We start from the raw sequence: 429,917 nt of genomic DNA, 5'->3' as shown, positions 1-429,917 counted from the left end.
CCTGAATCGGTGGCCAGCAGGGCACGAGGAGACGGACAACCATCCAGTCTCACACCCATAAGTAGGGGCAATTTAGAGTGCCCAATCAGCGTACCATGCATGTTTTTGGAATGTGGAAGGAAACCGTAGTACCCGGAGGAAACCCACGCAGGCCCGAGGAGAACATGCAAACTCCACACAGGTGGACGTTACATGGATTTGAACCCTGAGCCCCAGAGCTGTGAGGCTAGAGTTCTGGGAATACCAACAATGGAAAATGTTCTATACCTGAGCAGACATCCTTGGATGCGTAACCCAAAGGCGGATAGAATTGAGTTCAATCCGTAGCGCAGAGACTTGTGGGAAACACTGCGGAGGGAATATCCAATGAAGATTGATCCCAAAGGACAGCCGATCACTTATACTGAAAACCCTGCCAAATGCATCAGCCGGCAGCTCAAAAGGTGGAAACAGGAAACAGAAGAGGAGATTGACAACAGTCCTCTGATGATGACGGTATTTAAAACGGCGGTTGTTGAAACCATGCCAACTCCAGTGAGAAGCAGACAGGAGGATGTTGTTGGACAAGTGTCAAAGACACATCGAGAGTTCTGTGAGCATGTGGTACATGCTATCGAAAAAGACCGACAGAATGAACAACGGCTAGAGGACCAAGACAAAGGACTGCAAAGAAAAGTAGCTCAGCTACAGGTTGGGGAACTGTCCACCAAGAGCAAGAGGAGAGTTCAAGCCTCAGCCGAAGATTCCAAGCGAAGCGTGGCGCCACCACCACTACCTCCACCTCCACTACCTCCACCTCCAACAGCCCCGTCAGTCCTACCCCATCCAGTCGTCAATGGGTATGCCCACCAAGCAAGAGCCAACCAAGTGCCACAGTTTAGGAGGCAGTCTCAGACGGCACCAAAGGGCGGAGCAAGGAGGAGAAATCAGCAGCAAGGCGTTCCTCCTCAGGCTCCTCCAAGATGTAGGGGAAAGCCAACAGCCCGGTCACATTCGACAGAATTGCCTTTCTAATCCATAGACGGATCCTGATGAGTACCAGGGAGGTTTTGGCAATCAACCCTCACAGGCTCAAGTCTCCAACTTGCAACGACAATATTCGGGTCCATTTAATCCATGCGGTGGGCCGAATAATGAATATTAGGGGTGCCCAGAGAATCCTGCAGAGGAAAGTCAGTTGCCAATAGTCACATCAATAACAAAAAATGAACCAGTAATATAAGTCCAAATTGCAGGGAAACAAATTACTATATTGGTCTACACTGGAGCAACCAATATTTGTGTAAACCCAAAATACGATTCAGACCTTCCGATGTCTGGCAAATTCGTCAAAACAGTGAGATTCTTCAAACAATATCAATGACAGCTCCAGTTCAACTAATGGTGAGGGGAGAAACAACTACAATGCCAGTTCTGGTATCTGAGCAGAGCCATGTAAATTTGTTGGGAAGAGATGACCTATGCAAATTAAATGTAAATATTTGTTGCATGCCTGAGGGAGTGATAGTGTTGTGGTTGAAAATGCACAACATGCTCTGGTTGCAGACAAGAAGCAAGACCTACTTTATGGGAAAAACTTGGCGTCTTTTAAAGCTTGAGCATAGAACAGTGAAGGATATCCACCGTCCTTCGCAATTGTGTCTGACATCTGAGCACAGTACAGTGAGAACGTGAAGAACATCTGCCCTCCTTTGTCATCGTTTCGGTTATGTCTGATATCTTTAAGGCCAGGCTGACCCTGGCTCATGAACACATGTTTCTATCTGCCACAGTAGTTGTTATCTAGACCACATGTGTCAAAACGATTCCGCCAAGGGCCGCAGTGGGTCCTGGTCTTTGTTCCAACCGATCCAGTGCCGACATTTTAACCAATCAGGTGTCTTCTAAAATAAGTAGCACCTGACTTTAATTAACTGATTACACTTGCAAAAGGTATCCTCTTGTTGAGTTGGAATAAAAACCTGCACCCACGGCGGCCCTTTGAGGACCGGTTTGACACCCCTGAACTAGACTAACAGGCACCTCAATATTCCACAATATTGCAACAAACACAATATTACAGATGCCACAGTTCAGTTCCTTGAACTTCTGGTGCAAGTCGGTCCTTAAAAATGATGATTCCGCTTTTATTACCACTCAGGATTATTCTGGCTCTGTAAGAACGGCGTATAGAGTTTACACCTGAATAAACAGTACAGTGGTACCTCGTGATACAACATGCTCGTCATACAACATGCTCATGTTACGACGAAAATTTCGATCGAATAATTCGCTCGCGATACAATTAAAATTTCGAGATGCCATGACATGAGAGGCTGTTTATCATTGTAGCGCACTGTCTTTTTTTGCCGCATCTCTTTTGTGTATAACTACTATATCTACGAGGAATGAACGATTTATTCAGACTAGTTTCGACCAGTAAACGCACAACGGGCATGCGCGGGCAAAAAGAGGGCTTTCTGGGTAATGAAGTATACTCGTGCACACAACGCTGATAGACTCTTTCTCAGAATGAAACTTCACCCACAATCAATACGTGGGTAAGCTCAGCTGTTGCATTTCCTGTTATTATTATCTAATACGAGGAGTATTATATTACTTCTCGTTCGCTGCTCATAAGAACATCAGGGGCACTGGCTCGCAACTCCCTCTTTGTAATAGTGTTTCTGGTCACATCTCTCTCATAGGCACCGTTCAAAGCGGTTGCGACCAGAGATGTTACAAAAAGGGAGTTGCGAGCCAGTGCCCCTGATGTTCTTATGAGCAGCGGAGCGATTGCTGATACAAGACTGCTTCTCGTTGGCAAGTAGTCGTGCGTTATCCTATTGTGAGGACATTTGTGTGCATCTTTTTCGGAATATTAGGGAATAGTACAACAGCAAACAGCCCATCGATAGCGAACGTGAGGGTGGAAGCGTGGCAAACAACTAACCCGGCCAGAACAAAGGTAAAAAAAAGATTAAAACAAAATTAGAATTCAGTTTTGTGTAAAGTTACATTAAACGTATGTTTGAGTTTGTCTGTATATATTAATCCAAGTTAATTTAAATGTGTTTGTTCCGTTTACGAGTGTGTTGTCGTAGAAAAAATTGAACCCACTAAAATGTAACCACCCCAACCCCTGTTCGTCAGGGTTAATTATTTTAGCTTGACTACATAACTGCCCTTTAATAATAATAATAATAATTATAATAATAATGATAATAATAATCGGACATAGGCTTTGTCATCATCATTGACTCGACAAAATAGCAATTAAAGCTCATTACTTATAAAATGCGTACTAATCAAGAAGTCCCAATTCATTCAATAATGTGTATCGCGTTGCATATTAAACTCAGTTGTTTGAAATTCAAAATACCCCAATCTAGTAGCTTTTTTAAAAACTAATGTAACATTCCATTGTCTTTGTAGTTTGTCTATCATCTATAAAACTTTCTTAATCAATATTTTTCAATAGTCAGGCAGAAAATAAAAATCTAGTTACATTTCTATCCATTACCCACTTCAACATCAAAAGACAAAAACAACTGGTAGTTAATTTCACAAAATTAATTGCCAAGTTAATTTAGTTACATGCATATCAAATCATCTTGGATAAATTTAAAAGTGTTAACTAAATGCCTGTCAAGTTTGGGATCCTCCTCTGCCTGTCTAGACAGTCAGGAACAAAGGCACAATTCCTCCCTCTGGGCATCCCTACTGTGATAATTGAATTAGCTTTGTAAATGTGTTACCAAAAGCAAAATGAAACCAAAGTCGATAAAGTTCAAAAGAAGAGAAAAAGAAAAAAGGCAAAAATTCATATGAAGATAGCCTACAACACCAATCAGAATTCTGGAAAAAAATCAAATAAAACAACATTTAAATTGATACTTAGAAACATATCCTTATAAACTATTAACTTGGAAATCGTCACAAACATGATATAGAGAGAGTTTGGGATGTGCTTGTGGGAGAGAGGGCAATCCCCTCCATCTCTCTCTGTCTCTCTATGCACGGTGAAAGCCATCCAACAATTTACCCCAAACATTCTGTTATCCGAAAAACTCTTTCTCCAAACAGCACAATTCTCAACATTCCGAAACCAACAAAACAAATCTATTAATTACTTCTCTCAAAGCAATCAATCACCATTCTTCTCTTCAAAACACTTTTCCATTTTCTTTCTGACTTCACCACTTTCTTTTTTTCCAACTGCTGACTCAGCTCGACTCCGCTCATCTGCCCCAAGTTGTCTCATTCATTCTATACAGTCTACATATTCATTCCACCCTCATGATTCACCTATATTTTTCCTCAACCTCTGAACTTGCCATATTCTTAGTTTTTTTCTTTACAAGGATTTTCAAAGTGCACACAGAAACTGATCGAGTCACACAGTTTCTCCCTGAGGTTCACACAGGCCCGTTTATTTCGATAAAAGTGTATGAGTTTTCATCGGCGCTTATTCACCTAGAAATAGTGACTTTGTTTCAAAAAAGCATATGGCTTTTCCAGCGCGATCACACAGTCCGCAACTTTCACGCACAGTTCACATAGAAAAGCGACTTTCACCGCATCCCACACAGGACGCGACTTTCCTTACAAACAACTTCCGTGAATAACAATAACAAACTGTTGGAGTAATCATTATTATAAATGTGTTTGCAATGCTTATTTAGGAATAGAAAGCCTTATTATAAACATGCTTACTATATTAATCAATATATTTGCTTATTAGGAATAGTAATGCTCATCCTGAATGTGTAACAATATTAAACAATATATATATGTGTTGAACGCTGTGCTTTTATGTTAGAGTTATTGGCATTAATAAAAGCCATTTTAATGCATGCCTTGTGAAGGAATAATAGTTAACAGCTTAAAGAGAGTTCATTAGATCTCCCTACATGGCCTCGCCGGCTCGGTCCAGTGGTCACGGCCAGCACCCCCTTCACAGATGCGAACACCCCTCACCCAAAGATAACAAAAGAAAACTGTTTGTTTTTTATCACCTAGAGCCAGGGGAGAAAGCGAGCCCCCACCAGCCCAGCCCAAGGCCCCCTCCCTCTGCGCAAACAGGGAGAGATGGAGAAATGGAGAAAGTGAGATAGTTGACAGTATGGGGATATATTAGTGACAAATTATGGGTCCTCTATTAGACACGGAAATTTATAATTAGGAAATGGCTAAGTGGAAGGTTAGTTTCTCAAAATTTTAATTGGGGTAAGAGTGAGCTACAAAAATGGCTCTTATATTAAATAAACACAAACTTGGAGCAGAATAGCAATTCAACAAGTGCAATTTAGCTATTTTAGCAAAAAGAGAGGGATTTGCGATTTAGACTTAAGGATTAGGAATCATCCAAATTATTAATGATATCAAACATGAAGACAATGCAGAAATGGCATTGATCCAAATTATTAGGTAAATTGTAGCTGGCAAGTTTAGATAAAATAATTAATTTAGGATAGGCATAATTTCGCTGAGATGCAATAAACATCATGACTTGTCATCAGTGCACGGATGATAATTCATTGTTTTGCTCATCAACAGATGAAATATGCTTTAGCGTGAGTCGTAAGAATGAAGGACTATGAGAATATGTCTGAAAATGAGTGTGAGCGTGAATGGTTGTTTGTCCCTTTTGTGTTTTTGATTGGCCGACCACCGAGATATGATCAATCGGTTAGGTATCAAGGTGGAAAATGATTTAGCAAATTGGAATCGATTTCGGAATTTGCCAATAAGCCGTTTCACGGATGGCAACGACAAATTATGGAAAAATATTTCGTCCAAGGAAATTTTTAATGAAAAAGCAGCAGTACTCCAAATGTGAAATTTGAAGGGGAGAAACAAATCTGCTATGCGAAATTTGGGAGCACTGGGAAAAACACAGACAGTGCTTGATATGAAATTCCAAAGTACTATTGATTTATAGTGATAATGGCATCCAAATTGTGTTAATAGAAACATTGACTGAATTGACAAGAGTTTCCATGTTTAGTTCCGGAAAAATATGGAAATCCAATTTGGTGGAATGTACCAGATGCCATTATTCACTACACGATTGGAACAGGAGGATGAGGCTAATCATATGTCTGCATAAAAGAAAAAACTTTAAAGAAACGCATTAATTTTGGGTTGGCGAAGGGAGATGGTGTTTCTTAACAGGAATCATGGAGGGCACACGTGAGCAACCCAGGATAAGAGTGTCCGTGCAAGATCCACCTGATGCACTGTAAGAAGGTTCTCTCAGTTGAAACGTGTAAGATAAACTTTTTGACGCAATCAGACGTAATGGCGGGTACTCCAATATTGATTGGAAAGAACTTTTATATTGGTTTTTTGTCTCCATAAAAAAAAAAAAAAAAAAAAAGGTGAAAGCGTTTCAATTGAGACCAAACCTTCTTACAGATTTTTAAAGTAAACAATTAGAAAGAGAATGGATAGAAATATAACTGGATTTTAATTTTATGCCTGTATATTGGAAAAGATTGATTAAGAAAGTTTTATAGGAGATGATTGGCAAACTCCAAAGACAATAGAATGTTACATTTGATAAAAAGACTACTACACTGGGATATTTGGAATTTCTGACAACTGAGTTTACTATACAACGCGATACACATTATTGAATGAATTGGGACTTGATTAATATGCATTTTAAAAGTAATGAGTTTTAATTGGAAACTAAAGGACAAAAGTGGTACCATCACTCACAGTTGCGCCCGGCCCCAGACTTTGTGCCTGCCAATGGTGAGCTTAAAGGTTGACCGCCCGGACGGGCAGGTCAAGAGAGGGAATGTGACGATGGCAAGAATTGGATCAAAATTTGACTCGAAAGTGTCTGAACAAAGACGACGACAATGCAAATGTTTAACGTTATTGACTATTTTGCTTGCTGGCGTGTGCTTTGTGTGGACTATGTTGATGGTGCAGGATAACGGAAGGAATGGAGTGAAAGGAGAACAAGTGATGGTGTATCATTCCTGGAATGGAACGGTATGGTATGAAGCAGAGCGAGATGGTGGTAAGACGCTGACACAGACACAACAATTACTGCTAAATCTGAAGTGTAAACAATCGACACAGGTGAACGCTTGGGTGACAATTTTGAACTGGACTCAACAATGGCTTGATTTGTTTATGGAAAAGAGAAAGCCCATTTTTGACACCCATGTTGCACAATAAAATTTCACCTGCCTAAATTTAAATGGGACTGGCCCTGGGATTGGAAATATCCAGGAGTCATGGTGTAATGAAAATGTGTCTTTGCCAGCAGGAATCCCTCTCGCTCGTGCTGATGTTTGGCTGTGGTGGGGAGCGAAAGTGTTGTACGATAGGCTTCCCTCCAATGCCTCAGGTAAGTGCGCCATAGTAACGCTGATCATGACAATTAAGTGTGACAGCATTGGACATGGATTCCCAACAATGCGTCTCCTGACGGTCGTCTTGCCGGGGCATTGGAGGGTCTGCGCACGCGGAGTAACAAAATGACCAGAGTTATTTTTTTACTGATTTTTACGAGAAATAATTTTTTACTGATTTTTTACTAGAATGAACTCTTATACTGATTTTTAGTTTTCTACTGATTTTTAATTATTTACTGATTTTTAGCTTATGGTCATTGATTTTGGCTCGTGTCTAACAATAAAACAAGGTATTTGAGTGATGACCTCAGTAGTCTGAGGTCATGAGAGGGAATGAAGGAATAATAGTTAACAGCTTAAAGAGAGTTCATTAGATCTCCCTACATGGCCTGTGGAATGCGAAGGTCACAACACAGGATGTGGGGGTTGATGTGTGGGGGAGGTTGCAAGATGCAAGATGTGTGCAGGTACCAATAAGACGAAGGCAGATGCCGTGGAATGGAAAAGTACAACGGGGAGGAACCGCTAGGAGAATCTTCAAGAAAGAAAGACCAATGAGCAAGCTAGGGTTAACTGCATTTTACACATAACCAATCGTATAGTGCCAGGATGTCTTTGTGTTGTGTCATTTGCATATTGTGTAGTATAACTAAGTTCCCGGGCAACTCGGAGGAAGAAGAACGACGACGACTGGTGGCAACATGCGTCTGCTTGGACAGACTGAGAGGGCCCTGAGCCACAGACTTATGTCTTAGATTTGTATGTTAGAAATAAATCCACCCGTGTGTGAAAATGTCGGCTTCCTGGTACCTTTCTATTGCAGAACGAACGCGCAAATTGTTGGATGAGTGGCAGTCGGGTAAGGTCATAAATTGGAGTCAGATTATTAACTTAACTTTAATATAATTTCAAATTCTAAATTCCAACACTTGCTAAAGTAAGAACTGTGGTTCACATCAAGAGGACAGGGAATGGCCATGGGCATGGAGAGGTCTCAAAACAATTGCTCTTGGGAACTGCGAACTGTTTTCGGCTTCGGAGGACTCACGACAGGTGCTCTTGGGAACTGAGGACTGTTTTCGGCTTCGGAAGATGGACTCACGACAGGTGGTCTTGGGAACTGAGGACTGTTTTCGGCTGCGGAAGATGGTCTCACAACAAGCGCTCTTGGGAACCTTGGACTGTTTTGGGAAGCACCTCTTCACTGAAGGGTTCGCATTAAAACTCGCTTGGGAAGATTCGACAGGACCTACAATTGTTTTGATAACTGTACAAAATTGTTGTGAGACTCTACGAATGTTTAGACTTCTGTGGGGCATGGCGTTGAAATCTTATGATTAAATTAGCGAAACGGACTTCGAGTTGTTAGAATTATCTTGACCGGAGACGCGGATGGATGTATTCTCTCTTGCAAGAATTAAATGGAGATGTGACTACAGATGCCTTTTCATTGAAAGCTGAATTTGGAGATACCTAAGGATTTACCTAACACAAACTTATTTCACCAGGACGAAAATCACCGATCTTTCCCCAGACTCTTCTAAAATTTTGATGTTTCTATAAATTATGCAGAATCTAAAATCTGCTTACCTTTGTGTTTTGTCCCCCGAGTCTGCAAGGAAAGTCATGGTTTCGTCCAGGTCCCCATTTGCGGGATGTTCTTTTCTTTGTTCTGAAAGATCTGGTGAAACAAGTGTTAACAAAAATATGGGCAAGACATTATAGAAGCTTCCATGACCAGTTCTCTTTATTGGCTCGAGAAAAGACGATATTTTTGTTCTGAGTCCATTTTTTAAAGCCTTCATTGCCTCTGCCCAAAGTGGGCGTTGACTTGAACATTTGCTGAGGATGTCTAGACAAGCCAGGAATGATCAAATTAGTAAAAGCTTCACAACTGCCAGAACACAGCTAAATTGTTTATACAACAAACACCCAGAGTTACCTGCTGTTTTTCACACATTGTTGTGAAGCATGTGCCCGGACACAATGATCAAATGAGTGGATATCACTTAGGTACACAAACCTTTAAGTTAGTTTTTATAGCAAATAATACATGACACTACCCAATAAAATTTGTCTGAAATTTCAACCCATTAAAAAAACATCTATAATAGATAGACAATACTTTTCACTGTCATTTAATTTGATAATATCCATACGGAGTCTTTAAAAATGATATTTTGGGGGAGATTGACCATGCCTTGGTCATGTATTGCCTTGGGGATTATGTGTAGCACCAATCGAACAATTCCTTCCAGGAAATTTTATGTTTAGAAAACAAATTAACCCGAAACTTGTTTAGTGTTGCTGCATTCAGCCCAACACCCCCCTTGTTGCGACATAAGACTTTATGAGTCAATACAGTAGCCCACCTAAGAAAGTTTACCTACAAATTTGGCTGTTTTTTCCCAGTGCTTCCAAAATCCCCATTTTGCACAGCACCTTATTTGTTTATTCACACCTTAGGTTTCAAATTTGGACTTTGCTGCTGGATTTCTTTAAACTTTAATACCATAAAATATTTCTGCCATAATCTGTCGCTGCCATCCCTGAAAAGGGCTTTTTGGCAATTTCAGAAATCGATTCCAAATTTCCAAATATTTTCCACCTTGATATCTGATTGACTGATTATATCTCGGTGGCCAGCCAATCAAAAACACAAGAAGACAGACAATCATTCACGCTCACACTCACAGACATGGGCATTCATAATTCATAATTCTGGTCTGTGGGAGGAAACTGGTACCCAAAGAAAACCCACAAATTCTCGGGGGATCCATGCGTACTCCACACACTATAAGGTTGGAACACACCCGGGGACTCAATAGTCAATCTCAAAACTGTGTACTCGATGTGCCAACGAAAAGTCTATTAGGCCTGTCATCCCCATAAAGGGCTTCTTGGCAGATCCCCTTTTGCTGTCTCTTCTCATCTCATTTTTTGAACCGCATTATCCTCATTAGGGTCACCGGGGGTGCTGGAGCCTATCCCAGCTGACTCGGGCTCAGAGCCGGGGGACACCCTGAATCGGTGGCCAGCCGATCGCAGTGCACAAGGAGACAGACAACCATGCACACTTACACCCAATTTAGAGTGTGCCTACCATGCATGTTTTTGGAATGTGGGAGGAAGCCAGAGTGCCCGGAGGAAACCCACGCAGAACATGTAAACTCCACACAGGTGGACGTGACCTGGATTTGAACCCAGGATCCCAGAGCTGTGAGGCCGACGCGCTAACCACTCACCCCACCGGGCCGCCGCACTGAAAGGTGACTTGCACAATGTGAGAGGTGGTTGGCATCCTAAAGAAAATGAGGAGGCACTAGAGCAGGGGTCTCAAACTCGCGGCCCGCGGGCCAACTGTGGCCCTCGGGACGATAATTTGCGGCCCCCGTCTTAATATGAAAGATTAATGTTTGTGCGGCCCGCAAGATTGATATGAATGACACTTGTTGTGTTCGGAGCTGAATGAACCAATCACGGTGAGGTATATGGCTCTGGAGGACGGGACATCGGCCGGGCTGTCCAGTGCCTCGCTCACTCACTCATTCATTCCTCCAATCAGCTGGGCGAAGGAGAAGCCGTGAAGCCGATCACTCCGCTCAGTGCGCACACTCCTCCGCTGCTCTCAGCATAGAACTGAATGAGGCGCTATGATCCGTGATCCAGCCTGTGTCAGTGTAGCCATCTCCGCGAGTGAAACGGAGAAACGGAGAGCGAAAGTGTGCATGCGCCACAAACCCGTGCGACTGAAAGTGAAAGATCAACCCGAGACTCATTCCAGGTGGAAAAACATATTACACTGTAATAATTACAGCGCCCCAGAGATGTCTCTTTCAAAGCCTGCCGTGAAGAGAAAGGTCGGTGATGAGCACAGACCGTTTCAAGAAAAGTGGGGAGTGCAATATTTCTTTGTTGAACACAGGGGCAGCCCGACGTGTCTCATTTGCACTGAAAAAGTTGCGGTGCACAAGGAATACAATTTGAAACGTCATTATACTACGAGACATGCTGAGGAGTACGAAAAATACCAGGGAGATGAGAGAGCCAACCAGGTTGCCAGTCTTAAAACATGTCTTCTGAGGCAACAGGATTTCTTCAAGAAGGCTACCAAAGACAGTAATGCAGCAGTCGAAGCTAGCTACGCCGTTTGTGAGTTGATTGCTAAAGCAGGAAAGCCATTTACAGAAGGTGAATTTATCAAAAAGTGCATATTACAGGCTGCACATATTGTCTGTCCAGAAAAGAAGTCTGTTCAACCACATCAGCCTTTCTGCCAACACCGTGGCAGAGCGCATTTCTCACCTGTCAAGTGACATTTATGATCAACTGTGTGAGAAAGCACAATGTTTCAGTGTATATTCAGTGCCTCTTGATGAGACCACAGACATCACAGACAATGCCCAGCTCGCAATATATGTCCGTGGTGTTGATGACAATTTTAAAGTAATGGAGGAGTTGCTCACAGTAATTCCAATGCATGGCCAGACCACCGCTAAGGAAATATTTCACCAGCTGTGTGATGCCATTAAGAATGCCGGTTTGCCATGGAAGAGCTTTGTTGGAATAACAACTGATGGAGCCCCATCGATGACAGGGAGGAAGAATGGACTGGTAGCACTTGTTCAAAAAAAACTGGAAGAGGAGGGTGTGGAGGAGGCCATAGCTCTGCACTGCATTATACATCAGCAGGCCCTTTGCAGCAGATGCCTGAAGTTTGACAATGTGATGTCTGTCGTTGTGAAATGCATCAACCAAATCAGATCCAGGGGCTTAAAGCACAAAAGGTTCCGTGCTTTTTTATAGGAAATGGAGTCAGAATATGGGGATGTGCTCTATTTCACTGAGGTACGTTGGCTCAGCAGGGGAAACGTGTTGAAGAGATTTTTTGAGTTGAGAGCAGAAGTAAAAGACTTCATGGAGATAGACGGGGTTGCTGTTCCTGTGCTAAGTGATCCCAAATGGCTCATGGACTTGGCTTTTCTTGTTGATATCACACATGAGCTTAATGTACTGATCAAGAAGCTACAAGGCCAGGGGCAACTTGTCAGTGCTGCCTATGCCTATGCCTATATTCTGCACTAAACTTGTGTTATGGAAAGCCCAGCTCTCTCAGACAAACCTTTGCCATTTCCCAGCATGCAAGGCTCTCGTGGATGCAGGCACACCATTCAGTGGTGAGAAGTATGTTGAGGCCTTTTCGAAGCTACAGGAGGAATTTGATCACAGATTTGCAGACTTCAAGACACACAAAGCCACATTTCAAATTTTTGCGGACCCCTTCTCCTTTGATATGCAAGATGCCCCTCCTGAGCTTCAAATGGAGCTCATTGACCTGCAGTGCAACTCTGCACTCAAAAATAAGTTCAGGGTGGTGAGTGGAGAAGCAGACAAGCTTGGGCAATTTTTTAGAGAGTTGACCCCCAGCTTCCCTGAACTTTCCCGAATGTTCAAGCGGACCATGAGCCTTTTTGGGGGCACATACTTGTGTGAGAAGCTCTTCTCCACCTCGAACTTCAATAAGTCCAAGTACAGGTCCAGACTTACTGATGATTATCTTCAAGCTCTACTGAGGGTTTCCACTGCTTCCTCCCTCAAGCCAAATGTGACTCAGCTATGTGAGAAGAAGCGCTGCCAGGTCTCTAGCAGCAAGGAGTAGGCAAGAGAAGCCGTGTTCAGAATATTTCATGTTCAATGTTCCATTCAAGTTCAGAAAGTTAAAGGTTAAAGAGCTGTTAATACAGACATTTTAAACGGAATAAAAATAATTCATTTTCTCTACTTAGGCAGCCAGTGTATATCTCTCATTATTATTATTTTATTTTTGTATTACTGATTGATTGATTTTTTTATTCATCTTTAAGTTAATTTATTTAATTCATTATTTTTGTTAAAAAATAAAGATATTTGATAACGTTGGAATGTTTTATCAGCGCTTTTCTTGTGAAAATCCTGATGCGGCCCAGTCTCACCCAGACTCGGCCTCTAGCGGCCCCCAGGTAAATTGAGTTTGAGACCCCTGCACTAGAGCATGACAGTAGAGAGTTAATTTTGAGAGTGCATGATCCAGTTGATCGAACATTTTAAAACAAGAGCAAATTATACAGCAATTGGAAGAGCAAAACAAAAAGACGATGAGCCTTTTGAAGAATACAGAGCCAGAATGACAGTATGCTATAGAGCAGGGGTCTCAAACCGGTCCTCAAAGGGCCGCAGCGGGTGCAGGTTTTCATTCCAACCGAACAAACGGACACCTTTTGCAAGTGTAATCAGTTGATTGCAGCCAGGTGCTATTTATTTTAGAAGACCCTGATTGGTTAAAATGTCGACACTGGATCGGTTGAAACAAAAACCAGGACCCACTGCGGCCCTTTGCGAAATCGGTTTGAGACACCTGCTTTAGAGCAAATAGCGATATTCCTGAAGATCTTGCTGCATGTGGTGTAAATCAGTATTAATTGAAATATGCTCTTCATGCCCATTCAAATAATGTGATTAGACAATGGATAGATAAGCATTGGCTAGACAAGCCTAGGGGAACGCTTGAACAATAAATCAACCAAGCATTACATGCAGAAAAAGTACTACTTCAAAAGATAAAACTGAACACTAACAGAAGAAGTATATTACCAGGTGAAAGGTCGTGTCTACAGTGGTAATAATAATTATGGCAATAGCAAAGGGCAACTCGAACTGTTAGCAGAGAGTCTTTTCAAGGATCAGTACCCACAGATCGTAAGATTGTTGGGAGAACAGAAGGTCGCATTACTGTGGCTATAGAGACAATTCCTGTGTGGATAAGAGATCCAGAGGGTTAAACATGTTAAATACCAGTTTTGATGGTACCAGACTGTCCTGTTAATCTGTTGGGAAGAGATGGTTTGTTGCAATTAGGCTTGGTTTTGCTTCAGTTACCAAATGGAAACATTGAAGTAAAGAGACGACAGGAACTTTTGGACGGACAATTGAATGTTCTGCAAAGCAGACTTGATGGTACCAGACTGTCCTGTTAATTTGTTGGGAAGAGATCATTTGTTGCAATTAGGCTTGGCTTTGCTTCCGTTACCAAATGGAAACATTGAAGTAAAGAGACGACAGGAACTTTTGGACGGACAATTGAATGTTCTGCAAAGCAGACTACAGATATTTTATATTAGCCATGCAGGCTATTCCATACAAACTACTGATTAAAATGGGAGACCTTTTATTGACAGGTACTGCAGAAATGATTGACAAGCAGGAAGACAAAAGGGATGCAGATCCTTTATATGTAACCATGTGGTTTAAAATTACTGATGGGCCTGATAAATCATATGAAAAGAAATTGACAAATGGTACTCTAACAAAAGTCACTGTGGACTATTTGTATTCAGATGCAATTTCTACAGTGGGGGCAGGAGTAAAACTCACTGAGAAAATGAAACCATTGTCTATGAATGGAATGTTCCACACATATGATTGATGAAAAAATATGAAGTACAGTGGAGAAAAATTGGGGAATTTGTGCAGACAACCCAAACAGAAACTGACTGGCTGGAGATAGGGAAAGAATTGGATTACAGTGAGCAAACTGAGATGTTTCGTAAACCAATGTTTCTCACTACGCAGGTGCAGATGGGAATTCATTTGCACTGACTGGGAGATTCTAATACAGACGAATACGTACTGGAGGAAGAGGAGGAAGAACTTTTAAAAACAGTTCATCTTAAATTATGGTCGACAGGTCCTTCTGTCGTAGGACTTATAAATGGGGCCCTACCGATTCAGGTTAGACAAAAGACTGAATATAGACCATGTGTGAGACAATATCCGTTAAAACCAGATCCTCTAGAGCAGGGTTGTCAAACCGGTCCTCAAAGGGCCGCAGTGGGTGCAGGTTTTCATTCCAACTCAACAAGAGGATACCTTTTGCAAGTGTAATGAGTTAATTAAAGTCAGACGCTACTTATTTTAGAAGACACCTGATTGGTTAAAATGTCGGCACTGAATCGGTTGGAACAAAGACCAGGACCCACTGCGGCCCTCGGCGGAATCGGTTTGACACATGTGCCCTAGAGGGTATAAAACCAGTGATTGAAGCTTTGTTGAAGGCAAGAGTCATTATAGAATGTAATGATTCACCTTGTAATACTCCAATTTTTTACAGTTAAAAAAGCATCACCTTCTGAAGGATGATGGCTTGTTCAAGATTTACAAGCTGTGAATTCAGCAGTTATACACCGTGCGCCATGTGTGCCTGATTTGCATGCACTTTTGAAGATAAGATGCATAGTTGACATCAGTAAAGTAAAGTTTTTCTGTTCCAGTGCATGAAGACAGCCAGTACTGTTTTGCCTTTACCTTTGAAAGGAAGAAGTATACGTTTAGTAGATTGCCACAAGGATATTGTGAGAGTCCTACCATTTACTGTCAGGTAATGACTAGCAGTTTGGCAAAATGTCAACCATCAGGAGGGAGTCAAATTATAATGTACATAGATGATTTAATAGTGGCTTCACCTGATTTATATACTTGTAAAAAAAGACACTATCACTGTTGAAACATTTAGTCGAGGTAGGTCACAAAGTGAACAGAATGAAATTTCAAATGTGTTAAGAACATGTAGAATATTTGGGGCATGATCTCAGTAAAGGCGGTAGAACAATTTTGGAAGATAGGAAAGTGACAATATTACAGGATCCAAGACCTCAAACAAAAGAACAAATTATGTCGTTTTTAGGGTTGACAAATGACTGTAGGTCTTGGATTCCAAATTAAACTGAAATTGTTTCTCCACTTTAAAAAATACTGAATGAGGGTGAATTGAAAATGAATTCACATTTTAAATGGACTGTGGAAGCAGAACAGGCATTTTGCCAAATTAAACAAGCACTTGTGTTGGAATAATGATTAATACCCTTAAATCATTATTAGTAATATTTAATTAAAATTGGAAGACATCTTTACATAACTGCTTACAACTTGCAAGGAAAATCACTCCCAACGTGTCTTTGTTCGCAAGAGGATTCTGACGAGCGGCATACTCTTCGGTCCATTTAGCGGCACATAACCAAAACATACAAAGGTAATCTGATTTAAACAATTGCATAAGCAAAAACAACTGTCTCAACTGTTTTGAACAATTGTATAAGCTTAGCCGAATAACATCATAAAGGTTATAAAAACAACTGTCACAACAATCTGTTTTTATCGGAACACCTGCGTAAGAATTTGCACAATAAGCATAAAAAGTGACCCGAGCGGATCGTAAATCAAAACAACGGCCTTAGAATTTGCACCAGTAAGCATAATAATTTCTTTATAAGGTAAACTGCCGGCGTCCTAGACAAAACAATTAATGAGTCCTTAGTAGATCATTGCGAACTTGCATCTGGGTGCCTGGGTTGCGAGGTCTATCTCCCAGTAACAGTCCTTGAGGTGTTATGTAAAAAGGCTGGAGCCAGCAGGGTGACCTTGAGTTTGTCCCAGTCTCAAATTAAAGACACTCTTATACAAAAGTAATTAAAATGCTATAATATCATCATGAATTAATTCATAGCCTTATTACTTATTAAAAATGCTTACAACACATATAGAAACATTCCATAATAAATCCAACAACTTGTATTTAGCAGGACATTAGCACTTCCTGACTACAGGAAACGTTTTATTCAAATGGTGGATTGCAAGGGGAGTATATGACATCTATTTTGGTTCAGGAATTTGGAAATAAAATGAAACCAGTGGCTTATTTTTCATCGAAATTGGATAGTGTAGCATGTGTTACCACATTGTGTGTGTGCTGTGATAGCAGCTTCATTAGCTGTGGAATGCAGTTCTTCTATTGTGCTTCTTCATCCTTTAACCCTTAAGGTTCCGCATGCAGTAGCATCGTTGGTATTACAGAAAAACATGACATTTTTATCTCCAGTGAGACATTTGTCTTTCATAGCTATTTTGCTATCTCAGCCACAAATTACACTGGAGAGGTGTATTGTTTTTTATCCAGCCACATTGCTACAGCTCCCTTAGGATGGGGAACAGCACGATTGTCAAGAACTGGCAGAAAAAACTACGAAGTGTAGAATTGATTAAAAAGATCAACCTCTCGAAAAAGGGGAAATTCTTTTTGTAGATTGATCATCGAAGAAAAATGAATTTGGAAAAACTCAAACGGGTTATGCAGTTTTGACTTCTACTGAATTACTAAAAGCAGAGTCACAGATGTCATCTGTCAAAATATCCTTCTCATAATTTGTCTTTGTCATCCCAAGAAAAGGCTTCTTGGCAGCTTACTTTGTTGCTTTGTCTTATATTCGCGCTGCGTCGTCGTGGCGCGATCGGGAATGGATTAGGACCCAGGCGCGGGAAGCAGGAGGGGAATCAAGGCAGTTAGCTCCAAACAACATCTTTAATAAATCAACTGGGATCTACAAAACAACAATGGCTTGGAACCAAAACGGCAGCATGCTGGGCGCATGCAGGAACAGCATTAACGATCCAACAATGGTACTAGGACTCATTGATCTTTAAATACCAAAACAGAAAATAATCAGCAGATTGACCACAGCCGCTCTCTCTGACGGCACGCCAGGAGGGACAAACTCCTGACAGAGGGCCGCTCCTGACAGTACCTCCCCTCTAAGGGACGGATTCTAGACGTCCTAATGCCGAATGTCCATGAAAAGCGAGAAGCAGGCAGGGAGGGCGGGGGATAACTGTTAGAATCGTCCGGGGGCGTCCGCGCCAGCCGGTGAAGAGACGAGGGAGGGGCCGGTCCGGCGGGCGTCCGCGGCGGCCGGTGACGAGGCGTGAGAGTGGCCGGTCCGGCGGGCGTCCGCGCCGGCCAGAGACGAGGCGAGGAAGTGGTCAATCCGGCGGGCGTCCACGCCGGCCGATGACGAGGCTTGGCCGTTCCGGCGGGCGTCCGCGCCGTCCGGTGACGAGGCGTGGGAGTGGCCGCTCCGGCGGGCGTCTGTGCCGGCCTGAGACGAGGCGTCGGAGTGGCCGATCTTAGAACGGTCGTCGGGCACCTTACCCTGGCTGCTCGGGGGGCCGCCAGCCCCCTCGGCCGGGAGGGCCGGAGAGTCGTTCTGGCCGCCGCTGATCCCCTCGTCCAGGGGCGCCGGAGAGTCACTTGCGCCGCTGCCGCCGACCCCCTCATCCAGGGGCACCGGAGAGTTGCTCACGCCGCCGACCCCCTCCTCCAGGGGCGCCGGAGAGTCGCTCTCGCCGTCGCTGCCAACCCCCTCGTCCAGGGGCGCCGGAGAGTTGCTCTCGCCGTCGCCGGCCCCCTCGTCCAGGGGCACCAGAGAGTCGCTCTCGCCGTCGCCGGCCCCCTCTTCCAGTGGCGCCGGAGAGTCGCTCTTGCCGTCGCCGGGCTCCTCGTCCAGGGGCACTGGAGAGTCGCTCTCACCGTCGCTGCCAACCCCCTCGTCCAGGGGCGCCAGAGAGTCGCTCTCACCGTCGCCAAACCCCTCATCCAGGGGCCCCGGAGAGTCGCTCTCGCCGTCGCTGCCAACCCCCTCGTCCAGGGGCGCCGGAGAGTCGCTCTCGCCGTCGCCGGCCCCCTCGTCCAGGGGCACCGGAGAGTCGCTCTCGCCGTCACCGGCCCCTTCTTCCAGTGGCGCCGGAGAGTCGCTCTCGCCGTTGCCGGGCTCCTCGTCCAGGGGCTCCGGAGAGTCGCTCTCGCCGTCGCCGAACCCCTCGTCCAGGGGCGCCGGAGAGTCGCTCTCACCGTCGCCAAACCCCTTGTCCAGGGGCCCCGGCGCGTCGCCGCCGCTTCCGTGCGGGCAAGAGCTGGGCGGGCAAGAGCTCGGCGGGCAGGAACTGGGCATCCAGGAACTGGGCAGGCTGAAATCGGACAGGGAGAGACTGGGCGGGCTGAAACTTGACAGACTGGGACTAGGCGGGCTGAAACTTGACAGACTGGGACTGGGCGGGCTGAAACTTGACAGACTGGGACTAGGCGGGCTGAAACTTGACAGACTGGGACTAGGCGGCCTGAAACTTGACAGACTGGGACTAGGTGGGCTGAAACTTGACAGACTGGGACTAGGCGACCTGAAACTTGACAGACTGGGACAAGGCGGGCTGAAACTTGACAGACTAGGACTAGGTGGTCTGAAACTTGACAGACTGGGACTAGGCAGGCTGAAACTTGACAGACTGGGACTAGGCGGGCTGAAACTTGACAGACTGGGACTAGGCAAACTGAAACTTGACAGACTGGGACTAGTCAGGCTGAAACTTGACAGACTAGGACTAGGCAGGCTGAAACTTGACAGACTGGGACTAGGCAGGCCGAAACTTGACAGACTGGGACTCGGCAGGCTGAAACTTGACACACTGGGACTAGGCAGGCTGAAACTTGACAGACTGGGACTAGGCAGGCTGGAACTTGGCAGGCTGGGACTAGTCAGACTGGAACTTGGCAGGCTGGAACTTGGCAGACTGGAACTTGGCAGACTGGAACTTGGCAGACTAGAACTTGGCAGACTGGAACTTGGCAGACTGGAACTTGGCAGACTGGAACTTGGCAGACTGGAACTTGGCAGACTGGAACTTGGCAGACTGGACTTAGAAAATCACTCTCTGAGTCCGAATCTCCAGCATACAAATAAATTAGCTCCCGGTCGTCCTCACCTTCAGAAAAGTCAGAGTCCCAACCGATAAAGATTTGGCATTCCAACGGGGCCGATGGAGGCTGGGGATTATCCCTCCATTGAGGAAAAGACTCGCTGGAGTCTGAATTCAAATAACTTGGGCGATGAAATGGGGGTGTCGGAAATTGGGTATTATGACTTAGCTGTGTTGGCAGCCCAGTGCGACACGTTGAGCGGAGGGTGGGTTTAAAGGTGAATGGAGGCTCAGAATTACCTCCTACTCGGGATTCCTCCGCTGCCAGAACGTCTCTGAGGTGCCCACACCACGGCGTGTCCATGTTACATGAAGGATCTTCTCCACAATCCAGCAGTTCAAGTGGATTCTGTTTCCCTTTTGTTTAGTCTAATTAAGGAGCAAATAATTTACTTTGTTGCAAGCAGGCATTTTAGATGTATTAAGCACATTTAACCCTGATTTAGTACAAATCTTACAATATCTCTGTAAATGATTACCGTATTTTCACAACTATATGGCGCATCGCTGTATTTGACACACAGGATGCACCGCATTTAAAGGTGCAGCCAGGCATGGCAAAACATACACCAGCTTAAACATATTTTTAAAAAGGCAACGGAAGCAAAACTGAGTTAGGTTGTACTTTATTTAGCCATTTTACAATGTATTCACGTCATCATCACCCACAAATCCATCAATGTCCTCATTTTCTGTGTCCGAATTGAACAATTGTCCAAATAAACAAAGTGATTAACACTGCCCAGAGGATTGTCGGCTGCTCTCTGCCCTCACTGGAAGACATTGCCAGCCCTCGTTACCTCAGCAGAGCCAAGAACATCATAGGGGACCCTTACCACCCTGGTCAAAATCTGTTCCAGCTGCTGCCCTCTGGCAGACGCTATAGGTCCCACAAAGCACGGACAAATACGCTTAAGGACAGTTTTTTCCCCACATCCATCAGAAATCTAAACTTGCGGTAACATAACACACATTCCCTTCTGCGGTAATATGAAAAGATGTTTGGATGGTGATCTGCCTCCTACTAGCTGACTGAAGGTAAGGTAAGTGAAAGACAGTGAGAGGTAAGCGACCTGTATCCATAACAGCAGAATGCCAAATTACAAGTCCGTAACTTGCACTTATTTAGGTCTTTTGCCGAGTAAACGCAGCTTATGGAGAAGCACCACCAATTTCGTCACACGCAGTTTCTGGGTGTGATGACAAGTAGGCTTTTTGTGTTGTTGATAATGACGACAGGGCCTATGTCCGATTATTATTATTATAAGTCATCAAAAACGCCGGGTTCCCTCTCTTCGTTTTCAGAGTCACTGTAATTACCATGTGGCTCCACAGAAATTATGCCGGCTTTGGCAAAAGCTCGAACAACCGTGCAAGCAGACACGTTAGTCCAGGCGGCCACAATCCATTCGCAAATAGTAGCGTAACTAGCCCGGCGCTGCCTGCCACCCTTCGTAAAGCTGTGTTGATGCCGATGTCCAGCGGTTTTCAAGCATCTGTTGTTAGTGCCTTTAACAACCGTGAAAGCAGACACGTTAGTCCAGGCGGCCACAATCCATTCGCAAATAGTAGCGTAATTAGCATGGCGCTGCCTGCCACCCTTCGTAAAGCTGTGTTGATGCCGATGTCCAGCGGTTTTCAAGCATCTGTTGTTAGTGCCTTTAACAACCGTGCAAGCAGACACGTTAGTCCAGGCGGCCACAATTTATTTGCAAAAGTAGCGTAACTAGCCCGGCGCTGCCTGCCACCCTTTGTAGAGCTCTGTTGAGGCCGATGTCCAGCGGTTTTCAAGCATCTGTTGTTAGTTCCTTTAACAACCGTGCAAGCAGACACGTTAGTCCAGGCGGCCACAACCCATTCGCAAATAGTGGCGTAACTAGCCCGGCGCTTTAGTTAAGCCTCCGGGAATGACGGCAAGCTCAGAGTTCATTTTCGTGACCATTTTCACCACTGCTTTGGGGGCCTTAGAAACCAAACCCAAATGGTTATGCATGAACACATGCCCACACTATATACGGGTACCTTATAGGGGCGTGCCTTTAGCGTCTGACCCCACCCACGTCCGCCTTCTCTCTAAATAAGAAGCGTGTCAGCAAGAAGTGTTCTCAGTCAAGCTTTGGAGCTTACACACGGCACTCCTCCGCATTATAAGGCGCCCTGTCTATTTTGGAGAAAATTTAAGACTTTTTAGTGCGTCTTATAGTCGTGAAAATACGGTAAGTACAAGTTAACCTGCTCTGAGCACATTTAACCTACATTCAGCACATTTCCCAAAAATATATCATTGTAATGAGCCAAACTGAGTTGTAATGTCTCTGCATTATTGTCCTGAAGCAATGAATAAAAAATAAGTAAAATAACTTTGTTTTCATTTCAGGGGATTGAAATCAGGGTCAGGCCAGAAGCTCCACGTTTGGAAAGACCCCAAAAAGAATCAACGTGACATAACAACTCAGATGTCACGATTCTTTTTGGGGTCTTTCCAAACGTGAACCGCTCAACGTAGGAACCGTTTCGTGCGTAGTGTGCTTAGAGACGAGCACATTTAGTACTTGCACACGCCCAAATGTTAATGTGTCTGTGTTGTCGAGCGAGTTTTCGCCGTTTTATTTTCTTTAACAAAGAAAAATAAAAACTACCATCTGTTAATTTCACGTTGATTCTTTTTTGGGTCATTCCAAATGTGGACCGCTCAACGTAGGAACCGTTTCGTGCGTAGTGTGTTTAGAAACGAGCATATTTAGTACCTACACACGCCCAAATGTTAATGTGTTTGTGTTGTCGAGCGAGTTTTTGCTGTTTTATTTTCTTTAATAAAGAATATGTGAATTTCCTTTGTCTTCTTTTTTATAATTTTTTAAAGAAAATAATTTTATTTATTGCCTTTTTTTAAAACAACAATCGTTGGCAAGTCTGGTGACGAATTGTCCGGCGACGAAATGTCTGTTCGACGAACTGTCCGGCGACAAAGCGTCCCTTTCGACGAACTGTCCGGGGACAAAGCGTCCGGCGACGAAGTGTCCGTCGACGAAATGTCCGGTCACGATGACAAGGATGCAGGGTTATGACAAGGATAAAGGCTATGACAAGGATGAAGGCTATGACAAGGATGACGGCTATGACAAGGATGCAAGAATATGACACTTATTGAAACATTATTTTTGGTTACTCAAGAAGCATGGCAGTAAACATGTTAATACATTTCACATTTTCCCCCTGTAAAACTAAAAGAATCTTTATTAAGAATACAAACATCATCATCAGTTACTCTTCACAGGGTATGGATTGTTGCATGTGTATGCGAGTTAGCGTTAGCTGGGTTTCAACAATCATGGTACGTTCGACTGTGGCATTAATGGTACGTTTGATCAAAGCTTAGAAGCAGGGTAAATAACAGGTTAGGATAACAAGCACGAGAGCAATAACAGTTACGAACGGTACTAGGGATTTCAAAAGAGTCTGTGTCCATGAGCCTGAGAGGAACCAGTCAAGCCATCCTCGTTGTGGAACCGGATCTCTTGTCATAGCATTCTTTATGTTCTTCATAGTTTGTAGGACATCATGGACTGAGTAGGATGCGTTGGCAGGGATGAAGGGGCAGCATGAGTCTCCTACCATGGCACACACCTCCCTGCTGGGCGGTTATTCTGTCAAGGGCAAGGCGGTTCTGGATAATCATTTGGGTCATGGCGGTTATTTGGGCTTCTCAGTCTTGTTGTAGTTGGACTGATGCGTTGACATAGGCCTGGAATCTGTAGTCAATGGTTTCCATACGTAGGGTGTTCTTTGCTGTTCCTACCCAGGGGAACAGAGCCATCAGGATTTTGGAGGACACTGACCAGTGTTTTGTGTTCGAGGGGGACATCCGAGCCCCACACTGGATCATGGGGCGGAAATCGAGGCTCCGGCATTAACGTGACGTTGTTGGCGTCAACTGTGGGGATCCAATCTGTTGTAAGGATGTATATGTGGTCAAAGACAAATGTAGGGACACAGAGGCCAGTTGAATTGGCGGGGATGATCATATACACTTGCCATCCGCAGAGCCACCATACTTGGTCCAGTACTGTCGATGATTGGGAAGGGACTTGTCTGATCTCGGCGCAATTGGTGACGTGAACTTGGTCTAAAGGGGTCTTGGGATCTGATCCACTGACTGTTGCACCGGACACACGTTGCGACATTGACTGTAGCTGCTAATGGCACTGCGACCATGGTATGTAGGCGGTCGAACTTTGCCGAACAGTCAATCTCGGATTACCCAGGATACAGTTGGTGGTGTGGTTGGCAAGTTCTTTGTTCTGCAGGTTGGCCCATAGCTGTGGTTGTGCTACAGAAGTGGGCATGAGGGAACAGACATAACAACTCTCATTGGTTGTGGCACGGGCTGTGAGTGCGGCATATCTGTACCAACTGTTCCTCATCATCGGTTGGTCTTTCAATGAGTCCAGCACATTGGGGGTGGTAGGCGCAATGGTATTTCAGGTTGATTCCAATATGTTGTCCCATATTTTGGATCACGTGGTTCACAAAGTGAGCACCATTATCACTCCAAATGACTCATGGCATTCCATGGCTTGGAATGATCCTTTTACATATGGCTTTTGCGGCTGCCATGGCATCAGCTTTCTTGGATGGGCATATCTCAACCCACTTGGTAAGTAAAACAAAAAATCAAAAGCCTTTATTGTCATCATACACAGGTGCGTATAACAAAATTGGTGATGCTACTCCACAAAGTGCATTTTCCCAGTAAAAAAAACAAAAATAGTAATATAAAAGTATAAAAAGTCACATCCTGGCTAGGTAAATTCGAAAATGTTGCACAAGCTAAGATATTGCATATTGTTATTGCACACCCCAAAGTTATTGCACAGAAGGGATTGTGTGTCGTGCTAACGCAAGTTCAGAGTCCTAATGGCTGTGGGAAAAAACTGTCCTTAAGTCTATTTGTCCGTGCTTTGTGCCCTACAGCTAACTGGCGATCAGTCTAGGGCAATGGTGGCCAACTCCGGTCCTCGAGAGCTGCTATCCGGTCTGTTTTCAAAATCTCCCTCCACCAACACACCTGATTCAAATAATCAACTTATCAGCAAGCTGTCCAGAAGCTTGATACCCATCCCGATGATTGGATTCAGGTGTGTTGGTGGAAGGAGATATGGAAAACAGACCGAATAGCGGCTCTCGAGGACCGGACTTGGCCACCCCTGGTCTAGGGTTTAGTATGGCTTTTTCCTAAAGTCAGCTGGGTTAGGCAACTGTTGGAATTATTGTAAATAAGTTATCCCGATTCTGGTATGACTGTCGAAATGTTAGTTAATAGAATTAGGGATGTCTCGAACTCTGGGGAGTTTCACCTTATTCAACAAAGAGGAACTACCCAGGGGGGCCGACGTCTGTTTGAACTATTGTGTGAGGATTGCAGGATATCGGGAAAGAGACTATAAAGATGTTATCTTAAAAGGGGCATATGGTCATACATCAAAGAACCTTTTGTAACTGGGAGAGAACTATCTCTCCTTTGATCAGCTTGAAACTTCCTGTAACTTGGACACTCCCAAAACACAATAAGAGACTTGGCGGGAGGAGATATCTTCAGAGTGTGTCGGAGGACTGAGACGCGAGCAGTCCCGAGAACCTCTCATTTTTTAAATAAAATAACCTCAATTCTTTGTGTTCTTACTTCTTACAGATTGGTGATACAAATGTCTGGTGTTTAAACCTAACATTTAATTGGTCCTTCGAGCCGGATTCCAAGATACCTAACGATCCCAGCGGGTGAGCAAGATCCAGAAAAGTCTGTGGCCACAGCATAAAGATCCTTTTCCAGGACTGTTTCTTCCTTACGGGCTGGGGTCCAAAGGTTGAAGGGATACCAAGGACGCAGAGAATTGTGAGTAAATTTTATTTAAAAAAGGAATGAATGAGAAAAAAAAGGAATGAATGAGAACGAAGTAAAATAGAGAAATGAATGAATGAGAATGAACTCAAATCTGTGGCGGGCAGACCCCCTTAGTTGAAAAAGACTAATTAAATTCTGTAAAGGATAGCGGAGTCCTGGTTAAAGAGAAATAAAAACCCTGAGAATCCTAGGCACTATCAGGTAAAATTCAAACAACAAACTTTCGCATGCGGCCAGACCCCCTTAGTTGAAAAAGACTAATTAAATTCTGTAAAGGAAAGCGAAGTCCAGGGTGTATTGAATAAGAAGCGAACTAAAAGGAATGAAAGTGTAAAAGTGAGAAAGATATTGTTATACAGTGCCAAGATACTGAAAGAGCTCGATATAAAGAAAAAAAAATAGAATAAAACTATAAACGCATGCAAGTAATCTTCATATGAATAGATAAATAAGATATAAGTACGCTGTGACGCGTTCATAAATCTCGATTGTTGCACAATATAAGACTAGAAACGACTAAGAAATATACTTAGGCGGATAAATACGATAAGATATATATATATATATATATATATATATATGTATATATATATATATATATATATATATATATATATATATATATATATATATATATATATATATATATATATATATTAGGCCTATTAAGAAACAGTGGCCCCTGTTCAGCCCACTCCTCGTGCGAGGCTCCACTTGCACGCAGGGAGCACGACGACGAGGGGGGGGAAGGGGGATAGATAGAACAAAGAGAAAGAGACAGAGAAATGTAGACAGAGAAAGTTGACAGAGAGTTTTAGAGAAAGAGAGAGAAATGTAGAGAGAGAGAGAGAGACAGAGAGATGTAGAGAAAGAGAGAGAGAGACAGAGAGATGTAGAGAAAGAGAGAGAGAGACAGAGAGATGTAGAGAAAGAGAGAGAGAGACAGAGAGATGTAGAGAAAGAGAGAGAGAGACAGAGAGATGTAGAGAAAGAGAGAGATAGTTGATAGTGTTATGATATATTAGTAAAAAATTATGGGTCTTTTATTAAACACTAAAATTTATATTAGGAAATGCATAGTGAAAGGTTATTTTCCCTAAATTTTAATTGAGGTAATAGTGAGCACAGAAAATGGCTCTTATTTTAAATAAAACCGCCTTCTTAGAGCGGATAGGAATTAAGCCAGAGCTTTAACTATTGGTTTTAGAAATATGAGAGTGATTTGCGATTTAGACTTAAGTATTAAGAATCATCCAAATTATTAATGATATCAAACATGAAGAGAACAGTGCAGAAATGGCATTTATCCAAATTATTAGGTAAATTTAGATAGAATAATTGATTTAGGATAGGCATGATTTCCCTAGGACGGAAGAGGCATGAAATGTTTTTCGGTGCACAGGAAGACATTCCTTGTTTTGCCCGGAGCAGGTGAAATATGCTTTAGCATGGGTCATATTAATGACTATTAGAATATTAATTGCATTAGCATCAAACAGTTGATGTCAACCAAATGACGTTAACCTATTTCTTTTGAGAATGATTAGGCTGATAGCACAGCAAAAAGGTGGTTAGCTGCCTCAGAAGCCCCAGACTGGGGATGGCGCTGTCCACTAGTAAAAAATTGCAGACCACTGATGTCTGAAAATGAGTGTAAGCATGAATGGTTGTTTGTTTGTCTTTTTGTGTTTCTAATTGGCCGACCACCAAGATATAATCAATCAGATATCAAGGTGGAAAATGATTTAGAAATTTGAAATCAATTTTTGATGAAAATTATGGAAAATTGTTTAGTCAAATGAAATTTTTAATGGTGAAAGCAGCAGTACTCCAAACGTGAAATTTGAAGTGGAGAAACAAATCTGCTATGCAAAATTTAGGAGCACTGAGAAAAAAACAGTGCTTGATACCAAATTCCAAAGTACTATTGATTTATTGTGATAATGGCATCCAAATTGTGTTAACAGAATAATTGACTGAATTGACAAAAGTTTCCATATTTTGTTCCGAAAAAAAGAAAATAAAATGGAAATCCAATTTAGTGGAATGTACCAAACGCCATTATTCACTACGCGATTGGAACTGGAGGATGAGGCTAATCATATGTCTGCATAAAAAAAAACAACTTTAAAGAAACGCATTAATTTTGGGTTGGCAGAGGGAGATTGCATTTCTCAACAGGAAACATGATGAGCAACCCAGGATGAGAGTGTCCGTGTTCCTGACCAGACCGCAGACATGAAAATAGCGGATCCATTTTGTGCACTGTAAAAGGTTCTCTCAGTTGAAACGTATGAGGAGACAGGTAAGATAAACTTTTTGACGTAATCAGACAAAATGGCAAGCACTCCAATATTGATTGGAAAGATTATTGCTCGGGGAGCAATGCTGTAAGCCATGAGGAACTTTTTATATTGGTTTTATTGTCTCTATAAAAAAAATGAAAGCGTTTCAATTGAGACTACACCTTCTTACAGATAGTTAAAGTAAACAATTGTGACTAGATCTTCTTACAGATAGTTAAAGTAAACAATTGTGACTAGATCTTCTTACAAATTTTTAAAGTAAACAATTAGAGAGAAAAGAGAAACTACAATGGATAGAAATGTAACTAGATTTTAATTTTATGCCTGACTATTGAGAAATATTGATTAAGAAAGTTTTATAGGAGATGATTGGCAAACTCCAAAGACAATGGAATGTTACATTTGATAATAAGACTACTAGTTTGGGATATTTTGAATTTCAAAACACTGAGGTTAATATGCAACGCAATACACATTGTTAAATGAATTGGGACTTGATTAGTATGCATTTTAAAAGTAATGGGCTTTAATTGCTCTAAAGCAGGGGTCCCCAAACTTTTTCTTGTGAGGGCCACATAACTTTTCCCTTCTCTGATGGGGGGCCGGTGTCAGTTTGTAACAGAAAAAGTGTGACGATCGTAGGGGAGCTTAATTTTTTTTAATTGTTTTCCAGAAAGCCACACATAACCAAATAACCCTTTCCAGGTTCTTTACAGAAAAAAAGTCAGGAAACATATAATAACACTATTAATGAAATAAATAATAACTAAATAACCCTCTCTGAGTTCTTCACAGAAAAAACAGGAAATAAATAACACTATTTATGAAATAAATAATAACTAAATAACTCTCTCTGGGTTCTTCATAGAAAAAAAAGCCATGGAACATTAACTTTCTGTTGTGCCATGCACAATCTTCTCCCTTTGCTCTGAAGTTTATGCACGACACCACAACCGTCATTACAGAATCCCACGTCAACATTTTGCAGCACAGTGCTTGGTGGTGAATTTGGCAGTGGACTCGTAGCGGGGCGGTGAGACCCCTTTTTTCCAACTCCCGGTTCATGCGTCCCATTATTAGACCGTGAGTTTCGGCCACCATGCTAGGAGCCCCGTCAGTCGTGATGCTAGCTAGCTTTGACCAGTCCAGGTCCAACTTCTCCATGGTTTGGCACACTTTGTCAAAAATATCCTCTCCCGTTGTAGTCCCTTTGAGACTTTGGAGGGCTGCCAGATCCTCGCAAATCTCAGTTTGCGCTAACTCCACGAATAAAAATGAGCAGTTGCGCTGTGTCTTGCACGTCAGTGCTTTCATCCAGTGCTAATGAAAAAAAGTCAAATTATTTCGTCTTCTGCTGCAGCTGGGCATATACATTACTCCCGATTTCTTCAACGCGTCTGGTCATTGTACTCACTGACAGACTTACGGCATTAAATGCATCTTTCTTCTCGGGACACACCTCCTCCGCGACAGTATCCATACATTTCTTAACAAACTCTCCGTCAGTGAAAGGCTTACCGCTGCTTGTTATCAATTTAGCAACCCAAAAGCTGGCCCGAACGGATGCCTGGTTCTGCCGAGATAGTAGTCCACTTTTTCGCTTTGAGAGTTTGTCTGCTCGTATTTGGCCTTGCAATCTATCGTACTTGTCTTTGTGACGGGATTCATAGTGTCGGCAAAGATTGTATTCTTTTAGTACCGCCACCGTCTCTTGACAAATGAGACAAACAGCCTTTTCTTTGCATTGAACAAAAAAATAATCGTTTGTCCACTCCAGGTTAAATACCCTGCATTCTGAATCAATTTTTCTCTCACCTAACTTTTTCGCCATTATTCCGTTCTCAAACAGGTTGCAGTTTTAATATGCTTGAATAGTCCGCGATGGTCCCAGGGCTCCGCCCTCACCTGCGATCGTCCAGATGTCTCGGTAACACTGCTCGTGCATGCAACGGTGCACGTGCCCGCATGCATCAAAGGGAAACACTCTCCCCGCGCGTGTCACCAAAGAAGCAATGGATTGGATTGGATAACTTTATTCATCCCGTATTCGGGAAATTTCGTTGTTCCAGTGGCAAGAGGGTGAGGATGCAGGAATAGGAAAGGCATTTTAGACATAAGTAGATAGGTAATAAGTAGGTCAAGAAATAAATACATGAATAAATATATAATTAAATAAGCGTGTTGCTTAGCACATATATACATACATACATACACATAAATGTACATGCATGCATACGGTAGGTCTTAACACAGAGCCATTTTTTTGTTAAAGAGCCTGACAGCTGATGGGAGGAAGGATCTGCGGAAGCGCTCCTTCCTGCAATGAGAGTGCCGCAGTCTATTGCTAAAGGAGCTTCGGAGGGACTCCACAGACTCATGCAGGTGGTGGGAGGTGCTGTCCATGATGGACATCATCCTGGTCAGCATCCTCCGCTCTCCCACTTCCTCCACAGAGTCCAGAGGACAGCCCAGAACAGAGCTGGCCCTCCTGACCAGCTTATTCAGCCTGTTCCTGTCCCTCTCCGTGCTCCCGCATCCCCAACAAAGCACTGCATAAAACACTGTAGAGGCCACCACAGTGTCGTAGAAAGTCCTCAGCAGTGTCCTGCACACTCCAAAGGACCGTAGACTCCTCAGTAGGTAGAGGCGGCTCTGGCCCCTTTTGTACAGGGCATCTGTGTTTGTGGACCAGTCTAGTTTGTTGTTGAGGTGAACACCCAGGTACTTAAAATTCTCCACGATTTCAATGTCTGTACCCTGGATGTTCACCTGAGTGGTCTGTTGAGGATTCCTCCGAAAATCGATGACCATTTCCTTTGTCTTACTGGTGTTGATGTAGAGGTGGTTTTGCCTACACCAGTCAACAAAGGCTGTGATGACTCCCCTGTACTCCAGGTCGTTCCCGTCCGTCACTCGTCCAACAATAGCGGTGTCGTCAGAGAACTTCTGGAGGTGGCAGGTGTCTGTATTATGTTTAAAGTCCGATGTGTAGAGGGAGAAGAGGAGTGGAGAGAGCACTGTGCCTTGTGGGGCCCCCGTGCTGCAAGCTACCACATCAAACGTACAGTCCTGGAGTCTCACATATTGTGGTCTGTCAGTGAGGAAGTCGATGATCCATGCGGCTAGGTGGTTCCTTACTCCAGCCTCTTCCAGTTTCCCTCTCAGTAGAACCGGCTGAATGGTGTTGAACGCACTGGAGAGGTCAAAAAACATCATTCTCAGCGTGCTTCCCGTTTTCTCCAGGTGTGAAAGAGACCTGTGCATCAGGTAGGTGGTAGCATCTTCCACACCAATGCCTGGACGATAGGCGAACTGCAGAGGGTCCAGCTCTGCATTCATCAGGGGGCTGAGGTGATTGAGGATGATTCTCTCCAATGTCTTGATCAGGTGAGAGGTTAATGCTACCGGCCTGAAGTGGTTTGGCTCCCTGGGGTACGCAGTCTTAGGAACTGGGACCACGCAGGAAGTTTTCCACAAGGTGGGGACCTTCTGCAGACTGAGGCTGAGGTTGAAAATATGCAGAATCACTATACCAAGCTGATCCGCAGACTCTCTCAGTAGTCTGGAGCTGAGGCCGTCTGGACCGGTAGCCTTCCTTGCCTCGATCTTCTTGAGCTGTTTTATCACCTGATCGACAGTAATGCAGAGACCGGTGGAAGAGGGGGAGGAAGAGGAGGAGGAGGAGAACGAGGGGGGAGCGTTGCTTCTGGTCTGGGGGGTCAGGGGAGTGGGGGCAGGACTGAATCTGTTAAAGAACTGATTCAGTTCATTGGCCCACTCCCTGCCGCCAGACTCCGGGTCTCTCTCGCTGTTGCCTCCATGGCCCGAAAAAGTCCTCAAGCTCCTCCAGACCTCTTTGGTGTTGCCTCTCTGGAGTTGGTTCTCCAGCTTCCTCCTGTAGATGGTCTTACCCTTCCTTATCTCTCTCTTCAGCTCCTTCTGGACCATTTTCAGGCTCTCTTTCTCCCCAGACCTAAAAGCCCTCTTCTTCTTGTTCAGGAGGGCCCTTAGATCCCTGGTGACCCACGGCTTATTGTTGGAGAAACAACGGACCTTCTTGGAGGGTACAATGTTCTCAACACAGAAGTTAATATAATCTGTGATGCAGTGGGTCAAGCTGTCAATGTCATTACCATGTGAATTGCACAGCACCTCCCAGTCAGTGGTCTCAAAACAGTCCCTCAGTACCATGCTGGTCTCCTCGGTCCATCTTTGTATGATCCTCGTGGTAGGTTTTATTTTCCTCACCATAGGGATGTAGGTGGGGATCAGATGGACCAGGTTGTGGTCTGAGCGGCCCAGTGGGGGGAGGGGGACTGAGCTGTATGCCTCCTTTGTGTTGGCATACAGCAGGTCCAGAGTTTTTTGTTCCCTGGTGTGGCACTTCACAAACTGAGTGAAGGTGGGGAGAGTAGAAGCCAAGGGAGCATGGTTAAAATCACCAGAGATAAGGAGAGACTGGGGGTGTGACGTTTGCAGCCGGGACACAGTGGCGTGAAGCAGCTCGCGGGCGACTGTCGCATCGGCCGAGGGACGTATATACGCAGTTATTATGATAACGTGCGAGAACTCCCGGGGGATGTAAAACGGCCTGATGCTAACAGCTACTAGCTCGATATCTCGAGTGCAGAGTCGCTCCTTCACAGTAATGTGCCCAGGGCTGCACCATCTACTATTAATAAAAACAGCTAGTCCCCCCCCTTTCTTCCTACCGCTCTCCTCAGCATCTCTGTCCGCCCTCACCAGCTGAAAACCGTCCAAGGAGACGAGAGTCCGGAATTAGTTCATTCAGCCAGGTCTCCGAGAAGCACATGATGCAGATATTCCGATATTGTCGTTGTTGTTTGGTCAGCGCCGTTGGCTCTTCCATCTTATTGGGGAGAGATCTTACGTTCCCCATAATAATAGATGGAATGCTGGGTCTGAAGCGTCGCTTTCTCTCCTGACATTTTCGTCCAGCTCTGCATCCTCTTCTCTTCCTCTTTAACTCCGCGGGGAGGTCCAGGTCCAGGGGAATCCAGGTGTTGCGTAGCGCTAACAGCTGATCCTTTGTGTAAGACAGCGGAGGCATGGCTGAGTGGGTCAAAATATAATGTCCAGAATTCCCAAAAGATAAACTAAGCTAATAGCTCAAAGACTGCCTCTCGCACAACTTGAGTCTCGGAGTAGAGTCTTGAAAGTAAAGTTTTAAAACATTAAAGTTTGGAATATAATATATAAAGCAAAGTAACAAGTAAAATCTTAAGAGACAATAAAATGTAAAAATAAAGGATAAAAAAGCTCTAAAAAAGCCCTAAAACACAGAATACGAGTGAGGGTTAGGGAGCCACTGCAACTAGCAGCCGCTTTGAACGGCGCCTATGATGAGCACCAATGCGAAGCCCCGCTTCACTGGGATGATTTGTGGGCTCAGCAGGGGTGCAATGAACCAAACACAAGATTAAAACGTCCCAGTCTTCAAGGCCAAATAGGAAAAAAAATCCGATAGCGTCTCTGGTATTGTTCAGAGGGCCGGTCCAAATGTGCCGGCGGGCCGCATCCCAAAAAAAAAAAAAAAAAAAAAATCCGATAGCGTCTCTGGTATTGTTCAGAGGGCCGGTCCAAATGTGCCGGCGGGCCGTATCCGGCCCGCGGGCCGTAGTTTGGTGACCCCTGCTCTAAAGGATACAATTATGCTAGAAATATTGACCCTGACAAACAAGGGGTGGTTACATTTTACTGGGTTCAATTCTATTTAGAATTATAAATGTGTGCATTTTGTTTCTGAATATTAATTGATGTGAATCTAAACTGTTACAGAGAACGGGAAAGCTGTTTTCCTGAGGAGAAAGCAGCCTGGTTTGCTTTTTGTATTTTTCCTATTTTTAGTATGATTAGTTAATTTGTGTAATTGTAGGAAAGAGGAAAAAACAGATATGGGTTTTGATCTTAACAAGGAAGCAGTGTTCAAAATAGAATATTAGCTAGCATGTTTAATTTTGACTGATAAGGTATTTAAATTTTCACAAACTATAGTGCAGACGAACTGTACAAAGCTAAAGGCCTACCGTGCCTACCAAAAATATATTCCAAAATTGATCCATAAATGTCTCAACAGGGGGGAGGTATGATGAACAGGTATAAATACCTATTTTAAAATTTTTGTAGGAACTGTTTAATTTGTTATTTTATTGATCTGTAAAGAACATGGGATCTCCAGAATCATCTGGAGTGACAATGGAGCTCATTTTTCAAACAGCATAGTGCAAAACAACTGGAAGAACTAGCTCGAGATTAACACCCTTTTGAGATAGTTATTGGAAGACCATTCCAACTTCCTTTATGGGAAGATGACCCATGACGAGAGACTAAGGAAGGAGAGAAACTTATCCAAAGAACATGTAAGCTGCCGTGATCTTTTTGTCTATCTTGCAGGAGGTGGTGTAGCCAGGTGACTGGATCCTGATCCGAGTCATAAAAATGAAGTCCTGGTTCTCTCCACGATGGGAAGACCAATTCGTGGCCTAACTCACCAACCTCCACAGCAGCAAAGATCGCTGAAAAGTCAAAGTCGATTCACCAACCTCAGGTCAAGGTAGTTCGAGATGCAGGTGACTCTGAGTAGACTGTAAGTCGGACGGTGTCAAAACCCTTGTCCAGCCACGAGCACCCCTCACTTAACCCTGACCTCCCATAGACTTTGCACCTCTATACAGAAGCAACAGTGAAAGCTGTTGCCACCCACATCACAGTGACTGGACTGTCAGTGAAAGCCTGGGCGTGTCTGAACGCCCCGCCCACAGAGACTCGAGTTGGAAAACAAGTGCAGGAAACGTCCTGCCTCATCACTGGAAAGGCAGAGCCAAGCGGTCCGCTCTTGGATGGGGCGATGGGGACCCAACCTACATCAACAGCATCGGGGTTCCCCGCGGCGTACCAGATGAGTATAAGCTCGCTGACCAAATTGCACGACTCCAGAACAGGACGGAAGAAGGGTTTGCAGCCATCCATGAACAGTTGTCGGCGACCTCCTTGATGGCCTTCCAGAACAGAATTGCTGTTGACATGCTCCTGGCAGAGAAAGGTGGCGTGTGCTCCATCTTTGGCGACCAATGCTGCACGTTCATCCCGAACAACACAGCAGCTGACGGGAGCTTAACCAAGGCCCTGGAGGGCCTTCGATCCCTCAACAGCAAGATGAAGGAACATTCTGGAACCGACACCTCAATGTGGGACGAATTTGGTCGCATGTTTGGCAGATACAAACGGTTGGTTGTATCAGTTCTAATGTCAATCGCTGTTTATGCTGCCATTCTCACAACTTGTGGATGTTGTTGTATTCCCTGTATTCGTGCGTTATGTCAAAGATTAATAACAAATGCCATAGAACCAGTCAAATCAGAAATGTATGCCTTATTGACATCTGGAGGCGAACCACGGGATGATGACGACGCCGACGCATCTGGGGATGAGGAGGAAATGCAGTTCATGGGACTGCCTGACATGTTCCCAGATGCTAAAGACTCTGGCATTGACTTTTGAGTGTAACGTTTTTCTGTTATTTTTGTGATCCTGTGATGCGAAAATCTGAAAAGAAGAGGTTATGGGTGATGATATTTTATAGCAGAATCCGGATAAACAGGAGGGTTATGTTGGAATTATTGTAAATAAGTTATCCTGATTCTGGTATGACTGTCGAAATGTTAGTTAATAGAATTAGGGATGTCTCGAACTCTGGGGAGTTTCACCTTATTCAACAAAGAGGAACTACCCAGGGGGGCCGACGTCTGTTTGAACTATTGTGTGAGGATTGCAGGATATCGGGAAAAAGACTATAAAGATGTTATCTTAAAAGGGGCATATGGTCATACATCAAAGAACCTTTTGTAACTGGGAGAGAACTATCTCTCCTTTGATCAGCTTGAAACTTCCTGTAACTTGGACACTCCCAAAACACAATAAGAGACTTGGCGGGAGGAGATATCTTCAGAGTGTGTCGAAGGACTGAGACTCGAGCAGTCCCGAGACCCTCTCATTTTTAAATAAAATAACCTCAATTCTTTGTGTTCTTACTTCTTACAGATTGGTGATACAAATGTCTGGTGTTTAAACCTAACAGCAACCCCTTCCAGGATGCGCGGTTTGGAAGATGAATGAATGATTGAACAATTGTGGGTATTTTTTTGTTTTTGTGGAGGCTGGAAGAAACTGTCGGCCGGAGAATGGTCTCATAGGAAAGTAGTGCCTTTTTGTGGCATCAATAGGCAGATCACTTCCTCAAAGATATCCGGTACTTGCTGTAACCCTCACAAAACAGAAAACTTTTGAAGAGCCTTGGGATATTTTTTTTCACTGCCCCAGGACAGGCTCAAAGGGTCACACACTTTGTTCTAGTTGTTGAGAACTCTAATTAAAATTAATACTTTTGCATTATTCAGACAGTATGGTTGCAAACACTAATGGATAAAGTTGATAAAAATTAAATTTCTTATCAGCAAATTGAATAATGGATTATTGTCGGCAACTAATTGTGGGGTTATTCAAGGTTAATCAAGGTGGAGGCATGGGTGTACACATCGTGTTGCCTAATGATGCCTCATGACCTCATTTAGTTTCAAGAAAGTTGTTACAAGTGCATTTGTTGTCATGTGTTTAGTTGATAAATTATAGGTCATAGTGTTGCAGCTAATGCACTTTTTCCAGTGGTGTGCCGTCAGGGCCTTCAAGGCCTTCTCTGCTGGCCTAAGAAATATCTGAATCACAGACTGATGTTAATTATATTTTGTCCATGAATACTTATTAAATAATTCCAAATTATCTGTTAGCTTCCTTTCATTGCTTTTCTCCCTGGTTGCACTGCTTCCAGATGTGTTTTCATATTGAAGCATTTAACGTAATCACATTTCAGCCATTATTTGTTGCCAGGGTCAGAAATCTGCCTCAAGGCCTTCACAATCAGTTCTGCAGGCTCTGCTGTATAAAACAAGCGTCGATAAGACTGTTGCTTTAACCAATCAGATTTTGAGTTGGCAACACCGCAATGCCTTCTCGCAGGCGTAGGGATACGTCATTGCCTTCTCGCAGGCGTAGGGATACGTCATCGCTTTCACCAACTATGATTGGCTAGTGATTGAGTGGACTAGCCAGAGTTAACAAACTGTATCTGGAGCGAGCTGCACAAGCAAATATATTGTTGTGTTGATTTAAAATCATTTTCAAGACGGACTATGCCAGAAATACGACAGGACAGGCTCGACTTTCAGCATTAGCTTCGATGGCAATAGAAAAGAAGGAAGAAAGGAGGATGGATATTGTGTAGAGTTAGGATTTTTGGTGAGCAAAATATGGCTATATTCCTAAATAATATTTCAATTGTATGAAATTCCCGGGGAAAGTCGTCCTCCGGGCCCGGTTCTGATATCTGAAAAGCTCCAGTGTTTGTATTTAAGCTCCAGTGTTTGGATTTAATGAATAAATGCTGCTAGGAAGTGGATTTTACCCCATTTTAGTGCAATTTTTGCCGGTTCGCCATGGATGTCCATCGCTGTCTTTCCCGGGAAAATCACCCCCCTGGCCCGGTTGTAATGTCTGAAAAGCTCCAGTATTTGTATTCAATCACTAAATGCTGCTAGGAAGTGGATTTTACCCCAATTTTAGTGTAATTTTCGCCGGTTCGCCAAAGACGTCCATCACTGTCTTTTCCCGGGAAAATCACCCCCCTGGCCTAGTTGTAATGTCTGAAAAGCTCCAGTATTTGTAGTTAATCAATAAATACTGCTAGGAAGTGGATTTTACCCCATTTTAGTGCAATTTTTGCCATTTCGCGTATGGGTGTATATGGACGTATCGACGTTCATCGCTGTCTTTTTCCTGGGGAAACGATACTCTGGGCCCGGTTCTGATGTCTAATAAGCTCCAGTATTTGTATTTAATCAATAAATACTGTTTTCGGCTGGATTTTACCCCATTTTCAGGCAATGTTTGCTGGTACGCCATTGACGTTCATCGCTGTCTTTTCCCGGGAAAATCACCCCCCTGGCCCGGTTGTAAATGTCTGAAAAGCTCCAGTTTGTGTATTCAATCATTAAATGCTGCTAGGAAGTGGATTTTACCCCATTTTTGTGCATTGATTTTTTTTCATGTGTCGCAGCTGTAGCTGCAGTAGAGGTTTTATAGCCATAAAATAGTTTTTGCTGAAGGCGTCACTAGGAAATGCACGGACCGCTACTGCTTCTTTCATTTTATGAATTGAATTGGGGGGTCCACCTCAGTTCTGGGATCCTGGGTTCAAATCCACATCGGTCCACCTGTGTGGAGTTTGCATGTTCTCCCGGGCCTGCATGGGTTTTCTCTGGGTACTCCGGTTTCCGTCCACATTCCAAAACCATGCATGGTAGGTTGTTTGGACAATCTAAATTGCCCGTAGGTATGAGTGTGAGTGTGAATGGTTGTCCGTCTCCTTGTGCCCTGTGATCGGCTGGCCACTGATTTAGGGTGTCCCCCGTCTCTGGACTGACATCAGCTGGGATGGGCTCCAGCAGCCCCCGTGACCCTTGTGAGGATAAAGCGGTTCAGAAAATGAATGAATTGAATTGAATGCTTTTATTGTTATTATACAAGTATAATGAGATTCAAACCTTCAGTGCACAAATAACAACAAACAGAAAAATAAATAAATCCAATTAATAGTAATTAAACACAACAACCAACAAACATAAATAAGGAATAAGTATTAAATAAATAAGTAGTCAACATAATAAATAAGTACCGAGTAGTCAACATAATAAATTAGTCGTAGTCAACATAAATAAGTAGTCAACATGAATAAGAATTAGTTCAATTATTTATTATTATTGGTCTGGCGACCAATTCAGGGTCCTTCCCCTTTCCGCTGTACATTGTAGGCTGGGATAGGCTCCATCTTCCCCCGCGACCCTCGTGAGGATAAGCGGTATGTAAGATGTATGTAAGATTCTTAACAAATATATGAGTAATTAACCATTTTCATCAGCCCTTTGCTTATTAGAGAAAAACCAGCAGCTGTTTTAAAAAAAAATGAATTAACATGACTTTGCCAGCTTTTTGTACAAAGATTTTTTTTCATTTCACACGCAGAATATGTATTAAACTAAACATTTTAACAACTTTTATGAACATAAACCAGTACAATTGTAATAAAATATTATTTTTGGAGTACTCATTCATTTTGCCTTTATTTTTACTTAAAACATGCCTAAAACAACTTGTTTGCTATTGAAGATTATTAAACTGTGAAGATAATTGCAAAAAAGTGCCATTCTTCTGATTACCGTATTTTCTCGAATTTAACGCGCACTCGAAAATAACACGCAGGTAATTTTGGGCCAAAAACATCTGGAAAAACGCAGTAATCGAATATAGTGCGCACCTAAAATTTCCCGCTGACGAAAATCAGAAATCTTACCTTTTTTTCTTCGTTTCACGATTTTTTTGTTCAAAACCGGATAGAGAAATCTTCAGGTACGAGCGTGTCGAGTGTCGTGCAGTTGGTGGAGTTATGCGTTTGAATTTTAGGACAATAGATGATACACAGAGTGGACAAACATATCATGTAGACATGTTCTTTCTCTAACTCTGGGAACATTGCTTTTCTTCCACGTCCTGATGCTTTTGCTGTTGCTTTTTCTTTCAATAATGAGTCTTTCTTCTTCCTCCAACCACGGATGTTAGCTTCACTAATATCGAATTTTCTTTCAGCTTCTCTGTTGCCCAATTCCTCTGCCACTTTGATGACTTTTCTTTTGAACGCTGCGGTATAACTTGCTCGTTTTGATGCCATGTTGCTTGTACAATGTCCAAAACTGAACTGAGAGGGTGAACTGAGACGAGTACGAGGCTAGAGGGGGGCAGTGGTGGTCTCGGCTTTCCGATTTTCGATCGGCTTTACGAGATGACGTAAAACCGAAAATTTTTCGATCGAAAATTTGTAATTTATTTTAGTTATTGATTATAACACGCACCCCATCTATTGGAATTAATTATATAGCAAAAATCTGCGTGTTATAATCGAGAAAATACGGTAATTGATTAATCTTGATTAATCTCAGCTAATTAGTTAATACGGTAAATAATTGCAGTAGAGATCTGAATTTGGTTGATATATTCTATAGATGTAGATGTATTTTATTTTATTATTATGGGTCCATGTAAGGATAGGCGGTTCAGAAAACAAATGAATGAAATATACAGTTGATACTAAGAGATGATGACTCCTAGGCAATATAGCTAAGACAGATGAGAACTGTGGCGTGAGTGGTTAGCACGTCGGCCTTATAGCTCTGGGGTGCTGGGTTCAAATCCATATATATATATATATATATATATATATATATATATATATATATATATATATATATATATATATATATATATATATATATATATATATATATATATATACACACAGTGAGCAGTTCAGGACATAATTGGAAGCAGTCGTTCAAAGTGAGAAAGTTTAAGTGGTGACAACGGGGCCTAGAACCTGATGTGTTTTAGCCTGTCTTCAGATGGCTGCATAGCTGGTTCTTGGCTGCCCAGAGCCTTGGGTGATGCAGTCTTCTTGAGTGATGACTTTGGCGGGTGAAGGGCTTGAGTGCCGTTGTCTCCTCATAAAAGGGAACACGCTGAAGAAATAAAGAACAGAAGTGAACGTTAGAGGGGAGTAAAGACATTGAGGTGGGTTCCTCATCAACCATTCAGAGATGTGTGATCCTTTTCACCTTTTCTTTGTCTCCTGCGGAATAGTAGCCCTGGCCAGCATGTTCTTATAAAGGTCCGATTTAAGATACCTGGGATAAGAATCCTAAAGACCAAAGCATACACACAGAAAGGCAAGAATTATATATTAAAAGTTTTAAAAATAAAAAACCCTTTATAGATATATTACTTAAGATTGTGTTGTTCTGCAGGGTTAAATCCTGGTTCAATTGCTTTTTTCTTAAAATACATAAAAGGAAAACTCACTTTAACACAATTTGATCACAGTATGAATCTATTTAAGAGTTAAATATATATTTAAAGGAGATGTTATTTGATACATTACATATTATCAGACGTAGGGTACCATGTTACATTTTTTTCTTTTCCATTTACCCATTTATAAGTTTAAAAAAATGAAAATATATCTGTAAGAGTTGTTTTATCGCACCATAATTATTCTTGAGTTTAGTTTAGAAGAAATGTTACTATTGACCCGCTATTTTAGGCTACAATAGATTTGTTACATTTTTCTTATTTATTCTACACATTAGATACGTATTAAATACATTTATTTAATTTCTGCCAGAGATGCCTACAGTGGCTCTACCAGTTACACCAGTGAGACGTTGCAACAATCACAAGATTCCATTACACCAAACAGACATAATATTACGTACCACACAAAAGCTTGCAGGCAAAAGTACAATAATCATGTCAGTCTGTCCCTTTTTGGGTTCATGTAAGAGCTCTCATAATTTCCTCTCTCTGATTAATCAGAGACATTTTTAGCGCAAAACAAATGAGTAGAGATTGACCTGAGACTTTTTGTAGTCGTGAAGCATCTGCATCGGAGCTGCAAGCAGTGTAATTTCTAGGTTACTTGAGTACATTTCTGGCTACTCTACCCAGCTCTGTGTAGTTATTGTACAAAAGTTTGCTCCCCTTAAATGTAGCCAAAGAAAAACAATGAATAAACATCAAATATTACTTAAAGGTGCTGGAAACCTCTCTCAGAGAATGCAATCAGATTCCTTTAAAATTGTGTAGAACATTGGACAAATAAAAATAAAATTCTGTCTGGAGAATCCTAAACAAGCAATAACAATAATAAATATATCAAATGAGAATGAAATTGAACAGAAAGGAATATAACCTACTTTGATTAGCTTATGATACTTATGTTAGCATTTACTGCTAAAAGAAAAAACAAACTCAGCTCTTTTTGCTGGATATAATTTAAATTTCTTTTTTCAAAATTGATATTAGGCTTTAAAGACTGTCTCCCTTCACCTGTAAAGGTTCTATCCGTTAAATCTTACCAAAAACACTATTGATTCTCTAATCTATTTTTGTGTCGCTAGTATTTTAGATCCTTTTTACTCCTTGAACGGGGATGGAATTTTAAAAAAATAATACAACTCAAATTGATTTTCTTTTAAATACATGAAATCTGTTTAAAAATAAGTACCGTATTTACCATATGACTGAATCGAGGGTACAGCTTATATGCGCATAAAAAGTCGACATGCATGAAACTGCAAGTTGACAACGCCATAACACCATAACATCATGACCCCATGACGTCATGGCAATGGCGCCATGACGCAAGACAATGCGGCTGATACGGCAATTTATTTCAAAAAAGAGAAAGGATAAACAGATAAAACGCTAAACAAAATGTATTTTGACGTCAATGAATGAAATTCAAGAAAAAAAACTCACTTGCGCAAGTCACTGCTCGCTCGGGGCGCCGCCATCTTACCTAAGGCGCTGCCGTCTTCCCTAGCTAAACGTGCTCTGACTAGCCAGATGCGAGTAGCCTTGATTTTGAACTAAAACAAATTTCCACTTTGATTTTTTGTTTTGTTTTATTTCTTGTTCAAAAGTGACAACTATTGCAGTAATATGAACCATCGAAAGAATTGTGATATTTCGTGACCGAACGTTTTGGCGAAAGACGTTTGGTTCCCGGACGTTTGGTCGACCGGACGTTTGGTAGAATGGACGTTTGGTAGAACAGACGTTTGGTAGAACAGACGTTTGGTCGCCGGGTTCGCTCGCTGTCAAATTATGACAGAGAGTTTACTGTTGATATTTTGATATTAGATATTTAGTTATTAAACTCTCTCTCATGATTATAATTTTGAGAGCTAACTGCAGGCACCAGGCAGGGAAGACCCGGTGGCTAGCCAATTGCTGGGCTCGAGGAAACAGCCAACCATTCATGCTCCCACTTACATATACCTAAGGGCAATTTAGAGTGTTCAACCAGCCGACGCTGGATGTTTTTGGGATGTGGGAGGAAACTAGAGTATCTGAAGAAAACCCACACAAGTCAAGGGAGAACATGCAAACCCCACGCAGTGAGGACCAACCTGTGATCGAACCTTCAACCCCAGACCTGTGAGGCCGGTACGCTAACCAATCGTCTACCACAACGAATATCCACATTTCTTGTATCCCATAATGCCCTAAAACATGGTGTCATTACTGTGATCCTTCTTCACTTCGTGGCTTCAATATTTGGAAGCCACTTCCCTGTCTTCCTCTTGCCACTAAGAAAATGGTGTGAGACAAAGGACTGTCACTCAACTCAGCACCGGGAAAGAAAATGGCGGGCAGTGCCTGTCACTTTTATCCGAAAATAGAGCTTTCTTAGCGGCCGTGAGCCTCTGTGAGGATGTATTTTTTTAATCAGAAATGCGAGTGACGTTACGGGGAACGCAATCAGCCATGTCCAAAAAAAGACTTTGGGTGGCGAGGATGGCTGGATGCCGCGGCTTGAGCAACGTAGATTTTCCCCAGAGATGTTTCAAAGCTCCCAGTGACATTACAGCGGATGCTGCAGTGGAGCAACGTGGATTTCCCCCAGAAATGTTTCAAGGTTGACGTTATTGCGGACGCCATCGGCCTTGTCTGAAAATTGACCACTTTGGCGGTGATTATGGAGCGGAGGAGCAAAATGGAAGTCTAATTTCTTCCCAAACAATCACGGCAATTATAATGAAGAATGTGATCTTCGTACTCTGAGAAATCGGCTAGAAACTTTCAATATGGTTCACAGCTTGAAGCAAAGTGTCCCAGAGATTCATGACAACACGGTCATAGCCATGGAATATGGCAATCGTCTTGACAGTTTCATGTCCTTGACAAAAGCATATTTGTACTAAAAAAACAGCGGTCATAACTTGACATCAACATCTTCCTGTGTGGCGAAAACTTCTCATAAAAGCCCCTCCTGAAAAGCATTTTGATAGATGAAAACAAATAGCTGTCGCCATGTTACTTGTGCGCCGAAAACCTCTCGCAGAAAGAAGCTCATCCTGCTGCCCCTACGGTGCCTCTTGAAGATTCCATCGATCATCCAATGACTCTCAAATCTGACGAAAAAGACTTGGATTAAAGCTGCCAATAACCAGTTTTTTTTATCAATTGGAGAGGAACTATTTTCAATGTGACTGTCACGCTAAGTGCGGCATCGAGCGTGGAACGTAGAAGGACCCAAATGCAGTGAAGCAATCAAGGGTGTGGAATGGAGTACTCTAACAAAAACTTTAATAACTAAGGCAGGATCTTCAGAAAATAACAAGGACTTAGATTTAAAAAACAAAACCAATTCTGACATGGAAAGACATGGGGAAACGAGTAACTTGGAACAAGGCATTGAGTAATCGTACACAAATCTGGGTAAAGCAGACGATCCGACAAAGACTCACAAACACACAGGGTTTAAATGGACAGACAGGGGTTGATGATAAGATACACACACCGGATCATACGGGGTAAAGGAAACCATGAGGGACGCAATTGGCGAAATGCATACAATAATCCCAGGGACAGCACACACATCCATCCCAAAACCCCAACTACACATAAAAGTGAGTACAGTACTTAAAGTATTTACAATTTTTTATATATAGATTATCTTTAGATATTAATACATTACAGTCTTTTCATATGCTTATAGCTGAAATATTTAATAAATACACTTCTTGATAATTGTATTTGTGTACTTGTAATTCTGTATAGGCGCGAAAACATTTAATATGGTAGTAACAATAGGGGTGATCCTACTTCTTGGTTTTACGATTATCACGGCCATATCCTCGACCTCAGCTGGCTATTTACTGTGTAGAGTTTGCATGTTCTCCCGGGGTTCGCTTGGGTTTTCTCTGGGTTCTCCAGTTTCCTTCCACATTCCAAAAAGATGCATGGTAACCTGTTTGAACACCCTAAATTTCCCATTGGTATGAGTGTGAGTGTGAATGGCTGTCCTTCTCCTTGTGCCCAGCGATTGGCTAGCCACCAATTCAGAGTGCCCCACACTTACTGAATCCTATAGTACCAACAGGACAATACAATAAAAAAAATTGCATAGTTAATGTTTAATTTATTCATTCAGAATCCTTCAAAAGTCTTAACTTTGTTCTACCAACAATTTATTCTTTTTTACTTTGAGTTTACAGCACCTTTAAGAACACCAATAGCCTATTATTAGATCAAATGGCCCAGACCTTCTTCATCAGGAAGTAGATGTGCATTTGCGCATCATCCATGACAAAGCGATGTGGGTTTTGGATGCCCTCTAAGGTCTTAGCCATGGTCTTACTGTCAATGTTCACCCAGCGTGCGGCTCCAGGCGCCAAGAAATTTCTGGTTAACATTCAGCAGAGCAATTAAAATAAAATGGTAAGCCTCAAAGTGTGTATTTTTGTCATATTTGGCAATGTCAGTGTCTTTGTTCTTACTTGTATATTTCAGCTACTTTCTCAACAATTTTGGAGCTTTCTCCATGCCTAATGTCCTCACAGGCCTGCCAGAAACACAAATTCTCCGCTGGTGAAAAATAGAAACAAATTGACAAGAGTGAATGATGGCAACAAATGATTGCACGTTAGACAGAAAACAAGAACTGCAAACAGTACTAAATGGGCCTGAGCAACCCCAACGTGGCTCAGACTCCTGGAGCATGCTGAGTCCTGACTCAACGTGGCGCGGCGCAAAATCGCTTGTTCATGCAGAGAGGCGTCAAACACTTGAACTTTGAGTGCCAGTGGAGGCCACGCACAGTCACAAAAACTTATTGTTTTGATAACTTTTGGGAACAAATCCCACTACATCTGAGGCCGATCGATATGTTAAATTCCCTGGGATGAGTTTGTTCAAATGTGCTGCCTGAAAGGAGCCAAAAATCGCTCATTTTTCCAACTTTAAACCATGATAGCCAACTCCATTTTTGGTTTGGGACATGGGTACAAGAGACCGTTTTGTGCAGTTTCTCACTTAGTATCGAGTCACCAAATTTCATACTCTACGTTGAAAAAACAGTGTTGAGCAACTTTTTGTACAATGTGTACGTTAAGGACATAGTAAGTTTGGAGGACTAACGGATCCATGTTTCCCAAATTTCATGGGCCGATGTACTTTTTAAGAGGCAGATCTAAGTACTTGTTACTGTTTAATGCAAACTACTGATCGCCACGTCAAAAAGCAAGAAGCCATGGGCATGGGCTTTGAAATTCAGCATGACCAAAGTCTTGTAAACATACAGATGGAAAATCAGATTAAAAAAAAACCCAACCTTGTAGTACCTGGACAGGAAAAAGCTAAGAGAAATGCCACCACTAGTTGGCGCTGTTGAGCGTTCGCAAAACACCCCTATAGGACCCTTATGGTAGGACAATAATCAAGTACAGTAAGTCTGGTGCACACCTATTGAAGAGCAACCTAGTTGTAGCACTTCAAAGTTGGGGGTAAAATTTGGCAAATATCATTTTCAACTTGCAACGACCTGCACATGCAAAAGCAGAAAAAAGTGACTTTCTTGCTGCTAGTTGGCCCATTAGAGTTGTAGCAAATAACTCCTACTGATCTGTTTAAGATGTGACTGTTTATGAGATTAGAACTTTTGGCGGAAATACGGTGAGTTACAGCTATGTTATGGCTGATTAAAAAAAAGGAAAAACATTGAAGGGGGCATCACTGAGCTGTTGTAACCACCCCAGCTAAAAAAAACTACATAAATATGACGGTAGAATATACTTTCAATTTCGTGTTGAGTAAACATGGCTTGGAATGATTGGTACCACCAGTGGAGGCCACGCCCAGTCACAAAAACTCTTCATTTTGCTAACTTTTGATCACCCATGAGGTCTCATCGTGGAGCACAGAGAAGCAGACCGTGGGTTCTGGCAGCTGGACCGCTCCCTTTGGAAAGGCTAACAAAGAAAGATCGAGTTTGTCTTCTTTACACTATCTGGGAACCGGGGCAAAGATCTACCTCAACAATTTAGGGTCTTGTCTGGGATAGTGGTAAAGACTGTTGAAGAATTTGGCCACAAAGACCAGGTACGAACAGATGATGGACACATCATGCTCGACCACAATAAGGTGAGCAAACCCGTTTGATCAAATCTGCAATTGGTTATGACTAAAATATAAGTGTCCTGCATCCTAGTAGTGACCTGTCTGTAAATTAAAAAAATTGAAAAGAAGACCTAGGATAGAATACAGAAACATATGAGAGGTATATACAAGAGACAAATAAGAGGAATGGAATAGAGAAAATAGAGTAAAGGGATACCTGAGTGTGGCAAACTCCACCAGTATCCTGACGAGGGGCTAGAAAGGCTGAGTTAGAGTACCGGAGCCCTGAGGAACCTTCTAGTGAAGAGTAGAACAAGACCAGGCAACACGCATAGTAAGAATGGTGGAATGACTGGACACTGAAACAAATGAGGCACCCAGTTAGGCTGACGTTGAAGTAAGTGGACGGGCTTCCATATTTACAGATATAGAAGTGAGAGAATTGAATAAAGAAAACTGTGAGCTGCCAAGCAGCAAGAACAGAGAATTGAATAAAGAAAACTGTAAGCTGCCTAGCCGCAAGAACAGAGATTTGAATAAAGAAAACTGTAAGCTGCCAAGCAGCAATAACAGAAGAAAAGTCCTGTGAGCTCAAGAAGCATTACTCGAGAGAAGAGAAAATGAAAAAAATAAATGAGCACTCACACACAGATGCATGAATGTTGATGTGTATTGTAAGATATGCTGACTCACTCTTTGCAATTGCTGGTTAATATTGCATCAGTTTGGTGCGAGTTATAAAAACAGTCGAGTCAGGTTAAGACATGAACTGTGCAGTTGTTTGGGCGTATCAGCCCACACCCTGTTTCTGTTATCTTCTCTGTACAGCACCATGTTTTTCACATATAAATAGTGGCACAAGCTGTTCGTTCGGAGAGAGTTGCAGAGGAACAGACATGCGTTCATGTTGTTCGAGCTCTCCCCATTCTGCAGTCTGGTAAATAAACTGAATTTCGGAAATTGGTCTCCCTCTTTCTTAACCTGATCCTGAAGTTGTTTTACAGAAATCCAACATGTATGAATGCCAAGAGGAAGTGAGTTGAAGCAGCAGCGGTCTATTGGAATAAGGATTTTTGTGTTGCAACTTAAATCTAGGTAAAATAATATAGTGACAACTACCAGACTTGACAGAAGACCTACTGACTATAATTGAGACAATGGACGGAGAATATCTCATCTCATTTTCTGAACCGCTTTATCCTCTTTATGGCCGCGGGGGGTGCTGGATCCTATCCCAGCTGACTCCGGGCCAGAGGCAGGGGACACCCTAAATCAGTGGCCAGAGCACAAGGAGATGGACAACCATGCACACTCACAACCATACATAGGGGCAATTTAGTGTCCAATTGGCCTACCATGCATGTTTTTGGAATGTGGGAGGAAACCCACGCAGGGAAAACATGCAAGCTCCACACAGGTGAACGTGATCCGGATTTGAACCCAGGACCCCAGAGCTGTGAGGCCGACGCGCTAACCACTCGTCCCACCGGGCCGCACTGGACGGAGAATATGACAGAGAAATTGATGACGAGAATGGGGGCCAGGAAATCCCTGTAAGATTATAGGAGAGCAGTTGAAGGTTATGGAGAAAGGGTTAGAAAAGTCACATGACCCAAAAATAGCAAGGAGCTAGTGAAACAGTTAAGGGAGTATAAAACAGTGCAATCATAGCAACAACAAGATAAACACTACTTTCCAGTAAACTAAGGAAAGCTAAAGAAGCAACAATGTGAAGTCACAGTAAATATTTTGTACAGGAGTCAAAGAACAAGCAGCTTATTCTTCATTTTGTTGAAAATTGGATGTAACAAATATGCTTTTCTGCTGGCCAAAAACGCATATTTGAGAAAATTATGATATGAAGAAACACTGATTCTGACTTCAGATGTGGAAGAAAAGTATTTGAAGTTAATTCGGCTGTTATATCTATATACTAATATGAAACAAATGCTGTGCTAGACATCAAATTGAGTTAAAAGGTAGTTGAGTGGTATTATGAAATTGCAGCTATTCACGGATGAGAAGTAAACATGAGATATATACAAGTTTAGATTTGATTCCGCTGCCTCGTGGTGTGGCGGTTCACTCTTCTGTGGGTGTCTCTCTGTGTGCCCTACAACTGACTGGCGACCATTCTAGGGTGTAGTCTGCCTTTCGCCCGACGATGGTATGGAAGATGAATGAATGAAAAAGATTTTATTCGATAGAAAAAAAAGATAATAATAAAAAAATAGTATTAGTTTGCTGTCAAGAATATGAAAAATTAAAATTGCTACATTAAAAGCTTATAATATAAAGATTTGATCGCTTAATGATTTAAAAGATGGATAATTAATACATCTAATTTAATACACTTTTAGATGCCACAAAGTCATATGTTTAGAAACTGTTAAAATGATTTCAATCAGATTAGGTAAATATTTCCTAATTATAAGGTATAGACTTGAAGAAATAATGAAAGAAGAGTTTTCAAGCCTGCTTGAAGTGTGAAAATATATTCAGTAATTTGCTAACTCACAAAATTATAACATAGAAATAAATGAGACCTAATATCGGGAGACCTTGACTAAAACCCTAGACCAGGGGTCACCAAACTACGGCTCGGGGGCCGGACACGGGCCGCCGGCACATTTGAACCGGCCCTCTGAACAATACCAGAGACGCTATCGGATTTTTTTCCTATTTGGCCTTGAAGACTGGGACGTTTTAATCTTGTGTTTGGTTCATTGCACCCCTGCTGAGCCCACAAATCATCCCAGTGAAGCGGGGCTTCGCATTGCTTCTTTGGTGACACGCGCGGGGAGAGTGTTTCCCTTTGATGCACGCGGGCACGTCCACCGTTGGATGCGCGAGCACAGTGATACCGAGACATCTGGACGATCGCAGGTGAGGGCAGAGCCCTGGGACCATCGCGGACTATTCAGGTATATAAAAACTGTGCAACCTGTTTGAGAACGGAATAATGGCGAAAAAGTTAGGTAAGAGACAAATTGATTCAGAATGCAGGGTATTTAACCTGGAGTGGACAAACGATTATTTCTTTATTCAATGCAAAGAAAAGGCTGTTTGTCTCATCTGTCAAGAGACGGTTGCGGTATTCAAAGAATACAATCTTCGCCGACACTACGAATAAACTGATAGCAAGCAGCGGTAAGCCTTTCACTGACGGAGAGTTTGTTAAGAAATGTATGGGTGCTGTCGCGGAGGAGGTGTGTCCCCAGAAGAAAGAAAGATGCATTTAATGCTGTAAGTCTGTCGGCGAATACAATGACCAAACGCGTTGAAGAAATCGGGAGTAATGTATATGCCCAGCTGCAGCAGAAGACGAAAGAATTTGACTTTTTTTCATTAGCACTGGATGAAAGCACGGACGTGCAAGACAAAGCGCAACGGCTCATTTTTATTCGTGGAGTTAGCGCAAACTTTGAGATATGCGAGGATCTGGCAGCCCTCCAAAGTCTCAAAGGGACTACAACGGGAGAGGATATTTTTGACAAAATGTGCCAAACCATGAAGTTGGACCTGGACTGGTCAAAGCTAGCTAGCATCACGACTGACGGAGCTCCTAGCATGGTGGGCGAAACTCGCGGTCTAATGGGACGCATGAACCGGGAGTTGGAAAAAAGGGGTCTCACTGCCCCGCTCGGAGTCCACTGCCTAATTCACCAGCAAGCACTGTGCTTGTTACATGGCCCTTAGCCTAGTGCTTTTTTATTGCCAAATAAATTGAATTGAATTGAATTGAATTGTAAAGTGTTGACGTGAGAGATTCTGCTCTGACAACTGAGCTGAACTTTTATCTGTTAAGATTGTGCATGGCACAACAGAAAGTTAATGTTCCATGGCTTTTTTTCTATGAAGAACCCAGAGAGAGTTATTTAGTTATTATTTATTTCATAAATAGTGTTATTTATTTCCTGTTTTTTTTCTGTGAAGAACTCAGGGGGTTATTTAGTTATTATTTATTTCATTAATATTGTTATTATTTGTTTCCTGACTTTTTTTCTGTAAAGAACCTGGAAAGGGTTATTTGGTTATGTGTGGCTTTCTGGAAAACAATAAAAAAATTTAAGCTCCCCTACGATCGTCACACTTTTTCTGTTACAAACTGACACCGGCCCTCCATCAGAGAAGGGAAAGGTTATGTGGCCCTCACAGGAAAAAGTTTGGGGACCCCTGCCCCAGACTCTATTGTCGAAATTATTATAATGAGTTAAAATTGATAGGGTAAGTATTGATACATTTAAATGTAGATTTTATTTGGATGAAAAGTGATCAAATGTGTCTTTATGGCATTAGAGCTATGTTGCCATTCCACAATGTTCTCCCATGCAAACTGAGTCTTTGCCTGGGTCATAAATGGACAGATTTTGGCTTGTGTGGATGAGTTGCTGTAGGTTTTAAATTTCAAATTGGTCATTGAAGTGGATTCATTATCCATGGGGAGACAATTGGTTAAATCTATCAATTGGAAAAAGAGGATGAATATTCATAAAATATCATTTTGGATAACATATTGACCAAATCAGCCTCCCAAATTCATTGGTGATAAAAAGAAGAGTAATTTGCTTAGGCATCACCCAGACAGCACAAACAAGGAAACACGCATGTACACACCACCAAAATCCCAACAAAACGTGACAGTACCCCCCTTAAGGCACGAACCCCAAACGTCCCAAAATCCAAAACTCCTATATCAAAACAAATGGGAGGGAGGCAGGGGGCCAGAGGAGGGTGAATGTGCTGTCCAAAACATGGAAAAAATGAATCCCCAGTCGGGAGGGCGACCTGGCTGGCCCGCAAAGAAGCGGCAAACATGTCCTTCAGTGGGTCGTCCCGGCTGGCCAGAAAAGAAGCGGCGAGCAGGCCCTTCAGGGGGTCAGTCCGACCGGTCCACAAAGAAGCGGCAAGCTGGCCAATCGAGATGTTGTCCAGTCAGGCCCACATAGCACTTCCGGTGCGTTTTGCCCGGGACAGTCCATGCAGAGGATAGAGCGAGGTGGCGGATCGACTCACCTAACACTGCGGCAATACTGCCGGAAGCATTGAACAGGGAGCTCGAAGGCTGACTGCCCCCAGAGTCATCATCGTCGTCTATGCCTCAGAGTCCACGTCAAAGGGATGGCTGTCTGCGGCCTCGAAGTCCACACCAAAGGGATGGCCATCCTTGGCCTCTAAGTTCTCGCCGTTGGGGTCTCCGTCCTTGGCCTGCAAGTTCTCACTGTCGGGGTCTCTGTCCTCGGCCTCCAAGTTTTTGCCGTTGGGGTCTCCGTCCTCGGCCTACAAATTGTAGAGGCGTGGGTGCTGGGCGCTGGTCTTGGCACATGGGTGTGGGGCCTCGGCGCGCAGGTGCGAAGCGTCGGTGTCGAGGAACTAGGCGCCGGCGTCGGTGTGCAGGAACTAGGCATCAGCGTTGGCGCGCGTTGGAACTAGGTACCGGTGTGGCCATGCACGAATTGAACGGCACCTCGAATTGAATGGCACTACGGGGGAAAGTTTGAAAAATAGAGTGGCATGCCGGTGAAATAGAGGTTTTTCTCAACCCGAGAAGGTGGTCAGATGGCAAGCGCCTTCTTGCCTGGGATTCATTCTGTTGTCACATTAGCGATGCCACCAAGAAGCAATTGAAGAAGCTCCATATTGATGTGTCGTGATTCCAGGAGGCTGCACTAAATTTATACAGGCCCCCGAGGTCGACTGGAATGCCCCATTCAAGGCCAAAGTCCGACAGTTCTACGAGAACTGGATGTTGCACGGCGAAAAGAGCTACATACACCAAATTTGGCAACATGGAAGCACCTATATTGGAAGTTTATTTGAAATGGATTGTTGATGCTTGGGATCATCTGCCGAAGGATCTAATCATCAAGTCATTCAAGGAATGCAGACTGACCAATGCTCTCGACAGCTCGAAGCATTGCCAGATCCATTGTTTCAGGTCAGACGGCCCGAATCAGACTGGTTTGCAACTTCTCCAGCAAGCACTAGCAAATGCTGGCAACGATGAACGTGAACTCACTCAGACACTCTAAGGTGATGCGGAAGGTGATGTGAATGACAAGGACGGCTACAACAGCGACGTTTCACTTTATTTTGACCAGTGAATTTGTAATTACTTACCAGTAATTGCCTTGTATTTGTGCCTTTTGTTATATAAATCTCTTACCTGGTTTCTGTTTTCATCCATAAAGTTTACCGCATCTTCTCAAAATTCTGACCAGCTAGTCGGAAAATAGGCACCCCCTAATTGAACGCCACATGTTTGAAAAAATAGAAGGTTATATATATATATATATATATATATATATATATATATATATATATATATATATATATATATATATATATACACACACATGTGACATGCTTCTTAATGTGAGTCTTAGGTCTTAGGCAGAAGGTACTGTTTGCATCTCGAGAATCAGAATCAGGACTCCAGTACGACCAAAGTTTAGTCCAGCGTATGTGCTTGCACACGATACTCACTGGTCTCCAGAGTGACAGTGTTAGGGTAGATATGCAGCCTCTCTTGCTGGACTGTAAGACTTCAGATAAGCTTTTACTAGAGTGGTTAAATGTAGCCCGTGCTAATGAAACGGAAAGGAAAAATACAAAGAAGTTTAGTACCCTACAGGCAGTGACACATGTTAGCAAGGTACAGTTAGAAGAACTACGACCTACCAATTGCCCTGTAGAAGAAAAACCAAAAGTGTCCCCTGAGGTATGAGCGGAGTTGACTGAACTTAAGATAAGTGTTGCTTCTCTTAAAGATCTCGGTGCAGAAATAGCTCAGATCAAAGAGACACTACAGCAGGCTATGTTTCAGCCTCAGTCCTACCTCCCACCCTCAGTTAGAAGACCAGTTAGGGAACCCCAGCCACCTTCTGCACAACAAAATTACTACAGCCAGCCCCCAGCACCCCACTGGAACACTAGCCGCCCTGCTTATGTCCCAAGGAGGTGTTTTGCTTGTCAGCAGGGAGGGCGAGATGCGAAGTGCACACACTGTTATCGGTAAGGGAGTGGAGAACATTTCCAAGCTGGATGTAAAATCCAAGAAGTCAGATCAATAAGAGAAGCCCCTTTTAAACGGCTAGTGGTTGCCTCTGCGGGATGAGTGTCAACCATGAACGAGGAAATGTCCCCTTTGACTTGCCCTTGCCTTCCTTACAGATGTGTTGTTCAGTGTCAGATGCAAATGAGACAGCTGCTGCGTCAATCAACTCCATACCAAAAGAAGAGACTATAGCAGAGCTAACTCAGGAAAGGGAAGGTGTGGTTCGTGTGCTTTGTGGCACATCCAGTCCACTGTCCATCGTCAATCCTACCAGCATGCAACAGCAGCAGGTGGGAACTCAGCAACACCTGATGGTGGAACTTGCCGATTCAAAAACAAAGATCAGACAACTTAGACAAGAGCTAGAAGAGAGGAATGAACAACTGCTGGACAACAGACACGAGCAGGAAAACATGGAGGGAGAAATAAAGAGGCTCCAGCAGGAGAATTTGAAGCTGCTCATATACGCCCGTGCAGTCCGCACCTATCGCGATGAACTGGATGCACTGAGAGATCGCGCAATCAAAGCTGACAAGCTGGAGAGTGAGGTGGCACGCGACAGGGAGCAAATGCACAAGATGGAGTTTTACAAGGCCAAAGTGGAGGATCTCAAAGAGGATAACAGAATACTGCAGGAAACCAAAGAGGTGTTTGAGGATCAATTGGCAGGCTGGAGGGCACGCTCAGATCAAATCCACCAGCTGGAGAAGCACAGCCTGTTGCTGAAGGCCCGGATCTACGAAATGGAACAAGGAAGGGATGCAGATTGTAAAAGCATAGAGGAGCTGCAGGATGAAAACTTGACTTTGTGTTTAGCTCAGAGGAGTAGCATGGAGGAGTCTCAGCACCTAGGATGGGAGATAGAACAACTATCTAAAATTAATGACAACTTTCAGGGGCGGCAGACTCTAAGTGAGGAGGTGAGTGAGCAGATCCGTAGTCGACTGGTAAAACTGGAGAAGGAAAACAAAAGTCTTCTGCAGACTGTCGAAGAGCTCAGATCTGTCCATATTCACAACAGCATGCAGTCCGACAGACATACTCATTACAGTGAGAACGATGAGGCCGAACAGTCGCTTCGGTGTTGTGGCTGGAAGTTATTGACAAATGAAAACATGTCATTTACACAGCCAGTGAAACAGAAGATATTTAATACCTTGCTGTCTGGAGTTTTTATGAGTATCAGCTCACAGAAGAGGATATGAAGTGACAAGTTCGCAAGACTGTTCAGGATAACAACAACAAGTGGAGAGATTCTTGGAATGTACAGATGTCGAGACGACATTTGATTTGTGGGGGAGAGTGTGACATGCTAGTGTTTGATTTATTGGCGATCCCGTGTTGAGGATGTGGGGCGGGGCATTGTGTTCCTTATAGTAGCCTTTGCTACTGTGGTCCCAGCTCTCTGTAGGCCATTTACTAGGTCCCGCCGTGTGGTTCTGGGATTTTTGCTCACCGTTCTTGTCATCATTTTGACGCCACGGGGTGAGATCTTGCATGGAGCCCCTGATCGAGGGAGATTATTAGTGGTCTTGTATGTCTTCCATTTTTCAATAATTACTACCACAGTTGATTTCTTTACACCAAGCGTTTTACCTATTGCAGATTCAGTCTTCCCAGCCTTGTGCAGGTCTAAAAAAAATTCTCTGGTGTCCTTCGACAGCTCTTGGGTCTTGGCCATAGTGGAATTTGGAGTGTGAGAGACCGGATGTAGACAGGTGTCTTTTATACCGATAATGAGTTAACACAGATGCTATTAATACATTAACGAGTGACAAACTCGTCAGACCTCGTTAGAAGTTAGACCTCTTTGCAAGCCAGAAATATAATAATCGGACATAGGCCCCTGTCGTCGTTATCACAACACAAAAAGCCTACTTGTCATCACACGCAGAAACTGCGTGTGACAAAATTGATGGTGCTTCTCCATAAGCTACGTTTACTCGGCAAAAGACCTAAATCAGTGTAAGTTACGGACTTGTAATTTGGCATTCTGCTGTTGTGGATACAGGTCACTTACCTCTCGCTGTTTGTAGCTGACTAAATAGTTATTTTCCACTCTAATTTGTAAATAAATTCAAATCAAACAATTAGATTTTCTGTTTTTTTTCCCCACATTCTGTCTCATGGTTGAGGTTTACCCATGTTGACAATTACAGGCCTCTCTAATCTTTTCAAGTAGGATAACTTGCACAAATGGTGGTTGACTAAATACTTATTTGCCCCACCTTGTGTACACATACAGTTGGTCTTATTATTCAGACATTTCTTTTGTTAAAGAGCCTGAGAGGAAGGATCTGCTGAAGCGCTCCTTCCTGCAATGAGGGTGCAGCTGTCTATTGCTGAAAGAGCTTCGGAGGGACTCCACAAACTCATGCAGGGGGTGGGAGGTGCTGTCCATGATGGACATCATCATGGCAAGCATCATCCTCTCTCCCACTTTCTCCACAGAGTCCAGAAGACAGCCCAGAACAGAGCAGGCGCTCCTGACCAACTTATTCAGCCTGTTCTTGTCCCTCTCCGTGCTCCCGCAATACCAACAGACCACTGCATAAAACACTGTAGATGACACCACAGTGTCGTAAAAGGTCCTCAGCTGTGTCCTGCATACTCCAAAGGACTGTAGTCTCCTCAGTAGGTAGAGGCGGCTCTGACCCCTCTTGTACAGGGCATCTATGAATGTGGACCAGTCCAGTTTGTTGTTGAGGTGAACACCCAGGTACTTAAAATTCTCCACGATTTTAGGCTCTTAGGAGGAGTTTAACTTGCATTGGGTTTTCAACCTATTTCAAGGGTGTCAAACTAGGGATGGTTCGCGGGCTGCATTAACGTCAACTCGATTTCATATGGACCGGACCATTTTAGATGTAATATTTAGATTTTTTTGTGGATGGATTAAAAACAATTGCAATTAATAATTTAAAGAGGGGAAAATCAAGAAACATGATATAAATCTATAATCTTTATTTGAATTTGAACCTAAAACAGAAAGTCGGCACTCATGATTTACTTTCTCGGGCCGCACAAAATGATGCAGCGGGCCAGATTTGGCCCCTGGGCCGCACAAAATAATGTGGTGGTCCAAATTTGGCCCCCGGGCCGCCACTTTGACACCTGTAACCTATTTCATATTTTATGATAAAAATAGCTTGGGGGGGGGGGGGGGGGGGGGCTTCGGGGTGCCACGAGTGGTTAGCGCGTCGCGCTCACAGCTCTGGGGTCTTGGGTTCAAATCCAGGTCACATCCACCTGTGTGAAGTTTGCATGTTCTCCCCGGGCCTGTGTGGGTTTCCTCCGGGTACTCCAGTTTCCTCCCACATTCCAAAAACATGCATAGTAGGCTGATTGGACACTAGGTACGGGTGTGCATGGTTGTCCGTCTCCTTGTGCCCTGCAATCGGCTGGCCACCAATTCAGGGTGTACCCCGCCTGTGGCCCGGAGACAGCTGGGATTGGCCCCAGCACCCCCCTTGACCCTAATGAGGATAAAGCGGTTCAGAAAATGAGATGAGAGCTTTCAGGGGATAAAAATATTTATTAATATTGGTTTTGAATGGGTGGTTTATTCAAAAATACTTTAACAATAGTGATTAGTTGTTTAGAGAGAAAAGGCTGGAAAAAAGTTGACAATATTGGCAACAATTTGTGAGTCCTTTTATCAAACACTAAAATATATCATTGGGACATGCCTAGTGAAATGTAATATTTTTCTAATTTTCTTATTATTGGTTAATTGTGGTAACAGTGAGCTACGGAATATGGCTCTTATTTTAAGAATAAACATTGTCTCCTTGGTGGGGGTGAGACGGGTCGATTGCGGGAGGAATTCAGCCAGTGATTTTGCTGTTCTTGGGTAGGTTAATAATATGGGTCTGATTCAAAAATTAGGTCTCATCCCACAATTACTAGAAAGGGTAAAACTCGAACAGGATACAATTTATTGACCTATATACTAATACTAAACTTTTAAAAGCAGAGCTATTACCACCTCATTCCTATGCACAAACAGCTAAACTGATAGCATTAACAGAGGTGTATGACTTAATACAAAACTAGGGGGTACATTTTTTTTCCAAATGGTTAAAATGTTTGTTTACATGGATACGTGTGTGTGTGTTTTCAATGTGTCACAATTTTGCCCATTACTGCATTATTGGCAAACAAATTAATCACAGCCACTTGCATGGCAGTCGCTCATGCTGACTGACTGAGGCGACTAACGATTGCAATTGGACTTTCAAAACAAATTTCTGTTTGTAATTGTGTGGTGCACATATCTAATTAATTAATTACCTATTTCCTTTGGGAATGATTTTGCTAATAAGACAGCAAAGGGGGGGACGGTTCTGCCAAGAAGCCCTACATGGAGACGGCAGTCTCCACTTGTGATCCACCAAACCAAAATTATGCATGCTAGACTGGTTGAACACTCTAATTTACCCCTGTCTGTGAGTGTGTGCGTGAATGGTTGTCCGTCTTCTTCTGTTTTTGACCGGCTGGCCACCAAGATATAATCAATCGATCAGATATCAAGGTGGAAAATATTTGGAAATTTGGAATCGATTTCTGAAATTTCCAATAAGCCGTTTTCAGGGATGACAGCGACAGATTATGGCAGAAATATTTTATCATATTAACGTCTAGTGAAATGCAGCAGCAAAGTCCAAATTTGAAACTTAAAGTGTGAATGAACAAATAAGCTGGTCTGCGAAATGGGGATTTTGGGAGCACTGGAAAAAAACAGTCAAATTTGTAAATACTACACTTTCTTGGGTGGGCTACTAAATTGACTCATGGGAAGTCTCATGTCGCAACAAGGGGGGGTTGGGCTGAATGCAGCGCCACTAAACAACTTTTGGGTTAATTTTTCTAAAAATAAAAATTCCTTGGAAGGAATTGTTTGATCGGTGCTCCACATATTCCCCAGGGCAATAGATGACCAAGGCGTGGTCAATCCCCCCAAAAATATGTAAATTTCAAAGACTAAATGACAGTGGCAGTGACAGTGACAGGTATTGTCTATTTATTATAGATGTTTTTTAAATGGGTCGAAATTTCCGACAAATTTAATACAACTAAAGTAATGGTCTCCAATCATGAATTGGACAAATTAAACTTGCTACATTAAAAGGTTACAATCAAGTTAATACTATAAAGAATTGATTGCTAAATGACTTAAGAGCTGCATAGTTAATAACTAACATAATACACTTGCGGATGCAACAAGTCAGATGTTTAGAACCTGTTATAATTGTTTAAATAAGATAAGGTAAATATTTAGACTTGAAAAATATTGTTTTTGAGTTTTCGAGCCTGTCTAAAGTGTGAAAATATAGTCAACTAATTTGTTAACTCACAATTCCTAAATATAGGCATAAATGGGACCTGACATCGGGATATTTTGACAAAAGCTCAAGAGTCTATTATCAAAATTAATATGAATTAATATTAATATAGTAAGCACTAATACATTTGAATGTAGGATTTATTTGGACGAAAAAGGGAAAAATGTTTTAATGGAATTAGAGCTTTGTTTCTCATCCCACAACGCTCTGCCAGGCAAATTGAGACTTCGCCCGGGTCATAAATGGCTAGATTTTGGGTGGATGAGTTTCTGTAGATTTTAAAGTTCAAATTGGTTATTGAATTTCATTCACTACCCACAGGGGGAGATTTGATTAGAACTATCAATTGGGAAAAGAGGATAGATATCCAGAAAGTATAATTTTGGAAAATGTGTTGACAAAATCAGTCATGCAAATTCAATGGTTTTAAAAACAGAATAGTCATTTGCTAAAGTTTAAAAATCTAGGGAGAAAATGAATAATTTAATCTGTGTGAATTTGAATGTTCGGTCGGTAACCCACATGTTTCATCAATACCAAGAAAGATCAACCATAGCAATATTTAATTTATAAATCACCAAAGAGGAAACAATTTTTGTGAACATAAAAACTTGTAGAAAGTGGTGGCATTTGGAGATTTGAAATGAACACCTTTTTGAAATGCTTTCTGTTCAGGTTTAATGAGTGGCCTTTACAATTAGCTACAGCTATATGGTGAAGCGCAAATATTATGTTAATGAATAAGAAACAATTTAACCATGAAATTTGGAGTCCTTGATTCGTATGCATTTTAAAGTTACGTGGTTTAATTGCTGTAAGGGCGCAGTAATATTGTTAGGAGTAGCCTGTTATTGTTTTTCGGCGGCGACTCCCTCGTCCAGGGGACCCCCCTGGATGTGCCCGACGACTTTTCTAAGATTCTGGTGTCTGTTAAGGGCATGGCGCTCGGCCATCACTTAAAGGGCCAGCGGGGACGCTCGCCGGACCAGCCACTCCCACTCCTCGCCAAATGCCGGCGCGGACGCCCGCCGGACCGGCCACTCCCACTCCTCGTCAATTGCAGCTGCGCGTGATTCAAAATTAGTTCGTGTTGTGTCTATTTAAACCCCACTGATTATAATGTCATGGTCGGATTTTCTGCCTTATTTCCCCTGCCATGTATCTACGTTACCTCGTTCCTCGATTCCCCGTGTTTTCCCTAGTCCAGTTTAGTTTTGTGTTTCGATTCCTAAGTCTTTGTTATTTTGTGAGATCCTGCCTAAGTTATTCAAGTTTTGGTATGAGCACTATTTCCCTCGTCCTTGCCTGCTTCCCAGGATTGGGTCCTATTCCTAGTAACCTCACCTCGACGTCTCCCCTAAGACGTAACAAATATAGCCAGGCTTAAAATATCAATCCTTGCGAAATGTGGGAGTTGTTGGTTCAATTCTATTAAGAAATATACATTCATTCATTTGTTTCTCAATCTTACCTGATGTGAATATAACATATTCACTGGTGAGAAGTAGTAAATTTGCATATGGGGGAAGCCAGTCTGTCTATTTATTACAGTAAAAAAAGATGAAGGAAAAAATGAATGAAACAATGTCCTGTTATGAAATCAGTAAACGACAAGCCCTTTTTTTCCACTGAAAATGCCTTTGCTAACTTTTCCTGTTTTGAACCTTACAGGAATCTGGGTGCAGGAAATGAGATATGGTGTTCCCAAACTGCGCCAATGATTCCACGTTTTGACCTAAGGTGGTGATGTGGTGCAAATGAATTATATAACTCCTGTCAAAAAGAAACAGGACTATGTGCTTTGGTTTCACTGCTCTTACCATAATCTGTTTTTCCATCTATAGTCGAAGAAATACAATTGGTGGCTCAGAATTTCGGTGCGGCGGCTGGGCTCTCTCGACGGCTTTGAGCCTCATTGATGCAATTTGCATCCCAAGAGGCGTACTAGATGAGTATTGGTTGGCTGAACAAATTGCAGCAGGTATGGAGTCTATTTTTCTTTGGGTTACTTCAAATAAAATATGGATAAGATAAACAACATCCATTACAATGTCCAAAAACTTGGAAATTATACAGAACAGGCATTTGTAGCAATGAAGGAATAGCTGGCAGCCACCAGTCTCATGGCTTTTTTTTTGCAAAGTGGTTGATATGCTTCTGGCGGAGCAAGGGGGCGTGTGCAAAGTTTGGAGATCAACGTTGCACCTTTATTCCCAACGACACGTCATCCGATGGGTCCCTAACCAGAGCCGATGAAGGCCTGCAGACCCTGAACCAGAATATGAAGAGGCATTCTGGAGTGGAATTGTCCGCCTGGACAGACTAGTGGGATAAGACCTTCGGCAAGTGTGAAGAATTGGCCTTTTCTGTGGTGATCTCAATGGCTGTTTTTGCTACTACTTTGACATTGTGTGGGCGTTGTCTTATCCCTTGCTTACACATTTTTTTAGGTAGACTAATAACTATAGCAAATGTGCCTACAAATTCCAAATTGCAAGAATTCTATCCACTTATTACTAGGCCTACTGGTGAGGGCATTGCTGTCCGTGACTATGACAAATATCAAAGTGAATTGGACGAGATTGATTTTGTTCTTCCTTTTTCAGACCTGACCTCCAAGTAAGGGGGATTCGGATAAAGAGCAGACCTGCAGATTCCCACCCGGGTGGAATCATATTTGGCGTAAAAATGAAATATAGGCATAAGGGCATTAGATTGTATGTAAATATATAATAAAAAAAGGTGGAATGTCAGGATTTTATTTCATATTATTATAAATTTGCTTGCTACGAAGAATTAGCTTTGCTTAACTATTGATCTTGATCTGTTCATCATTATTAGTATCATACTGCTTGCAATGAAGTACCGTAATTACTCGAATATAACACGCAGATTTTTGCTATATAATTAATTCCAATAGTTGGGGGTGCGTGTTATAATCAATAACTAATTTTTTTTTTTTTTTAATTTTTTTTTTTTTTTATTTTTTTTTTTTTTGTCTTGTTACATGGCCCTTAGCCTGGTGCTTTTTCTTGCCAAATAAATTGAATTGAAATTGAATTGAATAAAATAAATTACAAATTTTCGATCGAAAAAAGCATTGTCAAACTCACTTTGACGCACGGATTTTACGTCATCTCGTAGAGCCGACGCACGGATTTTACGTCATCTCGTGAAGCCGACGCACGGATTTTACGTCATCTCGTAAAGCCGAGACCACCACTGCCCCCCTCTAGCCTCGTACCCGTCTCAGTTCACCCTCTCTCAGTTCAGTGTTATAATCAATAACTAAAATAAATTACAAATTTTCGATCGAAAAAAGCATTGTCAAACTCACTTTGACGCACGGATTTTACGTCATCTCGTAAAGCCAATCGGATGATGTGTTGTGGGAGGAAGAGGAAGTGGATGAAGGAAGCGTGGACGTTGATAGGATTCTCAACGAAGAGATGTATGAGAGGACAGACAAAGAGAGAGAGGAACTCTTCATTTGAAGGATTCTAATGAATAAATTTGTTTGAACAAAACAATCGTGAAACGAAGAAAAAAAGGTAATATTTCTGATTTTCGTCAGCGGGAAATTTTAGGTGCGCACTATATTCGAGTACTGCGTTTTTCCAGATTTTTTTGGCCCAAAATTACCTGCGTGTTATTTTCGAGTGCGCGTTATATTCGAGTAATTACGGTAAATGCTTTACTCCTGATAGCCTCAGTTGGTCTGAATAAAGAGGAGCAAGAATGGACTGGACTCCTACCTGCCTTTTGCTAATATACTTTACTCCTGGAAGTCTAAACAAAGATGATCCATTCGGGAGGCTGAGGGTGGGAAGAGGTGGAGCGAGCACCCAACTCCAACATGTGGCGTGACGACCCACCATCTCAGGACGACGGAGGAGTCCAGACGCCGTTCTTACAGAGGCACAATAATCTTCTGGGCGGTAATAAAAGTGGAATCATCATTCGTAAGGACCAACTTGCACCAGAGGTCCAAGGAACTGAACTGTGGGATCGTAATATTGTGTTTGTAGTTAAAACCTACAAAAAAGGGTATATTGTGGAATATTGAGGCACTTGTTAGTCTAGATAACACCTACTGTGTCAGATAGCAACATGTGTTCATGAGCCAGGGTCAGGCTGGCCTTAAAGATATCAGACATTGCCGAAACGATGATGAAGGAGGGCAGATGTCCTTCACGTTCTCACTGTACTGTGCTCAGACGTCAGACGTGATTGCGAAGGACGGCGGATGTCCTCCACTGTTCTATGCTTAAGCTTTAAAAGACGCCGATATTTTCAATAAAGTAGGTCTTGCTTCCTGTCTGCGACCAGAGCGTGTTGTGCATCTTTTCACTCCAACAGTTATTGTGTTATCAGTATGGGCAAAAGGACAGGTTTTAATGTTTTTTTCTGTGTAATAATGATTTGCTACATTACATTTTATAGGAATTTGAAGACAGCTACTGTTTGGGGATCTCCAGGTGGCAAGATTTTGAGTATGATGAAATAGGCTGACCAAATTCAGATGACTTTAATGTGCTTCGAACTTTCCCTCCTCGGGTTTGTCCTTACTAATTAACAACTGTTGATTGTGTGCACAGTACGGAAAGCTAAACACTACGAGATGAGGGTGAGAATGGCTGAGACTGTCAGATCCGAGTGAGTTGAGACTATCACACCTGGAACGAGCAGTCTCCTGATAGAACAATCAGGAATTTGGCCCCCGCGACTACCCCAAAATGCCTCTCTCAATAGTCTCCATAGGAGGGGACAGATCCCCACCGCTATCTCAATGAAAACAATCAGATTCCTTTGAAATTGTATAGAGGATTGGACAACAACAACAAAAAATGACTATTCCGCCTGGAGAATCTTAAACAAGCAATAAGAATAAAAAATACATCTATTGAGAAGTAAATTGAATGGCAAGGAATATAACTATATAATTAGGGTATGATACTTGTGTTAGAATACAATTAATAGAGCCTGGGATCACAGACTGGTGGAAGAGGAGGAGGAAGAATTACGGGAAGTATTTCAACAGCAGACTATCTGGTCGAAGAGGATGATTTGTACATTTTCTTTCAACTTTTTTTTACCATAACCAAGCAGATTGTACGGTATGTTTTTTTCTTTCTTGTGTACATCAAAATTGAGAGTTTATTTTACCATACTGAAGGTTTAGATGTGTTAATTTTTACTTTATTTGATTGCTAGTTTTGGTATACAGCTTTGTCTGTTATGAATGACCCGTTATAATAATTAATTTCTCCATAGAAGGGGACGGACACACCACCGCCCCTATTTCAGTAAAAAAAATCAAATTCCTTTGTTTGAGCCATATTCGAGTTTACTCACCATGAGCTTGCCCTGAGCAAAGTGATTGCTTCCTTTGAATTGACCTGAATTAACTTGATTTGACTTGAATTGACTTGAATTGACTTGAATTGACTTGAATTGACTTGAATTGACTTGAATTGACTTGAATACACTTGAATTGACTTGAATTGACTTGAATTGACTTGAATTGACTTGAATTGAATGCTTTTATTCTCATTATGTGACAATAAAATCTTGGAGCCTAGATGGCCGACTTCTTATTGTCTTTTGGGTATAGCTGCACGAGTGTTTTTGGCAGTTTGCGCCAAAGTATGGACCCACCAAATTTCATAGCTCCACGAGGAAAAAAAAAAAACATCGGTGAGGATCATTTTTTGAGACGCTGTTGAGCGTGTGCGGTCGATTGGTCGCCGGTCTTTTGGTCCCCGGTCTTTTGGTCGCCGGTCTTTTGGTCGCCGGTCTTTTGGTCGCCGGTCTTTTGGTCGCTGCCTTTTGGTCGCGGTCCTTTGGTCGCGGTCTTTTGGTCGCGGTCTTTTGGTCGCGGTCTTTTGGTCGCGGTCTTTTGGTCGCGGTCTTTTGGTCCCCCCGACCGCGACAACGGGTGACCAAAAGACCGGCGAACAAAAGACCGACGACCAAAAGACCGGCGACCAAAAGACTGACGACCAAAAGACCGGCGACAAAACAAGGTAAAACAACACGGTCTACGCATCAATAAAAGCCAACAATGGCCATGAGCAGTTTCACTGAGCCGACGTGCGAGTGTATAAGAGTTTGTATGTACATGCATTGTCCCTTTAAGAAGCTACGTCAGTCAGGGTCTTAACAAGTTCTCCAACAAAAAACAATAAAAGTCCAGGAAATTTGGAGCTTTTCTTTAGCCTAATAATTACTAGGGCATTAAGTATGACTAAATAGTAATTCGCAGTTTGTATTTAGGGAATTTGAGCAACTATTTAAATGGTAATTATCATTTACCTTCTGGGCGACCAAAAGATCGGCGACCAAAAGACCGGCGACCAATCGACCGTGTACCGCTGTTGAGGCACTTTTTTGACAATTTTCCGGTAACCACTTCCAAACTAATTTTCGCCAAGATCTATGGATACACCAAATTTGGTCAACATTTGAGTAAGTTAAGGCCTCTAAATTGGGCAAATTCCATTGCTATGAAGAATATTAATAATAAATAATCTTTACCATTACAATAGAGCCCTTCACATTGTGCTTGGGCTCTAATAGCAGCAAATTGGCTAAGAAGGCTAGTAAATGTTCTTACCACTATATTCTTTCTCCAAGTAAGTCATGAACTCCTGCCTCCCCATGGTGTCAATGAGAAGTGCCATGAAGCTGAAGCTCCAACGTTCCACTCGGAGGCGCGTCGGGGTTGGCACTCTTCTCACAAGAGCAAGAACATGATTATTGCCAACTATCAAGGGAAGATTTCATTCTGCACTTAGAATATATAACATATTTATTAGGGATGTCTTTTCTCATAACTGACAATACAATTATTATAACCATCATGATTCGTATCACGATGCGTGTCAGAATACGTGCCATGACGCGTGCCACGACGCGTGCCACGATGCATGCCACGATTGCCTAGGGGAAATTTAGAGTGTGCAATCAGCCTACCATGCATGTTTTGGGAATGTGGGAAGAAAGGGGTTAGGAGGAAACTGGAGTACCCGGAGGAAACCCACGCAGGCCCAGGGAGGACATGCAAACTCCACACAGGTGGACGTGACCTGGATTTGAACCCAGGACCCCAAGGCTGTGAGGCAGACGCGCTAACCATTTGGGTTACCGGGCTGCTGTTCAACTAGCCTACCCTACCTATATTTAAGATGTGGCAGGAAACTGGAGTACCTGGAGAAAACCCAGGCAAGCTCTAGGAAAACATGCAAACTCCACAAAGTGAGGATCGAGCCCTTGCCTTAACTGTGAGGCTGACATGTTAACCACTAGCCCGCCATTCTGCTTAAAGTAAACATGTTTTATGTTTAAATAACATATGGCCTTCATTAAATAATTGTACCAGTTTTTAGTGCAGACCTGTTTTAGTGCAAACCAGCTTTAGTCTAAACCTGCTTCAATGCAAGATTCTAAATTGGAAAAGAAAAAAATGTCTGAAGGATTTACTATACAGTAATATCTTGAGATACTAGTGTCCCAACATACGAGAAATTTGAGATACGAGGAAAATTCTGAGCAAATTTTTGCCCTGATATACGAGACAAATTTGACTTACGAGCATACGATGCGGCCGCTAGGTGGTCCTTTTCAAGCCACACAGTGATATTCATGATGAGAGGGAGGGGCTTCTTTTAATATGGATAAAGGAGAAACAGTTAGAGGAATCTATGAAGACTTGAAAGTAAAGCAAGCAGGTGAGAAAGGGGGGACTGGGGCGCCAGCTGAAACCTTTAAAGCGAGTCATGGCTGGTTCGATAAATTTAAAAAACGAGCTGCGGATACACTCTTTTGTGAGGCACGGGGAAGCAACTGTTAGGGTTGCTTGGTTTTATGCTTTTCTTCCCCCTGGTGTCCTGTCTGAGTGATTGACCATTGTGTTTTGCTGTCGTTTTTCCGCTCCTGCTGTATTCCCTGCCTGCCCCCTCGTGTGTTTCCCAGGTGTTCCTAATTGTCTCGTCAACCCATGTCAGTCTATTTAAACCCCACTGATTGTTATGTCATTTGTTCGATCGTCTGTTTTCGTTTGTCCACGTTTCATGTTCCATGCACCTCGTTTCTCGCTTTCCCGTATCTTCCCTTGTCAGGTTTGGTGATTTGATTTCTAAGTCGTTGTTATTTTTTAAGATCCTGTTTAAGTTATTAAAGTTTTGGTTTGAGCACCACCTCTCTCGTCCGAATTGACATACGAGCTCGGTCCAGGAACGCATTAAGCTCGTATCTCAAGGCATTACTGTATAGCACTCAATATGGGACTTGACATTGCCCGCGTGTGTCCAAGCCTGATTACCTCATGTTGCAATTTTAGAATTGTTGTAACTGTACAGTAGTTGAATGTGAATCGTAATCAATGTTCCCTCTAATTTTTCGTTGGTCTGTGCAGAAAGACAACCTCCCTGAGCGCACTGAGTACCAGTGTGAGCGACATCATCGGTACTCGGATGATTCGCCTAAAGACGTTTCGCCGACAGACGTTTGACAGATGGGCAGGTCGCCGAATGGACGTTCCGCCGAAACGGGATTCGCGCGCTCGCCCCGCCCCCGGATCGTGTGTGTACAAGTTTTTCAACCTCAGCCCGCGGGCCATATACGGCCCGTTAGGATTTTTAATCCGGCCTGCTGCCGGCGTTGTCCAAATTATAGTAAAAATCAATGATTCATTTCCCTTTGCCGCTCATCACTCTCAATTTATTAGTCTACCTTCAATGGCAGCCCGGGAATAAGCACTCTTGGGCGGGCATGGCAGCCCGGGAATAAGCACTCTTGGGCGGGCATGGCAGCCCAGGAAAAAGCACTCTTGGGCGGGCAGATGTTGCAGAACTGAGCCGTAAAATGACAGCAATCGGGTCAAATCCATCCTAAAACAGCATTTAATGATTAAATACAATTACTGGAGCTCTTTGGACATTAGAACCAAGCCCAGGGAAGTTAATTCCTCGGTAAAATGTTGCGATGATGTCGCGATGGAGGCAAAAAAATGTCTATATACGTCCATTCGCCAAACGGCTCAAAATGCTCTCAAATTCGGTCAAATCCAGCCCAAAACAGCGTTTAATGACTAAATCCAAATACTGGAGCTCTTTGGACATTAGAACCGAGCCCAGGGAAGTGAATTCCTCGGTAAAATGTCGCGATGATGTCGCGATGGAGGCAAAAAAAACGTCCATATACGTCTATTCGCCAAACGGCTCAAAATGCTCTCAAATTCGGTCAAATCCAGCTGAAAGCAGCGTGTAATGATTACCGTATTTTCACGCCTATTTGGCGCATCGTTTTTTACGCCGCAGTGTCAGTAACGAGTGCTATTTCTGTATTTTAGACACACAAAGCACGCACCATTTCATTACACGCATATATATTATATATGGATTAACACCGAAACACAATAGCGCTGGCTACCGGAAGCAGCTTATTTCCGGGTTCCGGTGCGCAGTGACTGCTGGGAAATATAGTTCTTGGACGCTACACCCACACGCTAAAAACACGCTTTAAAAAGGCAACGGGAGCAAAACTGAGTTCGGCAGTGCTTTATTTGGACATTTTACAACTTACTCACGTCATCATCACCCACAAATCCATCAAAGTCCTCATTTTCTGTGTCAGAATCAAACAATTGCCCAAATGAGTCTTCCAAAACGCTGGGTCCCGCGGTTGTAGTTCTTAAGCCTCCGGGAATGACGGCAAGCTCCGAGTTATTATATATACATAGTTCACAGTCTAGCTTTGAATGCTCTGTTGACGCCAACATTTTGCAGGATTTCTTTTGTAAATACAGCCGAAATGACGGCCAGCACCAAATTAGTGTGGTCGCCTGGCGACTAAGCCAAGATGGAACATCCACGAAGGGGAGGAAGAAGTTGGACTGTGGGAGTGCATATGAGCCGCTTTTAAAGGGACAGCGACAAGGCAGACCATATGTGTGTAGCGGTTCTGGGCAGTCCTGTCCGGGTGGAATCATCAAAATGTCACAGATGTCGGGGTAGTGACAACTTCCCAGGTCCAACAAACATGGGATTTTCACCCAAAAACCCATCACTTCCTTCTCCAGTGTGATGTTAACAAAAAATCCTGCCGCTAAATGTTGGCGTCAACAGAGCATTCAAAGCTAGACTGTGAACTATGTATATATATTATATATAATAACTCGGAGCTTTCCGTCATTCCCGGAAGCTTATGGCAGCCCGGGAATAAGCACTCTTGGGCGGGCATGGCAGCCCGGGAATAAGCACTCTTGGGCGGGCATGGCAGCCCAGGAAAAAGCACTCTTGGGCGGGCAGATGTTGCAGAACTGAGCCGTAAAATGACAGCAATCGGGTCAAATCCATCCTAAAACAGCATTTAATGATTAAATACAATTACTGGAGCTCTTTGGACATTAGAACCAAGCCCAGGGAAGTTAATTCCTCGGTAAAATGTTGCGATGATGTCGCGATGGAGGCAAAAAAATGTCTATATACGTCCATTCGCCAAACGGCTCAAAATGCTCTCAAATTCGGTCAAATCCAGCCCAAAACAGCGTTTAATGACTAAATCCAAATACTGGAGCTCTTTGGACATTAGAACCGAGCCCAGGGAAGTGAATTCCTCGGTAAAATGTCGCGATGATGTCGCGATGGAGGCAAAAAAAACGTCCATATACGTCTATTCGCCAAACGGCTCAAAATGCTCTCAAATTCGGTCAAATCCAGCTGAAAGCAGCGTGTAATGATTACCGTATTTTCACGCCTATTTGGCGCATCGTTTTTTACGCCGCAGTGTCAGTAACGAGTGCTATTTCTGTATTTTAGACACACAAAGCACGCACCATTTCATTACACGCATATATATTATATATGGATTAACACCGAAACACAATAGCGCTGGCTACCGGAAGCAGCTTATTTCCGGGTTCCGGTGCGCAGTGACTGCTGGGAAATATAGTTCTTGGACGCTACACCCACACGCTAAAAACACGCTTTAAAAAGGCAACGGGAGCAAAACTGAGTTCGGCAGTGCTTTATTTGGACATTTTACAACTTACTCACGTCATCATCACCCACAAATCCATCAAAGTCCTCATTTTCTGTGTCAGAATCAAACAATTGCCCAAATGAGTCTTCCAAAACGCTGGGTCCCGCGGTTGTAGTTCTTAAGCCTCCGGGAATGACGGCAAGCTCCGAGTTATTATATATACATAGTTCACAGTCTAGCTTTGAATGCTCTGTTGACGCCAACATTTTGCAGGATTTCTTTTGTAAATACAGCCGAAATGACGGCCAGCACCAAATTAGTGTGGTCGCCTGGCGACTAAGCCAAGATGGAACATCCACGAAGGGGAGGAAGAAGTTGGACTGTGGGAGTGCATATGAGCCGCTTTTAAAGGGACAGCGACAAGGCAGACCATATGTGTGTAGCGGTTCTGGGCAGTCCTGTCCGGGTGGAATCATCAAAATGTCACAGATGTCGGGGTAGTGACAACTTCCCAGGTCCAACAAACATGGGATTTTCACCCAAAAACCCATCACTTCCTTCTCCAGTGTGATGTTAACAAAAAATCCTGCCGCTAAATGTTGGCGTCAACAGAGCATTCAAAGCTAGACTGTGAACTATGTATATATATTATATATAATAACTCGGAGCTTTCCGTCATTCCCGGAAGCTTAAGAACTACAACCGCGGGACCCAGCGTTTTGGAAGACTCATTTGGGAAATTGTTTGATTCGGACACAGAAAATGAGGACTTTGATGGATTTGTGGGTGATGATGACGTGAGTAAGTTGTAAAATGTCTAAATAAAGTACAACCGAACTCAGTTTTGCTTCTGTTGCCTTTTTAAAGCATGTTTTTAGCGTGTGGGTGTTGCGCACAAGAACTCTATATCCCAGCAGTCACTGCGCAGTACTTTATCTACGGGAAAATAGTAGAGTCGGGCTGCTTGGCGTAGTTAGTTGTATATATATATATATATATATATATATATATATATATATATATATATATATATATATATATATATATATATATATATATATATATATATATATATATATATATACATACATAGTTCACAGTCTAGCTTTGAATGCTCTGTTGACGCCAACATTTAGCGGCAGGATTACTTTTGTAAATACAGCCGAAATGACGGTCAGCACCAAATTAGTGTGGTTGCCATCATACTAACTGTATTGAAGAACTGGGTGTATTAAGAATTCTATATCCCAGCAGTCACTGCGCAGTACTTTATCTACGGGAAAATAGTAGAGTCAGGGGCTGGTTTCCGTAGTTGTCCTATTGACTGATTTATTTTATTTTATCGTGATAACAATTTTAGTATTGGTCCATATATAAAGTGCACTGGATTATACGGCGCCCTGTCTATTTTTGAGAAAATTTTTGACTTTTAATCGCGCCTTATAGGCGTGAAAATACGGTAAATACAAATACTAGTATTTGTATTTAATCATTAAACTAACAAATACTAGTATTTGTATTTAATCATTAAACGCTGTTTGAACGAACGTTCATTCGGCGACCTGTCCGTCTGTCAAACGTCCGTCGGCGAAACGTCTTTAGGCGAATCATCCGGTCACGACATCATCATTGCTCGCTATGGGCACACCAGTATCACACCTGCCACAAGCAGGTGCATGTCAATGTTCCCTCTAATTTTTCATGTAAAACATGCTGTAAAACATGAAAAACATAAGAGTGGACAGAGCTACTGCCACTGGCTGCCGCTTAAACGGCGCCATCATGGGGAAAGGGGTAAAAAAAAAAAGGATTTTATTTACTGCGCGCCATATGATTGCTGCTGCGCAGAGAAGACGAGAGTAGTGCGCAATTGCGCACACGCGCAGCTTAGAGGGAACATTGATCGTAATGATTTAAATAACATTAATGCTTATTGTATTATTTGACTATAATGCATTGATCCAAATCACCCAACCCAAAATGTAAAACATAAATCTTGTGCATCCAAGATGGTCCAGACTAATTTCAAAGTGTGTTTTCTTACATATCTGCATCCATGGTCCAAAGTGCAGTGTCATCAGAGATCCATGGATTACTGGGAAGACAACCCTGCATAATTGGATCGTGGTTCTGGTACTGCTCGCTAAATTTTAAAAAACTGCACAGACATAGGGACACGCATGTGTGCACACACACACCCCCACAGACACACACATTATTATTGTGTTAGTACTACATATCAAAGCAGTTAATGGTCACTAAATCCTACTTGCCTCAGGAATCATCCATTAGTGACTCTAGTAAGAGATTTAGCCTTATGTTTGAGTGTGTATTTGTGTATGTGTGCTGAAGGATCAAAGTTCTATTCAGGAAGCTTTTAATTCATTTGAGCTTATTGGACATAGCTTACTCTTCTCTAGGCATAGTATTTCTGCATTTCACTCCATTATATCTTTACAAACCCTTCTAAGCAAATGGATGACTTGACACGGGTTCTTCCTAGAGCCCTTCTACACGTTTCAATCTGGAAAATCACAAACATAAAACTCGTGAAACAAAAAGGACATTTCTGAAAAAATAATTTTTACAAAGACAATGCAAATGACACATGATGTTTACCTCTCTTTTGTAGTAGTCGCTGTCCTAGATCTATTCAAGTCAGTTTAAGTCAGAAACAAATCAGTTTGTATCATAATGTGAACACAATAATGCAGCACAATTAGTTTATAGTAGATAATTTTGAAGCTTACTTTGAGACAATATCAGCAGCAATGAAGAGGGGAAAACAGCATTGGTATAGATTGGACAAATATACAATTGTAAATAAACAAGTTTGTTTTCACTGACCAGTGTCATTCGCAGATTGCAGTTACTTGGATTTTCCAGACCCATGTCGAGCACACCAATTACACCGGGCTGAAAGGAAAGCAAAAAGCGACAGCAGATTATAAATATGTGCTTGTCGTTCAATGTGTGCATGCATGTGTACTGTTTTTGTACGAGCACTTAGGCCCCTGAGAGCTTTCTATGCCACTGGCTCAGACTCCCCTCCCTCCCCAAGTTTCTCTTTCAATTTGCCTGTTCCCTATTCCCTAATTCATAAAGGAAAGACAATATGGACGCCTTTCTTCAAAGACTTGGCCAAAGCTTCCCTCACATCTATCTTACAGGAACCCTTATCTTTTCAACCCCTACTAATGCAATGTGACCTTTTTTTTAAACCCACCCTTTTTCAGTTCCTCTATGAAATGACAGAAGTATCAGAATATTTCACCCAAAATTCAATGATATAACTAAATAACATCATTATTGTTGTTTTTTGCCCCCTCCCTGCTCACAAACTGATTCTCCTCTGCTTCTCCACTACTGTCAGCTGAAGCTTTTACCAGATGGGTTCAATATTTTATGGAGTAGGCAGGATTCATTGAGGCAGAACATTACAGGTCCTCTCAATCAATGTTCCCTCTAATATTTTGTTTGTCTGGGCAGCAGACAAAAAGGCCATGCAGAGAGTGATCAACACTGCCCAGAGGATCGTCGGCTGCTCTCTGCCCTCACTGGAAGATATTGCCAGCCCTCGTTACCTCAGCAGAGCCGGGAACATTGCTGGGGACCCGGACCACCCTGGTCATGACCTGTTCCAGCTGCTTCCCTCTGGCAGGCGCTACCGGTCTCACAAGGCACGGACAAAGAGGCTTAAGGACAGCTTCTTTCCCACAGCCATCAGGACTCTAAATTGCAGTAGCACGACACACAATTCCCTCTGTGTAACAACTTCGGGGTGAGGAAACATGAAGGACGTTGGACGGCGATCTGCCTCCTGCTGGCTGACTGAAGGTAAGTAGGCAGACAGTGGGAGGTAAGTGATCCATTTTATTCTTTTTTGGCATCGGTGAGGCAAACCTTTTCGCAGTCGCCGGGAGTTGGTTGCGCTCGGGAGGTGATGCGATGTATCCACCACGGCAGAATGCCAGCAAGTCTGAAACTATCACTTGGTTGGGCTCTTGCCTGAGAAAAGCGCACTTTGTGGAGAAGCACTTTCAATTTTGTCATACGCAGCTGGGTATGATGACAATTAGGCTTTTGTCTAGTCAATGATGATGACAAGCCTAAGTCTGATTTTATTTTTATTTTTTATTTATTAAAGACAACCTCCCTGAGCACACTGAGTATCAGTGTGAGCAACATAATCATTGCTCGCTATGGGCACACACTAGTATCACACCTGCCATAAGCAGGTGCATGTCTACTACACATAAATGATTTAGTAATAATAAAATGTAATGATTAATATCTATGAATGGGCGGCCCGGCGGATGAGTGGTTCAAGCGTCGGCCTCACAGCTCTGGGGTCCTTGGTTCAAATCCAGGTCGGTCCACCTGTGTTGAATTTGCATATTCTCCCTGGGCCTGCGTGGGTTTTCTCTGAGTACTCCGTTTTCCTCCCACATCCCAAAAAGATGCATTGTAGGCTGATTGGACACTCTAAATGTCAGGAGCGCCCCGTTTTGTCCCTCCTGGCCTGCCGTAGAGACAGAGCAGCTGGGATCAATCTGTTGATGACTTCCTGAGTTAGTATTTAAACACCAATTAGTTCTATTATCATTGTCGGATCGTTCCTGCAAGCCCCTGAACAATTCTTGCATGTTCCTGGAAGTCACTGCGTGGATTCAATAGCCATGCAGCCACGCTACCTTTCTCCTCGATACCTCTCGTTCTCCTGTTTCCGGTTTGGTATCGCTTTTGTTTCACGAGTCCTCGTTGTTTTGTAAGATCCCTTCTGAGTTATTAAAGATGTTGCTTTGACGCTAATACCTCGTCAAATCCTACTTCCCCGGGACTGGGTCCGCATCCATTCCCGATCCCGCCACAACGACGCGACGCGATCGTAACACTAAAATTCCCCCCAGGTATGGGTCTGAGTGTGCATGGCTGTTCGTCTCCTTGTGCCCTGCGATCGGCTGGCCACCGATACAGGGTGTCCCCCGCCCCTGTCCCAAAGTCAGCAGGAATAGGCTCCAGCACCCCCCCGCGAGTGATAAAGTGGATAAAGCGGTTCAGAAAATGAAAATATTTATATTCATGTTAATGAACATATATATATGTAAGATTGTAGCCGAGGGCTAATTTCCATTTATAGTCCATTGTGTAGGTTGAAGACAAACGATCACACATTAGACACATGCACGCACACACACAACCACACACAGCAGATTTAGACAATTCTCATCCGATTTCACCGCTTGTTCTTCTATTTGCACAGTAAAGTAAAAAGGAATGTATTAAAAAATATTAAAATGTAATAAAAAAAAAGATAGAATGGCTGTAAAACACGAAAAACAAAAGTGGACAGAGCTAGTGCCACTGGCTGCTGCGTGAACGGCGCCATCATGTGGAAAAAATGGATTTTAGTTTGTGCGCTCCATTTGATTTGCTGTGCGCGGAGAAGACGAGAGTAGTGCACAATTGCGCATGCGCGCAGCTGAGAGGGAACATTGCTCTCAATGTATTTTTTTTTTACTCAGGAGTCTACAATTCAGCGGTAAGTGAATTCCAACAACAATGTAGAATATTGGCCGTAATTAAACATGTTTAAAGATGTTTTTTTTTTAAACAATAATTTAATATATCAGGCTTTTACAATGCATTATTCTTGTCTCATCTGATTTTCTGAACCGCTTTATCCTCACTAGGGTCACGGAGGTGCTGGAGCCTATCCCAGCCGACTTCAGGCCAGAGGTGGGAGACACCCTGAATTGGTGGCCAGCCAATGACAGGGTACAAGCAACCATTCACGCTCACACTCATACCTAGTGGCAATTTAGAGTGTCCAATCAGCCTACCATGCATGTTTTTGGAATGTGGGAGGAAACCGGAGTACCTGGAGGAAACCCACACAGGGGAGAAGATGCAAACTCCACACAAATCGACATGACCTGGATTTGAACCCAGGACCCCAGAGCTGTGAGGCCGGCGCGCTAACCACTCGCGTCACCGGGCCGCCCGCATTATTCTTGTATTGATTCAAAATCCATTTGAATCGATCTTGACACATTTATTTTTTGTTGGAAATAAACAACTTACACCTGCACTAATCATGCTTCGGTGCATGAGGGCGCTATTTCTGAGCTCAAGTCCCATATCAAATCCCATATTGAGTGCAATAGTACATGCATTCAGATGTTGTTATCGGAATTAATCAGGATCAAATTGAGACATGTGAATCATGATCGTATCGCCAGGCAATAACACCCATACTGCAGTCATTTTAAAACAGTTCAGCCAGTGAAAGTGAACATACCGGTGGTCTGTTGATGAGCCAGTAAGCCTGCTCCTGACACTCAAGTACGATACGGTCAGCCTTCCGTCTTTGTTTTGACACTCTAAACAACATATAACTTACTGTGAGGTTGTGTGCGGATGTGTTGCTTTCAATGATTATTTCATTATTATATTGTATATGTACCTGAGCTGCTCTCTGGCTTGCATCACCACAAAGTCCCAGGTGTGATTTATCCTCTTGTTCAATAGACTGTATCTCTCCTGTAATGATTGATGTGAATATTAAATACCGTATTTTCACCACTATAAGGCGTGCATAAAAGTCAAAAATGTTCTCCAAAATAGACAGGGCGCCCTATAATCCAGTGCGCTTTATATATGGACCAATACTAAAATTGTTATCACGATAAAATAAAATAAATCAGTCGATAGGACAACTACGGAAACCAGCCCCCGACTCTACTATTTTCCCGTAGATAAAGTACTGCGCAGTGACTGCTGGGATATAGAGTTCTTAATACACCCAGTTCTTCAATACAGTTAGTATGATGGCGACCACACTAATTTGGTGCTGGCCGTCATTTCGGCTGTATTTACAAAAGAAATCCTGCCGCTAAATGTTGGCGTCAACAGAACATTCAAAGCTAGACTGTGAACTATGTATATATATATATATATATATATATATATATATATATATATATATATATATATATATATATATATATATATATATATATATATATATATATATACAACTAACTACGCCAAGCAGCCCGACTCTACTATTTTCCCGTAGATAAAGTACTGCGCAGTGACTGCTGGGATATAGAGTTCTTAATACACCCAGTTCTTCAATACAATTAGTATGATGGCGACCACACTAATTTGGTGCTGGCCGTCATTACGGCTGTATTTACAAAAGAAATCCTGCCGCTAAATGTTGGCGTCAACAGAGCATTCAAAGCTAGACTGTGAACTATGTATATATATTATATATAATAACTTGGAGCTTGCCGTCATTCCCGGAGGCTTAAGAACTACAACCGCGGGACCCAGCGTTTTGGAAGACTCATTTGGGCAATTGTTTAATTCGGACACAGAAAATGAGGACTTTGATGGATTTGTGGGTGATGATGACGTGAGTAAGTTGTAAAATGTCTAAATAAAGTACAACCGAACTCAGTTTTGCTTCCGTTGCCTTTTAAAGCGTGTTTTTAGCGTGTGAGTGTTGCACGCAAGAACTATATTTCCCAGCGGTCATTGCGCACCGGAACCCGGAAATAAGCTGCTTCCGGTAGCCAGCGCTATTGCGTTTCGATGTTCATCCATATATAATATATATGCGTCTAATGAAATGGTGCGTGCTTTGTGTGTCTAAAATACAGAAATAGCACTCGTTACTGACACTGCGGCGTAAAATACGATGCGCTAAATAGTCGTGAAAATACAGTACTAACAATACTAAGAGAAATACGGTGTTCTTATAATAAGGTGTATAACGATGTTCGATATATAAACTATAGATTGCTTAAGCAACAATCAAATCGGAAACAATTGAACTTCTCATCATTTAGAAATGGACTTTTGTGAAAAATAATTTTATATTCTATAAAATTCTAGATAAACTTTGTATGCAAATGTCTGAATTTTTTTAGTAACCAAATTGCCAAAAACATTAAAATGACTGTATTTTTATTCGAAATTTACCGTTTTTTTTTCACTTACGATTCTATTTCAATACCTGTCAGGATATATCCTGACAGGTATTGATACTGTATATATACAGTGGGGCAAATAAGTATTTAGTCAACCAGCAATTGTGCAAGTTCTCCTACTTGAAAAGATTAGAGAGGCCTGTAATTGTCAACATGGAAAAACCTCAACCATGAGAGACAGGATGTGGAAAAAAAACAGAAATTGCATTGTTTGATTTTTAAAGAATTTATTTCCAAATTAGAGTGGAAAATAAGTATTTGGTCACCTACAAACAAGCAAGATTTCTGGCTGTCAAAGAGGTCTAACTTCTAACAAGGTCTAACGAGGTATCCACTCGTTACCTGTATTAATAGCATCTGTTTTAACTCATTATCGGTATAAAAGACACCTGTCAACAACCTAAGTTGTTACACTCCACACTCCAAACTCCACTTCGCCCAAGACCAAAGAGCTATCAAAGGACACCACAGACAAAATTGTAGACCTGCACCAGGCTGGGAAGACTGAATCTGCAATAGGTAAAACGCTTGGTGTAAAGAAATCAACTGTGGGAGCAATTATTAGAAAATGGAAAACATACAAGACCACTGATAATCTCCCTCGATCTGGGGCTCCATGCAAGATCTCACCCCCTGGCGTCAAAATGATAACAAGAACGGTGAGCAAAAATCCCAGAACCACACAGGGGGACCTAGTGAATGACCTACAGAGAGCTGGGAGCACAATAGCAAAGGCTACTATAAGTAACACGATGCGCCGCCAGGGACTCAAATCATGCACTGCACGTTCGTGTCCCCCTTCTAAAGCCAGTACACATCCAGGACTGGGAGAATATGTTATGGTCAGATGAAACAAAATTGAACTTTTTGGTAAAAACAGGTTCTCGTGTTTGGAGGAGAAAGAATACTTGCATCCGAAGAACACCATACCCACTGTGAAGCGTGGGGGTGGAAACATCATGCTTTGAGGCTGTTTTTATGCTACGGGACCAGGACGACTGATATGTGTAAATGAAAGAATGAATGGGGCCATGTATCAAGAGATTTTGAGTGAAAAAAAGCCATGCAGAGAGTGATCAACACCGCCCAGAAGATCATCGGCTGCTTTCTGCCCTCACTGGATGACATTGCCAGCCCCCGCTACCTGTTATGGACCCATACCACCCTGGTCACAACCTGTTCCAGCTGCTGCCCTCTGGCAGACACTACAGGTCTCACAAAACACGGACAAATAGACTTAGGGACATTTTTTTCCCACAGCCATCAGGACTGTGAACTTGCGTTAGCATGACACACACTCCTTTCTGTGCAATAACTTTGGGGTGTGCAATAACAATGTGCAATATTTTAGAATTTCCCTTGCCAGAATGTGACTTTTTATATCTTCATATTACTTATTTATGTTGTTTACTGGGAAAACGCACTTTGTGGAGCAGTACCACCAATTTCGTTATACGCAGCTGTGTATGACAACAATAAAGGCTTTTGATTTGATTGATTTGATCTGAGTCCACATGAGTCACAGCTTGGCCCTTGTAGTTGGTGAGGGACCGTATGCTCTGCCACATTGTTCGGCATTTTTTTTCCCAGAGCCATCAGGGCTCTGAACTTGCATTAGCACGACACACAATCCCTTCTGTGCAATAAGTTTGGGGTGTGCAATAACAATGTGGAATATCTAAGATTGTGCAATATTTTAGAATTTACCTTGCCCGGACGTGACTTTTTATATTTTTATATTACCATATTTTCATGACTATAAGGCGCACTAAAAAATCTTACATTTTCTCCAAAATAGACAGGGCGCCTTATAATGCGGAGAGCCGTGTGTAAAGCTCTAAAGCCTGACTGCGAACACGTCTTGCCAACACACTTCTTACATAGAGAGAAGGGTGGGTGGGTGTCTTCAGACGTTAAAGGCACACCCCTACAAGGCACTTGTATATAGTGTGGGCATGTGTTTATTGCAAAACAATTTCGGTTTGGTTTCTAAGGCCCCGCGAAAATGAATATAATACAAATAGACACGCTTACGAAGCTCAGTACAAACTTCAAGCCATCACTTATGCAGGGGAACATGGGAATAGAAGTCCGTAACTATCACTTATTTAGGTATTTTGCCGAGTAAACACAGCTTATGGAGAAGCACCACCAATTTCGTCATACGCAGTTTCTGGGTGTGATGACAAGTAGGCTTTTTTGTTGTTGATAATGACGACAGGGCCTATGTCCGATGTCCGAATAGAGCAGCCGCTAGTTACGCCAGTATTTGCGAATGGATTGTGGCCGCTTGGACGAACGTGTCTGCTTGCACTGTTGTTAAAGGCGCTAACAGCAGATGCTTCAAAACCGCTGGACATCGGCATCAACACAGCTTTACGAAGGGTGGCAGGCAGCTCGGGCTAGTTACGCCACTATTTGCGAATGGATTGTGGCCGCTCTGACGAACGTGTCTGCTTGCACTGTTGTTAAAGGCACTAACAACAGATGCTTGAAAAACGCTGGACATCGGCATCAACACAGCTTTACGAGGGTGGCTGGCAGCGCCGGGCTAGTTACGCCACTATTTGCGGATGGAGTGGCCGATTGGACGAACGTGTCTGCTTGCACTGTTGTTCGGGCTTTTGCCAAAGCCGACACATCTTTTCGAAGAGTAGGAGGCAACGCCGGGCTAAATACGCCACTATTTTCGAATGGATTGTGGCCGCTTGGACTAACGTGTCTGCTTACACTGTTGTTCGAGCTTTTGCCAAACCCGGGATCATTTCTGTGGAGCCACATGGCAATGACAGTGACTCTGACAACGAAGAGAGAGAACCCGGCGTTTTTGATGAATCATTTGGACAATTGTTCAATTCGGACACAGAAAATGAGGATGGATTTGTGAGTGATAATTGATCAAAAAACGTGAGTACATTGTAAAATGGCTAAATAAAGTACAACCAAACTCAGTTTTGTTTCCGTTGCCTTTTTAAAAACGTGTTTTTAGCGTGTGTCCATATGTTTAAGGTTGTGTATGTTTTGCCATGCCTGGCTGCGCCTTTAAATGCGGTGCGTCTTGTGTGTGTGTGTCAAATACAGAAATAGCACTCGTTACTGACACTGCACCTTTAAATGCAGTGCGCCATATAGTCGTGAAAATACGGTACTTATTTATGTTTTTACTGGGAAAACGTACTTTATGGAGTAGCACCACCAATTTCTTTATACGCAGCTGTGTAAAATGACAATAAAGGCTTTTGACTTTTGGCTTGACTTTGACTTCCATCAGCAAGGACATTGAAGATGAGACATGGCTGGGTCTTTCAGCATGACAATGATCCCAAACACACAGCCAGGGCAATAGAGGTGTGCCTTCCTAATAAGCATTTCAAGGTCCTGGAGTGGCCTAGCCAGTCACCAGATCTCAACCCATAGAAAATCTGTTGAGGGAGTTGAAAGTCTGTGTTCCCCAATGACAGCCCCAAAACATCACTGCTCTAGAGGAGATCTGTATGGAGGAATGGGCTAAAATACCAGCAACAGTGTGTGAAAAGCTTGTGAAAAGTTACAGAAAACGTTTGGCCTCCATTATTGCCAACAAAGGGTACATAACAAAGTATTGAGATTAACTTTTGGTATTGATCAAATACTTATTTTCCACCATGATTTGCAAATACATTCTTTAAAAATCAGACAATGTGATTTTCTGTTGTTTTCCACATCCTGTCTCTCATGGTTGAGGTTTACCCATGTTGACAATTGCAGGCCTCTCTAATCTTAAGTAGGAGAACTTGCACAATTGGTGGTTGACTAAATTCTTATCTGCCCCACTGTATCTAAACCAAAACTATTTCGATAGCAAAGCATTGTTTTCTTTAATTTGTTTGTTCTCATCATTGTTATTCATTTCATGAGACTTCCATAAACTACCAACAGACTAGTAACATAACATGTATCTGAATCTTCAGACAAGCAAGTAAAAAAAACTGGGTACATTTAAAACAAAAAACAAAAAAAAATGTCTGGCTGCGTTTTTTTTTCCAAGTCGGGAATACATTTAGTTAGACCTCTTTTTAGGAAAGCCATTTCAGCCAGCAGGGAATTCAATCTATACATTTAAGGTGTGGTTAAGGCTTATAGATCGGAAACTTTTACAGGTTGGATCAATCTGATCCCTTAACTACTGTATTTACCCGCATATAAGCCGCCCAGGCGGATCAGCCGCACCCTGAAAATTGCCTTAAATGTTTTTAATTTTACAAATTCTTACGTATAAACCGCCCCACTGAGTCCCAATTTTCTCCCCCATTTCATGGTTTTAATAGGCCGTACAAATGTGTTACTTAGAAGGGAAAATCTTAAGAAAAATTATCACAAGTAGTATTTCTGAGATACTGTATGAATCAAAAGCACATTATTAGGGTCAATATCATAAGGAAGTTAATATGCCTGTCTTTGTAAATGCAAAATAACAAATTACTCAATTTGAAAAAATCAATATGTCTATCTTGATGAGAACCTGATGCTTTCTAATTACAGAAATTATAGTTTTCTTACCAGAAGTTTAAGATGTTGTGGAAGCCATATTGCTTCTAAGGTCAAAATATCTTATTTCTTTTGATGGTTCATATTACCAGAGCTGCCAACTACTCCAGAATTTCAAGAGTTTACCCGGAAATGAAATGCAAACTCCGGACTCCGGACAACCTTCCTAAACTCCGGAAATCCCCAAAAATTGTCACCCAATTTTTTTTTAAGCAACCATTTCAGAAAAGTACCAAATTTCCAATTTAAATGCCTCAAAATTCAATCCATCGCTACGCCTTTGCCATCTTCATTCAACTGCACTGTAAACCAGGATAATTCGGTAACGAGAGTGCATTGTGAATCATCCGGTTTTATAGTTCTGATGAGTGATTTGTCTTGTGCAACTTCAGCGCATATCGATTTCGCTTGAAACACATTCCCTCTGGATAAACTCTGTATATGGGACAAGGATAAACCTGAAATGGGGCCGACGGAGGTTGGCAGATCTGTATTACTCCAATAGTTGTCACTTTCTAACAAGAAATAAACCCCCCAAAAAATCAATGTGGAATTTTATTTCAAAATCAAGGCTACTCGCGTCTGGCCAGTCAGAGCACTTTTAACTAGGTTTAGATGGCAGCGCTCTAAGTAAGATGGCTGCCCCGGGACCTAGGTAAGATGGCTGTGCCCCAAGTGAGCAGTGAGGGGAACGTACGTTTTTTTCACGTTTTATGCATATACAGTTGTGGTCAAAAGTTTACATACACTTGTGAATAACATAATGTCATGGCTCTCTTGAGTTTCCAGTTATTTCTACAACTCAGATTCTTTTTCTGATAGAGTGATTGGAACAGATACTTTTTTGTCACAAAAACATTCATGAAGTTTGGTTCGTTTATGACTTTAATATGGGTGAACAGAAAAAAGTGATCAAATCTGCTGGGTCAAAAATATACATTCAATAGCCCTAATATTTGGTAACATGTCCCTTGGCCATTTTTACTTCAATTAGGCGCTTTTGGTAGCCATCCACAAGCTTCTGGCAAGCTTCTGGTTGAATCTTTGACCACTCCTCTTGACAAAATTGGTGCAGTTCAGTTAAATTTGATGGCTTTCTGACATGGACTTGTTTCTTCAGCATTGTCCACAAGTTCTCAATGGGGTTTAAGTCAGGACTTTGGGAAGGCCATTCAAAAACCTTAATTCTAGCCTGATTTAGCCATTCCATTACCACTTTTAATGTGTGTTTAGGGTCATTGTTCTGTTGGAACACCCAACTGCGCCCAAGACCCAATCTTCGAGCTGATGACTTTAGGTTATCTTGAAGAATTTGAAGGTAATTCTCCTTCTTCATTATCCCATTTACTCTCTGTAAAGCACCAGTTCCATAGGTAGCAAAACAGCCCCACAGCATAATACTACCACCACCGTGCTTGACGGTAGGCATGGTGTACTTGGGGTTAAAGGCCTCACCTTTTCTCCTCCAAACATATTGCTGGTGATTGTGGCCAAACAGCTCGATTTTTGTTTCGTCTTATCTTTGTCCATGTGATCAGCAGCAAACTTCAGTCGAGCCATAAGGAGCAAGGGCTTCCAGCTTGCACGGCAGCCTCTCAGTCCATGGAGATGCAAAACACGCTTGACTGTGGACACTGACACCTGTGTTCCAGCAGCTTCTAATTATTGGCAGATCTGCTTTTTGGTGAATCTCGGTTGAATTTTCACCCTCCTGACCACTTTTCTCTCAGCAGCAGGTGATAGCTTGCATTTTCTTCATGATCGTGGCAGTGACAAAACAGTGCCATGCACTTTATACCTACAAACAATTGTTTGCACTGTTGCTCTTGGGACCTGCAGCTGCTTTGAAATGGCTCCAAGTGACTTTCCTGACTTGTTCTAGTCAAGGATTCACTTTTTCAGATCCATGCTGAGCTCCTTTGACTTTCCCCTTGTAGCGTTTGTGGGCGTTTGCATCCAATGAGCCCTATTTAAATGGCCTCAGAGAAGTCACCAGCTGTAGTCACTCATAATCACTCACAAGAAGTTAAGAGGCCATGCTCTGAAGCTCATTTCACTGACAAAACTTTCTAAGTCACCAAAATTGCTAATTTGTGTTGCTGTATGTATATTTTTGACCCAGCAGATTTGATCACTTTTTCTGTTAACCCATAATAAAGTAATAAAAGAACCAAACTTCATGAATGTGTTTGTGACAAAGAAGTATCTGTTCCAATTACTCTATCAGAGAAAAATCAGAGTTGTAGAAATAACTGGAAACTCAAGAGAGCCATGATATTATGTTCTTCACAAGTGTATGTAAACTTTTGACCACAACTGTACATAGAGGAAATTCCTGACGTGAATGACAACAGAATGCTGGTGTTAACGCTTGGAAAATAAACTGAAGCCATGGATCGAACACAATTTAACAGCTTTGCTAACTGATTGCTAACGGAATGCTCGCAGATTGCTAACTGATTGCTAACGGATTGCTAACGGATGGCCAACATTGTAGTTCGGATAGGCAGCGTAGCGAGTTACAATGGATTGTGAATGACTGAGCTCAAGTGTTGGCCAGCACTGTTGTTCGAGCTTTCGCCAAAGCTGGAAGTAAGTTCCCAGAATACACAACTCTGACTGATAGTGGAGCCTAGCATGTTGCACGCCAAACTCTTTATATCAGTGTACCTTTTACCTCAATAAATCATTATCAAACTTAGTTTTGCTTATGCTGTCTTTAATAAAACACACGCTAGCGGCTAGCCTAACTTACACTAGCAGCTAGCATAACATATGCTAGCGGTTAGCATAACATACACTAGCGGCTAGCATAACATAAGTACGCTAGCGGCTAGCATAGCATACACTAGCCTAGGGTTATGTTAGCGCCCTTTCTGAAAAAGTGTCAAAGTATTGAAAAAAAACTGAAAATATACCCAAAAATGAAACTGCGCCCTATCAAACGGTGCGTTTTATAGAATAAAATACGGAAAATTAATTTAGGCTCTAATCCAACTGTTACAACATTTTTAAAAGCAGGAAATAGCTTATATTGTCCAAACCTATCTTCTATCTTAATTAAATTGTTGATTTACTTTGCTAATTATAATACAAAGTTGTGGTTCTAAAATACAATTGCATAAACCAATGTATATATCTTACCTTTTCATATTCCATCAATTCTCCTTGTTTTCTGATGTTATTTTTGGCCAAGTAGATTGCTGATGGCAAGACAAGACAAATGAAAGGTAAAACTGACAAAATAGTGATCAATAATGAATCATTACATAATTAAAATCATGCAAAGAATACCTTTATGTGAGCATAATTTCTCATATCATGACAATTATAGCACCATAGTAATCACATAGCAGAATAGTGTTAATGTGGCCTTACTCATCTCTCATTTTCTAAACCACTTTATCCTCGTTAAGGTCGCTGGAGCTAATCCCAGCTGTCTCCGGGCCAGAGGTGGGGGACACCCTGAATCAGTGTCCAGCCGATCGCAAGGCACAAGGAGACGGACAACCATGCACATGCACACCCATACCTTGGGGCAATTTAGAGTGTCCAATCAGCCTACCATGCATGTTTTTGGAATATGGGAGGGAACTGGAGTACGCGGAGGAAACCCACACAGGCCTGGGGAGAAGATGCAAACTCCACACAGATGGATGTGACCTGGATCTGAACCCATGACCCCAAAGCTGTTAGGCCAACGCGCTAACCACTCGCTCCACTTTGGTCGCGTGTGATTATTTATATGTACTATATATTGATTTTCTATGTGTCTGCTTGTTTGTTGTTGCATCCATAGACTCAGCAAGTGGTGCGACTTGGCGCTGAACGTCTCCCAAAAACAATGAATTCATCCTGGACTTCAGACAGAACAAGCTTGCTTTACTCTGCTGACCTCTCTTGGACTACTTATTTATTGATTATTTATTTGTCTTTCTGTTGTTATTTGTGCACTATGTGGTGAAAGCTTTAAACCTCATTATACTTGTATAATGACAATAAAAGCATTCAATTCAATTAAATTCGATAAAACTGTTGCTTTAACCAATCAGATTTCGAGTTGACGACACCAAAGCCTTCTCGCAAGCGTAGGGAAACATCAGTTTTCACAAACTATGAAATGCTAGTGATAAATGTACTAGCCAGAGCTAAAAAAAAAACTAGCGAGCTGCACAAGCAAATACAGTCATACATCTACTTACGAATGGCTCTAGGTGTGAAATGTCCAGGTTATAAAACTTTTTTATATTCAAATGAGTGCCTCGAGATAAGAAAAATATCCAGGTTACGAAAACCCCCAAAAAGTACATCCATTCGTTATCCGTTATTTTATTTTGAAAATATTGTCACGGATGCATTGATTCTCACTTTAGAAGCTCTCTCCTCTATACTGAGCTCTCATTGGCTGTCTCACAACAACCACTGTTTAAATATTCTCTCGTGTACTTTTGACCGCCGTTCGTTTTCACAGAGTCATGACAGTCTTTTGTTTTTAGTTTTTCCAACTGTGGATAAAGCAGCTGCTTCTGTTTATATCATGCTTGTCCTCTTACAGAAATCATATTAAAAAATATATATATTTCTCTCTCATTATTTTAAAAAGCCTCAGGGAGCCATTAGGGCAGTGTTAAAGAGCCACAACTGGCTCCAAAACCTATGGTTGCCAACACCCACTAGGCCGCGGGCTTAAATATTCGTGAACTTTGTCATCAGGCTACCGGTCTCTCAAGAAAACACCACGATTCTTACTATGGTGGACCGCTTTTCCAATATGCCCCTCTCCATCGCTCTGACTTCACTCCCAACAGCCAAACAAACAGTGGAGATCATGATCACCCATGTCTTCAGGACCCATGGATTCCCAAATGACATTGTCTCCGACCAGGGGCCCCAGTTCGTGTCCTGCTTCTGGAGAGATATTTGTCGCCTCATCGGAGGCAAAGCCAGCTTGACCTAGGGCTACCACCCTGAGTCCAACGGTCAGCCCGAACGCCTCACCCATCAGCTTTCTTGTGTCCCAGAACACCGCAACATGGAGCGAACCCATGGTCTGGGGTGAGTATGCCGATAACATATTGCCTAATTCAGCCACAGATTTTTCTCTGGTTAAGTGTGTTTTTGGTTATGATCCCCCTATATTTGCAACTCAGAAACTTGAGGCTTCTGCTCATATCATGATCCGCTTTGGTTGGTGTATTTGGCGACAGCCCGACAGGTGCTGCTTCGCCAGGGAGACAGGGTCAAGAAAGCAGCAGACCAAAATCGGCATCCAACAGCTGGTTTAGAGGGTCTGGCTTGATGCAAGGGACATGCCCCCCGAGGTGCCCTCCAAGAAGATGGTGCCTCGTTTTGTTGACACGTTACAATATCCAAGCTGTTCGTAACCGCCTGCCGTACACCCTTAGAGTTCACCCCACCTTCCACGTCAGCAAAGTCAAACCTGTTGTTGTGAGTCCGGTTGGGGTTGGCAGTATCTGGTGGACTGGGAGGGGTTCCAGTCCCAAGTAGAGACATTTGGTCCAATCCCGGTTCATTTTGAACCCCAGTCTGATTTCTACTTTTCACTGGCATCATCCTGACCAGCCTAGACCGTCAGGTAGCTGGTCCTCGGGGGTGGTTCTGTCACACTGTGGTGAGGTTGTTGGCCTTAGTTCCTGTTTTGAAATCCTTACCCTCTTCCTCTTCATTGCAGAGCATTTGCCCTTCCTCAATTCATCCATCCATCCACCCATCCACCCATCCATATCTAGGGGCAATTTAGTGTTCAAGACTCCACTGCATGTTTTTTGGGATGCGAGAGGAAACCAGAGTACACAGAGAACATGCAATCTCCACACAGGTAGCTCCGGACCTGGGATCGAACCCTCGATCTCAAAACACACTAACCACTCTCACACTGGGGCGCCAGGTTTGAACAATAAAGAACATTTTATGCAAAGAGCAACTCTCCATCTGAGTCCTGTCCCAGTCTACCCGTGATGTCAGTGTATTTCACAATTGGAAGGTTGTGTATTCCCCACCCAGAAGATCATAAGTAGACCTGAGCAAGAAACGGATACTGCCAAATGTGTGTGGGATGCTTTGCGCTAGCATGAAAATAATTTTATGATAGCATGTGTCACACCTTGATAGGCTTGTCACATAATTATTTACTGTTTTACTTTGAAGGTGTTGCCATTCACATTTCAGAGCACTAGCCCTTCCTTATGAAATCCTTAATCACTGAATGTTTTTGTGTCTCACAAACTGCTGCTCGAGTGTCTTTGTCTTGTCTTCTGTCTGCTGATGCGTCACACAAACCTTCACTTTGTTTCCTATAATTTCAATCTTCAATTACCATAATCTATTTCAGAGGCTGGCCACCGAGTACTCGTCCAGAAGTAGGGCGTCTGAAAAAGAGTTTGTTTGTAGTTTTAATACCCAATCAAGTCACTAACTATGTTTTATTCAAATGAATCCATGTTTTGGTTGACAAAATGTGCATACAGTTTAAGAAAAAATACCTGGAAGCGGTAGGGTGAATCATCAGGACGCAGCACAGGCGACCGGGGCTCCTTGAGTGGGTAAATATAGCCAAACCTCAGCAGCATGCCTCCAAGATGCAGACACTCTGGAGGATTAACAAATATAAAATAATGCCTTTGATGATTTTTTTTTTCAATATTAGCCCTCCAGTTATAAAAAAAAATCCAGGTAAACTTTTCAGGGATAATCATTAGCCTATTTGACACTAACAAACATGCTCATCACACCATTGCATCAATAAGAATGATGTTCTCCATATCTCACCCCCTCATAAATGAGTTTTAGCCAAAATTTTGTCTTGCATTTTTTCTTCTGATAGAAATACTGCAACACTAACCCATGATGCAACTGTCGTTTTGCATCAGATGCGTTTTCTTAATTTTTTTATTATTTAAATGTTTAAAAAAAATCTATTCTCCATAGATCGCAATATCTCATCTCATCTCATTTTCTGAACCGCGTTATCTACATTAGGGTCACGGGGGGTGCTGGAGCCAATCCCAGCTGTCTCCGGGCCAGAGGCGGGGGACACCGTGAATCGGTGGCGAGCGGATCGCACTGGACAAGGAGATGGACAACCATGCACTCTCACACCCATACCTAGGGGGAATTCAGAGTGTCCAATCAGCCGACCATGGATATTTTTGGAATGTGGGAGGAAACCGACGCAAGCCCGGGGAGAACATGCAAATTCCACACAGATGGACATGACCTGAATTTAAACCCAGAACCCCAGAGCTGTTAGGCCGACGCGCTAACCACTCACTAAAACAAGGCCACATAGATCGCAATATTGCACACTATATTTAAACTCCTATTGGTACGTTCTCGAAATCAAAACATCCGTTTATACCAGGTTTGGGAACCTAGATGGCTACGGTCACTGTGGAGAAGACCATACAGGTGTACCCAAACCGGAAACTGTGGATGACCAGCCAAGTCCGATCACTCTTCCAGGCCTGAGATGCAGCCTTCAGATTCAGCGATAGGACACTGTACAGCACAGCTCGCGCCAACCTGAGGAGACGCATCAAGGCCGCTAAAGCAGACTACAAGCTGAACATAGAAGGGCAACTTGACAACCCCGAATGATGTGGCAGAGCATACGGACCATCACCAACTACAAGGGCCAAGCTGTGACTCATGCGGACTCAGATCAAAAATCAAATCAAAAGCCTTTATTGTCATCATACACAGCTGCGTATAACGAAATTGGTGGTCCTACTCCACAAAGTGCGACCCAGTAAAAAAAACATAAATAAGTAATATAAAAACATAAAAAGTCACATCCTGGCAAGGTAAATTCTAAGATATTGCACATTGTTATTGCACACCCCAAAGTTATTGCACAGAAGGGATTGTGTGTCCTGCTAACGCAAGATCAGAGTCCTGATGGCTGTGGGGAAAAACTGTCCCTAAGTCTATTTGTCCGTGCTTTGTGAGACCTGTAGCGTCTGCCAGAGGGCAGCAGCTGGAACAGGTTGTGACCAGAGTGGTATGGGTCCCTACCAATGTTCCCGGCTCTGCTGAGGTAGCAAGGGCTGGCAATGTCATCCAGTGAGGGCAGAGAGCAGCCAATGATTTTCTGGGCGGTGCTGATCTTTCTGTGCATGGCTTTTCTGTCTTCTGCCGTGCTTCCAGGATACCACATGTAATGCAGTATACCAGGATGCTCTCCACAGTGGCTCTATAGAAGGTTACCAGAAGCTTAGTGTCCAAGTTTTTCTTCCTGAGTACCCTCAGGAAATGGAGTCGTTTCTGGGCCTTCTTCACCACTGCCGTGGTGTTGGTAGACCAGGAGAGCTTGTCCGATACGTGGACCCCCAGGAATTTGAAGGACTGGACCCTGTCTACTCACACTCCATTTATGAGGAGTGGGGCCAGATCTGTGCTGCGTTTGCGAAAGTCCAGGATTATTTCTTTATATTTCCTGGTGTTGAGTGTGAGATTGTTCACCAAACACCACGAATACAGTTTGTTGACCTCATCTCTGTAGGCAGACTCATCCCCCCTGAGATAAGTCCGACTACAGTGGTGTTATCAGCAAATTTGATGATGGAGTTAGAGTGGTGGGTCGGTGTGTACAGTCGTATGTGTACAGGGAGTACAGAAGAGGACCCAGTACACAGCCTTGAGGGGAGCCAGAGCTCAGTGTAATGGAGGAAGAGAGGTGGGGACGGTTGGTTAAGAAGTTCTTAATCCAGCAGCAGATGGAAGAGGATAGTCAAAAGTGGGAGAGTTTGTCAGCCAGAATGTCCGGTATTTTAGTGTTGAAGGCTGACCCCAGTCAGCTTATCAGCACAGGCTTTGAGCACCTTTTCAGATACTCAGTCAGGGCCAGCAGCTTTCCTGGTGTTGACAGTTCACAATACCTGACTCACTTCATGTTCCTGAAGCCTCCGGAGTGCGGTGTATGAGGGGGTGAGGGACAGGCAGAGATGGTCGGATCCAGCAAGTTGAGGGAGGGGTGTGGCTCTATAAGCATGTTTGATGTTAGAACAAACATGGTCTAGAGTTTTATCTCCTCTGGTGTGACACTTCACGTACTCGATAAACTTAGGCAGAACAGTCTTTAAACATGCTTTGTTGAAGTCACCGGCGACAATAAAGACTCCATCGGGGTGGTCAAGCTGCTGTTTGTTTACAGTCGCTAGCAGGAGGCTATTACAATGAAAATCGTTAGCTCTCTAGGTAGATAGAAGGGCCTGCCAAGAGCTCTAAATCAGGGGAACAGTGAGTTTTAATGATCCTACTGTTGCAGCACCAGTTGTTGTGTATGTACACGCAAAGCCCCCCCCCCCCTTGCTTTTTCTGGATTCTGTCGTTCTTGAAGCTTTAGTGTATGCGGCGCTCGCAGAGGAGCTAAACAACTTTGAGTCCCAAGCCTACCCCCAGTCACACCACCTCAACCTCCAGTACATCCCACACCAAGCTAGGGAAAAAGCGTCACCCCACTCTCTGTGGAGGTAGTGAATGAGAGATGTGTGCTCCATGCAGTCAACCCCTGGAAGGCCACAGAACCGGATGGAATACCAGGCAAAGTACTTCAGGCCTGGGCTGACCAACTAGTACCAGTCTTCACAGACATTTTCAACCTTTCCTTAGAACAAGCCCAGCCTGTCTGAAATTGGTCACTATCATCCCAGTACCCCAAAAGTCACCCGCTGACAATCTAGGCAACCACCGCCCAGTAGCTCTCACACCAATCAAGCAAGATTAGTCCTGATACACATCTGGCCCGCCGCATCATTTTGTGCGGCCAGAGAAAATAAAACAGTGCCGACTTTCTGTTTTAGGATCAAATTCAAATAAAGGTTATAGATGCATTTTATATTTCCTGAGTTTCTCCTTTTTAAATCAATAATTTAAAATTATTAATTATTTTTTTTCTTTTTGTGTTTTTAGTTCAAAAAACAATTTGTAAAATCTAAAAATAAATAGTATAAAAACATTTTGTTTTCCATTTTAATATTGAACAGAATAAAAAAAATATTTTGTTTCCTTTTGAAATGAAAAACTAATTATTAAAAGACGCTTTACTTTACTAAGAAAAAAAGCTCAAATAAACATTGCTTTGTATATATAAAAACTGAATATTTTGGGCTTTTGTTCCATTTCTTTTAATCAAATTTGTAAAAAGAATATCTAAATATTATATCTAAAATGGTCCGGCCAACATGAAGTCGAATTGACGTTAATGCGGCCTGCGAACCAACCCGAGTTTGACACCTTTGGTGAAGAGCAGTATTTGGGAACCTGCGGCTCGCAAGCCAGGTGTGGCTCTTTTGACATTTGCATCTAGCTTGCAGATAAAACAAAATATCCTCACTTGTTTGAATCTATCCATCATTTTTTCAATGCTCGTGTCCTGTTCAGGGCTCCAGTTTGCTGCAGGAGCAATAGTCCATAATATTTAATTGGATGATACTGTCCCACAATGGCCATTGCTGGGTAAACAGGTAAGCACCCCCTTTTGAGTCAGTCTTCTCGGGTCATTAGCTCAAAGCTAACCCTTCGACAAAGAAGATGGCGAAAAGAAAAAAAGATGAGGAGTATCGTATATTCAGAATGAATGGCCCGAAGAATTTACCTTTTTGGAGGGAGCAGGGTCTGCGGTGTGTCTAATTTCCAATGATTGACTAGTACCATTGATGAAACGGAATGTAAAGCGGCACTTCGACACGCGTCATGCTACCTTTGCATCAAAATACCCTGTGGCAGACAGCAGAAAGAAAGTGTGCCAAGGGCTACTGAGCAGGGTGCAAGCTTGCCAGCAGCAACTCTGCGTATGGATCTGTCTTTGCTGGATCTTTAGCAATAGTAAGGAACGGAAAACATTCATAATGCTTGTTGTAGCCATTGAACTTTTTAATGATCTTCCGAACAAAGACAAGATAATCAAAGAGAAACAAGACATGCCTCTGTCGGCAAGAACTGTTCACGATTGTACCATCATAATGGCAAACAAAGTGGAGGAAATGCAATTGAAGGACATAAATGGAGCGCCGTTCTTTCCCCTGGCTTTGAGTCAACAGACACGAACAATTTGTCGCAGTTCAGCATGATTGCAAGATATGCTGTTGATGACAATTCCTAAATTGCCCCTAGGTATGGGTGTGAGTGCGCATGGTTGTCCGTCTCCTTATACCCTGCAATTGGATGGCCACCGATTCAGGGTGTCCCCCCCCCTCCCTCTCGCTCGGAGTCATCTGGGATAGGCTCCAGCACCCTCCATGAGCCTAATGAGGATAAGGCAGATGAGAAAATGAGATGAGACTATGACATTATTTAAAAGAACAAATTCAAAGGCTTATTATACTGACATTTAGTTGAATTTGCTTTTAAAATATATTATGTGTCATGTTTTGTTTGGGAGTTTGGTTGAGGTGTGTGTGTGCTGTCTTCCTAATGTGACCAGGTGTGTTAGATTGATAATTATCTATTTATACATTACGTTCTGGTATGCCCTGTTGGAGTATTGCTTGCGTTTGGTCATGTCGTCTCCCTGTCAGTGTGGTTATGTTCTATCCCTGTTAGCTTAGTTTCTTTATTTGATTTTGAGTTTGTATCGCTTATTCTGGTAATTTTTTTAAAGCCTTTAGTTTTGTGCGCCAGCACCCCTGTATCGTTTGACTTCCTGCATCTTTGCCGCACACCCAAGGCGGATTCATGACAGAATACACCAACCAATAATGGACCCAGCAGGATCATATCTACGGTGTGGGATCGCTCACTTGGCTTCTCCCAGGCAGGAGCCGCCGGGAGGCCATCGATGTCGGCGTAAACGCCGACGGGGTCCAAGCTGACGGTGGACAGAGAAACCTATGGCGTAGACTTAGAGGCCGTGGACGGAGACCCCAACTGCGTAAACCTGGAGGCCATGGACGGCGACTCTCACGACACAAACCTGGAGGCCGTGGACGGCGACTCTCACGGCGTAAACCTGGAGGCCGTGGACGGCGATTCTCACGGCATAAACCAGGAAGCCGTGGACGGCACCTCTCACAGTGTAAACCTGGAGGCTGTGGACGGTGACTCTCACACCCTATTCTTGGAGGCTGTGGACGACTTCGTATACTTGGAAGCCGTGGACGACGGCGTATACTTGGAGGCCGTGGATGGCAACCCCGATGGCAAAGACTTGGAGGCCGTGGACGCCACCCCGACGGCAACGACTTGGAGGCCGTGGATGGCAACCCCGATGGCAAAGACTTGGAGGCCGTGGACGCCACCCCGACGGCAACGACTTGGAGGCCGTGGACGACGGCAAAGACTTGGAGGCCTACAACGACGGCAAAGACTTGGAGGCCTACAACGACGGCAAAGACCTGGAGGCCAATGGCAAAGACCTGGAGGTCGACAACGACGACAAAGACTTGGAAGCCGAGGGCGAAGGTGTCGATACTTCCAGCAGTATCGCCTCAGGGTTACGTGAGGATTACGTGGGATACTGTCATGTTTTGTATGGGTGTTTGGTGGAGTTGTGTGTGCTGTCTGGGTGACGTGTGTCCCTTTTCGCTCCCCTTCCTTATGTGACCAGGTGTGTTTGATTGATAATTATCGCTTGGGCGTCTATTTAGACGTTGCGTCCTGGTATTCCTGTTGTTGGAGTATTGCTTGCGTTTGGCCATGTCATTGACAAAAAAAACGTGTGTTGGAGGTTATTGCCGCCACGACAGGTACTGACCACCATGCGGTCGCAGCTCCGCTCAGCTGCATTGGCAATAGAGGTGCTAAACATGGTCCACTCGGACTCAATTTCCATCGCTTCTCCCTGGACATGAGAGAAGCTCTGTTGGGCGCGGAAATTGAATCTCCTTCTGAGGGCGACTCTGCCAGGCATTACCAGCAGACAGAATGTTTGGGTCAGCCGGGTTGGACCGGCATCTTATCCCGTCAGAGCCAACTCACCATCGACCAGGTCCCATCCCCCCACCCAAAGACAGAGGGCTACTACCCTCTAGTCCAGGGGTCCCCAAACTTTTTCTTGTGAGGGCCACATAACTTTTCCCTTCTCTGATGGGGGGCCGGTGTCAGTTTGTAACAGAAAAAGTGTGACGATCGTAGGGGAGCTTAATTTTTTTTAAATTGTTTTCCAGAAAGCCACACATAAACAAATAACCCTTTCCAGGTTTTTTACAGAAAAAAAGTCAGGAAACATATAATAACACTATTAATGAAATAAATAATAACTAAATAACCCTCTCTGAGTTATTCACAGAAAAAACAGGAAATAAATAACACTATTTATGAAATAAATAATAACTAAATAACTCTCTCTGGGTTCTTCATAGAAAAAAAAAGCCATGGAACATTAACTTTCTGTTGTGCCATGCACAATCTTCTCCCTTTGCTCTGAAGTTTATGCACGACACCACAACCGTCATTACAGAATCCCACGTCAACATTTTGCAGCACAGTGCTTGGTGGTGAATTTGGCAGTGGACTCGTAGCGGGGCGGTGAGACCCCTTTTTTCCAACTCCCGGTTCATGCGTCCCATTATTAGACCGCGAGTTTCGGCCACCATGCTAGGAGCCCCGTCAGTCGTGATGCTAGCTAGCTTTGACCAGTCCAGGTCCAACTTCTCCATGGTTTGGCACACTTTGTCAAAAATATCCTCTCCTGTTGTAGTCCCTTTGAGACTTTGGAGGGCTGCCAGATCCTCGCAAATCTCAAAGTTTGCGCTAACTCCACGAATAAAAATGAGCAGTTGCGCTGTGTCTTGCACGTCCGTGCTTTCATCCAGTGCTAATGAAAAAAAGTCAAATTATTTCGTCTTCTGCTGCAGCTGGGCATATACATTACTCCCGATTTCTTCAACGCATCTGGTCATTGTACTCACCGACAGACTTACGGCATTAAATGCATCTTTCTTCTCGGGACACACCTCCTCCGCGACAGTATCCATACATTTCTTAACAAACTCTCCGTCAGTGAAAGGCTTACCGCTGCTTGCTATCAATTTAGCAACCCAAAAGCTGGCCCGAACGGATGCCTGGTTCTGCTGAGATAGTAGTCCACTTTTTCGCTTTGAGAGTTTGTCTGCTCGTATTTGGCCTTGCAATCTATCGTACTTGTCTTTGTGACGGGATTCATAGTGTCGGCAAAGATTGTATTCTTTGAATACCGTCACCGTCTCTTGACAAATGAGACAAACAGCCTTTTCTTTGCATTGAACAAAAAAATAATCGTTTGTCCACTCCAGGTTAAATACCCTGCATTCTGAATCAATTTTTCTCTCACCTAACTTTTTCGCCATTATTCCGTTCTCAAACAGGTTGCAGTTTTAATATGCTTGAATAGTCCGCGATGGTCCCAGGGCTCCGCCCTCACCTGCGATCGTCCAGATGTCTCGGTAACACTGCTCGTGCATGCAACGGTGGACGTGCCCGCATGCATCAAAGGGAAACACTCTCCCCGCGCGTGTCACCAAAGAAGCAATGCGAAGCCCCGCTTCACTGGGATGATTTGTGGGCTCAGCAGGGGTGCAATGAACCAAACACAAGATTAAAACGTCCCAGTCTTCAAGGCCAAATAGGAAAAAAAATCCGATAGCGTCTCTGGTATTGTTCAGAGGGCCGGTCCAAATGTGCCGGCGGGCTGCATCCCCCCCCCAAAAAAAAAAAAAAAAAAAAAAAAAAAAAATCCGATAGCGTCTCTGGTATTGTTCAGAGGGCCGGTCCAAATGTGCCGGCGGACCGTATCCGGCCCGCGGGCCGTAGTTTGGTGACCCCTGCTCTAGTCTATCAGAGTGAACCACAATTTATAAAGGGCTACTACCCTCTAGTCTACCAGAGTGAACCACAATTTATAGAGGGCTACTACCCTCTAGTATACTAGAGTGAACCACAATTTATAGAGGGCTACTACCCTCTAGTCTACCAGAGTGAACCACAATTTATAGGGGGCAATAAGTATGCCCTCACCTGCTTGGCTTCCCGTGTGTATATCTCATTTCCAGCATGCAAAAATTGGCGTTAATTTGAATATTAGGGGCATGTTTTAATTTCAAAAGGAACTTCCAAAACTTCAAGCCAGTCTTATCACTCACATGCTTGAGAAAAATTGTGGAATTCTGCTCATGGGGACAGGGACAAAGATCAGAGAGGAATTTCCCACACCTCCATAACTCAAGATTTAAGAGGGCCTAGATCGTGACCGGATGAGTCGCCTAAAGACGTTTCGCCGACGGACGTTTGACAGACGGACAGGTGGCCGAATGGACGTTTCGCCGACGGACGTTTGACAGACGGACAGGTGGCCGAATGGACGTTTCGCCGACGGACGTTTGACAGACGGACAGGTCGCCGAATGGACGTTCCGCCGAACGGAGGTTTCGCCGAAACGGGATTTGCGCGCTCGCCCCGCCCCCGGATCGTGTGTGTACAAGTTTTTCAACCTCGGCCATAAACGGCCCGTTAGGATTTTTAATCCGGCCCGCCGCCAGCGTTGTCCAAATTATAGTAAAAATCAATGATTAATTTCCCTTTGCCGCTCATCACTCTCAATTTATTAGTCAGCCCAGGAATAAGCACTCTTGGGCGGGCATGGCAGCCCGGGAATAAGCACTCTTGAGCGGGCAGATGTAGCAGAACCGAGCCGTGAAATGACAGCAATCGGGTCAAATCCAGCCTAAAACAGCATTTAATGATTCAATACAAATACTGGAGCTCTTTGGACATTAGAACTGAGCCCAGGGAAGTGAATTCCTCAGTAAAATGTCGCGATGATGTCGCGATAAGGCAAAAAAAACGTCTATATACGTCCATTCGCCAAACGGCTCAAAATGCTCTCAAATTTGGTCAAATCCAGCCGAAAACAGCGTTTAATGATTAAATACAAATACTGGAGCTTTTTGGACATTAGAACCGAGCCCAGGGAAGTGAATTCCTCGGTAAAATGTCGCGATGATGTCGCGATAAGGCAAAAAAACGTCTATATACGTCCATTCGCCAGAGGGCTCAAAATGCTCTCAAATTCGGTCAAATCCAGCCAAAAACAGCGTTTAATGATTAAATACAAATACTGGAGCTCTTTGGACATTAGAAACAAGCCCAGGGAAGTGAATTCCTCGGTAAAATGTCGCAATGATGAATTCACTTCCCTGGGCTCGGTTCTAATGTCCAAAGAGCTCCAGTATCTGTATTTAATCTAATGCTGTTTTAGGATGGATTTGACCCGATTGCTGTCATTTCACGGCTCGGTTCTGCTACATCTGCCCGCCCAAGAGTGCTTATTCCCGGGCTGACATGCCCGCCCAAGAGTGCTTATTCCTGGGCTGACTAATAAATTGAGAGTGATGAGCGGCAAAGGGAAATTAATCATTGATTTTTACTATAATTTGGACAACGCTGGCGGCGGGCCGGATTAAAAATCCTAACGGGTCGTATATGGCCGAGCTTGAAAAACTTGTACACACACGATCCGGGGGCGGGGCGAGCGCGCAAATCCCGTTTTGGCGAAACCTCCGTTCGGCCGAACGTTCATTAGGCCGAATGAACGTTCGGCGGAACGTCCATTTGGCCGAATGAACGTTCGGCGGAACGTCCATTCGGTGACCTGTCCGTCTGTCAAATGTCCGTCGACGAAACGTCTTTAGGCGAATCATCCGAGTACCGGCCTAGATACAAGGTTGAATTGCAGGACAAAGGAGCCGTGTTGAGAATCAGCAACAAGGATTAGGCATTAAAATATAAGTGTGAATACATTAATGATTTGAGTGACAATACAAACAAGATACAGTTTGAGTAAAGCCAAAAGGGTTATAAACTAGTGAATGTATAAATTTGAATATGTAACAATTTATTATGCTTTCAATAATATAATTTTTCCAAACTGCATCTCTTCTTGCTTTTACGTTATAGTTCTACTTAAAACCTCATTTAGATCTAAATGAGTTAATGGGAAATTCTAGATATTTTTCAACTGGTCTTAAGATTTTGATCCAGACTGTATTTTTTATTCACAGCCACTACAATTGAAAATAACACGTGGAATTAATTACCGGGTGTCTTTTTCTTCACTACACCAGCTAGCACACCATTTTTTTCATTCCCAGCTACTAATTTAGTTCAGGTGCAATAAAATCTCCCGAGGGTGCCTTTCTCTGTAGGGGATTTTAATCAAGCACAGAGTGAGTTTCTTCTGAGGTGTTCAATCCTGTTTACTGGAAACAGCTCGCCAACGAAACAGAAATATGACCGCTGCCATCCAGCTGGAGAGGATGTATATGATATCCTGGCAACACACACAGCAATTAACAGGGTCCTGTATGTGTTAGATGCAATAAACACAACCAGGGGATGGCAACTCAAAGATCCACAAATAGACTGGGGATCTTTTATCAACTAATGTAGGTCAGGGGTTTATGAGATCCAGAAATCAAGTTTTCTCCCCAATAGAAAGTAACCATTAAAATAGTTTTACCTCACCACATGAAATGGGGTTAAGGGTGAAATGTACGATTCTAGAGTATTTCAACGGGCACTGCGGAGTGTCTACCTTTGGTAGTTCTTGCTCTTACTAGTGAGAAGGAGCAAATGCAAGTAAGGGTAAACTTACGCTGCCACTGTTTGTCATTTTGGGGTGAATGAATCTGTCATATGCTATCTCAAGAAGGATGAGGCCAACATTATGAATATGTCTTTTATGACATTTAGTAATATGGCAAAGAGGATTGTCATGTCTCATCATAGAACCATCATTTGTATGGAAGTCGCTTTGGCCACATAGATAGCCGACTGCCAAAAAAGAACATAGCTTTGGATATGAATATCATCACAAGAAAGTACAGTACAATGTTTATTTTATTTAATATTATTTCTTCACAAATATTCTTGTTAGTACAGGAATAGTGAAAGGTATTGTAATGGGTGCGTTAAAAATAGTAGAGAGGGTTTCACAAGTCCAAATATTCACCTTAAAAAGACTGTCCCTGCATCATGGTTATTCAGCTTTTGTGGCGGGTCTTGGAACTTATCTACTGCCATAAACGAGGTATTACTGTACTTGTTAGCCTCAGTGATTGATGTCTGTCCACTCACGCAACTCAATAATTCTCCAAATGTATTCAATTTAGGGTGGCCTGGCGGATGAGTGGTTAACGAGTTGGCCTCACAGATCTGGGGTCCTTGGTTCAAATCCAAGATTGCATGTTCTCCCCGGGTATTCGTGGGTTTTCTCCAACTACTCAATTTTCCTCCCACATTCAAAAACATGCATGGTAGACGGGAAACCCTAAATTTCCCCTAGGCATGAGTTTCAGTCTGAAGGGTTGTCCATCTCCTCGTGCCTTTTGGTTGGCAGGCCACCGATTCGGGGTGTCCCCCAGCTCTGGCCCGATGTTAACTGGGATAGGTTCCACCACCCCCCGTAACCCTTGTGAGGATAATAAGTTCAGAAAATGAATGTTTAATTCACGGTTGCCACTCAGAAGACAAAGCTTTAATATGGTACAGCTGCGGTTCCTCTTCCCTGGCCCCTACATTGCCTTTTACGCCCCCTGCTTTCAATGACCAACAGTGGGGTTGGGTTTAGAGTGAAGAGGAACTGTTTGAGGTTAGGGTATGAAATGGTTGGGCTTAGGTAGTGAAGGGAAGTATTATTTAACAGAAGAATGATAGTCGAATAACAAACTATAAAATGATAAACTACCAAAAGAGCTTAATCCATTTTGTCAAGAGGATGAGCCTTCCTTTGTCCTCAGCTTGTATAATGGTGCTTGCAGTAGAGTGAAACTTTAACATTCTATTACTGTGGAATGAGAGCTAATTGATCAAGTATTAGGCCTGTGCACACTCACCAGAGTCAGGTTGACCCGTGAAAAGAACGTTCTAGGACGAAATGTTTCTGCCAAAACGATGATGGTAAAGGGTAGATCTTTCATGATAACTGCCTATCAAAGACGTGAGGTTGGCGAATAAAGATTTGGGTCTTGCCCTGCCTGACCAGATCCTGCCTGAGCGTGCAGTCTGTTCGAACCCAACCAATCCAATCCAATAATATCACATCTCTGCTAAGACTAGGATTGTATAGAATTGCTCCAGCACACTGTAATTTACTCATCTGTTTTGGACAATAATTTGATTATCTTAGAATGCATTGTTATTGAAAACAAACATGCTTTAAGGATTGCAGGGTCAATAGGTGAATTAAAACACAGAGTTCCTTTAAATGGTGACCCCACCGTGATCAAAAAGGACGTCAAAGCATAGGACAGAAGAGTGGACAAAAATTCACTTGGACTGTGATCCCAATGTGCACCGACAAAAAGTAGAAACCTGTTTGAATAATTCACTAATTCTGCTGAGAGACCGATGGTACAATTGTTTTGTTGTCACTAGGTAGGTAGGGATTTTTTGTTTATTGATTTGACAATAGTATTGTTGAAAAGTGGGGTAACAAAGAACCCACCAATTCAGGGTAACAAAGTTCCTCATCAAGCGTATCTGGAAAAAGAAGTGGGGTAACAAAGGACCCACCAATTCAGGGTAACAGAGTTCCTGATCCAAGGTACGTGTAAAAAGAAGTAGGGTAACTGTTGGGTTTATTATATATCTGCTTTGCTTTCTTTAGGTTTATACATTATTATATATTGGAAATGTTTTGTTTAACTTAGCTTATTGACACTAAAAAGGGTCACTTTAGTACATCTGCTTGCAACCCTGATAAACAAAGGGAAAGGTCTCTATCAAGTTGGACTCATCAAAATTGTTTTGAAACCTCGACTTCTCACCCAGTCGCAAGTTCACAATGAAGATAATATAATAATAATAATAATCGGACATAGGCCATGTCGTCATTACCACAACACAAAAAAAAAAAAGCCTACTTGTCATCACACGCAGAAACTGCGTGTGACGAAATTGATGGTGCTTCTCCATAAGCTACGTTTAGTCGGCAAAAGACCTAAATAAGTGTTCCGGGAAGGATTCTTAATTGTTTTGACTTGGATTCCGGGCCAGGTGGCAATACCGTTCGCCCTTCGAAAAGACTCGCAATTGTTTTGATTCCTGTGTTTTGAATGGATGCTTACTTGTTTTAATTCTTATGCAATTGTTTTGATTTCTGACCTTAAGTATTTTGAATAGATAACCTTAATTGTTTTGACTCTAATGCAATTAAATGGGAGGACGATTCAATTCTTTAGAATGATCTGGAGACGATTCAATTCTTTAGAATGATCTGGGACGAAGGTGAGTCAGGATCGATTCTCTCTTGCAAAATAAAGCAGAATATGCCTCCGATGTCTTCCTTATCTTAAAGCGTATCTATTGGTGAACCCAACATTTTGGTCCTACGAGCCTGGGGTCAACATACCGGAAGGAGTCCGGGCGCTCTTGGTCGACATCTGGGAAAGACCGTAGCCACGGCGTCTCAAACCCTTTGCGGGCTAGATTTTCGGCAGAGCGCCTGGATTCACAACGGTTGAAGACTAATCCTACTAAGGGAGACATCTGAGGACATCTCCAAATGCGCGAAAGAGGCATTGCATGTGAAGGTCCATTTTGAGAAATTAGACTCACATCCTGGGGACGGCGACATTAAAACCATGTGAATACTAGTCCCTAACAGGTGAAGAGACAGAGCATGAGTCTATAAAACTTGGGGATAGTTCGGAGTGTCCTGTGCTGTGGGGCGGTAAGCACGAATATAACGCCAACGGTATATCAGGCTAGGGTATACGTAGGTTGCATGTGTAGTTCTGAAAAATAAAAAAATAAGAAGATAACCTAAGAAAAAACAAACAAAAAGGGGCGAAAAAGGGGAAAAAAGCTACTACCTGATTGCACACGAACTCACTTCTAAGCATAGAGGTAATCTATATATAATATGTAAATGGAGATAAAAGCGAGACGGCTTGTTCCACAGATACTAATTATTGTTTTTTGATGGCAAAATGTGTATGCGATGGAAATGCAAAGAAAGTTGAGCGGAGTGGGGATGGAAGAAGGGAGATGAGTAAGTTGAACAGAAATCAGGTTTTCAGGGGGTGCTGCGTGCTGGGTTTGAGGAAAATTGGGGCATATATCACATGATTGCCCGGAATATAGGGTCTCTAAAAACAAGGCCTAATCGGCATGACTAACCGGCATGCCTGCTCAAAATGATTTGAGTGGGGACTTTAAAATATAAGGATGTTGAGCTAAATTTAATGAAAACATTTGATTTGGTTAAACCAGGGATCACATTTTTCGTGAATGGAATTCTATTGGAATTTTTGTGTGATACTGGAGCTTGTAAAACAGCAATTAAAATGGATATTCCAGGTGCTAGACGTACTGTGTTAATAGTACCTAAATGCACTGTCAATTTACTGGAATGAAATGGCTTATTGCAGCTTAGCCTGGCTTTGATCCCGTCTGCTAGCGGGAATATGGTGGTTAAAAGACAAAAAGAAATACAAAACGGCCAATTAAATGTTTTTTTATCATACTCTAGACTTGCCAAATAATGCGCCGACTGCGGGGGGAAGCGCTCTGTTTGCTGCGGCTGCTGATTTGATTGGAACGCGGAGAAACATGCGGGCCGCGGGGCGACCGATTGGACGGTGTAAGAAACAGAACCTTGATTATATGCAGTCAGGAAGAATGCTGCTTTCGCAGCGAGTGTAAAGGTCACAGTTAGCGGCTAAGAGCGCGCTTCCGTTAAACATTTCATAACAAGAGCAAAATATGGTTTGCAAAAAATGCAGGGTTCTGCGATTACCTTCGCATTTATTTTTTGGATTTTAAACAAAAATGGCTTTCGACGTGAAAGAAAATCTGTTTGGTAAAGATTGATTTGGTAAAAGCTTTGGAATTGGGAATAGAGCAAAATAGCCATTTTTGACCAATTTGTGGATTTCGAAGGGCTCTTAATTAAAGAGAACTAGCTTTTGAAGGATAAAAGAATATTAATACTGTTTTTGAATGGTTGGTTTGTTCAAAATACTTCAACATAAGAGATTGGCTGGTTAAATAAAAAGGGATGGAAAACTTACCATATTATGGCATATTGGTGAACATTTGTGGGTCCTTTATTAAACATTGAAATTTATAGTTAGGAAATGCCTGGTAGAAGGTTGGTTTCTCTAATCTAATTATTGTAGTTTTTTATTGTAGGTTATCACAATTGATCAACTACAGAAAATAGCTCTTATCTTAAGTAAACATCGTATGAGGTGATTTGCGAATTATATCTTAGGTATTACGAGTTATTTGGTTGTTAATGATAGCAGACATGAAATTAACAATGCAGAAATGGCATGAGAAAATTCACGGCATTCATCCAAATAATTAGGTAAATTGTACCTGGCTGGGGTAGATAAAAATAATTGATTTAGGATAAAAGGCATAATTTCCCTAGGACTGAAGAAACATGGAGTGTTTTTCAAGTGCACAAAAGACATTCCCTGTTCGTCCTGAGCGGGTGAAATATGCTTTGGCGTGGGGAATGTTGATGACTATTAGGATATTACGGATTGGATAAGCATTGATCAATTGATACAACCAAATGACGTTGCTTTCTATTGCGTTAAAAGCATTCAAATTAAGAGAACTTTAGCTTAAAACTTACAGCATTGCAATTATGGGCTTAATGCACCTAAATGTTACAGAGATAACATTTGGCAAGAACAAGCTTAGATAAGTGGGAAAGGGAACAATTCTCCAAGTTCCAAGATCTGGCTAAGAAACATTATGTTTGTCGCTTTGGGTTTGACAAAATGCGTTGGCGCATGAATTCTGGTATATTTGGGGAAATGGGAATCCCATATCTAAAACAAATTCAAGGGAAATTTGGAAATAGGCTATTTGGCTGGCACTGGATGCCCAAAATCTGGTGGGGCCTTTCATGGTATGAAACAAGTGATGAAATTATGTTTACGTTCAAAAATAGCACCTCCAAATTATAAAATATCAACCTTTGAGTAATGCTTTAAGTAGATGGGTTGTCTAGGAATAAAATGGAATGGGCAAAATTCGAACGAAAGCGAGATACATTGACGACTACTAAAACAAACTTTAGAGGTGAAACTATTGCCACCTCAATTCTACGTACAAACAGCTAAACTGATAGCATTAACAGAGGGTATAACTTAATGCGAAACATGGAGGTATTTTTTTTTACAAACGGTTAATATACTTGAGTGGGTGTGTGTGTGTTTCAATGTCACAACTTTTCCGTTATTGCATTATTGGCAAACAAAGAGTTAATCACAGCCACTCGCATGGCAGTCGCTCATCCTGGCTGACTAGGGCGACGAACAGCGGCAATTGAACTTCCAAAACAAATTTCTATTTGTGGATGTGTGGCACGCGAATATAATACATTAATTACCCAGTTTCTTCTGGAGTAATTATTGCTGATAGGGCAGCAAAAGGGGGTGAACTACCAAGAAGCCCCACTGGGGCTGGTGGTTTACACCTATGATGAAAATTTACGGGCCGCTGATGTATGGGTAAACGACCCAAATTGAAAGACTAGTGATTACCGCATCAACCTTGCAGTGCGAGGATCTACTAATGAAAGTGGGGTGGATCCAGACCTTCCAGAGTGTGGAGTATTCCTGGTGTCCTTGAGAATTCGTGGGTTTTCTCCGGGTACTCCAGTTTACTCCAACAAACCAAAATTTTGGATGCTAGACTGGATGAACACTCTATATTCCCCTGATTATGAGTGTGAGCGTGGATGATTGTCTGTCTTTTAGTGTTTTTGATTGGCTGGCCACCAAGATATAATCTATTAATCAAATATCAAGGTGGAAGAGGATTTGGACATTTGAAATTGATTTCAATAAGCCAATAAGCCAGTGGTCACCAAACTACGGCCCGCCGGCACATTTGGACCGGCCCTCTGAACAATACCAGAGTCGCTATCGGAATTTTTTTTTTTTTTTTTTTTTTTTTTTTAGAATTTTTTTTTTTTTTTTTTTTTTTTGGGATGCGGCCCGCTGGCACATTTGGACCGGCCCTCTGAACAATACCAGAGACGCTATCGGATTTTTTTTCCTATTTGGCCTTGAAGACTGGGACATTTGGAGATGTCCTCAGACACGCGCGGGGAGAGTGTTTCCCTTTGATGCATGCGGGCACGTCCACCGTTGCATGCACGAGCAGTGTTACCGAGACATCTGGACGATTGCAGGTGAGGGCGGAGCCCTGGGACCATCGCGGACTATTCAAGCATATTAAAACTGCAACCTGTTTGAGAACGGAATAATGGCGAAAAAGTTAGGTGAGAGAAAAATTGATTCAGAATGCAGGATATTTAACCTGGAGTGGACAAACGATTATGTTTTTGTTCAATGCAAAGAAAAGGCTGTTTGTCTCATTTGTCAAGAGACGGTGGCGGTATTCAAAGAATACAATCTTTGCCGACACTATGAATCCCGTCACAAAGACAAGTACGATAGATTGCAAGGCCAAATACGAGCAGACAAACTCTCAAAGCAAAAAAGTAGACTACTATCTCAGCAGAACCAGGCATCCGTTCGGGCCAGCTTTTGGGTTGCTAAATTGATAGCAAGCAGCGGTAAGCCTTTCACTGACGGAGAGTTTGTTAAGAAATGTATGGATACTGTCGCGGAGGAGGTGTGTCCCGAGAAGAAAGATGCATTTAATGCCGTAAGTCTGTCGGTGAGTACAATGACCAGACGCGTTGAAGAGTAATGTATATGCCCAGCTGCAGCAGAAGACGAAATAATTTGACTTTTTTTCATTAGCACTGGATGAAAGCACGGACGTGCAAGACACAGCGCAACTGCTCATTTTTATTCGTGGAGTTAGCGCAAACTTTGAGATTTGCGAGGATCTGGCAGCCCTCCAAAGTCTCAAAGGGACTACAACGGGAGAGGATATTTTTGACAAAGTGTGCCAAACCATGGAGAAGTTGGACCTGGACTGGTCAAAGCTAGCTAGCATCACGACTGACGGGGCTCCTAGCATGGTGGCCGAAACTGGCGGTCTAATAATGGGACGCATGAACCGGGAGATGGAAAAAAGGGGTCTCACCGCCCCGCTACGAGTCCACTGCCAAATTCACCACCAAGCACTGTGCTGCAAAATGTTGACGTGGGATTCTGTAATGACGGTTGTGGTGTCGTGCATAAACTTCAGAGCAAAGGGAGAAGATTGTGCATGGCACAACAGAAAGTTAATGTTCCATGGCTTTTTCTGTTACAAACTGACACCGGCCCCCCATCAGAGAAGGGAAAAGTTATGTGGCCCTCACAAGAAAAAGTTTGGGGACCCCTGCAATAAGCCTTTCGGGGATGGCGGCGGCAGATTAGGACAAAAATAAAAAGAAAGAAAATTAATTTTGCCAAATGATATTTTTGACGATAATGCAGCACCAGTACTCCACATTTGAAACTTAACATGGAGAAACAAATAATCTGCTCTGCAATGGAAATTTGGGAACGCTGAGGGAAAAACTAAAACAAAAAACAAATTGGTACCTCAGTTTACTTGGGTGAGCTGCTTTTAACAAAGCTGGCTTGAGTCATGGGAAGTCCTATGTCTCGACAGGGGGGATGGTGGCCTCGGTACGGTGGCACCACACAACTCATAGGGTTAAGTTGGTTGCAGAGCATGCTTAACCTGTGGTCGGCATATCAGTGCATGATTTGAAATTCCAAAGAACCATTGATTTATAGTGATAATGGCACCCAAATTGTGTTAACAAAGGAGTTGGCTGGATGGACAAAAGGTTCCATATCTCGTTATGAAATCACTGCCGACATAACGAGGCCAACAGGACAACAACATATGAAAATCCTATTTAGTAGACCCTACAAAACGCCATTATTCACTGCACGATTGGAACTGGATGATAAGGCTAATCTGGCTGACTGCATAAAAAGAAAAATCTTTAAGGAAACACATTCAAATTGGGTTAGCAGAAGCCTTCTTACACAGGGTTAAAACAAACAGCCAGACGAGGTAAAATGCGATCGGATATAACATCTCCCTCAATCACCATTCTTTGGGGAAAGTGTTTTTACAAAAGAAAAAAGTGTCCTGCTTGTAAAGAAAAGGAAAAATCTTGAAACAGTGTCTATCCTATTACAGAAGCAGTGAATGAAAAGTCAATTTTTCCACTGTGCTAACTTTACCTGTTTGAACCTTACAGGGCATGGTCTGAATCTGGGTGATAAGACATGGTGTGCCCATTGTCCAAGACAAACGGTCTCACTGATTCCACGTTTTGGCTTATGGTGGTGAAGTGGGGCAAATAAATCATAACTCCTGTCAAAAAAGAAACAGGACTATGTGCTTTGGTTTCACAGTTTTTACCAGTGTCTGTTTTAGAGTGGAGGAGATACAATTGGCGGCTCGGAATTTCGGTGCGGCGGCTGGCCTCTCTCGAAGACTTTGAGCCTCATCGAGGGATGGCGATCCGACTTATGGGTTGGTTTGCCAAATTGCAGCAGGAGTCTATTTTTCTTTGGGTTATGCCAAATAAAAATATGAATAGGGTGAACAACATCCATTACAATGTCCAAAAAAGAAATTGGATTCCCAATGAAGGAACAGCTGGCAGCCACCAGTCTCATGACTTCCCAGCGCCGCAAAGCGGTTGATATGCTTCTGACGGTTGATGTGCTTCTGACGGTTGATGTGCTTTTGATGGAGCAGGGGGCGTATGCAATGTTTGAAAATGTTGCACTCAACAACACGTCACTCAATGTGTCCCTCACCTGAGCCGTTGAAGGCCTGACCCTGAACCGTAAACGAAGAGGCACTCTGTACTCTATACACCTTCTGGCAGACTGGTGGGATAAGCCCTTCGGCAAATGTAAACAATTGGCCTTCACCGAGGTGATATCAATAGCTGTTTTTGGCTAATACTTTGACAATGTGTGGGTATTGTCTTATCCCCTGCTCCGCTCTTTGCTAGACCGACTTAGGGGGGTTGATACAGTTGCTTTAACAAATTCCGAATTACAAGGATTGTACATTCTTATTAGACAGCCTACTGGTGATAACATTGATGTCCAGGATTATGCAAATTATGAAAATGAGTTGAACGAGAATGCTTTTGTTCTTACCTTTTCAGGGCAGATATGCAAGTAAGGTGAATTCTGGTAAAGATCGAGACAACGGACTTCCCCCAAGTGTATTTGTATTTGTCATAAATAAAAAATGATTATGGGATCATGTGCAAATGTATATACAGGGGGGATGTTCGGGTTATTATATTTGCTTGTAATGAAGTATGCTTTGCTTTATTACGGTTTATTATTATATATTAGAATGCAAATGTATAAACGGGGGGAATGTTGGGTTTATTATATATCTGCTTCGCTTTCGTTAGTTTTATACATTATTATATATTGGAAATGCTTTGTTTTACTTAGCTTATTGACACTAAAAGCGTCACTTTAGAAAAGTGGGGTAACAAAGAACCCACCAATTCGGGGTAACAAAGTTCCTCATCAAGTGTATCTGGAAAAAGAAGTGGGGTAACAAAGGACCCACCAATTCAGGGTAACAGAGTTCCTGATCCAAGGTACGTGTAAAAAGAAGTAGGGTAACTGTTGGGTTTATTATATATATGGTTCACTTTCTTTAGGTTTATACATTATCATATATTGGAAATGTTTTGTTTAACTTAGCTTATTGACACTTAAAAAGGGTCACTTTAGTACATCTGCTTGCAACCCTGATAAACAAAGGGAAAGGTCTCTATCAAGTTGGACTTATCAAAATTGTTTTGAAACCTCGACTTCTCACCCAGTTGCAAGTTCACAATGAAGATCCGGGAAGGAATCTTAATTGTTTTGACTTGGTTTCCGGGCCAGGTGGCAATACCGTTCGCTCTTCGAAAAGACTCGCAATTGTTTTGATTCCTGTGTTTTGAATGGATGCTTGCTTGTTTTAATTCTTATGCAATTGTTTTGATTCCTGACCTTAAGTATTTTGAATAGATAACCTTAACTCAGGGGTCGGGAACCTTTTTGAAAGAGAGAGCCATAAAAAAATCCTATTTACAAATATTATTCCTTGAGAGCCATAATCACAATTTAAAAGTCAAAACACATGAAAATGTGCGATTTATTTTAGTCATTTTACAACTTTTAAAGTACAAAAAGTCTCTTAATTATTTTGACAACATTGTTAAGCCGTTGCTAACCAATGAATGTCAATGAGTATCAATGAGAGAATGAATGCAGAAGACTAATGAAAAAAGATTCAATGCCACAGATGTGACGTTCCTATTGGTGCGTTCGGGACTCTTTTCTCTCACCACCGGTTTCCATATTTTAGCTCAGAGCCATATGCACCCATCAAAAGAGCCACATGTGGCTCCTGAGCCATAGGTTCCCTACCCCTGCCTTAACTGTTTTGACTCTAATGCAATTAAATGGGCAGGAGAGGATTCGATTCTTTAGAATGATCTGGGACGAAGGTGAGTCAGGATCGATTCTCTCTGGCAAGATAAAGCAGAATATGCCTCCGATGTCTTCCTTATCTTAAAGCGTATCTATTGGTGAACCCAACAGTAACGAAGGACCCACTAAGTAGGGTAAAATAGTTCATACTAGTCTCGTTGTAACTGACGCAAAGCCGGATGTGGCTGAGTACTAGCATTTCAGTATAAATTGGGGATTTTGGGACCCCCAAAACCTGATTGTGTTAGGATAATTGGAAATTACCAAAATGTTAGGAAATGTGGGGTTAATTGCACCCACCAGGTAGGGTAATTGTTCCTACCAGTCTCGTCATAACTGACACCAGCTGGATATGACTGAGCATTGTGACATTTCTATAAAATGTTGCAATTAAATTGAAAAGATGGAATTGTGTACTGTACAGTTCAGTGTATATTGTTTGGAAGTTTGTTGACTTATGTGAATGTGATATCTTCCTAGTGAATATCAGAGAAAATATTTGTTGGACGATTTGTAAGAAGAAATACAAACTCATTTGTTGTAAGCAATTGGGAGAGAATCAGAAAGTGGTAAGAGAGAACTTTTGTTTGTAGTGTTATATTCGAATGTTTGCATTTGGCTTATTCATCATGCTTAAAATGAGCCTGTATTGCGTGTGTGAGTTTCCCTTATTCTGCTCGGACCCCAATTAACAAAGGGGCCCGAGTAGGGAAAAGGAGGGAGTCAGATGCGCAGGGAAAAGGCACTAGAATCAACCTGTAAACTATAAAATGTAATGCATTCATAGCGACAAAGTAACAGCTACTCTCCAGTAACTAACAAAAGCTAAAGAAGCAACATAGTGAAGTGACACTAAATATTAGTACAGGAGTGTAAGAACAAGCAACTGAAATGTTATTTGAAAAAATATTTGATTGTAGAAGAGTAAGGAACAAAGCTGCTATATACCTGTGTGAGGACCAAGTGATTCTTCATTTTGTTAAAAATTGGATGTAACAAATATTCTTTTCGGCTGGCCAACGAAACCGCATATTTGAGATAATTTTGATATGAGAGAACACTGATCCTGACTACAGATGTGGAAGAAATATATTTAAACAGTCATTTCGGCTGTTATATGTATACTAGAATGAACAAATGCTCGGCGGCTTGATTGGTTAGCGTGTCAGCCTCACAACTCTGGGGTCCTAGGTTCAAGTCCAGGTCGGTCCACCTGTGTGGAGTTTGCATGTTCTCCCTGTGCCTGCGTGGTATTTCTCTGGGTACTGTGGTTTCCTCCCACATTCTAAAAACATGCAGGGCAGCTGATTGGACACTGAAATTGCCCCTATTTATGAGTGTGGTGAGCATGAATGGTTGTCCGCCTCCTGGTGCCCTGCGATCGGCTGGCCACCGATTCAGCGTGTCCCGCGCCTCTGGCCCGACGTTAGCTGGGACAGGCTCCAACAACCCCCACGACCCTAGTGAGGCCAGTTCAGAAAATGAATGAAATAATTATAGCTGGGTTTGGTTTATCGTTGGTTTGTTTCTGTGTTATTTATTTCGTTTTTAGAGAGTAAAATAACAAAAGGGGGAAATGTATACTAATGTTAGCTTTGGTTTGGGTTATTATTTCATTTTCTCTTCGGTGTGCTTATGCTTGTTTCACATCCTTGTTTGTCCCTCCTGACTTGCCGTTCCTCTCGCGCAGTTGTGCGTCATTGATAATTAGTTTCTGGTTTGTCTATTTAAACACCACTGAATTTTTGTCTTTGTCGGATCGTTTTGATTTTATCCTGCCATGTTTCCTCGCAACCTTATTCCATTTTCCAAGTCCCTCGTTACTTGAGAGCCCCTACCCGGTCAACACACCTGAATCATATAATTGGGATCGGTGTCAAGCTTCTGCGGATGAGGTGATAATTTGATTCAGGTGTGGTAGAGGAGGAAGATATGGAAAACACACCGGATAGGGGCTCTTGAGGATTGGAGTTGGCTACCCCTTTTAACTAAGAATGACCTGTTGCAGTGTCAGGCCTTGGGCCAGACAGGTGGGCGGTTGCTCTTCTCACCCAATCGCAGGTCCAACACCTGATGGGCTAGACAAGGGGTGGCCAAACCGGTCCTTGAGGGTCACTGTGGGTGCAGATTTTTGGTGCAACCAATCCAGCACAGACACTTTAACCAATTACATTACTGCAGAAAACAAGAAGCACCTGACTGCAATCCACTGATTGCACTTGTAGGACACCAGATTGGTGTGAAGGTGTCCTTTTTGTTGGAATGAAAACCTGCACCCACTTTGTGGAATAATTTGCCGAGCACGCATCTTGTACCTTCGCTTTGGACCCCTCTACAGACGTTGTGTGCGTAAGATGGAGTGTCAAATAATTCAGATTAGGTGCTCATGAGAATGACAGACCATTTGTCCTCAAGACCTCTAATGTTACAGGATATAACTTAAATAGGGCTTAGTCAAGAAGGTGGTACACATCACGGAAGGAAGATTTTGGACTAAGGGAAATTCCTTTTGTAGATTTTACTGTTGCTACTAAGTTTGAGTCGATCTGTGCATATCAATAGTTGAAAATAGATGACTTGAAAGGTGAATGCCAGTGCTGAGACCAAGTACGTCTATGTATGTGGGGAAACTATTCCAGAAAGGACCGCAGTGGGTGTGGGTTTTCGTTCCAACCTATAAGAGTAAACCTTTCCACCAATCTGGTATTTTAGAAATGCAATCAGTGGATTGCAGTCATCTGCTTCTTGTTTCAGCAGAAACCTCATTGGTTGAATTGTTTGGGTTGGATCGGTTGGAACAAAAACCTGCAGCCACTAGTGGGATCCGGCGCTTGAGAGCGGCGAGCGGGATCCGGCGCTTGAGAGCGGCGAGCGGGATCCGGCGCTTGAGAGCAGCTAGCGGGAATCGGCACTTGAGAGATGAGTACCAGAATGTGGCACTTCAGAGCGGCTAGCAGGAACCGACACTTGACAGCAGCTAGCGGAATCCGGGCCTTGAGAACAGCTAGCAGGATCTGGTGTTGTGAGCAGCTACCAGGATCCAGCACTTCAGAGTGTCCGTCAGAATCTGGCACGGGAGAACGGGCAGCCAGCCTGGGAGCTCGGCCATCGACAATCTCCCCACTTCTCTGTGGCCTGGCCAACGGCCTGAACACTGTCTTCCTCAGTGTCTGGGGGAGGCGCATGGCACTGCGTTCCCGACAACAAAGAAAAATACGATTCTTTGGCCATCCATGGTCAGGAATCCGAGACAGGGAAACGGCTGCCGAGAGCTCCTTTATGCCATGCCAGCCAAAAAGAACGGGTAGGAGACAAGAAGTCCCACTCGGACTCAGAGTTGGAGCCCAGGAGATTGACAAGCCCTGGGCCATCCTCGTATCCTGTCAAGTCTGATTGCTTGTCCCATTCAAAAATAAAATGTAACGAACGACAGAGAATACTTGCACACGGATGCACAAAACCACAGGGTTTGAATACACAGACAGGGGTTGATGACAACCACAAACACCTGGTTCACACGAGGGAGGGAGCACTGGAAAGACACAGCAGCTAAAACACATTCGTAATCAAAAAGGCAAGGGAAAAACACACCTAATCACAAAATCCTTAACAAAACATGACACCGGACTAGTCCAAGTCACAAATGTAATATTTTATGTTTAAAAAGCTCTTGCTTTAAAACTGAACTCAAAATCCCATAGTTTCTCCTGGGTCAACTTCTTAAATTAAGTTATCAACTCGTTGATAATTCCATGTAGCCAATATATTACACAGTGGTACATTTACTTAAGAAATTAATTGGTGCCAGAACTTGTTTCGCAACTTGGAATTTTGGTAAATAGAGCAGTACAGTATATGTAATTTTTCTAACTCGTTCCAGGGTCATCAAACATTTTTCCAACTAAAGCCTTTAAAAATGATCTAAGTGTTCCAATTTTCTTTGTATGTTTAGAGAAACACAAAAATAAGAGACAATTATTTATTACGTATTAAAATGAATAACAAGCATTCATTCGTCTTCCATACTGCGTATCTTCACAAGGTTTTTAAGGAGTGCTGGAGCTTATTCCAGCAGATTTAGGCCGAAAGGCTTACGCCCAATCAAGTGACCACCAAGCGGGAATCGACCCCACGCTTGCCTGCACCGAAGTCAGCCGAGTGAACCCCTAAATTATCAGGTAGCCCAATAACAAGCATGAAAAAACATTTTCTGTGCAGTTGCATGTGTCAGCAGGCAGCTAATGTTAGGCAACAGACATTGCAGATGAACACATGCACATAAACATCTAGACAACTTCAATTTATGACTTGAAAACAATGTGGCGTTAAGTAGCTCATTTTTCCGAAATAATAGACTCCGTCATTGTATGGCCTGCAATTTCTTCATTGTTGGATCTTGTTTTCGTATATTGGAACAGTAATTTGCATATCAAAGGGTTTCGTAAGATGAACATGTCCTGAAGCATTCATAAGTACCACTGTATAAACAAGATGTACAGTAACACCTTAAGATACACGCTTAATGTCTTCCGGGACCGATCTTGTATGTCAATTTACTCGTAGCTCAAGTCAATTTTTCCCATAGGAATGAACTAAATACAAATTAATCCATTCCCACCATCCAAAAAAACACTAAAAACAGGATATTACAATGAAGAAACATTTTTTTATTTGTTATAATTCACTACCTACCCACAAAATACCAATACCTAGATCAGGGGTCGGGAACCTTTTTGACCGTGAGAGCCATAAACAATTCATATTTTCTAATGTTATTTCTTGAGAGCCGTTCTCGGAATTGAAAAGTAAAAATATATGAAAGTGTAATTTTTATTTTTTTTGTCATTTCATCACTTGCACTTGTACCAGTCGTACGGTGTTTGTAAGGTTTTTGGGGGGTTTGTAAGGGGAATCATAATCATTTATAAGGGCAGTTATCGGCAGAGGTTGACAGGTATGCATTTCATCACTTTAACGTACAAAAAGTCTCTGATTTCTTTTGACAACATTGTTATGTGGTGGCTTACAAAATCAGTATCAAAGATATCATGCGCGCAGAAGAGTAATAAAAAACTAAATTATGATTAAAATAGGGGTAGGTAGTGTCGACGCCGCAGTGACGCTCTCTCACCAATGATTTCCATATTTTACCTCACAGGTTAGTGGAGAGCCATATGTACCCATGGAAAGAGCCACATATGGCTCCTGAGCCATAGGTTCCCTACCCCTGACCTAGATAGACATTACGATCTTCAATACTGAAATGTGACATTATTACAGACAGACCATAGCATCTTAACGCGGGTGAGAGAGAAAGAAAGGACAGGAGAGAGAGAGACTTGACGGCAATGCGCTCGTAACATAAACTTTAAAATTTAACTGAAATAAACTTAGATTACTATACACACTTAAAAATAAGTGTTAATCTTAGGTTAGACTAAATTTAAAACTTCTTGTGTGATAACCGAGGCAAAGATGTTAATGTATTCCACTGTGGCTTTTAAGGTGGAACTTCATGATTCTCCATGCCTCAGAACCGAGTGCTGGTTTTGCTGGGGCCTTTTTCAGATGCTTGCTTTGCTTTCAAGTCTGTTAGGGTGATTAGTCTTACATTATTATATATTTGCTTGCAATGAAGAATGCTTTGCTTTACTTAGCTTATTAAGATTAGAAAAATTATTATAGTCTACATCTGCTTGCAACGAAGTAAATGCTTTGCTCCTTAGTTAGACTAAACAACAGGGAGGCCAATTCTCTTGGACTGCCTGAACGTGGAGAAGATCCTTCGGCTCTACATGACCTTCATTTGTTTTGAGAGCTAAGACGTCTATTGTAACTAGGGTCCTTGACTATTTGATGTCTCATTCCTGTTTCCCACCCCTCTCTTGGAAGCTGAGACGTCCATTGTAACTAGGGTCCTAGAAGCTAATAAACAAGGAAAAGATGCGTGTGATGCCAGAACGAACCTGGGCAGAGACCTTAAAGGTTCGATTCTCCTTGCAAGAAAACCCATAAGATTGTCTTGTCTCTTTATTTGTGGGTGCATTTGGGAATGCCTATTGGTGAACCTATGAAAGTCCATGCAGATTCCGCTGGCTTTTTTTGCAGATTATCGACTCGGTCACGCTATCTCCAATAAAAAAATGCAACCTATATGGCTGGGTGCTTATAGATATCATTACGCGAGGGAGATGCGACGAGAAAGACAGAGCAATGCTGTTCTCATAAGCAGCCTCTCTTATACTTTTTGCACAGTAACGCTCGTAACATAACATAAACAAATTCAAATTAACTTGGATTACGATGCAGACACACTCAAAAATAACTTTAATCTAACTTTACACTAAACTCCTAATTTTGTTTTACATTTTTATACCTTTCTTCTCCCGACTGGGTTGGCTCTGTTTGCCCCGCCTCCACCCTGAGTTTCAGATGGAACCTATCGATGGTAAATTGCTTTTGTATTCCCTTCAAAATATTCCGAAAATTATGCACACAAATGTCCTCACAATAGGATAACGCACGACCACTTGCCAACGAGTAGTTTATATAACTCTTGTATTAACGATTGCCTCGCCATTCGCAATGACTAACGGGGAAAAAACACTGGAAAAATTCAACACTCCGCCCAGTGCTCGCAGAGACATTACAAGAGGGAGTTGCGACCAGAGATACATTAGACGGGCGAGTTGTGGGGAGAGAGACAGTGCCCATGATGTTCTTATGAGCAGCCTCTCGCGTCGGCTGTCTGCTCATAGATCAAAATTTGTCTCGTATCTCAAGATAAATATTTGCCCGAAATTTTACTTGTATCTCAAATTTCTCGTATGTCGAGGTGCCACTGCATACCTTTTGAACTTTGCAATAATTGTAGTGCTTTTGATAACAAAACTGTAAATATTGCTGGATTATTACTCTGTTGGTCATTAGTTGATGCTTGCATAAAAAAAACCAGTTGTCACACAGATCATCAAAAAATAACTCATAACATAATAACACACAGAGGGAAATTGATAAGTAGTGACATTTGAACGCAGACTGAGACAGTGATTATTGTATTTATAATCTTATGAGCTCCTTACCCTCGTCACACATGATATATTTGTGGATGAGCCACTCAATTATGTCACGACCTGCAAAGGCACAGCAGAGAAAGGGCCATAAGAGGACAAACTCACTCACTGTACGTATAAAACGAATGCACACAATATTATCCAAAATTCATGATGCTTGAGCACAGGGGAAAGACCTGCAGCCAGCAATTATAAGCAACACACCACCAACCCTCAAACACACAGGCAAACCCGAATAAACTCCTACTTGGACCCCACAAGACACACACACCTGTCATAGCGTGGGGAATTACTGTTATAAGGAGCCTCTGGTTTCTCATCTTCATACCCATGTCAGGGTCTTGCATGGCCAGAATCATTTTCTCCATCTGGAAGTTTGGACACACATACAATATATAAACAGGCATTTAAGACAACATACTAAACATAAAAATAGTGGAGTGCTGTATCCTTTTGTGACTTGTTTTCATCGGTGCACATTTTTAATTCAGAGGGTGATATCTAAGGCTATTGATATCCCAAGGGCGGTGTACAATCACATCTTGAATTTAGATGTGGAAAAAAAGCCAAATACAGTAGTAACTCTACTACGGATTATCTTTGCTTCCAAAATATCCAGGTTATTAGAAGATTCAATGGGAAAATTCCAAGATACAAAAGAATTTCAAGTTACAGAAATATCCAGGTTATTAAAAGATTACATGGGAAAATTCCAAGATACAAAAGAATTTCAAGTTTCATGATGCATGAGCACAGGGGCCCTTTCTCTGCTGTGCCTTTTATATTCTGTAACTTGAATTTCTTAAATAAAAACAAATCCTGGAAACTTAAATCCACTTCATGTATCCTGTATTTCAACACAGTGTTTCAGATATTTGCCTAAAGCAACTTTATTTTTCATTTTGGACCCCCAAGAAAGTTCATTTTAAGTTGGTGTGTGTTTTCGAGTATATGTCCGTATGTTTTGTCAGTTAACAAATGTTTGCCTCTTCCTCTCTCACATATGCACCGTTCTTCGACAACAATAGAAAATGTTTTTTTCATATAAATGTTAATAATTTTAATGGCTTAAAATCATTTACTGATATTTCTTCTCATTTCTATGTTTCTCACATCTTTGATAAAAAAAAAATGATACACTGTATTTGTAATTATGGGTTTATTTGGTAGGATATTAAGGATGAAGCGTGTTAAGAAACTTGACTCAGTGATATATCGAGATATTGCGTCACACAATGCTCATATCGATTCAAAATCCAGCTCAAATGATCTTGTTTGTTGTTGGAAATAAATAATCCTGTATCTGCAGTACCACTTCCATCCACTAGTTTCCAGGACACTGCTGCCGTGCCTTGCAATCTGCCAAAATAACTGCACAATGGAGAGTGCTGCTGGACGCTGAGCATGTTGAGTAACTTGTGTTCCTTTAAAAGAATCTAAAGCCAGAACACCAACACTTGAAGTTTAAATGTCTGAATAAAAACTGTGTTCTACTTCCTTTTTCTTGCACTTAAATTATGTTGCACAGGTCTAACTTGGTTATTTTCTTTGTCTTTTGGCCCTGTTGGTTGGTGGTATACCTGGAATTCTCAAGCTAATGTTTTGACCTGCCAATTTTTAAACTGACTACAGACGCTCCCCTACTTACGAACGAGTTAGGTTCCGAGCGATTGTTCATAAGTTGAATTTGTTCCTACGTTGATTCATTGCTATATTTTGTATTATAATTTATGTTTAAGGCCTATATAAGTATATTGAAGGTTTATATAAGTGCATTTGTATGTTTAAGGCTTGTATAAGTAACCTGCATTGGTTTGTACTGAAAAAAACATTTAACGAACGTTCGTCGAACGATTCAAGTTGTATGCCCGTGCAACGCTCACCATTTTCTCACCCGCATCAAGCTTCTTTATTATTGCCACTTTCGTTTCAAATGAAATGGCTTGCCTCTTCCTTACACTACCACCCTCACTAGAAGCCTTTCGCTTTTCACCAACCATATTGAATAATGGATGCACGAGATATTTAATGATAAAAATGTTCTTTGCGCACTGGAGATACGTTCACGCACTTACGCGCTGCAACGAACTGGGGAGAGGAAGGTGGATGCTGGGTGAGCTCTCACAGCGCAAGGCGTCGGTATTAGCGGTGGAAAGAAGCACTACAAGAAGTAGCCGAAAGAAGCCAGGCTCACAGAACAAAGAAAGTTGTAAAAACATTAAAGTAAAAAGTATGAAGTACAAAGTAAAGTAAAGAGGAATGTATTAAGAAATATTAAAATGTAATTTTAAAAAAAATAGAAGGGCTGTAAAACACGAAAAACATAAGAATATACAGAGCTACTGTCACTGGCTTACGCGTGACGGCACCATCTTGGGAAAAAAAAGGAAAAAAAGGAAGAAAAAAAACCCAACCTATGCGCAGACATGTTCGTATGTACCGTTGTTCGTAACTCGAATGTTCGTAAGTAGGGGAGCGTCTGTATTCGTTATTGAGTGCTATACAGTAATGCCTCAAATATCGCGGCTTCATTACATCGCAGATTTTTTTTCTGGGGGATTTTTTTTTGTAAATTCATAAAAATCTGAAAATCCACAATGAAACTCGCAAGCAGAAGCTACTAGAACTCAGCACTAAAGTAAAAAAAAAAGAATACAGACGCTCCCCTACTTACGGACATTCAACTTACGAACATTCAACTTACGAACAACGGTACATACGAACATGTCTGCAAATTGCGTTTAAGTCCAAAAATGTTCGCAAGTCCAATTTTGTATTTCGCGCCTTTTTCGGAGTAGTACTTCTTTCCGCCGCTAATACCGACGCCTGGCGCTGTGAGAGCTCAGCTCACCCAGCATCTACCTTCTTCTTCGTTGCAATGCGGAAGTGCGTGAATGTATCTCCAGTGTGCAAAGAACCTTTTTCATTTGTATCATTAAATATCTCATGCATCCAATATTGAATATGGTTGGTAAAAAGCTAAAGGCTTCTATTGAGGGAGTTGCAAGAAAGAGGCAAGCCATTTCATTTGAAACGAGTGGCAATAATAACGAAGCTTGATGCGCGTGAGAGTGGTGAGCGTTTCACGGGCATTGAATCGTTCGACCGTCAGTACCATTTATAAACAGAAAGATCGAGCAGCAGGACCCAAATATTGAACGTTGCACAAAGTTTGCAAATCAATTGAATGATGCCATACAGTGCTACCGCATCATTTATGATGAAAAAAAGAAGAAAACTGTGCAATCGTCATTAGGTCGCTTCTTTTGGCCAGTTTCTAATACATAAATCTCTCTCTCTCTCTCTACAGTACTGTACATATTCTCTCCATTTTATTAAATGTTTTTTTTTCAGTACAAACCAATGCGTGTTACTTATACAAGCCTTAAACATACAAATGCACTTGTATAAACCATCAATATACTTATATCGGCCTTAAACATAAATTATAATACAAAATATAGCACTGAATCAACTTACAAACAAATGCAACTTATGAACAATCGCTCGGAACCAATCGCGTTCGTAAGTAGGGGAGCGTCTGTATATATATATATGTATATATATATATATATATATATATATATATATATATATATATATATATATATATATATATATATATATATATATATATATATATATATATATATATATACACATATATATTCTTTTTTAGGTCTGGGGAGAAAGAGAGTCTGAAAATGGTCCAGAAAGAGCTGAAGCGAGACATAAGGAAGGGAAACACCATCTACAGGAGGAAGCTAGAGAACCAACTCCAGAGAGGCAACACCAAAGAAGTCTGGAGGAGCTTGAGGACCATTTCGGGCCATGGAGGCAACAGTGAGAGAGACCCGGAGTCCGGAGACAGGTGGTGGGCCAATGAACTGAATCAGTTCTTTAACAGATTCAGTCCTGCCCCCACTCCCCTGACCCCCCAGACCAGAAGCAACTCTCCCCCCTTTTTCTCCTCCGGTCTCCACCGGTCTCTGCATTACTGTTGATCAGGTGATAAAACAGCTAAAGAAGATCGAGGCAAGGAAGGCTACCGGTCCAGACGGCCTCAGCTCCAGACTACTGAGAGAGCGTGCGGATCAGCTTGGCAAAGTGATTCTGCATATTTTCAACCTCAGCCTCATTCTGCAGAAGGTCCCCAGCTTGTGGAATACTTCCTGTGTGGTCCCAGTTCCAAAGAATGCGAACCCCAGGGAGCCAAACCACTTCAGGCCGGTAGCATTAACCTCTCACCTGATCAAGACATTGGAGAGAATCATCCTCATTCACCTCAGCCCCCTGATGAATGCAGAGCTGGACCCTCTGCAGTTCGCCTATCGTCCAGGCATTGGTGTGGAAGATGCTACCACATACCTGATGCACAGGTGTCTTTTACACCTGGAGAACCGTGACCGGATGATTCGCTGAAAGACGTTTGGCCGACGGACGTTTGCCCGACGGACAGTTTGCGGAACGGACATTTCGCCAAAACAGGATTCGCGCGCTCGCCCCGCCCCCAGATCGTGTGTGTACATGTTTTTAAACCTCGGCCCGCGGGCCAGATACGGCCCGTTACAGATAACATTCATTTAGGAATAACAAGGGCATGTACTGCCCCCCGCTGGACATATTTCTAAATACAAGTACGTACTACTAAGTGCTGCCAATTTTTTATATTTTTTATTTTATCCTTGCGTTTAAAGTAGTTACCATTTGGACACGCATTGTAATTTATCAAAGCTGGGGATTGATGTCTGACACTGAGAAAAAAACAACACTAGAAGACAGACTAGAGCAGGGGTCTCAAACTCAATTTACCTGGGGGCCGCTAGAGGCCGAGTCTGGGTGAGACTGGGCCGCATCAGGATTTTCACAAGAAAAGCGCTGATAAAACATTCCAACGTTATCAAATATCTTTATTTTTTAACAAAAATAATTAATTAAATAAATTAACTTAAAGATGAATAAAAAAATCAATCAATCAGTAATACAAAAATAAAATAATAATGAGAGATATACACTGGCTGCCTAAGTTGAGAAAATGAATTATTTTTATTCCGTTTCAAATGTCTGTATTAACAGCTCTTTAACCTTTAACTTTCTGAACTTGAATGGAACATTGAACATGAAATATTCTGAACACGGCTTCTCTTGCCTACTCCTTGCTGCTAGAGACCTGGCAGCGCTTCTTCTCACATAGCTGAGTCACATTTGGCTTGAGGGAGGAAGCAGTGGAAACCCTCAGTAGAGCTTGAAGATGCTCATCAGTAAGTCTGGACCTGTACTTGGACTTATTGAAGTTCGAGGTGGAGAAGAGCTTCTCACACAAGTATGTGCCCCCAAAAAGGCTCATGGTCCGCTTGAACATTCGGGAAAGTTCAGGGAAGCTGGGGGTCAACTCTCTCAAAAATTGCCCAAGCTTGTCTGCTTCTCCACTCACCACCCTGAACTTATTTTTGAGTGCAGAGTTGCACTGCAGGTCAATTAGCTCCATTTGAAGCTCAGGAGGGGCATCTTGCATATCAAAGGAGAAGGGGTCCGCAAAAATTTGAAATGTGGCTTTGTGTGTCTTGAAGTCTGCAAATCTGTGATCAAATTCCTCCTGTAGCTTCGAAAAGGCCTCAACATACGTCTCACCACTGAATGGTGTGCCTGCATCCACGAGAGCCTTGCATGCTGGGAAATGGCAAAGGTTTGTCTGAGAGAGCTGGGCTTTCCATAACACAAGTTTAGTGCAGAATATCGGCATAGGCATAGGCAGCACTGACAAGTTGCCCCTGGCCTTGTAGCTTCTTGTTCAGTACATTAAGCTCATGTGTGATATCAACAAGAAAAGCCAAGTCCATGAGCCATTTGGGATCACTTAGCACAGGAACAGCAACCCCGTCTATCTCCATGAAGTCTTTTACTTCTGCTCTCAACTCAAAAAATCTCTTCAACACGTTTCCCCTGCTGAGCCAACGTACCTCAGTGAAGTAGAGCACATCCCCATATTCTGACTCCATTTCCTCTAAAAAAGCACGGAACCTTCTGTGCTTTAAGCCCCTGGATCTGATTTGGTTGACGCATTTCACAACGACAGACATCACATTGTCAAACTTCAGGCATCTGCTGCAAAGGGCCTGCTGATGTATAATGCAGTGCAGAGCTATGGCCTCCTCCACACCCTCCTCTTCCAGTTTTTTTTGAACAAGTGCTACCAGTCCATTCTTCCTCCCTGTCATCGATGGGGCTCCATCAGTTGTTATTCCAACAAAGCTCTTCCATGGCAAACCGGCATTCTTAATGGCATCACACAGCTGGTGAAATATTTCCTTAGCGGTTGTCTGGCCATGCATTGGAATTACTGTGAGCAACTCCTCCATTACTTTAAAATTGTCATCAACACCACGGACATATATTGCGAGCTGGGCATTGTCTGTGATGTCTGTGGTCTCATCAAGAGGCACTGAATATACACTGAAACATTGTGCTTTCTCACACAGTTGATCATAAATGTCACTTGACAGGTGAGAAATGCGCTCTGCCACGGTGTTGGCAGAAAGGCTGATGTGGTTGAACAGACTTTTCTTTTCTGGACAGACAATATGTGCAGCCTCTAATATGCACTTTTTGATGAATTCACCTTCTGTAAATGGCTTTCCTGCTTTAGCAATCAACTCACAAACGGCGTAGCTAGCTTCGACTGCTGCATTACTGTCTTTGGTAGCCTTCTTGAAGAAATCCTGTTGCCTCAGAAGACATGTTTTAAGACTGGCAACCTGGTTGGCTCTCTCATCTCCCTGGTATTTTTCGTACTCCTCAGCATGTCTCGTAGTATAATGACGTTTCAAATTGTATTCCTTGTGCACCGCAACTTTTTCAGTGCAAATGAGACACGTCGGGCTGCCCCTGTGTTCAACAAAGAAATATTGCACTCCCCACTTTTCTTGAAACTGTCTGTGCTCATCACCGACCTTTCTCTTCACGGCAGGCTTTGAAAGAGACATCTCTGGGGCTCTGTAATTATTACAGTGTAATATGTTTTTCCACATGGAATGAGTCTCGGGTTGATCTTTCACTTTCAGTCGCACGGGTTTGTGGCGCATGCGCACTTTCGCTCTCCGTTTCTCCGTTTCACTCGCGGAGATGGCTACACTGACACAGGCTGGATCACGGATCATAGCGCCTCATTCAGTTCTATGCTGAGAGCAGCGGAGGAGTGTGCGCACCGAGCGGAGTGATCGGCTTCACGGCTTCTCCTTCGCCCAGCTGATTGGAGGAATGAATGAGTGAGTGAGCGAGGCACTGGACAGCCCGGCCGATGTCCCGTCCTCCAGAGCCATATACCTCACCGTGATTGGTTCATTCAGCTCCGAACACAACAAGTGTCATTCATATCAATCTTGCGGGCCGCACAAACATTAATCTTTCATATTAAGACGGGGGCCGCAAATTATCGTCCCGAGGGCTGCAGTTGGCCCGCGGGCCGCGAGTTTGAGACCCCTGGACTAGAGGGCTTAGAGAACAATACCTGAAAATGGCATGGAACACACTTTTACTTCTAGTTTAATTTAAAATAATTTCCCATTATTTTAGGAAATATATATTCAAAATGATTTGCTGAGAACCTCAATTCAAAGATTAATCTCAACGTTTTCTATGCTGGTGTAAGTTTTCTGGAGTAGGATTTCTGGATTTACAATTTCATTACAGTAGTACTTACTGTTACTTCTACTTTATTTTCTCTAGTTCTTCTGTCACGTACTGTTCTGCGTGATCTCCAAATGGCTACTACTTTAAACGCAAGGATAAAATAAAAAATATAAAAAAATGGCAGCACATTGTAGTACGTATTTAGAAATATGTCCAGCGGGGGGCAGTGCATGCCCTTGTTATTCCTAAATGAATGTTATCTGTAACGGGCCGAGGTTGAAAAAAATGTACACACACAATCCGGGGGCGGTGCGAGCGCGCAAATCCCGTTCCGTGAACTGTCCGTCGGCCAAACGTCTTTCGGCGAATCGTCCGAGTACCCTGGAGAGCACGGGAAGCGCACTGAGAATGATGTTTTTTGACCTCTCCAGTGCGTTAAACACCATTCAGCCGGTCCTACTAAGAGGGAAACTGGAAGAGGCTGGAGTAAGGAACCACCTAGCCGCATGGATCATCGACTTCCTCACTGACAAACCACAATATGTGAGACTCCAGGACTGTACGTCTGATGTGGTAGCTTGCAGCACGGGGGCCCCACAAGGCACAGTGCTCTCCCCTTCTCCCTCTACACATCAGACTTCAAACATAATACAGACACCTCACACCTGCCACCTCCAGAAGTTCTCTGACGACACCACTATTTTGGACGAATGACGGACGGGAACGACCTGGAGTACAGGGGAGTCATCAGAGCCTTTGTTGACTGGTGTAGGCAAAACCACCTCTACATCAACACCATTAAGACAAAGGAAATGGTCATTGATTTTCGGAGGAATCCTCAACAGACCACTCAGGTGAAAATCCAGGGTACAGACATTGAAATCGTGGAGAAATTTAAGTACCTGGGTGTTCACCTCAACAACAAACTTGACTGGTCCACAAACATAGATTCCCTGTATAAAAGGGGCCAGAGCCGCCTCTACCTACTAAGGAGTCTACAATCCTTTGGAGTGTGCAGGACACTGCTGAGGACTTTTTACGACACTGTGGTGGCATCTACAATATTTTATGCAGTAGTCTGTTGGGGATGCGGGAGCACGGAGAGGGACAGGAACAGGCTGAATAAGCTGGTCAGGAGGGCCAGCTCTGTTCTGGGCTGTCTTTTGGACTCTGTGGAGGAAGTGGGAGAGCGGAGGATGCTGACCAGGATGATATCCATCATGGACAGCACCTCCCACCCCCTGCATGAGTCTGTGGAGTCCCTCCGAAGCTCTTTTAGCAATAGACTGCGGCACTCTCATTGCAGGAAGGATCGCTTCCGCAGATCCTTCCTCCCATTAGCTGTCAGGCTCTTTAACAAAAAAATGGCTGAGTGTTAATACCTACCGTATGCATGCATGTACATCTATGTGTATGTATGTATATATATATATATATATATATATATATATATATATATATATATATATATATATATATATATATATATATATATATATATATATATATACATGTGTATGTACAAGTATGTGTATATGTATATATATATATATATATATATATATATATATATCAGTGGCGGGCCGTCAGGGCCTTCAAGGCCTTCTCTGCTGGCCTAAGAAATATCTGAATCATATTTTATTTTGTCCATCAATACTTATTATTCCAAATGGTCTGTTAGCTTCCTTTCATTGCTTTTCCCCCTGGTTGCACTGCTTCCAGATGTGTGTTTTCATATTGAAGCATTTAACCAATCACATTTCAGCCATTATTTGTTGCCAGATCAGATCTGCCTCAAAGCCTTCACAATCAGTTCTTGCGGGCTCTTCTGCATTAAACTAGACTGTTGCTTTTAACCAATCAGATTTCGAGTTGGCAACCCCACAATGATTTTTCATAGGCGTTAGCATTTTGCTGGCTGGGACATGTCATTGCTTTCACAAACTATGATTGGCTAGTAGGCGGGCCAAAGCAGTACCCGAGGCAGCCGAGATCGCAAACTCCACCCACAATGGCCGACAGAAGCAAAAACAAACGGATTGTGTTTGCTCACAAAGCTATTTTCCAGACGGACTTTTCCAGAAAAAAACGGACATCATTAAGAAAGGGCGGTCAACTCCGAAGCTAGCAAGCCTGTTACAGCCAGGAAAATGGTGTGTGGGGCACTTTCAGCGCGCTAACTTAGCTCCACAAGCAAATAGTATATTGTTGTGTTGATTTAAAGCTATTTTCAAAACGGACTATGCCGGAAATATGACAGGACAGGCTCGACTTCCATCATTAGCTTCGATGGCGATAGGAAAGAAGGAAGAAAGAAAGGAGGATGGATATTGTGTAAAAATGATTTTTGGTGAGTAAAATATGGCTATATTCCTAAATAATATTTCAATTGTGGGCCAAGTTCTGATATCTGAAAAGCTCCAGTGTTTGTATTTAAGCTCCAGTGTTTGTATTTAGTCACAAAATGCTGCTAGGAAGTGGATTTTACCCCAGTTTAATTTTTGGCGTTTCACCATTGACGTCCATCGCTGTCTTTTCCCGGGAAAAATCACCCCCCTGGCCTGGTTGTAATGTCTCAAAAGCTCCAGTATTTGTATTCAATCAATAAATGATGCTAGGAAGTGGATTTTACCTAATTTTAGTGCATTTTTTGTCATTTCACGTATGGACGTATCGACGTTCATCACTGTCTTTTTACCAGGGAAATGATACTCCGGGCCCGGTTCTGATGTCTAAAAAGCTCCAGTATTTGTATTTAATCAATAAATGCTGTTTTCGGCTGGATTTTACCCCATTTTCGGGCAATGTTTGACCGTACGCCATTGACGTTCATCGCTGTCTTTTCCCGGGAAAATCACCCCCTGGCCTGGTTTTAATGTCTGAAAAGCTCCAGTATTTGTATTTAATCATGAAATGCTGCTAGGAAGTGGATTTTACCCCATTTTTGTGCATTAATTTATTGATTATTTTTATGTGTCGCAGCTGTAGCTGCAGTAGAGGTTTTATAGCCATAAAATAGTTTTTGAGGGTTGGATTGATACGTTGAAGGCGCTACCAGAAAATGCACCGCCCGCCACTGCGTCCATCGCTGTCTTTTCCCTGGAAAAATCACCCCCCTGGCCTGGTTGTAATGTCTCAAAAGCTCCAGTACAGTGGTACCTCGACATACGATCTTAATCCGTTCCGGGACTGAGATCGTATGACGAGATTCTCGTAACTCGAGCGGACGTTTCCCATTGAAATAATGGGAAACAAATTAATTCGTTCCAACCCACTGAAAAAAACAATAACAGGATATTGGATTGGAAAAAATGTTTTATTTCTTCTAATTCGCCATCTATTAACAAAGTATTACATAAATAGTGGTTTAATAGTAATAAAATGTGTTTAATCTAACTAAAATTGGGGAGATTTCGCCGACGGGAGACAGAGACGTTTGGGGGCGTGGGGGGGGGGGGGGGGGGAGTTCGTTTTTTTTTCCACGACAATGCACTCGTAAACGGAACAAACAAATTTAAATTAACTTGGATTAATATATACAGACACTCAAACATACGTTTAATGTAACTTTACACAAAACTTAATTCTAATTTTGTTGTAATCTTTTGTTACCTTTGTTTTCTGGGTTGGCGGTTCGCCACGCCTCCAACCTCACGTTCGCTATCGATGGGCTGTTTGCTGTTGTACTACGTATTCCCTTCAAAAAATTCCGAAAATGATTCACACAAATGTCCTCACAATAGGATAACCCACGACCACTTGCCAACGAGAAATAGTCTTGTAGTACATTTTAGCGATCGCTCCGCTGCTCATAAAGACCGGCTCGCAACTCCCTCGTTGAAATGGCTCTGAACGCAGCCGCTTTGAACGGCGCCTATGAGAGAGAGTTGCGACCAGAAATATTACAAAGAGGGAATTGCGAGCCAGTGCCGCTGATGTTCTTAGGAGCAGCGAACGAGAAGTAGTATAATACTCCTCGTATTAGATAATAAAAATAACAGGAAATGCAACAGCTCAGCTTACCCACGTATTGATTGTGGGTAATGAAGTTTCATTCTGAGAAAGAGTGCCATTGCCTATCGGCGTTGTGTGCACGAGTATACTTCATTACCCAGAAAGCCCTCTTTTTGCCCGCGCATGCGCGTTGTGCGTTTCCTGGTCGGAACTCGTCTGAATTAATCGTTCAGTGCTCATAGATATATACACGAAAGATATGCAAAAAAAGGCTTGGTCGCATCACGAAATTTTGATCGCATGACGGGTGAATTATTCGATCAAAATTTCCGTCGTAAAACGAGAATATTGTGTGACGAACGGTCGTATGACGAGGTACCACTGTATTTGTATTCAATCAATAAATGATGCTAGGAAGTGGATTTTACCTACGTTTAGTGCATTTTTTGTCATTTCACGTATGGACGTATCGAGGTTCATCGCTGTCTTTTTACCGGGGAAATGATACTCCGGACCCGGTTCTGATGTCTAAAAAGCTCCAGTATTTTTATTTAATCAATAAATGCTGTTTTCGGCTGGATTTTACCCCATTTTCGGCCAATGTTTGCCCGTACGCCATTGACGTTCATTGCTGTCTTTTCCCGGGAAAATCACCCCCTGGCCTGGTTTTAATGTCTGAAAAGCTCCAGTATTTGTATTTAATCATGAAATGCTGCTAGGAAGTGGTATTTACCCCATTTTTGTGCATTAATTTATTGATTATTTTTTTATGTGTCGCAGCTGTAGAAATAAATATATAAATAAATAAGAGTGTTGCTGATATATATATATATATATATATATATATATATATATATACATATATATATATATATATATATATATATATATATATATATACATATATATATATATATATATATATATATATATATATCAGCAACACTCTTATTTATTTATATATTTATTTCTACAACTCTGATTTTTCTCTGATAGAGTCATTGGAACAGATACTTCTTTGTCACAAAAACATTCATGAAGTTTGGTTCTTTTATGACTTTATTATGGGTGTATAAGCACAAGAAATTGGCAATAGACTGCGGCACTCTCACTAAGAGAAGAGTTATTCACATTTAGTCACTATAATTGAAATCATGTACGAAACAATATATTTTATTAATGTAATACGTTGTAAATCATACATTAAATATTTCGATTTCAATTGTCATAACATTTCTCTGGCAATCATCTAAAGTCCCACATATAACAAGTTTGCATTTAAAGCTCACATTTCTTGTAGTATTTATTAGTAATGTAGCACCTTTTTAAATTGCATGCATCTAGATCTTTGTGCACAGGGACAAATTAAAACCCGGTCACATCTTAAAAAACTCTTCAAACTGTACCCTTGTGAAATGATTAATTCGTACCTTACGAAAGCAAGCCATTTGCTCCGGGTACCAGCCTCCTCTAGCCGAGGTGTTGACGGTCATCCCGCGTGCTGCTTGCGGTAGCTCTGAGTCGAAGGACCACCAATAAGTGCGAGTGTGAAGTGAAGTGCTGTCGGGAACGTGCACTAAAACGTGCATGTTATCCTCCTTGACATTAGTCGCGCTCCATTTGTGATAAAAGCGGATTAGAGAATGCTGGCAACGTAATAAATATAGATAAAATGTCCAAGAAGATACTCAATAAATAAATCAAATAAATAAACCAAAAGCAAAGATAAATAAATGGATCTCAATATATGTATATATAATATATATATATATATATATATATATATATATATATATATATATATATATATATATATATATATATATATATATATATATATATATATATATATATGTGTGTGTGTGTGTGTGTGTGTGTGTGTGTGTGTGTGTGTGTGTGTGTGTGTGTGTGTGTGTGCCGCTTCTTTTTTATGGTATTTATGAAGTGTTGGTTCATTGGGGATTGTTATCCATCGAATGCATATTAATATTGCATTATCAAAGAATGCAATAAAATTGATGGGTAATATGATTAGGCAAACAACTGCTGTGTCCCATTGGACTTTCCGTAGAACGAGGAAGTTACTGTGGCGTCGTTTAGAGGCCGCTCACTATTATCGTATTCATTCTATTATTTGATTTTGCAGGTTACTCCCGGGTAAGAGCGCATCTGAGTTATTTAGTATTTTATATTCGGAGGAAACCGTTGTCCAAGTTTGACGAATCTGAAATGTTATTGTTGTTAATTCCACATCAAACATTAAAAAGACCACTCATATCTGACTTTATTTTTCGACACACGGACATTTATACCAGGATAAAAACATGCTAACCATGATTATTGTGTCAAAAAACATTTAACATTGATGTGTCATAAAATAAGACATACAAGTTGATTATCCTTCAGTGTGGTTGTGGTAATGTTTGTGAAATATAATTTCTTAAAGCCCGCTAGGTAGCAATGTGTGACATACGTCAGTCCTTGTTGCCTCGTGATGTTCTGAGTGCTGCCAAGGAGCTGCTTTACCATCTAGACATATACATAAGTAATCTGGTGCAGTCGGGGAGGCATCCTCTTCAAGTTGACATGAAAACGTTGGAACTCATTGAGGAATTCATTCTGCATGCACCTAAGGACAGAAACGCACTCGCCAGGGTAATGCAGCATCAAAAAGGCACACCATTAAACTCATTTAAAGACAGATGTTTAATGAATGTGTTCTTTTCTTTCAGAGAATGAGTGCACTTCAGGATCTCCAACTGTTGGAGATAATGTGCAGCTGTTTTCAGGAACAGAGCCGAGATACTGTCCGTCACCTTATGTTTTCAGCCCTCTTCAGCCTGCAAGGAAACCAAGCAGATGACAACCGCATGGGGCTGCTAGGCAAACTGATCTCCATGGCAGTTGCTGTAGGCAGAGTTCCAATTTTAGAATGTGCTGCCACCTGGCTGCAAGTAAGGCTTACTTATGCAGTAATACCTTGACATACAAGTGTCCCAACATACGAGGAATATTCCAAGTACATTATTGCCTTGAGATACGAGACACATTTGAGATACGAGCATACGAGATGGTTGCTGATACGGCTGCTAAGTGGCCGATTATTCGGGAGGCTGCTTATGAGAACAGCATCGCTCTGTCTTCCTCGCCGCATCTCCCTTGCGTAAATATATCTACAAGCACCGGCGGTATAGGGTGCATCTTTTGCATTAATCAGTGCAAAATTAGGGGGGAAACAATGGATCCAAAGCAAGCCAGTGCAACTAAGGGCTAACCATCATTTCCAAGCTGCACAGTGACATTCATAACGAGATGGAGAGACTTCGTTTAATATGGTTAAAACAATTAGCGGGAGATAGCGTGACCGTGGCGAAAATCTGCGAAAAAGCCAGTGGAATCTACATGCAATTGAAAGCAAAGCTAGCATCTGAAAAATACACCAGTGACGCCCTTCAAGCGAGTCATGACTGGTTCATAATTTTAAAAAAGGAACACTGGGTTCTGAGGCATGGAGAAGCCAGGAGTTCCGACTGGAAAACCGTGGTGGAATACATTGACATCTTTGTCTCGGTTATCACACAAGAAGGTTTAAATTTTGTGTAACGTAAGATTAAAACATTGTGTATACTAATCTCAGTTCATTTAAATTAAATTTTATGTTATGTTATGCGCGTTGTCGACAAGTCTCTCCTGTCCTCTCTCTCCCTCTCTCCCTCCTGTCCTCTCGCTCTCTCTCCCTCCTGTCCTCTCGCTCTCTCTTCCTCCTGTCTTCTCTCTCTCTCTCTCTCTCTCTCTCTCTCTCTCTCTCTCTCTCTCTCTCTTCCTCCTGTCTTCTCTCCCTCTCTCTCTTTTTCAATTATTTCACGCTTAATGTTGATTGTCAAAGTTCGCCTTTTCTTTTCACAACTCTTCATTCCACCTGTTTGCTTTGGATCCATTGTGTTCACGGGAAAATGCAAGCTCCGCCCAGTGCTCGTAGATATCTGTTATACACGAAAGAGATGTGGCAAAAAAGACAGTGCGCTACAATGATAAACAGCCTCTCATGTCTTGGCCACCTGGCTTTCTCGCATCTCGAATTTTTTTCGTATCTAGAGATAATTATTTGCTCGAAATCTTCGTCGTATCTCGAAATGCTCGTATGTAGAGGTACCACTGTACAAGTTAATTTATTATCCACGACAACGCACTCGTAAACGGAACAAACTAATTTAAATTAACTTGGAATAATATATACAGACACACTCAAACATACGTTTAATGTAACTTTACACAAAACTGAATTCTAATTTGGTTTTAATCTTTTTTTACCTTCGTTCTCTTCGGGTTAGTTGTTTGCCACGCCTCCACCCTCACGTTCGCTATCGATGGGCTGTTTGCTGTTGTACTACGTATTCCCTTCAAAATATTCCGAAAATGATGCACACAAATGTCCTCACAATAGGATAACCCACGACCACTTGCCAACGAGAAATAGTCTTGTAGTACATACTAGCGATCGCTCCGCTGCTCGTGGGGACATCGGGGGCACCGGCTCGCAACTCCCTTGTTGTAATGGCTCTGGTCGCAACCGCTTTGAACGGCGCCTATGAGAGAGAGTTGCGACCGGAAATATTGCGGGGAGGGAATTGCGGGCCGGTGCCGCTGGATGTTCTTATGAGCAGCGAACGGGAAGTAATATAATACTCCTCGTTTTAGATAATAATAACAGGAAATGCAACAGCTGAGCTTACCCATGTATTGATTGTGGGTAATGAAGTTTTATTCTGAGAAAGAGTGCCATTGCCTATCGGCGTTGTGTGCACAAGTATACTTCATTACCCAGAAAGCCCTCTTTGCCCGCGCACGCGCGTTGTGCGTTTCCTGGTCGATGCGTAGGAGAAACTCGTCTGAATTAATCGTTCAGTGCTGTAGATATTGTTATACACGAAAGAGATGCGGCAAAAAAGACAGTGTGCTACAATGATAAACAGCCTATCATGTCATGGCCACCTGGCTTGGTCGCATCTCGAAATTTTAATTGTATCGCGAGCGAATTATTCGATCGAAATTTTCATCGTACCACGAGCATTTCGTATGACGAGCGGTCGTATGATGAGGTATGACTGTATTAATATGCACTTTTTAGAGATATAATGCAACTAGGAGTGCTTTACATTGCTGTCCAAATAATCGTTGCATGGTTTACTTTGGGTTGTTTCAGCTGCATCTGACACTTATTGTCTTTGTCTTTTTATTTTGTATCAGAGTACCCATCGGGTATACTGCGTTCGCCTGGCACAGGTTCTGGTGGATGACTACTGCAGCATGATGCCAGGTTCAGTTCCTACTTTACAGAATATCCACATTGCCTGTCCTCGCTTCTGTTGCCAGTTCCTCACTGCAGTTGCCACACTCTATGACTTCACCTCAGGTATTAGGGTTTGAGATGGGAAAATTTGTGATGCCATGGAAAAAAAATCATAATTCCAGCTGTTGTAGCATAGGAAATTATTAGCCATAAAACTGTAGCATACACAAGTACTAGTTAGAGTACAAGAGGAATTTAATTATTTCTAAATCTTAAATAATTTATTCATACAACTAAATTAATAGCATATGAAATTATTAGCCATAAACTGTAGCATATACAAGTACTAGTTAGAGTACAAGAGGAATTTAATTATTTCTAAATCTTAAATAATTTATTCACACAACTAAATTAATTACAAACAATACACAGTGGGTTCTCAATTTACATACACCAACTTATATTTTACAAGTTTATAAGTACAACCAATTTCAAAACACGGTTACTTTAGGACTGAATGAGGTTTTGGAAATTATTTGATATGAAGGTATTTTGTGTGAATTTTTATTAGTTTTTCCAAAGTGATACAGACGCTCCCCTACTTACGAACATTCGACTTACGAACAACGGTACATACGAACATGTCTGAAAATTGCGTTTATGTCGAAAAATGTTCGTAAGTTCGATCTTGTATTGCGCGCCTTTTTCCGATTAGTGCTTCTTTCCGCCGCTAATACCGACGCCTGGCGCTGTGAGTGCTCAGTTCACCCAGCATCCACCTTCCTCTGCCCAGTTTGTTGCAGTGCGTAAGTGCGTGACTCATCTCCAGTGCGCAAAGAACCTTTTTCATTTTTATCATGAAATATCTCGTGCAGCCATTATTCAATATGGTTGGTGAAAAGTGAAAGGCTTCTAGTGAGGGAGGTGCAAGGAAGAGGCAAGCCATTTCATTTGAAACAAGTGGCAATAATAACGAAGCTTGATGCGCGTGAGAGTGATGAGCGTTGCACGGGCATACAACTTGAATCGTTCGACCGTCAGTACCATTTATAAACAGAAAGATCGAGCAGCAGGACCCAAATATTGAACGTTGCACAAAGTTTGCAAATCAATTGAATGATGCCATACAGTGCTACCGCATCATTTATGATGAAAAAAAGAAGAAAACTGCAATCGTCGTTAGATCGCTTCTTTCGGCCAGTTTCTAATACATAAATCTCTCTCTCTATACAGTACTGTACATATTCTCTCCATTTTATTAAATCTTTTTTAGTACAAACCAATATGTGTTACTTATACAAGCCTTACACATACAAATGCACTTATATAAACCTTCAATATACTTATATAGGCCTTAAACATAAATTATAATACAAAATATAGCACTGAATCAACTTACAAACAAATTCAACTTATGAACAATCGCTCGGAACCTAACTCGTTCGTAAGTAGGGGAGCGTCTGAATAAGTAATAAAAAAAACAATAATAGCTGTAAAATGTAGTATCACGATTAATCGGGATAGAATTGAATTGTGACCTGGGAATTGTGATAGGATACGAATCGAAATGTTAGATATGTGGCTATTCACATTCTGAGTCAGGACCAAACCTAGAAAGTCCACAGTGCAGATCTTTTGGTCTGGTGTTAAAACAAACCAACGAACTCAGTTTCGGATCCAACAGAAGGTCGGAGACCTTGCTGAAGAAGTGTTCTCGATTCGCTTCCAAGGGGACCATATTGCACTTCATTTTATGTGTGAAAGTCACCGCATTGTAGTAATGAATAAAGTTGAAATATGAATGTAACTGGCTTCCGTAGCCGCAGGCATTATGGAAAATGTTTGGTTAACATCGGCTAACATGAGTCGTGGTTCAACATGGAGCGATGAGGAGACGGTATGTCTTCTAGATATTTACACACAAAATCGATGTTGCATCAATACCCTCTGATAATTCAACTGACCCACAAATGGTTGTAGTTGGATGAACTATATCAATAGGAGCATGAGTCCTGCAAGCTGGAAGCATGAGTCCTGCAAGCTGGAGCTTCCGTATTCAACCGTTACTCACCTAGACTGTTTTTTGTCCAATAATTGATTGATTTTTGCACATGCATAGGTTTGCTGTCAAATCCTAGATCGCTTGCAAAAACAGCTACATGACAAGGGACTGCACTAAAAAAAAGTCCGGACTAAAGAATGTGAACAATGGACATTTCTGGTATGAAGACGCTCTTAAGATTCAACAAAACATTTTTAATTGCCATCAAACAAACACTCCTAATTGAATAAAAGTTGACCAATTAAGGAATATGCAAGGAAGAATTTGCTGTTCTGTATGAATATCAGGTATGAGTGTGAGAGTGAATGGTTGTCCAGCTGATGCGATTGGCTGGCAAAGCTCCATTGGCCATGGCAACCTGCAGGGCCTGAGCCAGCCTGTCGAGAGCTAGCTGTGGTTGCATATGTATGTCAACGGTTGACATGTGCGCGTGTTCGTCGACCTGGTTCAGTTGCCGGGAGAGATCAGAAGTCAGCGCGGCCAACGTATCCATTTTAGGATTTGGGTTTTTTGGGGGGGGAGAAAAAAGACCAACCAATTACTAATATCTATAGCCAATGATATTTGAGGCTGATAGACTTTTTTCAAAAGCTTGTTGATTATGGAAGGCAATTAAAACACTCATATACTAAATGTTTCTATTTGAAGTTAGTTTTTTTTATATGATAATTCTTTTTGGTGCCAAAAGTGCAAAATCACAATTAACAGACATCACCAAAACTGAGCAGAGTAGTGATCCTTTTATATCAACTATATATCAGGCAATCTCGAAAAACAACCTACATCTGTCATCCTTCATAAGAAAATTATCAGCCTGTCTTCTTTTTTCTTTTTTAATATCTCACTATTGGCACCCAATGAATTGCCAACACTTGAGGTCTGATTCGTTCATACATCTTCATTTAAGAGTGTTAAGACAAATTAACAATATACTCTTTTTTTGTCCGTCAGACGAGCTCATTCCTCCCCTAGAGCTCCTCCAGATGATTGTGTCGTGGATCCAAAATGACCCTCATCTTCTCCTGGTTACCTTCCATAATACTCCTCTGTCAGGCCAGGCAATCAGCTCGCTCGATGTTACACCTCTAGGTGGGCTGGTGCACTGGTGTGTCAAAGCCCCACTAGGCTACAGAAGGGACAAAAAGCTGGCATCTCTCCACCGCAGTTCAGAGCATGAGAATGACGTGGCAGATCTTTTCTCAGCACTTCATTTGAGTATCCTTCAGGTCAGTATCTTTATGGTTGTGCGGCATATATATATATTATATGAGCCCTTTGATTTGAAGGGTAAAGTAAACATGTCAAAAATGCATTGTGTTAACTTATATATATATATATATATATATATATATATATATATATATATATATACACACACACATATACGCATGCACGCATGCACGTATGCACGTATACACGTATGCACGTATACACGCATACACGTATACACACACACATACACACATACATACACACATACACACACATACACATACACATATACATATATACACACACACACACACACACACAGTTGTGGTCAAAAGTTTACATACACTTGTGAAGAACATAATCTCATGGCGCTCTTGAGTTTCCAGTTATTTTTACAACTCTGATTTTTCTCTGATAGAGTGATTGAAACAGATACTTCTTTGTCACAAAACATTCATGAAGTTTAGTTATTTTATGACTTTATTATGGGTTAACAGAAAAAGGGATCAAATCAATTGTTGGTAAGTATAAAGTACATGGCACTGTTTAGTCACTGCTAAGATCAGGAAGAAAACGCAAGCTATCACCTGCTGCTGAGAGAAAATTGATCAGGAGGGTGAAGATTCAACCGAGAATCACCAAAAAGCAGATCTGCAAAGAATTAGAAGCTGCTGGAACATAGGTGTCAGTGTCCACAGCCAAGCGTGTTTTGCATCTCCATGGACTGAGAGGATGCCATGCAAGAAGGAAGCCCTTGCTCCAAAAGCGGCACCTTAAGGCTCGACTGAATTTGCTGCTGATCACATGGACAAAGATAAGACCTTCTGGAGGAAAGTTCTGTGGTCAGAGGAAACAAAAATCGAGCTGTTTGGCCACAATGCCCAGCAATATGTTTGGAGGAGAAAAGGTGAGGCCTTTAACCCCAAGTACACCATGCCTACCGTCAAGCATGGTGGTGGTAGTATTATGCTGTGGGGCTGTTTTGCTGCCAATGGAACTGGTGTTTTACAGAGAGTAAATGGGATAATGAAGAAGGAGGATTACCTTCTAATTTTTCAAGATAACCTCAAGTCGTCAGCCTGAAGATTGGGTCTTGGGCGCAGTTAGGTGTTCCAACAGGACAATGACCCCAAACACACATCAAAAGTGGTAATGGAATGGCTAAATCAGGCTAGAATTAAGGTTTTCGAATGACCTTCCCAAAGCCCTGACTTAAATCCCATTGAGAACTTGTGGACAATGCTGAAGAAACAAGTCCATGTCAGAAAGCCATCAAATTTAACTGAACTGCACCAATTCTGTCAAGAGGAGTGGTCAAAGATTCAACGAGAAGCTTGCCAGAAGCTTGTGGATGGCGGGGGCATGTTGGCAAGTTGTAATGTCTCTGCGAGCACTGGGCGGAGTGTTGCATTTTAACAGTGTTTTTTTCCCCGTTGGTCATTGCGAATGGCGAGGCAATCGGTAATATGACAGTTATATATACTACTCGTTGGCAAGTGGTCGTGCGTTATCCTATTGTGAGGACATTTGTGTGGATTGTTTTGGGAATATTTTGAAGGGAAGACAAAAGCAAACAATCCTCGATAGGTTTCATCTGAAAGTCAGGGTGGAGGCGGGGAAAATAGAGCCAACCCGGGAGAAAGGTATAAAATGTTAAAACTAAATTAGAATTAAGTTTAGTGTAAGGTTAGATTAAACTTATTTTTCAGTGTGTCTGCATCGTAATCCAAGTTCATTTAAATTTGTTTGTTATGTTACGAGCGCGTTGCCATATATAGATATATAGACTGCTTGACAGCTCAACTGCTTGATTGATTGATAATATATATATCTACCGTATTTTTCAGAGTATAAGTCGCAGGTTTGTTTGGCCGTGGGTGCGACTTATACTCAGGTGCGATTTGTGTAAAATTATTAACACATTATATCATTATTATATACCTGTCAACCTAAGACTACATAAATCCGTATGACTGGCTAGAATGGCTCGAAAAATCCATATATGGACTTCCGTATCCTTATGACTTATGGGAAAACGGCAACCGAGCAGCAGAAAGGAAGTTTGGATTATCCAGCCACTTGATATCTCCGTGAATAGGAGCTTTAAGGCAGACTTGCGTAACCTGTGGGAGCAGTGGATAATGCAGGGAGAGCACAGCTTCACGGCAACCGGGAGAATATGGCATGCAACTTTCCTGGAAGTCATTGAATGGATCGACAAAAGCATGGGCTTCAGTGACAACCAAAACCATCCTGTAGGGATTCAGAAAGGCTGGAATAATTGGAACTGCGACTGACAATGAGTCTGACGAAGCGACGCATCGTCTACCTTCCGAGTTGGGGGATGTCAAAGCTGGGTTGCCTCGACAATAATCTTCATACAGAGGAAGCAGCAAAACACGTGGTAGTTTTGACTCCCGGCCGAATGGAGGTTATCTGGAAAGGAGGCCCCATCTCGACCGCTCTCAAAATGGCCGCTGCCCGTTCCGCTTCCTTTGTTCTTGGCTAGCCCCCTTGGCTAGCCCCCACCCTTCCTAAGAAGGGGGCGAGCGGACGGACAGAGCTAGCTTCCACGTCGAGGTCCCCCATCCAGATACGCCGTCCGCTCGGTCGGTGATGGTATTTAATAGAAGTTAGGCGGAGACAAACTTTAGGCGGGAACACGAAAGGGGTGGGTTATATACAAAGTGATGACAGGCCTTGACCTGTAGGTGTCAGTAAAAATTCTATTCTAGTTACCAAATTCATAAGAGTGCAGAAGGGTGCAAGATTAAATATAAGAATACAATTCATATTTCACAGGGGAGTTGTTTGAAAGTGAAACCGAGGATGAAGATTTCAATGGCTTTAATCATTTGGAGTGAAACTTATATTTTGGTAAACTTGTTAGCGTGTTCTTTCTGCTAGTTATCTAAATAACTCTTAATATGTTACATCGTGACTGACATTACCAGGTACGTTATTCTTGTTGTTGGTCTGCTATTCTATTTTAATTTTAAATTGCCTTTCACGATGACGTATGTTTTTACTGTTGGATTTCATTAAATACATTTTCCCCCAAAATGCGACTTAAATGTTTTTTTCTTCTTAATTATGCAGAGAGATTTCCTAAATGAGTGGTTTAAAATGTTTTAAGAATTATTTCAATAAGTCTGCTGTTCATGCACAGGTATTTAAGAAAATAAATCCCTTCCATGTCTTTGTTTATAATGTGTGTAGATTTGTGTATATGGCATGTTCAGTACTGCTTGCAGTCCTAGTTATTATCCTTATATGTATTCTTAGGTGTTCATGCTTTTGCCAAACGTTCTGAACGATAAAGGCATTTTCGGTCGCCTGGCACTCCTCCAAATGGATTCGTTGGCCTCGCTGACTTCAGATCTTTCCCGGCAATTGGACCAGTCCGACAAACATGGGCACACATCAACCACTGACATACTTGTGCTAACGCAGCTAGCTCTCGACAGGCTGGCTCAGGCCCTGCAGGTTGCCATGGCCAGTGGAGCTTTGCTGTGTTCAAGAGGTGTGTCTATTTTTCACTTGAAAACTATATGAAAAAAGAGAATTTGTCTGTAAAAGAATTGCTTCAAGTAATAAATGTTAAAAAAAATCCAAATGGAAGTACTTTTGCTGAAACTCTCCATAAGATTGCATTTTAACACGCTGCAGCTGATATACAAGCATACTTGAAAACATCCGCTTCAGTTCAGGTGGCCTGGCCTCTCCACTTCATAGAACTGACATTGTTTTTCAACCTTTCTGGTGGCCAATTGGAAAGTGCAGCTTAGCGGTTTTATGTTTGGACTCAAAGAACACAACACCGCTATTGTCTGATGTATCCAACACCAACAACAACACCGAACACCAGCACCATCCCAATCTAGGTAGCTATCCATCGGCGGAGTTTGACCGTCCAACCAAAATCCCATTTTCCAACCATTTTTTGTCGCTGTATGACGCTGTCAGTGTAACTGTCTGGGTACATTGCCTGCTGACGTGCTGTATTTACTCGCATATAAGCCGGTTTTGTTCGACAAAAAAAATGACTGTCACTGCTCGCTCGGGGCACAGACATCTTACCTAGGTCAAGGGCAGCCATCTTACCTAGGGCGTAGATGTATAAACCTAGTTAAACATGCTTTGACTGGCCAGGTGCGAGTAGCCTTGATTTTGAAATAAAACAAAATGCCACTTTGATTGTTCTACGTTTCCTATGTTTTCCATTGTTTTCATTAAAAAACAGTTTATATCCTTTTTGTTCAGGCACCTAGGCGGACAGTTTGGGGTCCTATAGTTGTAGTTTCAGTTGTAGTCTTAAGTAGAGAGCAATGCGCACGTTTCCCGTGGAGTTTGATTCAGTGTTCATCAAAGTTGACTGGAATGTGTTGTCAAAGAAGACTGCTCGACATTGTCAATTACTTGAAATTGATATAAAAGAAGCTGAAGAATCATCTGTGTTCCTTCGTCTCACTCTGACTGGAGTATCTGGGTAGATGAGCGCTATCAAAGAACATCGAAACGCTAAGCTAACTTGCTAATATATATTTTTTTTCTTGTTCTATTTCTTGTTCGAAAGTGACAACTATTGGAAAAATATGAACCATCGAAAGAATTGAGATATTTTGACATTAGAAGCAATATGGCTGGATTGGATTGGATTGGATTGGATTGGATTGGATTGGATTGGATTGGATTGGATTGGATTGGATTGGATTGGATTGGATTGGATTGGATAACTTTATTCATCCTGTATTCGGGAAATTTCATTGTCACAGTAGCAAGAGGGTGAGAATGCAGACACAGGAAAGGCATTTTAGACATAAATAGATAGGTAATAAGTGAGATAATAAATACATAAATACATGAATAAATATATAAATAAATTAACGTGTTGCTGAAATAATTATATATATATATATATATATATATATATATATATATATATATATATATATATATATATATATATATATATATATATATATATATATATATATATATATATAACACCTATATCTGTATATGTATATATATACATATACATACATATATATATATATATATATATATACACATACGGTACCCGGACATTTCGTCGACGGACACTTCGTCCCCGGACGTTTCATCAAACGGAGGTTTCGTCGCTGGACAGTTTGTCGAACAGACATTTCGTTGCCGGACATTTCGTCGCCGGACATATCGTCGACGGACAATTTGTCGACGGACAATTTGTCGACGGACAATTTGTCGACGGACAATTTGTCGACGGACAATTTGTCGACGGACAATTTGTCGACGGACAATTCGTCGACGGACAATTCGCCGCCAGATTCGCTCGCTCCCGGATTCGCTCGCTCTCAAAATTATAATCATGAGAGAGAGAGAGTTTACTGTTGAAAGCGATCAACCAGGTAATCTCTCACTCTCAAAATTATAATCATGAGAGAGAGTTTGTCATTGCATTGACAATGTCAGAGCATTAATATCTAAATACAGTGGTACCTCGTGTACAACAGCTCGTCATACAACATGCTCGTGTTACGACGGAAATTTCGATCGAATAATTCGCCCGAGATACGATCAAAATTTTGTGATGCGACCAAGCCAGGTGGCCATGGCACTGTCTTTTTTGCATCTCTTTCGTGTATAAAATATATCTACGAGCACTGGGCGGACTTTGCATTTCACCACCCGTTTTTTTCCCCCCATGTTGGTCTATATTTACATACCAGGTAAACAATACTATGGATCGGCAGATCGGAGTTTTGCAAAGAAAAGGCGACCTTTGACAATGGACATGAAACGCAAAATAATTGAAAAATATAAGAGTGGGGTACGTGTTACCGAGCTCGCTCGGCAATACGAGAGGAATCCGTCAATTATAGCCACCATCCTTAAGCAGAAGGACGCAATTAAGGAGAACAGGCCTTCCAAGGGACAAACTATAATTTCCCACCGGCGCAGTGACATTCACGACGAGATGGAGAACCTTCTTTTATTGTGGATAAAAGAAAAACAATTAGCAGGAGATAGCGTGACCGAGTCAACCATATGTGAAAAAGCCAGCGGAATTTACATGGATTTGATAACAACGAAAGGAGAGCCTTCAACAACTTCAGAACCCTTTAAAGCGAGTCATGGCTGGTTCGAAAAATTTAAAAAAAGATCTGGAATACACTCGGTAATCCGACACGGGGAAGCGGCAAGTTCCAATTCGAAAGCCGTGGTGGAATTTATCAAGACATTTGCCTTGATTATCACCCAGGAAAGTTACATCCTCCAGCAAGTTTTCAACTGCGATGAAACTGGTCTTTTTTGGAAAAAGATGCCCAGGCGGACATTCACCGTGGCAGAGGAGAAGGCATTACCGGGGCACAAACCTATGAAGGACCGCTTAACGCTAGCGTTGTGTGCCAATGCCAGCGGTGACTGTAAAATTAAGCTGCTACTGGTGTACAATGCGGAGAACCCGCGCGCCTTCAAGAGACACAACATCAAGAAAGAAAACCTACAAGTTATGTGGCGCGCTAATTCTAAAGCTTGGATTACGCATATTGTTATGACATTTGTGCGCGTCATTTTCGAAATATTTTGAAGGGGAGGCAAAAACAAACAACTCTTGATGCGTTCGTTTTGAAGACTTCGGGGAGCGTCCGGGTGGTGTCAACCCGTAGAACTAAGGTCAAAAAGATTAAAACAAAATTAGAATTCAGTTTTGTGTGAAGTTACATTAAACGTTGAGTGTCTGTATATAGTTATCCAAGTTAATTTAGATTTGTTTGTTCGTTTACGAGTGCCGTGGATAAAGCCCCCTGAACTCCTCCGCCTCCGTGTATGCCGCTGTCTCCCCTCCGCGAAATGCGTCTAATTTTACTTCTATTAAACACATTTCATTACTATTAAACCACTCGTTATTTATTACTTTGTCAATATATGGCGAATTAGAAGAAATATAACATATTTTTCTTATCCAATATCCTGTTTTTGGTGTTTTTTCAGAGGGTTGGAACAAATTAATTTGTTTTCAATTCATTTCAATGGGAAACGTCCGCTCGAGTTACGAAAAGCTCGTCATACGATCTCAGTCTCGGAACGGATTACGATCGTATGTCGAGGTACCACTGTATCTAATATCAAAATTATCAATAAGTTGCGTATTATTGGCGTGTGTACATGTTTTTCAATTTATGTGTTCCTGGGTGACAGAACGAAACGTCCTGTTCTCGTGTTTGTATAGACAAACTTGCCTCGCCCGTGCCCATCCCACATTTTATACTATTATTGTCAATTTTCCCAACATTGTCATTATTACAAGAAATTACAAGTAATATACTAATAGTCTCGATGTGTCTGTTCGGCGAGCTGTCTGGCGTCGTCGCGGGCTAAAAGTATACTAAGGCTTTTATTTATTTAATGAAATAACAAATTAAACACTTAAGCATGTCACATATACACACAGTTTACAAGAAATTACAATTAATATACTAATAGTCTCAATGTGTCTATTCGGCGAGCTGTCTGGCGTTGTCGTGGGCTAAAAGTATACAAAGACTTTTATTTGTTTGATAAAAATGACCATATAAAGTATTTCAACACCTTGCTGTACTGCAAGTTCTCTCACTTAGAAATTGAGAGAATGAAGGTTCGTCTGCACCTCAGTCAACATGAATCAGACGTCTACCGCCGTCAATGGCAGCCAATGGGTTAAATGAGTGCTGAGTACTCTGCACCTCTCAGTCAACATGAATCAGACGTCTACCGCCGTCAATGGCAGCTGATGGGTTAAATGAGTGCTCTATAAGGGTTAAAAATAATATAATTCACTATCAGAGGATTACGTGGAAGTTCTGATCTAACCACTTTAACAGAGGTGTTGGGACATAACAATAATAGTATAAAATGTGGGATAGGCACGGGTGAGGCAAGTTTGTCTATACACACGCGAGAACAGGACGTTTCGTTCTGTCACCCAGGAACACATAAATTGAAAAACACATTTTATACTATTATTGTCACGTACGGTCACGATACATACGGTAGGTCTTAACATTCAGCCGTTTGTTTTGTTAGAGAGCCTGACAGCTGATGGTAGGAAAGATCTGCGGAAGCGCTTCGTTCTTGTAGCATCCTCCTCTCTCCCACTTCCTCCACAGAGTCCAAATGACAGTCCAGAACAGAGCTGGCCCTCCTGACCCGCTTATTCAGCCTGTACCTGTCCCTCTCCGTGCTCCCGCATCCCCAACAGGCCACTGCATAAAACACTGTAGATGCTACCACAGTGTCGTAAAAGGTCCTCATTAGTGTCCTTCACACTCCAAAGGACCGTAGTCTCCTCAGTAGGTAGAGGCGGCTCTGGCCCCTTTTATACAGGGGATGTATGTTTGTGCACCAGTCTAGTTTGTTGTTGAGGTGAACACCCAGGTACTTAAAATTCTCCATGATTTCAATGTCTGTACCCTGAATGTTCACCTGAGTGGTCTAATGAGGATTCCTCCGAAAATCGATTACCATTTCCTTTGTCTTACTGGTGTTGATGTAGGGGTGGTTTTGCCTACACCAGTCAACAAAGGCTGTGATCACTCCCCTGTACTCCAGGTCGTTCCCGTCCATCACTCGTCCAACAATAGCGGTGTCGTCAGAGAACTTCTGGAGCTGCCAGGTGTCTGTATTATGTTTGAAGTCTGATGTGTAGAGGGAGAATAGAAGTAGGGAGAGCACCATGCCTTGTGGGGTACCCGTGCTGCAAACTGCCACATCAGACGTACAGTCCTGAAGTCTCACATATTCTGGTCTGTCAGTGAGGAAGTTCATGATCCATGTAGCCAGGTGGTTTCTTACTCCAACCTTTTCCAGTTTCCCTCTCAGTAGGACTGGCTGAATGGTTTTGACGCACTGAGAGGTCAAAAAAATAATTTTCACCGTGTTCTCCAGGTTTGAAAGAGACCTGTGCATCAGGTAGGTGGTAGCATCTTACACACCAATGCTTGGACGATAGGCAAACTGCAGAGGGTCCATCTCTGCATTCACCAGGGGGCTGAGGTGATTCAGGATGATTCCATTATCTTGATCAGGTGAGAGGTTAATGCTACCGGCCTGAAGTGGTTGGGCTCCCTGGGGTTCGCAGTCTTTGGAACTGGGACCAGACAGGAAGTTTTCCACAAGGTGGGGACCTTCTGCAGACTGAGGCTGAGGTTGAAAATATGCAGAATCAATTTGCCAAGCTGATCCACACAGTCTCTCAGTAGTCTGGAGCTGAGGCCGTCTGGACACCGGTCCAGACACCAGCCTTCCTTGCCTCGATCTTCTTAAGCTGTCTTATTACCTGATCGACAGTAATGCAGAGACCGGTGGGGGAGTGGGATGATGTGTGAGTGGTGGATGAGGGGAGGGAGAGGAGGAGGAGAAAGAGAGGGGAGAGGTGCTTCTGGTCTGGTGGTTCAGGGGAGTGGGGGTAGAACTGAATATGTTAAAGAACTGATTTAGTTTATTGGCCCACTCCGTCTCCTCCAGACCTCTTTGGCATTCTCCTCTCTGGAGTTGGTTTTCCAGCTAAATGCGCACACTACTCATGTTTTTCCATTATTTCGTGCTTATTATCGATTGTCATCATACGCCTTTTCTTCCCACTACCCTGCATTGCACCGGCTTGCTTTGGACCCATTGTGTTTCCTTTAATTCTGCACTGACTAACGCAAAAAATAACACGGAAAAAATGCAACGCTCCGCCCAGTTCCCAGTGCTCGTAGAGATCTTTGCACGAGGGAGATGGAGCAAGAAAGAAATCATAAACAGCCTCTCGCTGCTGTCCCGAATGCTCTCATCTCAAAATTTGTCTTGATAGCAAGGTAAATATTTGCTCGGAATTTTATCTCAAATTCCTCGTAATTCGGGGCACTTGTATGTCAAGGTATTACTGTATTACACAACACATTAGCTGCGACTTGCTCTCAGAGTCTTGTAAACGGGCCTTGAGAATTAAATTGCTATTTTCTTCATTCAAACTACCGGATTTTCACACCTATAGGGCGCACCTAAAAGTTTAAAAAAATCCTCTAAAATGGTCAGTGCGACTTGTCTGCGCACTAAATTCAATTTTTGTATTGCCCTGAACGCTTGAGTGACTGGTTTTATTTCTCGCCGGCACGCTACTTATTGTGATCAACCCAGCGGACGTTCACCCTAAAAATAGCCTCCTCGCGCATTACAAGCCTTACGGTAAATCCATTAAAAACATCCCAGTGGCAAGGCATTTGACTTCTGTGTGCTCGCAGCACTTTTAACCCTCAAAAACACTCTTAATACTTAAAGAAACAGCATATCAGAGCTAATGAGGAAATGCCTGGCGTGAATGACAACACAATGCGGGTGTGAATGCTTGAAAAATGGACTGAAACCATGGATCGAACACAATTTAACAGCTTTGCTAACAAATGGCCAACATAGTAGATCGGGCAGGCAGCGTCGCACTAATTACGTGACAATTTGGAAGAAATTGTCGATGCCGATATTACAGCAAGGAGAATCAAAGGATTGGGAGTGATGCATGTCGCAAGTTACAATGGATGGAGGATGACTGGGCTCAAGTGTCGGCCAGCACTCTTGTTCGAGGTTTCGCCAAAGCTGGAATCAAGTTCCTGGAATACAGACGCTCCCCTACTTACGAACGAGTTAGGTTCCGAGCAATTGTTCATAAGTTGAATTTGTTCGTAAGTTGCTCAGTGCAATATTTTGTATTGTAATTTATGTTTAAGGCCTATATAAGTATATTGAAGGTTTATATAAGTGCATTTGTATGTTTAAGGCTTTTATAAGTAACACACATTGGTTTGGACTAAAAAAACATTTAATAAAATGGAGAATACATACAGTACTGTATACATACATTAGAGAGAGAGAGATAGATTTACTAGAAACTGGCCGAAAGAAGCTATCTAATGACGATTGCAGTTTTCTTTTTTTAATCATAAATGATGCGGTAGCACTGTATGGCATCATTCAATTGATTTGCAAACTGTGCAACGTTCAATATTTGGGTCCTGCTGCTCAATCTTTATGTTTATAAATGGTACTGAAGGTCGAACGATTCAAGTTGTATTCAGCAACGCTCACCACTTTCTCACGCGCATCAAGTTTCGTTATTATTGCCACTCATTTCAAATGAAATGGCTTGCCTCTTCCTTGCACCTCCCTCAATAGAAGCCTTTCACTTTTCACCAACCATATTGAATAATGGATGCACGAGATATTTAATGATTGGATTGGATAACTTTATTCATCCCGTATTCGGGAAATTTCGTTGTTCCAGTGGCAAGAGGGTGAGGATGCAGGAATAGGAAAGGCATTTTAGACATAAATAGATAGGTAATACGTAGGTCAAGAAATAAATACATGAATAAATATGTAATTAAATAAGCGTGTTGCTTAGCACATATATACATACATACATACACATAAATGTACATGCATGCATACGGTAGGTCTTAACACACAGCCATTTTTTTGTTAAAGAGCCTGACAGCTGATGGGAGGAAGGATCTGCGGAAGCGCTCCTTCCTGCAATGAGAGTGCCGCAGTCTATTGCTAAAGGAGCTTCGGAGGGACTCCACAGACTCATGCAGGGGGTGGGAGGTGCTGCCCATGATGGACATCATCCTGGTCAGCATCCTCCGCTCTCCCACTTCCTCCACAGAGTCCAGAGGACAGCCCAGAACAGAGCTGGCCCTCCTGACCAGCTTATTCAGCCTGTTCCTGTCCCTCTCCGTGCTCCCGCATCCCCAACAAAGCACTGCATAAAACACTGTAGATGCCACCACAGTGTCGTAGAAAGTCCTCAGCAGTGTCCTGCACACTCCAAAGGACCGTAGACTCCTCAGTAGGTAGAGGCGGCTCTGGCCCCTTTTGTACAGGGCATCTGTGTTTGTGGACCAATCTAGTTTGTTGTTGAGGTGAACACCCAGGTACTTAAAATTCTCCACGATTTCAATGTCTGTACCCTGGATGTTCACCTGAGTGGTCTGTTGAGGATTCCTCCGAAAATCGATGACCATTTCCTTTGTCTTACTGGTGTTGATGTAGAGGTGGTTTTGCCTACACCAGTCAACAAAGGCTGTGATGACTCCCCTGTACAAATGAAAAAGGTTCTTTGCGCACTGGAGATACGTTCACGCACTTCTGCAATGCAACGAACTGGGCAGAGGAAGGTGGATGCTGGGTGAGCTGAGCTCTCACAGCGCCAGGCGTCGGTATTAGCGGCGGAAAGAACCACTACTCGGAAAAAGGCGCGCAATACAAAATTGAACTTACTAACATTTTTCGACATAAACACAATTTGCAGACATGTTTGTATGTACCGTTGTTCGTAACTCGAATGTTCGTAAGTAGGGGAGCGTCTGTAGACAACTCTGACTAACAGTGGAGCCTAGCATGTTGAACGCCAAACTTTATATCAGAGTGTACCTTTTTACCTCAATAAAGCATTATCAAACTTAGTTTTGCTTGTGCTGTCTTTGAAAAAACACGCTAGTAGCTAGCATAACACACGCTAGCTTAACATAGGTACGCTAGCGGCTAGCATAATATACGCTAGCCTAGTGTCATGCTAGCACCTTTTCTGAAGAAGAAATACCCCCAAATGAGACTGTGCCCTATCAAACGGTGTGTTTTATAGGTGAAATACGGTATGTCTCATGTCCTCCTGTTTTTGTTCCCACAGAGGACCTGAGAGCCATGTGTTCACGCCTGCCACATAACAAGTAAGAAAATATTTTTTTCGAATACAGAATTTCCTGTGTATTTTGATGCACAATATTATAGGAATACTGCTAACAATCGAGAAATAAGATATGCCTACATTTGACATGGACTATTAAAGAAAGACAACGGAGCTCACTGGCACATCAGCAGATTTATTTTGGACTCCCGACCTTCGCTTGTGACAGGATTTATTATAGTGTATAGTGGTGAACACACGAACAGTCAGGACGCACAACATCTGGAGTTGATTAAAATAGCCAAAGTCTTTAATAGGAAATGTTTCCCAGAAACTGGAATTCACGTGGGATCCTAGCTCAAGAACTTTCACTTTCCCAATAAGTTTGATGGTCAACTGCCCTTTGTATTACCGTCTCGAAAACAGGCAGGGCATTCTGAGTACATACTTTCAGGCACGTGCACCAGATGGTCTCATCTGTTGTTAATAAGATCAGAATCATTTCACAATAGTTGTTACGTCTTTGGGGAGACGTCCAGGCGAGGTAACAAGGAATAGTCTGCTTCCCCAATCGAGGGGAAGCAGGCGAGGACGAGGGATATAATGCTCATACCAAAACTTTAATAACTTAGGCAGGACCTTAGAAAACTTAGACTTAGGGAACAAATCTCAAAACCAAACTGGACTAGGGAAAACACAGGAATCGAGGAACGAGCTCACGCAAAACAGGACATACACAACTTCTTACAGATCACCTCAACTCCATAGATAGCACAGGTAGCATCAAATTCACAAATAAAGAAAAAACAGACCAATCCATAGCTTTTCTGGGCTTGAACATAACAGAGACATTAAACTGTGAAAAAATGAACTTAGTACAACTATCTTGTTCTTTGATATTTTCCTTCAAATAAATAACATTTTGGGTCTGTTGTTCTGTTGTTCCACAGTGAGAATGGTCCATTTTTGATAAGTTCCCCTATAGGCATTCCCAATGCACGCACAAATAAAGAGAAAAGACAATATTCTGGATTTAAATCTTGCAAGGAAAAATTGAACTGTTGAGGTCTCGTCTCCGGCACTCGCACGTTTCGTCGAAAGACGTTTGGTCCCCGGACGTTTGGTCCCCGGACGTTTGGTCCCCGGACGTTTGGTCCCCGGACGTTTGGTCGACCGGACGTTTGGTAGAACGGATGGGGCGTCGACCGGACGTTTGGTAGAACGGACTCTCTCTCATGATAATAATTTTGAGAGCAAGAGATTACCTGGTTGCTCGCTTTCAACAGTAAACGTCTCAATCTCATAATTTGACAGCGACCGAACCCGGCGACCAAACGTCCGGTCGACGGCCCGCGTTCTAAAACGTCTGGTCGACCAAAGGTCTTTCGACCAAACGTCCGGTCACGCTCGTCTCTGGTTCGTTCTGGCGTCACACGCCTCTTTTCTTGTTTATTAACTTAAAGGACCCTAGTTACAATGGACGTCTCAACTCTCAAGGGAAGGGTGGGAAAGTCAAATGACGTCAAATAGTCAAAACAAATGAAGGTCATGTGCAACCGAAGGATCTTCTCCACATTCCAGCAATCCAAGTGGATTCGCCTTCCCTTTTGTTTAGTCTAATTAAGGAGCAAAGCATTTACTTCGTTGCAAGCAGGCATTTTAGATGTTGTAAGCGAAGCATTTTCTTCATTGCAAGCAAATATATAATAATGTAAGACTAATATCCCTAACAATTTTCTTCTAAAATTACAGTGGAGCCTCGTTTTTCAAACGTCCAGACTTTGAATGGATCATAGTTCGAATGAAAAGTTCAAGGTTTTTTTTTGCGTCTGATTTTGAAAAAAAATCCAGAACTCGTACGTCCCCAACAAAACCCAGAAAAAACAACACACAGAGTCCGATTAGCTAACAGGCGGCATGCTTTTTATCGTGCATAAGACTGTCCAAAACATTCTTTATCAAGCCTATTTTTAGGCTTAGAAGGCATTATTTATTTTTCCATTAGTTGTAATGGAAAAAAATAGATTTAGACTTCAAACAAGTCACTTCTCCAGGTTTCTGGAAAGCATTGTGGTCAGAACCGAGGTACTCTGACTGACTCAGTTAATCGACAGTGTATTTTTTCAATCAATGCCAACACAGTCATACCTCTACTTACGAATGCCTCTCGGTATGAAATTCTCAAGTTACGAAAGCTTTTTTATGCAAATGGAATCCCCGAGATACGAAAAAGATCAAAGGTACGAAATCCCCCCAAAAAGTAAATGCACTTCCTAAGCCATTATTTTATTTTGAAAATATTGTCGCGGATGCATTAATTCTCACTTTAGAACAGGGGTCTCAAACTCGCGGCCCGCGGGCCAACTGCGGCCCTCAGGACGATAATTTGTGGCCCCCGTCTTAATATGAAAGATTAATGTTCGTGCGGCCCGTAAGATTGATATGAATGACACTTGTTGTGTTCGGAGCTGAATGAACCAATCACGGTGAGGTATACGGCTCTGGAGGGCGGGACATCGGCCGGGCTGTCCAGTGTCTCGCTCACTCACTCATTCATTCCTCCAATCAGCTGTGCGGAGGAGAAGCCGTGAAGCCGATCACTCCGCACACTCCTCCGCTGCTCTCAGCATACAACTGAATGAGGCGCTATGATCCGTGATCCAGCCTGTGTCAGTGTAGCCATCTTCGCGAGCGAAACGGAGAAACGGAGAGCGAAAGTGCGCATGCTCCACAAACCCGCGCGACTGAACGTGAAAGATCAACCCGAGACTCATTCCAAGTGGAAAAACATATTACAGAGCCCCAGAGATGTCTCTTTCAAAGCCTGGCGTGAAGAGAAAGATCGTTGATGAGCACAGACAGTTTCAAGAAAAGTGGGGCGTGCAATATTTCTTTGTTGAACACAGGGGAACTCCGACGTGTCTCATTTGCACTGAAAAAGTTGCGGTGCACAAGGAATACAATTTGAAACGTCATTATACTACGAGACATGCTGAGGAGTACGAAAAATACCAGGGAGATGAGAGAGCCAACCAGGTTGCCAGTCTTAAAACATGTCTTCTGAGGCAACAGGATTTCTTCAAGAAGGCTACCAAAGACAGTAATGCAGCAGTCGAAGCTAGCTACGCCGTTTGTGAGTTGATTGCTAAAGCAGGAAAGCCATTCACAGAAGGTGAATTTATCAAAAAGTGCATATTACAGGCTGCACATATTGTCTGTCCAGAAAAGAAAAGTCTGTTCAACCACATCAGCCTTTCTGCCAACACCGTGGCAGAGCGCATTTCTCACCTGTCAAGTGACATTTATGATCAACTGTGTGAGAAAGCACTATGTTTCAGTGTATATTTAGTGGCTCTTGATGAGACCACAGACATCACAGACACTGCCCAGCTCGCAATATATATCCGTGGTGTTGATGACAATTTTAAAGTAATGGAGGAGTTGCTCACAGTAATTCCAATGCATGGCCAGACCACCGCGAAGGAAATATTTCACCAGCTGTGTGATGCCATTAAGAATGCCGGTTTGCCATGGAAGAGCTTTGTTGGAATAACAACCGATGGAGCCCCATCAATGACAGGGAGGAAGAATGGACTGGTAGCACTTGTTCAAAAAAAAACTGGAAGAGGAGGGTGTGGAGGAGGCCATAGCTCTGAACTGCTTTATACATCAGCAGGCCCTTTGCAGCAGATGCCTGAAGTTTGACAATGTGATGTCTGTCGTTGTGAAATGCGTCAACCAAATCAGATCCAGGGGCTTAAAGCACAGAAGGTTCCGTGCTTTTTTAGAGGAAATGGAGTCAGAATATGGGGATGTGCTCTACTTCACTGAGGTACGTTGGCTCAGCAGGGGAAACGTGTTGAAGAGATTTTTTGAGTTGAGAGCAGAAGTAAAAGACTTCATGGAGATAGACGGGGTTGCTGTTCCTGTGCTAAGTGATCCCAAATGACTCATGGACTTGGCTTTTCTTTTTGATATCACACATGAGCTTAATGTACTGAACAAGAAGCTACAAGGCCAGGGGCAACTTGTCAGTGCTGCCTATGACAACGTGAGAGCATTCTGCACTAAACTTGTGTTATGGAAAGCCCAGCTCTCTCAGACAAACCTTTGCCATTTCCCAGCATGCAAGGCTCTCGTGGATGCAGGCACACCATTCAGTGGTGAGAAGTATGTTGAGGCCATTTCGAAGCTACAGGAGGAATTTGATCACAGATTTGCAGACTTCAAGACACACAAAGCCACATTTCAAATTTTTGCGGACCCCTTCTCCTTTGATGTGCAAGATGCCCCTCCTGAGCTTCAAATGGAGCTCATTGACCTGCAGTGCAACTCTGCACTCAAAGCCAAGTTCAGGGAGGTGGGTGGAGAAGCAGACAAGCTTGGGCAATTTTCGAGAGAGTTGACCCCCAGCTTCCCTGAACTTTCCCGAATGTTCAAGCGGACCATGTGCCTTTTTGGGAGCACATACTTGTGTGAGAAGCTCTTCTCCACCTTGAACTTCAATAAGTCCAAGTACAGGTCCAGACTTACTGATGAGCATCTTCAAGCTCTACTGAGGGTCTCCACTGCTTCCTCCCTCAAGCCAAATGTGACTCAGCTATGTGAGAAGAAGCGCTGCCAGGTCTCTAGCAGCAAGGAATAGGCAGGAGTAGGCAAGAGAAGCCGTGTTCAGAATATTTCATATTCAATGTTCCATTCAAGTTCAGAAAGTTAAAGGTTAAAGAGCTGTTAATACAGACATTTGAAACGGAATAAAAATAATTCATTTTCTCTACTTAGGCAGCCAGTGTATATCTCTCATAATTATTATTTTATTTTTGTATTACTGATTGATTGATTTTTTTATTCATCTTTAAGTTAATTTATCTAATTCATTATTTTTTGTAAAAAAATAAAGATATTTGATAACGTTGGAATGTTTTATCAGCGCTTTTCTTGTGGAAATCCTGATGCGGCCCAGTCTCACCCAGACTTGGCCTCTAGCGGCCCCCAGGTAAATTGAGTTTGAGACCCCTGCTTTAGAACCTTGCTACACTCTACTGGGCTCTCATTGGCTGTCCCACAACAACCCTCCATGTTTCTTTGACCGCCGTTGTCTGCTCTAATTTATGCTTGGAAGGAGCTGTGGCCGAGTGTCTTCGACGCACTCACAGTCAAGCCTCAACCTGAACCGGAGACTGCGGTGGGCAAAATTATTCCGCGGGCTCAGGCAAGTAGGCTTGTGCCCAGTAAGGAGGATGTTGAGGAGTTGGTCAAGGGGCACAAAAACGAACTCTCAACGGAGCAGAAGTTAATGCAACGCTCGGTAAAATGCGAGGAATTCAATGAAAATGTGCCTAAGGAGGAAGCAGCCACCATTTCAAGAGCGCAAGAGCACAGGGGAGAAACAAACTTTTCAACTTGGTGGAAAAAACATCCTGAAAAAGTGTTCTCGAGTCTTGCGATCGTCCACTTTGACGACGTTTGTCTTGTGCATTTTAGAAACATTATTTAAAGTCATCAAACTTCTCAAAACATCTGTCAGCAAGCACTGTCCAAGGGGAACTTAAATGTAAACAGGTAAGAAGCAGTGGCGATAAATGGTTGAAAAATTAGATACAGTGGGGCACATAAGTATTTAATCAACGGCCAATTGTGCAAGTTATCCTTCTTGAGAAGATTAGAGAGGCCTTAAATTGTCAACATGGGTAAACCTCAACCATGAGAGAGAGAATGTGGGGAGAAAAAAAACAATATCACAGTTTGATCCTTAAATAATTTATTTGCAGATCATGGTGGAAAATAAGTATTTCGTTAATACCAAAAGTTAATCTCAATAATTTGTTATGTTCCCTTTGTTGGCAATAACGGAGGCCAAACGTTTTCTCTACCTCTTCAGTCTTTTCACACACTTGCTGGTATTTTGGCCCCTTCCTCCATGCAGTGATGTTTTGGGGCTGTAGTTGGGCAACACAGACTTTCAACTCCCTCCACAGATTTTCTATGGGGTTGAGATCTGGAGACTGGCTGGGCCTTGAAATGCTTCCTACGAGTCCACTCCTTTGTTGCCCTGGCTGTGTGTTTGGGATCATTGTACCTGCTGAAAGATCCAGCCATGTCTCATCTTCAATGTCCTTGCTGATGGAAGGAGATTTTCGCTCAAAATCTCTCGATACATGGGCCCATTCATTCTTTCCTTTACACAGATCAGTCGTTCTGGTCCCTATGCAGAAAAACAGCCCCAATGCATGATGTTTCCAACCCCATTCTTAACAGTGGGTATTGTGTTCTTCAGATGCAATTCAGTATTCCCTCTCCTCCAAACATGAGAACCTGTGTTTATACCAAAAAGTTCGATTTTGGTTTCATCTGACCAGAACAAATTCTCCCAGTCCTCTTCTGGATCATCCAAACCGCAGACGGGCCTGGATGTGTACACATTTGGTCGGAGACAGATGTAGGGACACAGGCCAGTTGAATTGGTGCGGATGATCATATACACTTGCCATCCGCAGAGCCACCATACTTGGTCCAGTACTGTCGATGATTGGGAAGGGACTTGACTGATCTCGGCGCACCTGGTGACGTGAACTTGGTCTAAAGGGGTCTTGGGATCTGGTCCACTGAATTTGAAACAGGATGGATAACAGTCTGTTCAATTGTTGCACCGGACATACGTTGCGGGATTGACTGTTGCTGCTAATGGCACCGCGGCCATGGTATGTAGGCGGTCGAACTTTACCGGACAGGATTCTTTCGGATTACCCAGGATACATGTAGGTGTGGTTGGAGAGTTCTTTGTTCTGGAGCTTGGCCCATAGCTGTGGTTGTGCTACGGCAGACATAACAACTCTCATTGGTTGTGGCGCGGGCTGAGTGCGGCGTATCTGTACCAACTGTTCCTCATCATCGGGTGGTCGTCGTTTTCTTGGTACCCGGACATTTCGTCGACGGACACTTCGTCCCCGGAAATTTCATCGAACGGGCGTTTCGTCGCCGGACATTTCATCGACGGACAATTCGACGCCGGACATTTCGTCAGCGGACAATTCATCGCCAGATTCGCTCGCTCGCAAAATTATAAACATGAGAGATAGTTTACTGTTGAAAGCGATCAACCAGGTAATCTGTCGCTCTCAAAATTATAATCATGAGAGAGTTTTTCATTGCATTGACAATGTCAGAGCATTAATATCTAAATATCTAATTTCAAAATTATCAATAAGTTGCGTATTATTGGCGTGTGTACATGTTTTTCAATTTATGCGTTCCTGGGTGACAGAACGAAACGTCCTGTTCTCGTGTGTGTATAGACAAACTTACCTCGCCCATGCCCATCCCACATTTTATACTAGTTTACAAAAAATTACTATTAATATACTAAGCGGTATACGTCCGATTCATGTTGACTGTGAGGTGCAGAGTACTCAGCACTCATTTAACCCACCGGCTGCCATTGACGGCGGTAGACGTCCGATTCATGTTGACTGTGAGGTGCAGAGTACACAGCATTATTTAACCCATCGGCTGCCATTGACAGCGGTAGAGGTCCGATTCATGTTGACTGTGAGGTGCAGACGAACCTTCATTCTCTCAATTTCTAAGTGAGAGAACTTGCAATACAGCAAGGTGTTGAAATACTTAATATGGTCATTTTTATCAAACAAATAAAAGTCTTAGTATACTTTTAGCCAGCGACGACGCCAGACAGCTCCCCGAACAGACACATCGAGACTATTCGTATAATTATTGTAATTTCTTGTAAACTGTGTGTGTGTGTATGTGACATGCTAAAGTGTTTAATTTATTATTTTATTAAACAAATAAAAGTCTTAGTATACTTTTAGCCCGCGACGACGCCAGACAGCTCGCTGAACAGACACATCGAGATTCTTAGTATATTAATTGTAATTTCTTGTAAACTAGTATAAAATGTGCAATGGGCACGGGGGAGGCAAGTTTGTCTATACACACACGAGAACAGGACGTTTCGTTCTGTCAAGCAGAAAAAACATGTACACACGCCAATAATACGCAACTTATTGAAAATTTTGATATTAGATATTTAGATATTAATGCTCTGACATTCTCTCTCTTATGATTATAATTTTGAGAGCGAGAGATTACCTTGTTGATGGCTTTCAATAGTAAACTCTCTCATGTTTATAATTTTGAGAGCAAGCCAATCTGGCGCTGAATTGTCCGTCGACGAAATATCGGGCGACGAATTGTCCGTCGACGAAATGTCCGGCGACGAATTGTCCGTCGACGAAATGTCCGGCGACGAATTGTCCGGCGACAAAATGTCCGGCGACGAAATGTCCGGCGACGAATTGTCCGGCGACGAAATGTCCGGCGATAAAATGTCCGGGGTCGAAGTACGAAACGTACGGTCACGGTTTTCTTGGGTTTGGACATGGGCGAGGATTGGATGTATCTTCTCAGGCTTAGGTGTTCCTGCCGGACAAATTTTGAGTAGGTGTGTGGCTGTTGGTCTTACGAAGGGGTTCACACCAATCACTTTGGGGACCGTGGCTGGACTAGTAGTGCAGATGGTGATGGCGAAGAGGGGGTCTTTTCCTGGCCGGTCCGGTCGGAAATAGGTCGATGCAGCCTATTTGTTGGATATTGGTTGTGTGCTCCAACACTCGTTCACCAGGTGGGGTGGCCAAAATCACACGTTGAGGTCCGTCCCAACATGGAGATGACCAGCACTTTATTTTTATCAACTTGACGAGTACCAGGTCGGCTGGGTAAAGGACCTCCTGTATGTGCCACTTGAGTTCCGTTCGATGAAATCAATGTTCAGAACCTTGAAGGAATATGTCCCTGTTTGCCTTGTTCCGCTCTTGGGTCGTCATTGCCTTGAGAGTTGTGTCTACAGCAGGTGAGACAGTTTCTGCAAAACTTTTTAAAGTGGGTTTGGAGACCTCTGGGAACATGCATTGTTTGTTATACTATACTATCCCTCCTGTTGAGACATGGCTACTGTCATGCTTCAATTTGGCAATCACTTCAAAAAATGATCGTCAGACGCATGGCTTGTTTTCTACTGCATAGAGGCTGTTCTAGTGTTGTGTGGCTCCTTCTGTTTCCCATTGTAATTTCTTTTTCTGGGGCTTGATTTTGCATGTCTCTTAGGATTTCGGCAGGGATTGGGCTGTATCTTTCCACCGTGGAGATTGCCGTCTGGATGTTTGCAGAGTGTGTGGCTTCTTTGGCTGCTTTGTCTGCTCGCTTGTTCCCCAATGAGACGGGGTCTTGTCCCGTCGTGTGTGCTTTACATTTGCAAATAGCCAGCTTCATTGGTAGCTGTACCGCTTTGAGGAGTTCTGTGAGAAGCTATGCGTGTTTGACTGGGGGTCCATTAGACATTTTCATTCCTCGTTTAGCCGTTTTTTTAACCCTTTGTAAGAAGGTTTAGTCTCAATTGAAACACATTCACCTTTTTTGCATATGGAGACAATATAAAAGAGTTCTCTATGGTTTATGGCATTGCTTGCTGAGCAATAATCTTTCCAATCAATATTGGAGTAGTTGCAGTTTCGTTTTATTACGTCAAAAAGTTTATCTCACCTATCTCCTCAAACGTTTCAACTGAGAATCTTCTTACAGTGCAAAAGGTGAATCCACATCCCCTCTCGGCTATTTTCATGTCTGCTGGTTGGTCAGCAACACTTGGTATGGACGTTCCCACTTTGGTTGTGCTAGTGCTTCTTTATACTGTAGGTGGAGCACCCAGGCTCCTGGCACCACCGTTGGTTCGTTTCCTGTATAGAAGCACAGTCTCCTTCTGCTAACCCAAATTCAATGTGTTTCCTTTAAGATTTTTCTTTTTATGTAGTCAGCCAGATTAGCGCCATCATCCAGTTCCAATCGTGTAGTGAATAATGGTGATTTGTATGGTCTACCAAATAGGATTTTCATGTTGTTGTCCGGTTGCACTCGTTATGTACGCGCAGTGATTTTATAACGAAATATGGAACCTTTTGCCAATCCCATCAATTATTTTGTTAACACAATTTGGGTGCCATTATCACTATAAATCAATGGTTCTTTGGAATTCCATATCGTGCACTGTTTTTTTTCTTTTTTTCTCAGTGCTCCCAAATTCCCCATTTCGCGGAGCAGATTATTTGTTCCTCCACGTCAAGTTTCACATTCGGAGTACTGCTGCTACATTTTCATCAAAAAATTCCTTTGATGAAATCTATTTTTTTCCATAATTTGTCGCCGCCATCCCAGGAAAAGGGCTTATTGGCGATATCAGAAAACGATTCCAAATTTCTAAATCCTTTTCCACCTTGATATCTGATCGATTTATTTAATCTTGGTGGCCAGCCAATCAAAAACACAAAAAGACAGACAACCATTCACGCTCACTCATAATCAGACATCAGTGGTCTGAAATTTTTCATCACCGGTGGAGACTGCCATCCCCAGTGGGGCTTCTTGGCATCTCACCACCTTTTGCTGTCCTATCAGCAATAATCATTCCCAAAGGAAATAGCTCAACGTCATTTGGTTGGCATCAATTGTTTGATGCTTATGCAAACCTTAATATTCTAATAGTCATTAATATGACCGACGTCAAATCATATTTCACCTGCTCAGGACAAAACAGGGAATGTCTTCCGTGCACTGAAAACACTCCATGCTTCTTCAGTCCTAGTAAAATGATGCCTATCCTAAGTCAATTATTTTATCTAAACCAGCCAGGTACAATTTACCTAATTATTTGGTTGAATGCCTTTTCTGCATTATTTCCATGTTTGAAATCATTAACCAAATAATTCTTAAAACTTCAGGTCTAATTCGCAAATCACCCCCATATTGCTAACCCACCCAAGGATAGCTAAATTTACTGGCTGAGTTCCTATTGCAACCGACTCGTCCCACCCCCACCAAGGAGACAATGTTTACTTAAGATAACAGCCATTTTCTGTAGCACACTGTTACACTCACTGCTCACAACGCTGTCATACTTCCTCACTTTTCTTTCCCTTACTCTCCTGTTTCCATTCTGCAGTCTGTCAATAAACCTACCTCCTTTGTCGCTTTCTGACCCATATTAATCACGTACTTCATAGTTTATACAACAATTCTATTCCATTTGTTTAAACAACAATTCTATTCTCATAATAGTTTAAACAACAATTATATTCTAATAATAGTTTAAACAACAATTCTTTTCTAAATTTCCCGAAATGTATCTCAATACTTCGTGATTCACCCAATATCTCTGATTACACCAAGACCACAAGTCCCTGACTTTGCCTCTTAGCGGCGTCCCTGACTCTATTCATGTTCTACCTACGTCGGTCCAGGCCACGAACATTCATGTTCCACCTACGTCGGTCCAGACCACGAACATTCATGTTCTACCTACGTCGGTCCAGACCACAAATATTAATGTTCTACTTACGTCGGTCGAGACCACGAACATTCATGTTCTACCTACGTCGGTCCAGACCACGAACTTTCATGTTCTACCTACGTCGGTCCAGACCACGAACATTCATGTTCTACCTACGTCGGTCCAGACCACGAACATTCTTGTTCTACCTATGTCGGTCTAGACCTCGAACATTCAACACTACCGCAGTGATAATACTCATTTAAATTATCATGGAGACAGAAATCAAAGGGTGAACTCACAATCTTTCTCGTTCCGAACCTGCCCTGGTTCGGAGGGACCTGTCACCGGAGCGGCGAGGGAACGGCCGTCGGGCTGACCCTTTCAATGGAGGGTGCTGTGGACAGTCTTAATTTTTGCCCTTTGTCGCGGTCCGTGGTCACTCCGGCAATTGTTGGCTAGTTGGGTCCCGGGTTTCGGCACCAAAGTATGTTGGTTCTGTAAAACAGTTGACCAATATCTTCAGGAGCAGGCACAGAAAGAGTGAAACCAATTTGAAGGAAATAAGTTTATTACCAGACTGCAGGATGGGGAGAGCTCGAACAGCTGTCCTCTCACAATCTGTTCTTTGCCACAACCCCCAGTACGAACCAAAGTTGTCATAGAGGCTTTGGACTGACACGTCAAGACATCTTCAGGGCAAAGTCTATGAAAAGGATGCAGGGCTGTGACACGGATGAAGGCTATGACACAGATGAAGGCTATGACACAGATGAAGGCTATGACAAGGATGCGGGGCTGTGACACGGATGAAGGCTATGACACGGATGATGATGAAAGCTATGACATGGATGAAGGCTATGACACGGATGATGATGAAAGCTATGACACGGATGAAGGCTATGACACGGATGATGATGAAAGCTATGACACGGATGAAGGCTATGACACGTATTGAAACATTATTTTTGGTTACTCAAAAGCATGGTAGTTAACATGTTATTTCAAAAAAATATGGTTTACCATTTACTCTATTTTGAAAAAAATATCGGCCGCATTCGCTTGCGTCATGACGTCACGTGCCGACGCAATGGCGCCATTTTGTCGTGACGTCATCGTGTGACGGCCTGTCAATTTTCAGTTTTTTTGCATGTCGTGTTTTTTTGCCTGTCATATTTTTATGCGCATATAAGCCGTAACCTAGATTCTGTCATTTTTGTCCGATAAAATCAAACAAAAGCCTTTATTGTAATTATACACAGATGCGTACAGACGCTCCCCTACTTACAAACGAGTTAGGTTCCGAGCGATTGTTCATAAGTTGAATTTGTTCGTAAGTTGCTCAGTGCTATATTTTGTATTATAATTTATGTTTAAGGCCTATATAAGTATATTGAAGGTTAATATAAGTGCATTTGTATGTTTAAGCCTTGTATAAGTAACACGCATTGGTTTGTACTGAAAAAAACATTTAATAAAATGGAGAGAATACATACAGTACTGTATACATACATTAGAGAGAGAGAGATTTACCAGAAACTGGCCGAAAGAAGCTATCTAATGACGATTGCAGTTTTCTTTTTTTCATCATAAATGATGCAGTAGCACTGTATGGCATCATTCAATTGATTTGCAAACTTTGTGCAACGTTCAATATTTGGGTCCTTCTGCTCGATCTTTATGTTTATAAATGGTCCTGACGGTCGAACGATTAGAGTTGTATTCCCGTGCAACGCGCATCAAGCTTCGTTATTATTGCCACTCATTTCAAATGAAATGGCTTACCTCTTCCTTGCACCTCCCTCACTAGAAGCCTTTCGCTTTTCACCAACCATATTGAATAATGGATGCACGAGATATTTAATGATAAAAATGAAAAATGTTTTTGCGCACTGGAGATACGTTCACGCACTTCCGCACTGCAACGAAGTGGACAGAAGAAGGTTGATGCTGGGTGAGCTGAGCTCTCACAGCGCCAGGCGTCGGTATTAGCGGCGGAAAGAAGCACTACTCGGAAAAAGGCGCGCAATACAAAATCGAACTTACGACCATTTTTCGACATAAACGCAATTTGCAGACATGTTCGTATGTACCGTTGTTCGTAACTCGAATGTTCGTAAGTAGGGGAGCGTCTGTATAACAAAATTGGTGGTGCTACTCCACAAAGTGCGTTTTTCCCAGTAAAAAACATACGTAATTTAAAAGTCACGTCTGGGCAAGGTAATTCTAAGATATTGCATTGTTATTGCACAACCCGAAGTGTGTCGTGCTAATGCAAGTTCAGATCCCTGATGGCTTTGGGAAAAAAAACAGTCCCTAAGTCTATTTGTCCGCGTTTTGTGAGACTTGTAGCGTCTGCCAGAGGGCAGCAGCTGGAACAGGTGACCAGGGTGGTAGGGGTCCCTTGCAATGTTCCCGGTTCTGCTGAGGTAGCGAGGGCTGGCAATGTCATCCGGTGAGGGCAGAGAGCAGCCGATTATCTTCTGGGCGGTGTTGATTTCTCTGCATGCCTTTTTTGTCTGCTGCCGTGCTTCCAGCGTACCACACTAATGCAGTATGCCCAAATGCTCTCCACACTGGCGCTATAGAAGGTTACCAGAAGCTTATTGTCCAAGTTGTTCCTGCTGAGTACCCTCAAGAAATGGAGTCGCTTCTGGGCCTTCTTCACCACTGCCGTGGTGTTGGTAGTGTCTTATATGTGAGTAAATACGGTTGTCCAAGTGAGATCAGCAGCCTTGTTCTCTGAAGTCCGGATTGAGTTCCATGGTTTTGGAGATGTTTAGCTCCAAGTTGTTGAGAGGGCACCACTTGCTGATTCTACAGACTCAACAACAAACAAAACAACAGATTATCTATTTTAATAATGATAAATAGATAATTGATAAACAATAGATAAACAAGTAGTCAACAAAATAAATTATTATAAGTAGTCAACATAGACATGTAGTCACATGGATAAATGGTACAAAGTGACGAAAGTGGCTTGTAATAAGTCGTGATTAGGTGCAGATCACGAGGTGAGTATGGTGACAGCTCTTGGGAAAAAACTGTCCTTGAGTCTTTTTGGCTGTTATGACCCTGTATTGCCTGCCAGAGGGCATAAATGCTATTTATTATTTGTTTTTAATGGGTTCTGATGATTGTGTGTTTTAAGAGAGAATAAAAATAAGAGAAACTTGCAACGAAGCAAAGAGCCACAGTATACCATATTTACTCGCATTAAAGCCGCTTTTGTTGGACAAAAAATTATGACTGAATTGCGACGGTACGGCTTACATGCGCATAAAAGCACGACATGCTGGAAATTGTTGATGACGATGACGTCACGACAAAATGGCGCCGTGACGTCATGACGCACTGGCACCGTGACATCATGACTGTAGACAAGATATGGTTATTTATTTCCAAATGAAGAAAAAATTAACAGATAAAATGCTAAACAACAGGTATTTTAACGTGTATGAATATAGTTCAAGGAAAAAATAAACCGCATCTTGCATAAAACGTGAAACAACTCCCGTCCACTGCTTGCTCGTGCCACGACCATCTTACCATAGTAAAACGTGCTCACACTGGCCAGACGTCAGTACACTTACTTTTTTCTGCTTTTGCTCGCTCGGTGCGCCGCCATCTTACCGTAGTTAAACGTGCTCTGACCGTAGCGTTTACTATGTCAGTACATGTCAAGTCAACTTTGGAGAAGATATGTCTGCCCCTCCTCCAGGCCAACAGGGGGCAGAAAAGAAAACCCAAATCAAAGTCACCTCACCTCATTTCCTGCCTGAGATCATAAGGCATGAGCCAGGATATAAAAATTCAGAGTCCAGCCTTGAAAGGAGACAGGCGAGAAAGGAGCAAGGAATACCCTTCAGACCCGATCACACGCAACTGGTAGGATAAAACAAGTACCACCTAGATGCCAGCTGATTGATGCTTAATCTGTTTCTCACAACCATAAGTTGCATTCTTTGTATTTCCCCTTAACTTGGATTACTCTTATGACCTATCTCTGTAAAGTGAATATTTGTGTTTGATTTACTCAATCAGTTAATGTACCCATTAACTTCCACTCTATCATTTGAACGCTCTCCCGCTTTTCTGTAGTAAATTCAAGAGGTTATTAGTAAACTCAAGAGCAACACTTTGATCACCATAGTAACTTGAAACTTGAATGATGTCACATGCTTCCTTATTTCCCCCTTTCTTTAAGGTTTTCAACCTAATCACTTCCTATCACCAAAAGCTTCAATAAAATTGTAAACTGGAAGGATTTGAGTTGTTACTGCTGTGAAAAGATCGGGGCCCCTTTTCAAGTTTGGGGCAAAATTTGAAGAAAAGTAGAGATAACTTGACAGTTGAAAACCAGCGTGGCATTAAAGACATAGGCTTAAAGGCCTTGAGTCAAAGCCAACGCAGTCGTCGGAAAAGCCTCAAGCCATGGCGGAAGGAGCCACTGGGAAAACAATTGAGCTGCTGAAGTCCGAAAGGATCAGAGCAAAAATAGCCTTCATCAATCAATCCACTTACTTAGGAGAAGAGGCAAAACAGCTGGAAAAATCTGAGTTGCTGAAGGAATACAATATGCTCTGTGCACATGCACGAGAGGTGAATTGCACCAATAGCAATTACAAACTCGGCCTCCTAGCTGAACTGGGAGGTGATGAGGAAGATAGAGAAGAGAGATTGGAGGAAATAAAGAAGACCAAATATGACTGTGAAACCAAGCTGAAAGAAGAAAGGAAAACAGTACAATCAAATCTCTGGGATAGATATGGTAGATTCGAGCTCTCGATCTGATTCGAGGAAGCAAAATTATCTAGCGAAAAGGCCCTTGAAACCCCAGTGTCTGGGGGATATAAGGGGGCCTATGAACACCTTGTATGCTGTGCCAGAAAACGAATAAGTGACTTCATGGCAGCAGTCAGGGAATGGGGAAAATGGATCCCTGACGGAGGAGGCTCCACCCAGAACAGGAGAATGGAAGACCTAAGGAAACAAAAGGCCATCTTTGATGAAAGGCAGGCAGAATACATAGTGGTACAAGAAGCTGAGGAGGAGGTGACAAGAGAAACTCTCCAAACAAAGCGTGCAGCACAAGCACCCGTTCTCAAAATGAAGGCCACCAGCCTACCCAAATTCTATGGCTCCAGAAGAGACTTCCACCCGTGGAAAAAGACCTGGGAAAGTCTTCAGAAACAAGGTGAGCCAACTGGCTCGACGGAAGCCAGAAGACTCCAGCTCCTTGAAAGTGTGGACGGGAGAATCTGCAGAGACCTAGGCCTGTCCACCTGTCAGACTGCAGAAGACATATTCAGGATGCTGGAAAACCGATTTGGAAACAAAGCAACAATAGCCTTGGAGATCGTTGGAGACCTGGATAAAATCCCCGTCCTGACATCAGACCAACCCCGGAAAGTGATTGACATGATCCAAGCAATCGAAAAAGCCCTCAACGATCTCATAGAACTTGACTACACTGAAGCCATCAAAAATCCGCTTGTAATCAGATCAATAGAGAGCAAATTACCAGGGGCAATAATGAGAGACTGGTTAGTCTTCATGACCAACCCAGCTAATGGAGTCACCCCAGGCAACCACTTCGACAACCTCCTACGGTACCTGAAGGACCAGGAGGGGGTCTTGGAGAGGACCGAGCAGCTTAAATGTCGGAAGCCCCCAAGATCAGTCGAACCCAGGAAGTACGCCTCAACCAAGTCCACGAGCAAAGGGGGATGTGTCGTCTGCAGGGAAGAGGGGCACGGAGAGAAGCTTTTCTTCTGCAAGGCGTTCAAAAACCTGAAACCAAAAGACAAGTTGAGTGCAGTTGAAAGGTTGGGAGCCTGCTAAAAGTGCCTAGGGTGTCACAAGGATGAAAGCGAATGCAGGGACACTTACTTGCGCAGGAAACAGAGCTGCAAGAAAGACCATCACTTTTTCCTGTGTCAAAAAGGAGACGCGACACCAAGACCAAACGTGGGGAGGCACGAATTGACAGAACGACAACAGCGATTCATGTCTGGACTGTCCCCCGAAGCAGCAGAAGAATGCAAGAGAGCCTTCACCAATGTTTCGGCAAGGTCGCTCTGCACCGACAAGTCTGCAGCAATGGGGCATAGTGCAGGGGAGGAACTCCCAGTGATGCTCATGCTCCTCGAAGTAACAGCCAATGCAGGTCAGAAGATCGGAACACTGATTGACTTGGCGTCTGACACTAACTACATTACCCACAGCGCAGCCAAGAGACTCAAACTCAGAAGTAAGAAGGTCACTCTATTGGTCCACAGTGTTGGGAGGATGGTTCTGAAAGAAAGAACAAAAAAATATCTGCTCCGAGTGAGAATCAAGACACCCACGGGGACGCTAAGAGACCATGAACTCACCTGTTATGGTTTGAAAGGAATAGCAAAGATAGGTAGGACTATCAAACCCAAAGAACTGAAAGGGTTCTTCCCAGATGTCAGCTTAGAGGACATGCACAGACCAGAGCAAGTCGAGCTGCTCATCGGTCACCGGGAAGGACGCCTCGCACCACAGAGGGTGAAGGTGATCGGCGACCTCGTCTTATGGGACGGACCATTGGGGAAGACCGTTGGCGGAACGCACCCAGACCTCTTTGAGGAAGAGAGTGTGGCAGCTCGCACATCCAAAACACACTTTGCGCGGTCCATGAGGGCCACAGCTGTGAAATACCAAGAACTCAGAGCATCAGGGGAATTAAGCTGAAACTAGAAGCACTGTCACAGACAAATAATTCCTCAACTGGTGGAAATGGGACAGTATTGGGGCAGCCTGTGAACCAAAGTGCGGAGGATGCAGATGTGGCAACTGCCAGCCAGGAGGCAAGGAGATGACACTGAGCGAGGAAAGAGAGCTGGAAATCATCAGAAAAGGCCTCACCTATGTCACCACCGAGGATCACGTCAACCAACCTCACTGGGATACGAAATCGAAGACCCCATTTCTCTACCCTACAACAGAAGTGGAGTAGAAGCAACCTTCCTGAGGACAGAAAAACAACTCAAGAAAGAACCCAAGTGGAAAGTGGCATACACATCCCAAGTCCATGAAATGGTGGAAAGAAAAGCAGCAAAGAAACTCAGCAAAGACATGATCACCAATTGGAGAGGACCGGTGTGGTACGTTAGCCACTTGGTAGCGCCAAACCCCCACTCCGTCACCACACCAGTGCGCCTAGTCTGGAACAGCAGCCAGAAGTTCAAGGGACTTAGCATGAACGATATCCTGTTGAAAGGACCAGACGTCCTCAACCCAATCCGAGCAGTTTTACTCAGATTCAGAAGACGGTTGCATGCAGCCCTTGGAGACATCAAGAAGATGTACAACTGAGTGTGGTTGGAAGAACCAGAAATGCACCTACACAGATTTCTTTGGAGAGACACCGAAGAAAGTAAAATTGAGGAGTATGCCATCACCCGAGTCAACATTGGCGATCGTCCAGCAGGATGCATTGCACAGCTGGCAATGAGAGAGACTGCAAAGCTACCCATGTTTGCTCACCTAAAAGAGGAGTGCAGAATCCTGGAGGAAGACTCTTACGTTGACGATGTGCTGACCTCTCATAACGACTTGGAAAAACTGGATGGATACACCAAAAGGGTTGAAGAGATCCTGAAAGCAGGTGGCTTCATCCTCAAACCCTGGCTCCGGTCAGGCCAAAGTGGGAGGGAGATACTCACAGCAGGAGCATCTTCCAGCAATATACTCATTCTACCAAATCAAAGAGGAGAAGACGACAAAGCCCTTGGAGTCGGCTACATTGTTGAAAGTGACAAACTGTACCCAATGACCTCAGTTAACTTCTCAAAGAGAAGAAAGAAAATGAGAGTGGATCAAAACCTCCTGGAAGAAGAGGTGAGAGAAAACACTCCCAAACCACTGACTAGGAGACAATTACAAAGCCAGGTAGCTGGCCTCTATGATCCGATAGGCCTTGTCACCCCCGCCAAACAGAAGGGTGCCATTCTGGTCAGGAAAGCTTTCCAAGAAGCTGGAACCAGCAGAACCCAAGACACGTGGGACAAACCTCTATCTGAAAAGTTAAGGGAAGAAGCAGTCCAGTTATTTGAAGAATACGTCCGTCTCAGCCAAGTCACCTTTCTACAGGAGCCTCACACCACTGAACTGGACCCGAAAACCGTGGGGAGTGACATTCTCTGACGGAAGTGACCAGAGTTATGGAGCCGTGGTGTACCTCAGATGGTAGACAGCGACGGTCATCGAAGTCAGACTCGTCGAGTCCAAGGCGAAACTCTCACCACTTGACCAGAAGGGAGAACCAGTAAAAGCTGAAATATGTGGCGCTGTCTATGCGGCTCGCCTCAGAAGATACATCGAAAGGCACAGTCGAATGGAGATTGAAAAATGGATCCACCTAGTGGACAGTCAGACTGTGTTAGGAGCAATCCAAAGAGACAGTTACGGATATCAAACTTTCTTTGCGAACAGAGTTGGAGAAATTAAGAAGACCACGTCCGTTGACGATTGGTGGTGGATCCAGGGAGACCTCAATGTAGAGGACATGCTAACAAGAGGAGTTGCCCCGGAGGACCTCAGAGAGGGCTCCGCGTGGCAAAATGGACCCGAATTCCTAAGGCTGCCCATAGAAGAGTGGCCAAAGAAGTCGCTGCCCATGCAAGGGAAGGAATTAATAAACTCCAAAGGAAGTCCTTCACAGCAGTACAGACCAGGTCACAGACGAGAGGAAGGACGGGCGATGCACCATTTGCCGGGACAAGTAATCCGACCCATGCCACGAACGGGGGAGATCGAAGTATCCCACGAGGGGCTGCAAAGGGAGATGAGCCCGGATCCGCTGTGAAAGAACTGATCGATGTAAGGAAATTCAGCAGCCTAACCAAATTGATCAGGGTCATAGCCTGGGTATGGAGAGCTGCAACAAAATGGAAAAGTGTATTGGAACAAGACCCAACTACAAGTAAACTAAAGAGCCAGAGACTTTCATCAGACCAGATAAAGTCCAGAGCCAAGCAAGCTACATTTCACATTTCCCCCCTGTAGTAACTAAAATAATTTTTATTAATCACCTCAATTTGTATCCCTCCTCTCCAGGTTTCGAATACAATCATCATCAGTTACTCTTCACAGGGTATGGAAAACAACAAAGTCACTTGTCAGGGCAGAGGCAATAACCCGAGGCACTCGGGAAAAATTCTTCTGCGTGCCTCTTAATGAGCGAACACAAGTTTAAGTCAAGACAAGCACATTTACACAGGGGAGTCGGCATCCTGGGATTTGTCACACTTCAAAGGAGTGCGAGAATCTCCAGCACGGTTTGGTATGCGGTGCAACTGTATGTTACTGTAAGCTACTAGCGCAGGGATCAAACCGGTTCTCGAGGGCCGCTGTGGGTGCAGGTTTTTGTTCCAACCGATCAGGAACAGACATGTAGACCAATAAGATTTCTGTAGAAAACAAGAAGCACCTGATTGCAATTGTACGACATCAGATTGGTGAAAAGGTGTCTTCTTTATGGGTTGGAATGAAAACCCGCACCCACTGCGGCCCTTTGTGGAATAGTTTGCCCACCCCTGTACTAGCGTGTTCTGGATTGTGTTTTGGTTCATAGCTTTCACATAGGGTATTATACACAGTAAAAATGCAGAATAGTAGCAAAATCACAAGAATAGAGGTTCCAAATTTAACCAGAATGGAGAACCATGGTCCGGTTGTAAACCACAACCACAGTAATGTACCTACAGCTGAGTGATCCTGGGACATGGTTTTGGCTAGGGCTTTCATTTCAGCTATAGCACGAGTAATGTTACCTTTGTCGCCGGTTTCATCCGGGATGAAGGTGCAGCAGTGTTCTCCGACTATGGCACACACCTCCATCTTTGGCTGTTATCAGATCCAGGACCATCCGGTCCAGCAACTCCATTTCCCTAAGGGCTTTGAATTAATCTGCTATACCTTGTAGGGCCTTGACAGTTTGGTTAATGAACAGTCCCATACGAGAGTTCAGTGTCTCTACACGGAGCTTAACTTTACCCACTCCAAGCTGGGGAAGTGCTGACAGTACGATTTTCTGGGAGGTGCACCACAATTTATGGTCATTAGGAACACCAGTGCCCCAGACTGAATCATGTGGTTGGGGTTCCACTGATCTTTTATCTCTTACTGTTATTTTCACTCCCCTGAAAAGGAATGCATCTTGGACCATCTGCACCATTGCACAACAACCTGTCCAAGCTACGGGCAAGCTCAAAAACACTGTCCACACATCCAATACCCATCATCTTGAGCAAGGGTGCCCATCACATCAGGGAGAGTGTAATAGTCCCTGCATGTGGCACCCAGGGGCGTTCCTGTGGCATTGAACCGGGCTTTGTCAGTGGTGTTTCTTTTTACAGTACTTCATGGGGACTTCTACTGGCTCAGAGTAGCTCCAGAATGACATGTTGCTAGCGAAACATGGCCTTAAAATCACGTGGGTATTGGATGTTGTTTAACATAGCTAGATTTGTCCAATTATGGCGTAGGAAACTATCTGTCATGTGTGGTTCTGTGGAATTAGCCTGGGGAACTACACTTTTAAGTGTAGTGCCTTGATCCTGTGATTTCAGGATGTCGGGATACCATAGAGGTCTGTCGGTGTCTTTGGCATAGGGGTCAATCGGCTTGGGATACACTGGTGGTCTACCTGTGGAAATAGGTATGCCACTACACGCATAACAACTTTCATTCACACCAGTCAGTTTCTTCTGGAACACCATGAAATGATACCACATATTTCCGGCATAGTAGTTCTTTGGGATGTTCTTCTCATACCACTTCACTTTTCTCTGTGACAGGAATATGGCACCATCTCGTTTTCCAGCTCGAGTCTCTAAGGGCGGGGCATTCAGCCACACCCAGGCTGCCACTGACAGTACAGTCACTGTGATGAAGGTGGCAACAGCTTTCATTTTGGCTTCTGTGTGGGGGTGCAAAGTCTATGGGAGGTCAAGGTTAGGTGTGCAGACGTCAGATGAATTTTTCACGGATAAAGGTTTTGGAACCGTCCGACTTCCAGTCTACTCAGAGTCACCTATGTCTCGAACTACCTTGACCTGGGATTGGTGAATCCATGTCGACCTTTCAGCGATCTTTACTGCTGTGGGGGTAGTGAGTTGGCCCACGTGCATGCCTTAATACACAGGCGGTGTTACTGGAAAATTATTTTGGTTACACAAGAAGTATGGCAGCTCGGCTTTGATGTAAAGAGAGTACATTTCACACTCGTCTCGTCTGTCCCCTCAGTGCCCCACTTTTTATCTTATCTCTCTTCCTAAATACACTTCCTTGTTCCACAACTAGGTCTCTCTATCTCCCTTCCTTCCTGAGTACTCTCCTACCTTTCTCCCTAATCATCTTAGCTCAGGGGTTGGTAACCCCAAATGTTGAAAGAATCATACCGGACAAAAAAATTGTCTTGTGCTGCAAAAAAAAATCCTTATTGTGAAGGCAACAAACACATGGTGTATCTGTGTATGTATATGTATGAACTTGTCTGGACCTCGGTGAAAAAGTAATTGTCCCCTGAACCTAACAACGTGTTGTGGCACCTTTGGCAGCAATAACTAAAATCAAGCATTTACAATAATTTGTGATGAGTCTTTCACAATGCTTTGTCAAAATTTTAGCCCACTCTTCTGTGCAGAATTGTTTCAATTCTGCAATATTAGAGGGTTTGCTAACATAAACAGCCCACTTCACAGCATTTCAATAGGATTTAAATCCGGACTTTGACTTGGCCACTTCAAATCCTTAACTTAGTTTTTTTTTTGCCATTCAGAGGTGGACCTGATGGTGTGTTTTGGATCGTTGTCCTGCTGCATGCTCCACTCCAAGAGCGCTGGAGTTTGAGCGCACATTTGATCCTTCAAAATCTCCTGGTAGACAGCAGAATTAATTCTTCCATCAATTACAGCAAGTCGTCCTGAGGTAGCACAGCAGCCCCAGACCATCACACTGCCACCACCATGCTTCACTATTGTCAGCAAGATTTTTTGGGGCAAACCAAAGACGAGCAGTGTTCCCTCTAAGCTGCGCGCGGGCGCAATTGCGCACTACTCTCGTCTTCTCTGCGCAGCAGCAATCATATGGCGCGCAGTAAAAAAAAAAATCGGATGTTTTTTTTTTTTTTTTTTTTTTTTTTTTTTTTTTTCCCATGATGGCGCCGTTTAAGCGGCAGCCAGTGGCAGTAGCTCTGTCCACTTATGTTTTTCGTGTTTTACAGCATGTTTTACATGAAAAATTAGAGGGAACATTGACATGCACCTGCTTGTGGCAGGTGTGATACTGGTGTGCCCATAGCGAGCAATGATGATGTCGTGACCAGATGATTCGCCTAAAGACGTTTCGCCGACGGACGTTTGACAGACGGACAGGTCGCCGAATGGACGTTCCGCCGAACGTTCATTCGGCGACCTGCCCGTCTGTCAAACGTCCGTCGGCGAAACATCTTTAGGCGAATCATCCGAGTACCGATGATGTCGCTCACACTGGTACTCAGTGCGCTCAGGGAGGTTGACTTTCTGCTCAGACCAACGAAAAATTAGAGGGAACATTGAAGACGAGCCTTTATATTATTTTTGGACAGCAATGGTTTTCACCTTGGAACGCTGCCATGGATGCCCAAGGAGACCTGCAGTTCTTTCAATGTTTTTCTGAGTTCTTTTATCTTTGGATCGTGGCCTGATGCTCTGATCTTGTAGTCTTCACTTTGACACATCTATTTAAGTGTTTGTTTGATTCAACACATGGTGGTAATCAGGTGTGTGGTTAATGCCTGTGAAATTGAACTCAGCTTTCCTACAATTGTGATTAGTCACAGTTATTTTGTGATTTAACAAAGGGGGCAATTACTTTTTCACGAGACAGGGCCAGAGGGCCAGACAAGTTTGTAATCTTTCTGCCTTGGTAAATAAAATCCTCATTTAGGAACTGCTCTTTCCTTGGGTTGTCTCTGTGTCATACAAACATTGATTTGATGGTCTGATACAAATGGTTGTATGAAGTGGCTGGGGAGAGGGAAGTCTGGGCTTCCCTGCCGAAGCTGCTGCCCCGCGACCCGACTTCGGATAAGCGGAAGAAGATGAGATGAAAGATGGGACGAGATGGTCTGAAACCTGTGTGATGAATATCCAAAAAACACAAATCTGGAGGGGGCAAATACTTTTTCATGGTACTGTATATAAATGAGGTTGTTTTGTTCTGTCAAGAATTCTGGAATATAGAATTCCTCGAGAAGTAAAATAAGATTACTCAAGTGTCTACTATTTCACTGGGAACTTAACCACTCTTTTTCACTTCCACTCCAAACCCGTTTTCTGAGAGGTGCATTCCTAACAATTGGAATTACCGTATTTTCACACCTATAGAGCGTCTAAAATGGTCGATGCGCCCAATCGGTCGGTGCGTTTTGTAGGTGTGAAAATGCGGTATTTGTACAGACTTATTTTGTTACATTACTAACAGGAAGAAAAAAAATATGATATGGATTCTTAGATTTCAAAGTCTACCTTTGTTGGATTTTAATTTGATTGAAGGACTTCTAAACATTTTAATGAAATGTACACATTCAAAACAATCATTACATTTCACTTAGGGTAATAAGAATCATAGCAACTTTGTTAATTTTTGTTGCTGAAACATTTCAAACAATTTAATTAAAACAGTTTATTACAAAACGTCTAAAAGATTATGTTGATTAATGTTTTGTATTCCGATCGCAACTAACTGTCTTATAGATCCAGATTTTCAGACTTCTTATTTAAACTAGGGGTATTTCATGATCTCAAATTTCTTTTGTTCAAACATTTCTTTTTCATATTAGTTTCCTTTGCTGAGTTACAGCAGATTATTCTGTCTATGACAGATGTCAACACTTTCTAGTATGTCGTGTCTAAACCAAATATTTGCAACACTGAAACTACCACAACTTGAATACTTATGGTACAGATTGCCATATCACTCCTAATTATTATGTGTTTTTGTTTGTCAGTTTACTCCAGCTGGTGTTGTCAGGTCCAGTGATGTACTACAGCAATATCCATACACCACCACTGGCCTTTAGCCCGCACACATCCCATTCACCCATTGCCTCGCACCCCATCCGCCAAATACCCCCTCCACATACACCGGTAGGATCCCATCCTCAGTATTCGATTCAGCCCTTGATGACAGGAGTACCATTCCCCTTTCAACACAACAACTGAAGGAAATGTCTTTTTGTCTGTGCATTTGAGTCAATTATTGTACAGTGTGTCATATATTGAAATATTAATAAACAAAGACTTCTGACAGTAACTGGCTAATATGTTTCTCTAATAAATATATTTGTACTTACCTTGACTCAGTTTTTTTATTGTGGTTTATGCTGACCAATGCTCTCTGGTGTTTTCATTTTTGCTGCATTTTATTCATCAGATATGGGGAGGACTATATAGGTGAATATGCATTCCTAAATACTTATTTGCCCCACTGTGTGTGTGAGTATATATACATATATGTATATGTACACAGTTGTGGTCAAAGGTTTACATACACTTGTGAAGAACAATGTCATGGCTCTCTTGAGTTTCCAGTTATTTCTACAACTCTGATTTTTCTCTGATAGAGTGATTGGAACAGATACTTTGTCACAAAAAAACATTCATGACATTTGGTTCTTTTATCACTTTATTATGGGTTAACAGAAAAAGTGTTCAAATCTGCATGGTCAAAAATATACAAACAGCAACACAAATGAGCAATTTTGGTGACTTAGAAAGTTGTGTCAGTGAAATGAGCTTCTTAGCATAGCCTCTTAACTTCTTGTGAGTGATTATGAGTGACTACAGCTTGTGACTTATCTGAGGCCATTTAAATATGGCTCATTGGATGCAAACGCCCACAAACGCTACAATGGGAAAGTCAAAGGAGCTCAGCATGGATCTGAAAAAGTGAAGTCTTGACTTGAACAAGTCAGGAAAGTCACTTGGAGCCATTTCAAAGCAGCTGCAGGTCCCAAGAGCAACAGTGCAAACAATTGTTGGTAAGTATAAAGTGCATGGCACTGTTTTGTCACTGCCACGATCAGGAAGAAAACACAAGATATCACCTGCTGCTGAGAGAAAATTGGTCAGGAAGGTTAAGATTCAACCGAGAATCACCAAAAAGCAGATCTGCCAAGAATTAGAAGCTGCTGGAACACAGGTGTCAGTGTCCACAGTCAAGCATGTTTTGCATCTCCATGGACTGAGAGGCTGCCCTTGCTCCAAAAGCGGCACCTTAAGGCTCGACTGAAGTTTGCTGCTGATCACATGGACAAAGATAAGACCTTCTGGTGGAAAGTTCTGTGGTCAGATGAAACAAAAATCGAGCTGTTTGGCCACAATGCCCAGCAATATGTTTGGAGGAGAAAAGGTGAGGCTTTTAACCCCAAGTACACCATGCCTACTGTCAAGCACGGTGGTGGTAGTATTATGCTGTGGGGCTGTTTTGCTGCCATCGGAACTGGTGCTTTACAGAGAGTAAATGGGATAATGAAGAAGGAGGATTACCTTCAAATTCTTCAAGATAACCTAAAGTCATCAGCCCAAACATTGGGTCTTGGGCACAGTTGGGTTCCAACAGGACAATGACCCCAAACACATCAAAAGTGGTAATGGAATGGCTAAATCAGGCTAGAATTAAGGTTTTCGAATGACCTTCCCAAAGTCCTGACCTAAACCCAATTGAGAACTTGTGGACAATGCTGAAGAAACAAGTCCATGTCAGAAAGCCATCAAATTTAACTGAACTGCACCAATTCTGTCAAGAGGAGTGGTCAAAGATTCAACCAGAAGCTTGCCAGAAGCATGTGGATGGCTACCAAAAGCGCCAAATTGAAGTGAAAATGGCCAAGGGACATGTACCAAAGGTACTTGGACGATTCGCCGAAAGACGTTTGGCCGACGGACGTTTGTCCGACGGACAGTCCGCCAAACGGACAGTTTGCGGAACGGACATTTCGCCGAAACGGGATTCGCGCGCTCGCCCCGCCCCCAGATCGTGTGTGTACATGTGTTTCAACCTCGGCCCGTGGGCCATATACGGCCCGTTACAGATAACATTCATTTAGGAATAACAAGGGCATGTACTGCCCCCCGCTGGTTATATTTCTAATTACAAGTACGTACTACAATGTGCTGCCAATTTTTTATATTTTTTATTTTATCCTTGCGTTTAAAGTAGTAGCCATTTGGACACGCAATGTAATTTATCAAAGCTGGGGATTGATTTCTGACACTGAGAAAAAACAACACTAGAAGACTTATGTGAAATTCTAAGTGCCTTGGACAGACTAGAGGGCTTAGAGAACAATACCTGAAAATGCCATGGAACACACTTACTTCTAGTTTAATTTTAAATAATTTCCCATTATTTTATGAAATATATATTCAAAATGATTTGCTGAGAACCTTAATTCAAAGATTAATCTCAACGTTTTCTATGCTGGTGTAAGTTTTCTGGAGTAGGATTTCTGGATTTACAATTGCATTACAGTAAAACTTACTGTTACTACTACTTTATTTTCTCTATTTCTTCTGTCACGTACTGTTCTGCGTGATCTCCAAATGGCTACTACTTTAAACGCAAGGATAAAATAAAAAAAATAAAAAATGGCAGCACATTGTAGTACGTACTTGTATTTAGAAATATGTTCAGCGGGGGACAGTACATGCCCTTGTTATTCCTAAATGAATGTTATCTGTAACGGGCCGTATATGGCCCGCGGGCCAAGGTTGAAAAACATGTACACACACAATCCGGGGGCGTGCGGGGCGAGCGTGCAAATCCCGTTTCGGCGAAACGTCCGTTCGAAGAACTGTCCGTCGGCGAAACGTCTTTCGGCGAATCGTCCGAGTACCAGCCAGAGCTACCAAACTGTATCTGGAGCGAGCTGCACAAGCAAATATATTGTTGTGTTGATTTAAAGCCATTTTCAAGATGGACCTTTCAAGAAAAAAAAGCTGGATATCATTAAGAAAGGTCGGACAACTCCAAAGCAAGCAAGCCTGTCACAACCGGGAATGAAAATTTTCAGCACTAAATCGAATAAAAACATATGCCAGAAATACAACAGGATAGGCTCGACTTTCAGCATTAGCTTCGATGGCGATAGAAAAGAAGGAAGAAAGAAAGGAGGATGGATATTGTGTACAGTTAAAAATGATTTTTGGTGATTAAAATATGGCTATATTCCTAAATAATATTTCAATTGTATGAAATTCCCGGAGTAAGTCGTCCTCCGGGCCGGGTTCTGATATCTGAAAAGCTCGTGTTTGTATTTAATCAATAAATGCAGTGGATTTTACCCCATTTTAGTGCAATTTTTGCCGGTTCGCCATGGATGTCCATTGCTGTCTTTTCCCGGGAAAATCACCCCCCTGGCCCAGTTGTAATGTCTGAAAAGCTCCGGTATTTGTATTTAATCAATAAATGCTGCTAGGAAGTGGATTTTACCCCATTTTAGTGCAATTTTTGCCGTTTCGCGTATGGACGTATATGGATGTATCGACGTTCATCGATGTCTTTTTCCCGGGGAAATGATACTCCGGGCCCGGTTCTGATGTCTAAAAAGCTCCAGTATTTGTATTCAATCAATAAATGCTGTTTTCGGCTGGATTTTACCCCATTTTCGGGCAATGTTTGCTGGTACGCCATTGACGTTCATCGCTGTCTTTTCCCGTGTAAATCACCCCCTGGCCCGGTTGTAATGTCTGAAAAGCTCCAGTATTTGTATTTAATCATTAAATGCTGCTAGGAAGTGGATTTTACACCATTTTTGTGCATTTATTTATTGATTATTTTTTATGTGTCGCAGCTGTAGCTGCAGTAGAGGTTTTATAGCAATAAAATAGTTTTTGCTGAAGGCGTCACTAGGAAATGCACGGACCGCCACTGAACCACTAGTTATGTGTTACTTTGTTAATAGATGGCGAAATAGAAGAAATAAAACATTTTTTCTAATCCAATATCCTGTTTTTGGTGTTTTTTCAGAGGGCTAAAATGAATGAATTAATTTCAATGGGAAACTTTCGTTCGTGGAACAAATTAAGCTCGTATGTAGAGGTACCACTGTATGTATATATACATGTATGGAGAGAGAGAGGGGGAGAGAGGGAGAGAGAGGTAGTGAGAGTCAGAGACAGAGAGGGAGAGAGACAGAGAGAAAGAGTCTCTTACTTTGTTAATCGTGACCGGACGATTCGCCGAAAGACGTTTCGCCGAAAGACGTTTCGCCGATGGACGTTTGGCCGACAGACAGTTCGCCGAACGGACGTTTCGCCGGAACGGGATTCGTGCGTTTGCCCCGCCCCCGGATCGTGCTTCGTTCTTGCTGTATTTAGAAACATGTCCAGCGGGGGGCAGTACATTTTGAGCGAGGCTCGGTTTTTGGGAACGGCCCGAAGAAGATCACATTTTAAAGAACAGTGGAATGCGTTGACCTTTCTGGAGACCACAGACAACACATTTTGAAATTTTCACCTGAAAGTTTGCCATGCCAATACTTGCTCAGAGGTAGATGTAAAGATTTTTTCAGTAAATAGTCCGTTATAATTTGAAGACGTATATTTCATTTTTGAGTGCCTAGTTCAAGCTAGTATTTCAACGTGTTTGTGCTCATAACTGCACTATATGTCACGGGAAGAGTGTTCAGGAATATTTTTATTAAGTAGCAACACCATATTTGAACTTTGTAAGACAAAGTTTGCCATGCCAATACTTGCTCAGAGGTAGATGTAAAGATTTTTTCAGTAAATAGTCCGTTATAATTTGAAGACGTATATTTCATTTTTGAGTGCCTAGTTCAAGCTAGTATTTCAACGTGTTTGTGCTCATAACTGCACTATATGTCACGGGAATAGTGTTCAGGAATATTTTTATTAAGCAGCAGCACCATATTTGAACTTTGTAAGACAAAGTTTGCCATGCCAATACTTGCTCAGAGGTAGATGTAAAGATTTTTTCAGTAAATAGTCCGTTATAATTTGAAGACGTATATTTCATTTTTGAGTGCCTAGTTCAAGCTAGTATTTCAACGTGTTTGTGCTCATAACTGCACTATATGTCACGGGAAGAGTGTTCAGGAATATTTTTATTAAGCAGCAGCACCATATTTGAACTTTGTAAGACATGCATTTGTTTAAACGACATTGAAACCTTTTATGTATTTTAAGAGAAAAATCATTTAAATTTTTGCAGCTGCTAACATTTTCAGTAAACGAAATGAAGACTAGCACATTTTGAAATGAGTAAAATATGAAAAAGTATTTTCGTTCAAAAGACGACGAGCCCAGCTAAAAACGCTGATAGTGGTCATTGAATTCAGGCTAAAAACACAAGTCATCTCTTTTTTTAAAATGTACTCTTCTTTTTTTAAGATCTAGTTCAGACTGTAGCACTAGGAGGTAACTACCTCCTAAATGTGGGCCCGACTCCCGACGGAATGATCCCAGCCATGTTTGAGGAGTAAAGGAATATAAAAGTTTGAGCTTAAAGTAGTTCATTAGATGTTGCTACAAACTGTGTGTGAGTGTGTGAGACTGTGGGGGAGCACAGGATGTGTGGGGGATGCAAGCGTGGAATGTTTGCAGATGCCATGGGGGGTGAAAGAGTGGGATGTTTGCAGATGCTGAAGCGGAAAAGTACGACCGGGAGGAGCCGGCGGGCGATTCTGCAGGGGAAGAAAGACCAATGAGCAAGCTAAAGTTAACTGCAGTATAAACATAGCCAATAGAATAATGCCAGGATGCCTTTGTTGCTGTGCCATTTGCATATTGTGTAGTATAACTCATTGCTGGGCAACTCAGATGAAGTAGTACGTCGGCTGGTGGCAACAGAGGCGTACAGAGCTGTGCTGAGAGGGACCCGAGACTCAGGTGTATGGTTTAGATTTGTGTGTTAGGAATAAATCCACTCGTGTGTGAAAATGTCGGCTTCCTGATACCTTTCTATTGCAGAACGAGCGCGCAAATTGTTGGATGAGTGGCAGTTGGGTAAGGTCACAAATTGGAGTCAGATTACTAACTTGAGTTTAATTAATTTAGAGACAGGAGCGACTGCGGGGAGTCGGTGCTTGGCTGGATGTCAACGGGGAGGGCATGTATTCCTCCAAACCTTGGAGTCCAGATGAATAAAAATAAAAGATATTTCCCCATCAATTTCTTTGCACTGTGGAATCATTTCTTGCAGCCGTGAGAACAAATGAAGACAAAGTAGTAGTTGTTTAATTGATAACTCTTTGGAGTTCGAGATACGCAGAAATATACCTGGAAGATGTGGGATAAGACAGATGTGGATCTCGTCAAGTTGTGCAGGTTTGTTTTTTTTCTTTTGTGCCTCAAATTGACATTTTGTTACTTTACAGTGGAAGCCATCTCAAAATGTACTGCCCCCGCTGGACATATTTCTAAATACAAGTACGCACTACAATGTGCTGCCAATGTTTTATATTTTTTTATTTTATCCTTGCGTTTAAAGTAGTAGTGATGTGTGCCAATAAGAACAATATTTTAATTTTAAATAATTTCCCATTATTTTAGGAAATTTATATTCAAAATTATTTGCTGAAAACCTTAATTCAAAGATTAATCTCAATGTTTTCTATGCTGGTGTAAATTTTCTGGAGTAGGATTTCTGGATATACAATTTCATTACTTTCTTTTCTCAATTTCTTCTGTCACGTACTTTTCTGCGTGTGTTTGGCCGTGAATAAATGTCCGTGTTATTCCTAAATGAATGTTACCTGTAACGGGCCGTATATGGCCCGCGGGCCGAGGTTGAAAAACATGTACACACACGATCCGGGGCGGGCGAGAGCGCAAATTCCGTTTCGGCCAAACGTCCATCGGCCGAATGTCTTTCGGCGAATCATCCGAGTACCTTTTTTAATAGATGGCGAATTAGAACAAATAAAAATGTTTTTCCGATCCAATATCCTGTTTTTGGTGATTTTTCAGAAGGTTGGAACACATTAATTTGTTTTTAGTTCATTTCTATACGAAACGTTCGAGTTACGAGAAAATCTACATACGAGCTCCCGGAAGGTATTAAGCTCGTATTTCGAGGTACCACTGTATGTGGAACTTCTTTCTCTCCTTGCTGAGATACACGGATTTGCTCATAAGTCCCGTCACTGCTCGCTCGGGGCCAGTGGTGGACTGTCAGGCCCTGCAAGGCCTTCTCTGCTGGCCTAAAAAAATATCTGAATCTCAGACTGATGTTGATTATGTTTTGTCTATGAATACTTAATAAATAATTCCAAATTGTCTGTCCGCTTCCTTTCATTGCTTTCGCCCTGGTTGTGCTGCTTCCAGATGTGTGTTTTCATATTTAAGCATTCTAACCAATCACATTTCAGCTATTATTTGTTCCCAGGGTCAGAAATCTGCCTTAAGTCCTTCACAATCAGTTCGACAGGCTCTGCTGTATAAAACAAGCGTTGATAAAACTGTTGCTTTAACCAATCAGGTTTCGAGTTGGCGACACCACAATGCCTTCTCTCAGGCGTAGGGATACGTCATCGCTTTCATCAACTATGATTGGCTAGTGATAGCGTGGACTAGCCAGAGCTACCAAACTGTATCTGGAGCGAGCTGCACAAGCAAATATATTGTTGTGTTGATTAAATAGCGGTTTTGTCAACCCGCAATGGCTGAAGGAGGAGAAGAAACGGATTTCTTTGCAGATTTACTGTCAAAGCCATTTTCAAGACGGACTTTTCAAGAAAAGCTGGACATCATTAAGAAAGGTCGGACAACTACGAAGCGAGCCTGTCACAACCGGGAAGGAACATTTTCAGCACTAAATCGAATAAAAATGTATGCCAGAAATACAACAGGACAGGCTCGACTTTCAGCATTAGCTTCGATGGCGATAGAAAAGGAGGAGGAACGGAAGGAGGATGTTTCGGATCATGTCTTTATTGAATGAATACAAGCACAACAGCGCATAGCATTATGGGTAGAACTGTAATGATGAACCACTAGATGTCGCTAACTTCTCAATATTCAGTACTATAATCTGTAACATCTTTCCTTTAGATTACTGTTCTGTAACTTTAAAGTAACCTTTTATTCACATTAAACATTGCTGCCCACCATGACATATTGTTTTGAACATAAACTATTCTTGTATTATGCTTATTCCTGACATTGACCCTTGTACTAACAAAATTACATTTTTTTTCAACAATCGAACAACAAACCAAAAGTTTCTTGTGCAACTTCTTTGTGTGTGTGCTGTCCTTGTCAGCAATCCAACAATAAACAAAAGTCTCTAGTGCCATTTCTTTGTGTGTGTGTGTGCTGTCATTGTCTATGTATGCGTGGGTCTGGGCTTGTAAGGGCAGCGTGCAGCCTACACCGTAGTCGAACACATGTTTTCATATATGCTCTTCTACGATCACCAATTCAGTTTAGGCGGTGGCCGTGAGAGGCGGTCACAACGTGTGTAGACCGCCTGGCCTGGTGAGTCGCTGCGTCTCTCCGGTTTCTGGCATCGTCCTGGTGCCAGTGTAGACGGGCTGCGAGGAGCCAGACTGCTTGGGGCGCTTGGCCTTTCCGCACGGTGCAATTCCCCATGGCCTGACCCATGGGCAGTCTCTGCCAGGGCTGATGTCCCAGTCACATGTCCCTGTTCCAGACTTCGCTGTTCCGGCCCCCTTATTGGCACTATTTCCGCTGAGTGCTCTGCCACTCGTAGATCTACGCGGTTGCGCCTGTAGAGAGTGCCATGAATGTCCACCACGAATGAGCGAGGAAAAACCTTCTGAATGCATTGGCCCAATGGCCATCTCCCCGTGCGGTCACCCGGAAGCGGCTTCATTCTGATCTCATCTCCCACAATTAGCTCTGGGAGGTCTTTGGCGGATCTGTCGCAAGTTGATTTCGCTGTCCGCCGTTTCCACACCAACTTGTCAGTCACTCCGACCACCACATGTGGTTGCAGTAGGCTGACTGCAACTGGTAGAGAGGATTTGAGCCTCCTTGATATTAAGCGCTGGGCAGGGCTACTGCCTAACCCCTCTGTATAGCATTATGGGTAAAACTGAGAACGTGCTACAATGATGAACCACTAGATGTCGCTAACTGCTCAATATTCAGTACTATAATCTGTAACACTGTTACAGGGGTCACCAAACTATGGCCTGCGGGCCAGATACGGCCCGTCAGCACATTTGGCCCGGCCCTCTGAACAATACCAGAGATGCTATCGGATTTATTTCCTATTTGGAAAAAAAAAATTCATAATTTTTTTTCCCCCCCAAAAAATCCTAGACCCCGCCCTGTCAAAGAGAGAATGGAATAATGGCGAAAAAGTTAGGTAAGAGAAATATTGATTCAGAATGCAGGGTATTTAACCTGGAGTGGACAAACGATTATTATTTTTTTCAATGCAAAGAAAAGGCTGTTTGTCTCATCTGTCAAGAGACGGTGGCGGTATTCAAAGATTACAATCTTCGCCGACACTATGAATCCCGTCACAAAGACAAGTACGATAGCTTGCAAGGCCAAATACGAGCAGACAAACTCAAAGCGAAAAAGTGAACGGCTTACCGCTGCTTGCTATCAGGTTAGCAACTCGAAAGCTGGCCCGAACGGATGCCTGGTTCAGCTGAGCTTGGCGCACAAATGTATTCTGCTGAGATAATAATAATAATAATAATAATAATAATAATAATAATAATAATCGGACATAGGCCCTGTCGTCATTATCACAACACAAAAAGCCTACTTGTCATCACACGCAGTTTCTGCGTATGTATGTATGTCTGTATTTAGTTATTATTTATTTCATTAATAGTGTTATTATTTGTTTCCTGACTTTTTTTCTGTAAAGAACCTGGAAATGGTTATTTGGTTATGTGTGGCTTTCTGGAAAACAATATTTTTTTTAAGCTCCCTTACGATCGTCACACTTTTTCTGTTAAACTGACACCGGCCCCCTATCAGAGAAGGGAAAGGTTATGTGGCTCTCACAGGAAAAAGTTTGGGGACCCCTGTGTAACAGGATGGATTTTGGTGGGTAAAATATTGGATTGGATAACTATTCATCCCGTATTCGGGAAATTTCATTGTGACAGTAGCAAGAAAAGGCATAGTTATAAGTTAAACAGTACATGGCTATACAGTGGTACCTCGTCATACGACCGTTCGTCATACGGAATGCTCGTCTTACGGGGGAAATTTCGATCGAATAATTCGCCCGTGATGCGGTCAAAATTTCGTTATGCGACCAAGCCAGGTGGCCATGGCATTTTTTTTTGCATATCTTTCGTGTACACAATATTTACGAGCACCGGATGAGCTATTCAGACCAGGAAACGCACAACGCCCATGCGCGGGGAAAAGAGGGCTTTCTGGGTAATGAAGTATACTCGTGCTCGCAACAGCATCCCCGGGGATGCGAACACAGATGCTACAAGCTAAAAGGAGCCGCTAGCCAGCGCCCCTGAAGCTCCCATGAGCAGCGGGGCGATCGCTGATAAAAGACTCTGCTCGTTGGCTGCTCATAAGAACATCGGGGGCACTGGCTCGCAACAGCATCCCCGGTAGCAACTCTATCATAGTCGCCGTTCGAGGGGATGCGAACACAGATGCTACAAGCTAAAATGAGCCGCTAGCCAGCGCCCCCGAAGCTACCATGAGCAGCGGGGCGATCGCTGATAAAAGACTCTGCTCGTTGGCAAGTGGTCGTGCGTTCTCCGATTGTGAGGACATTTGTGTGCATCATTTTCGGAATATTTTGAAGGGAATAGTACGACAGCAAACAGCCCATGGATAGCGAACGTGAGGGTGGAGTGTTTGTTCTGTTTACGAGTGCGTCGTGTTGAAAACAAACCGAAGCCCCCCGCCCCTTTTGTGCGTCTCTCTCTCCCCTCGGCGAAATCCGCCCAATTTTAGTTAGATTAAACACTTTATTTCTATTAAACCACTCGTTATTTATTACTTTGTCAATATATGGCGAATTATAAGAAATAAAACATTTTTTTCAATCCAATATCCTGTTTTTGGTGTTTTTTTCAGAGAGTTGGAACGAATTAATTTGTTTCCCATTCATTTCAATGGGAAACTTTACCTCGAGTTACGAGAAACTTGTCATACGAGCTCAGTCCCGGAACGGATTAAGATCGTATGTCGAGGTACCACTGTATTCCTAAATAATATTTCAATTGTATGAGGTTATTATTGATGTTTTTTTTCATGTGTCGCAGCTGTAGCTGCAGTAGAGGTTTTATAGCCATAAAATAGTTTTTGAGGGTTGGATTGATTCAGAAAGCTGAAGGCGTCTTTTGGAAATTCACGGGCTGCTGCTGCTCGGGGCACAGCCATCTTACCTAGGGCACTGCCTTCTAAACCTAGTTAAACGTGCTCTGACTGGCAAGACGCGAGTAGCCTTGAATTGAAATAAAACAAAATTCCACTTTGATTTTTTTTCATTGTATTTCTTGTTCGAAAGTGACAACTATTGCAGTAATATGAACAATCGAAAGAATTGAGATATTTTGACATTAGAACCAATATGGCTGCCACAGTTCCTTCTGTGCAATAACTTAGATTGTGCAATATTTTAGAATTTACCTTGCCTGGACGTGACTTTTTATATTTTTATATTACTTATGTTTTTACTGGGAAAACACGCTTGGTTGAGAAGCACCACCAATTTCGTTATACAAAGCTGTATATAATGACAATAAAGACTTTTGATTTGATTTTTGATTTGACAATATCTTAAACTTCTGGTAAGAAAATTATCATTTCTGTAATCAGAAAGCATCAGGTTTTCATCAAGATAGACTTATTTCTCTTTTTAAATTGAATAATTTGATATTTTGCATTTACAAAGACAGGCATATTAACTTCCTTATGATATTGACCCTAATTGACCCTTTTTATTCATACAGTATCTCAGAAATACCACTTGTGATGATCTTAAGATTCTCCCTTCAAATGAAGACATTTGTACTCCCTATAAAACCATGAATGTGGAGTTGAAAATTGGGAAGGAGGGGGGCGGGGCGACTTATACGTGAGAAATTGTAAACTTAAAAAATTTCAAGGGCAACTTATATGCGAGTAAATACGGTGAGTCATTTTCCTTTTTTCAGTATGTGAACCAGAAATTGTTAGGTTTCAGGGGGATCAACTTTTTACTTTTAGGGTAATATTGGGAGAAAAAGTCAAAAATTAAAATAAGGTTAAAAAATGTTGCATTAATTATTTTAACATCAGTCGAACTGAAAGCTGTTCGGGGTCTGCGGGCCTCAATTTTGATGACGTTAGATTGGTGTGAATTTCTTTTATTTTGGAATAATTTGGGGAGATTATTTAATTCCTGTTAATAAAACTTTGATAAGAAAGTTTTTATGATGTTAATATAGGTGACAGAGTTTTAAATTAGACGATTTTCAGATAGTGGTGTGCCTTAAGATTTTTTCAATGCAAAAAGTGTGCCTCAGCTCAAAAAAGTTTGGGGCCTTAGACGATGCTGGATGCTGAGGCATTTTCAGCGGCAATTTAAAATACAAACAAAGCTGGAATTGACTTGTGTCTTTTCTCCCCAAGGTACAACATACTTGAAGCGAAACACAACCCTTTGGAAACAAGAAAAGGCCAGCCGGTGTGTTTCGCATCTATTTATAGTTTCAGCGCGCCCATTATTCTTCTGTGGTATATGCTTCTTCGTCGCTTCAAGCCAACCATTTCAGCGCTGAAGGAGAAGCAGTGCCCTTGTTTGTGCCATTTTTTCACTGCCATTTTCCTCTTTCTTGCAGTTGCGAGTTTCGGGGTGGATTTAGATATTTTTATGAACTTTTTTTTTATACCAGAAAATATTCCGCAATGTAGTGAAGCCATGAAAGTTGAAGCCGCGAAGTGAAGAAAGATCACAGTAGTCAGGACCACTGCTTCTTTTTTTTAAATCATCAGCTTTTAACTCCTTATTTCTCTAGTTCTGTGCGTGTTAATTCCCGTATAAGAACTCCAGCAAAAGCCACTTGTTCTAAGACAAATAATTTATTACCGAACAGAATAGTCACAAAAAGCGAGCTGTGGCAGTCAACTGCAATCTTAGCATTAGAAGAGCTGTATTAGAATGACAAAGACTCTATGCCTTGTAAGTATCATTATACAATTTGAAAAGCAAAGAATTGTGCCAGTTATCTATTAGTTGTGGGGAGTTGGGTTTTCCAGATATGCATTCCTCAGATAAAATAAGAGAGCGTCCTTGCTGCCTCTTGCTTCTTCCTTTGGAGTTCTCCTCAAACAGGGGCCTCCTGTGTTCCTTTATTTCCATCTGTTTAAGTTCTGCTCACGACAAACAGACACAGCACTTTTTACTGGATATATGTTGGAATAATCATTATTATAAATGTGTTTGCAATGCTTACTTAGGAATAGAAAGCCTTATTATAAACATGCTTACTATATTAATCAATATATTTACTTATTAGGAATAGTAATGCTCATCCTGAATGTGTAACAATATTAAACAATACATATATGTGTTGAACGCTGTGCTTTTATGTTAGAGTTATTGGCATTAATAAAAGCCATTTTAATGCATGCCTTGCTAAAGTAAGGACTGGTTCACATCAAGAGGACAGGGCATGGAGAGGTCTCACAACAATTGCTCTTGGGAACTGCGAACTGTTTTCGGCTTCGGAGGACTCAGGACAGGTGCTCTCGGGAACTGAGGACTGTTTACGGCTTCGGGAGGAGGACTCACAACAAGCGCTCTTGGGAACCAAGGACTGTTTCGGGAAGATTCGACAGGACGTACAATTGTTTTGATAACTGTGCAAAATAGTTGTGAGACTCTACGAATGTTTAGACTTCTGTGGGGCATGGCGTTAAAACCTTATGAATAAATTAGCGAAACGGACTTCGAGTTGTTAGAATGATCTTGGCCGGAGACGCGGATGGATGTATTCTCTCTTGCAAGAATTAAATGTAGATATGACTACAGATGCCTTTTTTATTGAAAGCTGAATACGGAAAAACCTAAGGATAAACCTACAATTCGATGAACCTAACAATATATTTCAATGTTTTCTTTTTTCAAATTTCAATACTGCGTTTTAAGTATTATTTGCCTAAACTACATTTTTTGTTTTTTTGGTGTAGAAAATTAAGAAGTGGGCCATAGTGCATGCCCTATAATTGCTATATTGATTTCTGCTGCATTGTTTTAGGTCAGAGCTGACATACATTGATTGAATGAGAGGGTCTCTTTTACATAGTGACTAGAGCACTTTACATTTTGGAAATCTGTGTGACATGCACCTTGCTTTATGACAGGTGAGTGTGAGTCTTTTTCTTCAAAAATAACTTTTGCTATGCACACAAACCAATGTTTACAATGTTTCCTCCCCAGCATGCAATGTCTTCTAGATGTAATACAAGTTAAAACTAATTGCAAACATTCTTGTCAGTGACGTTCTTGTATTTGTTGCAAAAGTCACAACAAGCAAACTCATTTGGGTATGTATGCATTGATATTCGTTTCATCCTAGTAACACAAACAAATTGGTCACTTCAATATTATTGTTATTATTATTATTTTTTAACCTGAATATAGAACATTTGAAAATAAGGTCGATCCTCTGGATTCATAAAGCTAGTTACATCTGAGATTGTTCAAGATTGTTTATGTTTGCCTATTGGATTTTGTCACTGAAATATTTTAAAGCAACTCTTGAAACAAGTGTCTAATAATGCATTTCAAATTCTAAATTGAAAGAACTCCAAATCAAAAGTGTATTTCAGACAAAATTCCTTAAAACCTTTGAACAGTTCATTAGGATGTGATAGTGAGAACAGAAAATCCCATTAATTATTCTGAAATCAATATTAATGTGTAATAGTTAAATGTGGTATCCTACCTAATTTAACTGTGTACATTGAATCATTGATTCTTGAACACATTTAATCATAGTCATAAATACCTAAAGACATTTTTTTCGGATACTCCTACCCCCTATATTTTATTTTGATTATTTTAGTATGAATGCATTGTTGGAAAGTCTACGTACAATGATTTTAAATGGGTCTTTCCAGAAGTGTATACAATTATAAATCTCTCCCTTCAAGTCTTGAATAATCCACAAAAAACCGTCATGCAGTTGAGGGGAAAATTCCTCCCTTAACCTCCCGCTTGGGACAATCGCCTCATGGCCTAATGTCTCAGAATAGGAAAGACATATTAATCAGTGTCAGACAGTAGCCCAACATCAGGGTCAGATTGAGGTATGGATTGTTGCATGTGTATACGAGTTAGCATTAGCTGGGTTTCAACAATCGCTGTACGTTCGACTGTGGCATCAATGGTACGTTTGATCAAAGCTGAGAAGCAGGGTAAACAACAGTTTAGGATAACAAGCACGAGAGCAATAACAGTTACGAATGGTACTCGGGCTTTCAAAAGAGTCTGTGTCCATAAGCCCGAGAGGAACCAGTCAAGCCATCCTCGTTGTAGAACCGGATCTTTTGTCATAGCGCTGTATGTTCTTCATAGTTTGTAGGGCATCATGGACTGAGTAGGAGGCATTGAAAGGGATGAAGGTGCAGCGAGTCTCCTACCATGGCACACACACCTCCCTGCTGGGCGGTTATTCTGTCAAGGGCAAGGTGGTTCTGGATAATCATTTGGGTCATGGCGGTTATTTGGACTTCTCGGCCTTGTTGTAGTCGGACTGATGCATTGACGTAGGCCTGGAATCTGTAGTCAATGGTTTCCAGATGTAGGGTGTTCTTTGCTGTTCCTACCCAGGGGAACAGAGCTATCAGGATTTTGGAGGAGACTGACCAGCGTTTGTGTTCGAGGGGGACAAGCGAGCCCCACACTGGATCATGGGGGCGGAAATTGAGGCTTCAGCGTTGACGCCTGGTGGGTATACGTGGGTTGGCGTCGACTGTGGAGATCGAATCTGCTGCAAGAGGATGGATGTATGTGTGGTCGGAGACAGATGTAGGGACACAGAGGCCAGTTAAATTGGCGGGGATGATCATATACACATGCCATCCGCAGAGCCACCATACTTGGTCCAGTACTGTCGATGATTGGGAAGGGACTTGCCTGATCTCGGCACACCTGGCGACGCAAACTTGGTCTAGTGGGGTCTTGGGATCTGGTCCACTGAATTTGAAACAGGATGGATAACAGTCTGTTCGATTGTTGCACTGGACATATTGCAGGATTGACTGTAGCTGTTAATGGCACCGCGACCATGGTATGTAGCCGGTCGAAATTTGCCAGACAGGATTCTTTCAGATTACCCAGGATACAGTTGTAGGTGTGGTTGGTGAGTTCTTTGTTCTGGAGGTTGGCCCATAGCTGTGGTTGGGCTACGGCAGTGGGCATGAGGGAGCAGGGTACCCGGACGTTTCGTCGACGGACACTTCGTCCCCGGACGTTTGGTCAAACGGACGTTTGGTCGCCGGACACTTCGTCGAACAGACATTTCGTCGCCGGATATTTTGTCGATGTGCAATTCGTTGCCAGACATTTCGTCGAACGGACAATTGGGCGCCGGATTCACTTGCTCTCAAAATTATAATCATGAGAGAGAGAGTTTACTGTTAAAAGCGATCAACCAGGTAATCTCTCGCTCTCAAAATTATAATCATGAGAGAGAGTTTGTCATCGATTGCATTGACAATGTCAGAGCATTAATATCTAAATATCTAATATCAAAATTATCAATAAGTTGCATATTATCCTTCCTCCCATCAGCTGTCAGGCTCTTTAACAAAAAAATGGCTGGGTGTTAAGACCTACCGTATGCATGCATGTACATTTATGTGTATGTATGTATGTATATATGTCCTAAGCAACACGCTTATTTAATTATATATTTATTCATGTATTTATTTCTTGACCTACTTATTACCTATCTATTACCTATCTATTTATGTCTAAAATGCCTTTCCTATTCCTGCATCCTCACCCTCTTGCCTCTGGAACAACGAAATTTCCCGAATACGGGATGAATAAAGTTATCCAATCCAATCCAATTATTGGCGTGTGCGTACATGTTATTCGTCGCCGGATTCGCTCGCTCCCGGATTCGCTCGCTCTAAAAATTAAAATGAGAGAGTTTGTCATTGATTGCATTGACAATGTCAGAGCATTAATATTTAAATATCTTTTATCAAAATTATCAATAAGTTGCGTATTACTGGCGTTGTGTGTACATGTTTTTCAAACTACGTTCCACAGGCCTTAGTTTGAAAAACATTAACAACGCCAGTAATACGCAACCTCTTGATAATTTTGATATTAGATATTTAGATATAAATGCTCTGACATTGTCAATGCAATCAATGACAAACTCTCTCTCATAATTATAATTTTGAGAGTGAGAGATTACCTGGTTGATTGCTTTCAACAGTAAACTCTCTCTCTCTCCCCGCTCTCTCTCTCTCATGATTATAATTTTGAGAGCGAGTGAATCCAGCGACGAATTCTCCATTCGCCGAAATGTCCGGCGACGAATTGTCCGTCGACAAAATGTCCGGCGATGGAATGTCTGTTCGACGAACTGTCCGGCGACCAAACGTCCGTTCGACCAAACGTCCGGGGACGAAGTGTCCGTCGACCAAGTGTCCGTTGACGAAACGTCCGGTCAGGGGCAACAGACATAACAACTCTCATTGGTTGTGGCGCGGGCTGTGAGTGCGGCGTATCTGTATCAACTGTTCCACATCATCAGGTGGTGGTCGTTTTCTTCTTGGGTTTGGACATGGGTGAGGATTGGGTGTATCTCCTCAGGCTTAGGTGTTCCTGCCGGATGGATTTTGAGTAGGCGTGTGGCTGATGGTTGTACGAAGGGGTTCACACCAATCACTTTGGGGACCGTGGCTGGACTAGTAGTGCAGATGGTGATAGCGAAGAGGGGGTCTTTTCCTGGTCGGTCCGGTCGGAGGTATAGGTCGATGCAGCCTATTTGTTGGATATTTGTCGTGAGCTCCAGCATTTGTTCACCAGCTTTGACCGTGGTGGCCAACTTGGTGAAGTTAGCAGCCATGGTGGTAGCTTCTTTGGAAAAGGGCCATGTGATGGTTTCGTAGCCTGTGTGGAGGGGGACCTGGTCCCAGGTATCTGGCCAGACTCTTCGGACTCTGGGAGCTTGTAGGTACCAATAATAATAACTGGAATCGGTCCCGTGTTTGCCTTGTTCCGCGCTTGGGTCGTTCATTGCCTTGAGAGTTGTGTCTACAGCAGGTGAGACAATTTCTGCAAAAAGTTTTAAAGTAGATTTGGAGATCTCTGGGAACATGCGTTGTTTGTTGAACTATACTGATCATCCCTCCTGTTGGGACATGGCTCCTCTCATGGCTCAATTTGGCAATTACTTCAAACAATGATCGTGGGACGCATGGCTTGTTTTCTACTATATAGAGGCCGTTCTTGTGTTGAGTGGCTCCTTCTGTTTCCCATTAAAGTTTCTCTTTTTCTGGGGCGTGATTTTGCATGTCTCTTAGGATTTTGGCAGGGATTGGGCTGTGTCTTTCCACCGTGGAGATAGCTGTCTGGATGTTTGCAGTGTGCGGCTTCTTTAGCTGATTCATCTGCTCGCTTGTTCCCCAATGAGACAGGGTCTTGTCTCGTCGTGTGTTCTTTACATTTGCAGATAGCCAGCTTCAATGGTAGCTGTACTGCTTTGAGGATTTCTGTGAGAAGCTCTGCGTGTTTGACTGGGGATCCATTGGACGTTTTCATTCCTCGTTTGGCCCACTGTCCAGTGAATAAATGGACTGTAGAGAATGCATATTGGCTGTCTGTCCACACCGTCACGTCTTGTCCTTGGAATAGTTTACAGGCCTCTGTCAGGGCCACTATTTCTGCGGCTTGTGCAGACCAGTTGCCGGGGAATCGTCCTTTCTTAAGGGTGTCTTTTTTAGTCACCACGGCATATCCGGTGTGGTTTGTTCCGTCCGGGGCTTTTGATGACAGACAATGTGTCCGATGGGCAGTGGGCTGTCTATTAGGTCAGGCCTTGGTTTGTAATTTTCTTCGGTTCTTAGTTGACAAGTGTGTGGATCTCCATCTTCCTCGGTGGGCAACAGTGTGGCTGGGTTCAGGGTATTACATCTTTGAACTGTGAGATGTGGTTGTGAGAGCAATGTCGCGGTGAGGGACAGGTGTTGAGCTGGAGATAGAAACGCCATTTTGGTCTGGGTTAGTAACATGCAAACTGCGTGACTAACCCGTAGGATCAGTGGATGGAAGAGTATGAGTTCAGCGGAACTTTTGACTGCCATGGCTGCAGCACATATGGCTTGCACACATGGTGGGAGAGCTTGTGCTAACGCGTCCAGTTGTTTTGAATAGAAGGTGACGGGGCGTAGTTTAGCACCATGTTGTTGGAGAAGGACAGACGTCATGAATCCTGATTTGCAGTCAACTGTTTGAACAAATGGCTTGGTGTAGTCTGGCAGGCCCATGACGGATGAGTCTAGTATGGCCTGTTTAACGGTGTTGAAAGCTTCTTCAGCAGCTGGAGTCCATTCTACAGGATCTGACAGGTTGAGGTCTTTCTCACTCATGAGGTCCAATAGTGGCTGGGTGATTTGTGCGAAGTGAAGGATCCATCCTCGACAGTAGTTGGCTAACCCGAGAAAAGCCATGACTTGCTTCTTGGTCTTGGGTCTGGGGGCATCTCTGACGGCCTTCTTCCTGTTGTCTGTTAGCCTTCGACCTTTTTGTGACAAGAGATGTCCCAGAAATGTGACTTCAATCTGGCAAACCTGAAGCTTAGATAACGAGGCCTTGTTCCCCATCTTTTCCAGGTGTTGAAACACTCTGATGGACTGTTTTTGGTTTTCTTCTGCTGTTGGGCTTGCAATTAGGATGTCGTCCACATAGATGAGGACTTTTGTGGACTCTGGATGTGGATGATAACTCATGCATCTCTGGATCTCTGTGGAGAATATGGTTGGGCTGTCGCAGAATCCTTGTGGCAATCTGGTGTAGGTGAACTTTCTGTTGCCAAAGGTGAAGCCGAACCATCCTTGTGCTGTGGCATTCAGTGGGATTGAGAAAAAAATACTTACATCAATGACGGTGAAGTATTTCTGTGTCGGTTTCAGTTCGTTCATCAGCGTGTAGGGATCTGGGACGTTGGGAGCACGGGACTTCACTGCTCCATTGACTTGGCGTAAATCTTGGACCATCCTCCATCCCCCCTGGTTTCTTAATGGGGAAGATTGGCATTTTGCATTCTGCACGATCACTTTCAGTGGGTATGCCTGCGTCAAGCATCTCCTGGATGACTGGGCGAATGCCTTCTTTTTGATCTGGCTTGAGCGGGTATTGCCATACCCGAGGGCGGTAAGAGGTTGTGGCTTCGATGGCAACTGGTCTTGCTGTGGTCATCCGTCCGACATCAGTTTTGGACTTGGACCATAGATTACCTGGTACAGCGGGGAAATCTGTCTCGCTGTAGAGTAGGTCCACGGGCTTGTCTAGTCATGCATACTTGTGCGTGGAGGGGATGGTGTCAATGACCCAGTCCAAGCCCCTCCTGGTCACTTGTCCAAATTCGGGGATCTCACACCACTGGCCCCCTTCATCACTGTCTTGCCACTCAGATTCTTTCGTTTGCAGCACAAAGTCCGTCAAGGGTCCAAGATCCTTCCACTCCATGGTGAACAACTTGTTCAGTGAGACATGAGGATGGTGTGCCGTTGAGATCAGCGCTGCTGATGCTGGTGGGAGGGTCATAGTGGAAAAACAGACTCCTTGGTTGGTCGTATATACGTGGGTATTTATGATTCGTTGAGTGGGGAGCTGTGAGAATTGCTTTGACCACTTGTCGTCCGGTTTCCGGTCTCCCATGAACTTCAGGGTGACATGTAACGCCCATGTTTGTTCTTCCTCTCCTGGTGCTGCCGGGCAGATATCTATAGCCTGTTCTCTCAGACTTTCAGCTACCTTGGCAGAATCTTTCCCGACAATGTCGAGAGAGTAGAAGGTGTTGGAAGTGGTGGTGTGGAAGATGTTTTTGGTCTTCACTTTTCTGGGTTGGAGGCCATTTTGGCTGGCCACTAGGCTTAGCCTAAGCTGGTCCATGATATCTCGTCCTAGTAGGTTGATCGGACATTCGAAGCATAGGACAACGGGGGCAGTGACTTTGATCCCATCCTCATCTTCTAGGACGATGGCTTGGGAGTAGAATCTTCTCTGTGGGACGCCGGCTACTCCTATAACCTGGAGGGACAGGGTGCTGGGCTTGACTCCTGGAACCTTGTCTGACAGGACGGTCTGATCAGCCCCTGAATCCACCAAGAACCAAACTGGTTTGCGATGAGTTCCTACCAAGACTTGTACTCAGGGTTTGTTGTCCAAGGATCGGGAGTCCGCTGCATAGACTGAAAGGTCCATAACTGGGAAGGGGAGGGGTTTCTTGTTACCTAGGCTAATTTCTTCTTCCCCCTCGCTTCCCTCGTCCTCCCATCCCCTTGTGGATGGTGTAAGATATGCTGAGTCACTATTTGTAATTGCTTGTTAGTATTGCATCAGTTTGGTGTGAGTAATGAAAAATGTCGAGTCATGTTGAGACATCTGCCCTGCAGATGTCTGGGCGTATCAGCCCACACATCTTTCTGTTATCTTCTCTGTACAGCATCATTATGGAAATTATGGAAATATATATATATATATATTTTTTTTTTTTGTCAAATCAAATTTTTGATGAAAATGCAGCAGCAGTACTCCAAATGCTAAACTTGAAGTGGAGGAACAAATAATCCACTCTGCAAAATGGGGAATTTGGGAGCACTGAGAAGGAAAAAAAAACAAAGACAGTGCATGATATGAAATTCCAAAGAACCATTGATTTATAGTGGTAATGTCACCCAAATTGTGTTACCATTCAAATTGCCATTATTCACTACACGATTGTAACTGGATGATGAGGCTAATTTGGCAAACTACATAAAAAAATCTTTAAGGTAACGCATTGAATTTGAGTTAGCAGAAAAAGACTGTGCTTCTCAACAGAAAACGGACCAACAGTGGTGCCATGAGCCTGGGTGCTCAACCTACAGTATAAAGAAGAAGCACTGGCACGACCCTTCAAGGCCTTCTCTGCTGGCCTAAGAAATATCTGAATCATATTATATTTTGTCCATCAATACTTATTATTCCAAATGGTCTGTTAGCTTCCTTTCATTGCTTTCCCCCCTGGTTGCACTGCTTCCAGATGTGTGTTTTCATATTGAAGCATTTAACCAATCACATTTCAGCCATTATTTGTTGTCAGATCAGATCTGCCTCAAAACCTTCACAATCAGTTCTTGCGGGCTCTGCTGCATTAAACTAGACTGTTGCTTTTAACCAATCAGATTTCGAGTTGGCAACCCCACAATGATTTTTCATAGGCGTTAGCATTTTGCTGGCTGGGACATGTCATTGCTTTCACAAACTATGATTGGCTAGTAGGCGGGCCAAAGCAGCCAGAGATCGCAAACTCCACCCACATGGCCGACAGTGGCAAAAACAAATGAATTCTGTTGCAGATTTCTCTCACAAAGCTATTTTCCAGACGGACTTTTCCGGAAAAAAAATTGACATCATTAAGAAAGGGCGGTCGACTCCGAAGCTAGCAAGCCTGTTACAGCCGGGAATATGGTGTGTGCGGCACTTTCAGTTTGCTAACTTAGCTCCACAAGCAAATAATATATTGTTGTTTTGATTTAAAGCCATTTTCAAAACGGACTATGCCAGAAATATGACAGGACAGGCTCGACTTTCATCATTAGCTTCGATGGCGATAGGAAAGAAGGAAGAAAGAAAGGAGGATGGATATTGTGTAAAAAGGATTTTTGGTGAGTAAAATATGGCCATATTCCTAAATAATATTTCAATTGTGGGCCAAGTTCTGATATCTGAAAAGCTCCAGTGTTTGTATTTAAGCTCCAGTGTTTGTATTTAATCACAAAATGCTGCCAGGAAGTGGATTTTACCCCAGTTTAATTTTTGGCGTTTCACCATTGACGTCCATCGCTGTCTTTTCCCGAGGAAATCACCCCCTGGCCTGGTTGTAATGTCTCAAAAGCTCCAGTATTTGTATTCAGTCAATAAATGCTGCTACGAAGTGGATTTTACCTAATTTTAGTGATTTTTTTGTCATTTCACGTATGGACGTATCGACGTTCATCGCTGTCTTTTTACCGGGGAAATGATACTCCGGGCCCGGTTCTGATGTCTAAAAAGCTCCAGTATTTGTATTTAATCAATAAATGCTGTTTTCGGCTGGATTTTACCCCATTTTCGTGCAATGTTTGCCCGTACGCCATTGACGTTCATCGCTGTCTTTTCCCGGGAAAATCACCCCCTGGCCTGGTTTTAATGTCTGAAAAGCTCCAGTATTTGTATTTAATCATAAAATGCTGCTAGGAAGTGGATTTTACCCCATTTTTGTCCATTAATTTATTGATTATTTTTTACGTGTTGCAGCTGTAGCTGCAGTAGATGTTTTATAACCATAAAATAGTTTTTGAGGGTTGGATTGATACGTTGAAGGCGCTACCAGAAAATGCACCGCCCGCCACTGGTTAAAATAAACAACTAGAAAAAGAGAAACTACAATGGGAAACAGAAGGAGCCACTTAACACAAGAACAGCCTCTATGCAGTAGAAAGAACTGTGATAAATGCAAATGATCTGCCGACATATTCTCTGCCTCCCACACAGGAGGTCATGTCCCCAGGCGACCTGGTACTCGTCAAGCTGATACAAAGAAAGTGCTGGTCATCTCCACGTTGGGACAGGACCTCACTGTGATTTTGACCGCTAACTTCACCAAGTTGGCCACCACCGTCAAAGCTGATGAACGAGTGTTGGAGCTCATGACCATGATCCCGTGTGGGGCTCGGATGTCCCCCTCAAACACAAACACTGGTCAGTCTCCTCCAAAATCCTGATGGCTCTGTTCCCCTGGTACTTGTCAAAGAACAGCAAACAACACCCTACGTCTGGAAACCATTGACTCCAGATTCCAGGCCTATGTCATCACATTAGTTCGACTACAACAAGGCCGAGAAGTCCAAATCAACGCCGACAAAATCAAAGGAAGAGACAACCCGTCAACCAAGACACTCATCGTCGTCCAAGTCCCGTTGATCACCCTACAGCTTACTCACTTTGGAATACAGGGGACCGACTACAAGATATCCGGTTCCACAATGAGGATGGCTTGACTGGTTTCTCTCGGGCTCATGGACACAGACTCTTTTGAAAGCCCTAGTACTGTTCGTAACTGTTATTGTTCTCGTGCTTTTTATCCTAACCTGTTGTTTGCCCTGCTTCTCAGCTTTGATCAAACGTACCATTGATGCCACAGTCAAACGTACCATGATTGTTGGTTTGAATTTTTGGTCTAAACTCCAGTTCGAAGTAATTTGTGAAGAATTTTGTTCAAAAGTAGCGTTGCTAACAAACGAGGTTCCGATATTTTTATACTCACAACAGGAAGGAATGTTAAGATATGCTGAGTCACTATTTATAATTGCTTGTTAGTATTGCATCAGTTTGGTGTGAGTAATGAAAAATGTCGAGTCATGTTGAGACATCTGCTCTGCAGATGTCTGGGCGTATCAGCCCACACCCTCTTTCTGTTATCTTCTCTGTACAGCATCATGTTTTTCACATATAAATAGACGCACAAACTGTTTGTTCGGAGAGAGTTGCGGCGAATAGGCTGTGCGTTCGCAGCCGTTCGAGTTCTCCCCATCTTACAGTCTGGTAATAAACTTATTTCCTTTAAATTCCTCTCCCTCTTTCTTAACCTGCTCCTGAAGTTGTTTTACAGAGATCCAACAGATGGTTTGAGGGAGTCCTCTTGGTCGGACTTCTGGCGTCACTGTGGTTCGTCATATCGGGGTTCCCTGTTCTCCGGTTGTTTCTGTGGTCCTTAGTGATGGAGTCCGAACTGTCTCTCTAACCAAGGCTCGAGACAGTCTCGGGCCCAGGGTTCTTTCTGGCGACAGTTGCAGCATCGTCCTTTGGTTCGGTCACGGGTTTGCGTCTTATTGTTGCGGGGTCCTCGGGCATTTCTCGGGAGTCTGTGTCCTCTGGCGGAAAACATGGTGTTGGCTTGAAGCGCTTTGATTATCATTTGTGTGTTGGCCGGCACCTGTGGTTTGCCCATTGGAGTAGGTCAGCGGATGAGGCAGTCTTGTAGGTGACAAAGTGCTTTCTGATGAATCCAGAAATGGGAACTTGGAGTCCTTCGATAAACCATTGTTTCAACTGGACATCGGCACGGGCCATTTTCATCGCCGTTATCCATCATGCGGCTGTTGGACTTGACACAGCTTTCTCATCTGGCGTAGTAATCATTTGTGGGCTCGTACGTTTCCATCTGCATCACGCCCTGTGAATTTCTCTCTGATCCTGCCAATCTATGTTTCAGAGAGTTCTTTAATCCTTTCTCCACTTCTGCTCCATTCAGGTGATACGATGCCACCAACTCACGGAAGATTCTGGCCCATTATTCCGCATTTTCTTCCACATCCACATTTCAGAAACGACTCAATTTCCTCAGGGTACTTAGGAAGAACAACTTGGGCACCAAGCTTCTGATAACCTTCTATAGAACCACTGTAGAGAGCATCCTGGCGTACTGCATCACAGTGTGGTACGCTGGAAGCACGGCGGCAGACAAAAAGGCCATGCAGAAAGTGATTAACACTGCCCAAAGGATTGTCGGCTGCTCTCTGGAAGACATTGCCAGCCCTCGTTACCTCAGCAGAGCCAGGAACATCATAGGGGACCCTTACCACCCTGGTCACAATCTGTTCCAGCTGCTGCCCTCTGGCAGACGCTATAGGTCCCACAAAGCACGGACAAATAGGCATAAGGACAGTTTTTTCCCCACATCCATCAGAACTCTAAATTTGCGGTAACATAACACAATTCCCTTCTCAGGTAATATGAAAAGATGTTTGGGTGGTGATCTGCCTCCTACTAGCTGACTGAAGGTAAGTAAAAGACAGTGAGAGGTAAGCGACCTGTATCCATAACAGCAGAATGCCAAATTACAAATCCGTAACTGTCACTTATTTAGGTCTTTTGCCGAGTAAACGCAGCTTATGGAGAAGCACCACCAATTTCGTCACACGCAGTTTCTGGGTGTGATGACAAGTAGGCTTTTTTGTTGTTGATAATGACGACAGGACCTATGTCCGATTATTATTATTATCTCCGAGTCCCTTGCATGCTTCCAGGCATTCAGCCTCGGTCCAGGGTTGGTGGACCAATAGGCTGGGTGGTTGTTGTTCTTCCCCCCACCTTGGATTTGCCACAGCCATCATTGGGTAGGTTTTGACATTTCTTTTTTCTGCCACCATCGTCTGTATCGTTTGTATTGGAGACTGTGGAGTTCCTCTTCCGTTCCAAAAGTCTCCGGAGCATTCAGCCTCGGTCCAGGGTTGGTGGACCAATAGGCTGGGTGGTTGTTGTTCTTCCCCCCACCTTGGATTTGCCACAGCCATCATTGGGTAGGTTTTGACATTTCTTTTTTCTGCCACCATCGTCTGTATCGTTTGTATTGGAGACTGTGGAGTTCCTCTTCCGTTCCAAAAGTCTCCGGAGCTTTTAGGTCAGTAGGAGTTGCCGGATGTGGTGTGGGCTGGTGACGAAATGCTGTCGTCAGCGCACAGGGCGGAGGCTTCATATTCGGGGGGGTGTTGCACCCCTCCGAGTGAGGGGTGCATGGTGGGTGGTGCTGCTGGTGGAAGAGGGTTGGGCAATCTTCTTGCAGCTTGGGCGTTTCCCGGTTGTGTTGGTCTCTGATGAACGTTGGTTTCCTCATCGGGGCTGAGTTTTATGGTGGCGATGAGACCTTGTTTTCGCTCGTTCTTCTTTCACACACTGTTCTTTCCATATCTTCAACACCATCAACTGTTTCTCAACTTCCTCACTTTTCTTTCCCTTACTCTCCCTTTCCTACAACATTTCCCTTTCTAAGTTCGTCAGACCTTCCATATCCTTCAAATTGGGACAGAAACCATGTTTCTCCACCCATCGTGGCAGATACAGGCAACTTCCCATACAATGCATTCACGTATATTTCACATCCGGTAACTCTCCAATTTCCTTTGTCGCTTTCTGACCCATGTTAATCACTTACTTTTCAGTTCTGAATAGTTTAACACAGACAACACACATAACCACAATTCTATTTAAAACAGACAACAACAATTCACAGACAACACACGTAACAACAATTCTTTTCCAAATCTCCCAAATTGATTTCAATACTTCATGATTCACCCAATATCTCTGAACACACCAAGATGAGATAAGTCCCTTAACGAGGTCCCTGACTATTCTTGTTCTACGTACGTCAGGCCCAGACCTCGAACATTTACGTTCTACATACGTAGGTCCCAGACCTTGAACATTCAACACTACCATAGTAATAATACTAATTCAAATTATCACTTCACGAAGACAGAAATCAAAGGGTGAACTCACGATCTTTCTCGTTCCGAACCTGCCCTGGTTCAGAGGGACCCGGCACCAGATCACCGTAGCGGCGCGGGAACGTCCGTCGGGTTGACCCTGTCAATGGAGGATGCTGTCGACAGTCTTTATTTTGCCTTTCATTGTGCTCCGTCGTCGCTCCGGCAATTGTTGGCTTGTTGGGCCCCGGGATTTCGGCACCAAAGTATGTTGGGTCTATAAAACAGCTTCAGGAGCAGGTTAAGAAAGAGGGAGACCAATTTCAGAAATGAAGTTTATTACCAGAGTGCAGAATGGGGAGATCTCGATCAGCGTGAACGCACGGTCTGTTCCTCTGCAACTCACTCCAAACAAACAGTTTGTGCCTCTATTTATATGTGAAAAACATGATGCTATACAGAGAAGATAACAGAAAGAGGGTGTGGGCTGATACGCCCAGACATCTGCGCAGATGTCTCAACATGACTCGACGGTTTTTATAACTCACACCAAACAGATGCAATACTAACCAGCAATTGCAAAGAGTGAGTCAACATATCTTACATCGGCCGCATTGTCTTGCATTATGGCGTTTCATCAGTCACCCTTCAGTTTCATGCATGTCAAGTCTTATTTGTGTGCATAGAAGCTGTACCCTTGATTTATTCATCATTTTTGGAACGACAAATACATAAATAAGTTAGTACAAAAGTGACTAATGCGCACTTGCTGCAAAGATTTTCTTTGGTCGGTTTGAGATTTCTTACCCTCTGTTATCGGACAGTTGGTATGCCCTGTTAATGGACTGCAGTGTCGACAAAAAACATTTCCATATTTGCCCTTTTGCAGTTACAAATGTGTTTTATCCTACTTCTGACATTATGCTGTTGTCGATTTTTTTTTTTAATTACAAGGTCTTTGAGGATTATGGCAAGGCATAGCTTACCAACTGTTCCAATAAGTGAGGGGTACACCAGACCTTTCTTACTCCAAGGTTAATGGTTCAAGAAGCCAACCCCCCGCGATCTTCCTTTTTTCCCCTCAGGCCACCAACAAAACTCAGCTGTTATGTATGCTGATGTAGTAAAGAAATGACCAATTCAAATATATATATTTTACCCATATATTTTTTCAGAAATATATTGAATATTATTCTTACTTATGCTGATGTATATTGCATAACCACCAACATATCAAAATAATTTGTGTAAGATAAGCTGACAAAGTCGCTTTGCAATTGCTTGTTCGTATTGCACCAGTTTGTGTGAGTTATAAAAATATCGTTGTCATAGAGACGTTGCCCTGCAGATGTCTAAACGTGTCAGCCCATATCTTGTTTGAACAAACTTTGCCCTGCAGATGTCTAAATGTCTCAGCCAATATCTTGTTTGCACAACTTCCTGTTCTTCACAAATTTATAGACTCACCTCCTGTTCATTCTCTGAGAGTTGCATGGAACAGACTGTGCATCCACACTGTTCGAGCTCTCCCCATTCTGCAGTCTGGTAATATACTGAATTTCCGAAATTGGTTTCCCTCTTTCTGTGCCTGAACAGACCCAACAAATTGTATTGTGTTGCATTTGTATGTGGGTATGTGCACGTTAATGCATCAGTGCAAGTAAGGAGGGATGTCGTCTCGTTACCAATAAAGGGTGCCGAGGTGAAGAATAGTTGCGGCAAGTGTGTGCACAATCAACAGATTTTATCAAGCCGCTCTTACAGCTTGCTTGTCAGTTTTTTTCATTTTATTATACATTTGCCTGCAACGTAGTATAAGCTAAGCTTTGCTTTTAAAGAACACTTTCTCAGCTTTAGTTATGCGCACATTATTATTATTATTATCATATTTGCTTGCATTGCTTTGTTCCTGAAAGCCTTGTTTAGCTTAAACTAGGGGTGGGCAAACCGGTCCTCAAGGGTTCAGGTGTGGGGGCAGGTTTTTATTTCAACCGATCCAGCACAGACAGTTTAACCAATTGAATTGGATGCTTTTATTGTCATTATACAAATATAATGAGATTTAAAGCTTTCACCACATAGTGCACAAATAACAGCAAACAGACAAATAAATCAATAAATAAGTAGTCCACGTGAGGTCAGCAGAGTGAAGCACGCTTGTTCCGTCTGAAGTCCAGGATGAGTTCCATGGTTGGTTTTGGAGACGTTCAGTGCCAAGTCGCACCACTCGCTGAGTCTATGGACGCAACAACAAGGAAGCAGACAAAATCAATATATAGTATGGATAAATCATCATTAAATAATCAATAAATAAGAAATAAATAAGTAGTCCAAGTGTGGTCAGCAGAGCGGAGCAGACTTGTTCCATCAGAAGTTTGTCCAGGATGGTGCCACAGTTTTGGAGACGTTCAGCGCCTAGTTGCACCGCTCGCTGAGTCTATATTTGGTGTTTCTGCTGAAACATGAAGCACCTGACTGCAATCCAGTGATTGCACTTCTAAGATACCAGAATTGTGGAAAGCGTTCCTCTTTAGAGGATGTAACGAAAGCCCGCACCCACTGAGGCCCTTTGTGGAATAGGTTGCTCACCCCTGTCTAAACCAAGAGGTGCCAGGTCGCATTGGAGTACTCAAAACTAAGTCAATGACCTGCAGTGAGCACTCCATCTGCAGCATCTATTCTCCACCATGGAAGCTCCAAGAAGATTCCTGACGCTTCGGTCCTCATCTGTTATGGGTTTTAGTGATGATTATGAATGTTTTGACTCTTTAATATCTTTGATAACTATGAATGCTTTCATAAATGTATTTTGGTACACATGTACCAGAATAAATATCCAACCAGTGGCGGTCCGTGCATTTTCTAGTAGCGCCTTCAATAATAACCTCATACAATTGAAATATTATTGAGGAAAATAGCCATATTTTACTCACCAAAAATCCTTTTTAACTGTACACAATAGCCATCCTCCTTTCTTTACTCCTTATTTTCTATGGCAATCGAAGCTAATGCTGAAAGTCGAGCCTGTCGTATTTTTGCCATACGTTTTTATTCGATTTAGTGCTGAAAGTGTTCGTTCCCGGTTGCGTCAGGCTTGCTTGCTTTGGAGGTTTCCGACCTTTCTTAATGATGTCCAGCTTTTTTTCTTGAAAAGTCCGTCTTGAAAATTACTTTGACAGTAAATCTGCAAACAAATCCATTTCTTCTCCTCCTTCAGCCATTGCGGGTTGACAAAACTGCTAATAAATCAACACAACAATATATTTGCTTGTGCAGCTCGCTCCAGATACAGTTTGGTAGCTCTGGCTAGTCCACTCTATCACTAGCCAATCATAGTTGGTGAAAGCGATGACGTATCCCTACGCCAGTGGCGGTCGGTGCATTTTCTTGTAGCGCCTTCAACGTATCAATCCAACCCTCAAAAACTATTATATGGCTATAAAACCTCTACTGCAGCTAGAGCTGCAACACATAAAAAATAATCAATAAATCAATGCACAAAAATGGGGTAAAATCCACTTCCTAGCAGCATTTCATGATTAAATACAAATACTGGAGCTTTTTACACATAAAACCACAAAACCAGGCCAGAGGGGCGATTTTCCCGGGAAAAGACAGCGATGAAGTCAATGGCGTACGGGCAAACATTGCCCGAAAATGGGGTAAAATCCAACCAAAAACAGCATTTATTGATTAAATACAAATACAGGAGCTTTTTAGAAATCAGAACCGGGCCCGGAGTATCATTTCCCTGGTCGATACGTCCATACGTGAAATGACAAAAAATGCACTAAAATGAGGTAAAATCCACTTCGTAGCAGCATTTATTGACTGAATACAAATACTGGAGCTTTTGAGACATTACAACCAGGCCAGGGGGTGATTTCCTCGGGAAAAGACAGTGATGGACGTCAATGGCGAAACGACAAAAATTAAACTGGGGTAAAATCCACATCCTAGCAGCATTTAGTGATTAAATACAAACACTGGAGCTTAAATACAAACACTGGAGCTTTTCAGATATCAGAACCGGGCCCACAATTGAAATAGTATTTAGGAATATAGCCATATTATACTCACCAAAAATTATTTTTAACTGTACACAACATCCATCCTCCTTTCTTTATTCCTTCTTTTCTATCGCCATCGAAGCTAATGATGAAAGTCGAGCCTGTCCTGTCATATTTCCGGGATTGTTGGTGGAGTTTGCGATCTCTGGCTGCCTCGGCTTTGGCCCGCCTACTAGCCAATCATAGTTGGTGAAAGCAATGACGTATCCCAGCCAGCAAAATGCTAACGCCTATGAAAAATCATTGTGGGGTTGCCAACTCGAAATCTGATTGGTTAAAAGCAACAGTCTTGTTCAATGCAGCAGACCCCGCAGAACTGATTGTGAAGGCTTTGAGGCAGATCTGATCTGGCAACAAATAATGGCTGAAATGTGATTGGTTAAATGCTTCAATATGAAAACACACATCTGGAAGCAGTGCAACCAGGGGGGAAAGCAATGAAAGGAAGCTAACAGACCATTTGGAATAATAAGTATTGATGGACAAAATATAATATATGATTCAGATATTTTTTAGGCCAGCAGAGAAAGCCTTGAAGGCATTGACGGCCCGCCACTGCCCTACGCCAGCGAGAAGGAAATTACGTATCCCTACGCCTGCGAGAATGCCTTGGTATCACCAAATCGAATTCTGATTGGTTGAAGCAACAGTATTATCGACGCTTGTTTAATGCAGCAGAGCCTGCAGAACTGATTGTAAAGGCCTTGAGGCAGATTTCTGATCCTGGCAACAAATAATGGCTGAAATGTGATTGGTTAAATGCTTCGGTGCTCGGATGATTCGCTGAAAGACGTTTCGCCGACGGACGTTTCGCCGACGGACGTTTGACAGATGGACAGGTCGCCGAATGGACGTTCCACCGAACGGTCAATTGGCCGAACGGCCGCTCGGCCGAACGGAGCTTCGGCCGAGCGGAGGCTCCACCGGCGCGCTCGCCCCGCCCCCGGATCGTGTGTGTACAAGTTTTTCAACCTCGGCCCGCGGGCCATTTACGGCCGTTACAGATAACATTCATTTAGGAATAACAAGGGCATGTACTGCCTGCCCCCCACAATAATAAGGGCATGTACTGCCCCCCGCTGGGCATATTTCTAAATACAAGTACACGGCATATAATGACAGCTTCATCCTAAACCAGCATTTAATGATCAAATACTGGAGCTCTTTGGACATTAGAACCGAGCCCAGGGAAGTGAATTCCTCGGTAAAATGTCGCGATGATGTCGCGATAAGGCAAAAAAACGCCTATATATATACGACCATTCGCCAAACCTCGGCCCGCGGGCCTATAAGGCCTGTTAGGATTTTTAATCCGGCCCGCCGAGTAGGTAAATCATATCCCTACGGTCATCGGAGGGGTTTCTCCCCGGGAACAGTGCTTCGTGGGCGGATTTTAATGACACATGCTGAGTTTCATTATCGAGCTCCATATATTTCCCGAGTTTGAGCACTTTAAAAATCGGCAGGGGTTCCCCTGAGCCTATCCGAGAATAGTGCACCCTGAGCGGACTGGGTTGGACGACGCCCCGCTGAATTTCTGGAGCTCCAGAAATTTTTCAAATTTGAGCCCCACACACATTGGAAGGGGTTTTTCACCGAGCACAGTGCTCTGTGGGCGGACAGGGGTGACACATGCCCTGCTGGAATCCTGAGCACCATAATTTTTTTCTAAGCGTGAGGACCACACACATCGGCGGGGGTTTTTCCCGAGCGTATCCAAGGATAGTGACACATGAGCGGATTGGGTTGGCTGATGCCCCGCTGAAATCCTGAGCTCCATAAAAAAAAAATTGTGAGCACCACACACATCAACGGCGTTTTCCCCATGGCCTATCCGAGGATAGTGACACATGGGCGGATATGGGTTGCTGAAGTCCCGCTGAAGTCTCGAGCTCCAGATTTTTTTTCAAAGTATGAGCACCACACACATCAACGGTGTTTTCCCCAGTGCCTATCCGACATTTGATGTCGCAAATACAAATACTAGTATTTGTATTTAATCATTAAACGTTGTTTTCTGCTGGATTTGACCGAATTTGAGAGCATTTTGAGCCGATGGCGAATGGACGAATATAGACGTTTTTTTGCCATCATCGCGACATTTTACTGGGAAATTCACCTCCCTGGGCTAACACATGCCCCGCTGGAATCCTGAGCACCATATTTTTTTCTAAGTGTGAGCACCACATACATCGGCAGGTTTTTTTCCCCGAGCGTATCCGAAAAAACGTCTATATACGACCATTCACCAAACGGCTCAAAATGCGTTTAATGATTAAATACAAATGCTAGTATTTGTATTTATTCATTAATTGCTGTTTTCGGCTGGATTTGACCGAATTTGAGAGCATTTTGAGCCGTCTGGCGAATGGCTCTGTTCTTAAAATGGACGACAAGCGACGACGTCCAGCTCCGTTGTCTCTCAACGCGCATCGGACATCTAGTCTGTATACACGAAGAATGTGAATTTCCTTTGTCTTCTTTTAAATAAAATACTAGTATAAAATACAATGCTAGTATTGTATATACAAATACTAGTATTTGTATTTAATCATTAAACGCCCGCGGGCCGAGGTTGAAAAACATGTACACACGATCCGGGGGCGGGGCGACGTTCGGTGGAACGTCCATTCGGCGACCTGTCCCTCTGTCAAACGTCCGTCGGCGAAACGTCTTTCAGTGAATCATCCGGCCACGAATGCTTCAATATGAAAACACACATCTCGAAGCAGTGCAACCAGGTGGAAAGCAATGAAAGGAAGCTGACGGCAATTTGGAATTATTTAATACGTATTCATGAACAAAATATAATTAACATCAGTTTGTGATTCAGATATTTCTTAGGCCAGCAGAGAAGGCCTTGAAGGCCCTGACGGCACACCACTGGATCCAACCCACATGACGTCTCAATTTTCTATACACCCCTCCTTTTAGAGTTGAGATATACATGAAATCAGGGCCACCAAACGTAATAAAGCAACAGAAAAAAATATGAAAGGTCAGAATGGACTTGAGGAGCTGTCCTCAATGGTCGTCCTCCTTGCAAATAAAAATCCAAGAGTGTCTTTTCTCTTTATTTGTAAATGTTTTGTAGAATGTCTAATGGCTTTTTGTTGGGCTAGGCTGTCGGCATGACATATAAAAAGATCCTGAAGATTGTTAAAAGAGTCAGATATGCGTGTTCAAAAATGTGTTCGTATTGTGCTGGGCGCAATGCGACGTCGGGATACAAATGAAACATTATTCAGGAACGAAGGAAAATAACAGAATGAATTAAATTGTTCTCTCAGGCGATCTACCAATAGTATCTTGTTGATCGACCGGTAGATGAGGAGCGACGTAATGAGCACCCCTGGATCAAGGGGTAGTATTAAAGATCGTAAAACTGAATATGTTAATTCAATGTGGCTCTACATGGCAAATAAGGCTCTACATACAAAAAATTCCAAGTTAGAAAATCACTTCTGGAACGAATTAATTTCGTAAAAAAAAGGTACCAAATTATTCAGAAGAAAAGCAACAAAATGATCTACCAGCCTCTCTCAGTCCACAATTTATTATTCTGACTTTTTCATCCTGCCCTCAGTGATGTATGGCACTGTGTCTCAAATCGAGCAAGAGGAAGACTACCGTTTCCTTCACACCACCTTGCTGGAGAGGAAACTTCATCTGCTGTTTAAGGTGATGATGAAATCGTAATACTATTCATATTACAGTATGTTTATTTAACTTTCTGAATAAGTGTGGCTCTAGATTGTGTGTGCGTGTGCCTATATATATATATATATATATATATATTTACATATATATATATATATATATATATATATATACATATATGCATATATATATACATATATATGTATATATATGTGTATATATATGTATATATATGTAAATATGTGTATATATATATAATATATTATATATACGGCAAATTAGTGTGCTCGCCGTCATACTGGGTGTATTGACAAAAGAACTATATATCCCAGCATGAACCGCGCACGGAGGGAAAATGAAGTCGCAGGCTGCTTACCGTAGTTGCGAGACCTGTAGAGGATGGTGTACCCTATCGACTGATTTATTTTATTTTATCGTGATAACAATTTTAATATTGGTCCATATATAAGGCGCACTGGATTATAAGGCGCCCTGTCTATTTTGGAGAAAATTTAAGACTTTAAGTGTGCCTTATAGTCGTGAAAATACAGTACATTTAAATGCTTACCACCACAGTTGTTTCTGCCATTCAAATTCAAACAGAATACTTGTCTGAGTTTCAGTGTAGTGTCTTGGGGTTAATTTGTTTTCTAAACATAAAATTTCAGACAGACGTTACAATTATTCAGCAGTCTATGCCTTCATCTAACCATTAAACACTTTTTATTAGCTTCCAAAAGCACTCGAGATTCCCACAAGGCAAACATCTCGGGATAACGCCCCCGTGTCAAAAACTGCCCTAAAAACTTTTTTCCTTTTTCCAATGAGATTCCGATCAGCTGTTTACCAGCTGCACTCGAGCCATCTTTTTTTTTTTATAAAACCCATGGAGACTTTTTTTTGCCTGCGTATGAGTGCGGCTGATAGATCTGTAATACAACTTCAGGAATAGGCACAGAAAGAGTAAGATCAATTTAAAGTAAATAGGTTTATTACCGGACTGCAGGATGGAGAGAGAGAGCTGTAACAGTGTCGAACTACTCAGCGTGGTGTCCTTTGCAACTCTCTCTCTGAATGAACAGTGGGTCAGTCTTTATATAGGAAAACAGGGTAATATTTCTAAGACAGTGATGTAGGACAAAGTTTATGTAAACAAACTTTAGGCTGATATGGTTAGACATTTGCAGGGCTAAAGTTGTATGCAAACATGATATTTTCATAGCTCACACAAACTTCTGCAGCCTATCTTACATTGTGCGAGGCAAACAAACAATTGCAAACCGAGTTTGCCACATCGCACAATACAAGCAAACAATTGCAAACCGAGTTTGCCACATCGCACAATACAAGCAAACAAATGCAAGGCCAGCTAGTTAGTCTATCCTACATTCCACGATCTTAACAAACAATTGTAAAGCCAGTTTGGCCAGTCTATCTTACATTTTACGATCTTAACAAACAATTGTAAAACCAGTTTGGCCACATGGCGCGACATGAAGAAACAATTATTAAGCCAACTGGCCAGTCTATCCCACAGCGGCCTCGCCTCCTATCTTTTTGAAGAAATGTGTGTATTAAATATCAGTTACAGGCATACGAAAATACTATAATGTATTAATATATAATTATAATTAATGAATTAAAAAATGTATATACTTTAATTACTGTACTCACAATGGAAATAGTTGCTCTCCGCTTGATTTAAATAATTAAAAAACTGGTTGTTTGAGCCTTAGTCCAAGTCCTCTTCGTCAGATTCGCGAGGCATTTTTCTTGCACAAATATTGGTGTTTTTGTTTTCTTGCCACTTTCAAGATGATTGCCAAATGGCTCACCATGTTGTCATCAGTCTCCTTCTGAGTGGCCCCATGCAGTGTGTTGACATCCTATTGTCATGCCATCTTCAAGACGGTATCTGCGGCGCAAGTCCCTCACAATCCTGGTTCATTTTTTTATTCCTCGAAGTCGGAGGTGGGATGTCTTAGTCCACACGAGAATTTTCAGTTTTGCGCCTTGGCAGATGCGATCTTCGGGCGGTGAACAGCAGCGAGTGCACGCCGGTAGTCAAGCGAAAGCGGCAGTGCTTCGTGGAGAAGAACGGTCACTCAAATGTCCAACATGTCAACCTGGGCGGAGAGACCAGTCACTACATCTTGGACCTCTTCACCTCACAAGAATTTATTTTTATTTATTCACAGCATTTAGGTCACCACAACATGTGTGCATCTCCAGAGGGGAAGAGCGTTAACTTCTCGTGTGTCTCACTCTTATCCGTACAGTGGAGCCCATTAACATTAACACGGTTCCAGCCGCGGTCCGTGAATTTCCTAACGACGCCTTCAGCTTTCTGAATCAATCCAACCCTCAAAAACTATTTCATGGCTATAAAACCTCTACTGCAGCTACAGCTGCGACACATAAAAAAGCATCAATAATAACCTCATACAATTGAAATATTATTTAGGAATATAGCCATATTTTACTCACCAAACTCCACCTTCCTTTTCCTCCTTCTTTTCTATCGCCATCGAAGCTAATGCTGAAAGTCGAGCCTGTCCTGTCGTATTTCTGGCATACGTTTTTATTCCATTCAGTGCTGAAAATGTTCCTTCCCGGTTGTGACAGGCTTGCTTCGTAGTTGTCCGACCTTATTTAATGATATCCAGCTTTTCTTGAAAAGTCCGTCTTGAAAATGGCTTTGACAGTAAATCTGCAAAAAAATCTATTTCTTCTCCTTCAGCCATTGCGGCTTGACAAAACCACTAGTAAATCAACACAACAATATATTTGCTTGTGCAGCTCGCTCCAGATACAGTTTGGTAGCTCTGGCTAGTCCACACTATCACTAGCCAATCATAGTTGGTGAAAGCGATGACGTATCCCTACGCCTGCTAGAAGGCAATGACGTGTCCCTACGCCTGCGAGAAGGCATTATGGTGTCGCCAACTCGAGATCTGATTGGTTAAAGCAACAGTTTTATCGACGCTTGTTTTATGCAGCAGAGCCTGCAGAACTGCTTGTGAAGGCTTTAAGGCAGATTTCTGACCCTGGGAAAACAAATAATAGCTGAAATGTGATTGGTTAGATGCTTTAATATGAAAACACACATCTGGAAGCAGCGTAACCAGGGGAAAAGCAATCAAAGGAAGCTGACAGACAGTTTGGAATTATTTAATACGTATTCATAGACAAAACATAATTAACATCAGTCTGTGATTCAGATATTTTTTTAGGCCAACAGAGAAGGCCTTGCAGGCCCTGACGGTCCACCACTGCATGATTCCTACCAGTTGAATTATGTACAAAAGAATGCCACAGTGTACATTCATTCATGCCGCAATGGCATGCAAGGAACGTCAATATTTAGGAAGCATTTTCAACGGCGATTTAAACAAGTCTTTCTCCACAGGTGGTATGCAATGCGAAATTGACTCGCAACAAAACAGGAAATGACAAGACAGTGTATCTCGCCACTTTATATGATATTTGGCGGACCCATTCTTCTGTGACATATCGTTTCTTCTTCGGCTCTGAGAGAAGAAGCGGTGCCTTGACTTCTGCCATTTTTCATCTGTCTTCTGCTGGAGAGTTTAAGCGTAGATTTTGACATTTTTATTAACTTACTAACTAACTCTTACTTATTCCTGTATTTATTAATAACCACAATGCAGTATTTTTAATAATAAGTTATTTAATGGTGGCTCTTTTGAAGAAAAGTGAACGCCATGTGGCAAATGACAGACAAACCCAAATGGTAATAAATGTTAGATCCTTGATTTATTTACAAGCAGTCCTAAACTTATTTCTGTGATTAAAAAAAAGATATCTTACGAGGACTACTTTCTCAAATCACTCCTCACAGACTCAACTAAAATTTGCATATTTGTGTGATTGTGCAGAAGTAAAATCTGCCTACCGAAGACGAAGAGTCTGTGAAGCAGATAATCATTTTGTCTTGGGACCCTGGAACATTACTTCAATGTTCACCACTTGTTAGCGTTGGTTTCTGACCTCTCACCCACAATGACACGTATTTGTTTTCTGTTTTGGAGGTTTTACTGATAGACTGAGGTAACAAAGAAAGTAAGTTTCAGGTTTGCCTTCAATCACTCAACAAGGCTTTAATGAATGAGCACAGCCCATTTCACATCTGACACCAGTATATATCTTATTTTAGCATGCAAAAGTGGGCAATAATATCAGGAGCATATTTTAATCCAAATAAGGAGTTGTTTTCTACTTCTCGAAGGTTTCGGTATAAGATATAAAGTAGAGCTGGGCGATAAAACGATAACGATAATTATCATGAAATAATTTTTGTCAACGATAATTTTTAAAACTTTCAATAAAATTTTGATAATTTTAAACTGCAATTATACCACCTGACCAGCACTGACAATGGGGGCATTGTTGCAAGATGAATGCTAGTTCCAGACCAATGCTCAAAAAAAGAAGAGGATGATGAGGAAACTTGTTTTTAGCATGTTAGCAATAGAGGCTAACACGGAGCCCGAATGCAAAAGGACAATAATACGGCCAAAATATGTGATCATGATATGCAGTACAACACAGGGGGGTGCTGGAGCCTATCCCAGCTGACTCAGACAGAGGCGGGGAGACATTCCTGGCAAGCCAATCGCAGTGCAAGAGAAGACAGACAACCATTCACACTTTTACTCATACCTAGGGGCAATTTAGAGTGTACAACCAGCCTACCATGCATGTTTTTGGAATGTGGGAGGAAACCCACACAGGGCGTGTTGTGTTTGTCTTTCATTTCCCACATGGCATTCAACCAGGGCAGAACATGGAAACTTCACACAGGTCAATCGACCTGGATTTGAATCCAGGACCAAAGAACTGTCAGACCGGTGCGCTAACCACTCACTCACCGAGCCACCGTACCTAAATATATTGAGTGATAATATCAACAAGATAAATGATTAATCTGAGTTGATAACAGTGGCTTAAATAATAACCTGAATGAAGCAAGTTTTAAATAATTTTAATTGTTTTTTATATTACCTCTGTATTTTCCCCGTTTTTCTTCCTCTTCTCTTTGTCTCAGAACTAAGACTTTCTTTTTCTTGCGGCAATCTGAATAAAACACAATGCCACTCTTCTATGTTTTTTCCTCCACTTGTTTGTCCAGACCAAGCCTGCATGATTCTCTAATGTCCACAACTACAAATAACTTTTTTTGGTATCATTTTGCTGTGTAATTCAGTGAGTGACAGGTGTCCAGCAAATCCTAGGATACAATGCAATTATGCCACGCAGCCAATCAAGGCATTGACAATATACTTTCTCATGTACAATTTGGCGGAGGTAAGTGATGCTATTGCTAACACTGCTAAATGAATGTGATACGTTGACTCCCCAAACCAAAGTAAAAAGGAACTGCGCTTCTTTTAAGTTGGAATGGCTTTCAGTGTGTAAAATATCAGAACACATGGTGAAACTGGGTGAGATCTTTTCGTTTTCAAGTGAGAATGGTCTGCTCTGCAAAACATGCAGAGAAGCTAATATGGACTAAATGGAACCTAGACTACCTCAAGCAACACATTCAGTGGAAATATAATTTGAATGAGAAGGAGAGAAGTAAAAAATAAGGTACAATTTAAGTCAGATTTGTGCATATCCTAGTGCCATTTATTAATTTGGTTTATTTATGGATATTAATCATTAAATTCTATTATGATTAGATCATTTATAGGTAGTAGAAATGCACCTGTTGATGTCGGGTGTGATACTGGTGTGTGGCCATAGCGAGCACTTCTTATGTTGCTTACAGTGGGCTAAGTGAGGTTGTCTGTATGCCCAAACATATTAAAAATTAGAAGGAACATTGGCATCAGTGCAGCTTGCACTACAGACTGTAGAAGAAAGCTATTTTTTTGTATGTGCTGCAATGAACAGCTTCTTCTATTCGCAAATTCTTTTATTCTCTTAAGTGGACAGAAGAAAGTACAAACTTGATTCCAAGACATTAACACAAAGTGAAAACCAGACATAGAACAATAAGACAAATTAAAACACACATGGACAGAAAATTTGGCCAATACAGACCAGTCTGAGCCACCTCGCCTTCCACCCTTCAGTGGCTTCCGGGTCTCAGAGAGGGCCCCTTCAGTGGCTTTCGGGTTGCCGAGAGAGATCTGCTGTCAAGGCACGTCCACTTTTAAGACTATATGCAAATGAACAAGTGGGTGTAACTCAAGTCATGTCCTGTCCCAAGGAGATGAGTTGAGAACAATAAGGTGTGAACTCCCCTTGCTCATCACAATAGCCAGGAACAGAGCAACCATTCTGTCTCCTTTTGGGCCTCGCTGCTTGGGTAACTGAATTAGTTATGTAAAAGGATAAATTCCACAGACGTTCTGTCTCCAAACCAAAAGATAGCCAGAAGCTACATATAGATACACATTATTTTAAAGCAATGAAAGAATACATGTGATTATAAGAAATATTTCTCTTCAAGACCCACTTAGTTTGAATGTCGGTCAAATTGTTTTATATTCTCTCTTTACGTTTTCAGAGCTTTGGGACGCTTGAAAAGTGGCTAGCAAACGGTGTTTTTGCTTGAACTAGTAATGTTGTTTAAATCTTGTCATTCGACTTGAAATGAGGAAGAAGAAAAAAATTGTATTTCTTGTGCAACATGAAATACATATTGAATTGTGCTTCCCATCCCCTCATGCCATCTTACACACCCATTCTTTCTTTAGCTGTCGTCATGCCTCCCCCCGCTTTTATCTGACCTCTTCCTGTTGTTTGGTATTCCATCCCCATAGATTATTCAAATCATGATAACATGCTTTTTTGCATTAGGGAGCATATATGTATATTACATTGTTTTTGTATCACTATTCCCTCAGAACTTTACTGTCATGCTCCATTATTTCAAGAGAAAAACACAATATGTACAAAACCATAATGGAAGTACACTGGACTCCTATGAGGCACATTAAAACTGTTCTAGCCAATAAAGACAGATTTACCATCTTTTGTCTAAGACGTGAACAAGTTAGGTTGAAAAAATATATAAATTCACAAGGAATAGCAATGTTGCACTAGATTACCTTTTAATGCATGGTGAATTTGATAATTCATGTATATGATTTTACAGATCCATGAACAACTAAGACATTTTGTGAGGCGAACACCTGCACCTGTTCAAGATCGTGCAACCAGTCTTGCCTCACTTGTAAGCAACTCTTCCAAAACAATTTTTGCAGACTGTCATACTTAATCTATATGAATGCACACACAATGGGAAAGATTTGTCATGGTTTAAATAGTTTGTTCCTCTGAAGCTGTTAGAGTCACACAGAAGCAATGACTGGGGTGCAAGCAGTTCAAATGAAATTGTATCCCTGAACTCTATGAATTGTGTCTAGAAGCAGATACATCATTTTTAATCTGTATCTGCATCGTATACAGTTGTGGTCAAAAGTTTACATACACTTGTGAAGAACATAATGTCATGGCTCTCTTGAGTTTCCAGTTATTTCTACAACTCTGATTTTTCTCTGATAGAGTGATAGTAACAGATATTTCTTTGTGACAAAAAACATTAATGAAGTTTGGTTCTTTTATGACTTTATTATGGGTTAACAGAAAAAGTGATCAAATCTGCTGGGTCGAAAATATACATTTCTGAAGAAAGGGAATGGTTGCATTTTCTTGTTTTTGGAAAAAAGCTTTGGTGTGAATTGCTGGGATCGGACGAACTTAACCTACTGCTTTATTGTTTGCAGAGAACGCACATTGCACAATAGCACCTTGGCAACTTTTCTAGTGAAGTCTCTTGAGTTTGTGTAGCAGCATCAGGGCTTCGGAGGTCATCTGTCCAGTTTGAACAGATGTCACCTCTGTCCATGGTGCTGACTGGCCAGTAAAACAATGATTTAGGGAAGCAATAATTCGGTCTATTTCCTATGTAATGCTGATTAATGAATGTTGTTTAATGTCGGCTTTTCTCCAATGAACGTAGTTTCCTATTCAAAGAACAATAAATGAACAAACCAATGGTGATAAACACATGGCCTTCATGTTGTAGTAGCACCTCTGGTCAGTTTGTTGTGCTGTCCATTGAAGAATCTGCCAGTATTGAATAGACAAAATTCCACAGAAAAGCTTAGACAGTGTGTGAGGTTAACTCATATTCTGCCATTGACGGCAATAGGCGTCCAATCCATTTTCATTGGGCGATTGGCAGTTAAAGAGCCCATTCATTCACTGCGCTTGTCAACAGTACATTTCAACCAGAGGTTCCCTTTAAATAGATTGGTCGTCTGGCAACTGCATTTGAATTGCAATTGAGTTTGAGTTAGATTTATTGGATAAAGGGACTATACAAATTAATGAACATATACATGTAAATATGTAAGATTATAGCCACAGGTTAATTCCCTTTGTGAAATTAGTTGCCCACCCCTGCCTTAATATTAAACCTCTTTTTAAAGTACATTCTTAGAGCACAAATTTTTTGAGAAGGAGCGAATCCGGCGACAAATTGTCCGTTCGACGAAATTTCCGGCGACAAATTGTCCGTCGACGAAACGTCCATTCGACGAAACGTCCGTTCGACGAACTGTCCGTCGACCAAACGTACATTCGACAAAACGTCCGGGGACGAAGTGTCCGTCGACCAAGTGTCCGTCGACGAAACCCCAAAATGCCTTTCCTATATCTGCATTCTCACCCTCTTGCTACTGTGACAATGAAATTTCCCGAATACGAGATGAATAAAGTTATCCAATCCAATCCAAGAATGATGCTAATCCGATGGGTTGAGATCAGTTTTGTATGAAGGATGCTCCAAAACCTCCAAATAAAAATGTTGAATTTGAATGGTGTGGGCAGCAGTTTGTGGATGAGCGTTGTCATGCAACAAAAGAAGACCTTTCCAACAATAGACCCTGGTGTTTTTTGCAAACCATATCACTTTCAACTGTTCAATCCACTGGTAAACACTGTGTGAAGGTAAAACGATCCGAGGAGCTATTATGTCGGTGGCCTTGTGCCCATGGTAGGGTCACCCATGGCAACCTGGTCCAAAGTCCATCTTCCCTCGCCTGGATGTGGGTCACAGGGGCTGCATTCTGGAGCCAGCCCTGGAGGTAGGGCATGATGAGGAGTGCCTGGTGCCCATTAGACCAGGCCAGGGACAGCCCAAAGAGATAATGTTAGGGCCAAGGAGATCAGGTAGGAAGCGAAATGATGGCTCCCTGGCTGTCCTTGTATGGGAAGAGCCCAAACTAGTGCGTGAGGTTGTGAAGTACTGGCTTGATATCGTCGGGCTCACCTCTACACACAGCTCGGGCTTTGGTACCACTTGTCTTGAGGGGGCTTGGACACTTCCACTCTGGAATCATCCATGGTGAGAGGCGATGAACAGGTGTGGGCATACTCATTGGCCCTTGGCCCAGCCCATAGCGTGCACATTGTGGTTCACCTCAGTAGATGAGAGAGTAGCATCACTCCACCTTCTGATGATGTGATGGTTCCTGACTGAGCACCAAACAGCAGCTCAGAGTACTCACACTATTCAGAGTCCTTGGAAGGTATGCTGGAGAGCGCTCCTTCTTGGGAGTTTGCCCAACCAGTCTACTTGTGCTTTGTGGACCTGGAGAAGGGATCTGAGGATCTTGTGGAGGGTACTCCATATGGGCTTCCAGAACCTCTGGTATGCAGGGTCCGGTCCCTTTATGACCGGTGTCAGAGTCTTGTCCGCGTAGCCGGCAGTAAGTCAGATCTGTTTCCAGTGATCAATAGACTACGCCAAGGCTGCCCTATGTGACCGATTCTGTCCATAACTTTTATGGACAGAATATCTAGAATCTAGATGCAGCTCTATCATTGAGGGGGTCCAGTTTGATGACCTCAGTATTTCATCTTTCCTTTGTGCAGATGATGTGGTGCTGTTGGCTTTATCAAGCAGTGATTTTCAACTCTCACTGGAACGATTTGCCACCGAGTGTGAAGTGGTCGGGATGAGAATCATGGTTCTTGTTCAGAAAAAGGTGGCATGCCCTATCCGGTTCGGTAATGAGGTAATTCCCCAAGTGAAGGAGTTTAACTATCTCAGGGTCTTGTTTATGAGTAAGGAAAGAACAGACCGATAGATCGACATGCGGATCAGTGCAGTGTCTGCAGTGATGCGGACTCTGCATCAGTCCGTCATGGTGAAGAAGGAGCTGAGCCTAAAGGTGAAGCTTGCTATTTACTGGTTGATCTACATTCCTACCTTCATCTATGGTCACACGCTGTGAAGTGAGTTTCCTCTACAGGATGTCCATTCTCCTAAGAGAGAAGGTGAGAAGCTCGGTCATCCTGGATGGGCTCAGAATAGAGCAACTTCTCCACATTGACAGGAGCCAGATGGATTGCCTAATTGTCTAATTAGGATGCCTCCTGGATGCCTCTCGGGCGAGGTGTTCTGGGCACCTACATCAAAATCAAAGGTTAATATAAACCAACCGACCCAAAGTCAAAATGCCTGAATTCTGTGTTTTTTTGGATGGTCATATGTACAGTAATATCCGAAGAATTCAGTTTTTTTTTAATCAGTCAAAACATGATTGACTGTGACAAAATATGTTTTACATCATAAATGTTACCCGTGTTTACAGACAATGAACTTAAAGAGGTTTCGATGTCACTTCTAGTCGAGGTTTTCCTTTCTTGTTCTTTACAGCCCAGAAGTTACTCAGCATTTGAGAACAAAGGACAATGTGCAGGACCGCTCTATTATTTTTGCCTTTACACATCCGAGGAAGATCTACAATAGCTCTGCATTGTAATACTGTTACATGACCATAGATGAGGTTAGATCTAACAGTAAATATAACCTCCTGGCTAAGCTCCCTCACCATGACGGACCAATGCAGAGTCCACATTACTGCAAATGGTGCTCCGGCCTGTCCATCATCTGCGCCAGTCTTGCCTCACCCCTGAACAAGACCCTTCGGAAAAAAACTTCAACGGGCTCGTGTTGACCGGCTTGACCTGGGAAGGGGGAGTCGGTGTGGAGGACTGTTGGGACCTTGAGGCGCACGGCGCATGGGTTTACAATCCGTTCAACCTCGTAGGAGCCGGTAAAGTGGGGGGACGTAGGCATGTGCGGGGGCGCGACGGAGATTGGCCTGTCTTTGGAAGACCATTGTAGCGCAGCCCAGGCTTGTTCCCAGATAGGTGTGCTTGAATGGACGGCACAGGAATATTTGCCTCCAGAGAAGGAAATAAGGGAGGTTGATAACCGAGGGAACACTCAAACGTGGACAAGTTGGAAGAGGAATTAGGGTGTGAATTGAGTGTGCTCAACCCAGGGCAGCTGGTCGCTCCAGGTGGTAGCGTGGGCATGGGTGGTGCAGCGAAGTGCTGCTTCCAGCTGCTGGTTAGTGCGTTCACACTGACCATTAGTCTGTGGATGATAGCCAGAGTAGAGGCTCACTGCAATGTCAAGAGCTGAACAGAAGGTGGACTAGACATGAAAGGTGAATTGGGAACCCCACTCAGAGACGATGTCGGCAGGAAGTCCATGCAGATGGAACACGTGTGGCACAAGTAAATTGGCGGTCTCTTGGGCTGAGGGCAGTTTGAGGTGGGTGACAAAATGTGCAGCCTTGGAAAAACGGTCAACTATAGTTAAGATAACGGTGTTGCCGAGACAAGGACTCGGCAGTGGACGGAGTAGACCCTAACTTGGCTTGGTGGAGGACTTGCTGCAGGCGCAAACGTAGCAGGTAGACATGAAAGAGCACACATTATCCCTCATTGTTGGCCACCAAAAGCATTGGCTTAACACGGCCAGTGTGTGAGTAACTCCTGGGTGGCAGGTCCCCTTCAAGCACCCTGGATCGAACCGAGGTTGGGACATAAAGGTTCTTTTGTGTACCTTCTCTGGGGTCAGGTTCCATATCCTGGGCCCCCGGGACCTCAGCCACAAGCTCAGTACTCAGAGCTGCCACTAATCAGAAGGGTGGTAAGATGGTTGTGGGCTCCTCCACAGAATCCGAGGGTTGCAAAATGTGTGATAATGCATCAGGCTTCCCGTTCCTGGACCCTGGGATGTAGGACAATGTAAAATCAAACCTACTGTAAAACAAGGCCCGCCTGGCTTGACGAGGGTTCAGTCTCGAGGCTGACGTTATATATTATATTTTTTTATGGTCGTTCCAAACAACAAATGGGTGAATCACCCCTTCTAGGTGATACCGCCACACCTCTAGGGCAAGCTTCAACGGGAGCAATTTGCAGTTCCCAATGCCGTAATTGTAACTTTGTGGACCTGCAGAAGGGTTTCAACCATGTGCCCCAGGGATTGTGGGGGGTACGAGGGGTATGAGGTTCCGGAACCCCTGATACGCGGGCGCTGGTCAATTTATGACAGGTGTCAGAGTCTGGTACGCGTACCGGCAGTAAGTCGGTCTCGTTTTCAGTGGGGATTGGACTCCACCAGGGCTGCCCTATGTCACGATTCTGTTCATAAATTTTATGGCTAGAATATCTAGGCGCAGCAGTGGCATTGAAGGGGTCCGGTTTGGTGGCCTTAGTATTTCATCCTTGCTTTTTGCAGATGATGTGCTTCTGTTGGATTCAGCAGGCTGTGACCTCCTACTCTCGCTGGAGAGATTCGCAACCGAGTGTGATGTGGTCGGGATGAGAATCAGCACCTCCAAATCTGAGACCATGGTCCTCAGTCAGAAAAAAAGGTGAGATGCTCTCAGGGATCAGGTCCTTCCCCAGGTGGAGGAGTTGGGGTCTTGTTCATGAGTGAGGGAAGAATGAAGCAGGAGATCGACAGGCGGATCGGTGCGGCGTCTGCAGTGATGTGTACTCTGCACCGGTCCGTTGTGGTGAGGAAGGAGATGAGCCAAAATAGACTCTATTTACTGGTCGATCTACGTTCTCAACCTCATCAATGGACACGAGCTGTGGGTTGTGACTGAAAGAACGAGATCCCGGGTACATTAGGCTGAAATGAGTTTCCTCCACAGGTTGTCCAGACACTCCCTTAGAGATAAGGTGAGAAATTTGGTCATCCGGAGGGGCTTGGAGAAGAGCCGCTGCTCCTCCGGATCGAGAGGAGCCAGATGAGTTGGCTCGGGCATCTGATCAGGATTCCCCTGGACGCCGGGAGGTGTCAACCCCCACCTCTGAGGCATCCACCTCCACAATGAACTGGTAGGTCAGATTCAAGATGTGAGAGCACGGGGGCTGAGGTAAAACGGGCCTTAAGATCCCTGAAAGAGGCTTCTGCTGCCTCTGACCAATAAAACAAGACTTTGTTGACATGAGTACTGTGAGGGAGGCGGCAAGGGTCCATCCGTAGCTCCCCCTCGGCCACGACGATCCCTAGGAAGGTGGTCTGTCGAATATGAAATTCGCATTTCTCTGCCTTCACTTAAAGGCGGTTCTCCAAAAGGTGTTGCAGCACCTTTCACACTGCTGCTTGTGCTCTGTGGTGGTGCATAAAAAACTAAAATGTCATCCGGATAAACAAAAATTAACTGATTCATCATGTCTTGAATGACATCATTGATAAGCGCCTGGAAAATGCTGGTGCATTGCATAGACCAAAGGGCATCACTAGATACTCGAAATGGCCCAAGGGGGTGGTGAAGGTCGTCTTCCCCTCATGCCCCTCCCGAATGCGGACTAGATGGTAGGTGTTGCGGAGGTCCAACTTGGTGAAAATGTGGGCCCTGTGAAGCGGAGCAAAAGCTAAATCAATGAGAGGCAAGGTACCTCTAATAGACGTTGATGTCGTTGGGGCCCCGTTAGTCAATGCAGGCCCGCAGTGAGCCATCCTTCTTCAGAAATCTGCCCCGATCGGGGGAGGAGAATGAGGCCTACTGCTAGTGCGTCAGAAATGTACTGTATTTACTCACAGATAAGCTGCCCGTACATATAAGCCGCACCCTTAAAATTGCCTTAAAAGTTTTGAATTATATTCCTGATTTTAATAGGGAGTACAAATGTGTTACTTTCAAGGGAAAATTTGATTGGATTGGATAACTTTATTCATCCCGTATTCGGGAAATTTCGTTGTCACAGTAGCAAGACGGTGAGGATGCAGGAATAAAAAAAGCATTTTAGACATAAATAGATAGGTAATAAGTAAGTTAATGAATAAATGTATAAATAAATAAGCATGTTGCTTAGCACATATATACACATAAATGTACATGCATGCATACGGTAGGTCTTAACACTCAGCCATTTTTTTGTTAAAGAGCCTGACAGCTGATGGGAGGAAGGATCTGCGGAAGCGCTCCTTCCTGCAATGAGGGTGCCGCAGTCTATTGCTAAAGGAGCTTCGGAGGGACTCCACAGATTCATGCAGGGGGTGGGAGGTGCTGTCCATGATGGACATCATCCTGGTCAGCATTCTCCGCTCTCACACTTCCTCCACAGAGTCCAGAGGACAGCCCAGAACAGAGCTGGCCCTCCTGACCAGCTTATTCAGCCTGTTCCTGTCCCTCTCCGTGCTCCCGCATCCCCAACTAAGCACTGCATAAAACACTGTACATGCCACCACAGTGTCGTAGAAAGTCCTCAGTAGTGTCCTGCACACTCCGGACCGTAGACTCCTCAGTAGATAGAGGCGGCTCTGGCCCCTTTTGTACAGAGCATCTATGTTTGTGGACCAGTCTAGTTTGTTGTTGAGGTGAACACCCAGGTACTTAAAATTCTCAACGATTTCAATGTCTGTACCCTGGATGTTCACCTGAGTGGTCTGTTGAGGATTCCTCCGAAAATCGATGACCATTTCCTTTGTCTTACTGGTGTTGATGGAGAGGTGGTTTTGCCTACACAAGTCAACAAAGGCTGTGATGACTCCCCTGTACTCCAGGTCGTTCCCGTCCGTCACTCGTCCAACAATAGCGAAATCTTAAGACAAATAATTGCAAGTGGTATTTCTGAGATACTGTATGAATCAAAAGCACATTAATAGGGTCAATATCCAAAGAAAGTTAATATGCCTGTCTTTTTTAATGCAAAATATAAAATTATTCAATTTAAAAAAAAATAAGTCTATCTTGATGAAAACCTGATTCTTTTTAACGACAGAAATGACAATTTTCTTATTAAAAGTTTCAGATGTTGTGGCAACCATATTGTCAAAACACCTCGATTCTTTCGATTGTTGTGTAATTTTGTTCCATTTTATTTCTGGTTGGAAAGTCACAGACAGACAGAGACAGACACAGACAGACACAGACAGACACAGACAGACACAGACAGACACAGACAGACACAGACAGACACAGACAGACACAGACAGACACAGACAGACACAGACAGACACAGACAGACACAGACAGACACAGACAGACACAGACAGACACAGACAGACACAGACAGACACAGACAGACACAGACAGACACAGACAGACACAGACAGACACAGACAGACACAGACAGACACAGACAGACACAGACAGACACAGACAGACACAGACAGACACAGACAGACACAGACAGACACAGACAGACACAGACAGACACAGACAGACACAGACAGACACAGACAGACACAGACAGACACAGACAGACACAGACAGACACAGACAGACACAGACAGACACAGACAGACACAGACAGACACAGACAGACACAGACAGACACAGACAGACACAGACAGACACAGACAGACACAGACAGACACAGACAGACACAGACAGACACAGACAGACACAGACAGACACAGACAGACACAGACAGACACAGACAGACACAGACAGACACAGACAGACACAGACAGACACAGACAGACACAGACAGACACAGACAGACACAGACAGACACAGACAGACACAGACAGACACAGACAGACACAGACAGACACAGACAGACACAGACAGACACAGACAGACACAGACAGACACAGACAGACACAGACAGACACAGACAGACACAGACAGACACAGACAGACACAGACAGACACAGACAGACACAGACAGACACAGACAGACACAGACAGACACAGACAGACACAGACAGACACAGACAGACACAGACAGACACAGACAGACACAGACAGACACAGACAGACACAGACAGACACAGACAGACACAGACAGACACAGACAGACACAGACAGACACAGACAGACACAGACAGACACAGACAGACACAGACAGACACAGACAGACACAGACAGACACAGACAGACACAGACAGACACAGACAGACACAGACAGACACAGACAGACACAGACAGACACAGACAGACACAGACAGACACAGACAGACACAGACAGACACAGACAGACACAGACAGACACAGACAGACACAGACAGACACAGACAGACACAGACAGACACAGACAGACACAGACAGACACAGACAGACACAGACAGACACAGACAGACACAGACAGACACAGACAGACACAGACAGACACAGACAGACACAGACAGACACAGACAGACACAGACAGACACAGACAGACACAGACAGACACAGACAGACACAGACAGACACAGACAGACACAGACAGACACAGACAGACACAGACAGACACAGACAGACACAGACAGACACAGACAGACACAGACAGACACAGACAGACACAGACAGACACAGACAGACACAGACAGACACAGACAGACACAGACAGACACAGACAGACACAGACAGACACAGACAGACACAGACAGACACAGACAGACACAGACAGACACAGACAGACACAGACAGACACAGACAGACACAGACAGACACAGACAGACACAGACAGACACAGACAGACACAGACAGACACAGACAGACACAGACAGACACAGACAGACACAGACAGACACAGACAGACACAGACAGACACAGACAGACACAGACAGACACAGACAGACACAGACAGACACAGACAGACACAGACAGACACAGACAGACACAGACAGACACAGACAGACACAGACAGACACAGACAGACACAGACAGACACAGACAGACACAGACAGACACAGACAGACACAGACAGACACAGACAGACACAGACAGACACAGACAGACACAGACAGACACAGACAGACACAGACAGACACAGACAGACACAGACAGACACAGACAGACACAGACAGACACAGACAGACACAGACAGACACAGACAGACACAGACAGACACAGACAGACACAGACAGACACAGACAGACACAGACAGACACAGACAGACACAGACAGACACAGACAGACACAGACAGACACAGACAGACACAGACAGACACAGACAGACACAGACAGACACAGACAGACACAGACAGACACAGACAGACACAGACAGACACAGACAGACACAGACAGACACAGACAGACACAGACAGACACAGACAGACACAGACAGACACAGACAGACACAGACAGACACAGACAGACACAGACAGACACAGACAGACACAGACAGACACAGACAGACACAGACAGACACAGACAGACACAGACAGACACAGACAGACACAGACAGACACAGACAGACACAGACAGACACAGACAGACACAGACAGACACAGACAGACACAGACAGACACAGACAGACACAGACAGACACAGACAGACACAGACAGACACAGACAGACACAGACAGACACAGACAGACACAGACAGACACAGACAGACACAGACAGACACAGACAGACACAGACAGACACAGACAGACACAGACAGACACAGACAGACACAGACAGACACAGACAGACACAGACAGACACAGACAGACACAGACAGACACAGACAGACACAGACAGACACAGACAGACACAGACAGACACAGACAGACACAGACAGACACAGACAGACACAGACAGACACAGACAGACACAGACAGACACAGACAGACACAGACAGACACAGACAGACACAGACAGACACAGACAGACACAGACAGACACAGACAGACACAGACAGACACAGACAGACACAGACAGACACAGACAGACACAGACAGACACAGACAGACACAGACAGACACAGACAGACACAGACAGACACAGACAGACACAGACAGACACAGACAGACACAGACAGACACAGACAGACACAGACAGACACAGACAGACACAGACAGACACAGACAGACACAGACAGACACAGACAGACACAGACAGACACAGACAGACACAGACAGACACAGACAGACACAGACAGACACAGACAGACACAGACAGACACAGACAGACACAGACAGACACAGACAGACACAGACAGACACAGACAGACACAGACAGACACAGACAGACACAGACAGACACAGACAGACACAGACAGACACAGACAGACACAGACAGACACAGACAGACACAGACAGACACAGACAGACACAGACAGACACAGACAGACACAGACAGACACAGACAGACACAGACAGACACAGACAGACACAGACAGACACAGACAGACACAGACAGACACAGACAGACACAGACAGACACAGACAGACACAGACAGACACAGACAGACACAGACAGACACAGACAGACACAGACAGACACAGACAGACACAGACAGACACAGACAGACACAGACAGACACAGACAGACACAGACAGACACAGACAGACACAGACAGACACAGACAGACACAGACAGACACAGACAGACACAGACAGACACAGACAGACACAGACAGACACAGACAGACACAGACAGACACAGACAGACACAGACAGACACAGACAGACACAGACAGACACAGACAGACACAGACAGACACAGACAGACACAGACAGACACAGACAGACACAGACAGACACAGACAGACACAGACAGACACAGACAGACACAGACAGACACAGACAGACACAGACAGACACAGACAGACACAGACAGACACAGACAGACACAGACAGACACAGACAGACACAGACAGACACAGACAGACACAGACAGACACAGACAGACACAGACAGACACAGACAGACACAGACAGACACAGACAGACACAGACAGACACAGACAGACACAGACAGACACAGACAGACACAGACAGACACAGACAGACACAGACAGACACAGACAGACACAGACAGACACAGACAGACACAGACAGACACAGACAGACACAGACAGACACAGACAGACACAGACAGACACAGACAGACACAGACAGACACAGACAGACACAGACAGACACAGACAGACACAGACAGACACAGACAGACACAGACAGACACAGACAGACACAGACAGACACAGACAGACACAGACAGACACAGACAGACACAGACAGACACAGACAGACACAGACAGACACAGACAGACACAGACAGACACAGACAGACACAGACAGACACAGACAGACACAGACAGACACAGACAGACACAGACAGACACAGACAGACACAGACAGACACAGACAGACACAGACAGACACAGACAGACACAGACAGACACAGACAGACACAGACAGACACAGACAGACACAGACAGACACAGACAGACACAGACAGACACAGACAGACACAGACAGACACAGACAGACACAGACAGACACAGACAGACACAGACAGACACAGACAGACACAGACAGACACAGACAGACACAGACAGACACAGACAGACACAGACAGACACAGACAGACACAGACAGACACAGACAGACACAGACAGACACAGACAGACACAGACAGACACAGACAGACACAGACAGACACAGACAGACACAGACAGACACAGACAGACACAGACAGACACAGACAGACACAGACAGACACAGACAGACACAGACAGACACAGACAGACACAGACAGACACAGACAGACACAGACAGACACAGACAGACACAGACAGACACAGACAGACACAGACAGACACAGACAGACACAGACAGACACAGACAGACACAGACAGACACAGACAGACACAGACAGACACAGACAGACACAGACAGACACAGACAGACACAGACAGACACAGACAGACACAGACAGACACAGACAGACACAGACAGACACAGACAGACACAGACAGACACAGACAGACACAGACAGACACAGACAGACACAGACAGACACAGACAGACACAGACAGACACAGACAGACACAGACAGACACAGACAGACACAGACAGACACAGACAGACACAGACAGACACAGACAGACACAGACAGACACAGACAGACACAGACAGACACAGACAGACACAGACAGACACAGACAGACACAGACAGACACAGACAGACACAGACAGACACAGACAGACACAGACAGACACAGACAGACACAGACAGACACAGACAGACACAGACAGACACAGACAGACACAGACAGACACAGACAGACACAGACAGACACAGACAGACACAGACAGACACAGACAGACACAGACAGACACAGACAGACACAGACAGACACAGACAGACACAGACAGACACAGACAGACACAGACAGACACAGACAGACACAGACAGACACAGACAGACACAGACAGACACAGACAGACACAGACAGACACAGACAGACACAGACAGACACAGACAGACACAGACAGACACAGACAGACACAGACAGACACAGACAGACACAGACAGACACAGACAGACACAGACAGACACAGACAGACACAGACAGACACAGACAGACACAGACAGACACAGACAGACACAGACAGACACAGACAGACACAGACAGACACAGACAGACACAGACAGACACAGACAGACACAGACAGACACAGACAGACACAGACAGACACAGACAGACACAGACAGACACAGACAGACACAGACAGACACAGACAGACACAGACAGACACAGACAGACACAGACAGACACAGACAGACACAGACAGACACAGACAGACACAGACAGACACAGACAGACACAGACAGACACAGACAGACACAGACAGACACAGACAGACACAGACAGACACAGACAGACACAGACAGACACAGACAGACACAGACAGACACAGACAGACACAGACAGACACAGACAGACACAGACAGACACAGACAGACACAGACAGACACAGACAGACACAGACAGACACAGACAGACACAGACAGACACAGACAGACACAGACAGACACAGACAGACACAGACAGACACAGACAGACACAGACAGACACAGACAGACACAGACAGACACAGACAGACACAGACAGACACAGACAGACACAGACAGACACAGACAGACACAGACAGACACAGACAGACACAGACAGACACAGACAGACACAGACAGACACAGACAGACACAGACAGACACAGACAGACACAGACAGACACAGACAGACACAGACAGACACAGACAGACACAGACAGACACAGACAGACACAGACAGACACAGACAGACACAGACAGACACAGACAGACACAGACAGACACAGACAGACACAGACAGACACAGACAGACACAGACAGACACAGACAGACACAGACAGACACAGACAGACACAGACAGACACAGACAGACACAGACAGACACAGACAGACACAGACAGACACAGACAGACACAGACAGACACAGACAGACACAGACAGACACAGACAGACACAGACAGACACAGACAGACACAGACAGACACAGACAGACACAGACAGACACAGACAGACACAGACAGACACAGACAGACACAGACAGACACAGACAGACACAGACAGACACAGACAGACACAGACAGACACAGACAGACACAGACAGACACAGACAGACACAGACAGACACAGACAGACACAGACAGACACAGACAGACACAGACAGACACAGACAGACACAGACAGACACAGACAGACACAGACAGACACAGACAGACACAGACAGACACAGACAGACACAGACAGACACAGACAGACACAGACAGACACAGACAGACACAGACAGACACAGACAGACACAGACAGACACAGACAGACACAGACAGACACAGACAGACACAGACAGACACAGACAGACACAGACAGACACAGACAGACACAGACAGACACAGACAGACACAGACAGACACAGACAGACACAGACAGACACAGACAGACACAGACAGACACAGACAGACACAGACAGACACAGACAGACACAGACAGACACAGACAGACACAGACAGACACAGACAGACACAGACAGACACAGACAGACACAGACAGACACAGACAGACACAGACAGACACAGACAGACACAGACAGACACAGACAGACACAGACAGACACAGACAGACACAGACAGACACAGACAGACACAGACAGACACAGACAGACACAGACAGACACAGACAGACACAGACAGACACAGACAGACACAGACAGACACAGACAGACACAGACAGACACAGACAGACACAGACAGACACAGACAGACACAGACAGACACAGACAGACACAGACAGACACAGACAGACACAGACAGACACAGACAGACACAGACAGACACAGACAGACACAGACAGACACAGACAGACACAGACAGACACAGACAGACACAGACAGACACAGACAGACACAGACAGACACAGACAGACACAGACAGACACAGACAGACACAGACAGACACAGACAGACAGACACAGACAGACACAGACAGACACAGACAGACACAGACAGACACAGACAGACACAGACAGACACAGACAGACACAGACAGACACAGACAGACACAGACAGACACAGACAGACACAGACAGACACAGACAGACACAGACAGACACAGACAGACACAGACAGACACAGACAGACACAGACAGACACAGACAGACACAGACAGACACAGACAGACACAGACAGACACAGACAGACACAGACAGACACAGACAGACACAGACAGACACAGACAGACACAGACAGACACAGACAGACACAGACAGACACAGACAGACACAGACAGACACAGACAGACACAGACAGACACAGACAGACAGACAGACAGACACAGACAGACACAGACAGACACAGAGACAGACACAGACAGACACAGACAGACACAGACAGACACAGACAGACACAGACAGACACAGACAGACACAGACAGACACAGACAGACACAGACAGACACAGACAGACACAGACAGACACAGACAGACACAGACAGACACAGACAGACAGACAGACACAGACAGACACAGACAGACGACAGACAGACAGACAGACAGACACAGACAGACACAGACAGACACAGACAGACACAGACAGACACAGACAGACACAGACAGACACAGACAGACACAGACAGACACAGACAGACACAGACAGACACAGACAGACACAGACAGACACAGACAGACACAGACAGACACAGACAGACACAGACAGACACAGACAGACACAGACAGACACAGACAGACACAGACAGACACAGACAGACACAGACAGACACAGGACAGACACAGACAGACACAGACAGACACAGACAGACACAGACAGACACAGACAGACACAGACAGACACAGACAGACACAGACAGACACAGACAGACACAGACAGACACAGACAGACACAGACAGACACAGACAGACACAGACAGACACAGACAGACACAGACAGACACAGACAGACACAGACAGACACAGACAGACACAGACAGACAGACAGACACAGACAGACACAGACAGACACAGACAGACACAGACAGACACAGACAGACACAGACAGACACAGACAGACACAGACAGACACAGACAGACACAGACAGACACAGACAGACACAGACAGACGACAGACAGACAGACACAGACAGACACAGACAGACACAGACAGACACAGGACAGACACAGACAGACAGGACACAGACAGACAGACACAGACAGACACAGACAGACACAGACAGACACAGACAGACAGACACAGACAGACACAGACAGACACAGACAGACAGACACAGACAGACACAGACAGACACAGACAGACACAGACACAGACAGACACAGACAGACACAGACAGACACAGACAGACAGACACAGACAGACACAGACAGACACAGACAGACACAGACAAGACAGACACAGACAGACACAGACAGACAGACACAGACAGACACAGACAGACACAGACAGACACAGACAGACACAGACAGACACAGACAGACACAGACAGACACAGACAGACACAGACAGACACAGACAGACACAGACAGACACAGACAGACACAGACAGACACAGACAGACACAGACAGACACAGACAGACACAGACAGACACAGACGACACAGACAGACACAGACAGACACAGACAGACACAGACAGACACAGACAGACACAGACAGACACAGACAGACACAGACAGACACAGACAGACACAGACAGACACAGACAGACACAGACAGACACAGACAGACACAGACAGACACAGACAGACACAGACAGACACAGACAGACACAGACAGACACAGACAGACAGACAGACACAGACAGACACAGACAGACACAGACAGACACAGACAGACACAGACAGACACAGACAGACACAGACAGACACAGACAGACACAGACAGACACAGACAGACACAGACAGACACAGACAGACACAGACAGACACAGACAGACACAGACAGACACAGACAGACACAGACAGACACAGACAGACACAGACAGACACAGACAGACACAGACAGACACAGACAGACACAGACAGACACAGACAGACACAGACAGACACAGACAGACACAGACAGACACAGACAGACACAGACAGACACAGACAGACACAGACAGACACAGACAGACACAGACAGACACAGACAGACACAGACAGACACAGACAGACACAGACAGACACAGACAGACACAGACAGACACAGACAGACACAGACAGACACAGACAGACACAGACAGACACAGACAGACACAGACAGACACAGACAGACACAGACAGACACAGACAGACACAGACAGACACAGACAGACACAGACAGACACAGACAGACACAGACAGACACAGACAGACACAGACAGACACAGACAGACACAGACAGACACAGACAGACACAGACAGACACAGACAGACACAGACAGACACAGACAGACACAGACAGACACAGACAGACACAGACAGACACAGACAGACACAGACAGACACAGACAGACACAGACAGACACAGACAGACACAGACAGACACAGACAGACACAGACAGACACAGACAGACACAGACAGACACAGACAGACACAGACAGACACAGACAGACACAGACAGACACAGACAGACACAGACAGACACAGACAGACACAGACAGACACAGACAGACACAGACAGACACAGACAGACACAGACAGACACAGACAGACACAGACAGACACAGACAGACACAGACAGACACAGACAGACACAGACAGACACAGACAGACACAGACAGACACAGACAGACACAGACAGACACAGACAGACACAGACAGACACAGACAGACACAGACAGACACAGACAGACACAGACAGACACAGACAGACACAGACAGACACAGACAGACACAGACAGACACAGACAGACACAGACAGACACAGACAGACACAGACAGACACAGACAGACACAGACAGACACAGACAGACACAGACAGACACAGACAGACACAGACAGACACAGACAGACACAGACAGACACAGACAGACACAGACAGACACAGACAGACACAGACAGACACAGACAGACACAGACAGACACAGACAGACACAGACAGACACAGACAGACACAGACAGACACAGACAGACACAGACAGACACAGACAGACACAGACAGACACAGACAGACACAGACAGACACAGACAGACACAGACAGACACAGACAGACACAGACAGACACAGACAGACACAGACAGACACAGACAGACACAGACAGACACAGACAGACACAGACAGACACAGACAGACACAGACAGACACAGACAGACACAGACAGACACAGACAGACACAGACAGACACAGACAGACACAGACAGACACAGACAGACACAGACAGACACAGACAGACACAGACAGACACAGACAGACACAGACAGACACAGACAGACACAGACAGACACAGACAGACACAGACAGACACAGACAGACACAGACAGACACAGACAGACACAGACAGACACAGACAGACACAGACAGACACAGACAGACACAGACAGACACAGACAGACACAGACAGACACAGACAGACACAGACAGACACAGACAGACACAGACAGACACAGACAGACACAGACAGACACAGACAGACACAGACAGACACAGACAGACACAGACAGACACAGACAGACACAGACAGACACAGACAGACACAGACAGACACAGACAGACACAGACAGACACAGACAGACACAGACAGACACAGACAGACACAGACAGACACAGACAGACACAGACAGACACAGACAGACACAGACAGACACAGACAGACACAGACAGACACAAGACAGACACAGACAGACACAGACAGACACAGACAGACACAGACAGACACAGACAGACACAGACAGACACAGACAGACACAGACAGACACAGACAGACACGACAGACAGACAGACAACGACAGACAGACACAGACAGACACAGACAGACACAGACAGACACAGACAGACACAGACAGACACGACAGACACAGACAGACAGCAGAGGACGACAGGACGACGGACGGCGGACGCGTGCGGGCGGACGGAGCGGGCGGGCGGGACGGACACAGACGGACGGACACAGACGGAGGGACACAGACGGACAGACACGGACAGACATTTTTTTATTTCTTGTTCAAAAGTGACAACTATATTGCAGTACAGACACAGACAGACACAGACAGACACAGACAGACACAGACAGACACAGACAGACACAGACAGACACAGACAGACACAGACAGACACAGACAGACACAGACGGACGGACGGACGGACGGGCGGACGGGCGGGCGGACGGGCGGGCGGGCGGGCGGACGGACACAGACGGACGGACACAGACGGAGGGACACAGACGGACAGACACGGACAGACATTTTTTTATTTCTTGTTCAAAAGTGACAACTATATTGCAGTACAATGAATAAACGCAAACAATCGAGATATTTCAACATTAGAATTTTATTTGGTTGCCAAAACATCTTAAACATCTTGATAAGAAAATTTGAATTTCTGTGATTAAAAAGCATCAGGTTCTCATCAAGATCGACATTTCTTTTTTAAAATTGGATAATTTGATATATTGCTTTAAAAAGAGAGGCATATTAACTTCCTTCTGATGTTGACCCTAATAATGTGCTTGTGATTCATACAGTATCTCAAAAATACCGTGTGCGATGATTTTTCTCAAGACCTTCCCTTCAAAGTAACACGTTTGTACTCCCTATTAAAATTTATATAGAGGTGAAAATTCTGAAACGGGGACGGCTTATACACGAGAAATTGTAAAATTCAACAATTTTAAAGCAATTTTAAGGGTGCGGCTAATACACACGGATGTCTTTCATGTGAGTAAATACGGTATATAAGTGACCACTTACTCATGTTGACTACTTATTTATGTTTACTACTAGTTATTTGTTATGTTGACTACTAATTTATTTATTACGTATTTATTGATTATGTATTTATCATAATACATCGTCCAGGGGGCCCGGAGAGTCTCCGCCGCCGACCCCCTCGTCCAGGGGGCCCGGAGAGTCGCCGCCGCCGACTCCCTCATCCAAGGGTCCCGTAGAGTCGCCGCCACTTTTTGGCGGGCAGGAACATGGCGGGCAGGAACTTGGCGGGCAGAAACTTGGTGGACAGGAACTTGGCGGGCAGGAACTTTGCGGGCAGTAACTTGGCGGGCAGGAACTTGGCACGGGAAACCTGGTTCGTGGGTTCGGCACGGGTGCGACAGGCAGCCCAGTCAGCACGGGAAACCAGGTTCGTGGCTTCGGCACGGGTTTGACTGGCGCCCCAACCGGCACGAGAAACCTGGTTCGTGGCTTTGGCATGGGTGCGAATGGCGGCCCAATCGGCACGGGAAATCTGGTTCGTGGCTTCGGCAGGGGTGCGACTGGTGGCCCAGCCGGCACGGGGAATATTGTGCGTGGCTTCGGCACGGGTGCGACTGGCAGCCTAGCCGGCACAGGAAATGTTGTGCGTGGCTTCGGCACAGGGAATATTGTGCGTGGCTTTGGCACGGGTGCGACTGGCAGTCCAGCCAGCACGGGGAGTATTGTGCGTGGCTTTGGCACGGGGAATATTGTGCGTGGCTCCGGCGCGAGTGTGACTGGCGGTCCAGCCAGCACGGGGAGTATTGTGCGTGGCTTCGGCACAGGTGCGACTGGCGGTCCAGCCAGCATGGGGATTCTTGTGCGTGGCTTCGGCACGGGTGCGACTGGGGGTCCAGCGAGCACGGGGAGTATTGTGCGTGGCTTCGGCACGGGGAATATTGTGCGTGGCTTCTGCACGAGTGTGACTGGCGGTCCAGCCAGCACGGGGAGTATTGTGCGTGGCTTCGGCACAGGTGCGACTGGCGGTCCAGCCAGCATGGGGATTCTTGTGCGTGGCTTCGGCACGGGTGCGACTGGGGGTCCAGCTGGCACGGGGAGTCTTGTGTGTGGCCTCGGCACGGGTGCGACTGGCAGTCCAGCTGGCATGGGGAGTCAGTTTTGTGCATGGCTTCGGCACGGGTGCGACTGGCGGTCCAGCCGGCACGGGGAGTTTTGTGCGTGGCCTCGGCACGGGTGCGACTGGCGGTACTCGTTCGTTTGGTCGCCGTTCTTTTGGTCGCTGGTCTTTTGGTCGCCCGCAAGGTTATTGATAATTACCATTTAAATCGTTGCTCAAATTCCCTAAACACAAACTGTGAATTATTATTCAGGCCTACTTAATGCCCTATTAATTATTAGGCTAAAGAAAAGCTCCACATTTCCCCTACTTTTATTGTGTTTTGTTGAAGAACTTGTTAAGACCCTGACTGACGTCCCTTCCTAAGGGGACAACTCATGTACATACAAACTCTTATACACTCACACGTCCGCTCAGTGAAACTGCTCAGGGCCATTGTTGGCTTTTATTGATGCGTAGACCGTGTTGTTTTACCTTGCCTTACCGACACGGGGAGTCTTGTGCGTGGCTTCGCCACGGGTGCGACTGGCGGTCCAGCCGGCACGGGGAGTCTTGTGCGTGGCTTCGGCACGGGAATACGGGAAGCTTGAACGGGAGAGGTCACACAAGGAGCTTGGACAGGGGAGGTCGAGGGAGGAGCTTGGACGGGCAAGGTCGAGCGAGGAGCTTGGACGGGCGAGGTCGAGCGAGGAGCGTGGACGGGCGAGGTCGAGCGAGGAGCTTGTTCAGGGGCTCGAGCGTCCAGCCCCTCCTTCCGCTTCTCCCTGCAGTGCGGCGCTCGCCGCCTCCTCCGGGAGGATGGCACAGGACGCCGGACGCCACGCGGCGGCCCATTGTAGATGGTTAGCCGACATGGGGAAAAACCTCGCTGCTGCGCCTCCCCACAAAGACAAGACGGGCGGTATTCGAAACTCCTACCTGAGCCTCCCCACCGGCCGCCACGTTGTGGACCAATGTAGATGGCCAGCCGACACGGCGAATCCTGGTTGGGGTAATCCAGGTCGGAGTAATAGGAGAAGAAGTCGGGGCCAACTTTCTCCGGGGATGTGTCGAAGTCTGAATCGGCTGAGGGAATCACAGTCTGAATCTCCAGCCCACAAATCAATTAGCTCCCGGTCATCCTCACAATCAACCGGGGCCGATGTAGGCTGGGGATTCACCCTCCATTGAGGAAAAGAATAGCTGGAGTTCGAATCCAGATAACTCGGGTGATGAACATGGGGCGACGGAATTCAGGTATTCTCACTTAGTTGTGCGAGTAGCCAGGAGTGACGGAGTGAGCAATGGGGCGGGTTATTGGTGGAGTATGAGCTGGGTGGCTGGCGTCGGCGAGAGCGTCGGCGCGAGCGTCAGTGGCTTCCCGCTGGGTCCATGTGGTCGGATCGTTTTGTTACATCCACGGGAGACGTCGTGGCGAGGTAGGAGGGATTAGGACCCAATCACGGGGAAGCAGGTGAGGACGAGGTACATTGTGCTCATAACCAAAACTTTAATAACTTAGGAGGGACCTTACAAAATAACAAGGACTTGTGAAACGAAACATGAAACCAAACCGGACTAGGGAAAACACGTGGAATCGAGGAGCAAGGTAGCGTGGATGCATGGTATGGTAATTTAGGCAGACGATCCGACCATGACATTAAACTCAGTGGGGTTCAAATAGACACATCAGGGACTAATTTCTAATCACGCGCAGCTGCGCGAACACAACGGCAAGGCAGGAGGGACAAACGAGAGTCGGGAAAAACAATAGCAGGCTACTCCTAACACTCATTGTCTAACTGAAGTCCGGGATGTTGCTTACTTCAGCCACATGAGCACCCCCTAATTTGGGTTTTGGGCCTTGCGTCAGCTTCATGCACTTTGATGGAACTCCAGCTTTGATTGATATGATTGGTTCTCTTAACTTCGATGCCCCATTTCTTGCTTATCTTTCTGGCTAGCTTGGACTGATTTGACTCCTTCTTCGAAGCATCAATGATCTACTTCTCCTGCAGTGTAAAGTCGGTTCTCTTGTGTTTCTGAGCTTACATTGTGGGCTAAATTTGAAAAATAAATGAATTCGAAAGTACAACACAAATACCAAATAGTGACGTAGTAGAGAGATTAGGGGGTGGCATAGTAAATTTATTTTGTATTGAATTTTGTTGTGACCGAGCAAGAGTGGCATAATAGCGAGTGGTATAGTAACGAGATGTAACTGTATGGTAATGATAATTAAATAATCATGAAATATTAATAGACAAATAAGTGGTCAACATAATAAATTATTAAGTAGTAGTTATAAGACTTGATTAGGTTCTAGGTGCAGAACCCGAGTTGAATATGGTGACAGCTCTTGGGAAGAAACTGTCCTTAAGTCTGTTTGTCTTCGTTGTTATGGCTCTGTAACGCCTTCCAGAGAGCAGCAGGTTGAAGTGGTGGAAGCAGAGATGGGTATTGTCTTTTAATATGCTCTCTGCCGGGATTCGTAGATGCTGGTAGGTAGGGGGCAGTTGTTGATCTTTTGGGCTGTGTTAATCACCCTATGCAGTCTTTTTCTGACAATAAAAGAAAAAATTATAAAAAATATATATATAAAAAATATGAAAAATTATAAAAACAATAAAAGCATCCAATTTAATTCAATATTAGCATTTGAGCATCGTGTTTGACTTAACCTAAGGGGAATTCTCATATTTGGCCTCTTATTGGACAAATATATAAAACTAAACTTATCTGCCAGTACAAAATAATGACTGGTCCACAATGCTGTACTGGCCACATCTAAAAAGGAGATTATGCAAGTATTATGAAACTAGTATAGCTGGCAAGCTTTATGTTCTTGGTGTGATTGCTGTGGTTTCCTCTTTTGTACAAATGTTTATATTGTCAATCAAACACTGCATACTGAAAACAGTTCAGCCTCAATCTGGGGAATAATGCTTTGGTTCTGCTGCAAAACAAATCCCTGACATACCCCGGTATATGCTTCCCTGCCATAGATTTTACCATCGGAGTCTCAAAACTTGAAGAAATAGGATCACAATGTATGCTTGGTGGAGCATTTGCATCAGGTCAATTGAACAGGGCTTTTTAAAACACTGCTGTTGTGTCGCACTTATATAAATATTTACGCTCAATAATGTTAACATAATAAAGTGAACTTCAACCTCTAATTTTTTTTCTCCCTTTCCCTCCCCAACCCCGATTTCTAGTTATTTGAAGATCTGAACCACCATAAATGGAGAGACGAAGTCAAAGAATTGTTTACCCTTTTTTCCAAAGCTCATTTCAAGGTGCAGTTTCCATTTATTACGTTTAGCTAAAAACACCCTATATTTGTGTGTGTGCGTGTGTGTGCGTGTGTGGGTATGTGTGTGTGTCTGTGTGTATGTGTGTGTATTTATATCTTCTTATGCAGGACATAGGTCAAAATTACTACATTCCTTGCTTTTCATCACTCAATAATGATTAAGAATGATCTTCCACGTGCTGACTACTGTTTGTCTTTTTTTTAATTCAGTGCCTTTTGCATGTGCATGATGCAGTCGCACAGAGTGATTATGAGCCTCTTCTGCCAGAAGTACCTGATGGCATAATAGATGATGAAGAGGATTCAGTAAAGATTGTCAGTCTGCTTAAAAGCAAGGAGCTACTGGTCAGTAACATAAATTAGCTATTATTGAGATTTTGGATGGTGATGGAGTGGATAGAGCATCGGCCTTACATTTCTAGGGTAGAGAGTTCGATCCCTCGTGGGTCCCCCACTGCGGCCCTTGAAAATGAGCAAGATCTCCTCATCCACTGTGAGCAAGATGGAAGGCAAAGCCAATTCATTCTTCAGAAAGCTGCTAGGTCTACCACAGTGCCTTTCTGAAACGGCCTCTTTGGAAGGAATGTACTGCAACTGCCACTGCAGTCTATCCATCTGGGCTACAGCCAAGAGAAGTCTAAGCTTGTTCTTGAGCTAAGAGAGTCCTCAGACCAATCAGTAAGTAACGCCAACATCAAGGTTCCCACTGGCCGTAGGTGAAATGCCCAGGCTGAGGTTGACCAAGCTATCATTAGATTGCATCATCAGGAGTTCATGGGCAGATTTCAGGCAGGAAGAGCAGGGCTAGAATGAGAATAAGCACCATGATTCTTATCCAAGGCTAACCGTAAGGAAAGAAAAGAGATGATGCTGGGAGAGGTGACAAGGATGTGGGAAGAGAGCTATAAGAATAAGGCCGTGTCGCAGGGCCGACAAGGAAGCCGGACAACCTGTGAGGGAGTTGTCAACCAAAACATCAGTTGGTCTGACCTGCGTAAGATCCCACATCCTCGTAACCTCCACCAGTGGTTCGGGAATGAGGAATGCTGTGTACTTTGCAATGCTCGCAATGCTAGTCTCCAGCACATCTTGTCAGGCCCCAAGACTGCACTTTCTCAGGGGTGCTATAGATGTCGACATGACCAGATCCTGAGAAAACTAGCAGTGCTGTAGAGACGCCAACAGAGTAGCAATAAATCATCACCAGTAGAGAACCACGCCAGCTTCGTCATGGAAGGAGAGGAAAAGAGATACATTAGTCCAAGAAAGACACTGAGGCCCTTTTCCCTTGTTCAAGAGTGGGAGATGAGGGTTGACCTCAACAGGCAGCTCAGATTCCCCACGGAAATCATCACTGCATCACTCTGCCCAGACATTGTATTATGATCCTCCAAGGCAAGAACAGTGCACCTCATAGAACTAACAGAACCATCAGTGGAGATGATTAAGTCCGCCTTCAAGCACAAGAAGGCCAAATGCTTGGACCTAGTACCCGAGTGCCAGGAAATTGGCTAGAAGTGCACCATCTACCCAGTCGAGGTTTGCTGCCGTGGCTACGTCGGGCTGTCAACAACATGCCTCCTGAAAGACGCAGGGGTGACAGGAGGGAACCTGAGGAAGGCCAAAAAAGAGCTGGCTGAGGAGGCAGAAAAAGGCAGCTTTTAGCTCTGGCTTAGGAGGAGCACAGGAGCTGGGGAAACAGGTACTCGGTTGTTTGGTCGCCGGTCTTTTGGTCGCCCAGAAGGTTATTGATAATTACCATTTAAATCGTTGCTCAAATTCCCTAAATACAAACTGTGAATTATTATTGAGTTATACTTAATCCCCTATTAATTATTAGGCTAAAGAAAAGCTCCAAATTTCCCGTACTTTTATTGTGTTTTGTTGGAGAACTTGTTAAGACCCTGACTGACATCCCTTCCTAAGGGGACAACTCATGTACATACAAACTCTTATACACTCACACGTCCGCTCAGTGAAACTGCTCAGGGCCATTGTTGGCTTTTATTGATGCGTAGACCGTGTTGTTTTACCTTGTTTTGTCGCCGGTCTTTTGGTCGCCGGTCTTTTGGTCGCCCGTTGTTTGGGTGCGGGCGACCAAAAGACCGGCGACCAAAAGACGGCGACCAAAAGACAGCGACCAAAAGACGGCGACCAAAAGACGGCGACCAAATGACCGGCGACCAAACGACCACACACGGGGGAAACAACAGCTAACCCCAACAACGGCTGCAGGAGGCAACAGCTATCAGCTGCAGGGGGTGACAGGGAGATGTCTTTGTCACTGCTCCGCCACCAGGAGATGTTCCAGTATTAAAGTAGCGAAACGTCAGCGAATGGTGGTTACTGGCTGACAACCCTTCAGCTGACCCGTGGGCACCAGAGGAGGTGCAAGAGTAAGCAACACCAAGCAGGAAAAAAAACATCTAACATCAACATCAACTGGGAGTGAATGGTTGTCTCCTCTTGCTCTGCGATTGGTTGGCACCAATTTGAGGTGTCTCCTGCCTAGTGCCCCTAATTAGCTGGAATAGGCTCCAGCACCCCTCGCTACTCTTGTGATCAGTTTTTTTTGTACTTTGATATAGATTTAGTAATTAGAGCTGGGCGATAAAACAATAATGCTAATTATTTGAAATATTTTTTCTCAACGATATTAACAATTTTCAATAAAAATTCGATAAATTTAGACAGCAATTAGACCGCCCGACCACCACAGAGAACGGGGGCGCTGTTGCGAAATTAATGCTAGTTCCAGACCAACGCTTAGGAGAAGGGCAAACGTGTTTTTAGCATGTTAGCAATAGAGGCTAACATGGAGCATGAACATAAAAGGACAATAAAAATGCCAAAATAAGCAATTGTGAGATGAAGGACAACACCGAGCCGACCCACTAAAAGATCCAAGTGAATTCTCCCTGGCGTTTTCTTTTCTTATTGAAAATGTCCTGAACCCACTGTCCTCATTTGAGAACAGCCTGTAATATATTTCTTACTTGCTATCAAGGTGTTTCCCCATTTTATGTAAATGTTCTGAAAATGTTGCAAAAATCTAAAACTGGTTATCTTGGGTTAAAACAGGTTAAATTCATTCAACTTTATTTTTTATTTTTTAGTAAATGGCCATATGTGAGGTAAATTGACACTGTTTCTTTTTGTGATGCTGAACATAGTCTGCTTGCAAATGACGTGGTCTTCAGTTGAATATTTTATTTATTTTTGTTTGAAGGTAAATTTATAAAAGTGAAGACGCCTGTCAAAATTTGATTTATTTAGTCCCTTGTGTAGGTTGAAGATAAACGATGACACATACTAGACACACATATACAGACGTAGAACAGTTTTAAACAGGGTTGTGATCGCAATTTTGTTTGTCTCATAACCACGCTTTAAGATGATTGGCGAAGCCGTTCAGAGACGATAGTTCACGTATGTCAATTGGTATTGAGTTGCAGTTATTGTGGCATGGATAGAGAAGGTGCTTTAGCTGAAAGCAATCTTTTTGAAGGGAACTACACAGTCACCTCTAGAGCCAGCCCTTGTTGATATGTTGGAACTTTTTTGTACAAAATCTTGTAGTGGAGGAGGAGCTTTGTGTTGGAAGATTTTGTAAACTAAGGTGGCATCTGCATATTTAACAGTACAGACGCTCCCCTACTTACGAACATTCAACTTACGAACAACGGTACATACGAACATGTCTGCAAATTGCGTTTAAGTCCAAAAATGTTCGCAAGTCCAATTTTGTATTTTGCGCCTTTTTCGGAGTAGTACTTCTTTCCGCCGCTAATACCGACGCCTGGCGCTGTGAGAGCTCAGCTCACCCAGCATCTACCTTCTTCGTTGCAATGCGGAAGTGCGTGAATGTATCTCCAGTGTGCAAAGAACCTTTTTCATTTGTATCATTAAATATCTCATGCATCCAATATTGAAAATGGTTGGTAAAAAGCTAAAGGCTTCTATTGAGGGAGTTGCAAGGAAGAGGCAAGCCATTTCATTTGAAACGAGTGGCAATAATAACGAAGCTTGATGCGCGTGAGAGTGGTGAGCGTTTCACGGGCATTGAATCGTTTGACCGTCAGTACCATTTATAAACAGAAAGATCGAGCAGCAGGACCCAAATATTGAACGTTGCACAAAGTTTGCAAATCAATTGAATGATGCCATACAGTGCTACCGCATCATTTATGATGAAAAAAAGAAGAAAAATGTGCAATCGTCGTTAGATCGCTTCTTTTGGCCAGTTTCTAATACATAAATCTCTCTCTCTCTCTACAGTACTGTACATATTCTCTCCATTTTATTAAATGTTTTTTTTCAGTACAAACCAATGCGTGTTACTTATACAAGCCTTAAACATACAAATGCACTTATATAAACCTTCAATATACTTATATCGGCCTTAAACATAAATTATAATACAAAATATAGCACTGAATCAACTTGCAAACAAATTCAACTTATGAACAATCGCTCGGAACCAATTGCGTTCGTAAGTAGGGGAGCGTCTGTATTGTTCCAGTTCAGGTATTAGTGTTTTTTGATTTTTAATTTTTATATCTGACAATGGTGGTGTGTTTTTGGCTTTCTGTCCAATACTTTCAAAGCTTGCTTATAAATGGTTACAATTAGTTTTCGTGTTGTTATGCAGGCCGGTGACCAACTTGTTAGCCAGTAAGTCATGTGTGATATGATCATTGTGTCAAAATATAATTTTGCTGACTCGTGTTGGATTGTTTCTAATGAACCTAAAATTGGACAAATTGAGTTTAATTTTATTTAGCATGTTTTTTTATCTGTAGTTTAAAGGCAAGTTGAAAGTCAAGATTGATTCCTAGTTATTTAAATTCTTGAACTACATTGATTGTTTTTCCTTGGACAAAAACGTTGGAGTCACTGTAATTTGTCGCTCTCTGAGAAGTAGTATTTATGTGTAGTTGGGATTTTTCAAGCCATTTATTCACGGTTGTCATTGAATCTGCTGATTTTATTATTAACTTTTCATAGTGTAAGGAGGGAGTTGCCTTAACTTTTTTGCACAACAGAACAACAAAAATATTATTTAAAATCATATTCTTTTTTCTTATAAAGTAAGGTAACATAGTTACTTTAATATTTTTTATTGTACTACCAATTTTGTTTCATATCGCCCAGCTCTAAATTTAAAATATAGAAGCATTTCTTTTTATATCACACATCCCAAGAACATTAATATTTTTGGGGAGATATAATATTTTCATTCATTCATTTTTCTGAACCACTTACCACTCAAAAGGATCGCAGGGGGTACTGGAGTCTATCCCAGCTGACTTGGGGTTCCAGGCGGGGGACATCCTGAATTGGTGGCCAGCCAATTGCAGCGTGCAAGGGGACGGACAAGCATTCATGCTCACACTCATACTTACGGGCAATTTAGACTGTTCAACCAGTCTATCTTGCATGTTTTTGGAATATGAGAGGAAACCAGAGTACCCAGAGAATACCCACACAAGCCCGGCTAGAACAGGAAAACGTCATACAGTGAGGACCCACCTGGGATCAAACCCTCCACTCCAGAGCTCTGAGGCCGACATGCTAACCACTCATCTGGCGGACTGCCAAAAAATATTTTTCACAATGATACCAAATCGGGCCACCTGATGGTGTAGGGGTACACTTGTCTGACTTTGGTGCGAGTAAGCGCGGGATCGATATCCACTTGGTAGTGGTATGATTGTGGGTGCAAATGGCTGTCTGTCTCTCTGCCCTGCGGCTGACTGCCGACCAGTCTAGTGTGTAGTCCACCTTCCACCCGAAGTCAGTTGGGATAGGCTCCAGCAACCCTTACTATGATGCACGGTACAAATGAAGAATTAATCAATCAAACATCTCAGATTTTCCGTGGTCTATTGGTGCCAAACAAAAACTGGGAGAATGGTTATTTTTTATGGCGCTTTAAAGATGCCAGCTTATTTATTGTGTGCTGCAAAACCTCTGTGTGATCATGTGACTATATTGTTACACAAGGTTGTCGGTGCCTATTGTGGTGGCAATCCCTGAACCCGCTGGTGGACACCGGCGGTAACGTATGTCGGTAGGAATCCAACCAAGCCTTTTTGGCCCGCAGGACTCTGGAGCCAGCTGATATGTACTGGCTCACCAAACAGTACGCGGCTCTGGTGGTTTCTGGGGCAAAAATCCGGACATGGAAGGGGTTCGGCGAGGCCATGGAGAATGACTGCCTCTCAACCTAAAGGAAATTGTAGTCCACCATCCGATGTCTCAGGAGGGAAAAGCGCTTCACCATCAACACTGCTTATAGTGGGGATGAGGCACTGCTGACCTTGATTTAGGACAGGGGTGGGCAAACTTTTTAATCCGTGGGCCACAATGGGTTCTAACATTTGACAAAGGAGCCGGACCAGGAGCAGATGGATGGATTGCATTGGAAAAGAAATACACATCTTGGGGTATAGAGAAAACGTGTGCTTTAATTTCAAATGAAAATGAAAATAAGCATTAAAACAAAACATCAAATGAATAAAATGTTCCTTTTTTAAATTACTAACCATTTCTATTTTAAAGAACGGAAAGTTCTCTTGTCCTACAGACAAAATAGTGGCAGCAAGTCAGTCTGTGGGGCAGAATGATTTTTGATCAGTGCGAACTGTTTATTTTGAGAATGTGCGCATCACGTAGACACTTATTTTTAATGGGAACAGTAATGTTAGTCTCATTTTTTAGCCAGCTCATCAAAGTCTGGATTTAGTTTTGGTGTGGCGATCCTCAGAATGGATCTGAGGTGTTGGTCTGTTAACTTGGATCTGTGGCTGACTTTTTTGATGTTCATGGTGCTGAAGGTCTGTTCACACACGTAGGTCGAGCCGAACAACGCCAGCATCATCTGCGCAGTCCTTTGCAGCCTTGGAAACGCTGCTTTGTTGAGTGAAGCATAAAAGTCAATGAGTTTTAGATAAATTAACTTCTGCAGCTCCTCTGGGGCACTTTCGGGGTCTTATGACAGAGGACAGGCCACCAACTGAAGTCACTTGTCAATTTTTTTTCGAAATCCGAGAACCGACGGCAAAATTATCTGTGCAGTGCATCCAGTAACTCTCTGTATTTCTTCACTTTTGCTCCGGCCTCTTTCAGTGTGGCTAGTGTAGGATGAGTCAATGCCTTGTTCAAAATTTGCCTAGAGAATAAAGCCAGCTTGGATTTGAAGGCTTTCACGTTTGTGTACAAGTCTTGCACAAACAGATCATTCCCCTGCAGTTTTTTGTTGAGCTCATTTAAGTGTGAAAATACGTCCGTAGCGAACATAAAATCACAAAACCAACTCTCTTTGCTCAGCTCAGGAAATTCATCAGCCATCCCAGTTGCTCCAAAAACATGCCAATCTCCTCTGCGCATCATTTAGAATTAGTTCCTGTTTGGTTTATTTAAACCCCACTGATTATCATGTCACTGGTTGGATCGTTTGCGTTATTTCCCTTTACCTCGTTCCCCGATTCTCCGTGTTTTCCCTAGTCAGGTTTGGTTTTGTGATTTGATTTCTAAGTCTTTGTTATTTTCTAAGATCCTGCCTAAGTTATTTAAGCTTTGGTATGAGCACTATCCCTGTCCTCGCCTGCTTCCCTGCAATTGCGTCCTATTCCTTGTAACCTCACCTTGACGTCTTGCTAAAGACGTAAAATTGTCATTGATACCTCAGATGAAAATGAGGAGCTGAGCAGTGTCTTTGACATCATTGCTTTCATCCAGCGCTAAAGAATACAATGTGAATGACTCCATCTTTTTGCTCTTGATATCTTCATCTATTAGTTCCACACGCTGAGTCACTGTCCGCGGTGATAAACTGATTTTCTTAAATTTGTCTTTGGTCTCCGAGCACAAAATACCTGCTGTCTCCACCATACATTCTTTTAAAAACTCGCCCTCAGACAGTGTCTTGCTGGCCTTTGCTATTTTGAATGAAAGCATAAAACTAGCCTTGCTACTTCACTCTTGAATGGCAGTCTGACGATGAATAAAACTTTGTTGAGTCTTTAAATTACCTACCACCTTCTGATCAGCAGCTTCCCTCTCTTTTGTTGACAACTTGCTAGCATAGTTAGCATGCTTTGTAGCCAAGTGCCGGCTAATATTATACTCTTTGAAGCCACTCTGCATTGAACACTCGACATCCCATGAGTAAGCGGAGCATGTGGAATCTGAGGTGGATTCTCCTATCTCTGGGATTGAAGTCACCGAGGTGGTTAAAATGTCATCTCCTGTTTTATAAATGCTTTAATGTTCCCATTAAAATTTAACTTAATATGATTTTGTCCTTCAAGCTACCATACGAGTTCCACAATTTGACCGGTGTTGCTCATTTTTTGGTGCTTCTAGCCATGTGGATGATCGTTTTTGATGGTTGTTGGTCGCTCAGGATTTAGAGTGGCTCACGGTGATTTCAAATAACTATAACATAAAAGCATTTATCTGCTCATCTTGAAATGTATACGAGGTCACAAGTGATCACTTACTTACGGGTTTGAATAAAACAATGAAAGCGTGCGAACCTGCCAAAAGTTAGATTTGTAATTAACTGGGTGGCACTTGTAGTTGTATGCGCTGCCGCAATGGGTTTTGTCGAGTTCCCCTCCTGTCTTCTCCTGCTAGTCTGCTTTGGCAGCCTTGATGCCTCTCACATTGGTGCGAGCTGCGCTGTAGAGTGCCCTGTCACTGGTTCTGAAGGCTGCATCACGGGCCCGGAGGAGTGATCGGACCGGGCTGCTCATCCACGGTTTCTGGTTTGAGTACGACTGGATGGTCTTCTCCCCAGTGACCGTAGCCATGCAGTACTTGATGTAAGACAGTACTGTGTCTGTGAATGTGCCCAGGTCCTAATGGTGGAAAGTTTCCCACTGTGTCTCTTCAAAGCAGTCTTGGAGTCGAGTAGCGTGTCGTCAGGCCAAGTAGTAATGGTTTGCCTTTGGGGCTTTGCTTGCCGGCTGAGGGGGGTGTATGCTGCGACCAAGAACAACAGTGGTATGGCTCTGTATGCACCTTTGATGTTAGAGTAAGCATGATCAATAGTTTTATCCTCTCCTGTTGGACATTTCATGTGCTGGTAAAATTTCGGCAAAACAATATTTAGATTTGCCAGATTAGGTGGCTCGGACATCGGATTAGGATCCTTCCTGAGGTGGACTGGGCAAATCTCAATGGTAGGATGCCACGGGGCAGACCCAGGACATGCTGGGGCACTATATCTCCTGGCTGTCACAGTTATGCCTTGGGATCCTCCTAAAAGAGCTGGATGAAATAGCCAGGAAGAGGGAATTTTGGACTTCCCTGCTGAAGCTGTTGCCCCTGCAACCGATCCTCGGATAAGCAGAATGACATGAGCTTGATTATCAGATGAATAAATTTACAAACCTGACGGTGCTTTGATTCTTTTGCTAGACTCTCTTGTGGTTCTGAGAGTGAATGGTTCTCTGTCTGTATGTGTGCCCCACAACTGACTGGCGACTATTCCCACCTAGGGTTTAGCCTGCCTTTCGCCTGAAGTCAGCTGGGATAGCATCCACCAAATGAATGAATGAATACATGTACCCAGTTTTGAAATCATAGGTGTCAAACATTTTCCACAAAGGACCAAGTGGTTGCTGGATTTTCTTCCAATCAATGAAGAACAGGCCTTTTTACTAATCTGTTATTTTACAAGCGAAATTAGTTGATTACAGTTAGGTGCTGCTAAGCCTAAACCTCACTGATCAAACTGTCTATGCTACTTCAGTTAGAATTTAATCCTGCACCCTTGGCTCATTGTGGAATTGTTTGGGAATGTCTCGTCAATATAGGACCATTTTGATACATACACCCTTCGATGGAATTAAGTCACTTTCTAGAACCTCAACATATTCTTTTCACAATCCATTGTTGTACTTACTGTATCTGATTCTTGACATGTAAAAATCCTAGGGTGCCACAATTAAAAGGGATCAATCTACAGGGGCGATTGTTGTGGCAAGGGTCATGCGAGGAGGAGCTGCCCACAAGAGTGGTAAGCCCAAGCACTTTAACTTTCTGAAAGTGTAAATATGTTTCACAGTGGAGCCTCAATTTTTTTATTTCTACTTGGTTGTGAGTTAAGTTCCAAAGTCACTCTGTGTGTTTGTGAAGCCCAGCATGAGTCGGAATGACACAAGTTCTCTTACTGCTCTTCCTATAGCCGGTCAGACTGACATATTGGAACTAATATAATGCAATATGACACACCTGCTGCTAAGAGAAGATAGGGTTGTAGTAGAAGTAATAGAAAAAGTCAGGGAAACTGTGAGCTTATATAGTACCAACATTGAGATTCATAACTTCCGATAACCTGAGTTTGCTATGAGGAACGTGGGCGAGTGCCAAGGGTGTAATCTATTTTAAGGGCTGTAAAAGGTGTTGCACAGGGGCTTTGGTCAAACAAAATGATCAAATAAACCATTCGTTGCGTGCGGCCCTGTGGCGCGAATGGTTAGCGTTGGCCTCACAGCTCTGGGTTCAAATCCAGGTCACGTTCACCTGTGTGGAGTATGCATGTTCTCCCCGAGCCTGCATGGGTTTCCTCCGGGTAGTCAGGTTTCCTCCCAGATGCCAAAAACATGCATAGTAGGCTGATTGGACACTCTAAAATTGTCCCTAGGTATGGGTGTGTGTGCGACATTTGTGCCCTGTAATCGGATGGCCACCGATTGTGAAAATGGCACTCCTTTGATGTCATAAATGCTAAATGAAGAGGATCTGATTAGTATTAGCTAGCGCCCTTTAGGCCAAAGCGCCTTGTCTATGGGCAAAAAACTGAAAATACACGCGCAACTGAGACTGCACCCTTTCAAGCGGTGCATTTTCTAGGTGTGAAAATACGGTAGTTACATTTTTTAATATATATATATATATATATATATATATATATATATATATACATATATATATATATATATAGTCTAAATATCTAAATAATTTAGATACTAATACAATACAGTCTTTTGACATGCTTATAGCTGTAATATTTAACAATTATACACTTTTCGATAATTGTACTTGTACAGTGGTACCTCGAGATACGAGCTTAATCCGTTCCGGAACTGAGCTCGTATGACGAGATTCTCGTACCTGGAGCGGACGTTTTCCATTGAAATGAATGTTTTTTTTTCCACGACAACGCACTCATAAATGGAACAAACAAATTTAAATTAACTTGGATTAATATATACAGACACTCAAACATACGTTTAATGTAACTTTACACAAAACTGAGTTCTAATTTTGTTGTAATCTTTTGTTACCTTCGTTTTCCGGGTTGGCGGTTTGCCACGCCTCCACCCTCACGTTCGCTATCGATGGACTGTTTGCTGTTGTATTGCCTTCAAAAAATTCCCAAAATGATGCACACAAATGTCCTCACAATAGGATAACGCACGAACACCTTCCAACGAGAAATAGTCTTTAAAGAACGATCGCGGGAGCTTCTTTCCTTAGAAAGAATAACAGGAAATACAATAGTTGAGCTTACCCACGTATTGATTGTGGGTAATGAAGTTTTATTCTGAGAAAGGTTGCCATTTCCTATGGGTGTTGTGTGCACGAGTATACTTCATTACCCAGAAAGCCCTCTTTTTGCCCGCGCATGCGCGTTGTGCGTTTCCTGGTCTTAGGAGAAACTCGTCTGAATTAATCGTTCCGTGCTCGTAAACATTGTTATACACGAAAGATATGCAAAAAAGACCTGGCTTGGTCGCATCACGAAATTTTGATCGCATGACGGGCGAATTATTCGATCGAAATTTCCGCCGTAAGACGATAATTTTGTATGACGAGCGGTCGTATGACGAGGTACCACTGTACTTCTGTTTAGACACGAAAACATGTATTGTGGTAGTTATAATGGGTTTTTCGTTTATCGCAACCATGTCTGGTCTCCATTAACCGCAATTTTTGAGGGATTACTGTATTTTTTTAGCAGTCAAACCTGACTTCACAGTTTTGAATATTTAATTGAATTTGTTCAAACTTTGCTACATCAATTTCCAAGGAGAAAAGATTACCCATAAAAATAGCAGGAGGCAAGATTTCACTATGATTTAATTGTACTAAACAATAGCAAAAATGGGATAGCGATCAAATAAGAACTACACAGATAACACACTTCAAACATGGCACACTCCCATGTCGGCCTACCGTGTCTTAAGCATGAAACGATATATATTCGAAACTTCAGAGCCTCTTTCCTCAAAGGAAAATCACTGAGAACAATCTTCTAGTGACCTCAGAAAACAAGTTCTTTACTCACATTGTTCAGAAGGGAAGAACAAAATTCTTAAATATCAGAATGAAGTATTTTAATGCTTTAACTTCCAAATATTCCAATGATTTCTGAGGTACTCGGATGATTCGCCTAAAGACGTTTCGCCGACGGATGTTTGACAGACGGACAGGTCGCCGAATGGACGTTCCACCGAACGTTCATTCGGCCGACTTGGCGTTCGGCCGAATGAACGTTCGGTGGAACGTCCATTCGGCGACCTGTCCGTCTGTCAAACGTTCGGCCGGAAGGAGGTTTCGCCGAAACGGGATTCGCGCGCTCGCCCCGCCCCCGGATCGTGTGTATACAAGTTTTCAACCTCAGCCCGCATTTAGGAATAACAAGGGCATGTACTGCCCCCCGCTGGACATATTTATAAATACAAGTACGTTTGGGAGTAAATAGACATGGTTTAAATGAATTAGTCAAGAGCCAGTACAAAGATAATGATTTTACTTGCTTTTTAATATTAAACACATTATCAATAAGATGCCATTCAAAAATGATTTTATTAAAAAGAAGACAAAGCAAATTCACAGATGGTGTTTTTATTAAAGCAGTAAAAAACGTACAAATTTTGTACAAAAATTAGAAATACAATACAAACTATGTAAAAAAATTACAAATACAATAAAAACTAATTATGTACAAAGGGAATTCACAGATGGCAGTGGCAGTTTTTATTAAAACATTAAAACTTAAAAATTAAGCACAATGGCTTCTAGGTACTGTAGTTTGTTTGGAAATCGATCCGGGTTTTCATAGTCATCCGTGAGCTTTTTTTAACCGTTCGTTAACAATTGCGTATGACTTTTTGGTCTGTCTGGGCATAATACCGCCACAAGCCTGTTGTATTCGTATTTCCCAATCAATTTGCTTTAATTTGAGTTTGCTTATCAGACGAGATAAATTTGGATGGACAACTGACACTCTACATTGAAATGCGCGGTGCCAACCTTCAACAGAATTATTAGTGCGTGGTATTCCCAGCAAGGTCTTTTCTCTAACATTCCATAAGGGGATAGCAAAACATGGACTGCGTCGCCGTCGCCTTCCCCTTGGCTCACCTAGCCAACCAGGATGTCCGGTGTAAAAAAAAGACAACAAGAACAACAAGACCACTTTCTACTTCCACTTTAAATCTTCATCTCAAAATGTACTGCCCCCCGCTGGACGTATTTCTATATACAAGTACTTACGTGCTGCCAATGTTTTTTTATATTTTTTATTTTATCCTTGCGTTTAAAGTAGTAGCCATTTGCCATATTTGAGGAAATATATATTCAAAATGATTTGCTGAGAACCTTCATTCAAAGATTAATCTCAACGTTTTCTATGCTGGTGTAAGTTTACTATTACTTTATTTTCTCTATTTCTTCTGTCACGTACTGTTCTGCGTGATCTCCAAATGGCTACTACTTTAAACACAAGGATAAAATAAAAAAAATGGCAGCACATATTAGTGTAGTACGTACTTGTATTTAGAAATATGTACAGCGGGGGGCAGTACATGCCCTTGTTATTGCGGGGGGCAGTACATGCCCTTGTTATTCCTAAATGAATGTTATCTGTATATGGCCCGCGGGCCGAGGTTGAAAAACATGTACACACACGATCCGGGGGCGGGGCGAGCGCGCGAATCCCGTTTCGGCGAAACCTCCTTTCGGCCGAACGTTCATTCGGCCGACCGGCCGTTCGGTCGAATGAACGTTCGGGGGAACGTCCATTCGGCGACCTGTCCGTCTGTCAAACGTCCGTCGGCGAAACGTCTTTAGGCGAATCATTCGGTCACGGATTTCTAAGGCATTTTTATGTGGTCAAAACAAGAATACATTTGGAGCTTCCGAGTATACTTCAGTTCATGAATACATGTTTCACTCTTAAGGCCTGATTCATGAAGGAGATGAACTAAAAGAAGTCAATGGCATCTCAATGGAGCACAAGAAGCCAAAAGAAATTCTTCCTCTCCTGGTTAGTCGTACTTCTTTTCTGTCCCTTAAAAACTGCAGTGTTTACTTAAAATAAATATTGAGGAGTTTTTGGGTATTTGTTGATGCCATCATACCTCAAATTCACAATGGGTCATTGGGTAACACCTGTGAGGATTTTCCTTTATTCCGGTCATTTCATTTCTCAGTTCAGGGAATACAGATAGTCCTGTCAAAAGTCTTCTGGCATAAAATGATGATACTTGCTCAGGATAGACACAAAAAGCCATTCTCCATGGCCTCACCGAACTCCTCTCATGGCCGAGGTTTTGTCTCAGAGACAACCAGAGCCGCATGCTACTTGGCCACCCTGTACCCAATCAGCTGCCTCCAGAGTCCTGTGAGCCAAAACGGCCTGATACGACTCCTTTTTCAGTCTGAGGGCATCCTTTATCGCAAGTGTCCACCAGCAGGTTCTGGGATTCCTGCCACCCCAGAAACTGATCACCTTGTGGCCGCAGCTTCGGTCTGGCGGCCTGGCGGCTCAGCAATAGAAGTGCGGACCATGGTTCCCTCTGATTAAATGTCCCCCGCCTCCTTCCGGACATGTGAGGAGCTCTGTTGGAGGTGGGAATTGAAAGTCTTTCTGGCATGGGACTCCACCAGGCATTCCCAGCAGACCCTCATGAAACGTTTGGGTCTCCCGGGCCACAAGGGCATCCGCCCGCACCATCGGAGCCAACTCACCACCAGGTGGTGATCAGTTGACAGCTCCGCCCCTCTCTTTACCCTAGTGTCCGAGACATGCGGCCACATGTCCGATGACACGACCACAAAGTCGGTCATCGAACTGCAGCTTAGGGTGACCTGATCCCAAGTGCACATATGGACACCCTTATGCTTGAACATTGTGCCCCTCCTCCCGGCCTGGCTCCAGAGTTGGGCCCTGGTGACCCGCGAGGGTCCGAGCGAGGGAATCCGTAGTTCATTGTTCCTTTTCATCATAAGAGATCTTCTTAGCCATGCTTTGTCTGGTCTCTCGCCTCAGACCAGTTTGCCATGGGTGACCCTACCAGGGGCACAAGGCCCCAGACAACATAGCTCCAAGGATCACTGGGACCCACAAACCCCACCACCACCATAAGGTGATCACTCATCGGGGATACTGTAATGTATTAATATTTATGAATGGAATATAAATGTATCAAATGCATAAATTATATTATATTCACCTCTGACAATAGCTCTGCTGTCTTTGATCTTAATTCCAAAAAAATGAGAGACCTGTGCAGTATGATTAAGGTGAATTGAAGATGATTTAGCGCGTAGGTTATTGAGAGGTTTACTCCAACTTAGACCCCCAACCATCCAGTCCTCCCAGAGCGCTCTATTTTTGGATAAGGGCGATGGCATCTGCTGTGAGATCCCCAGAGCTCGCACTTTGGACAATCCACCTCAGCTCTGCTACCCTGAGACTCTCAGCCTATTTTCGGATAAGAGTGACGAGATCTGCCTTAAGGTCACCTGGAGCTTGGACTTCTGGAATAATCCACCTTTCCTGTTTCTCCTGGCCATTTTCGGCGTGAATTTTACCATTTATATGAACATTTTTTATTTGGATATTTAATATAAAAATACTGCAACAGACTGAAGCCATGAAAAGGTGAAGGAAGACAGTACTGTTTTTCCCCTTGCAAATGTTACATTTGATGAGTGACCACAAGATCAGGTGAACAAAGACGCCATGTCATTAAATTTTCTTCCTGTAGGCACTTTTTTGCCAGCCACACTAAGGAATACTTGGATGTGTGTGATGGAGCTAGAGCTAGGCGACAAGACAAAAAAATTATCACAATAAAAAAATATCAGTTTATCGATAATTATCATGATAACTATCACATCTTTTTTGTTTCAAATTTCAAACTTCTGTGAATAAGTAAATAAATTATTTTCCTCATTCAAATATGAAAGTAACTGTGTTACCTTCCCTTATCAGAAGATGATATGAAATATGATGATTTTAAAAGGTATTTTTGTTGTTCTGTTGAACAATAAAGATAAGACAACTCCCTCCATAAACTATAAAAAGTAAAGAATAACATCTGCAGAAATCTTGACAGGCGTCTTTATTTTTTATAAATTTCCCTTCAAACCAAAAGTTGCTGTGCATTATGAAATAAATAAAATAATCAACTGAAGTCATCACCATTGGCAAGCAGATTGTTTTCAGCCTTGCAAAAAGAAACATAAACACGTGGCCATTTACAAAACAAATGAAATAAAAACGTTGGATAGAAATTACCCCCATTTTAACCCAAGATAACAAGTTTTGGATTTTTGCAACATTTTCAGACCACTTAGATAAAAAAGGGGAAATACCTTGATATCAAGTACTAAGACAAATATTACAGGCTGTCCTCAAATGAGGAGAGTGGGTTAAGAACATTTTCAACAAGTCTGCTCTTTTGCACAGGTATTTATAAGGCATTTAAAATAAGAAAGAAAACACCAAGAAGAATTTCCTTAGATCTCTTATTGGAAAGTATCTGTGTTGTCCTGCATCTAATAATCGCTCATTTTGCCTGTGTTGTTGTCCTTTTGTAGTCATGCTCCCTGTTAGCCTTTATTACCAACCAAGCTAAAAACATTTTTTTATCATCCTCTTCTTCTCCTGAGCGTTGGTCTGGAACTAGCATTCATGCCACAACAGCACCCCAGTTCGTTGTTGTGGTTGGATAGTGCGGGAATTGCAGTTTAAAATTATCATTTTTTTACCGAAGGTTTTTATGATTATTGTTGGCCAAAATTATTTCTCGATAATTAGCGTTATCGTTTTATCGCCCAGCTCTACACACTTACTTTATAAGTAAAGTAAGTAAGTAAGTATAAGCAGTTTAGTTTAGCTTGTTTAGAACCAAAAGACAGTTGTTACGCAATTTAAAAAAATCTCTTTTGAAAAATGGGTGTTTAACAAATAATAGATTGAGTTTTCACACTTAGAGAAGGTGAAGAAATGCAATCACTAGTCTATTAGGATCCGACAGCCGTTTTTGGCCACCATAAAAAATTTCAACTCTTTACGTTGAACGGTTTGGACAAACATAGCGACCAAATCTTAACATACTCTCACACACACACACCAGTCCATAAATCACGCTTTATAAGGCTTATAGATAACCGCCGAGGTCGAAGCCTTGCCACCACTTTGCAATGCAGAAGATTGTGTGCCATCTTGGTGCGCTTCAATTGTTTAGCCTTTCACAACTCGATAATTTTTGGCATAATTGGTGGCCACTTTTTTTCTGCACAACTGAACAACAAAAATACTTTTGAAATCATATTTTATATTCTCTTCTTGGCGGCCTGGTGGCCCGAGTGGTTAGCGCATCAGCCTCACAGCTCTGGGGTCCTGGTTTCAAATCCAGGTAATGTCCATCTGTGTGGAGTTTGCAAGTTCTCCCCGGGCCTGTGTGGGTTTCTCTCTGGGTACTCCGGTTTCCTCACATGTTCCAAAAAACATGCATGGTAGGCTGATTGGACACTCTAAATTGGCCCTAGGTATAGGGTGAATGTGCATGGTTGTCCATCTCCTTGTGCCCTGCGATCGGCTGGCCACCGATTCAGGGTGTCCCCCGCCTCTGGCCCGGAGTCAGCTGGGATAGGCTCCAGCTCCCCACACGACCCTAATGAGGATAAAAGTGGTTCAAAAAATGAGATGAGATGGTGAAAAGTGATGAAGTAAACGTATGTAAAGTATGCAAAAAAGGAATTTATAATATATACAGAAGCAGGAGTATGCTTTTTAGGAAAAAGAAGGAAAACTTCAAAACTTTCAAAAGAAAGGCTGACAAATTTTATCTATTTAAGCAATGTTTGGTTGTTAGTTTTGGTAAAACATTGTAAACCAAAGTGAAAATATCACGAAAATAAAAACTCACAATAGTGGTGCTGGTGCGTAGTTCATGCAACTAACTTAAAGCGGAAAATATTAAGCGTTTATTGTCATTTTGCTTTCATGCTCTGTGTTAGCCTCTATTGATAGCATGCTTAAAACACGTTTCCTCTTCTCCTGAGCGTTGGTATTGAACTAGCGCCTGTCTGTGAGGAAGTCGATGACCCATGCTGCCAGGTGGTTCTTTATTCCAGCCTCTTCCAGTTTTACCGTCAGTAGTACAGGGTGAATGGTGTTAAAATCACTGGAGAGGTAAAAAAACATGACTCTCACCATGCTTCCTGTGATCTCCAGGTATGAAAGAGACCTGTGCATTAGGTAGATGGTTGATTCATCCACACCAATGCCTGTATGATATGCAAACTGCAGAGGGTCCGGATCTGTATTCACCACGGGGCTGAGGTGGTTCAGGATGTTCTCGGCATTGTCTTGATCGGGTTATAGAGGTTGGGCTCCCTGGCGTTCACTATCTTTGGAACTGGAACCCCACAGGAACGCTCTGCACACTGAGACTGAGGTTGAAAATATGCAGAAACACTCTTCAAAGCTGATCCGCACGGTACACGGTCAATTCGTCGACAGTCTTTTGGTCGCCGGTCTTTTGGTCGCGGTCTTTCGGTCGCCCGGACGTTTGGTCGCCCGGACTTTTGGTCGCCGGTCTTTTGGTCGCGGTTTGGTCGCCCAAATGATCGGCTGCTGCCATCTACTGTCAATTTATTAAAAAGAAGACAAAGCAAATTCACAGATGGTGTTTTTATTGAAGCGGTAAAACTTACAAATTCTAGCAACCTTCATTCTCTCTTGGAGAAATAAGAGCACTCATTTAAAACATCGGCTGCTGCCATTGAGTGTCATAGGCGTCCAATGAACCCGGAGGACTATGGAAACCCGGATCGATTCGCGAACAATGTAGAGTACCTGCAAGCCATTGCATACAATTTGTAATAAAAACTCCCATCTGTGAATTCCTTTTGTACATAATTTGTAAGTTTGTATTTGTAATTTTTGTACAGAATTTGTAAGTTTCACCGCTAGAATTTGTAAGTTTTACTGCTTCAATAAAAACACTGTCTGTAAATTTGCTTTGTCTTCTTTTTAATAAATTAATTTGACTTATTGCCTTTTATTTTAATGTCAAAGTTCCGGGCTAAAAGTATACTAAAACTTTTATTTGTTTGATAAAAATGACCATCTAAAGTATTTCAACATTGCAAGTTCTCCCAGAGGGAATGAAGGTTCATTGGACGCCTATGACAGTCGATGGCAGCAGCCGATGTGTTAAATGAGTGCTCTTATTTCTCCCAGAGAGAATGAAGGTTGCTAGAATTTCTAAGTTTTACTGCTTCAATAAAAACACCATCTGTGAACTTGCTTTGTCTTCTTTTTAATAAATTGCGTGACCGGATGATTCGCCTAAAGACGTTTCGCCGACGGACGTTTGACAGACGGACAGGTTGCCGAACAGAGGTTTCGCCGAAACGGGATTCACGCGCTCGCCTCGCCCCCGGATCGTGTGTGTAAATTTTTTGCCCCCCGCAATAACAAGGGTATGACTGCCCCCCGCTGGACATATTTCTAAATACAAGTACTGGAGATATTTCTAAATACAAGTACTGGACATATTTCTAATCTTTGAATTAAGGTTCTCAGGAAATCATTTTGAATATATATTTCCTAAAATATGGCAAATGGCTACTACTTTAAACGCAAGGATACAATAAAAAATATAAAAAAAACATTGGCAGCACGTACATACTTGTATTTAGAAATATGTCCAGCTGGGGGCAGTACATTTTGAGATGAAGATTTAAAGTGGAAGTAGAAAGTGGTCTTGTTGTTCTTGTTGTCTTTTTTTACACCGGACATCCTGGTTGGCTAGGTGAGCCAAGGGGAAGGCGACGGCGACGTGGTCCATGTTTTGTTATCCCCTTATGGAATGTTAGAGCAAAGACCTTGCTGGGAATACCACGCACTAATAATTCTGTTGAAGGTTGGCACCGCGCATTTCAATGTAGTGTCAGTTGTCCATCCAAATTTATCTCGTCTGATAAGCAAACTCAAATTAGAGCAAAGTGATTGGGAAATACGAATACAACAGGCTTGTGGCGGTATTGTGCCCAGACAGACCAAAAAGTCATACGCAGCTGTTAATGAACGGTTAAAAAGAGCTCACGGATGACTATGAAAACCCGGATCGATTTCCAAACAAACTACAGTACCTAAAAGCCATTGCGCTTAATTTGTAAGTTTTACTGTTTAAATAAATACTGCCACTGCCATCTGTGAATTCCTTTTGTACATAATTTGTAAGTTTGTATTGTATTTGTAATTTTTGTACATAGTTTGTATTGTATCTGTAATTTTTGTACAAAATTTGTAAGTTTTTTACTGCTCTAATAAAAACACCGTGAATTTGCTTTGTTTTCTTTTTAATGAAATATTTTTTTGAATGGCATCTTATTGATAGTGTTTAATATTAAAAAACAAGTAAAATGATTATCTTTGTACTGGCTCTTGACTAAATCATTTAAACCAGGGGTCTCGAACTCAATTTACCTGGGGGCCGCTAGAGGCCGAGTCTGGGTGAGACTGGGCCGCATCAGGATTTCCACAAGAAAAGCACTGATAAAACATTCCAACGTTATCAAATATCTTTATTTTTTAACAAAAAATAATGAATTAAATAAATTAACTTAAAGATGAATAAAAAATAAATCAATCAGTAATACAAAACCAAATAATACTAATGAGCATACAGTAGATATACACTGGCTGGCTAAGTAGAGAAAATGAATTATTTTTATTCCGTTTCAAATGTCTGTATTAACAGCTCTTTAACCTTTAACTTTCTGAACTTGAATGGAACATTGAACATGAAATATTCTGAACACGGCTTCTCTTGCCTACTCCTTGCTGCTAGAGACCTGGCAGCGCTTCTTCTCACATAGTCACATTTGGCTTGAGGGAAGCAGTGGAGACCCTCAGTAGAGCTTGAAGATGCTCATCAGTAAGTCTGGACCTGTACTTGGACTTATTGAAGTTCAAGGTGGAGAAGAGCTTCTCACACAAGTATGTGCTCCCAAAAAGGCACATGGTCCGCTTGAACCTTCGGGAAAGTTCAGGGAAGCTGGGGGTCAACTCTCTCAAAAATTGCCCAAGCTTGTCTGCTTCTCCACTCACCTCCCTGAACTTGGCTTTGAGTGCAGAGTTGCACTGCAGGTCAATGAGCTCCATTTGAAGCTCAGGAGGGGCATCTTGCACATCAAAGGAGAAGGGGTCCACACAAATTTGAAATGTGGCTTTGTGTGTCTTGAAGTCTGCAAATCTGTGATCAAATTCCTCCTGTAGCTTCGAAATGGCCTCAACATACTTCTCACCACTGAATGGTGTGCCTGCATCCACGAGAGCCTTGCATGCTGGGAAATGGCAAAGGTTTGTCTGAGAGAGCTGGGCTTTCCATAACACAAGTTTAGTGCAGAATGCTCTCACGTTGTCATAGGCAGCACTGACAAGTTGCCCCTGGCCTTGTAGCTTCTTGTTCAGTACATTAAGCTCATGTGTGATATCAACAAGAAAAGCCAAGTCCATGAGCCATTTGGGATCACTTAGCACAGGATCAATCAACTCACAAACGGCGTAGCTAGCTTTGACTGCTGCATTACTGTCTTTGGTAGCCTTCTTGAAGAAATCCTGTTGCCTCAGAAGACGTGTTTTAAGACTGGCAACCTGGTTGGCTCTCTCATCTCCCTGGTATTTTTCGTACTCCTCACCATGTCTCGTAGTACAATTACGTTTCAAATTGTATTCCTTGTGCACCGCAACTTTTTCAGTGTAAATGAGACACGTCGGGGTGCCCCTGTGTTCAACAAAGAAATATTGCACTCCCCACTTTTCTTGAAACTGTCTGTGCTCATCACCGACCTTTCTCTTCACGGCAGGCTTTGAAAGAGACATCTCTGGGGCTCTGTAATATGTTTTTCCACTTGGAATGAGTCTCGGGTTGATCTTTCACATTCAGTCGCGCGGGTTTGTGGCGCATGTGCACTTTCGCTCTCCGTTTCAATCGCGGAGATGGCTACAGACACTGACACAGGCTGGATCATGGATCATAGCGCCTCATTCAGTTCTATGCTGAGAGCAGCGGAGGAGTGTGCGCGCCGAGCGGAGTGATCGGCCTCGCGGCTTCTCCTCCGCCCAGCTGATTGGAGGAATGAATGAGTGAGTGAGCGAGGCACTGGACAGCCCGGCTGATGTCCCGCCCTCCAGAGCCGTATACCTCACCGTGATTGGTTCATTCAGCTCCGAACCAAAGTTCCCTCTAATTTTTTGTTGGTCTGAGCAGAAAGACAACCTCCCTGAGCGCACTGAGTACCAGTGTGAGCGACATCATCGGTACTCGGATGATTCGCCTAAAGACGTTTCGCCGACGGACGTTTGACAGACGGGCAGGTCGCCGAATGGACGTTCCACCGAACGTTCATTCGGCCGAACGGAGGTTTCGCCGAAACGGGATTCGAACGCTCGCCCCGCCGGATCGTGTGTGTACAAGTTTTTCAACCTCGGCCCGCGGGCCATATACGGCCCGTTAGGATTTTTAATCCGGCCCGCCGCCGGTGTTGTCTAAATTATAGTAAAAATCAATGTTCGTCTACCATCAATGGCAGCCCGGGAATAAGCACTCTTGGGCGGGCATGGCAGTCCGGGAATAAGCACTCTTGGGCAGGCAGATGTAGCAGAACCGAGCCGTAAAATGACTGCAATCGGGTCAAATCCATCCAAAAACAGCATTTAATGATTAAATACAAATACTGGATGATATCGCGATGGAGGCAAAAAAACCTCTATAGACGTCCATTCGCCAAACGGCTCAAAATGCTCTCAAATTCGGTCAAATCCAGCTGAAAACAGCGTTTAATGATTAAATACAAATACTAGTATTTGTATTTAATCATTAAACTAACAAATACTAGTACGACCTGTCGGTCTGTCAAACGTCCGTCGGCGAAACGTCTTTAGGCGAATCATCCGGTCACGACATCATCATTGCTCGCTATGTGCACACCAGTATCACACCTGCCACAAGCAGGTGCATGTCAATGTTCCCTCTAATTTTTCATGTAAAACATGCTGTGAAACACGAAAAACATGAGTGGACAGAGCTACTGCCATTGGCTGCCACTTAAACGGCGCCATCATGGGGAAAGGGGTAAAAAAAAAAAATAAAAAAAAATTAAAAAAAAAAAATTAAAAAAAAATATATATATCGATTTTTTTTTACTGCGCACCATATGATTGCTACTGCGCAGAGAAGACGAGAGTAGTGCGCAATTGCGCACGCGCGCAGCTTAGAGGGAACATTGCTCCGAACACAAGTGTCATTCATATCAATTTTGCGGGCCGCACGAACATTAATCTTTCATATTAAGACGGGGGCCGCAAATTATCGTCCCGAGGGCCGCAGTTGGCCCGCGGGCCGCAAGTTTGAGACCCCTGATTTAAACCATGTCTATTTACTCCCAAACGTACTTGTATTTAGAAATATGTCCAGCAGGGGGCAGTACATGCCCTTGTTATTCCTAAATGAATGTTATCTGTAACTGCCGTATATGGCCCACGGGCTGAGGTTGAAAAACAGGGACACACACGATCCGGGGGCGGGGCGAGCGCCCGAATCCCTTTTCGGCGAAACCTCCGTTGGGTGGAACGTCCATTCGGCGACCTGTCCGTCTGTCAAACGTCCGTCGGCGAAACGTCTTTAGGCGAATCATCCGAGTACCATAAATTGACAGTAGATGGAAGCAGCCGATCATTTGGGCGACCAAACCGCGACCAAAAGACCGGTGACCAAAAGTCCGGGCGACCAAAAGTTCGGGCGACCAAAAGACCGCGACCAAAAGACCGCGACCAAAAGACCGCGACCTAAAGACCGGTGACCAAAAGACCGGCGACCAAAAGACCGGCGACCAAAAGACCGCGACCAAAAGACCGCGACCAAAAGACCGGCGACCAAACGACCGCACACGGATCCGCACAGTCACTCAGTAGTATGGAGCTGATGCCTTCAGGACCGGTACCCTTCCTTGCCTTGATCTTCTTAAGCTCTCCTATATCCTGATAAACAGTAATGGAGAGGCTGGTGGGGTAGAAGGATGAAGTCCCCTCTATGTCCCCAATATAGTGTGTCAATGTCATTAGAACACACCCCTTCTCATTAGAGAGATTCATATCACCTGATATGCTTACTTTGTGGTGGGTTATCGATCCTATAAAGTGTAATACAGAGGAAGAAAACAGGCATCAAGAGGATGGTGTAGTCAAAATACTCATTTGCCTTGTAATTCTGCACTCCCTGTATTGCTCAACACTAAGCTTTCCTCCAGATGCAAACTTTTACAATATGTCAACTTGTGTAACTAAATAAAGAACACAGTTATCTATTTTTTAACATACTCTGTTGACATGTGACGAATGATGTGCAGGCACACACTAAGAACGGCGTTACTTTCACGATTATTCCGGCCTCATCAAAGCAAGAAGTGACATCCAATGAGAAGGTACAGTGCATGAACTATTCTATTTTGGTATTTTTATTGTTCCCTCCATTGTTGTTTGATGTGAATAAGTCTTCATATGGTATATACAGTGGGGCAAATAAGTATTTAGTCAACTACCAATTGTGAAAATTATCCTACCTGAAAAGATTACAGAGGCCGTTAATTGTCAACATGGGTAAACCTCAACCATGAATGTGGGGGGAAAAAACAGAAAATCACATTGTTTGATTTTTAAAGAATTTATTTGCAAATCATGGTGGAAAATAAGTATTTGGTCAATACCAAAAGTTCATCTCAATACTTTTTGTACCCTTTGTTGGCAATAACGGAGGCCAAACATTTTCTGTAACTCTTCACAAGCTTTTCACACACTGTTGCTGTTTTTGGCCCATTCCTCCATGCAGATCTCCTCTAGAGCAGTGATGTTTTGGGGCTGTCATTGAGCAACATGGACTTTCAACTCCCTCCACAGATTTTCTATGGGGTCGAGATTTGAAGACTGGCTAGGCCACTCCAGGACCTTGACATGGTTCTTACGAAGCCACTCCCTTTTTGCCCTAGCTGTGTTTGGGATCATTGTCATGCTGAAAGACCCAGCCACATCTCATCTTCTATTTCCTTGCTGATGGAAGGAGATTTTCACTCAAAATCTCTCGATACATGGCCCCATTCATTCTTTCCTTTACACAGATCAGTCCTCCTGGTCCCTTTGCAGAAAAATAGCCCCAAACCATGATTTTTCCACCCCCATGCTTCACAGTGGGTATGGTGTTCTTCGGATGCAATTCAGTATTCTTTCTCCTCCAAAAATGAGAACCTGTGTTTCTACCAAAATGTTCTATTTTGGCTTCATCTGACCATAACACATCCTCCCAGTCTTCTTCTCGATCCTCTCAAACGCTCTCTAACGAACCGCAGACGGGCCTGGATGTGTACTGGCTTCAGCAGGGGGACACGTCTGGCACTGCAAGATTTGAGTCACTGGTGTTGCATTGTGTTACTGATAGTAGCCTTTGTTACTGTGGTCTCAGCTCTCTGTAGGTCATTCACTAGGTCACCCCCGTATGGTTCTGGGATTTTTGCTCAACGTTCTTGTTATCATTTTGACGCCACGTGTTGAGATCTTGCATGGAGCCCCAGATCGAGGGAGATTATCGGTGGTCTTGTATGTCTTCCATTTTCTAATAAGTGCTCCCACAGTTGATTTCTTTACACCAAGCGTTTTAGTCTGACCAAGGCCTAGCCATACAAAAGAAGAACCTGCTGAACAGGGGCTGCTGGGTGGCATGATGCTGCCCCTGTCAACTGAGGTGAGAGCGGGCAAAACGTGCTCTCCACCCCCAGTCTTAGCGTATGGGATACTGTCATCTCCACTGGACTCAGGCGGGTCAACAATGAGGAACTTCTTCCCCTCTGTCTGTTTCCTCTCTGTTGCTCCCCTGTGGAATATTATGTGTGTGGTGCATTAAAAAGGGTGTGGCAATGGGCAAGCACCTGTCTAAACTCCCCTCGACCCCACTAGCCCCCACAATCCCACAGTCTAGGAGGATGATTATTAAAGTATTGAGTTTTGAATTTGCCTTTGTAAAACTGTTCCTGACAGTATATCTAGAATTGTCATTGATATGTTAACACATTCTGATGTGTCTACTTTTTCCAAGTACAATTATGAATGTTTCAAGTACAATAAACTGATACATCTGCATCACAGTGCTATAACATTATAAAAATGAATTTCCCTTTCCTAGATGTTTGTAAGAGCTCTCTTTGACTATACACCTAGTGCAGACCCTGCTGTCCCTTGCAAGGATGCAGCAATTACTTTTAAGAGAAGCGACATTCTCCAGATAGTCTCCATGGAGGATGACACCTGGTGGCAAGCCTGCCATGTTATTGGTGGTAACACACAAGCAGGGCTTATCCCCTCACAGCAGCTGCAGGAAAGGTGATTTTTATTTTATTGTTTTGTCTGTCTCATTTTTAATCAGTATTTTAACAATTGACAATTAACCAATTGTATTTAACAATATACAGGAGAATTGTACTTCAGCGATCTCGAACCTTGTTTAAGCAACAACGCATCAAGAAAGAAGGTGATCAGCTGACAATTTCTTTCTTTCCACAACAATGCAGTAACCATAGAAACACTTTCAAAATTTCAGCCAACTATAAATGTGTGTGTTTGTGTGTGTGGTGGGTGAGGGGTGGGGTGGGTTTTCCTCCACAAATGCTACAGATGACGACAAAGATTGACATTTTTGTCTGCATATACCTTTCAGAAACTATTTTGACCAAAATACAGTTGGACGTTTAAGGTCGACACAATCTGGTTTTAATGCTTGTTAACTTTGTTAAAAGACACACGAGACAAGTAATGGAGAAAATAATGACAGTATTGAAGTGCTTTACTCCTAACGACAGAAGAGCTTGAAATTGATGAAATCATCAAGTTTCATCACCCTTGTGAGGATAAGCGGTACAGAAAATTAATTAATTAATGTATATGGCTCCTGCAGCCCTGGTTTTTCATGTTTAGGAGGCTTCTGCCTTTCAAATGAAAAAAAGAAATGTCTCCACAACACCCAATCACTTGACTCATACCAGAAAACCTTTGTTGTTGTTAGCACCTAAAACACAAAATTAACATTTCTATGAAAATTGGTTGACGCAAAAGTGAATATTACACCCCTTAACAAAAGTGGATAGTCTAATCTAATATAGTCTAGTCTATTTAATTTGTCCTTTTTTAATTTAATCTAGCTTCTGAAAGAGCACGTCTATGTTTTTGTTTTAGTCAGGAATTATCTGTTTTATTGTCATTATATTGGAGGGAGTGAGTCTGAGGTGAGAGCGGGCAAAACGTGCTCTCCACCCCCAGTCTTAGCGTATGGGATACTGTCATCTCCACTGGACTCAGGCGGGTCAACAATGAGGAACTTCTTCCCCTCTGTCTGTTTCCTCTCTGTTGCTCCCCTGTGGAATATTATGTATGTGGTGCATTAAAAAGGGTGTGGCACACATTCGTGAGTCTTCAGCATTTTCCCAAAGTGGTCAACTAGGTTCACTCAAGAAACATTTATCATATTTTCACGACTATAAGGCGCACTTAAAAGTCTTAAATTTTCTCCAAAAATAGACAGTGCGTTTTATAATCCAGTGCGCCTTATATATGGACCAATATTAAAATTGTTATCATGATAAAATAAAATAAATCAGTCGATAGGGTACACCATCCTCTACAGGTCTCGCAACTACGGTAAGCAGCCTGCGACTTCATTTCCCCCTGTGCGCGGTTCATGCTGGGATATGTAGTTCTTTTGTCAATACACCCAGTATGATGGCAAACACACTAATTTGACAAGAACTCCAGCCGCTAGATTGGCATCAACAGAACATTCAAAGCTAGACTGCGAACAATATATATATACAGTGGTACCTCGTCATACGACCGTTCGTCATACGGAATGCTCGTCTTACGGGGGAAATTTCGATCGAATAATTCGCCCGTGATGCGGTCAAAATTTCATGATGCGACCAAGCCAGGTCGCCATGGCATTTTTTTGTTTTTGCATCTCTTTCGTGTAAAAAATATGTCTACGAGCACTGGTGGGCGGACTTTGCATTTCCACACGCGTTTTCCCCCCACTTGGTCTACATTTACATACCAGGTAAACAATACGTATTACAATGGATCGGCAAAGTTTTGCTACGAAAAGGCGACCGTTGACAATGGACATGAAACGCGAAATAATTGAAAAACATGAGCGTGGGGTACGTGTTACCGAGCTCGCTCGGCAATACGAGAGGAATACGTCAACCATATCCTCCATCCTTAAGCAGAGGGACGCAATTAAGGAGAAGAGGCCGACCAAAGGACTATCTATCATTTCCCACCGGCGCAGTGACATTCACGACGAGATGGAGAACCTTCTTTTATTGTGGATAAAAGATAAACAATTAGCAGGAGATAGCCTGGCCGAGTCTACCATTTGTGAAAAAGCCAGCCGAATTTACATAGATTTGATATCAACGAAAGGAGAGCCTTCAACAACTTCACAAACATTTAAAGCGAGTCATGGCTGGTTCGAAACATTTAAAAAACGATCTGGAATACACTCTGTAATCCGACACTGAGAAGCGGCGAGTTGCAATTCGAAAGCTGCGGTGGAATTTATTAAGACATTTGCCTTGATTATCGCCCAGGAAAATTACACCCCCCAGCAAGTTTTCAACTGCGATGAAACTGGTCTTTTTTGGAAAAAATGCCCAGGCGGACAGGATTTAATCGACCTACAGGAGCGTGAACATTTGTTGCCGGAACTTAGTAGCGAGGAGGCGGTGGAATAGGCGGCTACAAAAGATATCAAAAACATGCTCGCGAAGTGGCAAGAGGTTTCGGATTTTATTGAAAAGACTCACCCTGACAAACTGGCAAGTGGTCGCGCATCATCGTATTATGATGACATTTGTATTCGACATTATCGAAATATTTTGAAGGGTAGACAAAAACAAACAACGCTTGATGCGTTTGTTTTGAAGACTTCGGCGGAGCGGCCAGGTGGTGTCAACCCGTAGAACTAAGTAAGGTAAAAAAGATTACAACTAATTTAGAATTTAGTTTTGTTTGAAGTTACATTAAAGGTTGAGTGTCTGTTTTTTTTGTTATCCAAGTTAATTTAAATTTGTTTGTTCGTTTAAGAGTGCAATGTTGCCGTGGAGAAAGTCACCCCGAACAGTCCCCCCCCCCCCTCCGCCTCCGTGTGTGTTGTTCTCTTCCCTCCGCGAAATGTGTCTAATTTTACTCCTATTAAACACATTATTACTATCAAACCACTCATTATTTATTACTTTGTTAATAGATGGTGAATTATAAGAAATAAAACATGTTTTCCAATCCAATATCCTGTTTTTGGTGTTTTCTTCAGATAGTTGGAACGAATTAATTTGTTTCCCATTCATTTCAATGGGAAACGTTCGTTCGAGTTACGAGAACCTCGTCATACGAGCTCAGTTCCGGAACGGATTAAGCTCGTATCTCGAGGTACCACTGTATATATATATATATATATATATATATAATGGATCAATATTGAGCTGCAACAGCTCTCGCAACTACGGCAAGCAGCCCCCGACTCTATTGCCGGTGCGCGGTGAATGCTGTATATAAAACGGCGTTTCACTTCGGTTGAGCTCGATCTAGCAATTAATTCTTTGTACGTCGTCATTCACAGTGGAAGTCTCAACTGTGGTCCGAGCTTTCAGGAAGGCAGAAATTTCTGACTCGTTTAATGACGACTTTGGTGAGACGGAGACATGCGTGTTGGATGCCATGTTCAACATGAGTTATTATGCCATTGCTGTGTCACGAAAATACTAATGCTTTAACCTAAGGGAAAATGAAAAAAAAAATGTTGTTTATTCATGTTGGGAGTGAATGGAGTTTTCAGAAAGCTGATTTGTAATCTATTAATAAAGTTTGCCTGACCTATCTGACTGTTTTGTTGACATTCTCTTTAGTGCAGCACCATCTAGTGGATGCATAATGTAACCCCAGCCTCTACTGTAGACCCGTATAATGCGGTTCAGTAGACCAGTGTAATGCAGAGCAGTGCGCCTTACAATGCGGTACGCCTTATATATGGAAAAAAATGTGTCATTCATTGAGGGTGCGCCTTATAATGCGGTGCACCTTATAGTCGTGAAAATATTCATTGCTGAATCATTCTGACCTGTTAAGAAATGCATGCCAGTCTTCTGTAGCGTGTACTGTAGTGTATGACAGTAAAACGTTTGGCTTTCTAATTCTTGAGCGCACTACATAGAATTTGCTTGCCATTTTCTTGCTGCATTTCTAAACAGTCTGTCGAGTGCTCACTTTCTGGGCAGCCAAGAAAAATAATTTAGAAATTTTAAGAACAGTGTTTTGCAAAAGTTTTAATCATCTTGTAGCCCCTCTGTGTAGTAAAAATTATATTCTTCCCGACATCCTAAAACATTTGTCAGCCATGCGTTGCCATTGCTGACATTATTAAGGTTTGCCAGTGAGTCAACATCTCTTTTATAGTCACCTTCTCCGTCTGACACTTGTGTAATGAATAATTAGTTTAATTAATTCATTCATTCATCAGTTGCGGGGGTTGCTGGGGCCTAACCCAGCTGTCTTTGGGTGAAAGGCATAGTACACCCTAGACTGGTCGCCAGTCAATTGTAGGCACACAGAGAGACAAACGACCATTCCCACTCCCAATCATACCGCCACCAGCGGGAATCGAGCCCGTGCCTGCCCGCACCGAAGTCAGGCGAGTGAACCTCTACACCATGAGGCGGCTAATTAATTAAATCTTTGGTTAAAATGTTTTAGGAAGAATTTTGTCTGCTTTTACCCAAATCCTTTTAAGGGGTTGTATTCATTTCAGGCGAGTGAACCTCTACAACAGGGGTGGCCAACTCCGGTCCTCGAGAGCCGCTATCCGGTCTGTTTTCCAAGTCTCCCTAAACCAACACACCTGAATCAAATAATCAGGATCAGTATCAAGCTTTTGGACGGCATGCTGATGAGTTGATTATTTGATTCAGGTGTACTAGAGGAGGGAGATATGGAAAACACACCGGATAGCGGCTCTCAAGGACCGGAGTTGGCCACCCCTGCTCTACACCATGAGGCGGCTAGTTAATTAAATCTTTGGTTAAAATGTTTTAGGAAGAATTTTGTCTGCTTTTACCCAAATCCTTTTAAGGGGTTGTATTCATTTCAGGCGAGTGAACCTCTACACCAGGGGTCGGGAACCTTTTTGAAAGAGAGAGCCATAAACAATTCATATTTTCTAATGTTATTGCTAAAGAGCCATTCTCAGAATTTACAAGTAAAATATATGAAAATGTGCATTTTTTTTGTCATTTCACCACTTTTTAATCACAAACAGTATCTGAATTATTTTGACAACATTTTTATGCTGTTGCTAATTAATCAGTATCAATGAGAAGATGCATGCAGAAGAGTAATACAAACTAAATTATGATTAAAGTGGTGCTAGAGCTAGTCTCAACGCCACAGTGTCAACGTGACGCTCCTATTGGTGCGTTCGGGACTCGGCTCTCTCGCTAGTGATTAACATATTTTACCTCACATGTTAGTGGAGAGCCATATGCACCCATGGAAAGAGCCACATATGGCTCCCGAGCCATAGGTTCCCTACCCCTGCTCTACACCATGAGGCGGCTAATTAATTAAATCTTTGGTTAAGATGTTTTAGGAATAATTTTGTCTGCTTTTACCCAAATCCTTTTAAGGGGTTGTATTCATTTCTGCCCCATGAGCTGCACAGATTTTTTACAACGAACCCATTTTTGCAGACTTACTTTTGCATGGCAAAGCGCACGTAACATAACTTAAACAAATTTAAATGAACTTGGATTACAATACAGACACTCAAAAATAAGTTAAATCTAACGTTACACTAAACTTAATTCTAATTTAGTTTTAAAGGTAAAAAAAACATGACCAGACGTTTCGTCGAAAGACGTTTGGTCGCCCGGACGTTTGGTCGCCCGGACGTATGGTCGCCCGGACCTTCGGTCGCCCGGACCTTCGGTCGCCCGGACCTTCGGTCGCCCGGACGTTCGGTCGCCCGGACGTTCGATCGCCCGGACGTTCGGTCGCCCGGACGTTCGGTCGCCCGGACGTTCGGTCGCCCGGACGTTCGGTCGCCCGGACGTTCGGTCGCCCGGACGTTCGGTCGCCCGGACGTTCGGTCGCCCGGACGTTCGGTCGCCCGGACGTTCGGTCGCCCGGACGTTCGGTCGCCCGGACGTTCGGTCGCCCGGACGTTCGGTCGCCCGGACGTTCGGTCGCCCGGACGTTCGGTCGCCCGGACGTTCGGTCGCCCGGACGTTCGGTCGCCCGGACGTTCGGTCGCCCGGACGTTCGGTCGCCCGGACGTTCGGTCGCCCGGACGTTCGGTCGCCCGGACGTTCGGTCGCCCGGACGTTCGGTCGCCCGGACGTTCGGTCGCCCGGACGTTCGGTCGCCCGGACGTTCGGTCGCCCGGACGTTCGGTCGCCCGGACGTTCGGTCGCCCGGACGTTCGGTCGCCCGGACGTTCGGTCGCCCGGACGTTCGGTCGCCCGGACGTTCGGTCGCCCGGACGTTCGGTCGCCCGGACGTTCGGTTTGGTCACCGGGTTCGCTCCCTCTTATGAGAGGGAGAGACAGGGAGTTTACTGTTGAAAGCGAGCAACCAGGTAATCTCTCACTCCCAAAATTATCATCATGAGAGAAAGAGTGGGTTTGTAATTGCATTGACAATGTAAAAGAACATTAATATCAAAATATCGCTCGCTCCCGGCAGATCTATTGGCATCTATTGGCGTGTGTGTACATGCTATTCAGCGCCGGATTCGCTCGCTCACTCCCGGCAGAGCAGAGAGTTTACTGTTGAAAGCGATCAACCAGGTAATCTCTGGCTCTCAAAAGTATCATCATGAGAGAAAGAGTGAGTTTGTAATTGCATTGACAATGTAAAAGAGCATTAATATCAAAATATCGCTCGCTCCCGGCAGATCTGCTGGCGTGTGTACACGCTATTCAGCGCCGGATTTGCACGCTCGCCCCGCCCCTGGATTCGCTCGCATTGACATGTGTACAGGTTTTCAAACTACGGCCCGCGGGCCATATGCGGCCCGTTAGGCTTTTTAATCCGGCCCGCCGACGTTGTACGAATTATAGTAAAAATCAATGACATCATTCATTTCCCTTTGCCCTGCAATACCGCTCATCACTCTCAATTTAAAGACTGCTTTCTTTCGTTGAATAATAATATGTTCTTTAATGTTGAAAGTAAATTTGAAAATACATTTTTCACCTTCAATTGTGTCTTTTTTTCTTATATTTCAATCCATTCTGGCCCGCAAGTCAAAAAGTTTGCCCACCCCTGTATACTATAGACAAACTTGCCTCTTTTATACTATTATTGTCCCAAATTAAACTCATTATCAATAAGATGCCATTGACGGCGATCGACATCCGGCTGCCATTGACGGCGATGGACGTCCGGCTGTCATTGACGGCGATGGACGTCCGGCTGCCGTTGATGGCGATGGATGTCCGGCTGCCATTGACGGCGATGGACGTCCGGCTGCCATTGACGGCGATGGACGTCCGGCTACCATTGACGGCGATGGACGTCCGGCTGCCATTGACGGCGATGGACGTCCGGCTGCCATTGACGGCGATGGACGTCCGGCTGCCATTGACGGCGATGGACGTCCGGCTGCCATTGACGGCAATGGACGTCCGGCTGCCATTGACGGCGATGGACGTCCGGCTGCCATTGACGGCGATGGACGTCCGGCTGCCATTGACGGCGATGGACGTCCGGCTGCCATTGACGGCGATGGACGTCCGGCTGCCATTGACGGCAATGGACGTCCGGCTGCCATTGACGGCGATGGACGTCCGGCTGCCATTGACGGCGATGGACGTCCGGCTGCCATTGACGGCGTTGGACGTCCGGCTGCCATTGACGGCGATGGACTTGCGGCTGCCATCCATTCTTTTTGACTTGCGGGCCAGAATGGATACTAAAATTGGACAGCGATATTTTGATATTAATGCATTTGGACACGCAATGTAATTTATCAAACATGGGGATTGAAATATAAGAAAAAAGACACAATTGAAGGTGAAAAAATGATTTTCAAATTTACTTTCAACATTAAGAACAAATTATTATTTAACGAAAGAAAGCAGTCTTTATATTGAGAGTGATGAGCGGTATTGCAGGGCAAAGGGAAATGAATCAGGTCATTGATTTTTACTATAATTTGGACAACGTCAACGGGCCGGATTAAAAAGCCTAATGGGCTGTAGTTTGAAAAACTGTACACACAAGCCAATACGAGCGAATCTGGGGGCGGTGCGAGCGTGCGAATCCGGCACTGAATAGCATGTACACACACGCCAAGAGATCTGCCGGGAGCGAGCAATATTTTGATATTAATGCTCTTTTACATTGTCAATGCAATTATAAACTCACTCTTTCTCTCATGATGATAATTTTGAGAGTGAGAGATTACCTGGTTGCTCGCTTTCAACAGTAAACTCTCCGTCTCTCTCCCTCTCATAAGAGGGAGCGAACCCGGCGACCAAACGTCCATTCCACCAAACGTCCAGGCGACCAAACGTCCGGGCGACAAAACGTCCGGGCGACCAAACGTCCGGGCGACCAAACGTCCGGGGACCAAACATCCGGCGACCAAACGTCCGAGTACCAAAAAAACCCTAACTTCTCCCAGATTGGCTCTATTAGCCCCTTCTCCACCCTGACTTTCAGCTAGTTTTTAAAAGGAACCTATCGAGTGCTGTTTGCTTTTGTCTTCAATTCAAAATATTCCCATTTTTGCGGGTTTTTCTTGTTAATAAATATTATTGTGCATTCTGATTCACTGTGCCTGAGTTTGTGTTTGGATCCATCTTTCAACAACTTGTCATTAACCGTGACCGGATGATTCGCCTAAAGACGTTTCGCCGACGGACGTATGACAGACGGACAGGTCGCCGAATGGACGTTCCACCGAACGGAGGTTTCGCCAAAACGGGATTCGCGCGCTCGCCCCGCCCCCGGATTGTGTGTGTACAAGTTTTTCAACCTCGGCCTGCGGGCCATATACGGACGGCCCGTTAGGATTTTTAATCCGGCCCGCCGAGTAGGTAAATCATATCCCTACGGTCATCGGAGGGGTTTCTCCCCGGGAACAGTGCTTCGTGGGCGGATTTTAATGACATGCTGAGTTTCATTATCGAGCTCCATATATTTCCCGAGTTTGAGCACTTTAAAAATCGGCGGGGGTTCCCCCCGAGCCTATCCGAGAATAGTGCACCGTGAGCAGACTGGGTTGGACGACAGCCTGCTGAATTTCTGCAGCTTCAGAAATTTTCTAAATTTGAGCAAATTCGGGAATAAGCACTCTTGGGCGGGCAGATGTAGCAGAACCGAGCCGTGAAATGACAGCAATCGGGTCAAATCCATCTTAAAACAGCATTTAATGATTAAATACAATTACTGGAGCTCTTTGGACATTAGAACCGAGCCCAGGGAAGTGAATTTCCCGGTAAAATGTCGCGATGATGTCGCGATAAGGCAAAAAAACGTCTATATTCGTCCATTCGCCATCGGCTCAAAATGCTCTCAAATTCGGTCAAATCCAGCAGAAAACAACGTTTAATGATTAAATACAAATACTAGTATTTGTATTTGCGACATCAAATGTCGGATAGGCACTGGGGAAAACACCGTTGATGTGTGTGGTGCTCATACTTTGAAAAAAAATCTGGAGCTCGAGACTTCAGCGGGGCTTCAGCAACCCATATCCGCCCATGTGTCATTATCCTCGGATAGGCCATGGGGAAAACGCCGTTGATGTGTGTGGTGCTCACAATTTTTTTTTTATGGAGCTCAGGATTTCAGCGGGGCATCAGCCAACCCAATCCGCTCATGTGTCTATCCTTGGATACGCTCGGGAAAACCCCCCGCCGATGTGTGTGGTGCTCACGCTTAGAAAAAAATTATGATGCTCAGGATTCCAGCAGGGCATGTGTCACCCCTGTCCGCCCACAGAGCACTGTGCTCGGTGAAAAACCCCTCCAATGTGTGTGGGGCTCAAATTTGAAAAATTTCTGGAGCTGCAGAAATTCAGCGGGGCGTCGTCCAACCCAGTCCGCTCACGGTGCACTATTCTCGGATAGGCTCGGGGGGAACCCCCGCCGATTTTTAAAGTGCTCAAACTCGGGAAATATATGGAGTTCGTTTCATGAAACTCAGCATGTGTCATTAAAATCCGCCCACGAAGCACTGTTCCCGGGGAGAAACCCCTTCAATGACCGTAGGGATACGATTTACCTACTCGGCGGGCCGGATTAAAAATCCTAACGGGCCGTGTATGGCCCGCGGGCCGAGGTTGAAAAACTTGTTCACACTCGATCCGGGGGCGGGGCGAGCGGGCGAATCCCATTTCGGTGAAACCTCGTTCGGCCAAACGGCTGTTCGGCCGAATGAACGTTCGGTGGAACGTCCATTCGGCGACCTGTCTGTCTGTCAAACGTCCGTCGGCGAATCATCCGAGTACCGTCATTAACACCAAAGATACATTTACCTCATCTCATCTCATTTTCTGAACCGCTTTATCTTCATTAGGGTCGCAGGGGCTGCTGGAGCCTATCCCAGCTGACTCCGGGCCAGAGGCGGTGGACACCCTGAATCAGTAGCCAACCAATTGCAGGGCACACACCCATACCTAGGGGCAATTTAGAGTGTCCAATCATTCTATCATGCATGTTTTTGGAATGTGGGAGGAAACCGGAGTACCTGGAGGAAACCCACGCAGGCCCGGGGAAGAACATGCAAACTACACTCAGGTGGACGTGACCGGGATTTGAACCCAGGATCCCAGAGCTGTGAGGCCGACACACTAACTACTCGCTCCACCGGGCCCACCATCCTTTTTAACCACAAAATAGAACCCTGCACCGGCTGGGAGGAGGCTGCGCGGATATTGCACCAGTGGCAAGGGCTTCCGAGATATCTCACCATTGCTTACCTCTCTGGTTGCAAGAGTTGGAAAAAGCTTCGGAGGGTGATTTTGAGATGGGTCCAGTCAATTGAGGGGGTGTGTAATTTCAACCAGGCCAACCCAAGGACCAGAGAGCTCCGGGGACTTGAAAAAACAGGCTTGTTACTTGACACGCCAGCTAGGAAGGAATTCGGGATTGAGTTTCCAAGGGGTGCGCAAAGACAAATTCTAGGGACAAAAGCAAAAGGTCGTAAGCCATGCTTCAAAGTATGAGATGGTGAGATGCAACTGACAGCGGAACCAGACAAGTTGATTGGGCAATGATTTATAGAGCGTACAATGGCTATTTAAAGCCAACTAATGTTGATTGCCTGCAGCAGTGGTCACTCACCCTTTCTTCTTCCAACCTGTAATCAGATAAGACCCTCCTTAACCGGCCCAAGGTAGGTCAGACTTTAGGAGGGAGTGGCAGAGGCCCTAACAGCATCCATGTTTTCAGCACTTATTTTTAAACAGATTTCAAGAAAATCATCAAATTGACCTTACAGTGTCATTTTCCTTATATTGCGGTATCGTTTGGGAAGCATGTGATTCTTAGGTGATTCGTGAATACAGCCATTTGCTATTATAACAATCCTTCAAATATCGCATATCATGTAGACCAGACATGGCCGCGATAATCGAAAAACCGCTAAGTAGGATTCCCCTATTATTGTTACTACTACATGGTTTTTAATTATTATTTTTTTAATTTAATTAAAAATACTTGCGCCTACAGTTATACCTTGAGATACAAGCTTAATATGTTCTGGGACTGAGCCCGTATGTTTACTCTTATCTCAAATCAACGTTTCCCATAGAAATAAATACAAATTAATTTGTTCCCACCTTCTGAAAAAAGACCAAAAACTGGATAGTACAATGGAAAAACATTTTTGTTGGTTGTAATTCACCATCTACTAACAGAGTAACAAATGACTAGTCGTTATGATGTTTAATAATAAAATGAGGCATTATTCTAATCAACGGATGGGAGAGAGAGAGTGACTTGACGAATGCGCTCGTAACGTACCATGACCTTTAAATTTAACTTAAATGAACTTAGATTCCTATACACACACTTAAAAAAAGTTGTAATCTTGCGTTACACTAAATTTAAACCTTTTGCAATAACCAAGGCAAAGAGGTTAATGTATTCCACCGCACCTTTCCAGTCGAACTTCCTGGTTCTCCATACGTATTGGCGAGCCAGCTCAGTCACACGTACACTACTCATGTTTTTTGATTATTTCGTGCTTAATATCAATTGCCATCACATGCCTTTTCTTCGCACTACCCTTCATTGCACCGGCTTGATTTGGAGCCATTGTGTTTCCCTTAATTCTGCACTGACTAACGCAAAAAAACAAGGAAAAAATGCAACGCTCTGCCCAGTGCTTGTAGAGATTTTTGCACGAGGGAGATGTGGCGAGAAATCATAAGCAGACTCTCGCGGCCTGGCCACTTGGTTGAAAAAGCTCGTATCTCAAAATGTGTCTCTTATCTCAAGGTAAATATTTGCTCGGAATTTTACTCATATCTCAAATTCCTCGTATGTCTGGGTACTCGTATGTCAATATATTACTGTATACAGAAATACAAGTACACAAGTACAATTATCAAGAAGTGTATTTATTAAATATTACAGTTATATGCATATGAAGACTGCAATGTATTAATTTCTAAATACATATAATCTCTATATAAAAACAATGTAAACACTTAAAACACTACTTGAAAATAGGTCCTCTCCACTTAGTAAAAAAAAAGAAAGATTATTGGCAGCATTGGTCCAAATGTTGAGGCATTGGATCATTGATGGAATCTTCAGGAGGCGCCATAGGGGAGCTTCTCAGGAGGAGCTTGTGCAAGAGGTTTTCTGTGCTTTAAAATGTTGATGGGAAGTTGTGATTGCAGTTTCTTTTTTTGGTCCAAATATGCTTTTTTCCAAGGACCTGAAACTGTCAAGTACTAGTAGCTAATAGTACTAAGACCACATTCTTCATCTTTATTGCTGTCATTGGTTTGGGGGAAATAAAACTTCCACTTCGCTCCCCCGCATGGTTCAGCATTCTTAACTGCCCAAAGGGCTCTATTTTCAGTCAAGGCAATGGTGTCCGTCGTAACGTTGCCCGAAGCTTGCACTTTGAAACATTTCGGGGAAATTCCATCATCAGCTCCGTGAGCCCGAGGCTCTTGGATTCCACTGAGCGAGCTCTATTTTCAAATAAGCGCAACTGCGTCCGCCGTAAGGTCGCACAGGGCTCACATTTCTGAAAAACATTCATGCTCACAGAGGCTCCCAGTTTGAGTGTGATTTTTGAGGTTTTTATGATTTTTTTTATACTTAATATAAAAAATGTGATGTTCTGAAGCCCTGAATATTTAAGCTGGGAAGTGCTGAAGGATCACGGTAGATCATGCGTTATATTGAAAATCTTCCTTATGGTAATTAACCTTACATGATCTTTGAGATTTCTAATTTCTTGGTGGCATCTCTCAAACTAACTATTATTAGAATTTCCAAAGGAACAGAGCTGTACATGGGATTTAGAAAATATGCTATCACTATTCTACTTTGTTGGCAGAATTACTGAGGTTTATATTCATGACTCTAGTTCTTTCAGTTGAGGAAGATGCTGACTACAGAGCTGTAACTGGAGTCCATGTTGGTAAGATGTTTTCACTTCACAGAAATCCTATAACGAATGATGATGAAAAGATAATGAAAATAGGACTTGCATTACAAAACAAAATACAAATTAGGGCAATACATGAAAAGTCACAACAACAGTTACCAAGAAAACAAATACAAATTATCATACACACTAATGATCAGAATCATTTTATAGGTTTAATCTTTAAATGAAAGCACTGGAACAGATACCAAACAAATGTTTTGAGTCCACGTCTCAGAGAGACCCTGCTCTCAAGGCATGTCCACTTTTAAGACTATATCCAAATGAACAATTGGGTGTAACTCAAGTCATGTCCTGTTCCAAAGAGATCAGTTGAGAACAAAAAGGTGTGAATTCCCCTTACTCATCACAATAGCCAGGAACAGAGCAACCATTCTGTCTCCTTTTGGGGGCCCCTGCTTGGGTATCTGAATTAGTTATGTAAAAGCGTAAATTCCACAGACGTTCTGCCTCCAGACCAAAAGATAGCTAAGAACCTATGTATAGATACACATTATTTAAAGCAATGAAAGAATACATGTAATTATAAGAAATATTTCTATCCAGCACCCATTACATTATGTATTTGGGTGAAGAGTGGTGATGTTTGAACTGTATCATTCGTTGTTTAATATATTAGTATTTATTGGAATCATTTTATATTGTGCATCTATGAACGTACATTAGTAAAAAAATAACACCACATGCGGTTGTCGGCTTACAAAAGGGTTTTTGTGGACACTCATAAGGCCTCTGCCCTCTCTCCGGAGACATTCCTCACCTGAGGCAGCTGAAATTGTTTTTTTTGTTTTTTTTAATTCTGATTGGACGTTAAATGATTGGAGCAACCACAGCTGCATACTATCGTGATCAACGACCTTTAAATAGCTAGTGGTAGCCTCACCTCACCGCCCGATAAACATAGCTAGTCATTTACTTGCCACGTTCATAGTTTAGTAGTATCTCAACTAGATACGTATGTGTTATTTGCTCTCAGGAACTGATCTGCGGTCTCCCAGTCTGATACGTTTGCTCTCAAATAAGTCACACCTTTGGGAATGCACCACCTTGATGGTCATCACCCGAGGACCAATTGGCTAACCACACGCTCATTCCTTACCAGATCCCATCCTGACACAAATCCTTCCTGGCAAGACATACAAGAAAGCTCCTACATTACCTCTCTGTGTTATTCCCTGTCTGTATTGGAATCTACCGCCACCGGGGTCATTTCTACCAGAGGACGCACATATTCCATCTCTCACCCTGAGAGGGAGGCGATGGAGTGTTATACAGTAATACCTCGACATACGAGTGCCCCCGATATACGAGTAATTTGAGATATGGGTAAAACTCTCCCACCTTGGACTATCCTCTTCCATCTGTTGTTGGATTAAGACCTTCTTAACCAACCCTCCACAAAGTTTGCTTATAGAGAAAACAGGTCCACTGAGGATGCTATCGCCATTGCTCTACACACAGCACTGAGCCACCTGGAGCACCATGTGAAACATGTGAGGATACTTTTTATTGACTATAGCTCAGCCTTCAACACTATAATACCGGACATTCGGACTGACAAACTCTCCCACCTTGGACTATCCTCTTCCATCTGCTGCTGGATAAAGAACTTCTTAACCAACCGACCACAAACTGTTAGACTTGGTTCCCACCTCTCTTCCTCCATTAAACTAAGCACTGGCTCCCCTCAAGGCTGTGTACTGAGTCCTCTTCATACTCCCTGTACACATACGACTGTACACCGACTCACCACTCTAACTCATCATCAAATTTGCCGATGACACCACTGTGGTCGGACTCATCTCAGGGCGGGATGAGTCTGCCTACAGAGATGAGGTCAGCAAACTGTCTTCGTGGTGTTTGGTGAACAATTTCACACTAAACACCACGGAAACTAAAGAAATAATCCTGGACTTTCGCAAATGCAACACAGATCTTGCCCCACTTCTCAAAAATGGAGTACGCGTAAACAGGGTCCAGTCCTGTAATTCCTGGGGGTCCACGTCACAGACAAGCTCTCTTGGCCTACCAACACCACGGCAGTGGTGAAGAAGGCCCAGAAACGACATTTCGCCCGCCATATCAGGAATACAATCTCTCCCTCAGTTGACCCTCACCAGTTTGCTTATAGAGCTAACAGGTCCACTGAGGATGCTATCACCATTGCTCTACATACAGCATTGAGCCACCTGGAACACCATGGGAATTACGCGAGGATGCTTTTCATTGACTATAGCTCAGCCTTCAACACCATGAAACCGGACATTCTGACTGACAAACTCTCCCACCTTGGACTATCCTCCTCCATCTGCTGTTGAATAAAGAACTTCCTAACCAACCGACCACAAACTGTTAGACTTGGTTCCCACCTTTCTTCCTCCATTACACTGAGCACTGGCTCCCCTCAAGGCTGTGTACTGAGTCCTCTTCTGTACTCCCTGTACACTTATGACTGTACACCAACCCACCAGTCTAACTACATCATCAAATTTGCTGATGACACCACTGTGGTCGGACTCATCTCAGAAGGGGATGAGGCGGCCTATAGAGACGAGGTCAACAAACTGTCTTCGTGGTGCTCGATGAACAACCTCACACTGAACAACACAAAAACTAAAGAAATAATCCTGGACTTCCGCAAACAGAGCACAGATCTGGCCCCACTCCTCATAAATGGAGTTCGTGTGGACAGGGTCCAGTCCTTTAAATTCCTGGGGGTCCATGTCACGGACAAGCTCTCCTGGTCCACAAACACCACGGCAGTAGTGAAGAAGGCCCAGAAACAACTCCATTTCCTGAGGGTACTCAGGAGGAACAACTTGGACACTAAGCTTCTGGTAACCTTCTATAGAGCCACTGTGGAGCGCATCCTGACATATTGCATTACGGTGTGGTACGCTGGAAGCACGGCAGCAGACAGAAAAGCCATGCAGAGAGAGATCAACACCCACCAGAAGATCATTGGCTGCTCTCTGCCCTCACTGGATGACATTGCCAGCCCTTGCTACCTAGGCAGATGTTAGGGACCCATACCACCCTGGTCACAAGGTCGCAAGCAGAAATCTTTCTCCATTTTATACAGGTCACCCCTTCTTTTAGTACGAATTTTGTCCTGCAGGTCTACTATATTATGTATATTAAGCTGGCCAGCAAACCCATATTTGTTTATCCATATATTTAGGTGTTTAACCTTTAACCTTTGAAGCGCTTTGATTCTCAACAAATTTCCAATCCTCACACACCAGACGCTGTTTTGGATCGTCTTTACTAGCCGCCTTGCTATTCAATCTGCCCATTTTGAAACAGGTGTGTAATCATGGCAGTTAATTTCCCCTTTATTTTTATTTTTCTTTCCTCCTTTGTTTGTTTTCCTTAGGTTATCACTACACACGCCACGCACAAGTATACTCTCTGAGCTTAAGTACCGACCGTCTTAGGTACAGGACAACCGATGCCCTTACAGTTTTATAGAATGATACTCTGTCTCTTCACCTGTTAGAGACTGGTATTTACAGGGTTTTATCGTCGCCGTCCTCTGGATGCGATCTTATCCATTTGGCTTTCCCTCACAAATGGAGCTTCACATTATTGATTCATCCACATTCGGAAACTCCTCACGAATGCATACATTCATGTGGACTTACCAGAGATGTCTTCAACTGTTTTAGGATGAGTCTTCAACCGTCGGCAACCCAGGCGCTCAGCTGAATTCCAGCCCGCAAAGGGTCTTAAATGCTGTGGCCACGGTCTTTCCCAGATGTCGACTAAGTGCCCGGATTCCTTCTGTATTTTGACTCCCAGGCTTGACGGACCAGTATGATAGGTTCACCAATAGGCCTTCCAAATGCACGCACAAATAAAGAAAAAAAAAATCTTCTGGATTTTTTCTTGCAAGGACAAATTGAACCGGTGAGGTCTAGTCCCCTTTTCGTTTTGGCATCACACGCATCTTTTTCTTGTTTATTAACTTCAAGGACCCTAGTTACAATGGACATCTCAACTCTCAAGGGAGGGTGGCAAACAGAAGTGAGACAATAGTAAAAAAAATTAAGGTCATGTGCAGCTGAAGGATCTTCTCCACATTCCAGCAGTCCAAGTGGATTCGGCTTCCCTTTTGTTTAGTCTAATTAAGGAACAAAGCATTTACTTCGTTGCAAGCAGGCATTTAGATGTAGTAAATGAAGCACTTTCTTCATTGCAAGCAAATATATAATAATGTAAGACAAATAACACCACTTTCTATACTACTTCTCGTTGGCAAGTGGTCGTGCGTTATCCCATTGTGAGGACAATTGTGTGCATCATTTTTGAAATATTTTGAAGGGAAGACAAAAGCAAACAACCCTCGATAGGTTGCATCTGAAAGTCAGGGTGGAGGCGGGGCAAATAGAGCCAACCCGGGAGAAGAAAAGTATAAAAATTTAAAACAAAATTAGAATTAAATTTAGTGCAAGGTTAGATTAAATTTATTTTCGAGTGTGTCTGCATTGTAATCCAATTTCATTTAAATTTGTTTATGTTATGTTACGAGCACGTTCCCGTGCAAAAAGTCTCTCTCTCCCCTCTGCAAAATCTTACTAATTTTAGTGGTATTAAACACATTTTAGTACTATTATACCACTAGTTATTTGTTACTTTGTTAATAGAGCAGGGGAGACTTTTTGCACCGGTGAATCGTAATATAACAAACAAATTTAAATGAACTTGGAATGGATTACGATGCAAACACACTCAAAAATAAGTTTAATCTAACCTTACACGAAACTTAATTCTAATTTTGTTTTACATTTTTATACCTTTCTTCTACCGGCCGGGTTGGCTGTTTGCCCCGCCTCCACCCTGACTTTCACTATTGATGGGCTGTTTGCTTTTGTATTCCCTTCAAAATATTCCGAAAGTGATGCACACAAATGTCCTCACAATAAGATACCACACGACCACTTGCCAATGAGAAGTAATATATACTCCTCTTAATAGCGATCGCTACGCCATTCGTGCTGAGTGACGGAAAAAAAACACTGAAAAAAAATGCTACGCTCCGCTCAGTGCTCGTAGAGGCAAAAAAGACAGTGGGCTAAAATCATAAAAAGCCTCTCATGTCTTGGCCACCTGGCTTTCTCGTATCTCAAAATTTGTCTCGTATCTTGAATTGAATCTCGAAATGCTCGTATGTCGGAGTGCTCGTATGTCGAGGTACCACTGTAACCTGTTTTTGTTTTTTTCAGAGGGTTGGAATGAATTATTTTTTTAAATTAATTTCTATGGGAAACGTTCGTTTGAGTTACGAGTAAATTGACATATGAGCTCAGTCCTGGAACGCATTAAGCTCGTATCTCAAGGTACCACTCATTAACCACTGTGAAATATCACGTTTCTCTTATTTTTATTGTCACTTCAAACACACTCAATTTCATCAGGGCCCATTAAAAAGAAATAATGAATTACATTTAAAAATATGGAATTTTTTATGCTGCTTCTGTGTGGCTCTTCAACTCTCACAGTTTAAAATTTCATCTCTTTGTGTCTAACTTGTTCGTTACGCCTGCATTAGGGCAACTTCATCATATTTTTAACTTCAGTGCCAGGGAGTGGAACTAGACAAAAGTGTTTACTAAGTCAAATTAGAGTGTAAAAAAATTCTTCCATCATTACTACTAGATAGTATTTAACGTAACAAAAAAGAGCTAGACAACAAAGTCCAAACAGCAGGAGCGTGGGAGACATGGTCTGTCACGTTACACAAATCACCACTGGTACACTGTATTCTCAGAGGCCTCAACCCACTGTTGTCTTTTATACACTTAGAAACTGTCAGGGCCATAATCTTAGGACAATTTTAATCAAACTTTGATTAGCATGTTTTTACATTAATTGAAATATAGTGATTTTGCAAACTATTGAAAAAGTACAGCATAAGGAAAATAAGTTTATCTTTATATTTCCTGTAGTACGTGCATTTTACAGTCAGTAATTCCAACATGTGTCACGCTGAAGTTGCACTTGCTTGTTCAGCAATGCGCAAATGTCGGTCCTTTTGGATACGGCTTCAACATGGGATATTTCGTCGAATACGAACCAATAAACTTCTGTCTGGGTTTCTTATTAGAAGTTTCATTCAAATTGCCATCCAATTTGCACTTAACCCGAGCAGGTATATTGATAAGACTTACCAGTGCTGTGTACGCCTACTTCCTTTAGAACAACCCCAGAAATGATAGGATTTGTTTCAAAACATAAGACTGGTGGTTTAGTCAGACTTAATAATACTTACTTCCCTTCTGGAAAAAAAATGAAAACGAAAATGTTAAAGTCATAGAAGCCACCGATAATTGATTCTGAATAGATTGCCACGCTGAAGTTGCAGAAGACGAATCATTCATCAGAACTTGTAACTCAAATGATTCACAATGCACTCATTTTACCGAATTCTTCCGGTTTACAGTGCAGTTGAATGAAGATGGCAGACACCCTTGTGATGGCGCGAATTTCGAGGGATTTAAATTGTAAATGTGTTACTTTTCCGAAATGGTTGCTCCCCCCAAAAATTAAATGAACATTTTTGGGGATTTCCGTAGTTTAGGGAGGTTTTCCGGAGTCCCAAAGTTTGCGTTGCATTTCTGGGTAAACTCCTGAAATTCCGGAGTATTTGGCAGCCCTGCTCTGATCCTCACAGGGGGTTTTCGGATGCTGGAGCCTATTCTAACTAACTATTGGGAGTAGATGGAGTACACCCTAAATTGGTTGCCAGCCAGTTTCTGGGCACAATGAGTCGTGCAGGATTTATGTGATTACAATCAATGCATTATCAATTGGGTTTCCAAGCAAAAGCCAGGATGCACAGAAAAAGGCAACACGCCAATGTGGTCTCTGATTTTCCACCTTTGTAGGCGTAGACCAGGGATGCTCAATACATCAATTGCGATCTGCCAGTAGTTTGCCAAAGTGCCATTGGAGACTCACGACGAGCAATGAGCGTGCTCTTACTGTGCTGCTTCGTGCTTCATTTTGTGTGCTTCTCAAAATCCAGTTGCATTTTAATCAGCAATTGAGCCACACAAGAGCCGTGTCATGTGTCACCAGAATACGTCAGCATGGCATTACTTTGGTGTTAAACGAGAGAGGGACGTAAGAAATGGGAGGAAAAGTCCAGAAATTAATTAGTGCTGCATGACACGTCAATGGAATGTGCTTTCCCTATTCTCTTTATTAGGCGTTGTTAGTGCTGCTTGGTTTTAAGATTCCCCCACGCCCCCCGGTGTCCTGTCTAAGTGATTGCCCATTGTTTTCAGCTGTCGTTTCTCCGCTCCTGGTGTATTCCCTGCCTCCTCCTTCGTGTGTTTCCCAGGTGTGTGTTCATCACAGAAGACCAGCCGAAAAGGCTTAACGTTAAGGGGAAATCTACACAAATTCTTCTGAGCACAATGAATCAAGATCAGCCTGGAGGACAGAAATTCATGACCAGTTAAGTGATTTTGGACTTGCAGGTGTGTGGGCTGCAAGACAGCAAGTTAATCGAGCTCCCCAAGGTGTACACCCACAGCTCATGTGCACACCAATAATATTCACAAACAATCAGAAATCCTGAAGTGATCCTATATCAGTGAAGAGTGCCTTCCAGAAATAGAAGCAGACGTCGGCATTCTTATTGGAGCTTCCAACCAACTGCCTAGACATCCAACTTCTTCGGCCCCTCCCACAAATAGTGAGCCCATGAGAAGGCAAATTGCCTTTCCGGGCTGTGCCATCAGTACGGCCCACCAACAGGCACTCACCTCTCATGCCCCACTTGTGGGCTTGGTTCCAGGTGACCTGCCTACAGGTGAGGCAAAACCAAGTTCACATTTGCCACTTGTCATAGGAGGTCTTTTGAGTCATTCTTAGTCTCATCCCTCACCTAGGACCAGCTTTCCATGGGTTGCCCTGCCAGGGGCAGAAAGCCCCAGACAGCATATATCTTAGATCATTAAAACATATATCAGAACCCCCACGACCCACAGGACCATGGATCCAGGTGAAGTGGAAAATCACTGTTCAGTTTGCTTCTACCTCATTCACTGAATTACAAATTACCTTTGGATTATCCAATTTACCCAACTCTACTTTGCGCCTCTTACATGTTTTTTGTGTCATTCATTGCACATTTTTTGCCAATAAATCTTTCCTATAAGAAGTGTTTGTGCTCTGTCCTCATTGCCTGCACCTGGACCTCCGACATAATATTTTAACAGCATGGCTGCTTGTCAATCAGGGTTTCTCTGTGTATTTTAGCTTCATTTTACAACCACATTCCTAAATCACATGTGATGCCTATAACTACAAAACGATGCATACGTAGGGATGGGTTGATAAGTTAGTCCATCTTGGTCGCTATTGTTGATCAACACTATCAGCTAACAGTTGACTCACAAACGATCTCTTTGTTAATATTGCTCTCTCACTCTCTATTTATTTCAGCTGGTCTGAGGAGGAGTTTTCGACTGGGAAAGAAGAGCAATTGGGCCAAAAAAGCATCTCGGTCCAGAAGGTGGAGCTCAGGAGTTTATGACTGCATTTGTCTACCTCCTTACATAGAAGTCATCCCTTACAATAAATATCCGAAAGAAAGAATCTGTCTTGTGGTCTTTGTTGGTAAGTATGAAATAATCTTGCAACAGAGGGATTTTTTTTAAGGGATATTTTTTTTTCTCCCAAAAAATGTTTCTGTATCGAATCCATTCCATAGCATTTTCCCACAAACATTTTCACATTCCCTTGTACTGTAAAATAGTCTGTGAGTGTAAAATTTATCAAAGGACCTAGGTAATAAGGTATTAATTAAGATTCATGTTGCTACATGTTAATGTATAGCCACATAAACACTTAGAAAACGTCACAAAAAGTTTGTAATGTCATTCTTCACCACTTGCATGATAATGGCGGCGCACACGGGTGCAGCGGCTCGTTGCTCTCCAGTTTGGTGTTTTCTTTTCTCAATCATATCGTTATTTACCAACATCTGCGAGGCAAACTTTTCCTACAGTCGCCACGACTTAATTGCTATCGGAAGGAGATGCGATATATCCGATGTCACAACAAACTACCAACGAACCTACGATATCCCCGAGGGCATCTCGAGACCTCCGGGATCTCTGTGGATTGTCAGCCCACTCAAAGCACGTCGAAGGAGGCGAAGGCGGCGGAGAGAAAGGAAGCAAAAGCGCGGTTGTCGGGCGGGCCTTGCTGCTAAGCTAAGTCAACAACCACACCGAGCACCGCTTCCGAGTATCTTTTTGACCAACGCCAGATCCATCACCCACAAAATGGATGAGTTGAAACTTCGAATTGCTACCAACAGCTTTGTTAAGAACTGTAACATTATGCTCATCACGGAAACGTGGCTACACCCGCAAATCCCTGACGCTGCGGTATCGCTAGCTAGCCGAACGCTTTTTCGGAACGATCGTTCAAAGGAACTAACAGGCAAAAGCAGAGGAGGAGGACTTTGCTTGTTCATACATAATGAATGGTGTGGTGACAGTAGGATCATTGACACTCACTGTTCCCCGGACTTAGAGCTATTGGCAGTACGATGTAGTCCCTACTATCTACCGAGAGAGCTAACGGTCGTCATAGTAACGGCGATCTATATTCCTCCTGATGCTAACGTCAACACGGCAATAAACCTCCTGCTAATGGCTGTAAGCAAACAACAGCTTGACCACCCCGATGGAGTCTTTATTGTTGAAACCCTGGTGACTTCAACAGAGCCTGTTTATCCAATACGTAAAATGTCACACGAGGGGAGACAAAACTCTTGACCATATTTATTCTAACATCAAACATGCTTACAAAGCCACTTCCCTGCCTCACCTAGCTGGATCAGATCACCTCTGTCTAGCCCTCACCCCAGCATACACTCCATTCCGGAGGCTAACAAGGCCACAAATAAAAACAATAAAAACTTGGCCCGAGGACGCCCTTTCTCAGCTGCAGGACTGTTTTTTCCGCACCAACTGGGAACTCTTTGAACACGACAGTCTCCAGGACTATACGGACGCTGTACTTTCCTATATCAAAAACTGCATGGACGACGTCACTATAAATAAACAAATACAGGTTTTTCCTAACCAAAAACCCTGGATGACCAAGGAGACACAGGCACTCATCAAATGCCATAACACCGCGTTCAGATCAGGGGACAAGATGAAATATAGAGCTGCCAGAGCTGAGCTGAAAAGAGGCATTAAAAAGGCCAAGGCAGAATATACTAAGAAAATTGAGGAGCACTTCACAGAAAATTACCCAAAGAAGATGTAGCAGGGAATACGACATATTACCAACTACAATAACAATAATATGTCTGTTAACGCAGATGCCTCACTAGCGGAGGAACTGAACCGTTTCTTTGCCCGCTTTGAGACTGACAAATCAGACCTAGTCTCAACACCCCCGCCACTACCCTGCAGCAATACACTGAAGTTCCAGGAACAGGAAGTGCGACTGGAAATGCGGTCTGTGAACACCAGGAAGGCTGCTGGCCCTGACGGAGTACCTGGAAATGTGCTCAAAGCCTGTGCTGACCAGCTGGCTGGAGTCTTCACAAAAAATGTCAATTGTTCCCTGCAACAATCCATCATTCCATCCTGCCTGATATCTGCCACCATTATCACTGTCCCCAAAAAGTCAACAATTGACAGCATGAATGATTATAGGCCTGTTGCTCTCACGCCCGTGATCATGAAGTGCTTAGAAAAGTTGATAGCCCGCCATATCAGGAATACAATCTCCCCCTCACCAGTTTGCTTATAGAGCTAACAGGTCCACTGAGGATGCTATCACCATTGCTCTACATACAGCATTGAGCCACCTGGAACACCATTGGAATTACGTGAGGATGCTTTTCATTGACTATAGCTCAGCGTTCAACACCATGAAACCGGACATTCTGACTGACAAACTCTCCCACCTTGGACTATCCTCCTCCATCTGCTGTTGGATAAAGAACTTCCTAACCAACCGACCACAAACTGTTAGACTTGGTTCCCACCTTTCTTCCTCCATTACACTGAGCACTGGCTCCCCTCAAGGCTGTGTACTGAGTCCTCTTCTGTACTCCCTGTACACTTATGACTGTACACCAACCCACCAGTCTAACTACATCATCAAATTTGCTGATGACACCACTGTGGTCGGACTCATCTCAGAAGGGGATGAGGCGGCCTATAGAGACGAGGTCAACAAACTGTCTTCGTGGTGCTCGATGAACAACCTCACACTGAACAACACAAAAACTAAAGAAATAATCCTGGACTTCCGCAAACAGAGCACAGATCTGGCCCCACTCCTCATAAATGGAGTTCGTGTTGACAGGGTCCAGTCCTTTAAATTCCTGGGGGTCCACGTCACGGACAAGCTCTCCTGGTCCACAAACACCACGGCAGTAGTGAAGAAGGCCCAGAAACGACTCCATTTCCTGAGGGTACTCAGGAGGAACAACTTGGACACTAAGCTTCTGGTAACTTTCTATAAAGCCACTGTGGAGAGCATCCTGGCATACAGCATCACAGTGTGATACGCTGGAAGCACGGCAGCAGACAAAAAGCCCATGCAGAGAGTGATTAACACTGCCCAGAGGATCGTCGGCTGCTCTCTGCCCTCGCTGGAAGATATTGCCAGCCCTCGTTACCTCAGCAGAGCCCGGAACATTGTTGGGGACCCGGACCACCCTGGTCACAACCTGTTCCAGCTGCTTCCCTCTGGCAGGCGCTACCGGTCTTACAAAGCACGGACAAAGAGGCTTAAGGACATCTTCTTTCCCACAGCCATCAGGACTCTGAATTTGCAGTAGCACGACACACAATCCCCTCTGTGTAACAACTTCGGGGTGAGGAAACATGAAGGACGTTGGGCGGTGATCTGCCTCCTGCTGGCTGACTGAAGGTAAGTAAGCAGACAGTGGGAGGTAAGTGATCCATTTTATTCTTTGTAGGCATTGGTGAGGCAAACCTTTTCGCAGTCGCCGGGAGTTGGTTCCGCTCGGGAGGTGATGCGATGTATCCATCACGGCAGAGTGCCAGCAAGTCTGAAACTATCAGTTGGTTGGGCTCTTGCCTGAGAAAAGCGCACTTTGTGGAGAAGCACTTTCAATTTTGTCATATGCAGCTGGGTATGATGACAATTAGGCTTTTGTCTAGTCAATGATGATGACAAGCCTAAGTCTGATTTTATTTTTTATTTTATTTATTTGCGGTTTCAACATTTAGTGCTTCAGTACAAAGCTGCATTTTATATTCGGTGATAGGTTCACCAATAGGCATTCCCAAATGCATGCGCAAATAAAGAGAAAAGACCATTTTCTGGATTTTTTCTTGCAAGGAGGAGAAATCGAACCGTTCAGATCTAGTCCCTGGTTTGTTCTGGCGTCACACGGTTCTTTTCCTTGTTTATTAACTTCAAGGACCCGTTACAATGGACGTCTCAACTCTCAAGGGAGGGATGGGAAACAGAAGTGAGAGGTCAAATAGTCAAAACAATTGAAGGTCATGTGCAGCCAAAGGATATTCTCCACATTCCAGCAGTCCAAGTGGATTCGGCTTCCCTTTTGTTTAGTTTAATTAAGGAGCAAAGCATTTACTTCGTTGCAAGCAGGCATTTTAGATGTAGTACAAAACACCCTTTTCATTGCAAGCAAATATATAATAGTGTAAGACCCTAACATTTGGTATCCAAAGAAAACATGTTCATAAAAATGTCAAAATTCATCCTGAAACTCAAAAGTAGAAGACAGGAGATGAAAATGGTGAAAGTCAGGGTACTGCCACCCAACTCAAAGAAGAATGACGCACTGAATAATATAAAAGGCAGAGAAGGAAAACATCTTGCATTTCGAATCGCCCTTGAAAATGCCCCCTAAGCATCCTGGGCCATCTAGCATACAATGAGTTCAAGAAATAAAATGAAAAATTAAGATACTGACCGAAAAAGTGAAGTTGCTCGATAAGCTGAAGGCAGGCAATAAATATGCCCATGTAGCACATCATTACAGCATCAATGAATCTACTGTGCATTACATCAAGAAAGAACGTAACATTCGGAAAACGCCAATGATATCATTTTTTAAGGACACCAAGCAAGTAGTGATCACGAGGAATAAAAACATATTTACGATTGGGAATGCCCTATAAGTCAAGACTTCGAACTGTAAATTGTGGCTCCAAAAAATCAACCAGGATTACGAAGGATTTACGCCGTAGATAAGGCCGTGAAGCTGACTCAGTTGGGAGCCTCTGAACTCTTCTCAAACCTGACAGCGGAGGACGTCAATACACTACTCGAGAGCCACTTATATTTTTATATATATATATATATATATATATATATATTACACACACACACGTACACACATACACACACATACACACATACACACACATACACATACACACACATACACACACATACACACACACAGGCACACACAGGCACACACATACACACACATACACACACATACATGCACACACATTTACACACACACATACACACATACACACACACACTTAAATACACATACACACACATACAAACACACATACACACACACACATACACACACACTTAAATACACATACACACACACATACACACACATTTACATACACATGTACACAGATGCATACACATACAATACACACACATACACACACGTATACATACACATACATACACACATACATACACATACATATACACATATATACATATATGCTTTTAAGATTCACTGAATGCAACAATAAACTAAACAACTTGGTCATGTTATACTTCTGAAAAATGAGGTGATAAAAGAGACTATCAAGAGACACACAAATTGAGTTCAACTGCTCTCTCCCCTCCCCTCTCCACCAAGAAGAGCAAAGAGCATCGTAAAAGACAAAATACATCCCTACTTCCATCTCTTCAACCTGCTACCCTCTCACAGGCGCTATAGTACCATAACAGCCAAGACAAACAGATTAACGGTCAGTTTCTTCCAAAGAGCCGTCACCATACTCAATTTGAGTTCTACACCTAAAATGACCTAATCTAGATTACCGTAAATTCTCATTTTGCATTTGCACCAATACTCCATAGGTTCCCTAAGCACTTTAGTCACTTTATGTGCCTACTTATTTATGTGACCACTTATACATGTTGACCACTTGTCTATGTTGACATTTATCATGTATTTATTATTTATTGCTTATTTATTATTATTACTTAATGAATATGTATCTGTTTGTTTGTTGTTGTTATCATGTGACTATTTATTTATGTAGTTAATAATTATTTATTAATTATCCATTGTTATTATTTATTGATTATCTATTTGTTTGTTGTTGTTATTTGTGCACTTCATGGTGAAGGTTTGAATCTCATTATACTTGTATAATGACAGTTAAAACATTCAATTCAATTCAATTTTTCTTTCTCGGTGCTGACTTGAGTGACAGTCCCTTGTCTACCCCCATCTTTTTTTGGCAAGCGGAAGACGGGGAAGTGTCTTTCACTTGCGAGTTTCATTGTGAATTTTGACATTTTTATGAACTTTTTTTATACTTAATATAAAAAAACGCAAATTACTGAAGCTGCGAATGTTGAAACCACGAAGTGCTGAAGGATAACAGTATTTGGGTCACTCGCTCTAAATGAAAGAAAATGAAACAATGGCATCATAGCCACAAAAGTTGCTGACTAATAGTAACTATTTGCGCTATGTGCGCTAGAGTTTTGTTGGACTCGTCAACTTTGTTAGTTTTGACCTGACCACCTAATCATAGACCAGCTAGCAATGTTAAATATAAACATTCCATTGATTTTTACTTTTTTATTTATTTATTTTTTTCTTGGAGGGCCAAGCGGTGTTGGTGTCACCGAATTGAAGAAAAGACTACTGATCTCAGATCCTGACCTCTATGGTGTACCTGTACCATGTAAAGCAAAAAAATAAATCTACTCACTATTTCCTTCCCATAAACTATTTTTATTGGGGTCTTGCCGTCAGCTTGCCAACATCTTCTCTTCCAGACACCACACGCGAGAAGAGAAACCAAGAGATTGACGGGATAGATTACCATTTTGTATCTGTCCAGAGATTCGAAGAGGACATTCTCAACTGCAGGTACATGGACATTTCCTCTCCAGACTCATTAAATTATAGACTGACTTGCATGCTGGACATTCTATACCACTCATATTTGTATTGAAATGGAAGCTGTTTATTTCATTAATCATTATTTTATTTGCTATCTTTTATGTGTTATACGTTTGCCTTCAGGTTTATAGATTATGCGAGCTATAGAGGACACTACTATGGAACAAGTCTGGACTCTGTTCACCACGTGTTGGCTGAGGGCAAAGTGTGTTTACTGGATGTACATCCTTATGTAAGTAATAAAGTAAAAATAATTTTCATGTTCACACAAACTGAAAGCAAATGAGACCTGGAGCCTTGTTATGGGTTTTAGGCAAAAGACCCCGAAGCAGGCATAAAGACACCTTTACTGGTGATGATATCTCTTTATTGCAATTCACCCTGACAGAGTGAAGGCACGAGGGAGTAGTGTAGGCAGGCCGGGGAAGCTGATGCGAGGGTCGAGAGCCGTGACGTGATGTCCTTGGGAATGGTCCAAGGCAGAGCTACGAATCCGTAAGGCGAAAAACGTGGTCGTGGTTCAGCTCTGGGTGGTTTAAATAGCCCTGTGGCTGTGATGAGCCGCACCTGCTCCTGCTTAGCCCATTAGGTGCTGGATCTGTAATTGGATGACAGGCGCAACCACCCACTTGTCTGACCCTGACAACCCGATCTGGAAAATCACTTGTTTTTGTTACGTTTTGTGTGTCAGGGGACCCAAAAGTAGAGAACTTTGCATGGGTATTATATTGAATTGAAAGCTTTTTTGTCATTGTACATAAGATGAATACAAATTTATTGTTTCGTTTGTTTTTGTTTTTTTTCAATTTAATTTTTATTTTCACCTGTCCTGTTCAACTGGTTAGATGCAATGATTGGGAATTTGAGTGTCATTATTTGCAGAATAGTTAGTTTGAATTGTGGCTGTTTATATTGTTTAGTTTATTAGATTAGATTAAATAACTTTATTAATCTGTATTTGGGAAATTTCATTGTCACAGCAGCAAGAGGGTGAGAATGCAGACACAGGAAAAGATAATAAATAAGCGTGTTGCTCAAATATATACATACATATACACACATACATACTAAATATATAAATATACATATACATAGATGTACAAGTATACATAGTGTTGGTCTTAACATTTAGCCATTTGTTTTGTTAAAGAGCCTGACAGCTGATGGGAGGAAGGATCTGCAGAAGCGCTCCTTCTTGCAATGAGGGTGCATCAGGCTATTGCTGAAGGAGAAAGCAGTGGAAGGAAAATGGTTTTGGTGGGTGGGACAGAGGAAGGAAGGACAAAATAAAAGAACACAAAAAAAGAAAATGCATAAATAAATACAGATGCAACCTATTGAACATAGTGGTGCTATTGCAAAATAATTGAATTTAAGAGGGCACCATGTATGAGGGGTTACCAAACCAAGGATTAGAGGAGGAAACATGGGTTGGATTGAGGGGATGTAGGAAAAGGTGAGTGGGCAAGAAATATCAGTAATTTGAGATGAGGTATATTTACACATCAACTGTGAGTATTACGTTGACATGCTACTTTTTACTATCTGATTGCTAAAAATGGCATCAAAATGTATTTACCAGCGCCCCGGTGGCGCGAGTGATTAGCGCGTCGGCCTCCCAGCTCTGGGGTCCTGGGTTCAAATCCAGGTCACGTCCACCTGTGTGGAGTTTGCATGTTCTCCCCGGGTAGCACTGCATGGGTTTCGTCCGGGTACTCCGGTTTCCTCACACATTTCAAAAACATGCATGGTCGGCTAATTGGACACTCTAAATTGTCCCTAGGTATGGGGGTGAGTGTGTATGGTTGTCTGTCTAATTGTGCCCTGCGATCGGCTGGGTGTCAGGGTGTCCCCCGCCTCTGGCACAGAGATGGCTGGGATTGGCTCCAGCACCCCCATTGACCCTAATGAGATGAGGAAAAAGCGGTTCAGAAAATGAGATGAGATGTATTTACCTGTATGTGCCTGGTTGCACCTAGTAATACGTGAATCCAATCTGACGTGTGTTAGTCATGCAGAAAATTAAATTGCTTTGGTATGGCTGCCAAATACAGGTTTTATGAGTGACAAAGTGCAGAGGCCGCAGCAAGACTCGTGGAGGCTGGACCATGGAGTCCAGGGAAACGCTGAGGTGAAAGTGGACAGGGACTACTCAGGTCAGAGAGAGTTACGGTTACTGGAGGTCAAAATGCAAAAGTGAGGTAAAATGTGGGAAAAGTGACAGCTAAATTGACTCCATAAAAATGTACTTTACATTTTCCCATTAATGCCACATGATACCAGCAAACCACCTAAATCATCAAATTGATTTAAAGGGTTCTTAGTAAACCATCAAAATCAAGCTCCTCAGCTCACATCAACCTAATTACTGCTTGGAATCAAGATAGAATGAATGTGGGTATTTGTGATGAATCCTCAACAGGCAGGTGGACAATCAGAAACCCACAAATGGGTTCTGACAAACTCCAAGCATTGATTATGCAAGAGTGGACGGCTATCCGTTAGGATTTGGTTCAGAAGTTGATAGTTGATTGGAAAAATTCAGCTTCTCCCGACATAAGTGCTCACGGAGAGTTACAGGTAGAGTGGATAGGTATTGTAGGAAGCAAGCTATCATCTATTTTCCATACCCTTACACATTTCAAATTTCTCCTTGATAATTACTTAAATTTGGTAGGAACTTTCAAGTTTGTGATCATTTCACATGTATATTCTTATAACCTTTCTTCATTGCTTCCTTGCTTCATTTTTAAAGCAATACTATCATATAAAGTATATGCTATTTTTCACACTAGAAACTGAAGCATGTCTGCACACTTGAATTCAAACCTATGGTGATTTTTGTGAAACCCCCACGTATTGAGGAATTACGTCTCACCAGGAGAAGAGCAAAATTCATCTGTGATGAAGAGGACACAAACCAAGTCAGGATGTTCACAGTAAGAATGTCTGTTATGTGTCATCAAATGGACCTCTGTACTTCACACAAAGTACTTCACAAAAACCTGACTTATTTACGCCACCCAAGGACAACAAAACAGAACTACTGTATTTACCGTATTTTCCGGACAATAAATTAGCAGTTCTGTTTTGTTTTTATAGTGTGGCCTGGCGTACGACCTACACCAGTGTGACTTATGTGTGAGATTATTTACACAATACATCACTCCACCTGTTATTTTTGCAATGAACCGTAAGCGTACTTTAGGACACCTGTGATCATTTACAGAGTCTAAGACGTCGTGACCAGGCCTTGTGTTCGTCTTTCTTATCTTGCTCCCCTTATGGCCTCTCCTACAAGCATCAATGATTTGGCCTAGGTGTTTTCCTGTTGGGCAAAACAGACTCTGCTCTTTTCGGTAGTTAACGGTCATGTTTGTTATTTGACTACTTCTCCTACATATTAAATATTAGTTTCCTTGAGTCCCCCAATTTGATCTTGACTTTAAGTAGCGATCAACCAATCTCATACCTGTCAACTTGTACCTTTTTTCCCGGTACACCATATAAGAACTTTTGTACGAGAAAAAAATATTTTGTAAAAGGTAAGTTTTTTGTAAGACTATTCTCGTTTTACCCATTTCCGGCTTTAATCCAGATCGTCTCAGTCACTGTGCGTGTTAGCAAGAAATGTAACCCGACAGTCAAACTGTCAGCATCACACAGCGACATTTACAAAATCTTGAATTTAGTGCACACAAAAGGGGCGCCTACTTGGGCACCCAGTCCACTTTGGACAACATTTTGTGAGTAAATATGTGCCGCGTTCTGATTGTATGGTTTATTATCACTTAATAAGGGGAATTGCAATAACGAATAAGGCGAGCAATTGGCTGAGGTTGACAGGTATGCAATCTAAGCATAATAAGTTGGTTAATTTCAAAATGCAAAGGACAACAATCATATAAAGAAGGCAAACATAGAGTGAAAAAGAAGACTTCATTTACCAAAAAATAGATCCAACACCTCTAGGTACTGCGACCGTGTCGAGATAGGTTTGGGTCCTCCTTGCTTGCCCAGGTACCACCACCCACATGGTAGCCACCGATCACATGGCGTGACCGAGACAAAGTGGCCCGTCAGTCCTGAGCCCAGGTGAAGCTACCTATTCGGTCAATTTCCTACTCAGATAGGGTTAAAACAAATGGTTAAACCAACCTGATCTCAGCACTGGGATTCACCCTTCATGTCATCTATGGTCAACTATTGATATGCACAGGTTGACTCAAACTTAATAGCGACAATAAAATCTTCACCAGTAACTCCCGTCAATCCAAAATCTTCATCCGCAGTCTGTTTCTGTACCAACTTCTTGACTAAGTTCTATATAAGAAATATCCTGTAACATTAGGGGTCTTAAAGACAAAGGTTCTGTCTTTCTCATGAGCACCTAATTTGCGAACCGGTTTCTTAATCAGGATTATTTGACACTGCAACAGGTTGTTTCTAGTTAAAATGAATATGATAGTTTTTTTTCACTTCTTCAGCATTTTCATAAAACACAGAAGCCAATCTGTGATGGCCTTCTACTTCCGCTCCACTATGGCCAAGTTTGTGCTTGCCTCGTTCGAGTTGTACCAACAATCCACCTGATAGGATTTATCTTCCTCTGACTCTTAAGTTTGCTGTGGCTCGGAAACTATGACCTCAATCAATCCTGACCTGTTGGATCTCTTCAAATCGCACAGTTAGTCACTTTACAAAAGTCAAGTTGACATACCACACTTTCTCTCAGAAGGTAATCCAACTCCAGGACATTTATCGGCATTTCCCTCATCCCTAATTGTGTTTGATAAATTCAATCCTTCTGCTAAAGTTTCTCTAATCTAAAGTTTCTTTCTCCTTACTTAGTCTAACTAAAAATATTAACAAGTAAGACAAAGGTAGCAGAATGTCCCCAGTCCATGGATGAAGGCAAAAATGGCACTGGGCAAGTACTTCACTTACAACCTCCATGAACATTTTGTCACCAACACTGTCCTTCTTGGCACCTTCACTTTCTTACTCTGGCAATTTACTCAGAAACATTCACCTGACATATTTTACTTGTCCACTGAGGAAGCCTTTTGTAGTAAAACAAATGATTAACTTCAACTATTTTACAGCATAATTACCTTCAATGTCCAAATGATAGCCTGTTGCCACTTTTGCACTTGCGTCTCTCGCGGTTTACACTGTCCAATCCCTGTGTGAGTCTGTACAGTATTTTCAGCAATGGCCGTTCAGTCAACTGAGATATAGAGAATATGCTTTTGTTGTTCTTCGAATAGGTCTCTTGAATTTCTAATTCTTAAGCAAAGTCAATGATGAAGCCATGGGTTTCCCACAGAGACTCAGAATAAATAACATTTCTCAAACACGGCTTGGTCTGGCATGCGTCAGAATGTTGGAGCTGTTTACAGTAATCAGAATGAGCCCCTTCCTGACATCCCAGTCATGTTAAAGAAAACACTGGAGTTTTTTTTAGACCCCTTGAATTCCCAGTCACAGGGTGAAACAAAACAATGTAGGTCACTTTTTTTCTTCTATATACTAGCAAAATGGGAGTGTGAAAGGGGGAGTCTGATTCTTCTAAGGCTGGGGTGTCCAAACTTTTTAGAAAGAGGGCCAGATTTGGTAAGATGAAAATGTGTGAGGGCCGACTATTCAGACTGGCATTCTTTGAACCATTAACATTAAATACAAATTAACAATTTTATGATTATATATATTTATTGTGGGCAGCATGGGAATAAGAAATAAATGGGTAAAGAAAATGAATGAATGAATGAATATATTCATTGAAAATGGCAGACTTCATTTAAAAAAAAGGTTTAACAAAATCACAGACCACAATAAAATGAACAAAAAGTCTGTCTGGGGAAAAAATATGTATTTATTTTATTTATTATTTATTCAACTCAGGAATAAACAAATATCTTGCCTGCACTAATGGGAAGGGTGATACTGGGATCTTGACTGGAGTATGTAGTCCAGGTCTGGCTCAAGAACAGTCTTTTGATGCACAAGATGTCACACAGGTGGGAGACACTTAGTCTCGTCCTCACGCGGCTCTTAATAATGTTTATATGGGTGAATGTCTTCTCGCACAAGTATGTGGAGCCAAACAAGCTCAGCATTTTCTTAGCAAATGTTCACATTTCTTGGAACCTACCTACATCCAGCTGGCAGTAGAAGTTGACAAGAGGGAGCTCTTACTGCCAACTGCGACACTCGACGTCACACTGCAGCTCAACAAGCTCCAGCTGCAGGTCGTCTGCAGGGTCATCGGGGTCCATGGAGAAAAGGAGCGGAGAAAAGTTTGATCTCATTTTCAGTAGCTGCAAAGTCCCGAAAACGCTTTTGAAACTCATCAGCCAGAGATGAAATGTCTGCTGGATACTTTGCCATTTGCACACTCATAATTGTTCTATTAGAGAGTGGTCGTAATTCCCCGCAGCGACTGGAAATGTGAGTTATTGGCCTGCGCCTGTGACATGTGCCTTTGGAAAAGTAGTAGATTGGTCTCAAATGCCTTGATGTGTTAATACAGTTGGCTTACCACAGCATTTTGCCCTTGAAGGCTTGTGTTCAGCGCATTCAGATGTCTCGTTATGTCAACCAAAAATCCCAAATCAGCCAGCCAAACAGGATCAAAAAATCATGACATCAGTTGTTCCTTTTTTGTCAAGAACTGTCCAATTTCCTCCCTGAGAGCAAAGAAATGCTGCAGTGGAGACCCCCGACTGAGCCATCTTACCTTGTTGTGATAGAAAATATCTTCATATTCAGCCTCGATGTCAAAAAGAAACTGCTGAAACTGGCGGTGGCACAGCACTTTGGAGCGGATAAAATGAATTGCTTTTATCACCAGTTTCATAACATTATCTTATTCCAGATGTTTGGCACAGAGAACTTCTTGGTGAATATAACAATTGGTGCGCCGTCTGTAATAATCCCAGTGATTTTATTCCACTGCAGTTTGAGGTCATCTATGGTGTAACAAACAAGCAAATAAATCTGTCACCTTCAGACTCTGGAGAGTGAGAAGCTCTTCACTCACATTCATGTCATTGTGCACTCTTCTAAAAAAAATCAGTAACTGAGCGGTATTGGATGCATCCGTGCTTTCATTGCAGGCTAACGAAAAAAAGACAAACTCAGTTATTTTTGTTTCTAATTGTCTCTTAATATCTAATGAAACGTTTTCAATTCTCTACCGCATTGTTACGAGTCAGGCAAATATTGGCAAACCCAGCTTCTTTGCAAGACAAATTTTGTGAAAAAGCTTCCAGTTGCTTCAGCTCTTCACCGCGTTCGTTTCCAGTTAGCTTGTCGTAATTAGCATGTTTCCTCTGGTAGTGCCTCTTGATATTGTATTCTTTGAAAACAGCCACAGTCTCTTGGCAAATTAGGCCGATGCAGTTTTTCTGGATTCCGGTGAAAAAATAGTCCAATTTCCACTTGTCCTGGAAGCGGCAGCCCTCATAGTGAATTTTCTTTTTTTAGTTACAGTCGCCATGTCAGAAATCGGGTGGGCTAAAACGATCATGGAAGGCCAAGGGGCGAGCCGGCCAAAGGGATACTGCCATCTTCTGGTGAAATGATGGAATAACTTTTTTGTACAAATTTATTTTATACTGCAGTCAACATTACTGGCGGGCCACATATTATTAATTTTATGACAGGCGGCGTGCCGGTAAACATTTGTTCACGGGCCGCAACTAGCCCCCGGGCCACTTTCGACATGCCTGTTCTAAGGCCTCAGCCTCCCACAGCCCTCATGCAATGCTCTCCGCTGCCTCCTTTTACAGGGTAGCAGGGGATGTTAAGAAAACCAATCAGATCTACCCCAAATGTAACTGGAGCCAACGTGGAGCAGGATCCAACATTGGCTGGCCACTCGGTCCACAGTTCAAAAACTGTTCGGCGTCCTTGTGGTCTGAAAGCTGACTCGCCCTTGTTTCTGACTCGCCCTCTCTTGCCTATTTGTTCTATTAAGTGTCAAACTTTCCCCTTGAATTGATTTAAAGGTTTTGTTTGTAAACCAAACCACTGTCCCTAATAAAATGTGAGATGGAAGGAATCGATTGGGGGGCTGTATGAGCCAAAGGAGTGGTTCCACCGCAAAAAGACCAAGTAGATGCCGCCTCCCCCCATGTTCTCAGGTTTAAGTCGGACCCAAATAATGCCATTTGTTGCTTTGTTTCAGGTCTTGTTGTGGCACCATGTTCCTTCCAACAGAGCATCTTAGCCCACAATTCATTACAGTCCCATCCGGGAACCGAATAATTAGTCCACTCTGGCTGCAAAAGAGGGTCGCTCACATTTTGTTGAGTATATCTCTGCCATTCCAGGTCACGTCACTTGTGCACACCTTTTCATTAAGGCAAACCGCTGTTCAAGTGCCTGCCCGGCAAGTTCAGTCTTTGATGGTTTGGAATTCAGCAAACTCATGGTCACATGTTTCCATTTGCCTTAAATATCCGTATTGTCCACCTTCAAGGGGAGATGAGGTTCTGCTTTATCTCCATTCCCTGGGCACTCTTTTTAGTAGTCTCACCAGTTGTTGTCACAGTAGAACAGTCCGACTGGCTGATGTTGCTGATGCTGTGGTTGCTGCCAGGGTGCCGGGTCACGTGCCACGTGCTACAAGCAAATATTTTTTCGAGTAAGATATCAGCTCCTTGTTTTTACACTTCTGGGTTGACAAAAGAACTATATATCCCAGTATATCGCGCACAGCGGAAAATTGAGTCTCTTGGCATCTTAACCTAATTGCAAGACCTGTTGGGGATCAATATATTATATATAGTTGGCAGTCTTGCTTTGAGTACTCTGTTGACGCCAATCTAGTGGCTGGAGTTCTTTTGTAAATCCACAGGACAGCAGGGGGAAAAGCATAAAACCAAGCACCCCTTACAGTATGTACGTACGTGTACATACATATATACCAGTGGCGGTCGGTGCATTTTCTCGTAGCACCTTCAACATATCAATCCAACCCTCAAAAACTATTTTATGGCTATAAAACCTCTACTGCAGCTAGAGCTGCGACACATAAAAAAGAATCAATAAATCAATGCACAAAAATAGGGTAAAATCACTTCATAGCAGCATTTCATGATTAAATACAAATACTGGAGCTTTTCAGACATTAAAACCAGGCCAGGGGGGCAATTTTCCCGGGAAAAGACAGCGATGAACGTCAATGGCGTACGGGCAAACATTGCCCGAAAATGGGGTAAAATCCAGCCGAAAACAGCATTTATTGATTAAATACAAATACTGGAGCTTTTTAGACATCAGAACCGGGCCCGGAGTATCATTTCCCCAGTAAAAAGACAGCGATACGTCCATACGTGAAATGACAAAAAATGCACTAAAAATTAGGTAAAATCCACTTCCTAGCAGCATTTATTGATTGAATACAAATACTGGAGCTTTTGAGACATTACAACCAGGCCAGGGGGGGTGATTTCCTCGGGAAAAGACAGCGATGGACGTCAATGGTGAAACGGCAAAAATTAAACTGGGGTAAAATCCACATCCTAGCAGCATTTAGTGATTAAATACAAACACTGGAGCTTAAATACAAACACTGGAGCTTTTCAGATATCAGAACCGGGCCCACAATTGAAATATTATTTAGGAATATAGCCATATTATACTCACCATAAAATATTTTTAACTGTACACAAAATCCATCCTCCTTTCTTTCTTCCTTCTTTCCTATCGCCATCGAAGCTAATGATGAAAGTCGAGCCTGTCCTGTCATATTTCCAGCATAGTCCGTTTTGAAAATGGCTTTAAATCAACACAACAATATATTTGATGGTGCAGCTAAGTTAGCACACTGAAAGTGGCGCGCACACACCATTTTCCCGGCTGTAACAGGCTTGCTAGCTTCGGAGTTGACCGCCCTTTCTTAATGATGTCCATTTTTTTTCTGGAAAAGTCCGTCTGGAAAATAGCTTTGTGAGAGAAATCTGCAACAGAATCCATTTGTTTTTGCCACTGTCGGCCACTGTGGGTGGAGTTTGCGATCTCTGGCTGTGGCCCGCCTACTAGCCAATCATAGTTGATGAAAGCAATGACGTATCCCAGCCAGCAAAATGGTAATGTGTATGAAAAAGCATTGTGGGGTTGCCAACTCGAAATCTGATTGGTTAAAAGCAACAGTCTAGTTTAATGCAGCAGAGCCCGCAGAACTGATTGTGAAGGCTTTGAGGCAGATCTGATCTGGCAACAAATAATGGCTGAAATGTGATTGGTTAAATGCTTCAATAGGAAAACACACATCTGGAAGCAGTGCAACCAGGGGGAAAAGCAATGAAAGGAAGCTAACAGACCATTTGGAATAATAAGTATTGATGGACAAAATATAATATGATTCAGATATTTCTTAGGCCAGCAGAGAAGGCCTTGAAGGCCCTGACGGCCCGCCACTGATATATACATATACATACATACATATATGCACGCACACACACACAGTGGTACCCCGATAGGTTGCATCTGAAAGTCAGGGTGGAGGCGAGGCAAATAGAGCCAACCCGGGAGAAGAAAGGTATCAACATTTAAAACAAAATTAGAATTAAGTTTCGTGTAACGTTAGATTAAATTTATTTTTGAGTGTCTGCATCATAATCCAAGTTCATTTAAATTTGTTTATGCTATGTTACGAGCGTGTTGCCGTGCAAAAAGTTTCTTTTTAACAGAACTTATATCATTTGTTTGCATCACATCACGGCCATAGGTCAAGACGTCGAATCAGTGATACAGTTTGCCTTGGAACATTGGTACACCATGTCTCATTTCCCAGCCCCAGATTCAGACCCTCCCCTGAAAGGTTCAAAGCAGGTAGAGTTAGCAAAGGCAATATTAGTGGAAAAATTGGATTGTCGTTAACTGCTTTCATAACAGGATAGACACCGTTTTATTCGTTTCCCCTTTTTTATACTGTAATAAATAGCCAGACTGGCTTCCCCATATTAAAATTCCTTACTTCTCACCAGTGAACATAAGTAGGTAGACTTGATTCCAAGAAAATGGAATGATACAAAAGAAAATCGTGTATATTGAAAAATAGGAGAAAAAAATACAAAACGCAAACCGGGCTGGATTCTTCACAGGAGTTCAAAAACCTCCTCTCCAGCCAGGGACAGAAAAAACACTCTCTCACTCTCTGCAATAGTTAAATTTACATCGGGTAACATTCAGAAACAAATGAAAAAATATATATTTCTTAATAGAACCACCAAATCCCTCTGCTTGCAAGGATTAATATCTTGAGCTTTTGCACCTAACAGCAATTGAGCCACATAACCTATAAAATGCATGCAATTTAAGAACTCCAAATTCATTCAATAATGTGTATCACGTTGCATATTAAAACCAGTTGTTTGAAATTAAAATACCCCAAAAATTTAACATTACATTGTCTTTGTAGTTTGTCTATCATCTCCTGTAAAACTTTCTAAATCAATGATTTTTCAATAGTGACAAATAAAAATCTAGCTACATTTCTGTTAGGTTCACCAATAGGCATTCCCAAATGCACGCACAAATAAAAGAGACAGGAGACAATCATCTGTGAAATTCTTGCAAGAGAGAACCGACTTGTCTCCGTCCAGGTTCATTCTGGCGTCGCCAGACAGTTCGTCGAACACACATTTCGTTGCCGGACATTTCGTCGATGGACAATTCGTCGCCGGATTCGTCGCCGGACATTTCGTCGACGGACAATTCGTCGCCGGATTCGCTCGCTCTCAAAATTATAATCATGAGAGAAAGATAGTTTGTCATTGCATTGACAATGTCAGAGCATTAATATCTAAATATCTAATATCAAAATGATCAATACGTTTTTCAATTCATCCTGTTCTCGTGTGTGTATAGACAAACTTGCCTCGCCCGTGCCCATCCCACATTTTATACTATTATTGTCCCAAATTAAACACTATCAATAAGTTCCATATTATTGGCGTTGTGTACATGTTTTTCAATTCGTCCTGTTCTCGTGTGTGTATAGACAAACTTGCCTTGCCCGTGCCAATCCCACATTTTATACTATTATTGTCCCAAATTAAACGCATGTCACATATACACACACACAAACAGTTCAGTGAGGTGCAGAGTACTCAGCACTCATTTAATCCATCGGGTGGCATTGACGGCGGTAGACGTCATGTTGACTGTGAGGTGCACATCGAGACTATTAATATATTAATTGTAATTTCTTGTAAACTGTGTGTGTGTATATGTGACATGCTAAAGTGTTTAATTTGGGACAATAATAGTATAAAATGAGGGGTGGGCACGGGCGATGCAAGTTTGTCTATACACACACGAGAACAGGACATTGAAAAACATGTATACACGACAATAATACGCAACTTATTGATAATATGTTTAATTGATAATTTTGATATTAGATATTTAGATATTGTCAATGCAATGACAAACTCTCTCTCTCATGATTATAATTTTGAGAGCCAGAGATTACCTGGTTGATCACTTTCAACAGTAAACTCTCTCTCTCTCTCATGATTATAATTTTGAGAGCGAGCGAATCCGGCGACGAATTGTCCATCGGCGAAATATCCGGCGACGAATTGTCCGTCGACGAAATGTCCGGCGACTAATTGTCCGTCAACGAAATGTCCGGCGACGAAATGTCTGTGCAACGAACTGTCCGGCGACGAAACGTCCGTTCGACAAAATGTCCGGGGACGAAGTGTCCGTCGACGAAACGTCCTCACGATCAAAAACACAAGAAGACAGACAAACATTCACGCTCACACTCATAATCAGGGACATTTAGTGTTCAACCAGTCTAGTATCCATAATTTTGGTTTGTGGGACAAAACTGGAGTACCCGGAGAAAACCCACTTAAGGTTGATGCGCTAACCAATAGTCATTTGGGTCGTTTACCCATACATCAGTGGCCCGCAAATTTTCATCACCGGTGGAGACCGCCATCCCGAGTGGGGCTTCTTGGCAGCTCACCACCTTTTGCTGTCCTATCAGCAATAATCATTCCCAATGGAAATAAGTAATTAATGTATTAGATATGCGCTTCTCACATCTACAAATAGAAATTTGTTTTAGAAGTTCAATTGCCGCCGTTCGTTGCCCTAGTCAGTCAGCATGAGCGACATTAAGGAGACTGCAATCATCCACCAATGGCATGGTGCCACTGGCAGCCGCAGCAGCTCCTACCACTCTGAAAAAGTGGCACTGACCGAGGCACTCTCCTGGCTGAGGGAAACAGCAGACTGGCAGACATCAATTATCCTCAGTGACTGCAAATCGCTGGTCCAAGCTATGGGAAACACCCATACGCAAGACCCCGCCATTCGGAGACTTCAGGGTGACATCGCCCTTTTCCCTCCGCCTAAGCGACTGCAGCTACTGTGGATCCCGGGCCACTGCAACATATGCGGAAACGACCTGGCTGATGCCCTAGCTAAACTTGGCTCGTTAGATGACCAAACCAATACCCCCCCGGACGCAGCCACAAGACATGCCATCATCCAACGTGAAGATCGCTCCCCCCCCTCTCCCACCCCCGCCTTTTGCAGACCTACTCTACAAAAGTCACAGAGGAAGAACTTGCCCTATCGAAAGGAGACCGCACAGACCTGATTCGTTTCCGCAGTGGACACCACCCCCTGCTCCGCCGTTGGCTCCACCTTGTGGGGAAATCCGACTCGGATCGCTGCCGCGTGTGCGACGAGGAAACAGAGTCGTCTGAACACTTATGGCTCCGCTGTCCGGCCTTAATGACCGAACGCTACCATCGCGGCTTGGGCAACTCCCTGGATGAACTTATCCGTGTTCCAGTGGCAGCTCTAGCGCTGCTGAGGGTAATCCTTAGGCGCCTGAGGTGAAAAAGAAGAAGAAGAAGAAGCATGAGCGACTGCCATGCGAGTGGCTGTGATTAACTCTTTGTCTGCCAATAATACAATAATGGAAAAACTGTGACACATTGAGAAACACACACACCCACACAAGTGTATTAACCATTTGTAAAAAAATAACCTCCATGTTTTGCATTAAGTTATACACCTCCGTTAATGCTATCAGTTTAGCTGTTTGTACATAGAATTGAGGTGGCAATAGTTTTTCTTCCAAAGTTTTTTTAGTAGCAGTCAATATATATCGTATTCCGTTAGAGTTTTGCCCATTCCATTTATTCTTAGACAACCCGTCTACTTAAAGCATTACTCAAAAGGTTGATATTTCATAATTTGGAAGTGCTATTTTTGACCATAATTCAAGCACTTGTTTCATACCATGAAAGGCCCCACCAGTTTCCGGGCATCCAGTGCCAAATAGAGCCTATTTCCAAATTTCCTCAAATTTGTTTTAGAAATGGAATTCACATTCCACAAATATTCCAGAACTCATGCGCCAACGCATTTTGTCAAACCCAAAGTGACAAACACAATCTGTTTCTTAGCCAGATTTTGGAGATTGGAGAATTGTCCATTTCCCACTTATCTGAGATTGTCCTTGCCAATCATTATCTCTGTAACATTTAGCTGTGTTAACCCCATAATTTCAATGCCAAGTCTGTAAATTTTAAGCTAAATTTCTCTTAATTTGTATGCCTTTAAAGCAATAGATAGCAACGTCATTTGGTTGTCATCAATTCTTCAATGCTTATGCAATCTGTAATATTCTAATAGTCGTCAATATGACCCATGCCAAAGCACATTTTACCCGCTCAGGACAAAACAGGGAATGTCTTCCGTGCACTGAAAACACTCCATGCCTCTTCAGTCCTAGGGAAATTATGCCTATCCTAAATCAAGTATTTTATCTAAAACAGCCAGGTACAATGTACCTAATTATTTGGATTAATGCCATTTCTGCATTGTTATTTTCATGTTTGATATCATTAACAACCAAATAATTCTTCATACTTAAGATCTACTTTGCTAATCACCCCCATATTGCTAACCCAATAAAGGACCCACAAATTGTCACCAATGTCATAATATTGTCAATTCCCTCATCCCTTTTTCTCTAACCAGTTAATCTCTTATGTTAAAGTATTTTGAACAAACCAACCATTCAAAAACAGTATTAATAATCTTTTATCCTCCAAAAGGTAGTTTTATTTAATTAAGAGCCCTTTGCGATCCAAAAATTGGTCAAAAATGGCAATTTTGCTCTTTTCCCAATTTCAAAGCCAAACAAACCAATCTTTCACCAAACAGATTGTCTATCACCTTAAAAGAAGGCTCGTTTGGGTAATTGTTTAATTCTGACACAGAAGATGAGGAGTTTGAGGGATTTGAAGGTGAAGACTTGAGTAAATTGTAAAATGTCTAAATAAAGTACAACCGAACTCAGATTTGCTTCCGTTGCCTTTTTAAAACATGTTTTTAGCATGTGGGTCTAGCGAGGAAGAACTATACTTCCCAAAAGTCACTGCGCACCGGAACCCGGAAATAGGCTGCTTCCGGTAGCCAGCGCTATCGCCAGCCGCTCAGCGCCCCCGCGAGTGCTCCTGCTTGGTGCCGCTTGGCGGCGCTCGGCGCTCACAAAGGGCGCTCTGCATTATAAGGGGCCCTGTCTATTTTGGAGACATTTTTTGACTTTTATGCGCGCCTTATAGGCGTGAAAATACGGTCATTAAACGCTGTTTTCGGCTGGATTTGACCAAATTTGAGAGCATTTTGAGCCATTTGGCGAATGGACGTATATAGACGGTTTTTTGCCTTATCGCGACATCATCGCAATATTTTACCAATGAATTCACTTCCCTGGGCTCGGGTCTAATGTCCAAAGAACTCCAGTATTTGTATTTAATCATTAAAGACTGTTTTCGGCTGGATTTGACCAAATTTGAGAGCATTTTGAGCCGTTTGGCGAATGGACGTATATAGACATTTTACCGAGGAATTCACTTCCCTTGGCTTGGTTCTAATGTCCAAAGAGCTCCAGTATTTGTATTTAATCATTAAATGCTGTTTTAGGATGGATTTGACCCGATTGCTGTCATTTCATGGCTCGGTTCTGCTACATCTGCCCGCCCAAGAGTGTTTATTCCCGGGCTGACATGCCCGCCCAAGAGTGCTTATTCCCGGGCTGCCATGCCCGCCCAAGAGTGCTTATTCTCGGGCTGCCATTGACGGTAGACTAATAAATTGAGAGTGATGAGCGGCAAAGGGAAATGAATCATTGATTTTTACTATAATTTGGACAAGGCCGGCGGCGGGCCGGATTAAAAATCCTAACGGTCCGTATATGGCCCGCGGGCCGAGGTTGAAAAACGTGTACACACACGATCCGGGGGCGGGGCGAGCACGCGAATCCCGTTTCGGCAAAACCTCCGTTCGGCAGAACATCCATTCGGCGACCTGTCCGTTGGCCGTTCGGCGGATAGTACATTCGGCGACCTGTCCATCGGCCGTTCGGCGGAACGTCCATTCGGCGACCTGTCCGTCTGTCAAACATCCGTCGACGAAACGTCTTTCGGCGAATCATCCGGTCACGCTACGTCACTTATCTTGGTAAAACAATTCTCCTTCAGTCAAGGAGGCCCGCTATTCTTTTTTTTTTACACAATGGACCCGTCTCATCACCCTCATTTCTGTGGAACAAAATAGCATGTTTTCCTTTTCCAGCCATCTCGCTCTTATCAACATGCTCATTCCCACTGCGCTCAACTTTCTTTGCATTTCCATCGCACCTTTTTTGCCATCAAAAAACAATCTTAACATTTCCATCGCAACCTTTTTTGCCATCAAGAACCAATAATTGGTATCATCATATCCATCCTTCTCCATTTTATAAAGATTAGCCCTACGCCTAGTGCATATTTTATCCTGCAGGTCTACTATTTTATGTATATTAAGCTGACCAGCAAACCCATATTTGTTTATCCATAAGTTTAGGTGTTTAACCCTTCAAGCGCTTTGATTTTCAACAAATTTCCAATCTTTACACAGCAGACACTGTTTTGGATCGTCTTCCCTAGCTGCCTTGTTATTCGAGCTCCCCATTTTGAAGTTAGTTGGTGTGCAATTAGGTAGTAATTTTCTTTTTTTCCCCACCTCCGTTTCTTCGCTACACACGCAACACACAGGTATACTCTCCGGTATTCTTTCGGTGTTTAAGTACCAACCGGTCTAGGTACAGGACACCGACGCCCTAAGTTTTATAGACTCATGCTCTGTCTCTTCACCTGTTAGGGACTAGTGTTCACAGGGTTTTACCGTCGCCGTCCCCAGGACGCGAGTCCACTTCTCAAAATGGACCTTCACATGATAGAACACTCATCAAATGCAAACATTCATGTGGCTCACCAGAGATGTGTTCAGAGGTCTCTTTTAGTAGGATGGGTCTTCAACCGTGGTGAACCCAGGCGCTCAGCTGAAATTCCAGCCTGCAAAAGGGTTTTAGATGCCGTGGCAATGGTCTTTCCCAGATGTCAACCAAGGGCCCAGATTCCTTCGGTATGTTGACTCCCAGGCTCGTAGGACCAATATGTTAGGTTCACCAATAGGCATTCCCAAATGCACGCACAAATAAAAGAGACAGGAGACAATCCTCTGTGAAATTATTGCAAGACAGAATCGAACCGACTCGTCCCCGTCCAGGTTCATTCTGGCGTTCTTTTTCCTGTTTATTAGCTTCAAGGACCTTAGTTACAATGGATATCTCAGCTCTCAAGGAATGGGTGGGAAAAGAGGAGTGAGAAGTCATTAGTCAAGGACCCTAGTTACAATAGAAGGTTTAGCTCTCAAAACAAATGAAGGTCATGTAGTGCCGAAGGATCTTCTCCACATTCCAGCTGTCCAAGAGGATTCGACCTTCCTGTTGTTTGGTCTAACTAAAGAGCAAAGCATTTACAGTTGTGGTCAAAAGTTTACATACACTTGTGAAGAACATAATGTCATGGCTCTCTTGAGTTTCCAGTTATTTCTACAACTGATTTTTCTCTGATAGAGTGATTGGAACAGATACTTCTTTGCCACAAAAAAAACATTCATGAAGTTTGGTTCTTTTATGACTTTATTATGGGTGAACAGAAAAAAAGTGATCAAATCTGCTGGGTCAAAAATATACATACAGCAGCGCTTATATTTGGTAACATGTCCCTTGGCCATTTTCACTTCAATTAGACGCTTTTGGTAGCCATCCACAAGGTACTCGGACGATTCGCAAAAAGACGTTTCGCCGAAAAGACGTTTCGCCGAAACGGGATTCGCGCGCTCGCCCCGCCCCTGGATCGTGTGTGTACATGTTTTTCAACCTCGATACAGATAACATTCATTTAGGAATAACAAGGGCATGTACGGCCCCCCGCTGGACATATTTCTAAATACAAGTACGTACTACAATGTGCTACCAATTTTTTATATTTTTTATTTTATCCTTGCGTTTATAAAAGCCATTTGGAGATCACGCAGAACAGTACGTGACAGAAGAAATAGAGAAAATAAAGTAGTAGTAACAGTAAGTACTACTGTAATGAAATTGTAAATCCAGAAATCCTACTCCAGAAAACTTACACCAGCATAGAAAACATCTTTGAATTAAGGTTCTCTGCAAATCATTTTGAATATATATTTCCTAAAATAATGGGAAATTATTTAAAATTAAACTAGAAGTAAAAGTGTCCCATAGCATTTTCGGGTACAGTGGTACCTCGTCATACGACCGCTCATCGTACAAAATGCTCGTCTTACGGGGAAATTTCGATCGAATAATTCGCCCGTGATGCGGTCAAAATTTCGTGATGCGACCAGGCCAGGTGGCCATGGCATTTTTTTTGCATATCTTTTGTGTATAACAATATTTACGAGCACCGGATGAGCTATTCAGACCAGGAAACGCACAACGCGCATGCGCGGGGAAAAGAGGGCTTTCTGGGTAATGAAGTATCCTCGTCCACGCAACAGCATCCCGGGTAGCAACTCTATCATAGGCGCCGTTTGAGGGGATGCGAACACAGATGCTACAAGCTAAAAGGAGCCGCTAGCCAGCGCCCCCGAAGCTCCCATGAGCAGCGGGGCGATCGCTGATAAAAGACTCTGCTCGTTGGCTGCTCATAAGAACATCGGGGGCACTGGCTCGCAACAGCATCCCCGGTAGCAACTCTATCATGGGCGTCGTTCGAGGGGATGCGAACACAGATGCTACAAGCTAAAAGGAGCCGCTAGCCAGCGCCCCCGAAGCTCCCATGAGCAGCGGGGCGATCGCTGATAAAAGAGTCTGCTCGTTGGCTGCTCATAAGAACATCGGGGGCATTGGCTCGCAACAGCATCCCCGGTAGCAACTCTATCATAGGCGCCGTTCGAGGGGATGCGAACACAGATGCTACAAGCTAAAAGGAGCCGCTAGCCAGCGCCCCCGAAGCTCCCATGAGCAGCGGGGCGATCGCTGATAAAAGACTGCTCGTTGGCTGCTCATAAGAACATCGGGGGCATTGGCTCGCAACAGCATCCCCGGTAGCAACTCTATCATAGGCGCCGTTCGAGGGGATGCGAACACAGATGCTACAAGCTAAAAGGAGCCGCTAGCCAGCGCCCCTGAAGCTCCCATGAGCAGCGGTGCGATCGCTGATAAGACTGCTGCTCGTTGGCAAGTGGCCGTGCGTTCTCCGATTGTGAGGACATTTGTGTGCATCATTTTCGGAATATTTTGAAGGGAATAGTACGACAGCAAACAGCCCATCGATAGCGAACGTGAGGGTGGAGTGTTTGTTCTGTTTACGAGTGCGTTGTGTGGAAAAAAAATCGAAGCCCCCCGCCCCTTTTGTGCCCCTCTCCCCTCGGCGAAATCCGCCCAATTTTAGTTACATTAAACACTTTATTTCTATTAAACCACTAGTTATGTGTTACTTTGTTAATAGATGGGGAATTAGAAGAAATAAAACATTTTTTCCAATCCAATATCCTGTTTTTGGTGTTTTTTCAGTGGGCTGGAACGAATTAGTTTTTTTTCCATTCATTTCAATGGGAAACGTCCGCTCGAGTTACGAGAACCTCGTCATACGATCTCAGTCTCGGAACGGATTTCGCTCGTATGTCGAGGTACCACTGTATTGTTCTCTAAACCATCTAGTTTGTCCAAGGCACTTAAAATTTCACATACGTCTTCGAGTGTTGTTTTTTCTCAGTGTCAGACATCAATCCCCAGCTTTGATAAATTACATTTCGTGTCCAAATGGCTACTACTTTAAACGCAAAGATAAAATAAAAAAATAATAAAAATTGGCAGCACATTGTAGTACGTACTTGTACGCGCGAATCCCGTTTCGGTGAAACGTCCGTTCGGCGGACTGTCCGTCGGCCAAACGTCTGTCGGCCAAACGTCTTTCGGCGAATCATCCGGTCACGCATCCACATGCTTCTGGCAAGCTTCTGGTTGAATCTTTGACCACTCCTCTTGACAGAATTGGTGCAGTTCAGTTAAATTTGATGGCTTTCTGACATGGACTTGTTTCTTCAGCATTGTCCACAAGTTCTCAATGGGGTTTAGGTCAGGACTTTGGGAAGGTCATTCGAAAACCTTAATTCTAGCCTGATTTAGCCATTCTATTACCACTTTTGATGTGTGTTTGGGGTCATTGTCCTGTTGGAACACCCAACTGCGCCCAAGACCCAATCTTCGGGCTTATGACTTTAGGTTATCTTGAAGAATTTGAAGGTAATCCTCCTTCTTCATTATCCCATTTACTCTCTGTAAAGCACCAGTTCCATTGGCAGCAAAACAGCCCCACAGCATAACACTACCACCACCGTGCTTGACGGTACGCATGGTGTACTTGGAGTTAAAGGCCTCATCTTTTCTCCTCCAAACATATTGCTGGGCATTGTGGCTAAACAGCTCGATTTTTGTTTTGTCTGACCACAGAACTTTCCTCCAGAAGGTCTTATCTTTGTCCATGTGATCAGCAGCAAACTTCAGTCGAGCCTTAAGCTGCCATTTTTGAAGCAAGGGCTTCCTTCTTGCACGGCAGCCTCTCAGTCCATGGAGATGCAAAACACGCTTGACTGTGGACACTGACACCTGTGTTCCAGCAGCTTCTAATTCTTGGCAGATCTGCTTTTGGGTGATTCTCGGTTGAATCTTCACCCTCCTGACCAATTTTCTCTCAGCAGCAGGTGATAGCTTGCATTTTCTTCCTAAATGTGGCAGTGACAAAACAGTGCCATGCACTTCATATTTACAAACAATTGTTTGCACGGTAGCTCTTGGAACCTGCAGCTGGTTTGAAATGGCTCCAAGTGACTTTCCTGACTTGTTCATAATAATATAATAATAATAATAATAATAATCGGACATAGGCTTTGTCATCATCATTGACTCGACTTAAGCCTAATTGTCATAATACCCAGAAACTGCGTATGACGAAATTGGTGGTGCTTCTCCATAAGGTGCGTTTTTCCAGTAAAAGACCCAACTAACTGATAATTTCAGACTCGTAATTTGGCATTCTGCCGTGATAGATACATCACAGCGGATCACTTACCTCTCACTGTCTTTCACTTACCTCCAGTCAGCCAGTAGGAGGCAGATCTTGTTACCTGTTACCTCACCCCGAGGTTATTACACATTTGAAGGGATTGTGCACTTTTGATGTGTTTGGGGTCATTGTCCTGTTGGAACACCCAACTGTGCCCAAGACCCAATCTTCGGGCTGATGACTTCAGGTTATCTTGAATAATTTGAGGGCAATCCTCCTTCTTCATTATCCTGTTTGCTCTCTGTAAAGCACCAGTTCCCTTGGGTAGCAAAACAGCCCCACAGCATAATACTACAATACTTGGGACCTGCAGCTGCTTTGAAATGGCTCCAAGTGACTTTCCTGACTTGTTCAAGTCAAGGATTCGCTTTTTCAGATCCATGCTGAGCTCCTTTGACTTTCCCATTGTAGCGTTTGTTGGCGTTTGCATCCAATGAGCCCTATTTAAATTGCCTCAGAGAGGTCACCAGCTGTATACACTCATAATTACTCACAACAAGTTAAGAGGCCATGCTATGAAGCTCATTTCACTGACACAACTTTCTAAGTCCCCAAAATTGCTAATTCGTGTAGCTGTATGTATATTTTTGACCCAGCAGATTTGATCGCTTTTTCAGTTAACCCATAATAAAGTCATAAAAGAACCAAACTTTATGAATGTTTTTGTGACAAAGAAGTATCTGTTCCAATCACTCTATCAGAGAAAAATCAGAGTTGCAGAAATAACTGGACACTCAAGAGAGCCATGACATGATGTTCTTCACAAGTGTATGTAAACTTTTGACCACAACTGTACATGGTTGCGAGCAGATGTACTATAATACTTTTCTAATGTTAATAAGCTAAGTAAAGCAAAGCGTTCTTCATTGCAAGCAGATATATAATAATTTAAGACTAATAACCCTAACATTCTAAGTGAAGCAACGCGTTCTTCATTGCAAGCAAAAATATAATAATGTAAGACTAATAACCCTAACAATTTCTCCCAATTATCCACTTCAACATCATAAAGATGAAAATAATTTACAGTTAATTTCAGACATTAATTGGCATGCCAATTTAGTTACATGCATATCAAATCAATTTGAATAAATGTAAAAGGGCAAAAGAAATACGTAATTAGATGAGATTAGATTAGATGGGTGTGGCAAACATTTATAAATAGAAATTTGTTCTGGAAGTCAAACTGCAGCCATTAGCCATGACCAATGTTCCCTCTAAGCTGCGCGCATGCGCAATTGCGTACTACTCTCGTCTTCTCCGCGCACAGCAATCATATGGAGCGCAAAAATAAAATCCATTTTTTTCCATGATGGCGCCGTTCACGCGGCAGCCAGTGGCAGTAGCTCTGTCCACGCTTATGTTTTTCGTGTTTTACAGCCCTTCTATCTTTCTTTAATTACATTTTGATATTTCTTAATACATTCCGTTTTGCTTTACTGTGCAAATAGAAGAACAAGCGGTGAAATCGGGTGAGAACTGTCTAAATCTGCTTTGTGTGTGGTTGTGTGCGTGCGTGTGTCTCTATTTGTTACTGTTGGATTTATTATGGAATGTTTCTATATGTGTTGTAAACATTTTTAATAAGTAATAAGGCTATGAATTAATTCATGATGATATTATAGCATTTTAATTACTTTTGTATAAGAGTGTCTTTAATTTGAGACTGGGACAAACTCGAGGTCACCCTGCTGGCTCCAGCTTGTTGACATAACACCTCAAGGACTGTTACTGGGAGATAGACCTCGCAACCCAGGCACCCAGATGCAAGTTCGCAATGATCTACTAAGGACTCATAAATTGTTTTGTCTGGGACGCCGGCAGTTTACCTTATAAAGAAATTATTATGCTTACTGGTGCAAATTCTAATACCGTTGTTTTGATTTACGATCCGCTCGGGTCACTTTTTATGCTTTAGTCTTCTCTAAAAAAGCGTTGTAATTGTGCACAGGAGGCGAAACATTGTGCGCAGAAAGAAAAGAGGTCGCTTAGGAATGTCAACATTGATAAGCTGCTTCGCAGCATTCGTGAAGGTCACAGTTAGCGGCTAAGAGCGCGCTTCCGTTAAACACTTCATAATAAAAACAGCAGGGTTTCCGCAATGACCTTCGCACTTATTCTTTGGATTTAATCAGAAATGTCTTTCGAGGTGATAGAAAATCAGTTTGGCAAAGATTGATTTGGTAAAAGCTTTGGAATTGGGAATAATGCTATCGTTATTATTATTTTAATTTTTGTTTTGTGACGTTCAAAGGGCTCTTAATTGAAGAGAGCTAGTTTTGGAGGATAAGATGATATTATTACTGTTTTTGAATGGTTGGATTGTTCAAAATACTTTAATATAGGAGATTGGCTGGTTAAAGAAAAATGAATGGAATTTTTTTACTATATTATGGCATATTGGTGACAATTTGTGGGTCCTTTATTAAGCATTGAAAATTGTAATTAGGAAATGCCTATTAAAAGGTTGATTTCTCTAATTTAATTATTGTAGATTTTTCTTGTGGTAACAGAGAGCTATAGGAAATAGCTCTTATCTTAAGTGAACATAGTATGGGGTGATTTGCAAATTATGTCTTAGGTATTAAGAGTTATTTGGTTGTTAACGAGATCAGACATGAAATTAACAATGCAGAAATGGCATGAGAAATTTCATGGCATTCGTCCAAATTATTAGGTAAATTGAACCTGGCTAGGGTAGATAAGATAATTGATTTAGGATAGGCATAGTTTCCCTAGAAGAAACATGGATCATCTTTAAGTGCACAAAAGACATTCCCTGTTTGGCCTGAAGGGGGAAATATGCTTTGGTATAGGTCATATTGATGACTATTGGGACGTTACTGTCTATTGCTTTAGGGGCATACAAATTAAGAATTTAGCCAAAACTTACTGCATTGCAATTATGGGGTTAATACACCTAAATGTTACGGTGATAAGGATTGGCAATAACTAGCTTAGATAAAGGGGAATATCTACAACAAATTCTGGTGGGGCCTTTCATGGTGTGAAACAAGTGATGAAATAATGTCTATGTTTCAAAAATAAAATCTCCAAATTATAAAATATCAACCTTTGAGTAATGCTTTAAGTAGATAGGTTGTCTAGAATGGGCAAAATTCGAAAGCATTGACAGGGGGTGTAACTTAATGCAGAACGTGGAGATAAAGTTTTTACAAACGGTTAAAATACTTAAAGGGTGTGTGTGTGTTTCAATGTGTCACAACTTTTCCGTTATTGCATTATTGGCGAATAGATAGTTAATCACAGCCACTCGCATGGCAGTCCACATGCTGACTGACTCGGGTAAGGGGCGGTTGCAATTGAACAAATTTCTATTTTTAGATATGTAGCACGTGAATCTAATACATTATTTACCTAGTTTCTTCAGGCATCAACCTTGCGGTTCGAGGATCTACTAATGCGGGGTGGATCCAGACCTTCCGGAGTGTGGAATATTCCTGGTGTCCTCAAAAAATTCGTAGGTTTTCTCCGGGTACTCCAGTTTTACTCCAACAAACCAAAATTATGGATGATTGGGGGAGCACTCTAAATTCCTTGATTATGAGTGCGAGCGTGGATGAGTGTCTGTCTTTTGTGTTTTAATTGGCTAGCCACCAAGATATATCCATATTCTAATATCAAAGTGGAAGATTTCTGAAATCGCTGATAAGCCTTTCGAGGACAGTGGTGGCAGAGTAGGACAGAAACAAAAAGAAAAGAATTTCACCAAATGAATTTTTTTTATTTCTGCAATGGGAAATTTTGGGAACCTGGGGGACTAAACAAAAACAAAAGACTTATCTAGGAGGGCTGCCATTTTGAGTCATGGTAAATTTCATGCCTCAAAAAAGGGGGAAGTTATGGATTCAATCTATATGCGGAATATATGGCCAAAACACGGGCGATTCCCCCTTATGTCAAGCTACAAAAGCTACATATCAATTTCAAAGGATAAATATGGATTTTATAGAGAATATGTGTGGTAAATAACAGTCCTAAAACAGATTGGGGAAACCTTGTTGCAGAAACTGGTCTAGATTGGCAAGCTTGGATGACACACGAAAAACCATCAGGCCTTGATAAAATTAACCCATACGGTGGAGGCATCACAAATCATTATTCAGACTGACAAATTAACTTGTGGATCCTTATCTGACGTTTTTTCTAAGTCCATGGGCAGGTGGAGAAGACTCTTTTTACAAAAATCTACAATTGTGTCCAACAACAATGACCATGTCTATGGAGACGGTAAGAAAATAGTCAGAGATGGAAACACCCGGATCCGCCATAGTAAAATTAAAATCTGAGATGACCAGAGAATTCATTTCCGCAACAGGGAGTTCCCAAACGGGAGGCAGTAAGAAATAATTGGTTATTATTGATGGAAAATGCAGCTACAGACGCTCCCCTACTTAAGAACATTCAACTTACGAACAACGGTACATACGAACATGTCTGCAAATTGCGTTTAAGTCCAAAAATGTTCGCAAGTCCAATTTTGTATTTCGCCTTTTTCGGAGTAGTACTTCTTTCCGCCGCTAATACCAACGCCTGGCGCTGTGAGAGCTCAGCTCACCCAGCATCTACCTTCTTCTTCGTTGCAATGCGGAAGTGCGTGAATGTATCTCCAGTGTGCAAAGAACCTTTTTCATTTGTATCATTAAATATCTCATGCATCCAATATTGAATATGGTTGGTAAAAAAGCTAAAGGCTTCTGTTGAGGGAGTTGCAAGGAAGAGGCAAGCCATTTCATTTGAAACGAGTGGCAATAATAACGAAGCTTGATGCGCGTGAGAGTGGTGAGCGTTGCACATCGTTCGACCGTCAGTACCATTTATAAACAGAAAGATCGAGCAGCAGGACCCAAATATTGAACGTTGCACAAAGTTTGCAAATCAATTGAATGATGCCATACAGTGCTACCGCATCATTTATGATGAAAAAAAGAAGAAAACTGCAATTGTCATTAGGTCGCTTCTTTTGGCCAGTTTCTAATACATAAATCTCTCTCTCTCTCTCTCTACAGTACTGTACATATTCTCTCCATTTTATTAAAAAAAAAAATTTTCAGTACAAACCAATGCGTGTTACTTATACAAGCCTTAAACATACAAATGCACTTATATAAACCTTCAATATACTTATATCGGCCTTAAACATAAATTATAATACAAAATATAGCACTGAATCAACTTACAAACAAATTCAACTTATGAACAATCGCTCGGAACCAATTGCGTTCGTAAGTAGGGGAGCGTCTGTATTATAAATCAAACCTGTATAACATGTAGGGGGCCGACCTCTCTTAAGAGTAGTGCCCGCGCAAATTACCCCTGATTGTGTAAAGGAGAAGATGTAAGCCAAAGTGTGAGAAATCATGTATACCCTGTTCCAAGAGCAAAGGACAAAGCTAACTTTTCAACACATGTTGTGTTTGATCATTTTACCTGCTTCAACCTAACAGGGCATGGTCTGAAGCTGGGGACGTGGTGTCCCCACGTCCGAAAACCGACTACACCCTGGTACCACGTTCTGACCTATGATGGTGGTGGGGTGGAAATAAATTATACGACTCCTGCTGAAACGCGGCAGGAATTTGTGCCTTGGGGTCACTGCTTTTACCAGTGTCTGTTTTTCCATCTACAGTGAAGGAGATACAATTGGCTGAAATCCAGTATGATGGTGGGTCTCTCCCGATGGCGTCGATCGGTATGGAGAGAGGGAGATCCAACATACATTGATTGGCATCCCCGGGGCGTACCAGATGAGTATAAGTTGGCTAATCAGGTCGCAGCAGGTTGGGAGTCTATTTTTCTTTTAAGTACCCCAAAACAAAAATGTGATAAATTACCTGCATTACAATGTCCAAAACCTTGGAAATTATACTAAAGAGGGATATGTGGCGATAAAGGAACAACTGGCAGCCACTAGTCTGATGGCGTTCCAGGATCGTGCAGCGGTTGAAATGCTTCTTGAAGGAGCAGGGGGCGTATGCAATGTTTGAAAATGTTGCACTCAACAACACGTCCCCCACTGGGTCCCACACCAGGGCCAACGATGGCCTGCAGACCCTAAACCGCAAGATGAAAAAGCATCCTGGAGTAGAATTATTATCCGCTTGACAGATTTGTGGGATAAGGCCTTCGTACTAATAATGATTTGGCCTAATTTGTGGCATTTTCCGTAGCCATTTTTGCTACGATTTTGACATGATGTGGGTGTTGTGTTATTCCCTGCTTAAGATCCTTGATAAGCCGACTTATAACCACTGCGATTGCCCCTACAAATTCTAAATTGCATGAATTATATCCTCTGCTGATGAAACGTACTGAGGGGAGCAGTGAATTTCAGGAGCATGGTAATTCCGAGGATGACTTCGGCGAAAATAATTTTGTTTTTTGCTTTTCAGACCAGCCGAACGAGTAGGGCCTAAGCGGGTAAAATTAAAAAAGCCAACGGAGATATCCCTCTTATCTTGGATTTGCCATAAAATGAATAACAAACATAATAAAAGGAGGGAAATTTTGGATTTATTATGGAATGTTTCTATATGTGTTGTAAGCATTTTTAATAAGTAATAAGGCTATGAATTAATTCATGATGATATTATAGCATTTTAATTACTTTTGTATAAGAGTGTCTTTAATTTGAGACTGGGACAAACTCGAGGTCACCCTGCTGGCTCCAGCTTGTTGACATAACACCTCAAGGACTGTTACTGGGAGATAGACCTTGCAACCCAGGCACCCAGATGCATGTTTGCAATGATCTACTAAGGACTCATAAATTGTTTTGTCTGGGACGCTGGCAGTTTACCTTATGAAGAAATTATTATGCTTACTGGTGCAAATTATAATGCCATTGTTTTGATTTACGATCCGCTCGGGTCACTTTTTATGCTTATTGTGCAAATTCTTACGCAGGTGTTCCGATAAAAACAGAATGTTGTGACAGTTGTTTTTATAACCTTTATGATGTTATTCGGCTAAGCTTATACAATTGTTCAAAACAGTTGAGACAGTTGTTTTTGCTTATGCAATTGTTTAAATCAGATTACCTTTGAATGTTTTGGTTATGTGCCGCTAAATGGACCGAAGAGTATGCCGCCCGTCAGAATCCTCTTGCGAACGAAGACGCGTTGGGAGTGATTTTCGTTGCAAGTTGTAAGCAGTTATGTTGAAAGATGTTTTCCAATTTTAATTAAATATGACTAATAATGATTTAAGGGTATTAATCATTATTCCAACAGTTACGATTGCGCTGCGTCGTTGCGGCACGATCGGGAATATATTAGGACCCATCCGCGGGAAACGGGAGTCGAATCGATGCAGTTGTCTTCAAACGACATCCTTTAATAAATGAACAGGGATCTATTAATCAACAATGGCATGGAAACAAAACGGCAGCATGCTGCGTGCATGCATGAACTGAAGTAACGATCCGGCAATGGTCCTATGACTCATTGCTCTTTAAATAACAAAACAGGAAGCAATCAGCAGATTGACTGCAGCTGCTCTCTGACGGCACGTCAGGAGGGACGAACAGGCTGCTCCTGACACTATTATGTGTAATCGTTTGTCTTCAAGCTACACAATGGACTATAAATGGAAATTAGCCCTCGGCTACAATCTTACATATATATGTTCATTAACATGAATATAAATATGTTCATTAATTTGTGCTATCCCTTATTACATAAATCAAAGCAAAATCAAGGATAAATATTGCATATAAATGGAAACTTGACTATCTCAAGTGACACGTTCAGCAGAAAAGTCATTTGAACGAGAATGAGAAGTGAGGACAGATGTGTAAAAAAAAGTTAAATTTTAATTCTGATTTGTGCATATTCTAATGGCATTTATGAAGATGTTATATTCATAGATATTTTTTCATTCATTTTCTGACCCGCTTTATCCACTTTATCACTCGCGGGGGGTGCTGGAGCCTATCCCTACTGACTTTGGGCCAGGGACGGGGGACACCCTGTATCGGTGGCCATCCGATCGCAGGGCACAAGGAAACGGACAGCCATGCACACTCAGACCCATACCTAGGGGCACTTTTAGAGTGTCCAATCAGCCTACAATGCATCTTTTTGGGATGTGGGAGGAAAATGGAGTACTCAGAGAAAACCCACGCAGGCCCAGGGAGAATATGCAAATTCAACACTGGTGGACCGATCTGGATTTGAACCCAGGACCCCAGAGCTGTGAGGCCAACGCGCGAACCACTCATCTGCCGGGCCGCCCATTCATAGATATTAACCATTACATTGTATTATTACTAAATCATTTATGTGTAGTAGACATGCACCTGCTTATGGCAGGTGTGATACTGATGTGTGCCCATAGCGAGCAATGATGATGTTGCTCACACTGGTACTCAGTGTGCTCAGGGAGGTTGTCTTTCTGCCCAAACAAACAAAAAATTAGAGGGAACATTGGTCACAACAGTAAGTCTGCATGAACGACTGCCATGCCAGTGGCTGTGATTAACCTTTTGTTTGGATATAATTCACTAATGGGAAAAACCGTACCACATTGAAAACACCAACACACACAAACATATACACACAAAATTTATATAAATTCTAACCTCCTTGTTTTGCCTTAAATTATACACCTCTGTTAATCTTATCAGTTTAGCTGTTTGTGCATAGAAATGAAGTGGTAATAGTTCTGCTTCTAAAATTTTAGTAGCGGTCTGTTAGAATAATCCTTAGGTATTTCCAAATTCACAATAAAAGAGGCATCTGAAGTCACATCCTCGTTTAATTTTTGCAAGAAGAGAATACATCCATCCGCATACCCGGTCAGGATAATTCTAACAACTCGAGGTCTCCCTCGCTAATTTATTCATAAGATTTTAACACCATGCCCCACAGAAGGCTAAACAACTTTAGAGTCTCATAACAATTTATCACAGTCATCAAAACAATTGTAGGTCTGCCGAATCTTCCTAAGAGCGTTTGTTGTGGACCCATCCTGCGAAGCCAAAACAGTCCACATTTCCCAAGGGCACTTGTTGTGGACTCATCTTCTCAAGCCGAAAACAGTCCACAGTTCTTGTTGTTAACCCATCCTGCCCAAGGCCATTCCCAGTCCTTTTGATGCGAACCACAGTCCTTACTTTTGCAAGAGATGCATTAAAATGCCCTTTGTATAAATTTCAATAACTCTTCGTTGCAAGTACATATAATATAATAATATTAATAGACATCTATGATAATAATAATAATCGGACATAGGCCCTGTCGTCATTATCAACAACAAAAAGCCTACTTGTCATCAACCCCAGAAACTGCGTATGACGAAATTGGTGGTGCTTCTCCATAAGCTGCGTTTACTCGGCAAAAGACCTAAATAAGTGATAGTTACGGACTTGTAATTTGGCATTCTGTTGTTATGGATACAGGTCACTTACCTCTCACTGTCTTCCACTTACCTTCAGTCAGCTAGTAGGAGGCAGATCAACACCCAAACATCTTTCCGTATTACCTCAGAAGGGAATGTGTGTTGTTTAACCGCGAATTTAGAGTTCTGATGTATGTGGGGAAAAAACTGTCCTTAAGCCTATTTGTCCGTACTTTGTATGACCTATAGCGTCTGCCAGAGGGCAGCAGCTGGAACAGATTGTGACCAGGGTGGTAAGGGTCCCCTATGATGTTGCTGGCTCTGCTGAGGTAACGAGGGCTGGCAATGTCTTCCATAATAATGATAATGACATATAATGATAAACCTAACATTCCCCCCTAATATTATATATGTGTACGCAATCCCATAATCATTTTTTTATTTATGACAAATACAAATACACTTGGGGAAGTCCGTTGTCTCGATCTTTACCAGAATTCACCTTACTTGCATATCTGGCCTGAAAAAGGAAGAAAAAAATCATTCTCGTTCAACTCATTTTCATAATTTGCATACTCCTGGACATCAATGTTATCACCAGTAGGCTGTCTAATAAGCAGATACAATCCTTGTAATTCGGAATTTGTTAGAGCTACTGTATCAACCCTAAGTCGGTCTAGCAAAAAGCGTAGCAGCGGATAAGACAATATCCACACATTGTCAAAGTATTAGCCAAAACAGCTATTGATATCGCCTCGGTGAAGGCCAATTTTTTTACATTTGGCGAAGGCCTTATCCCACCAGTCTGCCAGAAGGTGGATCGTTCCACTCCAGAGTGCCTCTTCGTTTCCGGTTCAGGGTCTGCAGGACTTCAACGGCCCAGGTTAGGGACCCATTGGGGGACGTGTTGTTGAGTGCAACATTTTCAAACATTGCATACGCCCCCTGCGCCCTCAAGAGCACATCAACCGTCAGAAGCATATCAACCGCTTTGCGGTCCTGGAAAGTCATGAGACTGGTGGCTGCCAGCTGTTCCTTAATTGCAAATCCAATTTTTTTGACATTGTAATGGATGTTGTTCATCCTATTCATATTTTTATTTGGTGTAACCCAAAGAAAAATAGACTCCTGCTGCAATTTGGCAAACCAACCCATAAGTCGGATCGCCATCCCTCGATGAGGCTCATCGTCGTCGAGGGAGGCCAGTCGCCGCACCGAAATTCCGAGCCGCCAATTGTATCTCCTCCACTCTAAAACAGATACTGGTAAAAACAGTGAAACCAAAGCACATAGTCCTGTTTCTTTTTTTACAGGAGTTATATAATTTATTTTCCCCACTTCACCACCATAAGCCAAAACGTGGAATCAGTGAGACCGTTAATCTTGGACAATGGGCACACCATGTCTCATCTACCGCACCCAGATTCAGACCATGCCTGTAAGGTTCAAACTGGTAAAGTTAGCACAGTGGAAAAATTGACTTGTCATTCACTGCTTCTGTAACAGGACAGACACCGTTTCAATATTTTCCCTTTTCTTTACAAGCAGGACACTTTTTTCTTTTGTAAAAAACACTTTCCCCAAAGAATGGTGATTGAGGGAGATTTTATATCCGATCGCATTTTCCCTCGTCTGGACATTTGTTTTAACCCTTTGTAAGAAGGTTTAGTCTCAATTGAAACGTTTGATCCATTGAAACCATATGGAGACAATAAAACCAATATACAAAGTTCTTTCCAATTAATATTGGAATGTTTCCATTTTATTGGGTCAGAAAGTTTATCTTACCCATCTCCTCAACCGTTTCAACTGAGGTTATCTTCTTACAATGCAAAAGGTGGCTCTACATCCCCTTCTTGGCGTGCTAGTGCTTCTTCTTTATACTGCAGGTTGAGCACCTCCGTTGGTTCAGTCCGTTTCCTGTTGAGAAGCACAGTTTCCTTCTGCTAACCCAATTTGAATGTGTTTTTCTTAAAGATTTTTTCAATTCCTATCGTGCAGTGAATAATGGCAATTTGTATGGTCTACTAAATAGGATTTCCCTATGTTGTTGTCCTGTTGAACTGGTTATCTAGGCAGTGATTTCATAACGAGATATGGAACCTTCTGTCTATCCAGCCAACAATTTTGTTAACACAATTTGGGTGCCATTATCACTATAAATCTTTGGAATTTCAAATTGTGCACTGATATGCCGAGCACAGGTTAAGCATGCTCTGTCACCAACTTAACCCTATAAGTTGTGTAGTGGCACCGTACAGAGGCCACGCTCCCCCCTGTCGAGACACAGGAATTCCCATGACTCAAGCTAGCTTTGTTAAAAGCAGCTCACCCAAGTAAGCGGAGGTACCAATTTGTTTTTGTTTGTTTTTTGTTATTACCTCAGTGATCCCAAATCTCACATTTCGCAGAGCAGATTATTTGTTTCTCCACATCAAGTTTCAAATGTGGAGTATTGCTGCTGCATTCCTGTCAAAAATTTCATGTGGTGAAATATTTTTCTTTCTTTTTGTTTTTGTTTTTGTACTAACCTGCCGCCGCCATCCTTGAAAGGCTTATTGGCGATTTCAGAAATCAATATCAAATTTCCAAATCCTTTTCCAACTTGATAATTGATTGTAGATTATATTTTGGTGGCTAGCCAATCAAAAACACAAAAAGACAGACCAGGATCCACTCTCACACTCATAATCAGGGGAATTTAGTGTTCAACCAGTCTAGCATCCATAATTTTGGTTTGTTGGAGTAAACTGGAGTACCCAGAGAAAACCCACAAATTCTCGAGGACACCAGGAATACTCCACACTCTGGAAGGTCTGGATCCACCCCGCTTCCATTAGTAGATCCTCGAACCGCAAGGTTGATGCGTTAATTACTAGTCAATCAATTTGGGTCGTTTACCCATACATCAGTGGCCTGTAAATTTTCATCACAGGTGTAAACCACCATCCCCAGTGGGTTGGTAGTTCACCCATTTTTTTCTGCCCCGTCAGCAATAATCATTCCAGAACGAACTAGGTAATTAATGTACTAGATTCGCGTGCCACACATCTACAAATAGAAATTTGTTTTGGAAGTTCAATCGCCGCCGTTCGTCGCCCTAGTCAGCCAGGATGAGCGACTGGAGTGGCTTTGATTAACTCTTTGTTTGCCAATAATGCAATAACGGAAAAGTTGACACATTGAAACACACACACACACCCACCCAAGTATATTAACCGTTTGTAAAAATGTACCTCCATGTTTCGCATTAAGTTATACCCTCTGTCAATGCTATCAGTTTAGCTGTTTGTACGCAGAATTGAGGCGGCAATAGTTTCACCTCTAAGGTTTGTTTTAGTAGTTGTCAATGTATCTCGCATTCCGTTCGAATTTTGCCCATTTCATTTTATTCCTAGACCACCCATCTACTTAAAGCATTACTCAAAGGTTGATACTTTATAATTTGGAGATGCTATTTTTGAACATAGACATCATTTCATCACTCATTCCATACCATGAAGGCCCCACCAGAATTTGGGCATCCAGTGCCAAAATAGAGCCTATTTCTAAATTTCCCCCAAATTTTGCTGTACATATGGGATTCTCATTCCCCAAATACCCCAGAATTCATGTGCCAACGCATTTTGTCAAAACCCAAAGCGACAAACCTAATCTGCTTCTTTAGCCAGATTTCCCCCTTATCCAAGCTTGTTCTTGCCAATCGTTATCTCCGTATCATTTAGGTGCATTAACCCCATAATTGCAATGCTGTAAGTTTTAAGCTAAAGTTCTCTTAATTTGTATGCCCTAAAAGCAATAGAAAGCAACGTCATTTGGTTGTATCAATTTGATCAATGATTATCCAATCCGTAACATCAACATGCCCCACGCCAAAGCATATTTCACTCGCTCAGGACAAACAGGGAATGTTCTTCTGTGCACTTGAAAAACACCCCATGTTTTTCAGTCCCAGGGAAATTAAGCCTATCCTACATCAATTATTTTATCTACCCCAGCCAGGTACAATTTTTCTAATAATTTGGACGAATGCCATGAATTTTCTCATGGCATTTATGCATTGTTAATTTCATGTCTGATCTCTTTAACAACCAAATAACTCTTAATACCTAAGACATAATTTGCAAATCACCTCATACTATGTTTACTTAAGATAAGAGCTATTTCCTATAGCTCTCTGTTACCACAATACAAATCTACAATATTTAAATTAGAGAAATCAACCTTTTACTAGGCATTTCCTAATTACAATTTTCAATGTTTAATAAAGGACCCACAAATTGTCACCAATATGCCATAATATTGTAATTTTTCCCATTCCTTTTTCTTTAAACAGCCTATCTCCTATATTAAAGTATTTTGAACAACTCAACCATTCAAAGACAGTATTGATATTCTTTTATCCTCCAAAAACTAGCACTCTTTAATTAAGAGCCCTTTGAAATCCACAAATTGGTCAAAACTGGCTGTTTTGCTCTATTCCCAATTCCAAAGCTTTTACCAAATCAATCTTTGCCAAACAGATTTTCTATCACCTCGAAAAACATTCCTGATTAAATTCAAAGAATAAATGCGAAGGTAATTGCGGAACCCTGCTTCCTTTATTATGAAATGTTTAACGGAAGCGCACTCTTAGCCGCTAACTGTGACCTTCACGCTCGCTGCGAAGCAGCATTCTTATCTTTTGTTTATAAATTCAAAACGCTCTCTTTTTCTTTCTTTGCACAATGCTTCGTCTCCTGTGCACAATTATAACGCTTTTTAGAGAAGACTAAATTAATTCCTCTCCCGATATCCAACTATATCAATTTTTTTTGCCAAGACCCCATAATCACAATATGCTGAAAGCATAACTATATCATAGCAAAACTCATTTTTGCCCTCAAGTTTGCTTCAGCACCCCCAAGGCCAATTATTGTAATGTCTTCACGGAAGGGGTCCCCCAAAAAATTTAGTCACTTGTGTGGTCCGTGCGCATACTGAATGTCCAAATCGGCCGCCCTGCGGCCCACGTTTCTCCGCGTTCAAATCAGCAGCTGCACCAAAACAGAGCGCTTCCCCCGCAGTCGAGGCATTATTTGGCAAATTTAGAGTATGACAAAAAACGCAGGTTTGGCAACCCCGCTAAACATTTAATTGGCCGTTTTGTATTTCTTTTCGTCTGTTAACCAAAATATTCCCGCTAGCACAACGGACCCGTTTTATCACTCTTCTTTCTGTGGAACAAGCCGTCTCGCTCGTATCTCATTCACATATTATATATAGATATAGATTATCTCTATGCTTAGTGCGTATTTTATCCTGTAGGTTTTAATATTTCATGCATATTTAAGATGGCCAGCAAACCCATATTTGTTTATCCATAAATTTAGGTGTTTAACCCTTGTGGCGCTTTGATTTTCACTCAGTTATCAGTCAGTTAACTTTCTTTTCCGCCTTTTATTATTGGAACTACACACGTAACACAAATGTACGTATACCCTAGCCTGATATACCGTTAGAGTTATATTTGTACTCTTAGACTTAAAGTTTTAGCTTCTGACTCCAATTGCTAAATCGGTCTTCTCCCGTCACAATGGTGCGTGTTCAGCATCGAAGGAAGAGACCAGGGTTCGCGAGTTACTCCACAGATGATTTATTCCTAATATTGATCCTTACAGAGCTCCGGGTCTCTTTCCCAAATATAAAACCAGCTGAGCGTCGCCGTGCTTCAGTGGAGGATTAAAGAGACTAAAGTCCAAACCCGCGTTTGCCCAATTATAGTATAACAAAGATGAATATTCATTCGCTGATTTTAATGATATGTGGACTGTCCCACGATGTTCTGGAGGGGTGTCCTCTCCTGGAATCTGCTTGCCTGTGAATCCACGTCTGGCCTGGGTCGCCTTCACCGCGGGGAATCCTTTGTCTCCTTTGACGGTTTCACCTGGACCACTTGACACCTGGACCACTTGACACCTGGACCACTTGACACCTGGACCACTTGACACCTGGACCACTTGACACCTGGACCACACCTTGAAGTAGAAACTCAGACAAAGACCTTTTGTTCATTGTAATTGAGTTGAGAACAATAGTTTTAATCCTACAGTGGTACTATATCAAAATGAAACAGCTACAATAAAATGAAGGAGTAAAATATGTCATATTCTTCATTCCCTCTCTTGGTCTCCCAAAAGAGACCATACCGACAAACAACACACAGGTTAGTAAGAAACAAAACTAAGAAGCACTACATTAATATAATAAAAGAAACAAAGAAGCATCACATTAGTGTATCCATGAACACATGCTTGGCGGTGGTTGCAGAGGGATCAGTTTGGAGCAATTGAGCATACTGACCTTTCGGATCTGGTCCCACTGCCCTATCGATCAAACGAACAACCAGAGTACGAGCCATGGGGATGAGGCAACATCCACAAAGACTAAGTAAAGTCGTGAAAACAACAACAGATATAAAAACATTTCCCATCAAACCTTTCCAGGTACCGAAATGTTTTCATCCATTGGTCCCAGATTGAGTCGCCCACACCTGAATGGTCTGCCAACTTATTAGTCAGGGTTCGGATGCCTTCCAAGGCTTTGGTGAGACGTCCATTTGGAGCTGTGTTATTAGGGATGAAAGTACATGAATCACCAAAGATAGCACATACACCACCCTTCTCGGCCAATAACATGTCTAATGCTGTATGATCTTGGAAAGCCATGAGAGATTTTGCCGCTAACTGTTCATGTACCGCCTTAAACGACTCAACAGTGTAATTGCCAAGTCGCTGGACATTGTAATGAATGTAATTAATGCGATCAACATTTTTGTTAGGGGTTACCCAAATTAGAAGACTTTCGAATCCTGTTGAGACCTGATCAACAAGTTTATACTCATTAGGAACGCCACGGGGATGCCTATGGCGTCAATATAGGTGGGGTCTGAGTTACCCATCCTGGTGGGTGATGCTCTCTTATTGCGATGCAAAATATCCTTCAGGTTTGAAGGTAATTGTACTCCAGCTGTGAGATTCACTGGGGAAACAGAAACCGGAAGCAACAAAGACACCGAAGAGCACACACCAGAAGTATTTGTGGGTAATCTATCATAAAACTTATTCGCTTCCACACCATAGCCAGATGTCCGCTCGGGATAAGGTGTGTGGTACCGGAAAAGACATATTTAATACACACCAATCAGACGGAATACGTCCCAATGATTTTCCAGTCCCATTTAATTTGAGACAGGTAAAATTTTGTCGTGCTACTGATTTATAAAAAATTGGTTTCTCTTTATCGTCTTGGACAAGTGGGAATATCGAATCGTACTTAGAACAATTACATTTCAGGTTGGTGTTTTTTAGAAGGTCCACAATACATTCATTTTCGACTGGGGCCGAAACAATACGGAGTACGGGTCGAGCACCCATACACACGAAACAATCATCTTGGGTTTTGCTGGCAGCTTGCTCTGCCATTAACAGCCAATTGTTAGATCCTGCCGTAATACCTGTAATCATTCTAAACCAATTGTCCACTGATGGTTCGCCATGGATTATGCGGACCTTACTCGATTTAGGGGACACAATTGATGGAATCACCTTGCCGGTTTTCGCCTGAGTAGTACTAGGTTTTTTACACATCCCCACTGGCCAGCATGGATCGGTATCCGAGGACCATGCACACAGGTTCAGGAAGCTACACTTTGTGGAGCTACACGTTGCTCCCGTGTCCACCAAAGCTGATGTTTGTACGCAGTTGACTCTCATGTGAAGCATTGGGTCTGCCGTTCCACTGCTTCCCGAGCCTCTCGGGCACCTCTATTCGGAGTGTGGAGGATCCCATGGTCCGTAAGAATCATCTCCGCCCTGGTAATATTGTCCAGGTGACTGGGCCGGCTGCTGCGGCCGCCATGGTCTACCAGTGCCTCGTCCCCCCACGCATAGGCCGCTGCTGTTGTGGTGGGCCATACTGCCGCGGTATGGGTTGCCGTGGGAACGGTTGTTGCTGTTGCCGTTGTTGACTGGGACAACCACGTGCCCAGTGTCCAATACCGCCACACACAAAACAGTTGCCTTGTTGGCCTTGTCCTGAGTACCCTCTTCCCCGGCCACCAGAGAAACCATGCCCCCGACCACCGTATCCATCATATAACTGACCATCATCTCGCGCCCCACCATATCCCTGAAACATCTGTACGGATTGCTCTGTCTTTTCCTGTTTAAATTTTTTGGCTTCACTATGTAATTTAGAAAGTTGGAGTTTCAACAGAGCAGAGGTCAAATTTTGTGATTCGGCTTTTTCTTTTATCTTCTCGTTATCATACATCTTACAATGGTGAGATAGGTGACGTTTAAATCTAGGTTTGTCACCTGTCAACAAGTCGGGATCCTTCCTCAACTCCTTTTTAACCGGTTCTGGAAGACCCTCGAGAATAGCTGTTCGGAATAAGGTTTCACTCTCAAATATGCCAGATGGATGGCGGCCGGTGCTTTCTATTCAGTCTTTAATACACTATTCATAGTGTACCGGACCTCCCACTCCATCGGTGTATGGGAACACGGTAGGAGCCAAGTCATGGGGTCGTGGGAAGGCATTTTTAATTGCCCTGAACAAGGCGTCTGACACTTGGGTCAATGGAGTGTCGTGTGGATATCTTATAGTGGCTGCTTCCTCCTCTATCATTCGTACCTGATGTTGAGTGCAGGATGCTGATATGGCCTGTCTCATGTCACCAAGTGCACAATTCTGTTCACTCATTAAAGCCAATAATTTCATCAACCATGGACTTCGTCCCCTCGCCAGAGGAGGGAGTTATTCAGTCAATGCAGCCACATCTCTAAGAACAAGTGGCTCATATATCATGCCTCCTCCCCGAGGGCGGAGGGGAAACATACCTCCAGATATAGCTTGTACCCACTTTGCGCTGGGCTTTGGTTTCCAACTGACAGTCCTGTCTGATGTTTCATTCGCCCCACTGTTACGTGGGCGAAGGGCGATATGAAATCCAGAATCTGGTAGAGCCTGTCTGTACATGTCCACTCTCTCTTTCTCTCGTTCGTCTGGAATGTCTGAATCACTGTCTGAGTCATAGTCTGATTGTCGATTAGCGTCCTCAAACAGTATAAGATGGTCAGTCAACTCACCTTTTCCTTTCTTATTACGTTTCTTTCCTTCATTTTTCTGTCGAGTCGCTTCCTCTCTGCACTTCTGTTCTCTATAAAGTCGGTCTCTTTCTGTTACTTCTGCATCGTCCTCTCGATCAGTCAAGTCACCGCTGGACTGTTTTGGTATATCTTTTGTATTTTTGAGATTACATGCTGTTCTTATGAGGTCTTTTGCCTCGTTCTCAACATCAAGGATTAACCGTCCACCTAAAGTTACTACTGGTTATTGTAGGGACATACCGTAAGGTCTTATTGGAGCTTGATAATTCAGTAGGGGTGCTGAAGGTACAAGAGGGGGCATCAAAGTCAAAGCTGGTTTGAGAGGACTGGGAGGATCTATTGTGGGTTGGGGTAATGTATGAGAAATGCCACCAGAGGACGTCATAATATCACCTACCGTAATTACTCGAATATAACGCGCACTCGAAAATAACACGCAGGTAATTTTGGGCCAAAAAAATCTGGAAAAACGCAGTACTCGAATATAGTGCGCACCTAAAATTTCCCGCTGACGAAAATAAGAAATCTTACCTTTTTTTTCTTCGTTTCACGATTGTTTTGTTCAAACAAATTTATTCATTAGAATCCTTCAAATGAAGAGTTCCTCTCTCTCTTTGTCTGTCCTCTCATACATCTCTTCGTTGAGAATCCTATCAACGTCCACGCTTCCTTCATCCACTTCCTCTTCCTCCCACAACACATCATCCGATTGGCTTTACGAGATGACGTAAAATCCGTGCGTCAAAGTGAGTTTGACAATGCTTTTTTCGATCGAAAATTTGTAATTTATTTTAGTTATTGATTATAACACTGAACTGAGAGAGGGTGAACTGAGACGGGTACGAGGCTAGAGGGGGGCAGTGGTGGTCTCGGCTTTACGAGATGACGTAAAATCCGTGCGTCGGCTCTACGAGATGACGTAAAATCCGTGCGTCAAAGTGAGTTTGACAATGCTTTTTTCGATCGAAAATTTGTAATTTATTTTATTCAATTCAATTTCAATTCAATTTATTTGGCAAGAAAAAGCACCAGGCTAAGGGCCATGTAACAAGACACAAAAAAAAAAAAAAAAAAAAAAAATTAGTTATTGATTATAACACGCACCCCCAACTATTGGAGTTAATTATATAGCAAAAATCTGCGTGTTATATTCGAGTAATTACGGTAATTGTTGTAATGTGTCATTAAATCCACCAGGTGGCGCCACAGTACCACCTAATTTTCCAGAAGCAGATTTCTTGCCCTTTTCCATAGCCTGTTGACGCCTCACTGTGGCCAAAGCTGTTGACGCAATTACTAGGTTATGTATTGCCAATCTATGTAGTTCCAACTCCTCCTCCTTTCTCAGTATCGGGTCACGCCACCACCTACTCACTTCCTTCTTTCGCTTTTGTAGTGCCACCTTCTTAGCTGTGACGTCACACTCTATTTTTTGCAAAGCTACGGCCAAACCATTCATACTCCATTCGCGCTTTTGACCTGTAAAATGCACATTTCCTTTCAACGTACAAAATTGTTTCTTCAACTCGCGTCTCATTTTGGATTGCCCCTTCTTTTGAACCCCACTCAGAACCTGTGCTTTGACATATCCGTACAAACTCATCAATTTTCCATTCTCCGTCGGCATCATTCTCCCCCCTCCTTTTAACACACACAAACTCCATTCTCCTTCAGCGTCTTCCTCCCCATTCTTTTCAACACACACACATTCTTGTTCAAGCTCTCCTTGCATTTTTACCAACGCAGTCATCACACATCACCGGATAAATTTTAGTATATTCAATTCTAGGAATTAAGAAATTTAGAATTCTAGTACCGTAATTACTCGAATATAACGCACACTCGAAAATAACACGCAGGTATAACTTTGGGCCAAAAAAATCTGGAAAAACGCAGTACTCGAATATAGTGCGCACCTAAAATTTCCCGCTGACGAAAATCAGAAATCTTACCTTTTTTTCTTCGTTTCACGATTGTTTTGTTCAAAACCGGATAGAGAAATCTTCAGGTACGAGCGTGTCGAGTGTCGTGCAGTTGGGAGTTATGCGTTTGAATTTTAGGGCAATAGATGATACACAGAGTGGACAAACATATCATGTAGACATGTTATGTTGCAATACCTTTCAGACTTCCTTGAACATTGACTACATTTCAATTGACAATATCATGTTTTAATTCAAATATCTATTGTCATTCTCAAACAAGAAAAGGAACATACAACTTGAATAAATAAATGATTTGAACATATGCACAATGGAAAAGACTCATGTGTTTAAACTACAACTGTTCATCAAGAGTACAAATTTATTTTTTAGAATCCTTCAAATGAGTCCGCATCAGAATCTTTAAATAGTCTCTGCAGATATTCCTCTCTCTCTTTGTCTGTCCTCTTGTTATGATCGCGCCGCGTCGCTGGGTCATCGCAGCGCGATCGGGGGCATCTGTTACGGTCGCGCCGCGTTGTGCAAATGCAGGAAGCAGGAGAGGACGAGGCATTCAGCGTGATACGGAGTCCTTTAATGAATCAACCAAGGCGTGGAAACAAACGTGGCCGCATGCGGCGCGCATACGGACAGAGGCAACAGAATAACGACAGCTAGCGACCGCTAGCAACCGCTAACAACAGTCAATGATAGTCAACGATAGTGAACGATGCGGCGACGTGTGATGACGCGTCGCTACTTAAATACAGGAAACGAAAGCAATGAATGGATTGGCTACAGCCGGTATGCGTCAACTTCCTCTTCCTCCCACAACACATCATCCGATTGGCTTTACGAGATGACGTAAAATCCGTGCGTCAAGTGAGTTTGACAATGCTTTTTTCGATCGAAAATTTATAATTTATTTTAGTTATTGATTATAACACTGAACTGAGAGAGGGTGAACTGAGACAAGTAGGAGGCTAGAGGGGGGCAGTGGTGGTCTCGGCTTTCCGATTTTCGATCGAAATTACGAGATGACGTAAAATCCGTGCGTCGTCTTTACGTGATGACGTCAAATCCGTGCGTCAAGTGAGTTTGACAATGCTTTTTTCGATCGAAAATTTGTAATTTATTTTAGTTCTTGATTATAACACGCACCCCCAACTATTGGAATAAATTATTTTGCAAAAACCTGCGTGTTATATTCGAGTAATTACGGTATATTCAATTCTAGGAATCAAGAAATTTAGAATTTTATTAGGATCGATCTAAGAATAAAATCGCTGTGGACCCAGTCGTTTCCCTGCTGAAGACTTATTTTAATACGAACGTTTAGGAATCCCCGATTCCTTTATTTTAATTACGGAAATGTTCCCTGAACAAATACTCGTAACTATCACGCCCCCGGCGCACTTCGAAGTCCCGGACTTTGTCGGGGTGTCCCGGACGACCCCTATAAAATGTTCCCTGAACAAATACCTTAAGAATCCCAGATTCTTTACCTACTACAGGTATCATGAAATCCCTGATTTCAATATAATCACGAAAATGTTCCCCGAACAAATACTCGGACTATATAAGTGAAATGTCTACTGTGACTTCTCAGTAATTTAAACAATCCAATAGCAGAATTTTGACATTATAAAAACAGGAATTCTGCTCACCTTTAGTTGATTTCAGGCCTGTTTTAAGAAGTCACCGAAGAAGTTTCTGGGCAGTCCCGGACTGCCAACCTGAGTAGTCTCAAGTCCCCGACTTGAGCAATTATTCCGTCCCAGACGTTTTTAACTGTTTAACACGTCCCAGACGTGAGGCGTATTTTCTTTTGAAGTCCCGGACTCCAGACACCTATTTTGGATTGGATTGGATTGGATTGGATTGGATTGGATTGGATTGGATTGGATAACTTTATTCATCCCGTATTCGGGAAATTTCGTTGTTCCAGTGGCAAGAGGGTGAGGATGCAGGAATAGGAAAGGCATTTTAGACATAAATAGATAGGTAATAGATAGGTAATAAGTAGGTCAAGAAATAAATACATGAATAAATATATAATTAAATAAGCGTGTTGCTTAGGACATATATACATACATACATACACATGAATGTACATGCATGCATACGGTAGGTCTTAACACCCAGCCATTTTTTTGTTAAAGAGCCTGACAGCTGATGGGAGGAAGGATCTGCGGAAGCGCTCCTTCCTGCAATGAGGGTGCCGCAGTCTATTGCTAAAGGAGCTTCGGAGGGACTCCACAGACTCATGCAGGGGGTGGGAGGTGCTGTCCATGATGGACATCATCCTGCTCAGCATCCTCCGCTCTCCCACTTCCTCCACAGAGTCCAAAGGACAGCCCAGAACAGAGCTGGCCCTCCTGACCAGCTTATTCAGCCTGTTCCTGTCCCTCTCCGTGCTCCCGCATCCCCAACAAAGCACTGCATAAAACACTGCAGAGGCCACCACAGTGTCGTAGAAAGTCCTCAGCAGTGTCCTGCACACTTCAAAGGACCGTAGACTCCTCAGTAGGTAGAGGCGGCTCTGGCCCCTTTTGTACAGGGCATCTGTGTTTGTGGACCAGTCTAGTTTGTTGTTGAGGTGAACACCCAGGTACTTAAAATTCTCCACGATTTCAATGTCTGTACCCTGGATGTTCACCTGAGTGGTCTGTTGAGGATTCCTCCGAAAATCGATGACCATTTCCTTTGTCTTACTGGTGTTGATGTAGAGGTGGTTTTGCCTACACCAGTCAACAAAGGCTGTGATGACTCCCCTGTACTCCAGGTCGTTCCCGTCCGTCACTCGTCCAACAATAGCGGTGTCGTCAGAGAACTTCTGGAGGTGGCAGGTGTCTGTATTATGTTTAAAGTCCGATGTGTAGAGGGAGAAGAGGAGTGGAGAGAGCACTGTGCCTTGTGGGGCCCCCGTGCTGCAAGCTACCACATCAGACGTACAGTCCTGGAGTCTCACATATTGTGGTCTGTCAGTGAGGAAGTCGATGATCCATGCGGCTAGGTGGTTCCTTACTCCAGCCTCTTCCAGTTTCCCTCTCAGTAGAACCGGCTGAATGGTGTTGAAGGCACTGGAGAGGTCAAAACATCATTCTCAGCGTGCTTCCCGCGTTCTCCAGGTGTGAAAGAGACCTGTGCATCAGGTAGGTGGTAGCATCTTCCACACCAATGCCTGGACGATAGGCGAACTGCAGAGGGTCCAGCTCTGCATTCATCAGGGGGCTGAGGTGATTGAGGATGATTCTCTCCAATGTCTTGATCAGGTGAGAGGTTAATGCTACCGGCCTGAAGTGGTTTGGCTCCCTGGGGTACGCAGTCTTAGGAACTGGGACCACGCAGGAAGTTTTCCACAAGGTGGGGACCTTCTGCAGACTGAGGCTGAGGTTGAAAATATGCAGAATCACTATACCAAGCTGATCCGCACACTCTCTCAGTAGTCTGGAGCTGAGGCCGTCTGGACCGGTAGCCTTCCTTGCCTCGATCTTCTTGAGCTGTTTTATCACCTGATCGACAGTAATGCAGAGACCGGTGGAAGAGGGGGAGGAAGAGGAGGAGGAGGAGAACGAGGGGGGAGCGTTGCTTCTGGTCTGGGGGGTCAGGGGAGTGGGGGCAGGACTGAATCTGTTAAAGAACTGATTCAGTTCATTGGCCCACTCCCTGCCGCCAGACTCCGGGTCTCTCTCGCTGTTGCCTCCATGGCCCGAAATAGTCCTCAAGCTCCTCCAGACCTCTTTGGTGTTGCCTCTCTGGAGTTGGTTCTCCAGCTTCCTCCTGTAGATGGTCTTACCCTTCCTTATCTCTCTCTTCAGCTCCTTCTGGACCATTTTCAGGCTCTCTTTCTCCCCAGACCTAAAAGCCCTCTTCTTCTTGTTCAGGAGGGCCCTTAGATCCCTGGTGACCCACGGCTTATTGTTGGAGAAACAACGGATCTTCTTGGAGGGTACAATGTTCTCAACACAGAAGTTAATATAATCTGTGATGCAGTGGGTCAAGCTGTCAATGTCAGTACAATGTGAATTGCACAGCACCTCCCAGTCAGTGGTCTCAAAACAGTCCCTCAGTACCATGCTGGTCTCCTCGGTCCATCTTTGTATGATCCTCGTGGTAGGTTTTATTTTCCTCACCATAGGGATGTAGGTGGGGATCAGATGGACCAGGTTGTGGTCTGAGCGGCCCAGTGGGGGGAGGGGGACTGAGCTGTATGCCTCCTTTGTGTTGGCATACAGCAGGTCCAGAGTTTTTTGTTCCCTCGTGTGGCACTTCACAAACTGAGTGAAGGTGGGGAGAGTAGAAGCCAAGGGAGCATGGTTAAAGTCACCAGAGATAAGAAGGAGAGACTGGGGGTGTGACGTTTGCAGCCGGGACACAGTGGCGTGAAGCAGCTCGCGGGCGACTGTCGCATCGGCCGAGGGACGTATATACGCAGTTATTATGATAACGTGCGAGAACTCCCGGGGGATGTAAAACGGCCTGATGCTAACAGCTACTAGCTCGATATCTCGAGTGCAGAGTCGCTCCTTCACAGTAATGTGCCCGGGGCTGCACCATCTACTATTAATAAAAACAGCTAGTCCCCCCCCTTTCTTCCTACCGCTCTCCTCAGCATCTCTGTCCGCCCTCACCAGCTGAAAACCGTCCAAGGAGACGAGAGAGTCCGGAATTAGTTCATTCAGCCAGGTCTCCGTGAAGCACATAATGCAGATATTCCGATATTGTCGTTGTTGTTTGGTCAGCGTTGTTAGCTCTTCCATCTTATTGGGGAGAGATCTTACGTTCCCCATAATAATAGATGGAATGCTGGGTCTGAAGCGTCGCTTTCTCTCCTGACATTTTCGTCCAGCTCTGCATCCTCTTCTCTTCCTCTTTAACTCCGCGGGGAGGCCCAGGTCCAGGTCCAGGGGAATCCAGGTGTTGCGTAGCGCTAACAGCTGATCCTTTGTGTAAGACAGCGGAGGCATGGCTGAGTGGGTCAAAATATAATGTCCAGAATTCCCAAAAGATAAACTAAACCAATAGCTCAAAGACTGCCTCTCGCACAACTTGAGTCTCGGAGTAGAGTCTTGAAAGTGAAGTTTTAAAACATTAAAGTTAGGAATATAATATATAAAGCAAAGTAACAAGTAAAATCTTAAGAGACAATAAAATGTAAAAATAAGGGATAAAAAAGCTCTAAAAAAGCCCTAAAAACACAGAATACGAGTGAGGGTTTAGGGAGCCATTGCAACTAGCAGCCGCTTTGAACGGCGCCTATGATCCTATTTGTCTACGCAGCCTCTCTCCCCCCTCGACTCACGGACAGGGTCACCAAAATTGTTAGACTTAAAGTTTTAGCTTCTGACTCCAATTCCTAAATCTGTCTTCTCCCGTCTAACAATGGTGCGTGCTCAGCATCGAAGGAAGAGACCAGGGTTTGCGAGTTACCCCACAGTTGATTTATTCCTAATATTGATCCTTACAGAGCTCCGGGTCCCTTTCCCAAATATAAAACCAGCTGAGCGTCGCCGTGCTTCAGTGGAGGATTAAATAGACTAAAGTCCAAACCCGCGTTTGCCCAATTATAGTAAAACAAAGATGAATATTCATTCGCTGATTTTAATGATATGTGGACTGTCCCACGATGTTCTGGAGGGGTGTCTTCTCCTGGAATCTGCTTGCCCGTGAATCCACGTCTGGCCTGGGTCGCCTTCTCCATGGGGAATCCTTTGTCTCCTTTGACGGTTTCACCTGGACCACTTGAAACCTGGACCACTTAACACCTGGACCACTTGACACCTGGCCCACTTGACACCTGAACCACTTGACACCTGGACCACACCTTGAAGTAGAAACTCAGACAAAGACCTTTTGTTCATTGTAATTGAGTTGAGAACAATAGTTTTAATCCTACAGTGGTATTATATCAAAATGAAACAGCTACAATAAAATGAAGGAGTAAAATATGTCATATTCTTCAGTACTTTTCACAGTACCGGACACCCCGAACTGCCCTAACACACGTAACACACGTAACACAAATGTATACCCTAGCCTGATATACCGTCAGAGTTATATTTGTACTTTTCACAGTACAGGACACCCCGAACTGCCCTAACACACACGTAACACAAATATATACCCTAGCCTGATATACCGTCTGAGTTATATTTGTACTTTTCCGGACCACAGTACAGGACACCCCAAACTGCTCTAAGTTTTATAGACTCATGCGCTGTCTCTTTACCTGGTAGAGACTAGTATGCCCAGGGTTTTATCGTCTCATTTCTCAAAAATGGACCTACACATGCAATGCCCCTTCGCTCATTTGGCAACCGTCAACAAATGCAGACATTCATGTGGACTTACCAGCGATGTCGTCAGATGTCTCTTTCAGTAGTATTAGTCGTCAACCATCGAGAATCCAGGGGCGCTCCTTCGAGTAATCCAGCCCGTAAAGGGTTTTTAGACACGCCAAGGCCACGGTCTTTTTCCCAGATATCGAACGGAAGCATCCTGGATTCTGCTTTGGTATCTTGACCACAGGCTCGAAGGACCAAAATGTTGGAATAATCCTTAGGTATTTCCAAATTCACAATAAAAGAGGCATCTGAAGTCACATCTTTGTTTAATTCTTGCAAGAAGAGAAATACATCCATCCACATATGTAGCCTAGATCATTCTAACAACTCGAGGTCTCGTTCGCTACTTTATTCATAAGATTTTAACGCCATGCCCCACAGAAGTCTAAACATATTTAGAGTTTCATAACATTTTATCGCAGTCATCAAAACAATTGTATGTCTGTCGAATTCTCCCAAGGGCGCCAGTTGTCGACCCGACCTGCCCAGCCAAAACAGTCCACAGTTCCCAAGACCGCTTTGTTGTTGACCCATCCTGCGAAGCAAAAACAGTCCACTGTTCCCAAGGGCGCTTGTTGTGAACTCTTTTCGCGAAGCAAAAACAGTCCACCGTTCCCAAGACCGTTTGTTGTGGACTCCTCTTCCGAAGCAAAACAGTCCACCGTTATAGTTGTGAACCCATCCTGCCCAAGGCCATTCCCAGTCCTCTTGATGCGAACCACAGTCCTCACTTTTGCAAGAGATGCATTCAAATGCCCTTTGTATTAATGTCAATTACTCTTCGTTGCAAGTACATATAATATAATAATATTGATACACATCTATAATAATGATAAACCTAACACAAAGACAGGCATATTAACTTCCTTATGATATTGACCCAAATAATGTGCAATCCAGAAAACGATCTTTTTAGTTCATACAGTATCTCAGAAATACCACGTGATGATTTTTCTTAAGATTTTTCCTTCAAAGTAACACATTTGTACACCCTATTAAAACCATGAATATGGAGTTAAAATTGTGAAACAGGGGAGGTCTTATACACGAGGAATTGTTAAGGCAGCCAGAGATCACAAACTCCACCCACAATGGCCGACAGAGGCAAAAACAAATGGATTTGGTTGCAGATTTGCTCACAAAGCTATTTTCCAGACGGACATTTCCAGAAAAAATGGACAACATTAAGAAAAGGCGGTCAACTCCGAAGCTAGCAAGCCTGTTACAGCCGGGAAAATGGTGTGTGCGCCACTTTCAGTGCACTAACTTAGCTGCAAAAGCAAATATATTGTTGTGTTGATTTAAAGCCATTTTCAAGACGGACTATGCCGGAAATATGACAGGACAGGCTCGACTTTCATCATTAGCGTCGATGGCGATAGAAAAGAAGGAAGAAAGAAAGGAGGATGGATATTGTGTACAGTTAAAAAGGATTTGTGGTGAGTATAATATGGCTATATTCCTAAATAATATTTCAATTGTGGGCCCAGTTCTGATATCTGAAAAGCTCCAGTGTTTGTACTTAAGCTCCAGTGTTTGTATTTAATCACAAATTGCTGCTAAGAAGTGGATTTTACCCCATTTTACCCCAGTTTAATTTTTGGCATTTCGCCATTGACGTCCATTGCTGTCTTTTCCCAGGAAAAATACCCCCCCTGGCCTGGTTGTAATGTCTCAAAAGCTCCAGTATTTGTATTCAATCAATAAATGCTGCTAGGAAATGGATTTTACCTCATTTTAGTGCAACACGCTCGTTTCATAACATAAACACATTTAAATGAACTTGGATTACGATGCAGACACACTCAAAAATAAGTTTATTCCAACCTTATCCTAAACTTAATTCTAATTTTGTATTAAAGTTTGATACCTTTCTTCTTCCAGGTTGGCTCTATTTGCCCCACCTCCACCCTCACTTTCACTATAGATGGGCTGTTTGCTTTTGTATTCCCTTCAAAATATTCCGAAAATGATGCACACTAATGTCCTCACAATAGGATAACGCTCGACCACTTGCCAACGAGAAGTAATATATACTCTTCGTATTAGCGATCGCTCCGCCATTCGCGCTGAGTGACGGGGAAAAAACACTGAAAAAATGCAACGTTCCGCCCAGTGCTCGTAGATACAGTTGTGGTCAAAAGTTTACATACACCTGTGAAGAACATAATGTCATTGCTCTCTTGAGTTTCCAGTTATTTCTACAACTCTGATTTTTCTCTGATAGAGTCATTGCAACAGATACTTCTTTGTCACAAAAACATTCATGAAGTTTGGTTCTTGTATGAATTTATTATTAGTTAACAGAAAAAGTGATCAAATCTGCTGGGTCAAGATTATACATACAACAACATGAATTAGCAATTTTGGTGACTTAGAAAGTTGTGTTAGTGTAATGAGCTTCATAGCAAGGCCTCTTATCACTTGTGAGTGATTATGAGTAACTACAGCGGGTGACTTATCTGAGGCCATTTAAATAGGGCTCATTGGATGCAAACGCCCACAAACGCTTCAATGGGAAAGTCAAATGAGCTCAGCATGGATCTGAAAAAGTGAATGCTTGACTTGAACAAGTCAGGAAAGTCACTTGAAGCCATTTCAAAGTAGCTGCAGGTCCCAAGAGCAACAGTGCAAACAATTGTTTGTAAGTATAAAGTGCATGGCACTGTTTTGTCACTGCCACGATCAGGAAGAAAACGCAAGCTATCACCTGCTGCCGAGAGAAAATTGGTCAGGAGGGTGAAGATTCAACCGAGAATCACCAAAAAGCAGATCTGCCAAGAATTAGAAGCTGCTGGAACACAGGTGTGAGTGTCCACAGTCAAGCGTGTTTTGCATCTCCATGGACTGAGGCTGCCGTGCAAGAATGAAGCCCTTGCTCTAAAAGCGGCACCTTTAGGCTCGACTGAAGTTTGCTGCTGATCACATGGACAAAGATAAGACCTTCTGGAGGAAAGTTCTGTGTTCAGACGAAACAAAAATACAGCTGTTTGGCCACAATGCCCAGCAATATGTTTGGAGGAGAAAAGGTAAGGCCTTTAACCCCAAGTACACCATGCTTACCGTCAAGCACGGTGGTGGTAGTATTATTCTGTGGGGCTGTTTTGCTGCCATCGGAACTGGTGCTTTACAGAGAGTAAATGGGATAATGAAGAAGGAGGATTACCTTCAAATTCTTCAAGATAACCTAAAGTCATCAGCCCGAAGATTGGGTCTTGGGCGCAGTTGGGTGTTCTAACAGGACAATGACCCCAAACACACATCAAAAGTGGTAATGGAATGGCTAAATCAGGCTAGAAATAAGGTTTTCGAATGGCCTGAACTGCATCTAATTGAAGTGAAAATGGCCAAGGGACATGTTACCAAATATTAGCGCTGCTGTATGTATATTTTTGACCCAGCAGATTTGATCACTTTTTTCTGTTCACTCATAATAAAGTCATAAGAGAACCAAACTTCATGAATGTTTTTTGTGACAAAGAATTATCTGTTCCAATCACTCTATCAGAGAAAAATCAGAGTTGTAGAAATAACTGGAAACTCAAGAGAGACATGACATTATGTTCTTCACAAGTGTATGTAATTTGACCACAACTGTATCTGTTATACACGAAAGAGATGCGGCAAAAAAGACAGTGTGCTAAAATCATAAACATTCTCATGTCTTTGACAACTGTCTATCTCGTGTCTCGAAATTTGTCTCGTATCTCAAGATCTTATTTGCTCAAAATTTTACTCATAACTCGAATTGCTCGTATGTCGGGCTGCTCGTATGTCGAGGTACCACTGTACACAGCAAAATGGGTGGCAATTTGGAAGAACCCCAGACACTCGCAGAGGTTTATTGGTTTGTATATGATGAAATATCCGATGTTGAGGCCTCTCCATAAGGACCGACATTTGCACATTGCACAACATTCAAGTGCAGTTAAGGGACCAGCTGAAAAACTTGTTAATGTTGTGGAAATTTGAATTTGCCAATAAATGATCAACAAATTAAACTGCTGCACTTTTTCAATATTTGAATTAATGTAAAAACATGTTAATAACAGTTTGATTTAAATTGTACTATATTTTTTTTACATTTTAAAATTGATTTTGCGCGAATCGCATTCACTCCTGACGAAAACATAAAACTCCGGAAATGGGACAAGTTACGAATCATTCCAGCGAGAGTTGGAGAACACGGCTTGGTGAAGCCAACAGAACCACATCATCTGTAAAAAGGAGGGATGCAATTATTGCAAACCACACTGCTCCTCCTGAATCTGAGAATCAACCTCCCGTGGACGCTGAGGAGTGTGATTCCCCTACAATTGGAACACACCCTCCCTGGCCTCACTAAACTGGCCCCGTGCCTGGGTTTTTGCCTCAGCTACCACCAGAGCTGCGTGTCGCCTGGCAACCCGGTACCCATCAACTTCCTCTGAAGTTCTCCCTGGAGGGTGGGTGGGTGGTTGTGTCACTGGTTTGATGGATGGATCCATTACAGCTTCGATGTTCAGTCAACATTTTTTTTCAATGTTATTCCAGCACCAGGAATTATCCTGTGCTAAGCTAAATAGACAAATATACGTACTTGATTGAGAAATCTGTCATCCTAGTAACTCTAAATGTAAGGTCAAGTTATTTATTTTTTGGTTGACAGGAGGAAGATTTTGAAGATATGATTTATTCAGCCGAAAGCATGGAAGCACAGCACGGTCACATGTTTGACAAAGTTATCGTTAATGGAGACGTTGCAGTGGCCTTCAGGGAGCTTAAGGAAGACCTCCAACAGCTTGAGGAGGCACATGTCCGCTGGATTCCTGCAGAGTGGCTTTGCTCCTCACCAACAAAGGCAAGGAGTTGTGGTCTTTTAACCGGCTGGATTTGAACTTTAGAACACTTAAGAATGATTATGCGCAGTAATATATACACTGCCAAGTAATAATAATAATATGGTGGTAGAACCCTATTCATTTGTCATCCTTTTAAATGTATTTACTTTCTTGAAGATAAACCTAAGATTTCTGCAGGATGAGCTTTTCCTGAATGTAAATTTAATAAGGTAATCAGAGTACAACTCCCTTTTTGTCAGTGTGCCAGTTTTTATCGACATTTAGCTCAAATAACAGGTCAAACCATTAAAATGATTTAATAAAAAAAGTTGGAAGCCAGGGTTTTTTGTTTGTGTGTAGTGTGTGTGTGTGTGTGTGCGTGCGCGTGCGTGTGTGTGTGCACGTGAGTGTGTGCGTGCGTGCGTGTATGGCGGGAATGGGTTGTAAGCTTGAGTGTAGCTTATCCCGGCCAAGATGCAAACATAACCATGGAATTATTCTGAAAGCTGCTACACTTGAATGAACAATGCAAAGCTCTCAAAAGAAATATGTATCATTAGTAACAGGCATATTGACTGTACAATTTATATAAACAAGAAAATATTAGATCCCACAGTGGAATACGACTTAATCAAAATTGGATTCCTCCACAAGCTGACCAATTCTGGAAACTTTTACCATGCTTTTAACATCCCAGAAGAGATAGCATGACCAGCAGGATCCATATGAATTGTTATCAGGTGTGACCAATGCCACAGACGGCAGACAGAACCTAAACATCAATGTCCATGAACATACAGTTGTGGTCAAAAGTTTACATACACTTGTGAAGAACATAATGTCATGACTCTCTTGAGTTTCCAGTTATTTCTACAACTCTGATTTTTCTCTGATAGAGTGATTGGAACAGATACTTCTTAGTCACAAAAAACATTCATGAAGTTTGGTTCTTTTATGACTTTATTATGGGTGAACAGAAAAAAGTGATCAAATCTGCTGGGTCAAAAATATACATACAGCAACGCTAATATTTGGTAACATGTCCCTTGGCCATTTTCACTTCAATTAGGCACTTTTGGTAGCCATCCACGGGCTTCTGGCAAGCTTCTGGTTGAATCTTTGACCACTCCTCTTGACAGAATTGGTGCAGTTCAGTTAAATTTGATGGCTTTCTGACATGGACTTGTTTCTTCAGCATTGTCCACAAGTTCTCAATGGGGTTTAAGTCAGGACTTTGGGAAGGGCATTCGAGAACCTTAATTCTAGCCTGATTTAGCCATTCCATTACCACTTTTGATGTGTGTTTGGGGTCATTGTCCTGTTGGAACACCCAACTGCGCCCAAGACCCAATCTTCGGGCTGATGACTTTAGGTTATCTTGAAGAATTTGAAGGTAATCCTCCTTCTTCATTATCCCATTTACTCTCTGTAAAGCACCAGTTCCATTGGCAGCAAAACAGCCCCACAGCATAATACTACCACCACCGTGCTTGACGGAAGCTATGGTGTACTTGGGGTTAAAAGGCCTCACCTTTTCTCCTCCACACATATTGCTGGGCATTGTGCCCAAACAGCTCGATTTTTGTTTCGTCTGACCACAGAACTATCCTCCCGAAGGTCTCATCTTTGTCCATGTGATCAGCAACAAACTTCAGTCGAGCCTTAAGCTGCCGTTTTTGAAGCAAGGGCTGCCTTCTTGCACGGCAGCCTCTCAGTCCATGGAGATGCAAAACACGCTTGACTGTGGACACTGACAACTGTGTTCCAGCAGCTTCTAATTCTTGGCAGATCTGCTTTTTGGTGATTCTCTGTTGAATCTTCACCCTCCTGACAATTTTTTTCTCAGCAGCAGGTGATAGCTTGCATTTTCTTCCTGATCGTGGCAGTGACAAAACAGTGCCATGCACTTTATACTTACAAACAATTGTTTGCACGGTTGCTCTTGGGACCTGCAGCTGCTTTGAAATGGCTCCAAGTGACTTTCCTGACTTGTTCATAATAATATAATAATAACAATAATAATCGGACATAGGCTTTGTCATCATCATTGACTCGACTTAAGCCTTATTGTCATAATACCCAGAAACTGCGTATGACAAAATTGGTGGTGATTCTCCATAAGGTGCGTTTTCCCAGTAAAAGACCCAAATAAGTGATAATTTCAGACTCGTAATTTGGCATTAGGCCGTGATAGATACATCGCATCACCCCCCGAGCGGATCACTTACCTCTCACTGTCTTTCACTTACCTCCAGTCAGCCAGTAGGAGGCAGATCATGTTATCTGTTACCTCACCCAGAAGTTATTACACATTTGAAGGGATTGTGTGTCATGTTACCACAAGTGTAGAGTTGAGCTGAGGTAACGAGGGCTGGCAATGTCTTCCAGTGAGGGCAGAGAGCAGCCGACGATCTTCTAGGCAGTGTTAATCACTCTCTGCATGGCCTTTTTGTCTGCTGCCGTGCTTCCAGCGTACTACACTGTGATGCAGTATGCCAGGATGCTCTCCACAGTGGCTTTATAGAAGGTTACCAGAATCTTTGTTTCGAAGTTGTTCCTCCTGATTACCCTGAGGAAATGGAGTCGTTTCTTCTTTCTTCTTCACTACTGCTGTGGTGTTTGTAGACCAGGAGAGCTTATCCGTGACGTGGTCCCCCAGGAATTTAAAGGACTGGACCCTGTCTAAACATACTCCATTTATGAGGAGTGGGGCCAGATCTATGCTGTTTGCGAAAGTCCAGGATTATTTCTTTAGTTTTCATGGTGTTCAGTGTGAGATTGTTCACCGAGCACCACAAAGACAGTTTGTTGACCTCATCTCTTTAGGCCGACTCATCCCCTCCTGAGATGAGTCCGACCACAGTGGTGTCATCGGCAAATTTGATGGAGTCAGACTGGTGGGTTGGTGTACAGTCGTATGTGTACAGGGAGTACAGAAGAGGACTCAGTACACAGCCTTGAGGGGAGCCAGTGCTCAGTGTAATCGAGGAGGAGAGGTGGGGACCAAGTCTAACAGTTTGTGGTCAGTTGGTTAAGAAGTTCTTTATCCAGCAGCAGATGGAAGAGAATAGTCCAAGGTGGGAGAGTTTGTCAGTCAGAATGTCCGGTATTATAGTGTTGAAGGCTAAGTTATAGTCAATAAAAAAGCATCCTCACATAATTCCAATGGTGCTCCAGGTGGCTCAGTGCTGTATGTAGAGCAATGGCGATAGAATCCTCAGTGGACCTGTTTTCTCTCTAAGCAAACTGGTGAGGGTCAACTGAGGGAGGGATTGTATTCCTGATATGGCGGGCGACCAACTTTTCCAAGCACTTCATGATCACAGGCGTGAGTGCCACAGGCCTATTATCATTCAGGCTGTCAATTATTGGCTTTTTGCGGACAGGTATAATGGTGGCCGATTTCAGGCAGAATGGAATGATGCATTGTTGCAGGGAACAATTGAATTTTTTGTGAAAACTCCAGCCAGCTGGTCAGCACAGGCTTTGAGCACCTTCCCAGGTACTCCGTCAGGGCCAGCAGCCTTCATGGCGTTCACAGACCGCATTACCATTCTCACTTCATGCTCCTGAAACTTCAGTGTACTGCTGCAGGGTGGTGGTGGGGGTGTTGAGACTGGGTCTTATTTGTCAGTCTCAAAGCGGGCAAAGAAACGGTTCACTTCCCCAGCTAGTGAGGCATCTGCGTTAACAGACATTATTGTTCTTGTAATTGGTAATATGTCGTATTCCCTGCCACATCTTCTTTGGGTTATTTCCTGTGAAGTGCTCCTCAATTTTCTTTGTATATGCTGCCTTGGCATTTTTAATGCCTCTCTTCAGCTCTGCTCTGGCAGCGCTGTATTGTACCTTGTCCCCTGACCTGAAGGCAGTGTTACAGCATTTGATGAGTGCCTTTCTCCTTGGTCATCCAGGGTTTTTGGTTAGGAAAAACCCGTATTCGTTTATTAACAGTGACGTTGTCCGTGTATTTTTTGATGTAGGAAAGTACAGTGTCCGTGTAGTCCTGGAGGTTGTGGTGGTCGAAAAGTTCCCAGTTGGTGCCGAAAAAAACAGTCCTGCAGCTGAGAAAGGGTGTCCTCGGGCCAAGTTTTTATTATCTTTATTTGTGCCCTTGTTAGCCTCCAGAGTGGAGTGTATGCGGGGTAAGGGATAGGCAGAGATGATCTGATCCAGCCAGGTGAGGGAGGGAAGTGGCTTTATAAGCATGTTTGATATTAGAATAAACATGGTCTAGAGTTTTGTCTCTTCTGGTGTGACACTTCACGTACTGAATAAACTTAGGCAGAACAGTCTTTAAACACACTTTCTTGAAGTCACCAGTGACAATAAAGACTCCATCGGGGTGGTTAAACTGCTGTTTGTTTACAACCATTTGCAGGAGGTTAAGTGCTGTGCTAACGTTGGCATCCGGTGGGATATAGATCGCCATTACTATGATAGCCGTTAGCTCTCTAGGTAAATAGAAGGGCCTGCACTGTATCGCCAATAGCTCTAAATCCGGGGAGCAGTCACTGTTAATGATCCTACTGTCGCAACACCATTCATTGTGCAAAGTCCCCCTCCTTTGCTTTTGCCTGTTAATTCTTTTGAACGATCGTTTCGAATTAGCGTTCGGCTAGCTAGCGATACCGCGGCGTCGGGATTTGCGGGTGTAGCCACATTACCGTGATGAGAATAACGTTGCAATTTCTAACAAAGCTGTTGGTAGCAATCTGAAGTTCCAACTCATCCATTTCGTGGGTGATGGATCTAAGCATTGGTCAAAAAGATACTCAGAAGCGGTGCCTGGTTTGTTGCTGCCTTAGCTTAGCAGCTAGGCCCGCCCGGCATCCGCGTTTTTGCTTTCCTTCTCTTCACCACCTCCGACTTACTCTGAGTGGGCTGACTATCCACAGAGATCCCGGAGGTCTTGAGATGTACTCGGGGATATCGTAGGTCTGTTGGTAGTCTGTTGTGAGGGATATATCGCATCTCCTTCTGAGAGTAATTAAATCCTAGCGACTGTAGAATAACGAACGACACCAAACTGGAGAGCATAGAGCCTCTGCGCCCGTGCGCGCCGCCATCTTGGATCCAAGATTCAAGTCAAGGATTTGCTTTTTCAACAATCCATGCTGAGCTCCTTTGACTTTCCCATTGTAGCATTTGTGGGCGTTTGCATCCAATGAGCCCTATTTAAATGGCCTCAGAGAAGTCACCAGCTGTAGTCACTCATAATCACTCACAAGAAGTTAAGAAGCCATGCTATGAAGCTCATTTCACTAACACAACTTTCTAAGTCACCAAAATTGCTAATTCGTGTTGTTGTATGTATATTTTTGACCCAGCAGATTTGATCACTTTTTCTGTTAACCCATAATAAAGTCATAAAAGAACCAAACTTCATGATTGTTTTTGTGACAAAGAAGTATCTGTTCCAATCACTCTATCAGAGAAAAATCAGAGTTGTAGAAATAACTGGAAACTCAAGAGAGTCATGACATTATGTTCTTCACAAGTGTATGTAAACTTTTGACCACAACTGTAGATGTAAAAAACGTACGTTTTTTGAGACCCACCGCCTGGAGTAAATGTCGACAATACATTTTTTTCTCACGTTGAGAGCTAACTCTTGTTATCCTCACTGCTGTCTCCATTGTACTGGATAATGTTAGCACTGCACTTTCACAATTAACAAGCACCAGCATCTGACCCCTATCATAACAAAGTGTCTCGATAGTCTGTTTCTACAAAACATTAAAAGATGCCTCTCACTCTGTGGATCCATACCAATTTGCACACTGGTCAAACAGGTAAACAGAAGACACCATCGTCACCACTCACCACAGAGCTACCTGGAGCACCAAAACAATTACACCAGGCTCCTCTTCTGTGACTGCAGCTCCACCTTAAATACCATTATACTGGACACCCTGATCCCCAACCTGCTCATTCCCAGATTTAAAAAAAAAGCACAGCATGTGAAATTTTAGTAAAAATCTATTCAGATTATGCTTATGTTGTGAATGAGGTTTTGCTTAATCTTCATGATTGGGTATCTAATGGATGGTTGACGGCAACTGGCAAATCTGTGGCAGACAAAGATTTGAACAAGCCCAGATCTATAACAATCAACAAATGCATTGGATATTCAAAAATAACTCAATTTGAAGCTAAGGGTAATGGCGACACTGCCAAAGCAGCTGCATGTTATTTGCTCTCTGCTGTACAAATGAAGAAACGTCAGACTCTCTGTTTCCTACAATGACGTGTCATTTCAGCAGCTTATTAACTCAATGAGAGGAGGCGGGATTACAACAGCTGCTGCTGTTTGACATGTCCTGCATTTAAGAACACCAGATACAACCAGCTGATTGTGGGACTATTGAAAGCATTTCCGTTGCTTACCGCCTTACCTGCCCAACACTTTACTGCAACTTCTTGAGAGCTTCTCGTTGGTATTTTGTAATTTTGTACGTTGAAAGACCTTATTTTCCTTGCTGGCTCGGTCGTGCTGTTTTCATTGTATTTTTGACCCGTAGTTTATTCGCCGACTCGGCAGTGCTGTTTTGGTTGTACTTTTGACCCGTAGTTTATTCGTCGACTCGGTGTTGGGGCTACTTGCCAACACTTCAATAAACTCGAACACAAGAGCACACACAGACAGAAGGAATGAAATTTTAAGCCGTGTCTGAAGAGGCGGGGGGAAAGCAACAATTCAGATGCCGGAGAATGTGACTACTCTCCAGGCTCCTCAAAGCTATTTCCCCCCGAAAAGCTTCTTCAATGGTGTTTTAATGGCGGTAGAACAAGTCATAAAAATGGGAGGCGTCTATACAAATGAAGTAGTACAAAAGGTGTAGTGCACATTTTAACCAATAGGTGTAACTAAAATTATATTCTAGTAACTTTTAATACATCAGAGTGCAAAAGTGTGCAAGATTAAATATAAGAATACGATTCATATTTCACATTTCCCCCCTGAAGTAACTACAATAATTTTCTTTAAACAATTTGTATCCCTCCTTTTCGGGTTTTAGAATACAAATATCATCAACAGTTACTGATTCAAAAGGGTATGGAAAATAACAAAGTCACTTGTCAAGGCAGAGGCGAAAACTCAAGTTTACTCACCGGTACTTGAGAAAAAAATCATCTACGTCCCTCTTAATGAGCGAACACAATTTTTAAGTCAAGACAAGTACATTTACCCAGAGGACTCAACATCCTGGGATTTGTCACACTTTGGAGGAGTGCAAGAATCTCCAGCATGGTTTGCCATGCGGTGGTACTGTATGTAACTGTAAGCTACAAGCGTGTGCTGGATAGTGTTTTGAATCATAGCTTTCATACAAGGGATTACACATAGAAAAAATACAGAATAGTAGTAAAACCGCAAGAATGGGGGTTGTAAATTTAATCAGAATAGAGAACCATGATCCGGTTGTTAACCACGACCACAGCGATACACCTACGGCTGAGTGATCCTGGGCCATGGTGTTGGCTAGGGCTTTCATTTCAGCCATGGCACGAGTTATGTTACCTTCGTCACCGGTTTCATGGATGAAGGTGCAACAGTGTTCTCCAACTATGGCACACACACACCTCCATCCTTGGCTGTTATCAAATCCAGGACCATCCGGTCTTGCAACCCCATTTCTCTTAGGGCTTTTAATTCATCTGCTATACCCTGTAGGGCCTTGACAGTTTGGTTAATGAACAGTCCCATGCGATAATTCAATGTCTCTACACGGAGCATAAGTTTCCCTACTCCAAGCTGGGGAAGTAGTGACAATATTATTTTTTGGGGGGTGGACCATAATTTATGATCGTTAGGAACATCACTGCCCCAAATTGAATCATGTGGTTTGAATTGCACTGGTATTAATCTCTTATTTCTTACTGGTATTTTCACTCCCCTTAAAAGGAATGCATCTTGGACCATCTGCTCCATTGCGCAACGACCTTTCCATGCTGTGGGCAAACTCAAATACACTATGTCCACACATCCAATACCCATCATCTTGAGGATCAGTGGCCATCACATCAGGGAGAGTGTAATAGTCCCTGCAGGTGACACCCAGGGGCGCTCCTGTTGCATTGAACCAGGCTTTGTTAGTGGTGTCTCGTGTGCACGGAGTAAGTACCTGACTACAGTATTTCATGGGGACTTCTCCTACCGGCCTAGAGTTGCTCCAGAAATACATGTTACTAGCGAAACACAGCCTTAAAATCATGTGGATATGGGACATTGTTTAACATAGCTAGATTTGTCCAACCGTGGTTAAGGAGCCTTGTGAATGTTCTACCTGTCAAGGGTGGTACAGTGGCATCAATCTTGGGAACTATAGATCCAATTGTAGTTTCTAGGTACCGTGATCTCAGGATGTCGGGATACCATAGAGGTGTGTAGGTGTTATAGGCATAGGAGTCAATTGGCTTAGGATACACTGGCGGGGTAGCTGTGGAAAAGGGCATACGACTACACACAACTTTTTTTCACACCAGTCAGTTTCTTCTGAAATACCATGAAATTATACCACATATTTTCTTCATAGTGTTTCTTTGGATTGATCTTCTCATACCACTTCACTCTCCTCTGTGACAGGAGTATGGCATCGTCTCGTTTTTCAACTCGAGTCTCTGTGGGTGTGGCATTCAGCCACACCCAGGCTGCCACTGACAGTACAGTCACTGTGATGAGGGTGGCAAGAGCTTTCATTTTGGCTTCTGTGTGAGGGTGCAAAGACTATGAGAGGTCAAGGTTAGGTGAGGGGTGCTCGTGGCAGGTGAGCAGACGTCAGATGAGTTTTTCACGGACAAAGGTTTTGGCACCGTCCGACTTCCAGTCTACTCAGAGTCACCTATGTCTCGAACTACCTTGACCTGGGATTGGTGAAGCCACGTTGACCTTTCCGCAATCTTTACTGCTGTGGGAGTGGTTAGTTGAACCACGAATGGGCCTTCCCAGCGTGGCGAGGACCAGGACTTCCTTTTTATGACTCGAATCAGGATCTGGTCACCAGGCTTCACCACCTCCTGTAAGGGAGACAAAGGGGATAACGGCAGCTTACATGTATTTTGGACAAGTTTTTCTCTAAACATTTTTACCATCCACTCTGTGAGTGGATCTGCCTCACCCTTAGTCTCTTGCCACAGTTCACCTTCCCATAGGGCAGGGGTGTCCAAACTATTCCACAAAGGGCCGCAGTGGGTGCGGGTTTTCATTCCAACCCATCAAGATGACACCTTTTCACCAATCGGGTGTCCTACAAGTGCAATCAGTGGATTGCAGTCAGGTGCTTCTTGTTTTCTTCAGAAATCTCATTGGTCAAAATGTCTGTGCTGGATCGGTTGGAACAAAAACCTGCACCCACAGCGGCCCTCGAGGACCGGTTTGGCCATCCCTGCCATAGGGGAAGTTGGAATGGTCTTCTATGAACTATCTCAAAAGGTGTTAATCCTGAGCTAGTTGGTACTATTCTCATATATGTTTTGACCAGTGATAGGCATTCTGGCCATGGCTTCTTTGTCTCTTCCACGGTTTTCTTAAGCCTTAGTTTTATTGTACCATTCGTTCTCTCTACCAGTCCCGCGCTTTGCGGATGGTACGAGCAGTGTTTTTTAGACTTATTCCCTGTGTTGTACTATGCTGTTTACAAAATGAGCTCCATTGTCACTCCAAATGTTTCTGGGGATCCCATGTTCTGGGATTATGTGTTTACAGATGGCTTTAGCCACCGTCAATGTGTCTGGTGATTTTGAGGGGACTATTTCAGTCCATTTAGAGAATGACTCAATCAAGACTAAACAGTATTTATATTGGTTGCTTCTGGATAATTCAATGAAATCCATGTGTATAATTTCGAATGGGTTGGTACCTTTTGGGCATTGGCCTCGTTTGGGCCTGAGGTTACCTTGCACATTATGTCTGCAACAACTTAAACAGTTCTTACAAAAAAAATTAAAGTAGGTATTTAGACCTGTTGGCACATGGAACACACTCTAATTTTGCCACCATTTGGAATAAATTCTTTGGTAAGCACGGTAGGCCTTTTGCTGTGTATAGGCCGTCCGTGTAGTATCCATGCATCTTTTTCTTTCTGTGGTGCAATGTTTTGCATATCAATTAATACTGTTTTTGGGATTGACTCATTTTGTCGTTGTTGTTGTGTATACTGTGCAGCAGTGGCGGGCCGTCAGGGCCTTCAAGGCCTAAGAAATATCTGAATCATATATTATATTTTGTCCATCAATACTTATTAAATAATTCCAAATTGTCAGTTAGCTTCCTTTCATTGCTTTTCCCCCTGGTTGCACTGCTTCCAGATGTGTGTTTTCATATTGAAGCATTTAACCAATCACATTTCAGCCATTATTTGTTGCCAGAAATCTGCCTCAAGGCCTTCACAATCAGTTCTGCGGGCTCTGCTGCATTAAACAAGCGTCGATAAGACTGTTGCTTTAACCAATCAGATTTCGAGTTGGGAACACCAAAATGCATTGTCGCAGGCGTATCGATACGTCATTGCCTTGTCGCAAACGTAGGGATACGTCATCGCTTTCACCAACTATGAGGCTAGTCATTAGCCAGATCTACCAAACTGTATTCTGAGCGGGCTGCACAAGCAAATATATTGTTGTGTTGATTTAAAGCCATTTTCAAGACGGACTATTCCAGAAATACGACAGGACAGGCTCGACTTTCAGCATTAGTTTCGATGGCGATAGAAAAGAAGGAAGAAAGAAAGGAGGATGGATATTGTGTACAGTTAAAAATGATTTATGGCTATATTCCTAAATAATATTTCAATTGTGGGCCCGATTCTGATATCTGAAAATTTCCAGTGTTTGTATTTAATCACTAAATGCTGCTAAGAAGTGGATTTTACCCCATTTTAGTGCAATTTTTGCCATTTCGCCATTGACGTCCTTCGCTGTCTTTTCCCGGTGAAATCACCCCCCTGGCCCGGTTGTAATGTCTGAAAAGCTCCAGTATTTGTGTTTAATCAATAAATACTGCTAGGAATTGGATTTTACCCCATTTTAGTGCAATTTTTGCCGTTTCGCGTATGGACGTATATGGACGTATCGACTGCCTTTTTTCCCAGAGAAATGATACTCTGGGCCCGGTTCTGATGTCTAAAAAGCTCCACTATTAGTATTTAATCAATAAATGCTGTTTTTGGCTGGATTTTACCCCATTTTTGGGCAATGTTTGCCGGTACGCGATTGACGTTCATCGCTGTCTTTTCCCGGGAAAATCACCCCCAGGCCCGGTTGTAATGTCTGAAAAGCTCCAGTATTTGTATTTAATCATTAAATGCTGCTAGGAAGTGGATTTTACCCGTTGAAGGCGCTACGAGAAAATGCAAGGATCGCCCCTGCTGTGCAGTAAGTGTTTGTGCTGCTTCTTTAGCTGCTGTATCTGCTCTAGCATTTCCTCTACTAATTCTGTCGCTGCTGTTAGTATGTGCCTTAAATTTGCATACAGCTATGTGGCTGGGAAGTAGTACTGCGTTAAGTAATTGTTTCAGCAGTTTGGCATGTTCTACTGATTTGCCTGTGGACGTTTTCATCCCTCTTCTATTCCATTGTGCGGCAAATACATGTAGAGTGGTGTGCATATTAGCTGTCTGAATAAATGGTGACCTTCTTACCTTTAAGCAATTTGCATTTGTCAATGCTATAATTTCTGCAGCTTGAGCTGAGAGATTAGATGGCAATTTTTCTGCACATAAGACGTTGTTGTCTGTGACGACTGCAAATCCTACTTGATTTTTTTCCTTGTTCTGATTTGGATGCTGATCCATCTACGTATACATAACTGCTGTCTGGAATAGGAGTTTCTTTGAGATCTGGTCTTGGTTTGCAGCTTTCGCTGGTTCTTTCATCACATTAGTGTGGATCTCCATCTTCTTCAGTTGGTATTAACGGTGCTGGGTATTGCATCTCTTAATGGTGAGATGGGGTTGCGATAACAATGTGGCTGTTATGGCCAGGTGTCTTGCTGGTGACAGGAACGACATTTTGGTTTGTGTTATCAGTAAATCCACTCATGGGGGACTCCGAGTGTGAGTGGATGGAACAGTATAAGTTCAGCTGTCATCTGGACGGATAATGCTGCTGCGCACACTGCTCGTACACACGGGGGTAGTGCAGCTGCAACTGGGTCCAGTCGTTTTGAGTAGAACGCTACTGGTTTCATCTTTGTTCCATGTGGTTGTAGTAACACTGATGTCATGAACGTTCCTTTGCAAGTCACTGTTTGGGTGAATGTTTTTTCATAATCAGGAAGCGCTAGGACTCCTGATTCCAAGATTTGTTACTTCACTTCCATGAATGTTCAGTTTCCTTCTTCAGTCCATGTTACTGGGTCTCTCATTGTCTTGTCATCTCAGTAGCATAGATCATGTCTAGCAGTGGTTGAGTTAGTTCTGCATTGTTTGGAATCCAACTCCTGCAGTGGTTAGTTAGGCCTAAGAGGGCCATCATTTGTTTTTGGGTCTGTGGTTCCGGACATTGCTGGATGGCTTCTCGTCTTCCATCCGTTAGATCCCTTGCTTTCTGTGAGACTCGGTGTCCCAGGAAGGTGACTGACTCCTAACAGTACTGCAGTTTCTTCAGCGACACCTTGTTCCCAGTTTGCTCCAGATGTTTGAATAATCTGATCACTTCTTTGTTTTCCTCTTCTTTGGGACTGGCTATCATTATGTCGTCTACATATACTAGGATCTGTGTGGTGTCTTTATGTTCATGCTGATTTATACATGCTGCGATATCTTGTGAGAATATTGTGGGGCTGTCACAGAACCCCTGTAGCAGCCTTGTGTATGTGTATTTGGTTGCTTCGAACGTGAAACCAAACCAGTCTTGGGCTGTTTTGTGTAATGGAACAGAAAAAAATGCATTCCTTAGATCAATTGCTGTAAAGAATTTCTGATGTGGTTTTAACTCGTTCCACAGTATGTGTGGGTCTGGTACACAGGGTACCCTGGATTTCATTGCTTCATTGACCCGTCTTAGGTCCTGGACCAATCTCCACGTTCCCGTCTCGGTTTTCTTCACGGGTACGATAGGTGTGTTACATTCGCTTGATGAACTTTCAATTAGAATGCCTGCTTCGAGCATTTATTTAATTACTGGTCTCATGCCATCTATAGCATTTGGTTTAAGGGGGTATTGTTTGGCTCGTGGTCGTTATGATGTCTTGGGCTCAATTCTTACTTCCTTTGCTCTGGTCATTTTTCCTACGTCTGCTTTTGATTTGGACCACAGTGAACTCGGTACTGTAGGGAAATCTTCAGCTTGTAGCAGTATGTAGTCATCTCATGCAGTCAAATGCGTTTTCGGACTTGCTTGAGTCATCCACTTCAGCTTATGTCTTGTCACTGTTCCATATGGGGTGTTTGTCAGTACGCTGACTGTGGGAGTCTGTTGTGACCACGACTCATCGCTTCTGGTCTCCAAGAATTGCACCATGTGTCCTAGGTCTTTCCAGGACCTGTGGGGTTTTCTCTTTATGGACACATGGGGTGTTATCTCAAACTGTAGGAGTTTTTCCGCTTGAGGCGGCAGGTCCACTGAGGTGGCCACATCCCCTTCTGCCGTGGAGTACAGGTACTCCAGTCGAACTAGTTGGGGTCCCAGTCGCTCAAACTGTTTAACAAACTTCATGGTGATGTGTAGTGGCCAGTGGGTTTGTGTTTGGCCATTTACATTTTCGACTTTGGATTTTAACTGCCGGATTACAGATGAGGGCCCTCGTGTTGCTAAATCTAGGGAGTAGAACGTATGAGGTTCCTCTTGATCTTCGACTACTTGGATTTCCGCTTCTTCCCACCTGTGTACTGGTTTCATACCATCATCCGTGGGGATAAGGCTGATTCCCAGTTTACGGAGTAGATCTCTTCCCGGGAGGTTCACAGGACAGTTCTTACTCAGGACGAACTTTGCTTCATTATTTCGTCCATTTTCATCTGTTATTTTTGTTTTCTTCGACTTCTTCAATTGCTCCATGTGTCCTCCTGCTCCTATCACAGTGATCCATTCCTTTCCTGGTACCAATCCTGGCACTTTGTCTTTGATGACTGATTAATCTGCTCCAGTGTCGCATAATAATTTTACTGGTGTTTGACTTTGTCCCACCAGTAAGGTGTAGTATGGTTTGCTGTTTTTGTCCCAGAGGGGGGACATGATTTCGGTTAAGTCTAACACTTCTACTGGCAAGCAGGGGGTTTCTTCGTCCTCTCCATCGCTTTCTTCAGTTTCCTCTTCCATGTTAGGCTTCCATTTCTCTTTCCTCTGGCGTCATTCTTGATATTGATTTTCAGGGTTGAACGGTGGGGGTCTTTGGTTCTCCCTGGGTGGACTTTTGCAGTCTCGAGCAAAGTGTCCTCTCTTTCCACAATTGTAACACTTGTCATCTGGTTTTGCTTTTCTTGGTGGGCCGGGTCTTCCTCGGCCTCTTCCTCTTCCACGTCCTCATTGGTAGAATACTTCTGATGACTCTTGGTTCACCAATGAGGCCATAGCTTGGGTCAGAGTATTAACTCCTGAGCTTACCTGTTTTTGGTGGTGTCTCTCATCGGCATGAATCGCCCACTCCATTAGTTGATTCATTTGCATGGTTCGGTATGTGACACAGTACTTCTGCACAAACCCTTTGATTAAGGGCTGGAGCCCTTCCAGGAACCCTTGTCTCAATTGGAATTGGTACACCCCTTGCTCATTTTGGTCTTCTGCAATCCCAATGTGGATTTTGAACACTTCTTCAAATCTTGCTCTGAATTTATTAATTATTTCTCCTTGTTCCTTTGTGGCTCTGATTTTGTCATAGCATGGTGTTGGGCGCCACGTGTCTCAAACTCGGGTCAGGACTCTTTCCACCAGCTGCGTTAGGTCTTGTGAATCATGGGGATGGACTTTTCCTTGGTTGTTTCTTTCGTCGAAGTTTCCTCTTACTCTGGCCCAGTTGTGTCCCAGACTCATGGTGAATACCTTTCTTGTCTCAGCTCCATTCAGGTGGAAACTTTGTCTCAGCTGTTCAAAATTATTGGACCATTCAATTGGGTTCTTTATTGGGTCTCCCAGTCCTTTGCATGCTTCGGTGCATTCAGACTCGGTCCATGGATGGTGGACGAGAATGGTTTGATTGCGATCTCCGTTCACATTTGGCCTGGTGGTGCCATGGCTGTGGGTCAGCGTGAGGTCCTTGAAATGCTATCACGGAAGGGAAGAGTTGTCCCCCATTTTTTCTCTCGTCTGCATTTTGATGACTCCTGCTGGTCCTGCAGCGGCATCTGCCGGCTCTAGCTTGCCCCTCCTTGCTTCATCGTGTAGTATGCAAGAGACATTTTGTAACTTGAGATGTTGCTCTTGTGTGTGCATTTCAGCCCCCCGCTGCTTCCACATTGTGATCCTGGGTTGTAAAAGGAGCCTGGTACGGCCTGTCAGAGCGGGGGGCTGAGGAGGGGGCCAGTGTTTCCTCATGGGGTCTAATATCAATCAAAGCTGTCATACTTGTTCTTTGTTCAGCTCGTTTTTTAATTTTCTTCTTAATTTTTTGTTTCTGTCTTAATTGGGCCTGAACGATCCAGACTTGAATATCTTGAAGCTCTTTACATATCTTCTCGTGTTTCTTCTCTTTTTTATAGCCTCCTTAACATCTAGTCTGCGCTTTATGGCCTGTAATGGCTCCTCCAACAGTCTCCCACCCCACTCTTTGTCCTTAGACCTCCATTCTTCCATATGAGTGCAATCATCAGGAAAATGTTTGAGCATAAACCTCATGTCGGCTGGGAGTTCCCTGCTGCTTTTCAATCCAATTTTCGGACTTTTCTTTATTTGAAGTTTTTTTTTAAATTAAATTTGCATATTCCGCTATTCCCGTAACGCATTTATGACTTTTTTTTACGGCGGTGTTTACTCACCTTCTCTAGGCACGTCCCGTTTAATTTACTATCTTATTTACCCGCCTAAGTAGTCGTTTGCGCAGCAAACGTCGTGATTTACGAGCGTGTAACAAGTGCTCTGGTTTGTATTTTTCCTTATGAAGATTACTTGCAAGTTTTATAGTTATTATTCAATACATTTTTTTCTTTATATCGAGCTCTTTCATTCTCTTGGCACAGTATAACAATATTTTTCCTCTATATTTTTAACACAACCTCCGAAGTCCCTGGACGGGAAGGTGCGACCTCCTCCTCTAGCGGCTGTTTAAGCCGACCTTCGTGGATTGCCACCCTGTGAATCATCCAGAAAGGCAGGGCCTTTCTCGGAGATAGGCCGACACAAAGCCTCAATCCGTTGTATACCTTTACGTATTTTATTTCTGACGTACTTCTCAATGGTATACACAATTTTTCTCCGACGAATGGAGCATTTTCCTTTCTCGTAGGAAAACGGGGCTTTACGCTGGGTTGGATTCTGCAAATTAATTTTAAAAGTGCCTTACCGCTCAGATGCACTCTGCGTCCGGTGGGATGGATTCGATCACGCTTCTCCTCAAAGGGGAAACAGCTGATGTCAGATTTCTGGATTAATTCTTCAAAATCCAAAATCAAGATGTGAATCCTCCAGGGTTTCAGGCACCAGAAGGTTGGGGCTACTTGCCAACACTTCAATAAACTCGAACACAAGAGCACACACTGAGACAGAAATAATGGAATTTTAAGCCGCGTCTGCAGAGGCGGGGAAAAAGCAACAATTCAGATGCCGGAGAATATGACTACTGTCCAGGCTCCTCAAAGCTATTTCTCCCCAAAAAGCTGCTTCAACTGTGTTTTTAATGGAGGTAGAACAAGTCCTACAAATGGGAGGCGTTGATACAAATGAAGTAGGTGGAGTACAAAAGGTGTAGTGCACATTTTAACCAATAGGTGTAACTAAAATTCTATTCTAGTAACTTTTAATACATCAGAGTGAAAAAGTGTGCAAGATTAAGTATAAGAATACAATTCATATTTCACACTCGGGCGTGCCGTTTATGTTGTAGTTTTGACCCGCAGTTTATTCGTCGACTCGATCGTGCTGTTTTCATTGTACTTTTGACCCGCAGTTTATTCGCTGACTCGGTCGTGCTGATTTTGTTGTACTTTTGACTGAAGGCAAATCAGGAGACAGTGAGAGGTAAGTGATCCGTTTTTTTTGCTGGCATCTGCGAGGCAAACTTTCTCTGCAGTCGCTGGGATTTGGTTGCGCTCGGGGGGAGATGTGATGTATCCATCACGGCAGAGTGCCAACGAGTTTGAAATTATTACTTATTTGGGCCTTTTGCCGGGAAAGCGCACTTTGTGAAGAAGCACCACCAATTTCGTCATACGCAGCTGGGTATGATGACAATTAGGCTTTTGTCGAGTCAATGATGATGACAAAGCCTATGTCTGATTATTATTATTATTATTGACCCATAATTTATTTGCGGACTCGGTTGTGGTGTTTTCGTTGTACTTTTGACCCGTAGTTTTTCGCCTAGGCCATGGTGTTTCCGTTGTACTTTTGGCCCGTAGTTTATTTGCCGACTCGGTTGTGCTGTTTTCGTTGTACTTTTGACCCGTAGTTTATTCGCCGACTTGGTCTTGCTGCCTTTGTTATATCCCTTTTGATACTCGTGTTTTTGGCATGCTCTTTCTGTTCAATAAATCCTAGTTTCTCTGAATTGATTCCTTCATTTCCTTAGTTGCTGTGGATCCATCCTTAATCGGCTTGACGATTCCTAACACGCATTATTTGTATGTTGCTGATATCACTGAGAAACATGCCAAATCATACTTTTTCCTCTTGATGAATGTGCACAAGTATTTTCCACCACAAGTGATACACACTCTACTGCTAATGATACTTCTAATCATTACAGACATGCAGCAATTTGTTAAAAAATCCAAAACATCCCTACATAATATATTTCTGATGCAATTGAATACAATCCATATCCAACCACACGAGATAGAGAACACAATGTATTGGTATTGACATAAATGTGAAACCAGTTACAACTTTTAAATTTGATCTGTGTAGAAAAAAAACATTCTCAACAAATAGAATGATTTAAAAATGATAGACATTCTCAAAAAGTACACTTATACCACCCTGTATCACTAGATATGCAATGGACCGTTGTTTAAATAACACCTCATGTTCTAAAAAAATTAACACATGCTGTAATGTTTTCAACTACACAAAGCTGGCAACCAAGATTCAAAAAATTATAAAATTTTATCTGCACCTATTGAATCGGGTATCATTGATCGGGTATCATTGGCTAGAGGACAGTTAGACCAAGGTAAAGGTTTCAATACAGTTCTATTGACCATCACAAGAATACATGCAGTGGGGCAAATAAGTATTTTGTCAACCACCAATTGTGCAAACTATCCCACTTGAAAAGAATAGAGAGGCCTGTTGGAATAATGATTAATACCCTTAAATCATTATTAGTAATATTTAATTAAAATTGGAAGACATCTTTCAACATAACTGCTTACAACTTGCAAGGAAAATCACTCCCAACGCTTCTTTGTTCGCAAGAGGATTCTGAATTGCAGTAACTGAATCATTGTATTTAATCTCCGACACTCGAAAACCTGTTATGTAATCACAACAAATGTCTTTAGACAGTACAATAACACCCTAAATGGTTAGAAAAACAACTGTGTAAGAATTGCAGAAGTAAGCATAAAAGTTGAACAAGGCATAATATTTTCATTATAAGGTAAACAAAGCAGCCGTATTTTCAAACAATAATGCGATTATCACCATCTGCTGCTGGAGTCCCGTCAAAACAGTCCCGTTGTGTTTAGCCGAAAAGCGTCCGAAAACAATGTGTCCTCGAGCTGTGGGGCCTTGAGGAGACGATGGGGAGGAAAAAATGTCCATGGTCCCATGAATTGATTTATAGCCGTATTACTTATTAAAAATGCTTACAACACATATAGAACAATCCATAATAAACCCAACAGTTCCCTCCTTTTATTATATGTTTGTTATTCATTTTATGGCAAATCCAAGATGAGAGGGATATCTGTTTTAATTTTACCCGCCTAGGCTCTACTCGTTCGGCAGGTCTGAAAAGCAGAAAACAAAATCATTTTCGCCCAATGTAGCCTCGGAATTACCATGCTCCTGGAATTTACTGCTCCCCTCAGTACGTTTCATCAGCAGAGGATATAATTCATGCAATTTAGAATTTGTAGGGGCAATTGCAGTGGTTATAAGTCGGCTTATCAAAGATCTTAAGCAGGGAATATTACAACACCCACATAATGTCAAAATCGTAGCAAAAAGGGCTACGGAAAATGCAACAGATTGGGCCAAATCCTTATACTTTCCAAAGGACTTATGCCACCAGTTTGCCCAGGCAGATGCTCCGACTCCAGAATGCTTCTTCATATTGCGGTTGAAGGTCTGCAGGCCATCAATGGCGCTGGTGAGGGACCCCCCGGGTGACGTGTTGTTCGGTATGTAAATGCAACACTCATCTCCGAACATTGCACACATGCCCCCTTGCTCGCCATATCAACTGCTATGCGATCCTGGAACGCCATCAGACTAATGGCTGCCAGCTGTTCCTTGATTGCCACAAATCCCTGTTCAGTACAATTTCCAAGTTTTTGGACATTGTAATGCAGGTAATTTATCCGATCAACATTTTTGTTTGGAGTAATTAGAAGAAAAATAGACTCCCAACCTGCTGTGATCTGATTAGCCAGCTTATACTCATCTGGTACGCCCCGGGGGATGCCAATCGCATCAATGTGTGTCGGATCTCCCTCTCTCCATACCGATCGCCGCTGTCGGGAGGGACCCACCATCATACAGGATTTCAGCCAATTGTATCTCCTTCACTGTAGATGGAAAAACAGACACTGGTAAAAGCAGTGACCCCAAGGCACAAAGTCCTGCCGCGTTTCAGCAGGAGTCGTACAATTTATTTCCACCCCACCACCTACATAGGTCAGAACGTGGTACTAGGGTGTAGTCGGTTTTAGGACGTGGGCACACCACGTCTCCAGCTTCAGACCATGCCCTGTAAAGTCCAAGCAGGTAAAATGATCAAACACAACATGTGTTGAAAAGTTAGCTTTGTCCTTTGCTCTTGGAACAGGGTATACATTATTTCAATTCTCACACTTTGGCTTACATCTTCTCCTTTACACAATCAGGGGGAATTTGCGCAGGTACTACTCTTAAGAGAGGTCGGCCCCCTACATGTTATACAGGTTTGATTTATAATAGCTGCATTTTCCATCAACAATAACCAATTATTTCTTACCGCCTCCCGTTTGGGAACTCCCTGTTGCGGATATGAATTCTCTGGTCATCTCAGATTTTAATTTTACTATGGCGGATCCAGGTGTTTCCATCTCTGACGATTTTCTTACCGTCTCCATAGACATGGTCATTGTTGTTGAGACACAATTGTAGATTTTTTTAAAAAGGGTCTTCTCCACCTGCCCATGGATTTAGGATAAACGTCAGACAAGGATCCACAAGTTAATTTGTCAGTCTGAATAATGATTTGTAATGCCCCCACTGTATGGGTTAATTTTATCAAAGGCCTCATTGGTTCTTTGCATCCAAGCTTGCCAATCTAGACCAGTTTCTGCAACAAGGTTTCCCCAATCTGTTTTATGAATGTTATGTACCACACATATTCTCTATAAAATCTATATGTATCCTTTGAAATGGATATGTAGCTTTTGTAGCTTGACATAAGGGGGAATCGCCTGTGTTTTGGCCATATATTCCGCATATAGATTGAATCCATAACCTCCCACTTTTTTGAGGCATGAAATTTACCATGACTCAAAATGGCAGCCCTCCTAGATAAGTCTTGTTTTTGTTTAGTCCCCCAGGTTCCAGAAAATGTCCCATTGCAGAAATCAAAAAATTTCATTTGGCGAAATTCTTTTCTTTTTGTTTCTGTCCTACTCTGCCACCGCCGTCCTCGAATAGCTTATCAGCGATTTCAGAAATCTTCCACCTTGATATTAGAATATTGATATATCTTGGTGGCTAGCCAATTTAAACACAAAAGATAGACACTCATCCACATTCGCACTTATAATCAAGGAATTTAGAGTGCTCCCCCAATCATCGATAATTTTGGTTTGTTGGAGTAAAACTGGAGTACTCGGAGAAAACCTGCGATTTTTTTGAGGACACCAGAAATACTCCACACTCCGGAAGGTCTGGATCCACCCCGCATTAGTAGATCCTCGAACCGCAAGGTTGATGCCTGAAGAAACTAGGTAATTAATGTATTAAATTCACGTGCCACATATCTAAAAATAGAAATTTGTTCAATTGCCACCGCCCCTCACCCCATTCAGTCAGCATGTGGACTGCCATGCAAGTGGCTGTGATTAAACTATCTATTCGCCAATAATGCAATAACGGAAAAGTTGTGACACATTGAAACACACACACACCCTTTAAGTTTTATAACCGTTTGTAAAAACTTTATCTCCATGTTCTGAATTAAGTTACCCCCCCTTTCAACGATATCGAATTTTGCCCATTCTAGTCAAGCCATCTACTTAAAGCATTTCTCAAAGGTTGATATTTTATAATTTGGAGATGTTATTTTTTAATCATAGACATTATTTCATCACTCGTTTCACACCATAAAAGGCCCCACCAGAATTTGTTGTAGATATTCCACTTTATCTAAGCTTGTTATTGCCAATCGTTATCACCGTAACATTTAGGTGTATTAACCCCATAATTGCAATGCAGTAAGTTTTGGCTAAATTCTTAATTTGTATGCCCCTAAGCAATAGACAGTAACGTCCCAATAGTCATCAATATGACCTATACCAAAGCATATTTCCCCCTTCAGGCCAAACAAGGAATGTCTTTTGTGCACTTAAAGACGCTCCATGTTTCTTCTAGGGAAACTATGCCTATCCTAAGTCAATTATCTTATCTACCCCAGCCAGATTCAATTTACCTAATAATTTGGACGAATGCCATGAAATTTCTCATGCCATTTCTGCATTGTTAATTTCATGTCTGATCTCTTTAACAACCAAATAACTCTTAATACCTAAGACATAATTTGTAAATCACCCCATACTATGTTTACTTAAGATAAGAGCTATTTCCTATAGCTCTCTGTTACCACAATAAAAAATCTACAATAATTAAATTAGAGAAATCAACCTTTTACTAGGCATTTCCTAATTACAATGTTCAATGTTTAATAAAGGACCCACAAATCGTCACCAATATGCCATAATATTGTAAAATAATTACATTCATTTTTCTTTAACCAGCCAATGTCCTATATTAAAGTATTTTGAACAATCCAACCATTCAAAACCAGTATTAATATCGTTTTATCCTCCAAAACTAGCTCTCTTCAATTAAGACCCCTTTGAACTTCACAAAACAAAACAAAAATAATAATAATAGCATTATTCCCAATTCCAAAGCTTTTACCAAATCAATTTTTACCAAACAGATTTTCTATCACCTCGAAAGACATTTCTTATTAAATCAAAAAATAAATGCAAAGACAATGGCGGAACCCTGCCATGTTTTGCTCTTATTCTGAAATGTTTAACGGAAACGTGCCCTTAGCCGCTAACTGTGACCTTCACATTCACTGCGACAGCAGCATTCTTATCTTTTGTTGACATTCCTAAGTGCTCTCTTTTTCTTTTTGAGCACAATGCTTCGCCTCCTGTGCACAATTATAATGCTTTTTGGAGAAGACTAACTTAATTACTCTCCCGATATCCAACCATATCACAATATTTTGCCAAGATCCCATAATCACAATATACTGCAAGCATAACTATATCATAGCAAAACCCATTTCTGTCCTAAAGTTTGCTTCAGCACCCCCAAGGCCAATTATTGTAATATTTTGCCAAGACTTCATAATCACAATATGCTGCAAGCATAACTATATCATAGCAAAACCCATTTCTGCCCTCAAGTTTGCTTCAGCACCCCCAAGGCCAATTATTGTAATGTCTTCACGGAAGGGGTCCCCCAAAAATGTTAGTTGCTTGTGCGGTCCGTGCGCATACTATACTGAATGTCTTACACCGTCAAATCAGCCGCACCAAAACAGAGCGCTTCCCCCGCAGTCGACGCATTATTTGGCAAGTTTAGAGTATGACAAAAACGCAGTTTTGGCAACCCCGCTAAACATTTAATTGGCCGTTTTGCATTTCTGTTAACCAAAATATTCCCGCTGGCAGACGGGATCAAAACCAGGATAAGCCACAAAGCCATTTCATTCCAGTACATTGACAGTACATTTAGTTACTATTAACAAAGTATGCCTAGCACTTGGAAATAACCATTTTAATTGCCGTTTTACAACTTTCAGCATCACACAAAAATTCCATTTTAATTCCATTCACAAAGAATGTGATCTCTGGTTTAACTAAATCAAATGCCAGTGTTTCCATTAAATTTAGCTCAACATCCTCATGATCAAAATCCTCATTCAAATCATTTTGAGCAGGCATGCCTTGTTTTAGAGACCTTTTTGTCCAGGCAATCACGCGATATATGCCCCAATTTTCCACAAACCCATCACATAGCATTTTTGAAAACCCGATTTCTGTTTAACCTCATTTGTTTTTTTCCAACCCCTTGGCTAACATTCCTATTCTCTCCCCGTCAGCCGAGGAGGCCGCGCTATCTTTTATTTTTTTTCACACAACGGACCCGTTTTATCACCCTTCTTTCTGTGGAAAAGCCACCTCGCTTGTATCTCCCTTCACATATTATATATAGATTACTTCTATGCTTAGTGCGTATTTTATCCTGCAGGTTTTAATATTTCATGTATATTTAAGCTGGCCAGCAAACCCATATTTGTTTATCCATAAATTTAGGTGTTTAACCCTTGTAGCGCTTTGATTTGCAACAAATTTCCAATCTTTACACGGCAGACGCTGTTTCGGAATGGCATCCCTAGCCGCTTTGATATTCGAGCTGCCCATTTTGAAGGGAGTTCGCGTGCACTCAGTTATCAGTTAGTTAACTTTCTTTTCCACCTTTTATTATCGGAACTACACACGCAACACACGTAACACAAATGTATACCCTAGCCTGATATACTGTCGGAGTTATATTTGTACTTTTCCGGACCACAGTACAGGACACCCCGAACTGCCCTCAGTTTTATAGACTCATGCTCTGTCTCTTTACCTGGTAGAGACTAGTATGCCCAGGGTTTTAAAAATCGCCATCCCCAGGACGCGAGCCTTATTTCTCAAAATAAGGCCATCGCGTGTGATGCCCTTCGCGCATTTGGAACCCGTCAACAATATGCAGACATCACACAGGGAACCCACCAGAAATGTCGATAGATGTTTCCAAGAGTCGTCAACCGACCAGAATCCAGGCGCTGCTGAGAAATAATCCAGCTTGGAAAAGGGATTCTCGCCGTCCACGGTCACTCCAGATATTGAACCGCAGCATCTGGATTACTTATCGGTGTGTTGACCCCGGCTACTCGAAGGACCAAATGTTGGAATAATGATTAATACCCTTAAATCATTATTAGTAATATTTAATTAAAATAGGAAGACATCTTTCAACATAACTGCTTACAACTTGCAAGGAAAATCACTCCCAACGCGTCTTCGTTCGCAAGAGGATTCTGAATTGCAGTAACTGAATCATTGTATTTAATCGTGACACTCGAAAACATGTTATGTAATCACAACAATTGTCTTTAGACAGTACAATAACACCCTAGATGGTTAGAAAAACAACTGTGTAAGAATTGCAGAAGTAAGCATAAAAGTTGAACAAGGCATAATATTTTCATTATAAGGTAAGCAAAGCAGCCGTATTTTCAAACAATAATGCGATTATCGCCATCTGCTGCTGGAGTCCCATCAAAACAGTCCCGTTGTGTTTTGCCGAAAAGCGTCCGAAAACAATGTGTCCTCGAGCTGTGGGGCCTTGAGGAGACGATGGGGAGGAAAAAATGTCCATGGTCCCATGAATTGATTTATAGCCTTAGTACTTATTAAAAATGCTTACAACACATATAGAACATTCCATAATAAACCCAACACCTCTAATTGTCAACATGGGTAAACCTCAACCATGAGAGAAAGAATGGGGGAAAAACAGAAACTCACTTTGTTTGATTTTTAAAGAATTTATTTGCAAATCATGGTGGAAAATAAGTATTTGGTCAATACCAAAATTTCATCTCAACTTTTTGTTATGTACCCTTTGTTGAAAATAACGGAGGCCAAACGTTTTCTGTAACTCTTCACAAGGTTTTCACACACTGTTGCTGGTATTCTGGCCCATTCCTCCATGCAGATATCCTCTAGAGCAGTGATGTTTTGTGGCTGTCGTTAGGTAACACAGACTTTCAACTCCCTCCACAAATTTTCTATTGGGTTTGAGGTCCGGAGACTGATTAGGCCACTCCAGGACCTTGAAATGCTTCTTACAAATCCACTCCTTTGATGCCCCGGCTGTGTGTTTGGGATCATTGTCATTCTGAAAGACCCAGGCACGTCTCATCTTCAATGTCCTTGCCGATGATGGAAATTTTCACTCAAAATCTCTCAATACATGGCCCCATTCATTTTTTCCTTTACACAGATCAGTCATCCTGGTCCCTTTGCAGAAAAACAGCCCCAAAGCATGATATTTCCACCCCATGCTTCACAATGGTCATGGTGTTCTTCGGATGCAATTCAGTATTCTTTCACCTCCAAACAAGACAACCTGTGTTTCTACCAAAAAGTTCTATTTTGGTTTCATCTGACCATAACACATTCTCCCAGTCCTCTTCTGGATCTTCCAAATGCTCTCTGGCAAACCGCAGATGGGCCTAGAGGGGTGCTGGCTTCAGCAGGGGAACATGTCTGCCAGTTCCGGATTGCGTTACTGATAGTAGCCTTTGTTACTGTTGCCCCAGCTCTCTGTAGGTCATTCACTAGGTCCCCCCGTGTGGTTCTGTGATTTTTGCTCACCGTTCTTGTTATCATTTTGACACCACGGGGGGAGATCTTGCATGGAGTCCCAGAGCGAGGTAGATTATCAGTGGTCTTGTATGTCTTCCATTTTCTAATAATTGCTCCCACAGTTGATTGATCTACACCAAGCGTTTGACCTATTGCAGATTCAGTCTTCCCAGCCTGGTGCAGGTCTACAATTTTGTCTCTGGTGTCCTTTGACAGCTCTTTGGTCTTGGCCATAGTGGAGTTTGGAGTGTGAGAGACTGAGGTTGTGGACAGGTGTATTTTATACCAATAGAGTTAAAACAGATGCTATTAATACAGGTCACGAGTGGGGACATCGTTAGAAGTTAGCCCTCTTTGACAGCCAGAAATCTTGCTTGTTTGTAGGTGACCAAATACTCATGCATAATTTGGAAATAAATTCTTTAAAAATCAAACAATACGATTTTCTGGTTTTTTTCCACATTCTGTCTCTCGTGGTTGAGCTTCACCCATGTTGACAATTACAGGCCTCTCTAATCTTTTCAAGTAGGAAAATGTGCACAATTGGCGGTTGACTAAATGCTTAATTGCCCCACTGTATATTTAATATTTATATTTTTATAATCATATATTTAATTTTTAAATTAAAAAAAATAGGCAGATTGGATCTTTGTATGCTGCTTCTGATGTAGTGTGGCTCTTTGACTTTCACAGTTTAAAATGTTGGCCTTTGTGTCTAACTTGTTTGCTTCCCCTGATTTTGCCCCTTTAAAATTCGAAAGGCCCCTCTGCGAAGTTTCCCTATGGAAGGCGGTCATTTAAGTACAGATAATCATTGGTTTTGATACATGGCAAAAGAATGGAATTAAACAAATTAAAATAGCACTAACTGCTGTACACAAGCATATACAGTTTAGCAATACCACCCTTTAAAACATTACTATACTATGTCAGTATTATAATTGAGGAAAAGAAAACCAGCTAAAATTCCTCTTATTTAAGAAATGAAGATTCCACATCTTAAAAAAATATATTTTTACACCATGGCCACTTAGAATCACCGTAGTTGTAATCAATCTCCGTTCCTGCTTCTATTTACTTAACAGCAAATGGGCACAAATGTGTGTGACAATTACTTTTTTCATAGCACAATTTGGATATGGTTGTCGTTGACCAATCTTCCTGGGGATCCATTGTTGGGTCTGTAAAATAGCTTCAGGAGCAGGTTACAGAAGCGTGAGATCCATTTAAAGGAAATAGATTAATTACCAGACTGCAGGATAGAGAGAGCTCTAACAGTGGAGAACCGCTCAGCCTGGTGTCTTTTGGAACTCTCTCTCTCCAATGAACAGTGGGTCAGTCTTTATTTAGGAAAACAGAGTATAGTATAGTTGTGGAATATGGAATGTATTTATCTTGTATTCTTTAATCCTTTTAGCAGCTAGAATACAATTTTAGTACACCTACTGTTCAAGGCCTCTCATCACTTTGTATATAGCGCCTCCCCTTGTTGTTCCCGCCTAAAGTTTGTCTCCGCCTACCTTGAATAAAAGTCTTGCGGCCCGCTCACAGGGATGGTGGTCTGTCCGTCCGCTCCCTCCCTCTTTGGAAGGGTGGGGGCGAGACAGGAGACAAAGAAGTGAGCGAGCCGCGTCCAACTTGAAAAGCGGCCTGCCATTTCACCACTCCTGACGGCCGACGGAGTATAAAACTATTCCGTGCTTGATGCCTCCTCTGCTTGAAAATTATTTTGATGTTGGGGATTAGCCCTAACATTTCTGGTGCGTACGTAAGTCACAAAAGCGGACGTACACTTAGAGCATCAGGGAGAGAGGGGGAGAGAGGGGAAGAGAGGGGGAGAGAGGGGGAGAGAGGGGAAGAGAGGGGAAGAGAGGGAGAGAGAGGGGGAGCGAAGGGGAGCGAAAGGGAGCGAGGGCAGCGAGGGGGAGCGAGGGGGAGCGAGGGGGAGCGAGGGGAGCAAGGGAGAACAAGTGGGAGCAAGGGGTAGCAAGGGGGAGCGAGGGGGAACGAAGGAGAACGAAGGGGAGCGAGGGGGAGCGAGGGAGAGCAGACAGTAAAGCGGCTATTGACGACGATCCCAAGATGCGTCTGCCGTGTAAAGAAATTTGTTGAAAATCAAAGCGCTACAAGGGTTAAACACCTAAATTTATGGATAAACAAATATGGGTTTGCTGGCCAGCTTAAATATGCATGAAATATTAAAACCTGCAGGATAAAATATGCACTAAGCATAGAAGTAATCTATATATAATATGTGAAGGGAGATACAAGCGAGGCGGCTTGTTCCACAGAAAGAAGGGTGATAAAACGGGTCCGTTGTGTGAAAAAATAAAAGATAGCGCGGCCTCCTCGGCTGACAGGGAGAGGATAGGAATGTAACCCAAGAGGTTGGAAAAAACAAATGAAATCGGGTTTTCGAAAATGCTATGTGCTGGGTTTGTGGAGAATTGGGGCATATATCGCGTGATTGCCTGGACAAAAAGGTCTCTAAAAACAAGACAGGCCTGCTCAAAATGATTTGAATGAGGATTTTGAACATGAGGATGTTGAGCTAACTTTAAACCAGAGATCACATTCTTTGTGAATGAATTCAATTGGAATTTTTTGTGTGATGCTGAAAGTTGTGAAACGGCAATTAAAATGGTTATTTCCAAGTGCTAGGCATACTTTGTTAATAATAATAATAATCAGACTCGTTGGCATTCTGCCGTGATGGATACATCGCATCATCCCCCGAGCGGATCACTTACCTCTCACCGTCTCCTTCAATTACCTTCAGTCAGCCAGTGGGAAGCAGATCACCGCCCAACGTCTTTTCATGTTACCTCACCCCGAAGTTATTACACAGAAGGGATTGTGTTTAGAGTCCTGATGGATGTGGGAAAAAACTGTCCAGTAGCGTCTGCCAGAGGGCAGCAGCTGAAACAGGTTTTGACCAGGGTGGTATGGGTATGGCTCTGCTGAGGTAACGAGGGCTGGCAATGTCTTCCAGTGAGGGCAGAGAGCAGCCGACGATCTTCTGGGCAGTGTTAATCACTCTCTGCATGGCCTTTCTATCTGCTGCCGTGCTTCCAGCGGTGTACAGTCGTATGTGTACAGGGAGTACAGAAGAGGACTCAGTACACAGCCTTGAGGGCAGCCAGTGCTCAGTGTAATGGAGGAAAAGAGGTGGGGACCAAGTCTAACAGTTTGAGGTCGGTTGGTTAAGAGTAACTAAATGTAGTGTCAATGTACTGGAATGAAATGGCTTATTGTGGCTTATCCTGGTTTCGTTCCCGTCTGCTAGCGGGAATATTTTGGTTAACAGAAATACAAAATGGCCAATTAAATGTTTAGCGGGGTTGCCAAAACTGCGTTTTTGTCATACTCTAAACTTGCCAAATAATGCGTCGATTGCGGGGGAAGCGCTCTGTTTTGGTGCGGCTGATTTGACGGTGTTAGACATTATAATACAGTATAGTATGCGCGCGGACCGCACAAGCGACTAAAATTTTTGGGGAACCCCTTCCGTGGAGAATATTACAATAATTGGCCTTGGGGGTGCTGAAGCAAACTTGAGGGCAGAAATGGCTTTTTGCTATGATATAGTTATGCTTGCAGCATATTGTAATTATGGGGTCTTGGCAAAAGATTGTGATATAGTTGGATATCGGGAGTGTAATTAATTTAGTCTTCTCTAAAAAGCGTTATAATTGTGCACAGGAGGCGAAGCATTGTGCTCAAAAAGAAAAAGAGAGCACTTAGGCATGTCAACAAAAGATAAGCTGCTTCGCAGCATTCGTGAAGGTCACAGTTAGTGGCTAAGAGCGTGCTTCCGTTAAACACTTCATAATAAAAGCAGCAGGGTTTCCGCAATGACCTTCGCATTTTTTGGGGGGATTCAATAAGAAATGTCTTTCGAGGTGATAGAAAATCTGTTTGGAAAAAAAATGATTTGGTAAAAGCTTTGTAATTGGGAATAATGCTATTATTATTTTATTTTTTCTTTTGTGAAATTCAAAGGGCTCTTAATTGAAGAGAGCTAGTTTTGGAGGATAAAACGATATTATTACTGTTTTTGAATGGTTGGATTGTTCAAAATACTTTAATATAGGAGATTGGCTGGTTAAAGAAAAATGAATGGAATTTTTTTACAATATTTTGGCATATTGGTGACAATTTGTGGGTCCTTTATTAAGCATTGAAAATTGTAATTAGGAAATGCCTAGTAAAAGGTGGATTTCTCTAATTTAATTATTGTAGATTTTTCTTGTGGTAACAGAGAGCTATAGGAAATAGCTCTTATCTTAAGTAAACATAGTATGGGGTGATTTGCAATTTATGTCTTAGGTATTAAGAGTTATTTGGTTGTTAAAGAGATCAGACATGAAAATAACAATGCAGAAATGAGAAATTTCATGGCATTCGTCCAAATTGTTAGGTAAATTCAACCTGGCTGGGGTAGATAAGATAATTGATTTAGGATAGGCATAGTTTCCCTGGAAGAAACATGGAGCGTCTTTAAGTGCACAAAAGACATTCCCTGTTTGGCCTGTAGGGGGAATATGCTTTGGTATAGGTCATATTGATGACTATTGGGACGTTACTGTCTATTACTTTAGGGGCATACAAATGAAGAATTTAGCCAAAACTTACTGCATTGCAATTATGGGGTTAATACACCTAAATGTTACGGTGATAACGATTGGCAATAACAATCTTAGATAAAGGGGAATATCTACAACAAATTCTGGTGGGTGCTTTTATGGTGTGAAACAAGTTATGAAATAATGTCTATGTTTAGAAAATAACATCTCCAAATTATAAAATATCAACCTTTGAGAAATGCTTTAAGTAGATGGGTTGACTAGAATGGGCAAAATTCGATAGCATTGAAAGGGGGTGTAACTTAATGCAGAACGTGGAGATAAAGTTTTTACAAACGGTTAAAATACTTAAAGGGTGTGTGTGTGTTTCAATGTGTCACAACTTTTCCGTTGTTGCATTATTGGTGAATAGATAGTTAATCACAGCCACTCGCATGGTAGTCCACATGCTGACTGACTGGGGTAAGGGGCGGTGGCAATTGAACAAATTTCTATTTTTAGATATGTGGCACGTGAATCTAATACATTAATTACCTTGTTTCTTCAGGCATCAACCTTGCGGTTCGAGGATCTACTAATGCGGAGTGGATCCAGACCTTCCGGAGTGTGGAGTATTCCTGGTGTCCTCAAGAATTCGTAGGTTTTCTCTGGGTACTCCAGTTTTACTCCAACAAACCAAAATTATGGATGATTGGGGGAGCACTCTAAATTCCTTGATTATGAGTGTGAGCGTGGATGAGTGTCTGACTTTTGTGTTTTAATTGGCTAGCCACCAAGATATCAATATTATAATATCAAGGTGGAATGTTTCTGAAATTGCTAATAAGCCTTTCGAGGACGGCGGTGGCAGAGTAGGAGAGAAACAAAAAGAAAAGAATTTCGCCAAATGAATTTTTTTGATTTCTGCAATGGGAAATTTTGGGAACCTGGGGGACTAAACAAAAACAAAAGACTTATCTAGGAGGGCTGCCATTTTGAGTCATGGTAAATTTCATGCCTCAAAAAAGGTGGAGGTTATATATTCAATCTATATGCAGATATATGGCCAAAACACGGGCGATTCCCCCTTATGTCAAGCTACAAAAGCTGGATATCCATTTCAAAGGATACATATGGATTTTATAGAGAATATGTGTGGTACATAACAGTCCTAAAACAGATTGGGGAAACCTTGTTGCAGAAACTGGTCTAGATTGGCAAGCTTGGATGACACACGCGTGACAAAATTAACCCATACGGTGGGGGCATTACAAATCATTATTCAGACTGACAAATTAACTTGTGGATCCTTGTCTGACGTTTTTCCTAAGTCCATGGGCAGGTGGAGAAGACTCTTTTTACAAAATTCTACAATTGTGTCTCAACAACAATGACCATGTCTATGGAGACGGTAAGAAAATCGTCAGAGATGGAAACACCCGGATCCGCCATAGTAAAATTAAAATCTGAGATGACCAGAGAATTCATTTCCGCAATGGGGAGTTCCCAAACGGGAGGCGGTAAGAAATAATTGGTTATTGTTGATGGAAAATGCAGCTATTATAAATCAAACCTGTATAACATGTAGGGAGCCGACCTCTCTTAAGAGTAGTACCCGCGCAAATTACCCCTGATTGTGTAAAGGAGAAGATGTAAGCCAAAGTGTGAGAATTGAAATAATGTATACCCTGTTCCAAGATCTTTTTACCTGCTTAAAAACCTTACAGGGCATGGTCTGAAGCTGGAGGCGATAAATGAGACGTGGTGTGCCCACGTCCTAAAACCGACTAGACCCTGGTACCACGTTCTGACCTATGATGGTGGTGGGGTGGAAATAAATTATACGACTCCTGCTGAAACGCGGCAGGACTTTGTGCCTTGGGGTGACTGCTTTTACCAGTGTCTGTTTTTCCATCTACAGTGAAGGAGATACAATTGGCTGAAATCCAGTATGATGGTGGGTCCCTGAACAGGGATTTGTGGCGATAAAGGAACAACTGGCAGCCACTAGTCTGATGGCGTTCCAGGATCGTGCAGCGGTTGAAATGCTTCTTGAAGGAGCAGGGGGCGTATGCAATGTTTGAAAATGTTGCACTCAACAACACGCCCCCCACTGGGTCCCACACCAGGGCCAACGATGGCCTGCAGACCCTAAACCGCAAGATGAAAAAGCATCCTGGAGTAGAATTATTATCCGCTTGACAGATTTGTGGGATAAGGCCATACTAATAATGATTTGTCCTAATCTGTTACATTTTCCGTAGCCCTTTTTGCTACGATTTTGACATTATGTAGGTGTTGTATTATTCCCTGCTTAAGATCTTTGATAAGCCGACTTATAACCACTGTGATTGCCCCTACAAATTCTAAATTGCATGAATTATATCCTCTGTTGATGAAACGTACTGAGGGAAGCAGTGAATTTCAGGAGCATGGTAATTCCGAGGATGAATTGGGCGAAAATGATTTTGTTTTCTGCTTTTCAGACCTGCCGAACGAGTAGAGCCTAGGCGGGTAAAATTAAAACAGATATCCCTCTCATCTTGGATTTGCCATAAAATGAATAACAAACATATAATAAAAGGAGGGAACTGTTGGGTTTATTATGGATTGTTCTATATGTGTTGTAAGCATTTTTAATAAGTAATACGGCTATAAATCAATTCATGGGACCATGGACATTTTTTCCTCCCCATCGTCTCCTCAAGGCCCCACAGCTCGAGGACACATTGTTTTCGGACGCTTTTCGGCTAAACACAACGGGACTGTTTTGACGGGACTCCAGCAGCAGATGGTGATAATCGCATTATTGTTTGAAAATACGGCTGCTTTGTTTACCTTATAATGAAAATATTATGCCTTGTTCAACTTTTATGCTTACTTCTGCAATTCTTACACAGTTGTTTTTCTAACCATTTAGGGTGTTATTGTACTGTCTAAAGACATTTGTTGTGATTACATAACAGGTTTTCGAGTGTCGCGATTAAATACAATGATTCAGTTACTGCAATTCAGAATCCTCTTGCGAACAAAGAAGCGTTGGGAGTGATTTTCCTTGCAAGTTGTAAGCAGTTATGTTGAAAGATGTCTTCCAATTTTAATTAAATATTACTAATAATGATTTAAGGGTATTAATCATTATTCCAACAGGCCTCTCTATTCTTTTCAAGTGGGATAGTTTGCACAATTGGTGGTTGACAAAATACTTATTTGCCCCACTGCATGTATTCTTGTGATGGTCAATAGAACTGTATTGAAACCTTTACCTTGAAATTTGAAATTTCGATATCATAATGAAGCTATAATTTAAATAGTGCCATACTGTTTGGACTGAGTGCACTTTCCCCCAGTCTTCCTGTTCAGGGCCAGTCAATTGTTTTCATAACTATGGACTGAACAGGACAACAAGTTCCAGGCCAGACGGATGATCTACAACGACTCTTAAACTGCTTTGTCTCGGAATCCTACAGATGGCGATAAATCGAATCAAACTTCCGAGAATACTCGCATTATTCTTCAAATATACTGTTGCTCTGTTTACCTTATAAAGAAATTATTATGCTTACTGGTGCAAATTCTAATGCCGTTGTTTTGCTTATTGTGCAAATTCTTACGCAGGTGTTCCGATAAAAACAGATTGTTGTGACAGTTGTTTTTATAACCTTCATGATGTTATTCGGTTAAGCTTATACAATTGTTCAAAACAGTTGAGACAGTTGTTTTTGCTTATGCAATTGTTTAAATCAGATTACCTTTGAATGTTTTGGTTATGTGCCGCTAAATGGACCGAAGAGTATGCCGCCCGTCAGAATCCTCTTGCGAACGAAGCCACGTTGGGAGCGATTTTCCTTGCAAGTTGTAAGCAGTTATGTTGAAAGATGTTTTCCTATTTTAATTAAATATTACTAATAATGATTCAAGGGTATTAATCATTATTCCAACAGATGTCCATGACAAATTATGGAAAATTATTTAGTCCAATGAAATTTTTGATGAAAAAGCAGCAGTACTCCAAATGTTAAACTTGAAGTAGAGGAACAAATCTGCTATGCGGAATTTGGGAGCACTGAGGTGGAAAAAACTAAGACAGTGCATAATATGGAATTCCAAAGAACCATTGATTTATAGTGATAATGGCATCCAAATTGTGTTAACAGAATAATTGACGGGATTAACAAAAGGTTCCATATTTCATTATGAAATAATTGCGCCTACATAACGAGGTCAACATGACAACAAAATATGGAAATCCTATTTAGTAGACCATACCAAACGCCATGATTCACTACAAGATTGGAACTGGATGATGAGGCTAATCTGGCTAACTACATAAAAGGAAAAAACTTTAAAGAAACGAATTGAATTTGGGTTAGCAGAAGGAGACCGGGCTTCTCAACAGGAAACAGACTGGACCAACGGTGGTCACAAGAGCCTGGGTGCTCAACCCAAAGTGAGAACGTCCGTACCAAGTGTTGCTGGCCAACCAGCAGACATGAAAATAGCTGAAAGGGGATGCAGATCCACATTTGCGCTGTAAGAAGGTTCTCTCAGTTGAAACATTTGAGGCGACAGGTAAGATAAACTTATTGACGTGATCCAATATTGATTAGAAAGATTATTGCTCAGGGAGCAATGCCAAAGATTATTGCTCAGGGAGCAAGGCCATAAACTAAAAGGATTTTTTATAATGGTTTTATTGTCTCTATACAAGGAAAAAAAGGTGAAAGCATTTCAATTGAGACTAAACCTTCTTACAAATAGTTAAAGTAAATGATCAGAAAGAAAAGAGAAACTACAATGGATAGAAATGTAACTAGATCTTAATTTATGCCTGACTATTGAAAAATATTGATAACAAAAGTTTTATAGGAGATGGACTGACTCCAAAGACAATGGAATGTTACATTTGATAAAAAAGACTACTAGATTAGGATATTTTGAATTTCAAACAATTGAGTTTAATATGCAACGCGATATACATTGTTGAATGAATTGGGACTTGATTAGTATGCATTTTATAAGTAATGGGCTTAATTGTTCTAAAGGACAAAGTTATGCTAAAAATATGAACCGTGAAAAACAAGGGGTGGTTACATTTTAGTGGGTTCAACTCTATTCAGAATTATAAATGTGTACATTTGTTTCTGGATATTAATTGATGTGAATATAACTGTTGCAGAGAACGGGAAAGCTGTTTTCCTGAGGAGAAAGCAGCCTGGTTTGCTTTTTGTATTTTTCCTATTTTTCGTATGATTAGTTAATTTGTGTAATTACAGGAAAGGAAAAAAACAAATATAGTTCTTGATCTTAACAAGGAAGCATTGATCAAAATAGAATACCAGCTAGCATTTTTAAATTTGAATGATAAGGCATTTGGATTTTCACAAACTATAGTGATGGAATAAGTAAGATTGTTGTGATTTTTGTTCATTGGGTTATTAAGCCCAACCAATTTGCTGTATACAAATGTAAAGCACGCGCTAAAGACAAAGACAGAATACAGCAGCTAAAGAAGAAGCGCAAACACTTACTGCACAGTATACAACACAACAAAAACTGAGTCGATCTCAAAACCAGTATTGATTGATATGCAAAACATTGCACCACAAAAAGGAAAAGATGCATGGATACATGAAGAAGCAGAACAGTCTGCAGATGACCTGTACACAGCTAAAGGCCTACCGTGCCTACCAAAGAATTTATTCCAAAAATGAGCCAAGGAGGGAGCCATGTTTAAACAGGGGGATGATGGACATGGTACAACATGTGTTCCATGTCCCAGAGGTCTAAATACCGACTTTAATTTTTTTGTAGGAACTGTATAATTTGTTGCAGACATAATGTGCAAGGTAACCTCAGGCCCAAACGAGGCCAACGTCCAGAAGGTACCTACCTATTTGAAATAAGACACCTAGGAATACGTCTAAAAAAACACTGCTCATACCATCCACAGAGCGTGGGACTGGTAGAACAAATGGTACAATAAAACAAAGGCTTAAGAAAACAATGGAAGAGCTAAAGAAGCCATGGCCAGAACACCTAACACTGGTCAAAAGGTATGAAGATAGGACCAACTAGCTCGGGATTAACACCTTTGAGATAGTTCATAGAAGACCATTCCAGCTTCCTCTATGGCAGGGGTCTCAAACTTGCGGCCCGCGGGCCAACTGCGGCCCTCGGGACGATAATTTGCGGCCCCCGTCTTAATATGAAAGATTAATGTTCGTGCGGCCCGCAAAATTGATATGAATGACACTTGTGTTCGGAGCAATGTTCCCTCTAAGCTGCGCGCGTGCGCAATTGTGCACTACTCTCGTCTTCTCTGCGCAGTAGCAATCATATGGTGCGCAGTAAAAAAAATCGATATATATATATATATATTTTTATTTTATTATTTTTTTTTTTTACCCCTTTCCCCATGATGGCGCCGTTTAAGTGGCAGCCAATGGCAGTAGCTCTGTCCACTCATGTTTTTCGTGTTTCACAGCATGTTTTACATGAAAAATTAGAGGGAACATTGACATGCACCTGCTTGTGGCAGGTGTGATACTGGTGTGCCCATAGCGAGCAATGATGATGTCGTGACCGGATGATTCGCCTAAAGACGTTTCGCCGACGGATGTTTGACAGACGGACAGGTCGTACTAGTATTTGTTAGTTTAATGATTAAATACAAATACTAGTATTTGTATTTAATCATTAAACGCTGTTTTCAGCTGGATTTGACCAAATTTGAGAGCATTTTGAGCCGTTTGGCGAATGGACGTCTATAGACGTTTTTTTGCCTCCATCGCGATATCATCCAGTATTTGTATTTAATCATTAAATGCTGTTTTTGGATGGATTTGACCCGATTGCAGTCATTTTACGGCTCGGTTCTGCTACATCTGCCTGCCCAAGAGTGCTTATTCCCGGACTGCCATGCCCGCCCAAGAGTGCTTATTCCCGGGCTGCCATTGATGGTAGACGAACATTGATTTTTACTATAATTTGGACAACACCGGCGGCGGGCCGGATTAAAAATCCTAACGGGCCGTATATGGCCCGCGGGCCGAGGTTGAAAAACTTGTACACACACGATCCGGCGGGGCGAGCGTTCGAATCCCGTTTCGGCGAAACCTCCGTTCGGCCGAATGAACGTTCGGTGGAACGTCCATTAGGCGACCTGCCCGTCTGTCAAACGTCCGTCGGCGAAACGTCCGTCGGCGAAACGTCTTTAGGCGAATCATCCAAGTACCGATGATGTCGCTCACACTGGTACTCAGTGCGCTCAGGGAGGTTTTCTTTCTGCTCAGACCAACAAAAAATTAGAGGGAACTTTGGTTCGGAGCTGAATGAACCAATCACGGTGAGGTATACGGCTCTGGAGGGCGGGACATCGGCCGGGCTGTCCAGTGCCTCGCTCACTCACTCATTCATTCCTCCAATCAGCTGGGCGGAGGAGAAGCCGTGAGGCCGATCACTCCGCTCGGCGCGCACACTCCTCCGCTGCTCTCAGCAGGGAGGTGAGTGGAGAAGCAGACAAGCTTGGGCAATTTTTGAGAGAGTTGACCCCCAGCTTCCCTGAACTTTCCCGAAGGTTCAAGCGGACCATGTGCCTTTTTGGGAGCACATACTTGTGTGAGAAGCTCTTCTCCACCTTGAACTTCAATAAGTCCAAGTACAGGTCCAGACTTACTGATGAGCATCTTCAAGCTCTACTGAGGGTCTCCACTGCTTCCCTCAAGCCAAATGTGACTATGTGAGAAGAAGCGCTGCCAGGTCTCTAGCAGCAAGGAGTAGGCAAGAGAAGCCGTGTTCAGAATATTTCATGTTCAATGTTCCATTCAAGTTCAGAAAGTTAAAGGTTAAAGAGCTGTTAATACAGACATTTGAAACGGAATAAAAATAATTCATTTTCTCTACTTAGCCAGCCAGTGTATATCTACTGTATGCTCATTAGTATTATTTGGTTTTGTATTACTGATTGATTTATTTTTTATTCATCTTTAAGTTAATTTATTTAATTCATTATTTTTTGTTAAAAAATAAAGATATTTGATAACGTTGGAATGTTTTATCAGTGCTTTTCTTGTGGAAATCCTGATGCGGCCCAGTCTCACCCAGACTCGGCCTCTAGCGGCCCCCAGGTAAATTGAGTTCGAGACCCCTGACTTAAAGCATTACTCAAAGTTTGATATTTTATAATTTGGAGATGCTATTTTTGAACATAAACATAATTTCATCACTTGTTTCATACCATGAAAGGCCCCACCAGAATATGGGCATCCAGTGCCAAATAGAGCCTATTTCCAAATTTCCCTCAAATTTGTTGTAGATATGGAATTCCCATTCCCCAAATATTCCAGAATTCATGCGCCAACGCATTTTGTCAAAACCCAAAGCGACAAACATAATCTGTTTCTTACCCAAATTTTGGAATAGAGAATTGTTCCTTTCCCCTTATCTAAGCTTGTTCTTGATAGATCTGTAATACAACTTCAGGAATAGGCACAGAAAGAGTGAGATCAATTTAAAGGAAATAGGTTTATTACCGGACTGCAAGATGGAGAGAGAGCTCTCAGTGTTGGTGTCCTTTGCAACTCTCTCCGAATGAACAGTGCGTCAGTCTTTATATAGGAAAACAGGGTAATATTTCTAAGACAGCGATGTAGAACAAAGTTTATGTAAACAAAACTTTAGGCTGATATGGTTAGACATTGCAGGGCTAAGTTTTATGCAAACATGATATTTTTATAGCTCATGCAAACTGCCGCAGCCTATCTTACATTGCGCGATGCGAACAAACAATTGCAAACCGAGTTTGCCACATCGCACAATACAAGCAAACAATTGCAAAGCCAGCTAGTTAGCCTATCTTACATTCCACGATCTTAACAAACAATTGTAAAACCAGGGAGAGGAGAGAGGCAGGGAGAGAACTGGTTTTCGTCCCCAGGACGCGAGAATCTTTTCTCAAAATGGACCTTCACATGCAATGCCCTTTCGCGCATTTGGAGCCTCCGTCACAGGAGGAGGGGGAGGGGCAGGGGTAGGGAGGCGGAAGGATGGGGAGGGCAGTGGAGGGAGATGGAGGGAGGTGGAGGGAGGCAGAGGGAGGCGGAGGGAGGCGGAGGGAGGGGAGGGAGGGGAGGGAGGCGGAGGGAGGGGGAGAGAGGCGGAGGGAGGGAGAGAGAGGGGGAGAGAGACAGGGAGAGAGGCAGGGAGAGAGGCAAGGAGAGAGGCAGGGAGAGAGGCAGGGAGAGAGGCAGGGAGAGAGGCAGGGAGAGAGGCAGGGAGAGAGGCAGGGAGAGAGGCAGGGAGAGAGGCAGGGAGAGGGGCAGGGAGAGAAGCAGGGAGAGAGGCAGGGAGAGAGGCAGGGAGAGAGAGAGGCAGGGAGAGGGAGGCAGGGAGAGAGAGAGGCAGGGAGAGAGAGGCAGGGAGAGAGAGAGACAGTGAGAGAGAGGGGCAGGGAGAGAGAGAGAGGCAGGGAGAGAGAGAGGCAGGGAGAGAGAGGGGCAGGGAGAGAGAGGGGCAGGGAGAGAGAGGGGCAGGGAGAGAGAGGGGCAGGGAGAGAGAGGGGCAGGGAGAGAGAGGGGCAGGGAGAGAGAGGGGCAGGGAGAGAGAGGGGCAGGGAGAGAGAGAGGCAGGGAGAGAGAGAGGCAGAGCGAGAGAGGCAGAGAGAGAGGCAGAGAGAGCGAGAGAGGCAGGAAGAGAGAGAGAGAGGCAGGGAGAGAGAGGCAGGGAGAGAGAGAGGCAGGGAGAGGGAGAGGCAGGGACAGAGAGAAAGGGGCAGAGAGAGAGGCAGGGAGGGAGGTGGAGAGAGTGAGGGAGGCGGAGAGCGAGGGAGAGAGGGACGGACGTCTACCGCTGTCAATGGCATCTTATTGATAATGTGTTTAATTTGGGACAATAATACTTAATAATAATAATGAGTTTTTCACGGACAAAGGTTTTTGACACTGTTTGACGTACAGTCTACTTAGAGCCACCCGTGTCTCGAACCACCTTGACCTGGGACCGGTGAATCCACCTCGACCTCTCAGCGATCTTTGCTGCTGCGGAGGTTGGTGAGTTGGGCCAAGAATGGGTTTTTCCATCTTGCTGTGGGAGTGGTTAGTTGAACCACGAATGGGCCTTCCCAGCGTGGCGAGGACCAGCACTTCCTTTTTATGACTCGAATCAGGATCTGGTCACCAGGCTTCACCACCTCCTGTAAGGGAGACAAAGGGGATAACGGCAGCTTACATGTTCTTTGTATAGGTTTCTCCCTAAACATTTTTACCATCCACTCTGTGAGTGGATCTGCCTCACCCTTATTCTCTTGTCATGGTTCACCTTCCCATAGAGCAGGGGTCTCGAACTCAATTTACCTGGGGGCCGCTAGAGGCCGAGTCTGGGTGAGACTGGGCCGCATCAGGATTTCCACAAGAAAAGCACTGATAAAACATTCCAACGTTATCAAATATCTTTATTTTTTAACAAAAAATAATGAATTAAATAAATTAACTTAAAGATGAATAAAAAATAAATCAATCAGTAATACAAAACCAAATAATACTAATGAGCATACAGTAGATATACACTGGTTGGCTAATTAGAGAAAATGAATTATTTTTATTCCGTTTCAAATGTCTGTATTAACAGCTCTTTAACCTTTAACTTTCTGAACTTGAATGGAACATTGAACATGAAATATTCTGAACACGGCTTCTCTTGCCTACTCCTTGCTGCTAGAGACCTGGCAGCGCTTCTTCTCACATAGTCACATTTGGCTTGAGGGAAGCAGTGGAGACCCTCAGTAGAGCTTGAAGATGCTCATCAGTAAGTCTGGACCTGTACTTGGACTTATTGAAGTTCAAGGTGGAGAAGAGCTTCTCACACAAGTATGTGCTCCCAAAAAGGCACATGGTCCGCTTGAACCTTCGGGAAAGTTCAGGGAAGCTGGGGGTCAACTCTCTCAAAAATTGCCCAAGCTTGTCTGCTTCTCCACTCACCTCCCTGAACTTGGCTTTGAGTGCAGAGTTGCACTGCAGGTCAATGAGCTCCATTTGAAGCTCAGGAGGGGCATCTTGCACATCAAAGGAGAAGGGGTCCACACAAATTTGAAATGTGGCTTTGTGTGTCTTGAAGTCTGCAAATCTGTGATCAAATTCCTCCTGTAGCTTCGAAATGGCCTCAACATACTTCTCACCACTGAATGGTGTGCCTGCATCCACGAGAGCCTTGCATGCTGGGAAATGGCAAAGGTTTGTCTGAGAGAGCTGGGCTTTCCATAACACAAGTTTAGTGCAGAATGCTCTCACGTTGTCATAGGCAGCACTGACAAGTTGCCCCTGGCCTTGTAGCTTCTTGTTCAGTACATTAAGCTCATGTGTGATATCAACAAGAAAAGCCAAGTCCATGAGCCATTTGGGATCACTTAGCACAGGATCAATCAACTCACAAACGGCGTAGCTAGCTTTGACTGCTGCATTACTGTCTTTGGTAGCCTTCTTGAAGAAATCCTGTTGCCTCAGAAGACGTGTTTTAAGACTGGCAACCTGGTTGGCTCTCTCATCTCCCTGGTATTTTTCGTACTCCTCAGCATGTCTCGTAGTACAATTACGTTTCAAATTGTATTCCTTGTGCACCGCAACTTTTTCAGTGTAAATGAGACACGTCGGGGTGCCCCTGTGTTCAACAAAGAAATATTGCACTCCCCACTTTTCTTGAAACTGTCTGTGCTCATCACCGACCTTTCTCTTCACGGCAGGCTTTGAAAGAGACATCTCTGGGGCTCTGTAATATGTTTTTCCACTTGGAATGAGTCTCGGGTTGATCTTTCACATTCAGTCGCGCGGGTTTGTGGCGCATGTGCACTTTCGCTCTCCGTTTCAATCGCGGAGATGGCTACAGACACTGACACAGGCTGGATCACGGATCATAGCGCCTCATTCAGTTCTATGCTGAGAGCAGCGGAGGAGTGTGCGCGCCGAGCGGAGTGATCGGCCTCACGGCTTCTCCTCCGCCCAGCTGATTGGAGGAATGAATGAGTGAGTGAGCGAGGCACTGGACAGCCCGGCCGATGTCCCGCCCTCCAGAGCCGTATACCTCACCGTGATTGGTTCATTCAGCTCCGAACCAAAGTTCCCTCTAATTTTTTGTTGGTCTGAGCAGAAAGACAACCTCCCTGAGCGCACTGAGTACCAGTGTGAGCGACATCATCGGTACTCGGATGATTCGCCTAAAGACGTTTCGCCGACAGACGTTTGACAGACGGGCAGGTCGCCGAATGGACGTTCCACCGAACGTTCATTCGGCCGAACGGAGGTTTCGCCGAAACGGGATTCGAACGCTCGCCCCGCCGGATCGTGTGTGTACAAGTTTTTCAACCTCGGCCCGTTAGGATTTTTAATCCGGCCCGCCGCCGGTGTTGTCCAAATTATAGTAAAAATCAATGTTCGTCTACCATCAATGGCAGCCCGGGAATAAGCACTCTTGGGCGGGCATGGCAGTCCGGGAATAAGCACTCTTGGGCAGGCAGATGTAGCAGAACCGAGCCGTAAAATGACTGCAATCGGGTCAAATCCATCCAAAAACAGCATTTAATGATTAAATACAAATACTGGATGATATCGCGATGGAGGCAAAAAAACGTCTATAGACGTCCATTCGCCAAACGGCTCAAAATGCTCTCAAATTCGGTCAAATCCAGCTGAAAACAGCGTTTAATGATTAAATACAAATACTAGTATTTGTATTTAATCATTACACTAACAAATACTAGTACGACCTGTCCGTCTGTCAAACGTCCGTCGGCGAAACGTCTTTAGGCGAATCATCCGGTCACGACATCATCATTGCTCGCTATGGGCACACCAGTATCACACCTGCCACAAGCAGGTGCATGTCAATGTTCCCTCTAATTTTTCATGTAAAACATGCTGTGAAACACGAAAAACATGAGTGGACAGAGCTACTGCCATTGGCTGCCACTTAAACGGCGCCATCATGGGGAAAGGGGTAAAAAAAAAAAAAATAAAAAAAAAAAAATAAAAAAATATATATATATATCGATTTTTTTTTACTGCGCACCATATGATTGCTACTGCGCAGAGAAGACGAGAGTAGTGCGCAATTGCGCACGCGCGCAGCTTAGAGGGAACATTGCTCCGAACACAAGTGTCATTCATATCAATTTTGCGGGCCGCACGAACATTAATCTTTCATATTAAGACGGGGGCCGCAAATTATCGTCCCGAGGGCCGCAGTTGGCCCGCGGGCCGCAAGTTTGAGACCCCTGGTTTAGTTGGTAGTTGTGAGGTCCGTGCAACGAATTAGAAAATGTACACAAAGTACACCTCTACTTACAAAATTTTCAAGTTACAAAAAAAGTCTATTAATTTCGTAAGTACAGGTACGAATGTACATTAGTCTTCATAAGCCTACAGTGGCGGGCCGTCAGGGCCTTCAAGGCCTTCTCTGCTGGCCTAAGAAATATCTGAATCATATTATATTTTGTCCATCAATACTTATTATTCCAAATGGTCTGTTATCTTCCTTTCATTGCTTTTCCCCCTGGTTGCACTGCTTCCAGATGTGTGTTTTCAAATTGAAGCATTTAACCAATCACATTTCAGCCATTATTTGTTGCCAGATCAGATCTGCCTCAAAGCCTTCACAATCAGTTCTTGCGGGCTCTGCTGCATTAAACTAGACTGTTGCTTTTAACCAATCAGATTTCGAGTTGGCAACCCCACAATGATTTTTCATAGGCGTTAGCATTTTGCTGGCTGGGACATGTCATTGCTTTCACAAACTATGATTGGCTAGTAGGCGGGACAAAGCAGTACCCGAGGCAGCCGAGATCGGAAACTCCACCCACTATGGCCGACAGAAACAGAAGCAAAAACAAATTGATTCTGTTTGCTCACAAAGCTATTTTCCAGACAGACTTTTCCAGAAAAAAATCATTAAGAAAGGGCGGTCAACTCCAAAGCTAGCAAGCCTGTTACAGCCGGGAAAATGGTGTGTGGGGCACTTTCAGCGCGCTAACTTAGCTCCACAAGCAAATAGTATATTGTTGTTTTGATTTAATGCTATTTTCAAAACGGACTATGCCGGAAATATGACAGGACAGGCTCGACTTTCATCATTAGCTTCGATGGCGATAGGAAAGAAGGAAGAAAGAAAGGAGGATGGATATTCTGTAAAAAGGATTTTTGGTGAGTAAAATTACAAATATGGCTATATTCCTAAATAATGTTTCAATTGTGGGCCATGTTCTGATATCTGAAATGCTCCAGTGTTTGTATTTAAGCTCCAGTGTTTGTATTTAATCACAAAATGCTGCTAGGAAGTGGATTTTACCCCAGTTTATTTTTTGGCGTTTCACCATTGACGTCCATCGCTGTCTTTTCCCGGGAAAAATCACCCCCCTGGCCTGGTTGTAATGTCTCAAAAGCTCTAGTATTTGTATTCAATCAATAAATGATGCTAGGAAGTGGATTTTACCTAATTTCAGTGCATTTTTTGTCATTTCACGTATGGACGTATCGACGTTCATCGCTGTCTTTTTACCGGGGAAATGATACTCCGGGCCCGGTTCTGATGTCTAAAAAGCTCCAGTATTTGTATTTAATCAATAAAATCTGTTTTTGGCTGGATTTTACCCCATTTTCGGTCAATGTTTGCCCGTACGCCATTGACGTTCATCGGTCTTTTCCCGGGAAAATCACCCCCTGGCCTGGTTTTAATGTCTGAAAAGCTCCTTTATTTGTATTTAATCATGAAATGCTGCTGGGAAGTGGATTTTACCCCATTTTTGTGCGTTAATTTATTGATTATTTTTTGTGTCGCAGCTGTAGCTGCAGTAGAGGTTTTATAGCCATAAAATAGTTTTTGAGGGTTGGATTGATACGTTGAAGGCGCTACCAGAAAATGCACCGCCTGCCACTGTAAGCCTATAACTGTAATATTTCATAAATACAATATGTATGTGTACTTGTGATTTTGTATTGGCGCGAAAACATGTATTATGTTATGTAGTAATAATAGGGGTGATCCTACTTTGCAGTTTTTCGATTAGCACGGCCAGGTCTGGTATACATTATCCACAATATTCGAGGGATTACTGTACAATCAATTTATCAACTGACTTGACTCTGGAGAGCCGTTTCGCTTCATCCACAATCCCAGCTGTTGTTCATTATGTTGGCCTGAAGAGTGGATGGAAACTACATACAAAAAGTAACAGCCTAGCATGAATGCATCCTGAGACTCGTTTATTTCTGTTTTAAATAGTTATAATACTGCAAACAAGAGTTTATATCATCCGTTGTTAGTCAACAAATACAACTGAAACAACAACATGGCCCAAAAGTGATAAATGACAGAAGTATATAATGAAACAAGATGACTAATTACAATAATACAAATAAAAAATCTGGAATGATCTTGCATCACGTATGAAACCATCAGATTGGAGATTAAACCAAATCACACACAACAACACAACAGTAAAATCAAATGAAATTATGGTCAATGATAAAGGTGAATGAGAAAACAGCAAGCTTAACATTTTAATAGAGCTGTTAAATGACATTCCGTTATTACAATTCTTGTATTGTATGGGGGGTATGGTGGTCAGAAAACAATCAATTCAGAAACCCACATTTCATGTTGAGCACATTAAAGGTAGATGAGCACACTTAAGTGTAACTAACTATTGTATGGATGCACAGTGATCTTAAAAAATTTGACCAGTGTTAAACTGAGTTATTAAGTCACACATTCAGTGCCCCTGGACACAGAGGATAGTTGAATGGGCAATTCCACCTAATTGCTTCACATTGGCTTCACAATTATCTTCACTGTTGTATAATTAGATCATGCATGTTTCATACTAACTTATCTTAAACTATATACTTATAGGGCTTAAAGACTACAATTAATTAAACAGGAAGAAGTGCCCTGTGCCAAGAGTCCATCTGTTTGGATGTTCTCACATTATCAATCTCCCTTGCCATTCTGGACTTTAGTAATTTTTATCTAGCTTTTTTGGTTTTGTTTTGTCAACTTTCAAGGTATTGAGCAGTATCCTCCACATGCCCTGCTGCCTCCTCGGTCCCGATCCCCAAGATGTAGCGCCTGGCCCTGGCTTTCACTTTCCCATAGGCCAGGAGTTTGGAGGATCTTCTCCACAAGCTCCTCAAAAGCACACTGTACGCCATCTTTAGTCTTTGCACTAGCCTCTAAACAAAAGGAAGAACGTAAACAAGAAATAAGACAAATCAAAATAGACCTATACAGTAATCCCTCTATTATCGCGACTCCAAATATCGTGAATTCACTACTTGGCAATTGTATCCGCTATTAATTATATTTTAAAAAAAAGTTTGCAACAGGAAGACAGATCAAAATTGAGGCGAAAATGGCGGCGGCGGAAAATGGCGGAAGTCAAGGTACCGCCCCCTCTTCTGTGCTGCAATGATTAGTTCTAACAATACCACAGAAGAAGAAACCAAAAGTATAAATTCCTCTCTAAACATGCGAGTTGGTCTTTCCTGTTTCCGGCCTGTAGCGTTTAGCATAGCGTACGGAGAGTGAATTCCAGCTTTCTTTGTTTGGATTTTACAATTACTCCTACACTACAAAAAATGGCTCCCAAGCATTCTAGAACTACCCAAGGCTTCAAATCTGATGTGAAGAAAAAACGGATGACGATGACGTTTGCTGAAAAAGTTTAGATTCTTGATATGCTGAGGGAGGAAAAAAAGTACCGTTTTTTCACACCTATGAAACGCACCGTGATAGGGCGCGGTCTAATTTGCAGGTATATTTTCCCCGATAGGGCGCTAGCATGCCACTAAGCTAGTGTATGTTATGCTAGCCGATAGCGTATGTTCTGCTAGCTGCCAGCGTATGTTAGGCTTGGCACTAGCGTGTTTTTTTAAAGACAGCACGAGCAAAACTAAGTGTGATAATGTTTTGATGTAAAAGGTACACTATGATATAAAGAGTACGGTGTTCAACATGCTAGGCTCAACTGTCAGTGAGAGTTGTGTATTCCGGGAACTTGATTCCAGCTTTTGGCTCGAACAGTGCTGGCCGACACTTGAGCCCAGTCATCCACAATCCATTGTAACCCGTGACATGCATCACTTTCCAAGCCTTTGATTCTCCTCGCTGTTATATCGGCAACGATAATTCTTTCCAAATTGTCACGTAACTCGTGCGACGCTGCCTGCCCGAACTACAATGTTGGCCATCCGTTAGAAATCCGTTAGCAAAGCTGTTAAATTGTGTTCGATCCATGGCTTCAGTCCATTTTACAAGCGTTCACACCCGCATTGTGTTGTCATTCACGCCAGGCATTTCCTCTCTATAGCTCTGATATGCTGTTTCTTTGAACATTGAGTGTGTTTTTGATGGTTAAAAGCGCTGCAAGCACACGGAAGTCAAATGTTTTGCCACTCGCCTGGGATGTTTTGAATAGATTCCCCGTAATGCTTGGACTGCGCGGGGAGGCTATTTTTAGGGTGATCATCCGCTGGGTTGATCGCAATAAGTAGCGTGCCGGCAAGAAATGAAACCAGTCACTCAAATTTTATTCTGGGAACTTGATGCCAGCTTTGGCGAAAGCTCAAACAACAGTGCTGGCCGACACTTGAGCCCAGTCATCCACAATCCATTGTAAATCGCGACATGCATTACTCCCAAGCCTCACGCCACGCTGATTTTCCTTGCTGTTATATTGGCATCAACAATCCATTCCAAATCGTCACGTAACTCGGGCGACGATGCCTGCCCGAACTACTATGTTGGCCATCCGGCATTCATCACACTCAAGCCATTAGCAAAGCTGTTAAATTATGTTCGATCCATGGCTTCAGTCCATTTGCCAAGTTTTCACACCTGCATTCTGTTGTCATCCACGTCTGTATAGCTCTAATGTGCTGTTTCTTTTAAGTATTAAGAGTGTTTTTGAGGGTTAAAAGCGCTATACGAGCACACAGAAGTCAAATGCCTTGCCACTCGCCTGGGATGTTTTGAATGGATTTACCGTAATGCTTGGAATGCGTGGGGAGGCTATTTTTATGATGAGCGTCCACTGGGTTGATTGCAATGTGTCGGCAAAAAATGCGGTATGCTGCCACCCGATGGTACATTGGATCTTCCGCTTGACTTTGGTGTGGGCAGTCTGGGTTTCAATCCCCACTCAGTGGCAGTGTGAGTGGTTGTCTGTCTCTCTGTGTGCCCTACAAATGACTGGTGACCAGCCTAGGGTGTAGTCTGCCTTTTGCCCAAAGACAATTGGAATAGGCTCCAGCAACCCGGAATGGGCGGAATATGGAAGATGAATGAATAAAATTATTCCTTTAATTATTATATAGGGTATGGGAAGTGTTGCCCGCATTAACTGGAACTAAATAAAATCTTATGGAAAAAATACATTCATTGTATGAGCCCATTCACATTATGAGCTTGGTCGTGGAACAAATTGTGCTTGTAACATGAGGGTCCACTGTATAAGTAAAGAGTACAAATAGAATTGTAGCATCTTAAACCAGAAATACATTTATTTTTCATTAGAAAACTCATTCATATTGCCTTTGGCTATTACATGGGCAACCCGAATCAACAACTTCAGTCATGTTCGGTCGCACTGCTTTGTGTGCATGATTAACTGAACTCCAACACGGGGACTTACCGATGAAAAGCATTGAGTGTTTCCTAGCAAATTTAAGGCCTTCATTTCTGTCCACTTCATGGTTATCCTGCAAACCAAACAAAAAAAATCCACATTACTCTGAGCATATTGTGTATTATATTAGTTTTTCATTAAGGTTGTAGCACCAAAATATTTCCAGGTAGAAAAGTAGTCTTGACAACGTGCTAGCAGCTAGCATGCAAGTCAACAGTCAAAGTAAATTTTGTTTGTACTCACCCTGTCAATCTTGTTGCCGACAAGCATTTTTATAATATCATTTCGAGTCGTGTATGTTTCCAGTTCGTTGAGCCAGATTTCCATCTTTGTGAAGGTGTCATGCTTTGTAACGTCATATACTGTAAGGAAGAAAAGAAACTTTTGATGCATATTCATACCATTAAATCTGTGTTTAAGGTTTTTGCCAATTATCAAAATATTTAATGATACATAATCAAGTAACAGTATTTTTAGGAGACTAAAAGGATTTGGGTCGAGTGGTTAGCACAGGGGTATTCATCAAGTCGACCTCCAAGGCACTACTGGTAGATCGACTGAGAGTAGGCTTCAGTACATTGGATTTTATATTAAGTATGTTTTAAAAAAGTTCATAAAATGTCAAAATTCATGCTGAAATCGCCACCGACAGACGAGTGATGAAAAATGGCGGATTTCAGGGCTCCCCTTCTTCTTCGGCGCTGAATTGGATTGCACTCAGCGCCAAAGAAGAATCATTTCACACCAGAAGAATGACGTGCTAAAGAAGAATTTCACCGCAAAAGGAAAAAAGACAAATATTCGGTCGGCCATCTAGCTACATGGGTGCGCCGCCTCGAGCAAGGTCTACCACACGACCCGAAGTCACTGTATGACGTTGACCGCTTAAATTGTCTTTGTACATTTCTTGCTGACACGCTAAAGTGAAACTAGGGACGTACTAAGGACAGCATGTAGGTGTGATTGGGAGTGGGGGTTTATAAAGAATGGAGCACGTAACTATAATGCAAGAATGCGTTGTGTAAAACAATATCAGTTTGAGCCCCGAAAATGGCACCTACAAAGAGACACGCATACCAGGCACAGTTTAAACTGGCAGCTATCTGCTAAGCAGAAGAACACGGAAAACGAACTGCACCTCAACATAAACGAGTTCATGGTTCGCAAGAGGAGGAAGGTGAAAAAACAGCTTAAACGAGCAAAAAAAAGACTACTTTTGACATATTAAGGTTCAAACAGACTGCACGCTCAGACAAGTTCTGGTTAGGCAGGGCGAGACCCAAATCATTATATGCCAACCCGTGACCGGATGATTCGCCTAAAGACGTTTCGCCGACGGACGTTTGACAGACGGACAGGTCGCCGAATGGACGTTCCACCGAACGTTCATTTGGCCGAACGGCCGGTCGGCCGAATAAACGTTCGGCTGAAAGGAGGTTTCGCCGAAACGGGATTCGCGCGCTCGCCTCGCCCCCGGATCGTGTGTGTACAAGTTTTTCAACCTCGGCCCGCGGGCCATATACGGCCGTTACAGATACCATTCATTTAGGAATAACAAGGGCATGTACTGCCCCCCGCAATAACAAGGGCATGTACTGCCCCCCGCTGTACATATTTCTAAATACAAGTACTGGACATATTTCTAAATACAAGTACTGGACATATTTCTAAATACAAGTACTGGACATATTTCTAAATACAAGTACTGGACATATTTCTAAATACAAGTACTGGACATATTTCTAAATACAAGTACATACTACACTAATATGTGCTGCCATTTTTTTATATTTTTTATTTTATCCTTGCGTTTAAAGTAGTAGCCATTTGGAGATCACGCAGAACAGTACGTGACAGAAGAAATAGAGAAAATAAAGTAATAGTAAACTTACACCAGCATAGAAAACGTTGAGATTAATCTTTGAATAAAGGTTCTCAGCAAATCATTTTGAATATATATTTCCTAAAATATGGCAGATGGCTACTACTTTAAACGCAAGGATAAAATAAAAAAACATTTAAAAAAAACATTGGCAGCACGTACTTACTTGTATTTAGAAATATGTCCAGCGGGGGGCAGTACATTTTGAGATGAAGATTTAAAGTGGAAGTAGAAAGTGGTCTTGTTGTTCTTGTTGTCTTTTTTTTACACCGGACATCCTGGTTGGCTAGGTGAGCCAAGGGGAAGGCGACGGCGACGCGGTCCATGTTTTGCTATCCCCTTATGGAATGTTAGAGAAAAGACCTTGCTGGGAATACCACGCACTAATAATTCTGTTGAAGCTTGGCACCACGCATTTCAATGTAGAGTGTCAGTTGTCCATCCAAATATATCTCATCTGATAAGCAAACTCAAATTAGAGCAAAGTGATTGGGAAATACGAATACAACAGGCTTATGGCGGTATTATGCCCAGACAGACCAAAAAGTCATACGCAGCTGTTAATGAACGGTTAAAAAAAAGCTCACGGATGACTATGAAAACCCGGATCGATTTCCAAACAAACTACAGTACCTAGAAGGCATTGCGCTTGATTTGTAAGTTTTACTGTTTTAATAAAAACTGCCACTGCCATCTGTGAATTCCCTTTGTACATAATTTGTAAGTTTGTATTTTATTTGTAATTGTTGTACAAAATGTGTACACTTTTTACTGCTTTAATAAAAACACCATCTGTGAATTTGCTTTGTCTTTTTAATAAAATATTTTTTGAATGGCATCTTATTGATAATGTGTTTAATATTAAAAAGCAAGTAAAATGATTATCTTTGTACTGGCTCTTGACTAATTCATTTAAACCATGTCTATTTACTCCCAAACGTACTTGTATTTAGAAATATGTCCAGCGGGGGGCAGTATATGCCCTTGTTATTCCTAAATGAATGTTATCTGTAACAGCCGTATATGGCCCGCAGGCCGAGGTTGAATAACTTGTACACACGATCCGGGGGCGGGGCAAGCGCGCGAATCCCGTTTCGGCGAAACCTCCGTTCGGCCAAACGTTCATTAGGCCGACCGGCCGTACGTTCATTCGGCCGACCAGCCGTTCGGCCGAATGGACGTTCGGTGGAACGTCCATTCGGCGACCTGTCCGTCTGTCAAACGTCCGTCGGCGAAACGTCTTTAGGCGAATCATCCGAGTACCTGCCAACCTTGTATCTTTTATTGCCCGTTATCATGAAAGAACTCCCCTTTACTGTTATCGTTTTGGCAGAAACACCGTTTTAGAACGTTCTCTTCACAGGTCAACCTCACTCTGGTGAGTATGCACAGGGCCTACGCCTATTTGATTAATTAGCTCTCATTCCACAATAGACATTCCCACGAACCACTCTCGACAAGAAGGGAACCAGCATGGTCGCGGTACGCAAAACAGGCCACGAGAACGCAGCTTTCACAGTTGTTCTTGGTTGCCATGGGAACAGTCAGAAACTACCACCCATTGTGATATTTAAGAGAAAGACGCTGCCATGGAAAACTTTCCAAACCGGTGTCATTGTCCATGTCCACCAATAGGGATGGATGGATGGACGAGGACAAAATGAAAGAGTGGCTTAACGAGGTGTATGTGAGGAGACCGGAAGGCTTTTTCCGCACGTCACCGTCAACCCAATAACAATAATATCTGTTAACGCAGATGCCTCACTAGCAAAGGAACTGAACCGTTTCTTTGCCCGCTTTGAGACTGACAAATCAGACCCAGTCTCAACACCCCCACCACCACCCTGCAGCAATAAAGTGAGACTGGTAATGCGGTCTGTGAACACCAGGAAGGCTGCTGGCCCTGATGGAGTACCTGGGAAGGTGCTCAAAGCCTGTACTGACCAGCTGGCTTTTCCACCTTGGACTATCCTCTTCCATCTGCTGCTGGATAAAGAACTTCTTGACCAACCGACCACAAACTGTTAGACTTGGTCCCCACCTCTCTTCCTCCATTGCACTGAGCACTGGCTCCCCTCAAGGCTGTGTACTGATTCCTCTTCTGTACTCCCTGTACACATACGACTATACACCAACCCACCAGTCTAACTCCGTCATCAAATTTTCCGATGACACCACTGTGGTCGGACTCATTTCAGGAGGGGATGAGTCGGCCTACAGAGATGAGATCAACAAACTGTCTTCATGGTGCTCGGTGAGCAATCTCACACTGAACACCACGCAAACTAAAGAAATAATCCTGGACTTTTGCAAACACAGCACAGATCTGGCCCCACTCCTCATAAATGGAGTATGTGTAGACAGGGTCCAGTCCTTTAAATTCCTGGGGGTCCACGTCACGGATAAACTCTCCTGGTCTACAAACACCACGGCAGTAGTGAAGAAGGCCCAGAAACTACTCCATTTCCTCAGGGTACTCAGGAGGAACAACTTGGACACCAAGCTTCTGGTAACCTTCTATAGAACCACTGTGGAGAGCATCCTGGCATACTGCATCACAGTGTGGTACGCTGGAAGCAGACAAAAAGGCCATGCAGAAAGTGATTAACACTGCCCAGAAGCTGCTCTCTGCCCTCACTGGAAGACATTGTCAGCCCTCGTTACCTCAGCAGAGCCAGGAAAATCATCGGGGACCCATACCACCCTGGTCACAATCTGTTCCAGCTGCTGGCTTCTGGCAGACGCTATAGGTCCCACAAAGTACGGACAAATAGGCTTAAGGACAGTTTTTTCCCCACATCCATCAGAACTCTAAACTTGTGGTAACACAACACACAATCCCTTCTGTGTAATAACTTCGGGGTGAGGTAATATGAAAAGATGTTTGGGTGGTGATCTGCCTCCTACTGGCTGACTGAAGGTAAGTGAAAGACAGTGAGAGGTAAGTGATCCGCTCGGTGGGGTGATGCGATGTATCCATAACGGCAGAATGCCAAATTACGAGTCCGAAACTATCACTTATTTAGGTCTTTTGCCGAGAAAACGCACCTTATGGAGAAGCACTACCAATTTCGTCATACGCAGTTTCTGGGTGTGATGACAATTAGGCCTTTTGTTGTTGATGATGACGACATGGCCTATGTCCGATTATTATTATCTGATTATGCTGATCTGCAACTCCATGCACGCCCATCTCACGGCTAAAGTGAAACACAAACTCCGGGACATTCCGTGAGGTTAGATGAAGGAATTACAACCTATGGACATTGCCATAAATAGACCATTTAAAACTAAATTGCGAACAGCTTGAACATTACATGTTGGACGGCGAACTCGGCCAAACGCTTTATATCAGACACAGAAAATTTGAAGTTTGATGGTTTTGTGGATGTTTATCTGGTATAACTTCTATCAACTTGAGTCCTTTTTCCATCAATAAAGCACAAACTTAGTTTTGCTCGTGGTCTTAAAAAAAACCTCGCTAGCATAACATACACGAGCATAGCCAGCATAGCATAGGTTAGCATGGTGGTAGCGCCTTGTCTACGGGCAAAAAAACTGAAAATACACCCGCAACTGAGACTGTGCCCTTTCAGACGGTGTGTTTTATGGTTGTGAAAATATGGTAGTCAAAACAAATGAGGGGTTTGAAAGTCATGTGCAGCTCAAGGCGTTTTGGATCTTCTTTATTTTGTCCACTCCAAGCAGTCCAAGGCGTTTTGGCTTCTCTTCTTTAGTCTAAGTTTCTCAGGAGCAGAGCATTTATTGAAATTAAGTTCAACAGTAAAGCAAAGCGTGACCGGATGATTCGCCTAAAGACGTTTCGCTGACGGACGTTTGACAGACGGACAGGTTGCCGAATGGACGTTCCGCCGAACGGAGGTTTAGCCGAAATGGGATTTGCACGCTCGCCCCCGGATCGTGTGTGTACAAGTTTTTCAACCTCAGCCCGCGGGCCATATACGGCCCGTCAGGATTTTTAATCCGACCCGCCGCCGGCATTGTCCAAATTATAGTAAAAATCAATGATTCATTTCCCTTTGCTGCTCATCACTGTCAATTTATTAGTCTACCGTCAATGGCAGCCCGGGAATAAGCACTCTTAGGCAGGCATGTCAGCCCGGGAATAAGCACTCTTGGGCGGGCATGTCAGCCCGGGAATAACCCCTCTTGGGCGGGCATGTCAGCCCGTGAATAAGCACTCTTGGGCGGGCATGTCAGCACGGGAATAAGCACTCTTGGGCGTGCATGTCAGCCCGGGAATAATTACTCTTGGGCGGGCAGATGTAGCAGAACCGAGCCGTGAAATGACAGCAATCAGGTCAAATCCATCCTAAAAAAGAATTTAATGATCAAATACAAATACTGGAGCTCTTTGGACATTAGAACCGAACCCAGGGAAGTGAGTTCCTCGGTAAAATGTCGCGATGATGTCGCGATAGGCAAAAAAAAACGCCAAACGGCAAAAAAACGTCTATATATGTCCATTCGCCAAACGGCTCAAAATGCGTTTAATGATTAAATACAAATACTAGTATTGTATATACAAAAACTAGTATTTGTATTTAATCATTAAACGCTGTTTTTGGCTGGATTTGACCGAATTTGAGAGCATTTTGAGCCGTTTGGCGAATGGCCCTGTTCTTAAAATGGCCGACAAGCGACGACGTCTAGCTCCGTTGCCTCACAACGCACATCTGAAATCTAGTCTGTATACACGATACCTATGGGAATACCAAGCAAAAAAAAAGAAGGAAGACGACGAAGAATATGTGAATTTCCTTTGTCTTCTTTTAAATAAAATACTAGTATAAAATACAATACTAGTATTGTATATAATAATTATAATAATAATTGGACATAGGCCCTGTCGTCATCATCAACAACAAAAACCCTACTTGTCATCAGACCCAGTCTCAACACCCCCACCATCTCCCTGCAGCAATACACTGACGTTCCGGGAACAGAAAGTGAGACTGGTAATGCGGTCTGTGAACACCGGGAAGGCTGCTGGCCCAGACGGAGTACCTGGGAAGGTGCTCAAAGCCTGTGCTGACCAGCTGGCTGGAGTCTTCACAAAAATGTTCAATTGTTCCCTGCAACAATCCATCATTCCATCCTGTTTGAAATCTGCCACCATTATCCCTGTCCCCAAAAAGCCCACATTGACAGCATGAATGATTATAGGCCTGTTGCACTCACGCCTGTGATCATGAAGTGCTTTGAAAAGTTGGTAGCCCGCCATATCAGGAATACAATCCCTCCTTCAATTGACCCTCACCAGTTTGCTTATAGAGCAAACAGGTCCACTGAGGATGCTATTGCCATTGCTCTACATACAGCACTGAGCCACCTGGAACACCATGGGAACTACGTGAGGATGCTCTTCATTGACTATAGCTCAGCCTTCAACACCATAAAACCGGACATTCTGACTCTCCCACCTTGGACTATCCTCTTCAATCTGCTGCTGGATAAAGAACTTCTTGACCAACCGACCACAAACTGTTAGACTTGGTCCCCACCTCTCTTCCTCCATTACACTGAGCACTGGCTCCCCTCAAGTCTGTGTACTGAGTCCTCTTCTGTACTCCCTGTACACATACGACTGTACACCCACCCACCAGTCTAACGCCATCATCAAATTCGCTGATGACACCACTGTGGTCGGACTCATCTCAGGAGGGGATGAGTCGGCCTACAGAGATGAGGTCAACAAACTGTCTTCGTGGTGCTCGGTGAACAATCTCACACTGAACACAACGAAAACTAAAGAAATAATCCTGGACTTTCGCAAACACGGCACAGATCTGGCCCCACTCCTCATAAATGGAGTACGTGTAGACAGGGTCCAGTCCTTTAAATTCCTGGGGGTCCACGTCACGGATAAGCTCTCATGGTCTACAAACATCACGGCAGTAGTGAAGAAGGCTCAGAAACGACTCCATTTCCTCAGGGTACTTAGGAAGAACAACTTGGGCACCAAGCTTCTGATAACCTTCTATAGAACCACTGTAGAGAGCATCCTGGCGTACTGCATCACAGTGTGGTACGCTGGAAGCACGGCGGCAGACAAAAAGGCCATGCAGAAAATGATTAACACTGCCCAGAGGATTGTCGGCTGCTCTCTGCCCTCACTGGAAGACATTGCCAGCCCTCATTACCTCAGCAGAGCCATGAACATCATAGGGGACCCTTACTACCCTGGTCACAATCTGTTCCAGCTGCTGCCCTCTGGCAGACGCTATAGGTCCCACAAAGTACGGACAAATAGGCTTAAGGACAGTTTTTTCCCCACATCCATCAGAACTCTAAATTTGCGGTAACACAACACACATTCCCTTCTGAGGTAATATGAAAAGATGTTTGGGTGGTGATCTGCCTCCTACTAGCTGACTGAAGGTAAGTGAAAGACAGTGAGAGGTAAGTGACCTGTATCTATAACAGCAGAATGGCAAATTACAAGTCCGTAACTATCACTTATTTAGGTCTTTTGCCGAGTAAACGCAGCTTATGGAGAAGCACCACCAATTTCGTCATACGCAGTTTCTGGGTACAAATACTAGTATTTGTATTTAATCATTAAACGCTGTTTTCGGCTGGATTTGACCAAATTTGAGAGCATTGTGAGCCGTTTGGCGTTTTTTTTTGCCTTATCGCGACATCATCGCAACATTTTACCAAGGAATTCACTTCCCTGGGCTTGGTTCTAATAATAATAATAATAATAATAATATGTCCAAAGAGCTCCAGTATTTGTATTTGATTATTAAATGCTGTTTTAGGATGGATTTGACCTGATTGCTGTCTTTTCACGGCTCGGTTCTGCTACATCTGCCCGCCCAAGAGTGCTTATTCCCGGGCTGACATGCCCGTCCAAGAGTGCTTATTCCCGGGCTGACATGCCCGCCCAAGAGTGCTTATTCCCGGGCTGACATGCCCGCCCAAGAGTGCTTATTCCCGGGCTGACATGCCCGCCCAAGAGTGCTTATTCCCGGGCTGACATGCCCGCCCAAGAGTGCTTATTCCCGGGCTGACATGCCCGCCAAAGAATGCTTATTCCCAGGCTGACATGCCCGCCCAACAGTGGTTATTCCCGGGCTGCCATTGACGGTAGACTAATAAATTGACAGTGATGAGCGGCAAAGGGAAATGAATCTGATTTTTACTATAATTTGGACAACGCCGGCGGCGGGCCGGATTAAAAATCCTGACGGGCCGTATATGGCCCGCGGGCCGAGGTTGAAAAACTTGTACACACGATCCGGGGGCGGGGCGAGCGCGCGAATCCCGTTTCGGCGAAACCTCCGTTCGGCGGAACGTTCATTCGGCGGAGCATCCATTCGGCGACCTGTCCGTCTGTCAAACGTCCGTCGGCGAAACGTCTTTAGGCGAATCATCCGAGTACCAAAGCAAAGCATATTCTTCATTGCAAGCAAATATATATACCGTATTTACTCGCATTTAAAACGCCTGGACATATAAGCCGCCCCCTGATTCCCAATATTTACCTCCATATTCGTGGTTTTAATAGGGAGTACAAATGTGTTCCTTTGAAGGGAATATTTTAAGAAAAATCATCACAAGTGGTATTTCTGAGATACGGTATGAATCAAAAGCACATTATTAGGCGTCAATATCATAAGTTAATATGCCTGTTGTTGGAATTATTGTAAATAAGTTATCCTGCTCCTGGGTTCGAGTGTGAAAATGCTTGCTCATATAATCTAGGGTGTCCTGAGGCCTGGAGGAAGTTTCACCTTATTCAACAAAGAGGAACTGCTCCAGGGGTCAGGCGCCTGTTTGAACTATCGTGTGAAGATTAGGGGAGAAGGGGAAAGAGAATGTAAAAGTGTTACCTTGAAAGAACATGTGGTCATGCAACAAATACCCTTTTGTAACTGGGAGATACCCCCCTCTTTCCTTTGATCAGCTTGAAACTTCCTGTAACTAGGGGACTCCCAAAACACAATAAGAGACAAGGGAGCGGAGACTTTATTCAGAGTGTGTCAGAGGATTGTGACCGGAGCAGTCCCGAGACCCTCTCACTGCAAATAAAGTTGACTCAATTCTCTGTGTTTTCCTTCTTTCAGATTGGTGATACAAATGTTTGGTGTTTAAACCTAACACCTGTATTTGTAAATGCAAAATATCAAATTATTCAATTTGAAAAAAGAAATGTCTATCTTGATGAGAACCTGATGCGTTCTAATTTTTAAAAAGTTTAAGATATTGTGGCAGCCATATTGCTTCTGATGTCAAAATGTCCCAATTATTTCGTTGGTTCATATTACTCCAATAGTTGTCACTTTCAAACAAGAAAAAAAAATGCTAAAAAATCAAGGCGTAATTTTGTTTCATTGCAAAATCAAGTCTATACGCGTCTGGCGATGGCAGCGCTCCGACCACGCTAAGATGGCAGAGGCCCGACCTCGCTAAAATGGCTGCGCCCCGACCTCGCTAAGATGGCCTTGCCCCAACGAGCCGTGACGGGAACGTTTCACGTTTTATGGAAGATACATTTTAAAAACGAATTTCATTGAGACATCAAAATAAATTTTGTTTAGAGTTTTAAGTTTATCTTTTCTAAATAATAATAATACTATTAAATTTAGTATTTTTAATGCTTTCCCTTATACTTTGCTTTGTTGTTTTTGCGACCTTTGCGAATCGACTCCACCCGTCGCGTGGCTTGGTTTCTTTGTGCTAGTCCTAGACGTCTTTGGAGCCGTTCAACCGTGCCTTTGCTGTCATGCACGCGGGATCTGCTGATCGGGTGAGGGAGCTGCTGATCGGGTGAGGGAGCTTGGGAGGATCAAGGCAAATAAAATGATCAGCTCCAGACCACTGAGGGACTGTGCTGATCATCTTGAAGTGATTTTGCATATTTAACCTCAGTCTCAGCCTGCAGAAGGTCCTCACCTTGTGGACTTCCTGTGTGACTCTAGTTTTTCACCTAGGTCTACAATGTCTTCTCCTGTGTCTGTGCCTGCTACTGTCTTGCTACTGCAACAAAGGGAATTTCCCGAACACGGGATGAAATAAATTCATCTAATCTAATCTACCGTATTTTCACACCTGTAGGGCGCACTTAAAAGTCTAACATTTTCTCTAAAATGGTCGATGCGCCTTGTTTGTTCACTAAATTCAATTTTTGTATGGCCCTGACCGCTTGAGTGACTGTTTTTATTTCTTGCTGGCACGCTACATATTGCGGTCAACCCAGGGGACATTCACCTTAAAAATAGCCCCCCTGTGCATTCCAAGCATTACAGTAAATCCATTCAAAACATTTTGTGTGCTCACAGCGCTTTTAACCCTAAAAAAACTCCCAATACTCAAAGAAACAGCATATTAGAGCTATACAGAGGAAATGCCTGACCTGAATAACAACAGAATGCGGATGTGAATGCTTGGAAAATGGACTGAAGTCATCAATCAAACACAATTTAACAGCTTTGCTATCGGCTTGGGAGTGATGAATGCCGAGTGGCCAACGTAGTAGTTCGCCCAGGAAGCATCGCACGAGATACGTGACGATTTGGAATGAATTGTCGATGCCGGTATAATAGTGAGAATCAAAGGCTTGGGAGTGATGCATGTCACGAGTAACAATGGATTGTATATGACTGGACTCAAGTGTCGGCCAGCACTGTTGTTCAAGCTTTCACCAAAGCTGGAATCAAGTTCCCGGAATACAGAACTCTGACAGTGGAGCTTAGCATGTTGAACGCCAAACTCTTTATATCAGATACAGACAACTTGAGTACCTTTTAACTCAATAAAGCACCATCAAACTTAGTTTTGTTCGTGCTGTCTTTAAATACACTCTAGCGGCTAGCCTAACATATGCTAGCAGCTAGCATAACATACGCTAGCAGCTTCCATAACATACGCTAGCGGCTTCCATAACATACGCTAGCCTAATGTCATGCAAGCGCCTTATGCGACAAGGTGTCCTATGTATTGATTTTAAAAAATGCAACTGCAACTGAGACTGCGCCCTATCAGACGGTGCGTTTTATAGGTGTTAAAATACGGTATATACAACCACTTACAACTACTTGCAAAGGCTTTCCTTTGATTTTGAACAGCTTAATTTCAGTCCCCTACCTCCAACCTCTGGAACGATACCTCCCGGGAGGTTGGCTGCTTGAACATGGTAGAACGCAGGTAGGCTACTTGAAAAGTAGATCTTGAAGCAAAAAGTGTGGGTTAGCACATCCGACCTACAATTCTGAGAAAGTGTTTGCATGTTTTCCATGTGCCTGTATAGGTTTCTCCAGGTATCAAGTTTTTTCTTATGATGCCCCCCGATGAGTCATCACCTTATCATGGTGGTGGGGTTTGTGTGTCCCATTGATCCTTAGCGCTATGTTGTCTGGGACCTTGTGCCCCTGGTAGGGTCACCCATGGCAAACTGGTCTAAGGGTGAGGGACCAGACAAAGAATGGCTCAGAAGAACTCTTATAACGAGCAACACTGTTGAACAGCATTTTCCCTAACCCGTACATGGGCCCCCGGGGCCCCACTCAGGAGCCAGGCCTGGAGGAGGAGCACGATCGTGAGCGCCTGTGGTTGGGACTACACCCATGGGGCCCGGCCGGGCAGAGCCCGAAGAGACTGTGGGTTTCCCTTCCCATGGGCTCACCACCTGTGAGAGGGGCCAAAGAGGTCGGGTGCGAAGACAGTTGGGCGACAGCAGGAGGGATCCCTGGCGGTCCGATCCCCGGATGCAGAAACTGGCTCTTGGGACATGGAATGTCACCTCTGTGGTTGGGAAAAAGCCTGAGCTAGTGTGTGAGGTTGAGAGATTCCGGCTCGATCTAGTCGGGCTTATCTCTACGCACAGCACCCTCCTGTATGTTGGGCTTAACCCCTGCTCGATCAGGGGATTCCCTCGTTCTGCTGGGGGGACTTCTGGAGGGGCATGATTGGGAAGAACGGTCCCCCTGATCTGGTCGGCTACAGGCGGCGAAAATAAGTTATCCTTCGCAGGGTGTCTGGACTCTCTCTTATAGATAAGATAAGAAGCTTGGTCATCAGGGAGGAACTCAGAGTAGAGCCGCTGCTCCTACAGATAGAGATAAGCCACATGAGTTGGCTCGAGCATCTGATTAGGATGTTTTTATTGGCAGGTGACCGGTATCATAAAACTATTTTTGACCCCAAGTGAAGGGGACGGTCAAATTGCCCGGACCAGCTAGGCCATAGGAGGAGAAACCCCAAATTTGGATGTTCCTTCTAAACTGCAACATCCCCACTGATACTCAAATAAACACCGACTATTGCCTGCTGGAAAGGAATATAACCGAGTGGGTGTACGCTATTAAGGTGTAATTCTTGTAATATCGCATACTGGTAGATAATTTACCTTAAGAGTCTCGGTCTGTCTTGGTCTATCTACAAGTGTCCAGAAGAGAAAGGAGGTTGAAAAAGAACAATGCTAATAACAGCTCAAAAGATCATCAACTGCCCCCTACCTACACTGTCCAGCAACTACGAATCATTGTGCCTTAGAAGAGCAGATATAATAAAATACAAGATAATATGCATCCCAGCTTCCACCACTTCAACCTGCTGCCCTCTGGAAGGCGTTACAGAGCCATAACAGCGAAGAGCAACAGACTCAAGGACAGTTTCTTCCCAAGAGCTGTCATCATACTCAACTCGAGTTCTGCAACTAGAATCTAATCTAAAGTGTTATCACTGTCTATACTACTTATTTATAATTTTGACCACTTATTTATCTTATCTCATCTCATTTTCTGAACTGCATGATCCTGATTAGGGTTGCAGGAGCCTATCCCACTGTCTCCGGGCCAGCAGGCACCCTGAATTGGTGGCCAGCATGAGGAGACGGACAAACATTCTCAAAACATTGTTTAAGAGGTTAACAAAATACATTTGAATTAAAACTAAATTAAATCTTGAATTAGGTCCTTTCCAATGTGAATTGTCCAACAAGAGAGGAAAAAACTCTGGATCATGTTTACTTGAACATCAAAGGAGCATACAGAGCCATACCACACACACACTTGGTACAGTCAGATCACACCTATTTGTTCATGGCCCCAACTTACGCACTCCCTTTAGCCGACAATCAATGCCACAAAGACAAAAATTATCACATGGCCTGACGACGCCCTCCAAGACTGCTTTGAACAGAGAGTGGGAAACTTTCAACCATGAGGACCTGGGAACAATCACAGACAGTGGGAAACTTTCAACAAAGAGGACCGGGGAACCATCACAGACAGTGGGAAACTTTCAACCATGAAGACCTGCGAACCTTCACAGACAGTGCTGTCTTACATCAAGTATTGCATGGCTACGGTCACTGTGGAGAAGACCATCCAGGTATACCCAAACCGGAAATGGTGGATGACCAGCCAGGTCTGATCACTCCCCGATGCAGCCTTCAGATCTGGTGACAGAGCCTGCTACACAGCTCGTGCCAACCTGATTTGAGGCATTAAGGCTGCCAAAGCAGACTACATGGGGAAAATAGAAGTCCAACTTGATGACCCCGAACGATGTGGTGGAGCATACGGACCCTCACCAACTACAAGGGACGAACTGCCACTCCTGCGGACTCAGATGCGGCACTGGCAGAGGACCTAAACAACGTTTTTGCCCGATTTGAGTCCCAAGCCCAGCACCCAGTCTCACCACATCAACCCAGTACATCTACATCCTACACCAAGCTCAGGAAGAAGCCCCGCCCTACTCATTGTGGAGGTAGTGGATTTGAGATGTGTGCTTCGAGCAGTCAACCCCCGGAAGGCCACAGGACCAGATGGAACATCAGGCAAAGTACTTAAGGCCTGTGCTGACCATGCAGCACCAGTCTACGCGGACATTTTCAACTTTTCACTGGAACAAGCCTCCGTCCCAGCCTGTCTGAAATCGGCCACAATCATTCTAGTACACAAGAAGTCACCCGCTAACAGGCTCAGCGACTACCGCCCAGTAGCTCCCACACCAATCATCACCAAGTGCTTTGAAAAATTGGTACTGAAACACATCAAAGCCTGTCTTCCCCTCACTCATGACCCGCATCAGTTTGCATATCGGCCGAACAGATCCACCGGAGATGCAATAACCACCACACTGCACTGAGCCACCTTGAAAAAAGAGGGAGACAAGTTGGCCGACCTAGGAGCCCCAACTTCCACATGCCGTCCAGATCAACCGAGACCAGCACGTGAAGCTGGGTCGCCACTTCTCATCTGCCCGAACGCTCAGCACCGACTCGCCCCCAGGCTGGTGTACTGAGTCCACTATTTTACTTGCTCTACACACACGATTGCAGACCCACGCACCCTGAGAACATCTTTGTGAAAGTTGCGGACGTTACAACGGTAGTGGGGATGATCACAGAGGAGAATGAGACGGGCTACAGAGATGAGGTCTTTAGAAAACTCATCCTGGACTTCTGACGGTACAAGGCTGTTCCATCGCCGCTGTATATTAACGGCAAATGTGTGGAGCAAGTAGACTTTTAAATTCCTAGGAGTCCACATCTCTGCTGATCTCACTTGGGCGGCAAACACCACAGCACTCATTAAGCAGGCGCAGCAGAGGCTACATTTCCTGAGAGTACTCAGGAAGGGGCAATTGAACACCAACCTGCAGAGGGTGAGCCCAAATGATCATCAATCGCCCCCTACCCACTCTGTCCAGCGTCTACGAATCCCAGTGCCTTAGAAGGGCAGAGAGCATTATAAAAGACAATACGCATCCCGACTTCTACCACTTCAACCTGCTGCCCTCTGGAAGGCGCTACAGAGCTAGAACTGCAAAGACAAATAGACTCAAGGGCAGTTTCTTCCCAGGAGCTGTCACCATACTCAACTCGAGTTCTGCACCAAATCAAGACTTATTACTACTTATTATTTTGACCACTTATTTAATCTATGACTAGTTCGTGATTATTTATTTATCACTAATAAGTGATTATTTATTGCGCTGAACGTTTCAAACAACCATGGAACTTATCTTTGACTTCAGACGGAATAAGCACGCTTCACTCTGCTGACCTCACTTGGACTACTTATTGATTTATTTGTCCGTCTGCTGTAATTTTTGTGCACTATGTGGTGAAAGCTTTAAATATCATTATGAAGATAAAAGCATTCAATTCAATTCAAGATTGAAACATGGCGAGCAGCGGGCGTTGGCCGTCATTTTTATCCGCAAATTGAGTTTTCTGAGCGGACCCTGTCAGGGTGCATTTTTATCAGAAATGCGAGCCTCGGGCGACCTTACGGCAGACGACGTCACCTTTAACCGAAGATAGAACTCGCTCAGTTGACATTAACGGCCGGGAGCCTGGGTGAAGGTCGATTTTTTCAGAAATGCATACCCGAGGTGGTGGAATTTCCCAGAAATGTTTCAAAGTGCAAGGTACGGCCGACGTTACAGCGGATGCAATCGCTCTTGTCCGATTATAGAGCCCTTTTGCTGGCTAAGATGGCTGGAGGGTTAGGGTTAGCAAAGTGGAATTTGAGTTTCCTTTTACCGTATTTTCTCACATATAAACCGCACCTGTGTATAAGCCGCCCCTTAAAATTGCCTTAAAGTCGTTGAATTTTACAAATTCTTGCGTATAAGCCCCGCTGATTAACAATTTTCACCTGCATACTCATGGTTTTAATGAGTACAAATGTGTTATCATAAGAAAATTTATCGCACGTGGTATTTCGGAGATACCGTATTAATCGAAAGGATTGTCTGCTGGAATGCACATTATTTGGGTCAATATAATAAGGAAGTCTTTGGAAATGCAAAATATCAAAATATTAAATTTGAAAAAAGAACGAGAACCCGATGCTTATTAATGACAGAAATGACAATTTTCTTACCCGAGGTTTATGTTGTGGTCGCCATATTGCTTCTAATGTCGAAATATCTCGATTCTTTCGATGGTTCATAGTACTGCAATAATTGTCACTTTTACCAGAAAATAAATAGAAATAAAATCTAAGCAGAATTTTGTTTTATTTCACAATCACAAATGTACAATCATTTCCTTTCTGTGTTACAAAAGGGTGTTGCCTGCACAGACACTGAAAGAAAGAATTCACAGGAGCAGTACATAGGGGAAGTGTGTCCGCAGCGGTCTACTTTTCACTAAGTCTGTGTGTGTATACGTGTGTGTGTGCGCAAACACACGCGCGCACACATACACACACACACAAATACACACGCACGCACACACATACGTGTATGTATATGTATGTATATGTATATATATATATATATATATATATATATATATATATATATATATATATATATATATATATATACATATATTTACACATATATATATATATATATATATATATATATATATATATATATATATATATATATATATATATATATATATATATATATATATATATATATATATATATATATATATATATATATATACATACACGTATGTGCGTGAGTGGTGAGCGTTTCACGGGCATTGAATCGTTCGACCGTCAGTACCATTTATAAACAGAAAGATCGAGCAGCAGGACCCAAATATTGAACGTTGCACAAAGTTTGCAAATCAATTGAATGATGCCATACAGTGCTACCGCATCATTTATGATGAAAAAAATAAGAAAACTGTGCAATCGTCATTAGGTCGCTTCTTTTGGTCGGTTTCTAATACATAAATCTCTCTCTCTCTCTACAGTACTGTACATATTCTCTCCATTTTATTAAATGTTTTTTTTCAGTACAAACCAATGCGTGTTACTTATACAAGCCTTACACATACAAATGCACTTATATAAACCTTCAATATACTTATATCGGCCTTAAACATAAATTATAATACAAAATATAGCACTGAATCAACTTACAAACAAATTCAACTTATGAACAATCGCTCGGAACCAATTGCGTTCGTAAGTAGGGGAGCGTCTGTATATACATACATACACATAGACGTACATGCATGCATAAGGTAGGTCTTGTAATATATTGATAATGATAGTTGCCTCGGGTTATGGAAGTGTGTTTAACCACGCCACCTGGAGCCGTGGGGTAGCACAGCGTAACCCGGACGTAGTAGTGTTGTGTGTCCGGTTTGTGTGTGTGTGTGTTGTTGGAGAGTGGCAATAAAGAGCTACACGTGTGTTAATCCTGGCTCCGCCGTCTATTGCTGTTATGGATATATTAACAGTTATATAACCTGCAAAGTTATTACAGTGGCGACGAGGATGGGATCCCTTTCCAGGCGGTAGGGATTAAAAGTTTCGGACGAGGAGATTAAGGCGTTACAAGGAGGTAACGTGACTTTGCAGACTAGCATTAGCAAGAGTGCTAAGCTAACGGCGGTGCTGCATCATGGCCAGATTCCTGGGAAATCTCGGCGAATACGAAGAAGTTAAAGAAGATTTTGAATCTTACTTGGAACGTTTTGAACAATGGATGATCATTAACGAAGTGGAGGAAGGAAAAAAAAACGCCGTGTTCCTCTCTATAATAGGTGCAGAGGCCTACGGACTGTTGAAGGGCCTTTGCATACCAGAGAAGCCTAGTAGCCTCTCATATGAGGTGCTAAGTGGAAGATTAGCATCTCATTACAACCCGAAACCGCTGGTGATCGCGGAGCGATTCAAGTTTCAAAAGAGGAATCAGAGAGAGAACGAGTCTGTGTCGGATTATATTGTGGCGTTGAAGCAGCTATCCAGCCACTGCGAATTTGGTCTCCATTTAGACGAAGCAATGAGAGACAGATTTGTTTGTGGATTGAGAGTGGAAGCTATTCAGAGAAGATTACTCACGGAGCAAGATCTAACATTTAAAAAAACATGCGAACTGTCGTTATCCATGGAAATGGCATCAAAGAATACGTTGGAGTTCGCTAGCAAAATGGAAGAACCTGCCACATTAAATAAGATTGACCAGGAAAAGACAAGCAAAAGTGCGTGGAAATACCAACCAGCCACCAGCGATTGGAAAAGTAAAACCACAAGTGGAAAATTCAGACCACAGAGAAGAGAAAATCACCAACCCTGTTACAGATGTGGACTAAGCAACCACGCCGCTCATGAATGCAGGTATAAAGGAGAGACATGTTACAAGTGTTCAAAAGTAGGACACATAGCAAGGATGTGTAAAACTAAAAATTGGCAAGGACACACACAGTATGTAAAAGGAAATAAAAATGAGACAACAGGAAATGCGGATGATGAACGGTGGGAGTCATATCGCTTGAATGCAGTGTATCCCACAAATGCTGTCGGGAATTGGAGGAAGGAAATGACAGTACAGGTCATATTAGAAGGAACTCCTCTAGAGATGCAACTGGACACAGGGGCGGCTGTAACACTTGTTTCGGAAACAGTGTATAAGAAGCACCTCTCTCATCTGCCTTTGGAAGTAAGTAAAGTGCAGCTGTCAACTTTTTCCGGAGAGAACATTCCTTTGATGGGACAAGTGACGGCCAAGGTAAAATATGGGACCCAGGGTGGAGAGCTACGGGGTAAGAGTGAAAAGATCAAAATGTGATTTCATGCAGGAGAAAGTAGAATACCTGGGGCATCTGATAGATAAGGAGGGACTGCACCCCACTGCGACAAAAGTTGCAGCCATCGTTAATGCACCCCAGCCTACAAACGTCACAGAGCTACGGTCTTTTCTAGGACTATTAAACTATTATGGTCGGTTCATGAAAGACCTGTCGACGGTGCTGCAGCCGCTACATCAACTACTGAAGAAGGAAGTTGATTGGCAATGGACTACTAAATGTGCAGCAGCATTCAAAGATGCAAAAGAACAGTTAGTAAAAAGCTCAGTAGTAGTGCACTATGACACCAAGAAACCCCTGAGATTAGCTTCCGATGCATCCCCTTATGGAATCGGGGCTGTCCTGTCTCACATAATGGGAAATGGAGATGAGAAACCGATCGCATTTGCATCGCGTACATTGACAGAGGCAGAAAGCAAATATAGTCAGATAGAGAAAGAGGCTTTGGCCATAATTTTTGGCGTGACCAAATTTCATAAATATTTATATGGCCGCAAGTTCAGTTTAATAACGGACCACAGGCCCCTTCTTGCTATTTTGGGACCCAAGTCTGAAATTCCCACTTTAGCTGCTCTGCGAATGCAGCGCTGGGCGCTGAGACTGATGGCTTATGACTACAGTATAGAGTACAGAACGTCAGCAGAAAATGCCAACGCAGATGCGTTATCTAGACTGCCGGGGAAGGAAAAGGATAACACCGCGGAGGAAAACAGCATCTTCTATTTCTCAGTAATAGATGAGCTTCCCGTGCAAGCTACAGAGATTGCACAGAGCACTCTCAAGGACCCAGTCCTATGCAAAGTACTGGAGCTGACTCGGTCTGGATGGCCAAGTCTAAACAAGGACGAGAGACTGAAACCATACTTTTTCAGGAAAAATGAACTGTCGGTGGAACAAGGTTGCATATTGTGGGGAATTCGAGTTATCATTCCACCAGCACACCGAGAGCGGCTACTGCATGATCTTCACCTAGGACACCCGGGAGGGTGCAGGATGAAGGCCTTGGCCAGGAGCTATTTGTGGTGGCCGCAGTTGGACAGTGACATAGAACATACAGTACAACAATGTGACGCCTGTCAGAGTGTGAGGAAACTACCTGCAACCGCACCTCTACACGTCTGGAAATGGCCGACTAGAGTTTGGCAGAGAATACATATTGACTTTGCAGAGAAAGACCAACACCACTTTTTAGTACTAGTGGACAGTCATTCAAAATGGCTGGAGGTCATCGCCATGGCAACAACCACAGCAGCCAAAATGATTGAGGTGTTGCGGAATATTTTTTCTTCCTACGGGCTTCCTGAGGAGATTGTTTCTGACAACGGACCTCAATTCACTTCGCAGGAGTACAAGACATTCCTGCTGAGCAACGGAATAAAACAAACTTTGGTACCAGCTTACCATCCCGCTTCCAATGGAGCGGCAGAGCGAGCAGTTCAGTCAGTGAAAGCATCACTGCTGAAACAAGTACTCGAGGAGAAGAAACAAAAGGTCACAATAACTATGCAGCACAGGCTAGCTAACTTCCTGATAGCATACAGGAGTACACCGCACACTGTTACAGGATGTGCACCAGCGGAACTGTTTTTAAAACGTCAAATCAGGACCAGGTTCAGCTTACTGAAACCAGATCTCGCTCGAGTGGTGGAAGCAAAACAAGAGAAGCAGAAACACTATCATGATAGAACCACCTCCAAGCTGAGACATCTGTCTGAGGGTCTCAGTTCTGATCCGGAATTTCCGTGGAGGGAAGGAGAGGTGGACAAAAGGAACAGTGGAAAAGAGACTCGGACCAGTCACCTACCTGGTGTGGAATGGTGTGAGCCGACGCTCGATCCACATTGATCATCTGCTGTACAACCAACCGTCCAGACCAGAGACATTGGAGCTTCCGGATGAGCAGCTGGACATCACAAACAAGTACCCTGTGGTGGTTCACGCAGATGTGGGGGGGAAAGGCACACCTGGAGCAGTAGGTGGTAGCCCGTACTCACCTGAAGAGACACGTGTAACATCTTCGCCAGGCTCAGTGGCCTGTGACAAGACAGTTACACCTGACAACCGAGCAGTCAGTTCCCCAGAGGTGTGTGGGCGCAGGTACCCAGTGAGAGATAGAGCACCTCCGAAGCGACTGAATTTGTGATCGGTCAGTTGTGAGGAACGTCGTTCCTAAAATAAAAGAGTTCCTGTTCATACAAAAATGTGAAAAGAGTTCCTGAGATTGGAATGTCAAAGACTGGAATATTGAGTCTAATGGTTGTGTTAGCAGTAATAATTTAGTTACAAGTTGAGAAGTAAAATTATAAAAAGTTAATGAGGCAAAGATAATTGTTGGAGTTGAGTGCTAAGTCTAAATAGGAACTTCATAGTTAAAGGGGGAGGAGTGTAATATATTGATAATGATAGTTGCCTCGGGTTATGGAAGTGTGTTTAACCACGCCACCTGGAGCCGTGGGGTAGCACAGCGTAACCCGGACGTAGTAGTGTGTGTCCGGTTTGTGTGTGTGTGTGTTGTTGAAGAGTGGCAATAAAGAGCTACACGTGTGTTAATCCTGGCTCCGCCGTCTATTGCTGTTATGGATAAATTAACAGTTATATAACCTGCAAAGTTATTACAGGTCTTAACAAGGAAACTCCTTGATATCAAGTAAGAAAAGAATTACAGACTGTCCTCAAATGAGGAGTGGGTAAAATGGATTATGGAAATGTTCAATATTTGTGGACAGGTATTTATGAAGCATTTAAAAAAAAAGACAGAAATGCTTTCCGTATCTTTGTTTAGTAGAGGATACGAGGTGGCGTACTGCCAAGGTTCAGTCAATTGTGTTTGCTCTCAGTGTGCCTCACGTGTGTTCATAAGTAAGGATAAAGTACACAGCAGGGAAACTTCACTTGGATCTTGTAGTGGGTGGGCTTGGTGTTGTCGTGCATCTCATAATCACTCATTTCGGCGGTGTTACAGTCCTTTCACTTTCATACTCTGTGTGCCTCACGCCATCGCTACCCCTGCTAAATGATTTTTCCTCACCATCTTCGTCTCGTCTCGTGAACGTTGGTCTGGAACTAGCATTCACGTCGCATCAGCGTCGCCGCTCCTTTAATAATAATAATAATAATAATAATCGGACATAAGCCATGTCGTCATCATCAACAACAAAAAGCCTACTTGTCATCACACCCAGAAACTGCGTATGACGAAATTGGTGGTGCTTCTCCATAAGCTGCGTTTACTCGGCAAAAGACCTAAATAAGTGATAGTTACGGACTTGTAATTTGGCATTCTGCTGTTATGGATACAGGTCACTTACCTCTCACTGTCTTTCACTTACCTTCAGTCAGCTAGTAGGAGGCAGATCACCACCCAAACATCTTTTCATATTACCTCAGAAGGGAATGTGTGTTGTGTTACCGCAAATTTCGAGTTCTGATGGATGTGGGAAAAAAACTGTCCTTAAGCCTATTTGTCCGTACTTTGTGGGAGCTATAGCGTCTGCCAGAGGGCAGCAGCTGGAACAGATTGTGACCAGGGTAGTAAGGGTCCCCTATGATGTTCCTGGCTCTGCCGAGGTAACGAGGGCTGGCAATGTCTTCCAGTGAGGGCAGAGAGCAGCCGACAATCCTCTGGGCAGTGTTAATCATTTTCTGCATGGCCTTTTTGTCTGCCGCCGTGCTTCCAGCGTACCACACTGTGATGCAGTACGCCAGGATGCTCTCTACAGTGGTTCTATAGAAGGTTATCAGAAGCTTGGTGCCCAAGTTGTTCTTCCGAAGTACCCTGAGGAAATTGAGTCGTTTCTGAGCCTTCTTCACTACTGCCGTGATGTTTGTAGACCATGAGAGCTTATCCGTGACGTGGACCCCCAGGAATTTAAAGGACTGGACCCTGTCTACACATACTCCATTTATGAGGAGTGGGGCCAGATCTGTGCCGTGTTTGCGAAAGTCCAGGATTATTTCTTTAGTTTTCGTTGTGTTCAGTGTGAGATTGTTCACCGAGCACCACGAAGACAGTTTGTTGACCTCATCTCTGTAGGCCGACTCATCCCCTCCTGAGATGAGTCCGACCACAGTGATGTCGTTAGCGAATTTGATGATGGCGTTAGACTGGTGGGTGGGTGTACAGTCGTATGTGTACAGGGAGTACAGAAGAGGACTCAGTACACAGCCTTGAGGGGAGCCAGTGCTCAGTGTAATGGAGGAAGAGAGGTGGGGACCAAGTCTAACAGTTTGTGGTCGGTTGGTCAAGAAGTTCTTTATCCAGCAGCAGATTGAAGAGGATAGTCCAAGGTGGGAGAGTCAGAATGTCCGGTTTTATGGTGTTGAAGGCTGAGCTATAGTCAATGAAGAGCATCCTCACGTAGTTCCCATGGTGTTCCAGGTGGCTCAGTGCTGTATGTAGAGCAATGGCAATAGCATCCTCAGTGGACCTGTTTGCTCTATAAGCAAACTGGTGAAGGTCAATTGAGGGAGGGATTGTATTCCTGATATGGCGGGCTACCAACTTTTCAAAGCACTTCATGATCACAGGCGTGAGTGCAACAGGCCTATAATCATTCATGCTGTCAATGGTTGGCTTTTTGGGGACAGGGATAATGGTGGCAGATTTCAGACAGGATGGAATGATGGATTGTTGCAGGGAACAATTGAAAATGTTTGTGAAGACTCCAGCCAGCTGGTCAGCACAGGCTTTGAGCACCTTCCCAGGTACTCCGTCTGGGCCAGCAGCCTTCCTGGTGTTCACAGACCGCATTACCAGTCTCACTTTCTGTTCCCGGAACGTCAGTGTATTGCTGCAGGGAGATGGTGGGGGTGTTGAGACTGGGTCTGATTTGTCAGTCTCAAAGCGGGCAAAGAAACGGTTCAATTCCTCCGCTAGTGAGGCATCTGCGTTAACAGACATATTATTGTTATTGTAGTTGGTAATATGTCGTATTCCTTGCCACATCTTCTTTGGGTTATTTTCTGTGAAGTGCTCCTCAATTTTCTTAGTATATGCTGCCTTGGCCTTTTTAATGCCTCTTTTCAGCTCAGCTCTGGCAGCTCTATATTTTATCTTGTCCCCTGATCTAAAGGCGGTGTTACGGCATTTGATGAGTGCCTGTGTCTCATTGGTCATCCAGGGTTTTTGGTTAGGAAAAACCCGCATTCGTTTATTTATAGTGACGTTGTCAATGCAGTTTTTTGTGTAAGCAAGTACAGAGTCCGTGTAGTCCTGGAGGTTGTCGTGTACAAAAAGTTCCCAGTTGGTGCGGGAAAAACAGTCCTGCAGCTGAGAAAGTGGGCCAAGTTTTTATTATCTTTATTTGTGGCGTTGTTTGCCTCCGGAGTGGAATGTAAGCGGGGGTGAGAGATAGGCAGAGGTGATCTGATCCAGCTAGGTGAGGGAGGGAAGTGGCTTTATAAGCATGTTTGATGTTAGAATAGACATGGTCAAGAGTTTTGTCTCTTCTAGTATTACAATTTATGTATTGAATAAACTTAGGTAAAACAGTCTTTAAACACGCCTTGTTGAAATCACCAGCGACAATAAAAACTCCATCGGGGTGGTCAAGCTGTTGTTTGTTTACAGCCGTTAGCAGGAGGTTAAGTGCCGTGTTAACGTTAGCATTCGGAGGTATATAGACCGCCGTTACTATGACGACCGTTAGCTCTCTCGGTAAATAATAGGGCCTACACCGTATTGCCAATAACTCTAAATCCGGGGAACAGTGAGTGTCAATGATCCTACTGTCACAACACCATTCATTATGTATAAACATGCACAGTCCTCCTTTGCTTTTGCCTGATAATTCTTTTGAACGATCGTTCCGAAAAAGCGTTCGGACAGCTAGCGATACCGCAGTGTCGGGGACATGCGGCTGTAGCCACGTTTCTGTGATGAGAATAATATTACAGTTCCTAACAAAGCTGTTGGTAGCAATTCGAAGTTCCAACTCATCCATTTTGTGGGTGATGGATCGGGCGTTGGTCAAAAAGATACTAGGAAGCGGTGCTCGGTGTGGTTGTTGTTTCAGCTTAGCAGCAAGGCCCGCCCGGCATCCACGCTTCTGCTTTCTGTCCCTTCGCCGCCTTCGACGTGCTTTGAGTGGGGTGGCTATCCACAGAGATCCCGGAGAGTTAGTTGTGAAATCGGATGTATCGCATATCCTTCCGATAGTGATTAAATCCTGGCGACTGTAGGATAACGAACGACACCGAACTGGAGAGCATAGAGCCGCTGCGTCGGTGCGCGCCGCCATCTTGGATCATTTTGCCGCCATTTTGTTGTTCTGGTGGTGTAATTAGAGCTTCTATTTATCAAAAGTATTTATCATTGTTAACAAAAATATTTGATAATAATTATCATTATCGTTTTATCACCCATGCATGGATACTGTGAAAGGTTGCTTTTCTACATATGGCCTGCAATTGTACCTGCTCCAAGGTAGCTGGGATAGGCTCCAGCATCCCCACGACCCTCGTGAGGATAAGCGATAAAGAAGAGGAATTAATGGAATGTGAATATATTAAATTTAGGAAACAAATATAAAGGAGGAGCGGCATTGATGAGCTCCAAGTAAAACTTAAATTACTTACCAAGTATGACTCCCTGGGCACCACGATAATAACTGGGTGTTAGTGTACGAAACCTTTCCTGTCCAGCTGTGTCCTTAAAAGAAAAAGATAAAGGCAAAGAGATTACATTATTATATTGAAGAAGTGACATGGTGAAGTATAAAGTTGAGTGTTAACAAAAACAATACTAGTAGCAGGAATATCTTCATTTCTAAGTGATAAATCTTGCTTTATTCACGTGTCCTTAATTGTACGATGTCGCTACCGAGTGGACACATGTAACAATGCATCATGTTTTTAACGAGGGCAAATGTTAAAAATATATTTTAAAAGATTGGTCCTGCTTACCCATATGGCCAATTTAGCTCTATTTCCATCAATGGCTAGTGTCTTCACTTTGAAATCCACTCCTTGATCATTGTGAAAGAAAGATTTAAAAAAGAGAGAGAAACCAGACGGCTTCACATAATTACAAAAATATTAATACATATGGAAAACTTGCTCGTGGTTGTATAAACTTTACCTATTGTCGCTGACTGTTCTGGGTCAAATGTATCTTCTGTGAATCTCAGCAGAAGGCTGTTAGGAAGGAAACTGGTTATAATATGACAAAAATGGACAAAAACTTTAAATGTCTAACGTAGCAAGAAGTATTCTAACATGTTGACTATTGAAAACAAGGGGAAGCATGGCTTAACACAAACCCGTAAAAAAAAAGAATAGCAACAATACTAATAGGGTCTCAAAAGAGATATTCGATATCATTACACTTTCAATACACAATTGACATTTTTAAATGAAAACGAATAAAAATATGCCCGCGCGCGGCATTGGAAATGGTTGCTGGGAAAAACAGTGCTAACAAACCACTGTTAACACCCCTAACTGGCTAAGCTAGCACACGAAGTTGAGGGCAAAACAAACCTTGATTTGCCCACTCCACTTTCGCCTATTATCAACAGTTTCAGAGTTGTTAGCACGTCGTCATCCATATTCCGTTGTAAGAAGTTATTTAGCCAAATGTCACGCTGATTTTTCCTTTTCCGAAATTCCTGTGTGCTGCTCGACTTTTGACAGCTGTCGAGTACGTAACTTCCGTCGAGCATGAAAGTTATAGAATATAGATGATCGTTGATTCCCACGTAAAAATTTAGACGTAATCAGGGAATTACTGAAAATTTGAAAATATCTAATATAAATTCTCGAATTTCTTTTGTAGTAATCAATTTTTCAAAATGACTGCAAATATTCGTAAAACTGAACTGCTGTTCTGACAAGTTGGGCTACCTCGTCGGAGGAAGACCGAGGTCAAGTGAGCGGCCGTTTCTCTTTCCACAGTCAAGCAAACCGCGCTTCATTTTCAGTTGCCCTCTTCCTTGCGGTTTTACGGCAAAGATCGAGGACGCGCGCATGAACAGAGAAAAAAAAGACGACGTAACCGCGAAATCCCAGTCGAGGGCTTCGGGAACTGGATTTTAACTCTCTCTCTCATTCAAATTGCAATTTAATTAAATATAATGGTGCCTTATTGACAAATAAACGTCACTCTTTACAGTTCCAGCACAGCGTAATTGATTAATGGAGTGTTTTGATGAAAAACTAAAAGGTGTGCGTACAATAAATAAGGGGTCATCAGCCATCACTTGTGTTGATTTGGGCTCAACAGGTCAAATGGCCCGGGAGCCATTGAAGAAATTAGGTGTTAACAACAGTAATACATTAATAATTAATTAATTGAGTGTGTCATTGAAAATCTAAAAAGGTGTACGATAAACAGAATGAAATCACCATTCACTTCTGTTAAAGTACAGGTGTAGAGATTTGCCTGGTCGATGCTGTGTAAATGTTTTGTCTCTGTGTCTTTCATTTGTTATATTGTTCTATGTTCTGTTTTCACTATGTTTTATTGTCTTGGGCTCAAGTTTGTACCATCTGTTCACTTGAGAGAATTATAGAATTTGTAAATAGAAGAAGCCTAAGTGTTCATTACAGCACACACAAAAATAGAATGCTGTACAGTTTGGGAGTTATTCAACAAAAGAGGTGCTAATAACAGTAATGCATTAATAAGTAATAAATAGAGTCTGTTGTTGAAAAACTAAATGGTGTACTACGATAAACAGAAGGGAATCACCCATCACATCTGTTATTTTGGTGTCAATATGTCAAATATCCTGGGAGCTATTGAAGAAAATAGGTGCTAATAACGGTAATAAATTACTAAATTATAAATTAAGTTTGTTGTTGACAAACTAAAAGGTGTACGATAAACAGAAGGGAGTCACCCATCACTTCTGTTATTTTATTGTCAATATGTCAAATGGCTTGGGAGCTATTGAAGAAAATAGAGGCTAATAACAGTAATTGTTGGTGAGGTTTGATGAGGACTGTATAAGGGTTACTGGTTCAATGTGATTTATACTCTGTTCGCTTGGGGGTGTTGGTTAGAACACGAGAGCCAGAGAGTGGAGTTGGGTTTTGTCTTTTAATCTGGAACTTCAATGAAGATACTTAACAACTGGTACAATCTTGTTACCTTGATGATGTGGATATGTGAGTGTATGAGCCAGTGTGGGTGTACATGTGTGTATATACAGATCCGATCGTGGGGTACAGAGCTGCCTTCACAGAACAGATT

General features: G+C 43.0%; 6 protein-coding genes and 1 long non-coding RNA gene across 22 annotated transcripts; 3 read left to right on the top strand and 4 right to left on the bottom strand.

Moving 5' to 3' along the window:
* Positions 1–40,557: 40,557 nt before the first annotated feature.
* On the bottom strand, positions 40,558–131,841 carry rgs11 (regulator of G protein signaling 11). 5 transcript variants are annotated; one of them, XM_077614364.1, is made up of 17 exons: positions 131,663–131,841; positions 118,921–119,017; positions 118,659–118,709; positions 89,680–89,786; positions 89,514–89,565; positions 86,321–86,379; positions 77,116–77,192; positions 76,951–77,032; positions 73,497–73,565; positions 73,269–73,292; positions 73,112–73,173; positions 72,694–72,807; positions 66,283–66,398; positions 45,647–45,734; positions 45,413–45,551; positions 40,919–41,001; positions 40,558–40,822 (listed from the first exon to the last, which is right to left on the bottom strand). In XM_077614364.1, the coding sequence occupies exons 1-17, from the start codon at positions 131,819–131,821 to the stop codon at positions 40,702–40,704; spliced, it is 1,500 nt and encodes a 499-aa protein (XP_077470490.1). In that variant the 5' UTR covers positions 131,822–131,841; the 3' UTR covers positions 40,558–40,701. The 5 variants fall into 5 exon arrangements, 3 of the variants coding, with proteins under 3 accessions (XP_077470490.1, XP_077470492.1, XP_077470491.1); XM_077614366.1 differs by lacking the exon at positions 45,413–45,551; XM_077614365.1 differs by lacking the exon at positions 73,269–73,292.
* Positions 131,842–132,289: 448 nt separating this feature from the next.
* On the top strand, positions 132,290–190,902 carry ints15 (integrator complex subunit 15). Of its 6 annotated transcripts, none has more exons than XM_077614674.1 (9): positions 132,290–132,389; positions 132,679–132,887; positions 132,965–133,186; positions 135,480–135,645; positions 138,536–138,810; positions 142,082–142,319; positions 151,509–151,548; positions 189,462–189,516; positions 189,671–190,902. In XM_077614674.1, the coding sequence occupies exons 2-9, from the start codon at positions 132,693–132,695 to the stop codon at positions 189,692–189,694; spliced, it is 1,215 nt and encodes a 404-aa protein (XP_077470800.1). In that variant the 5' UTR covers positions 132,290–132,389; positions 132,679–132,692; the 3' UTR covers positions 189,695–190,902. The 6 variants fall into 6 exon arrangements, with proteins under 6 accessions (XP_077470800.1, XP_077470802.1, XP_077470797.1 ...); XM_077614676.1 differs by lacking the exons at positions 189,462–189,516; positions 189,671–190,902 and adding exons at positions 173,448–173,536; positions 173,676–174,810; XM_077614671.1 differs by having other exon boundaries at positions 189,462–190,902.
* LOC144085422 (uncharacterized) lies at positions 159,757–173,441 on the top strand. The gene is made up of 2 exons (XM_077614677.1): positions 159,757–166,734; positions 167,054–173,441. The coding sequence occupies exon 2, from the start codon at positions 167,755–167,757 to the stop codon at positions 168,688–168,690; it is 936 nt and encodes a 311-aa protein (XP_077470803.1). The 5' UTR covers positions 159,757–166,734; positions 167,054–167,754; the 3' UTR covers positions 168,691–173,441.
* A 136-nt stretch (positions 190,903–191,038) lies between the features above and the next one.
* LOC144085322 (MAGUK p55 subfamily member 7-like) lies at positions 191,039–352,372 on the top strand. Of its 5 annotated transcripts, none has more exons than XM_077614445.1 (17): positions 191,039–191,195; positions 211,965–212,059; positions 219,168–219,245; positions 243,731–243,811; positions 244,039–244,173; positions 253,777–253,858; positions 258,030–258,115; positions 268,504–268,578; positions 270,327–270,523; positions 270,613–270,671; positions 283,802–283,855; positions 292,337–292,510; positions 298,750–298,830; positions 298,925–299,018; positions 299,175–299,283; positions 301,847–301,990; positions 351,954–352,372. In XM_077614445.1, the coding sequence occupies exons 1-17, from the start codon at positions 191,189–191,191 to the stop codon at positions 352,179–352,181; spliced, it is 1,779 nt and encodes a 592-aa protein (XP_077470571.1). In that variant the 5' UTR covers positions 191,039–191,188; the 3' UTR covers positions 352,182–352,372. The 5 variants fall into 5 exon arrangements, with proteins under 5 accessions (XP_077470571.1, XP_077470575.1, XP_077470574.1 ...); XM_077614447.1 differs by lacking the exon at positions 191,039–191,195 and adding an exon at positions 202,318–202,883; XM_077614449.1 differs by lacking the exon at positions 219,168–219,245.
* On the bottom strand, positions 335,071–344,050 carry LOC144085323 (uncharacterized). The gene is made up of 2 exons (XM_077614451.1): positions 342,626–344,050; positions 335,071–336,488 (listed from the first exon to the last, which is right to left on the bottom strand). Exon 1 carries the CDS (start codon positions 343,657–343,659, stop codon positions 343,093–343,095), a length of 567 nt encoding a protein of 188 aa, XP_077470577.1. The 5' UTR covers positions 343,660–344,050; the 3' UTR covers positions 335,071–336,488; positions 342,626–343,092.
* On the bottom strand, positions 335,496–349,445 carry LOC144085324 (uncharacterized). The gene is made up of 2 exons (XR_013304088.1): positions 346,727–349,445; positions 335,496–335,890 (listed from the first exon to the last, which is right to left on the bottom strand). It is a non-coding gene; the product is annotated as an uncharacterized LOC144085324 (long non-coding RNA).
* A 45,489-nt stretch (positions 352,373–397,861) lies between the features above and the next one.
* On the bottom strand, positions 397,862–428,657 carry LOC144085524 (ras-related protein Rab-18-B-like). 3 transcript variants are annotated; one of them, XM_077614877.1, is made up of 7 exons: positions 428,567–428,657; positions 427,803–427,858; positions 427,628–427,689; positions 427,301–427,373; positions 401,544–401,662; positions 401,307–401,373; positions 397,862–398,847 (listed from the first exon to the last, which is right to left on the bottom strand). In XM_077614877.1, exons 1-7 carry the CDS (start codon positions 428,635–428,637, stop codon positions 398,675–398,677), a joined length of 621 nt encoding a protein of 206 aa, XP_077471003.1. In that variant the 5' UTR covers positions 428,638–428,657; the 3' UTR covers positions 397,862–398,674. The 3 variants fall into 3 exon arrangements, with proteins under 3 accessions (XP_077471003.1, XP_077471002.1, XP_077471004.1); XM_077614876.1 differs by lacking the exon at positions 428,567–428,657 and adding an exon at positions 428,204–428,559; XM_077614878.1 differs by lacking the exons at positions 427,301–427,373; positions 427,628–427,689; positions 427,803–427,858; positions 428,567–428,657 and adding exons at positions 422,529–422,627; positions 422,719–422,893; positions 423,753–423,819; positions 423,891–424,857.
* Positions 428,658–429,917: the final 1,260 nt, after the last annotated feature.

The sequence above is a fragment of the Stigmatopora argus genome, chromosome 12 (assembly GCF_051989625.1).
Source record: "Stigmatopora argus isolate UIUO_Sarg chromosome 12, RoL_Sarg_1.0, whole genome shotgun sequence".
Lineage (NCBI taxonomy): Eukaryota > Metazoa > Chordata > Actinopteri > Syngnathiformes > Syngnathidae > Stigmatopora > Stigmatopora argus.
This window is presented reverse-complemented; position numbering and strand designations above follow the sequence as displayed.

Excerpts from the sequence above, each read along its gene's own strand:
- LOC144085422 (XM_077614677.1), top strand. The coding sequence starts at position 167,755 with ATGGCAGCAGTCAGGGAATGGGGAAAATGGATCCCTGACGGAGGAGGC.
- LOC144085524 (XM_077614876.1), bottom strand. The coding sequence starts at position 428,385 with ATGCTCGACGGAAGTTACGTACTCGACAGCTGTCAAAAGTCGAGCAGC. Across the intron at positions 427,859-428,203 it reads AGTGGAGTGGGCAAATCAAG|CCTTCTGCTGAGATTCACAG; the intron begins GTTTGTTTTGCC and ends CCTTCCTAACAG. Across the intron at positions 427,690-427,802 it reads AGAACAGTCAGCGACAATAG|GAGTGGATTTCAAAGTGAAG; the intron begins GTAAAGTTTATA and ends ACAATGATCAAG.
- ints15 (XM_077614671.1), top strand. The coding sequence starts at position 132,693 with ATGTGTGACATACGTCAGTCCTTGTTGCCTCGTGATGTTCTGAGTGCT. Across the intron at positions 142,320-151,508 it reads AGCTTTGCTGTGTTCAAGAG|AGGACCTGAGAGCCATGTGT; the intron begins GTGTGTCTATTT and ends TTGTTCCCACAG. Across the intron at positions 151,549-189,461 it reads TCACGCCTGCCACATAACAA|GTACAACATACTTGAAGCGA; the intron begins GTAAGAAAATAT and ends TTTCTCCCCAAG.
- LOC144085322 (XM_077614445.1), top strand. Across the intron at positions 244,174-253,776 it reads TTAAAAGCAAGGAGCTACTG|GGTGCCACAATTAAAAGGGA; the intron begins GTCAGTAACATA and ends TAAAAATCCTAG. Across the intron at positions 299,284-301,846 it reads TACTGGATGTACATCCTTAT|AAACTGAAGCATGTCTGCAC; the intron begins GTAAGTAATAAA and ends TTTTCACACTAG.
- rgs11 (XM_077614364.1), bottom strand. The coding sequence starts at position 131,821 with ATGCACGTTTTAGTGCACGTTCCCGACAGCACTTCACTTCACACTCGC. Across the intron at positions 77,033-77,115 it reads CAAGCCAGAGAGCAGCTCAG|AGTGTCAAAACAAAGACGGA; the intron begins GTACATATACAA and ends TATGTTGTTTAG. Across the intron at positions 72,808-73,111 it reads TCATCCATTTGCTTAGAAGG|TTTTTTAAAATTTAGCGAGC; the intron begins GTTTGTAAAGAT and ends ATGTCTGTGCAG.
- LOC144085323 (XM_077614451.1), bottom strand. The coding sequence starts at position 343,659 with ATGGTCATCGATTTTCGGAGGAATCCTCAACAGACCACTCAGGTGAAC.